Here is a 494,898-nt window from a genome sequence, read left to right as displayed (position 1 = left end):
ACCTTTAAACCCCCTTCTCCCTGTACCCTCCCGCGACCTCCTCGCAACAGAGACCCGCCGCTAATGCTGATGCTAACGCTAATGCTAAGACCACGGCACGAGAGGAAATGTTCCATCTAAAATAAAAGAGGAAGAGGAAGTGAAGGCATTCATTGCGCCTCTGCTGGCCAATTGTGAAAATACACAATATCTACAATGCACTTTTTTTCATGGCGTCTTGTGGAGAATACAAACCATGAGTTTCAAACAAATCAGACAATGTTGAGTTTTTCACACAATGGGTAGGGGGGCGCTATAGAATAATTTGTTACATATGCGCTCCATAGATCAATTCCATTAGGCGTGACTTGTTCTTGAAAAAAACAGGATATTAAAGGGGGTGTTATGTGGAGACCATAAGAAATATATATATATATGATATATATATATATATAAGTATATATATATATATATATATATATATATATATATATATATTATATATATATATATATATATATATATATATATATAGATAGATAGATAGATGGATATAGATATAGATATAGATATAGATATAGATATAGATATATCTGTTCTGCACACGCTGTTGAATAAACACCAGATGTATTTAGTCTCAAAGTAATGTTGATCTGAAGTTCTATCGTTTCTCACTCATTCGCGCGGAGCGGCGCAGCGCGGAGCAGACAGCTGTGGGGACCACACTACGTCACGGGTTGGGCGGGGCACACACGCGCTCTGAGACTACGTCACGGGTGGGCGGGGCACACACGCGCTCTGAGACTACGTCACGGGTTGGGCGGGGGAGCCAGATCGCTCTTCGCAAGGGTGGGGGCGAATATCAAACCAAGCCGTTTGCATTTCCGGGTTGGTGAGGGGGTCCAAGGTCTGGGTGATATTTCTTAACTATTATGTTAAGGGTGTTGCACAACCCTTATTATTATCAATTATACACTTAGGATAGACTACGAAACGTGAAAAAAGCATGTTATGGCACCTTTTAAAGAATAAAGTCTAAAGAATAAAGTCTAAGAGAATGCAGTATCGGGGCAATCGTGATCAAAACGCGGTCGCGCTGGAAGGCGGTCGGCGGTCGTGCGAGAAGGCGGTTGTGCGAGAAGGCGGTCGTGCGGGAAGGCGGTCGCACGGGAAGGCAGTCGCGCGGGTGGCGAGAGCCATCATCGCCACCACCGCGGCTTTAATTTTGCATTATTTTTCTTTGTAAACTATCAAAAACAGCTTAATAATAGAAATGGATCCATTAACTATAAAACTATATAAATGTACTGTAGGATAAAAATAAAAAGAGGCTTACTTTGTACACAAAATGTACAGTTAAATTTACAGACATAGTGGAGAAAGTGAACAGTGCAGTGAGGGATTGATTAAATTATGCTATTTTATTATTATTAAAGGGACAGTGTTTAAAAAGTGTTGAGTCCAACGGCAGAGGAAAAAAAACTGTGTATGCATCACACGACAAAAAATCTAAGGGATAATAAACAGATACAGCGGTGTAGGCGGGTATAGGAGGTAGGTGAAAAATGGAATCTTCTGAACTCTCGCGCCTCAGTTGCAGGACAATACAGGATTACTCAAACAAGAATGAATCTATCAATCTACAAATTCGAGTAAACTAATGATGAGTAAATATCGTTGTAACTGGAGTAAAAACTAATTTAAGTTTTTGCATCATCGCGTCTCCTTTAAGAGTAAGCTACATTGCTGGCACCGCACACATCTTGTTTCAACGTGCAAATGCCGTACAATTTCCAAACCTGGGCACAGTTAAACATTTAATCTCCTTTTGTTCATATTAAATGAGTAATTTGACATCCATTAATCCTACATACGGTTTCTAATCAGCGACAAGTTCTTTTTTTCTATTTTTTTTGTGCAAAATTCCATTAGCACAGCAGGTAGTTGTGTTTATGCATCGCCATTTGTTCAAATGCGTTCCTCTTCTTCCCAGCATGGCAAAATAGCTGCAATTTTATATTCATTATATTCTGTTGATTGTTACAACTTTGCATATCAATGGCCTGCGTTTGCACAGCCTATAGTGCTGGTATTTACATGTGTCAGCCTCAACCGGTGTGTCCCTTTACTGCCGATAAAAACAGCTCTCCATTGATTGCACCTTTGACGGAGCATTGGAAAACTTGACAAGTCGGCGGTGACACGTGTTGGAGGGTAATGACCGGGTTTAGTCCAACATGCTGCTCTGACATTGGTAAATAGACTTGGTAATTATGCGTGTGCGCGGCTATGTGGTGGGATGCACGCCATGATGGAGGACAGCTGTGGGGGAGATAAGAGGCACGTTGTTGACAGCCCTGCCCATCCAGATATCCTTTATCCCGTCCAATTACGACTCCATTGTGTTAGCAGTAGCAATTGCAATGTAATCAGCTACACCATCGCAGGAATTGAGAGCCATTTTGCTACCTTTTTCAATGCACTCTGATTCTGTCATTTTGTTTTCATACACTACTCCTGAATTCATTATGCAACCTTGATTATATTGTGGTTATTGACATACAGTATTTTCCCACATCTGAATTAGGCACATGAAGAGCAGCCCAAATGTGTCCCACACGCCGATCCCGCCCATGGACTTCCTCTCCAGTACGCTGGGATCAGAGGTGGGAGCGGCGCTACTGTCGGAGGAAGAAGAGGAAGAGGAGGAGCGATATGCCGTGGTGTCCAAGAACCTTTTTGACTACACACCTGGGCATAGCATAGAGAACCTGGAGGATTCAGGTAATTAAGTACTGATGATGAGAAATAGTAAAAAGTTATTTCGGAGTACTAGACCTTTTTGTGGCAGTCCCAAGTCTGGAAAAATGTGCCAGGAAGAGCATTTATTAAGTCATTTAGTCAGAAGATCTTGAGTTTATCCCAGAAGCTTAGAGCAGACAGGACATTTAGATTACAGGGAAATGGTATAAGAAAATGACACGAAGAGTAGTTCAATAGATACAATAAAATATCCTATCATTAATTATGGACCTCTCTCAATCTTTTTTGCTGTTGTTGCTCGAGATGTTTCCTGGTCATTTACATATGAGTGTTTGGCCATTTCCAGGGGCAGAGACTAAACAACTGTTTCCACGACTGTTAGTTATGTAATATAATTTCCCAATGTCCACCATAATTACAAATTAATGACACACCAACGTAAACACATTATATTCAAAAGTATTTATTCTCTCTGCATTATTGTGTGATTGCATTTTATATTTAGACACATAGAAGACCAAATATATGTTTTATATGCTTATATTTTCATGTGGTTGGACTCCAATTAGATGAGGAACATATGTAACCCATGTGAACTTGTTTAGTGTTAACTATTTATTGTTCACACTTGGCACTGCACTTGTAACACTTGAAAGGAATGGTTTTGTTTGGTTTTGTTGGCGGAAAATAAATTGCATCATATATGTTGTTGTTTTTTAAATAAGAAAAGAAAGGACATGTCCAGGTTATGCCTAGCTGGTAAGAGAAGATGGGTCCTCTCCTGAAAAATGATTTACAAAATAGCTGTAATTTTCTGAATTGTTATTGTTATTCATATTTTTTAACCTAACTGCTCTCGTTACTCTTTTTTAACTTATGACAGAACATTAATAGTCTAATCTGATATCCAATAATCCAGCATAGGACATTCAATCTTCTCAGGTGCGTTCCATGTCAGAAAAACATATCCAGGCCCGTGGAAAACAAAACTCTACATATACTGGTAAATGGGCTTGATATGTGAGGAGATAAGTTTAAATGTGAGTTCTGCAGATGAGTGTTGCTTTGTGAGTAGACCCTGAGGGATATTTTACTCCAGGAGGTCTATTGTTAATGACTGCTTCTGTCTAATGGTGAAACTAGCCTCAGGAAAGGAGAGCTTTGGGTCCATATCCACATCTTTAAAAAGAAATATATTAACAATTCATATGAAATGTTCAGTGTTGTCTAACAGGGCTTTTCCTTTAACATTGAGCATGTTAATCCTCCAGAACCACTGCACGAGACATCTCCAGCCACGCACTAAAGCCATGCAATAGCCAACTGAACCAGCCACAGTCCTTTCACTTGTACACGGATATATTCATTTCTGGGATGTCATCTTAGTTATAATTATCATACATCTTGATAGAAAAGTTGTGCATATTTTCAGTCTAGCTCTCAAAGCCCTTTTTTCCTCCAGAGACATGGAGACAGCTCGTTAAGCCCCTTGAAGACATCTTGTATATGCATCAAAATGATAACGTCTCTTTTAGATTCCAGCAGCCTTCTACATAAAAGTAGCACATCTGAAATTTAAAATTTGATGTATTTATAAATAGGGTCCTGTCTGAGAGACTTTCTTTAGAGTTAGTTTGAAGGCGTCTCACAGGAACAAAACAGCACTGTTTTTAGACTACATAATGTGATAGGTTAAGAGAGACGTGTGTATTCCAAATATGTGTTTTAAAGCTGTGGGTGGGCCAGGCAGCAGGTCAGTCAAACTAAAAATATTTACCAACATTAGCAATGCAAACATTTCCTAGCTGTCAAATATGATAATTTACCGTCTCATGAGTATGCAGAAGTAAAATTTAGACACGTGCCAAGCAACTACAATAGTGAAAGTATTACTGAAAGCTGTGACCCAATTTAAAATGCTATTCATTTGAATGAAATACGCAATCCTTAAAGTAGTCTTTTGTCTTTCGTTTTCAAAGAAGCTCAGTTGGCAGGCTTTGAGTGTGAGGTAATTATTTAGTTTTTAATACAATTGTGGATAATCCAAACTGATGTCAACGCAGAATACAGAATCTGCTTCGTTTCTGTGCACATATTGAACTATTTCCTCTCATGACTGTGGTGGTCAACTTATCCTGGCTGGTTTGGAGCTGAGGCAGAAAATAATCCCGTACATGCATAAATAATATACTATCCAATTATGATTTTGGATTTTCATGGCAAGTATTTCTGCAACATCATCTGCTATCCAGAGTGCAGGGGCTCTTATGTATATATTTATATCTATTGATCTACAGCATATACCCTTACTGTGAACCTGCATTCATTCATTAGTGCAATTTAGATACCTTGGCTCTATATAAAAATCTGTTCCATATTTTTGTAAAAACAGGAAACCCAAATAACATGCATTTCAAACTTAATTGGAAAAGTGAGTTTTCAAACATCTAACATAATATTTGTAGGGTCTGGGGAGAATCTTAGTGAGGGATTTTGTGCAATGTGTTCACCAACTTTATTGCTCAGTTGGAGAGGACTCAAGAGCTTTAGTTTTGGAAAAGAAATCCACAAAATATATTAAACTGTGCCAAAAATGCCTGGAGATAAATATTTAGCGAAATCCAGAAGACAAACAACAACTACTTTTGGATTCTTCTCTGTCTGCATTTGGCGTGTTCTTTCATGTGCATTACTCTAACCTCAGTTTATATTTGTACAGCAAATTTGGCTTGGAATTGGCTGTTTGCAGAAGTCTTTCAGATTTGACATGTGGGAGCACAATTGTATTGCAACTAGTAAATATAGGCGCGCTGGAGTCATAGTTATACCAACTAACTGTTATTGCTTTCTGAATATCTAAAACAAGAACAACACTTATAACTTCAGTAATCTCCAATATATATTGTGTGTTTAAAAGTTTTTTTTAACTCTTAATGCCGGATTAAAAGGTTACTTTAATAGAACAGAATAAGAACCTATGCCAAAAATAGACCAACAATCAAGGCATACAATCAAATACAAATGCATGTTAATTTATAAAAGAACAGAAACATGTATTGGCCCCTGAGGGATTGTTTTCTTGAAATTAGAGCAATATTTGCATCATAGCATTAACAACAGAACAAACAGCAAGGATACAGTATAAATTCATTATTAAGAAACGAAAAGCATTATGTTTGAAATATGAAAAAAGCGAGTTATGCTTGTTGCTAACCAAAAAATATACTGTATTAAAATACAAAGCTACTTTTTGATTACTTTGGATTACATTTTACTACAAAAATGTTGATAAACTCATTTGTCACTGAATGTCTTTGTTTTGCAGGTAAACCCTCCTCTCATCTAAGCCGTGTGGACAGCTCTGGCCTCTCAGACCACAGTGCACAGAACACACACAGTCTCAACCACCAGAGGGGGCCCGTCTCCAGTCACAAACCTACAGAGAAAGTTGGGACTTTGCCAAGACGCCGGGACGCCAACACAGATGGTCAGTTACATGTAGTATCCCTCAGTATGTTGTGAATGAAACAACATCGCACCATCTTAGTGTACTTGTGCTCTCTACTCCACAGCCGCTGCCAAGGCCCTGCACTCTGTGGGGTCTCGTCTGAACAGCTCGTGGAATAGTGCCTCCCCGGACCCCTCTGAGGAGTGCATGGTGACAGTGTCCACGCTGGAGAGGCAGCATATGGGGTCCTGGGGCGGGACGGGTGCATCGGGCAGAGCCACACTGGGCAGGGGGTCCCACAAGAGGCCCTCGGAGCAGCCAATGAACGGACTCCCACCAAACAGCACAGAGAGACGGGAGCACTGTAGGTGGCACACTGCACAATCTTGTCTCTCAAAACATTTGTGTATTTGACAATCCAAATGTATTTGTTTGTCTTAAATTTAAAAAAAACTATTTAGATTCTAAAGTGCTGCACATGATTGTAATAAAAAATAATATTTAGCTCTAAAAGTCAGCAGAGATACATTTCTAACACATGGAAATAACCATATAAAATTGCACAATTAAAAAGTAATAAAAGCAATACAAATCAATGAACCCCGATGAATCAACATGGTGTTAGACTATTACGCTTAAAGTGGCAAAGACTCTTGTAAACAAACAAGACGAGAGCAGTACAAGACACAAGTGAGGACTTTGCCTCTGGCTAACTTGTCTCTTAGTTACGAGTGTCTCCCGTAACATCAAACATTTAAATATTTGCTTTTGGTGTCATTCTGCTCTTATCTAAAGCCAAGGCTGTTGTTTTAAATGTGTTATAGTTTTTTTTTTTTTTTGTATAGACTGCAATTGTAATGTAAAAGAGATCATATGTTTTGTTGTTGCCATTTGGATTAAAGGACACATTATGCAACATTTTTGAGCTTTTAACCAGCTTTGCTTGTTGATGACAAAACATTTCTGAAGTTGTATTTAGCTTCATTCACGCGAGTTTGATGACTCCTGGTTAGAAAGTCCTTAAAAAAAAATGAGATGCTAAAGTAAAGCAACTCAAGAGCATCTTTAAAGGCCATATCAATACAAGTAATGCTCAATATTACTCCTTTAAGGCAGGCTAAATATTTGGAGCTCACAATTCCTGCCTGTTATTGATACAGTTACAGTTGTATCAAGTTATAAGATGTACCCAACCTTTAGGCTCCCAGTTGCTATCGAAAAGCAATAGTGCAAAGCAAAAGTACTTTGTGATTGTCTTGTTTATACTGCTATTCCCGTTGGAGAGCGTAATCAAGCTAAGAGCATATTCAACATATAATCCTTCTGTCTTAGAATATATAGGAGACACCGATAAAGTACCGACTGATTACTTGGTGTTTTTAGTATGGGATAAAAGGCAGCGAACACACCTCATATATCCATGTTTATGACCCAAATGAGCTCACTCGCACACGCACTGAACAGTTTGTTTGTCCTGTCTCCTGCAGAGTCCTGATGGAGTCTTTTGGCCTGGTCGTCGCCGCCTGCCCCGGGACACACAGCTTGTTTATAGGCGCGGTGAGCTCCTGTCCCGTCGCCTCAGCCTGACTGATGGAGACAGGAGCGCGCAGAGACACAGAGAGACAGAGCTGTAAATGCCATGTACAGACACACACCAGTCACACCTCCACCCCCCCCTCCTGCAACAGAGTATGTTATCATGTCTTCTACTTCCTGTCACATGGTGTGTCACTACGTGGAGTTGACCAAGAAAATCACGACAAAATTAAGTGGACTTGCATAATGTGTACATACATTTTGTAAATGGTTACTCTTATTTAGCTTTGCTATGCAAGCCAAACCCGATGTTGTCTTCTTTTGTGATTTATTACTGTGAAACTTTTTTGTTTTTTGTTTTTTGATTGATTGATGCGCAAACTGTTAGCTTACTTTGATAAAGCTACTGTATTGTTGTATTTTGCACAGAGCATTTTAGGTGAAAATAAGCACAAGCTCATTGAGGAAAAGAATCATAATGGCAAATCTATGAATGAAATCTATGGACACTATGGACAATATACTGTTTACTGTATGGCATTGGGTCATTGTTTTCAAGCATTTTTTAAAGACGTGGAGAAAATGAATCAATTTTTGGGTGATGATATGCCAAATTAAACTGCTCGATGGGAATCTTATATGCATTGTACCAGTGGTTCTCAACAATGGAAGCAACGCAAGTGTAATGATCCAAAGTATTGCCATAAAAGGTATAGACTTCTCTGCCATTTCCAAGAGTAATAATATATATAATATTTTAATTTTAAATATTCTTTACAATTGCAATGAAGCTGATATTTGTGCAATATACAGTACTGTAATAATAGCAGAAATGTAAAGAGCTGGCAGAGAGATTGCTCAAAATGTTATACGAGGTGTGACCCAAAAAACAAGTCATTCTTGCCTGTTTGTTAACTATAGGATGTAGTCTTCTACCATACGTTAATGTACAAAGCCAATTGGTTTTATTTAAAATAAAGCAAAATGAAAATTGGGTAATACATTTGTGAACATAGTCTGTATTTTCCAAATATGTTTTTATCTCACCTTATTTTGTAAAGATTTTTTTTTACTAACTTTGATTTCAGCCAAATTATGTTCCAATATATTTAGGTTTGTTATTTTTATTAGAACAGAATGTGACCAGTACCTTCTGGAAACGCTATGTGTTCACTTTGATTTGTTTTTATTATTTGGGTTAGTCCATCCTCTTCTGAAGACTGCCAGGACTGAAACTTTCACTGTATTTGAAAATTATGCCAATTTGAACGTTTCTGCCAATGAGATTCACCATGCGATGTCTTTACACTTGTTTGAATGGTCTTGTTCTGGGAATGGCCCTTCCTTTGAAAAAGTTGCCAGATTGGTTTTGCCCTCAGGAATACACAGCCACATACAGTAGGGCCCTTTTTTCAATCCTTTGAAGCAAAATAAAAATGTGTATGTGAAACTTGACCCATTTTCCTCTCCTTTTGGGTTTTTAAAGGGATCCCGTATTAGCCTACAAATGTCTGTGTTGGCAGGGAAGGGATTTTAAGACCTACTTTTCTATTGAGTTCTCTATAATCTCTATTTCACTTTTAATGTGATTAGCTTGATGATATATTGAAGCTAAAATCCACTGCAAATAATAATTTATATTTTCAGTGTGCAGTTAAGCTGGGTGAACACACTGTCAGTTGCGCTTGGACAGTTCCGTTATTGAAATTGATTTTGAAATGAAAAAGCTGTCACGACCACTGCAAGAGTAATTATTTGTGCTCAATCAATTTGTTGTGGGTGTTCAATTTAAATAACCTGTAGAGATGAGCAGCAATCATGAAAAATAGTCCACTAGTCGACTTGCCTGTGTGTGAATGTTGTGGTCAGAGAAGCCATTTGCACATGGGTGGCACAGTGGCTGAGTGGATGGCTCTTTCACTTCATGCAAGACGTTTCCTGGTTCGACTCCCAGAGCTTTCTGTGCAGAGTTTCCTAACCCTTTCCCGCATCAACCCAAAAAATGCAGAAAAGCTAAAATCCTCCAGCTACAGCAATCAGACCAAGACCAAGCCTCGTTCAAGATCTGGGGATGGGTCCCCACTGCTTCTGAGAAGTTGCTCCAGCAGCACTGAAGGACGGGTCAAATGCAGAGGACAAATCTTCCCATGCAGAAAGTGTACCTTAACTTTAAAGTGCTTATTGTTCTCATAATTATGACTTTGTTTGAATGGATCTTTTACTTCTTTACGTACTTTGTGTTGCAACATTAGAATTTCCCCATTGTGCAGACAAATAAAGGCTTATCTCATCTTATCTTATCTTATCTTATAATACCTGTGGTACATTTTTACCAGTCAAGTGGAAATTTGCAAAGAAAAACTTAAATAATATAATAGCTCAAAGTTACAGGTTGTAGAGCTGAGTTCTAAAACAGAATCCCTCTGTCTATGTCATCAATGAGCGACTTTCCAGCGTCAAATCATTTACACCCAACCGAGTAAAAAATCTGACTGTTCAAACAATCATTTAACAAATTAAGGTATCATTATTTGTCAAATAATTTTGGCCCATATTTGCAGTATTGTTGCTGGATAACAGTTGCGGAATTACTTCTACCTTTGTCAGATCTGCTGCTCATGTCCAAACATGAGCAGCAGATCTGCACATTAATATTGGCTGCCATGTTTCAGTCATTCAGCCCCATATTAGCTACAGAAATAACTTACAACTGTTATGGAGTGAATTAATGTTGCAAAATAAATTGCTCTGCGTATCTTCAAATCCTAAATCAAAGACACTATTAAAAGACTATATTATTGTGATAGTTTCCAGATAGACAGCTTACCATTGGAAGATATTTAAGTGCAGTCTTTCTCCCTTTAAAATGTTTACTCTGCCTGACATACATTTAGATAACTAATGTTACTTAATTGCAATGAACAGTCTATTTGAAAAGCAACATTATACTTGCTCACACACGAGAAAAGTAATTTAAGACTGCTCACCAAAAGGCTCATTTGTTTGCAGCATTAAGGGAGCGAGTGCATTCCAGATATTGCTTTTACTGCTCTGCTCTAATTTGTGGACCCTCCTAGGAACCGACCACCCTCAACCACAAACTCCTAACCATCGCTGCGACCAACCGGCACATCTCCTCCAGCGTTACCCAGCATGCATCGCTCTACTGGACTTAATAGGAGTGCACAAGCAAGCCCGCAGAGCCCAATTACAAGGTTCCACCTGCAATCACAGAGCGCAAGTTGTGTCTTCTGAAGGCATGGAGTAAAAAGTCCTTCTGTGGCGCCTGGTCTCTTAATAGGCTGTTTTTTGGATTTGGTCGAAGGAAAAATCTGTTTACTGGACCATTATTTATTGCTGAGGTACTGTTTTCTGCCCTCTGAGGAACAATTTCGCCTAAAACGGCTTCTTTGGTGAGTGTTGCACGCAGCATTTTAAACACGTTTAAAGGGGGTCATTAATAACAGCTCTAGCAGAAGGCAGTTTCATAACGAGGCAGGGTTGTTTGGTGTCTCAAATGTATGCTTTTTAAAAATAAAAGCACATGGATACTATAAACCAGACCCACACATAACTTTAAATTAGGTTTTAAGATTGAATATTTATTCAAAACCTTTCTTGTTGTCAGCAGCAGTATAAAACATAGGAGAGCTGTCGTTCTCAAATCTCCTGCAGAGGCCTCCAGCTTCATAAAGCTTTATTTGAGCACAGTGCAAAGAGGGCACTGCACCAAACCTGGATTCTAAACAATTGGTATTGGTACCGGCCATGAAATGAGACATATCGGTCGACCTTTGGAATCAAGTCTTGAAGCCGCAATTGTTGTGGATCTTCTATAAAAATCATAACAAGATAAAAGACTTTACTGAGCTTGTCCATTTGGAAAGGTGGATCTTTGTGCACAGAAGAAACCAGACAAATTCGTCTTTCCCTACACTCCTGAACAATAGAAGTGGGTTGCCACGCAGCCACTAAAACAGACTAAACCAGCCATGAAGAAGTAGAACTACCCAAAGGCCGGAGGGATTAGAATAAGCATAAAGATTAACAGATATAGAAGCAACCTAAACATTCCTCTTAAGATACTGTATGTGCGATTAGGCCGGATGACACTGGTCATCCTTCATCTGGGACACGCTTTAGCTGTGACAAGAACATTAACTGTTTGAGTTGTGAAACCTATAGTCTTTTTATAGAATCACTGCATAATCAGTCATCATAATTGGAGTTACTTTAACAACACATAATATTGACAGATCAAATACACTTTTCACCCCTTGTTCTATTACTTTTGAGTCAAGTTGTCTTGCGAAACAGATCTCCCGGTAAGTATTGGAACAAAGCGTTCTAATGCAATAAGAGTGTTTTATCTCTGATTAAAAAATGTTTAAAAAAATATCTAATCACTCTTAAAACAAGAATGTGAATTACCAAATGATAAAATGTCTGTACTCAACATTCTGATAAACAGCATTACCTAATTTATTTTAAAAAAGATTTATAATCCTTCCATATTTGATCTTTGTTGGCTCGGCACATGTAAAATAACGCAGACAGTAGTATTGAACTATATAATGGACAGTGGGTGTTAGCTTGTGCTAATACGGCTATGACTCGTCTACTCTAATTGAAGCATTGACCCAGTGCATTGTTTCACACAGGCCTGTCACTACGCTGCCACTCCCCCAGGGGTCAGAGGTTGCCAGTTGTGTGCATCCATCTCTCTTCGTGAACAATTTAGGCCTGACCCTCCCTCCTTTATGCATGACTGTTCCGTTGTCTCTTTTCCACTGTGTTGCTGCCAATCAGTCTGCAATACAGTTCTACATCCAAATACCAATTCATTTTCCCATTCAAAACACGACAATCTTAATAATAAAATACAAAATAAATGCAAACAAATGTGTCACAATGCAGTCAGTAGAGTGTGTGTGAGATCATGGCTATGTTTAAGATTTTCACAAAGATGGTTTTCCAGAGATAGTTTTGATACACAACACATGAAACATTATTTTACATTTTGTGAATTGTAAACCACAATACTGATCTAAAACGGCAATTGTCTTCCTGTTCAAAACTGCAGAACTGGAAGGCCCTCTTCACAGCAATTTATTCTCTTGTTTTGATTGTTGAATATATTATTTTTAACCCACATAAGTCTGGTTGTTTTTTTTAATAATCGTAATGGAACTAAAGAGCAGTGGGCAGAGATAGGGGGTGGGTGAAAATGTTCTGCACGCTCGATCAAGTCTCAAATGTAGGACAGTACAGGATTGCGCTAACATGCATGAATCCATCAAAATACAACTCTGACTAAACTAACTATGGAAATAAGCTAACAAAAGCGTTTTTTACAAAATACATCTTCTTCAAATTACCAAACGCACAACTACAATCCAACTACCACACCATCACAGCTCAGACATTACACCAGTGCATTCATATGATCATTGATTCAGTTCAACATGGAGCTCTGTCTCTCTTCCATAATGTTTGGAGTGCACCCCGGTGACAGCTTGTGTTCATCCAGTCGCCTCCTCTCTGACGTTCGCAAAGGAGCTTAAGACAACTTAGCATTCCCTTCTGGTGTGCCTGAGTGAGTCCTCGGCTGGCAGAGTGGGACACATCCTTCTCCCACTCAACTTTACTCTGGCAGACACTGATCTGTCTCTATAAACAAATGAGAGTTTACCAGCAGCGCTGCAGCAGGCTCCAGCTCACCTCCGCATTCATTATCTCTGACACCACTAATGCCTCACCAACTGCCACGTCGCACCAAAACAGGGGGAAACTGGGGGGAAAAACGCACGACTATGGACTCGAATCATTTATGTGCTACTTTGGTGGTACTTAATATGTACATAAAACACTTCATGTTTTTATTTATTGTGTGACAAAAACTCAATCAAGTCAAATTAAATTGAAATATTTTTTGCTTGAAGGGTTAAACAGCATAATCTGCAAAATCAACTTTAATGCGTTTAACCTGGTTGCAAACGCTTTTCCTCTTCATTAGTTTACTCAAAATGTATTTTTGTGTTTGAGTGATATTGTACCCCGACCACATCCCTTTTTTAGAAACTAAAACACCAATTGATACATGTGGGGTTCAAAAATAAAAATATCTAAATGACAGTTTGCTGCTTGTTACGGCGAAGTGTTAAAGGGCCTGTTTCTATTACTCAGCATAATATGTCTCCTTTAATAAACCTGCTCTTGCCCTTTAAGAACAGCAGTATTTATTTAAACAGAGAATATGGTGTGATATAATTTCTGACTGATGAATAGCTCAGAGACAATAGGACAATAGGACCAAAATTGAGTGTATTTGGCATCACGGGATGGCTTGTTATCAACTTGAAGGGACAGTACGGACCTTGTTCTTGTTGTTTGTTTGTTCTTATAGCTTTTCCATTCCATTCTGTGGATGGATTTATTGCAGTAAAAACCATTACTGTGAGCAGAATTACATCTCCACAAAGTTTACTTTTGTATGGCCTATTTCCATGGAACTATGCAGGTGATTTACCACCTCCAGAAAGTTACATACTGTGCCTTTAACACTGCACATAACATAAGAGATATTTGGTATTCAGTATTTTAGTGACATTTATAAATTGTGCAATGTGTATATGATATTATTAGTACTTTAGGCCTTTAGTCAATGAATCAATCAATGGAGCCTATTTTCAATCCATGTGTATTTTTTGACAAATTATTTTATTGGGATTATAAGCATTTATGGATCCCAGCATAAAGTTCACTAGTATTTTCCTGTGTAAGTATTTGTAATTGTGTAAACTCAAAACTGATCTTTTGCTCGTTTTAGTGCAGTTTGAGAGTTTTGGCCAGTACCACCTTTTAGTCGATTAATTTAGTCTTTGATCGACCAATGATTTACAGCCCTAGATGTTATAAGGTAATAGTTGCATTAGTTCTATTGATTGTCAGTCTTTCAGCCCGTTGCTATGCCTTTTCCTTACTTTTCTTCATTTACTTGGACTATGTCAGCGATGTAAGAACAGTTTGCATTATCACTGTATCTGTTGTCAGCCCAGTGAGCGTGGGTCTTCACTCTCTGACCACTCAGAGCGTTTAGCACAATATAAATGACACATCACAGAAAAAATATATAGTGTTAAACTGCTGGAGCTGTCTGATTTACAGCGGGCAATTGGCAGTCCAAGACCATCCTGAGCAACCACTCACATTATTTGTCTTTGGAACTCAAGATGCAAACTCATCACAATTTTTTCATCCCTCTATGAATAATGTTTCTGTCCCATTATCAGCGAGGAATGGGAAAGAGAACAGTTTTTGGATCATAAATTGGCTTTACCACCAAAATGCAATGATATAAAAGCATAATAATGTGTCTTATATGGTCCTAATGCTTCAGCCAATCATGTTCGCAAATAAAAAAGAAATACAAGGGGACCAATGCAGAGAAATAACATTTGGTCTGCACTAATGAGAGCAAATGGAACACCTAGACGGTATATGGCGCCGTTCCACTGTACGGCCACAGGAGACGGACTGATCTGCAGAACATTGACTCGGTCCCTTTTGAAGAGTTGTTGAGTGTGACAGGCTTCAGAGTAACTTCTTCTGTCAGCCTCTCTTGCTCTTGTGCCTCGCGTGCCCTCGCTGTCACGGCCGGCTCTTTGTCAACAGATTGCCGAGAATCTGCCGGATAAACATAGCAAAATTGAAAACGAGACTTGGCAGTGTTGACGATTGCAGTAGAGACCCAGGCAGACACTTACTCGAAAAGCACATTTACACCAGAGCTTTCATTGTTTGCATGGAACAATGTATAATAAAAGCTGCACTGTAACTTTTCTTGTGGAACCGCCACCTGCTTTGGAGATGTTTCTGATTTACCTAGAATGCTGCACAGTATGACATGTCGATATCCATGGAGACAAGCGCGTGGCAACATCAGTCCAAGTTACAGATCTGTGGACAAGCAACCACAACACCACAAGTGTTTTGAGCAATAAAAAACACTTGTAATTCAAATATATTTAACATGCTACGGGACATTCCACCATCAAAGCAAATACAGTATGTTACAGTTATTATGAGAAAAAACTACAACACGATTTAACGATTATTCACTTTTGCTGAGACCATGACCAAACAACAGTAAAATCCTTATTTCTAACATGTTACTATTCCTCTCTTTATTTACCAGCTTTACTAAATTGAACTTTCTGAATGACAAAATAAAGTGCATGCATCTTGGTGTATTTTTTTGGAACATAGATGTGTAAAAACAACTTTGTATTGTGTAATTGGTGCTACAAAAGCTAAATATTGCATAATGACTGCATAAAAAGCACATCAGTTTGTGAAAAGGAAATTTGTGAGTTTACTGCAGAATGATTGAGAGGGTCTATTGATTGGACTTGACTTTAGCAGTAAAAATGATTCAGACATCATTCTGTGGACGGCTCTCGTCACTCAGGGCTGAAGTGATAATTGGGCGCAGAAGACAGGCTTTGTGTGTTGACAGCAGCACGCCTCAAATCCAGGTCAGCCTTTGTTCACGAGTGCAGTCCACCTCTCTGATGCGGCTCACCTCCGGGCCACGAACAAAGCTCTGAAATGACTCAATCTCTCTTAAAATGCTGCAAAATGGCTGCACTTGTGTACGAACACATTTGGCCCCTGCAAGAAATACAAAAAATAACAAACAAAGCGATGTTGTTGTATGTCCAATGCAAAGAGACGTGGGCTGCAGGGTCAGAAATGGGGTCGTATGGTTTGGACATACCACACACTTTCACGCACTCTTTGTAGAAGACAGTGCTGAAGGTTACCACAGATAACACTACAATTGTTGTCAAGCATGTACAGTGTCTACAATGTTCGTTTCAGATGAACAACTACTGATAATGACACGTTAGTCACATTTAGCGCTTTTCCAGATGCTCAAAGTCACAATTCCTGCATTATTCATTCACTCCATAGTTTGTAGGGTAGACTGACAATCTGCCCCGTCATCAGCGCCTTCAATCGCCGAAAATGACACACACCACAGCCATAATTATAGTCATGTGGTTAAAGTGTCTTGCTCAAGGACACAGCGGCAACATACAGTGGAGCTTTGCGTTGGAAGCTCTTAAAAAATTGCAGAGCCACTGTGTACGAATCCAACGATCAGCAACGCTACAGGTTTAAGTGTTTCTTGGATAAATCTGTAAATAGCACATTTAAGATTTAATCACAGAAAAGGTTCTTATCATTTTAATTAAGGTCACAGTGCATCTCCCCAGACGTTCGCTTGACAAAAACTCTGCAGGTTTAACAATTCATTTCTATATGGTTAAAAAAACGCACTCAAAACAAATAGTGTCTGACCTTTTTGTCTTTTAATGCTGTGCTGCGGTTTTTTCCTGTGTGAACCTGGGGATAGTCACCTGGTACATCCCCGAACACGTCCACAGACAGAGAAGACATCTGTGGACGCCTTGAGAGCATTCTTTCCCCTTTCGCGCTGCACAGCTGCTCTGCCGATGAAGGTTCATAAGTGAGGTTAATTAAACAGCGTGTCTCACAGTTTTCTTTTCTCCCGTTTTCCTCGTATACACACTCATCCTCGGAGTGGCTGATTGGAGGTTTTCATATGGGACCAACATTCAGCAAACATATAGCTTGGTTGCGCTTCACTGCTTGTACAAAAGGGAAATCACAATATTTCTGTGTCTGAAGCTTAACGGGAAACCTTCAAAACTCGTTGTAAAATAGTCCTCATTGTAATAGTGTTATCTGAATCGTATTAAATAAAAGCGGACAGTACATCAGATGTTATAGACCAGTGTGTCTCAAACTGTGGTGGTACGCAGGGCCCTCTGCAGGCAAATCCATTTATGTCTTTGCCTCGTTTTAGACTTTACTTTAGCCCTAATGTATTCCTTTCATACTAAGGCTTTAGATTATGTTTTGATGTAGTTCACTGCAGGAATGTACGGCATGTGTATCATTTAATTAACCTGGAATATCTTTGTTCTATAATTCTATCAATCCTGACTTTATTAGTGCTGTATTTTATGAAAAAGATGGAAGACATATTCGCATGAATTTAAGAACAGCAGTATTTATTTAAACAGAGAAGATAAGGTGACATAGTATCTGCTTAATAAATAGCTCAAAGAATAGGGGTGGACAATAGGACCAGAAGGAAATAAATATATAGGTTTAGGTCCATTTTGAACTCCTTTGAGACTGCTTCACTCAGAACAATGTCAGATTAATAACATGTATTATATTGTAGTCTAGAAGCATTGTGGGCTGCACGATATTAAAATTCATAGCTGGTAACTGGAAGGCTTTGGTTTATTGTCCAGCCCTAGTCTAGAAGTTACAGCCAAGGTCAAGAAAACATTGGGCTTGATGAAATGAACTCATCAGAGGAAAAAAATAAATGGAACCAGTCCATGCCCGGACTATTCATCTTCCCAAATGGAGGACAAAGCAGTCCACATCCAGTAAACCTCCACAGGTGAATCCGCATGCAATTCTCTCATTACACACAATAGATATTTCCAATCTGAATGAAAGCAGCTCAAATGTACTTAACCAAACATACAATATTTTATCAGTCTCAAGTGAAGAGATAAAATGATTCAACTCCAAAGACGGATTTTCTCCAGACTGAAGTTTATACAATAACAACATAGAATAAAATTAAGTGATTGTGCTTTTATAACCCTAGTAGGACAAATAATTAGAAGACAAGATGTACATCACTTTATAAAACATTAACACTTATATAAAATTTGATTTTTGAAGCACTTCTGTGGCAGTAAACAATTTACAAGATGGCTGGTAATGACGGAATATCACTTACAGTAAAAGAACGAGACAACCGACAAGCAAAGAGCACACACATCTGCATCCGGGCGGTTGTCATGACGACGCGAGTGGGACTACGACCACAGTGCATTCAGCTCACTTCTGCAGTCATGTGCAACCAAAAGAGATAACAACTCCAAGTTCACAGATCAGTGTTCTTTTTTCCAACACCATGACACTAAAAAAGAGAGCAGGGTTTTGTGCAGTTTCTTTATAGTCCTTTTTTTTTCTGTGCCATAAATGTCCTGCATCTGAAGCAAATGACAAAATTCTGTTCCACTTCTTTCCCTCTTATTTTTTCAGGATCTGGAAGAGAACAACAAGCTGGAGTCATTTCATTTACACACAGAGGAAAAACATGTGCATTGGACTTGTATTGGTCAAAATGCAGACTATAAAATGAAAAGAATGACCATTTTCAAATCGGTTTACCTTCCAGCCTGTGTTGTGGCTGACACATCCCCATGTTTGGTCCGCGATTCTCCATTTACAAAACAAGCTGATTTCTTGGCGTCGGATTCAGACCTGTGTGCCTGACCTGACGGGAACGTGGGGCGACTGTACAGAGGCATGTCCCCAAATTCTGCAAATGACCAACGACAAAAGGAGTTGCGACTGTTGCCCTGGGAAAGTGTTAAAGGAATCAAATGTAACGTAATGTCACCTGAGTGCTGTCGGTGTTTGCTGCTTCCTTTAGCTCCTGTTGCAGTTTTGTGCTTTTCCTGTCCCTCGCTCTGCTCAAAAATACCCTCCTTTACCCTCTGCGTGCCTGCACTTCCTCGTCGGCCCCGAGTCTCTCCAGAGCCCATGCGAGGCAGCGTGGCCCCCCTCACCCTGTAGTCACCCTGGGACGCCGGGCTGGTGAAGGAGAGAGGCATGCACGTGTCTGGGGAGCGCACAGGCCAGAGGATTAGTGGAAAGAACAAAACAAGTGCAGTGGAGTGACATGCCGGAAGTACCATCGCTGAAGACGTCTTTGGGATGGCAGCCGTGAGCAGACTGGGAGGGTTTATGTCGGCGAGGCCTCTTATGTGTAACGGCGGGACTCATGTTGCTGTCGGTGGACAAGGGACTGCTGGGCCGTGGCTGCTTCCGACCTGCGTTCACAAGAAGCAGCCTTCACAACGGTGTCCACGAGTATAACACACTGAATAATGCATAAAGCCTAATGCATCAAGTATCATAGACACACATAGTAATTATAGGAATCTAAATGTAAAACGCCACTCCAGTCTAATGCCCTTTTTATCTTTTCCCAACTGATGTGATTAATAGCACATAGAGAATCAAGAAGAGAGTCTAGTCTAGCCTTACTTGGATCGTGTGAAACCTTTCATTTCAAATTTCCTACATGATTTGGGGAGTTATTTAAGTTTGCATTGCTCTGTACAACATTTAACTCCATCTCACTGGTTTCCCACCTGTGTCCTCTGTATATCTGCACATCCGTAGTCCCACTAAATCCCTGTTCGAAGGCAGCGCTTGGTTGAAATCCCCGTCTGTGAAGAATGATCCCTCGGACGTGCTGATGATGCTGGAGCGGCCAGAGGAGATGTTGTCCTCTGAGGCCGAGCCCCAGCTGTTCACCATCGATCCTGTCACCGAGCGGTCCAGGTCTCCGGTGCTAGAGGCGGGGGTCTGCTCCAGCCCAGGGTGCAGCGGTTTGAACGGAGAGGAGTGGGTTCTCTTCGCCTTAGGGTGCTGTTGACTGTGGCGTGGGCTGCAAACTGCCTCAGCGGGATCTATTTCCTGTTCCTCCTCCTCCTCCAAGTCATCCTCATCCTCCTCTTGACCGTCAGAGTCGAGGCTGAAGGGCAGAGGAAAGAGGTTAAACTTGACCTTGAATGTTCTGTTTGTGTCTTTGTTTTAGACTTTGAGATTCTTGTTCAGTCAAGGTTAAATCCTTGTTCATTTAGTAGTACATTTAGAGTCAGTCCTGGGTATGGTTTAGTCCTTATTCATACATGTTTAGTAACATATATTCCATGTTTAGTACTTCATTCATCCTGATGAAGGCCAGGCCAGGATCCGTTTTAGTTACACCTGGTTCAATCTTGGTTTGAGTTTAGTCTTTAGTTGTGTGGCCCCTGGTGTAGTATTTGCTGATCTCATTCAATGCTCATTTTTCTCCATGATGGTAAATATAAACTCATTCATCAAGATGTTGCTTCATAATGCTGACACGTAGAGAATAGAATTACCTCTGTTCATTTTCGTTGTGCAAAGAGGTGATTGGTAGTGATCCTTCAGAATGAGACGAGGCCGGGCCCCTGACCGGAGGAGTGGGGCAGCTCTCTGCTCTGTCCTCAGGGTTATAACTAAAAGGAAAAGGTCAAACTTTCAGGAATCAATGTAGCCAGCAGCAGCACATCAGTCAAACCCACAGAAAATATATGGAATTTAGAGCCGTGTCGCAAAACATACAGAATTTCAATCAAAAGAAAATGTCAAGCAAACAAATTGTTGCCCCTTCTGTCCGGGTTATTGATGCATACTGGGAGTGTTGGCTTCATGTTCAGACTAAATGTATTAATGAAACATGCTTTTAGCACATTTTGACGTGATAGTTGGTAGTGTGAGATCCAAAAATCTTTCCTAACATGACAAGCTTTTTAGTTATAGTGTTTATCACTTTGAAATTGACATACAACGTTAGCCTTCACATTACATTCAGCTTCAGAAAACTATAACATGCTTATAAAGCTTGACTGGGCAATAAGAAATGCACCCAATTACAGCCTTTGTAGAAGTAGTTAAATGTCATTTCACATGTCATACAATTAAATTGCCCCTAAAGCCACACGGCTGCTCCCCCAGTGTGAACTTTGGGCTCCACTTTTACATAATGACTTACATTGACAAAAGGAAATCACAGCAGTAAAGTCAAATCAAAATTCACTATATATATTTTTTTTTAGAAGTAACACCGCACAGAAGTGTTTAGACTTGTCAGCAGCGGTGATGCTTTGTTTGGGTTGCAGGTGTTTACACATGCTGTGTGTCTGATAATGTTGACAAGTGGCTATTTTATTTGTCACTTAGCAAAATACTCATTAATTTGTCAAAACAATTACAAATATTAGCCATCGATGGTGTAGATTCTGGTCAGAATCTGGTCAAACAAAAACAGATCACTTCTTCCAGTCACTGAGTTCAGTGTTAAATTAAATATTTTTTACTTAAACTATATCTTAGAATAATTGGAAGATGCCCCAAGGCTTCCAACCCCAGTTAGAATATTCTCCAGTCCATCTGCCCCTTGTAGGTCCGTCATGAATTACTACATTGATTTATCGTTCAATAAATGAAAGACAGAACAATATTTTTCACTTAGACATTTTCAACTTTATACTCGAGAGGACATTTTTGTTATTTGTTTTTAGCACAGAATTTTTTTTATGATACTGTACATTTAGAAAAAAGTAATCATTTAGGGTTATTGTGTCAGTGACATATAGTAGTTTCAATTACTTACATTTATCGTGATATTTTATAGAAATATGTGTTGTGAGTGCGACTTGCCTGTTTTCCAAGGGCAGACTGTAGTCGTCACAGTCCCATGCGTTGGGAGGGGACGCTGCTTCCCCCCAGCTCAATGCATTATGTTTTGGCATCTTCTGAACGCGCGCTGCCTTCTTTTGGTTTTGACTGCCTGGAGAGGGAAACAACAGGGAAAGGAAAAGTAAGGCAGGTTTAAATGAGCTTGTTCTGGCTCTGTGTATTACCTGAGGTGCCACTGCTGCCTCTGTCGGAGCTGTGGTGGGACCCTGCAGTGCTGTCCAAGCTTTGGTTGTATGGGATGGTTTTGGGGTGAATAAGTTCAACTCCTGGATGATGTTCTGCAATAGGAAAGTTATGTGTTATGGAGCTCAACCGGGACAACCGTGACAAGTACATTTTCCATTCATTATTCTCATTTTTTTAATTTATTTTTTAAGTGATGATTAAAAAGCATAAAACCTATATAATTACTTAAAATGAGTTTCTGAAATGTTATAAACCATTACGTTGTTATTGGTTATTACACCATTTTGACATTACTAGTTACCACAAATCTGGTCAGCCTCTGTCGTGCCTTTAAACGCTTCATATTTTCAGATTTTTTTATTTTAATTGTTGTTAGTTATGTTAGCGAGAGGAGAAAATATCACTAAAACACTCTAAACAATATTATAGCCACAGGGAGTGTGATTTCAGACAGTGATGCTGTACTTTCAGTAGCACGGTGGCACTAGTGATCTATGTGTAACAATAGTCCTTGATGTGGTAAGAGTTGAGCGGAAGCAAAAACAACATCATTTGCTGCCAAACTCTTCCTACTGTACGTTTTCATCCGAGAACACACTGTTTGCACATCTTCCACCACGGATTACCTTTATTGAACATGTTCTGTGCCATGATGTTGTACTGCATCTGTGCTGCAATCTCTTTGGGAATCGGAGGAGGGTTCGGAGGTTTCCAGCACGGCATATCCACTGCTTCTCCTAGAGCGCCCCCCATGGCTGGTTTACTCTTGATGTTGGACTGGATGAGCTGTGTTGTTGCATAGGGGATCGGCTCATAGGTGGCCGATCCCGTTGGGCTTGCAAAGCACAAACTTGAGTTGCTAAATGCTTTAATGTCATTCAGCTTGTTGGCTAGATTGACATCACTGTAAATGGGCATATCTGGACCGAGCTGCTTGGCGTCTGGATGGTTGCCGTAGTTTGCAATGCAGTCGGCTGTCAGACAAAGGGAATGGTGTTAATTCACCAGAGGCATTCAGTATTCATTCATTGAAGAGGATGTTTTCCATTGTGTGTGCAGACCTGGCCGGCTGTAGGTTGTCATGTTGCTGTCACTGGTGCCGTTGCCGTTGTTGCAGCAGTTGATGCTACAGTCTTTGTGATTGGCACAGGCGTTTGGCCAGTTTTCAGGCAGCCACAGATGGTTGAGGGGCTCTCCCATGCCGAGGAGGCCAGGCCTGGTGCAAGAAGCAGGACAAAGCTGTCAGTCAAATGCCATTTTCAAAACATGAAAAAAGATTGCATTCACAATTGCTTGAGTAATATTTTAGGGAAAAGGGAGAATAATGCTAGAAGATGGAAAAGTCACTATGGTTGTAATTGTCTGTAAATTGTATTAAAAAACACACATCAAACTCAAATAAATACCCTCAATAATTAAATCCTAAATAGTAGCTGTAGTGATAGATGTCCATATAGAAAAGCCCCTCTCTTTCTCCACCTTCATCAATGGCAGGTCCATGTAAGTATTTTCAAATTCACAGTGGTGAGACATCTCCCCCTAGTGGATGAACTGCGTAAGTGCAGAACATGTATATAAGAAAACAAAGAGACAAAAATATCTCTTACCTGCCAGCGCTGCAGACAGACTCTCCCCTTTGATAAGCAACTGCAAAGTGAAGCAGAAAAAGCATGCAAACTTGATGAGCTGTCAAAATGAGGGAACAGCCCGGGGCAACAGGCGAACATGCAGAGGAAAAACTAAAGTCTGGCTGTACCGCATCTTCCTATCCAAACTGAATAAGCTTTAATGTAAAATATGACAACACAAATGATTGTCAGTGCGTTTACCAAAAGCTGCACAGTATAATTAGAAAGATGAAAAATATGTTGTTTTACCACTAGGCACACAAACAACAGACTTCAGAAGGAGTTCAGCATGTTCTATATTTATCCACATAAAAACATAATCAGTATAACCTAGTTGACTTTTGTCCTCCGGGCGCCTCTGTCAGTCAAAGACAATAACTGCAGCTATTTTAGATTATTGTCCAATTAAATGCAGTTTCTCTTATGTTAAGCTTAAAAATGTGGGCTCTTGTAAATAAATTGGAGGTAGATCCTTCCACCCACATTATTACTTTGCCAAGAATGTTCCACAGTTAAAAGATTGTATCTCAGTTGAGACAAGCAGGTTCACCAGGTCAAGTTATAGGTCAGATCTGTGAAGAGGTGACCACTCTCACAGTGAAAAAATGCATGTTTTTTTGCAAATTTAGTTTGTTTTTAGCAGTTAAATAAACTTACCTAATTTGTTTAGTGCCATTCCGTGGAACAGGCTTGGCATAGCAACAACATATCCATGGAGATATACAAAAGCAAATAACTTTAGTTTAATTTAGTATATTTTTTTGTGTAATGGTGAGATACACAATACGTTCTCCTTTGAGTATAGTCCACTATCCCAAAGCCCACTATTGGATAAGATAGTTTCAAAGATACTCGTGTGACAGACTTCAACAGTTATGGAATAAATAGGATCGTACTGAAATGTATATCACCTCATTTATACAACTTACCTGTAGGAGTGAATGTGAAGGATGGCACTGTGAGAAAAACAACGACAAAGATTAATGAACAACAGACAAACAGAGGTGCAAAGTATAGGCCTACTTATCCTACTTCCAAAAAATAAGTGAATATAGTGGCCTTTGTTTGTGCAGCACGAGTTTGCAACACATAATGCAGGCATTAGTTGTTGTAAAGCGTTCATATGCATTTTACATAAAATATTATTATGAACTTGACATATAAAAACAGAAATTAGAAAATATTACTGTAATATTGTACAATATGTACAGTATGTATCTATGTATCTATGTACGTATGTGTGTATATACACACATACATACCTACATGCATACATGCATGCATGCATACATACATACATACATACATACATACATACATACATACATACATATATATATATATATATATATATATATATATATATATATTTAATACATTCATACATTTGTAAATTGGTGGGTGCTTGAAGGTAAGATATAAACAAAATATTTCTAACTGCCATACGTTTGAGAGTGTGACACTGACACTGCAGGTGAAGGTTAATTTGCATGACAGACACCCACGGGACATGCAGAAAATACCAGTGATAGTGTCCTAGATAGGCTAACGGCAGCTTGACAAGACCTTGCTACTGTGACATGTTTAGCTTGTGAGGAAATGAGAAGGTAAAGGTCAGCCTTTGAATGTGGGATTATTTCAAAATGCAAAGTGTCTCATTTGCGTGTGAAGTCTGTGTTTCAAAGGAAGATTAAAGCCTGGTAGTGTTCTCTCTTTTTGATGTGCCCTGACTATCATCTATCATGGGCTATTCATTAAGATCACTCAGAAGTCATCTGCTGTTTCTGCAGGTGAAATACAGCAGCGCTTCAACACACGTGACCTTTAGAGCAATCTAACCATACTGGAATTAATTTACTATGAATGATTGGTTGCTTTGTTTTGAATGTGGGCATCAATCTTTCTTCATAACATACCAGGGAAAATGCATACCTTTCCTGATGCCAGTGTAAGTGCTGCTGAGACCACTTCTCTTCTTCCTGTGCCTGTAAAGCCACACGCTGAAAATCATCAGGATGAGCCAGCAGGTGGCGCCAATGCCAGCGATAAAGGCCGGCTGCCTCACCACATCAGAGATCTGAGACAACGTATCCCTGGCTTCAGTGATGTCCATCATCTGACCAGCAGAATCTAAAGAGGAGGCAACGGCAATAATGTGAGGCTATTTAAATACAAGCCAGTGTTTTGTGGCCTACAGGCAAAGTAAATATATCAAATACATTTTCAAAACACAAAACGTGTATTTACAGTTTTAAAAACTAATCTTAGAAGTCGCAAAATGTATCAGTATTGTGAACATTCTTAGAAGGAGAAGCATCACTTCTTTCATCATTCACCAACAGCAATAAAGTGAAGAAATGAAAAGCAGGATATTGTGTAATTGTGAAAAGTTTTTCTTTTTTCATACCAAGTTGGAAGAAAGTAACATCACTTTTGGCTCCAGGGCCTGCTCCATTGCTTGCTGCTACTTCAACACTGTAACGGATTCCAGGGGCCAAACTTGAAATAAGCACAGAGTGAGCTGATCCATCCACTGACTGATTCACATGATAGCGGCTCTCATTACCCAAGCACCAAATCTGTCAGAGAAGAGAGAAGATGACAGCGATAGCCCGGGGGAAACATGCAATAACAGTAGACACAACAGAAACACAAAAGCATAGCTGTAAAACACAGGAGTCTGTTTGTACCTTGTATTCTTGAATGAGTCCGGCTTCTTCCTGTTGTGGGGGTGGTTTCCAGGCAACAAGGATGGCAGTCCCATTGGCATCAGTCTTTGTTACAGTAACACCCTGGGGTGCTCGACTCGGGGCTGAAACAATGAGGATACACTTTAACCATGGAGGCTTCTGCCTTATGACAAAGCTACTATTGTTTTGCCTGTACATGTGAAAATGTTGTACAATAAAGGTGAACAAAAGAGACACATGAGTCAGGACTACTTTGTCAGTCTGTGTAGGAATTATCAGGTTAAACCTTTTTGCTTTTGTTATGAGAACAGAAACATTTTAAGCTCCCACATAATCAAAGTTGTTTAATTAATGCTAAGCTCTTCCCTGTGCTGACAAAATGAGCACAGCTGGATGTGAGGTCTGCTTTCTTGTCTTCATTGCTATTGAATAAATAATATATTCTGTTCATAATCTTCAAACAATATTTCTGATGTAATAATTCATATTATGCCAATTTAAGTTGTGTATTATACTGATAGTTTCTTCATTACTTTGTCTGTATCGCTACAAAGAATGACTCTAGCACTAGTATCGACGTACTACCCAGATCCGAATGAAAGAATAAATGAAACTGGATTGAAATACTAAACACTATGCAATTAGAAATCAAAAAGATTAATAAAACCATTATGTACATTTCAAAACCTCCTTTATTTGGCGGAAGTGGGCCAGAAATCATCAGAAACAACAATTTTCACATTCACCGTCAGCACAAACATTTGAAACAACTACCTACCTTCTTGTAACGTCTTGACCACTTTCACGTCACTGTCGGCTCCCTGGAACTCGTCAAAGAAAGGCCGCACTTTGAACTCATAGATGGAGGCTTTTTTCAGCTGAGAAATGGTCACTCCATCCTCCTGCAGGGCCCTGACCTCCAGGACGCTCCACTGACTGTCGGGCTGCCCATGGTCCGCTGAGGGTCGGTACAGCACCTTATATCCCTGGATGTAAAGTGACGGCTGCTCCACCTAATGAACAACAAAAAACATTTTAAAAAGGGATTCTGTGTATTTTTGAATATCTTTTTGTTTACACTACACACACTGTGGTGTTTTTGCACGCATTTCAGACGTTCTGCATCGACCACAATATGAGGTCATTAATAGTTTCCGACTTGCAGTATTCTGTTTAACATTACGTGTCGAGTGCATCTAAACCACATGCTCACAAATGTTTCCAGAGATGCGTTCAAAGGCTGCGGCGGGAGCATCCAGATGGAAAATATAACGCACTGGGTCACTTTGAAAGCTCACTGGGTTTGTGTCAAAGCTGCAAGAGGCTAGTGTCCTTGTTTTGTCCTGACTCCCACTGTTTACTGCAATAGAGGGCGCTCGGATAAGAGAGGAATATAGAGACAAGGTAATATGTAAGGCCAAAAGTGAATATTGAAGTAGGAAAATAGTACATGTAAAGTTAATGTGGTTATTAGCATTATATTGTGTTTATTTAGAAATGAGAAATGAAAGAAATGAAAGAAAATGTGTGAATATTCTGTGATGTTTGTGATGTGATGTTTACGCATGAAAAACAACAACATGGGGGAAAAATATACCTGAACGTATAATTTAGGAGATGTTTGCAAAGGTTTAGACAGTAATTGGTGGTTTGCATCAATCTAAAGGTAAAAATGTTCTTGTGTACGTTTGCAATTTTAGTTTGGTTTGATATTTGATGATGATAAATGCATGTCTTCAGAAAAACCTCGCTGGTCATTTAACTAAAACACATCACCCAAACATTATCCAAATGCAGATAATCATTATTTCCTACCATCCACTGCAGTCTGACAGAAGAGGATGACAGCACAGTTGGCGTGTGCAGGTGGATCACCACGTCTCCCAGCTCCCTCTGGATATGACGGTGATCCACTCCCAGAATGGTAGAGCTGCCGTCTGTCCAGAAATACAACAAAAGACGTTATTTAATCATCAAATCCGCTGGTCTTTATTTATAGTGTTTTTATTTGATTTTCCATACAAACCTTGTGTTCTTATTGAGTCAGATATGGGACTGGGATCACTCAGGCCATGAGCATTCAGTGCTCGGACCATGAAGAGGTAGATGGCCCCAGGCTTTAGGTTCTTCAAGATATAGGTCTGTGTCTTCACGTGCTCTGCCACCGTCACCCATCTGTTGCCTAAGGTGTTGCTGCAGGGAAAAACAGAAAAGTGAAAATGTCTGTTTTCTGTTTTCTGTTTGAAACGTACAACTGATGTATTCGGTAACTTAATGGGACAGACCTAAATGCCTCAATAATATAGGATGTTGGGGACGAGCCGGGCGATTTCCATGTAAGGGACACCGAGTTGCGGCTGATGTCGATCACTTCAGGTTTAGCCGGGGCATTGGGGAGAAGGCTGGGGTCTGAGGGAGGGCTGCTGTGAACTGGGACCCCAAATTCTGTCAAATCAGAATCGAGATAATGATACAATAAGACAAGAGACAAATTATATTGTGAGACAAATAATCTGACTGGAGTTAAATCAAATTGAAGTCAAAGTAAAACTAAACATCTCTAAATTTGTATTGTTTTATACAAAGACATTCATTACAGAATTCCTCCGTCCTGTTTTTTTCTATTATGTATTGATGATAAACATCCTGCTGCTGTCAGACTGTATAACAAACACTGCTAGCCCTGAACACGTGCAATACTTGACATACTTGACCGTCAAATTCATGTGCAATACTGACTTAACCATGTGCAATACCGTCATATTCATGTGCAACTACTGTCATACTCACAAGCAATTAAGGCCATATTCATGTGCATACAACTGATGTAAATATGAGTAATAAGTTTTGTTTACTTACTTACCATTAGTATTAGTATTATTTAGTCTTATGCTAGGTATTTTTAATCACTTTATTTTATTATTATTTTATTTTATTATTTTAATCTTTATCTTTACCTTTTTATTTTATTTATTTATCTTTTTTCCTCCATTCCCTATTAAGATATGAGAGGAGTTTTGTTGTTAATAAGAGTTTTTTTGTTTTGTTTATAAGAGTTCTTCTATTAAGAGAAGATCATGTTTTATTGTTGAGACACAGGTCAAAGGGTAACTGTGTTTTATGTAAAAAACAGAGGAAGATCTTAATTTAAATCAGTCCGACTCTTATACCTTCGACTTGTAAATGTGCAGTCCAGGTCGCCTCTCCACTGGGACTGGTCGCCACGCAAGTGTAGAGGCCTGTGTCTCCGAGCTACAGAGGAAACACAGACTTATCAGTGATCTCTTGACAAACGTTTCATTTATATCCTTTGCAGTGTACCTTGGCATAGCGGATCTCCAGAGAGCCTGACTCTGTGAAGGACATCCGTGAATCCACTGGAGACACCAGGGCCCCGTCCTTCTTCCACTGGACCGAAGGAGTTCCACTGGTTTGACAGCGCAGCATTACTGTGCTGTCCACAGCCACGGTCTGATTAAGAGGACCCTGCCTTATTACAGGAGGAGGATGGTCTGAGCCGGCTGTGACACACACGAGACAAGAGGGCAGTTTGTCACTATGTCCACAGTAAGACACCTTTGGAAATACTCTTGGTGGAGTAATAAGTATGAATAGTAAAACTGAATATGCAATAAAAAAAATAGTGCAAGAACGTTGAAAATTCTATATATTATTTATTTATTTGAAGCAAGGGAGTAGCTCTTGGATATACTCTGGCTCTTGACATCAAGCTATAATCTACAGACAACCTAAGGAAACCTCAGTAGATCAAAAGTCATACTGGGTTTAGTGAGAATATACTCTTAATGTTGCATTATTTATTAAACTATAGTCAAGATTAATACAGAATTAAGTCACAAAGTACATTTTCAATAACTTTCACGGGCTACATAAGGAATAGTGGAGGTGATAATGGTAAAACTTGATTTTATTGTGAGCCAACGCTTGCAAATTTACCAGGATTATGAATCAATAGTATAAATGCAATTGGTAAGAAAAAGGTGCCAACACTATTTGGCTCATAGTTCATTACAATTATTTCATTGACAAGTATACAATTATTCTTTATTGATGTATATTGCAGTTCAGTTCTATTTAAGTAGACATACAAACTATTTACCTTTAAAATGTAAAGTCTATAGTTGAAAGTTTAAACCAGTGAAAATGGAAAGCTGCCAAAAGATGAAAGCCTGATAAGATTTTAAAGATTCTGAGAGGAAAAAACTGGTGAAGAGAGAACAATAGGTTTGGAAAGGGCGCACAGAGGCAGCGGTGGAAAAAGAAATCAACTTTTCCTCTCCAGCGGAGAGCAACTAATCGTTCATTCGGCAGTAGGCACCGCTAGAACCATCTCCAATCATGACTGCGCTGCTCAGGCTAATAACAAAACCACTTAGATAACACCGCTCTTTTTCTCACTTTAGAAAATCCTGGTGGATGAGGAAAAATAAATAAAAACAGCAAAATAAAAAGGGATGATAGAAACACAAGATGGAGAAATGCCTCGGGTAATGTAGACCAGTTATTTCCATACAAATGCAGCACTCCAAACGGGCAGAGTGCTGCTGAAAATTTGGGGGAAGGGAACAGAGAAAGTGAAGTGGCATAGCCCAGTGAAAATATTACATCCAACGGGGGCCGGGCTCTTTTTATTTCCATTACCTGTATCAGATGAAGACGATGTCACTCATTCCCCACCGGGCGAGCGGCACCAAATTGAGCAGCGGATTATCCATTATTGCTAATAGACCTGCACCGAGCAACCCACGGTGTCTAGTAACTATCTGCATAAGCCTAAAGCAATTATCACCATTAATTCAGTGTACGCACAGTGGTAAGTTACCCCAACACGTGTCCGGGAGATTACACAGGTCATTAAATTGGTGAGCCGCCAGACTTTACCGGTGATGTTTAATTACAAATCTGAGCCTCCGAGCCTATTTAAATGACTTTTTGTGACAAGCTGTTGATGCAATTATTTCATCAAGAAGGATCTGGAGGACAGTTGTTTAAGTACCTGGGATGGATGTTGTATAAAAGTTATGTTTTACTTATATGCCCGCTGGAATCAATTTTATTATTTTATTTATATTGTATTTCATCAGAAGCTGTGACCATAGGCAAGACAGAGCTTAATGTACCCAGTGATAATTTAGTTTTCAATATTGTAGGTTCATTTAACCCATCACATGAATCATTAAATGTGTTATAAAGTGTTTGCTGGTCAGTAAATAAATACATTCAGTAAAATAAGACTTTAAGTAATTTGAAAATCGCAAAAACAATGGAAATGTTATCAAAAGGCCACCTACAGACAACATGACTTAAATTTATAACAACATATTTAGAAATATTACATTGAAACTGGTAACTGTCTCCTCTAGGTATAGTCTTTTGGGTTATGGCAGTACAATCCAATAGTGCCCTTAATGATGACAGATTGTATAGTTTTTTTTTATAGTTAGCGGCTGCCATGAGATCATTTACTCCTGCTCGGCTGAGCTTCTGAACCAGCACATTGGTGTCCTTGCTGAATGACTGGACAACTGTGTAAGCCTGTGGTGAGGATACTTGTACAAGATGGGAAAAGGACACAGGGTCTGAAGGACGGAGCTAAAATATATCCACATTTAGACCACGCTACAATGACAAATCCCTAATGTTAAGTGTTCAAAGTCGTGGCATCGATTTTTATGAGCTTCCAGGTTGTCCAGAATGTACTTGTACTTGTAGTTGATTTCTGTGTCTACCTGCACTGCATGAAAACACATAAAACATAGAAACCATTTAGATTGTGGATCATAAACGCCAATATATCAAAATGGAGATAATATTGTGAATGCTGTTATGAAGATATGAGAAGATATGCTATATTTGAGAAAAAATGCTACAAAAAGATACAAAAATATACAAAATTATACAAAAAGATACAAAATTATATTAAAAAGATAATTCTGCAATGTTGTGAATAGTTTTAGTCTGATACTAATACGTGATTTAACACATTTCTGCTGGATTGACATAATATTGCCTGACTATTAAGATATATAAGATGTACATTTTTGTCAATATGGTCCACTGCTATTACTATCTATTGAAAAGGTTACATTTGCTAATATTTACTGAAAATATGTTTGTTTGATTGTGTTTGAGATCATGAGATATTTGGTAGACATTGCTAGTCATTGCATTTGTAAATAATGTATTGTGGTAGCCATGGCGTCATTCCTTTGAAAACATATTTATTTTTTAGAAGCAGTAGATGTGTCTATACTTTAAACCGATAATGTAAAAAGCCTATTTCTCCTTAATAAACCCATCACTATTAGGGATTTTTTAATTGGATGATTGAATTAGTAGAGGGACAATGGTGAAATCCAATGCCTTTCAGAATGACGCTCTTTTCATATCATTGCCATGGAAACAGAGTGGTTCGAGTCCTCCCAGTAAACAAAATGCTCCCCTTCAGCTGAGGCCCCACCCACTAGGTCACAACCCAAAAGAATGAAAGCCCACATCAGTTTTTGCACCCGCACAATCCATTTGCCAAAGCACATCCAAAAAAAATACAAATAAATAAAAATACTGCCATGTTTACCCAAAAGATAAACCACTTAAGACAGACTAGGGGTAAATACATGTCCCCCTGCAGCAGTCAATGTTGTTTACTCACATTCAGTGACCTCCAGCAGCGCTTTGGTGATCACACTCCCAGCGATGTTCAGAGCCTGGCAGCTGTAGTAGCCACTGTCTGAGCGCTGGACGTCGGTAATGGTCAAACTGCCCATCTGGGACACGGAGAGACGGCTGAAGGGCTGCGGTGGCTGATACGAGAATAATAGACTCTGAAACAGACGGCAGATCACACGAGTTAAAAAAGCCCATTCATTAGCTTTAATCTGGGAGCTAACTAGTTGTAATGACAGAGCAGCGGTCAGTGTCACCTCGCTGCCCTCCCTCTGCCAGAAGATTGCAGGCTGGGGGTTTCCAGTGGCCTCGCACTGGAAGGTGACTGTCCTGCCCACCGCCACCACCTGGTTCCTGGGACGGATCGCAAAAGCAGGGGGCACTGCAGAAGAGGGGGCAAAAAGCACAATTATGCCGGACCACACCTTTGTTATTACTCGCTTAAGATCTCAATGGGTTGTACAAACTAAAGGGTTGTTCAGGGTTATAAGAGGGGCAGTTCTTCACTCGTAAAAAGAAGTAGACAGGAGCAGTCTACTCTACCACTGCTGGTCATTTTACCACCAAACTGAAATGTGTATTATATTTTATCTTAATAATGTTTCTTTTTAAACAATTGATTTATTTTATAAATCTGAAAATCCACTGGGAAATTACGATGGCCCATCAAAATTTCATAACTGTTGTAATTGTCTCGGATATATAATTTTTTGAATATTCATTAGTCTTAAATGTAGGTTTGTTCATGTAGTTTAGCTTCCAGTTTTATGCAACATTTTGAGGACCTTTTCCCATTCAAAATATATAACTTTTTTTTTACATTGTTAATTGCAATGGTAACAGTCCAAATTTCTCATCGTTCTGAAATATACAAATTGGATATGCTACTTACATTAAAGTACTTGACTATAGTCTCCAATATACCCTATCCAGGTCGTAACAATTACACAAATGAAGCAGCAGTTGAAAATATGTGGTCTTCTATTTCTGTTTTCAAACACTTGAAGGATCTCTAGTGGTGCAGCAAAAATTGCTTTTTCATTAATATCCTTTCCTCATTCAGATTTCCTCTTCATATTACCAGTTTAATTTGAGACAATGATCAAATGAGTCTTGTTGAACAATAAAGATGCTGGGCTCAGCTGCAATCCATCACTGTTAAGATTTACTGTCTCCCCCTTGTGTTTCCATCTGATCTTTAATCTTGACAAATTACCAGTTAATTTTACGGTTCAGTGAATCAATGAACCACTGTAAACTACTATCTTGGGTTGTTCGGATATCAATACTAGAACTAGCCTGTTTAGCCCAGTGCCTATTGCAATTCTATATTGATTGTTGTTAAGTTACTTTTGATTGGTTATTTAAGTCTTTACATACTATTTAAAGGGAACATTTTATGAACATTTGATTATGTAATGCATGGTTAATCCCTGAACATTAGTTTAATCAGAGTTTGTTTGAGTAAGCCCTATAACCGCCCACTGCTCTCTATTTATTAGTGAATATTAAAAAAGGATTAAAAAAAAAAGTCAAATAGCAATTTTTTAAACTTGTGAATAAACATTTGCGGCTTCCTATGTTGAAAGAGACTTATTTCTATTACTAAGCCGTTTTAGATCAATATTGTGGTTTACAATAGACTAAATATATATTCATGATCTATGCATGTCATAGTTTAATTCTAAATACTCACAAAATAAATATGAAATGTCAATAGTATAATTATATTGGATTCAATTGAATGAAAATGATAATGTTTAAGGTTAAAAAAAAAAACAGAGTATGTCATAGGAAGACAAGGAAATGCCAGTTTCAAATATTCTGATTTTAAAACTGGAACATTGAAATGATTTAAAACTGAATTACTGATCTAAGTAATGACTTTGCTTTGTTATGGGACATCAGACTCCCTTTCCAAAACTGGGGCGGACAGGTGACCGGAGTTTATTAAAGCTTTTACTGAGCAAAGGGACATTATGTATTCAGTATTTACCTGATTCCTGGCAGACCTGTTGGTGTCATGCATTACAAGATTCACTGTATTGGTTGATGGACTTAAAAGTGCAGATGGGACAGGGACAGTTGTTCATGAGTTCCTGCTGCTGTCAGGTGGTGGATGAGGGATGGATGACAACTTACCTGTGTTTACTATAAAAGAGAAGACACACAGAAAAGCAGCCGTATGAATAATGACGCATCGGGCTGTACAGAGGCCGATTCTGCTGAGACATATTTTCATAAAAGGGAAACTCAGTGTACAGTGCGAGTGCTGACATCTGTAAATTTGATTTATGAGGAAATGAACAGCTATCCAACCAGCTTGCTTTGGAGCGAGAGAGATCACAGTGGCATTTTTGTGTTTGAAGAATGCCTTTCCAACAGTATCAGAAGATCGCATGCTGCTTATGGCTCAGTGGAAGTGCAACATCGAGCACTCATTACACTCCGCTCCATGAGCCAGGGCTAACCGTCTGAACGGTTTGGCTTGTTACAACTGTTTCAAATGGCAAAGGTCTAATACCAACCAAATGTTCTGTGTCGGTAAAAATGACTGCGGTCGTGACTAACTACTTGAAATTGATACAAAGCAAAATGTCAAGTCTACTTTACTCTACAACAGGGCTGGAATGTAACTCGATACTATCCCACAAGTAATTACGTATGTTAAGTCTCGTTTTGGAGCAAACTCACTTTCTGAGAGTCACCAAGGTAGAAGTGGTATTTTTAGTAGTAATGTTAGAAGTACTAGGTGTTATTAGACGAACTCTGCAGTCTAATTACAAAACAATGTATGCATCTTCACCTCAGGAAAAGTTTACCTTAATAGTATTATAAATGAAAGCAGTTTAACTTATTTTAAATAGTGCTGCCACCAAAAGTAGTTTTGATGACAATATCATGCAAATAGCTTTTCCCTCACTGTGACAATTTCGATTCCTCTGCTAGTTATTCCTTTTTCCCTTTTATTGTCCAAATTAGCCATGGTCCCCTGCTTCCACTGTTGTTTTTGTGAATGCAGGAGAAGACAGTGTAATTGGAACCATGTCATTTCCCAGCATGCACCAGACTTGCGTTATCTTTAATTAAGTCCTACTGTCCCCAGCCGGTGTCGCCCACTGCGTCCCTCTATGTGTGTTTACATAGTGGGAGGATGAGAAGTGTCTCACCGCTCATTTCCTGCAAATGATATAAGAACTTGAGGGTGAAACTGTGGCAGGACACTTTAACCAAATGAATCCATTTCATGCGCTGGAGAAAACATTTATCTTGCATGCTTTGCTCGGCTTATCCACCAATACTATAAAAAGTCACAGTAAAAACACAGCTACAAGGGATTGTTTATTAGAATTGCCAATAGTTGCATTTTCTGCTTGAGAACAACAGAGATGATAGAACTAATCCATGTGTATCCAAGTAAAAATAGTCATTTTTATGAAGATGCGTTAAATGGCATAAATGTCAAATTACAGATGTATGTACCAAATCACCACAACATCTACAATAATTGCATACTTGTATATTTTTACTTTTACTACTACTACTTCTACTATCACCACTTCTACAACTTTGTGTTTTGCATTATAGTATCGAATTACTTTCCATCCCTGTGAAAAAATGAAACAAACTCTAGTAAAGACTGACATAACTTGTCATGCCCGTGCAAAGCTGTGTGAAATGCACAGAGTAAACACAGGACATCTGAAGAGCAGATGATGAGTACTGACCATGTACAGTGAGCGTGGCCGATGCTTCGGACTTGCCCACCATGTTCTCCACCACGCATGTATAGGAGCCCTCATCCGAGGAGGTCACCTGGCGAACAATCAAGGTATGGTCCTCTAGGATTTCAAATCTGTGGAGGCAGCGCAGACAAGGTGTATCGAGAGATGAAAGCACAAGTTGAAACGCATGCTTGCATGCTAAATGAGTCTGTGCAGCGGAGGCCTTTGTGCATTACCTGCCCTTTGGCAAGTCAGAATCATCTTTCCTCCAGCGGACGGTGGGAACAGGGTCTCCTTGAACCACACACTGAAACTCCACGTTATCTTCCGCCAGCACCACCACGTTGTTGGGGCGCTTCATAAAAGTCGGTCTCTCTGAGTGTGACAGGACAAACCAGGAAAAGCATTAACATCATTAATATGACTCCTTAAGAAAAACCTGGCAATTAAAGCAATTTCATGACCGGGGTCTGACATGGTTCAAACTGTGATCCATTCCCACTAGAGCCATGCATTATGCACAGCATGTAGACAGCATGTATCTGCATCCACAAATAATCTCTTAGCCTTGAATGGCTTTATGGGCTATTATACTGCAAACCCCATCTCTATGCAAGGTCAGCTGATGACATGATATTAATAATAGCGCTGTCTAATCTGCTGGGAAAAGGAGCAGAGCAGGTTATAAAGCATAGCCGTGGACTCACTAGTTCACTACAGAAACTGAGTTTGGCTTTGGGCAAGTGTGGATATTTAAATTATTTTCATAGGATTCATAATTCCATTTATTAAAAGAAACAGGATGTTTGTGAATGGCTAAATAATGGCTAAATAAAGTATTGCAAAGTGGGTAACATTTTAAATTGATTTAGGATGAGATTAGCAAATAAATCTTGGTCAATTGGATTGGACAATGAAACGTAATCCTTCAAGGAATGATATTCATGATATAAACCAGCTAGTGCTATTTGGTCCATGAAATTTAAAATTAATCACATACTATACTGTTATACGTGTACTTTATATACTGCTGGTTTATATTTCTTCACAGTAACAATTCCATTTCAAAAGAATATGTCAAACATGGAAACTGTACCAGCTTGAACCCCTTAAAATGAAGTGCTTATTACTCATTTCACAGTGACAAAAACTACTACAAATGTATTGCTTCTACTCAAAATAAATCCAGTAACAGACACTTCCAGAAACTCATAATAAGATGGATTACTTTGCTTTGGCCCTACAGTTACATACAGCACTTCTCAACAGTTCTATTATGAATTATTCTTCACTCTGAATGGTCTCTAGACTCTACACTGTGGTGAGCAAATCGTCCGTGAACTTTTGAGAGAAAAGAAACCACACAAAATACTATTCAAATCCACATATTATACATATTTTACCTAAAACAGTCAGTTCAGCAATCTCGCTCTCCCGCTCCCCCACCATGTTGGTCCCGACGCACACATATTTCCCAGCATCATTCTTCCTGGTGTTGGTGATCATGAGCTTCCCACTGCGAATCTAGAACAAAAAACACACATGAATTTGTTTGGATACACTTATCTGTCCATATATCGATTTAGCCATTCATTACAAATAAGAGTGAAAAGTCATGTGTAATTGCTCAAAAATAAAATAATAATTTGTTGATTTATGTTATGGTCATTGTTGTCTATATTATGTGTCTAGATGTTCCACTGTATGCCATTAAACTTGATTTATCTATTCTGTATTTAAAAGGACTTCTTATTAATACAGAAATATTAAAATTGTATGTACTCCCTCTGCTCCATGTTCTTTTTGTCCAACCATATTTTTTCAAAACTGAAAGAAAAAAAAAAACTAAAAAAGGGTTAGGCTTCTCTCCAGAGATCTGACCTGTAACTTCCCCTGGTGGTGTCAACAAATTGTCTCCATGGAGATAAGAGATGGTCCAATACGGATATTTTGAGCCAATACCAATATCCACGGACACAGCTTGTTGCTGTGGCCAATAATCCATATTATATATTATTATCCATTAAAATAATAACAGAATCCGTTTATCTGGGATTTAAAATAATTGGTATAGCCATATTGTTAACCTAAGTGTCTCTTCTATTTCCATTTTTCCACATTTGTCTGTTCAAAAAGACAAATCTGATGCACTGAGACACACACAGACTGGGGCAGTGCAGAACGATGTCCTTGCCTAATATGTTTCAATATCGATATGAACACTGGTCTGTAACAGTCGATACAATGGAGCCGATATGTGCGTCTCATCCGAGGAGCAGAGAGTGAACGCTGCAGCAGTTACACATTGCACTTTTAAGGTTACAGAATCTGAAGTCTGAACACATTTGTTTTGACAGCGATGACCTGGATGACTTTTCAAAGCCATATACTCCTACCTTTGCGCCTTTGTTTACTTGAACTTCATGCTCCAAATAGTATCTCTTAACTGTAAAATGTAATCATCCTTGGTGTCATGACAGCAGAGAGGCTTACGCATACCTTTATTCAAGTATATAAAATCGCCCTGCCTTTCACACAGCAGCACAGAAGGTCATCTGTTATGAAATTACATAATTCATATCTGGTGCTACATTAGAGCGGGGAACAAAGACACAGAGGCTCTTTGTAGAGACCCTCCTCAGATGTTCTGTCAGTGTTGCCTCTCCTAAAACTTTTGCCTCACACTGTATATGCGCACTCATCGTCAAACACACACGCGCTCTCACACAACAAAGTACGGCCTGAAATGTGCACTCCATGCTGTTTTCATTCCTTTCATATCCTTCTCCCACACCCCCCACGGACCACATGAACTCTCTCTATAGCACTTTGAATGTAGGGTTAGGGCACTGATGGCAGCTTCCCAAACTGATGGCTCAACTATGGAGAGATGATGCAACTCTAGATTAGATTAGATTCAACTTTATTGTCATCACACTTGGACAATTGCCGTGCAACGAAATGCAGTAAATGAGCAGCACATCTGAAGACACCTAAGGCCAAAGTCTAATCTAATCAATACAGATGCAAGACAGCAGCGGTTCACTTCCACACACAAATATAATATTAAACTATGACAAAATAAAAAGACAAACATGTAGATGAAGAGGTGAACTGTTCAGTGTGTGTTGTAAATTAACACACACACACACACACATACATGCATACATACATACATAAATATATATCTGTGTGTGTATGTATGTATGTATGTATGTATAGATGTATGTATGTATGTATGTATGTATGTATGTATGTATGTATAGATGTATGTATGTATGTATGTATGTATGTATGTATAGATGTATGTATGTATGTATGTATGTATGTATGTATGTATAGATGTATGTATGTATGTATGTATGTATGTATGTATAGATGTATTGGTGTATAGATATATAGGTGTATAGATGTATACATATATCTATTTATCAACTATGTAACTTTTCAGGTGGAGCGTCTGCCACATCCTTGTCTCCAACGAGATGTTTTGTCTGAAATATTTTACAATAAAATGAACTGTAATTGAGTGAAAGCAACTTAAACATCACACTGTGAAACTTTACAGCCAAATCAGTTATATCTCCATGGAAACGAGCAGATCGCATGCCCCTTATCATAAAAAATACATAGTGTACCTTTAAGAGCTTGAGAAGTAGATTCAGATGAAAGTTTGAGTAAATCAGGAATGCAGAGCACAGCAGCACGCATCAAGCAACACAAACAAATCATTTAATGACTTTGTAGTAATATGACAGGTCTATAGCTCCACTGCCTTGCTGATGGCACATCTCTAGTACTGACTCAATTTGTAATCCAAATTGTTTAATTTAGTGTATATTAACTTCTTGGCCTCTTATAAATGAATGGCAATTACTAGAGAATTGGTTTATTCAGTGAGATAGAAGTTCAATTTACGTGAGCTGATTGTTTAAGAATCTATATCAAAGTGTTTCTTTTAGTCTATAGCAAGTGTCATACTTTTTATCAATTATAAACATCTTCAACGATATTTCATTGTGAAAGTGAAACATTTAAAATATTGTTCATGCTAACTTTTGTGACCACGTGCTTTTCTCTACAGGTCTGTGGAGAGGCAAGAGTAAGAATGTGTTACAACCTTTGTAATTGAATAGATGCAAGATGGACAAGTTTATAGCTATAATGTGGAACTTTCCAGACTCCATGGAGACGAGCAAACGGTGGACCCCCTACCAGGAAGGTTTTATAGTGCACCTTTACAATAAAGCAAGACTAGAGTGAAAAAAACATGTTTCTGATCATCTTTGAAAGACAAACTGTGCAGAGGCCAGTCTATTCTATTATTTTTCCACACAGGTCATGAGGTCACCGCTGTATATATCCAGAGCAGCAGCGGGGGATTGAGAATCACGCTGGACAGCACCTGCCTCGCTCTGCCCTGTCCGCACACCACAACAAACAAAATCTATCATTAAATATCTGCTGCAGGGATAAAACCGACAACCTTTCATTTATTAGACAGAACGCTGCAGGCCAGATCCAAGCCACAAACAAAACACAAGAACAACTGCCCAACAAGTGAAATGACCTCGGTTTATATTCAAAACACATTAGGAGGATTGGTGAGTACCTACAGTACTTACAGGAGGTACAAAAAATCCCCGTCACAGGAGCAGTATCTGTTTGAATTTGTATAACAAAGTGAATGTATTTGAATTGGATAAAACCAGGCAAAGTAGGAATATTTTATACAGAAATATGCACTGCTCATCAGAATTTAAAATGGCGTTTCCAGGCTACAAATGATCAGGTAAGTAATAAACACAGATTTTCACCTTCAGGGATCCTTGTTGTAATAGGGTTGACTGTATAATATTAGAAAATGAGATTACAATAACATAAATTTTTTTATTTGAAAATATGATTATCTGTAGAAGAAAAACAAAATCATACTTTTATATTGAGTATTACCATGACATCTGGCAAGCAACTGTACAATAATACTAGAGCCTTTTGGTCAACTAGGTTTAGTCGTATAAGCCTATCCCGTAAAGAACCCAACAATTTGAACTATCATTGGATTAAAAGGATATTATCATTATGCAATAGTGGAATTTTGGACAAATCAGCTCTGTGGCATTCTTGGACTCTCTACAGCTGCTGGACCCACCATGTAATTAGTGCCTCTTGAAGAACTGATGTGAAACATTGTGGTGGTGTAATGACTCCAGTGAGAATCCCAGTGGATTATATCTTACTCTGACCAGTGCCATTGACTTCCACCCTTTGCTGTAAATACCTCGGTGCTGCTGCTGATTAAAGAGTGAAATGATTGACCGCTCCTCATTTTTAGCAGTGATTCAACCACTTGGATATTCAACTGTGGTTTAACTGTCCAACATCTTGGACACGCAAAGCTTGAATTTCTCGTCTGTTTTGCCGTCTTTTTTACAGATAAATGGACTAGAGGAAGGATTATTTGCAGTAATCATATGATAGTTGCTGCCTAGTGGATATTAAGACTGGACACTGTGATATTAAGCAAAAGTACATGCAAATAAAAAAAATATCATTGAGTAGAAGAACATAATATTAACGATACATATGATAAAGAATAGTCCCTTCTAATCGTCAATGATCAATTTAGGTAACTTTAGAGCAGAGTTGAGACTTTTTCTGTTTAATGGCAATAAGTAAACATTTGTATTATTTAGGTTCCGGAAAATCAATAAAGAAAGCCCTTTTTTTTAAATAGAAACTAAATTTGAATAGAAAATCTTAAACGATCAATATGAGGATAAAACATGATGAATCACCAAGCACTAACAAAAATACACATCACATCATGACAGTGGGCATTGCACTTCCCCATAAGATGAGACATGACACTTACTAAAATCTCCATAAAATGATGTACTGAATTACTGAATAAAGTATTATGTGACATTTTGCACACTGCCAAGGGTGAAATAACAATAAATTGACCAATTAGAGACGTTCACTGAAAGCAGGTTTAAGTTTAAATATCAGTTAGTTTTTAATACTTTGAAACGTAGTGAGGGTGCACTAGAGAGTCTATAATCTAAAATCTAAATTGTATCTATCTAAAATGTGTATCCCTTCTGGGGCCTCTAGATGCAATAAAAACGACTTTCCCATTTTTGCATCATAAGAGCATTTCACTTTTTAATTAAAATCAATACATCACACTTTGCCAATGTGTAGGGAGTGTCTCATAATTAAAAGCGAGCTGTAAGCAAACATATGATTATTAATAAATAATGGTCTAAGACACAGGGGAAATACTGTGGGCGTAGTTGCAGCATATAGTATCCATACATTAGTTTGTGGCGGACTCCTCCCTTCTCACGAAGTCTTTGAGCAGCAAACTCTAATAGTTAAAAAGACATATTCATATTTCCATATAAAAGGAGCTGATTGGACAGAGCGACATGGAAATATAGAAAGTACAAAGCCCAAAGAGCCTTTGTGCGTTATCTCTGAGGAGCCCCCTCCTCTGCCTGTGATCTGCGCTGCTCCTTAAATCACAGATAGATGCTCTGTCCATCACAGCCCCCAGAGACACTCTACCTGTCACTCCGCACTAAGATGGGCTTTGAAACTGCTCCGCTGCTTCTCCTGCACGCACACCGGCATTCAGATAAACAAATCAACACACTCACATATACACACATTCAATTATGGGGGCGGCTGGGGCATAGGAAGTACAGGCATAGGAAGTGGAGTGATAGCTAAACTGTTTTGTGCTTTTACTGCTCAAATACATCTGATGCCTCGAGGGCCCAGAATCAGTGCAATGTACACAAAACTGCAAGGGAAAATCAATAGAGGGCCTCGCTTTGTGACAGCCTTATATATAAGCTTCTGAGCTGGTGTAATACTGTTTCTGTTATGTATTTTATCATCAGTTGTACGGACAAGAAAAAGAGCAATTTACTGCCCTTTGGAGTCATGTTTTCTATCTATAATTGCAAATCTAAATGAGGTTTTGATAATAAAGATGATAATTCTGTTTACTTAGACACTGATTGCTACATAAGATTAAGACACTACCGGTGAGGAATTAGTAATAACCTTTTTGGAAATGCAAATCCTTTTTTTCCCTTCAGGTAAAAGACCAGGCTAGATCTTCACTGATACGGTACTTTTTTTTTTTTTTTTTAATGATTTATCTATTTCAAGCTCACTTTACCTGTCAGAAAGTTGTAGAACAATTGATACTCATTGGCAGAACTTTTTTTTTCATTCGAACTATCCATCCAAGCTCTGATTTTGAGATGATTTTGATGGTCTTTTGTTTTGCTACAAGCAGTTGCCAGCTTGACTAATTTCTGAATATTACCGTGCCAAAAACTGTCTGTGTTTTTTCATCACACATTTTACACTGGTTATTCTGGCAGCTCAAAGCCTCAAAGAATATTTAATTAAATAAATAGATTTGCATTGGCATTCAACATTTAAAGGATAACAATACTAAAAACTGCAAAACTAAATACTGGTACAAGCAATTTCAACATTTGATCCAATAGAAATGTGCTTGATGCTTTATATAAGGTTCCTTAGTAAACTATGCGATTAATAAGATTTAGTTGTTATCTTACCAATGTTAATAAGCCATTCACCAAAAATATCCGTGTTCTCTCCAGGTACATATAAATAAACACTGTGAAAGATGTTTTTAATGTGAAACATACTGTGCAGCACCAAATAAAAGATCAAATCAACAGTATACCGTGATGCGTTCATCCCTGTCGTCCAAACTGGAGCCATCTTTCCTCCAGGAGATGGTGGGTTCAGGGTGTCCGCGCGGGGGCTGGCACTCCAGCACTGCAGGCTCACCCACGGCGACCATCACATCCACTGGGTTCTGTCTGAAGTCATCTCTGAGAACTGGAAACACAGAAAAGACCACAGTCACAATGGGTACCAGTGGTTACGAGGGCACATTAACAAATGAGGCTAATTTCAAGGTTGTTGTATTTTCTCTCTAAAACACAAATTCTGAGCACAAGGTTTTTCAAAAAGAGCATTTTTATAGTCAATCATCTTGAATAGTGTTCTTGAGGCCACTACTTTACCCACTCTAACAGCAGGATATTGTGTACGTGTCAATGAAAATACAACCCTCTGACATCCATTTGACGACAACATAATAAAGGGTTGTATAAAGTCAAGGCATGATATTTTTCTTAACAGAAATTTGCTATTTTTTTCCTTCTGGTTGTGCTGAAAAACCTTTCTGAAACACAATGAGATTTTTGTGATGAAAGGGAATAATGCCTTCATGTCTGACAGTAAAAAAGACAAGCCAACACAACTCTGAAGTGCACCAGTGAAAGATTTAAACAACAAAGTTATACCATGGCAATCTATCATTTTTCCACAAGGGGAAACATTTCAAGCTGAACTGGAGGCCACGCATACTTGCATCCAATCCACCAAGTCAAAAAGATGAGTGTGATTTTGGTGGCCACAAGCTAGCTCCTTCCTGTCTCCTCTGAAAAGCCTCAAGATGCAAACTGCTCCAGAGAATTCCACTAAAGTGGAATGGCTTTTTAAAAGTAAAACTGGCTTCAGATGATCCCTAACTATTATTTGCATGATTACAACCACGAAGAAATGCAAATATACCACAAGAAGAAATATTGCAAATAGGACAAGATGGTGAAAATGGATGCATGATGAATCAAAACATCTTTCCAAACATTCCTGTTGCTGATGAGGTGAACAACATGTGCTAATGTGGACGCCCCGTGCATGAGTGACTGCCGCTAAGCGTTCCCAGTTTTAAATTACACAGACGGGAACAGGGAAGGGATTGGGGGGGGTACTTCGAACCTGAACAAGAGAAGCCAATGGAACCTGCGCCAACAAAGAGCTAAAGCTAGAACTCGGTGGAGCTGGACTGGGGTGAAAAGACAGGAAACAATGGAGGAAAAGGCGTAATGACTCCCAGATGGCAGCAACCCATTCACCTCTTGGCATAAGGATTTGTATGTAACATGGAACTAAAGCAGGGCTCTGGATTCCCGAAGAGCGCCGCGGATATGGGAGAACAAATTGGGATGACCTTCTAATTGGACGCATTCGGGCCCCCGCGCATCTCTCTCCAGCCCCCTCCCCACAGCAGCTTCTGATCCGCGGAGCAGAGCCACCACCAGCCTCACTCCGGTCGACTGAAAGCTGATGGGAAACAGCTGTCCCAAGAAGACCACCCCCAACCCCCCTTCACTCTACATCCTACAGCACTGGCCCGCTATGTCACACGATAAAAAGGCATTCCCCGTGGGACGCAAAAACATGGCTGAAGTTCCAGACAGGAAGAGTCTAAAGTACGTCAGACATGTACCGAGGTGCATTGATTGAGCTGCAGATTCTGATGTGAAAATTCCAATAGTAATCCTACTACACATCTGGTAAATGATTTGGGTGAGGTCTCAGTCAAAACGTTTAATCAAGCAAATAGCATGCTTTGATCAAGGAACTGTTTCTCAAACAATCCCCAAATTTTCTACATTTCATTAACGTGTTCATATTTAGAATAGGAAAGAATCCAAAACACATTATGAAAGACAGACTTCTTTTTCCAACATGATCTACTATTGAGCGAGGGTTAAATACACTAATTTATAGAGATTGACCAAATTTCCATTCATCTTAAAAGTAGATTCCATTTTGCCATCTAAAAGTGCAGGAGATTTCAAAAGAACTGTAACCAATTATTTCCCCCAAATTTGATTTGATTTCAGACATTGTGGATTAGGCTGGATTAAGTGTCAACACTGAGTAAATGCCAGTTGTAAATGCTACAAAGATTATGTCGCTTTTTCTTGAATTTGTCATTTCCCCATGCAAGGTGTAATGTAAAGCTCTGCTATATGAGTCAGCCAATCAAAGCAAGCCCAGACCTACTCTGACAGGATTTCAACACATATAATTGGCTGTGAAAGAAAGCACTTCAACACCGATGTCACTTTGCGAACTGAAATTATAGCGTTAGCCGTGCATTTTTCTGCAACCTCACCTCACCCAAAATATTGCTTATGCCAACTCTGAATAATCTCATGAAATACTGTGTGGCTCATTTGAGTTATGCAAAGTAAGCACTTGGAATAATTTGGACCATGTGTACACAAAGTTTATTTTCTCAAAAAGAGAAGTCTAACTAGGTATTACGCTGCAACAAGAATTTATGCATGCCTGACTTAAAAACCATACAAGCATGCAATATGTAAATACTCATTGCCAAAACCAACCACCATGATACGAATTTGCTTTGCTGCTCTTTCCCTTTTCACACAAGTCTTTCTCTAATACACACAATTAATTACAAAACAAACTTTATCCAGTACACTCCACAACATTTAATTCCCTGCTTATGTCTTGCATCAATAGATAAACCTCCTAATGTTTATTTCACATGCTTAGAGTACCAATTTGCCTTCCAGCTAAGCGCCAGAATAATTTAAAACTAGTTTGAGCTGTGCAGGAATAAAAAGAGATTAATTAATGAATTTAGTGGGCTTCATTTTTTAGGTTGCCTGATTAACTCAACGTGAACAGCATGCCAATCGCCCTGATATTGAAGGCTTGTGAAGAAAGGACAACCACCAGCAATTACCTTTTCACTGCTTGCGGTTAAAAGTCAGCTTTGATTAGGAAGTATTCTTAAGTTTGTGTTCAAGTGAACTTTAAAACCCTAAGCATCTATGCCTAACATCTGGCTGCTATTGCTTCACTCACTAATTCATGTCCTTGTGATATTCCCAAATTACTCATGTTTACAATAAAAACGTTCTTTCTCACACAGAACTAAGTCCGCTCGCAGCATGTAGGCCAAGCTCTGGACTGCGTAACCCAGCTCTAGGTCCACACAGGCCTGTTCAGCTAGAGCTTTGCACCTCTTGCTATCTTCTTTTGTGCCTTCATCTGAGTCCTGCAGATGAGAATCTCGCAGCCCACTTCAAAGCAGCAGCCCGTGGCCCTTGCTATCCTGGATCTGACAGTGTCTGACTTGTTGTTAGTCCTCCGGAGTCAGAGCCAAGGCATGAAAGAGCTACTACCACAACCCTGCGCCAATAAGCGTATGTGTAGACATGAGCAGCATGAAGAAGAAACACAATGTTGAGCCCAAAACACAATGAGAGCAAAATGGAGAGCGATGTTCACGTATAACTATGCATCGCTGTGAGATGTGACATGTTGTGAGAACCGGCTGTGAGTCAAACAGTCAAAGCACAAGGAACAAATAAGACTTACAGCAAAGTGAGACTGGTCAATTGGCTGAAATCCAAGATTTAACACACTCTAGACATATATATTTGTGGGGAAAATGCCAGCATGTATCTGATAATATATGTATTCAAGTGGTTAATTTGGACCCTATTACATTTATCACACTGTATATAAGAACCTGAAAACTAAACCCGTGTTGCTCCTTTGTTAGTGCTGCTGTTGCTTTTGAAAACCACACATCTGGTCTGCCATTACTTTAGCACTGCTATAATTTAAATGTCCCGAAATCAGCATTAACAATAATGCAATGTACTGATGCTTAAATATCAATTATAGCCCCGACTGGCCAAATGTAGGACACCAGCTGTGCAGAACTGCACTTCTAACTCCAACAAGAATGCTGCTGTATAATTATGCAGTGCCAATCTGCTGAGTAAAACGGCACTTTGGATTCAACTTTTTTTTTAAGTTATCAAAAATCTAATTGGATGATTGAAACAAAGAACACTGTCCAGAGGAGGCCGTTTCACAATCTGTTATGATCACTAAAGTCAAAGCTGTAATAGCAAAAAGATTTGAACTTAAGAGAATTAAGTGTCACCATGACCTTCATTCTGGACATAAACTTTTTCTTTTTTTTTGGCTTTGCCTTTCACAATTATCTGGGTACAAAACAGATTTGGCACTTGTGTTGGCATTGGCAACTAATGTTGGCATTGGCAATAGGAGCAAAATAACAGACTGCTGTTTTAAATATGTTGGAATACAGGAAAGGTTTGTGTGATTACACATGCAACCTTTAATGTGATGGTCAGACACAATTCATTAGTTAAAAACACAAGCTTAGATCATTTTAGACTTAATTACATATGAAAGCTTTAAATCTTTTATATAGGCTTACAATTCAAAAAGCCCGATTGGGACAATGGAATTCTGTAACCTCTCTCAGACTTCTCAGACATTACTAAAATACACAAGCTGCATTTACATAAAACTAAGCAGCCAACTATCAAACTGTCTGATGCTTAAATATTGACTAGCCCCAGTCTTAAAAACACACCAGCTTTAGACGAAATATCCCCGGGCACTAACTTGCAAATATATAAATATAATAAATACCCTCTGCTCACCTTAAAAATACAGAAGTAAGCCAAGCCCAGCAGATATGAAATCCTTGACTTTTCCCACAATCCATCTGGTGACCTCTCACTACCCCTCTACCTCTGCGCTTCTACCCATGGCTCTTCCTCCCTGCCCTCCTTCGCTCAGCCCTCACAAAATCAGTAGCCTGCAGAGCTGTAGGCTCCTCAGTGAAAAACAGCATGTTCAGCTCATATAGGCGGTCGGATTGACACTCCGTCTGAAGAGCCCTATATACCAAACACAATAGCATTATATGAACTACCAACCGAGCAAATCCAATAAAACTACATTTCCTGCATCTACAAATCAAGTCATGCACATACATTAACTCAGACTACATCACACAAGAGTTGTTCAATTTATTCAAACTGGAGTCCTAAAGACATTATTTTTATCGGAAACAAAAATTCACACCTTCCCTCCCAAAGCTCCTGTATTAAAATTACATCGTTCTGTGTCGAGATCATTATAACTAAAGACCCAGGGCAAAGTGATTATTCTACACGCCAGGCTATAAATTTATCTGCGCTAGTCACGCCAATTAACTCTACACAAAAGCGCTCTCACTGAGGCTCAGCTCCAGGTTATTTTGGTTTATTTTGCTGATCAAAATGGTACAACTTTTTATTCCTACTTTCAGATCTCTCTTTGTTCGGCTGCATGGTGAGCATTTACGTACATTGACGTTTTGAAGAGTAGTATGACACAGTATGACATTTGTTGAGACCCGGTGAAACAAAAACGCATACGACCATAATGACCAGCCTGGATCAACTTCAGCATGGTTTAAGTGCTTTTAAATAATACATTCATTCATGTCCTTCTACAATTCATCCTTGCCAGAACACTAAAGCACAACTCAAGGATACGGCGGACAGACAACAAAGTGAGCTAACATTCATTAGTTGGGGCAATTTACCAACTAATTCACTTACATGTCTTTGAATAGGAGAAAAGGAGAAATGCCCTCAGAGAACTTACAAAAGAACATGCTCCACAAAAAAGGTCATAGCTTCTGGTTTTGTGGCCTGAAGCTCATTATTAGTACGGTAATTGGTCTATCAGTTGAAAAAAACTATCAGTAGATATGAATGGACTGCTGTTTGAAAGTATATTTGTTCATTTGTTACTCTAATATGTCACTACTATTATTAGTTAGAGTATTATATCAAACTCCTGATCTTTTCTTCATTTATTCTTCCCTTTTGTCAACAATCTCATGAAAGGAAACTATCAATCTCTTGGAAAAATATAATGTGGAAAAGGGAAAGTTTTAACCCACTTATAATGATAAAAAGGGGCAGCTTTTCATTTCATTTAAATCCATGTAGATGTTATTGGTTTTCCACAGTATGGCATAATCCATAAGTACTTGAGTGATTTCTGGTGTTTTAATTGCACCAAAATACCTTGAAACACGCATGCTCACGAAAAATATAAGTTAAATGTCATAGTGTGGAACATTACAGGCAAAGCAATAACATCTCCATGCAGACAAGCAGATCCTCCACCAGAAAGTTACACAGTGCATCTTTAACCATAAGCCAATGTGCTGACAAAGATTCAAAATGTGTTTAATAAAGATTAGGGTGTATACTTACAAAAAGTACATAAAAATAGCATTCTTTCCACATGGGGTGAGAAAAAAGCAACAGTGCAATAAGAGTGGAGCGCCTGACAGAAATAGGATAGTAAACGTCCGCAGCCGTAACAGTAGTTTATACACATCACACCTGTGTCTGTCCCGGCGCTGAACTACACTGTGGGAAACTTGATCGCTCTTCATCAGCTCATGGACATTGTTCTGACACTGTAATCCTGTTGATGCGCATGCAGAACACATCAGCCTTGAGCAGCAGACGCTAAAACCAGTTAAAAGGATTGTGTAACCTTCTTTTAATCTCCACCACTCATCCTATCCCCCTGTAAGGAGAAAGACAGGAGGAAGATGAGGAGCAACAAGCTCAAAGAAGAAGAAGGAAAGGACAGATATGGAAAGACATGGACTTGAAGCAGATTAGGGGAATTGGCGAAATGTCCCAAATCTGGGTGAATCTGAGGTTAGGAAGCTCTTGTTGCTATTGGAAGAGCAGGCTCAACACTATAACATACGGACAGCTACTATTTGAACTTCATCCTTCCCTCATTGTTTTGTTTCCGGGTCAAAAGGCAAGGTCACTGAGTCGTTCTAGCTGTCTTATTCACCAGAACATGATATATCAGAAATGCCTGGAGGATATTATTTACATCAGGCACCAGTGCACAAGTCATGTATTGATTTGCTCCTTACTATGCAGAAGACAAGGGTGAACAAATCCCTGCTACCCTGCACAATAATGTTCTATTTTCTAATCAAAATAACCTACACTGAATAGATTGTATTAGTCACCTAAAATGTGTACGGTAAATTCATTACAGTGAAGAAACAAAATGAAGGAAAAAAGGTGAAAATTGCTATATATAACAAATATAGTTGCTAGATGTGAGGAGTAATTGTGGGTCTACTTACACTGCTGTTTTGTTAAACTGCTCAACAGTGTCTAAATCCCACCAAGTTAATTATTGTAAGTTGGGAATTCATGCAAAAAACACATTTCTACAGCACAGTACTAGGAAATTCAAAAAGGCAGATTAAACTCATGATTCACTCCTAAATCTTCAGCTTAGTCACTCCATGTATTTTTCACTTTGGATTGTCTCACCAGGATCTAAATGAATCAATCAGTCGACTATGACACATTTTGGTGAACTAAGACACCATTGACTAATATATAAGAGGTCAATTCAGAAGAAAATGCCTGTACATCCTGCAATCAGTGGCAAAGTCTATCAAATTTGTTCACTCCAGAAGAGATAAATAATATTTCCGATAATATTCCTGACCATTGACCACCACCACACTCAACACAATTATCCCCACCCAATGACACATAATTTAGCCCAAAACATTGCCATTGCATACAACAAGAATCAAAAGATGTGCCAATTAACCACTAGCGGTTACTCCGAACTAGTGTCCCCCGTTTGTCCTTGTTACTAATGGGAGCCAAATAAGCCGACGGGTGAGGTGGGAGCTTGGCTGACACTAACAAGAGACAGGACACAATCCGCATCTGGACACAAGCGCCGTGTGACAGGGCGCTGACAGTATCGGCTCTAATAAAAAGGCTAACCCAACAATACCTCGAGTCTCCAGCTGCGGTGACCTACATGTAGAGATCAGTACCTTGCACCTTCCCATTGGGACATGACCTTCAACAAACCAGTTCTCTTCTAATTGTGTTACAATATCCGGATTGCGCGGAGATGTTTCGGACAATGGAGATTCAACGCCGCCAAATAGCTTGTTGATTATGATAATGATTTTGATACCAGCGACACCTGAATCCTAGAAATAACAGGAAGCGCATGTCAATGAGGGATGAGGACAGGGAAACGCAACAAAACCAAATCAAGTCCTCTTCTTGTGAATAATGGGGTGTGCTGAAGGCTGCGGTGATGTGGCCTATTCTCTGAGGGGCCAAGAGTCTCCTGGTTTGAATGAGCACAGACTAGCCACACACGCAGCACCCTTTAACCCTCTCATTAGTGTAATCCTGCATGAGAAGAGTAAATTGTCATGAATAAATCCACTTAGAAGGCAGCGAATGAAAGACGTTCCGCACTTTTGAGATGTGGCATTACCATTTCAATAAGCATTGCCGTGCTGTAAGAGCTTTGGCAGCGTATGACAGGGTAATTGGGAGACATTAATGAGTAGATAAAATACAGTTAGTGGAGAGAGCCAGCAAAAGAATGACAATTATTTTTTTAACGATAGAAAAAAAAAGTCTAGATTTTTGGCGGAATTTGTGAATACAGCTGAGTGAAAATGTGCCAGCTTTGTGTGTGCAACAAAAGAAAAGGTGCGCAGACTACAGACCTTGAGACATATTTTTCAGCCGCCATAGCTTGAGGAGAATGACCTTAGAATGAATGTGTGGAAAAATACTCTCAAAGGGATTCACTGACTTCTAAATAAGCAGCTATCATGAACTGTACACAAAGAAAAAACAGAAAAATGGGCTAAACTTCAGGGTGTGAGCAATTACCGTCCGAAGCAAGCATTAATCCAGCGCTCCAAGGCCTATGCACTGTCTGGAGTAGTCTGACTAAATGGGCGTAATTAAAGCAGCTACCTGACCTTTGTTTGGGAGAGGAGGCACATGGAAGTAATACACAGAACAACCCTGGAGGGCTGCTCTGAAGGAGAGGTCAGAACCAGAGGAAGAGGAGAGATGTGAGGAAGAGCTGTATGTACCAAAGACGAGGAGAAAAGTGAGCAAGACAAAAGCAAGAGAGGAACAAGCACAGACACAAAGAAACAAAGAGGGTGCAGTGGAGCAAAGAGAAAGAAGCCAGTCAAATCAAAACGCAGGTTTAAATCTGTAAATTCTGCTCGATTTAGATACTAAAATGTCAAACTCAATTTCGATTGATACTTATTACAAATTTTAACACCGCGATGATGATAAAAAAATTAAAAAAAAACTTTTTAGACAACAGAATGACATTTTCAACAACAAATAATAGTAGTTTATTGAAGTATCTATTATGTTTCATGTTAAGGAACAATTTGACATCTAAGAAGAGTATATAGGAGGAGGATATGCTGAAAATGGTCGAAGCCTGGATTTGAACACAAGACGGCGCGGCCAGCTGCACAAGGAGCCTGGCATATGTGCGGCCGCCTTAACCACTTGGCCACCGGGCAGCACATATAGAGTATTGTTCGTATCTATAATTGTGGCGACATTGGTTTATAACGGGGGTCAAATTGGAGCTTTGTTTCAACACAGAACAAAACGAGTAACTGATTTGAAAAAGTAACAAGAACTACACGTTAACTGTAGCTCTGGCCATATCCAAACCTTCCTCAATCTCTTTATCATTTCTGGGATTGACTTCAGATGCCCTGAAACCCTGAAACCACACACAAAAAAGTATACATTTGCAGAAGCTTTCAAACTATGTGAGGATTTGAATAGAACTGTTACTGCTATTATACCGAAGCATTTAGATGGGGACATGTAGAACATTTGGATAGTAAATCCTATAGTCGAAAGGCACCAATATATGAGAAGTCTTAACCTTCCAATTCTCCTATAGACACTTACAATTGCGGCTTTGTCTTTCCTTCATAACACACCCCATGGTACTTGCATTCTCTTTTCCTGTCATCAATCTACAAGACAATCCAAGGCCCTGGAGAGACAGTGCCGAAACAAGCACGTATGTAAACCCCAGTATAGCAGAGCCTATGAGGAAAAGAAGACGTATAAATTACACTTTCGACAGGATCATAGTCTAATTCCACTGATATATTTGAGAGTGGGGCATTATATTCTGGGTTATATTGTGTGGAATGACAGGCGCTCATCCTGCAAGGGGATACACAACATAGCACAACAATGCTTTTATTAAACTGGGGGAAAATTACATTATCATGACAGCGAGGGATGCTGACAGTGCACGTACTCAGATAGGGGAGTCACATGACCGGCAGGCGAGTAGTCGACACTGTCCCACACATGGCTGCCTGACAGATGAAGACCAGGGGAAAAAGCCTTGAATGTGCGCTTCATTTCAGACCAGTCACTTTTCACCTGACTGATAATGATAACAGCCTCAGAAAGACTGTTGACAGCAGCGGTCTCTACAGGCACGATTCAATACAAAACTGGTCAATTCGGCCAAAAAGGAATTTATGAATAGTTTGAAGCATTAGTATTTTGATTGAATGAAAACTCTTCTCGTTTTTCTTCGTCTTCTTTGGAGGCTTGGTGGCGTTTTCTTCAATAAGGGCTTGTTTAAAGGTAACCACACCTACCTCATTACTGAATTCCATTGGAGTAATGATTAATAGTTGGTTTAGTTTTGCCCACAGTGTGAATGGACGGAAAGAAATGTGGCAGCCATTATACATCTTTCCTAGCAACAGCGTCAATATACCAACTCACTATATTGCGTACAACTCCTCTTTTTGAAAATCTTTTAAGTATTTTTAAACGTGCTAATATTTTACATAAACATTCCCTTTACAATTTCTGCCTTCTTCTGTGTGTATAATCCTACCACACAGATCAGGCATTATTTACTGATAATGTGTGTTTATTTGAAAAAAATTGCCACATTCTTCTCTGATACTTTGAGAAGCAAACGTTACACTCCCATAAACCAGTTCTAATACGAGCCATCAAAGACAAATAAATCCTCACATTCAAAACCCCTTTCATTGCTTTCGGTTTATTTTACACCTCACTATTCCGCTTTCTAAGACACGCTTGTCTCCTTCAGCAGTTGTCTTTGGACGCTCCGATACTACCAGAACTAAAAAAGACTGGTGATTTAGAGCAGGGATGGGGGAAGAATATAACGACAAGCTTGTTTAGTTTGGAAGCGAGCTTGCGTTGGGGAGGAATGAATAGGAGAGGAAAATGAATGAGGGGTGAAAGATGAAACTTTAATGATCCCTCTGGGGAGCGGGCTCTCGGAGCAGGAGCCTGGAGAAGGACGACGATAAGAGGCCGACAAATGCAGGGAGTTGTAGATAGAACAAGTAATTAACACGAGGGTAAACACATTAGGGTTTTTTTATCAAACAGAGATGTGCAGAGTTGAAGCGTATGAGAAAAGTGTTATGTGGTAACGTCAATATGTTATTTCCATTTACAACAGGTTTAAACACAAGTCAAGACTAAACCAGGTCCAAACCAGGACGAGACTGGGACTGGTTCAAACTAGTAAAGTAGAAATATGGTGATGCCAAGTAGAAACTCATTTAAACTAAACAAAATCTACAAAATCTAAACTAAATATCTCACAACACATTTTAAGACCAACTGTATACAATAAGATCCACACAAATGATTGAAGGCTTTATATGGACCATGACAGCAATAATAAATATAGTGATTTACTTCCCGACTTTGTACGGTCTTTATTTGTGAGATATTGGGCAACTCTGGCCATATGTGTATGGGATTTGCCAGGTTTTAAAGGTTTTACCATATGTCTGGGTTAAAGGAAACGATCCATATGCGCAGATGGAGGAACCGGCTAAGGAAAAGGAGCAACAGAAGACAGATTGAGGAGAGGAAGGAGGAAACCAAGAGGGGATTGTACTGGAGTGGTCCCCAGCTCTTTAATTGGTAGCAAACAAGAGGTATCTGAATAAACACCCGACACGAGAGAGCCAGGATCGTTTTTCCTCCTCCTCGCGCTATTCCTTCTATTTCTGCTGCTCCAAATAGCCATGCAAGGGCCAATTACCGTTCAGAAGGTATACCAGCATCTGAAAGTATGAAAACTACAACATTTGCGTCACACCATTCCAGAGGCATTAGGCTGACGAAGCAATACCAAGAAGTGACAGTCAAACAAAAAAACTGTAGAATTCTTCAACGGATTGCATGGAAATGAATCAAACTGTAGCTGAAAAATGATAAATGGCATCCACGTTGGTAATTTACAATAACCGCAGGATCCAGGGAAAAACTGGAAATGTGTGAAGCAAGGCGCAGCATGGACACGCAACGAGGGAAAAACACAAAAATAACATTTGACTACCGTGGAATAAACCACAAAAAGAAATGGTGTATTGATTTTGGAGAACTTTGAGAAAAATAAATCGGAATTTCTGATGTTCGCGATGGCTCAGTGGCACCAGTGCAATCAGAGAAAACGGATCTGTAAATGTCTCACTTGATTTCTGATAGCAGGTATCGCAGAACTGCTCCTTCACAAGTAGCCAAGAAGCACAGAGAGAGAGAGAGAAAGAAATGGAAAAAATAAATAGCAAATAAATCAAATTACATTTAAATAGAGGTAGGAGATATTATATATAAAAAAGATTAAAATATCAAGAGTATCGTCTATGATTAAAAGTATTAGAAGAAAGCTCAAAAAGAGATATAAATGTTAGGGTACAAAGTGATATTTCTGCTTTTACAGGCACATTTCTGATGCAATGTTAAAATATCGTCATTAATTGCCCAACCCTTTGTGTAGATTATAATTATTTGGATGCAAAATATATTGAAGATTGAATTGTATGACTAAGGATGTCCCATGAATGTTAGATAAATCTGCTAATCTCTTTAAGAATTCATGAACCAATTTTAGCAATTTAGATCTTATCAAAAACTACAATGTCTTTCTTGATATATTGCAATTTTGTTTTTGATTTTTTTTGTCGTTTTGTCGTTTGCATCCAAACCCCACCCATCAAAGTAAAACTAATCAAATTAAACCTGGACATTCCTTTGATTCAAATCTTCATAGATGCATAATATTTCCATCACAATTGCTGTACCATATGTATTACATTCTGGCCTACTCCGAGGTCATTATTAGGCTGGCCAAATCCCAGCGTGTTCAAGCCTCTTCTTCCCCCCTGCTTCCCTTTCACTCATCACCCATCCCAGTTGTCTGTCCTCCACTTCCCTTCTCTCGTGTGTGTCTGTCGCCAGGACAACCCAACTAAACATTTCACAAATTCCAAACATAACAACATGGGAGTAACTACGATCCCCCCCGTCTCTATACTTATGAATCCCAAGGCATTTCAACTTTCTTTTTCATTTCTGTTGCTTTTTGGTCCTACTTATCTGTCTGTGGACGGCGGTAGCCTGCACCACCATCCCCCTTTTACACCTCTTGCCTACTCCAGCCCGCCATACGGAGAGACCCTGATGAATAATTTCACGTTCCTCTAGCCTCCTCTTTCTCCCGTCTTCAAATTGATTATTGTACAGAAAGCACAGCTAAAAGAGCAGCCCACAGGGTAATTTGTCTTTCTGACGAACTGAATCTGAGGATAGGTGCGGGGGGCGGGGAGAAGGGGGAGGCCTCCAAATGATATGCGCAGAAGAAGTAGCAGAAAGTGAAGTATTAAAAAAACATGATTGGTATTGGTTGCTCTGCCTGTCTGCGCCTGTGATAGCTCATTCCGTTTGATGTGGTGGTCAGAAGGCACAAACGGGCCGAGTGGACATTTGCATTTTAAAATGTGAGCAAAGTGGGTAAGAAGAAGAAGCGCGGTACCTGAGGAGCATCATAATTGCACTTTGTGGCTAATACTGGGAACTCTGTCATCAGTGCTTTATTTGGTAAATCCCTATGACAAACAGAGGAGCAGCCCTTAGGCAATAAACATTCATCTGCCAGTGTTTGAATTCAAACAAATATGGCCGACTGATGTGCTGTCAGCGGGCCTCCAGGTGTTTGCAATCTCCCCTCACAATGGCGCTCCCGCTGGTTGGCATGCCAGGCAGCAGTGATGACAGGGGAGCCAAGCTATCATTTGGCCACCACAGGAAAGATCACTAAGTGTGCCTACAGTCGCCCCGACATATCATTACATTCCTATGAGGCAGCGCTGTGTTGAAATACACGCACAGTCAAATCCGCAGCAACATTAGGTGACTCATCTGAATGGATGAGAGCAAATAAACAGGCCAAGCTCGGGTCAACGAGATGCGTCACGGCGAGGCAATTATAGCAGAGGCAAGAGCACACCTGGACGACGGAGGTGTGATGTGGGGAATGTTGGATGCATTTTGGACGTATTGCTTCTGAATTGAAAGCGATAAGCTCTTAAAGATATGTAAATGTTTGTAGAGGATGCATTTTTAAAGTCACAGATAAGGTGGGAGTTGCTATAATTTATTTATTTGGTAGGGGAATATTATTATTACCGTATATATTAATGATGTGCACCAGATTATAGCAGATCCTCTTGTTGTGCATGGGCAGGAGGTAACACAGAATTATAAAACATTTATAGATTACAAAAAACAGACAAGACTATTTAGCATAAAACAAGCCTTCAGCTATATTCGACTTTTGACTTTACTATTAATTAAGCAAACAAGCAAAAGCACTCTTTTTGGTCCTAACACATAGCAATCGTGAACACAGTATTATGATTAATGTGCGCCTTTCATTGTGTGGCTTTACAAGCGTTTAATAAGCACACAAACATTCAAAGTGTGAAGAGCTTTCCTGTTTGTTAAAGCTCTTTGTGGTTGCACAAGAAAGACCCCAAAGAGTGCTACTAAGTCGAGAAATGCAAAGTTCTATTGACAGGCTGTAAACTGCTTATGTGGCATGTTACTGCAGGTCCAAGAGCAATTAGCAGCTTCTGTGACTAAACATGATTCAGAAAAACTCATAAAGTCCAACTCAGCAGTGGTGGGTCCTTGTGGCATACCGGAGAGTATGAGTAACTGTGGTTGAGCTAATTATCATCATTATTTAATTTTGTTAATCACTCATCACCCAATAAGTTGATTTACAAGGAAAGGGAGAAGAAGACCTCCTACAAGAACAAGAAGGTAATGGTTTACAGCTCAACTAAAATCCAGCAGTATACAGCTTTTGAATCCATCCCCAAGTATCTAGCCCAGAGGTTCCTAAAGTTCTCAGGCAGTAGTTCTTTCCCTTTTGCATGTGCATGTCAATCAACTGCCTCTTTGTCTAGAGAAATGTCTTCTAGCAAGACGTACAAAGATGTGTTTAGTTTGTTTTGTGGCTAATTTAACTGGATTTGCACTATGTAGGGAATCAACGAAAATAAATAATGCAAAAATGTTAAAACTAAGGAATCATTATTATAACTACACAAACTACAGTATTGGTGAGATTAAAAATGACAAAACAACGTGAAACTAGTGTTTGTGTGGGACTACACTAAAACCAATGAAACCTCTCACAGTCTGACAACCAGCTCTTGTAGAAAGTAATTTTATTCCAAAACCAATCTGTGCCACACGTTTTTTCTCAAAGTCTTGCGAACTTTTCCGCATCATCTTTGATTGTCGGCTAAGTTGAGTTAGCTGAATCAGCCCCCAACCAACTACCTTTCATCTGTTTCCTCTCTCCTGCATGTGCCCCTTCATCACTCCTCCCATGTGCTTTTCCTGTCTCCAACTTCTCTGTCTACTTACTCTCATCGCCTTTGTTTCCTCAGCGCCATGGCACCATCTTTCATTTGGTCTGTGCTCCTCCCCACTTCCCCTTTTCTTCGCACTGTAATGTCTTTCCTCGATGCTTGCTGCTTTTTAGGGCCCACGCTTCCCCCGTATTTTTTTTTATTTTTTTTTTGTCTTCTGCTCTACCCAATGCTGTTGTGCGCCGCTTTCAACCCCCCACTCCCTGAAAAAGCCCTCCTAATGGATCCCATGTCAGCAGAATACCACAGTAAACCACACAACTGTACTGTGGCTTCATGGCTGTCTCGGCTTCAGCGTCTACAGCTCGACTTAAAAATAGAGAGAAAAGTGAACAGTAGCAAGGCAAAGTGAATTTTTGATAGTGATATTCTGCTGGAATTGCTTCTCTAGACACAAGAGCAGACAACATATAAATATAAGTTTTTGTTTTCAAATATTTCATAAAAATGGTGGTCTGAAAAATGTTACACTGTATTTGACAGAGGATACCGGTAGTTTTTAGTTTCAGATTTTTAAATTTAACAATTTGGCAAAATATGCCTCAACTTGCTGGAAACCTTTTTATCAAATTTATTTTGAATATCAGCCCAATTGATTATGTCAGTGGTTCTCAAACTACTGTCTTGAGCGTAGGCACTTACTCAGGTTTAAACAAATAAATGGGTTTACTATAGTGGTATTTATTGTAATTATTACTTGATTACTTACATTTTCTTTTTTTTAAGATTCAGATTTTACATTCTTTCGAAATGTGAAACCTTTCCAAGTACCCCTTGGTGAGTGCTTGCGTACCCCTGGGACTGCATAGCCCTGGCTGGGAAACACTGACGTATGTATGAAATGCACCATGGTGGAGTCTGAATAGTGTAAATTGTGGCCATATGGTGAGAGGCTTGTTGATTCAAATGATGTGAACCAAAATGGGAAGTTTAATAAACTTTTGTCCCTTTTCTGTGCTACAGGGTGCGGAAGTCAATTCTCACTGCAGCCAGTAAAACCATCAGTGGATATATGCAGAAACAGCAGGAAGTGGAGCAGAGTTGAAGTCCTCTGGCAGTACAATGAGGCAGAGGCAGACAGGGCCGCAGGGGTCCAGAGCCCGCTCAGAGGGATGCTGTGATAGACGAGCCAATAAGACACTGACGGGGACAAACTGTCACACGTGAGGCCTGCCCTCTGCGCCACAGGTACAACAGCAGCGCAGGCAAACGCACTGGCAGTGACAAATGGAGCCAATTTCCATTTATTTATCTATGTGTTGTGTGGAGCCCTGAATACATGTTGGAGTGCACCCCATAAATCTTTATCCTGTTAAGGCAACTCCAATAAACAGACACATTAGCCCTCCCAAAGAGCTAGGGCTAATCAAGCATACAGTCACACAACCCGGAAAGAACACATTTCTAGGAAAATGCACTTTCAAGTTCGCATCAAGGAAACAATTATAAAACCACTGCAGACAGGGGACCTCATGCAAGTTGATGAGAACACACACATTATGTTCAGCAGAAGGGCTTACTAAACAGTCCTCGAAAGAAAAATGAAAGGACAAAGTCTAGTCACAGGAGAAAATCTGCTGCTAAGCCTCTTCACTTATAAGCCAATAATATGTTTTTGCTGTGGAGATGGAAAGGTTTAGAGAAAGTGATGGGGTCAGGGCACACCTGTCAAGCGTCAGGGTTTGGCCTGGATTAGCCCAGATTTCAAGGATGTCTTCTGCCATTTTTTTCATTTGGTTTCTTCCCTTAGATTCAGCAATTTGCATGAGCTTCAAATACAGTTTATTGCATTTTTTTTTACATCTCTTTAAATGTTTATTTATAGCATTATCATGTGACTTTGCTCGATGGCAAAATTAATTTAATTTCAAAGAAACTAGAGCTGCAGCATCATAAAACACATTTCATCATAAAAACTTCAACATTAATAATATATCAAAATGTCAAAAAGAATAATCAGGTTTTCATCAATAAGCCACTTTATTCATTGATATTCTCTGTTTAGAATCCTTCAGTTTCAATAGATAATGGTAATAACATTTTGACTACTAAAATAATTGTTGTGTGTGACAGCCCTAAAACACACAATTGAAAAAAATTTCCTATTACACATATTACATTTCCCCCACTGTGGGCAAAAAAGTTACCGCAACAAGACAAAAATAGGAGGCAACGATGCTCCTCCAATGTTGAACACATGTTACCAGACCCAAAAATTTCACCAGCAGTCTGAAAATCCTTGCCTCCCGGGACACTGCAGGCTGACAGGTATGGGTGAGGGGCGGCTTCACAGCGTTTACATTTGATACGGGCTGGAAATTGTCTGGTAGCGCGGCACCCACTTGAGGAGACACAAGCAGCCTGCCTGTCTGTCTGCTACCTACAGTACAGCGCCGCAGTATCATATGACATGACATATCACAGTAAGCCCCTCCTCATTAACCCTGCTGTCTGAGGCCTTCCCCCTACACAAACAGACACATCATCGGCATCAACACCCAATCACCGGACCACTCTCTGGACCTGCAATTACTCAACCGTTTACAGCAGCACGCAGGCATTTTACACAACGTGGCTTCAACTCTCCCCGCTGCTTTTGTCATTCTCATTCTTTCACTGTGTGCCAAGCATCCACTGGTGTGAATGGTTGGATTTAATTAGCGCTGCGCCCGTATGGATTAGCGTACAGACAGACACGTGTGCCAGTATGTCACCATCCCAGCGCGCAACACTGCCCTTGGTGGCGTGCGTACAAGACTTGCACACATGAGTAGACACAGCAGAGGGATATGCAAAAGTGGGGGCTCGGCAGCTCTGTAATCAGGTGATTCCTGCACAGTAAATTTAATTGGTTTTAGCAGCAGTGCAAAGAAAACGTTAGGGTTGGCTTGCCACGCCATGTGTAGAGAGAAGGAGGGACAGCTGCGAGGACTGGCCACATGTAGGAAGGGAGCTCACTGAACATATTGCTAAATGGATTATTTTTAAAAAGCAGCGAACTTGAGAAACAACATACTGTCGCGCTGGCAGGGTGGTGATGCAGATGGATGAAGGAGCAAATATTTGGAATAGGCCTGATGAATATGGATCACCGTTTTATTTTCACCTCAATACCTTGCAAACAGAAAAAAATATAGAGAAAAAAATTGCTTCATTCCGTAGGTCACAATTGAGTGGATTGTCAGTACCCTCAAGCACATGCCTAAAGCGTAAAAATAACACTGAAATACTATAGTATAGTGTCAATAATGACATTTCCCATCTGAAGGTGAGCTAACTACCAGCCAGTTAAATATATGATGAACATCTATCCCCAGGCACAACATATTGTGCACCCAGGCTTGGGCACACACCAAAGAAAACACTGCTCTCTGTGGCTTAATAAGAAATGTTATCTTCATATTGACCTTAGAACTAGGCAGGCTGAAAGATATATTTAGAAAAAATACCAATATAATTATTTGGTCATACAATTGTTTAAACACTTGCCAAAGACTACATGCTTTTACTCTACTTTACAAAAACATCATCTATAACCTGTGCCCACGATTTCTCCCATCAGAGAAACATATGGTCTATTTGTGTCAAGTAAAAAAGAAAGAAAAGAATAACACAACTGGGAATCAGTGTAGATTTCGGCGTAATCAACAAGCAAAGCACTAAAATCTGTAAAGCTGATAAGCTATAAGCTAAAGATTTTGTTCTGAATGTTAAGGAGATATTCAAGCAGAGATATAAAAGAGAGGCTGGGAACATCGTTATTTGATGCACTCTTTGGTCTGGGTCTTGTAGCAAATAGAAAGTAGGGTCTGACTCTGACAAAAACACAGATCCATACACCTTATAACCTTTACCCTCTAGCACTAACAAAATAAAGAATGACTTTAGTCCACCGGACTTGCTCTGTCCTAATGACCTATGACATCTTTGAAGAGGCTTCACTCAAGTGTCTATTTTGGTCTCCAAAAGAGAGAGAGAGAGAGCGTAAGTGGAGCAGAACATCTCTCCTCTTAATAAAACCAATATAGAACGTGATTTCCTTTAGGTTGGTCTAGATGTGAAATGATCCACTCTACGACTCAATAAGGCTGACTATTGATCTGCAATCTAAACAAACTATACCGTTATGCCACAATGGGCTCGTCACACTAGTCAAATTAACCAATCAATGCTGCTCTGGATCTATTCAGATCAATAGATGCAGTTTGTCTTAAAATCCAATTCAGTTTGTTTATTGAGCAAGTTCAAAAATATATTTCTTTATTTTCCATTGAATTAAACAATCTAATATCTGCATCACTGTATGACAAACTATACTACCGGTATTATTTGCAATCCAAATAAACACTGGTTTTAAAGTTCTTGCAAATAAGATCTATATGAATACAACTATAATCTATCAGTTATAGCCACTAGATAGATAACAATAATCCCACAGCTGACGACTTTACAAGATCCAGCGCAATCTGGACCCAACTATGAAGAAATGGGAAGAGAATAAGCAGAAGACGTGACGTTACCTTTGTGGCCTATACTCATTCTCCATAGAAAAACATGGCCTTATGTGTTTATGTGTAGGGGAGCGAAGAAGGGTCAGGACATGCTACTGCTAATTAGCATGATAGCAGTTCCTAAACAGAAAAACCTTGAAAAAGACGTCAACACATTTTTTTATTACTACGTTGACATCCATTTGCACAATTCATCTCTTTAAGGCAGCGTGTATCCAAATTAATTGGTTTGTTGTCGCTCGCACCATTTGTCTTACGCTCCGCCTGACATTCACATGCAACCGCTCGGAGGCTCGGAAGAAAAAAGCACAGGTCACCATTTCCAGTTGTTTGTCTGTAATTTACATAGCGGGGGACAGTAAAATAGCCCGAGACTGGAACCTGAGATTAAGATCAGTAGGTGTCGCTTATCCAGCTAGTCTAATAGTGTCCACTGGAGTGTGCAAGCAAACATGCAAGAGCCGCTACAGTCATCATGTTTGCAAACGTGTTGTTTTGTTGAAAAGGTGAATAGAAGTGACAGGGAAGACTATTAAACATGGCAGCGTAAGAGTATATAGCCACCAACGTAAGAATGTTTCCCCCGCTGTGTGTTCACGGGACTGTAAAGCTCCGTGAGTCGCTCCCAACCAGAAGCAATTTGGTTCTGGAGTCATCTTGCTGTGCCGTTGCCCCCCGCTACACTCCAACCACAGCAGAGGGAAAAGCATTAATACCTATTAGACTTGTGTGTCTATTCCCTATATGTTACATCGGAGTCGGATTAAACTCTAGTGGTGCGTGAGTGAAATGAATGTTGTGCGAACAGCATGGTTTATATGGGCACTTAAGCTCAGCAAAAGGAAATGTAAAAGGGTCCTATTGTAGAACAGTCAACTTTCCATTTACTCGCAATGGTGCGCCTATAGAATGAAGGCCGCGCAGTGGTTGAGTGGTTTGCGTCTCTGCCTCACAGAATGAACGTCCCGGATTCAATTCCTGGGAGAATGTTTGCATGTTTGCCCCGATTTCCTCCTGGGGCTCCAGTTCACCCCAACAACCTTAAACATGCGCATGTAGCAACCTAAAACATGTGCAGGAGGCTAATCCTCCAGCTAAATACCTCTGGACATGAATCTAGCTCTGGATCTGGCTCCTAACCCCAGCAACACTGAAGGATGGGTCAAATGCTGAGGTCAAATTTCCTAGGGCAATAAAGTGTACCTTGACCTAGGAGTCCTGACCTTGATTTAAACTCCCTGCTACAATAAAAAGTCAATAATTTGATATGGGTGTTTTTTATACACTATAATAGAACTTCATAGAACTATAAAAGAAAAGATGAAAGCAATTTAATACAAACATTTGTCCATAAATAACATTTGATAAGGTTCCAATGAATCAAAATCAGTCTTTGACCTTTTAGCAATTTACTAAATGCCATCACTTCACCATTTCTCATATTCTGGAATATATTTGCATTAAAATGTCATAAATAGCCTATTAAATATTGATGGTTTAAATCCCTTTGTAAGGTCACACAATAACCTTTGGTTATAACCTTTGACATCCTCGCCTCACCTCCACCACCAATGGGCAAAACAATCTGGGAGAAATTAAAGTTGTGTATTTCATGCTGTGTTTGCGACTGCTAAACCTCATTAACCTAATTAAACCCTGAGGTTTCTACTTTTTCCTACAGAGTTTTTGTAGTTTTTCCTGGCAGAGAAGGAGGGTCTGGGACAGGATGCTGGGACAGTTAGCAGTTTGCTAAATCCCTGTGAACATTGTTTAATCTGCTTCTCTATTTCATTTTCCCATCAAGGCTACTGCTGTTGTGATTTTGGGCGTTACAAAATAAATTGAATTGAATTAATAATAGTTACACTTTTTTTTATACATAACTCGATTAACTATATCCTGAAAGTTTAAACTGTCATCTACAGATTCGCCAAATATTAAGAAAACTAACAAAGAAACAAATTATTCAAAATGACTGGGTTCAATAGTGTCACGGGTCAAAGCACATGTTTAATCCCCACATTCCCATAATATCACTCCAAGGCATTTAATTCAATTAGGTAGAGCGAGAAGAGCTGTGTGCACAATGGAGTCAAAGGGCTAATCAAACAGATAGGATTTCTCTCAAATATAAGCTCCGCATACCCTCATCCTCTTGGCCTCTGTTTCTTCAGATATTTGCCGCCCAGTGCAGCGCTGCCTCAGTCCATCCCCCATGGCAATGTGAGGCGGGCAACTGTATCTGCTCTATTACAGAGTCTCTGGAGATATCAGCCTTTTCAGCATGCAGCCCAACACACACATATAAGTGCACACACAAGCAGTGGATCGCTCAGGTCGAAGATAATCAATGCCAACAGAGCAGCAGTGGAGGAAAGATACTGTGGAGTGAGGAAGGAGGCGAACCCAAGGCCAAGTTCTACTCAAACAAGCAAAGACCAGACTGAAAATAAAGGGAGAATATATAGGCTGAGGAGCGCCCCCACCAACAATATTTGCAATGCTTTGGTCTCAGAGGAACATTCCATATGAAGTCTCAGAGGAATTCAAGGGTGCGTGGTATACTGTATCTCAAGGTCAGTCACTGCCGTGTTTGGGTCGGACATTTTAGCTTCAAAGTAATTTGGTTATGCTCATTTTCTACGACCGAGAAACACATTTTTAGGAAAGGCCATTGATAGAAAAAATAAAAAAATGGTTCTTCATGGCGTGGATCCAGATTGCTTTTTTAATTATTTTTAAAATGCTATGAAGATGAAAGTTATTGCACGAAAGCATAAAAACTAAAATGCTATGCTTCATTATTTACTTACTTGGCCAATGTTGCATTTCCTTCTAACGGCAATTGACTTGAATTTAAGTTGCTTAGATAGGGAACATACATTTTATAGCACGTCAATTACGGCTGGTTTGAGCACAAAAACTAGTCAGTCGGGCCCCAAAAAAATGGCATGAAAATATGCGTATCTAAATATGCATCTCTTGATTGGCAGATGCTATGCTTTTTTTTTACTATTTGCATTCTAACAAGTACAAGCCCATGAAAACGCCCGGCGCCAAACTATTTATAAAAGACGATTCATGTATGCCAGGAAAGAGAACAAGTGACAGAAAGTATATAGGGCTGAGGAGTGACAGCGCTCCTACATCGCATCCCTGTTTCCGCCGCGTGCTGTCAACAAACCTCAAGCAACAACTGAGGAGACGCGCAGGTGTCCGATGGCTATTAGGGTAGAAAAAGAATCTCACTTATCTGTCAGCGCTGAGAAGCAGTTAGGGGAACGGCCTGTCAATTAAACAAGAGCTCATCTCTAGGAGCCTTAAGATGAGGGGTCAGGAGAGACACCAGATATGTGTCAGTCCACACGGGGAGCGAGGGGATGATTCAACAGCTTATTTCTCCTGGCATTTCAGCGCAATGATAGAGTCAATATCAGACTTATATATCAAAATATCTGCAAAAAATATAGGTGAAGATAAGCAAAATATATATAGAATGCCAGTCTGATGGAGATTGGGAAGGAAATGGTGTCTTGTTAGGAACTATATATTTACAATTTGACTGGGCTTTCAGATATAGGTGCCATTTTTAGGCCTTCATCATTTGAAAGATAGAAATTAACAAATCAATTCAAAATATGTAACAGTTGCTAGATGAAATTTGATATAAACGGCGTATCCTCAACTTTTTTTAGGAAGGTTGCGTCATTGCCCTGCCGCTACTTAACCACGCAGTTTTCTTTGTGTTACTTTTCAACAGCGCCACCAAGGAACCCGGCATATGTATTACAATATTCTCAGGCGTCTTGTGTCCACAAAATTTAAAGACACGGTTCCATGTTTACAGAAAACTTTTACTGTTTTGTCTCTGTGTGGATGTGGCTTTTTTCTACAGCATTTGAGATGCCATCGATCTAAAAAATCCAGTTTTCCCTTACCCCTGATACACACCCACAGCTCTGTACGGATTACACTCTTTTTGAGCATTACGTAGCTATTTTGGCACAAAAATAATCCCCTGATCAGCTCGTTGATGTGATGTTTCTTTTGTTAGTTTTAAATGAATATTGCAAGAGTCATAGATTATAACTATAACACATAAAAGCACATAGTCTTCTTTAACTAAGATGTTTCTTCTAGGCCTGGTTAAATATCCTTACCATTGCAATCAGCACTGCTTGTATGTGTCAAACCAGAGACCTTACTCCTTGCAGCATAGCAGTAGTACATATTTGGCAGTGAAAACATCTGCAGGCTAAAACATAGGTGAATGTCAAGAATTCAGTGATGCAATATGGGAAAACTACAGCATATAATCCATACATCCCTCTCTATCATGCTTGTTAACTTGTTTATGTGGTAAATTATAGCGCACCACCAAATCAGAAGAGAAAAATCTATCCCTCATCGATCTAATTAAGCGCCCAGTGATAAATCCTCTCATACTTCACTCACTCCAACTGAAGATTTTAATTAGGCAGCTCAATTTGAAGGCCATGCAGTTAACACACTATTGCCTCAAGTGTCCATGGTGTGTGTTTGAGAGGCATACTTAATGTTGCTGCAAATCCTACTTTGACATTCCATGAGAAATTTAGCATAGCGAGGTTGCAGCTCTGAAAGATAATCCATGAAATTGTGAAGAAACACTATCAATTATTAAAGGGTGGCGTTCTGGGAAAGACCTAGTATTTTTGTTCCAAGATCAAAATCTCACAAAAAGTACACGATCCTTTCCCCCAGTGTGAGAGGCTTGTTTGAATGCAGGGATTGTATACGGCGCTAGTAGCATGTTTTGAACCATCAACAGCTCTCAGACAACTTGACTCTATAGACTTCATTTATGCTTCACAGGCAAAAGAAGGAACTTGAAAAAAGGTTTATGTTTCTGATTGAAAATTATTTGCCGGTGTTTTCTTTGACGCTCTTCCAGAAACACTTCAAAAGAGCACAAGGCTGTAGGGGTGGGCAATATTGACAAAAAGTAATATCTTGATATACTTTTGGAGAATCCAGATGAGATTTAGATGAAATTATGTAAATTCTACAGAAATAATGTGAAACGTGTCTTTAAAAATGTTAGTTGAGGTTTTATTATCAGAAAACTGAAGAAATATCACCTCTTATAACATTATTTGAAATACCTTTTTTCATTTTTAATCAGCACTTTTTGGAAATGTTTTTACTATGAACAGTACAACCAATATTCAAATGTTGCCTTTTTTCAAAACAACATTAAAGATATTATCTAAATGTTAATATATTATCCACCACAACAAGGCAGCAATCAACAATTTTCTTTCACTCACCAACATGTCCCTATTAATAAATGTCTTAATTAAGATAAGAAGTACACATGCCCATTCACACCTACACTTGTTCTCAGATCTGGTTTCACAAGATCTGCCAACACCATGTAACAAGGATAGACTACATTTTATTGGCAGGTGTGAAGGACACAGGGATGGGCAATGTGATTCAATAAGCTTGAAATAATTGTCATTCTTAAATGCCTGAGAAAATTTCTTGACAAAGCCTTAAATTATTAGTATTATTAAAAAAGAAAAAAATCATTTAAAAAGCGCATACACAGTGCAATGTAATGTGATCCTCATGCCAGCCCTAAGCCTGGACAAGTTCTGACAGAGGCCAATGTAAACACACTCAAGGAAAAGCGTTACGTTCCACACAACATGTTCAACACACACGTTTTTGGATACAAACGCATGTCCTACAAAATATTAAAAAAAAAATACATGGAAAAATCTAAAAAATACTGGTGAAAACAGCAGCCATTTGCAGCAGGCAATTTTTGCATTAGACAAAGAACACCTGTCATTCATCTGCAGCTAACGCGAGCCTGGAAATGGTGCTGCCATCAAACACAGAGGCAAAAATGTGTCGTTTGCACAGATGTTCTTGTTTTTCTCTGTCATTTTATTACCAGATCTGTCTCTTTGACTAATATGTCTTTGAGGCTGGATGTAATTGTTATGAGTCTCTTTGTGCTCCTATCAAAGCTCACAGCATGCAAAGCCCCTGCTCTTTCCAGAAGACAGATTCAAGGTTTTGCTGCAAACATGGAGATTTTCAAAACATCAAGTGCAAAACATCTATTATATATAGTAAGTAATGATGTTTTCTTTTTTCTGTTTCTTTTTTTATATATAAAAAAAAAATGTAATGATGTTTTAATTAATTGGTTTATACATAAGCAGTTTATTTCCGATGAACCCTATACAAAATGGTTTACAGAGATAACATATTGTAAATAAGATAAATAAACTAAAGAAAGAAGTAAGACCTTGCAGCCAGACCATCCATGTTCTCAGTAAAATTAGTGGAATCCTTCCACCACAATAATTTATGAAAAGGCAGGGCTATACAACAACATTTTCCAGAGGGCCATAGCCTCTGGGCCAGATAGATGCCACTACTTTTGACACAGTTTGGGTTGAACTAAGTATTCCCCTAGACTCAATAATCATAACAGTTATTTTTAATAAAAATAAAAATAAAATGGCCTTACCAAACATTGCACTGCAAAATTGCCAACCCAGTACTGAACCATTATTAAACCAGGATTAAACTAACACCAAACCAGGATCAAACTAAACCAGAATTAAACCAGAATATTATGGTTATATAATTTTATATATTATATAAAATATTTACACAAAATGTTTTTATCTGTACCAGCAGAAAACAAGATAAATTGAGACAAGCCTTTCCTCAGAACTGTTCCCAGGCTGCTACTGTACACAAGAAAAAGAAAACATTTCAGTCCATTTCAGTAAGTCGAATATGCCTTTTTCTATTATTCATTTAACCTTTAGGCTACAGTTGTCATCACTTCCCCACTGAAACAATTGAAAACAACAATTTAAACTAGAATTTAAAGCATGTTTGACAAAAATGTGATTTGATTTGTGATTTGATTTTCAAGTTCTAATATGAAATAAAGTCAATACAAGATAATGCATGTCGAACCAAATCAAAACGCTTTTACTTTGTTGAATGACATGAGCTTTGTAAGAGTGAATCATATCAAAGGTCGGTCTCCAGAGATGACTCCAGACTCCATGTTGTGACCAGCTAACACGTGGCTCAGACAGGAATTTCCCCAGCATAGTAACAGGTGGCATGTGTCTCACTTCTCCCTCCTGACTGACAGTCCGGTATTATTTTGGTGGTGTCCCAGTTGCTGACAGCTTGTCAAACAGTGGATTCAGCTGCTCCTCCTCCCCCTGACCTCACAGGCCTGACACAAGAGAACATCATCACAGCCTCAGAGACAAACAGATTGTGGGGTGCAGCGTGAAAGCTAACACAGGGTTAAACAACCCAACGTTTTTCCTACGATAGAGGAAAAGTGTTCGGTCACATAATATAGCGTATTGGAAATAACCTCTTTTATTTAGAGAGAATATTCCATTTTAATTAACAGGGTTTTTTTCTTCAATCACATGTAAGCTGTTGTTTTTAATAGATTGGTTTGCACTGCAGAAAAGAGACAAACCAAATGTCAGCTATAATGGGTCAGCATGTAATAACTTATATTTTACAGATTTGTTTTATATTCATTTTCATATATTTGTGATACAACGGTCACAGATTCATGAACCAGAAGAATGAAAGGTGAGGAAATAAGGAAATGAGTCGCTGTACCATTAGTTGAGTGACTCTTCATGAAAAGTGCAAGAAAATGAGGAATAATTTCAATCAAATGTTTTTCCATGGGTGCTTGCATGGCTGCAAAGATACACAAACCCAAACAGGCGTCTCCATTAAATTACAAAGTCTGCCAAAGTTTCATTCAAACCGTGCACAGTTTTCAATTTGAGACTCCTGTGTTTGCTATTGTATTGTTGTCTGAAGTACTCCAGATGTACTATCACACCCAAAAATTAATTTGAACTGCATAATAGCATATTTTTCACGGTAGATTGTAATAAATTGCTGGTAGATTGCAGTTAGGAAAAATGACTTGAATCCTGATGCGTTCTGGGTAAAGAAAAAAACAACGGATGAATACGGAATGAAAAATATAAAGACAACAGCTTTCGGAGAGTGATTTGTTTGGAGATGCGTTCGATGCCTGTGAGCAGCTTTTATAAGAACGTAAATAAACGATAGAGCTTCTATTGCTGTGACTCTTAATTATTCCAGCCGTCTCTTCTTAGTTTTGTCGTCACGTCTGGGTTTTATTCTCCCCCTCCGCTCCGGGTCTGCTCATCTTGGTGCCTGTATTTGACTTCCTTTGTTAAATCTGCTGCAATAGCCTTGGGAGGTCTGGGGGAAACTGCTCCATAGAGAACAACAGTAAATGAAGCAGGCCAGGCAAAGTCGCACTTTTTAAATAATCAAACATTCATTTTAGACAGTGATATTGTGTTGGTATATTTTCAAATGTCGTGGATAGACTACGGGCTCATTTCTAATAAAATTGAGGCCATTTTGATTGCTGCTAGGGTCTGCCGGTTGGGAAAAGAAACCATGCAAACACAACAGACAGCAACTTAATTTAGACATAGGAAAGGAGCTTAGATATAAGGAATTAAAAAAGATTCAACTCTTAATTTAGACATAACAATTGAAGAAAGATTCAGCTCGTAATCTAGATATAGGAATTGAAGAAAGATTGAATGGAGAATCTAAATGTATTACATGTTTTGCGAAGAGCTTTTGAGTTTCAGGATAATCAACAAAACATTTCACCTGATAAATCCCTCACTCCCTCCACAAAGCTTGTATAGTCTCAGTAGCTGTATGATCTTATTGTCATCTGCAATGACCAGAAAGAAGCAAAACTTACAATAGCAATATTTATATAGCATATTTACGATCTAAATTATTCTTGTTATTATTATTATTGAGGTTATTTTTCTGTCTAAAAGCAAACAAACCTTTAAAACTGGTATTTTCATTTTTTGGAAATAAAAACCTTAATTGAGAGAAGAAAGATTTTTGAAGTGATATCAAATGAAGGTTTGGAAAGGGTTTATGAGTTGTTTTTGTGGAAAATAAAACTATATTTGGGATAAAATGTAGATTTGTACATGCAACTAAACGCAAGGCACTGAATATATATTTTATTTGCATTTAATCACTGTCTATTTGTTGAGCCCTGTTTAAATTCAAGTACATTTTCCCTAACATCTAAAGAATAACAAAGCACGGTTAGTCAAGATTGGCCTTTTGAACATCGATTACTTGAGCACCTTCAAACAACAGATAAGCCATTTTAAACACAGAGATTTTTCTTCAACTTCAATCAGAGCACCTTTTGTAATGAATAATAAATCATCTACTTGGGCTTTTGAAGTGAAAAAAACCTGCAGAGACACACCCTTGTTTAGTTTACAGCCTGTGTGCGCTCACCACTCCCCAGCATCTTTGCTTGTGACACGTCTATGCCAGTGAAACACACCAGTGGTCATCAAAGCGTTCAATGAGCAGCTTTGGCAAATCAGCCTCAACAGCAGCTCCATCACAAACATGTCTGCACATTCCTGACTACTCCCAGAGGACACAGATGAAGAGATGCTCTGTGAGGAAGAGCAAGAGGAGGAGGAGGAGGAGGGGAAAGGCAGAAAATAGGAGAGGCAGAGCTGACAGTGATGGTAGTAGGGCCGTGGAATTGTTCATCTCATTATTCCATTGAGGAAGCAGCTTCTCACTCCCTTCTCTCTTTCTTTGTCCCCCCACATTCCCGATGCATGTTATAAATCAGCACTTCTGCAGCCTATTAGACAAGACGGCGGCACATTTTTTAGTTTTGGAAGAGTGATTTTGCATCAACACCAGATTCTAAGCTGCTTGCACCAGCAAACGCAACCAAGAGACTCTTTGTCATAGAGCACTGTCTTTTTAATTTCTGCTATGTATACAAAGTTGTACATAGATTTATTCTTCCCATACAGATTTGCATTATTGTTCTCCTTTTGTCTAACCTTAGAATAACCATCTGTTTCCATTGTACAATTTTTAATATTGTACATGCCATATAGACTTAACAACAGCAAGTCTCACTAACAACTGACTTTAACACTTTTGCCCTTAATAACATGCAGTAGGTTAATTGCAACTAAAAATAGTGCAATGTGCAATATAGTGTACAAAGACAGACTATTCTCATCTGCCCCTGTTAGGTTTAATTTTATTTATTTACTATTGCTAGAATATAATAAGGATAATGACCCCTTGATTTTAAACTCAATCAGAACATATCAATTTATTCTAAAGCAAATTTGGCTATAACTACAATAACAAAGGCACATGAATGATCAAGCCAGAATATAATCTTAGTGACTATTAAAGATGAATCTTCCATTTAATTCTGGTGGAGGTTTAGTGAGGACTTTTCTCTATGGGATGTTATTGTTTTCCCTTGATTATTCCACAAAATGGCACAAAACTCATTTAAGTATGACTTTTAATTTTGGTGTTCTTCCGCCTGTATTCCCAAGTGTTGCTTACACTGTCGTTGGTGGGAACTTCCTTTCCAGATACATGATTAACTGAAATCACAGTTTGTAAAGTTTGTTATGATGAACTGCGGAGATGGAATGATTAAAATACAATTACAGTGCATACATCTGGGAGGATGATCATATTTGTTTCCACTTCCACTATTCCCACTCTCAGTGTCATATTTAATTCAATAAATTACTGCCAAGGAAGTGACATAATATCTGACAGAATGGAACGCCAACTGTAACCAAACTATAGCTCTGAAGAGGGACGACAAACAGACTCTACAGAATCGAATACAATCGCTAACAGAGGTCTTCTTTCATTTATGTATTGTTAGTTACACAAACTTCTACTTTTGCTTTACTTTACCACTTCACCAGGCTCATTTTACCTCGTCACCGAGCAGTTATCTAGTTCAGCAGATTGGAGTGAACTCAGTCGTCAGTGTTTTTGTTGATGCAGTGTGTTTTGGGCGTAACCAAACCCACAATCCATTTAACCATTAATTCAGCCATGTCAAAATAAGTTATTGCTTCCAGTGCTTTAAAAATGAATTTGTGTTTGGTATCTGGAGCTCAACAATGGCAGCTCAAACGTTTGTCCTGTCCCTTATGACCTTTAACCTCTACAGACGTGGATGCCGTTGACCATTGCAATGAAGAATGGCAAAATTTATCACGTTTAGGGCTATTAAATCACCAAATTCACCACTATGACTCTTTTCTGACAGCCAGATTACTCAACCGTACACTAAGCCGTTAATAAATCCACACTGACAAAATGACAAGTGAAGTATTGTGACATATGCGTATCATTGCAAGTTTTTGTCACCACAGAGCAATGACTTAATGTTGTGCGATAGATATAATTCAATTTAGCTTGTTCAGACACATCCGTAGCCAAGCTTATTATGATTCCCTCCAGAACGTCTCTTCTTGTCACAGTAAGCAAACGCTAAGTGAATAAAATGCATATGACGTCAATAAATTCTGTACAAAGTTTGTGGTTGTTATTGAGTAAGGATCAAATCTGAACGCTCTGTGGCTGTAAGGAATCCTTCAGGTCTCAAGTTGAGCAGGAAAACAGGGATATGATTCACTGTCAGGGGAAACGGGCCAAGCCAAACACGGTCTCTATGGCAACTATCGAGGGGGAATTCATGAGCGTTCAAAATGATAGCAAACATCACTTGATGAGAGGTGAAACGAAGACCTACACAAAACATATGCTAACTGACAGTGAAGTATAAATAAAGCCAGCTAAATTATCTTCGACTGACAGGCATGTTTTTGCCGGCGCAGATTATTCCTCTCCCATTTGGACAAAATATCTGTCAGCAACTTGATCCCCAAAGAAAAACGAAAAGAAAATATTGGCCACAGAGAATAGGGGACAAAAGCCACAGGGAAAATTGTGGTTTTAATGACTTATCATAATAGCGGTGAAAATAATACTTAAGTCTTTCCTGTATATGACATAATGCTGCTGCCTTTAATATCTGTATGCATGAAAATCATATTCATTTGTTTTCTTTCTATTAAAATAATGACAGTATAATTGACTGTAAAATCCAACATTCACGCTGTGCAGAAATTGGAAAAAATTCAACCTTATAATAAGCAAAAACTAGCCTTGCCAAAGAAAAGCTGTGTTGATTAATTGGGGGTATTTTTGAGCATAATATGATGGCTTCAGTTATGGTTGAAAAGCTACCGGAGAAGGAACATATTGGACAGGGTCAGAGGTTATTATTCAAAGCAATTATTCCCGATGAATGTTTTGGAAAATGTCATTTATTCCTTTAGTTAATAATAGAAATCAACAGCATGTAGCGCAGTTTCTAATGACCAAAATGTTTGATTGGACTGCTGTACAAATTTATTGCACATAAATAATCCTAGGGGAGACGAAATACACGGAATACGCAAAATACGTTAACGTACCTTTTAATAAACGCCAGTGAATGGAACGCAGTGGTTTAAGGAGCTGTCACAATTGTTTAGGTCAATGCATTCATGTTCAGTGTGTGTTTGACATACTCGCATACTCACACAGAACCACACAACAGGCAAAGCGCTTTACATTTTGACAACATTGCAGCGCAGCCAGGAGTCATATGGTCTTTGTCACCAACCCCCCCTCCCTCTTCCTTCACCGTTACAAGCCAAACAAACCTTTTTTTCTTCCCCGCTCGTCTTGACACTCGGGTGCAAAACTGGCACTTGGAAATGTTGAGCCTTGGGGAATATAGCGAGTGAAATTGTTTAGACAATACTCGGCCAAAAGTCTCCAGACTGTAAACACGGCGCAGCTGTCCTCAGAGTGTGATACTTAGTCACTGACTGATTTGAACCGTGGAGGCCGAGCGGGAGAAAGACGAGCAAGGAAACAGTGAAAGACAAAAGGGAAAAGAAAAGTGTTCAAACGTTTACATGCTGTGTTTTCACAATCAGACAGTAATGGAAGTTTTGAATTAGCATGTTAACGTTTTAGTCATAATGGAGGAGGAAGAATGTCTTAAAAATCACATCTAGATACAACAGCTGGATTTAGTCAAACTACTGAAAGCAGTCGGATAAGTTCAAAGGTCAAAGAGGCATTTAGCAAACTATAACAAACAAGCAAAACTAAGTGCATTGCTCGACAATGTATTTTGATATCAGCATCATTTTGTTTTACCATAACCATATAATAAGAAATAGGTAGGTGTGCAGGTATGTGAAAAGGGCTGTACTCTCTTAAATGCTTAGTTGTTTAATTGGACAATGCTGTTTTATACTTGGATTAAACACTGTTTCAAAAAGTTGCCACTGAAAAAAAAGGCACACACTCATTGGCATAGTTTAAATAAGTGTCTGCATTATTAATTGATTTATTTCCATCCAGTGTTGCATTCTTTTTCAGCAGTTGATCTTGTATTGATGATGAGAGAGTGACCACTGCACAAAGCCTTCTCCAGCTCAAACGCTCTCACTGGGGTTCAGATCTGTAGTACATTAGTTTCTGCTTCTCCTTTGTTTGATGCTAATGATTTGATCCTTCTCAAACACTGACATCTTTTCAATGACCACAGGATTTGTATTTCCACATTGCTGTTTCAGAAATGAGCTGCCACTCATTGCATCAGTTGGGTTTAAACCCCGTGTTGCATATGAAAGATCATCACATGCAGCAGTTATCCAGTAGGACGCTCGGACTTACTGTATTTGCTTAATTGAATCCAAGGAGCAGCTTTTTTTTGGACAGGCAGTATACTTCCTGTCCAGGTATACAAGAGGGCGTGTCGGCAAAATATTAGATATAAAATACAGCCTTATCCAGTTCTGCAATATTTAGTGGCCATTCCAAGACATAAGGAATCTTTATAAAGTACTGAGTGTCTTGTGTTATATTCTGCTTATCCAAGGGGTTCAGAGTGATGAAAAATAAGCCATGTTTTTTCTCGATCTTTTGAAAGGTCTAATGTCCTTGTTGAAATGCTGCCTATAAACAAGAGGCTCAAACCCATGAATATAGGACCCTAAAAGCTTGGGCCACCAACGCTGCTTTCATCCACGTAAACCAATTACTGTATACACTTTATGTAAACTACAGACAGATCAAACATGGAAGCCAAATGCGGGAGTAGGAACCAGGGGGAAAAAAATCCGAGCAAACGTTCAAACTGTCACCTACAATTGAAAACGAACACGGTATCTCACATTGTGGCTGGAGATGAGCAGCACTTACTATGTTTGTCTATCAAATCAAAATCAGCCCCACTCTCCACAAAGGGGAGATGACAAATTTCCCAAGACGTAGTGAATCTCTGCTTCACTTAGACGTCCCCCCATTGCGTTCTTCCATAGTGGCTGCAGACGCGGTGCTGTCAGTGCACGATGACAGCCAATTGATGTGAGCAGCCATTAGTTAATATAAGGGTTCAGGCAGAGAGAGGAAATCTGACCCAGGAGAAAGAGAGAGAGCGAAGTGGCCCCTGCGCTCGCTATGCCCACTGCGCTGGCTCGTCATCCAGCGTGAGATTACAATCAAAGAGGAGCGGACATGGGGAGAGAGCAGGGGTCCCACCTCCACCTGTCAATCAGCCGACTGGAGCGAGCCGTGCGCATCCCACGATCCACTTCAGAGGGAGAACTTATCTATCATGGTAATGCATTCATACCATCAGCATGAGCCCGAACAATGAGGAGCAGATCTGATATCTCTGAAATAATAACAAGAAGACAAAACAAAGAGGTGAGCTGGATATTACTGAAGATGGTGGGATATTGTTTGTGGTTCTTCTTTTTAATGTAGGCAAATGCATTCCATTGATTCAACAAAATAAAATAATATAACACTGATAACACTATTTGATCAACTGAATCGTAAGCGTAAAATGTTAGAAGTAGCTGTTTAAAATCATGTTTTATCAAATAATCAAATAATCAAATGCATGTGTAGGTGCTGTGGTCTGCAGCAAACACTTTACTGTGACAAAAGTCTATTCTATCCAAGCTTCAGTGTTAGATTTTCAACAAGTGACTGCCATTCTGAATTCACATGAAAATTGGCAGATGACAAGCTGAATGCTCCAGATTGGTCTCCTGAACAGAACAAAAGTTCAAGTTATTGCCAGAATGTAAAATCACTACTATTTATCTAAAACTGTAGTTTGTCTTTTTCTCAAAATTATGGCCAACTTAAATGATTATTATTTTGAGACATTCATCCACTTCTCCATTTGCCACTCGTTAAATAACGACAAAACGTTGTCAATACTTGTAAAATATGAATATTCAAGTGAAGACACAACATTAGCACACCTAATGTTGTGTTTCAGCGAGGGATTTCTCATGTCTGCAGGACATAATTAGCCTGCTCAGATTTTAGTTAATGTGAATTTTGCCAGAGGGATACATGTTGAGTAGTGTTTACTAAGTCTGCTTGTCCAGGGTCAGGGCGGTGTTCCCAGCAGATGAATCAAACTTACTTGGACACATGCTAAGTAATTGACTTAACGTGATGGATGCCTCCAAATCTGTTTTCCATTCCCATAAAGCTTGTGGAACTTGTTACATGTCTTCACTGTACAGCTGTCATTCCCGCCGGCTTATTAATTCATCACCACGGCTTTATGGCTTAACCTCCAGAAGCCACCAGCCACGCTCCTCCTCCAGCAAATGGCAATGTACAATTAGTTTAAGAATATATTCCATGCAGCTTCTCTTTACAGGACCTAAAAACATGTCCGCTGTCCAATAACCTTTGGAGTACATGGGCTGTGACTTTCCCTTCACCTCAATAAAGCTCTTCGTGATTGAATCAAGTGGCTGGGGTCAATAGGACATATGTTCATTTCCCAGGGTCCTCTAGGGTCCCTGCAGGCAGGAAAAATATGCTGAGTGTCTTCAGTGACATTTATTGGAAAGGAACTAAGTTATACATCCTTTCTCGTCGCCGTGGCCGTTTCGTCTCCTTCAATGCCAGTCCACCACACGGCCGTGCGCTTGTGGACTTATGTGGAGTGTTGAGGATCGAAACCCCGTGGACACGCTTCAGGCATCAGAACACGCTATATCCGTCAGTGTCTGGAGCATGTCACCTCTATTTTCTCCAAACATGTTTCAGTGCCTTGAAGGATAGACAGTTCCTCAGCTCTGTACTTTTTTTTCCTTCTATGTCTGTCATTTCCCCCCCAGCGGCCATGAGCTCATATCAGTCACTGCTGCACCGTAGCAATTCTCAGCCGTCACTTCTCCAATACTTACATCGAATTATTCATACCTGCATTAAAAGGTGGCACATTTTTTTTTAATTATGTGAATGGAATGAAGGCTTAAGACATAATTAATTTCCAAATGAGGCTTTGTCTGGTGCGGCTGATAAGGGATCAAATACATTGTGCTTGTTCCAGAGTGTCTTTTATGCTTTCTTTTAATGAAGTCCTCAATTCATGTAAAGTGACAAGATTCATTGACAAGTCATTATTTTATTACTCATTTGTCATTTCTGCATTTCAGTGTGTAGAGTACAAAAGTCAATTGAGACATGAAAACTGAGGCAAATTACTTGATTAGAAATGCATCACTTGTAGTACAATGTTTAATACAATGCTCATACAGCATTAAGGATGTAGCCCCACAATTATGCCATGCCCTTGTCACGCTGCAGACATTTGGTGATTAAGTGCTTAAGAGTAATTAATTAGTGGTGGCAAAACTTTATGTCTGCAGATCTAAATTAGTAATCATAAGTTGCACAGTGTAGGCTGCATTGCCATGGTTTCATGGTTTCAGTCCAGTAAGTCCATTAAACTCTAAGGCTCTGCAGACAGAATGGTGTTAATTTTACAATGATAGAATTCAATCAAACATTGCAGAAACTATACGGTCTTTTGATTGCATTCAAATTGCGTTAAAATGGAAATATGACCAATACGTTTAGATTTTTTCTGACCAAAACCAAACAACCCAAAATGCTGATAGAAGGGGCATTGACACAGGCATATAAAGTTTCATATGGGGCTGGACGGCCGTGTAAACAAGATTTGCAAACTACATTACAGCTATAGTAAAACTGTTTTCAACAGCCTGTTGCTCTTTACAAGTGTCATCTTTCACCGGTGAGAGATTTTGACCACATCTGAACCAAAGCCAATGATGCATCACCTTTTCTTGCTGTGACTAGATCAAAACACATCTATTTGTTTTAGAGAGTCTATCACAGCTTATTTAGGATGAGTACAAGATATAGAGTTGTCTACTTGGAAAATAATTTGCTAACAGCTGGACGCCAATTCATTCAATAAACCATAAAGTGGATCTTGCATAAACAGTATATTTTAGATGTTCTAGGAGAAGGATTTTACAAACATGAAGAGAATGTTTATCACTTGGAATCCTAGTAAAGTTAGGTTCAAAAGTTCAATACTGCAAAACTATCAACTACAACAGCATACCAAAGACCAAAACATGAACAAATCAAACATCAACAAGACCTGACAAATGATCTGTCTCATCTGCGTATTGACAGGGGAGGGTCAAGCCTCCTTTTAACACTCCCTAGCTTCCCCAGCACGCCCCTGACCTAACTGCAGAGGGGAGGGGCTAGGTTACTCTCCAGCCGCGGGATGACCCATGAGCCCTCTGACCTCGAAAGGATAAAGCTGGCTGGACATAACTCATCCGGACAAGTCCAACAAGTCTGTGCTCTGTTTTCCAGCTCGACCTTAAACCAGGCAGTACATTTTATGAACTCTGAACATTATATCACCCCTCCTCCTCGGGGGGTATGACTTCTCCCAACTATGAGCTCTGCTGATCCGGCATTATCCCTATATCCCGTTTGACCATGTCTTTCATTAGGATTCAAAAGGTGAAAATAGATACTACAGGGGGAATTATTATTCTAAAACCCTTGCAAAATATCTGCCCATGGGATACAGAGGGCCATATGCGCTGACTAAGCTGAGCAGATCGGCAGTAATAGATGGGGAGCTGTGCGGAGTATTAGGAAATGACTATGGTTGTTAACCTTTGTCACACACACTTCCTTACTGCAGCGCATTCTTCACTCCTCTCTAGTTTCCCAACGATTTGGACTAGTACGACTCGAATGAATTACCACGCCGTCGGTACAGACTCTATTTGACGGACAAGGGTCATGACCTTTGGCTTCTGCCCCACGTCTGCTTCTTTCAAGGTGCTATTCCATCAGTCTTATCCAACACTAGGATTGTTGTTGGCACACTTCGACCTGCACTGGGAAAGAACCCACTATGTTCACGTGCACAATATATGTGTTGTCGCCAAGAACAGAGTAAAATAGGACAGTTCAACAGTTTTTTTGCACTGTTTAGCACTAAAAACCTCTAAAGCATAGATTTTACACCTACTTCAATATACACATTGAAAATAAGAGTTAGAACACATATTTTTTGACTGTAAAATTAAGCACAAAAGTGTAGAAATATCACATTTTACTGCAAATCTAATCCGGAGTTTTTGGAGCTTTTTTAAAATAGGTTCTTAGGATCATAATTATCATAATTTAGCATATTTCCAAAACGACAATTGCGATATTTATTTTCCGATATACATAGAATTATACAGAATGAACAGCAATGTGTGCAAACAGATGCACAAATGAACCTCATCATATATTAAACTTTGGAAACCTGGGTGTGAATATAATTCTTAATATTACGCTCGCAAGTTGGGTTGTCAGACAGTTGTTAGTGCCAGACACTAATCTGTACTAAAACTAGCTGGACCTATAGAGTATAGTTTTAGAATGGTCTTGAGCTATATCAGAACTAGTAATAAGAACACACTAAAAGTATAATTATTTAGTGTTGAAAAGGAAAAAAATAATAACTTTTGTTTCAATAATAACTTTTGGTATCAAACCAGTATCATGGAAGTCATGACAGGCCAACAACTTACAACCTACATTTTCTGATTAGGGTTAGTAAATGGTATGTGTTAATTAGATTTGACATTAACTCCATCTTAAATAAGATAACAGACCAGAAACCCCACATACTTGACACTTACAACGTCCCTGATTCAGCGAGTCGGCTCTGTCACCTGTTCAGAACGCACTCCTCATGTTAAAGCCTGGGATTATAGGGACACACAGCTGCTGCCTTTTGACAGGTGGACTCGCTCACTCAATCCCCACCTGTCTCTTCACCATAAAAATGACCTTTCAACTGTAATTGGAAAGAAAGTAGCAAAATAAAGCTGGCATCCATATTTACATATTAGGTTTCATATCAGTGGAGCGGGCGGGTTCGAAGACGATTGAACTCACTCATGCATGAGCGGACGATAACAAAGACCAAGATAGCTTTCATTAAAAAAGAAAATAAATCCACCAGGGCGCCAGGATTTGATGCTTGCTTTGAGACATTACACAGTGAAAAGATATTTTGAGCAAATATGTATTTTAATAAGACAGTTCTATTTAAGAAAGCAGCTTACTTTCTTTGAAGGAAGATGTAAAAATCCTGCTATTATCACCTTGCCAAAAGTAGTCGAAGAGATTTAGGAATCAGCTCAAAGTGATTATCTCAATTCTGTCCAGTGTAGAATGACAAAATGAGTACATAAAGTAAGATGCAAGTTTACAACTTCATTCAGCACAAGATCATGTTAAAGAAAGCATGGACTGCACACTCAAATCTTTACTTCATAGTAGCTCGACTTTGAATGATGCTTCTTCATAACACTACAATTTCAGTTTTTTTTTCTGTGTTCAAATAAGGATTGTGGCGTAATAATAGATTTGTTTGAAACATGACAAGCAAAAGTGAACGCCTCAATGGTATGAATCAAGAAGTGGACAAACGTAAGCATAGAGGAAGAGAACTCATTTATTTGGTGACGGATGCAAACACAGAACCACTTACTTGCTACTTCCAGGGAGGCGTTGTGGCTGATGGCCTGGCCCAGGTAGTTGCGTGCCACACAGACGTAGACCCCATCGTCAGGTTTGCTGCGTCGGCCGTGGACGATGCGGAGGAAGAAGAGCGAGCCACTGGGCAGCAGCATTCGATGTGAGCGCGGATTCTCCCGGTCGGTCTCCACGCGCTCCCCGTCTTTGTACCATTCCACCGTGGGCGTGGGGCGTCCCTCTGCCTTACAGTTTAGGGTGGCTGGTTCCCCTTTGGACACAATCAGGTCAGAGGGGTGCTCCACGATGCGAGGGGGGGAGTCTTCCTGTCGCAGACGAGAACCTGCCACAAACAAAACAGAGAGAGCCTTTATGGTTATTGCAACGCCAACATGACATAAGAAAACATCTACTGCTGACACAATTGTTGCTATTCAAAGAAGGGAATTACAACAGAGTAATTAGGGATGAAATTGGGTCCCATGATCTGTCTAACAATGTAGCTAGAATAATGTCATCCCCACCTAAGAGGGCTTTGGACATGGTGTGCTATTGTGGTAAAACATTTCCTCAGAAATAGTTGTTTTTGTGACCATGATGATTTGAGAGAGAAACTCCTAATCCAGTCAAGTCAAAAGCTGTTGCCAATTTTCTGAACAATTACATATTGTTGGTTCTGTTTTACTATAATAAAAATGTTAACAAGCCAACAATAACAATCACAACAACTCATTATGATCTGTATTTGTTCTTTAAACAATAGAACTTGAAGATGTCATAATCACAGATGGGCCTTTATAATTCACTGTCTTATAAAGAAAAATCCATACTGATGTCGACGATTAGAATACATACATTCTTAGGAATTTGCTCCATACATTTGCCATATTAATCTTATAGTTTAAAGTCTTTCCAACGGATTTTTTGTCACATCTTAGAGGTTGAAAAATGGCACTACATTCTTATCTACTCTATAGTGACAGAGAATGAAATAATGGCCAGTTCTTATGATCCTTAGAATGTTTCAAGCAGCAAAATCTTTACACAAAGTGTTGTGAGAAGCTCTACAGTAGTATTGATCTGACCTGAGAGTCCTCTAAATGAGCTATAACCAAAATATTTTCCCTTTTTCACTTCTGTAGTTAGCCATTTATAGACACCCACAGTATATGAGATCATTACCGGAGCTATAGTGATAAAAATCAATATTTCCAGCCCGACATTCACTAACAATCCCACCATCACCTTTAATCTCTGATCCACTGATGAGATGTCAATCTTTCTAGTGCCCTTGCAGAAACAGTGGGAGTCCCCAAAGCACAGCAGAAGCCATGGACAAAGCAAGCCACTAATGAGATCCATACGTCTAATGTCCCCACTGTATAGGCTCCTTACATCATGTTTCAAACCCCAAACCTGCACAAACACACATCTAGACAAGTTAAAGCTGAAAGACGTGTTTTCTCTTTGGTCCCTCCAGTATAAGATAAAGCTGGTATACTTTAGGCTATGGATTTAATACAGCAGCAAAGAGGTTTTTTCCTCGATACAATGACATATTGATCTACATCTGCGGACCGCACAAATACACTACATGATGAAAAATGATTACTTACAAGCAATTACTTCAGCCAAATAAACAACAATTGTGATGTGTATGTTCCCATAATTCATTATCAACAATCCATTAATTCAAATGTAAATTTAAATATAAAAAATATGACTTTGATGATCAGACTCTGGAGTTTGGAACCACTATAAAGATACCATGACTGTACAATAACCTTGGCAGCAAGATGAATTCTGGTGATTTTTGTGAGTTCACAATCTCTTGAGAATCCATCTGGTTTGACTCCGGCTGATTCATTTGCAGTCTGCACATTGGTTTAATGGGCCAATCACATGTCATTTAGGGCCCACATGGGGGACTGGAACCAATCACAGACCAGCATTGTGGTTTGGGTGGAAGTCAAAACAACCTGAACCGAAACAAACATGGCGGAGCCGACGGTCGTACTTTGGCCTATTTTAGGAGAAATACAGACTATTCTGTTTTTTAAAAAACTTACACACAATAGTACTTCTACATTTGTGGATGAGCACGGGATTTAACACTGTTTATATTTTCTGTTTCTTGTGAGGCTTCGACCAGTATTTTTTTAAAGTCCCGACGGCTTTCGGCGAGAGCCTTCCTAGATTGAAAATAACTAAATTCAGACTGAGGCACAGGTCAATCTGACATGAGCAAGGTTATGTGTACAGTGCTTTTAAAGCAGACATTTCTGTGTCAAGTTTTGATATTGCAAGATAGGGTCAATGCACTGAATGATGCGGTCACACAGGCATCAATAGCACAGGGATTTTTGTATTTCTGAAAAGATTTCTTAAAATACACCATGTTGATGAAGTTCATAGCCTGTGATTGACAGATGTAAAACGCAATGTCGTACTATTTCAGTTTTTTACTGATTAACTTACAGTTAAAGTTAAAGTTTCACACCCACTTCAAACTCATGTTAACACAGACTTTGTAAATAACCCTAATTAAATAATAATTAGGAAAATAATATTACCATTTCAATTTTACCATTTCACACCCGCGCCCACTCTCCTCCTGCAGTGTTAACATTAGCCTAAACCTGCCATAAAACTTCAAGCCCAGCAGTCTCTGGGAGTCTATCAAAGGAACACGGCATTAACATTAGGTATGCAGCCTCCTTTTACCTCCATTTTATTGCAGTGGGAGCGGGAGAATGTCACTTTTGTGTACTTTTAGGTCGCTGCAAACACTATCTTGCCTCGCCTTGAGTCGAACCCTGCTTTAACGTGCCAATGGCCCCCGTAAAGCAAATAATCACCCATGTGTGAGTGAATGATGAGCTCCTCCGCTCCCCTCTGCAACCAATAAATCCCGCTCAGACACATGTTTACACAGGTTGATAACACCTCAGAGCACCCAATGAAGAGCAGCAAATTTAATCCACTGCTAGTGTTATGGTTAGCCTTTTTAACTGCTTTATATTCTTCATCAGATTAAGAAACATTTACAATAATGGGTGCATTTACAGGCCCACCCCCATGCTATTCCTCCAGAAGACAAGAACAATACACATTGCTGAATGTGAGCTTTATCAATATGAAAAGTATGCTGACATTAGCATTTTCTATCCGACAGCTCTATATTAACGGGTTGTGGGCAGCTGAGATAAGCCCGCCCATCGCACCACTGTTAACATTATATTTATTCTAATGTGCCGGCTTTGTTTCCTCTGCAGAGACCAGTCCACATTGCTGCCAGGCTTTTGAGTGCAGAATTAGAATGACTAAGGGTTGACTTCTAGGGTTTCAATTAAAAGTTAAAAGGTATATGGTTTAAAAATTAGAAATAAGAACTAAGAACTAAGCACAAACATGTAAGTATAATAGCTTTTTTAGTCATTAGGACAGAAAATATTATCCAATTTTATTTTATTTTTTATCACAATATGAAATACATTTTGCAATGACATTATAATGTACAATATGTGATTTGGTACATTGCCCAGTCTATTATTAATTATTTGTTATCTAGGGCCCGTCTTTAGACCCAGACCTCTTTCTGCACATTGCATCATTTCCCCAGTGTTTTCTGTCTTAAGTCTGTTGAATAATAGTAAACAAGTCTAAAACAAGCTATATAAGTAATATCAGTAAATAAAATATTCTGTATATTATAACTGTTAAAAGCTGCATGTGCTATCTCTCGTTTTAGTAGTATAATGAATAGTAATATTGTGTATATATTTGAATATTGTTTTATTGTAAAGTCTACTATAATTAGGGGGAATATAGCCTTTCTACAGCTGATATAACTAATTGCTGAACAGAACTAACAGCCCATGTTTGTATTTGCTGTATTGTAAGAAATTAGCCCTGAAAACAAGCAAAAATACAATTTAATATTAATCAAGGACACACCTGTCTGAATGAAGCAAGAGTTTAAAATAAACAAGACAAACACATGGAAGAGGGCTCGGGGCTGCCCTGTAGCCAAAATCATAAATATTCCATTTCACACTGAATTTACACATTGTCTAGACATTCAAACATACCACAAAACAAACAGAGTAGCCACATTCCTTATTGGGCCTTGGTTTCTTCCACACATGCTTCCTTTCCTTGTTCTTAATTGTGTTGGGCTGGTGCCTAAGGGTGCACGCAGCTCCCTAAGCTCCCTGGCATTACGGCAAGGCAATATCGAACCGCCACAAGTGGGCCCCCACAAGACCGCTGGTTTATCTGCAAAGGCCCAGCAGCCAGTGTACAATAAGTATGCAGAAACATGCTCGTGGATCCACAATGGACTACACCCGGGCACACCACAGGTCATTGGTAACACCTGTGCCCCCACAAATGTGCTTTTTTTGTCCCGTCAGTCATCCCAAAGACTGTGCTGCTGCTGCCTTATGAAGATCTAGGAGAAGAAGAGGAGGGAACTCAGAGAAAAGCTTACGTTTTTTGTATTTTTGTCATGTTGATTAAAGCAGGCAGATTTGAAAATTATAACTGTGGTTCCCGGGAGAAATGAGCAGAAAGAAAGAAAAGCAACAAGAAAGTCTGGCAATGAAACTGAAATAATTTACACCCACATATTATGCTATGAGCAACCAATAGAAAATCCAATCCTTGTATAGTATAATGGCTAAAGTCTACAGTGTATGTGTTTTTAAACTGTGCTGGAGATACCATGAAACTGCTTAAAACAAATAGTCCCCCTATGTAGATGCCTGCCTAACTAACAGTTTTCACAATTAGATTTTCAATATTAATACTTTCCATACATGAGCCTAAATTGCCCATTACTTTAATAAGACAACCAAAATAGCATTCAGTGCTTGATAATTACTATCAAAACACATTTAAACTTAAAAAGTAGAAATAATGGGTTTTGGCTTATTGCCAACAGCCTCAAGTCCTACATCTGAATTCACCCAGCCACACCATACAATCACAAATTTGTCTGCGTACTAAAACATCTGCACATGTTTAAAATTCTGTTGCTTCACTCTTGCCCCCCAAACACCAGCAAATTATAAGCCTATAAGTCTTGTTTTACACATCTAAGCCTTGCCTGAAAGAATGAGCATATCTTGTGAGTACCAGAGTACTGTGATGTCCATCGTCAGTCGATTTGCTAGTCCACCAGCCATTGCTTTTGCATTGGAAACATAATCTGCCCCTGTGGAACCACAGGATTACCTGTACTCAAGAGCCATTGCCCGTTTGCAGCAGAATCGTACAGCCCACACAATAAAGGCATGTCGATTTTGGAGCCGGGCTTAACTGAGTGCAATAAACAGAATCGCAATGTCTTGTTAAAAATCCCTTTGTTTGTGCCTGTAAAAGACATTTAGTTGTCTTTTTTTAGTGACCCGTGGGCTAGACTGCGGATCAAAGTCCACACTTTTAATGGTGAGACAGGGATTTCCACAGGCTTCGCAGTTCAAAGCGTTGCCCTAGTGAGTGAAATGACACCACATGTTTGAACAGACAACCTTCCATGGGCAAATCAACGGCAAATGGGTTGGCAAACAGAGTGAAAATAAGGGTCCAAAACTCATCAAAACTAAAAAAAAAATCATAAAAAATCACTCAGATCATACATTAATAGACACGGGGGGTGACGTATCTTGCCTTAGGACACAAAAACATATACACTGGTTAGAGCATAAATCCATACTCCATACTTCGGATTGGTGGACGAGCTAACCAGTGGTCTCCCATGTCAGAAAAGGCCTGGGGATTTTCATGGTAACCCAGTAAAACACAATCTTCTATTTATTTTCTCTCTTTAAGTTACCAACGTCATCCAAATTTATAGTCATATTTTAAACCTGAGCAGATTTAGCAATGATTGCTTCACATTTAGGACAAAACCAAACTTAACAGCAAATGGCTGTTGTGACTCTTGTGTCAGAGTTTAAATTTAGTAGACAACTGTCAGCATTTCCATCCTAGATCTACTTTACAGATTCAAGGCTGTCATGAACTCGCGTGCCAATTATCCCAGAGTCCGCATTCTGTACTTTGCATGACTTCTAGTATTTTAAGCACATTGAATTATCTAAATTTAGCACAAACAGACATGAGTTTAATGAAATATAACTTAAAAGTGACTTCAAGTGGTCTGTTTTCAAGTAAGTTTGAATAAGGTTAACTAACATAATGCTTGAAATGTACGGCTAAAATGAGAGACATAAGATCTAGACTTTTAATAAACGTGTTGTCACGCACAGGTCTGCAACTGAAGAGTTCAAAGACATCGGAATATCTTAACATCTTTGTGTTTGTGGTTGCTGTTGTCATGACAACAACAAATAACAGATGTAGTCAAATATAGTAAAAGCTATCATGAAATTACTGAAAGGGTGAATTGCTGGTGCTATTGCTAAACAGCTAGCAAAGTTCAATGTATAATAATAATAATATTTTAGTTATGTTTATATTATATCAAGCTTAATTTTCAAGAGAAGTCAACAATGATGGTAATTGAATAGGCAATTCAAATCAAAAGTACAGTACCTACTATCACCAGCACCTGCCAAACTTGAATTTTAGTACTAATACCAGTATAGTATCATTTTAAACTGGTGCAAATCCATTATAGCTATTTATTAAACAGAATTTCAAGAACTCATCTCTTGGAGACGTCTCCCAAACACAGACAAAGAATTCACCCAACCACTCATTCATTTGTAAAGTAAAACAAGGAGCCAATAAATGCCAGGCATTCTTCCCCAGCCAGTATAAACCACAATTAAGTGGAACACTGAACACTGTCATTCACCAAAGTATGTGGAGACGGAAGGAATGCCAGCGCGTTGCTTTGCCTGTGTGTGGCCTTCCGAAAGGTGTCTCAACAAACCTAATACTTTCTAATATTGCAGAGTTAGAGCGTGATTATTTTATCTGATGAAAATGAATGTCAATCTGCGGTTACAATCCCGTGAATCAGCCTATTCAATCTCCCATACCACCCATGTGCGGACACTGTGCACAATGCTGCTGCGGTATCTGGAGAGGAAAGTCAAGGTCGTGGACGTGATAACACCCCAAGCTCCCAGATGTTCACAGGAAGATTGGCGCTGGGTGAAAGTAAGGTTTGCACCGTGAGAATACAAAACAAATCCAAAGCCAGTGTTTCAAAGTGTTAATTTTTTTTAATTCTTGACAAGAAAATACGCTGCACTGCTTGAGGGAGAAGTGTGCGCTAGCTACTATTTATTTTAGCTTTCCTGCAATAAACGGTAAAAGGGATTCTTAAAAAATATCATGTCTGCCTTTCTTCTCAAACATCCCACTGGGAGCTGGATGCTTTCAGAATGATTATTTTTAAAAATTCACTCTCTGACTTGCCATCTGTTAAATGCTCAGTGAGAAGGTAACAAGGAAAAAGCGCTTTGGGGTAAACTTGAACCAGAACATTGCTGGTACATGATAAACATCTGAGCCAACTAGGTCACCGGGACACATAAGTGTAGAATAAATCCATCAGGCTGCCAGTGATACAGTGCATATAGTGCCACAATTTGATTATAATGAATGTATCAAATTGAAAATAGGGATTTTCAAGCAGCGTCAGCTTGTTTCATTTGCAGGAATACAGTACAGCACAAATGCTCACATGTAAAAATCTGCCATATAATTCTGCCATATTCTTTGTGGAACAGTGCCTTGTCAATGTAACCAAAGGCACAAACGAGAAATATCTGCAAATATCACACATGGATTTATAGGCCTTCGTATATTTAAATCTTGGACTCTCTAAAATGCAATGACTAGATTACGGAATGACCACATTAACATTATTACAAATACATATAAGCTTTTTAGGAGATCAAAAGCAAATATTTATTCCAATCCCCTCAATATTAAAAATCGGCATGTGCCCACATTAGCCCGGCTCTATAGTTTGAACCCCAAAGAAAAGGCAGTTGGGAAAGGCCGAATTAAATAGATACAATTTCAGAATGAGCCACAATCATGAACATACATAATATGTATCGTACAGCCCATGTTCCCACTTAATCCCCAAATGTAATGTTGACAGATCTGCTACATGGACATATATTTGGCCACAGGTACAGTATGTTTCCTATAGAGCAGTGCAGGTAAGAAGCTGCCTGGGACGACAGCAAAGAGCTTATCTGGTGTATTTGTGATGAGAAACACCTCCGGAGCACAACGGTGTGGAAAGACCTGCAGTCCATCTCAGAGGCTTATCCGCACTCCATTAAATGCTCACTGGAAAGTAAAGAGGCTGTATAGGCCATTGATTATCGCTCAGCCACAGCTTGAAAGATAAACTTAGTGCAAATAAAGCAGCGCTAAAGTGGTACAGAGGTGATTTGTTGGTACAAGGAGCGCAAATACCTTTTTTCCAAGGTTAGTGTAACAGCTGCTCTGTGATGAAATATGTTTAGTTTCTGTGTAAAGAATTCCACACCTTTTCATCAGTTAGAAGTCTTTGTAAACATCCTTCATAGTTTATGACTTTGGCTTCATGTCGTTTTGGATGTTCTCAACAAGAAGCCATTCACACTATGTCCATACCATTACCATTAATACAAAAAGCCTTGATTGTGTATACAGTAGAGTCCTGCCATGACTGTCTACTGGGAGGATTTAGCCTTAGGGGCCTGGGAGCCAAAAGCCTTTCTTGCTGACAGAGTTTAGAGTGAGAATGTATAAAGAGTGCCAGAATCTGCATGCAGCGGAGATTGTGTGGCTGAGCGCCTCTGCATACGGCTGTGTGCCACCCGTGAGACTGGGCTCTGAACATTTACATTTAACATTTACATCAGCATTAATGGGATATGGGGTTTATCCTTGATATGGGGTTCTTGAGGATAGAAAGACTTTAACTTTTGTTAATATGAATTATGTTCATGAGAGAACTAGGGTCCATTGTACATTTTAGAAACTATAGGGAAAAAAATAGCATCAACTGAATGATGGAACTAGACAAATAGAACCCACTGGTCTGCACTGCTACATTGGGAATTGAATGCATTATTATCCTTCAGTATGGCATAACTTGGGGAAATATTTGTGCCTCAGCCCCAAAACGACCAAAGCACAAGGAGCACACACAAAGGTGCTAACAAGCAGTTTGGTTTATGGCCCCCGTGTGTCTAAAACAGGAAGCCTGAAGCACCATTTGGTCAAGCCAAAGTAGTCAGCCAGACACATAAACTATTCACACAAAGTCAAGTGGACCAGGAACCACATTCAAGTTTTTACTACATAAAAATAACAAGAGCCAGTGCCACTTGTGCGAATCTAAAGGACAGACTTTTTGCTTTGTTTCTTTTCATTCTTTATGGTATCATCCCTTAGGGACAAGCTACATTTGAAAATAGCAATGTGATGCTTTTATATGAACAAACTGTCTTCAGGATAGAGCCAAAAAATGACTTGAGGAAAAGATGTAGACTATGTCCAGTTTCAATCTTAAAATGAATGAGAACGCTTCTTTTGATGTGGAGGCAAGTACTGTTTTGTACATATTTCTGCCTAACCAGCCAGAAATACAACTTCTTGCTTAGCAAATCAATACTTTAATATTATATTGGCGTCATGCTGTGTCATTGCCCACTAACGGTTCACGTCTACATGACCTACATTTGTTTTTGGTCTTTAATTGTGCTCCTGGTGCAGGCCGCCCAGATGTGTTCTGACTGTCAAACTGTGAAGGGAGCTCAAGTTGGCCCAGGGCACTAAACTCATCTACAAAGCCTTTTTACACTTCACAGCTCCCTCTGCTTCCTCTAAGAGCGTGCATCTGCTTACAACACCACATCCCTAAAAATCATAAAACAGGCTTGCATGAAGCCCTCCACCGCTGGTCCCACTCCTAATAACAAGCTTTGTGTGGAAGAAGCAGAATGAGAGGCCGCAGCTCTGGAAAGAAATCTGTCCTGAATTAAGTCTAATAGTACCACAAAGACATTAATAGTAGGATACATCTAGTCATAGACGATTATAGGGCAGAGCTGCATAAATTAAAGCAGACTCTGTTGGGATTGTTCATTACCTGTGCTGGAGCTGCTGAGGATGAGGTTGCACTTAACCTTGCCGAACGCATCGCTGGGCCAGATGAGAGCACTACATGCATTAGGGATTAGTACCATTCAGTGTCCCAATGCCATACTTACTGTAATGCAATATGCTGAAGTGCCCTTGGACTTATAAATACATGCAAATGGAGATATCCCCCCCTAAAGATGGTCTATTCTATGATTTAAATGTCCTTTTTAACATTGAAAAACCAACATGTCAACATAAATTCTAAACAAAATCATGGAAAAGCGTCTCAGAGTGGATAGTGGGGTATTAAACAGCAAAATGACTGAATTGTTATAACTTCAGAAATAAACTTCCCACCTCTCTACACAGAATTGTCCATGATTCACCAAACCCTATGTCTCTTGTGAGTGCCAATATCTTGTATCTGTGTTGTTCCTCTGGCAGTGTTTTAACTGTTTATCTATATGCACAGCTTTTGATTGGACTCCTGTCAACCTGCTATTGTAGATAACCCCTTTTGGCAAGAAACTCGGGGGATATTGTTGTTGACATAATTGTCCTGATTAAAGCCCAGATTGAACAAAACAGTTTGGCTCTGGACTGAATGTGACGCGTGACAGTCATCAAACAGAATGTCGGTTTGTTTTTTTGTTGTATTGTTTCCTTGTTCCAAAAGGATTGCTGGTTGAGCAGTCACATTTAGGATACACAAAAACAGCAATATGGTTCTTTGTTTCCAACTGCACAGTTGATATGACACAGCTAAATAGTTCCGTGGATATGAATCAATTTGCAATTTTTTACCACTTGATTTAACACTTTCTTCAGAAATATTCTCTATCCATCCATGTTTTTAAAAAAATATATTTTTATCCAATTTAAATGCATCTTAAACATCTTCAGAAACAAATAAAAATAATTGATTGACTAGTTAACTGATCAAAAAAAGTAGAAAAATAAACCCCAGCCTAATTTTCACGTCATAATCATAACCATTACATATTAACCGACAGGAATAAGCATTTGTCACCAACTATTGCAAATAATTAACAATGAGAACAATTTTGGTAACAGTGTCTATTATGAAACCTCATAACTAAAGTACAAACTAATCACCAGCTTGTCAAGTAGAAAAAACCTGCAGCTATGCCATACCACTTGGACAATAATCAAATTGTTCTGACATGGCTTAGATTGTATCCTACATATTAATAACAATCATCTGCAGGTAATTAAGCTGTCGCAAAGCCAATCATTTATTTTGTATTTGTTTCCATCCCATCCAAAAATGCTTGGCTGAAGATTCCAATTTGGCTTGAAAATATTTGATACCAATCTCGTGAAAGGGAACAAAACAAGACAGCCGGCATCACATCAGTTATTCACAGAGAAAAATATGAGATCTGGTTGTCTGAATCTCCCTTTTATCTCTCTGCATCTCCTCATACCATTTCTGAAACCTGCAATGTTTCACTAAAGATTGAAGATGTCAAAGACCAAACTGCATATTGATTTGCCCACCAACTCCTGACTCTTTCTTTGAGCTGCACCTTTTTCCTTTTTTTACAGCGCGATTAACCGGGGGCATCTTTCTCCGGCACTTCACAAAGTACTGCATTGGCACACGCTGACCTCAACTCATTTGAAAAAGAAGCACCGCAGCACACCACAGCAGGGGTAGACAGAGTGCACGGCAGTTCTTGGATTTATTCTTTTCATGTAGACTGTAATTTTCAAACTTTTGGCCTTATCGATTCCCAAAAGAAACATAAGGAGAAAAAGTTTCTACCATCAATATGAAAGTGCGAATTGAAACGCACCATTAGTGGTCATACTTGGTGATGCTAATGCAAGCAAAGTACAGTGGTTTCTAAAATAAATCCATGTATATACTTTGTGTGGGTGAATTGAACTCTAGTGATTGTTGCCATTAATGGGCTGGTATTCTAATGAATAACTTGTGTTTACTTTGGCCAGCAGCTTCCAATAGGAAAAAATGAATCTCCGATTTCAACGTCTCCGTGCAATATCTAAGGTTTATTTCTTGTGGAAAGGGTTTAATAGTTCAGAAATGCACACCAGTCAAATGTCCGATAATAACCACCTTATGTTTTGCATGTTAAAAAGTATAGATATAGAGGTGCCATAAATTCAAAGGATGCTAGAGTGCGAATAGTGTTTTAAAGATATGCTAACGTTGACTATCGAGTGTATAGTTTATAGAAAAACAATGCTACAAAAAGAGCGGATGATATTTTGCACATTTGAGACACTTTTACAGCCATTTCACGTGTCTGAAGTTTTCACACCACAGTCATTTCGCAACAATTCTGTCTCACTCTCACATGAAGCACAGCCACAACACACACAGGCCGATTTCGGGAGAGATTTGCTTCAAGCGGAGGAGAGCTTAAGCGTCTCACACACTGAGGTTTAGGCCTGTTACAGTTACAGAAAAAAACTCAAAGTGTCATCACAAGGCGACGGAGCCTACAACTGTCTGGCTGCATTGACTGGCTGCAGTAAAGTTGTTGGAAACTCACCATTTGAGGTTTACAAGGTGCGACTCAACAAATAGTCGTAAGAGAATCACACTGACGTGAGTTGTGCCACGACAAACAATCGCTGCTCGGGTCACAACCTCTAAACATTTATGGCGAGGCAAATCGGGCTTAAAATCTGACAAAAAAATCCTCTAATGTATAGAAGACTATAAGACAGACATGTTTTATATATGTATTTATAATAACCATATGTGCACAAATGATACATTGATTGCATCTTGTTCTCTTTTGTTGGTGATTAGATGTAAAGTAGATCATTATACAGCCTTTTAAAAATACAAAGACAAAAAATTGTGGCTAAAATGATGTCTTGGGAATGATCTCTTATTGCTAAAGCCCATTGAGTCTTATCCTCGGTCTAATACATGCACAGCTCTATTTCTACACAATACATACAGCTTCAAATCAACATGTATTACTATTTCAAGCATTGTTCTGAACCGTTACACCCTAGCTATTATTGGACCTGTAATTTAATCAACGTATGCATGTTTGGGGCTTTTGGATGAAAACGTTCAGATGGGAAATCAGTTTTTGATGGTGTGCTTCCTGAACTGAATATCTATGTATCTCTAATATAGCAGACAAATGAAGAAGAAAGATGAGACTGAGGCAAATGGCAAAGGGGATGATGCACAATATGGTGCATTTTAAAGACTTATTTTAACTAGTTGGAAACCTGCAAACCACCTCTATATAAGCGCATTTGTGTGTGAATGAGTCAATTCCAGTGTGCATCTAAGTGTGAAAGTGGAAAAAGGCAAATGCGACCCACAAGCGTATAGATATTGATGTTGATGCTATTGATTCTTATGTGTGCAGCGGAGATGGCTCTAACATGCTGAGGTTACATCCAGGAGGATCTGCGAGGTCAGACCATTACCATGACCTTTAAAGCGGCTCTTTCAAAATATTAATTCTCCCAATTGCTCTCAAAGCTCAGGATCCTTGAGGGATATCCTACAACATCAGTCACTACGTCTCCATTTAGAGATGGTTGCTTTTTTTAGCTAAATTTAAATTTAATAAACTGGATTTTGTTTGTTTCTTTGACTTAATTGTTTCTAAAGGCCCTTGGCAATTATTTCACCCCGTGTCTACCAATAACTCGTATTTGTAGTGGCACAGATTTTACACAGAAAATATGACTGTGAGCTGAGGGAACATTTGGAACAATGGTCAAAGCGTAACGACCACAAGCTCATTATAATAAATATTATATTCAGAAATGCATCTGTTTACACTCTGGGTGGGAAGAAGCTGTAGTAATTGGAGAGGATCCAAGCAATTCATCCCAAGGCTCACTGGCCTCTCCAAACGAGTTGTAAAACAGCTGCAGTACATCCAGAACGCTGCTGCTCGGGTCCTGACTAGAACCAGGAAGTATGATCACATTAGTCCTGTTCTCAGGTCTCTGCACTGGCTCCTGTGGCTCAGAGAATAGACTTTAAAGCAGCTCTGCTTGTGTACAAGTCTCTCCATGGCCTAGCACCAAAGTACATCTCAGACATGTTAGTGCCATATGAACCATCTCAGACTCTGAGGACCTCAGGGACCGGCCTCCTGCGGGTGCCCAGAGTCAGGACTAAACATGGAGAATCTGCGTTTCAGTTTTATGCAGCTAAAATCTAACCTGAAAATGTGAAACAGGCCTCTAGTCTGTTTAATGTTCAAATCTAAACAGATCTGTTGTTCATGACTGAAAGGATTTTATCTGCACTTTTCTCTTTTAAATCAAATTAGTTTAAGCTTATTTATGTGATCGGATTGTGATATGAATGCATCTTTATGTAAAGTACTTTAAAATTACTAAAATTGTGCTCAACAAATAAACTTGCCTTGCCATGCCAAGAGACCTAAATCATAATTCTCTGGACAGTAAATCTAAACAACATATTAAGTCTGGAAAGCATTCTTTATCTGAACTTACAGTCTGCAACTTTAATTTTGAAAAATGTATGCAAGTATTTTTTCTTCTCACCTCCATGACAATATTGTCCATAGCACTGTTGGACTGTCACACACGGCTAGTTTAATGTGTTATGAGCCATGAGACAAAAACACAGTAAAACTCTTAAGGTGTCAGCCCAACTGCAAAACCACAGGCTTGACAGACATTTATTTGCAGAAGCAATTATCCCAAGTGCCTCGCTACACACACATAACTGGACAATGACCTCAGGACAGGAAACCGAATCAAAGGACAACAAACAGACGGAGGAGACCACAAACCCCAAGGAGTACTTTTTCTAAGAAGAGAGTGGAATGAGATACTTTTAGCTGGCACTTTGTCCTCCATGTTATAGGATCCCTCGACGGTATTTTTCAAAACACACACCATTAGATCGGCATTTTGAACAAGGAGTAAATGAAAAGCTTGCAATATTTATGAAAGGATGAACTTGATCCCTGCAAAGCCATTTATAGTCCATACACATCCTTGCGCTTATCTCAAACACAGTAAAAGCTTAGTTTTGTTTATACTGCAAACTCAATAGTTACCGCTAAATATTATGAGAACGGCTCTAATTATGAAGCAGAATGATTTGGCGGGGTTATATGGCTATTTGATGAATTTCAACAACATAAAGAAATTGTCTTGAAAAATTGACACTTGTTCTTACTATTTTGCTTTGATCTTGAAGGTATTATTAATTATACAGCCACAGCACCACTCCCAGTTGAAGCTCTATTGATTCGTGGCGTTTAGCTATTGTTTTCAGCCCTCAGTCACATTATATGATGCTCATGTTAAAGTGAAGGACTTTGAGGGAATAATCAGCCCAGACCAGAAGAAATGGAAACATTACACTCCAGTTTACTGCTATTTCTAGCCTCTATTTCAGTTCAATATGTGATGCTGCATTGCCGGGAAGCTGTAAATTTTTCGGATTTTATAAAGTGCTCGTAAATTGTTACTAGAAACTGATTTAGTTTTGATGAATTGACGAAGTTTGCTGCTTGATAACACTTTTTAAATGCAATGTTTTTATTGTGTATAGTAGTGTTCCTTCTATGAATGCTTTCACTGGCTGTAAAACCAAAGTAATGCTTGTATAATGAATGATACTATCTTTATGTTAAAAGAAGTTACGATGAACTCAACCATGTAGGGATGTTAAAAGTATCAAAAATCAGAAGAGTTTAAGAATGATTTTGAGCTTTATGTTGCCATGTGCTCTTATACTTTATATTTATATATGTTTTAATCATTATTATGGCATCAAGCATTTTCTTTAGTGTCGAAATCGAGTTTTGAATTTTAGTATTGGGACAAAACTAGTCATATGTAAAGTCCTCATGCTTTATCCATTGTATTACCAAAAGGACCTGACCAATCATTTGAAATAAATAGGAATTGTGGAACAGAATTAAACGTAAAGTTACAAATCTACGACAGACTCAAGCTTTTCCCCTTTCATCATGTGTTTTGACATCTAAGACACTACTATCCATTATGCATTGATATAATCGGAGATGATTATGAATACCTTTCCATGCCAAGTACGTTTCTTTGGCACGTTTAGCTGCAAGTTGTTTATGGAGTCGACCTGCGAACCCAGAGCCCACGGGCCCTTGTTAAACACCGCTCAGAACCATCTAAGGATCGGCACCCATCCACAGTTTCACAGCCTCACAGGAAATGAATGAGTAAACATGGGAAGCAATCAGGGAATCGCACACACACATAAGCTAACATCATTACACATGTATTTATGCACCAAACTCTGAGCAAACAATACCAACATCTGCATGGATTTGGGACAACAGGGCAGAGATACAGTCGGAGCAGAACTGGAAAGAGCTGGGGAGCGCATGGGTGTTCATCAGGTTATTAAAAACACATGTCAAAGCGATGTGATTTCCCACTGGGTCAAATCTGTGCATGTTTTGTATGACAATAAAAGTAATTTACAGCGTAAGTGGTTGGTGAGTCACTTTGTGTGGTGAAATCCCTGGTTCAATATTGATCCACAGATTGATGATGGAATCGATGTGAATATATTGAGATTTCTAGCTAAATGTTAATCCCTATTGATTTTTCCTTCAGACAAGCCAGTTGTCAATTTGCTGTTATTGTAAAGCTTATGAGAAGATGCACTGTGGTCAACAACATTCAAAATTTACAAGAATGTCATAGTTTAAATGACCTTTATACTATGCACAAATAACAGTTGTAGTATTCGCAGCTGAAAAAAAGAACAACAATGAAAACCTGTAGCAAAAAGAGCTGATTAAAATAAAATTAGCAGTTACTTGCTGATTTAGCTTCCAAAAAAAAGGATATTGCAAGTGTTATTTCTGCACTTTTGTGTTTGATTTTACATACCATTCACTTATCATTTATTACCAGAATAGAGAAATTTACACCATTTCACACATTGTCTAAATCACGACAATCCAAAATTATGAATATATTTGTTGTTCCTAATTTCTGTATCTTTATTTAAGTAATAAGTGTCAAAAGAATGAATTATTCCCTAACATTTTCAGTTCTGCAATCCTGTGAATGTGGAAAATGTCTACTGACACATACTGTATGCTTCACATTATAATACCGCGATCTATAACGACAGCTTCTAAGAGCACTCATATGGAGTCTTATAGAGACAAGAATTCTTATCGTTCATAAATTGATGTAAACAACATTAACTGGAGATGTTTTTCACAACGCATACAGTCTTGAGTGAAGCCTATTAGTCACAACATTTCAATAGACTGTGACAACGCTATGTGCTAAACAAAGAAAGACTCGCTGGTGTTCAAAGTGGTCTGAGCAGCCGCATCACCCATAGCGGGAAACACCTCATTAGTAGCAGGACTGAACTCGTCACTGTCACCATCAGAAAGACCACAGGGAGTCTAGTTAGTTCAGCCAATAGCACAGCTTCTCCCAATCAAGCCATTATTGAAAGTCCAGTCTCCTTTTACAAGTGTCAGGAACAGTTCTGGGTCACAACTGTCAACCTCTGGCACCCGCAAGTGTCCGTGCCTTGCAGTGGTGGGAAGTAACGAAGTGTAAAAGTAAAACTACTGTACTTAAATATAATGTTTAGGTGTCTGTGCTTTACTTAAGTACATTTTACCGTGAATATGGTATGTTTAACCTTTATTTCACTACATTTGAGAGCAGGTATCTGTACTTCCTACTTCACTACATTTATGAAAAGGAACATTTGGAGGGTTTGAGAGGTTGTTTTTAGCATGTACGGTGACATCCAGTCTAAAGGTTTTGAGTCCTGGCCTGGACGAAACAACAATACAACAAGAAAATAGAGACAAGAAACATTGAGAAATTCACAATTGACTAAAACATCCAAACAATTCTTTATCATGGTCAGCACATTTCACTGTTTTATTGTTAATTTACAGTGAAATACTCAAATTAAACACATACTTTTACTGAAGTAGATATTTGTATGTATGTTTTTGCTCCTTTTTTCCTCCTTACTTTTACTTAAGTAAGAAAATTCAGTATTTCTTCCACCACTGGTCCCGTGAAGGGCATGAGTAAGAACATGTGAACTTTGACCTGTGCAGGACTAGCACCCGCAACGCAGCCAGATTTATACTGACTGATGAAATTAGCTTCAGCGTTCTGGTCTCTAGGGTAGTTTGTCATAAGCCACAACCTCTTAAATACAGTCTTCAAACCACAGTCTCCAGTGCCTACGCAAGGGAATATTCAAAGAAACTAGTAGGACTGGGAGATATGGCAATAAAAATTGAATCATGAGATGATTATATAGTCAGATTGTGATTCAGTGAATTTTGTGTTTAACGCTCAAAAACAACCCCTTTTCCCACCCAATCCTCTTAGTCAGCTTCTGTGAGTGACAGTTGGATTTAACTGATCAAAGTGAAGCGTGAACTCTCAGAAGTCAGAATGGGCAATATATTAGTTCCAATATATTAGTTCCAATATATTAGTTCCAATATATTAGTTCCAATATATTAGTTCCAGTATCGGTATTGGCCGATATCAACCGATATTTACCAATACCGGCATTGGTCAATAGAGAAAGAATTGTGCTGATATTTTAGGGGAGGTGGCCCAGTCTCAACTGACAGTTTCTGTTTGCTGCAAATGTGAATCATACTGAATTTTTTAAAAATTCAAAATTCAACATTCAAAATGCACTATTCAACATTAAGCCCTATAAGGATGACAAGGACAAAACAAAGGAACTCAATTATTTCCATAAGCGGTGCTTACAGAGCACTATAACGGCTTATAAAGGCAGTACAATAGCAAGGCAAGCCCCAACATAACTCTGGGGATGCATAATTAAGATCTGTGGCATGACAGGGACAAAGCCATCTTGACACCACCATATGCTTTTAATAGCCTTCATTTAAATGAGTGTGAATCATCCTATTACCCTCACTGAAATAATTATGCCAAGATTAAACCCTCAACTTGGCTTCACAGAAACGTGTGCTGGCTCAAAGCTGTGGTTGTCTCAAATCTGGTTGTTTTAACAACGCTTTTAAGCTGGAGTGTGGACTGACAAAATGGGTGAGGATAATATATGTTTATGAATGTTGAAAAAGCCTGAAGGAGGTTCAAGGACGGACAAATGCCTGGCAGCTTTCCTGTGATAACATCTAGCTCCTTAAAAATCTTTGTTCTGTGATGGGATCAGGATACAGTAAATACACTCAGACAGTCACAGGTTTAAGACAAGTATTGTTGGACGAGCAGTCTATCGTTCTGATCCTGTTGTTCTATGTATATTATAATTATTATCAAATAACTCTTATTCTAGAGATTGGATTTTGCCTGCACTTTTGATACATCTTATCATAGTTTAGCTTTTTTTACTATTATAAGTATTATAATACATTGTTTTATGCCACACCTTGACACCGAAGCAAGTTCCAAGTTTGTGAATTGTTCAGATACAATGGCAATAAAACTTCTGACTCAGAGGTTCTGTAATGCACACTACAGATTCACCTCACACTGTATTATTCATTTTATTGATACAATTCTGACACCGTTGCAGAACTTGGTTGAGTGTCGGGATGAGCGATGTTAACACAAATTCATATCCCAATAGGCTACTTTTTTGAGAGTCCCAATAATGTTATTCAGACAATATTATGTCAATTCAACATAAATGTCTTTAACATACTGTATATTTAAATGTCTTAGTTGAGGTTTAAGTATCAGACAAATGTGAATAGACTGTACAATTAAGTGAAGTGAAGAAATGTCACTTCATACTCTACTTTGAAATATCAGTGCTTTTATTGTCAAATGTTGCTGCATCATTTACCATAAAAGATATGTACAATTTTCCAACTTTGCCAATCTTTAAAACAACATTCACCATTGACCAATGTGTTGTCCACCTCTACTTCTAGTTTATTAAGTACTAATTTCCTTTTTCTTTTATCTCGACTGGAAACTAGAACAAAGAATACTCGCTCGTTCTCTCGTGTGACTGGATAATGAAGTTACATTTACAACTACAAAGAGTCCAGACAACATTCTTGTCGGGTTTTCTCGTAAAGAGTTTGAAATGTGTGAGAAGAAAATGTGTGTCCAGTACAGTGTTACAACCCAGACCAGCCATATTGGTTCTCTGTCAGCCTCTTGTTAAACAGTGTTTGATAATTTACTGTGTCCATATGTTAACACTGCTCGACCTCAGCCAACATCCAGGATACTGTGAAACACGCTGCTGCTAAAGCCATCAGTGATTATAGATTTCTGTTTTAGTGCTTTAACAGGTTGTAAGTAGTAAAATACAGAGGAACGTTGATCAAATGAGCCAAAAAAATCGAATTAAAATATTTATAGAACATGTATACATTAATTAATAAGATAATGTACTGTAGGTGAATCAGAAATTATAGTAAGTGTCTCTGTAATTGTACAATTATGTCAATATAATATCAAAGCAAAAAAAAAAATCATACATAGATTAGAAAAAAATGCTATAAAATGCTATGACTTATCATTAGGGATGTTAAATTATTCAGTTAATCGATAATTGTGATTATTTAGGTCATAATACAATCGTAAGAACTAAAAAAAATGATCATATTTTAGAAGCAAAATTAATGGGTTCTAATTAGAATCTATAGTTGGAAAAATACATCAAAATATAAAATGTTTTGCTCTCTGACTGTTTTGTCACATTTACTTTAATTTGACATTCAGAAAGTTCAATTTCATAAAGCTGGGGACAAACTTGAGAAATGGTAACGTGTTAAACAAGATTTCACACAGTCGGTAATAATCGTCGAAATAATCGTTAAATTGTGATGCTTTTTCTCACAATAATCGTCACACTTAAATTAGACATGGTGACATCCTTATCTTATCATTTTACCTTCATTGCCTTGATACAAAGCAATACAAATCATAAGCCCAGGAACATTTAGGCTCTGTAAGCATATGAAATGGACACTTATTATGTGGCACATGTTTGGTGAACACTGAAAGCCCCTTTTGCATGTGTATGTCTGTTTTATGCATGTGTATTCTGCTGACTGACCCCAACAGAGGGGCTAATATTAGCTGTGTGAAAGCAATAAAAGCCAGGTGAGAGCCGCCTACATTGTCAGCACTCTTAACAAGACCTGCCCTGTCTGGTAATCCCTCCAATTCTGACACCTCCATTATTATGTGTGCTTTACAAAATAAGGCCATGGGTTCGGATTTGTCCAGACAGAGTTAAATTACTAAAGTCAAAGGCAAAAGGAGAATACATCTACAGAGAGAATGGGCTGAGCAGGCGAAAAAAAAAACACCAAGCCATTTATTTTTCCAGCGAAATGAAAAAGCACATCCCCTTACAAGTATGGTGCAAAAAGTCTCTATGCTCCTCATTAACCTGGCGCTTGAGACAGGCCTACTTGTAGTACTAATAATAGTACTAATAATAGTGGTAGTATAGTAGCAATGGTAGTAATTGTTGTATTTAGAGGTGGGCGAAATATTGAAATTAAGATATGGTGAATGTTATTTTGAAATTACGCTAAATCTAAATATTGAAAGTATAGTTTATAGTAAAAAAAATGCCACAAAAACAGCTGATTAGGAATAATACTGAAAAAATAATGTTGTGAACTTTCAAATGAGGGGAGAAGGTGAAATTTCTGCCATTTTGTGTTTCATTTTACAGACATTTCACATGTGTCTGATAATTAAACATCAATGAATACATTCAAAGACATGTTTTTACACATTTCTGTTGAATTGACATAATCTGAATATCGAGATATTAAAAAAAAAGGAAAAAAATTGTCAGTATCGCCCACCCAAGTTATAATGTAATGTATTACTGGCCATAGTATTGATCCACACTAATTAATGTAACTGGAGAGTTGAACAATTACCCAGTAAATTACAATTCTGATTTAAATGACTTCAATGAACGTGCCCAAACGTGCTGCCCAAAGCTGGTTTGGGTATAGTTCCACAATCAGTCGTCTAAAAATGAGGTGGGTGAAAAGAAAAACGGTTTACTTGCATACTTGTGCCTGCCTCAATGAATTAAAACCATGTTGATTTGCATCTATGAAAGAACAGCAGCACATTTGACTAATAAAGTATCTATTGAGTGTTCCCCACGTGCCCATCCCTAGTATAAAGGAATAAAAGCAGTTGGAACAGCATGCTTCCTCTGCGCATCTGCCCTCCTATATATAATATTGTGACTGCTTCATTGCCACTGGGACATAGATAGTTGGGTCACTCTGCAGGACGCAGCGCGGGGTCAGGGGCCACGCAGTGATACCGCTGGGAACAGAGCGCAAAGGTGACCGAAATACCCGCAGTGTCCCCCGGAACACCAAAGTTATCATCTGTCCTCCTCTTATTGCTTATTCAAACTGAATGCAAAGGGACAAAAAGACGCGTTTTACCTGAGGAAAAGTGCAGAAATGCCACTAGACAGTAAATCCAAGTGAAGCGGACAGGCATCATTTGGGAAGCGACGCTGTTAAATCCACTTGGAAGCGTTTTTTTCTCTTGCGCTCGCGTTTAATTCTGTCAACTCAGGCGAAGGGGACAGTTCAGGAAACTTCACGTGGACAGAGAAATCACGCACAGGCAGAGGAATGTCCAGGGCAGTTATTCAAAGAGACAACTCCCGTTTCACCGCAAAGTTTAGATCACTTAGACGCATCTTCACGAGTCGAAATAGTCCCCGTCCTCCTCGCGTCCCGCAAAGACCTCGTCACTTTGAAAAGCGGACAACTCGGCGGAATTCATCTGATCCGAGCGCACGCTTTTTCTCCGCCAGAAAAGGGAGGACGCGTGGAAATGTGTAGTTTCAAAGTGCAGAAAAGACGTCCGGGCGCAGTCACTTTGATTTGGTTGGTTTGAACGCAGCTCTCACGCTGGTTGGATGAAGCTGCGCCGTCCGTGCGTCTCTCCGCGCGCGCGCCGCCGCCGCTTCTGCCGCGCACCGCGCAAAAGTCGCTCAGTTCAGCGGGAGCCAGGCGTGAGCGGGGAAGATTCCTGCGAGTCAGGCAGCAGAAAGCACAGAGGAGAAGCCTTTCCTCTGAGCACACACTACCTACAAATATATATATATAAATACTGCCAGCAGCACTAACCCATTTGTTCAGAGCCACATTTTGAAATGACGGTTTTACGCACAGTTTCCAAATGATCTCCCAGTGATGTATGGCGCGTTTGCTCTACCACACGGTCAAAAATGTATATTCATTTATTTTATTATGGGCAAAGACAAAGGTAAAACGACAGATTGTAAAAAGAAAAAAAGAAGAAGCCTAATATTTGTAATGATCCATTGGCCAGCCCCTTTACCCTTGCCCATCAGCAGCCCCGCTTCTACTTTATCTTTCCCGGACATAAATCGATCACCTCCTGACCCCTCAGCATCCCGCTGGGAAATTACCTGACATTTAAGTGAATACCAAAATGTAATTTCGACAATATTAGGTCCTGGAGTACAATAAGCTAAAGTAATAATGGCTGGTGGAGACGCAATGATACCTAAATTAAATGCACTTTGGGGAGAAAAGTAAGATGACACTTCTTTTGATAACGTGGAGGAGAGAGTGGTTGTACTATGTGGTGAGCGCGTGATGTATGTGTAAGAAAGAGCTCCCTCTACAGGCCACATTGGAGCAACACGTTTGGAGAACATAAAATGCTTTTCTTTGTGTTGAATGAAAAGGTGTGGATTAGGATTGTTAGCAAAATACAATATGGTCCCAAGAGATTATAGATCAAGTTTGATTACATATAGCAGATACATGTAAACTGAGGAGATGGTGGTAAACTAAAGCAACGGTGCCATGATTTTCTGTCAAAAATTGAAAAAAATGTGTCTCTAGACAATGGACAATGTTGTTTTGCTGTGACAGGTGGTGGACGTAGATGGGTGAGTGCAATCCGTGTGAACATGCCTGCTTCTGCAAAGGGGGAAAAAAGTATATAGTCACCAAATATATGTCACGTTGATGAATTCAAGTCAAGTACAAGGGTGAATAATGTAAGTCTAAATATCAAAGCTTTTTTGTCACAACAAAATGGCAAAATTTAGACAGAAATTGTTCCATCTCCACAACAAAGAAACACACTTTCTGCTGGAGTGCCTTTGAATGTCCTAATTAGACTGGAAAAATAACGTAATCAGTTTTCCACTTAATCAGTTTTCCTCTTCCATAGGACCTCAAATCCTGTTGTTGAATAGAAAACAATGTCTTCAGGCTTGGAAAAGACAAAGTACATAATGACAGTGGAAAGAATAGCTACAACATAAATGTGCAATGTAGTTGTGGGTCTTAAATACAGGCGTATCCAAAGTTCACATACATTTTTTTCCTCAATTTCAGGCCCTGCAAAATGTGTTTGTTTGTTCCCCCTCAATACACAAAAATATTAGCCCGTCCATTGTTGCTAATGTATTATTTTGTTCTTCCTCCGCAGCTTCCCTCACAGCAAAACTGAAACAGGAGTGTGGACAGGAGAGTGGCTCGCCACTGGACTGTTCCACTCGATGCATGTTTTGGCCAGCACAGAACAGCAGGTGGACACGACCAAATGCGAGCTTGGTGATTTGAACTACTCCTGTGCTAAATGCTCACAAGCCCAAAGCATCTGCAACAGCGTCTCAGCCACTAACAGATGGTTTAGGGAAAAGTGCACATCTTCAAGCAGCAACACACATAAAAGGGGATGCATCCAGAGGAAACACATGTTGTGCTTGAGTCATTGCCAAAAGTGAATGGTAGTTTGTTTGTTTTTTAAAGTCTGTCATTATCTTGCCTGCACACATTTAAAATAGCCATTTTGGATGAAAAGCTTGTAAAAGTAGTATTATATGGTTCAGGTCAGGGGTAATGTGTTAATATTGTGGCCTCTCTGGGTCCACACAGTGTTCTGGATTCAGTGACACACTAAAAGTTGTCTACATGGTGTGTGCTTGTTCATCAGCTGTTCAGGTTCATGTGACAGACTAGAATGAAGTACAGGCATGTCATTCTTCCTCACACTGCTGATGGCTTCCCCCTGAGCTCAAACTGAACATACTACTTTGTAAACAAACACTAAAAGTATTATTTCAAGATATCTGGAGTATTGGGTAGGGCAGAAGAGAGTCATAGTAAGCGCTTTACTTTCCAGGAAACTCTAAACTCTCTCTAATCCAGTGCAGCTCAGAAAAAAGCAGGAGCAGTAGACAGAGAGAGGCCAGCTTTAAACGTTTGGATTCGTTCAATCCAATTTGTGTGCGTCGCTCCTTCGCCAGAGCACTTTCCCTTCAGAATGCCAAAGTGAATAGAGGAGGAGTTGGAGAGTTTGGGTTGGCTTTAGACATGGCACTTGAGGTCTACAGCTGCTGAACCTGCATTAAGTGGTATTACGCTCACTGTCAGCAAAAGGAAGCGCCGTCTCCTTCTGGGGAATTGGGTTCACTACTGTGTCTTTTTTAGGATGAGAAAAAGAATCAGCACAAATAAAGGGCTGCGACATGGGCTCGTCTATTGTTGGAAAAAGTCAGCTTATATGCCAGTGCATGATCTAAATTGCTCAACTATAATTTAAAAATGACAGTATATATCTTGTTCTTTCAAAGTTGATTCTGCAGACTTTACAGAAGATCATTTAGTTATTATTGTCTTTCTATCATAACACATTCTATTGAATGTAATTACAGCTTCGTTAGAACCATGTTATAATCATTTAAATTAGAGCATATCTCGAATCAAATGTTGTAACACTATCAGCAGAATACATGTTAGGCAGGATTGTCTTCAACTTGTCTCAGGACTGAATGACTTGAAATGCTGTTATTTCATTGGCTCAAATTGATTCCAGTCAAAAGTTGGGCCCACCTTCCTAAAACTATCTAATAATAGCATTCAGCCTAAGAGCAGTTGTACCAAAGTGTCCAAAGTGTAGTATAAGTTTGAATATTGAGTCCTACCTTTGTATGCAATGCTGTTGTCCAGATCTGCGGCAGATGCAGGCGTTGGCGTGATCACCTCTCGGGCCACTCTCGGATGATCTGTGTGTCCTTTGAGAAACAATAGGATCAGATAAACAATGTCATTATCAAACTGCTGAGTCGTGTTTTACAGTGGCTTTTACAGTGGGTTTGGATAGAGTTTAGTATCCAGGAGCAAAACTGCTGATGTAGAATAAAAGAGGTCATTAAAGTCCAAAAATGCTGTGGTGTGGGAATATGTCAACACCACAGATTGTGAAGTTGTTTGACTTTTAGAGATTTTTTCCTTTGTTCACTTGAAAATGTGAATCATTCATTTGGACCTAAATACTAATTCATGAAAAAAGTAATGATTTGTAATGTAATTTTCTTTTTGTTTTATTGCTGTTGCTTTGATGAGTTAAACAAACAAAGTCTAAAGAAGAAAAAAAACTCAGACAACAATATTAAAACAACATTCAACCTTTATTTATTTTTAAATTCTACCGTGGCATACATATGCATTTTTCAATATTTTTGTGTTATTTAATTTAAACAATATGCAATTTTTCAAAACTATTTTGCCCTCTTTTGTGTCGTTTGCTAATGTCTCTCAAAATGCGCCACTAGAGGGAGACATGCTGTCATGAATACCTCACGTTACCACATACAAACTTGCCTTTGATGGATGGTTAAATGGGATAGCATAAAGCACATGTTTGTTCCCATTAAGCCTAAATATATTTTGTTATTGGAAAGTATCACTGGCACTCTAGAAGAAACTATTAACATGGTGACTGTATGCTTGTATAAATGCTGCATTTAAGGCCAAACTGCATATCTAAGCCAACCCCCTTCTTTCTGTGGCTCAAGAGTGCTCACATGCTATCAATAATTCATGGTTTAGCCACATAATGTCAGCAAAGCCAACAGTGATTCATAATCCTATAATGTTTCCTATTTCTCCTACTCAATTGAGTCGTTTCAATCAGAGGAATCTTTTCTCTCTCATTCATCAACTTAATAGTGACCAATCATTTCAAGTGCACAAACAATAAATATTTAGTTATGCAGTGTACATTTGACTCTGTAGTGTATTCTGTTGTATGCTATTTAAGACCATTTAAAATGGGGAGTGTCTACAGAGCCGCGGCGCGCGGCCGAAACTGCATGGGTTTTTTGTGCCGCGGCTCCTGAAACTGCAGGGCTATTTGACCGCGCTGGGTTAGGGTTAAGGTTAGGGTTAAGGTTAAGGTTAGGGTTAGGGTTAAGGTTAGGGTTAGGGTTAAGGTTAGGGTTAGGGTTAAGGTTAGGGTTAGGGTTAGGGTTAGGGTTAGGGTTAAGGTTAGGGTTAGGGTTAAGGTTAGGGTTAAGGTTAGGGTTAAGGTTTCATTTTGACCGCTTGTATCCGCGATCTTGTCCTTTCGGTCACTACCCAAAGCTCATGACCATAGGTGAGGGTAGGAACGTAGATTGACTGGTAAATCGAGAGCTTTGCCTTTCGACTCAGCTCCTTCTTCACCACAACGGTCCGATGCAGCGACTGCATCACTGCACCGTCTGTCAATCTCACGCTCCATCCTTCCCTCACTTGTGAACAAGACCCTCAGATACTTGAACTCCTCCACTAGGGACAAGGACTCCCCACCCACCTGAAGAGGGCAAGACACCTTTTTCCAGTTTAGAACCATGGCCTCGGATTTGGAGGTGCTGATTTTCATCCCAGCCGCTTCACACTCGGCTGAAAACCGTCCCAGTGCATGTTGCAGGTCCGGGTTTAATGGAGCCATCAGGACAACATTGTCTACACGTCCATATAAACAATGAACAGAACCAGTGACAAAGCGCAGCCCTGGGGGAGTGCATCACGCACTGGGAACAGGTCTGACTTACTGCCGGCAATGAACACAGCTGTACAATAATGGCTATGACTATGGTACTGTAAAGTACAGGATATGGCAATAGCTATGTTGTCTTTAAAAAGTAATGTCTTGTGCAAAGAACAGTATTAGCTTCAATGAAAAAGGTTAAAGCCAGAAAAGAGGAAGGTCATTGTTTATCAAATAACATCAGATTATTTTACTTAATCACTTCCCTATTAAATGTACACATCTATATTCATATTTATGTAGTAGAACATGCTTGTTCTGTTGCATTTGTATGTCTGAGGGACAATATCTTCTGAGACTATTGTCTTTCTGACCTGATTTAATGTCCAGTCCATCTCCAAACCGTCGCAGCTCCAAACAAAGCAGTGTGAAATGGAGAAAAGTGGCGGTTGGATGTATCGCCAGCATCGTTCCCCTTAGCCCAGCCTCTTTTACAAGGCTCCAATAAACCTAAAAGACAGAAGAAGACACATTTATTGATGACTTGATGTGGATTTATTAAATCTATAATCTTATCTGGATTCCTGTTTTGCAGAGTTGTAAGAAAAATGACTAGACTTTATTGTGCTAGTAAAGCCCCATTATTGTAAACTGCTAGACCCCTTAAGCTGGTGTGAAATAAAAAAGACAGCCAGATGGAGTTTTGTTTGAAAGCCATCCAGCCTTCAGTGTGCACGCACCACACACCAATCCACGCATAACAACGCGCACACTGTTGTTTTTTTAAACGTTTTCTTGTGCAAAAACTGTCGGTGTGGGGCTGCCCTTTGAGCTCAAGAACTGCTTTAAATTTTGACATACTCCTGCCTCGCAAAAACTCAGAACAAACAGACTACCTGCAAAAGCTCAAAACATACAAAAATGGCCCCGGCTCTCGAGAGGGAAACAGTGATGAGAGGCATTGACAGTGCCAGAGAAGTGGAATGGGAAGTGAATTCTACTGATCAGCCATCTGTGGTACAAACAGCTTTGAAACTCATCCTGGTCGTGTGATGGACGGCCAGATTCCCGGGGAACGTCTTGGCACGCTACGGACACCGACTCCACTTTAATTGTTCTAAAAATATATATAAATAATTGCACACCAACCGGGCCAACATTGTACACAAGCCAGAATTCTTGGGAAAAAGCAGTGTGAAGGGGTAGAATACAAAGCACGTACTGATTTGGTGTTGCACGAATAATGCTATGCTAATGCTTGATTTGAAAGTATGTAGTCAGTGTCTGTGCGTGGAGTCTGATCACATTTTGTAGGAGGAACAACCAAAACAATTGCATTACGTCGCCATGGCGGAATAACACACTTGATAATATTCGGAGGCTGCGGCAAAGATGCTGATGTGTCACAAGTATTGTAAGCCAGCAACAATAACATTCACCAAGTAATTTAATAGGGCAATATGAATAACATTCATATCGAAATCTGCTGTTGGAAACGACACATAATGAGTGAGAAGGATTGGGTTTTGGAGAATACTGAATAATAAACTAGGAGACGCAATGAGATTCCATTGTTTTGTTTTATCCGATACATCTTACAAAAGGAAACTGCAAAAATCTAATAAACTTGAGGGTTCATTTGAAAATATGTCAGTAGGTGAGAGGTGAAGGGCTCTGTGTCTAGCATAGAGATGTGAGATAGAGTGTTTGATTTGATTGTATGCCAGGAATATGCCGTGGAGAGATTTAATAAAGCTCATGGGTGAACAAAAGGAGACAAAAATATGTGGTGTTGAAAAATAATATATTTAGCAGATTTAAAGATCATGGAACATACTGTAGTAACGGCAATGCATTGTCACTGAATTACACCAGACACTTCTACACTGTGACAAGACTATTGGTACTCTTAACAGTAAAAATAGTAGCGTGTTATTATTCAAAATAGAAAAGAGCTGTATTGTATATTTAGAAAAGCAAAATATTTTCTAAATATACAATACAGCTCTAGCTCGGGTTGTCAAAAGTATTGATGCCAAATACAAATCGATACTAAAACTAGGATTGAAACTGCTGGTCCCCTAATCCCCCTGAAAAACCACACAAACAATGAGAATTCATCGTTTTCAGATAGTTTCTTTAATATTGTCATGTGATCTTAAACTAGTTCTGATAAAGACCAAGACCATCCTAAGCGTATGGTTTAAAAAAGTGTATGACCACATGACAATATCAAAGAAGCTATTTGAAAACTGAAAATTGTGGCAGGGTTTTTATTATCATTGTTGTATTGACATTAGTATTGAGCATCGGGCCTTTACCTTCGTATTTAAATTTAGTTTAAAATTGTTCTAGCTCTAACTTAAACACACCAGACTTTCTCACTTAACTTAAACTTAACTTAAACTGACTTAAAATGCCAAATGTATCACATAGTCTGTGTCTCTATTCATTTAAACCCAGCACATAAAAGACAGTTTGCTGTACGTTCTTGTTGTACGTTCTTGGTGTATGTTTTTGCTTTCCTCCTTGTCTCTACATGGGGTTCATCACATAGTCAGTCTCCTTGTATGTGACACCTGGACAGAATCCAGACACTGTCCTCCTTCAGAAGACTGTTTCCGGATTAAAACTGTGCGACTCGTCACACTGTCTGCGCCAATGGAGAGCACTCACGGATCAAAGAGGACTTTCTCCTCTGTCTAGCGTTTACCATCTAACATATTGTCAATAGGACAGGGCCAGAGAGAAGCCAGGGGAGACGGCCCAGACAGTATATGAAGGCCAGTGGAGCGTGAAAAGTATCAGCCGAGACCATCTCTCCATCTACTGACCAATGCCCTTCTTCTCATGTCATACAGGCCCTGGGATAAGGGTCAGAAATGCAACAAAATATTGTATTGTGTGTTGAAGTTGTAACATTAGTATACAAATATAAATGCAAATTATAATGCACTATTCCACGTTATGACCGGTTGTTACTTTAAGTAGAATATATGTCCTCTCAGCTCATTATTAACCCTAAATCTCCATTATGAGATAAAGGACGTATGGTGAAACTGACTGTGAATTTACTATGAACTCACACATTTTCTCCTCCATCATGTTATATGAAACACTCACTATGTATGTAGAACACAGAGTGTAAGAGAAACAAAATTATACTGATCATTCCATTTCAGAAAGTTTGATTTCTTAAAGCTGGCCACATATTAGACAATGGCACTGAAAGAAAATCTCACTTTTATTTGGTCAATAGATGAGCAACAGTTAAATTGTAATGTTTTCTTCTTGCAATAATTATATCCCTGATTTTTTTCCAAATTATGGGCTTTACAGCAGCCTATAAACACACTCATGTGCCTTATGTGCCACAGAGCTTGATTTTGCAGCATCGACATCTGGAGGCAGGAGGTTGCACTGACTTCGGATCACAGCTTTTTGGGTTCAGACAGCTCCCCAAATACCTGTCACTCCCTGGAAGCCATACATCACCTTCTTACATGTTCCAGTATGGGACTGAATAGTTGTTATCAGCGCCTAACAGGTATGGCTGACATATTGCAGTTGTCTTTTGGGGGGAATGGATGGGATGTGTGTTGGGGGACTTTCATCACTGCCACTGTAACGCATTAGAGGAGCTATCAGAGCAAGACAAAGGATATTAAAGGTGTGAGAGAACTCCGTGTCTGAGGCTCTTGTCAAAGCTTGTAATAACAGGCAGATAGAAGAAGGCTGAGTGGACACGGAGAGGCGGTAACAGAGAGTTATATTGAACACCAAGAGGATATGCTGATCTTTGACCCCAGGAGATAGATCCCCCCTAAATGCCAGCATATGAAACGAAACCAACTAAAGTCTTGTAGGGAAGGGAATCAATGGAAATCATTTGTGACCGTCACAATTTAGCTAAATTTGAGCATAAAAGTTATAAAAGATACAACTTAATTGCACTCAAACTATATTGGGTGTAATAAAAGACTGAGAAGACAGTGAGATGTGGCTGGAATTTAAATTTGGAAAATGTTCATTGTACATGATGGCTTAATTCCTTTAGGGTTTTCCAAAGCACAAAAGGCTTTTCAGAGCCAAGAGCGAGAGAAATGACAGAAGCATTGTGGGATTTAGAATGGAAATGTATCAGCACACTAAAGTAAAACTTACAATTCAGAGGCAATTTGTAGATGCACAGAGAAGAAATACAATGTGGCTAATATACTTCAAAGCAAAACAGAATATCTGACATGGGGAGCCGCAATGGAAATCAATAACATGATCTGTGAGGAAAGTGGGAATTGGTGTGAATACCAATAGCCTTTTCTACTACTAGAACTTGTAGCAGCAGAGCACGTGTGTTGCAAGCCGGTCTACAGTACATTACACTGCTTACAATTTCATAGCGAAGCAAAAGCATGAAAAGCACCCAAACCTTACAACTATGAACTTTAAAACTTACCCCTGCAGCAGGTTATTCCACTGGGATTATCCACTCATTTTCTCCTGTTAATGCCAGAAGCTGTGACACAGTAGCTCTTCTTGCATCCAAACAATGGTAGCAGAAGAAAAAGAAGATTCAACGTGGAGCTGTGAAAAGAGGAGAGTGAGCGCAGAAAACAGAAAAAGACTGGAGCTTGTGCCGAAGGAAAAGCCTAAATAATCCATCTGTGATCCAGGAGGCACTATCAGATGGGGTGCATACAAATTACACCGCTACCTCTGCCGCAACCTGGGTCCAATATCCGCAGGGTCCTAAGGCTGCACTCCACACAGTTTAGTCACAGAAATTACACTTGACAGGAGCAGAAGGGAAGTGTATGCTGTCAAAATACTGTTTCCTTCTGACAAAAAGTCCTGCATTTTTAATAGCGTGAATCGATTGCTTTATCCATCTTCCAATTTTTTCCACATTTCACCATTGTTTTGTCATTATGAAAATTATAGCAGATGTATCAAAAAAACTTGCAGGTTATTTTCAATTTACTGTAAGTATATAATAGTAATAGTAGATCATCATGAAGTAGTATTTATATCTAGCTGCATGATTAAGTTTAGACAGTACTAAGACATAGTAAAAATAATGAAGAGAATTTTCCAGTTTATTTTGCACTTTTTTCATTGTATTATCTTAATATAAATATAACATTATTTTAAATCTGCACTGTGTTAAACAGGACACATTATGCTAAATGGACATTTCTGATTACTCAAAATAGAATTTTGATTGATTCATGTGTGTTTGCGTAATTTTGTGTTGTTCTGCATTTGAGCCTTGATTGCTCAGAAAATTTCAGTTTTCACCAATCCCCTAGCTCCGCCCAAATACCTGTTACTTAGATAATTTAAAAAGACTCTGAGTAATACACATAGGTAGCCTTTCTTCCAAAATAAAAATATGTAAAAGAAAATCTGCGACAAGTTGGCCACTGTCCAGGGTGTACCCCGCCTAAGGCCCGAAGTCACTGGGATAGGCTCCAGTCACCCGTGACCCCGAAAGATAACAAGCGGTAGAAATGGATGGAAAATCTGCTGCTTACTACAGTGAAATGGATGTAAAATGGTGAGCTACTTGTAGTTTAGCATAATATGTCTTCTTTAATGAGCATTTAGCACAAGCACAATTGTAATAAAATCACCTTTCTTAATTCTACTCGAAAGGAGTAAACAGCTTTATATTAAAGTCAGCTGCATATGGTAAATGTGTATCTTTCTTGTGTGCTAGTTGTACATTACCTATTCTAAGATGAGATTATTTGACCAAATGCACAAGGATTTCAGTCTGACTGTTTGGCAGGGAATACTTTCCACTGTTGCATAGTGTGGAGTTCTCTGTGTTTTACTAAGTCCTTCCCACAAGGTTTGTTTGTTCATTTCTACCTGCAGCCCCAGCGCCCGCTCAAGCTCCTGGTGCATGTGAAATATCTGCAGTAGAGTAAAAGGTTAGTAATCATACCGCATTTCAGTTGCCAAAATCACTAGCTTTAGCAGGCATGGACACTGCATTTATCTGAGGGATTTATGCAGTGTGTGTGAAACTGGGATATTGCTTTTACCACCTGGTCACTGCAAATCCAGGACACTATAGGGAGGAGAAGCTTTAGTGTATATAGGTGAAGACAAAGACAACGGACAATTTATCACAAAAATAGCAACAGCAAACACAACTATGAAGTTCTTATCCAAATAGCATGTGTATCTGCAGAAAGAAAGAACAATAGGTTGACATTTTTATTGTGTCCTATTCACTGACTTCCCAGTTTGACCCACACATTTGTATTTACAGATGAGGCAGTCAAGGTGCTCTACACAAACACTTGGCTTGGACAATGGTTTAGAAAGCAGTGCATTTAAGGCCTAATCGTACAGCCTTTGGACAGTTTGAAGATAGAAAAGGTAAACTACATGATTGTCTCCATGGAGAGATTATTGTTTTGCCTGGAATGCAGTGATGGGCGATACAGTACTTTGGGGAGGGGGGATTTTGATACCAATACAAATACTTTACACTTGTCTATTCTATATCGATACTCCAATCCCTGCAGGAATGTTCCATGCGATACCATTTTTAAACAACGAGGACTAAACAACGAGGAGCAGTGAGTTACACTGTTTTAATGCACCAATGCGGAGTCAGGAACACCCATGGGAACACCCATGTGGAGTGTATTAGAACTGTGTATTGCACTGCTCCGAGTTGTTTAATCCACTCATACCATGGTCTCTTAAACTACACAAACTACACTACCCAATTGGTGTATATAACAACATCTTTGCTATCTGTTTGTTGTTCGATTCGTTATCTCTCTTTAGTTTAAACTAGTCTATCCTAGCTCATCCTGTAGCTCATTTGTTTATCCGTTGCTATGATGATGTCCACGTAGTGATATAGAATGTATTATGTCTGTTGCCTAACCCAACCTGTGTGGTTATTCAAAAATAACACACTCCCGTTAGCATTTGTATTTTCACTGACCATGGTATAAACTTAACTATAGCCAAGCAGCACACACGAAGAATGCATAATTTTCAATGTATTTGAATAAACTGAATACAACTTCAATGTATTATAAGCAATAAAATGCCTGCAATGAAAGATAAATTTACCATACTGTGAAAAAGCAATAACTCTATGGCGACAAGCAGGCGGCGGTCTCTACCACACCACCTGTAAAGTTACATGGTGCACCTGAGTTAGCATGTAGCCTCAACATGCTGGATTCAACCCATTTACCCATTTATAGCTCAATTCATAAATAGCTTTTGTTTTTGTATTCCATTGTTTGTTTGTTGCCAAAGGTGGGCATTTGGCCATGTGACCCGAAACAATTTACTTTTCAAGCTACACTCTATCAGACCTCTTCTTATCAAGATCCTTCATCTAACTGTGCAGTAGGCTTTTGAATTAACCTCCAGTCAATATCTTGGTCATCTATCATGCTGACAGGTGCAGACTTGTGAGTGTGACATTGAACTGATAGCATCTTGAGAGGAAACGTGCTCCACACTAGTAAAAAATGCTGCCTTACTGCTCAGAATGACCAACTAAGTCACAGGTTTAGATCATCCATAAAGAGAATGTGGCAATTATGAAAACATTTAATTAGTTGAGTTTCACATGTACATCCAGGGAAGAGTATCCAAACAATATATGCTGATAATAAGTTCTCTTTTAGGCTATAGGACACAATATCTACTGTCTGCTGATTACTAAATGTAAAACAATTGGAAGTGGACACCAGGCAGGCATGCAAAATTGACATAAAGTTACCCCTAAACCCCCGTAAACCCAATTTTTTTTAGGTTTAGCTCTCTCTTTTACCCCCCTTTTTTTTTACGGTTTAGCGTAAAACACATACTTTGATGAACTTGGCTGCCAACCGCCATTAAAAGTACCACAACAACAACAACAAGCTAATCGATTAATCACAACTAATTAATAATTGTCAACTCATTTAGTAATTGAATAATTGTTAACAGGTCTATACATAGATTTAGAAACACACCTGCAATAAGAAGTTTTATTACTCAAATTGAGCTTCAATTGCATGAAAATTAAGTGTAAATTTAGTGTACTGGTAGTCGCTGAAAACCATAAATGTGCTCCACCAAGATCATCAAAAAGCTTTACTTAAGCTTCATCTGGGTTTGTAAAAAATATTTTCATCACGTGATTTTGTATTCTAAACAACAAAATAATTAATCGATTAGCAAAATGATTGTTAATTGCAGCCCTAAACCTTGGGGCAGAACAACAGCTCATCCACCACCTGAATGGAACATGCAGATCTACCTACTGAGCTACTGCCATAGACATGACTAGCTTCATCAGAAATAGCCAGTGATTTTATTAGCATACATTTATATGGAAATGTCTGCCCCGCGTTTCCTTCGTCTATTCTTTTCTAAGGTAAGGCTGACTGACACTTGAGCATCTACACAAGGAGCCAAACAAAGCTATTTTATTGATGGGCCATTACAACAGTGCTGCATGGGGATTCTGTCAGAGAACGCAATCGTGTCACTCGCCCTTAGTAATCTTTGTCATCTTCAGCAATCCATTCTCACAGCAGACTCACCTGAAAATGACTTTCTGACAGCATTTACATGGAAATCACCTTCGTCTGCAACAGAGACCTATGTGGAGGCAGGACTCCTCAGAGGGATCCACTATAATTAGATTCAAGCAGTGGTCTAAAAAAGTAAACATAAACATACACAAATGGATTCATATTTTTCAATCAATTGGATAGAGGTAGAAAGGGAAGTGTTTTTTGATTAAATAAAGGAAATCCATGCAATGCACAAAACTAGACCTACATGAGAGAGACAAAAGGATCCACATTTTATTCCTCTTAAAAGTGCTTTATGTAACTTGTCTGGTGGCCCTCAATTTAAACACTATTCAAACAATTTAAATACTATAATTCAACTAGAAACTTTGCAATAGCTGAAGCCATTGCTAGAGTGTCTGCGTCTCTCTCTCTCCCTCTCTTCCCCCTCCCTCTCGCTCCCTCCCTCTCTCTCTCCCTCCCTCTCTCTCTCCCTCCCTCCCTCCCTCTCTCCCTCCCTCCCTCCCTCTCCCTCCCTCCCTCCCTCCCTCCCTCCCTCTCTCTCCCTCCCTCCCTCCCTCCCTCCCGCCCTCCCCCTCTCTTCCTCTCCCCCTCTCTCCCTCTCCCCCCCTCCCTCTCTCTCTCCCTCTCTCCCTCTTTCTCTCCCTCCCTCTCTCTCCCTCCCTCCCTCTCTCTCCCTCTCCCCCCCTCCCTCTCTCTCTCCCTCTCTCCCTCTTTCTCTCCCTCCCTCCCCCTCTCTCTCTCTTCCTCTCCCCCTCTCTCCCTCCCCCCTCTCTCTCTCTCTCTCTCTCTCTCTCTCTCGCTCAACTGGCTCCGTCACAAAATTCTAAAGAATATAGCCTAAAGAATAAAGCCTAAAGAATTCCTCAGACACTCATAATGCCCAAATTTTAAAAATGGGGAGAAAGTACTAATACTTTTGAAAATTCTGCAAAAAGTTAAAGTTGTTCAAATGTCAAAAGTAATAGCACACGTACTACTGCGAAAGCGATCATAATGAGGTATAACATGTTGAAATCGACTGGCTCCGTCACAAAATTCTAAAGAATAAAGTCTAAAGAATTCTGCAGACACTCAATGCCCAAATTAATTTAAATGGGGAAAACTAATGCTTTTGAAAATTCGACAATTCTGCAAAAAGTACAAGTTTTTCAAATGTCAAAAGTAATAGCACATGTACTACTGTGAAAGCGATCACAATGAGGTATAACATGTTGAAATCGGTTGAAGCGTTAAGGAGTTGAAACTGGCTAAATGGAAAATCATGGAAAATATAATAATAAAAAATACGTGAAAGAACATATAGTGACATCACGCAGACGCTCAATAAACAGCCCATGTGGAGGAAGGGTTTATTGACTCAGTGACTGTTGAACATTCCAGGTAAAATAACATCTCCTGTGAGACAAGCAAGCTTCAGAAAAGCACCTTTAGGAGTTGTTCACAATTTTTGTCTCATTGAAAATAAATAAAATGCTGTTGCACAAAAATATTGGACTGAAACTAACAAGGCTTTGCAGATTTGCAGACTCAATTTCAGAACTATTTATTCGGGCCTCAAAACCCCCTGCCATGGACACAATAAATGGATATCTTTGAAATGTATTTCTGGCAGCTGGGAAAAAGGAAAAACAAAAACAACTTCAACTATTAATTAATGAAGTGCACACTATGATAGCCGATAGCTCAATGAACCTGAGAGGCTGACAAGAAGTCAAAGTGAGCGTGTATAAATGTAAAAAAAACAAATAAAGCTGTATTAAGTTGTTATTTTCCTCCAACTTAACCTGTCACGGCCTCAATTGCAATCATGCGCAAATTGTGATTTAGTCATTGTTTCGTCCATGAGCTGCAGCTTAAGCACCCTCATGAATGCATCTTTCAGTTTTATTTTCCAAATGTTATTTTGGAATTTGAGAAACCTGTTCATTTTGTAACCCTACTATAAAAAGGTATCATGTTCATTGTGTTTATTACGTAAGTAAATATAACTAATACATCATGTTTAGATTTTATTCGGCATGCCTGTTAAAAACCACTAAAAATCTCAAAAACAGCTCCATTCCTGGATGACGCGTGTCAAGGGCAGCTCTCGTACAAAGAAGCCCAGTGAGAGAAGCCAGAGAGAATCCACTTGAACGTCCAAAAGCACTTCGATCTTGGCCTCTCTCTCCCTCTGTGCAGAATTTGCATGTTTCTTTTCGTGAATGGGTGGATTTCCACCACGCACTCCGGTTTCCCCCATTAACCCAAAACATCCACAGTAAGTAAAATCCTCACGCTACCATAGTCCTGACCAAGCCTACAAACTGGAGATGGGTCCCCAAGCGCAGCACTGCAGAGATCACTGCTTCTGAGGATATGGCCCAGCATTACTGAGGGATGGGTCGGCTGCAGAGGACAAGGTTTGCACGGGGACAACAAAAGTGTACCTTGACCAAGAAGAGCAAAGTTACTTTTTTCTTAAAGGCAATAAGTGAAACAGTGCCCGTTGTGTTTGTATTTGGCTGGAATAAACTGAAAGTAAAAAAATTATGATTTTTCTATAGGTTGCCAGCAGGAAGCACAAGACGTTGCAAGGATCCATAAGCAATAGTCAGTGGCCCTATGATATTTCAAATAATATTACAGTCCTACTGTAGGCTACATGTTCTAGTGGTAGGGTAACTGGATTATGGGGAGAACATGCAAACCTAGCCATTTCTAGCTGTCAGTGAGGCCGAAGCCTGACCCACCTGGTTAATGAGAGAATAGGCCCTTTTCCCAAAACCAACCGGCTAGTTCCAGTTTCCATAAAAAAGCGGCAGCGCTCCACTTTCTACTCCATTCATTCCTAATCATGTTCCTTATGGGGAAGTAGCCCAGTATTGCTAAAATAAATAATAGAATTAATACAAAGCGTAGACCGAGTTACAAATGGATGATCACATGCAGCATGTTAAGGCCTTTATGTACCATGTATGGACATCTAAACGTTTATAAATTTAGCCAAGTGGTTTTGTCTCTAAGATAATGGAAACAACATACAACATGCATTATTGTATGATACAATAGTGTTAAAAAAACAACAACACACCAAACAAACCTATTTTCAAAACAACTGACCTGGCATTCTATGTATTTCTGTTAAGTTTGTCTCTTTTATACAGACTATATAACAGGTTTCCCTGTTGACATAGTTTTACTTCATTTAAGTTTTGAAGTAGTAGTAGTAGTGCTGAGTTCTAAAGCGATGCGCCATTGAAAACACAGAGACAATTTACACTTAACTGAAACACTTTTCTAATTGTTTAAATGATAATTCAAATAAATACATACGTTATATGGTATTATAGTTGATAAATTATAACCCCATTGTGTAATGTATATGGATTGTCAGTTTGGTTGCTTGGTAGCTGTTGTGGAATTAGCTCTCCCTATGTCATATTTGCTGCCCATGTCAAACCAGGAAGTACAATTAGAGGCCTAAAGCGTTGTAGATTACTAGTGTAAGTTAGCTTTACACTAGTAAAGCTAACTTTATTAGTGTAAAGCCAACTTGTGTTAGCTTTATGTATGCATAAAGCTAACACAAAACACAAGGTGAAACAGGAAAGCATCAGTAGCATGATGAGAACACATTTACACTGAATTTGTGAGATTTTGCCTTCAGTAAGTATCATACATAGTGGAAAAGGAAAGTGACGCTCTCGGTGGACAGTGGATCTGGACTGTGAAAAGCTGGTCTTTGCTGGCGAGTCCACTCCTCATGCTGTTCTTCCCTCTGTTGTTAGTCCACTCAATCAGGCAGAATATAAATTTACCTTCACTTTTGGAGCCTCTACATTTGCACTGAGCTATATCTGGTGCCATGTTGTAAACTGTTTTTGGATTTGTTAATCTATTGGCTTACTCACTTTTCTTTTAGGTCATGGTTTGTATGGGCTAGAATGACAGCTTTGTTGGATTCAAACAATGATTTGAGCAAACTAGTAAAACATGGAGAGAATCTGGCAATGCATTTTCTACAATTGAGTGGCAGTTTTTACTTTTGCACACTGCACTTAGGTTATAGTATATGTATATAGTATATGTATGTGTATATATATATATATATATATATATATATATATATATATATATATATATATATATATATATATATATATATATATATATATGAATGAATACAATGTATTTAGGTTTGTGGACGTGATGTGACAAAATGTGGAAAAGCTCCAGGGGTACAAATACTTTTGCAAGCCACTGTATATAGACCACAGCAGAAAAGGCAATAATTGAGTTAGCTGTAGTAATTCTATTCTGATTTACTTTTTTAACTGATAAACACTACCCTGTATGTCTTTAGAAACTGGATACTGTGCAAATGATGAAGGTTACTGCTTAAGATGAGTTTAATATATATCAGTAGTTCTCAAACAGTGGTACGCGGATCCATCTGCAGTTCAAATAGTTGGTCAAGATATAGTCAATTTACTTCATAATTGTATTCCTCTTTGGGTTTGTCCTTGTTTAGAACTAGTGAAGCAATTGTGTAGTTCCATAGCCATAGTTTAGACTTAATTTTGATTTGGTATTATTGAGAGGGCCAAATATTTCCTTGGGTGGTACTTGGTTTGGAAAAGTGTGAGAACCATTGATATATAAGAATAATACTGCCTCCTTTTGGTTTAGTTGGTGTATTGCATTATAAATTCAGTTCAAAATAAGTGTATTTATACAAGCATGCTTGGCTATACATACTATATACTATATATATATATATATATATATATATATATATATATATATATATATATATATATATATATATATATATATATATTATATTTGTGTTTAATATACTAAGTTATATCATGACACCATCAACGCTATAGAGATGGTGCTGTCAATATAATGACGCTTCTTTTTTTCAGTCCTGTTTTTTTTTAAATGTAAAAAAAAAAGAAAAGGAAACAAATCCATTTTCCTGCTGAAACTCCCTCTTTGGGCCGCAGTGTGCGTGACGTGCGTCGTCCAGATCCAATGCTACGTCATGACGTACGGGGCACGTTTTGAGGAGATAAACAAAAAGGAAGGAAGCTTTGGGTCACACAATCGCGGCAAAATCGGTTCAAATGTTTTGCTTTTAGGCTGCATGTTGTGGTTATATGGCCGCGTGTGTTGTGTAGTTTAGCCGTTTTCGCCGTTTGCAATCATGGACGAGGCAATCATATTTCGTATGAGCGCATTTTCGGAACAAGGAGGGCGAAAATACATGGAGGATGTTGTCGATATAAGGCTTGAGTACGAACCAACAACATCACCGGCTGAGGACGATTTAAAAGCAGCATGTCCCGAAGGAGAGGACACACTAATGCCCGGCCGCGCCGCACACAAACAGCACAAACAGCCTGAAGACAGCAGTGGACACGGGGAGCTTAAGGGCGAGAGCGGCCAGGCTTCTGCTGCTGTGTGGGAAGAGAGTCTCCTCCACGAGGACAGCAGCGCGGGGCGGGAGCAGCGGGAGCAGAGCGCCTCACACCGGGCCGCTTCACACCGGGCCGTGGACACGAAGAAATCTGTCGCTTTCTTTGCCGTGTTTGATGGCCACGGCGGTCGAGAAGCGGCTCAGTTTGCTAGAGAAAACCTATGGAGTCTATTAAAACGACAGCGAGGATTTTGGTCCCACGACCATAATGAGGTCTGTGCGGCGCTACGCAAAGGCTTCGTCGCGTGTCACCACGCCATGTGGAAACAACTGCGTAAGTCACGCGGGGTTTGCCGGTTGCAAAAACCAAAAGGACTTAGATTTTCAATGAAACATTGACATGTTATGTCACGTGATACGCGTTAAAGGGCTTACCCTGTAGAATCATAAACATACTGAGGTGTCATGTGACTTCAAGACTGATTCAGATCCATGTAGGCAATATGCTGATTTATTATGCTTCACATGTGTATGACAAGTGCTATGCAGTATGCACATGCATGGTTATGTTTACCAGATATTTTTGACCTATATATGAGCTTAAACTAAAGGAAGCACAACTTCACAATAGTCTTGTGTCTTGATGCTTTAAAACTGTGATGGTGTTTTAATGTTGTTGTTCTGCTCTTCTCTGTCTCTATTTTCCTTCAGCTGAGTGGCCTAAAACTCTCACAGGTTTGCCCAGCACGTCAGGAACCACAGCCAGTGTTGTGGTGATCCGTGGAGTTCACATGTACATAGCCCACGTTGGAGATTCAGCAGTTGTAGTTGGCGTGAAGGAAAGTGACTCGGACATTGCCTTGGAGGCCCTTGAACTGACACAAGATCACAAGCCAGAACTTCCAAAGGAAAAGGAAAGGATTGAGCGACTTGGCGGCAGGTAGGCTGCTGGCCTTTGAGAAGCCAAAGCACTCACATAAGAAACATATGGGCATTTTAATCACTTGAGTTGTTGATATTTGTATGTATTTATTGACAAGTTAACTTGCTTTATTTTAGTTGAACAGGAGATCATTTTAGATTGGTAAAATACTATGATTTATGTAAATGTGTAGTGTCATGAAGAAGTCAGGAGTGAACAGAGTTGTGTGGAAAAGACCCAGACTGACTCATAACGGTCCAGTGAGAAGAAGTACAGTAATTGACCAGATTCCCTTCCTGGCTGTAGCTCGCTCATTAGGTAACTTTCAGTCATATGGTCATAAATGTACCATAGAGAACATGCTGTCAAATGATGTATGTTTCCTTTTGGTTTGTTTGGTTAGGTGACCTTTGGAGTTACGATTTCTACAGTGGAGAATTTGTGGTTTCACCAGAGCCTGATACAACTGTGATGACACTGGACCCCAAAAAGCATTGCTATATCATCATTGGCAGCGATGGACTGTGGAACATGATGCCGCCCAAGAACGCAGTGAATATGTGCTACAGCCACGACAAAATGGTGGTCAGTCTTTTTCGATTCAAGTTTTGGATAAATGTGTATTGATGCAACATAATACACGATAATATGTGTATTTCGTCTGATTTTAGGGTCCCAAGGCCATGTCTTGTGCCAGGCGCTTGGGTTGCACGGCCCTTCTGTTTTGGAAAGAGCGTATGCTTCGAGCCGACAACACCACAGTGATCGTCTTGGCCCTTCATGAGCGAGGCGGCCCTCCAATCCCCATGCACCGTGATGAGATCGTTGTGGACATGACCACGGGGATTGACCACGTCCCATACCCCGGAACGACTTACAACACGTGTGAGGTCCCTAAGGTCAGTGCTTCCTTTTTTTTCATTCGGATTAACCACCACGACTTCAGATATTTTCCAAGTGCAGAGTGGTCACTGTCTTTCTGACATTGGAACAATACTGAATATATGTCTGTCTGCTGTAAACACTGTACTTGTCTATATGTAACCCAACTCAGTCTATTATTTAGTTTGTTTCTTTATAACCTTTCTCTTTCCAAAATACAAAAGCCTATTGAATCCCATTAGTCATTGCCTTTAGTGACAGTTGTGATCAGTAGTGCTTCTCTGTTTTCGGGGCTAACAGGCGGAGCATGAGGATGGCATGTTTTTTGAAGAAGATGAGATTTATGAAGAAGAACATGAGGGATGGACATGCCTGGAGTGGTAGTGAGGTGAATGCTAAATTCTACCAAAAATGTATCAATAATGATTTTGATTCTTTTAGAAGAAATGCAATGTGATATTTGTAGTTGTATTTCACCTAAATTTATGGCAATAATGAATTGGCTTTCTCCTAGTTATGAGTTGTGGTGTTGTCTAGTTGCCACTAGAGGGAGACAATGAACCCGAGTCTGGCAAATGCGTGTACGAAGTGTGTAGCAGGGTGGAGTGAGCTCTGTGTTGTTTGTCTGCACAGTACGCTTATACCATCAGTACTCATTCTCATGGTTTTGGTCTGTTTTTAGTAATCATACAGTAGAAAATAATGTCCCATTTTATTTCAGAGCAGTGACTTGACCGTCTCCGTTTCTCTGGAGCAGACACTGGGTTTGTATGAAGCTGCTTTCTGTGCCACTACAAAAGCTTTCCCTGACTGTGGAGGAACTATGACACTCTCCCCAGAAGACTTTAATAACGAAAAGCAAGCATTACCAACCCAAATAGAATCTACATCCACTTCTCTTCCTCTGAAACGGTCTCGTCGTTCTCTGCATAGCACCAGTGCTGTCAAAATCCCTTGTTGCACTGGTCGGCCCTCTAAAAGTTTACACCAAAAGACTCGTGACAAAGTACAGGTTGAACAGTCCCATGGAAAAGTAGAGACAAGCTCGTCTGAAGAATGCACTATTCTGCCCCAGCACCACGAGCTGCCTTGTGTGTGTGCTGAATGTTAGCCAGCACCATAATCGGCATTCGTAGACATGATGTCACATGCTGCAGCCTAATATATATTTGATATGATCTTTCTGTAAAAAGGTGTAGAACTTTTCGTGGCTGTGTTGCTGTGTTCTCCCCTGCTGTGTTTTCTCTTTTATTTTTTTTAAATCAGTTTACAAATATAATGAAATTTTAACATTTTAATTTTAACACTATTTTCATACTAAAAGTGCTAATTTACTCAAAAGAGTTACCTTGATGATGTATTAAAATTAAAACATTTTTTTCTTGACTGAGGGAGGAAACTGCAGTGATAATCAACAAGTACATTTTTCTCTTCTTTTTTTGTTCATTTTAAACATGGACAAACACATTTGATAGAAGTGATCCAGTTCAAAAGTTCCTCACAAGGTAATCACTCAGGATAAATCAAAGTTGTACTGTAAACAAATGGTGTCTTTCCAAAGTCTATTCCCGTAATGTCTGTTTGTTTGTTTGTTTTACACCATCCATTATCTCGCATAATACTATGACCACCTACTTTATTGGTGTACATTAATACTTCTTTATTTCACAGTCCCTTTTGTGATGCACCTTTCTGGACCACACTGGATGTACTGTTGGTAATAGATGCTGACGAGGCATGTGTCAACTCCAGTTGTTGAGCTCTAATATATCTCTTATAGAGGATAAACAATACACAGTGATGCTCATTTTTCATGTAAATGGCCACCATTATTCTGGTGGTAATAGTGTTATGCCTCATAGTTATAATTCTGTATGTTTCTTTAGTTAAGAATAAGCTATGGGTTATTCAAAGTTGGGTTTGCTCTCAGAAAATGTCTTCCTCTTTTTTCTTCAGCCCTATGTGTATTTAAGCTTTACATTTCAAATGTTATGGCAACTATAAATTTAAGTGCCCAATTCTAAATAGATGATGAATTATAACAAAATTATATATTCAAAGTTATGGCAGCTGAGTAACTGTTTTATCTCTGTCTTGTTTGTTGCCTTAGGACAAAGGAAGTCAGTGGTTTTGTGTATCCGGCTAATACAGCTTAACGTGTGAACAGCTGTGGCCTGGTGTTAATCACAAATCATGCAGTTTGAAATGTACCACTGACAATGCTGCACACTAACCCCGACACTTCCTGTCCAATGTTTCAAAAAGTTTGGTTTTGTACAGTGCTTCATTATGCAAAAGAAATTTGTACAGCACATCATTATGCAACTCTGGAGTTCAGCATGCTCAGATACTGTATTTAACTGTCCAGAGCCAATAGAAGTCTATGGATTTTTTCCCCTGATATATTTGATTCCATATTGTGTCCACTGTTACATACTATATACAATGACTGGTTTAGTGTTTGTTGTAATAAAGTTTTATGTTTTTTTTTTACAAAGTGTTGCATTTGTGTCCCTGTGCTGGTGCCATCATTTCTCCACCTTTTATTTACAAGTTTACCATTTTAATCCATTGGTATTAAGTAATTGCCTAATCTTATTCTGTAATTGGGTGTTATTGGGTGTAGAACAAGCTCATCCTACAACAGCAATATTAATGTAGGTATTATTTAATATTCAGTATTTTACATAACTCCTCTTCAGATATATTGGTGGCATAAATAAGTAGTCTTAGTAAAAGTAGTTCACCGTCTCCGAGCAAAAGCAAAACATGTCTTATTTGACATGATTGTCTTTAATGGCAAGGCAATTATGGCAAGAACTAATTAATCCAACCCTCTGTTCTCCCGTTATGAGACTTTATCATCTCCAGCCACATTAATATTGCATTACCTGTCATTTCAACATGTGCTGGCCTGGATTCACTGCTCTGTAGGGCTGATACTCTGTCATGGTAAATCAATCAAAATATACCACAACATAGACTTCCACAAATGCGTCTTTACCACTATGGCTGCACGATTTACTTAACAATTTACAGAAGACTCACTTTTAAAGATGCTTACAGAGTTAAGTATAAAGCAAAGCCCTTCCTCATCACACCTTGAGTCCGTCTCTTTCAAATATTCAGTCCGGTTGGCCCAGGGTTGGAAAATTAGACCTGTGTATGTGGTTTCCAGGACGTGGTAGAAATCTGCCAATCCAATTCAGACCAGCTGTCGAGAAGTTCAAATGAGCAAAACAGTTAACCCCATTAACACTAGACTGGGATAAACTCAGAGATAGTACACGGTCAGGTTAGGAAAATATTAATAAAATATTCTTTAATTTTCAATTATTATGTTTTTTGCATTTGAAGACAAAAGGGTTCTTGCCGTGTGCCAATCATTAATGTCTATCAAACCAGTGTCACATTGCGGATTTAATCTCTGTCTAATTCTGGCTGTGGATTATTGGGCATGTTCAGGTTAAGATCCTTACTAATAGCCTTACAGGACTTTGAGGACACATCGAAATAAACTCATCTCATTATTGTGTGTGTTTCTAAGGCTACACCTGCCATAATCAAAGATGGATATATGCCAAGCTCAAAGTGCAGCCGGCTGCAGTGTTGCGAGTTCAAATTCCGACTCTGACAGTTTGCCGCATGTCCTCCCTTTTCTCATTCCCATTTCACACTGTCCTTCCTGCTGAGAAAGCTATAAAAAATGCTTTAATGAATGAATCACTTTAAGATTAATTCATGGGGTTCAGAATGATAAAAAGTGGACTGTTGCCATAGAAACAATTTTAACTGAATTTACCTTTTGAATGGTAAAAAATCCTCAAAAGATGAAATCCATGAATACTTTAATATCATAAAGGATAGGACGCACTAACCGTGTATGATTTAAAATGGTAGATTTCAACATAACAATGGCATGTTAATACCATTAATATGTTGCTTTATTAAGAGATAAAAATGTAGAGATTATTTGTATTAAGAGATAACATGTTTAAGCAGTAGAACGATATTTTGGGGGGATGCTTTAAGGCAAGTTTATATGTAGAGCGCAATTTGTACAGTGCTTTACGGAACAAAAAATATGTATTAAAATTACAATACAAACAAATGAAAATAATTAATATAATTTCCAAAAAAACATTTAATTTCTATTCTTAGAGAGTAAGGATTAAAAACTCATATGTACAATTCAGCAGAACCAGTTTGAGCCTTGAACACTGAGAGTAGAGAGTTAGTTAGTTAATTAGTTTGTTGGTTAGCTATTGTTAAAAAACGTTCTCGATGACTTTGCCCCTGAAACTGCCTGATTAGAAATGGGCTGGTAATTGTTATTGTGGCATCAAGACTACTCTTCTTTAGGAGAGGATTACCGGTGATGATCACAGTTTTCCGCACCCTTGGGAAAGCTCTTGATTGAAGCAAAATGTTGACAGCACATCTGATGGGTAACACATGTGGAGGAACTCAGACTGGTGATGATCTTCTGGACAATATATTGCCGCTTATATGTGCAAAATGAGTCAGCTCTAAGTGCTCTATCACAAAAAATTATGTCATTAAAAAACACTGCAAATGCATTACACTTAGATGTGAAAATTAGGGCTAGTGGCAATTGAGCTGGAGTTGTTGTTAATCTGTTTACTGTTGCAAACGAGGCATGCAAGTTGTTTCTGAACATTCCCAAACATTTGCTCTAAATAAAATTTGGTAAAAGCATCCAAAGCAATCTCATAATCTCTTTTCTGTGCACTGAACACGTCATCATTTTTCTATGGCGCCTTCTGTTTATTTTGAACTATTCTAATCTTTTCTTTGATAGGCCAGAAACTGTCTTATACTCACTGACAGACATCACCTCATTGCAATAAGGCTCTTAGTCTGATCAAACCGCTTAAGACACGGATTTTGACGCCATAGAGGGACATCAGACCGAAGTGGAGGTGAGAATCTTCCAGAGACAATCTTGTGTGTGCTTTATCATAAGAGCCATCCTTAATCCTGTTGACCGTTTGAACTAAAGACTCTAATCTTGATAATTAAAGAGTCCATTACAGCCAGGAGCATGCTGAGAGAAGCTGCCTGAGAAGTTTCACAGGTTGTATACAAGTCTTTGAATAACTATAGAACAAAAGACAAAGTCAACAACTAAATATGACTTGAATCAAAGTGTCTCCAACTGAACAGATACAGTGTTCTAGATCATAGTTTTTCAGTTTTTCAGCAGATGCTTCCTGTAGTGTGTTATTATTGTTATTACAATAACTACTTTGTAGTTCTAGAACATCTAGTGATGATGCAATGATCATGGCATCTGTACAGGATATGGCCATGCACGCAATCATTCACAACGGCTTCTTACCATTGCACGGCTTCTACTTTTCAATTGTCTCCAAAATACATTTCAGGACATGCAAAGACTTTGTCCATTCAAGACTCATCCACCTAATTAAAATGAGTTATGTGTGTATAATATGCAGAAGCTTCAGGGTTATGGAAATGTATAGTGTAATAAAAGAATAGGCCTATTTGTAGAACTAAACCTTTTGTATTGTGATCAACACCATAATGTACAAGAAAAAAGGAAAATAAATCATGCAGAAAAGAGCAGAGTTGTGTTATAGTTGTCATTTGACACCTTTGGGCAGGGAAAGTGCCCTGAAGTGCCACACACAGCCTAAATGTTTAATGCACAACTGCGAACTGTTCTGGGACTAGAGTAACACTGCAATTTTGAATATATAATTTGTACTTTGTATACATATATACATATACATATGTGTATATATATATATATATATATATATATATATATATATATATACACACACACACCGGTATATATAAAACCCTTCTTCTTTTTTTAACCTTTTTTCCACATTATAACAACTATGCAATCAGCTTTAGTTAGTGTTTCTCTTCAGTAAAATGAACTTAAAACTGGGACAGACATCTAGGGTATTTGTGAGCAAATGGGAAGAGACAAGAGAAGCCATTTGGATCCTCATAGGAGTCGAGTTTGGATGTAGCGCATCTGTGAAGAACATCCCAGACTGTTGTGCTAGAACAGTATATTGAGGACAACACGCGCGTGTGGCCTGGAGAGTGAGCCAGTCCGCACGAAGGACGCATCGAGTCAGGTTGATCTTCTGACCTTCACCTCTCTGTCCTCACCTCACCCAGTAAATCCGCCTGTCCGGCTAAGACCGAGTAACTGTAAAGATTTCCAGATTCACGCAGAACAGGACAAACGATGCCAACTCCTCTTCAATCCGGATCCGGAGTTGAACGCGGAAGCGTAGACCTTATTTGGACGTCGAAATGACGAGGGCTAAAAGTAATTCCGTTTTCTTTTTTCAGCGGTGAACTTCTCTGAACGCACACATGAGAGATATTCAAACTGCAACTGTCGCTATGGCTTTCAATCCGCAAAGTGCATCCACACCTGGTGCGTTTCCCGTGCCAAGCTTCAACCGGCCGGTCATCCCGGAGCGGCCGGTCATCCCGGAGCGGCCGGTCATCCCGGAGCGGCCGGTCCGCCACAGCATCACGGAAGCGTCACAGCATCACAGGCTCAATGCTCCGCCAGAAGAGCCCTGGGACCACCCGAAGGTCACACTTGAGGGGAATCATTTGTGGAAAGTATTTCATAAAATAGAAACTGAGATGGTCATTACAAAATCTGGAAGGTATGAATCCTGCAAAACTGTTTGTGTAGTTGTGAGGTGAATGACAGCTTGGTGTGGATGTTTTTTCTAAATATTATGACTGGTTTGGTGGGATAGTCCTTGTGGCAACTATTAGCCTATCAGGCTCCAGATTTACATCGGTTAAGAGGTGGTATACTGCAAGAAACACAATATTCTGACAGTTTAAAATGTAATTTAACAAAATAAAGGTGTTTGTAGTCTAATCTAATCTATTCTATAAAGGTAACAGTTATAGAATTGTCACATCCACTTTTGTTTTAGGCCAGGCCTTATTAAGGTAACAATGTTTTAGTGAAATGGTTAGTAATCTGTTATATGAAAGGGCTATGAAATAAATCAGTTCTAAAAGAGATTTTAAATGTTTCTGTGTTACAGGAGAATGTTTCCTCCCTTTAAAGTGCACCTTAGTGGCCTGGATAAATCAGCAAAGTATATCATGTTGATGGACATAGTTTCTGTGGATGACTGCCGTTACAAGTTTAACCACTCCCGTTGGACAGCGACAGGGAAAGCCGACCCTGAGATGCCCAAACGCATGTATATTCATCCGGACAGCCCTTCCAAAGGACAGCACTGGATGTCCAAACCTGTGGCCTTTCACAAACTCAAACTCACGAACAATACCTCAGACAAACACGGATTTGTAAGTTAAAGTTTGAATAATAACACTCCCTCCTGTGATTATAAGGTATTGTTGTTTTATGTTACTCTTGTTTTGTAGACGATTCTTAATTCAATGCATAAATACCAGCCCCGGTTCCACATCGTGAGAGCCAATAGCATCATGAAACTTCCCTACAGCACTTTCCGGACATATGTCTTCCCAGAGACAGAGTTTATTGCTGTCACAGCTTATCAAAATGAAATGGTAAGACAGATCTTACCTCCAGGGTCAAAATGCATTTAAATATATTTTGTGCAGTTTGTGTCACAGACTTGTTTTCATCTTCAGATCACACAACTCAAAATAGACAACAACCCATTTGCCAAAGGATTTAGAAACACAGGAAATGGAAGAAGAGAAAAAAGGTACAGTTGGCTTTCTGGCAATTATAAACAACGCTAAAATGGTTATATTTAACAAGCAATATTAATTAGCTCTCAATTCATTCCACAGGAATACATCTTTTTTGTCATTAGAAGATGAAACTGAGCCGGATCACAGTGATTCTGATGACTCATCTGGATTATTGTCTTCAAGTGACCCACTTTACTCTCCTCTGGGAGTTGTTGGCAGCCCTCTGATGTCACTGCACACTCAAAAAGGTAGATATTACCTGTAATCAGCTGTACTAATATATTTAAGTAATGGTTTATAACACAACATGTAATATACTGTTTCCCCAGGAGAAAATAATACTGTCTCTTATTCAGAAGACATCATACATAGCTTGATGTCAGATGATGCACACTCAACGGCAATAAAGGACACAAATTCTTCTTTTCAACATCAGACTATTGGCTTATCGCAAAATTCACCATGGCATCTTCAAAGGAGGTCGCCAACTCTATTTCATCCTGGACAACTGACTGCAACGCCACTGGATTTCTCTGCACCAGTTACAGGACATATGGTTTCATCTTTGACACTGGGAAATGAAATGATAACTCACAGAGTTCATCCATCTCTATATATGTGTCCCCTGCCACAACATCTTTTCTTATCCCAGGTATGTTTTCAGGGTTCAGATCTGACCAATATGTTAAGTAAAGGGTGTGGGTCATGATTTTTGTTACAATCAATATATTAATTTGAAATCTCATGGCTGAATAAAAATGCTTGAGATAATTGGTTATAAAAGTATGTGTATCGTAGCAAGCTGATATTAATTTTGAATACCAAATTTGTATTTTCTCTGCAGCCATGCAAAAAAATATATTAAATTGAATTGAAATACATATTCAAAGTTGGCAAAATCAAACCAACCATAGAGATGCATTTGACAAAACCATATAAATAAGTATGTGGGGGGAAAAGAGCTTTAGAACAACCAACTGCTGGGTCAGTTATCACAGTATAGTGCAATAAAAACACATCCCATTATGGTGTCAAAATAGTTCTGGGTGAATGCATCTTACAAGTTCACTTTGTTCACAATTTGTTGAGGGCTGACTACATAATCCCAAGCTCTATGACAGGTCACAGTGGGAGTAAAATATCTACCAAATTACTATGCTCTCTCTACAAGTCTGCCTAAGCATTATTTTACATCTTTGCATGCTGTAATGCTGTTTTTATGACTATAAAGTTATGTTATAACTATAAAGTTATGTTATAACTTATACAATCCTTACACATCAATCAAAAAATACTGTTTGATATTTTAAATAATTAAAAAGCCCAATAAATCATAAATAATTGTGAAAACATTCAATATTTTGTATTATTTTCTCAAATGTTGACATTTTAGTACTCTGTCTATCTAAACTTATGTTTCTACCTATTATACCTTTTAAGATACAGAAGTTGTAAAGATATTAATATAAATGAAAAATAGAATTTAAGTTCATTATTGTTATTATTATTTTCAATAAACCATTTATGATTTGGTGAACAGTTAAAGACACATTTTTAGAGGTCCCAAATCCACAATGGCATTGTTCAACTATTCATGGGTTTCAGGAATTTTTAAGTATTGATTATAAGGATTGGGTTTGGCAATTGTCCTCTGTTCTTATAACAACAATGCCATTCAAATCAAAACATTTTATATAATGCTTCAAATTGTTAAGGAATCCTTTGTCTTAAACCCATGAATTGTTTTGCTGTTGGGCATTTCTGCATTTTGTGCAAAACGTAGGTGACAGGAAACAGAGGTCATGTGACAATCTTGTCCTCTATTATCTACTAAATTAGTGTTGTATTTTTATTTATGTCCTGTAATTAGCTAAACTCAGATAAGCAATGGAGAGTTTAGGTCATAAAGGGAATATTGACCGATCATTTACTGTAGCAACACTAGAAAGGAAAAGAGCAAAGAGTTTATGTTGTAAAAGAATGTGGTTGTTGTTGTTGTTATTGTTGTTGTTGTTGTAGCTGGTGTTGTTGTTGTTTTTGTTGTTGTGGCTGTTGTTGTTGGTTGTTTTTAAAGAAACAACTTTCTTTTTCCTAGGGCCTGTCACCAGCACCTTATGGCGACCTCCACACTTACCCACCGTGCTTCTTGTCTTCACCTCCTGTGCCTCCAGCTCTTCCCACTGCCTCTGTGACCTCCACTCGACCCCCGCACTTCTCCCTCCACAGCCACCGCCCCTGGATGAGGCAGAGTCCTTATGATATCTCTGCATCCGTCAGCTCCAGCACAAACCAACAGAGAGGACAACACCATAATTCCTACCAAAAATCAAGAGGCAGTCAGAAAATGAATCAGACCAGTAGATCTGTGCAAATAATCACATCAAATTATTTCAAATAGCCAATAATTGGAACTTTTGGTCTACAGTCTTCTTTCAGAAAAGGACTTTATGTTATGTTGTTTAAGTTCACAAAATTAATATTCAAAGTCAATTTGTGTGCTTTTAAGAAAGAAAGAAAAAACTGTGGTTAATCAATTTGAGGGGGGAAATTGTGATAAATACCACATACTGTGCACTGAGCATATGTTGTAATATTACAATTGTGGCTTTGAATTTTGTTCATGTAAAATGTTTGCCATAGCCACACTGCCTTTTGAGTGCAGACATGCATCACATGTGCTATGCTTTGTCATGTTTCACATGTTGTGAAAATGTTATTGAATTATAACTGTTCACGTATACACATATCATATTATTTAAAGATGCTGATTACACTTCCTAGAAATTTTAGACATGTTATTATTTTTGTTTGTAACTATGTATGTCATGTCAGCATTAATACTGAATAAATCCTGAATTAAAAAGGAATTTGGTGCCCAAAAAAACTGCAACACTTTACCTGGAGCTAAATGGCGTCATCTACTGGATCATCTGTATAAAGGTTACATTTTAACAGCTAAACTAAACTAAATTAATCCAACAAATAAGCAAAATACGGCTACATGTGAAAATGAAGCTGCCTGATGTTAATTTCTTTATTTTACACATTTCACCTTGATAACATAGTTACCATCTAAACTCAAACTTCGCACGATAATACATCCATGCTTCGCACGCGCAAGTCCCTCCTTTTCCGCATCGCGCCTCTGTCTAAACCAATCCTGGCGCGACCCATTGGCGATACTCAAGCGTGATTGGCTGTCTGCGGATGAGTCGCTTCAAAGTACCACTTCTTCGTGAACAATTTTGAATACGATCATATTTTTTTTGCTGTGGCATTTATTTCACGAGTTCGTTGTCTTGCTTTTTTATTGTTATATTCAAAGGAAATAATATGTGTTTACGTTCAGTGCCATGTTCTGCCTGCTCCAGCGGAAGTGTGGTTCACAGGCCGATGACCAGCAGTAACCCCGCTCGCATCATCACATCACACCACTCTGCTGTTTGAGCTGTCTGTTCATTTAAATGTGAGCTCACCGTGAGGGGCTTTCTCCTCCTCGCTGGTTCTGGGGATGCCATATAGACACCGTTCACCTTTCTGATACGTGAAACAACTACTTTTCAGGATTACTTGTCGGCTCATCTCCACCGGTGAGTCATGGTTTACATGTTGTCCCCCTCGAGATGACTGTGTTTGTGGCGTAGGGGCTGCAGGCTCCGGCACGAGCTCTGTTTCTGTCATTACTGTAGCATTATTATATATTAGCTAGTGTCTGTAGCTGTTACATGGCTAACACCTAGCGTACTCTAATCTGAAGCTTATGTGTCGTCACTGAACTCAAACTAGCTTGTGTCTTGTCTGTCAGGACATGCTATACAGTCAAGGGGAAACGCGTCTTTGATAGAGCAGTCTCGGTACATTTTATTAATAGATGTGTGCATTTGTTGTGCGTCTCGCTGCAGTGCTGTGCTTCTTGTTTTTCTGGTCCCACAAGCAGACATGGTTTGAAGGTGTGCCTCCTGTGTCACCCCGGGCTGCAAATGCATAACGTGCCCAAAGAAAGTGCACAAATGCCACAGTTTGCATTAGAGCTTTGCAGGGGTCATTTCCTTGGCCCATCTGTATTTTACTGCTTATAAGATAACATAAGATATTCCTTTATTGTCCCACATGGGGAAATTCCATTGGTGCAACGCAGGTAGATACAGAGGTAGATACAGAAGAACAGATCACTTATAGGAAGTCTGAAAATAAAGTGTATACTCTTGTCTGTGTTGTCTTTGCGTCCTTAGATATGTGCATGCTTTAGTTTGTTAAAGTGGTTATCTTGTATTCAATTTGGGATGTGAGCAAGATAAATTACTAGTACTATGTGTTTGGATGGGTCATTGTCAAGAGTAGGTTTCACACTATTCATCTTTTTATAGACAAAATAGGTTAAAGTCTTGCTGTAATGTGATGTAACGTACCACATGTAAAGTGCTGTACAGTGTCTTCAGGTTTGATGGCCTTTTAATATGATGCAATATTTTATGTTCTATCAGTATACTTATGCAACTGACTGTTGCAATATTAAGATCAAACAGCATCTCTGTCCAAATCTAATGTCCCCATTACCCTGGCATTTGGACTCTTTTATCACCTCATCTGTATCACTACCAGTCATAATGTTCTTTTCCTTACCAGTTATTGCGGCCTGCTCGTGTCGTCCGGCCATGGCACAGCCGAACAGAGCGGCCAAGAAGAACCCTGCAGTGGCCACTCTGAACTCCCAGTTCATTGTGGGGTCAGTGTCGGAGGAAAACTCTGAGGATGAGGGAAAGGTTGATATGCTGCTGGATGACAAGGATGCTCCCCCCAGTTCGCCATCATCTGGGAGCTCGGACAGCACTAATGAGTTGGGCTTTGAACAAGTGGACCTGCAGAATTTAAGGTCAGAAGCACTGTATTTTTCAAACATACAAATTGCATAGATAATACATAAAGATTATCCTTTGCCGTAAATGTCTGTGTATGTCATTGTTCTCACAGTGTTTTGTTACATGAAACAATGTACCTAAAAAGTCTTCGTTATAGGTGATAATGATAGTGTATTGTTGTACATTTGTCCTTTATCGTTATCTGTCAACATACCAAGGGGTACTCCTGCTTGTCCAGTTTTTAAGAAGCTATGCAGTCAGACTTGCTGTAAGTGAAGTGTATACGACTTTAAAAACTGGATATTCCAGACAGATTTGTCTACAAACTACTCCACTTCTGTAATATTCTTACTTCATAGGGGCCTTACTTGAAGCCTAGGATCTAGTTAGGTCAAGTGATGCCAAAGTGATGTCAGTGTCAGACCATCCTGCCCAGCCAGCCATGAAACCCCTTTGCCTGACACACCTTCCAACCTTCCTACAAGAGCACGGAACATCCACCCCCTTTGTGGTTCCCATAGAGGAGGAGCATGATTCAAGTGCTAACACATGCCTAAGCATGAAAGTACAGTACTAAAACATTGTAGGTCTGTTCAATTTAATTGATTTCACACTACTCAAAATACTAGGAATACAATTGGAAAGTGAAGACTATTTTTGGAATTCGACAAGGATCTATTTATGTTTTTATTTTTAAAAGTATGTTTTTGTTTTAATCACTTCTCAGTTAAATAGCCATCATTTTAATATAATAATGCTATAACTAAATTAAGTGTTAGCATTCTTTGTATTGCGGAAAACAGGCCGAGCATGTCAGGCTTACATCTGGTGAAACAAGGCAGAGATCGCAGACGCATTGATCTACAAAGGGATTTCACTGTGGCTTCTCCGGCTGAATTTGTCACTCGCTTTGGTGGCAACAAAGTTATAGAAAAGGTGTGTTTTTTTAATAATACAACTTTAACTACGGTAAGTTTCATAGATCTGTTAAATATTTTGAATCAAAATAATTTATGTAAAAATGCCTCATCAGGTTCTTATTGCCAATAATGGGATTGCAGCCGTCAAGTGCATGAGGTCAATTCGTCGCTGGGCCTATGAAATGTTCCGTAATGAAAGAGCAATTCGTTTTGTGGTGATGGTGACCCCAGAGGACCTCAAAGCTAATGCAGGTGAAAAGTCTTAACCAAGCTACTCAAATGTCCATTGCTTTAAAACTATTAGAATAATCATTTATCTAATATTTTTGTCATATACAGAGTATATCAAAATGGCAGATCATTATGTACCAGTGCCCGGAGGAACCAACAACAATAACTATGCCAATGTTGAACTCATTCTAGACATTGCGAAGCGGATACCTGTTCAGGTACTGTATTGTTTGTCTGTAAGCATTATGCAGTGGATACCGAGGTTATTATTTAAAGTGTGGTACTATCTTTCCAATACAGGCTGTATGGGCTGGATGGGGTCATGCCTCAGAAAATCCCAAACTTCCAGATTTGCTTTCTAAGAATGGAATTGTTTTTCTAGGTAATTTAAAATGTGCACATTATTTTTGTCCCTAGCAGAAAGGTTATACGCATTTATCTTTTTCAGGCCCTCCAAGTCAGGCAATGTGGGCTCTAGGAGACAAAATAGCTTCTTCCATAGTAGCTCAGACTGCTGGTATCCCAACACTTCCCTGGAGCGGGGCAGGTAAGCAATTGTTTGTCAAACAATACAGTATTGTTTTTGCAAGTCCAGACTAATGCTGTTACCTTTTATTAGGTCTCACTGTGGAGTGGTCTGAGAACTGTCAAAAGAAAAAGCTCATCAATGTCCCACATGATCTGTATGAACTTGGCTGCATTCAGGATGTAGAGGATGGACTAAAGGTGGGGTTTGCATTAGAAATTGCAACACTAATAAAATCGGCTACTCACTAGAGGATTTTAAAATCTTCTGCGATCTGTCAAAAAAAGTGCAGGACACAGAAGTGTGTTTCCATGGCAAGGGCCCAGCAGTTGATTGTCACCCAAATATTCACATATTTTTTATGACATAAAATATTTATCATACCTGAGGACATTTTGCTACGAATATTTGTCTTGCGCTCGATGATCAAACCTGTGTATTGAAAACAAATACCCAAGGATACGAGTGTCCGTCTCCTTTTCATATGTGCTCTTATTTAGAGAGAAAATAAAACAAAATTATGCACCAGATGTGGATTAAATGCTTTTAAAGGCCACAGGAGGGCACTATATTCATTGGAGGCTAAGGGCCTTTACACTAACGTATTGTTGCCTGCATGAACCCAGTGTTGGTTTGGTCCAATATTTTCTACATTTTAAGAACCGTCACTCTGCAGTGGAGCCTGGCGCTGTATGGCTGCTCTGATTGGCTTTTGTAGTTTTTCAGGTAACATGTTAGAATGGACAGGACAAATAATCTCTGAGAATCCCTGCTTGGGCCTCGCCTTGCCTCCCCGAAGTTGTGATGAGGCAAAGCTGGTTTAAAATTCCTCTAGTGTGCAGAAGGCTTATTTCTGCTACTTAACAGATCAGTGGTATTGATCTTATCAAGTTGAATTGTTAATCATCAATATTTTTCAATGTCAGGCTGCAGATAAAATTGGCTACCCTGTGATGATCAAAGCCTCAGAAGGAGGTGGAGGAAAAGGCATTCGTAAAGTCAACACAGCAGATGATTTCCCAAATCTCTTCAGACAGGTTGGTAATGTCACATCATATTTTAGGCTATGTTTAGTCTAGAGAATTAACCACAACATTGATTATTTTTCCAGGTACAAGCCGAAGTTCCTGGGTCCCCTATATTTATCATGCAGCTCGCTAAACACGCCCGGCATTTGGAAGTCCAGATCCTCGCAGATCAATACGGAAATGCAATTTCTCTGTTTGGTAGAGACTGTTCAGTTCAGCGCCGGCACCAAAAAATTATAGAAGAAGCTCCAGCTACTATCGCAACGTCAGATATCTTTGAAGATATGGAAAAGGTAGGAGACTCTCGTATTCTGTGGGTGCTTAAAGCTTTTTGAGTATGCTGAACACATTTGTACTTTCTAGTGTGCAGTAACGCTGGCTAAAATGGTGGGATATGTGAGTGCGGGTACAGTTGAGTATCTCTATAGTCAGGACGGCAGCTTTTACTTCCTGGAGCTCAACCCTCGTCTTCAGGTGGAACATCCCTGTACCGAGATGGTGGCTGATGTCAATCTGCCTGCCGCCCAACTTCAGGTCAGTGTTTTGTATGGAGCTAATGTCGCTATCCGGTAGCATAGCACAGTTAGCGCGCTTCAGTGCCCCTACTCCAAAGCGGCTTGTCCCCTTGTCTCCATGGTAACCAACAATAGAAGGAGTAGATGCACTGCTATAGATTCTGAGTTTTTCCAGCAGCTGGTCATGTGATCTGTTCTGCAATGTTTGGGATTGTGTGTATGTAGGTCAGTGACAGGAACGTTGAAGGGCACTGTGCCCGGGAACAACGAGAAAATCCTTTTGCTGGATATACTAAATGTGCTCACATTAGCAGATTTCAGATGTCTAAACAAACATTTTTATTTTTTTTATTTCTGCTGCTCATTATCACTGATCACTTATCACATGCTTTATTACTGCAAAAGCTGATAGAATTAAAATACAAATTAGAACAAACAAACTGAATTTGTGTTCTTCTTATTCTTATTACCGCATTCTTCTTCTTCTTCTAATTCTTATTTTCATTCTTATTCATTCATAAAACATAAAACAAGACTGGAGAGCACAAAATAAGTGAAAATAAATATAAAAGGAGAAGAGACATCCAAAGAATAGAAAATTAGTAAATGTTTTAATCTAACAGTAGAAGAAAAGAGAAGCATAGCACTCAGATTTCATGTTGCCATATTTCTAAACTTTCCCTCTTTCAGATTGCCATGGGCATTCCTCTTCACCGAATGAAAGACATTCGAATGCTCTATGGGGTCCATCCATGGGGAGACTGTCTTATTGACTTTGAGGGTCTTTCCACTGCTCCCTCACCTCGGGGCCATGTCATTGCTGCACGCATCACCAGTGAAAACCCAGATGAGGTAATCCTTGCCTCATGACATTAGATACATTTTCTTGTGCAGTTTTCGGCATATATTTAAAGACTATTCTCCAATAACTATCTGCTTTTTTTTTATTAAAGGGATTCAAGCCTAGCTCTGGGACAGTACAGGAGCTCAATTTTCGCAGTAACAAAAACGTATGGGGCTACTTTAGTGTGGCAGCTGCTGGTGGGCTGCATGAGTTTGCCGATTCCCAGTTCGGACACTGTTTCTCATGGGGAGAGAATCGTGAAGAGGCCATCTCGTTAGTACTTTTACATTTAAATATCCTTTGACAGATTGTCTCTGCTTTTTGTAATTATTTTGTGTGAAGTGTCACAGTCTACCATCTTTTATTTATTTATTTTCCCAGTAACATGGTGGTGGCGCTAAAGGAGTTGTCCATTAGAGGAGACTTCAGGACAACAGTAGAATATCTCATCAAGTTACTAGAGACGGAAAGTTTTCAACAGAACAGTATTGACACCGGCTGGCTCGACCGTCTCATTTCAGAGAAGATGCAGGTATTCAGAGCTGCACAATTATCTAGTACAAACGGCATCTAGTACAGAATGTGTTAAAGTATTATGATTTGTTTTTGATTTATGAAAAATAATCACTCTTGAAGTAGATGCCAGAAACATGTCTGAAACAGCACAACATGGAAAACTCCACACAATTGATATAATTTACATTTATTTAATACCATTACAACCCTTCATTAAAACATTTGCATCATTATCAACATTGTAGTAAAAAGACTTTCATCTGAAACTTAATGGGCAGTAAATGAACATTATGTTATGGTGCAGGCAGAACGACCAGACACCATGCTTGGAATTGTGAGTGGGGCTCTCCATGTGGCAGATGTAAACCTGAGAAATAGTGTGTCCAACTTTTTGCATTCACTTGAAAGGTAAAAACATTTTACTTTTATCTCAAACAGAAATGTGAAACTTAGACTATTACCTCTCATTTTTCACTAGGGGTCAAGTGTTGCCTGCCCACACGCTGCTCAACACTGTGGACGTAGAATTGATCTATGAGGGCATTAAATACGTCCTGACAGTGACGCGGCAGTCTCCAAACTCCTATGTGGTGATCATGAACAACTCTTGCGTTGAGGTGGATGTTCATAGGCTCAGTGATGGAGGGCTGCTGTTGTCCTATGATGGCAGTAGCTATACCACCTACCTGAAAGAAGAAGTGGATAGGTAAATCAGAATTTAAAACACAGTTGTTCACAGCATTCATGTTTTCATTTTTCATTTTATTTTTTCCAGGTATCGAATTACAATCGGAAACAAAACTTGTGTTTTTGAGAAAGAGAATGATCCTTCACTGCTGCGATCTCCTTCAGCTGGAAAACTCATACAATACACTGTAGAAGATGGTGGCCATGTTTTCTCTGGGCAGTGCTATGCAGAAATAGAGGTAGGAATCCCTGCAATGTTATTTCTATGGTAAGAAAAATGTGTGCGGTCAGGACATCAAATGGGAAATACATTTACACAATGTAAACAAAATAAAGACCACTATAAAAATGCATGATAAAATCTGATATGATGAAACGTATAATATTAATAATGTAATAATGCATTGGATATATATAACACCTTTCAAAACACCCAAAACGCTTTACATTATATAATCACATCGTTCTCAGCGGTGTCAAGTTTCTACTGTAGCCAAAGCTGCCTGAGTATGGGCCCCTCCGACCACCACCATCACTCTGCATTCATGAAATGTCTGCCCTAAGGAGACAATAACAATTTGCACTAGATCCACAACCGCTCCAGTGCATAGCCTCTGAGAACATACTCGAGTATTTTCAATGTGGTAAAGCCACCCTGAACAATTAAAACAAGTATATTTTGGAATTTTAGGTTATGAAGATGGTGATGACCCTTACTGCTTCTGAGTCTGGTTGTATACACTATGTAAAAAGGGCTGGAGCAGCACTGGAGCCTGGCTGTGTCATTGCCAAACTCCAGCTGGATGACCCCAGCAGAGTTCAACAGGTGATGCTACTCATTTACTTCTGCATTATTCCAAGCACGGATGGACTACAATCATTTACACCGTTTTTACTTTTTGATAATATGTAAACCGGTTACTCTATGATATGTAGTGTTATTACTAATGTTAATACAGAATAGTATCAAATTATAAAACATAGAACCAAAAGTATATATCTTAAACGGCTTAAATTTGTGGAACATTTGCACTTGGTTTTTAGTATTCGATAGAGCAATGTTGCACCTGCTTTACATTGTATTTATGTCATAGGCCGAGCTGTACACCGGGGTGTTACCTTTGATCCAGGCTGTAGCTTTAAGAGGAGAAAAGCTCCACAGAGTCTTCCACAACACGCTGGATCACCTGGTTCACATAATGAGTGGCTTTTGTCTTCCTGAGCCTTTCTTTGGTGCCAAGGTAAACTTTTAACACTCTTGTACAATGTAATTACTGTAAGTGCTTCAAAATTGACTCCTTTTGTCATGTACTGTCTAGTTGAAAGAGTGGGTTGAACGGCTGATGAAAACAATGCGTGATCCATCGTTGCCATTGTTGGAGCTCCAGGACATCATGACCAGTGTGTCAGGGCGCATCCCTCCTGCTGTGGAGAAGGCCATCAAAAAGGAAATGGCGCAGTATGCCAGCAACATTACCTCTGTGCTCTGTCAGTTCCCCAGTCAACAGGTGCGACGGCATTTGTTTGCCAAAAACACCAATCATTCATCGTAAAATATTTATTTATTTATTTTTCTTTTATCTCTGCCCATTTCAGATCGCAAATATCCTTGACAGCCATGCTGCCACCCTCAGCAAAAAATCTGAGAGGGAAGTCTTCTTCATGAACACCCAGAGCATTGTCCAGTTGGTTCAAAAGTTAGTATCTTAAGGTTTTTTTTTAGATGCATTTAAATGAAGTCTTTGTGAATTTACAGACAAAGATGAACAAAAACAATCTTTTCTGTATTCTGTGGCAAACAGGTATCGCAGTGGAATCCGAGGTCATATGAAGGCCGTGGTGATGGATTTGCTCAGACAATATTTAAAAGTAGAAATCCAGTTTCAAAACGGTATATTTTTTTACTTGACAGAATTAATTCTATTGCACAGTAACTTTGTAACCACTTGAGGGAGCTGTTTCTCAATATATTGCTATTACAGAAACCGCCAATATTAAATGTGTTTTTTTGACATTCTAACAGGGCACTATGACAAGTGTGTGTTTGCTCTGCGGGAGGAAAACAAAGGTGACATGGCGAATGTGCTGAACTACATCTTCTCTCACGCACAAGTCACCAAAAAGAACCTGCTGGTCACTATGCTCATAGTAAGTGCTTTATTTGTTATGCTCATAACATGGCCAATAATCTTTTTTTAGTTGTTACTGTTTATTCAGTTTCTTTTTAAGCTAGAGTTAAAATAAAATGTCTTTCTGCTCTATTTATAGGACCAGTTGTGTGGCCGTGATCCCACATTGACAGATGAGCTGTGGACTATATTGACTGAACTTACACAACTTAGCAAAACCACCAATGCCAAAGTGGCACTACGGGCTCGCCAGGTTCGACTAGCCATCCATTATTGAATTATTTATTTGAGATTAAAATGGCAAATCGTAATTGCTTTAGTATAGCGTTTCCACATTTAGCCACCAGGTGTCAGTAAAACATTCAAATTAAACTAGTAGTAATCTTTGTTACGTTACAGGTACTCATAGCTTCACATCTACCCTCATATGAGCTCCGACACAACCAAGTGGAGTCCATTTTCCTGTCTGCCATCGACATGTATGGGCACCAGTTCTGCATCGAGAACCTTCAGGTACAAAAGTTGAATTGTTTATTCTATTTGAAAGTGTTCACGATTTAACAAGTCTTTATCTTTTCAGAAATTGATCTTGTCAGAGACCTCCATCTTTGACGTTCTGCCTAACTTTTTCTACCACAGTAATCAGGTGGTAAGGATGGCTGCTCTAGAGGTGAGACAAAAGTACATCGTTTAGTCACTTCTTGTGGTTTTGTTCATTCATCTAAATGAATACAACACATTTTTCACATGCCAGGTTTACGTGCGAAGAGCCTATATTGCCTACGAGCTCAACAGTGTCCAGCACAGACAGCTGAAAGATAACACATGTATAGTAGAGTTCCAGTTCATGCTCCCCACCTCTCACCCAAACAGGTATCACAAATCACTCTTCAGCACCAACACACTAATTTTATCAATTGTCAACATGGATAAGTACACAAATATAAACTGCAATTGTTCTTTATTTTAGTGTAGGTATACATTTTTAAAATAAATGCTAATAATCAAACATCTACCCTTTGTATTACCAGTATTTAAAATAAATTAATGCTACAAGTTCCATAGTTTAATAAATAGTTATACTTTGTTGCAAATTGTCTTTTAGGTATGCAATGCTTTTGCTTATTGTTTTTGGTTGTTTTTTGTGAATTGCCTGAAATGAAATCTCCTTTTTACAGAGACCTAAATAGTTAAATTAAAGACGAAGGAGTGTCCAGTTGAATATGGATTTTACATGTATGATTGAATAATTCTTACACTTTTGCGTAACCTAATGAGTGATTGAGATGTGTTTGTTTAGAATTTTGCTGCGCTCTAGCTGTGCCTTTTTGCTTTGTCCTCGTGATAGTTTTTTTCTTTTCATGATGTTATTTGCAGTATTAGTGGTTTAAAATACGCACCTGTAACTCGTGTGAATGCATGTTCATTTTGGTGTTAACGTGAATTAACACTTGCATTTCTCTTCTGTGAACTAATAACAGCATGAGGTTGTGTCATGCTCTTATGCATGTTTGAAGGGAACAACCCAAAAGAAAAATGTGTGTTTACAGTACATTCATTCACTTATAACATCTGCAAACACACTTACCGTAGTAATGTAGCACATACACCAGGGCTATTCAATTGGCACCTCTAAACAAAATGGTCCGGCCCATCGTGGTAAAATGGGTCATGGGACATACCACATTACTTGGTAAGCTGCGTCTGTCCATAATGCAGTATGTTAGCGCAGTTGTTCAGTACCACTACACAATGCTTTAAACGTCAACTGAATCAGATGTTGTAATGCTATTTATATTTAAGACCTTAACGTCCTGGTTCAGATACTGTGGTCTTGTCCTGTTCAATATGTTGCTTAAGCCTGATGTGACCTATAATAATGTTTAGTCTTGGTTCAGGACTAGGTCTAGTTCTAAATCTGCTGCTATGATCTACTCTAGTTCAAGTCTGATTTTTGATTGACACTGGGTTGGTCTTTGCTCAGTTCTACATTAGTCCTGTTTTTATGTGACGGAGCAATGTTGTTTTATTTTTTATTGCAGTGCAGTTTTGTTGTCCGGCCCCCAGACAATGGCCCTCCAATAAATCTGCTCGCACACAAAATATAATTGAATAGCCCTGTCATACACAAATAACACACATTTGTTCAAACTGTCTCCTTTTCGTTGCCTGCTACTAACCACGTAGTAACTGATGTTGTTTGATTGCAGAGGGAACATCCCCACTCTAAACAGGTATTGTACTATTCTTTTTACTTGTAAATTGAGGCTAGTTAGCGAGAATGCATGGCCAAAACATTGATTTTGAACATGCCAAACTGTGATATTACCAATTTTTCTACATCATTCTTAACGAGTCTTAACGAGTCAATGATTGCAGCATGTGTGTGCGCGTGTGTGTACGTGTGTGTGTACGTGTGTGTGTACGTGTGTGTGTGTGCACGTGTGTGTGTGCGTGTGCGTGTGTGTGCACCGTTGAGAATGCGATAAAGTGGATGAATACTCAGGAATCTGACTAGAATGGTGTCAATGCCCTACCAGGAAACCTTCCGTTCCGGTCCGGGATTTTGTAAGAGCCTTGGAGTTGAGGATGGAGGAATCTAGAACACAGGACTTAAATGAACAGAATAATAAGACTAAGGATGGGAATTCTGAGACGAGTGATGGCTCAGTTTCCGATTCTATGCAAAGGTTTGATGACCAAAGGTTTGATGACCAAAGGTTTTAACAAATTGCTCTGGGACATCTCCATGATTGGGGCTATAAACACAAGAAATGAACTATTGTCTGGGTATATTTTCTGAAGAGCCGGTGTATTGTCTCTTTATGGTGTGTATCACTAACAAACTACATTGTTTCATACTACTTATTCACTCACTATTAACGGCGGACATCCGAAGCTCACTCAGTTCAAGAATCCCTATTGTTCAGTGCAGAAAATAAATAGCTCATATGCAAACCTGTGGATTCAAAACTGCTCTGAGGTTCTTGAAAAATCTTTTGCAGTCTTTTTCAGCTAGTCATGTTTACTGTAGTAGTTCAACTGCCTTTTTCAATCATTTCATAGGATGTCGTTCTCGTCCAATCTAAACCACTACGGTATGGTACACGTGGCCAGTGTCAGTGATGTTCTGCTGGACTCATCCTTTACTCCTCCATGTCAACGAATGGGAGCCATGGTGTCTTTCCGCAGTTTCCAGGAGTTCACCAAGTAAAAAGAATATCTGTACAGCTTAATATGTTGCTTTTTATGCATAGTCCAAAAAACTAAAGTAAAATTAAATCTCTATCAGGAACATTACAGATGTGTTGAGCTGCTTTTCTGACTCTCCGCCACCAAGTCCAACATTTCCAGAGGGAGGTAATCCAGTGCTGTATGGTGAAGAGGACATCAAGGTAAAGAGATCATTTAAAAGAAGATTAATCAAAAGGTCCTCTTATTTAAATAAAATATGAAATCCCTCAGTCACATCATGTATGACCCAAGATGTTGATTGGTACAATATATTTGTGTCCCAAATGTTTAGGTTTGTAATACACTTTTACAAATTTCCTTCTATGGGACAAATTTTAACTTACTTTTAATTTCCTTTATCATTTCAAGTGTATTTAAAATGTATTTATTTTCAGAGCATTCAAGATGAGCCAGTCCACATTCTGAATGTTGCCATAAAGACGGACAGTGACATTGACGATGATGGTCTGGCAGCTATGTTCCGGGAGTTCACTCATTCTAAGGTACTATATTTCACAAATATTGAATAGTATTTAACTGTAAACATTTCAACAATATTTGTCTTTGATTTAGAAATCCTTGCTGTTTGAACATGGCATCCGCAGACTGACGTTCCTTGTTGCACAGAAAGTAAGCCTTCTTATGTTTTAATTCCTTTTTTTCCCTTCACTATTGTCTTGCATGTCATCATGGCAGCCGCATGTCAAAATGTCTATCCAGAAATCTTGTTGAATTTACTAATTCATAACACATCTCAATGCTGTGAAAACAGTACTTGTATCGTGTGATTTTAAATTTTGCTTAATTGCTCGTTGTCTCTGTATCTCTTTCTGCATGCCTCGCTTTTGGCACACTTTTGTGGACAGGATTTCAGGAAGCAAATCTACTGTGAGGTGGACCAAAGATTTCATGTAAGTAGGGAATAAAATTAGAATTATGAGTTTATTATTATAGCCACAACATGTTTCCTCATTACAGTAAAATAAAAAGTCAAAATGCTTTAGATCATATTAATTGTGAATGGCTGAAATGGAACCCACAATCTTTGCATTTCTTTTGAGCACACAGGACCTCATTTTATCTTCCCAAGTTCTTATCCACAAAACACCCACTTACATTGAAATGAAAATGATAATGGCAGGTAATTTAGACCAGGATCAGACTTTGATAACTGCCCTTGTCCTGTTGCCACCATCTTGACAAAAGCCTTTGATTTCCCTCTTTGGTGGGACCAGAGTTCTCAGTAAGAGCTAATCATGTTAACCCGATGTCAATCCCACTATATTGTCTGACTTTTAGTTCTATTTCTGCTCTCCCCAACTGTTTTTTCCATCCATACATTGCAATGATCAAGTTGTTGAATCACAGCTTTAGTTTGAAGCAGTCTTGTGCACTAGATCTTCCTTTGGTGTCAGAGAGATTTGAGTGGATGAGGATGGTTGGCAATCACTCCTCACAGACTCGCAATCAAATAGCTCTTAAAAGACATGTTTAATTCAGTAGTGCAACATGTGACGCTGTTGCTATCATTATAAATGTCTGAATGAATACACCTTGATTTTAGTGAACACGTAAATTGCAAAAGACTGCTCCATACCTCGAAAGACATTTTTTATCATTTTTCCTTGTAGAATAGTGTCAAATCCCACATTTCTAATACTTGACGTTCTTGATCTGCTTGTAAAAATGTACGGTATAAATTGTGTAGTAAATAAAACCTGTATTTGAAATGTTCTTTTTCATTCATTCAGAGAGAATTCCCAAAGTTCTTCACATTCCGTTCCAGAGACAAGGTAATCTTACCATGCAAAATATTTTAGCATAACCATGGTTCAATGTTGTTTCCTCATCATACCAGTTGTTGTTTTTGGTTTTGTTGCTTATCTTTGTCGAGCATATTTTGTCTGTTTCTCCTGAAATCTCAAAACATCTGGTGGAAATTCAGAGATACTCCTGAAATTTAAATTCACCAGAGTTAGTTTGATCATTTCAGCACTCAAAAGTTCTTAAATGTTCAGTGATCATTTTAAGCGTTATTGATAGTTTATTAGTTATTTTGCCCTTTTCCACGTTTATTTGTTGTTTTAAGTTATAAACCATGATAGATGATAATGCTAAGATGTCAAATTGTTCTTTTTATAAAACCTGAATAATGAATAATATAGGAACTGCGGGCTAATCAGAATTTAGCTTTCAATTCCAAACTTTTTTACGCCCCCCGGCTGTTGAATTTCATTGTTATCAGTGCCACTAACTGTTCTTCCCCTCCGTTACCCCTGATAGTTTCCTGCACTGACACCATAGAAACTCATTAAAATAATGAACTCTGTAATTATGTCTCCCATTTAAGAGAAATGACACCCATTAGCAGCTTTCCCAGATAAAGATTTGCCATGATTTCATTTACTTAATACAAGCTCAGGGGCATATTTCGAGTCCTCGACCAGATTATTTCATAATCTTAAAGCAGCAGAAACAAGATTTTGATATTATGTTTTCTAAAATTTTCCCTTTTTTTCAGTTTGAAGAGGACAGAATCTATCGTCATTTGGAGCCAGCTCTTGCCTTCCAGTTGGAGCTAAATCGCATGCGTAATTTTGCACTGACCGCTATCCCGTGTGCCAACCATAAGATGCATTTGTACCTTGGCGCAGCCCGTGTAGAAGTGGGCATAGAGGTGACCGATTACCGCTTCTTTGTGCGAGCCATTATCCGGCATTCCGATTTGGTCACAAAGGTTAGTCAAACCGAAGGGGTCAGGTGAAATATAAACGCTTGAACTGTTTTTCACCCTCTTGTTTCTCATTAGGAGGCCTCTTTTGAGTATCTCCACAATGAAGCGGAGCGGCTGCTACTTGAAGCCATGGATGAACTTGAAGTAGCTTTTAACAACACAACCGTACGAACAGACTGCAACCATATCTTCCTCAATTTTGTGCCCACTGTCATCATGGACCCCTCAAAGGTTAGTGTGTTTCATGCCATGATCAGTTATAACATAATGTCCTATTGCTATTTCATCACCAATGCATCACTTTTTACACATATTATCCACTGAAGGAGGAGCAGCACCGGTAGTTGTGTACATTTTTTTACTGTTTTAACCCATCACAATTCTTCCTTTGTGCTCAAATCCTAAAGCTGGCCCATTTTTCTTTCTCTTATCATCAAATTGTAGACACTGGTGCCACAAGTAAGGGATGAATCATTTGCGTTAATAGCGCTGTCTGTTGTCCTAACATTACCTGATCGGTGCATGTTGATTTTCATACACTTTTCTACACGTCTCTGTATCCAGATCGAAGAGTCGGTCCGCTCCATGGTGATGCGATATGGCAGTCGACTGTGGAAGCTGCGTGTCCTTCAAGCCGAGCTGAAAATCAACATCCGTTTGACGCCAACTGGAAAACAGATCCCCATTCGCCTGTTTCTGACCAATGAATCGGGCTATTACCTGGACATCAGCCTGTATAAGGAGGTCACTGACTCTAGGACGGGAGGACAGGTGGGGCCTAAAGACGGTCAGGTGGGGCACATTACATTGTTAATTTTTGTATATTCGCGGGTAGAAAATGTACGTATGTATGAAGTTTAGTTAACAAAGTAATTGTTTATAACCAGCTGAGATAAGCCCATCCATCATCAGGACCATCAAATCATTTTTGTTACTTCTCAATTCTTAGGGTACAAATAGCATAACACAGTAATAAAAATTTGGATTTACACCTTGGCATTTGGCTTTTTTAAGTTATTTTAATTTTCTGTTCTGTTGTTGTATATCATTTTGTAATCTGTCGTGTGTAACGATTCTCCTTAACATAATTTTCAACATCTGGGGAATTCCAAGACTCTAATTGTTTAAAGTAATGCTTACATTTCTTGTTCATCTAGATTATGTTCCAAGCCTATGGAGATAAACAAGGTCCTCTGCATGGGATGCTCATCAACACGCCGTACGTGACCAAAGATCTGCTGCAGTCCAAGAGGTTCCAGGCACAGTCTCTGGGCACCACCTACGTCTATGATTTCCCTGAAATGTTCAGACAGGTAGGTATTTATTGTATTATCTGAAGAACTATAATGTTATGACAATATGTATTTTCTCTGTCTTTTTTTCCCCCAGTCTTTGAAAAAGTTGTGGCACCTAACTCAAACTTTTGCCCATTTACCCAAACCCCCGCTACCATCCGAGATGTTGACATTCACGGAGCTAGTGCTGGATCCACAAGATCAACTGGTGCAGATGAACAGACTACCAGGAGGCAACGAGGTTAGTCATTCAGCCTCGACATCATTAGGTCAATTATTTCAACTTTGTCAGGTACAGCCCCATTGTCACTCGTTATCTTTTTATTAAGTGCAGTTTTCCTTTTCCTCTGTAGATGGCTCTCTTTCTGTTGCATCCGAAAGGCTTTAGTTCCACTGTTGTTGCTCAGCTCATAGAGTGAAATGTATATTTAATTTTAGTTAGAGAGTCCTCATAAATCGCACAAATAAATAGAAATAAATCATCATATTAATGAATTATCTTTTTAATTTGTGTGGAGACTTCTATCTGTAAATGTGATCAGTATTTTAATTAAGCATGGAACGTTTTAAGTATGGTATTTGTTGTCATAATGTCTCCATTATATATATTTGTCCTATTTCTTCAGATTGGAATGGTGGCCTGGAGGATGACCCTGCGTACTCCGGAGTACCCTGCGGGCCGTGAGATTATTGTTATAAGTAACGATATCACACACAAGATCGGCTCTTTCGGACCCCAGGAGGACATGTTGTTTCTGAGAGCGTCAGAAATGGCACGGGAGAGTAATATCCCTCGCATCTACATCGCTGCCAACAGTGGAGCTCGGATTGGCCTGGCAGAGGAGATACGGCACATGTTCCATGTGGCCTGGCAAGACCCCGATGACCCATATAAGGTTAGCTGCACTCATATTTGGCCACTTGTGGTTTTACATGTGTCTCTTAATACTTCATACACAGACTTAACATTATGACCAAATTATGTTATTCCATTCAAACTTTACACATCGAAGCGATCTTATTTGAAATTCTTCTGCAGGGTTTCAAGTATCTATACCTAACACCACAAGATTACAAAAAGGTCTCCGCCCTAAACTCGGTGCACTGTGAACACGTGGAAGACAAGGGAGAATCCAGGTATGCCGTGTTCAGTGCTACGGTTATAACGGTGTATTAGAATGCGCTGTCCACAGATGAATATTCATGTGTATGACTGAAAATGCATTGTTATGCAGGTACAAGATCACCGACATAATTGGGAAGGATGAGGGTCTGGGTGTGGAGAATCTCAAAGGCTCGGGGATGATTGCTGGAGAGTCGTCTCTGGCTTATGAAGAGGTCATTACTTTGAACCTGGTAAGACTGCAGTCACCCAAGCAGTGCACCCCTCTACAGGCTTAATCTGATTCCAGTGTAGCCACTTTCTTTATTATGATTATTGTTTTCTTGTTTTATAGGTCACATGTCGGGCCATAGGGATTGGGGCCTATCTGGTGAGGCTCGGACAGAGAACTATTCAAGTGGACAATTCGCATATTATCCTAACCGGAGCCGGTGCACTCAATAAGGTAAAAGAATATATAAGACATGCGTGTAAATTCACATAAGTAGCCCTGTTCCCAAAACTCAAATAAAGGATAGCTTCCCCTTGAGAGTAAATCTGCTTTAAATGCTACAAGTTCTTACTTTATCTCCTAGTTCTCTTCTATTCTCTTCCTCGCTTCTAATTCTATCCTCATCATCAACAAACAGTACAGCTTCAGCCGTAGTACCACCATACTACATTACTGGTAACCGTATTACTGCTATCCATTGTTTTTTACGCATCTGCCCTCTGAAATAAATTAACAATTGCTAGATTACTATGCAAGAAGGGAAGATGTGCGTTTTTGTATACTGGTAGAATTCTTACATGAATGAATGGATGTACTATAATCCAAAGTATGCCTTGTTGTGGTCTACTGCACTCCCCCCACACCCCACTGCCACTTATAGAGAAATAATTGAAAGCAGAGCATGAAGTTGTATTTACATAGAAATGGAATGACATGCCAGGGGCTACAGTGCAGGACATCCATATCATTTGTTTTTAATCAAAATGAGAAGTTTTGCTTAGGCAGATTGTTTTGTGTCTGCCTGTTTCTGTACTGTATTCCTCCGCCACGCTCCACTACGCTCTCCATTCCCACTCCTTGTCAGCGTCAACAAATTTATTCCAAATTAGATGACATATTGCGAGATGGAAAAAATCATGCAGATAGCTCAATGATGACATGCCTATTTGACGGAACCCCATTGTTTTTGTGTTGCACCAATGGTTGACTGGTTAGCTACACTAACGGATACTGACAAGTGTCCACAAATGATGTTTACGGGGAACGGGATTAAAACTAGGGAACAATTAATCCTATTTGCAGTTAAATGACTACGGTACTATTATGAAGTATCCTGCTCCGAGTGGAAAAGCAAAAAATATGCAATAGAAACAATTATTGTTACCGATAAAGAATAAAAGGGTATTGTTACATGATAATAAATGTAATATGTGATATATATATATATATATATATATATATATATATATATATATATACTGTAAATAACTGTAACAATTTGTGAATTTCAAATAAAATTATTTGATTTTATTATTATATAAAATATAGTAAAATTTATAAATTGATAGAAATTATTTATCTTACATGAGCATATTTGCCTAAATCTATCTATTTGTTGAATTAATGAAAATAGTAACATAACAAATTGCAGTATTATCAGTTTATCCAAATTCAGCTCTAATTTAAGCTGAAATAAATATTTATTCAAAGGTCATTTTCAGAGTCCAATGCTATTAACTTACACTTAATGAACAACTGAGCGGCTGCCACCCGGAGCTCCTCATTACATTAGCTGGTAAAAAAAATCTCCTATTTTCATGTCGACTGGGTAGTAACTATGAGTACAAATACCCCAGTGAGTTACCTACAGTTAGTGCCCCCTTTCAGCCCCCTAGCCATGTCCGATTTTTTTTTTTACCCAGCTCTCTGCTGTGGAATCCTAATGAAGGCTGCCAATGGCCAGAGGCACGAAGGATTTTGTGTATGTCAAGGTGACTGCAATGTTTCTTGGGGCCGCTGGCTTTCTTGACAGCTTTAGGAGAGCGCCCTAGATTTGCAGCCAGATACATAACCATTAATGGTAATAAAGAAAGTAAATGATGGCTGGAAAGGTGAGAGCAGAAGCTGGGGATTGAGCTCCTGTCTGATTTTTATGGCGAGCGTGTCGGGGTATTGCCACCTGTTCTTATGAAAATAGGGTGGGAAAGTTTTATGGACAGAGGTTGGCACAGGAGCAGCTATTCGGGCACAACAATTCTATACGTTTTATGTCAAAAAAATCTAAATCGGCACCGTGAGATATTTCTGTACCATAGTTAAAAGTTAAATCGTATTATTTAGAGTAAGTTGAGCCGGTTGAATTGAAACGTGTATAAATCCATTGTTGACGGCCAGAGATGCTTGTGGTTATCGAGGATGGAGCGGGTTCAAACCACTGATTGTCTGTATTGACGCAGTGAGAAGAAACATGGCGTGCCTTAGATTACTGCTTTTCTGACCAGAGGCCTAGCAACACTGAACCATCTATACAAAGCCACGATTGAACTCCCAATGAACCCTGGTGGAAACAAACCAAACAAAAATGCACTCGTAAAAGCGGTCGATATCCTATACGTTTGTTTCTGTGATTTTAACGTTTGTTTGTCTGCAGGTGCTCGGCAGGGAAGTGTACACGTCCAACAACCAGCTCGGTGGGATTCAGATCATGCATAATAATGGTGTGACTCACAGTACAGTATGTGACGACTTTGAGGGAGTTTTCACACTTCTGCAGTGGTTGTCCTATATGCCCATGGTACGATTTTTTTTAATTAATTTAAATGCATTTGAAGTGTTATTGCCAAACTAATATTGTGCTTTTATTGCAGTGTAAAACGAGCCCAGTACCAGTCATCGCTGCCAAAGACCCTGTAGATCGGCCAGTGGATTTTGTGCCTACCAAAGCTCCTTATGACCCTCGTTGGATGTTGGCAGGGCGTCCTAGCCAGAGTAGGTATCTCGGCGGCGGTCCACATTCTTGGGGTGGAAGAGGGGAGAAAAAAAAGAACAATTTACCGAATGAAAACACTAGCACTCCAACATTCCAGCTTAAGTTCAGCTATATCTTAATCTGCGTAATTACAGATAAGAGTGAGCTTTAGGACCACATGGGAAGCTAGTCAACATTTCCAGTAGAGATGAGTAAAATGGCTTAATTGAATGGTAACCTCAAAGGCGGGCCGTGTTTGTCGGAGTGTGCAAGCAGAAAAAGAGCTGAGCCAAGCCCCTTCACAGTCATCCATCATGGTGGCTGCCGGGTTACACATTGGAAAGGGAAAGTGTACAGTTTTAAAGTAATGCAATACAAACCAATATTTCATTGTATTTATTTATTTATTAATTTATATTTACTTTCCTTTGTTTTGTAAAGCACCAAAGGGCTCCTGGCAAAGCGGCTTTTTTGATCATGGCTCTTTTATGGAAATCATGCAACCATGGGCTCAGAGTGTTGTGGTGGGCCGAGCAAGGTACATTCAAATTATTACAATATTTTTAAGATATGAAGATATGAAACATAAGATTTCTTTCTCTACAGACTAGGGGGGATACCAACTGGAGTGGTAGCAGTTGAAACTAGATCTGTGGAGTTGTCCATTCCTGCTGATCCAGCCAACTTGGACTCCGAGGCCAAGGTAAGCAGTAGTATAGGACCTAAACTCTGTGAATAATGTTTGTAGACATTTATGCGCTGATTTAAACGGATGCTGATTTTTTTTCTTGTGTTTAGATCATTCAGCAGGCTGGACAAGTGTGGTTCCCGGATTCTGCATTTAAAACAGCCCAGGCCATCAAGGACTTTAACAGGGAAGGCCTACCGCTGATAGTATTTGCTAACTGGAGGGGCTTTTCTGGAGGAATGAAAGGTACATTTATCCGGATTTTGCCATTTTTGTCTTTTTTACCAAATGGTTTTAATGGAATTTTTGATTTTATGGTTATCTTGTTTATTACAATGATGATTCTGTATACCAAAGATAAAACTAAAACCCTAAATATCACTCGACACATTTTCTTTAGACATGTACGACCAAGTGCTGAAATTCGGCGCTTACATTGTGGATGGACTCCGAGAGTACGTGCAGCCGGTGCTGGTGTATATCCCTCCACAGGCAGAGCTGAGGGGGGGCTCATGGGTAGTCATTGACCCAACCATCAACCCTCGGCACATGGAGATGTATGCTGACAAGGACAGTCGGTGAGTGTGCTTCAATTACTTTCTGAAAAGTAATTGAAAATTATCACTAAAAAGTGATTTAGAACATAATTCCATCTATGGAAAGTAACATTTTTAATATCTTGCAGATTTGAATGACTTGTCAAGTGTGCAGGTATTAATTCACATAATTAAATTATGTTTGTTTTATTGTTCCCAGTGGAGGAGTGTTGGAGCCTGAGGGAACTGTGGAGATCAAGTTTAGGAGAAAAGATCTTGTGAAGACCATGAGACGAGTAGACCCCATTTATATGAGCCTGGCTGAACGACTAGGTGAGCCCTCCACTCAATTTGTAATTATAGCTCTTTACAAGTATCTCTGCGGTGTCTCATCTCCAGTGTTGTCTCCTGCCCTTTTTGCCTTAAGACGCTGCCATATATCAAGTGGGCGCATGTGTGCTACTGTTGTGTATGGCTGATTGTATCATCGTGACTGTGTTCCCTCGGGACAAGTGTCAATCACAGGGTGCTCGGATCAATCACATCTCTTCTGTACAGCGTATTGATTTTCCTTCGGGCTCCATGGAACTCTGCACCAGCACCGTTTCAGGAGTTTGGAGGGTTTACTGACTGGAATTGATAGAAATCAGTCTATAGTGACAGCTGCCGAGGGGGTCTCTGCAACAAACAAAATAGAGCTAACAGGAGCTAATTCAGGGCTGCACAGCTAAATATAATGGTTTTTTGTAGTGATGTAGTAGAGATCACAGTAATCAAGAATGAGACTAAGATAAGAACTGCACGTTTAGGGGTGAAAACAACTGAGGGAAGGAAAAGACTAGTTTTAAAGCAACATCAAAATCAAGCAAGTAAGAATATACAGTAGTACAGTACAACATAAATGTAATCTTTTTTTTCATTTTTTTTTAGGAACTCCAGAACTGAGCCCTCCCGATCGTAAAGAACTTGAGACCAAGTTGAAAGAGCGTGAGGAGTTCCTATTGCCCATCTATCACCAAGTGGCAGTGCAGTTTGCAGACCTTCATGATACTCCTGGCCGCATGCAAGAAAAAGGTGTTATTACGGTGAGAATATATCATTTATTTCAATATGAAACTTGTTTGCACTACCTCGGTTAGGTTTTACTGTGACATGTACATCTTTTCTACGTTGGGATTTAAAGTCTCTTGACCGCATACAATGGTAGAATAGTGGTGCGACATGTGAGTGTCCTAAAAAGCCACGGGGCAGCATTAGTCTAGCAGCGACTGCACCTGCGCGGTGAATAATGTTTTGTCTCAGCGGGCTGTGACATTCGTCCTCATAATTATCTTCTGATGACCCTGGTCAGTCACCTTAGCAACCACAGAGGCGCCTCAGGCAAGCCCATGTCCCACCACCATCTTTCACACACAAACACACTCACACCACCAGATGGATGGCAGTCAGGATGAACTGTAAAGAGTGTTTTAAATGCATGCTCGCTAATGGCTTTACATTTGAATTAGACATAGTAACATGAAAGATTTAGAGAACACACTAAAATTGTGATGTGTGGCTAAAGATGTGAGAAGATTTCCACACAGTTTGTCCTGAGTGCACTGCAGAGATATGCATATGTATTGTCTATATTCAAATGCTTCTATTTTTGCGTGTGTGTGGGTGTGCGTACGCTTAAGAGATGTGTACCCCACATCGTCAGAAAATGAACAAATAAGCATATGCTTGTCATCTTCAGGATATACTTGAATGGAAGACCTCACGTCAGTTCTTCTATTGGCGTCTGCGCCGGCTTTTGCTGGAGGACACAGTGAAGAGAAAGATCCAAGCGGCCAACACAGAGCTGACGGACGGTCAAATCCAGGCCATGCTGCGCCGCTGGTTTGTGGAGGCTGAGGGGGCTGTGAAGGTATGTACTATTTCTCGTGTATGATACTTGTGTTGATCTTTACAATGTCCACATGTAACACAAAGACTGGCAAAACTTGTAAACGGAAAACCGGTTTAAAATCCCAAGCAAAATACTTAAAGGACATTTTTGTAATACCAGCAAAACATTCCTTGAGTTTCTTGAACTGATTTATCTTCAAAGCCTCAGCTCAGGCGCACATCCCTATGAAAGCATCTGGATTAAGTCCAGATGATGTGATAAGTGTAGGTAAATGAAACAAACATCCCTCAGAGAAATTCCCAGTTCCTTCAGGCTCCATCTGAGGCTCAGTGGAGCAGCCACAGGGTTGACACACGGCGGCCGCCATTTCCACGTCTCCTCAGAACTGGCCTTCTTGTTAACTCATACATTACCCCAATCAGGAGCCGCTGTCTTAAGCCACAATTAATCACAGCCCTGGCACGTGCTGATAGGAGAGCAACACGCTGTTTCTTAATTAAATGCAAACAGATTAAAAATGATTAATAAGGGCATTAAATGTTCTCGTGGACCTCAAGCAGGACTGTTCATAAAAAAGCCAAGAGCCCATTAAACCCTCCGCCCCCAAATCTTTGCTAAGCCCTCAAGCCGCGCTTTGTTTGGGATCAGAGATGCCAGTACTCATGAATACTAATTCTACCGTAAGGCCCTGTCCACAAGGCCACTGAACTGCATAGGTCCATCTCCATGGTGTGGATGATGTTAACTTGAAAAACAAACAGAATGATATCAGACGTTGGTGTTGTGTCATCATGTGGTTTTGAAGTTTTAACAAGTTTTATGAAGGGAAATTGATGTCATGCTAAATAATATGATAATAATGATTTAAAGGTGTTTGATATTTTGTGGAATTGAAATATACAATTGTTTCAGAGTGTTCTATGTCAAAATCTGTAATAACAATATCTTCTGTATATGATATTTATTTTCCTCTGGTACATTCATAGGCGTATCTATGGGACAACAACGAGGAGGTGGTGATCTGGCTGGAGAAACAGCTGGCTGAAGAAGAGGGCGCCCGCTCTGTCATCGATGAGAACATCAAATACATCCGCCGAGATCACATTCTCAAACAGATCCGCAGGTGATTTAGCAGATTTTTACCACTGTGTAGGTTGAAAAGTGTAGGTTGAAAAATACTGTATATAATTGTATATTGCAAATTTATATTCTCCAACTTTACTTCAGGACAACGCTATGACTTAGTAAAGGCTTCTGTAATTTCAGAAATTCTTTTTGTACTACTTCTACTAACACTACTTCTACTAACACTACTACTACTAATACTGCCACAACTTGAACTACTACTACTACTACAGCAAATGTAGCCATCCTGGAACTCTAATTGCAAGGCAAGTGTCTCCCAATTTAAAGAGTACTAGTTTAGACAATGTGTGTATATAAAAGTAGTAGTAACTAGTAGTAGTATTTCGATTTGATTAGATTTACTCCACAATGTACATTTTTGAGAGGACAAACCACTTCCCAAATATTGTAGGTGTTACTTACGGTCTCAGTTCTTGTGTGAAATCTTCATATGAAATGAATACCTTTCCTTCCCTCTCAGCCTTGTCCAAGCCAATCCTGAAGTCGCCATGGATTCAATCGTTCACATGACTCAGCACATCTCCCCGACCCAAAGAGCCGAAGTGGTGCGGATCCTGTCCACCATGGAATCTGGCTCGTCCTAACGGGAACGTGTACTCTCTCTCTCTTCGTCATTCCTCTCTGACCGAGCTCAGGTTTATGCTGTGGAGCGTCCCATTTGTGCACCCGCAAAAACATGGAGGAGCCAACATGAAGGCCTGGACATGTCTCTGGTTACTGATGAACTGTTGGCTGTGATCCCAAAATAGCTTAAAATAACTTGTCATATTTTTAAATGTATGTTAAAGATGATTTGCAAAGCATCACTGAAACTGCAGTGTTCGACTGCTCGATACGATAGATGCACAGTGTGTCAGATATGTTGGTTATGAATCTGAATATTGAACTCGATGACTACTACAAATCTTTGTCTGATTAGTGCATTTTGATAACTGACAATATCAAGGGATATTTTTTGGGGCTTTGATAATCATCCGCCTCCTTTTTTTTGGTTAAATATACACTTCAGATAATGGCTGTTGCACACTACTTTTGGTTTTTGACATACGCTTGCTCCAGACTGGCAAGTGTTTTGATGACCGACAAATTGACAAAAGACAACACATTTTCCTGGAGGCGTTTGTGAGGAGAAAAAAAGGGAATTTTAACAATCAAGCAGGGAGCACTTAGTTACTGAACAAAGACGAGGAACACTATAATGGAGTTGGACAGGACAGCCCAGCAGGGAGCAGGGAAACGTCTCCTTTTGAACGCGGCCTGTTTGGAGGTTTCCCTGCAGTGAGCCATGGGCAGCGCGCCACACAACAAAACGGCAGCTGCCCCTTCTGTTCACACTCAAACAGTTCACATATGCTGCACTTTACCGCTATGTTTCCCGCACACTGCTCCTCACTCGCGCATCTGATGAATAGATATTACACGCACAAAGTAATAGTTGAAACGAGGAAGACGCAAAGCCAGGGAGTGAACTGGGCAAACACCGGAGCTGTTCCTGAAATTGGAGGATATTTTTTAACTTAATGTATATGTGTGAAATACTAGCAAGAAATCAGCGATTTCCTGTCTGTGAAATTTACCACATTTTAAAAAGATTTCTTTACCTCTTTGTGTCTTTTGGATGTTGGGTATTAATATTTTTTTTTCTTTTTGGTTCCACTGTAAATTTTTGCGTGAAACTTGACCTTTTATTCAATGTCATAAAATGAAACTAATTTAAAAAATGTCACATGAATTGTTCTATTAAAAGAAAAGTTACTTATTTTTATTATAACTTTTCTAATTGCATAATTCCTTTGCTTGAATGATTAACGAAGGTGGGAGTTGTAATTGTCATGCTTTTTAGGATACAAAATAGTGCGAATACACAATGTGTTGTGCCTTTAATTTTTTGTTCAGTTGCTTTGTAATTAACTGAGACTTGTGTAGAATGAGGTTATCAACACTAACCTCGACAGTGATCCCTAAATGTGATGCAGAAAATAAAATGTATAACTAGATATGTTTCATTATTGTTTTAAAATGTACGTCGTATGTAATTTGCTATTATAAAAAGTGGTGTTTTTTCCTTTTCCTTGAAGGTACAAAGTTTGAGGTGATTCATTCCTGCAATAAATGAAAAACAATCTTTGAAATGAACGGCCCCTGTACACAATCCGAAGCATCACTCGTCTCTTCTTCTTGAAAATATATTCTTGAAGACTTTGGAATTATTCAGCCCATAATTTCCACTTATTGATGATCTCGGGGACAGATTCCCGCATAACTGTCGGCTTCCTTCATCTCAGAACAAAGTCTTTTTTTACTCAAGGGATGCGTACCCTGATTATTCGAAAGTGATAGTCTCCGCATTGCTCAAGCACAGATGATTAAAGCTCTATTATTTCCTGGCTAAACTTAAACCGTCTTAATGCGTCTGAGGCAGATCAAACAAATATTGAGGAATCTGGCTCATATTATTACTTTTTTTTTTTTTGTTCTAATTCTTTGATTTAATTCCCATGGCTTTGTCAACTCTATTACCGGCCTACCAACAAATATGTAAGACAAATTGAGTTGCATGCACCCAATACCCACCACAATTATTTGCAGCCCAGAATGAGAATGAGTCATTTGGCGGTATAATTGGAAGTGTGCCGCCTGCTCTGGTTGCTGTCCCAAAGGGTTTTGATCATTTGAGGTGGCACACTAGGTCGGCTAATTCTTCTTTTAATCACTGACAAACTGCACAATAATGTTCTTCCTCTTTGCGTGGAAGTCTTATGATTTAGGCACCTGTATATTGGAGCAAAATTGGAAAACTACGTGGTTGTGGAACATACTGACAATTTTCAAGGTTCAAGATCTTCAACTAGTCTCGTTATTTTATAGTTATTTAAACATAACGCATGATTAAGATATGTATGTTGGAAATATAAGCTCATGAAAACTATGCAGTACTTTCAACTTTGCTTCCAGCAACTTGTGATTTTTTTCATTTAATCACAGTGTGAATAATTGGCTACAACATCAAAGCTAATCTTTCACTTTCTTAATACTGTACAAAGCCGCAGAGCTCCAAAAACATAAGAAAACTGATTTCACACTTTCTTAAGTTCCAGCCTACAAAAAGTTTTGTAGATACAAACCAAACCAGCAGACCGAACCAAAAAATGCTGTGCTTTCTGGTACAGTGGATAAAGGCGATGCACATGTGCCACTGTAGTGTCGTGGCTTTGATTCTAGACCTCGACCATTTCCCAAATGTTTATACACTCTCTCTCCCCATTTCACACTGCAGCTGTCCCGCTGAATAAAGCCTACAGGCCATAAAACACTTTTTTAAATGAAAACACAAAATACCATTTGAATAGAACTAGTAAAGCAAAATCAATGTAATGCAAACTACTCTTGAAAACCAAGTATCTGTTATTCCTTACTCGTCCAGAAGTGATCCTTCATTGTAGACATTTCAAATGTAGTCATCTGGACAATGTTTTAGACATCCAAAGGTCAGGCTAAAACTCCTTCCTGAGGGCAGGGCCAATTCACCTTAAAGTCGAGCCTCTCAGATCAGCACCTTCAGATTGAAAAATACTTTTAGACGGAAATAGAAACATCTTGATTTAAAGGCAGTGTCCATATTGATTATCTTTGAAACTTTTTCTACTTTTGAGTATCATCTGAAGAAGGCTGCACCACCAGGGATCCACTCTGAACCAGTGCATAAGGATGTGCAGACAAACAGATAAACTGGGTCAAACCTCATGGAACATCAGTTGTCCTTAAGGGCTTTGTGACCCTCACCTTTTGGACAAGTTTGGGGTCATGAACAGAACTTGCTGATCGTGAACTAACTTGCAATTTTAGTGTCAGTCAGACTCGCCAAACTTTCCTCCCAATAATATCAATCCTCAGTCTACTTTGGTCCCATGCTTCAATGTGCCTAGAATTATACTGGGGAATAAGGATCATCTGAGATGGAGGAATTAAGAGGAAGCAGAGCACAGACCCAATCATGCATCTGAGGCGGCCCATAATTCCACATTCACACACTCGGTGACTTGACAGTACTTGAGAGACAAAGACCTGACCCAGTTGGCGGATCGTGTGTGTGTGTGTGTGTGTGTGTGTGTGTGTGTGTGTGTGTGTAAGTGTGTGTGTGTGTGCATGTGTGTGTGCATGTGCGTGCTTGTGTGTGTGTGTGTGTGCAAATGAGAGCAGATCCTCTCGAAGCCCCTGTGCTGTCTGATTATCGCCTGAAAACAAGACCCTTTTGCAAGTGACAAAGAGGAGAGCCAGGAGACACTGTACCAGGCCGCAGCTGTTCCTCGGAGCTCTGCATTCAAGACTCTGAAGAGATCATCTCATCGCGCCCGGCTCTTTGCATTTCCGACATATTGAGAAGTCTATTTCGCAGTGAAGATGGCCTACTTCTCACGTGGGTCAGCTGGAGGAGGTCATTACTTCTGTGGCAGATGAGGACTCAGAAAGTCTTTTGTCCTCACAGTATGAATGGGCGAAAGAATATCCAACAGACATCTCATATTGACTGCCTGAAACACTTAACAAAGAACACACCTTAAACTAGGCATTGGGTCTACATCGCAATGGTAAAGATATACTGCCCAGGCCTGAAGTAAAAAGAAACCAAGCATAATAACATTGATCTTAACGCTTCATCAGTTAGGCCTACATTAACTTGAGTAACTATTTCATCTAATTGTACTTCTCTGAGCCATTTTCTGACCCCAAACATTTACTTTTATTCCAATTTGAGTTATATAACAGTTGATTAAAAGTTTTGGTTACTCTTCCCACTGTGAGTGAGTCTGCGGATGCCAAAAACGTTATGTTGTTTTATGTTTGGCCAGGAAAATATGACTTTATTTTCTCATTTTTGTGGTATGACCTTTGAATGCCAGATTTATTTACTGTGTTGTCCTTAAAATTATATTAACTTCAAATTACACCCAAACAGTTATATTTACATGACACCTACTACTCCTACTACTCCTACTAGAGTACCTATAGTAGTGTCCTCAAATACTTTTTTACTCTTACTTGAGTAAGTTCCTGGACCACTATTTATGTATATAATATATTCTTAAGTAACTTTATTCTTACTTGAGTAAGAATTGACTCTATTCCCACCTCTGCATATCGCATATGAATTCATCATTCATAATAATCTTTGATTCATTATTGTATCTCTTGTTGAAGTGCTCGTCTTGCCATGTATTTTTGGATGTTCATACAGTAGTGTCCTTAATGCTGCATTCAGTTATTTCTGTTAATTTCAGGATGAATATGTTTTATCAGATTGAACATGAGGCAGAATCATAACTTAAATGTACACTATGTCGTACACTGTGTAACCATCTGATGGAGATGTTGTTGCTTTGGCCAATGTTCCACATTAGGACATTTATATATCTCAGTCGAAATAAGCAGGATACACCACCAGATCAAGTAACAAGTCAGATCTGTGGAGAGGCTCACAGTATAAGAATGCATGTTCTTTTAAAAAAATGTAATTGCTAAAACCTTATTGAACAGGTGAATGCTTGATCTGTTTAATGCCAATCCGTGGAACATTCAAGGCAAAGTGATATGCCATTTTAACATACATTTAAGTTATTTTTGTACAAATTGATTGTGGGCTAATAATCTGCCTTTACCTAGATGTACCACAACGACCTACTGAAAACATCCATTGTCATCGCTTTGTTGATATCGCGATAAAATGAATGCAAAGAACAGTACACAGTTGTAGTGAAGTGAAGAGTATCTCCCGGAAAGGTCTGCAGCTCGTAAGCGGCTGCGGTGGAGACTTAATCTGCCATTTCCACAAAGGTCACAGGTTAAACAACACTGCATTGTACAAACATGCAATCTGCTTTTATCATAGTATTAAACCTGTTTCATGATTACGCCAAAGAGGGAAGAATCTATCTTTAGAAGCCAGGGAGTGTTTTGACTTTCTGTCTCAAAGCATGTGTGCGATTGTGAAGTTGAAAAGTTATTTTTTTCTCTTATAGGAAATCAATACAACACTCTTGTTGTTTAAGCAATAAATACTCTTAATAATGTTGCTTCTTGTGGCCAGATCTTTCGCTTGTATTGACAGCAGAAACCATTAGCTCGGCCTGTACAATAACATGCAAAAACAGCGTCCATAATGTATATTCCAGGTGAATTCCCCCTCCCTTTCCCACCACCACATTAACATTCATAGAGGCAGTGGAGTGTGGCGCGTACAGCCAAAGACAAGGAGTGCAGCGGGGATGGAGCGCTGCATGGGCGAGAGGGGGAAGAGGAAGACAATCAGAGGTGCTGAAGGTTGGCCCACTGTGGGATTGTGGGAAAGGTCAGATTGTGTGGCCATACATCAGGGTTATTACGGTAGGTCAGTGCCTGGTATATGGAGATGAGCGGCGCTGACAAGTTCACGGGAGAGAGAGTGGGCAAGGCGAAGAGTCACTGCACACAGCTTGTTATGGTGTCCACTTTTAGGGCAAAATGAAAGGTATTGCTCAAAGCTGGCGCCGCTTCATAGAGATGTGCAATGTGTGGGGGAAATGCAGTGTTCTATGTAACATTGAATTAAGTCCATGTGATGTTTTATGTTATCGTAATAAATAAATGCCTGGTATCAAAATCAAAACTTGACGAAGACAAACCAAGACCAAAATAAGGCTACAGTTTAGACTAATTTGAACTACCTTAAATACGTAACTTAATAATGCATTTAAGAAATACTTCAAAGTTATCATAATAAGTAGGTATGAAAAAGAAAATGTGGTTGTTGTGGTTAAAGGGGAATATAGCTGTTTGTGATGTATTATTCTTATTCAAATGCCAATGTTTTTTTTTTTTTTTTTTAAACTCTCAATATTAAGTATGTTGAAAAATGAGCAGTAAAATATATAATACAATTGCTTTTCTTTCTGCTCCTTTTCATTCATGTTTTGTAGCTTAACTGTAAATCACATTTGTATTTTATGGATGAAATAAGTACATTAAATAAACAAAACATTGCTTTAGCTGCAATAGCAAAACATTTGTCATGTATATTGTGCAGTCGTACATTTGACATGGAGTTTGTGTATGTTTAATGTTTAATGAACCAATGTCCATGTGTTAGTAAACATCACAACCATTTTTTATAATTGTTTAATTCTTGCAATTTACTTTTTGTCAAATCTATCTTGGAGCAATACAAATATCATTCCATCCCTTCCAGAGCAAATCCCCTCAGCTATAATCTTATAAATGATGTAGAAGATGGTATCAAAAAGCAAACTTTGTGGCTCAAAACGGAGGTGAATATTTCTGCAAATGAACTCTTCAAATACATTCCTTGCTGACCAGTGATAGTAGGTTTGCCAGACGAAGAGGTTCTACTCACTGAACATTCATGTTAGTCAACTTTTTCCCTCTTGATTTACTCCCTATTGATTTCTTTTACAGTCAACATTTTTATTTTATTTTCTATCTTGTTTCTAACTCCTGGGTTTAGATTAAGCGTCATGATTTCATTCCCAAATGGCTTATGTTGTTATCTTACTTTGTACCTTCGCTCACAAAATGCATATTCACTGTATCCTTATTAACATTGATGGCACATTGAGTCGCTGACAAAGAAGGTTTTTGCTAAGTAAACACAACAGTCCAGCAGCCGAGGCCCCACATTAAAATGCATAGATTACAGGCATATCAGTGGAGCGTGGAGAGCCTAGAAGTCCCTATGGAAATGTTGGTTTACTGCTTCTCCCAGGGCCGAGCGAGCGTCAGATTTGTGACCGCCGTCGTCCTCTCCACCACTGCTGAAGGACAAATGCGATCAAGCGGAGAAATCGTGCTTCACATCCCCGAACAATATCATCATGCAATCTGGACCTTCGTCATCTATATAACGCTGATAAAGATGTCTAGGAGTTGTCAGGGAAAAAAGCAACCGCGCCACCCCAAGTTAAGTAGATAAGGCCTGGCAGATGTGAGAGAAAGACAAATGTATGCACACGCTGTAGAGACGACGTGGATGTGGAGATGATTTTAATGGCTGATAAGTGATGGCTGCTCGGCTTAACAAGACGTTAATACATTGTTTAAACTGTATAATGTAAATATAATAAGACAAGGATGTGTCATAAATTAGCATCAGGTATGTGCAACAATAACAAACTAACCTCATAACGCACAAAAACAGTTGCATGATTATGTTTTGTCTGTCAAATATCACATTTTGATGTACAATGTATACTGAAAATGTCATGATAAATAACAATACAGAATGCTTCTGTAACCATAACCGTAATGCAGTACAATGCCTTAAAACCCTTCTAAATGTACAATGTCATAAAAAAACACATAAGCTGCAATAAATATGCAATACAATGAAACACTTAAATATTCTGTGAGTCATGTTACTTGTTCAACTCTCAGCTCAAGGAAAATGTACACACGATACATAATTAATGATAAGTTGATATTGTAATATAATTAATTATTTTAAGCCTAATCATGACTTTTATTAAAAGTCTCGATGTCTCAATGCTTCACAGAGGTGGGGACATCTATTCAAATGTGGTGAATGAGAAATGTTGATGTTTTTCTTGAGAGAGTTGTTTTTATATTGCAATATTTTGTGGGGTTTTTTACTGTGATGATTGTGTTGTTACTTCTGAATCTCAATGGGACCTCCTGGTTAAATATGATTTTTTTAATAATCTGAATTTAACTACTTTTATACTATAAACTATGCTTATAAATAAATGTAAATGATCTTGAAAACAACACAGTGCCTCTTTATGCCCACATTGGCCGATTTTCCCCATGCTTGAGACCAGCACAAAGAGCACATCACCCTTTTAGATTTGTTCACAATTTTAAAAGATCGCTTCTTTGGTTGAGTAAGGGGGAAAAAAACATTCATAAAGCTAATCAAGCTAATCAAGCTATTTTTTGCCATTTGAAAATGAGTTGTTCAACAAATACGGCCAATAACAATATTGTACAATATTGTACAATATTGTACTTGTACGAGCTGAATGTAGTTCCATCTGTCATAAAAATGTGAAGCCCGAGAGGTGTGGGGGTGCAGTGGGTGACCACCCTCCCTCCCCTCCTTCCCCACATGTACCCCATTACACACACACACACACACACACACACATTGTGCAGACTGGAGCTTTCCCTTGCTCTGCAACATTACATGCATGATTGCCAATGGGAGAACCATCAACCTTTAAAGTGTCATGTCTTTGTCTTGTGTCTGTTCAACGCAATACAACACTGAAACTGAACAGAAGGAAGCAAATGTGCAAGAACAATACAGTACAGTGTGCAGCCATTTTCGGAATCTAATTTTGAGTTAAACCACCAAAGAAAATATTGGGTGTTTGGATGATGAGCAAATCGCAGTGTTATTATAAGAATGATAATTATTGTATTAAATAATGTGAAATGTTATTCTTGGGCCCATAATGAACTGTTCTCTTTGGTGAGTATCAGCTCTTGGGAAACAATCATTAACCATCTTTGGGGGACACAACTATTTCCTAAACAACACTTTTTGCTCACAGGTTCACGGTGATGCAGTGGCAGGTGGGAAACTCCTGCGCTTCTGTCCTCTTCAACTTTAATCAAAAGTACACTGATGCCTGCCCGCTCGCTCGCCCGCCCCCTCTCTTTCTCTCTCTCTCATAATAATGGCCCGCTGAAAATTCAGGAGGCAGGCTCCACATCAATCACTCGGCAGATTTGAGTCCAATGCAATAAATATGTAAATGAGGAGAAGCCAATGTCTCGTAGCTTTGAGATCAGTGTGAGGAGGGGGAAAAGAGAGAGAGAGAAAAAAGGGGGGGGGCTTTATTAATTGCCCATGGCCAGAGGAATCCTATTACTGTGGCCATTGATTATAAAATTGTATGTGTGAATGATTTTCATGCAGAACGTGGACCGGCGGAGGATGAAGAGGCAAATGAGTGACTTGGGTGAGATATTCAACATGACAATATGCAACAGTGATGAAAGGACAGAATTCAAGTTCAAATGCAATTCAGATTAGACAATGAGTACAATATTATTTTCAAAGCACAATAGTGTAACATTAACCCACGAAGGAGCGAGTTTGCATTTCTTTAAGACATTCTAACAGAGCTGATCTTGCAGTCTGACTTAAAGATTTTTGGTACATTACAGAACACACTAATATTTATACCACGCAAAATATATCCATCATTTCAAATATTGACTTAAACGTGATATTTTTGTCTTATTGAAGGCCAAACATATTTTATTGCCAATATTGTATCTATTGAGTTGCTGTGCAACTTTTATTTATTTTTGTATGAATTGAGATGAACTTTTTGTTTGAGTGGGACAAAGAAGTTTAGAGCGTGGCTGTCTATTGTCGTCCCCATCAGCTTTCAGATTGGAATAGATTTACTGGCCGAGTGTTTGACATGCAAATCTCCCCTAATCGGGGCATTTTGTCCTGATAAACACGGATTAGTTTGATTACCAGCACGCTGCTATAGCTGAACTGAAAATATTTAAAGATCGAGGGCTTAGGCATCCATTTTAATATTATGACAAAGGACTACAGGAGAGAACACAAACACGTGTATAATATGGTGTTTGCGTGCAGCTCTGATGCTGGTTAGAGAAAGTAATATGTATCAGCCTTTACAATAAGGATTAAGTTGAAGCAATATAGTAAACTTAGCATTACATTTTCCCATTTTAAAAATACATTGTGTTCTTAATGTAACGTTAATTGAGCCTTTTGTACACTATTGTATGCTGTTGTTGTTGCTATTATACTATTAACTGAAAAGCGAGCATTTGACCTTTATCATTCCTTTGCATTGCTCATTCTAACATTGTTCTTATTTTCATGTACAGAAATCTAAACCATTTATTAAAAATCAAATCAATTTACATTTATGTTTGCATAAATTAGTTATTTATGTGCTAATCTTGAACTAATCTTGAAATCTTGAAATTCCTTTTTATTTTCACATAATCACCAAAGAAATTCGTTTGAAAATGAAATTCCTTAGACTTAATATTCTGAAATACCCCAAAACAATAATTGTTTCTATATATTTTTTTTTAAATTGGCAATGTAAAACACCACAATGTCGACCAAGTGCCATTTACAATGTTTTATTAGATTCTCTTTTATTCAGGACATTATATAAACTAGTACACTGAGAGGACATTGAGACAGCTACAAAATTTTGGTTCATTTGCATCTGTCCTTCTGTACCAAGAGGTTTACTGAGATCCAAACCCCTGAATACTGAGTACGTAAACACGCGACTGTCTGTACAATTACTTCATTAAAGGTAGGTCACAGGAATTGTCCGTTTTGTCCAGGGCTTTCATTAAATAAATAACTTCGTCAAATAAGATCAAACAGAACACACTGTCAGTCTGGTATGAGTCCTGAGAGGATTTTTGGCAAATTACATGACAATCATGAAGTGTGTATATAGTTCATCCTTAGGAGTCAAGAGGATAAAAAGCACTTAACATTGACAATTTTAGTGATAATAATAAATCAATCAAATTTGTAGCCGGTGTAAATGAAAGCATTATCTTAAGCAGACATAATGTATTTCTTTATTGCTCTATATATTGTCATTCACTTGTCACATTTCTATGGATTGCTTTAAACAACCTATTGACTGGCATGTAAATAATCAATGAGAACAAGAGATGCTAAATGAAATGAATTAAGAATATAAACAACTAAATCACCATTAGGGCTGCAAAGAAAATCTGTTTTACAGTTTTATATGGGCAATAGAAACATGATCAATATTAGTGTTTAGGGAAGGTTATGCAGTGTCTTGTCTTCCAGTTTACGGAACCAAATACCTTAAAATAAATATTTCTTTAGCGTAAATTCTGATTATATTTTTGTCCTGCTTCACAGCCTAAAGGTCAGTTTTTTATTTAATTGCATTCTGATAAGTGCAATGAATTAAAATCTTACCAAGAAATAATCAGACCAGATTATAATACTTCCTCACATATTGTGCTGTCCACAAATAAATAAATACATAAATAAATAAATACATACATACATAAGATAAATACATAAACGCATACATAAATATATAAACAAATCTGTAAATTATTAATTAAAATAAATATATAAATATGTGAAGAAAAGGTGTGTGTGTGTTTAACAGCCTTACAAATTATTTGTGGTTTTCTGTTACCACACAGTCCCTTCGCTCATGTCGGACGAGGGCTGGGAGAGCTGGTTTGTGTAGCCGTTGTCGAGGGATACAGAGGTGTAGGGAGTGCTTGGCCCACACATGTCGCTGGACATGCTGTGCATGGAGCCTGGTCCGTTTGGCTCAGGACTTGGTGAGTCTGTGGGGTGGCGGTCCGAGTAACATTGAATGTCTGGGGGGCAGTGGTGTGCAGGGTGATGGGGGTGGTCTATTGCACCTAAAGGCGTTCCTGCCGGCACAGAGGACGGAACAAAACCCAAATCTGATGGAGTCTGAGCCTGTGTGGGTGGAGGTCCTTGGAAGTATTCATAATTTCCTCCAGTGCCATAGTATTCACCTGGATAATCTGGATTATAAAAAAACACATTTCATTACACAAATCACAATATCTGTGTAAACTTTCTCAATATTATAATATTTTTAATACATTCACTAGGGCTGTACACATCTATTGTATCCACACAGTTTAAGAGTAGTCACCTCCATAATAGGAGAAGTGTCCAAGCTCCCCTGGCTCCAGCCTCTCGCCCAGAGCTCTCATCCTGCGTGTCCCTCTGAAGAAGACATGTCTGCGGGCGCTGAGGGCGCTCAGCTGCTTCATACGCCTCTCCTTAGACCTACGGTTCTGGAACCACACCTGCACGCACACCAAAGGCTTTTATATTCACATTTTGTTTCCAGTTAAAGTAACAAATATATCAGCATTAATGTATCCATTTTAATGTTGTTACAACAACAAAAAGAGTTCACACCACTTATAAATATTAGTTTTGACTCTAGTTTATTTTTTAATGCCTAAAGACAAAGGGTATGTCTGCAGTGGCCTGCTTTGGTCAAGTAATATATATATATATATATATATATATATATATATATATATATATATATATATATATATATATATATATCTATATATCTATATCCACAATTAAAATACTACAAAACAAATTCATTGATAAAAGTAAAGTAGGCTCAATACATATTTATTTTTGTTTAGTTACTACTTCTACATCTGAACTGTTGAACTGTTCTTAGTGTGGTCGGCTAAAAAGCCGCAGTGTTTGATAAATTACGCACAAAGACAAATCAAGTTTAGAAGGTGCGCGGACCAAACTCGGCCTAATTGTTTTCCAGAAGCCCCAGAAAAAGCAACTCGCGCGAAGTGACGAATTATGAGAGGTTCATTCGATTTCGCCTTCAAAATAATCAATACATTTCGCCCTCGGACCACAATAAGCTAAAAGTAGAATAAACCAGGGGCCTCCCGGCTGTACCTGTATGACCCTCATGTTGAGGCCCGTCTCTCTCGAGAGCTGCTCTCGGATGTGTCTTGTGGGCTTCGGCGTGGCGGCGAAAGCCGCCTTCAGCGTCTCCAGCTGCTTCGCTTTGATGGTCGTCCGAGGGCCCCGTCTCTTCCCGGAGGCGCTCTGCTCGTCGTTCTCGTTGTTGCACGCCTCCTTATCTGATAAATGTCCCGTCTCCGAGTCCTTTCCGTCGTCCTGCGGGTCCTGCGAGTCTGGAGATAAACTCGGGTCGCTGCACGTCGTCACTATCGCGGGAAGAGACAAAAAGTGGCGCACGTTGAAATAAATTAGCCTGAAAACTGCATTAAACCACGTGGCGTTAAATGTGTGGCCCCTCCGCGTTTAAACTGTGCATATTATAAAATAACCAATACATGTCAAATATACCACCAAAAATAAACCACTTAAGTAGGACATCGAGGCCTCATTTTGTGCAAAACAGTATATAAAACAATAATAGAAATCATGATAGGTTGCCATAACAAATATAAGGAGAAACTGAAAAGGGCCATTGATACATGATACAGGCCAATACACACGTGTGGAAATTAGAAATTAAATAAAAAGGCTACTCGGCAAACATTGGTCTGAATTAAATACCTGAGAGAAGTATAGTGTCTTTGCCATTGCTGTTCACGTAATCATCTTTACAGACAAACTTGAACTCGTCCAGGACGTACAGCTCCTCTCCAGTGGACAGTTGTCTGTTGCACATGACACAGGTGAAGCAGTTCAGGTGGAACACTTTGCTCTTGGCTTTGCGCACCAGGTCGCTGGGCAAGATGCCCTGCGCGCAGCCTCCGCATTTGGTCCCAAATCTCCTGTAGTAAGAGGAGACAAAACAAACTTTAGTCTTTGTGAATAAGGCATACAATAAACATGTCATATGAGCCATGATTTTGTTACTTAATTACAGAACATGGACATATATATATATATATATATATATATATATATATATATATATATATATATATATATATAGATATAGATATAGATATGTGAGCGCGCGTAGAAAATGCGTAAAGTTGACCCAAATTAACCATTTAAAGACCATTTGAAATTAAGCCTCATTGTTATGCTTATGTTTTTGCTACTGAAAAAACAATTCTATTTTTGATGTTGTTGTTTCCTTTTCTTAAGGTGACGACTAAACAATGAAATTCACAATAACACGGAGGCTGTAAAAAATAAATAAAACAATATTAGAAGTACGGTCTCAGCTCTCTTTAGTCCTTACCTGAAGAAATCATTTTTACAGTACAGTCTTCCTTCTCGTGAGAAACATTTCTCAGACAGACTGCATTTACATTCACAGCACTGGACGCACTTGACGTGCCACGGTCTGTCCAAAACTTTGAGAAGAAATTTGTCCACAATGGGCTTCTCGCAGCTGGCACATTGCAGCATGATGCTCACCCAGTGTTTACAATATGGGCCTGTGATTTTCTGTCGGTTTGGCCCAGATAGATGGTGCTCCAGACTCCAAGTGTTCCACTGTATCCAACTGGACTCACGCTGGTTAATCTCAGCTGGAAACCAAACATGTACCGCTGCGCTCCACGGCGACAATCCGCGTCCGAGCAGCAGCCTAAGCGCTGGTAGAAATATGCAGGCAGCCTTTCGGTGGGAGATTAAAACGGCACACACACCGCAGCTCCATCACCCAGATCCGCATGGAGGCGCGCAGAGAAAGCACCAGGGCCGTGAGACTGCACACACAAACTCGCGTGGAAAATCCTGAGTGGTTCCAAAACGTCTTTTCTGCAGAAAATGAAGCCAGTGCGCTCAGGTTTGTATTTCGTCTTCCATTCCTCTCCACTGGCTTGTGAGAGTGAAAAGAGCACGCACCCTAATGAGCTTCACCTCTGAAAGCGCAGCCCATTGGTTATTAACATGGCTGTGACGTCACAGAGCAGAGAGACCTATGGGCACGAGCTCCTTTTACCGGAGCGCACTGCAAGTATAGCCCCTAAACGTAATTCAAATGATAACTTATTTATTATATTTGACATACTATCTGGCGAACGAGTGAAAATAAAAACATTTTTTGAAGCATTTTTATTTTGTAAAATAAACGTCTTTTGGATTTACGCATGAAATTGCATCAAATGATTGCTGAATCAGATACTAAGTCTTCCTGAAAAAGAAATCGTTTTTATCATCGTATGATATTTATCATGATTATGATATTATTTTTCCTCAAGGAAAATTGTAAAATTTTAAAGAATAAAATATTAAAATAGTAAGTAAGTAAAACATTGCATGCATGAAATTGAGAAGGATAAATTTACAATCTTCAACATATAGTCTTTCCTATAAGAAATTCAAAATCTTATCGTGATTATTGACTTGAATATGTCACAGTCTGTGTTTCACTCTTTCTAATAAAGCCTAAGCCACATTCAGACATGGAGCAGTTGTGAACGGAAGGAGCAGAGTGGGAGGTAACAGTCTGTGCGTTCTGTCGGATTTGTGTGGAAAAGCGTCTCTTCGTGGGTTTGTCTTTCTACATGAGAGGTGTTGATTAGAACAGTAGCCCGGTGCGCGGCCCCCAGCAGACCCCTGACACACAAGAGCTCTCTGCAGTGCAGTGCATGAGTCTGGCACGCACCACACTGTTTGTTTTGGATTGGAAAAAAAGCAAGTGATTAGTGTTTGTTAATTGCAGCTAATTGGCCCTAACAAGATGAACAAGCTACCCACTGGGACTATTCATACATACAATTTGTGCAAAACAAAATTAATTACTAGATGCTAATTATAGTCAATTAAAGCTGATTAAAGAGGAGGATGAGAAAGTTTTAAGCTTAAAATACCTGGCATCTCACAGCAGGAGCTGGCATGTCTTCACTGCAGACACTAATCTGTTTATGTTGTTCACGTGGAGGATCCGAGGGGGCCAAGTCTTTTGCCCTGCTGGCCCAACCCTGCAGCCCTAAGCATAATAGGTCTTATAGGGGTCCTCACCACTTCACTTGGACTATTAATGATTCACATCTCACAACATGGCGCAGTTACATGTTGAAATCACATCCACATTGTGTTTGTACAACATCAAACAGAAATATCAAGGTAGATTTTTTGTTCTAAAGATGAGAACACAAGTAGCTGCATGAAAAGTAAGAGCATGGACAGCAGGGTGTTTTAATGTTAATTTTTGCATCATTTGCAATAAAATTGTTGGTGCGCGTGCTCTGATTTTAAGATTGTATCACTGCTGTTCAAAATCTAGATTATCAATTACAATGCTTAAAAGGACTGATAAGCTAGTCAGGCATCTTTTACTAAATTCCATTTAAGATATTTTCTTGCATCGTTTAATAACTCATCAAACTTCCCAGGTACCATCAGCTTTCCACACTATGCCATGTTTGAGTGAAATTTAACTGTTGAAGAAAATATACAAGTTTGATTCTCATTTATTCTGCAATTATTTATTTTTTTCTCTTTTAAAAAGTAACTTTTTGTTGTTTTATGGTTGTTGTATAGGACCTAATCCATATTGACTACTTTACCAACGGTCAATCCTTATCTTTTGAAGCTGCCTTTCCAGGTATATAGACTAAAGCCATACAGTGAATGCACTCAGCATGAAGTGATCAAACTCTCATAGAAAGTCTCCTGTGGTGCTGCCCGGTAGTCGAGTGCTTAAGGTGCAGCACACATGCCACGCTCCATGTGCAGCCGGCTGCAGTGTGGTGAGTTGGATTCCCGACTCTGACCATTTACTGCATGTCCTCCCTTCTCTCTCACCTGTCCTGTCCCATAAAGCCTATGGGCCAAAGATACAGAGAAAAAAAAAAGAATCTCTCCTGTGAGTTATGAAACAGAAATCAATCGCAGTGATTAAAAGGCTTTTCTTTGAATAGGAATACTATTAAAAATTGCTTTAGGTACAAGAGCCCCCTATTGGTACAAAGATAATAAAATGATAGTAAAATGTAGTATGGATGAAGCTCTGTCACACTATTTATATGGAAAAGGTTAGAAAGAGTGCATAAAGGGGAGAAGACAGTGAGAGTGATGTAGCTGGGGGGCCGTTAAGTAAGAGGGCCCCCGGGACGGCAGCAGAGGTGATGATGGTGATTGATGCAGGCAGAATTCAGACAGAGCAGACGCCACAGCAAATTAAAAGGCCATTTTGTTGTGGAGTTGTAAAGGAGCAGAACGGCACATGGGGGGCACTGGGCAGGGAAGACCCCCTCCTCTGCACGCACTGTTCTGTTTGTTTACAGTTTTTGTTGGTGTCAGTGATCCCAAATAAAAGTGGTACAATGCCTTTATTCATATAAATGAGCACATATTGTCTGTGGCAGCAAGAACTTATAATGTTTATAGGGGTCAAAAATATAGTCTTCTATTTTGTATTTCAAACTATTTCATACTAAAAGTGATATATAACATAAATGTTTTTGATGTGTATTTTGTGTGATACAATATATTTATTAGATTGCATGAAAGCTTACACTAAAATAGATGACATTTGGATATTGTGTATAAGTATCTGCACCATTCTCAGATTAAACCCTTGATTTTGTCGTAGGTCCACATCAAACATTTTATAACGAGAGTTATATTTTGCCTACAAAAAGTAACAGTAATTAAAGCTTTACCTTTGTTTTAAAATTGCTAATAGTACTACAAAACGGGAAAAATAAAATCCAGTTTCTCATTTATCTGGGAAACAGCGCTGTCTCCTTCTTTTGTATATGCACTTGTTTTTGGGCCTGTACATGATTTACAAATCATTTATCCTCAATTTGAATATAATTGACCCGGCTGACCCGGGGATGCTCCCTCCCAGCGTGTGTGCCTGGGAGCGGTGTGTGTGGTGAGTGTGATACGGCTACAGTGCCGCGGTCTGCAGGAGGAGGGCAAGGCCTGCAGGGAGCACAAGGCACATGCCAGAGGTCAGCCCTGTGTCAAGTGGGGAGTGAGGCCAGCTGAGCGGTCCCATCCCAGGCATTGTGCTCATCAATGCAGCTGCTGTCACTCACCCCGGCTCGGTGCATGTGTGGAAGGGGCGGGGGCGGGGGGGTGGAGTGGGGGTCTAGGGGGCTTTTGTTGTCGGGGTGGAGTGTGCCTGTGTTCTCTCGTCGACTACGGGAGAGACTGTGGAGATCTGGACATATGGCACAGGCCCTTCACTCAACACATGCAAAGTCTCTCACCAGCGGCTCACCTGCCTCACTGTGCACACCAGCTCCCTCAGCATGCTAAATCACTCATATCAAAGATTAGATCTAATCACATGTGAATCCTTGGCATTCATTTGCACAATTAATTATTACGACTTACAAGAAGATAAACTATTCCAATGTTTGTTTGTTTTTTTGTCAAATCAAACCCTGCCAAGAAATTAGTCTAACAATTATTTAAACAATGACACTGTTTGATATACATTTTAATCAAATTAAATATTCAAATATGGTGACTGAACGTTCTAAAGTTCTAATAGAATATTATGAATCAAGTAAAACATGGACCCGTTTTTCTTCTGTCTTTTGGCGAGGCCTCCCACATTGGGACCACCATTCCCGTTGAACTGCCCTGACTGGCTTATAGCAGCTTATCACCTGCTCCCACACGGGCCGTCCTGCACACTATGAATCGATCTGCACTGGCACATCCGTCCTGCAGAGGGTCACAAGGCTGTGTACACTGGCCAGTCAATAGGAAAATATTAGCCAAAGAGCTTAACAGACAAACTCAAACGGCTTCTCTCTTTGTAGCATCTGTCAGTGTCTGATCTCCCGGTCGTATGCGACCATGAGTCCTACATCACTATAAAAGATGAACCCACACGGACGCCCTCTCAGCTGGGCCTTCTCTGGGACATGGGGACCGTCTCACATGTACCAAACAGATGGGAGTCACAAAAGGCCCCCCGCTCCACGGCAAGCCGGTGTCCTGCATGGCCCAGTGCTCCCAAATACCCAAGCTGAGATTGATACAGTGACTGGTGAGCGCCACAAGGATACAGGGCACGCACACAATGAAAGCCAGCTCTACTTGAAGACAATGCTTCAATACCTCAATATTGGGTACATGTCCAAATAGAAAAAAGGACACTGATGTCAAATTGTAACGAACACCAACTATTCTTTTAACAATTAATCTCTACAGGACTATAAAAAGAAAGTCACAAATTGAAAATGCAGTTTCTGTTGGACTCATGAACACTTCATAACATATGTCACTTCAAACAAACTCCATCCATTTGCACTGCTAGTTTTGCACTATTCTGTCCATACTGTATATGTTATAATATTTTAGCGTAGTTTATATTTACCTTGTATTATTCATTGCTTTGTATTGCACCATATTGCAGAAGCAAGTTTTTGTTCCCTGACAATGACCATAAAATAATTCAGATTTTTGCATTTTAAACCAGTCTGATTCTGGTAAAGTTAACTTAATTTCTTGCACTTTGCAAAGAGCAAAAGTAAAGTCTGCAGTTAAGTTTATGACCATCCTGTTTCAACCCTCATCCAGTCTTTGGACCAAAACATACTGTGGCAGCAGGACTGGCTCCAAGATGGGGAGGCAATTTCTTTACCATAAATATTACAAATATTGTACTCTTTTTTTGCAAATAAAATACAGTTTGGAGCCTTGCGAAGTAGAAAGAATCACAACGGAACCAAATTCTGAATGTGCGCTCCATTTTCTGCTTTTATAAAGAGATAAAACAGATAAGAAAATAATCATTCTCCCACAATTTAAAATTTGTTCACCAACAATTTTAAGCAGTTTATGTGAATTATAATTTAAACTAGATCCTACTAAAGTACATCTACAGCACTGCAGTTAAATTGTGCACTATTATTCCTGTTAGCCCTTATCTTGTCCTTCTATTCATTTATTGTGCATATGTTTGCTCTTTGTCCATTCAGATGAGTGTGTGGATGTGTAAATAAGATAGTAAGGGGTAGAGACAGACAGAGATGCGGGTTTGGACATGCCTGCAGCCAGACTATCCACATTTTCCATCAAAAACACACACCGCGAATCTTCTTATCAGCAGCTGTGTCCTTTGCTTCCTCTCAGACTGGCCTGCCGTCTCTGTCTGGCCTCCCAGATATGCTAATGGCTCCGAAAGAATATCCTGTCAGATCATTAGCATACATTAGCCCGCGCTCATCTGCGGATTAATCCTTCATGTGCGTAATCACATTTTGGCTCTTCTTACCTTGCTCTGTGTTAAAGGTGAACCATGAGTAAATAGCAAGTCTGCCGATGAGACACGCGCTAGCAACTGGGTTCAGGATACAGTGTGGGAGAAATAAAAAGGAAAAAAGTACATTAGATTGCTTATAAACTAGAGTGAAAATACACACACATGATATAAATGTATTATATTTAATGTTTTAAAGACATACATTGGTACAATGAAATCATAGGCACTGTAGTAAAGCTGGGGTACGTGATTCAAACCGTAAAGGGAGGATGTAGGTATTTACGTAAATCTCTCTCCTCCCGGACCCTAGCTCACGCAAACCCTTTGTATTCACATGCATAAGGGAAGCTGCGGTGGACCACCCAAGCACAGCCAATCACAGCACAGTTCTTTCAGCTCTTACTTTCTAGTTGACAAAAAATTAAATACTTTATTATAAGCCGAAGACAGCGCCCAGTGCTCTCATTATGTCATAAAGACATACAATATACTTTTGGGGGAAACACACTCATTTACACCCCAGTTTTAAATTGCTTTGCTTGATTGGGAATTTTTCATTAGTTCAGGAGTAAATGCTCATAATGGTAATCAATTGACACAGGCAAAACAAAAGCAAAAACAATAAATATAAATGTAAAAGTGTGTATTTCAATTAATTTGATTTAAGATATGAGCCCGTAATGATAGTTTATAGAAAGAACAAACCGTAAACGAGAGTTTCTATGAATCCCAGATGACCATGTAGGGATGAAATAGCATCAATAACAGAGGTATATGTTATATACAAGTAAAATGTATATTATCATGTTTTTGAGTGTTTCCTATCCTTTGCTGTAGAACAGAAGCATAACAGTCAGATTCAATTTGAATACTTTTTCCTGTGAAAAAAATAAAATGAATGAATGAAATGAATATCCCTGCACACTATTGCTTCCTATACTGCTCACAACAACAACAACAACAACAACAACAACAACATCCAAAACATCCAATCTACAAAGATAATTATGTATTTACTAAAATTGATGTTGATTGATGCTAAACTGTATTTACATATCGTTTCAACAGTTAACTGTGTGTTGTGTCATGGAGTGTGACACCCTGACAATCCCATATTGATGTTCCCTCTTCTAAATTTACGTCTATTTTAAAAGCATTGAGTGGGCAAGCCATTGATCTGCATCAAAAAGCCGTTAGGAGGCGTGTCCCCTCCCCTGGCCCCCTCACACATGCATCAACACTCGTTTGAGCATTATGTTGCTGCATGACACATTAGCTTGAACTTTTCTTGACATGCCTCTAAATTCTTTTAAACACTTTTCAGCTTTTGATTCTTCCTTTATATTTTCTCCCATGGATAAAATGTGAGCATTATCTCTGCCTAAAGTGAACATTGTATATGAGCATACATGACAGTGCCTGAGACTTTTCACCCCAATAGTCTGTGGCATTCACACACATGACCCTGTGTGAACGAACCATAAAAGCACTATTACAAGAGTAATGACCAAATTTAACAGTTTGCCTCCACACACCTGGGTTCTACACAAGGATCTCATATATATTTCCTGTGACAATCTGACGTGTTCATGCTGTGCAGTCAGGCAAGACAGAACTGGCAGCAAGCGTCTCTGGAGACAGTGCTCAGGGTGTCAACAGGGAGAAGGCTCGAGCTGGAAAAGGAGTTTTACAAAATACAATGTTCATTAAATAAATGAAGAAAACACTGGATAAACTGTTAATGAGAATTTATTTCAACCAACAATGTTTTAAATAAATGTTTGCTATGTTTGATTGTAGGTAATGCAACAAACCCTGGCCTAAAGAGGATTTCAAACGTGAAATGTTTTGATATTTGTTTGGCTTTGTACACAATATTAATATTAATCTGCTGTAGGGCTGTGCAATTTTAATCAATAATTAATCAATAATTCTAAAAATAAATTATCTTAGAGTTAAAGCATGTGGTTTGGAGCAGAGTTCAGAGTATGAGGGGGGGAATCAATCTCTATCTTGATTTTGTGTATGTGTGTGTGTCATATCGTCCAACCCTAATTTGGTGGAACAAAATTCTTCTCTGTGAACGATGCCGATCCTTTTGAGAAGATGTGTCGGATAAGTTTGATTCTAGTCACATTACGTCCGCCTTTGTGCAATGCAAACACTGGGTGGTGACAGTTGGAAGAATGTTAAAGGGAAAGTGCTAATGGCCTGACACAGTGAACAGCTGATCTCCAAGAGAGTGCCGGGGCCCCGTTCTCAATGCCTCTTGACTTAGACATATGCTCAAAACAAAACACTTGTGCAGCACCCACTCCGCTATCCTTCAAACCTCCTGCAGACTCCGGCCGCCCCTCCAGCAGTTCATACACTGACAGAAGGCTGGAGACACCCGTACAACTCTTATACCCCTAAAGGAAACAGATAGGGCAGTGAAAACAGTGATGTTAACAACAGAGCTCTCCAGTTCAACAATTTTGGTGAAGTTTATAATGTTTTGTTATAATGAGCAGCAGTTTGACTAAAGTTATCTCACAGCCATATTGTAAACAAGGGCCAAAATCCATGTTTTACAAATATTGACCCTTGCGACCGGTTATAAAAAATGTCTTTATTTACTGTTATTGCCCTTTTACTGCGCAGAACCCTCAAACTCCCTGACCTCTGGTAGAGGACCCGAGCTTAGAAAAAGGGACGAGACCACCTGCGGAGGGTGAGTAGGACGTTTTTATATAAATAATATATAAAATGTATTATAATATATATAATTAATTATTTATTTTATTTTGCTTGAATCTGTTAATCCCCTTCGGTTTGGACCAAAAATAAAGAATCCCAAATTGTCTCAGAGGTGGTGGAAAATAACACACAAAATGTCCCATTTTCCATATAAGATGTGGATATAGACTGAATCTGTTCTGTTACGGCCTTTTTACCCCCATTGACTTCCATTATAACAGTATTTTTGATTGCTCCACAGTGACATAATAAAATATTATTTTCTGATCATTTGTAGTTTTTCCTTTTCAGAAAAGGTAAAATGTGTGATTTTTATAGTTCATATTAAAAATGACTCCATTTACCATTTAAACAGGCCCCTGTATTATTTCCCCTTGCTTTTTGTATGAGGTACTGTTTTTTTGGTGTGTATTATTCTTTTATTTGTGAGGGTCCTGGGGGCATTTACTCACTTGGGGTGGGTAAATGTATAATATGTATATTTGGGTGTATGATGGAGGTGTGTCTTTATTTAGAAAAAGCAAGGCTGTATTTGACCTCCCCTCCATTACAAACCAAAGCAAATACACAAAATTTGACACACATTTCCCCCGACACACCAACAACCCGCCCCAGGTGAGTAAATGCCCCCAGGAGTCTCCTAAATAGAAATACAAACGCTCCAGAAAGCCTGGTGGAAAACCATGGGAAAACTACAGCTCTTTTTACAGAAAGGAAAATGGAGTAATTTCAGTATGAACTATAAAAAAATCACACATTTCACTCATAGGCAATTAACATGACTTTATCTATTGCCCATTGGGGAAGACTGGGGGACGTGAGGCGGCCAATCATCAGTTGCTATTCCCAGTGGTGTCCTGACCTGGTACTAACCAGGCCCAACCCGGCTTAAGCCACCGAGATCAGAGGAGGCATTGTCAAGAGGTCTGGCCACAGCGAGACCGTCCACAATAATCACACCTGAAGCACCTTAATACAACTATCACTACTTGTTGTTCTAGCGGCCAATCCCTTTATTTGTCCAGAGCCGCCCCAACAATGCAGATGTAACGTGTGTCATGTCAATAAAGCTATTTGCAGCACATTGATCAGCACTAACCCCCTGACTTCTGCCGGGTCCTTTGAGGATTGGAAAAAGTCAGGAGTGCAGGAGTCAGAATTCACTGATTTCTCCTCATACTGTTTTTTTTTTTATCGACTTTTACCTTTAAATTATAAAATACATGAGAGAGGGCGCTGGAGTATACCATGTTGACTAGACACTCTTGGTATGGTAAGCAGTTTAGAAACACTTCCACAAAGCAAATGTGTTGTGCGTAGCAGAAAGGCATGCAGCAGCTAAACAAAGGCTTGGAGTGTTTTCAAAGTGAGAGAAAATCAATGCGTGCCTTATACACTGGAGATGAGGGAACAATAAATGAATATGGTCATTCCAGGGTCATGGCAGACTTTCGGAGCGGACTGCTGTGCTGAATCTGAAGTGTTTTGTTCCCTATTGATTTCTCTCATTCGGAGCTATTTTCTTTTGAATCTTCATTGCCAGAACAAAACAAGTTGAATCATTGCTTTCATGGCTGCTCTCTTTGCTGTCAGGGGATGTGTGCAAGCGACTTGTAACTACATTGGGCCTTTGTCTTATTGATGCATCCTATTCTACTTTGCCCAACCGAACGAAGCTCCAAAATAACAGTTTGTGTCTATTCATTTCGATGGGACAAGCATCACAGACTTATCTACAGTTTACACATGTGCCAAAAGCGTGCATTCAGAACAATCAGCTAAAATGTTCTGAGAATTATTCATGAGAACAAAGGAACCCAAAATGATTAGGCTACCGTATATTTTCTGACTGAGACTGGCTTTTAAATTTGTTTTCCTTTTCTTTTAATGCAATAAAACAAGCAAAAACTACAGATTGGCAAGATTGACATTCCACTTTTTGACTAACCAACAAACAATTGTGATTATATCCACCTAGAGGTGATTTTTTTAAATGTGAGCAAGAACCTAAAAAGTTAAAAATGGTTTAACTTTAATTGATTAAGTGTTCACACCATGGCAAGATAGTAGGTTTCATTTGAAAAGATACTATTTTAAGACAGTTATATTTGAGACACTGTTCAACTTGAGTCTCTGTGGATTATCAGGCAAAGCATTTGTCAAGAAATCATAAAAAAGTAGGTAGGTCTTTGCACTTAACATTGTGAGATAGGGCCAACGCAGGAGGCAAGTGCTTTCTGAGTGCTTCAACATCTGCACCGCATTCAGAACTCATATATATTTGTGAATGATACGATCTTCAATACTTGCAGCTTATGATTCATTTGTGAGTTTAAATGTGGCCACAAACACACAAACGCATGCTATAAAACAAACGATGTATTGCGGTCTCATGGATGTTCAAAGACGTCCCCGCTCTCCTGTGTTCTTGGATGACATTTCTTGGTTCAGTACATTGGTGTTGAAATGGCTCCATCAGACTTGGCCAGCATCTGTCCATCACACAAAGGCAGGCCTGACGTTCCAGTGACAAGGACGAGCTGAGGGAGAATAGAGAACAAATTCAGCAGTGCAGAAGGAGAGTGGAGCGCGAGCGTTCCCCAGGGCAGAGGTATCAGTCGATCTGGGGCTAATTCATGTCACACTGTGTATGCTATCTGCTCCAGAGGCCAGCGCCAGCACGATGAGACTGAAGAGGAGCTGCAGTTGGCTCACAGAATGCACACGACACCCAAGAATGAGAACAAAACCAAGGATTAATTTGTAATTTAGCAATATATATATATATATATATATATATATATATACGGTACATATATACATATACATTTTAACAGCTGAGGTGCAACATGAAGGAAGACCGTTTGAAACTGTAATGTGTAAATGCTGAACCAATTTTATGGGGCACATTTTTGTCCGTCCTCTTGTGATTTAGAGCCACAGACAAAATGTCCATGGAAATACACCTCAAGCTTGTGATAGACAAAAGTCTTATTGATCCTTAATTGTTTGAAACAGACCTTGGAAAAATAGTTTCCAAACAAGATGAATATATACAGTATTGTTGCTTTTGAATAGATGTTTTTATACTAAACCTCATGTTCCAGGCTAAATGGTGCTAGCACATGCCCTGGTGTCTCAGTGGCAGGTGACCTGTGTGCAGATGGCAGATTCATAGCCTTGTGTTGAGCTCATAATATGTCCTCTGGCTGCCAAGGCAATGTTTAAATGAATATGATTTGTCTACCTTTGATATGTAAGAGGATTATGTGTTGTGTTCAAACATGGCCTGTGAATGGACTGACACTGAGCAGAATAGAATTAGCTGCTCCTGGAGGACGTTTTCATTCATTGTTAACTTGTGGACTAATCCGCATTAGGACGTCCAGGTCTGAGAGAGGGGGACAGGGGGCTCATGGCTAATCATGCTGTCATTGAGGGAGGAGGGGAGCCAAGACCAGGGGAAGGACGGATCGAGGAGGTGCACAAAGGCCCCCTGCTCTTCATGGGTGTTACAGGCTCCTGAGGAGCTCTGATCCTGCTCTGTTGCATTAGGCTCAACACAAAGTCCTGGACTGAGACACATCTGGCCCACATCCGCTCACCTGCATAAATCTGGTAACAAGACAGTTTCAAAACAATATTTTATACATCATATCACTTGTACTAACATTGAAATGTCAAAAGTGCATTTGAGTTAATTGTCATGGTCAAGATTAAAACATTTTAACAATTGAATTCCAAAGATGGCTGATAACAATTATTTTAAGTCTGCTAAGCATTTATTCTATGGACCAAAAAACAGCACTATCTTTGCTAGTTTGTCAGTGAAATGGAATGAATGTCTGTAAAATAAATGTACTGTGGCTTTAGAATTAAATCACCAGTCAAATAAAATGGTTAATTGTTTAAATTTCATCAACCATAATTGATCTTTTCTTTTCACAGGTTCCAGAAACACAAATGAGCCAATGCACAGAATTTGTACATAGCACAGGTCATTATCCATAAATCATTAAAAACGTATATTTCACATTAATGGAAGTTTGGCTTTGCTCAGTTAATTTCTTTTGGGCAGTGGAGAGAAATACTCACTGCACAATTATCTAGTCCTGTAATTGTCATTTTAAGTTAAAAGCTTGCAATATATGCAACATAAAATAGCTACATATTGTAAAGATCTGAAAGTAACTAGAGAGCAGATTTGAATTGTTTTTAGCAGATTTTGTTGTTTTTTTGCAGATTTTAGTAGTTTTTAGTTTTGACTTCTATAGGTTGTTTTATCATTGTTTTATGTATGCACCGAATCACCAAAGCAAGTTCCTATGTTTGTGAATTCTGATCATTGACAATGGCAATAAACCTTTTCTGATTCTGATTCCATTTCCACCAGGTATTTCACTTCATTTAAGTGTAGTACAATAAGGTAGGGCTTTATTTCTTACAATTAATGCAATTAGGTTTACAATCAATTTTACAATCAGGGAAGCATCAATTTTTGAAATATGAGCTGGTAAACTAATACAAGTCTTACATTAATTCCAGAACATGTCTGTAGAGGTCTAAAGAACAGGGTTACCATAGATACTTAAGGTGGTATTTTGCTGTTAGCAGAGAACATTGTGTTAAACATTAATTGCAGCGGTTTGTGATTGGCTAAAGGGTATTTTTAAATCATAACACTATGAACATGTATAACTTCAGTTGAACAATGTATAATTGATCCTACTTAACAATAATTATTTTTTACCCATAACACCTAGTAGATTTTTTATTTTTTTCAAGCAAAGATATTAACAAATAAACCAGACAAGCATTCTCACTAAAACCTATGTCCACTCACCAGCACCAGTCGACTCTTTTTGTGTGTGTTGACATGATTTCAGTCACATAAGCTGTTGCACATTGCACATATACAGCTCTAACACCTTTATAATGAGAGTTAGAAGAGTTCCCTTTTAATAAACTCTACAAATAAGTGGTGTGATTGTGTCACTTAGAGCAAATGATGTCACTTGTGGATAAACGGCCATTAGCGGTGAAGAGGCTTTGTGCGCGGCGACTAAAAGTGCACAAAGAGCGGCCTCAGACACAACAATTCTGCCATAATAACACCGAACCATTACGCCCATCTCCCATTCTTCGGTGAAGCTGACATTTTCATTTAAAAGGTCCACTTATTTTCCTACACGTTTTCCGTTTTGGAAACTGTGTTACCAAACACTTTCTTGTGTTGCACTTGCGTTGTTAAGCTGTCACAGTCCATTCAAGTGAATAATGTGCATTTACTGATGTTTTAACGTTAAAGCTTTGACTTAAGTTCTTAACTCTCACTTTTGTGTTCAGTTGACAGATTTTCAACATGATACAGGGTGTGTCAATGTGTTCATCTTAATCAGGGGGCTCATGTCAGACCGTTATTAAGAGGAGCACACTTCATTTCTGTCAGACTCGTCCAATTACAACAATTAGACACAGGGAGAGAGGTGCTCACCGTTTGCAGAGTAAAAGTGAAGAGAGGCCCCTGCATGACGGCCGACTCCACCGCGCTGCTCTAATGGAAGTGAAGTTGCAGTCTGTAAAGGTCATGACCCCGGACAAGCTGTCTGGAGCCCTGCTCGTCTGAAGTGACAACATACTCCCGGATCCTGGACAACACATTTAAGTTACATTAAATCAAGCCTCGTATTTCATTATCATATTCATTCATATTTCATAGTCAAGTAAGATGGTGAAAATTGTTTGTTTGTTTAAACATTTTTTTAAATAGCCAGCAAACAGAACAATGTATGTACAACATTCTAGGAATAGCAACAAGAACAGCCCATTTTATATTACTTAAAACACATACCTAGATCAGTGTTAAAAGTAAGCTGTTAAATGTGAAGAAACAAGTAATACTACAGAGACTTTTTGTGCATATTACTTTGTGTTGAGGTTGAGTAGGGAGTATTGACATAGTTAAACATGTTGAATTGTGTTAGAAATGTTGTTACACAACAAAAAAGTACTGGGGACACAATAAAAAGATATGTGCCTTTACTGTTCGTCCTGACCATGGCTGTAAAAGAAGTCCAGTCTTTCAATAATGTCCCTTCAGCCTGATCCATTCATCACCATCCACAACTGAAACATAAGATGAATAATTATATTATAATTTGAAAATACATTTGCTGCTAAGTGATTAATCAAGACACTTACAATGTAAGGTCCTGTGGCTTCTGGTTAACTTATTACAGAAACCATCAATTTTTAATGTTTAATTATAACAAATGCAATATTCATGACATTTAATGATTCAGGTAGGAGTTAATTTTGGGGGCATGTTTTCTTCCATGACTCCCTTTAAAAACAAGTATTACACTTAAGACTATTGTAACGCTTTAAAATGTGTGGGCCAACAAAGTGTTATAGTTTTACCACTGTATCCAAAGTAAAATGTCTATAATAATTTGCATTACAAAAACAATTTATCTCAATGTCAACATACATTTATAAAGGTTAAATTGTACAGTGGGCTCTGAACAAATGCAGCTGAATTGCCCTGATTAGCCTAATATTACCCTAACCCTGCATTATACAGACTGATACTGTGCAAAAGAAACATTTAAAAATTAAATTAAATAATGCTATTAACTAAGTGTGGACTATATTGAGTATCTTAATAACATCAGTCAGACAATACTATGTCAATTCAACAATGATATTAGTATTAAAACATGTCTTTAAATGTATCAGTTGAGAAATAGCCCCTTATACCATTATTTGAAAATGTACAATATAATTTTTTTATCAGCTCTTTTTGAAGCATTTTTCCACTATAAACGATATACTCAATATTAATTTGCATATCTTCCAAACAACATATTATAATGTACATTTTATACAATATTGTCTACATGTCTGTACACCGGTAATGCCCACATCTATACTAATTAGTAAAGCATCAGGATGTTTCCTACCTTCCTTTGATGATGAACGCAGTCATGATGAACATCTATCTGACCTTGTCTGACACTGACAAACATCCTGCAGTACATCTGGCAGAAATAAAGGGGAAAGAAGGACAGAAAAGAAAAAACCTTGATGTTATTTCACAGTATGGAGTAAAATAAATGCAATATATATTTAAGCAAAGGCGGGGACCAGTCCATAATGTCTGCTTATGTTTCTCCTTGTGGTAGTGCTGGGGTCCATTATGAAGAAAATTATGATTTATGTCAATGTTAGGCTCGATGTCAGCTTGACCAAGGGACGCGAGAAGAACCAATAATGATAAATATCCCCTTCAGTTCAGCCACCCAGCCCCCAGTATGCACTGCTCCTTCACTCTACGTATTTATTGCTATTTTGTCCGGTTCTTTATATCAACATATTCCTTTCTATTACCATATGGGTTGTAATGACGTCTTGTGCACTGGTTGTCACGATGGACCACAATGATGCAACACTTTAGGGAACAAGGAGCGAGGTAGTCACCTTTAAGCAGCGTTGAGGCAATCTGTCACTGTCAAACGTCTCAGTAACATGCAACAAGGGACGGACAGTGGACGAGTGTCTGGAAAGGAACAAAGAGAGCATAGTAAAGACGGCATTTTGGTGTATAATTACTGATTAAAGGATAGTATAAGACGTTTGTTGAAACCAGGACTAAATTCAACTCATTTACAGATATTTTCAGAGCTTTGTAAGGACATGAATTTAACAGGTAAAGAGTGAATCATGTCAGTCACACAAATACCGTGTTTTTCTTGGCCACAGACACAGGTAGAACGTAAGTCTTTATTTTTAATGTTAATGTATCTCAAAATGCTTATGATTCAGGTTTTGTTCTTGTTTTTGCCTTGCGTGTTAGTAAAGGGCCCAATGCCACCACTGTGTAATTGACATAGAGAGATAGCAGTCAGAAGTGATTAGTTCCATCTTAGTAAGCAGTAAGCATCTGCAACATGGCTGACACTTTCAAATAAAGATGCAAAGGCAGCAAAGGGCCGAATATGTGGCTCTGGGATGTCGCCTTTGAGTGTTGCATATCTACTGTGTCACGAAACTGTTATTTTTGTGAATAATCTAGTAGTATAACCACTCCCCGTTGTGTTTATGGACTCATGTGGCCCTAATCTGGCTGTATCTACCAATGTCTCTCTGTGGATGTGGATGTGTTTCGGAATTTCCGTCACAATCTTTTTTCAAGATTTTAATCAAAACCCTGCTAATCGCTAATGTTTAAGTTTGACTAACAGTTGCAATAAAACAGAGGGCATTAGACTAAGATAAATAAAATCTACATTGGCCACCATCAGTCCCGTGTTTGTTGCATTGCAAATAGATGTGTTTGCTCTCTGTTTGACCAGCGCTAATTGCATTCAGTGCTAATAGCAGACTGAATTGACAACTGCAAATTGGCATAGGCCTACCTGATTGACCGGGATTGTGTCAACGAAATAGTCCCCTGCAAGAAAAAAATGCACTAATTAATCATGTATAGTAAAAACAGGAGCGAGAAATAATAAAACCGACATTTATCAGCATTGCATGGACAGAAATAATAAAACCGACATTTATCAGCTTTGCATGGACAGATGTGTGACACGGGCGGCTCACGACATGCCTCCATTGAGCGTGAACATGATCCAAATACTAATGAAACATCACTTACAGCTGGCTTTATTTGAAGTACCCCAGAGACTGTCCCAAGTTGCTTCTTCTCCATGGTAACCAGGGATTCATTTCAGAGGTGTCATGCTGCATTATCATCGGCGCGGCTCATCCACTCCCCTCTGGCCCCCCGGCTCTGCGCTTTGTCCCCCCGACATGAGAACTGACTGGGACCACAAGAAGCACCACTTGAAATACTGTGCAAATGGTTTTCATTTTGGGATAATTGTACATATTGTCATGTTGCACGTACAGTAGAGATAGGTTACTTTAACTCAGTGCTTTGGCCTGCCTGTTAGAACTGTAAAACAATGTAATGCCATTTTTTACAGTAACCAAGCAGGAAATAAGAGCACATACCTTTAGAGAGGAGATTTCTTCAAGCATTGGCCTGCTACTACTACTCATACTAAAATGTATTTTTTTAATTAAGATTTTTTAATTTTCAAAGAACAAAAATATATAAACAAACATGAAAAATCAGACAAAACACAACCAGAGAAAGAAAAACAGATCAAAAGTCATCCCACAAATTAATAAAACACAGCCGAACCCAAACAAATGTCCCACTTCATCCACCGTCAAATTTGTCCAATTTCAAATTCAGTCCGAATTTGATTTTTTCCCCATTTGTCAAACATCAGTATATTTTAATAATAGGTTTCTGTTCAAAGTTCACATTTTAGACTTGACAAAAATAATGAAATAGGCCATTAACTGACAAACTAACTAACATGTGTGTGTGTTTTCACAGACTTAAACAGCAGGGTTAGCCGTTTTACGCAGAATCATTTGTTGTTCGTGGAGGAAATGATGGTACTTCAAAAATTACATTTGCTATTTGCGTCTAAAATGTTATTGCGATTAATCTTGCTGCCTTCAAAGACTGTGTGTTTTTCAAAATGCTGAGATCTCTCTTGCTGGTTTGTTAAACTAATCCTAGACCTTTCACACATGACATGTACGGCAACACCAGTGGCACACGGCCGCACTTACACCTTTGTTTAGTGTTAAATGCCTTTGTGAAGCTGCAGTTTTCAGTTTATAACATTTGACACAGACAGAAAGTAAGCTCTGAGTGATTACAACAGCCGCCATCAAACTGTTAAATGAGAGAGTAAAAGATTAAGAAAAGATTTGTACATCACTGTGGACAGCACATCAAATAAAGCTAATTACACTTTTATCCCCCAACTAAATCTCATCTATAGGATTAGCTGCCGAATAAATCATATTTGAAATATAATGGTAGTCCACGTGTTCGATCATGATTTTTTTTTTCTACTGCAATATAATTTACAGGCATAATAAATGATCCATAACTGATCCTGGATTTTAAATGTGTTTAAGAGTGGGCTATATTTGTTTAAATTATCCCCATAATCATAATCAGATGATATTATGTCAATCCAATAGAAATGTTCTAAAACATGTCTTTAGAAATATAGTTGAGGTTGAATTATCAGACAAATGTGAAATTGATGATGATGATCGGTGGGGACAATAGCGCAGATTGGCAGCCTTGCTTCACTCTGCCCCAGGGCAGCTGTGATACATAAATTGTTTACCAGCACAGTGTGTGGAGTGAATTAATAATGACCTGCGAAGCGCATTACATGTGTAAGGTTTTATTAGCAAGGTTTTATTATCATTATTAAAATCACAGCAGAATGTGTCACTAAAGTGCAGAAATATAATTTACTACACAAGACAGATTTGTAATTTCATGAATCAACTTTTTTGTAACATGTTTTACTATAAATGATATACTCGGTATTCAAATGTTGCACATTTTCAAAACAACATGCACAATTATCTAAATTTCAATTGCCCACCTTTTGCAACTTTGACACAACATACCTTTAATGGTCAGACCAGTTATTTTAGAATCGATAAAAGCGTATCTGGTTGGTAGCATATGATCTGTTATCAAATGACTAACAACAGAGTTATATTATCACTGAAAGGCCTTTGTAGAGGTCTGAATGTGTGCTGTAGATTTACAAGCTGAGGGCTGCACCGCAAAATGTGAACGTGAATTTATGTTCTACAGACACACTGTGAAAAAGCTCCATTTCATTCCAGATTCGTGTGTGCAAAGGTCAAGCCTGCTGGGGTCACTGCTTCCGAGTGACCGGCCATGACCCAACGCGCACTAACCTTGTGCTTGTGCCTCTCCACCTCTTGCACCTGGCTCCACTGGCTGCAAACCACACGCCTTTTCGCTCTCGTCTCCAGAGCTGCGGTGTTTTCCCCCTTTCTCCATTCCCTCTGAACAACATATTCATCAGATTAATAGGACTGTGCTTTGGGGAGGAAGAGCGCTTCTGTCAATCTCGACTAAAAACACTGTAATAGAAAATGAAAGGAGCCTCGGGGTGAACTAAAGCCTTGATAAATCCCATTTCAATTTCAAAAAGAGAACTGGGGTATTTGCATTTTTCCTCAACAGTCAGACAATAACACCTATAGTGAGCCACTGATGGGAAAAAAATATTTGTGCTCACCATTAACTTACAATGATTTTTCGCCACTAACCACCAAGTGCACATACAAACACAGAGTGGATGGGTCATTACATTAACTGTGCGCTAATATGTCTCCCACAGCTCAGTGGTAAGCGCCTGGCTGGGGGCTACTGGTGCAAAGTGGGACTTGTAATGGTCCGCTGTATTACTGCTTAATTGCCATGTCGTCTCCCCACTGGATTTAGAGCAGTGTTTTACTTTCACAGTGAACCTTTAGGATGGCTTTAGCAGGGGCAGGACTGTAGCTCTACTCTAGAGGAATTACTGGAGATCATAAAGGGCTTTACAATGTGTGATATTATTATTAAACAAGAGCGCACTGCCACCTGCTGGTAGAAGGACAACATGGGCATTGATTTATTTTACACCTAAACGAAATAAAATAATGTTGGGATGCACAAAGACACAATTCCCACAAGAGAACAAGACAATGTGATAGTTTATATATTAAAGATAGTGTACATAATCTTCTAGCAAAATAATAAACTGAAACAAAAGCAGGTTTGTTTGTTTTTATTATTTTATTGCGCAAAATAATTATAAAACCCTGTGTCCTTACTGTGAGCAGGTTTGCACCTCCTCCTGCTTGTTTCCATGGAAATGTTAACTATGATGTTCCACAGTATGGCATTGAGAATGGGGACGGTTTAAACTGACTATTTCCATGGAATTATGCAAGTGACTTTCCACCTTCAGAAAGTTACACACTGTGTTTTTGAATAAATGTTGCCCTCAATTTTCATTAATTTCACATTTTTTTGTTGTCATTGTATTTTTGAGAAGCTGTAGATAAAAAAACAACAACAAGTATTTCACTTAAACCTCTTTTTTGTCCATTCCAAATGTAAACACAGATATAGTTTTCCACATTATGTGCACAATCGTGAAGCAATTTATTCTTGCAAGATCTCGTAGCATGTAGGGATGTTTAGATTATTAGGTTAAGCAATAATCGTGATTATTCAGGGCACAATATAATCATCAGAACCAAATAATATAAACCGTGGCAATTTGAAAGATTTCACTGTTGTTTGGCCACAGTCTCAATATTCACGAATAATCATTAAATTGTAATTATTTTCTCACAATAATTGTAACACTTGTAAAATTGTAAAATTGTGTATTGTGACATCCCTGGTGGCACGAGAAGAACGATTTGGTTCTTTAAAAATCAAGTTTGAATACATAAATGCTTATAATATAAAAATAGGCAAGCAAATCAAAAGGCCAGAGTGGATCTACTGACATCTAGCGGTTAAAAACAGGATTACAATGCTGTTGCAGCAAACCCCGGAATTCCAGTTGAGTGCATTTTGATAAATATATATATATGTTTTTAAAAAAGTACACGTTGATTGTTAATTTGTTGGCAAGAAAGGCTTTGGTGTCGCTTTGTGATTTGTCCATCGTTTGATTTAGGCCCATTTTAACAACGCTCACCCACAAATTCAATGGAAAAAGATACATTACCTCCACTTTTTTATGTGTAAAGAACTGTTTGGGAAAAGCTGAGAGGTGTATCTTACCTTTCAAATGGTTGTTTACCAATGGCCCAGCACTGTGTGCTATATAAGATTGGATTCAGCAGCAAGGTCACGGCATGGTTTGTCACGTGGTCCACCGACGCAATCATCTTCTTCGGTTTTCTCATGGATTTTTCCATTTGTATATTTGAAACATACTTTTGCCATAGATTGTTGTCATTCATTATAAGATTAAATACTGACTGGTACACTCTATATTTTTCTCAACATAGGTTTGCAGGTCTTTAGTAATATCTTTGATGTTGTGCAATTTTAAAACCGTTCAGTAGTTCTACAGTTAAAAGCAGCATCATTATGTTATTGCTTTAGGTGGCATCAGACAGAATACACACAGAAGACAATAAAATGTCTTTAAGGTCACACAATACACTAAAGTTGGGGCAACACAAAATGTCTGTAGGAAATATCATTTATTAATTCAAGACAAATTGATAGATGAGACAAAGCAAGTGTGGAGAAGATAATGACACCTACTAAAAAAACAACAACATTCAATTACAATTAAGTGGTTTCTTGGGTTATAATAAAGCATGAGGCACTCTTATTTGACAGGCAGTTTATTTACAAAGAGCAGACCCTTACATAAAACATAAAAATACTATTGGGGCAGGCTTATCGTTCAAGTCTCAAATCAAAAGTGTAGTCCATCTCTAATTGCTCCAAGCTCGGGGCGGTAAAAAGTACTGAAAAAAACATCCAATCACCAAAGGTCCTCATTAATTTACATTATAAAAATATCACCATGGTGATCCACATATCTGACAGTGAAGACATTATTTACAGTAAATTTCACAAATAAAGAAAATGTAAAGAAACATTTTGGAACAAAAAGGATCAGATGAAAGATAAAAAGTGCAGTGAGGGTCCCAAAGGCAAAGCTGGAGCTGTTCCTCATTCGAAGGCTCATAGCTTATGCCTCTAATTTATTCAACCCTGCAAAACACAAAAGATTGAGAAAAGATAAAGAATAAAATAATTTTCTAGATATTGTATTTGGTGGGAGCTTGAAGGGCATACTTTCCCTCATATTATTTTGAAATATAGTGGGGCAGCTATAGCAAGCCTGCACAGTCCAGACTCATTCTGAGATCAGGTGAAAAACAGATATTGTCTATCTAAAGGAACTGGAGTGTTCTGAAATAACATACATCTGACACATGCAGAGGACACGACCCTTGGAGACAGTGATTGAATGGCGCTGTCAGCATCACATGAAGGTCTTACCTTATAGGCCCTCTAAAGTCATCTGATTTAGTATCTAGATCTGGTCTGCCAGCGCTAGAAGGACAAGAGGAGACGGAAGAGGTTGTTCAATTTACAACTGCAAACACCATTTTAATGTTGCATGTTAAATAAAATCAGTGCATTGGTTCAAACATATATAAATAACACTATAAAACTTCAGATTAAAAAAAGACTTTCCTTATTGGTTCATGACATGCAGATGAGATGAAATGTATGGCGCCCTCTGCTGGTGAAATGATATCACGTCGACAGGCAGATGGGATGGGATCAGGACAAGACGCTGGTGTTGTGAGAGTCCACGTCCTGCAAGTTCATTATGTCTGTACTTACTCCACTGTCATATATGGGGTTTTCAAACGCAGACTCCTCTGTCATGTTGTCATATGGCGGCGATGATGATGATGATGGCATTCGAATGGTCTTTCCTTGGAGTCTGGGAAAAAGAAGTACATAATTTAAGCCTCATTTCACACCTAATGAAATGTAAAGACATTTTTACTTACTTTACAAAGTAGACATAAATCGCGAGTACAGCCACAAGGATGACTGCGGTGGGAATGAAAACAACCAGGGCTATGTTGGTCCCTTCTAGCTCATAGTCCACTGTAGAAACTGTAATAAAAAAAAACAACAAAGATATGCAGTTCATGTTATCTTGATCGAACTGCGACGTATGAGCATTGTAAATTGTAACAGTGAAATAAACTTACCGTCTAATCTTCGTTCGTCACTGTACTGCCGAGTTAAAGCTTCAAAAAATGAAAGTCATATGTCAAGTCAAGAGATGCATTTGAAGGATTCTAAATGTAATAGTCAACCTTTGCAGGCAGGGGGCGTGCTGTTCCACTGTGAGGGATGCCCGGGGATGCAGTGGATGGTGGCCTGGCCCTGCATCTCATAGCCTGAGTGGCAGGAGAAGGTGAGTGTCTCTCCAGCCTGATAGAAGGCCTTCTCCAAGCTCTGGACACTGGTGGATGGAGCCCCAGGGTTCCTGCACGGCTCGTACTTCTCCGCTATAAGTACAGTCGCTATGTAAATATTATTTTTTTTAACCTTACGGCAATAAAAAGCTAGAAATGCTGGATAAGCATACTATACATACTACTGCAAGTCGTATGTACTGTTACTTTTTATGATTTCATTACGATTTATTAATATATTAAAATATATATTAAACAAAACTACTGGTTGATTGCAGTTCAAACTGGAAATGACAACGCTATTTAATTCTTAAAAGGTTGAACGTTACACGTAAAAAAAGAAAAAAGGCATTTAGTGCACTGTATATCTCCTGTATATGCCACATAACATATTAATAGGCTCTCAATTACAATGGCACTTATTCACATGAGCTCGTCAGTGAGAGAGTGGCATCTTCACACAATTAGTGATCGTTAATGAAGTGTTTTACAATTGAGTCATTAGAGGGAAAGAGAGAAAACTTCATGATGATAACAGAAAGTAATATGTCTGCACCGTCATGTAGTTGCACGGCCAAGCACCAAAGTACATCTCTGACATGTTAATGCTGTATGAACTGTCTGAGGATCACAGGGGCCGGCCTCCTTCTGGGGCCTCCTGCTGGTGCCAGAGTCAGGACTAAACATGGAGCTCAGGGGCCAGCCTCCTGCTGGTGCCAGAGTCAGGACTAAACATGGAGCTCAGGGGCCAGCCTCCTGCTGGTGCCAGAATCAGGACTAAACATGGAGCTCAGGGGCCAGCCTCCTGCTGGTGCCAGAGTCAGGACTAAACATGGAGCTCAGGGGCCAGCCTCCTGCTGGTGCCAGAGTCAGGACTAAACATGGAGCTCAGGGGCCAGCCTCCAGCTGGTGCCAGAGTCAGGACTAAACAGAGGTGGTGCTGGTGAAGACTGAAGGACTTTTATCTGCATTATTCTTTTTTAAAATGTATTTCAAAATTATGATTTCTGTTTTTTATCTGTTTGTATTGTGATTTGAATGCATTTTTCTCGTGCAAAGCACTTTGAATTACTTTTGACATGATCTATGGTCTATAAATAAATGTGCCTTTCTTTGCAGTAGAGAGTGAGACCAGTCTTTGTAAACATTTGATTAAATATAATCCTGACAGTTGTTCTCATAAGTTTGTTCTTAGATCCAGTGGCAGTGGTATTTCCTTTGCTCGTAAATAAAGTGAACTTGACTTACGGACACATTTGGGAAGCCTTTCGCTCCACTTGGGCTTTGCTGAGTCTCTGTTGAAGCAGGTGAGGAGGCTGTTTCCAGAGGTGATGTAGCCTTTATTACAGAAGAACTGCACAGTTGATCCCACTGCAAACCGGCTTCCTGTGACCACCTTACGACTGTGCTCTACATTCCCAGGGTCTTGGCACGTCATCACTGAAGACAAAGAAGCAAATCCATACGACATTATTTTCTTCACAACAAGAGGGGCATAGTGTGTTTATCAAAGTTCAAATAAATAGAAATGTCTTTGCTCTTTAAAAACCGAACCACGTCTAAACCAGGACCAAACTAGAGTTAATCAAGGACTATTTGAGGCTTACGAATAATCAAGGCAATGTATATTTTATGGGTAATTATAAGTGATCCTTCAAAGATTAGCTGAGGTATTGGCAGAAACAAAAGCACCTGGAAACCCACAGAAAAGCTGTCTGGGACCCTCTTGGTGTGAGGCAAGAGTGTTAGCATTTTGATGAGAGTCCTTATCAAGACCTTAACCCAGGGGTGTCCAAACTTTTTTCACCAAGGGCCGCATTTTGAATCTTAAACGGGGCAGAGGGCCACAAACCAACTTGACAATGTCGAATTTGTTGAATGACAAAGTGAATAATTCGAAATTTTGCATTTGATGTAATTGCGATGAGCCTCCACACATTTAATTATATCTAGAACATTAATATTAGGTTGGTATAACATCAATTATGGCTAAATTTTCCCAATTTCACAGTAAAAAGTACTAGTTTTTGTTGTTTGGGCCGACATAGCAGGAAGCTGGAGGGCCAACAAAAATTGGTCTGAGGGCCGCATTTGGCCCCCGGGACCTAGTTTGGACATGCCTGCCTTAACCAGTGGAAAGCAATAAAGTGCAAAACTAATGCTATACTTCAGTGCAAATTGAATATATATATTATACTTAAGTACATTTTACAGTGGTTACATTTTGCTTTTACTATATTTGAGAGCAGGTATCGAGACTTTCTACTCCATTATATTTTTGAAAAGGAATAAAAAGTGTTTTACAAAGCAATGTCTGTATGGTTTGAGGGCTTATAGTTTAGCATATTTATAAGGACTTCCTTGTTTAAACAAGTCAAGTCTTGGCTTGGAGTAAACAAAAATATATATATAAAAATCTAAAAACATTGAGAAATTGATTGACTAAAAAATAAAGATAAACACATGTAACTTTTTTTTTTATAGTTATTATAATATGTATGAAATATTGTTTCCACTTCCTGCAGTTTGAGAGGCACTGTCATATACACCTGACATTGCACTGACTCCTCTCACCTTCTTCACACTTTGGTACATCGCCGCTCCACGTGAGGTCCCACTGGCACATGAGTATCTCGGAGCCCACCAACTCGTATCCGGGGTAACACTGGTAGGTGACGACGGTCCCGTGGATGAGGTCAGGGTGTGATGTGCTCTTCCAGCCATTGCTAATTTCCGGAAGCTCAGGGCAAGTGTCGTTCCTGGCCACTTCTGCAAGACAGTAAGTGCACACAATTTGCATTATTACAAACCATTTACTTGACTTCGACGGGTGCAAGGCTTGTGGAGAGTGTAAATATGGGTCTATTTTTTTGCCGGGGAAGAAAAGCAGCATGTGGCTTGGCACCAGTCAATCTGTGCTTCAGTAACTACTGCAGACTTTGCCAACAGCACAAAACGTTAGACAAAAACCAGCTGATGTTGAAGTGTGCCCTATTATTGTGAGGCTTTGTTTGTCTAATCCGGTGCACCTGGTGTTGGCCCAAACCCAGAGAAGAAGACACAGGCGGTGGTGCAGCCAGAGAAGAGAGAATCGACAGGATGCCACTAAATAGAGCCATTTTTATTTCATTGTGGCGTCCATTATTTTAATAACAAGTCTCAAAGGCCATATCTGAAACCAAATATGTTGAGTTAACGGTGTAGAGAATGTACAATATGTTCGACCCAATTTTAAAATCAAGGCCATCAAAATAGTGCACTTGATTAAATCTCTAGAATTCTCAAATGAAATTAACAGGGTTATTTTTGTAGAAAAAGCTTCAGTTGTAGTCATCTGGACATCGAGAACTCCGATATTTATACTATTCTGTGGTAAGTCCACCACTTACCACAGAATAGTATAAATATCGGAGTTATCGACCTAAATTCTTTTATTGACAATGACTCTTGGATGAGAGTCGAAACGTCTATTTTTTCTAACTGAGTCCAGATGACTACAACTGAAGCTTTTTCTACAATGGAACACTCCTGGACGAATGAGGGATTACACCGACATATTTCCAAGAATTTTGGGTTATTTTTGTCACTCTCCAATGTCAATGTTGTGTCTCCTGTTAAACATCTGTACTAAACATGACCCAGTGTCTGTCGCCTGTGTTGTCCAACTGTTGCCCACATGGTCTTTGTGAAAAGTATGTGGATTTGTTTTATTATTTGTAACATCGAACTCCCAGAGGTCTGCAAATGAGAATGAGCTCATTGGTTCATTGCACTGTTCCTCTCTTCTTAAATCTTAAGTACTGTGGCGCATTTTCCCTATAGATATAAAATTAAAGGAATGCTTTGTGTGTCAACCTTTTTTTTAATGACATTTAAATGACATTTAGATATACATTAAAGCTGCGGTACCTGACTTTTTCTTTTGTAAACAAGCTGATTTAGTGTTTTCTCCCTAAATAGTACCAGTATATCGTAAAAGAAGCATGATGACAAAATTAGACCCAAGTGTGTCATCTGCATCTTTAAGTATTTTTTCTTGTTAACCATAAAAGCCAAAAATAGCGTTCTGATTGGCTACGCTTGGATGGTCCGCCCTAGCTATACATTGCCCTCTGAAAAAGTATGCACTTGCCTGAAAATGTATGCCTGTGAATACAAACTGTTACACTGTTTGTAGACAGAGTGAGCAGATAGATTTAAATACCTACTTCTCAGTTTGAAAAGCAGGAACCCCACTCATTTTTATTGTTGTTTAAGATTACATTAAAACTGTCCAAGTTATTCCTACGCACAATTCACTTTCGGAAAGACTACTAAATACATACCAAAGAAGTGGACCACAAATCCGTTGTTATATCCGTAGATGTTGGTAGCTGGGTCAGACTGAAACTGAATGGTCACATCTCCCATGGACGTGTAGAGCTTGAAGTGCGGCCGCGTCCCACTGTACTGTCCCAGGATGTTGGCCGTCAGGTCATCGCCATCGTAGAAGGTCAAAAGGTCATTCTTACCCAGATGGAGACTAAAAGGCAAACAAGAACAAGGGAATTAACATAATCTGATATCCGATTATGATGAAAAGAAATGACCTGAGTGTAGGTTGAATGCATTACATGTAAAATGAGGACAGTGTGTTATTCAGCTGACGGCAGCAGAATACAGATACAGCCTCGCCAACACTTCTGGCTCCATTTGTATGCAGTTTATATTGGATGGTTCTGATGTGAAAAATAAACACTAAATAATTCAAGATGTATGTTTTTTTTTCACCAACACATTGATTTCATAAATATGTAAGAAAAAAAACATGAATTCCAATAGAATACCACTTTTTAAATTTACCCTAAAGGTTACAAACAAATGCAAACTCGGCTGACAGAGGTAAACTGCCACATTGTGAAATTGAATACATTACAGTGGAGATACAGTTAGACAGGATGTCCACAGTGGATGATTAACTTAAAGAATGCATTAACCTTTTGCATTTAGAAATTCATACGTTCTAGCCCTCTTTATTCAGTGTTAGAATAGCTTGACATTTATTTGTGCACTAGCCAAGGAAAATGGTGAAAGACAAGTGGGATTGCTCTGCTGTGGGAGAAAGTACCCCCTTAAATGTCAAGATGGCCATTAAAATGAGATATGTTCATATTTAGGGGCATCATTTCAGGTGGGCCCTCTTAATTTACATGGGTGCCATTTGAAGATGCTCCTGAGGTCACATTTGCGCTAAATCTTCACGAGGCAGAGTTTTTTTTTTTTTTTTTTCAAAAGACACAATATGAAATCTGTGTTTAAGTATATTGAGGATAACATCACCATAAATTGATTCATAATGAAATATGTAGTGTTTGTTTATGTGGCTCATGAGTCAGAGAATTCACATCGGAACAAGAAGATTCACAGGTTAAAACCTTTCCAAATCACTGTATTTTTAAATGTAACTTTTTCTGGTGAAAGATTTGCTATCTGCTTATCTCCATGGAGTTATTGCTTTGGCTGGAATGTTCCACAGTATTCATCTCCATGGAGACAACAGGCAAGTGACATGTCAAACTTGTGGAGAGGAGATTCAAATTAAGAATGCATGTTTTTGAAGGTTTTTTTGCCAATAAAAACACCTGTAATGAAACAAATGGAAGATACATAACTCCATGGAGAGAAGCAAGTAGCAGACCCTCCACCACAAAAGTGACATAGTACCTTTAACAACGTGTGATACAGCCTCACGCCTTTAGTTTTAGCCATAGGTTTCAGCTTCCTGTTTTATACACCACTTTTCCCATTCTAAAGACATACTAGTTTTAAATCGTTATGGCAACAGTCCAAATTTGCCATCATTCTGAAACCCACGGATAGTGCTGCTAGTTTTGTTTTCCCCTGTAGAGACAGCATGACATTAATAGTACTCGATTGACAACACAAAAAACCCGCTGCCATTCCTGTTTTGATTAATGGCTCCAATTATTTGAATCTTCCTTTCAGCGGCGAGGCGTGTTTGAAGGCAAGACCCACGACCCGCTTTGTTTCCATATTCAGTGTTTTACTTTGAAGTATGTTCTGTACGACCAAAAGTGCTTGTGACAAAATAAATCACGGCGGCGTTCCAGCAGACAAAGCACCGGGAGTGAGAGTCGTCTTAAAAGTGACACGACTTGATGATGATAGAGTGAAACAAAATGACCTATGCTCAATTTGTTATTCATAACTTCTTACACAGCCTCTCACCTCCATCTCTCTGAGGGCTCTGAGTAAATACAAGCAGCAGTTAAGATGATTGGGCACCCAAATTCTCCCCCACAGGTAAATTAAACAGCAATCTATTGTGTTCTGTCTCACGGCTTCAACACAACATTAAACAACAACTCGTGTTTTTATTTCATGTGCACAAAGGTGTGAGAGAGGCTTTCAACAAAGAGAAGCCGTTTTAAATCTACTATAATATTCATTGGGTTGCACTGTCCTCTCTAAATATCCCATAATGATACAGAGTGGCTCAAATACATTTAAATCATTGTACATAGACGCAGATGTGAATTGCTATTTGAATTTATTAGACAATATTATTTAGCAATTTGTGTAAGTACAGTACTTTAGGACAGCGACAAATGATTATTTTAGTAGTGGTCAAACCATTATTTATATTTATTGAGACTAGAAATGAAATAAGGAGAATAAAGTGTATAATTTATAAAAATCAGAAATGGTTTATTCTTTTTTGATATTTTAATTGAATAATGCCGCTGTGTTGTTATATATTAAGAAAAAGGGAAAAAAAGTATTTCCGTATGTATTTTAGAGTCTGTATTATCAGATAAAGATTATGACATAATCAAAACCACAATGATTACTTTTCGTAGTCGACTGGTCACGTATTGTAGTAGGGCTAAATCATTTGACTGTACATCCCAAGTTACATTGTTAAAGCCTGATTTGACTGAGAAATTGAGGGGATTTAGTTGTTGGCTGGTGTAATGGTGGAGGAAATCGTTCCAAAGCTAAATTTCTGCCTCTTGAAGAATACAAATGATGGCAGAATGAATGGCAGTGAAATGAGGTAGTGAGCAGGGAGCGAACGCCTCTTGTTAGTTGGACGGCTATAGGGACAATTTAGACCTCCATTTCTGCCCACAATCAGCAGCTGCGGGCACAATGGTAATGATGGTGTGGACCAAATCACAAGAATTGAATACTGCAGTGGAATAGGATCTTTGTGAGGTGCCGACAAGAGAAATGTTGAAGCAGAAGTTTTGAAAAGCCTCATGAAATTCACCTTCAGCGCTGTATGTACTATGCAGCTTTTTATGCATCAAGTGTTTAACCATGTTTGACCTTGCTGACGTCTATATGGATTTGCAACTATTCAAAGCCTTCTTGATGAAAGATTGATTCAATTGCGACTGAAAGTTCATAGATGATTCACAATGGGTGGGTTATAGCCTTAATATTTAGTTAAATAACAACCCAAATGTTGAAATATTGTGGCCGTAAAGGTAGTGCCAGTTGTTCCAGTTTTGGTTAGCTAGGTTATTTGCCATTTGGCAGTTTGAAAACCACATTGGAAAGCTCAAAGTAAAGCAACCACATGGATATATATTATAAAACATTAAAAACACTAAACAATAATACAGTGCCCAATACATAAATACATTGCAGAATCTTTTAAAACGTTTTATTCCTTCAAAAATATGCCTTTTATAATAGGTTATAAGCCTATAATAGGTATCTCTTGTTGTTATGTATATACTGTATATAAAACTAGTGTGAGCTATTCAAATGTAATTTTCTGTTTTAAAAGAGTTCATGACTGAATTTCAAACACAATATTGGAACCAGTGTTGGTCTTGCATTTCCACACTGGTCTGAGTCCAAATCCAAAAGCTAGTGACAGCACAGACACATGCCAACATGCAGATCCTCAGTGTGGACTTGCTCCTGCTACAGTGCGACTCCACAGGCCACTCAGCTGCTCTCTCTGCACCAATATGGACCCAACTTCAACCAACTGTCATCCCACCTGCCGGACCAATCGCTTCAGGCAGAGCAGTCCAATCTGTTAAGAGTTAAACTACAAATGCAACATTGTTGTTCCAAATCTATGATTATTATTATGTACAAAATTACACAGGATAAGGCTATAGGTGCTAGAGTGCTCATGGTCACTAGACATAATACAGCATCTAATCTTCAACCATCTGCGACAAGTTGGCCACTGTCCAGGGTGTACCCCGCCTAAGGCCCAAAGTCACTGGGATAGGCTCCAGTCACCCGCGACCCCGAAAGGGAACAAGCGGTAGAAAATGGATGGATGGATCTTCAACCATAGCATTTGTCAACTTTCTAGTTATTTCAAGGTCTGTTTGAACTACTGTATGCTTTCCCCACGCATGTCTTCAGCATACCAATGGTGCTCGCTGCCTCCTGCAGATGTGGTGGCTGACAGCTGCGTTATGTACAAGCCTCAAGCCATTTTGTCACCTTAACTGACCTGTCAAGTCAAATCTGAAGAAAAACAGTAAAATTCCATTAACTCTTACACAATAAAAGTTCCTTTGCCTGTCAGCCACGCATAAGCCATTTTTTCAAACTCATATTTGACATTTGTATTGTTACACTGATGGAAAAATTGTTTTCAGCGAGAAAGCGTTCCATCTTCCATTGACACCTGAGTAAAAGCACATGCAGTACTCAAAGTGTCCAAGTGAGGGCTCTATACAACCAGTCTGTCTATTTTCAAAGTTCACAACTGACTAACGTTCTTACCTGGAGGTCCTTGCTGTGTTGAATAGTTAAAAAGCACTTAGTGAACAACTAAAAGCTGTGAATTTTTATTTAATTTTTATCCTTTGTCTATTGCACAAACCAAACAAGAAGCTCAAAGTATGCAATGTGCCAAGTGATTAGTGCTCCAGCCTCACAGCAATTAGGCCCTTTCTGCGGCAACAAACATTATTCTGCATTACAAATTGCCAAGGAACAGCCTAAGAACTGCACTTAGAGGGAAATATGGAGTACAGATATCTTCCAAATTGGATGAACGTGAGTGCAAATTTCTCGGACCCACTGAAATTGTTTCATGTTGTTGTTCCTTTTCAAATAGAATCAAATTTAACTAACAGGCCATTGTCCAGGATGTACACCACATTTGACTCAAAGCTGCCTGGATTACACATCTACTCAGGGACAGCGGTGGAGGAATACTCACTTTTGTTACGTCAGTAAAAGTACAGATGCATGCGCAAAATAATGACCAGTTTATAAATATGCTTGCAGTAAAAAAGTACAAGGATTTCACACAGATTTTGAAGTTAAAGTTTTGAGTCAAATGTAGCAACTGCATTTATTTATGAAGTAATTTGTGTAAAGACCTTTCTTTAGAAAAAAAATAAGTATTTCATGTTGCCTATGGTCCTTTTTTAAAATAGCTTTCAGATTATTATTTTTACTTCATTGTTTTTATTGATAAACTGATTTACTTATTTTTCTATTTTATTATTGATTTAATATTTTTCTGTGTTTACTATATGTCTTATTTTGCTGATTTGCTTGTATTGTAAAGCACTTTGTAACGCTGATCTCAAAAGTGCTTTATAAATAAAGATATTGTAAATCTTTTGCTACAATAATTGTTAATATTATTATTAGTAGTAGTAGTATTTATATGTATATGTTTGTCTGCTTAAAGCCAGGATTTGAAATCAGACCCTTTAGGCACGATTTCATCATGAATGTGCTATGAATGACCCTCAAACCATACAGAAAGTACTTTTTACTTCTCTGCCCAGTTCAAAATATTGTGGAGTAGAAAGTACAGATATCTGCACCTGAATGTAATTTAAATAAAATAAAATTTGTAATCCACAAGTTGTGCTGTTAGTGAACGGCTGTACATCTCAACTCCCCTGGTGTAGTGTCTAGGTGAGACTATCTGCCGTAACCTCTTGTCTCTTGCTCCTGCTCCATGCTAATTAGCTGAGAGCCGGCCCTCCTGTTTGGCCTAAATTAATTAATCAACCCTCATTATGCACACTGCTCTAGTGTAATTGCCAGCGCAGGCACAGTGATGAATGATAATGCCCCAAACATTCTCATTACTGTATGGAAGTGTGTGCCCACCCTAATAATGAGACGGCTCTCACACGTAAGCTTTTGTCACTTCAACACGGCCAACGCACGCACACAGATAAACACAAATGATATGTTGACCCAGCCTCCTGGAATGCTATTCTAATGATGAGGACGGCAGACAGAAGGGTAATAGAGGGATCTGTGGGGATCAAACAAGCCGCGGTATACGCTGCCATGAAGGCCATGCATGACCAACCTTGAGATAAACCAGAACTGCCCACAACGCCATTAATTCACAGACAGAGGCCAACCCTGCGATGCAGTGGCTTGGATTAAAGCAAACTCATAGAAGCATGTATTAGGAAAAGGGTCAAGGCTGCAAAACCCCAAGAAATCTACAGCAATAATTGGTTGGTTATATTATTATTATTCAAGCAGAAATACATAATTCTTGTTTTAATCAATTCAACAAATTTTAAAGGTTGCTATAGAACTAAAAAATGTTTGAATTACAGATTCTTAACTAAGTGAGAAGACAGAATTTTAGAAGGTAAAAGCCCCAAAGAGTCCAACAATGTGAGAAAGAGATTGTTTTTCTCTACATTTGCCCAAAACTAATCACATCTGTGCAATAAAAAAGTTACAAATAATAACTGTATAAAGGTTTACAGTTGAAGGAATTAAAAGGACTTCTTTGAGTCGCAATATTTCTTCTGACAATCGAACAAATTATAATTTAATTTAATTATTTGCATTGTATATAATGCTGATATAGTTTATATTGTGACCAGAGGTGGGTAGAGTCTTTCCAAACTGAATATAATGAATCTCCATTTTTAGGGCTGGTTCAGTGACATATGTCCAACACTTTATCTCACGAGGTCACAAGAATCCTGTAATACATGTTTCCGCCTCTGCCATCTTTCCCTTTGATATGCCTCATATTTGACTGATTGCTCGTGTGTCCATGTCTATAATCCTGGAGATAAGAGCCAGGGCATTGTGTGCACTGTAGTAATGGAGTGGGCTGAGCCAAAACCAAGCGCTCTCCAGCCTCTTTGTTCCAACACAGAGCCATTAAGCAATCTGTGTACATTATAATTCAAAAAGATATTTTAAAAACCTGTTTTGTATTCACACTGCAACTGGGGCTGATAAATCTACCACGCCTGTCTGTTTGCTCTATGGATCAACTTAACTTAATTTTTCAACCCGAATAATGACTTTAAACCCTGCTCTCATTAAGGCTAATTTAGGTTATTGCAATTTTTAATCAGCAGCCTCAATCTAACACTAAGGTGTCCCCTTAAACCTAAGTACTCTTAATCTTTTTATGCTCTTACTCATGCTGTCCTGTTGTGACAATAAATATTAGCAGTTAATTCATTTGGGTTTAAATGGCACTAATTTATAAAGTGGTCCATTGAAGTACAGCATAAGGTTCTTATCAAGACTGGAATAGTTTGTAAAACGTTATTTGATATGGATTGAGTCACAGAAATGACAAACTGAAATGTGTCAAGATCATCTGGCAGAAGTGCAACTGACATTCAAATTGCACATTGTTTTTATTGACACTGAATTTGGATGTGTTTTGTAGTGTATGTTTTCTTCTGAAGAAAATATGATGTGGAGATTTACCAACATTTGCATCATGTATGCTTTTACACTTTTCTAGTAATTACAATTTAAAAAAAAAAGTTGTATTTAAAAAATAAATAAAAAATACAGCACTTTGGCAAATCAAACCACATTTATTAATTCAAAATGTAATTTTGAAAATCCACCATGTGAGTGACCACTGGATTCAACAGCTTACAATTGTCTGATTTCAGTATGCTGTGTCTATTCTTTCTGTGACCCTTGGCTGTATTCCCGCTGGTTTAATTTTAACCTTTTGCAGCCCATGCACTACTGAATGCTTGAGGCTCTAAAACAAATTACTTATGCTGTATTCTGCTTGCTGCATAGGCTGTATGTTCATAGAAATAATAGTGTGAGGCAATTATATACAGCAAAAACAGGATTTGAATGTGCATAACTAGATACTGTTATTTTAGTCCAGAAAAGCATGGTCTGAATTTGTTTCCTCAGATAGTGCTCCACAGTGGCCCCAGCTGCTTGGCTAACAGCTGTGACTGTGTATGTGCCCGTGTGATGATGGATGGGGCATTCAGAGAAGATTGATGGCTGAAGAGCAGACTGGGCGCATATACATGCTCTATGACATCTGCATGTGTGCGTCGTCCCTGCGTGTTGAATTATAGTTTGCGATGGCAGAACAAGTGGCTGAGAGTACTTCTCTGCCAGAGCGTGTTCATTTCAAAGCCAACTCCAAGATGCGCACCAGGGAAGTGGGTGCGGGGAGGCTCACTGACTAATCTGGTCAGAGAGCGAGCTGGAAACAACACAGAATTTATCATGTGGTGGAAATTTAAAAATCTAATTTACAACACAGACGTGGTTTGGTTGTCCTGTGGACATACAGAGGAATGAGGTGTTTAACGTCTCAAGGTCGCTTTGTTGAGCTCCTGCTCCTACACCTGGGTGCACCCTTACACTTGGATGTCGAGCATGATCCTCTTGTCCTCTTCCACGTGGATGCCCCAGATGCAATCCTGTCCCTTGTCATAGGCCTCGGGCCAATTAGGAGACAGCACAACACCAGCCGAGTCTGTGATCTCCCCACTGCACACAGCTGCAACACAAATAACACAGCGTGAGCGTTTCAAAGCCATTATCTGGACAGCAGTTCTCTTTAGAACCAAAAATAACATCCTTAAAGCATTTCTCTTCTTTCTTCCACAAACTAAAGATGTGCTGCACTGCAGAAGGCTACAGATTAAAGCTTTAAACTGCCTTTTCCCCGTCACTTTTTATACCTAATATTTTCTTCTTCAAATGACTGTGTATACTACCACATAAACGCACAAACTAAAGACACTTTTATTCAGGAACTGAAGTTCAATCATCATTATAAATGATATTAAATTGTTTTGTTAGGAAAAGCATTGCATTCACTTGAAAAAAGTGTTTCAGTTTTAACAAGAAAACTTTCGATATTTATGTCATGACTATATCATAATTCCAGTGCATATTTAATATTAATATTCTTTGACCGTTACACTCTCACTGGATGTAATGTATTTTAGGTATCTCTATTTTATAAATAAAATATTTATATTTATTTATATTAGTAACAGTAAAGTAGAGGACATGCACTGCATTTAAACTTATAATATATGTGCAAGCTCCTTGATAAGAACCTTGTAAAACTGCATACTGGCACTAAACCCCTGAGTGACCATGACCCAGAGGGCACAGAAATTTAATTTTCTCATTTCTATTTTTACAAGAAAGCTTTTCAATTTTCGCTATGTGTCAGGATGACCATGCAGCCAACAAAGCCTGGTGGTGAGGTCAGGGTGTTGTGTTTGGGAGATGTGAAGTGAAGAAGGAAAGGCCACTAAGGGTAGACAGCTATTTAGTGCAGTGCTTAGTGTGCGCAACACTCCGAGTTCGTCTGCAGGCAACCTTTGTACACTTTAATCTTGGCCACTTCTGAAATCTGCCCTGCCAGCACACTCTCTATTGTTAATAATAAGACTAAATGTATCAAGGATCAGAGGAAGGCTGGAAGTTTAGCTTTAATATTTGAGTCGAAAGGATTCGCTAATTTCTGAAATACACTGGAAGGAAGCGAAGGTTCTTTAGCATCTGCAAAACTACGTCTCCAGAAAGAACCTAAAGAGGATGAAAATATGCATAAGATGGTGACTGACCTCGACACGCAGGCTCGGTCTCGTTCCACTGGGGGTTTTCTGGATCAACACACTCAATCACAACAGAGCCTTGCTCAAGGGTGTAGCCCGGGTCACAGGAGAATTCCACTACAGCCCCCATTCCATACGAGGAGTCAGAGCTGCTGAAGTTTCCGTTCTTTACAAAAGGCTCGTAGCACATGCCTTTCGCAAAAGCTGCAGAAATAAAAATATGAATGGTTGATTATCACAGGGATACAGTATATTACACTACTCACAATATTTGAAATACTTTAACCATTATATTGCCCATCAATGTAAATTCCATCTCAAATTTACTTTTACACAGCTATTTACATGTCAGCAAATGTAGATATTACATTATTTTGTTCTTTCAATCCTTTTCTACAACTGCAGGTGACTAGTTTGTTTGTAACATTTCTCTTTTAACTTCTGTAACAGAAACTGTCAAATGGTTATAATTTACTCTTGTCAGTGTTTTCAAAAGCCAAACCCATTTTAGTGGAAAACAAATTCTTCAATTTCTTCTTGAACCAATCCCTTCAGCTATACTGTTATTAAAGTAGAAGATTGAATTAAAAAAAAGAAAAACCCTTGGGTGACACGCTTTCAGAACTGAGATATCCATTTTTACAAATTAACTATTCAATGTATTCTATGCTTTTGATTTATTTGAAAATGAATAAAATAAAGTGAGCGGTGCATACATTCATATCTGATCGCTGCCCCGGTGGAAGTCAAGCTTCCATCCGTGGTGAACTCCACAAACAGGTAGCGTCCCGTACTGAGGAGGCCTTCATTGGGCAAGTACTCCACCTCGTAGGAGTCATAGATGGGCGGAGAGTCGATGTTATTGCCATTTTTAATCAGCAGCCTACAACACACATTTACACAGACGGGGGATTAAAGGGGGAAGTCAGTGAGGTGTAAGACAAAAAGTAAAGACATTACAAGGTTTCATATGAGCTGCTCACTGTTCCATTTGCAAATCTAATAACTTTATGGATCAGTAGCTGCAGAACTCAAAATGTAATGTTATTGCTGTCCTCTGTAGCAATTTAACTTCTTCGGTGTAACCCAGCTCTGTTCAAGTCATGTAATGATAAAAAGCTTTTTTCATCAAACTCATCAGACAGTCCCTACAGGTTATGGATATTTATAGCTTTATTCCCCAGACACACTGTTAGTCACAAAGATGACTTAAATCTGGCTAAACATTAGATGAAGACACACTGCAGCGTGCTGTTTGAGCAGAGCTGTGGGAATACGCTTACATGATTTTAGAGAAACACTATTGATACTACCAGTATGTCAGTATGTTTATGAAGACAATAATTGCAATAGGGTTTTCTATAAAGGATGTGGGGTATGTCTATGGCTAAACAAGCACGATCTTGGTAAAACAGTGCTATGTTTACTGCAGTTTCTGAGAGTACCATGCAGTCCTACACATTACCTGTCATCATCCTCTGCCAGAGCCACCTTCTCAAAGTGGACGTGCAGACGGTGCCCCTCAGGTGCCTCCAGAACCCAGTGGCACGTCAGGTTGTTGCTGTAGTTGCCAGGGAAACCAGGCGAGACTATGCGACCATAGGTGGCGTTTTTTATCATGCCTCCGCAGGACGCTGTGTGAGAAGAGAGAGAGGGAACTGAAGACAAACCAGTCAGAGAGTATGGGACTCAAAATGAGAAGAGTAATGGTGCGGAGTGGAGCTGAGGTTTTAGAGCCTCCCCAGTCTGAGCTCAGATTACATCTGTATCCAGTGGACTGTGGCCTGGGCTACACTACGAGCCCCTCACCTGGCTCTAAGAGTGTGTGACTGCATGTGATGGACTTGTAAAGAGGAGAAGCCAACACCAGCGAGTTCACTATCACCAGTGAGCAGCTACACAAGCTCAATGGAACTGGCATAGGAGCCTTTAGCAGCAGGAGAAGCAGAGTTTCTGTTTGTAGACCAGTTCTAATTAAAGCGGTCATGTGACTCAGGTCCAATTGTCCTTTTGTGTCCTGACTCCTAAAGAATACAGATGTACTGCTAATCACATGCAAACATGCTCATTTGGCCTCAGAGCGCAAGTAATCAACACAGCAGGAGAAAACAACATAAAAATACTCCTCTGCATAAATACATTTTTATTATATTGTATTAACTACTTGGGCGAGGGACTTTTGACCAAATTCAATTATGAATTCATTGTTATTGTTATAGCATATGGTTTGACGTTTGCAGTGTGCCTTTTGGCCCCATAACTGACTTGGTAAATGTAAAGAATATAAATAGTTAACAAAACTTTCAATTAACCCTCAGGTAACAGGAAGGAAAACAATTAAATGTTTAATTAAATTCTGATCTGTTTTATTCTTTTATTCTGGGCCTGTAGGTGATTTTTCTTTTTTCTCCTGGTACAGACAGCACTATGAATAGAATAATTATCTGTATACACAATAGAATGCACAATAGGTTACTGTACGTACCTATGCATCGAGCCTCCTTCCCGCTCCAGTATGGTGTGGTGGCGTTGCGACATGAAAGCATTTTAGGCCCTTGTAACTTGTAGCCAGTCAAACAGCTGAAAAATGCTTCTCCACCAGGATGAAGGTGAGTCACAGAAACCTCTCCACCAGTGGGCTCCTTAGGGAACGCACAGCTCAACACAAATGCTGTAGAAAGAGAAAGACAAATATTATGTCAGCACACTGTTAAATAAACTAGTGTTGGAGTCGAGCGTACAAACCAGGAACAGACTATAGTTTAGCTTTTGATAAATGGAAGGAGATATCAGTTCAAATATTGCCCCTATCTTCCTTACGAAGATTGGACTTTTCCCAAGTGTAGAAGAGGCCAGATGGGTTATCAGAAAATACAATAAAAAGCGTATGGTTTAATATTAAATTGCAGGTTTTATACACATAAACACCAGGCCTGGGCTCCAAATCTGAGACAGTTTATGGCAAATGATACTGATCATGGCAATACTGTGTATGAGGATACATTACTATTCTAAAGAAACTAATTTAACCAATGTGTCTTTGTTAACTACACTTGAGCAAGAAATGTATGAACTATACTTTATTTAGATAATCAAAACCGTGAATATTAATACATTTCATAAACAATTATATTTATCCAAATAAGCAACAGGATTGTAGTGATGCCACAACTTAGTTTTGTATGGAAATACATCAATACTGCAGCCTGCATTATCAATATTGTTTTACTAAATTAAGTAATATATCAGTGGATCAGTTTTTTATAACACCCCTAATGATCACAATAATGATAAAAAAACGAAACTTTTCTGTGGGAATTTTCTGTGGCTCAAACTTAAAAACATGATGCTTTTGTCTGATATATAATTAAAACCTATGACACACGTGGATATTTATTTTTTCTTTAGGACATTTGAAATGTTGATCTACAATAACTTGATAATGGCACGGTGGTGCAGCGGTAAGTGCCCTCGCCTCAAAGCAAGAGGGTCCTGGGTTTGACTCTTTCTGTGTGGAGTTTGCATGTTCTGCCTTTGTCTGTGTGGGATTCCTCTGGGTGCTCCACTGACACTAAAAACATCACAATAAAAACAGGACAATAAAAACATGTACAATAGAAATAGATGCTAAATCTCAGTGGGACTTTGCTGGTTAAATAAAGATCAATAATAACAGAAACAAGCGCGCTGGCTTCCAGTGGATTTCTGCCTGTCCTTTTACATCATCACAACAAAGCGCTGGACACATGCTGATGAGCCCACCTGTGGTTAGCTGCAGATGACGGTAGCGAGATGTGGATTTTAAAGATGTGATGCTGCTGAATCCTACATAAATCCCCAGCAACACGTTACAGGGATTGAACGAGACAACATTTTGATGAGACTAGACACAGGATGGGGTCCACGAGAATGAGACACGAGATTTTGACATAATTTATTAGATTGTACGATGTTCACAAATTTGGTCTCACCATTTCTGAATTATTTTGTGAAAATGTTTCGCTGTCACTGAAGCACTGCTTTTTTTTAACTTTGTAACTCACCAGCGTCAACCCTTTTATTGTCCCAAACTATATATACAAAATCATTTTTCACATGTGTGCACAATATTGTGGCTATTTTATTTCATAAGCTGTTGCACAAAATCTTGTTCTATCCTTTAAATGCAAGGCAGATAACTGGCGACAACTCTCGTAAACACTGAAAATATGACCTTTTAAAAGGTTTTTCTTATTATATACTATAATGTTAATTACCTAATGACTATGAGTCCAGAGCATAGACAACATAAAACGCATTTATTGAATTATCTCCCCTAACCCTTTGATTTGAACTCTCCTAACATTGTTTCAAACGATCCATCCCTTAATTGATTACTGGGTAGTGGTACATACAGTATGCAAATGTATAATGACATGTTTGCGATGCTGAGGTAATTAACAGGAATAAAAAGCTTCTCTGTGTCTGGTTTGTGCCGCCATGACAAATGAAACCACCGCCGATCACTGGAGCATCGTAATGAGTGTGTAATGTGATAACTGGAAGAGGAACTAGCAGTGAGGCGCTTGTCAAACTGTGCTCATTGCAATGGGGGAAAGATCAATGCTAGTGGGCTCATTTCTTTGTGTGTTTTTTAAACAAATAGTGTCGGGTGATGCAGATTTCTCACGAATAATGAATTAGGCTAACCAAGTCTGTAATGGAAGCTATTAAACAACCGTCCTTCCCGTCTAATAACTGCACTCTTCTACCTCATTAGTGTGAACGCTTTAATTATCAAACTTTTAAACTTGTGAGAATGAGAGAACAGAACAGAAGTGCTATAATTGGGCTGTTGTTTGAAAATGTGGTAAAAGAACAGAACCTTTTACAAAAGCTGCAACTTTATTGTGACTTAGCATCCTCTACACTATGTGTAAGCATAATGGATGTCAGGCACAGTCCAAATGAGAGCAGATGTAATTAGAAAACAACAGAGAAAGGCCACACTGGAAGCCTGCCTTCACAGAATGTATGTTTGTAGCCTTAAAAGCAATTATGATAATAATCAGCCACAGGCCATATACTGTAAACACCTTAATCTACTTATGCTAATATGGTGAAGGTTATTTGGGGTTTGTTTGTGTGGGCAGAGATCTTTAAAGCTGTATCTTTTATTACTATAAAATACAAATTATAGTTGAAAGTGGGCTAATTTATATTTTATAACATTTATAGTTACTTTTTTAATGTTTATGCTGATAAATAAAGCTATATGACTCGCTGTCTAATTCCTAATAGTAATACGTTTAACCCTCTCCCTATGTGTACCACTTTTGAGTGAGTGAGAAAGAGCTTCATATATCGATTAAAATCCAAATGGCATATTCCAAAATGTTTATTGCTCAACATGAATCACCCTCACTGTAGCTTTTGTCATTGCAATGCCACACTTCCATAATCACAAAATGTTTGCATATATAGACAATTATTCCTGTCTCATAAAACCATGATACTAATTGCTGATTCTATATTATTAAATTGCCACATTACTTCAGAGTATTGTCACAGTACCGGTAATCATAAAACCCCAGGCATAAAAATAATATTACCAACAATATAATCTCTATGAATGATTAAAGTGTCCCTGCACTCAGCAGCTGGCTATAATAGAAGAATTGCCATGTGCTATAGATCAATTTTAGAAGGCAGCCGTTTATGTGTCTTTGCAAACAGCATAAAGGCAAAATTGGATATTAAAAGGGCCATTCGATTAGTCTTTGCACTTGAACCCACAGAATATACTTGTAGACACACACTTTTCCCAGAGAGGCTTGTAAATTGCCCTCACGCTGCATGTTTTAATCTTCAAAATAGAGCTTTTCTGTTACACGGCCACTGCCTCCTTACATAATGAAACAGTCCCTTCTTTGGTAGTAAATCAGAGCGCCAGGGGAAACAGGTACACTGCCCCCGGGTCGTCCATTCAATTCTTGGTTTATCACTAGCTCCAGTGAACCTAGTTATTGCCATTATCATAGCAACATTTACATCCCTATTGAGCATGCGACGGGGAAAGCCAGGGGCAAAAATGTGCAGCCAATTCCTGAAGTATTAAATTAGGTGGCGCCTCCATTCCGTTAGATGCAGTGCTGGGCCATAAAGTCTGATTGTTTTGCTATTACAAATAATAGAGCCACGGAGGAGGCAGAGGAGATTAGTGGATAGCATGGTGAGGCCAGGGCAAACAGACATGGAGCTTATGTTTTGTAGTTATGGTTCTCTTGTCGGGGAGGTGAAACACTGGTGAGGCAGAGCAAAGGAAAACGAGACATTAGCAGAGGAAGGCATCTAGCTTTGTCCTCCAGAAGAAGAGATATACTGCTGGGGACGGCCACATATTTGATTAATCGATCATTATGAACATTTTAGAAGCAAAAATAAGTAATTTCAATTTAATTTCCAAAAAAGTAAACCTAAATGTCAAATTATCTGGCTGTTTATGTCCTTGACTTTACTTAATGCGTTGTCATAAATTAGATGTGAATTGTGGTGAATTGAGCGTTTCACTGTTGTTTGGTCATGTTGGAAATAATCGTGAATAATTAAAGTGAAATTATGATGTTTCTTCGTAAAATTAAAAGTTGATATCATGAAATTCCTAATTGCCAGACACAATCTTTCATTTGGTTTAATTTGTCTTATTCACTTAAAAATATGACGTCCCTTACTGCTTCTATTTGATCATGTAAAGGACTCTTTTCTTTTTTATTATGCTACATCAAATTTGTATTTTTTGTAGCTTGTTTACATCCAGTAACAGGTTGTTGAATTTGCTCGTACTTGTTGTCCAAAGATAAACTTGTGGGCATCATTTAAGGAAAGCAAACATGCCCTCTTTGTACTGCAGATATTAGGCTGCCATGGTGCTGTGTACACACTTTCTCAGCCTGTGAAATTAGGAAGAACTGCTCTTCATTAGCTGATAATGTCTTTTCAGAAGGGCACATTAGATTAAGTGTGGAAGTCAACGTTATTAACCTACAACAACCCGGTGACCTGTTTTAGACAAAAGTTTACAGAGATGAAGCTGATGATTTTGGTGTCCCATTGATCGTGTCTAAATACACTTAGTTCTGGCGCTGGCTCAGCATACTAGCACTCCTTCTCCAAAGTGATCAATAGAGTTGTATCAGGGAAATGATTCACTTGTAGAGGCCCAACACAGCACTGCCACCATGCTTTATTGGTATTTATGTGGCTGGGTTAGACACTCGATTTTGATGGTCATTTACTCAATGAAGCCTATTAGGAAAAAATAACTTTGGACCGGAGCTTCCCGTCAATAGAGCAGAGGATCAGGGTCGGCCGGTGGATTAGTGTCAGGTGGAAAGGTCTCTGGCCTCTTCACTTGTCAATGCTCTGATTAGCTCCAGCAGATCGATATGAGCCCACAGATTTATGATTTTTACTCTAAACATGATAGGGCTGCTGCTAGCCATTTACTGCTAGCCATTTGGGTGCCCTAAGCAGGAACGCTCAGTGGTGACCCCATACATACATTTTGTTTAAATATATTTCATTTATTCAATAAGGCTATTTAATATTGCTTTAATCACAATCCTAAGGAGTCTTGGGATCATATAATTTCCTGTATTCTGGTGAATTTATTGTTCCCTAAATTTCTGCCCCTGCTCTAGCGTCACCCAAAGCCCATCTCAGTCTCTTCTGCACATCAGATCGAGGCTCTATAAACACTACAGGCTGCAAACTATTGATGCTTTCAGTTGCATTTATGAAAACATGATTTAGACGTTTGTAAGAAGTTGGCAAGCTTGATGCATCCCATGTCTTGTTTCATTCATTCTTTTTCATGTTTTCTAGTTGAATATTAGGATTGATTTTCCTCATCTAAAGACCGAAATGTTCCTTGTGATTCAGAAAATACATATCTAAACCGCTCCCAGCTTTGACCCTGATTTGTCTGTGTTTGTTTAATATGTTACTCGTAGGTTACAGTGGAGCTGCCCTTGCGCATCCTCAACTCGCTTTGGAGAGAGATGCAACAACTAAAGAAAAAGTAGGCCTACTATATATGCACCAAGTTTAATTGCAAAAGGAACAGTGCAGCTGCAGCACAAATAGCCTATTCTGCCATTCAGTCCAAACTGCCTGGTCAAGCTGGGGATGCCCCTTGTCCTCCGCACTGCGATATGGCTCATTTAAGTCCCACTTTATCAAGATGTTATAAGGTCTGATACAATTGATATTACCTGACTAACTAAGATTTGCAAAAATGACGAAATGCTATACATTGTAGAAATTTGTATGCTGTGTTTATGAAACTTCGACAGCTGACAATTTACATGATTAGCCTTTTTCTATGAATCTGTTTTTATGTTTGTAGATAATTGTTTACTCTAATGAACTCCATTTTATTCCAACCTTTTTCAAACTCACAAAAATCTACAATCATGAACGTGTTTTTTTTTTGTTGTTGTCAGTTTTGAGTCATTACAGGCAAAACTCTTTTTTGGGGGTAAATTTTCTCTCTCAACATATAAACTGTCACCTGAAAACAACAACATTGTCTAAAGATGCAACTAAAGGTGTTTTATTATTTAATTTATTCCACTGATTTATATAATTGATTTCCCCCATAGGGACATAAAGATCACCCCTTAAAGAAACACACCAAACCACCAAACTTTACAATTTCTTTCTTAATAAGATTTTTACTAATCCAATGAACAGATTTGTTGATACCTAATTCAAAGCCTGATTATTTAAACTTTTTTTTTTAGAATTTTCATACCAATTATAACATAGTTTTTGTGTATCTAATATGTCAACAAAAAGAAGCACAACATTTTAGCCTAGCTATAATATAGAGCACTTATTTCATTATGATTTTGTATGATGTTTTATGCTCGTGTTTCAGGCCCGTAACACGCATAAACACAACCAGAAAAGGTTACATAGTGCATCTTTTAATCTGGACTGGAATGCTCGACTTCTCTTCCGAAGGTCGGCGGTTTGCATCATGCTCTCAACATTAACATCCTGGTAGAGTGGTCATATCCACTGACACACAGATTGTTGATACTGCAGTTGTGTCCTTGGGCAAGACACTTAACCCGCCCCCAGAGTCTGCGAACAACTGGTGTGTGAATGTGTGTATGAATGGGTGACTGGTTCTTTGATGTAAAGCGCTTTAAGTGCCTTGAAGGTAGGACAGCGCTATAAAAATGTGACAATTTATTTCTTTTATTTCAACAGGACAAACTCAGTATTCAGCAGATACAGGAGGTGTCCATCAGTCAGTGCAGGAGCAGATATTAATTACGCTGAACCTCCCACTGCTCCGTCTCCTTCTCCACGCTTGTCCAATCACATTTCTCACAGGCCATTATGTGGGACAAGGTGATCCAGTGCTTACCAAGGAGATGAATTGACAAATTAAAACATCTCGAGGTTTGTAAGACGCCTTTGGAAACTCTGCTGAACATGCACTTTCCCCTCTCCACATTAAATATAGACGTATGAGAGCGCTTATTCAATTCTACACACATATTTGTTCACAACACACCTTGACAGTTTAATTCAGGCAACTCGTCAAGTTTTTATTCCAGTCTATTTTTTATTGTTATTTTGAAAATATTTTTTTGTTTGTCATATTGGTATTTTACATATACATATCCAAAATACAAAGCTACAAATGAACATTTCTATAGTAACTATGGTAATGCTACTCACCAACTAAAATATGTACAGAAGTCAGTTTAGCTCAAATGCCAAACAGCAATTAAAAAATGTTGAGCAATTGACCCTTTACAGTCCTACATTATCAATGTTCAAAAGGCCAGAATGGAGGCTATATTTCAATAACATTTCTAATGCAAATTCAAAATGGTGTCTTATTTTGTGTTATAAAGACATAAAACCACTAGTATTTTCACAAACATTAGTTAATTTACTTTATCAAGAATGTTAGAAATACTATTTTCATCCCCAACATTTTATTTGAGCTTCACAAAATTATAATTTGTGGTTAATGGCCCGTTCAGACCGCAGTGTCAAAGCGCACAATTTACACTCAAAGTCTATGTGGACGCCGTCCTCGGCTTCCAGAATTTCTGTGGTGTGTTTTGAGCCTTTGTGCAGCGAAAATCCAGCGTCAGACGCTGAGCGTCAGGCGTGTTTGAGCCGCCCTGCTCAGAGCGTCCAACGCAGAAAAGTTGGACAAAGCTGAACTGTTTGATGATGAGATTACGCTCCAGTGACGTACTTACACACTACACGGAAAAAGGACCAAAACAAACCCTGCACCGATAAAAGATCATCCAGAAGCAGCTCTTGGAGCAAATGATGATATTCACTAAACTCTGCTCACCTGAAGTATCTGCGGAACCCAGACAAGCCCCGGAGCCGATCGCCTCAGTTTTTAGACTTTGTAAAGTAAATACACCAAAGCCACTTTCTCCCCCTGGTCTGCCATCGCACCAAGGGGACAGCAACACTGGGAAACACAAGAACTCCTCCACTGCACATCTGCAGTGAGTGTGTCCTTCGAATGTACAGCCATCCAACTCGGGCGTCCGGCGCAAATTTGATGCAGCGGTGTGAACGCACTTAATGTATGTTGTATCCGAGAGGTTTTTATTTTACCAAACCACCTTGATTTTTTCCTATTTTGTGACATCCTGAAGTTAATCCTAATTTCTCCAACAAAATCACATTTTGTTCCACTTCACTTTTGCCTCCATTCCAGAATTTAGAATATTTGTGTTAAAAAACGTTTAAAGGGTCTATACAATGCCATCTGAAACCCAGCAATAATTAAAATCTATCCATCCATCTTCTTCCGCTCTGGACCATACGATCTCTTCTTTAGATCCTTCTACATCACGACGAGCCTCGACGAGAAATTAAATAACAGTACAATATATCGGGGCTATTTGTCTCCATCTGTCTGTGTGCGAACATGAGCGGGGTCCGTGCTGTGTTGACCCCTCGCCGCCATCACTCAGCTCGACGACCACGCACTGATTTATCTCACGTCAGCGCCGTCGCTCACATGCCCGCTGTCATTTGAGCTTTGATGAAGAGTGCCACGCTGCGGTGTGGGAATGAATGTTTTGTCCACCAGCAGCTTCCAGCATCAGCTCAAATCAATGGAGCATGTAATTGGTGGCCACTTTGTGTGATTGCTAAGCTAAACGAACATTGTTGTGGACATGGAGAGATCAATGTCACACATGCCAAATGCATGGGAGAGGACAGGAGGAGGAATTTATGGGCCGTGTGTCATATTTACCGACAACATGTGGTAACTAACCCCGCTGCTGTTTTGTGGCTATAGTTGTTACGTGGGCACAGGAATGAAAAACGTCAGCGCAGATTTACTCCACAGAGACTCACACTAATAATACCAAAAAAAAAATCTATGTTTAAAGCTCGCTTATGTCAGTACGTTTGATAGTAAATCAAATAAATTATATTACACTTAATAGTGAGACATTTGTTACAGGGATCAACAAGCTCAGTCTTTATAGTTTGTGCTGCATCTTTCTATCCAAGTGTATCAAATGCAGATTGCTATATTGTGATATTAAAAGTAATGTATATCTCGATTTTATTTTTTGTATCATCTCGATGCAAAAAACGAACAAAATTCAGACAATATATTCACACTGCATCAGGAATCTTAAATGTGCCTGTAAATCAATGAGATTTAACTATCGCACTAAACTTGAATGGACCATAAAATGAACCACAAAAGTGAAGAAATATGTTTGGAAGATGTTTAAGTTTCTTTTTGTGGTGGTAATTTTGAATAGTGTTAGTAGTTAGAGACGATACATTTTTTAACATAATCCCTATCTTTAATTCCTATACAAACTGTCTTACCAAAACAAAAACAAAATAAAATACTATCAAAGTATTCAAAAGTGATATTTTTTGTTTAGCTTCTATTTCTAGTTTCATGCATTTACTTGACTGACACTTTCTTAATTAATTACACCCACACCACATACATAATAATACAGGTACGTGAACAAAAAACACACTAAAACAATTACAATTCTGGATGAGCCCTGCCAAGTAGCTTAGAGCAGGCATTAATAGCATCCATCAAATTGTAAAATGTGTTTAAAAAAATATGCCTGTTTTAAGTGCTGACAGCTTTCTGATGGGCTCACCTTGGTAACTCAGCAAAAGGAATCCAGGGTTTGTCTTATGGTCACTCCGAAAGCGGATGGAAATTTGGTTGCTCCAGCTGCGCAGTACAAGGCCCCGCATCAGCACCGATTCATTGGCCAGGATGGAGGGCTCTCTGCCACCTGTGTCCTCTACAGTCACCTGGTCCCCGTCCAAAACACTCACATTGACAACCTGGAAATACACAGGGGCAGTTTCAGCCAAACAGACACATAGCAATGATCGTACTCGAAAACGCAACACTCATGTTGACCATTAACATTAGATTATATGTTATGTGTATTACCACATGAAATATTAATTCAATCATGTATGCAAACAAACCACAATCAAAATATGTTGACATGTACAGTGAGTCCTAACAGTGCACAAAAAGTAGAAACGGGGATGTGCGTTTTACTGTGTGTCGATTGTCCTAAAGAACAATAGATGGCATGTATTGTATAATTCATGTTTGTACTGACTGTAAAATGTTCCCTTCCAATAGGCCTATTCATTTTACTAGATGGATGTTTTGAGTAGCTCTTGCTGTCATTACAGGTACAAACATATAAATTATAATGCCTTTGTGCTCTCCTTGTGCCAGGGAGCCGCTCTGACAGCAGCATTTTATGTCTTCAACAGGTTTGAGCAGCATCTGCACTGAAATCTGGTGTGAGAATCTCAGGAGAGCGCTGCGCAGTTAAACTGTCTGGATAATGGAGTACTGACACATTTCAACACAACATCTGATTCATTCCCCACAGACCCATAAGCGCACCATGTTCATCTAGAGCTAATGGTTATGAGCAAAAAACAGGAAAGGTTTTCATTACTTATTATTTTATGACTTTGATAATGTTTCTTTAGGTTATGATTTCTTTCTGTCTAAATCCTGAAATGCAATCAACTCGAAAGCTAGAAAGTTTCACAGGTCTTTTTGAAGCCTGTAGTGTGATGCGCACCGGCTGTGCAAGCTAATGCAGTCTTAGGCAGTGGGCCGAGGTCGGCCAATGCCATGAGGCAGAAAAAGGCGAGCCCCCCACAGGCCCTGGTCCCAGAGGTAATAAGTGAGCAGGAGTTTTAGTGCAGCAGCCTGGAAAAGCTGAGACTGTGGTGAGATGAGCACAATGTGCAATTGCAACAGCAGCAGAATACATTTGGTGGCTTTGACAGGCTGTCATTCAGCTGAAGGGAGCAGGCGCTGAGTGCACAGGGGCTAATGGACAGAGCTCAGCTTAGAGGTGACTCTGTCCTGCTTATGTGAGGGGCAGCTCGGGATTGACTGATTGGATTGTAACCACAAGTCGAAACAGACTTGACATGACTCAGTTTTCCATAAACAACAAACAATGACTGTTTAGTGAAAATGCATGGTTCATTATTTAGATCCCTGTCTCTAATTGTGTGTGTAAAATGATGTATAGTGACATTAAATAATAATAACAAACACTTGGAGACACAATTATATTTTTCCGGTTTAGTGTGCATAGTGTACATTATGAAATCTGCATCATCTGTGTTGCTCCACTTTTCAACTATACACTTTCTACTTCGTGTTTAAATGGTGTGATACTTTCTAATAACAGCGGCACCATTGCACAGATGTTAATGAAACCATATCTTGGGGAGTACAGTAACAAATGACTTGATTATTGGATAGGATTACATAGAGCAGGTGAGCCGACACAGTGGACAGGGAACATTTGGACTGATATACAGTGCTGCCCCAGAGGCCCCTATCATCTGTCACCGCCCAGGGACCTGTCAGTGCAGCAGCAACAGCTGTCCTGCCTCAATTATGAATCATTGGCCATGTCAGGAGACATCAGACTGCCTTATCTTCAGCAGCACTGCAGCCAAAAGCCCAGAGGGACCTGGTTCACACTTCTTCTCCTCACACACTACACTTGTACAGTATGTGGCTCCCATTAGTTTAAGGGACATTACATTGATCTTGTGCAGGACTATTCATTTGGCGGCCCAACAGGTCCAGCCCATCATAGTAAAATGGGCTATAGGACCATCCAATGAAGCTTCGGAACCGTGCTGCCTCTGGCCAGCCATGAACAGTGAAGGAGTAAAAGCAAATTAGTGCCAAGCGAGTTGGTCCCGCCCATCAAGGTAAAATGTACCACTGGTTCAGATGTTGCGGTCTAGTCCTAAAATGTGGTTTACGCCAGCCCAGTTGTAATCCAAATGAAGACCTACAGTAGGTTTAGTCTTGGTTTGAACATGTCCAGTCCTAAATCCTTACGATCTGTTCTAGTTCAAGTCTGGTTGTGTTGGTTTGTGTTTGCTCAATCCTGTTTTTATGTGACAGAGCAATATTGTTGTATGATTGTACAATAATACCATTGTGAGTTGTTAGTGGATATTGGCTATAAAACATAAAATTGTGGTGCAGTTTTTCAGTCTGGCCCCGAGACAACCTAAAAAAAACTTCCCCTGGAAAATATAATTGAATAGCTGTGCTCTATTGTAATGGCAATGCAGTACAACCTAAACCTTGAAACAACGCTTACCTTCAACTGTAATAATTTGGGTAGTAGAGAATGTCCCTTTGGGTAAGTCATGTCCTACAGAGAGAACGTGGACACGCACTTATAACATATTAAAGCGCTAGGACGCCCTCACACACACATTTTGATAAGAGCAGGACTGTTATAACCAGCAGCCAAAACCTCTGCCTCAGCAGCCACATCTGTGAGTGGATTTGGCTGACCAAGCACACGCCCGCAACATGCACAACATTATCACAAGATACCATCTGCAATCTGTTATTTACAGTTTGGCAATATATACAAAATAGTAAGGGAAAAAACTGTCATTTGGAGCACTAGTCCACCAACCTGAAGGTCGGAGGTTCGATTCCCGCGCAGACTAAGTTCTGTTGTCACGACTGGTAAATATGTTTTTATTAAATTAATTACGCCTCTGAAAAGCCACATTGAGACTGCTCTACTGCAGTCAAGCCATTATAATGAACAGACTATCCTGCAAGGCCAAAGTACAATTGATATTTCACAGCTCACACTGAGTACAAAAAGTTCTCTACAATGATTTGATATTTACTGCTCTGAAGCTTTAATCTCTACATTTTCAGTGTGACCTTTGTGGCGCGGTGGCCACCTCTGTGCTGCAGCGAGGTGCTGTGCCAGTGAGCAGCACGTAGTGGAGGAGACGCTCTTATCACATCTAAGCAGAAAGCAGCCTGGCATGCCATTTCATCTGGGACTTCAGTCACCTCTGCTATCTGACAGCAAGTCTCACATAACAGATAATCAGAGCCACGATAAGGACACTGTTTTTTAATGAGAACAAATGATTGTTCATTGATGTAAGAGAACTGTGTTATTGTCATTGCCAAAAAGATTTATTTTGTTGCCATTACTATCCTTACCTTCAAATAAGATTTTAATGGAAATTCTGGTCATTTTTACATGACAATAGATATTCAGTAAGGGTCAGGCATTGTTATACTATCCTGGGCATATAACTCCAAGCTATTTAACTTTAGCACTATAAACAGAATTGTTATATAACGTTATATTATTGGGCATGAATGGATAAAATCCCCATACAAAATAAGATCTCCATTTACTTTTATTAACACATTCACTGCTTACTGCATACACAGCACTGGTTGGCAGTCTTGTACTGATAATTTATGGCTACAAACATCTGGCGGTGCTTTGCTATTCACTTTTGCAGCTCACCGATGCACAAATGAGCAGTATATAATCAAAATGATCCAGCTATACATGGAAATTAAATGACCCTTCCGCTGGGGCCTATAAATCAGCCTCTATTGGACTGGAAGCTGCAGTGTCATCAATATACGATAAAACCTCCATCCGATACAATGGACCTCCTGCAAAAGACTGCTGCCTCTCCAATAAGCTCCTCGTCCAGTTGGTGTTTTGTGCGCCTCCAGATAAATCCATACAACATATAGGTTGTCAAGAGCTCATTATACTAAAAAGCTATCTTAATTGAACATTCACCTTCGTTATAGAACAGCCAACACTGCCAAACAATATAAAACAATGGGAATTGTTGAATTGTTCCACAGCAATCAGCTGAAGCAGTGAGCTAATGAGAATGGGCTTAAAACAACAGTTAAATGAAAACCTAACTTCCTCATTCTGATTATTGCTACATTTAACAGGGGCCATTACCAATATGTAGAAATGTTTCTGCTTTACCTCAAGAATGTTTTGAGCAGTAAAAAATACATGTGTAATGCCATTTTGTGGGAAAGTATGGTTATTAACAGTAATACTTTTAGGACACAGAATTATGGGAAATTAAGAATGTGTTTGATTTGCAGGGGAAAAAATACAAAATCAGAAAAAGAAAAGGAAAAAAAACATAATTTTAACATGTTTCAAAGCACACTGATAAATATAACATTGACTGTGCCTCGATTTACTACACAAACTAAAGGGAAGCTAAAAGTGATATATTTCTTAATTCACAGTGGAGTTAAATACGGAATATAGCTACCTGAGGTGAAACAGGAGTCTTGAATATTTAACAGGTAAAAAGTTAAGTCATTTGGGAGTTACTGTATTGCTCTCAAAGTCTAATAGTATGAGGTTTTGATGCCAGATACACTCTCTGTGAGCTAATGACTTTTCCTGTTTAAAATATTTTTATTACTAACTTCCGGATAAATCAACTTTAAATTTTGAAATGGCGGCGGGGCCTTGACACCCCATTTATTTGTTGCTCTGTGCAGTTTTGCATAGATTTAAATTCATGCATTGCTGATTACGGCTCATATTTCCGAGCGTGCATATTTACTGTTCTGTCCCTGCAGTGACACTGAAAGAGAGTCGTGCTCCAGACAGACTCCTCTGTGACAGCTCGCGGGGCAGAGGAGGAGCAATTAGTGTCACCTGAAAGCATTCCTCATGGGATGGCTGGGTCCCACCAAAACTCATTTCAGCAAAGCCCTGACACCCTAAAAAGCTCATCAAGATCAAACTGGCCTTCTTTATGTCCCGCCTCACTCCCCCAGGGCACGACGTGATGAAGGCTTCCCTCTGCCTCATCTCCAGTTGATTAAAGGCACCGAGCTGCCGTGGCCTCCATTATTCAGCCACAGCCTCAGTCCCTCAGAAACATTGTGCTCTGCTGTTTCACGCTGCATAGGCCTGGATGGACCAAAACACATGCATTACACAACACGTTCATTGATCTCATTTATCTCACTTTTGCTCCTGCGACGTCGATGTCAGCTACTATGGGCCGGAAGCACATTACTGGCAATAGAATCAAATTAGAGGGAACATTTCAGGCTTTTTGAGGTACTTTTTAAACTAAATGATGAATTATTATGTCCTGAATCACCTTGTGAGCTTATCATGCTAGGCCATACCAATGTATATGGCATTTAACATGTAATCTAATAGTAAACATTAAAGGGGCTATGATTTTCATGTAATAAAATAAAAATAGTTTTGACCCATAACAGATGTATTGAAAAACAGCTTTTGGGGTCAAGATAAGAATGCTGGGTGCTGTCTGCATCAGATTATGAAAGCATTTTTATAGGCCACGAACCAGGAAGTAACACTGATGCTCTATTAGCATACAAAAATTGCTTAGGCCTATAAGGTAATTACGGCAAATAGTTGGAATGATAGGAATGCGTTAACAAAGTGAGAACCGCAGATTAAAACAAACTTGTTCTCATATTTTACATGGTTATCATATTTTTAAGACAATAAAAATCATATACGGCTCCTTTAAAAAACAAGTTTAAAGGTGCCATAACATGCTTTTTTTCACGTTTCGTAGTCTATCCTAAGTGTATAATTGATAATAATAAGGGTTGTGCAACACCCTTAACATAATAGTTAAGAAATATCACCCAGACCTTGGACCCCCTCACCAACCCGGAAATGCAAACGGCTTGGTTTGATATTCGCCCCCCACCCTTGCGAAGAGCGATCTGGCTCCCCCGCCCAACCCGTGACGTAGTCTCAGAGCGCGTGTGTGCCCCGCCCACCCGTGACGTAGCCCCACAGCTGTCTGCTCCGCGCTGCGCCGCTCCTGCCGCGCGACTGAATAAGAAACGTTTATTTTCCCGGTTGCTGCATCAATTGCCACATCAACCTTCACCATTGTGATAATAGTAAAGAGTGCGATATCATTAATGAAGTTTTGGGCCTCTTTGAGCCGTGTTTCCTCGTAAATCGAAGCAGAAAAACTCCGGGGCTTGTATTGGGAGACACGAATAGCGCGGAGCCGGGGGGAAGGGGGCGGGAGGCGGCAGGCGGGAGGGGGTTGGAGAGGGGGGAGGGGGAGGGGGGATGATGACCCGTGCCTGTGATTATGACGCGGTCCTGTTAACCCCCCTGTCAGTTTGGAGATTCGAGGAAAGGAGATCTGTAATATAGCTAAACACTGCGGGAATCAATCAAAAAAACACTCTGGGTACATATATGAAGCACAAATAGCAATGTAAGAAGGTTAAAAGCTCTGAAAAGTCGATTTTGCATGATATGGGACCTTTAAGTGCTGTGAAAATAATAGGGCATTGGTCTAAAATGGTGCTTTCTTGCATTATTCATTCACCCTCCCGCACTTGGTGGTGGTAAGCTATTTCTTTAGCGCACTCATAATTCTTTTTATAGTGTTTTGAAGCCAGAAGAAATATTCAGGAAGAAATCATAAATGTATTGCAAATAATTAGCGTCCGGAAATTAAATTTACAACCTACTTGATGGCTCAGTGGTAAATTTATTCCGAAATTGCAAATAAAACCTTTTACAAGGAGCTAAAGCTGAGTTTGGGGTCCGATTTTTGTTATCGGTCACTGAACACCAACAAAACACACCTAATCCCCTCTCCTATCACTCAGGACGGGTCAATGCCATGTGCGTTTGGCTTCTTTTGTGAGAAACGGTGGAATTAAAATGAGAGCATCTGGATCAATAGAGTAATTGAGGCAGCGCTGAGAGGAGACTACGTGTCAAGTATTGGCCCTGCTTATTAACATGCTTATTGACTGGAGACAGAGGAGCTCGGTCACACAGGCAACATCAGAAGACCAATCCTGAACCCGGGAGTCAAGGTAAGCTAAACAGTTGGTATCCTTTTAGAACACCACTCATCCAACGAAGCATTTCACTGATCTGTTCTACGAGAGCCCAATCTCCTCTTGTACAACTCATTATAGTGTCAACTTGGGGCTCGTTATCACCAATAGTCTTTTAGGGAGTGCAAAGACTTGGCAGGAGAGGTGAACTGCATCAGTACAAAATCATGCACTATTGGGAGTACACAACATTGTATAAAACATACTGAGACAAAATTTGGGAATGTCCAAGGAATGTCTTGTCCGCCTGTCCGTCCGAGGGAGTCGGCTCTCCTTCCCTGTGGAACTCATCAAGGTTAATACTTTTTCCCAACTAGGTTTGGTAATTTTTCCTGGCCGAGAAGGAGGGTCAGGGACAGGGGAGCTTGGGACATTTGTCTAAGGACACATTGCCAAGTCCCTATGAACATTGTTTAATCTGTTTTTTCACTGTCGCCCCTCGAGTCAACTGCTGTTGTGATTTTGGGTGTTACAAAATAAATAATACTTTAAGTATGTCAGTCATCAAAGCATTGCCCATAATTAGGGATGTCAAAATTATAAGGTAATTGATAATTGTGATTTTTCAAGTCAGACAGAGTAAGCGTGACTTTTTTAAAACAATATTACGTTTTTATAATTCAACCTATGATTAAAAAACAACAACATCTAAATGAAAAGTACTTTTTGATCTGCCTGTTTTTGTTAAATTTACTTTATTTTCATTCAGAAACTTGGTCAAAAACCTGAGGAATAATAGTGTGTTAGACAATGGTAATCAATGTCATGGTCTCAGTAATTGTGACACGAGGGACACTTTTTTAACGAACCAACGCGAGTCTAAGGCCGAGGCTCCACTGCATGCTATTTCATCCAACGCACACGTAAAATCGCCCTGTTTTAGAAATGTTTTTATTAGCCAGCATTAAAAGCTAATGAGGCTTGCCCCACTGTCCGCACAAGACACGCGTAGGGAGAAGCACATCATGTGCTCATAGATTTCAGAAAATAGAATCCAACCTTATTTTTTTACGCCTCACTGAGCGTACACATATCCTTGTCAATATACATATAAAGCATATGTTTGTTATAGTATTCATGCACTTACCATCAGCATCACACATTCCTGAGGCAATTATAGAAGCCCAGATTCAAAAAATAAAAGTGTGCTTTCAAATGTACTTGTGTTTGTCATGCTCCGCCTTTACAGATGCTAAATACAAGCCTATTTACCTTCATGGTGGACTTGTTACAAGTGTCCAAGCGCGCACAGAGTTTGATGGCTTTCCCATTAAAAAACTCAGAGCCAGCACAGTTCACACTGCGGTGTCAAGGTGTGAAGCCTTTATCACATTTTTTTTTACCCTAGGCATTCTGAGCTTCCAGGGCATTCAACCACCTAGGTCGCAGCTCACACTGATCTTCACATGTGGGGCAAGTTGTGGGGAAAATTGTGGGGAAAAATAGCTCATTTGTTTACCCGTTGCTATGGTGATGGCAACATCATAGTGAACAGAACAGAACTACCTGTGTGGTTATTCAAAATGAAGGCGCTCCAGTTAGCGTTCTCACTGGTCATGCCATAATAATTCTGAAATTGTGACACAAAAATGTTATGACTGCCCTACCTGTAATTTATGTTTTTCACATTCCAAGATTGGGACATACATCTTGATCGGTATTCTAGTACTTTAGAGAATATAAAACCTACATATATTCAACTTCAATATTAACCAACCGCCTTGCCTGGATGATCGATGAGAGTTGACGGCTGCAACGGAGGCAGAACAACAACTTCAAATAGCATTTTCTTCAAACTTGATGATATAGTTAATTGGCAACTTAATGAAGATAATCATGAGCATCAAATGTCAGGTATTTCAGACACAGAAAAAGGAAGGCGGTAAAACAAAATATAAAAAAACAGGGGCTAAGGGGAAAAAGGATCAAACCATTGCCTGGTAAATAAATAAATAAATAAGCGTTTAATTATGATTTTAATAACACAAAGGAGTTGCGGAGGCTGGTTGTTCCCATTTGGATTTCAAAAACTTTCAATTCGTGGCATCAGAGCAAGTCGGGGTAAAGTTGAGCGTAAACCCCGGGTGCACCGCGCTCGGATCAATGAAGCTGCACTGGTCTTGCTTATCCCGAATGTACCTATTACCTGACCAAGAAGGGAATCTGACGTGGGAAAAAAGGTCCTCAAAGTGCTGCCCTCTGAATCTCCTCCCCACAATGCTTTGCAGAATAGTCATTGAAAACTATCAGAGAAGTCAACGGCAGAAGGAGTTGGAATAAGCCACATCTGGCCACTTTCCCCCTTGAAATGAATCTATGGCGGAATACATTATTTTTGAGGAAATACGTTCTAGAAATATAGAGAAGGAGAGGATGCTAAAGTGAGGAGGTCCTGAAGTCACCGGGGCAGATCAGGAAGCTGAGGAGGCAGACAAATCAAAGAAGGACAGATGGCCTGGGAAGAGCTGATAGCTAGCTAACCCATCGGATTTATTTGATCAAATAAATAAAAAAAAACTCCGAAACAGATTTTAAGCACTTTAATGCCACAGCCCAGTTCTTGAAAACCTCCATCTGTCCTCTACTAAAACCTTATTTCAAAACGACAGTGGAGGGAGGGAAAAAGGATTTAGGAGAAGAAATTAGACACTCGCACTGTGTCAGTCAAAAGTCTGGTTTTCAAGATTGCTTCAAAAATCTGTGGAAAGCGACAAGATACACAGCTTTCAAGTAATTTGCTCAGAGGTGGGGGCATTTGAAAATATTTTAGAATAAGAAGTACATTTATGACTAAATATGTGTGTTTTTTATTATGTTCAGTATGCTGGATAATTAGCCAAATGCGCATGCTTGAGTACATTTATAAACCTTTCTAATTTGAAGGAGACATATTTAGCTTTTTTGTGTAGTATTGAATTACAACGTAAGTAGATCATCAATTTACATTTTGTTATTTGTAAAAAACTTTAGCTTTAGCAACAGCTTATTGAGTGTCTGCGTGATGATGTCACGCAGACACTATATGTTCTTGTATTGTCAGAATACGGTTTATTCTTATTATATTTTCCATGATTTTCCATTTAGCCAGTTTTAACTCCCTAACGCTTTAACCGATTTCAACATGTTATACCTCATTACGATCGCTTTCACAGTAGTACGTGTGCTATTACTTTTGACATTTGAAAAACTTGTACTTTTTGCAGAATTTTCAAAAGTATTAGTACTTTTTTCCCATCCCATTTAAATGAATTTGGGCATTATGAGTGTCTGCGGAATTCTTTAGACTTTATTCTTTAAGAATTTTGTGACGGAGCCAGTCGAGCAAGAAAGAGAGAGAGAGAGAGAGAGAGAGAGAGAGGGAGAGAGAGAGGGGGGGAGAGGGGGAGAGGAATGCCTTTACAAAAACATTGTAAAGGCATGTAAGAGTACTAAATGTACAAATGGTCTACTCTTCCAGACATGCAGTACTTTTGACATTTGACCAGGAGGGAGAGAGGGAGAGGGGGAGAGAGAGAGGGAGGGAAATGGAGGGAGAGGGAGATGGGGGGAGAGGGAGAGACGCAGACACTCCAGCAATGGCTTCAGCCATTGAAGATTTTCTAGTTAATAGAAGGTCCATTTGTCCGGTGGAAGAGCAGTTGGGGTAAGGAGATCATGGGTTCCAGCTACCCATGATCTCTCTGGATGGAATCTGCATGTCCTTCCTGTGATAATGTGGGTGTTGGGTAAATTGACAACTGAAAATGTCCCCTTGTGAATGAATGTGAGAGTGAATGGTTGGTTGTCTGTGTTTTGTTTTTATCTGTGTTAACTCTGCTTAAAGTTGGCCCCTGTCCAGGGTGTACCCCGCCTAAGGCCCAAAGTCACTGGGATAGGCTCCAGTCACTGCGCGAACTCTAACGGGAACAAGCGGTTTTCAAAACTGCAAGTGATGTTTCACCGTAGCAAACAGCCAATATGTATAATTTGGAGTCTTTATTTATCAAATAATCACAATAAGTACAGGGAAGTGGGCGGGGATAGGGCATGGGTATAAACAGTAATTTTCTGAGCACTCGAGCCTCATTTAACAAACAATACAGGATCACAAAATGCAGCGTTGAGTAAGATAATGATGAGCAAACACTAGTAACATGTTTATAAGCTCATTAAAGTTGATTTTGTATAATATGTCCCCTCAAAGACAGCAATTTAAAGTTTAAAATGATGTATTTAGTCATTTTATTTATATTGTAAATGCTTTAAATAGCTTGAGCTATTTCACCGATGAGTGTAAACGCATCCAGAATCAGCAGATGGGGCGCCGCATTACACGTTGGTCGTGGCAGTAAATTCTCGCAATACATATTTCACTTTACTGCCTCAAGCTGCCGCCGAGCATGGAAAGGCGTACTGACAAAAATCCCCAAAAGGTCCAGCTCATTTATCACTTGGCGCCGGTTGATATATTTTTAAATGTTAATGACTCACCCGTGGAAATGACAGAAAATATCTAGCATTATGTTTTATATCACATAACTTGGTGCGTATTATTAGTCAACGTATCTGCCCTTGAGAGCTTATCCTTTTTCCTCCTCCCCTTCACTCTCAAACTCATGGCCTGTCTGCTGTAATGGTGACTCCGTTCTATTATAAAGGCTGGCTGCCAAAACAAGTACATGTTCTTCAAGCGTCACGTCCCTCCCACAGCTCCACAGCTCCTCGAGTGTGGAGAACAAGCCTTTTCTCCGGGTTAAGACTTGGCACTTTAAGAATATCACAGAGAATGTCAAGAAGAATCAATCTTTCGGGTCTGTACAATTTCACTTCAATATAAAAAAATACATTAATTTAATAAACTGATAGAGGTCCTCCTATAGCTTTCCATAGGGGCGTTACATTATGTTCTAATGCAGAAACTACACTCCAGCCTATAACTTATACATACATAACTATAACTTATACATACAACCATAACTTATACATACATAACTATAACTTATACATACAACTATAACTTATACATACATAACTATAACTTATACATACATAACTATAACTTATACATACATAACTATAACATATACATACAACTATAACTTATACATACATAACTATAACTTATACATACAACTATAACTTATACATACATAACTATAACTTATACATACAACTATAACTTATACATACATAACTATAACTTATACATACAACTATAACTTATACATACATAACTATAACTTATACATACATAACTATAACTTATACATACATAACTATAACTTATACATACAACCATAACTTATACATACATAACTATAACTTATACATACAACTATAACTTATACATACATAACTATAACTTATACATACAACTATAACTTATACATACATAACTATAACGTATACATACAACTATACCTTATACATACATAACTATAACTTATACATACAACCATAACTTATACATACATAACTATAACTTATACATACAACTATAACTTATACATACATAACTATAACGTATACATACAACTATACCTTATACATACATAACTATAACTTATACATACATAACTATAACTTATACATAAGTATAACTTATACATACATAACTATAACGTATACATACATAACTAACTATAACTTATACATACATAGCTATACATTATACATACATAACTATACCTTATACATACATAACTTTACCTTATACATACATAACTATAACTTATACATACATAACTATACCTTATACATACATAACTATACCTTATACATTCATAACTATGACTTATACATACATAACTATAACTTATACATACATAACTATAACTTATACATACATAACTATACCTTATACATACAACTATAACTTATACATACATAACTATAACGTATACATACAACTATAACTTATACATACATAACTATAACGTATACATACAACTATACCTTATACATACATAACTATAACTTATACATACATAACTATAACTTATACATAAGTATAACTTATACATACATAACTATAACGTATACATACATAACTAACTATAACTTATACATACATAGCTATACATTATACATACATAACTATACCTTATACATACATAACTTTACCTTATACATACATAACTATAACTTATACATACATAACTATACCTTATACATACATAACTATACCTTATACATTCATAACTATGACTTATACATACATAACTATAACTTATACATACATAACTATAACTTATACATACATAACTTTACCTTATACATACATAACTATAACTTATATATACATAACTTTACCTTATACATACATAACTATAACTTGTACATACATAACTATACCTGATACATACATGACTTTACCTTATACATACATAACTACACCTTATATATACATAACTATAACTTATACATACATAACTTTACCATATACATACATAACTATAACTTATACATACATAACTATAACTTATACATACATAACTAACTCACCACACAATGCGTATTAGGGGCATATATAAGCGTTTATATTTGAGCTAATATGGTTTATTATTATTTGTATTTACTTGGGAAACATGGACACATGGTGGATATTCAAATGGTGTAATTGTTTGTATGTGTGTGCAGATGATACACGTTTCTTTTGTCTTTACAGTATAGTGTAGTTCAGCTTCTCCTTCTCACAAAAAATCAGTTTCTACTGTAAAACAAATGCGAAAGTAACATTTTCTGTACACCACCTCCTTCTCTCGATGAAGATGTTGGAATGTTTCTCAGCGTGGCATAAAGCTACCGCCACAGAAACAAGCAGGTGACAAATTACAGGTCAGATTGGTGGAGAAGCGACCTTGCTCACGAACAGAATGCGTGTTTTTCCAAGGTCTTTTAGGTTTCGTTTTTTTCCCCCGCCCGATCATAGCACCTGTACTTAAATAAATAAAGACAAAAATATTTAATGCCATACAGTGCCAAACCCATGGAGACGCAGGTGGGGACACCCCACCAGATTTTTACAAACAACAGGATATCCAATCTTATTATGGTTAATGTTTATTTATGTTCTTGCTGATCATGAAATTCACACTTCAGTTTAGCAGTTCACATTTAAGTTTTCTCACAAATAATATTGTACATGAATATGTTTAAAATGTAAACCTTGAGAAGAAGCAAAAATAAGTTGCAATTCCATATTCTTTCAAAGTAGTTCAGTGTGTGCCGCTCATAATGATATAATACACTACCAATAGAACGATTAGCTATCACTTTGTTGAATGCTGTGTTGGGGCCACAGATTACCGAACAATTTCAGAACTATTATGGGATGAGGTCAGTCAGACAAAGGTTCTGCTTGAGAGGGAGAGACATTTGAAACTGCGCAACAACTAGGGAGATCAAAAGAGAAAAATTGCCCCTGTTGCATAATAACTTGAGCTTTATATCTCTGGTTGAGATCTTCCGTCTTTCAACTATTCCTCGACCTGAAAACTGGTGAGACACTGCTTCAAACGCTGCTGATGAGAAGCTTTGATTGACTACAGTCACTGACAGTTGACTGACAGTTTAAGTGTTGGACAGATACAGACTCCTCTGTCGTTTGTATCACTCAGATTGGTCTCTCCACATGGCTTTGAATACATTAGGCTTATTGACGAAAACGAAAAATGTAACAAACATCTGTGAAAAGTGAGTGAATCTAGGAGCGTTTGTGGTTAGAAATGGTTTGAAACATCCCAAAGTTTCTCAAAGAGAGCACCCAGAGAAAAATACAATCTCAAATATATACTCTGTCAAGACTTATCTTAGTCCTCCAGAGGCAGCAAGACAAAGCTCACACATTTTGAAAGTCTCCAATGGTAAATGAAGCGTTTGAGGAATTGCAAAGGCCGGGGAACACACATATCCGCACCCACAAAACCTGACAGTTACGTTTTATAACCTTTTTGTGAAAGGACTTGATGGGTAAGCAGTCAGCCTGAAAATGTCCCCTGTCCACCCACATCAACTGAGATGTATGCACGTGAAAATTAAACTATGTATCTAATATGATCTTTTTCATATTATGACCTTTATGAGGTTTTAGAATGGCCGAACACTTTAGTTATCAGCTATCACCATCTTTCAATCATCTATAGTTTGTTTTTGTATGTGTCTGGAGCCTCTTTGAGCAAGTTTGAGCCAGGGGCAGGACACAGTAGAGACATATTTAATGCTTGCATTTATAGAGAGTTCTTAATTTGGGGATTTTCTCATTTTGGTCCATAGTGGACTTAAGACTTTTGGTCTCACCTGAATCTCGATGCCGTATCCCAAGTAGACAGTCACAAAGTAGTTGCACTCCACTCCAGGGTCAAGCGTTTGCCGGATTTCGATATTACCCTCGGGGTCAGTGAAATTCATACTGCAGGCTTCTGTAGGAGACAGTAAAGATATGAGTTATTCCCTTTTTCCCGGACCAGTGATCTCTCTGACAGCCCACCTGTGTCTCTGCGGACGTCTAAACCTCTAACTATCTCTGCACACTCCCTGTCTGACGCAGCTCGTCTGGGGCCTACAGCCCTCCATGGCCCAGTGGAGAGAGCGGCCAAGATGCATCGGGGGAAATGTGATTGTTTTTGACACGTATCCCGAGTGGAGAGATGAATAGTTGGTGTGGGGCAGCTGAAATGAACACAAGTCTAACAGTGACCTGCTTTTTCATGCTAGAGACTCCCAGGGGTGGGAGCGTGGAAGTTTTTGACTGGCTCAGTTTTGGTGAAAAATAACAGGTGCTGAAATAAAACCGAAAAGTCTGGAACAACACAAATATAGTTACAATTTCTGACATATTCATAGGCATAGCATCAGGCGGGGCAGCTGCACATGGAACTCTAAACTTTTAGGAGACACCTGTGTGTAAATTCTGATATCTTTGCTCAACCAATGTATGATATTGAATTATACTGAGCTTTGTCTACATGATGTGACCTGAAAATGAGTTCAGCCCCACATTAAATCAAACATATTTATGCACATTTTTGATATATTTTTCTACTGTTATTATTTATTGTTGTATGTTGCACTTTAATGCCATAGCTGGCTATAGACCCCTTTCTGATTCTGAGTCTGAAATATGTATATATGTATAACTAACCCACAAACAACGACATTTAAAACATACTTACGCATGAAACATAATGCTTTTATTCAAATAATACACACTCAATCCAACTCCCTGTTCAAAAGCCTCAATGAAATAAAATTGGACTGCTGTATCTTTGAAAATGAGATGAAAGGCCTTGTGCTTACCAGATGTTTGCATGCTGGTGATAGTGGTAGCTGTGGACTTCACAAGGCCACTTCCAAAGCTGGCCGCTGAAGTGAAATCATCAGTGCTGCTTTTATTTTTATTCTCTCTCCCTTCTGCTTTTTCTATCCGTGTTGAGGATGACGTGGTGCTAGCTTCTGGACTATTTCTTTGTGAATGTTTTTTATTGTTATCGCTTTGAGGTGTCACTTGTGTTGTTAGAGCACCTGTGGTTGGGGCTAGATTTCTTGCCCTGTCCACTGTAGGTTTATTTTCTTGCAGAGATAACGGCGGCCTGGGCGTGGAAGGGGTAAAAGTTGTTAGGGGCGAGGTCGCGGCTGGGGTGGCTTTCGTGGCAATGTCCGAAAACGGTGGGGCGTCTTCATGGGGTACAATCTGGGTGGCAGAGTCGCGTAAATCTGATTCATGTAAGACACTGGGCATTGTGGGGTACGCCGCCACGGAGCCGTCCCTCCTAAAGTAATGCTGGTCTCCCTGGAAATCTCTGGTGAGAAGCTGTTCGTGGAGGAGCATGCCCCTCAGGACAGGCTGGTGGTTGGGGATGCGTTCTGGGGGTGCCGTGGTGACCGGGTGCACCTCACTCTCTCTGTCCTCAGTGGGCGTGTGGGTGAAGAAGTCCCTGTGAGCCTCTGGTGTTCGCCTCTCAACGCCTATAAGTGCAAAGAAAATACAGTTGAGTTAGGAGTTATGTAAATGTAGGGAGCCATTACCAAAAATAACAAAACATTTATGACACATTTGAGTTCATTTTACATGATTGCAAAAGTCACAATCACAGAGAATTTTGGCAGAAATGGGAGGATAACAATTTTTACAGATTTCTGTCTGCCAAGTCTGTAAGGTTCATCAACAGTTTCATCCCCTCCACCATCGCACCTTTTTGTAGTTTTTTGAGTAAAAGTTGTGTTTTACTCCAGAGATTATCTTGTAAAAAAATAATAATAATAAAAATTGTGACAAAAATGGAACCGCTGCACGCTGTCTGCAGCTATAAATAAGATATTTTATATCTCGTCAGACCGGGACCCGGAGAGCTGAAAGCAGCTCTCTGGTGCCTGGGTGGTTGATATCAAACAGTGCAAGAATCTGAAAATAAATGCATCTTAATATTATTGAATTGCCAGTGGGTTTGCAACAGCTAGTGAGTTACACTGATTTAAAAACCCACTTCCAATTTTGTGGTGTAAAAATCAAGTAAGCACATTTGCTCTGGACTAAATAATATTGTTGTGCTCTTGTTTGCTTTGTTAGTGATGACAGCTCTATTTCAATGCTCTATCGACAACAAATTCCATTAATTGTTTTTGTGGCCAATAATAAAAATTCTGATTTAGAAACTTCTCCAGTTAGTTTACAGTGTTCTTTAAATTGTTTCGTTGGAGTACATTCACTAGCACATATTTGTGTTACTCTATTGTATATCTATTGCTGCCTGCCATCACTCAACATGGCAAGTTCATCCCAAGGTCACACTATAATGTTTGGTGCGGTGTGCAGCACGAACTCCAATTGGTTTAAAAACTGCATTTTGACAACAACTAATATTTGGACGACATGAGCATCAGTTATTTTTTAGAAGCCATTTACAGTCTGTTATGATAGTCAGAAACTGAAAATCACATCTGTTGTACAAATGAGCCTGTCAAAGAAACTCATTTTCAAACAAGCGATAATGAGCTGTACTTTTTCATCAACATCAGTTCTACTTTTGAAAATAACACAATACAAATACAATCTTAGCAGTCCAAATCTCACTGTCCTCCACCTGTCAATTTTCTAAAACAATTCAGTAAAGTCAGAGATATTTGGAATTGGCTTGCTTCCAACAATTCTCTGAAGTCGCACATCAAAAACATGTTGCTATAATTGAACCATCATCCACTGGCGTACAGAAGATACAAGATTGGTTATAGTGGAGTGATTCACTTTTGCGTATTTCTTTAGATCAGACAGAATTGGTTCAAAAAGATCCTCATAACTTTGGCATGCAACATTTGAGATGATTAAAAAACTGAAATCCGTCCCCGCCCTTCAGCAGAAACTTACCAGCACCTAAGTTTCAAAGACAAAAGCACAACGCTCAAGTGCAGTGTGTCTTTTTGACAGTATCATTATAGAATCATCAAGTATGACCACAGATAATCTACAGGAACGATGGTAATGAGATGAGAAGCTGGGCTCCTGTGTAATTGTCCCTCGCATCTAGTGTTGCTATTTTAATAGGCTCACTTGTTAGCAATGTTAGCATCTTTGGGGAAGGTAGCACAGATGGTATAAGGCAGGCATGTCCAGACTAAGGCCCGGGGGCTAAATGCGGCCCTCAGACCAATTTTTGTCGACCCTCCGGCTTTCTGCTAAGTTGGTCCAAACAACAAAAAGTAGTAGTTTTTACTGTAAAATTGGAGAGATTGAAGCATTTCGATGTTATACCAACATAATATTAATGTTCCAAGTCTTATTAAAGGTGTGGAGCTATAAAAACTATGTCAAATGCAAAAAATCGACATTTTCGGGTTGTTTGTGGCTCCGTATAAGTTTCAAAATGCTCTGAGAAAAAAGTTTGGACACCCCTGGTATAAGGAGAGGCGCAAGAAACAAACCATGGGCTGTTATTTTCAGGTAAGCAAAGGAAATATATAGAATATTTTATAGGAACTTATATTTCGACATAAATATATTCTGATCTTGAATGTGGTTATCCAAGGTAGTTCAGTACAATGCATTGTAAGAGTGCAGTCCAAGGCCCATTAGAACAGACAGGAGCAGCGGATGTGCCTGTGGAGATCCTGGCAGAGGCTTGCAGAACACCAATTTTATTATCAAAGGCTATTTCACAATCACCTGCTGCAGGCAGTGTAACCTTCGAGTGCAACAACACTGTAGGATGAAGCGGTGTAAAGGGGCTTTTCATGTTTGTACCTCCATGGAAGATGTGTGTGGTGTGCCTAACATGTACAGTGACAATCAATCCAACACTCAAGGAGATTGTTGTCACAGTTTAGCGTGTGACAATATATTATATTAATAATATACAACTTACTTGATATTCTCATGTTACAAACTCTCAAAACAACTAGAACATCCATATCCATCTGCTTTTATTCAAGCTAAAATGAAAAACAAATCACTAGTTCCTGTAGAGAGGATGCATATATCGGACAACTGTGCTACATTCAGTGTTTTTGTGGCTGTTCCTATTCAAATAAGCTCAATAAATATAATTGAAAATGCATACCTTCAGTCATTATGTTAATTGTCTCAGCATCCAATTATATTATGGACACAATTCAACAACTTTGCTGCTGCTGCTTAAAAACTGCAGTGAAAAATAATAGTGTTTTCTTTTGTGGTTTGATCCATAATAGGATTCAAAAAGATCTCCATCCTTTGCTCCTAAAATCCTCTGTATTATGTTCTTATCCTTGGAAAACAATTTTGCAGCCTAATGACAGCTCTCAGGTCAGACTTTTCATATTTACCTTATTATGCACTACATTTTCTTTATACCAGCCGCTTAATAAAACCTCAAAGATTTGCTGTCCCATCGCTGCAAATCCTTAAATAATTGGGTGCAAACATGAGCAAACGCGAGCTCCTTTTGTGTGTGCCGGCCTTTGATGGGGCAGTTGTCTTTGAATGTGATCAAATATTAGAAGTCTGGCTGCGACTTCCTTACAATAAGATATCTACTAAGATTTGTTTCTTGTTTTTAAAGTTTTAGTGGGAACATAGTGTCTTTTTGAATTTGCCCAGCTTTTCTCCTTCATGAAAACTCACACAACATACAATTCAAATCTAGAACAAAGCTTCAATATGGTCCTTGAAACAGTACGGTTTACAAATGTGATAAATATTGACAAAATCGACCGGTTGAGAATAATCCTCGTCTGGCCGCGTTGGCGTACACATGTTGACATGAAACAATGGCATCTGTTTTGACACGTTAATTAGCTTGCATTCTGGGTGACAGGTTGTCTTAATGAGGCGGAAAAGCTGAGACTTGAGATGAAAGGATGTGGTTGACACAGGGAAAGAATGACGGGGAGATTCTCCGGCGACGGCTTCTATTAGCTCCAGTTATTCAGCGGGATAAAGGAGGAGGAAAAGCCCCGAGGTGCAAGTCAAAAGATTTATTTGAGATGTTCGGTAGAGAAGGGCTTAATGTGAATGGGGAAAAAAAATGTCTCTCTCTTACGAACCCGCTTCAATTCATAACATTTAACAACCCATCGCAAGAAATACTGGACAGCATTAATTTAGAGTGCACCCTGTATCAATTTGTAGAATTCTTATAGCTTTTAATCCATGCAGCTACTGTAGCCATCAGCGTTGTTCAAATGTACAAGTTTAACTTAAACATAGACAAAGAATCAAGGGAGTTGCAGTGCATTGCCTATATTAAATCCATCTATAATCTATGACTTTGGTGCTTAGACCTGTAAGGTTGAAAAAAGAGATGAGGTCAAATAGCAGTTTGAGTCTGGTCTGAATGCTTCAAGTAAGAACTATTTGTGTGTGGAAGTTAATGTTACTGTGTGTTTTTTTAATTAATTAACCATACAAATACAAATAAACATAACAAAACAATCCATTATGAATGACTTTCTTTAAATTGGTTCGTTGGGAGGAAGCTCCTTTAATTGGACAGTGCTGTTAAAGCCAGTGTTTGTTAAATTTCTTCACGATTTACTGAATTAAATAACACTTACTTATTCTGCAGCCACCAGCTGATTTGGGCGTATTGATTTAATGCACTCTTTCTTGCATATGAAAGAGCTTGTTAAGTCGGTTCGCCTGAGGGCAAACGCTCGCTCTGGAAAACTGACTTTGTCTTATTGATTCTGTAAGGATTTCTGCAGCAGGAAGCATACATTTAAATTTTAATAACAAATATTGTGTGAGTGTAAAAACAAAAACCCACAACCAGAAACGCCATAAAACATCACAAAACATCATAAAACATTTGAAATAGAGGGCGAATAATGCTGATACAGGACAATTGTATAGCGTTATACCCACTGCTAAAAGTTTAATCAGGAAAAAATAAAATGAGTAAACAATTTTGCAACAAAGCTTGTGGTGGGCTGGCAGCATTGACATGTGCTTCAACACTTTACTGGCAGAAGCAACAACACCATATTTATCTTCCTGGGCGACATGAGCAATTCAAAGACCTTTTGATGTTCTGAGATGGAACAGAAACGCTTCCTTGTAGCCTTATTCTGTCACAACAAGAAGAGCCAAAGCTGTGTTTTAAAGGCACGCTAAGCATAGTTGACACATCTCACCACCAGAGAAAATGAGGAATGTAACGGGACGGCTTCACTGCAGGTAGCAAACGCCTCTTTACAACAGGAGAACACTCACATGACAAGAAAACTTGGATTATATGCACAAAATGTTCAAGCGCTCACAGTAAACTCTGAAGAAAACAGAATTCCCAGACTTCATAAGGGGATATTTTTGTTAGATTTTTGTTTAGTTTGCTTCATCCAAACATAATATGTTGCTTCTGAAGATAACCTCTCCTGGTTAAGTAATGTACATTGTGCACTGCCCATCTCATCTGAAAAGAAAGTGATGGTTATAGCTGCTGCCTCTCTCATCTCAGTAAATTGTCTACAATATTTTCTCTCTGAAATGCTGTTTGTATAGCCATACATACAGACCTGTGGACCCAGATATCCCTCTCCTGGTGAAGTGGTCCCTGCCCTGTGTGGACGGTCCCTCATCTGCCTAAAGAGTGGGTCCAGTTCGCCTCAGTCGGTCCCTCATCTGCCTGAAGAGTGGGTCCAGCTCGACTCAGACGGTCCCTCATCTGCCTGAAGAGTGGCTCCAGTTCGCCTCCGACGGTGCCTCATCTGCCTGAAGAGTGGGTCCAGCTCGACTCCGACGGTCCCTCATCTGCCTGAAGAGTGGGTCCAGCTCGACTCAGACGGTCCCTCATCTGCCTGAAGAGTGGGTCCAGCTCGACTCAGACGGTCCCTCATCTGCCTGAAGAGTGGCTCCAGTTCGCCTCAGTCGGTCCCTCATCTGCCTGAAGAGTGGGTCCAGCTCGACTCAGTCGGTCCCTCATCTGCCTGAAGAGTGGGTCCAGCTCCAGTCTCCCTCGTGTCCGTCTGTCCGTCTGTGAGAGTCGGATCTCTCCTTCACTGGAACTCCTCCAGGTTTCTACGCTTTTTTCCCAAAGAGGTTTTTTTTGTAGTTTTTCCTGGCCGAGAAGGAGAGTCTAAGGACAGAGGACCCTGGGACATCGTCCCTCGCCACCACAGACATTGTCTGACTTCATCGCCACCACAGACATTGTCTGACTTCATCGCCACCACAGACATTGTCTGACTTGATCGCCACCACAGACATTGTTGATTCATTTCTCCCTGTGGCCCTCAGAGGCAACTGTTGTTGTGATTTTGGGCCTTACAAAAATAAATTGATTTGATTTGATTTGACATACAGTATCTCCAAATAAAAGTACCACACATATTTCTTTGTGTCTCAATTTGTTGGTCTGCTCCAGAGCAGCTGGGCTTGAGTCTGAATAGAGTGGAAGTGTGGAGTGAGCGCGGAGAACTAGGTTAGTTTCTCATCGAGCGGTCGATGCAGGATCAATGCGTACAGGTTGGAGACCTCACTGCAGTGATTACAGAGAAGCAGCTAGTGCTACCACACCACTATCATTTCACCAGCCTAATTGGTTGTTTACAGTTGAAGCTGCACCGACTGGAGCCCAAACACCGAATCCAATGTTGTGTTCAATGTTTTTATTTTAATTTTGTGCTCATATTTATTTTGATGGATGTGGATTGATGAATAAAAGGCAAGGACATACAGAAGTGCCATTGACTATTACATAAAGAGGGCTACAAGCTGAACTCAAAGCTCTCTCACATTTATAATTAGAAAAAGTACAAATGCATGTCCAATCATTTATTTAACAAGCTTTCTTCAGAGTACAATTACCACTTGCTGATTGGACGACTTTTCATCTCTACTCTGCACAGTGGCAGCAATTATGTTTAAAGACAATGGACCCCTCATAGTAGTGCGTATGACTTGTAGGCTATAATAGGGAGAAAGCGATGGGTAAAAGCTCTCTCGTGTGGTTGTGATAAACATGTTTTTTTGGTAGCTTTTTTTAATCAATTTTAAAATGTTATATACAACAACAACAACAAATTAAAGCCGCAAGCGGCATCTAACGGCCCTCGCGGGCCGCCGGCCTTCCGACTCTGCACTCTCCATTTTACAGAGATGGCGCTAACGCGCCGTCATTGTCTAAGAACTAAGACAGCGACACATTGTACATGTACAATGCTGTGCTTAACCAGTGCAAATGAACACAAATATCGGTCGAGACCGTGACACTTGGAATAAAAATATGGATAACTTTTGATGCCCCGCTTGTGTAGATGATTTTCCCCAAATATGAGTTTGATCGGGCAATCGCCCTAGGAGGAGTCTGTTAAAGTGTGAAGCATAAAAATGGTAATTTTAGAGATTTTGCGGTTTTCCCATTTGTGACATATATTTGTGGCTCCGCCGCACAGAGACAGTAGCACTTAGAATCAAAAGATGGATAACCTTTGATGCCCCACTTGTGTAGATAATTTCCCCCAAATATGAACTTGATCGGGCTATCGGCCTAGGAGGAGTTCGTAAAAGTGTGAAGCGTAAAAATGTGGTCATTTTAGAGATTTCGCTGTTTTCCCATTTGTGACATATATTTGCGGGTCCGCCACACAGAGACCGTAGCACTTAGAATCAAAATATGGATAACTTTTGATGCCCCGCTTGTATAGATGATTTGATGATCCACCCCTGAAGATGAGTCTCACCAAATTTCAGGTTAATAGGGCTGACGCCCTAAGAGGAGTTTGTGAAAGTCTAAAGTGTAAACATGTTCTGGCGATTTCCCCATTGGAATAACATGGAAGGTTTCGGTAATCGTTACGGCAAAGCCATAACAATTATGACATGGGTCTCATTGACTTTTTTGATGGGGATGCCAAAATTGAGTTGTGTGTCAAATTTCATATAATTTCGCAAAACTAAATATTTAACCTCCATATAAAATCTGTAGGGGGCGCTGTGGCTCCAAATTAATTTATTTCACTTCAAGTAGGTTTAGGGCAAAGAGTTTAACAACTGATTCTAATTTGACGCAATTCGGACTTTATCTGCGCAAACGGCAGAAATGTTAAATTTGGGAGATTTCTGAAATTCTTGCTATTGCTATTCTTGCCATCATTACGAGCGCTTACGCGCTCGTCATTCCCTTTCCCGTCGGGGTGCCCCACCCACTCCCCATAGACTTCCATTGATTTGAGCAGATACAAGTATGGCCCATGCCTGCGGCATGGATTATCTGAGGGCTCCCGCAATGCTGCGGGCCTATTGCTCCCGCAATGCTGCCGAAGGCAATAGGCCCTCAGGGGCTCGGGCCTAAAAAGACACAAAGACAAACATTATATCCACCCATTTTTACACAATGCTCTTCTTCCCTGCTGCAGAAGAATGTTCCAAAGGTGTCCATTTATTGTGTCCATGGCAGGGGTTTTGAAGCCCAAATACATAGTTCTGAAGTCAAGTGGGATGGCAATGCTGAAAACAATTTCAAGTGCTTTGCTACTCTCAATATTTCTGAACAATCTCAAAACACAGGGTAATGGTGGGCCACTTGCCAACCACAGTTTCTCCAGCTACAAGAATTTCCCTGTGAATAGTGGGCACTTTGCCATTGCATTATAAAAAACATGAGTCATTTTTCCAATAGAATTCTTTCCCAACATTACATTTTGTGATCCTCCATTTAGATGTATACAACAAACATGCTTTTCAATCCAGAAAGTTGAAAATTAATTAAATATGAATATATTTCCTCCGCCAAGAAAAACACAAAATTATAGCGCACCATTGAACAAAAACATTGTCTTAAAATGTAATGAATGAACTCCAACTAGGAAATGACAACATAACAAATGCTGGCAAACACATCCACCTCTAGTCTGCGGTAATTACTGTGATGTTTTAGATTTTCTGAGTCATAGTGCTGTGTATGCTGAGAGAGACTCCTGGAACAACAAGATTACTCAACCTCCATTAGCACCTGCTTGTGTTGCGAAAAGCTCATTTTGAACCAGTTTATTTATTAGGGTCATTCTTTGTTACTAAACTAGAAATATGACCATGTTGACAAAGATGTTGCCCACAGCATGTAATGGCATATTTCTATTTAGAGTTGGGAAATTATACCTCGCAGCCAGCCAATTTAGATTTATTGTGGCAAAGGGATGCATTTGAGGTAAATAATGCACCGTGGGCTGTCAGAACAATGTGATGTTGATTTGTTGCTGGCTAGATGCCACGCAGATGTACAATTTGACTGAAACTGAAGAAACTTTTGAGCAAACCAGAGGTGTTTTAACATGCAATGGTGCTTTATTACAGGACTAATGCATAAATTACAAGTGGTAATTGCAATGGCACCTACTTTACTGTTATCGTTTGAGTGGCGACATGAAGACAATAAAATAGCATTTATTATCCACTGGAAAATTAGCTTGTATGCACATTAGAACATTTTCAGGGTGTGTTAGTGACGCAAATGAAAAACCTCAGGCATTTCATTCATAAATAGTTTATGTTCTATTTAGATTATATTAAAACACTCTCATAACTAATTAAATGTGTCTAATAAATTAAGCTCTGTAATGATTTGAACATAACCTTTGCATTAACAGTACAAGCTTCTATTTAGCCATTTAGAAATACCAATACCACATAAATTAATCATTTTGATTCCAGTCAGCTCTGTGTTTCATTGCTCACTCAATTCTTTCTTTAAACCACTTGTGTTGTAGATGAATGATTGTTGTCAGAAATAGGGTAACCGCCTTATTTAGCACAAGACCTCATTCTGAACAGTGTCTGCTCAGTGTCCTAATTCCAAAGAAACTCAAAGCTTCCTGTTAATTTGTGAAAATTGTAGGTTGCACAGTGTCCATGTTATTTTGAAATAGTTTATTTAACTGTTTTGAGGCACTCAGTTCTATTTCCACTTGTAATGGTAAAGGTTAGCACCATATAGGGTTAGGAATCATGTGTAAATGTTGTCTTCTGACTTTGAACGCAGACAAAAAAACAAATCCTGACAAATCTACCAGAAAATACTTTAAGTAAGAGGAAAGAGCCACAGTAAGCGTCTGCATGGAGCTCTTGGGGGCATCTATTCATGATCTCTGCCCTGTATTCAGCTCTGACAATGCGAGCCATCCCCATACGGACTGTCAGTTGTAGCCTCAGTTTGACATTCATTTAAGTTAAATAGAGATAGTCACCAAACACATTAAATATAACACTAATAAAATGAATCAATCTAACAGCGATGTGCCCATCCCGGAGACACCTGTCACGCTGGCAATGTCAAACAAATGTGTGTCTGGAGTGTCGGCCCGTGTGGTCCAATAGATTTGGTTCTCCATCTGGCGGATCGCTAAGCACGGACAAAATGTGTGATTCATGCCAGCAAAACTGTTAAATTGAATGAATAGATTTCGGTCATGTCTTTGTGATTTTAATTCATCTTTTTTCCTGTTGTGTGAAGCACTTTGTCACATTAAACATGTTTAAATAGTAAACGATATTGATAGCATATTAAATAGTTTGTACACCTATGTGTTGACACAGACTCAAATTGATGAATCACAACAAGGGCCATGTCACAAGTCAAGACACCAAACATTGCAACATTTTGAGTCTATGCATACATTTTTTCCATCACTTTCATTCTTGGTAACTGGGCAAGCGCTCGATCACTGCTCTTTCTGACCCCTTTATATTGAAGCTCAGTCTCCAATCCCTTTTTTTTCATTACGTGTGACATTTCCTCCGGAGCTATGAGCTTAGTCTTTGCCCTGATGTTCCCCGGATTCATGACAATCCCACAGTCTACGGTCCAACCAAACGAACGAGCAATCATCGGGGAATCCTCCTCAAGATGACTACATAGACAGGCCCTGCTCCCCTTCTCCTCGTGCATAAATCAGCCCCATCGTCCAACACAGAGGGAGGAAGCACTAATAAGACAAGACAAGGCACACTTGAGGACAGCTGCTGATTGGCGTCAATCTTCTAATATCCAGGGGCTTTATTTCCGTATTATTACAGAGAGCCGCTAGACAAGCCAATCAATAGCCTGCTTCCTATGGGCCCAAAGCTTGCACATCACACGACACGATCTATCTGCAGTCTGGGAGCACGGCAGAGTTCAAGAATCCATTTGAAAAGTGAGATACACCAACCATTGCGGCTGCGTATGGTGCTCATGTTACGATTATTTGAACGCAGATTGCAGAGAATAATGGGGTGAGACTGATAAATGATTCTATTAGCGGGCTTAATGAAATGATAATTTAATTTAACTTGTGGGTGTGACAGGTGCAGGAGTGTGTGGATATATATTACTGGGGGAAATGACGAGGAGAAGTTAGGCAAGCGTGAGGCTGGGTGACAAGATGACTTTTCTTAAACCAAACAAAAGGTCGCCGCTAGAATTCTGTCGCATGAATTTAAATCCGTGGCGGTGATCCCAATTTCACGTTTTGCAGTCGGTAAAGTGATGAGACACACCCAGATGCTCCCAGTGCCCTTTGACTTCATTGAGCGGAACCATAACTTTTCCCTTTTGTTCGCGCGTGGCCTGTCTGCCGCGGTTCATCGGCTGTTGTCTTTTTAGAAAAACTGTAATGGTGAATAAAACGCACTCATACAATCTGACCTTTAGTTGAAGCAGAACAAACCCGGACCATTTGCATGAGCGAGACAGTTAAATGTAAAATATTAGCTGCAGAAGATGGTAGAGACAAGTCTGAGGACATTTGAGCTCCATGGCTAATAAGCTGTTAATTATTTTCTACAAATTGAAATAGCAATAGGGCAAAAGTATTACAATTCTGATAAGATTTGCTCATCATTTTTCAGAATTCAGTTCACACATTCATGAACACCAATAGCTGAGAAAATACTGAAATATCACTGCTAAACTAATCAAGAATCCCATGCAAATGTTTGTGAAAGATTAAACTGTTATTTAACATTACAGGATCTGTTTTTGTTTGTAGCAGAAATTCTTTTACCCAATAAAATGGTAAACTTTTGTAAATTTTGTAATTGCGCCAATTTAAATTGCAATTTTGACTTGATTGTGATATGTTGTGCAGCCCTCAAATGGACAATAAATATACATAAAAAAGACATCTATTAGTCTAGCCATTTCATACAAAACAAATAGCTGTTTACTGTTTACTGGCAGAAACAAGACAGCACTTTTTTATTTAATAAGCTGATTATGACTGCTGTAATTCATCCAACTGAAATGTGAAATATTTGTAATGTAATTTGAACATTCTCCCGCCGTCTGTTTAGTGCTTTGTAGTACATTCTGCTTGAGATGAGAATGGAGCTCAACAGTCTAGTTAAGGGATAGAACATTTCCCCATAGACTTTTCAAAATATTAAATACCGTATTTACAGTTTTAAGGAAGAACAGAGGCTAATCTCCTTGTGCTGTTCACTCCAAAAAACGCATTGAAATCTTAAAGTTTGGTTATATTAATTCATAACTTAGCAGGTTCTAACATTGTAGAAACATATTTTAAGAAAATGATAGGTCTTATGGCGTTCAGCCCAGCCCCAAGCTTTCAAATCTTTAATATTTTTTCAGAAAGCGTATGATACAAAAATGAATAGGAAACTGACTTCCTGAACCAAAAGGTTTGCAATCACTGTTGAGGTCCATAACGTGAAAGATCCTTGTTTTATTTCAATTTGCCAAAGCGCCACATCCCCCAAAATACTGAGCTGCATGTCTCTTTTCACACCTCATTGCCTTCCATTAGAGTAATCTGTCTTTTCATTTCTTCTCATTTACTCCATGGTGAAGTCAATTAAGAATGTAGCTGTGTTTCAAACAAGACCTACTGCAACTTTTAAGAATCGCTAATGGATCTGACGCTGTGGATTAAGTGTTGAACATTTTGGAGTTATTATCTTTTTATTTGCCGAAGGTTTCTGTGGAAGTGTCTGTCAGTATCCACATTGGGATAACACTGCACATTTGCTGAGCTCAAAGGCAGCGTGATTGATGTTTCCCTTTACACCCTCCTTCATATCCTCGTCCCACAACTATTCTATCAGAAAAGCTTGGAAAAGCAGAGGTAGTTTGCAGCTTCATTTCTCTACAGCACTTACACTGTGTAGCTGCGTGGGTTACTATATCTCACAAGGCTGCGAATACAATTAGAAATCAGTCACAGTCAAAGACAGAGGGACAAAAGCGAAAGAATAAAGAGTCAGTCACTCTTTCACATTTTCACTCTTTTCAACAGAGAAAAGTACAAATGCTGACCTTGTGCTGAACAAAAAAGGAAATTACATGGTACAGTCTACTACGGTGACCAGCCAGAATAAATCACTTTCCCGCCTCTCTGTTATTGTCCTGACCTCTACCAAACTCTAAACCATCTTTCCTCATCATTAACTATGGTAATCAAACTCCATCATTGTAATTTTTGAGGCAAACCGTCGTCTGATAATAAAATAGAGCGCTCATATAAACTAAGAAGTCAAGGTAATCAGTTACTATGCAATTTCAGGGGTTTATAGTGAAAATAAGTTCTGGAACTTTTCTTTTTATATGACATCACATTAAACTAAACTAAATATGGACCTGCAACTTCAGAGAAACAATGTGACAAAACTGAATCATTCAAATAAACAGTGTGTGAACCCATCGCACCAAGTACAGTGTCTTTCACAAATGTTAGCACAGATGTTATTTATGAGCACTACAGTGATGGACAGTGAACAGCCTCCTCAATGCAGCAGAATCCTGCCTCTCAGTGGGACTTCCCCCCCTGGAGAATCAGCCTCTTTTAAAATAAGCCTTTTGGCAGTGAGGCAGCCTCTGCCTCTGCTACTCTAGACCTCATTTAAGACCCCACACAGGTCAACTGTGCTCCTTAGGTTGTGAATGCCCAGCTGTTTGCTTTGTGTGATTATAGAGCAAACACAATGTTGCAGGCCTTCCTATTAAACACCCCAGCAGTGCATTCCAATAGAAAGCAAGAATGCCATAAAACTCCTAAATTGCTTTCAATGTATAATGTAAGAAAATACATGTTAATCTACAAAAATAAAATAATATCAGATAAATAATCTGTTAAAACAAATGTGTTTCTTACATGTGTGTTTGTTTCCTTGACAAGCTGTGGGGGAAAAACTAAACTTTGAACAAACAATGCAGCAAAAGCCAAGTTTAAGGTCATGTTAAGGGCAAATGTGATCTGTGAGCGTTCACCGCGTACATCCAACTTTCACACGCCATCCTCATTCCTATTTTGTAAAATGGCAACCTAAATTGCACCATGTATTTGATGTGCACTTTGCTGCAATAAAGAAAGATTGGTCGAAGTGCCACAACAAAAAGCAACACGTCTGAAATCACTTTGTTTGATTCTTGATAGTTTGGATCTTTTAAGGGCCGCAATGCTGTGGCAATAGAGAAGGCAGCTATTAGGTTATCTGAAAGAGATTTGATTTTCTTCTCTCTAAACATGGCAGACAGATACTATCTTCACTTCTTTCATCACAAGAGCCTCATTTTCCCTCCATTTGATTTCAGCTTCTTTTCATTCCTATTCCTATGTTAATATAAATGAACACTCTTGCTCTTTTTAATGAAAGCCTTCAAATTATGGTTCAAGTTATATAAAAGCCACTATATGATTAATTGACTATGACCATCACATAGCAGTGGGGTTTTCCTTTCATACCAGCCGTGGTCAATAGAACCTCAAGATAATGATTCTTTAATGCTGGTTATAAAAAAATAAAAAACAGGAGTATAACATCATAGAAAAAGTCAAATTTGCTGTTCAAATCAGGCTGATAACATTTGCTGTTGGCTAGCTGCATAGTAACACTTCTAATCTACGACGAGCTTGGGTCGTTGTGTTATATTGTGGACATTTTAAATCACAACATTGATCTAAAACAACTTTAAATACATGTCAGCTTTCTTCCACATCGAAAACTACTGCGCTGCCCCTTTCACGGGACGTCGCCCTTTGGAGAGCTGCAGTTCATGAAAGCAGCAGATTAATATTTATTTTTTTCATTTGTGCTAAAATGGCCTTGCAACGCAGCTGAATCCTACATACTTCACAGTTTGAGGAAATAAAATTGCAGTAGATAAGAGCAGTGGGCGTGTATTGGTGGGGTAACTGGGCAGCAGTGGACACATGAGAATTTAATACTCAAATATGCATGAATCAATAACAACTTTGAGTGGTTTCATGAGAAGGGAAAACACTTAAAAGCTCCTAAAAGTGCATCTTTGCTTTCTCCTTTAACATCCAAGATTTCTCAATGGGGAATGTGGTCAATGAGGAAACAACATTATAACATAGACATATGATTAAAAGTAAGTTTGACATCATATTGGACCCTTCATGTACTCTGTGATACATATCATGTGTTGGCTATGTAAAGCAATGACAGGAATATAGAAAATGCACACACAGGATGAAAATGAGTGCAGCCAGAGCATTAGAGTGGGCTATTTTAATATGCCTGCTGCACGTAATGTAGGAATGAGTTTTATTTGTTGTGGCAGAGGGATGCCAGAGAGCACAGCCAGGTGAGGGCCTGTGAGCGCACACGTCTCCAAACATAAACGTGCTAAACCAAAACACAAGCGGCCCATTGGGAGGTGAGGGGAAACAATATTAACACTGACAGTGATGGATGATGCTGCTTCCTGTACAGGTCTGTGAGATACGAGGCCGTTCAGAGCCGTGAAGCTCAGCGCACAGACCAAACCTGCGCTAACGCTTACTCCAGAGGCTCATTCACAAACAGGGTCAGTCAGTAATACCTCTGCACTACACATTTAATAGAATACATTTGTATTTGTTAAGCAACATCTTGTAGCAGTGCGTAGGTCCATGGTTGTAGTAATTGTTGTATTTACTGCTAATTCAAAGGTTTATTTCAATGCTACTGCTCTTAGCAGTAGCATTGAAATGCTTCTTTATTGAAATATTTCTTCATTGGAAGATTTCCTTTACTTATTTTTGTGCAATAGGCCTAGGTTCATTGGTTTTGAGAAAAAAAAAAAAAAAAAGCTTGGCTCCAGGCATCCAGTTTGTGAGCATTTGGCTCATTTGTTTTGTGGGGGAAAATATAGTCAACCTAACATTTTCCTGACTCAAAAAGTTGCTGCACATATTTTTTGCTGAGGTAAGCTATTACCGGTAATTTGGGAATATCAACAACCAAAGTACCATCATGAGTATCATTCAGGGACGATTGAGGTTTTATTTATTGTGAAAATATTTCATCATGTTATGTATGCTGTCCGCCATGAATAGAATACACATACTGGAAAAGAATCTAAGAACCTGGATTCACACGAAAAAGAAAAAACTTTTGCTGCCCTATTGACATGTATTTTTGCTCCTATGATGCAACTGCCCTTTAATCAATTTGGGTTCATGTAATCACACACATTCTCATTTAGATAGCCCTCCCTAAATGTAACAGAAAAATAAAATGTTTCATTAATATCGGACTCATTTACTTTGTAATGTGGAGAAAATATAGCCTACCTAAACCTATCCTGACTCAAAATGTTACTGCTCATATTTTAAATACAAACACCTCAAAATATCGGAAATGAAACTTCTAAATGTTGAAATATTGAACGTAAGCCGGAGAGTTAAGGAGTAGTTTGGAGATATTCTCTGCTCTGAATATACTGCATAATCTTTCCTACTCCATTGCAGCGCAGTGATTTCACTGCAGAGTTCACTCAGGCATCTTCCCAAAGAGCAATAAAATAGTTTCTATAAGAATTCAAATATTTATACAACAGTCAAGATCATTTAAATTATTTTACAGGCCCAAACTATTACAAAGTCAACCCTTTATAACAGTATAATGATAAAGAACCTGGATTCACACCAGAAAAGAAAACGTTTGCTTCCCTATTGATCCTGTGTTTTGTACGTATGAAAGTATTTTTTGCTTGTACGATGCAGCTGTTCATTCATAATTTTGGATTCATGCAATCACAAAAATTATCATTTAAGTAGCCTTCCCTAAATGTGACAGAAAAGATGCTAATTTTCATAACAACTGGCTTACTAAACCAGAGCTGATCTGCTTAGAATATGAATGAGATACAAATACGATTAAAATATGTAGCAATTCATACCTCCAATCTCCAGATACACAGCTCGGAGTGCGGCCTCATGTTTCAATCAGGTTACGTGATGTACATTACTACAAGATTACGAGAGTTGCACTGGAACTATCGCCTCTAAAGTTGCCGCAGAGGCAGATGGTGAAAACAAAACCCACAAGATGAGGTCTCTCGACAGGCAGCTGCTGCAAACTTTTACTGATTCTATACTTTTCCAAAAGTTATGAAAAAAAAGTGATCACAGTTTCTGATCTTATTTTATATATTTATTTTTGTGCTTTATAGCTTCACCAAAAATTGGATTTCAAGCCCGGCTAACCTAAGAGGATCCTCCAAACATGAGTGGAGCAGGGGCAGATCTGTGTGAGTGAAAGATACAAGAGTGAAGACGAGAGTGGTTTAGGCTGAGTGGATACAAGGGGCTGTAAAAGACCTTTTAGTGGCCAGTCATTCATCCTTCTCATCTGTTAATATGCATTTTTAATGTTTCAGCGCCTGTTCCTCTGGAGCCACTTTACTCGTATTGGAATGGACGACTCTAATGTTACATCATTAGTCCTTCTCCATTATTTAATTTTCACACAATCAGCCAAGACACAACAGTCTGGAAATTTCATTTACATATAATATGGGAAACAGATGCTGCAGAGTTGCTAAAACGAAATGTAGAATGTGAATTTAAGGACTTCCGGTTATGGCGGCGCGTTGACCTGACGCACCAACACCGCTGCTGCAAATCTTGGCTTTAAAATCATCGTTTGACCCCCCAACAAAGAACAATGGATGCATAAACAAGGACGACACAAGTCTGGTAACACTACGGAACCAAAACAAACGAAGTTGACAGTCCACGGCCCCATTGGAAAACAGCCCGCATCACAAGGTAACGAGGCTAACAAGGCTAATATGGCTAGCAAACCTGATGCAGACGGCCGCAGTCCCTCCCTGCCGGTGAAGCAGGGTCCCGCCGGTCCAGATAAAAATTCTCACAAGTTCTTTACAAGGGAAAGGGGAGAGAATATGACGAATCATCAGTTATTACTCATGATGTCCAAAATAAGACGCAAAACGCAGCGTGATATGGTGTCTCTTAGAAACGATAGCTGCCATATTCCCGGCCGTATTTGCTGCAGTCGCCGCGAGCTGAAAGCAGGATGAGTAACCGAAGCACGCATGGACGAAGTCGAACAGCGTATTTCAGACATTACGGATGATCTGCATAAGGGAGACCAGGGTGACGGAGTTGGAGAACAATATTATGAAAAATAAGATCCTGGGTTTGGAGAACAGATCACGTAGAGCCAATATAAGATTTATGGGGGTCTCAGAGGGAGAAGAAGGAGAGGACACTGTAGGTTTTCTGGAGAAGATAATATCTGAGATCATCTTGGGCTCTGGAGTTGAGGTCTGGTCATAAGGTTTCTTAACGATTGTGTGAAGGAACGTGTCTTGAAGACTGCAAGGGTTAAAGGAGACCTTCAGTACAAAGGCAAACATGTCTTTTTTGCTCCAGATATCCCATATGAGGTCCATCAACAAATGTTCTACCACATCTGTGAGGAGCTCAGGAAGAGAAAACTGAGGCATGGGTTCTCTTTCCCAGCGACTCTTCTGGTGACTTTTGAAGGTGAAAAAAAAAGCACTCCGGGAGAAGCAGAGGTGCTCCTACCGAAGATTCAAGCCACAGAGAACTTAAGAGTACGAGAGATGGAGCCACCATGGTGATACATTTCTGTTAGTTTGAAGAGACTGATGATAGTGACATGATTTATTTGTTTTCAACATCAGACATTACGCTCCATGTTGGCTGGCTGCTTTAGTACATCAACTCTGTGACTAAATACGTCTACTAAATGTGGGAGCTTGGATTTGTGGGGAATTGGAAAATACACACAGAGTGCAGCAGGGGAATGTGTCAAATATCCGGTTCCTTCTCGAGGACTGGTCAGGAGGAGTAATGACGCTTTATTTAAGGGAAAAATGTCCAACATCATTAAGACTTATCTGAATGAAAATTGCACTGGGGATATTTCTCAGTCTTCCAAAGCAGTCTTGAGAGGACAGATTATAGCCAAAGCCTCAGAAAAAAAGAAACAGAGGGGGGAAAAGCTAAATGATCTGCAAGAAAAAAAAAAGATTGTTGGAGGAAAACCATGCCAAGAAGAAATGTCCTTAAATTCTACAAGAAATTAAAAAGATAAGAGGAGAAATTAATGATCTGACTCCAAGGAAATAGGAAATTCTAAATTACTATCTTGGAAACTTAAAAAAACAAATACAGGACAGGCAAAATTATGTCATCTTAACCAAACAACACCAAATTCAATCAGCGTTTGAATCCTTCTATAAAAAATGTTTTTCAAAAATGCCAGATGATAAAGAGGACAGTATAAATTCCTTGGTAGACACCTTCATTTTGTCTGTTATGTCGGAGGAACAAAATAAGAAATTAGGAACTGAAATAACAGTCTTGAAAATACAAGTCGCAATTAAAGAGATTAAAGAACAATAAATCCCCGGCAATGGATTTGCCTCAGAGTGGTATAAAGCTTTAAAAGACACATTGATTCCTTTCTTTTTGGCAACTTTTAACTGGGCACTTAAGAAAACTCAGACCCCTCCAAGTTGGAAAGAGCCATGATGTCCTTGATACCAAAAAACACATAATGAATCATACACAAAAACAACAAAACAAAGCCATAATAATTAGTCTGGACGGTGAGAAGGCTTTGATTCTGTAAAATGGCCATATTTATTTAAAGTGCTAAACAAATTTCAAATCGATTAGCTCATTATAAAAAATGTTGGGGCTCTTTACGGTGGTCCGACATAAAAGGATTAAAATCCATGGTCACCTGACAAATTCGCTGACTCTTGAATGGTGGGGGAGGCAGGGCTGTGCCTGGTCTCCCCTCCTATTTGCTTTGTATTTGGAACCAATTTTAAAAAGATTTACCCATTTACATGACAAGCATAATCTCTTATATTAAGGTGTGGTACTTCATAGTGACCTATCAACAATCCTGGTGAAAAATTATAGCCCTCTTTTTACTACTATAAAACAGATCTTGAAAAATGGAACCTTATCCCTCACTTAAGTCTAAGTCAAAGGATTTAAACTATAAAAATGCATGTTTTGCCCAGATTTCTCTAACTGTTTCAGACTCTTTTGATTTCCATCCCCAACCGGCTGTTTGATGAGTGGAATAAAACAATCTCTAGATTTGTATGGTGAGGAAAAAAACCTTGTATCCGATTCAAAACTTTACAATTATGAAAAGAAAAATGAGGTTGGAGTTTACCTTCTCTGAAAAATGACTTTGTTTCAGCTCAAATCAGAGTGTTGCTGTACTGGTACGATACAGAATATGAAGCTCAAAGGAAAAAATATTGAGATTAATGTTGTGCCGGGGGTTCCTAGGCAGGTCAAACGGTGGGATCTCAGAGAAGAACCACAGGTTCACATGTTTGGAGGGAATTCTGTTGAAAGAATCTGTCACCTTCTTTCAGTCTTGTATTATCCATCACTGCAGTGTTATTGCAATAATAAGTACCAAAGTAAATGCACTGTACCTCAGTAACAATATCTGTAATGTTATTACATTTCACACAGTGGATACTTTTACTTCACTATATTGTATTTTCTACCCCACTACATTTCTAACTGGATTTAAAATTTAAAAAGTGCTTGCCATATGGTTTAAGGTGTTATTTTTAGAATGTTCATGGTGACATCACGCCAAAGGTCAAACAGTTCTTTATAAAATAACTACCGGTACATATAACGCTTTAACAGCTTTAAAAATCTGTGTGAAACACACAACATTTTACTCTAAAAGTAAATATTTTAAACTAGTACTTCAAAAGATTTACTTCTGTAGTGGTTTATGTTATTTTGATTAATTCATTTATTTTTTGCTCCTGTATCTGTACTTTACTTAAAGGTTGAATGGACGATTTTTTTGGCCCAAATCTGAGTCTTATTTCCTGGTGGCGTGGACTGCCTATTAGTCCTGCCACGTATCAATCATAAAACTCACCTACCGCTCACCTGCGGCCGCGTGCGGCTCATTCCCATGAGCAGCACGTTTCCGCGTGCCTAAGCGCATTGATCTATCATAATATAGTTCCCTCAGTGTACGGACAAAATTAAGACAGAGAAAGACAGTTCGAGTTGACTCATAAGAGACTGAAATCTACGGGAGACGAGCGATGCGATGCGCTCCGTTGCGCTAATAAACAAACGCATGTGTGTGTTGTATCAGTCCGCACGGGGGAGTGCGCATGTGCACTTCCACCTGAGTTCTCAAATCGCCAAAAAATCGTCCATTGTGCCTTTAAGCAACAAGATTGAGTATTGAATTTATGTATGATACAAATACATAATCAGTTAAAAAATATATAGGCTATTTGATAATGTTAATGCATACTTAAAGGTGGTATGGACGATTTTTTCATTTTCTTTCAGCAATTTTTTTATCATATTTCCTCGTGGCGTGGATAAATCATTTGTCCTGCCACGTATCAATCATAAAACGCACCTACCGCTCACCTGCAGCCGCGTCAGGCTCGTCCCCACGTTTCCGCGTGCCTAAGCGCATGGATCTATCATAATATAGTTCTCTCAGTGTACGGGGCAAAATGAAGACGGAGAAAGACAGTTCGAGCTGACGCAGAAGTGGACAGAAATCTACGGGAGACGAGAGATGCGATGCGCTCCGTTGTGCTAATAAACAAACGCACGTGTTTTGTATCAGTCCACACGGGGGAGTCCATACCGCCTTTAATGTAAACAATACCGAAAAGCTATTGATTTTAGGGCTGAAAAAAATCTAATTTTGACAATCGATTAATTGAGCGATTATTCTTTCAATTAATCAATTCATTGTTTGTATGGCAAAAGACATTTAAAAAATATTTTTTTTACTCGATTTGACCCAGACAAAGCTGAAGTGAAGCCACCTTGAGGACATCCTGGTGGAGTGTATTTACCAATTAACCAAATTGCATTTTATCATAAACTCTTATTTACACATTTCCCATCTCATTTTGTTGTAATTACAGCTCTATCTGAGTCATAAAACCTCTTTTCTCAGCCCATGGCATGTTTTAACAATTATTCAATTACATAATTAGTGGACAATCATGTCAATAATCGATTAGATACTATTAATTGATTAATTGTCATGTGGACCAAAATATTTCACTGTGAAAAAAAGATATGGTTCAAGGGTGAGTTTTCTGGTTAACAAGATGTCCCCGTTGGTCTAGATACAAATGTGGCAATGGCAGAAATGTGATGTTCTTCTTCATCTTTCCTGTCTGTTTTGTATGCGCCTCTTTCAGGCCTATTGAGAGTCTAGAGAGGCTCCTCAAGGTCATCCCAGCAGGTGGTCAGTCCTCCCACGCCAGCGCTAAACCTTGCACCGTGGAACATGCAAGAGACACTTCAAAAGCCATGCGCAGTGCTGTTTGTGGATTCTGCACGAACACGCCGCCACAGCACATGAATAGTGCCTTTTTTCACAGGGACCGCAGCAGTTTTTTTTTTCCTCTGTAAAGAACGCCTCTTAACACTGTGATCTTCCGTGGTGAGACACTACAATGTTAGTAAATCAGCTTCAGTGCCGTTACAAGAGGTTCTAATTTAAATACAAACACACTGTTTGTTTGTTTATGTGCTGTTTCAGCAGCAGGAGATTTATGAATGTAATTACTAAAGTTACATTATGCTTTAGATGCAATTAGTTAAGAATGGTGAACGAGAATGAAGCTAACAGTAAATAAGTGTAATAATTAAATTTAAACACACTGTAATAAATCAAAATATAAGTAAGGCATGCTAAAAAAAATAAAATGGAAGCTGCAAAAGATCTGATTCAAAATAAATTAACTTACAGTATAACAAATGTGTAAAGTGATAGCTTTGATAGATTGCAAAAATATCCTCTAATTATCATTATTGGTTGAATACATTATTGTTAATTGTTTCTTGAATACTTTGGAAACATTGCACTAGAATACTATAGCAACAATGCTATAAAGAGTAATGAAATTAAGTTTTACCTGAGGATAAGTTAAAGTACTTTCCTTCGAGTAAAGTGTTTCCTCTGAGCAGCCTGATTCCAAAGCCTGTATGACTATTAATATCAATTAACGGCAGACCTCTAGCTTCAATAACACAAAACATAATCCAATCCTGTGAAGTGAATGATACACAACACACAGCAGCACTAATAAACATGAGGCAGTGAGAATAGTTTTGTGTTTTTTAAGGACCAAGGACAAAATGGTCAAACAAAGAAGTCGTCCTATTTCTCTACTTCTGAAAGCACTTTTGCCTCATATCTTTGAGTTGTTATTTTACAGTGTATTTATATTCACATGGGAAGTGAATCTGAGACAAGGATTTCTTGTTCAAACGCAGAGGTGAAAAGACATTTAACAGTGACTAACGTTGTCTGCTGATGCCTCCAGCTACTTAGTGATTCACTTTCGCCTGTGTCATTTTGAACTTTGACCTCAAGTGTCCTACCACGGCTGATGTGCAGTGGTTCGGATGGGGCGGGAACGGGAGGGTGTGCAGCGCGACCGAGCCGGGAGGGGTGCCTGGCTGCCGTTTGACAGTTTCTGGTCACTGCGTTTATCACAAATGTCGTAATTCATCACTGAGGAGCGTCTCCACATGTAGCATGAGCTGTAGACGCTGCGCGGCATGGGATACGTATGCATTTGTGACGGAAAAATGGCAATAAACATAAGAATTGCAAAAACTCACCTTTCAGTAGGGATTGGATTTGTCACGAGTATCAAAAATCAGATGCTATCAATTTGAAAACAAAAAACAAATTATGAATAGGACAACATTTGACCATTCAATAGCCAGAATATTCCTTAGTAAAAAAAAAAGTGATATAATAATAAATAATAACATTAAAGGAGGATTTTATTAATAATTTTTTATTAAGTCCAAAATTATTCTTGATGTTGCGTAGTTTTTGTTTTTTTTAACAGTTTGACTAGTAAATCAGAGCATGCAATTTTTTGTTTTGCTATAGCTGAAATTATTGTTTTAAAAGGGTATATTAAAATATATATATTGATATTGCAGCACTTCAAATTGTGACTAGAAAGTATTAGTCACAATTTAAGTGACATTTTCAACACAAATGACTAGTAAGTCTTTTGTGTTGAAAATGTCTAAAACGTTACCCTAAAAAAAGTAAATCAGTATCAACAATCGAATACACAAGTATCAAAATCAAGTTTTAAATGTTAGTATCGTGACACCACTAGTTGGGATCTAATAGAAGTGGCAGCATGATGGAAAAGGATTTTTATTAGAATTTTAAAGAATGGTTCAAAATTAAAAAGACACAGAAGAGCAGAATGTTAATACAATGAAAACCAGCTCAAAGTAATTCATTATAATGGCAAATTGTGATGGTAAACTCTAAATGATTAATTTATTAATGAACCTTCATATATATTCATTTATTAGATTAGATGTTTCAATGTTAAATGTTTCACTCAAGATTTTATATTTGAGAAATCCATGGCAATTCAAAAACAGGCAACTGATTAAAATACTGCTGTAATCCATGTTTGCGGTGCAGTGACTGTAAGAATGCGCTGCCATATGTTCTAGCTCTGACCCGAAGACTTAAAGGAGCAGAGAAATCATTTCCTCATGCGTGGCCTACATGTGTGTAATCTGTTTATTCAAAACGTAAATAGATTAAGTCAGTTTAATTTCACATATAAAATCCACACAGTTCTCTGTAGATTGAGTTGTGCAAAGCCTTTCTCCACCTCTCCATCTTCAACACTCTGTCCTTCACTATCACAAGGGCAGCTGAGCATGGCGAGCAACAATACATCCCATTACCATCAAAGAAGCAAGAACGGAAATCAAAGGTTGAATTGACAATAGAGAAGCAGATGAAAAGTCCTGAACTGAATAAGTGAAATGGAGCATTCAGAACATTGATTGGTGTCTTATTGGAGACCATAAAACCACTCCACAATCATTGCCAAATTAATTCTAGGTAGCAGATACCCTTCTAACAGTACACAAAAATATAGGAAAAACATCATTGCTCCATGACAACTACAGCATCTCACGATGGGGTAAAGCCTGTTTTTTGCCACGCTGTGTAAAATAAATGCGGAAAATGTGTCTGTTTGCAGGTTAATCTCAGAGGGGTCGTCACAGTTGTGCAAGGTTAAGCGCGATGTAGCTACACGGAAAATACAACCCCGTATAATCCCCTAAATGTTGGCAGATCTACAGTATAGGGGAAAACGGTGCAGGCTGCGATACTTTAAACAGACAATGTGGATCAGTGGTCAATTCAGCTTGGCTTCGTGTCAAAAGAACAGTCCAATTTGGCCAATGTTGAAGATGTGTTTCTGAATTATTAGTATGGACTTTTGTGAGATGGCAGGTTAGTCTTTTTGAATGGTTAAAACAGAAAAACAAAGCAAGATTTGAACTACAGAACTACAGGGAATCCATAAAGAGCAATATTTTAAACTGGTTTACTGAATACTGATACTATTTGGAGCTAAATGTCAAATAAATGCTAAATTGTATTAATCTTTCTTTAGCTTGTTCCTGTTAGGTGTGGAAAGTGAATTTTAAAGGGGAATTATTACGCCAAATCTATTTAAATGAGATTTTAACCATGTTACAACAATGTTTCCTCATCCGTATCTTACTCGAAGTTCTTGAGCGATTTATTTATGCATGCTTTAGTAAACCTGTATTGTCCTGCAACTGAGGCTCCAGTGCTTACCTCCTTTTCCCACCCACATCTCTGTACTTCCAATTATAAGACTAAATTAAGAGACACAAGGTTCTAAACTGTCCCGTACCCACAAATATACCATTTGCCCCAGGTCACCCTTGAAAGAGAGATCTCAATATCGATGGGTTCTTTTGTGGTTACATGAAGGTTCCTAAATAAATGACAATCCGTTACTTGCAATGGTAAAACGACACTATGAAAAGGCGGGTCTTAACAGCTCTGCAGTTTTGAAATGTCAATGGACCTGTTTCTAAGCCGTTTTAGGTCAATATTGTGGTTAAAATGAACAAACTGTAAAATGATTAACTACTTATGTTATAGGGACATGGAAAGGTTGTAATATGTCTCCTTTAAGGCTGCTATAGATTGAACACGAGGGTCTAAGGACAGAGGATGCTGGGACATCGCCAATCTATTTTTAACTGTCGCCCTCAACCGCTGTTGTGATTTTGGAATTGAATTGAACAGTTTCAAGTAAATGACAGCCATAGATAGACAACATTTAAGCAAATAAAGTCTGCATTCAATAATATTAACAATTGTTACTTGCTGCATTGAAAAACTAGTCCTAGCCAGAGGGTTTTTTGGATCACAGGGAGATCATATTTTTTCACACTAACAGTGGGCAGAGGTGGTGTCTGGGGTGTGATACTAACAAACAGGCTAACATCCTCGCAGGCTACCTGTCTGCTCGGGCCCGTCCCACAGGGAGATGAGTAAGCGAGTGGCTCAAACCTCCACCGTGTCAGGGCTGCGAGCGGTGCCAAGCACAAGGTTAAAGCTGTAGCCGTGACCTTTTTCACCGCGGTTCACTCAGAGTCATGCTAATCCTAAGTGGGTCTGGAGTTGTTTTTTTCCCTTTGTAGAAAACCTCTCACACCGCGCCATTGTGTCACCTCTGCTTTAGTATTCAAGACCCCAAACACTCGCAGACACACACTCCTGCGGCCCTCAGGCGCTGTTTCAGGTAGACAGAAAATAAAGAACTGAAATTGGCAACACTGATGAAAAGAATCACCAAGTAAAAGCAGGCATGAAGTAGGAATTTTTAAAAAGTGTTAGTTTGTTCTAGTTTTTCATATTAATTTGGCAACATCTATGGCAAGCAGATCTGATCAAATTACTTACCACAGTGGAATAAATTAATCTCCTGTTGAGCATCGAATATCGAATAACTTTGTGCAGTATTAAAGTGCATATGACAGATTAAACTACACATTACACATTTTAGCCTAGTTTTCCCCCATTTTGACAGTTTTGGTGAAGTTTATATTGTCATGTTACTTCCTGGTTGGACACCAGCATTAGATGTGACAAAGGTAATTCCAGAAGTTACCCAGAATCCATTTTGTAAATGAGGGCAAAATCTAAATTACACAATAGTTAGGTAGTCTGCATTTTGGATGAAATATCGCTGATATCAGTGTGGTTGTGGGTAGTGTTTGACTAGTTATATAATGAACACAGTGTGCGTGCAAATATTTTTGGATAATGGCATTCGTATTTTGAATATTATTGGGTTTATAAGTTCTATCTAATAAGTCTGGAAGAACTTCAGTTCACACATTTAAACCTTTTTGCACCATATGAAAGCCTTCTGAACATACAGAACATTAAGATAGTACTTGACTGATTAACAGCCATTGAAGCCTGATCATGACGTATTCCCCTTAGAGAGCATCCTACTAAACACAGCACAATTAACCATTAGCCTTCACAGAGGCTGAAACAATAAATTATACATTTACATTGTATTTATACGTGCGGTTGTCCACAGTTTAGCACAAGGTAGCGTCTCCTGCCAAATCCGTAATGCTTTCTCCTTATCGTCCGGGGAATTTATGTCAGCATGTGTAGCGCAATAGCTACATTTCCTGATAAAGCCATCTATCTCTGTTAGTCTGATAGCTGGAGATGGAGAGTTGAGCACGACGTTGCTGTTATAGTACAGATAACTGATGAAGCGCTGACCCTGTGACGTTTGCGAGATTGGCACCGGCTGAGCTTTATGGCTCAGAAAAGGTCACCTGGGCCGTAAACCAAATCAGCTGCTGAGCGCGCAGGCACATTTGTTGATTAAAACTACCTGGGTTTTGCTCATAACTCTTGGGCCAAACTTATAAATGAGACACAAACTTATGGGATGGTTTGAGTGTCGGTGTAACTCAGAGACAAAGAGGGCTTCGATGAAACGATAAAGCAGATTAACAGCTCACATTAGAGGCAACAAGTGCAGAGCAAAAAGGAGGCTGGCAGGATCGTGTGGCGCTATTGGAAAGCCTTTCTCTTACATTACCTCTCAGGCTAATCAATACAATAACATACTGTCAGGAGCACATAAAAGAGCAGAGGATCACATATCATCCCCTATTCACATTTAAAGAGTGTTCTTTCTTTATTTTTTTCAACTTTTTTCCGTACATTATAGAAAGAAGTCTTGAGTGGAAATATTGTAACTTAATATTTAAAGGTTAACTGTGAAACATTCCAGGCAAAGCATTACAATCTCTATGGAGACAAGCATGTGGCAAACCCTTCACCAGAAATGTTACATAGTGCATCAATAAACAACAACATAACTGAAGGAGTCATTGGTGTGAAAACAACTAAATTGCCTCCAACTGAATCTACAACTCTTGATTTCATCCAATGCTAAGATATGAGGCCACTGTTGTAAATGTAATTTGATATTTTATTGTGTTGTGATAAAGTGTAGTCATAAAGCATGTTTACTGAGCGAAACACAGACACAAATTTGATTTTTGTTGATTTTTGTTGTCAGTTTCAGACACTGAAGTCTGGCTGATGGCCACAAAAGTAACTCAGACAAAAGAGAAAATTGATTTGAATGCGAGTTTTTTAAATCCAAAATTGTCCCTTGTTTGGAATATATATATATATATATATATATATATATATATATATATATATATATATATATATATATATATATATATATATATTATATTATATTATATTATATAATCCAAACAAGGGACAATTTTGGACTATAATTTACAGCTATATTCTAAACACAACACGTCACGTGTTTGGCAATTATATCTCATTCAGGATTGTATTGAATAGGCCACAAGAGACGGTAATAGATAGGATCCATAAAAATTAACAATATAAAGAAATATTATAATAGAAACTTCATCTTGAGCTGATTTGTCCAAACATTGGATCCCAAGTCAACCAAATGTACACAATGCCTGGGTTCACAATCTGCCAAATTCACACACATTATGTAAAGAATTTGCGTAGAGCTGATTCATGTATACTTAAAGTAGAAGGTCTTGCAAGGCACTTATTTTTTGCTTATGTATTGAGAGATGTTGAGATAAGCCTAGATAAGAAGACGGAACAACAAACAATCTGTGCTTCTGGATGTTGAAAGGAGCCTTTGTTGAGCCTTTTTAAACTGATACTGTTATCTGTCTGCAAATGCATCGTAATTGATTAAAACTATTGAGGAGGGACAAAAGGACGGTGTGAGAGCGAGCGAGTGTGCGACAGGAGACAGACAGGGAGCGATGTGTTTGGGAGCGCTGATGGCAGAAGAGAAACCCCGGCCATCCAGCAGAATTTTAATTACAGCAGGCAGCGGCACTTCACGCAGACTAATCTCCTCCACAGTAGGATTTATAGGCATTACTGATGCTGACAAAGTGATCGCTCAGGGAGAGATAAAACACTATAAAATAAAGCATGAAATTGGATATGAATAATGCTTTCCTCCTGAAGGCATGGCTGCTTTGGAATGTTTGTTCCACTAAAATCGGTAATCTCCATAGATTATTGGGCACATCGGCCCGCTTCCCGTAATGAACGACTTCTAAAACCCCAACTTTTTGGCTGGCAGTAAAGGTGAATGCCATTTCCTGAGTGCACTTGTAATGACAAAATTCCACAGTGCCGCAGCTGTGATTGCGACGGCTTGCAGCTATAGCAGGACATCGCACCCTCCCCCACCTCGGCCAGTCCCCTCTTTCCCCTTTTCTGACATTTCTATTATTGAAAAACAGCAACTCTAGCATGGCACTGCTTCCGGCCAGCTGCACTATATTCCAAGTTAATCCCCCTGGCATTTCAATAGCTCTCTCTCTAACTCTCTTTCCTTCCCGTGGACATGTCAAACTCTTTAATATTTAATCCACTTACGATAGGATTAATATACCAAGAGTTGGGTCGGATTTTTTTTATTTATTTATATATTTTTTGAGGGTTGGGTTGTTTATTCTTCGTGTCGATGTGCAATTTATAGATTTTAAATTATGAGCTAATTGTAACAACTCCTCTAATTAATCTTAAAGTTCTTAAAGTTCTTAACCATGTTCATTCTGCTCCTCAAAACCAGGAGAAAATCCTTGTTTTATCTACAGTGGCTGTTAAAACATGACTCACCAAAGATTGAATGAAAAAGTATCCTCCAAGGGAGCTTAAATATTGATCCTATAAATACTATAGTAAGTCAACATTTTTCCATTTAAGATGAGACATTACAGGCTTTCACTTAGAAAAAACATAATTTTACACGCTGTACCTAAAGCCGTTTTATTATTGTCATTATCATTAATATTTAATCAACATTCATCCATAGGATGTTGTAACTTAAAATATTGTTTTTTCAAAATCTATTTTCTCCCATAGAGACATAAAGATCACACCAAACTTGATGAATTGTACAGATGGATTTGTACAATTAGAATTCAAAGCCTAAACCTGATGATCCATTGGGTGACATAATACCGTTTATTTAAAGAGGTCAACGGCTCATTTTGAGCCTATATCCTATCCTATGCTACAGATTAACTTTTGACTTAAATAATCACAAATTCAATCATTTTTTGTCCTCCTCTGATTGAGCAGCCATAAACTGGGATGTTGCTTGGTGCAAGTCGAGTTTGTGCACGGGAGGAATGAATGGGAGATCGGAAGACAAGGGGTTGGATACTAGGATACTAATAAACCAATAAATCAAACAAATATATTTTTCAGAAAAGAAGGCGATCAAGGGCATTAATTGAATTCTGGCATAGACGCAGAGCGCATAACAACCGGAGCTATCACGTTGCTTGATATTGCCTTTAATTTCACAGCCCCAAGTCAATTTCACACCCGGCAATCTCCATATGTTTATCTACACAAATTTAATTCCTCTTATTAGTGGCAGCGCTCTGGCCACATGCTCAAGCACTTGTGAACAACAGACACACTGGTTTCTGCACGTAAACATCTCCCGAATAAGCGCCTAGTCGTAGCGTGAGCATATTATAAAGTGGCTGCATATGCAAATGAACTTGATGAATGAGAAAATTGTGTTCTGGCAAGAAAACACTGACGGTAAATGCATTGGCAATGACAAATGTGACACATCTTTTTGTAAGGGGTAATTACGTAGATTCACTCTTAATTCCAAGCAGAAGTTAAAGAAGAAGTTACAATTAAGATAAATATTTCTTCTTTTGTCGAGTGCACTTTTTGAAAACATGAATATGAAAGGAGCACTCTTTCCTTCATAAGTCGTCTCACTGTCAGTCTCAAGCATAGAGATCATTATGGGGAAAATCAGGATATTCACGTGTGATCAAAATAAAAGCCAGTGTGGCTCTGGAGACATGTCTGCCTAAGAATAGTAACAAAAACATTCACTCGCTGATTGTTTGAAGTAAACTTGTGTGATATAATGGAGACCACATCAAAGCCATCCCATATACCCACCCAACTGTATCTATTACTCCACGGTACCTTCTAGTAATGGTTATATGCATGGTAATGGCATAAGAAAGTTTACATTATATTTTCATAGAATACAAAAGCCTCCAAGAGAAAAGGTTTTATCAATTAGATGGCATTACGGAAACTCAGAAACATGTTCAAATTCAGTTTTCAATAAATGTGTTTATGTTTTGTATATTAAAAGATGGAAGACATTACATTAAAGAGACATATAATGAAAAATCATAATGTGACCTGTTGCAATTGTTTTCTCTTCATATTTCCCTACTCAAAGTCGTATTTAGAGTGCATCTTACATTAAGGACTCCATTGCTTATCGTCCTCACACCCACAGCTCTGTTTTGTACTTCTTTTTCTTAAATAAGTGATACACGTAAGATGCAGCAGTGTCACACAAATTAAAGGTGGTACGGACGATTTTTTTCAGCAAATTTTTTATCATATTTCCTCGTGGCGTGGATAACTCATTTGTCCTGCCACGTATCAATCATAAAACGCACCTATCGCTCACCTGCAGTCGCGTGCGGTTCGTGCCCACGTTTCCGTGTGTCTAAGCGCATGGATCTATCATAATATAGTTCCCTCAGTGTACGGGGCAAAATGAAGACGGCGAAAGACAGTTCGAGCTGACGCAGAAGTGGACAGAAATCTACGGGAGACGAGAGATGCGATGCGCTCCATCGCGCCAATAAACAAACGCACGTGTGTGTTGTATCAGTCCACACGGGGGAGTGCGCATGCGCACTTCCGCCTGCGTTCTCAAATCGCCGAAAAATCGTCCATACCGCCTTTAACTATCCATAGTTGGAGCTGTGAGCATTGTCCAGCAACACAATGCTTTGTTATAATAATGTTTATTGTGACGTACAGTAAAGAGGGAGATGGAAATCAGTGCCGCAGTTTGATCCATGTGTGTGTCATAGATTTCTACGGAAGACAAAAGCATAATATGCCTTTGTGTTTCACTTGTGCTCTACATCCCTGCATCATTTCATTTTTGCATCACATTCTGTTACTAAATGCATCTTGTCAACTGTATAATATGTGAAGGCTGATAAGTGAAATTAAACTGTGATTAGGTTTGACACATAGACGACATCAGCCATATAGAACGTGAAATCTCCTCTTTATATTGTTTACCGCTGATGTGGTCCGGGAGTCATGGTGGGATTGGGAATCTTTCCGGGAAGGGATTTAGATGGAACAGAGCAGCCGGTGTGATTATTGGGAAACAGCGAGAGGGCTCAGTGCAGCAGCATGAAGAACATGATTTGTAATGTAGGAGATGCAGACGCCATACAATGACATGGGAACACAGGGGAAATGCCCGATGCACATAAGCTGAGGAGCCAAGACACAGTCTAATGTGGTCTTATCTGGACAGGCCAGTGGGCTGTGACTTTTTGCCCCTCAACAGCAAGTGGATCATTTTTCTGTCTATAAAGACCCTCCGTGCAAACAGGTCACAGCTGATGCTAACTACCATAAAATTCTCTATAGGACAGTCTTAAAATTGGCTTTACATTTAGAAGCAGATTGGTAAATATTTACTGTCCAGTTGTTTTGTTTTATGCTATTATGGCCCAGACTAAATATTGGCCTAAATATACACTAAAAAGGGGAAATATCTGCCTGATATCTTGGTTTACCTCTAACAAAAATGTCAGATAAAAAGGCCCCACCCTGAAGTTGAATTCTGGACTTATGATTATTATGATTATTATTATGATGATTAATAATAATCATCATAATAATAATGCTATTATTAAAGTCTATTTATATAGAGCTTTTCCACCTTCAAGGCAATCGTTTTTGTTTGTTTTTTTCCTGTGAAGCCAGACAGCCATGGCCAACTGAGGAAAAAGGACTATTCATCAGTGAGCTTAAAGATAGTTCCCACAAGAAGTAAATATCTGCTCATGCAAAGCCATGTAAACATAAACTACAATAAAATAAAATAAAAATCTGAAAAATATCTATCTAACCTCTCTCAAAGATTTCATGTTTGCACACAACTTCAAAGGCAGGTCGGGCTGTTTTGCTGCGCACTTACTTCTTTGTTAGCAGTGGGGCAGCGTTAATCTAAGGTTGTCGAGGCTGGAGAGTGTGACTGGGGGCCTTGAAGTGTAGGCTGTGTAGGAAGTACTTACTGAGTAGATGCAGTGGAGGCAGCCTCTGAGCACAGGTTTATGAATTTTAATCTTCCCTTGCCGCCAACCATTGCCCTAAAATTGTAAATGAATGTGTCCTATGGAGTAAGTCAGAGCACCTGCGAGAGTCTCTGTAGGACACGGAGCTGAGCGCACTCATACTGTACAGGAAGGCCAGACTGTAGGGATCCCTGCAGAGAATCAGGTCAGGATTTTCAGGATTTTACAATATCCAATGCCTATAGACTTCTTTGAAATGGAAAGGAATACATTGTTTTTCATTGTACAGTATTGTCTAAGGAAAGGAAAGAAAAGTTCCTCAAACAAGTCTATGTCTCATATGAATGCCTGTGCTGTGATTCTGTGAGAGATGGTTTGTTTTGCTTAATTTAGACTCCCCTTGTCCATGGAGAGCGGACCACATATGGTGCCTCACAGAAGTATGGGCGTGGGACCAGCCTCTGGGATTGACTCATTGATTCCCTTTGGTCCTCGAGGCTCGTATTGAGAGCCACTGCGCAGGCTTCAAGGGTTCTCATTACAGGCAGGTACATGTTGAGCCGCTCTCTACCGCCTGAAGCTGTCTGAAGAAGAGCCCTTAATTGAGCACTGCATCCGAGATGATGGATGGCCTTGTCCTGGACACAGATGGTTCCTGCAGGGGGTCTGGATCTCCTTTGGGGCGACTCAGCTGTGCTCAGGACCACATGTTGACAGCCACAACCTATTTGTGGCGTAACATAAAGCAGCAAAGGGTCATCAATAACAGTTTGGTGCAGCGTGTACATTACGTTTCTGAGATGTTGCACTTGTTACATGCAATCGATAAAGAAGCCAAGTGTAAAACTAACTGCTTCAGCAAATGTATCCATTCATGACTGGGCAAAGATGTTGTTAATGATTGCTTTGTCTGACAATTTACTATATATCATGCCTTGCAACTGGCGGACTTTTCTAAATTTCTGTTTGTTTATAGTATATTATTAGGCCCGAGCGCCACAAGCTGGCGAGAGGCCTATTAATTTCGTAAGGCCGTGCGAAGCACGGCTGCGAAAGTGCGCACGTAGTGCGCACGAAATCGAGCGCGAAGCGCTCGCCCACTTCCAAACACTCACTAACGCACTCCTTCACTCATGCACGCCCCGTGCATACTAATTAGTAGTAGAAAAATGGAACATTACCGTTGTAAACGGGCAAAGCCCGTGCAAAAGTGCGCACTAAACGAGCACTTTACATGGGGGTCGTCATCCCCATATAAAGCACTCATTTGCGCTAAGTACCTCACGAATACGTTCCCCATCTCTTGCATGTTCCGTGCATATAAGCATGTAATGCAAAAATTGAACATTATTACTGTATAGAGGGCCAAAAACACAAAGTGGGCGGAGCCCACTCAAAATTAACGAAAGTACCCGTCAGTGACCAGGGACCCACACCATGAGGTAGGAAAGCGCGAGCGCTTTCCGAAAATGTATAGTTTATGATATTTGAAAAATGGGAAACATTGTTTTCGCATCGGAATATTATTCTTTCTTCTTCTTCTTCTTCTTCTTCTTCTTCTTCTTCTTCTTCTTCTCGGGACCAACCCCCCTATTTTTCACCCAGTGAACATTGACGAAAAGTCACAAAAATGTTCACATCTCTAAAAATCGTGCCTCTCTACATTCTGGCTATTTCCCTTTTCTAAAATAAAAAAAATTGGCGCGTCAGCGCCCCCAAATGTACCAAAAATGCATTGAGAGATGGGAAATGACCCAAAAAAAATCTGATCGTAGAATCATGAAATTTGGCGCAGAGGTAGATGGTGACAAGAGAAGTAAAAAATATTATTACGGCAACGCCGTCCGCCCAACCAAATGTCGGCCATATTGCTTCAAAAATGGCTAAACATGACTTCGGAGTTTTTCCAAACGTCGTACTTTTACGAACTCCTCCCAGGGCGTTGGCCCTAAAAAGCTGAAATTTGGTGAAAATGCTACTGAGGAGTGGGACATCAAAAGTTATCCAAATTACATTGATACCTGTCACGGTCTCGGTGCGGCGAAGCCGCAAACTGTAGCTAGAATTTCAGAAATCTCCCATATTTAAAATTTCTGCCGTTTGCGCAGATAAAGTCCGAATTGCGTCAAATTAGAATCAGTTGTTAAACTCTTTGCCCTAAACCTACTTGAAGTGAAATAAATTCATTTGGCGCCACAGCGCCCCCTACAGATTTTATATGGAGGTTAAATGTTTAGTTTTGCGAAATTATATGAAATTTGACACACAACTCAATTTTAGCATCCCCATCAAAAAAGTCAATGAGACCCATGTCATAATTGTTATGGCGTTGCCGTAACGATGACCGAAACCTTTCATGTTATTCCAATGGGGAAATCGCCAGAACATGTTTACACTTTAGACTTTCACAAACTCCTCCCAGGGCGTCAGCCCTATTAACCTGAAATTTGGTGAGACTCATCTTCAGGACCATCAAAAGTTATCCACATTTTCATTCAAAGAGTCATGGTGTCTGTGCGGCAAAGCTGCACATTTTGCCAAGAATTCAAAATAAAATAGCTTTTTGATGGTAAAACAAAGGGGAGAAGATGTGACAGCGTCACAGATTCAGCAGTAGGCGTAATAAAGGACAATTGGGGCGCGTTAGCGCCCCCTCCTCTTGCGGCGTGGCGGCGGCGTGGCGAGGGCCGATCATTGCCGCTTGCGGCTATATTTATGTGTTATTCTCTAAAAAACAGGAACATTAAATGTAACACTTTACATATCAAAGAATGTAAGACATGTTATTTTTAATTCAGTTGATTTTTGTACTACAATTGATAGTATTGTATTATCAAAGAATTCAAATGCTCCAATCTTTCCTTACAGATGTTTACTCGTCCATTCAATTTGTGTATCAGCCTCTTGTGTGAGCTGGTGCCCCCTTCTGTAGTCCATCTGTGACTGTGTATCTGTCCTGATATAATGAAGACGTGACTTGTGATGCCACTGTAGCCATATTTGTAGAGGGGAAGGGCCAGGAGACGAGGGTGAGGTGAAGTGCGCTCTACGGTCACATATCTTCACACCTGGCCTTTGAACAGGTTTGGCCTCCTGCACCTGCTGGCCATGGCTCTCCTGTTACTACACGCACGTTTAATCAGGGAGCGTGGCACCAGGTCTGCTACATCAAACCTGAATAAAACATAGAACAAAGGATGTGCTGCTTTTCTGGGACCGCCGGTACCCGTACTCCAGCCATCCCCCACACGTGTCCTCACACTAATGACAAGCCTAAAAGGAGGCAGAGGGCAACTTCTTTTCATAATCAAAGTGTTTTTATTCATGACATGTCTATTAATTAGTTTGGAATAGTCAGCGGCATGTGCTCAGGAGAATTTAAATGGGCTGAAGAGGATTTGCCCTTTGCGTAGAGCCAATGATTTCTTTATACGGGAGGAGGGACAGAGACGGTGAAGACAAGGAGGTAGCTAGGGTTAGTGTGTGTGTGTGTGCAGCTGTGTCTGTCTTCTGTCAATGTGAGCGAGTCACACAGCCTATAAATCACACAGTGGAGTCAAATTGAAACTGTCAGTGGCATTTGAACCATCACCGAGAGTCTAAACTGTGAGGTGTATTGTTGATTCTGTTTGTTAGAAAGAACACACAGATCACAGCAGCACAGCTTAAGAGACTGAGGGTGGAATTGGTCGAACTAAAGCGATTGATTATATAGTACACAGAAACACATGTGCTCATGATAGACTTAAGCTCCATACTGACCAGACAAAACTAACAGGCTACCACTGTATGGTAATGAAAGATATGTGAAAGATGCTCAAATCTGTCTGATTAACCATAATAGGGACAACAATAAGACAAGTTGAAGTTACAGTTAAGGTATTTAAGTCTCAAAGTTGAAACACTGATTGCTCAAAATGGAAAGGCACCAAGTGTGTCTTTGTTTTTTCTTGTTGACTTTTAGCCTGAGTAGCATTTGTCGTCTGCTCCTTTTAAACTGTGAACAAACAGCACACTGCAAACCAAAGTTAAACAATAGAAGTCAGCCCACAGTCGGTGTCTCTGCGTCAAACAAACATGTTGTATTGACACTTGTCGGAACATGATCAGCTGTGATACTTTAGTCATGCTGAAATATGGAACAGGAGGCAAATTGTTTGTTAATTCTCATTTCACACTCCCAATGTGAAGCCAGCCAGGCACAGAGCAGCGCTCCCGCTACATGCACAATGGTCTGGCTCACTGCGTAACATCAAATTATCTTTCCCCTGGCTTAATTATTCATTAAGCAAACATAATTAATTCAAGAAACGTCTCTCATAGGAAGTGTTTCAAATAAAGGCCACGACAGTTTTCCACCGAACAATTAACAGAGCAAATTCCAAAGCCTATTACAATGTAATATCTGTATAACAACACTTTACAAAGCAATGCCCCCATTGCATCTTAAACTCTAAACGAATTCCCTTGTCGTGGTTTATTTATTTATGTACTTCAAGTCATGGGCATGTAATCAGTGTTTGAAGGTGAATGCTCAACCACTAAGCCACTGCTGCCCTCCCATTACTCATTTCATTAAAATGCATCCTTCTTGCCAACTGACAAAACCAAAGTACATGAAATGATCCCCAGTCATGATTTATATGTGACAAAATGAATTAAACAAAATGTTTTACTTTAGTATACTATACTTATCTTACAGTGATAATAAAAATTGATCCAGTGCAAAGTTTCTACCCGCCTGATACAACTCTGAGCAGAATAGGAGAGCAGCTGCTCCGTTCGCAGCGCTCACTTGCACAGATCATTTAACTGCTCCTATTTAGTCTCAGTGTGCCTGATGGAGCTTGTGCGACCGAAACAATCCCAGACCCAGACAGCAGGATTTTCTTCACAAGCCACTCTTTGCCAATCCAGCTCCTCCCGCGCCGCACACTTAGCACAAAACTGTCCTAATTAGACGTAGTGCACTCTTCTCTTTCCTTTCCATGTGTATCTTGGAGGGAAAAGGCCAGACTTTGATGTGTATCCTTCATGATTCACGGCGTTCTGATCATGAGGTGGTTTGTCTGTGAGAGAGCCCACCCAATCCACAGCCAGCACAGACTCAAACACACAACACTCAAGTGTCATCCACATCCATTTGTGTAATGGCACAGCAGCTATTTGAAGTCAGAGCTTTGACCTCCTCCAGTTTATGCTTATTGTTATTACAACCATACTATCATTATTAAAGTAGACCATCCCTTCAAATCCCACAAAGAGTTGAGATGTTTTTAGTTGATTCACACCAAAACCTTTTGGACTTTGAATTTAAAGTAATGCAACTTAGAATAATGCTACAAGATTGGCATTTTCATTTTCAAGATCTTTTTTTTATTGTAAAAAAATAAGTCATATTACCATGGAAACTAGAAGATTTATTCCCAGGGGATCTATTACAACACGTCTACCCTCAGGAGATTTTCACGAGTCTGAATAGGCTGCATATAACACCTCTCAGCAAGGTGTCTCCAGATCAATTATTTTGGTTTTATTCTTAATCTTGAGCAACACAAGGCTGTAATTTACTTTCTTTTAACCTATTTACGATCTATACAACTATTATTTTTTTTTACAGTCTCAATTGACTGCCCTAATCTGGTTAGACAGCCTGGACTCGGCTGTGAAATGAAACATGAACTCACAAATCCAGTGCAATCCACTGGCTTGAAAAACTACAAAATGATACATGCTTTTTGCTTTTGTTTATAATTTAGTGTTAGGGTAATGCTAAATAAAGCAAGTGAACTTCAACAGATGGTAATTCAGTTCTTGGCACTCTGAACTGTGGAAAAATCTGTCTCCTATAAACCATGGGGAACACTGTATGGGACCATCAACAAAAGGGTTTATGTGTAATTAATCAACAAGGGTTTAGATACAAGCTCAAGACCACTCCAAGTGATAATAAAGTTATGGCATCTGAAGTTTGATACATTTATACAAGAATGCATTTGAGTCTATTTCGAATGACCTCTTGTGTCTTAAAACAAGTCAACTGTACAGTTTTACAGAGATAATCTTTGATAATGGTCAAATTGCTTTACCAATCTAGTAGGACTCACATATGTTTTTGCTGGCACAGTCTCTGCACCTGTAGCCACTAACACTTCTACAAAGACAGCTTCGCTTCCAAAGTGGGGCAGTGCCTCTTGATGGTGAGCAAGGCTCCTGGATCACAGCCAGGGTGCGTCCCCACAGCCTCTCAGCACAAACAGCTTTGTCAAACTCAGTTAACTGTCTCTAAGGAGGGAAGCACCTCTCTCTAGCATTATACTCCAACTATTCACATCATGCTCTGCCCCAGTCGCCTCACCCGTCCACAGCGCAGCAGAGGTAAACAGCGACGTGCGTCATGTGCAGGCCACGGGTGCACTGTTGACACTCTGTATGTGCACACAGGCTCAGCACTCACACGACACACACACTTCATTTACAGAAGGTAATTGCACTGGAGCCAAGTGTGCCGCTCCTCTGATGGGATTCTTTCCAGTTAGCTAAAACTCTGTCTACATTTGTTTACTCACCAGTTAGACAGCTCCAAAACAGAGTCCAGCGCCACACAATTAACAAGTTCTGGTTGTTGACATGACAGTTGGAATTTGTTTGTACCCAGGCCTTCAAACAAAATACAGACGGCAGGTTAAACTTTCTCAAAGAAAAAAATATACAGACTGCTTTAGTATGTCTTTTGAAAATGATTAGTTCATATGTTCCTGCCAGATGCTCTAGTCAAAGCAAAGTCAGAGCATGAACATAATAATAAACATGTGAAAGCCCTCAACCACAGTTCCCACAAGAGAAAGAGTGCTTAGTGCAGCAGCCATGAGGACACTGACTGTGAAAAATGCTTCCCAATGATCCTTCTTGGAATAGTCCTCTCCTTGTTCCCAAGCCACCGCTGATAAACATCTGTTTTTTTGTTCCAGGAGAGCACACTCGGCTAAAAGGAACCAGAGATGTGTTTGGGATGCTGCTCGCGTTGGTAGTGAAAAACACTAACAGACCATTTGCTAAAGAAATAACTGTTTCCTCCCTTTTAGTCTGTGTAAATCACCTCTTGAAGCATAAAATGATGAGTGGAACGTACAGGGAACTAAAGCCTTAGCATCACAAAAAATAGATAAATTAACCAAAAACATAACCAAAATGTGATGCTGTTTGGTTGAACGATATATTTGAATCAGGCTATTTATTTTTATTTTTTCCTTGAAAAGTACAACAGTCAATTTGCATAAATTAGTGTAGTTGGAGATGTAATCGCTAACTTAGATTCGGGAGCAGGACCACGCCTCAACCTCTTACCTCCCCAGCAACCACACCTCCACTCTTTAACCACGCCTCTTATTACCCAGAAGGCCTATATATGCAAAGGCCAATCCCAGCATCTCTTGTTGTCTCTGCTCTCTCGATATCTCTCTCTCGATCTCTCTCTCGCTCTCTCTCTCTCTCTCGCTCTCGATATCTCTCTCTCTCGCTCTCTCGATATCTCTCTCTCTCGCTCTCTCGATATCTCTCTCTCTCGCTCTCTCGATATCTCTCTCTCTCGCTCTCTCGATATCTCTCTCTCTCGCTCTCTCGATATCTCTCTCTCTCGCTCTCTCGATATCTCTCTCTCATCTCATCGAGCTCTCTCTCATCTCATCGAGCTCTCTCATCTCATCGAGCTCTCTCTCTCTCATCTCATCGAGCTCTCATCGATCTCTCATCGACCCATCATGACTTATCAATAAACATTCTTTCGTATTCCATTGTTGTGGCGTGGTCCTTGCTAGTGAATGCAGTTTAAATCACTGAGCCACAGGACATGTAGTTTATGCTATTTCTATGTTTGTTTGTTTTTTCCTTCTTCTTCTTAGTAGAAACCAAGTGCTCGATCATGTTATATTTTGTGCTGTTCATTAGCCTGAGTTTGTGTGTTCTTGCCCCAGTCCAACGCATGGATCATCGTCACAGTCCGGCCTCCATAGCTGTTTGCCTTGATGATTCAGAAATAATCCCACAAAGCCAAGTACAGACAGAGGGTCTGACTCTACACAGAGGAAACAGTGCCCCTCCCCCAACAACCAAACATTTAAAACTGATCCCTACACACACATAACCTCAGGCATTTTTAAAAGACCAAATCAAGTGATTTAATAAAAGACAGTGCAAACGGAGATCCCTCTTTGTCTGTGCAGAGTGATGCCTGAGTAACAATCTATTTAGATCATTGTAATAATTCGCACTGAATGCATGAATGAATGCGTGGGCAGAGACTATTTAACAAAAACAACTAGGAGCCAAAGGAGAGCAGTCTAACAGCACACAGCATATGCTTACTCTCTCTCAGGCCAGATACTGGCACCAGGTCTGACTTACAATAAAGATATTGCCAATATGAAATACAAATTAATGTCCTGTTATTTAGAAAGGTTTTCGTTACACAAAAGGATGGATTATTGAAGATCTTATTTGAAATCAATCATGAATTTCTTGTTGATGATATTTGAAGTTAGAAATACCAATGCCAAGGTGCAAACAAGAGCGTGAATAACGCATAACATTTTGTTCATTACAGTTAATAGGGGAAGCAGTTGTATCAGACTAATCTTCCGAGGAAATCTGCGTTTCAGTTTTATGCAGCTAAAATATGGAACAGTCTTCCTGAAGATGTGAGACAGGCTTCTACTCTAGCAATGTTTAAATCTAAGATAAAACTGTTTTGTTTAGCTGTGCATGAGTGAGATTATTATTTTGTGATTTCTGTCTTGTCTTTGTGATTTTAATGCATTTTTTTACTATTGTGGAGCACTTTTAATTACCTTGTGTACGAAATGTACTCTACAAATAAACTTGCCTTGCCTTGCCTAACACACGGCTCTGTTTTATAGACGTTTTTCTACTTGGTGTATCTTGTTGGATCTAAGGGCACCAAGGGGAACATGTGATTTCAGAGCCAGCATCTCTGTCAAAGGTACGTTCCCTTCTCCAGTAAAAGCTACTTAGCGTTTTTCCACCATCTACCGCATGTGGTGTCTGACAGAAATCTTTGGAATGTACAGTATGAGGCGGCTCTTAGAGCCAAAAGCTATAGTCCAGCAATCAATGACTTGCCGTAGCAGTCTCCAGCTGTACCCTGCTAACTAATCCATTCTGGGCCCGAGCATTCTCTCTTTTCTAAAGGTGCTGGCTGCTCTGACAGATGAAAATGGCCACAATGAGCCCACTCTCCATCACAAGGAGCAGAGCCGAGGCAGTGGCCCGGCCAATAACTGACAGACAATTGCCTGACCACCCAGCAGTCACTTCTGACTGACAATGTTCGATGTTTGGAAGATGGTAGTCAATTTTAGAAGCTCGAAATTATACACATTGTACAGAGCAAGGCTCGAAGTGATGTCACGCTAGCATTTGCGATGTCAGATCCAACAAACTTGGGATTACATGGATATAAGATAAGATAAGATATTCCTTTATTGTCCCACATGGGGAAATTTCATTGGTGCAACGCAGGTAGATACAGAGGTAGATACAGAAGAAAAGAACAGATCACTTATAGGAAGTCTGAAAAACACTTTCAGTAGAAGATCTCCTATAAATAAATAAAAACTCCCATAGACAAATAAATACATAAATACCATTGCATGTGATCCCGACGGTAAAATCTATAACAAAGCTTTTATTTTAGCCCAGTCAGTTTGATAGTACGTTAGGGCTTTAAGTTCAAGACTTCAGAATGCGGGAAGATTTTCACAGCAGCTTTGTAAAAGACCAGCTTGAAAATATACATGGAGTGAAAATGTTAAGCGATTGAGCAGCAGGAAAAACCATTTTTAAATGCAGAAGTTTCATCTACACTTTCACCGCCTGTGTTTGTTTTTTAATATTTTCAATTAGCGGGAGTTGTGAGGCTACTATCCGCTTCCTTGATCTATCCACAACATTGTTATCTTTCCTTGCTACTTATAACATGCTTACCCATCCTGATGAATTAAATTACATCTTTTCAGGGGAAATTGCTGAGGGGGTGACTGAGGCCGCCAGAGGTCAGAGCTAACTGAGAATACTAAACTTGCTGCCCCCTCCCCAAATGCATTACACAGCCTATTACCTAGTACTTTTCACACAGCACTCGGCGAGCCACAGATGAAATGCTTTCTAGATGGGATGTGGCGGCGAGAAGAGGGAAGAGAGCCGGCGCTGTCCCAGCACCTAATCGTTTGGGAGAGGTGTTCCCAAAGCAGCCGTACTCACGCCAGCCCTGATTAGGCCACGCCGCCTGCAGGTGTGGAAAAGAATGCTACTGTGCTTTTCTAGTGGAGCGCTGCTGGGATCGATGAGGCGCAAGGCCAAAAGCCAAAGCCATGACCAGTCGCTGCCGCCAGAAAATGCAGGCTTCATTTCGAGTTGACTCAAGGGGCTCTCTTCACCTGGAATATATTAGATGGAGATGTTATGAACAAGAGTGTCTGAGTGATTTCAATCCCAGATCAAATTTCCGCCTTGTTGACAATCCCATTGTGAACGTGTTACTTAAACTCTCAGAAGTGCTGCCGAAACCTCTCACATAATTATCTAAACACAAGAAGCCATTTCTGCTTCATCCAAAACTGTCAGAGTGATTAAAAAAACAGGCCAGAATGGGCAGGATGCAGCCCGATAAAGAGAAAAGCTCGTTACCTTCCTTCGAGCTTGGGAGGAAAAAATGTATACAATATATTGTATTCAACAGAAATCGTTTGTGCTGAAATCAATTATGTTAACTTCTTTCAAATGATTGATTCAATTTATTCTTTTATTCTGTGCCTGTGTGTTCACTTCACTGAATCACACTAAAAAAGTAACAACAGATATGAACTAGAAAGAGCTCCTGTGAGCCAGCTCGCCCTGGCTCACACATTTGATTTTATATATATATATATATATATATATATATATATATATATATATATATATATATATATATATTTACTTTATATGATATATCTGTATATTCAAACTAAATAACGAGTATTTTTTTAGAGTGAATTTTTTGTATTTTTTTTAACAATATCATCAAATCGGCTATATTTATAATATATAAATAAATCTATAAATATAAATAAATTCCTTTGTGTTACTTTTCTACACAACATGTTAAATTTACATACACTATCAAACAAGTGAAATATGAAATATGTAACGGTGAAATACTTTTTTAAAGTATATATATATATATAAATATATATATTTAATCATTCAGCCTTTTGCGAGAAGGCCGGCATGAATGGAGTTACCAGAGTGAAAGGAAACACTCTCTCACCAATCGGATGCAACATTCTTCACCCATGTACATCTAGATTAAGCCTTCACACCGAGTTGATTATCGTTATATAAAACCCGCAGCTGGTAAACCAGTCTGTGCAGAATTTGAAAAAAAAAGACCCAAAAGATCTTTTCAGAGACCAACCTTCTTTTGGAAAAGAAGTCAGAGGAAATATGTGAGGCAATGACTCAAATTAGGATGCATAGAATCTTGTCGTGGAGCGAGAGCCATTTGCACATGAAGAGTGGCAAATGAGTTGCAATGAGCCAAGCTGCGAGCGCTACCTAGGAGGCAGTGAAAGGGAGCGATGCAGCCGCAGAGACGACCCAGGCAGAGAAGCCAAAGCCTTCAAGAGGGGCATTCTGCCATAATGACTCTCATTTACCATTGACAGGCCTTGGGAAAGTTAAACTAATTATGACGGCGTACAGATGCTGAATAGCCCTTGATGAAGTTAATCACTGGCAATCCAACAAACAGGTGTCGAATGATTTCTATTACGTCCTCTGGAATTATAGCGGCTTTTTTTCCCTCCTCCCGCTCAAAGCATCAATCCACCCTGAGGCGAAATGATGCTGTCTTACTTCCAAGATCTGGGACATTTAATGAATATTTGTCATGGCCAGATGAGGGAAAACTACAGTAGCTGCCTTTAATGTTACACAGACAATTTACTGTTAATTTGAGGGAAAGTAAATGAGTGTTTAAGCAAAGGGTGTTGTAACACTAACACGTGTCAATACAAAAGTGATCGCCTTAAAGTGTTATAATCCATAATGTTGTAAGGCTATAGTGTATACATATAATCGGCCATAGCGATGCGTAAATATTTAACACTGAAGCCAAAATAGATCTCTCCATTTTGAATAGTCCAGTTATTAAAATGTTCAGAGTTTTTGGGCCGTAAAATAGCACTATCAGAATCCAGTAATTATGGTTTGCTTTGTTACGACTGGATTAGCCACATCGTGACCGTTGTTGTGCGGCTTCACTGGCTCAGTAATTATCAAAGAACTTGAATGGAGAGTCAAATAACTGTAAACAAGACGTATCATTTATGAAGATTTTACTGTATGCAGTAGCAGTTTTGTCTTTGTGCTTTTATATTGGTATCATACAGATGAGACCTAGTAATAAAAAGTACAAATAGCTTATAAAAATGTGGCTCGGCCTGAGTAGATTTTGTAAACATTATGGCGTCCTTTCAACAAATTAGGACAAAATATAATGTTAATTTTAATTGATTTCAAATTACATTAGATTTTAGTCAGTTTAATAATTAGTTCATTGCACCCCTTACTAAATCCAAATATATAACTGATTGTCAGTACACACAGTAATGGATAGCTAATATGTAAGTATTAAGTAGGCTACATTGCAACCTATTTGTCTATAAAGTCTCTGCATATATTCAGAGAAATACAATTTGTGTTCCCTTTTCTGTGCTTTACTGGTGTATTTGCTGTGACATAACACAATGGAGTCCCCCAAAAAGAATGAATATACATCTTAATAGAGATCCACATAAACAGTACAGTGAAGTTTTCTTGTACCTGTGACAGCAAAATCGATTTACTACTCAGGGAAAAGGAACCGAGCCAATACAGGTCCACAACAACACGCACTGAAGCGTCTCCCCTCAACCAAATCCTTATTCCTGCAGCAGATTGTCTTCCCGAGCCACTTCGACTCTTGACAATGTAAAACAACAATAGGATTAACAATTGAAACCTCTTCAAAGGATCTGGCCAATCGCTGGCTAAACAATGACGCAGCTGTTAAATTTTATTTCCTTTAAAATACAAGACTGTACATTTTTCCACTCCCCAGAGTACAGGGCAGAAAGCAATAACGGGGGCATTTTCTGAAAATAAGAGCAGTTGTGACTGAAATCACTAAAAAATTTACACAACTTGAGCCTCTGAGCACAATGCTGAGTATGTTTTTCACATAAAATAAATCATTAAATATTTAAACAAAATACAATGCCTTCTGCCGGCAAGAACTAATAGCATTTTGTTTTGTTCTTGTTTTTTATGCAAAAATGGGAAGTGCAATATCTTTGCAGTGACTGTATATAGCTCATCATCTAAAATTGTGTGCGAGGCGTTGCTCCAGAATGGCCCTTCATTTTCAGAGAGCTCGGAAGAAAGAGTCTGCGCAATATGAAGTCATTTGCACACTTATGACATTGTTTAGTAATCACTTGTTCCTCATTAAAGCGCTCATTTTCAACACAAAAAAGTCAATTTTCATAAAACGCCCCATTACACTGGAGATATAAAATAGATTGGATTTCCATTTACTGTACCTGAAGGATTTTTTACAAGAAAGAAATATAAATTAGATATTTTAAATTTTAGGTTAATGCTTACTATTCTATGATCCATGACACTTTGTTTACAGAGGAGGTGCTGAAGGAGGCACTGGAAATGTGTGGTATTTCTGCTTATAAAAAGAAATGTCAGACGCACAATAGAGAAATAATTAGGCTATGGCCAGGGTGGATGAATCTGCCGCTGCTTCCCACAGGCACTCGACTGGCAAACAGCTTGGTCAATAATCTTCAGCAATTCCTAAGGATTAGAGTCTTATTACGGAGCACCGTCTGTCACGCAGGCCTCAGTGGCCAAAACACATCTTTCCATCTGACTTACCAAAAAAAAAAAAAAAAAAAAACACTGAAAATTATAGGGTCAGACATTTCTTCTGTGAGCAAGTTGTTATAAGTCTTTACTGTAGTTACATGCATAGTAGCGCGTCAAATACTTTATTATTAAACAAATGAAGAAATTGTATTGTGAAATTATCTAAAATGAATTAATCCGACTATTTAGTACGCTCTTACACAGTTTATCTTTATCACGCTTTACTTGACTATCTCCTCACATTCAGCTGCATTCCTGAAGCAGGCGACGTTAGAGCAATTACACGCTGCGTGTTACATGTATTGGTTTATGGTTCACGTAGAACGATGTGACACAAACCAATAACATGTTAAAAACGCTCACTTCTAATTAGCCACGTGTTGGCGGGGTGGACGTCAATTAGTTTGTAAGACCATGACAAACTAAAACAACAGCGAGTCTATTAGAATAATCACCTCATGGTGGCACAAGCAAAACAGATGATGTGCGTTAACTTTTATGCAGCTTTTGTGTCAAAGTTGGAATAGAAAATAAAGCGAATGGGATTAAATTGTGTGTTTATTATTAGTTACAGTGTTTAATTGCACACACTTGTGGCACCGTGACTCCGGTGACTTTGCCTTTGTTGCCTGTAGCGAAACTGAAACAACTCCCGGAAACAAAGCCGCGCTAAGTGTCCAAGTTCTTACCGTGTCCGTGCATCTCTCCAATGGACGCAGCTACGACCAGAACCGCGATGATGGTCCGTACATGACCGTCTCGTCTCATGTCTGCCAAAGTCGGTGTCGCTCTTCTCCGCGCTGCACAAACACGTCCTTGTGTTTTCAAAAAAGATACTTCCCGGACAGAGGGATGAAAACACACACACGCGGTGGTTTTACGCGCTTGTAACCGCAGCTAAGGAGGCACAGTGGCTGCTGCTCAGCGCGTAATAAGTCAAGAGTATGGAGAGAGTCGTGAATAATCAAGTGAAACGCGGCGGTCTTGCAGTCATTTGCACGCTCCGTAGGCGGATTCGCGGCTGTGTGAGCTGAGGCACATGGAGAGAGCGGAGGAGGCGGAGAGGGAGGATTCAGTACCACGGACAGCTCCTAGCGTCAGCTCCGGGAACAGCCCCACAAACTTACGCGCACTTCACATCACTCGCCTCTCATCCAACGTGCTCGGAGCTTTTGAGGCGTTTGCAGCAGCCCACGCGTATTGGGCTTGGTTAACTCACTCGGCATTCTGGAGCTAAAAATGAAGAGTAACAGCTGATTGATTTCTCTGAACTTGCTTCTCTGATGTTTCTTCTTCTAATCGTTCTTAAAACTGCTATTAAATTGATAGGCGACTTTGTGTTTCAAAAAAGTTGGATTAATTTACATCAATATAAATCAAATGTGTGTAAAATGCATGGTTACCTATGCTGCCCTTTATTGACATATTGAACAAATAAGTTATTGTGCTCTGGCGAGATATATGTATCTACAGTGTATTGTTCCCTTCCTTTGACATTGAGTTGACATTGTAGTCTATCTCTTGTATTGTACGTATCTCTTGTAAGTACGGCAGTGTGCAAGTATGTGCTGTGTTGGCACTGCTACTCTCGCTATATGCCAATGACATACTGATATTATTTTTTTATTTTTAGATCATAGAACACTTCCCTCTCTGGAGTCATGTTGCACTGGACGTTTTATGTTTCCATTTTCAATAACGGAACGGAACACAGTATCTATCCTTATAAGGTGACATTTCTACCAAGTGCTTTCATGGAGAGTCTCTGCTATGAGTCATTTTGAGGTTTATTTGATTTGTTGAATGTGAGCAAGCTAGCAGAACGATTCAGAAGAATAAATAACTGCTAAGTAATATAGGGCACATATGGAAAGCTGAATTTAGCAAACAACTCAACCAACTTCATACAAACCCCTGAAGCCTTGTGTAGATGTTGTTTGCAGAGTCTGACCTTTGACCTCCCTTTGCAGCTGGAGAAGTCGAGAAAAAAAAGGGTTCATCCTGGAAAAATCAATACAGTATTACATTGCTGTTCAAGCAGCATTTAATCACAGCAAGTGCAGGATGTCTTCATGTGAGTAGAGAGTGGCAAAAGAGTTGCCACATAAATTACTTTCCTATGTTATTCATTATCCCTTTATTGCTCTAAAATAGGTATGCGAGCGCTCTGGCCGGTGTCGGATAATCCCATACAGGAAGTGCTGATTGAAATATCCAGTGCGTTAAATATATTAATGGCTAGTGAACAAGGAAATTGTTACACCATCATGAAATATGCATCCAGGTTTCTATAATAATAAAAAGGTTTACAACATTTGTTTTCTGTGCCAATTTACTCTATATTCCTTAGAGAAGGAGAAGAATCAGGTGCAGGAGACGGATGAAATTTATCATTCTGCAGGCACATCATATTTTAATCTTTAGAAATACTATTATTGGTCACTATAAGCCTAAACTGAACTGCAAAAGATGATTTGGGGCATCCACAGCCTTCGAGAATGAGAAAGGGAGAGACCGTACTAACAAGATCATTGAATCAAGCTGAAATGTTATTTTAGCTTTAATGTCTTTATCCTTCACAGTAGTTTTCTTAAACAAACAAAAGGCCTTAGCAGACAGAAATTGCAATGAGAGATGTTTGAAGGAACTAGAACAAAAGCAGTGAACAAATGCTTTTTTTAATAAACGCCCATTCTAATAATAAGCAGCTCCCTTACAGTACCTTACTAAATACTACTGTGTGTTTGACGGCTCCTTTCCCCACTTGGAACTAACAAAACAAGTGGATTTCAGTTTCATTGAACCCTGCAGAGATATTGTCAAAATTTTGACCTTTTGTCTGTTTACCTTTGCTCTCTGTTTCATGTTGACTTTTCCTTCTGCATCTGTTTTACTTTGCTTCACTTTTTTCTTATTGCAGCAACTCATGTTTTTGTCTAAATCTCTTTCTCTGTTGCCTTCTCAACGCAGCATATATAAGAAACTCAACCTCTGGAAGAAAATCTGGAATTGGATAAGATCAGTATTAGTCAAACCTGAGCTTTATTATTATTTTTATTTGGTAATTTGGTGAATTAATATAAATTAAATACATGATGTAAATACTCAAGACTAGCCATGGGCTCATTTTCATCCCTCTTTCATACCCTGTGTTGGTCTCTTTGTACATGAAACCATTGGCCCAATATTTTAGACAACCAATTTATGATGTCTCAATTGAGGGGACAGAACATCAAATTTCAGAAGATTTCCTACAAAATTTGACCAAACCAGACATTCCCATTAAAAACGGAATCTCTTAAATATTTAGGTGTGGTCCTCCATACATACAAGAACTATCAAGAAGAAATAAACTTGACTTTTCTCCACTATAAAGAAAGATCTTGAAAAATGTACTCTGATCCCATACTTATGTCTAAGTCAACTATAATATTTTGCCCAGATTTTCATATATTTTCCAGACTCTCCCATTTGATGAGTGGAATAAATCTCAAGATTTGGAGGTTGGGGTTTACCTTGTCTGAGAAAATACTTTATATCAAGTCAAATCAGAGTGTTGCTTTACTGGTGTCATCCAGAATATGAAGCTCAATGGAAAAACTGTTGAGTCATTTGGAATTTAAGAATCCCTGGGTTTAGAACATGGAAGGAGCTAATCAAAACATACAAATTAAACAAAGATGTTAAAATTTTAAACTGGTTGGCTCAAGATCAAGGCTTTGTACCAAGAAGATATGAACAGTGTTGGGAAAGTTCACTTTCTACATGAACTAGTTCAGTTCATAGTTCTTAATTCAACATTCTCAACTAAGTTCACAGCTCCAAAAAATGAACTACTTCTTTTCAATATTATGCAATATTTTTTCTAAATTATTTCCACAGCCCAAATACAACCACAGGCAGCAATTATTTTATTAGTTTAATGCTGAAAATATGTGTCAGATTTCATCTTCATATCCAATTTTGAATCCTTACCCAACTAGGATTTACATTCACATTGAAGGGACAGACTTGTCCCCCATGTGTTGCTGTCCATTCAGTCCACACTAGCAGCAGTTGCAGCTTTCAGCCCCACAGTATTTTCTCAAAAACATGAGGGAAAACTTGTTGGGCAAAGTTTGCACAGAAATGTTAGATTGTTCCCATCCTCACCGACCTTATCATAAAACTCACGTAACTGGTCGTAGCAGGCGAATCGTTGCTGCTCTTTTGACGTTGTGGTCGCGTCCATGCTGTTTTTTGTTTTGATGCGCATGCGCAGTGCGGTGCGACACGCGAAATCTCTGTCTCCGTATCTATCGCCTCTACAACTCTGGAGCTCTCACACTTGCCAGGCATAGGCTCTTTTTGGGCAACTTAACGGTTTGTTTTTCGCCTGGAAGTCTCTAGAAATCTGACACCTTATTGAACGAAAATAAAAAGAACGAACGTGCCGTTCACAGACACCAGAATGAACGCGTTCACATTATCGTTCGTCAGCAGTAATACCATTCGTTCAGTTCATGTTCACCAAAATTATGAACGCGTTCATGAACTTTCCACAACACTGGATATGAGAAGATCTTAGACTCAAGGTCTGGATTAGAAAAGATAACCAAATAAAAAGCCTTGATATGTTGAAATAATCCTTTGACTTTGAGAAACAGAAGTTTTATTGGTATTTACAAATAAGTAGCAATTATAACCAACTTTTAATCAAAGCTTATAAATCAGATCTTTCAAGGGGAAAATGATATCAATGCATTGCTAATCTGGACAGCTACTCTACCAAATATAACAGCCCCCATGCTATAATTGGGTCTGGATGACCCACAGGCGTCTGTAGTAGGACGCCTCCCCCCTCCCTCCACAACATGAAAAAGTGTTGCATGTTTTTGTTGTTTTATATTTAAAAAAATAATTGTACAAAACGTGTTTTCAACCAGTGCACTATCTTTGAGGGTAGCACTTAAAAACAAATGGGAAAGAGAAGGTAATCTTGCTTTGACAGACGAAGTGTGGGAAAGTGTGGAGAACACAAAATCACATGTTTGAAGGGAATTTTGCTAGAAAAATGTATCAGATTTTTTCATAACACCATGTCAAAGTGCCCATTATTCACAAAGAAATTATAACTATTGGAGAAACTGTGGCAGCCAGGAAGCAAACCACTTTCACATTTTTGGGACTGTCCTGTTGCTCAAAAATATTGGACTGAAATTAACAAGGTACTCAGTTTTAGAGCTATGTACTTGGGCCTTAAAACTCCTTTCATGTATTTCATCGCACACTACATTACATGAAGGACAGGATTAGTCAAAATAATCCAAAAGAGAAATTCACAAACCGATTTTTCCCCAACATCAAACTGTCAGTCCACAATACACTTTCTAATGTCTACTCATCCTAACTTTCCATCATTCTTTTTTACTTAGATAAATCCTGAAACCGTGCCCAGCACAGCTATAAACAAACCCGGAGGCCTCATTGGCAGCCAGATGGTTGCGGCCAAGCTTTCATTCTGCTAATGGGCAGGGGGCAGAGCAGTTAATGAAAATCAGACCCTTGAAATGAAATGACCAATGTCCCAAGGTAATGAGGCACACATCCGCGCCGGGCCTTTACAAGCAATAAGGTAATCTTAGATGGCAGGATTATGTAAAACATCTTCTGATAGCTGTTCATTAGCCGGCAAAGGACCAAGTGATTATTGCACAGTTAACAAACACACTCCTCCTGACTCACACATGATTTTTGGATTGACAAGGCCTCAGCTAAAGTGGTCCATCTATGCAAAGCCACATGTTATCACATATCACAGACACAAATGCATTCAAAGCTAATCATGCTTTATTACAGTACATTCCGCAGCAAGTAACCATGACTTTTTTCAACCACATTCATTGACTGATTCGAGAGAATGTCCAGGAATCTGTTCATTTTATGAAATGCTATTTTCAGTGCATTATGCAACACAAATATTAATTCTCATGGTCAAACAGTCAACAAATCTCATTAGTGTTTGGACTAAGACTGTAGCAAAAAACAGCTGTCAGCAATGGAAACAAAGATAACATGTTGAAAAGGAAGAGGTATTCCACTACTGCTAAGTGTGTCTTTCTGTAGCAGCAATATTGTCTCCTGGGTCACCAAGAGGAATCAAGGCCCCACCACAAAGCTAGACCCAGCCCTTGAGACATGACAGGCAGGTTTCAACAACCTGCCTGTCATGTCTCAATTACCTAAAGCAGTAAAATAATTTAATCCCTGGCAATTTTTTTGAGAACAGTTATAGTCACTTGATAGCAAGACATTAATACAGTGTACATTAAGGCCATCCTCAGTCTCAGTTGAAAAAGAGTCAATTTCATCATCATTATTTATCGTCAGTTGTTGTCCTCACTTGTTGTTCATCGTTGTTCATCGTCACTTGTCGTCACTCGTGACATTCAACTAAAAATCCATTCATGATCATTACAACTGGCACCATTCAAAAAAGAATATTGAAAACAAAACGCCTGTTAATTTCATATTGACTTTGTCTTGAAGATCCTTTGTTTGGTACTTATAATCAGACTGTGAGCACAAAAGCCAATACAAAACTGTATTATCTAAAACTATCAAAGATTATACAACGGAACAACAATGAAATTACTTTCAGTCAACACACTGCCATTATCTTCATCTAATCTTCAACAACTGTGTAATACTGAGCAAAAGTTCAAACTGAACTTTTTTGCTGTGAATGCTGTTTGTAGCTACATTTCACCTCTTGTGAGGAAAGTAAATTAATTTATATACTTAACATATAACTAACTAACTTATCTCATGGTTGTTTTTCCCCAAAACAACAAAAAACACACAAAAGAGAGCTGGACAGAATGCATTCTAAAGAATGCATTTTATATGAGCATGTTGAATAGTCTAGTCACCTGACAGTGTATTTTTGTTATTCTTGTTTCTACATCATATTTTGTCCTTGAAAAATCCCTCCCCTAAATATCAAGCATCTGAGAAGAATAAGGCTTGTGTTTAGCATTGTATGCTATTCCAGCCCTTCTTCTTTGTTGTCTGCTTCCTTCTGGAAGGGCCCAGTTAATTGCAGAAACCTCATTAGCATGTATTGGAAAAGAGCTCTCCCTCCGAGCATGTCAGCAAGACACTTTTTCAAAGCTCCTCGTCAATTTTAAGCAACACAAAAGAAGACAAGCTCTACACCAATGTCTGAACTTTGACCCCTTGATTCTTGTGAATTGATGGAATGTTGGGTATAAGATATTTAGACCATATTACTTTGCCAACCATTTTCCCCACTGTCTTTTCCTACTCGGTTCAGTTCCTACAGTGGGAACAGACTGGATGTGACCCTAAAGACTCAGTTGCATCTGCTAACTCCCTGATCATAGCCTGATGCCTGAAGAGGCCCTGTGGTGTCATGTGCCCAGTCAGGCAGGGACCCTGCCAATAGATTCAGCACAATATGCTAATTAGCCCTGAGAGGACTCTGCAGTTGTCACTCTGACATCGATAAAATTAATAATGTGCAAGAAATTCTCAACACCTGCTTTAATAACATTGGAGATAGAGCAACTATGTCTGGGCTGATACAAGAATGTGAACGTTAGACCTTCTGTCAAAAATAATTACTGTAATATTAAAGCTCTGATGTTCTGTATGGGCAATTAAGAAGTGGCTAAAGTACTTGTACAGCAAGATTTAATACAAAGGTTCAATGTATAATCACAGTTGTTTAACAACACTGATGTGTGATTTAAAGGAGAGTAGAAAAAGGTTTGATATGTGGAAATTGTTCAAGGAAAATAGTGATTTAAGAAATATTTTAAAAGTTTGTTTTATGATAATATCACATAACTGACAAAACTGTGTGTTATGTAGCATTACTGCTACCAAATAGCCCCTAAGTTTGTTTGTCACGTGTTGAGTGGCCATAGGGCGTATGGCATGATGACCCAGAGCTGTAAAAAAGATACCCATGCACAAAAATAGCAATAATATTCTCATCACCAGAACCAGAAATGTAGATGAAACAACACACCACCCCAGACCGCGTAAAGGAGCATTTTCTTCACAGCTGTACACCTTTTTGGATTCAGTGTCGTCCTGTACTTTTACATCCACATCTTTGTACTCCTTTTATTGTGGGAGCCCCCTCCTTCCCCTTGACCTTCTCTTTTCATTAGTCAGAGTGTGTCTTATGCCTCAGAGCATGCTGATAGTGCAACGCTCCAAGGCTGCGTTTATCAAGATGATAAAGCACTCGCAGACAACAGCCAAGTATCTCAAGGCTAGTGGCCACCATACCTGACAAGTGACAAGAGTTGCAATAACAGATCTGCCCCTGTGCTGTACTTCTTCCTCCCGACAGCCGACATATAGAGGCCTGATTGGTCACAGATTGCTGCCTTATGAGACATGTGGACCTAAAGACAAGTTAAGTGTGTGGGAGGTTGGTCCACAGCTGTGTGGTTTCTCACTTGTATTCTTTGGGTTTAAAGAAGATATTCAGAGTTCACTCAGGTTTCAGTGGAACAAAAACATCAATATATTCTTTACTTCCCCTACAAAGGTTTCATTTGTCAACACATTATTTCAAAGTTGTGTTTGATTCTATTTGGCAGTTTGTAATCATTGATACTGATATTTGGCCCTTTCTGTGGCGGTCTCAGTCTACAGCAAGACAAGAGGATTTAAGTAATAAACACTTTGTGAACTGAGTATCTTCTTGTTTACCTTGGGTTTTGATACACAGTAGATAATTCTTCTATGCTAACCAGTCATCAGTGTTGCTGCTAGATAGATTCCCATTTGCCGCTGACTGTGTGACAAAAGTTATCATGAACTGATGGGTCGCAGATCGGTTGCTGCCCTATGACTTGTGCTCAAATGAGAAAGTGAAAGTGAAGCATTCACACAGATGTTCACAGCAATTTTCATCATACCGTTAAACCTCACAAATCTTAAGAAACAAAATGTATCTCATTTCTTATATTCTAAACTTTAGAAATAAGAAATGAGATACATTTTGATAAATAATGAGTTGAGCTGTGGATACTCAGGCTTTAGAATTATTTATACATACATACAGTAATGTACATATATATTTATTCAAATATAGCACTTTGACGCAGACAACAGTCATTCCATTTGCCCTCCTTTTAAATGTCTTTATTACATTAAAACCTGCGAACAATTCCAATTAGAAAGGACATTATTTAAGTGATCCATTATTCATTCATTAAAAAGGCTGTTTCATTTTAGTTTGATTTCTTTGTTCCTTCTGGCAATGGATGTTCCGATGATTTAGCCTGCCGGTGCCACATTCTGCCTCGTACCTTCACACCCCCACACATGAAACTTGATGAGTGACAGCGTGACTAAACCGTGCCACTGTCACTTCACACTTGTATCACTGTGGATTTCTGTCCTTTTCAGCATGGATATTTATTTATATAATCATCTTTTGACGTTCCAACTTCAACAACACACTCTGTTCAGTCAACTACAAATAAATGTTAGAAATCATGCATTATTTCATACTTTCATACAGCTCACTCCATACAATTATTGAATTGAACAAACACATTCCTCCATTTGGCATGTTGCTCTGTTAAGGAGTACAATATATCCACATGCCAGAAAACAAGGACTAAATGCTCTATTATTTGTTCACACTCAAATTCATGAATGTTTTTTTCTGGTAAATACTGATCACATACCCCCAATCGTATTTTAGATTGATTAAAGATTGACTTGGAAGGAGAAAACATGACATGAAATACATCGAACACAATATCAAACAAAAGCTAAAACATTCACAAAATCTTTCTAAATAAACAAAAACTACCCTTAAAATATAAGGTGACACTAGGAACAACTCCATGGCAGAATTTTGAACCAACTGTATGCAGGACAGGGTGTGGTGTGTTGGCTGAAAAAAGTTGCCAGACCAGCCATTCCCAACACGTTTTGACAGACTACTTTACAAAACCTGAGGGTCTGGGATCCAACCCAGTCGCTCCAATTTCCAAAGGGAGTGATTGACAGGCGGATTAACCAATCAGACAAACGCATTGTCCGTTCGTGTCCAAACAAACATGGTGGATTACGAGGAAAGGATAAAAATAACAGTTATGAGAAACGTTGCCGACTTCTGCTGAGTCAACAAGCGACGCACTAAACTCTAAATCTCAGGTCAATAAAGTTATATATTTTGTTCCGAAAATATTTGAGAGACGTCTTCCGCATTTGAGAGACCCGTGACACAATCTTCAGGCAATGAAAAAAGTGCATTATAGTCATATTAAGATGAATGTCTATGGCATCAAAAGTATGTTCTAAATATTTCCAGATGCAGTTTATATGTTATGATAAGAAAGCTGCTTTGACATTTGTGTTGGTTGAATAATTCAGACAGGCCTGTTTATCTCAGAGGAGAATTAGACATTACAGTACACAGTAATTACTTGTAATTGGTTTGAACAAGAGAATGCATGAGTCATATTCACATGAGAGTGATGTAACGCTTGTGGCTTTGGGGCTGTGTAAATCTTCAGTGAGGGTCTAACCTTTTCCAAACAGTGCCAGGGGAGAGAGCAGCTCTTCTGCAGAGAGGGGTGTCTGAGTGAGTGATAGTGGTCGGCTCAGGCCCTGACCTACTGCAGCTCCACACTGACCTGGGAGCAGCCACAGCAGAGCCTATATCGTATGTAAAATAAATTCAGTTCTTCATTGAAGCCAGGTTAATTTCTAATCACATTTTCAGTTTGCATCCCAATGATCCATTCAGGTCTGTGAGGTAAAAAATGTTGACTTAGATCTACGTCATAAGGCGCTGGTACAGCTGGCAGCCCGGTGTAAACGCTCTCTCTTCTTTCTCACACTTATTGTGCTTTATCTCCTATATTTTGTAAATATAGTTAGTATATTTTTTCTATTTTACTGTACGATAGGGACACGCGCTGGAATAGTTTTTTAATTCAACTGTTTTTGACTTTTTTCGGCTGGATTTGAGCGTTTTTCGTTGCGTTCGTTGTGTTGTTGTGACGTGAGCTAGCTCCGAGCGAGCCCACCAGCCCCTCCCCGCGCCCTCCGGCCGCGCTAAAGTACGGCGTGTCGTCGGTACACGTTTATATACACGTTTATATGAAAGAGGAACTTCACGAACGATCGGGACACGCACTGGAATCGCTTTAAATTAACTTGTTTTGACTTTATTCGGCTGGATTGAGTGTTTTCGTCGTGTCGTTGCGATGTGTCTTGGCTCTGAGTCCCCCGGCTTCGGCCCCGCCCCCCGGCTCCAGCCCCGCCCCCCGGCTCCGGCCCCGCCCCCCGGCTCCGGCCCCGCCCCCCGGCCGGCGCCGTACCGCGTTTACACAAAGGAGGAACTCATGAAACTGCAGAGAACAGTCGTCTTACCCGGAGATCGTCACGTTATCCCGTCGCAATACTGACCTAACCTAATACTGATGTGCAATTCTGTCATATGTGCAATTCATGTGAAATTCATGTGCAATTACTGTGAAATTCATGTGCAATTCATGTGCAATTACTGTGAAATTCATGTGCAATATATGTGCTGTCGTGACACATATTCATGTGCAATTACTGTCGGGATCACATGCAATGGTATTTATTTATTTATTTGTCTATGGGAGTTTTTATTTATTTATAGGAGATCTTCTACTGAAAGTGTTTTTCAGACTTCCTATAAGTGATCTGTTCTTCTGTATCTACCTCTGGATCTACCTGCGTTGCACCAATGAAATTTCCCCATGTGGGACAATAAAGGAATATCTTATCTTATCTTATCTTACTTCCAGACCCGAAGGTAGCACAAGGGCTGTGTAAAGTGCAGACACCTAAATATTTTACATGAGTACACAGAGTACAGTGTGCTTTTGTACTTTCCACCACTGTTCAAGGCATAACTAACACATCTGCATAAATCTTCTCAACTATTTGACTCCAGCACTTAATCATTAGTCTAAATGGATTTTAACTTTTGTGATAAAACATTGGAGTGGATTATTTGGATCTCTATTTTAGAAAAGAGCTGTCAATGTATGAAATGTAGTGTAGACCTTGGTCCAGGACCTGAGCTGCAGTGACTCAGCCCTGGTGGCCGTGTTAAAAGGTAGAACGGGAGTGACCTGCAGCAGAGGAGCAGAGCAGGATGATAATAAGACTCCATGTGGCTGACTCCGAGTGATGGGCTTAGCTCCCATGAATATTTCAGCCTGCACTGAGGTGTGTTATTACAGCACAGCAGGAGCACTCTCAACACGGCTGCAGACACGTGTGCCATCACATCAGGTGACCCCCACACAAACAAGGTTATTTTGCCAGGCCCTGTGCACCAGCCCATTTCCAAATGTGCATTGACAGTGTTTTTGATAAACAGATTGACATACTCGGATTCATTTGTGAATAAGAACCGGAAAATAAATTCTGTGTTTGAGATTCCCAGTCCCAGGTAGTTGACGAAAAGGATTAAATAAATATTTTGTTTACTAGAACTAACTGCCCAGGGGTCCACACCACAAACTTAGTGCAGGAAAGCAGCTTCACTCAGCGAGCTAACAATCCACAGCCTCTGGCCATCCTCAACACTCCTCCATTATTTCAGCAGCACTGTCTCCAGAGTCTTGCCTCTTTTTACAAAACCGTGTCTTGAGATGAGAGCGCCACAGCACACCAGAGCCCAGACTATCATTAAAACTGAAGAAATTCACTTTATATGCAGTAAATACCAGGAAGTGGGGCTGCATATATGGGCACAGACTTCACTTACCGTCTGTGTCACTAAACCATGAAGTTCAGAAGTGTATGAAGCACATTATTATCAACTGAGATGGTACTTCTTCTTAACAATGCCTTTACTGTCTCTCAACCTGAACACAGGAGAAAACAGCACAGCCCTGAACAGGGAACTCCCAGTCCTATGCATAATACATGATTCTGTAGTTAGACATTTGAAAGGGCACATATTAACCTGTGTCTAACCCATGGAGCACTATTAATATTCAGTAGTTCATAATAAGTTGACTGATAAACATGATTATAACAGAATAAGAGCTGTCACGTTATTAAGTTCCATAAATATCATCAAGTTGGATGTAAAGTTGGCCAGTACATTGTGTCCCTCGCTGGACGCCAAAATTAATTAATGTGCCCGTAAAAAAACTGTGCGTCTGACCTTTATGGAGACAGAAGAGTCAGAAGTTATGTGTGTGTTGCACAGACGTCACAGAGATATTAATGACTTTTTGGTGCGCCTTGACCAGCCAGCCAATTCAATTATTCACTGCATTTTGGGCAGATCATTATGTTGTGCTATCAGTGCCAGCTGAAGCCCCGGTGCTCTGAGTGGATATTGCTCACCTGTATTGCAGGAACACAATGGTGAGGATTAGCATGATGAGTTGTTAGGTGTGCTGGCAGTCAATACTTTGAGACTGGGAGGAGAGCACAGCCTCGGGGGGAGTCTTGGTTTTAGAGGAGCATGGTAGCACCTGTGAAATAGCCAAGCAGATGTACAATCAGCCTGTGTGGAGTATTCCTCGCAGAGCAAATTTTTACACCTGCCAGAATGTAATTTTGGTGAAGCAACAGGAAGCCTTCCACTTTATGCACGAATCACACAGCGGCAGATTAGAGTGGGAAGGCGCTCTTGTGACGCCATTGTTTACGCCTGTGTGTGTCTGCATCAGGAACAAAAACAAGCAAACATGACATTTTGGAGGAGATTTCTGGAGGAGATTTGCGAGTGGTATGGTGACGAAAGCAAGTAAGTTTCTAAAATAGATGGTATTTTAAATGGATATGCAAAATAATGTTGGTTTAATCTGCTTTTAATTTAAACTTTTGTTGTGTACAATAAACAGCTCTTGTCTGGTTAATAGTAGACAGAATCTGAGCAAATCTTGATCTGCCTGTATTTATAACACAATAGCCTATTTATATAATATATATTTTTTCAAAGTTACTTGAATTCTTGTTTTGAAATGACTGTTAGTAATATGAGACAACAAAACCTGAAACCTGTGCTGTAGATATAGGCTAATTCAGAAAATGTAAAGAATATGTTTACATACAACATGTTTTTTACACAATATATGTACACTTTCCTGATTTTGATCCTCACCATATAACACCATTAGACATAAAATAAACTCACAACTCATACATCAAATAGATGGAAAAGCTTTTATTTATGTGGCAGCAATTGCAAAACCCTCAGTTAGTTAGTAGAATATAATTTTTCTTTAATTTGTCCATTGTTTTCTATAATCAGTGGGGAATCTACTATGTATGTATCAGGAGGAGGCTAGTTTTCAGTCTATTTGGAGCATTTTAAGGTGAAGAGTTCATTTTGAGTGAAAAATCACTGGAGTCACCAGTTGCAGATCCCTGGGGGGAGTGAATGACCTGCCAAATCTAATTTCTCACTTTGTGTATTTACCAGAACAGCTATAGTCAGGCAGAATGTATTGTGTCAGCGCCTGGCACAGCTCTGTTGTTGAGCTTCGCTGACCCAATATAAAACACTGCACGTGGAAGAATCATGAATCAAGAAATTAGATGCAGATCATTAGTGTGGAAGATAAATTACTTTCGCACAGTGGAGGAAACAGCAAATATAAACATAAAAATAAAAATAAAAAAAATGCAGTGTCCAAAGGAAATAGTATTCTCCTCCTTATGGTCTGTCTGGGCTGTCTTTGTCTTGTAATTTTGTTTGGTGGTCAGATATTAGAAACACATCTTCCAGGGCAGACATTGTCCAACCAAAAGCGCAAAATACACCAGTTAATAGTATCATAACAACTAGTGAGGAAAAATTAAGAAACTGTATCTTGAACTTTGAGAATGTGATTTCCGCTGGGCCTCATCGCTCAGTGTCCCGCCCGTTGGACCATAGATCATATTAGCCGACAGCGGTTCTGGACCCACGGGACACGCTGGTGCACAGGAAGTGGCGCTCACTTGACCAAACACAAGCCATACAGGACTGGGGGAATAAAAGCTGCCATACATCACTCTAAAGGTTATCCATCAGGCTGACTGCTCCGTCTGAGCCAGTGGTGGTTTGGTCCAGGCCCACACCCTCAAGGACTCCACAGCGGGATGGTCACTGTTTAGATGCGGATACCATGTAATAAGGATTTAAGTCAAATATGGGGTACAAGGCTGGGCAGCAATAATATTTGTATAATGTCTGGTGAGATTTTGATAATTATATTGTATTGCATGGGCTATTGAGTGAAATGCCAACGATTAAGTATTGTAATTGGATCAAGCCACCTGAACTACTCTTTTTGTTTGACTCTAGTGCTACCATTATTAACGCATTTGATAAGTTATCACTTTATGTCTGGTTGAACAACTACAAAATTAAATTATACAAATTACAATGCAGATGTGTTCACTGTCATATTCTTCCTTAATTATCATATAAAACCACATTGCAGCTTCACAATCACCTTCAGCCTTAAGTTCCATCTTCTTTAACTAATGAAGACATATAATTTCTTTGAGAGGGTCCTTAGAAATAAACTATTATACTATCCGCCTTAGTAATTCTTGAAGGTCCATCCAGGCAGCTACTACTGTATGAATTGAATTGAATAACAGATTTATTGTTGAAAAAAAAATTTAATCCTACATACATGACCAGGGGACTGATTTTTTTTTTAAACTACAGCGCAGTGGGGGGATATAAGGGGTAGGTGAAAACAGCACATTTATTCAAACATGCAAGAATCAATCAATCAAAATAAAACTTAGATTAAGCTTATGGTGGTTAAAAGTTCATTTAAAAAGTAAATGTTATATGTCTCCTTTAAACAGTGACACACCAAGATAACTTTCTTCTTCATATCTTTTTTGTAAAGGATGACTTGGCCCATTGGCTTTATTAGTTGGAATAGTATATTGTGAAATAGGGTTGAAAGAGGGAAGGACGTTGCAGCAAATTGTCGAGAACCGAATTCAAACTCACACGGACCGGCACTTCCATAACTTGAATTCAATTTTCTATCACTAAAGTGTTGGTTATTCTCCTCAAAAACGCTCTGTGCACTTTGCCTTTGATTGCATGTTACAAAAATAGCTTTAAGTGAGCCATTAAGCAACACTTATAGTCTATGACACGTTAGTCTATACATTTCTTTTACATGACAAGAGAGACAAGACTTAAACCAAACAGACCTCCACCAAAAACAGAGCAAAAAATACAAATTAAAAAATATATATATATTTTTTTAGAGAAATCATGACACACGGAACCCAAAGATAACGTCCCAATTAGCCCAAAGTCTGTCGAATTTGTCTATTTTCAAATAAGTTTTTCTTAACTTTTCCATTTTACGAATGTCCAAAGTAATTTCTCTCCAGTCCCTGATTGTTGGTGTAATTTGTGTCATCCATTTTGGCCGCTGCCATGGCAGGAGTCCTCAGGCCCAAGTACATAGTTCCAAAGTGGAATGGAACTACACTTTTCAGAAAAAACAAAGGGAATTCAATATAGAAACATGTGAACCTGTCACATAGACTTTAAGGCTGCATTTACACTTCAAGATTGGAACTAAATTGTGACTAAACCCAAAGCTACATCTAGCCCAGGCCATAACAATGACAATAGAGGACTAGATATAGTGTGATTGTACACTAATTCTGGCTGTGGGACTTAAAAATAAAAGGTTTACAGAACTGCCATAGGTACAAGTATAATAGAAAAATGTTTGGCCACAGTGCCATACATCTTTGTATATTAGTCCCTGTAGTAAAATAAATGCCTGTGCCCTTGGGCGTCGCAGGTGGACAGTCTGGTCAGATTAAATTGTGTTGGTGTGAAAGCCATGCTGCCTTCTGGAAGAGAACGCAATGGGACTAAGCGCCCTCCTCTAATCTATGTGCAAGGTGAAGTTGGCCAAGTAATACACTGTATGAAATCAAAACTTTGAGTGATGCAGACTATTTCTAATGGTCATAAAAGGTCCCCAGGACGAAAATAGGTTATGATATTAACTGCACCTCCCCAGCTCCTCTGGCCGCTGTTTACCTCCACACAAATCTCCTAGTATAATGTCAATTAACAAAATGCTCGTCAATTTACATTACTTTAAAATCTTGTTAACCTAAGCAACTGTAATAACTGTATTAAATGTCCTTGGACAGAGAACCCAACACTTCACTACAATGGCACTTGTGTACTTGCATTGTTTCCATGCTAAGGTACTTAGCTTCACAAACGCATAATGACTATACTTTAAGTAAACACCGACGATAAATGTTGCACAGAAATGCAGTTTTTTTTCTTCTTCTAAATGATCTGTCTTCAACTGTTCAGATCATAGCAGAGTAGTAGTAGTAGTCGTGGCCCTTTGACACACTCTAAGAACCAATTTCAGTCTGAGCAAACCGGTCTCAGAGTTTTAAAAATATCTCTTGATGGCCACTCGTAAATCGAGTACTTTCAGATCAAATGTTAGAATCACTCTCTAACTATCTTGCTAGTTACTGCATTTGTTATGGTAACAAGTTGAATATAAAAAGGGTTAGCTGCCTTTGCCTTGTGTGCATACGTTATGGTGGATAAAAATACATTTTAATTATGGAAAACGTTTACATTGTACATAAATAGAGAGTTGCTGATTATTATTAGTATTATCATTATAATTGAATTATTTTTAGCCAGCTTTGTCTGTAAAAATTTAAATTTGAGCTCAAATTACTGAAATTGGTGCTTTTTTTTAAAGTAATTTAAGTTTTTTTTTTTTTTACTTATTAACTATACATTATCCGTCATCAAAACAATTCAATAAAGTAAATTCAATGTTTGTTTTACAGGACCAAATGTGCCATACAAACATACGATGTTCCCTACTGCATGACTTGGAACACTAAACTGTCAGTTGATAAATACACTTAAATCAATAGCAGCATGCAAACTGAACTCTGAGCAATTTGCTAAAAGCGACATAGAAAATCCGTCACTTCAACATCGTAAAAGCTACAGGAACAACTATTCTCTGAGACGATAACGGGGGTCAAAAGTGACGAAGTACATCTTTTTAAGAATATCAGACTTGTCCCGGCAACATCGCAAAACACTTCTAAGGAAGGCAGCAGCCGAAACAAGGTACGACAAAAAAAACAGGTCTGACTAATCTTGAAATAATTAAAACTGTGAAGAACTAAAAAATCGGATAAGAAATACTGGCGCTGTTTGAAAAATGAATTGAAAAATGAATTGAAAAATGCAGTCGTCACTGAGAAACAACTGCGGAAGAAAAAAAAGATATAGGGCATATCACCAATAGAGTGCAAGTCCATTAATGTATTTCATTCTAGGGATCATTAAATGTTACGCTTAACAGTTTTGTATTGCAGTTGCTTGTGAAAGATTGTTGCATGAATGTGGATGATCAAAGCTATGATCAAACCTGCCAACACATTGCCCTATATATTTTGAAGATGCAACTAGTGTCAATATTTCATGGCTTCTTACTCTTCACATGACTTCAACTTGGCATAACAAACTCTTTCTCATCTTCAGTTCAACTCCGCTGTCACCAACACACTCAAAACAAACACTCAAACCTCATGCGCACTTGCTCCTACAATTAATTGCAAAGTTTAAGGTGTAATACATAAAAATGAATGAGCAGGGCAGTCCGGTGCATTCAATTTTTTAACAGGGGGATGCTTGGCCACTCTTTGGGGCTGAGAGATTGCAAATGTCAGTGCCTTGTCACTCAGGCCAGTCCCAGATGAGCAGCGAGATGGAGCCTGTTAAAAGGGAATGCGAAATGACAGGACACACATTAATATCCCCGCTGACTCACTCACTGTCTAACTGTCAACGGGGGAATATGTTGGAGAGGAATTACTTTTAAAAGTTTGTTCGACATTGGAGGAATGCTATAATTATGTCTGTTCAATACACTGAGTTTTTGTAAAATTATTATTTGGATCAAAGATGTGTGACGTGCAATCACTAATATTATGCAGACGTATTCAATTCAATTCGACTTTATTCTGGACTCAAGGTCAATTTCCAAAACGGACACATATAGGCACAAAAAACAAAAGGAAAATAAATAGTTTTGTTTTAAAGACAGCTATACCAGTGTTTCTACATCTTGGACTGGTATCATTTCGCACTGCGTCTTATATTTGTGAGTGAAAACAGGATTTCATTTTCATGTCTGATTCAACCTCTGTCTTTGGACCACACCTCTATTACCCAGAAGGCTTCTTATACCGGCCTAATACCTTGTAATATGCCTTCTTTAAGCATTCAGTCTTCTAAGAGGGGGGTTCCAAGCCGGCTGGGCTGATTGCCGAGACAGAGCCCCCTCCCTGAGTCTCTCCTCCCAGCCATCGCTCTGCAGTTGCCATGGATCACCAGCGTCCATCTCACACCAATAAATAATTATTATTTGCATAACAACTAAAAAAGACATTATTTACTAGTCTTAAAATGCTTGTTCATTCTTTGAAGTCTTATGATAATGTAAGAAGTGCTCCTTTATATTCAAAAAGTTCCCAAAAGTGCCCAAATTATCTTCACTGAGTAACTAAACAGTTTAAAAATGTGTCTAGTGTCTTTAGTTTGGATTGTTTAGTAATAGGATAATCATTCTATGGGAGTTTACTATCCAATGTATCCACTCTATTGCTACATATTGTAAATGACATGAGTCCAAGGATAAAGCTAACCCTATCTGCAGTTGTTTGGACTCAGCCGCTGCCAAATTTCAATGACACCATCCGAGCACTGAGCCAAATTGCCTCCAGGCTTTTGTATTAGTTGAAATAGATGACACTTTGCAGAGGGATATGTTCTCTGGACATTGATGCAGTGCCGTGTCCTGGGGTTTGGATTAAGTAACTCCAAACACACCAATGACTTCCATCTGTTCACAAGTCAATCTAATATATTCCACAATTAGATGCATGCTTAATATCTGCTATTTGTCAGTTTGTCACTGGGTTTGTGGGGAAGACGAACCAAGCTGTCAGGAACTGGCACAGACGGGGTACATTTCCTTCAAAAAGATATGTGCCGAGATAGAAAACTGTATTGTCATCCAAGTGTGTTTTTGCATGCTTGTGGTAACATTTGTGGCAACTCAAGCAAAACTAAATAAACTGAAGAATTTTGTACTCAATTAATCAAAGTTTGTTAGGTGAAAGCATATTCATTATTGCCCATATCCTGATACAACAATACAACTATTGACATATGTATAAAATGAAGGTAAATAGTGCAGAGATACAATTGAGTTTAAGAATTGCAAGAGCTGGGAATAGTAGTGTTATTTTAAAGGTTTAAAATAAGTAAGACAGATATTAATGTTATTAATTCATTAAAATACCGATGCTACTAATGATTTAAAAAGTACACTGCAGCAAATAATTGAAAGTCCTTTTAACTATTGCTATAGGAGGTACTTGAACCCATACACCTCTGCGAAAAGCTGATGAAATGCTAGTTTTGGACTTTTGGACTACCAATTAAAAATAAATACCATTCCCTCCACTAATACTGTTATTTGTTAGTATTTATGATTCTGATGCCAGAGAAGTGGATCTGGGCAGCTTCCAGGGAACAACACGGCACATGGTTGTGAGTAGTGTCTGGAGATTCAAGCATCATTAGAAGTGCACTCCTAACAGGTGCACATGGACACTGGGAGCAGGGCGGATTGATGAAGGTGTCAAAATGGCTCAAAGTGAAACCCAATAACAGTTAACTACCATTCCTCTACTGAATATCGGACTAGTGCAAGTAACATGAACGAACTTATTGCAATGCCCTACTCAAGTCTGTCACTACGACCCTCCCACACACAAACTGTCCCATCTGTTTGAGCTACACAAGCCATTAGTCCACGTGAATGTACAGTGCAGTTTCAGAATATATTTACATTTTATTAAAGCTAGATGAGAACTTGTTGCAGATATATCAAATATACATACAGCCTGTCCTTGAGAATGTTTCATAATGTTACATACAATGCAACAATAAAGTAGGGAAGTCACACAAAATATTCATAGCAAATTGTAAAACACACATTCTTGAGGAGTCTAATAGGATTCCTGCCTATTTACTAATACACAGCATGGCAAGGTCATTTTCAGGAAAGAAAATAAAAAAATCTGTATTTTTGCAGCTCTGCAAGGGCAATATTTTCAAATCATTCAAGCTGTGGACCAGTCAAAGTAATTTCCTGGGACTTCATTTACCACCCTCCACAGTCTCCACAACCGCACACTCGAGGAAGGGAGAGCGACAGGGACAACCACTCTCCTTTGGCAGGGACACTGAGCGCCCCACAGCTCCCAGCGCAGCGGGAGACACCTACAAACTGCTGAGCAAAGATACAAGCCCAAATCCCACATTCAGAATGCTCATGGACACGGCCCTTCTGTAAGCTTTTCAATTAGTTTCGATTAAGCTTTTAAGTTCTGTGCCAAGGAATTTAACATGCACAACCTAGTAGTTATGGAATTATAAAAACAATAAATGACATTTTTTGTTTTAAATTGTTACATTATGAGATAAACAGTTATTAAAATTAATAATACATTTTAAAAAATCATGTCTAATAAGATCAATCTTTAGTGACGGCGGCAGCACACATGCCAGACTTCTCTCTCATCCCAATTTCACGCTAAACTGTCTTGTCTAATAAAGCCTACAGGCCAAAAAATCCTTAGCAGCCAGCCAGTAGAAGTATTATTAATATTACTCAAGAAGGTGTGTGCTTATTATTCATTCACTTTTATTTACTAGGTAATTATTTAACCAGGATCGAAATTTCTTTTTCAAGGGTGACCTGGACCAAAGTGAAACACACAATAAAACTTGAAAACAAATAAGATTACCACTATAAGCAGAATTAAATCAAATACTTTAGCTGAAAAAGATTTCCTCATTTATTCCTAAAAGGAGGATAATGCTTTTTATTGTTCCCAAAGCCCAGCAAAGACCTATGCAAAATGTAAACAATGTTTGCGGCTACCTTGGAGCCTCGTTACAAGGGCCCACTACTGTGCAGTGTTCATTAGAGTGGAAATGATATGCGCAAACAAAGAGAGGCGTCCAAGCAGCACACTCGCCTGTGTCTTTTCATCTCTGAATTGCATATGAGCGCAGCAGCCTCCTCACCTGGTCCCTGCAGGCTCAGTCCCTGGGTCTCCAATCAGGCGCTTTATTGACGACAGACGTTCAGTTGCAGACGGGGACACTAATAGAGGAGGATGAAGACTGATCAACACGTTCACACTGATTCATTGTTGGAAAATTCAGAGCAGGGCAAAATGGGAGGATTGTTTGAGAAGTTATTGCTGTTGATAGTAGATTGGTTTACAAGCCACAACTTCAATAGTCCTGCACAGCAGTGCAGGGTGTGTTTGTTTCATTGTTAGGTTAATTCACACATCCTTAAATATGTGAATCAACTATGAAACTATGAATGAATGAAATATTTGCAAGTGGCACGTCACATATATTTTTTGTAAGTATGATTCATTTGAAAGTATTATTCAAGACTAGCTATTATTTAACAAATGTTTCCCCCGAAATGTTCACAGGTTGTAATAGGAGGGCTAGAATTTCACATTTTGCGTTCTTATTATGTTTTGTATCCCACATTGGAATGACTGTGTGCCAAGAATGCACCGTAGGATAATTGTAATCACTAGAACGAGGTGAATCAATGTATGACCTTGCTTCTTATAACCATTAACACTTACATGAATTTCACATAACTCATTTTAAAAGTATTTTGACCCATATATGGTATTTCTGAGTAGCAGCACTACTTATAGCAACAGTGACAGTCTTTTTGGCCTTAACCATTCTGTGGAAATAAGTGCGAGGGTGGCACCGTAAACACAGACTTGCTTGGCTTTGTTGAGCTAATGACTTCCTGCTCCAGTGGTTTGTGAAAAAGCGTGAGAGCCAAAATAAATAAAATCGGCCCCCGAATTTAATCTGTCACTCAAAAAGAAAGCCTTTAAGCAGAAACATGCAGCCGCCCCAGAGGATGAAGTGAAATTACAGCCAAATCTCCCCGGCATAGATCTAGCCTGTAGTGCAGGTTTGTGTATTGGAATTTCAGATTGGTAGATAAGGAGGGGATTCATAAAATAAAATCCAGAGCATTCACAATGTCATCCAAGGTGGCAATGTAAAACTATCAGTATTTTTGGATCTGTAAGCCTCGCTATTGTAGAAGAAAAGTGTTATTTTATCTCTGAGACTTTGCCGCGAGCTGGTTTTGAACTGCGCAGCTCATATTAACAAGCCGAGGCAGAGTGAGAAATGTTGCAGTCTGCAAATTAATCACTGTATATGAATTGTTTGCTTCCGCTGTGGACTCCCGGGAAAGCTAGATGGGCGTGATGAGATGCTACAGGGAGAGAGGAGCTAAAATTAATCGGGAAAATCAGAGAAGTTTATGCCAAATCTCTGTGTGGTGTTGTTTTATCATGCAGAATAATAACAATCATACATTTCAAGTGTTGAAAATGTGAGTCTTTTAAGTAGATCTACAAATAACATAATACACGGTAGAATGTAATATAATAATTTGTCTGAAAACAACAATCCCTTTAATGGCAGTTTTAAATATGACTATCTTTCTTTATCGAAATAAGACAAAGTATTATTACATACAAACCCATTTAACATTGCCAAATACATTTTAAAAAGCCAGTTTCTCAGGATAGTTGTCTTCACTGTGGGCCTGACCAATCACAGTCAGCATGGTAGTCAACATGGCAATGCCGACAGATGGCCCATTTTAGCATTTTTATGGGCAAATTTTGTTTTGTTTTTTACGTAGAAGCACTTTGTATATTTGAGTACGGGGTAGAAGTCTGTGCTTTTCTCTGACTGGATTTAACAACAGTTGGATTTCTCGGCTTGTTCTTGTTGTTGTGATGCTCTGACCAATCAGATTAAAATATTCATCATGACATCACCTCTTTTCCCTACAGCTTTAAGCGAGAATATGTCCAGATTAATACACAGCTCAATTCAGGGTGATACACATATCAATCTGGCTGAGTCGGGTCGATGTCTGCAAATCGTGTAAGGACCATCACTGGGATTTACGAAAAGTTTAATAATGTAAAGATTTTACTTAGTTCTCCTTTTAATAAACATAAACATTTCACCGAGGCTATTTGAAAATTGTTTCTCTTTGGCTGTCTTAAATTTTACAGTCCTAGTTACATGAGTTATATTCAAATTACTGATAATACACAAACAAAACGCTCACTTGTAAACCAAAGTCTGTATTTATTCACTCTCAAGGTTATGAAAATAGATGACTTTAATGAAAAACAAACTTAAGATTAGCAGCAAGATGTCACTTTGTATGAAACATGAAATCAGTACATCTATTTAGTAATATTTTTACCTATTTATCACTTCTCTATAATGAATCTCTCCCATCAAAGTTTTCAGGGTTTTCCCATGAATATTCTGAGGCTAAAATGAAATAAGAAAGAAGACATGAAATGCAGATTAGTCTACTGGGAAAATATGCAAATAGCAAGTCTTTAGTGGATTTATGCACAAATATAGGGTGCGGCCTCTATTAACATCTACCTTTGTGTATTTAAATAGAGTTTGTAATTTCCATGGTCACATTCTAGATTGTCATTATTATTCCATAAGGCCAAATGCTGCATGCTTCGTGGCACGCATTTGTGTTTGCAGCTCTGAAATCAGATACAGGGTGTGAATTGGAGGAGAAAATTACATTTGTACAAAAGACATAGTGACCCACTCAATTGCTTTTATTTATTGATACATTGTTCTTATTTTCAACATCATTAAAATCTTAAAACTTTATAAATGCATGCGTAGTAAGTTTATTGTTAGTTTGTTACACTTAGTTTGAAAATTCAGTTTGGCACCACAATTTGGAAGGACCAGGTTTTATTGCTCGAATCAATTTGGCCTTATTTCAAGGTTCACAGCAAGCCTCCAAAAATATAGATTTTTCTGCCAATTTAACTAAAGGTTAAAACTTTGTGTTTTTATTAAGTCAAAAACTTAATAAAAACACAAAGTTACTGGAAAGTCACACCCTAAACTTTCTGCATGAATGATATCAAACAATACTGCAATCGCATATTATATACAGTGGATACGGAAAGAATTTAGACTTGTTTAAATTGTTCACTCTTTGTCCCCTGTAGCATGATGCTGCCACCACCACCATGTTTCACTGTTGGGATTGTATTGGGCAGGTGGTAGTGACTTGTTTTCTCCACACAGACCGCTTAGAATTACCACCAATTAGTTCAATCTTGGTCTCATCAGACCAAAGAAGCTTATTTCTCATAGTCTGGGAGTCCTTCATGTGTTTTTTTGGCAAACTCTATGCAGGCTTTCATGTGGGTGACACTGAGGAGAGGCTTCTGTCGGGCCACTCTGCCATAAAGCCCCGCCTGGTGGAGGGCTGCAGTGATAGTTGACTTTGTGGAACTCCCATCTCCCTGCTTTAGCTCTGGAGCTAAGCCACAGTGATCTTTGGGTTCTTCTTTATCTGTCTCACCAAGGCTCTTCTCCCACGATTGCTCTTACCTCTTCCATTTAAGGCTTATGGAGTTCCACTGTCCTATTAGGCTGCAGAAATTCTTTTGTAACCTTGGCCAGCTCTGTGCCTTGCCACAGTTCTGTCTCTGAGCTCCTTGGGCAGTTCTTTGGACCTCAGGATTCTCATTTGCTCCGAACCTGCACTGTGAGGTCTATATACGGCATGTGAGTTACATATGAGTCACAGCAAAGGGTCTGAAAACTTATGACCAGGTGATGTTTCAGTTTTTTCTTTTTTAATATATTTGCAAAAAATTCTGCATTTCTGTTTTTTCTGTAAACTTTTTTATTTTAGTAATGAAACAAAGGGTGCAAATTTTAAAGGGGTCTGAATGCTTTCTGTAACCACTGTACTGCCTCAGTGGTTCTCAACTGGTCTGATTGTAGAATACATGTTTAATTCCCTATTTTATTTTGGGCCTTCAGGACTGCAGGATAGGGAAAAATAATGTATCCAACCAAAATAATTTTTACATGGCAACAAATAATATTAAAACCAGCTTGTGAACCACTATAAATGTTTACTATAGATACTTTTTTTCATATTTTACTTGAAACTATCCTTGTTTTAAATGCATATTCAACAACTTACTTACAACATACACATTTTTTAAAAATACATTAATAATAGCCATTAACAGCCAGTGCCAATTGCTTTCAATGATAAATATCGCACGTCATACATACGGCCTCTATCTTGACCCGTTAACAATCAGTACATGTAACCGCTGCCCATTAGAGGGTGGTCATTAATAGCAAATGGGTTAATTCCTCCACATTAAGCACAGGGAGATAAGAGCGCTTCTAATAGTTGGTTGGCCCTTCTTGGAGACGTTCAGGCTTATCTAAATCCTCTTGGCAGAGCTATCTCAACACTGACAGTACAGTTCAGACGGGAGCTTAAAAGTTGTCTTTAAATCAGCTTTTTTAGTATAAAGTAGTGACAGGAAGTTGGTCTGATGACGCTCAAGTTGCTGTGTATGTTTGACAATAGAAAATGATGGTCTAAAAATGGCCTTGTCTCTGGAGGTGGTGGAAAGTTTGTAGAATACAATTATGTGTTTTGTGTCTGGAAGCATTATGTGACCTCAGTTTGGTCTGTGGTGTTGCTGTGCCTCGGGGACTGCCTGCTGGAGTCTTTGTCCAACTCGCCTTCCTGATCAGATCTGCCCAAAACTGGGTTGCCCTGACACACAGGAGAGCTGCAGGGAACAAAAAACACAACACCATTAGATCATTATCGGGAAGAAAACTGAATAGGGAAAGGAAGAAAAACTTGCTATTAAAATATGGTACAGCAAAACCACAAGCAATTTAGTCCTATAGTAAACAACAGGTCTCCATGGAGCAGGGATCTCTACTGAGCATTTGAATGGTTCACACAGGCTGAGACAAAGACACTCCAAGACAAATATTGACTTGTGCAAAAAGGAAAAGCAGAAAAATGAGTCACCTCTATTTTTTATCAGCTAAGTTTGAAGGTGTAAAAGGCTGTAATGTTTGTTTGTTTGTTTGCATGTATGTATGTATGTATGTACGTGCGTGCGTCCGTCCGTGTGTGTGTGTGTTTTTTGTATTTTAACAAAACATTTAAGGTGCACTATGTAATTCTTCTGGTGGAGGTTTGTATTCATGGAGATGTTAATGGTTTACCTGATAGGTTACACAGCATTCAACATTAAACTTAGCTATCTCCATGGAGACAAGAAGGGGACATTATCAGGCCAAGTTATGGGTCAGATCTCTGGAGAAACAACCCCACTCACAGTAAGAATGCATGTTTTTGAGCACACACACACACACACACACACACACACACTTACTGCTTGGTGACAGAAGTGTCACTGTAGTTACAAAGCATAACTTATGTATTCTGAGGTGTCACATATGGGGAAGTATCTAGTGTAAAACTTCACACATTCAATGCCAAAATATTGTTTTGGTGTGAAACGCTGTGAAGTTAGAGGGAACAGTTAATTGTGTTTAATATAATAGATTATCTTTTTATGGTTTGGTCTATGGCATTTTTTTAACTGTAGTAGAAAGCAATTCAGCACGGTCTCTCATGACGAAAGCTCCAGTAGTTTTATAAAACTGCATTACAGAATAACCTTAGCCTAAATGATCTTGTATAATAATCCCATCCAACACTTCTCTGTTATTTATGCAGAAGCTAATACTCCACTGGAAAGAGAGTGTTCAAGGGCAGCTGTCCTCCCAAAATAATGACTCACTCTGGCATGCATGTTTTAGACTAACAGAGGACAGGCAGATGCTGTGACTGTCAATAAATTTTCCTTTAAACAGATAGGCCTTTGAAACCCCAAAGCTAAACTCAGTTTTTTATTTCTTAATTATGATGTACATTATCCACTAAAATAACAGTCATGTTGAACATCTTTAAACTCTTTTCACTGAACAAGACGTCTCATTTTCAACATCTGTTAGATGACTGTTTTATTCCAAGACTCTGTACTTAGGAGGCTATGAAAATATCATTAGGACTAGCACTGGCACTCCAAGAGACACAATTCATCTTTACAAAATAGAAAGTAGTTTGCTCCCCCTTCTAAAAATATACTTGAGTGGGTTATGGCAGCAGAACATGGCATAAGTTATATTGTGTATGTCAGTGAATGTGGTTATTATATGATACCAAATATCTAGATGAGATGTGTTGAGATAATATATAGTTATGCAAATTATTGAAACAGTATTGGCTTAGAAGATTAACCAATTAGTTAAAGATATCTGTATCAAGGTCAAAGGGTAAAATATTGCGGCTGAACATCATGTCACAAGCATGCTTATCATTGTTAATGTCTCAATCAAGAACAAAGCAAATACAGTGACATGCAGTTAACCAAACTTGGTGGACATCAGGCAGACTTTATATTCACACCAGGCGTCACCTGCTTGTGTGGGCTCAGTCACTGTCTGGCTTGTACATGTACTTCATCACCAAACTGTCCATTTTCTTCTTTTTCTTCTTGCTGTCCTTTTTGCTTGGCCCTACCGACTCCTTCTCATCATCTGATCCTTTGGTTGGGGCCCTTTTCACACTGTTGGAACTACGATACGAGATGATTGACCCGGAAGAGGACTCTGATGAGGACTCAGATGATGAAGATTCTGATTCACTCACTTTTTTCTTTCCTCTTTTCTTAGATTTTTTGCCTTTCTTCCCCCTGGAGCTCTTTCTACTCTGTCTCTCATCTGACGAATCATCAGACAAAGAAACTTTGAATTTCTTGTCTCTGCGACTTCTAGAGCTGCTGGTGCTGAGGGTGCTTGACGGCCGAGTTCTGTAGTCCAAAGTCGAGCTCGAAGTTCCTAATCCCTCATCATCCTTCTTTCGACTATCTTCTCTTTTCTTATCCTTGTCTTCCTCTTCACTTGATTCTTCGAGTTTGCTGCGTTTGAACTTAATAGGCTTGAAACTTAGCACTTCATTGATTGCAGCCTCTAGATCAGGGTCTAAATAGTTACGGTGAGAGACGGTTTTGACGTCAGACAATTCTGGTAGAGCACTGTCAGTTGTAGAAGATTGACCTGGGTTGGAGAAACTTCGACTGAGAGAGCGTGGGCTATAAGCAGATGTGCCTCCCTCTGCGAATGCAACACTGCGACTATCATCATCGTCGTCATCATGGAGGCCAAACTCGCTAAGGCCGCAGCTGCGTGCAAGAGACAGACGGGAGCTGCTGCGTCTCTCGTCTTTCCAGGAGGAGCTGCGGTGAATGGAGTGAGGACTTATGCGGCTAACACTGCTGATGGTGGACTTGTTGTCATCAGCGTCCATGTCAAGCATTCCCCTCCGGGTGGAAAGCCGGACAGAGGAGACCACAGACTCCTTATCATATTCAGGGCTACTTTTGGAAGCCCAGCGGGAATCAAAACTCTTCCTGGCTCGACTGGTGGCTTCAGAATAAGCCATTGAGATGACTGAACCTTTGTCATCTAGGTCATCTGAAGCCTGGCTCTTCTTCCAGTCGTCCTGGAGGTCTCCGGATTTGGACTTGGCTTTGCGCATAGAGGCGTGGTCTGGCGTGTCCATCTGTTCTTTCAGAGTGCTGAAGAGTGAACTCTCATCACCGGCACCCCCTATGGAGTCCTTGAGGTTGGAGCGTTTCCTGTAGCTCAGTGAACTCATGACAGACACTGATCGGGCAGATTCAACCTCTTTTCCATCTTTGATTCCGTCAGTGGTTTTGTCTTTGCCTTCTTTTACATCAACAACATCTGCATTTGCTGCATATCTAGAGAAAAATAACACTAGCAATCAACCACAAGAAGAAGAAGAAGGACAAGGCATACAGAGATGCAGAGATTTTTGGCACTCAACTTCAATGTTAGACTGTCAATTTGTCATTTTCATTTTGCCCTTGGAACCAGGGTAGAGTCAGCCCTGCTGATTGCTGTTATGTACAATACACAGTAAGAGAGGTAATCAGCGAGGGATGAAGGCAATATTACTGAGGCTAGACACCATTTAGCAGGCGTGCCAACTCGCCATAGGCCACTTCAATAAATTTGACAGCAGCCGCTTCCCTTTCTGCCTCCCGTCATTAGATAGATTCACTGGAAGAGAGCAATGACACCTAATCATAGGAAATACCCGTCTGTCTGGAGCAAAGGGCCCCAGGTAATCCTGGGAATGCTGTAGGTTTTATCGCCGTGTTAGTGACAGGGTGTACTGTGGTGATGTGTCATGATGCATAAGGACTGACCTATTGCTCTTCAGATTCCCTTCTTCAGACTGGGTTTTTGCTGTGCCTTTGTTCTTTGAAAGCCGAGACTTAACTCCATCCACACGATCCTCAACCTCAGAATCTGTTTCTGTATCATCTCCACTGCGGAAAAAAAAGGATTCATTGTTATGAGAGGTAAATATGGTGATGTCTCCAACTTGCAGCTGTCAAGGTTTGTTAATATACAAAATTAATTAAATGTTCCTATTAATCTCAAGATGCAAAGGTTAGAATTGCAACAGATTAAATGCAATTAGTTTGATAGCCAGTAGTGTAAAAATAGCACAGAATGATAAACAGATGTTGAAGAGTCAGGCAAAGTCGTGATCTGGACAGAATATAGATGATGCACTAGGAGGCATAATTAACTTGTTTTGCTACATTTGGGCTGGGAGCATCTGTGTGGCATGTCTCTTAGTGATCGTTATTGGAGTGGAGCCATGAGACAGCCCCATGGCCTTAGTCCTGACATAACAATCAATACATGCAGACCCCTGGATCCAAGTGAAAAAGCACAAGAGATCCCACTTGGATAAGGTCAATCCTCTTTCATTTGTCTCCAATCAGCGGTGAATGTTTTTGAATTATGCATCCCATTGTGAAGGAAGGTTAATGTGACAGGAAACGGCATGGATGACTGAAACAAAATCACCTTTACATCAGTGTTGCTTTAATGGCTGTAATGTGTGGAATACATTGATGTCAAATTCAACATCTTCCCACAAGCTTCTTCAAACATGGCATTGGCACCCGCATATACCGGTACTTGATGTGTGAAAATCAATTCCACATTACAGTTTAAAAGCAGCTCAAGGATGTTGTGAAGGCCACATTTGACTTTCATTTTATTGATGATTTGAGTTTGTTAAAAAATATAAATATTTATGTACAATTTAAAGACACACAGATGGTGGCTATTTTTCCTACATGAAGATCACATTTGGTGATAAATGACAGTCCTGTAAGTATGTTTGACCTGTCATGTTAGAATTACAGTTATTTATGCTCCTACCCAATGCAGCTTTCAAACTGTCATGTTTCATCAATCTAAAATGTGCACCTTGTTTACTCTTGTTGAATTAAAGATTTAGCTCCGCCAAGTGCATTGTGACAGGTGACTGTCATTAAAAATGTGGTGAGGCACATTGTTTATGTGAAACAAGGGTGTATAACTGCATCAGTGCAAAATGTTAAGACCAAACATAGCAAATTTACAAGTGGATTTGGAGTGTTGAATCCTGTCATTTGCCCACATAGTGCAGACATGTGTCTATGCTCCCATTGAACTGCACACTATTTGCTTTGTCACTGTGCATTGTGGTTCACATTCAATCTGGTTTTCTAAAGAACAAAGTGTTCTCTCTGTGGCTGCTCCTTTCTGGTGGGTTGCTTAAAAGCATTTTCATGAAAATGGCACTGCTGGTACTCTCTTAGTTTCTATTGTTACTTTGACCACTTTATCATAGGACGGTAGACAATGTTACAGAGACAAGCCCATCTTCTACCTGGTAGTTTGCATAAATATGAAAATTGTATTAAAAAAAAGGAAATAGAAACAGACCTCTACCAAGGCATTATCTTCCAATAGCAAATATATTGTGCCCATACTAGTTCCAGCCTAAATGCACTGCCCTATAAACCCCATCTGACAATGATCAAATAAAATGCAGTGTATGTAATTTTGCACGGCCACACAAAATATTCCTCCCTGGAAACAAATAGCTTCATTATCACTGTTAAGTTGATTACACTGCCTACATTTGTCAGCACTGTTATCCCTGCTTTTTAGCATGATTTATAGCACAAACAATTAGTTAAACCCTGCAGTTAAACAAAATCCCTTCATCCCCCCATTCACCAGAACACACATACACAAAATAAAAGGTGGCTTGCAATTGAGTGCTTTGCAAATGGTGTCACAAGCGATTTGTCCTTGGTCTCACACTAGTAGCTAACCAGTCCTGAGGCTCGTAGATACAACCGAAGCCCCAAGAATTTAGAAGTGAACATTAATCGCTTCTGACAATTGGGCTGCAGCGGTTGTAAATCTCTGTCACAAATGCTTACAGTCAGTATCAAACTCGGTATATGGCTTAGTTCTATAAGTTTAGCACTTCTCTAAGTTTAGAATAGGTGCCAGGTTTGGATACTTTTCATGGTGGAAAAAAGGAATGGTCATTTTAGACATGAGTCTCATCTCCACTTACATAGACAGAGTCACCTTTTTTGTTCGGTCATGCTGCTTTATGCTGCATGCAATAAGAACATTGAACAACAAGATTTTTTGCCCCCTAAAACTAAATGCAGTGACATTCTTGCTTTGTTTGAACACAAAAGGGTGGTCAAATAAATGTAACGCAAATAGAGGTATAGGCTACAGATTGTGATGGCTGTGTCAGCATCAAACTAACTACACTTTGATATACTGGGATAAAGGTATGAATTTTAGAAGCTACAGATTGTTTTTTGCAAAATACCTGGATATTGAATTTTACCAAACACGGAGCTTTTGATTACACCATTAGAATTCAGACTGATGACTAAGCATTACTAAGTTACCCAAGGTGATCATTTGTAACAATATGAATATAAAGTGCTTCTAAAGGAGATTAGTCAGAGAAAGACATGCGTGGAATTACATTTGTAGTCTCATGTACAAGCTACAATGATTCTTTCTTATACAATGTACTCTCTACTAACAATGACAGAAATAACCAGTGTGCAAATGTATATAAAGATAACCAGTGTGCAAATGTATATTAAGATAACCAGTGTGCAAATGTATATTAAGATACGAATATTACTCAAGAATCCAAAACCTCTGCCTATTTTCAGGGGAGATTCTGAATGAGCAATCGGAAAGTAAGCAACAAAAAAGTAATTTGTAATATGTATAAATCAATAATGCAGTATGCAAAATGGGTGAGCATGCAAAATCAATGCATAACACTAAAAGTAAGGTGTCAGATCCAGCGTTTGGGAATGAAACCAGTTTATTTCCCCCAAATGAATTGGCATCTACTTGTTCTTGACTTGTTGGAAAGATAGAAAGGAGAAAATGACTGAGAGAGTAAATTAATTCCACGACAGCTATGATTTCAAACAAATGCAGCGGATGAAGGTTTCTGAAGAGGGCTCAAATCTAGCGAAAGGATGATGGCTGTTGATGATCGTAGAGACAATGATGCAGTATTACAGCAGCTCAATGAGCATATTTTCCATCCCCCTGGTTAAAGAAAGAATGTGTGAGGTTGAGGCATTTTGTTCACTTTTTTCAAATCTAAATTATTGCTATATTTTCTGATATTTCATAAGATCCAACCAGGCAGACTGTGAACAGACACCTGAAAGCATGAAATAAAAGCAAAATGAAACAGCAGGGGCATCCCTCTTATCAGAGATACAGTTCTTGCATGGGTTACCATTCTTTATAACAATGCCTTATCCACACTACAAATATAAAGTAATACTGCATTATTCCTTCATGCTGTTAAAAAAGGGGCAAAGCATGCATTTTTCATTCTCACGTTTTGTTCTTTCGTTTCTGGTATTTTGTCACCATATCTTGCAAACTGCCAGAAGAAAAAAAAAAGAAAAGTGAGACGCATAAACAACTCCAAGTGGTACCCAATAAGATAACAGGAATTATGCAGCACCTGACATAGTAAATCAGTTGAGTCTTTTTCAAACAGTGCTACTATGTATATTTCATCTCTTGAAGAGGCCTGTACAACTGTTTACCTGAGTTGACTTCACAGCAAGCACGACTCTCAACCTCTGTGCAAACATGGGAAACCAGTGGAGACGAAATATAGGAATCAAATTAAACGCATTGGTGGGAGTACAAAAGAAGTTAGAGAGGATTTGATGTGGCAACGTGGGAGATATGAAAAAGGACTAAGTCGTGACTGACAGCCTTTTGAAAGTGAAAACTTGCGGTTCTACACTAAGCAGGTTATTGCACTTCATTTCTGCATAGCTGTAACTTTTATGTATAAAACTCTGCTAGACTGAGACAAGAAAAAATATTTTACCTGTTTATAAGATCATCATCATCATCACTTTCCATCTCATCCTCGATGGCCGCCTGAAGGTCACCTATCCTTTTGAAGGCTAGTTTCAGATCCATTTGTAGGCTCTGGTTTGCTGCTTCTAAACTCTCTATGTCCATTTCCTGGTGAAAGGATTACAATTTAGTGAGTGCTATCTACTTACAGTTATCGATGGCCCACACACGGCTGTACCAGTTCATGCTTTTTGCGGCTGGCCTCTCCCTCCTTCTTGGACAGCTCAGTCATCTCCTCCTTCATGTCCCTTATCTGCCTCAGGACTCTCTTATTCTGCTCTTTTTCACGGTTCTCTGCAGCGATGCGCTGGTTTCTCTCCTCAGTCATCTTCTCCAGATTTTCTTTTAGACGGTTCACTAGACTCTAAAGAGACATTATAAAGTTTGCATTGAGTTTAACAGAAGAAAAAAAATATATAGTATAGCGTATAATCTGTACAAAATAATAAATATATATACAGTGAGGAAAAAAAGTATTTGAACACCCAGTGATTTTGCAAGTTCTCCCACTTGTCATCGTAGGTGCATTTCCACTGTGAGAGAAATAATTTGAAGACAAAAATCACATTGTATGATTTTTAAAATAAGTATTTGGACACCTGCAAATCAGCAAGCCTTAAATTATTCATCTACATTAGTAACACCTGTTTGAGTTTGTAAGCTGCATAAAGACACGTGTCCACCCCACATCAGTCAGACTCCAACTACATGGGTAAGACCAAAGAGCTGCCAAAACACACCAGAGACCCTAGAGACTCTACACTAGCCAGAAAGAAGGAGGTGGTGGACTAGTGAGTGTGAGAGCCACTATCCAGGATGAAAAATCCAAGATCCACAAGTACATCAAGGACAAGGCCCCTACAGATGACAGGCTCAGTGAATGTATCAATGGGGGACAGAGGAAGAGGTGCTGGATGAGGGACTATCATGGGAGGACAAGCCCCTACATGGGATACATGGGACCAGAACATAACTGACTAAACTTAACTAAACATGGGGAATCTGCGTTTCAGTTTTATGCAGCTAAAATCTGGAACAGTGGAACATCTTGAAGATGTGAGACAGGCCTCTACTCTGACAATGTTCTAATCTAAGCTAAACTGTTTTGTTTAGCTGGGCATATGACTGAAATGATTTTTTTCGCACTCTTCTCTTTCATGTAAGAAAAGATAAGATATTCCTTTATTGTCCCACATTCGGAAATTTCATTGGTGCAACGCAGGTAGATACAGAGGTAGATACAGAAGAACAGATCACTTATAGGAAGTCTGAAAAACACTTTCAGTAGAAGATCTCCTATAAATAAATAAAAAACTCCCATAGACAAATAAATAAATAAATAAATATATAAATACCATTGCATGTGATCACGACAGTAATTGCACATGAATATGTGTCACGACAGCACATAGATTGCACATGAATTTCACAGTAATTGCACATGAATTGCACATGAATTCCAACAGCAATTGCACATATGACAGAATTGCACATCAGTATTAGGTTAGGTCAGTATTGCGAGTGTTCAGTACTAACAGTTTTTGTTATAAAGTCTGACAGCAGCAGGAAGGAAAGACCTACGGAACCTTTCCTTCACACAGTGAGGGTGGATCAGTCTCTCACTGAAGCTGCTCTCCAGAGTGGACAGAGTGTCCTGCGGGGGTGACACTCATGGTCCAGCATAGATGTGAATCTAGCCAGGACCCTCCTGTCCCCCACCTCCTGCACCGAGTCCAGAGCACAGCCCAGGACGGAGCTGGACTTCTTGATGACTCTGTCCAGCCTCTTCCTCTCCCTCTCTGTGATGCTGCTGCTCCAGCAGGCCACATCGTACAGGAGGGCTGATGCCACCACAGAGTCGTAGAAGGTCTTCAGGAGCGGCCCTGTCAATCCAAAAGACCTGAGTCCCCTCAGGAGGTAGAGCCGACTCTGGCTCTTCCTGTACAGTGCGTCTGTGTTATGAGTCCAGTCCAGTTTGTGGTTCAGATGAACACCCAGGTACTTGTATGAGTCCACTCTCTCAATGTCCCGTCCCTGGATGTTCACTGGCGAGGGGGCAGTGGGGTGGTGTCTGCGGAAATCCACCACCATCTCCTTGGTCTTCCCCGCGTTGATGAGGAGGTGGTTCCGCTGACACCAGTCCACAAAGTCCTGCGCCAGTCCCCTGTACTCCTCGTCATCGTCGTCCGTGATGAGTCCGATGATGGCAGAGTCGTCAGAGAACTTCTGCAGGACACAGCTGTCCGTGTCATGTCTGAAGTCTGCAGTGTAAAGGGTGAAGAGAAAGGGCGCGAGGACAGTGCCCTGGGGCGCCCCCACACTGCAGGTCCGAGTGTCAGACACACAGTTCCGGGCTCTCACAAACTGGGGTCGGTCTGTGAGGTCTTTAACTGTCTTAAAATGTTTTGCGATTTCTGTAATTTCTTTGTGATTTGAATCCATGTTTTTCCTGTTGTGTGAAGCACTTTGAATTGCCTTGTGTATGAAATGTGCTCTACAAATAAACTTGTCTTGCCTTGCCTTGCCTTGCCTTGAAGTGGCTGATATCAAGAAATTCTACCAAAGGCTAGAGCGGGCCGGTCTGAAGGACAGCACAGAGGCACTCATCATGGCAGCACAGGAACAGGCACTGAGCACCAGATCAATAGAGGCCCAGATCTACCATTCCAGACAAGACCCAAGGTGTAGGCTGTGCAAAGGGGGCCCTGAGACCATCCCGCACATAACTGCAGGGTGCAAGATCCCTGTCCCCGGCAGGGACAGCATGCATGGAGCGCCATAACCAGGTGGCTGGAATAGTGTACAAAAACATCTGTGCAGAGTAGGGACTGGAAATCCCAAGGTGGGAAACACCCCCAAAGGTGGTAGAGAATGTTAATGGCAAACCAACCAGACATTGTGCTAGTGGATAAAGAGCAGAGGAAAGCCGTTATGGTTGACATGGCAATTCCAAGTGTTGACAACATCAGGAAAAAGGAACATGAGAAACTGGATGAATACTGAGGGCTCAGAGAGGAGCTGGAGAATGCCTGGAGCGTGAAGGTATAGGTGGTGCCCGTAGTGATCGGCAGTGACCCCCAAACTGGAGGAATGGCTTGAGCAGATCCCAGGAAAACATCAGATATCTCAGTCCAGAAATGTACAGTGCTAGGAACAGCAAATATACTGCGCAGAACCCTCAAGCTCCAAGAGATGTGTGGAGATGGAGATAGTATACAGTATACAGTATACACAGGATGTAGTGAGTAATCTTACCTCCAATCGTTTCATCTGGGTCCTCTCATACTCCACTTTGGTCTCCAGCTCTCGGATCTTGGCCTCCTGCCGACTGACCAGAGACTTCTCCACCATTGACTGTTCCTGAAATTCGAGCTGACTCTGCAGGGAATGGAGCTGTCGATGACACACCATCAGTATTTAAGTACTTTGAAGACTTTTTTGGGTCAATTATGATGCTTTTGAATAGTAACTTCCAAATCGGCTCAAAAAGAGCAGCATTTGGGATATAACATGGGCTTTGAAAACATTATAAAACATTTCTCCTGACTGGGAAAGGGCAAATTGATACCACACTGGCCCGGAAGACAGTGTACTAACTAATGAATAACTTCAAAGAAGGGGGGGATTTGGACTTAGTCTTTGATACAAGGAAGGATACAAGAACTCATGCCTCCTAGGATGAGATAACCCCTTGAAGGTCAGTTGCTTTAGATGGCAATCACTGATGTCTGGGACAGCTCTTAACAATGTGTAGTGCAGCTCTACTTTGTGACTTGTGATGGGAAACAGTAATTGTGGCAGGTGGCGCAACCAGAAGGGCAACCAATGCTTAGTAGCTTAGTACTACTCACATGATAGCAAAATATTATTGCTAATGTGCTAATGAGTGAAATTGCGGATGCCACAGTTTGCCCATTTCATTCTTTGGTTAGGAGTCACTATATCTGAATTTGTGAATTTTGTAATCAGCCAGTGGATTAACATTTTTAGCTGGCAAAGGAAATAAATATATATTTTAAATAAGTGTGGGTGACTAATGCTATTAAGTGCTGCTAATGTGAATTTCCAGCTCAGCTAATAATGATTGTCCAGGCAAAATGCATAACCGAAATGAAAAACATGATTTTATCCACACATGAAAAGTTGGAGGTCATCTTCAGAGAAAAACAACATAAAAGCCTGCTCATGAGTGTAACGTTGAATCAGGTGCATTAACCTTTTAACAGCACCAATCTGCATTGATGCCCAGTCTAACCCTTAATTAATGAGCCATGGTTTACAAACAAAACAGAACAGAACTCTGAAAGTACCTTTTATGTTTGCTGGGAGAGCTGAAGCATTTGATGGATTTTGATAAATATACAGTGTTGTCTTTTAAGTAGGACATTCCTTGTGACATTTTTGGAAATATAAAAATGTTAAAGAATACAATTAAAGGTGGAATGGACGATTTTTTTCAGCAATTTTTTTATCATATTTCCTCGTGGCGTGGATAAATCATTTGTCCTGCCACGTATCAATCATAAAACGCACCTCCCGCTCACCTGCAGCCGCGTGCGGTTCGTCCCCACGTTTCCGCGTGCCTAAGCGCATGGATCTATCATAATATAGTTCCCTCAGTGTACGGGGCAAAAGAGGAGAGACAAGAGATGCAATGCGCTCCGTTGCGCTAATAAACAAACGCACGTGTGTGTTGTATCAGTCCGCACGGTCCTTTAAGTTTGCTGGATCAATTCTGAAGACCCTGTTTGCAAAATATGCCGAAAAACACCTTTTTTTTTTTTTTACCACTTTAGAGAGGCAAAAGCAATATGTATTTTTGTCACAATCAGAAGACTAGAAAGCAGTGGGTTAATCAGAAAGCTGTGCTGAGGCAGCGGCCTGTTCCTGGCAGCTGCCTGCAGAGCTTTTCAATGCCTCCTTGTACCTTTTCTTGGATCTCTTGCTTCTCCTTTGTGGCCTCTTCCAGCTGGGACTGCAGGTCGCTGATCTGGTTCAAGTCCCTGGCAGACTACAACAGTCAATAGTCATATTTCAATATATGAAATTGACAATACAGAACTAATGCATGTTCTGTAATTATACAATACAGTAACTGCAATGTAAAGTTTTTGTAATGCATTAATTTTAGTTATAGTAGTAAGAAAAATAATTTTCTGAATAGAGTACAATTTAAGAATTTTCCATATGTTGAATATAATTTCTTTCTCTATATTTAAGCATGTCCAGCCTACTATTATTCTTGTTTCTATTTTACATTGTTACCTGTGCGACTGCAGCCTTGTGCTTCTTCATCAATTCATTCAAGTCCTCCTGGTCCTCCTCCATTCTGGACTGAAGATCGTTCTTTTCTCTCTGCAGACGACTGACCTGTTCCTCCAACTGCGTAAAGTGAAAGGGAAACAGAATTTAGTCGAGAATGACAAGATTTATTCATGAGCTCTTGAATATGATAAATGGTTATTAGCTGGCCAAGCCGGGCAGTCCTGGAATCTCATCTAATGGCAATAGAACATAATGTGGACGGCGGTCTGGCTGGAGTAATCAATTGGCTCATTTAAGCAGGGAAAAGTGTGGCCAGCGCAGCATACTGGTGATGTCCTATTCACAGTTCATCCTCTGTGTTCAGGGGCGAGACTCAGGCCTTCAGAATGCATCCTATAATATAAATCATTTACCAGACATTCCCAGGCTATAAATGCTCAAATTAACAAGCACAGCACCGGCACACAGCCCTGTGAGTTTCCTCCCTAGAGACACAAACAACCTCAGTCTGTGAGAGTGAAGTGTAGGCAGAGCTCTCACGAGGCAGCCAGTAACGAACAGATGAAGAAAAGCAATAGACTTATTTATCTATCAGACAGAAGCCAAAGGGCACTGATTATATTAAAATCCACTGCGCCTTGATGTTGCATATTCATATAAGACAGTGGAAGTACACACAAACTCTTCTGTTACATGCAGTTTGTTCTTTACTTGTCTGAATTTTATCATTGAATAAATGTTGGATAGAGATTGTGGAAAATGTGTGAATATAAATTCAAGAACTGACAGATATCTTTGTTTTTGCGATGTCCTCAATTTGAATGTGCAGGTCTTCTATTTCCAGCTCCATACATTTTCGGGCCTTCACAGCTGCTGCGCAGGTAAACTCTGACTCCTCCAGCTTAAAGGATACAAAAGAGAAATATATTTATAATAGAAATGTACAAAATAATCTATAACCATATATCTATATTAGTATAAAATAAAAACATACCAAAAATAGCTGCATAAATATACAGTTGTCAAGCAGGTCCAGAATGATATCTTTCTGTATTTTTTTTTATACAGAGGGATATCAGTCTGGTCACTACTCCCTCCACCTCGAGCCAAATTCAGATATAAACCTGCCATTACATTTTTTTATTTCAGATTAATAGTATTTCAATAGTATTTTATTCTTTATTCCAGGTAAAAAGCCATAATGTTTTTGATACAAACGGACAATGTGTGTCCCTGATTGGCTAATCCACTTGTCCATCACGTTCATCTGAACCTATAGATGAAACCAGTGTCAGGAATTACATCTTTGTAAAGTATAGGCGGTGGCAGAGTGCTAGACTCTCGCCTCCCAGCATTAGGTGGAATTTAAACGTTTGCATGTTTCTCCCCTGGGTTGGTTTCCTCCGGGCACTCCGGTTTCCCCCATCAACCCAAAACATCCACCATAGGTAAAATCCCCCAGCTGCGGTAGTGTAGTCCTGTCCAAGTTGAGCTCAAGATCTGGAGATGGTATTCCAGCGCTGTACGGCAGCTCACTGCTCCTAACAGCGGCATTGAAGCATTTTTTTCTAACAAACTGCAGCCTTTCATCTCTAAGAATAATTGTTAAGACAAAATGAGTCTAACCATAAATGTCAAAGCAAGCTGTCTCTAAAACTAAACTGCCAATGGATTTATACCAGTAACCTGTGACATACTTGATTTTTGAGCTGTGCAATCTCCCTCTTGCTGGGAGCATTACTTTTCAGGTGGTCCAGCATGATCTGTGCGTCGGCCAGCAGGACTTTGGTTCTCTTCAGGTCCTTCCTCAGTCTCTTCTCCGTCTCCACGTCCCTCTGACTCACCTAGATGACAAACCGCTCACCTCTAGACACAATACTCTATATTTCCATCATACTTAGAAATACTCAGCGCTGCTTGAAACTCAATAGCTGTTTTTTCCGATCAAAAACAAGTGGCGCACTCAATCACATGCACTTAACTTCAGCAACATAGACCAGAAGAGAAGAGACAGAAGAATACTGTGAATACCTGGTCCTGGGCATTCAACAATTTGGACTCCAGATCTCGTCTTTCACGTAGGACTTTCTGCTTGTCCTCGTACTCCTCCTCCAACTGCACCTCCATCTGCTTCAGCTTCAGGGCACATCAAAAACACATGACAAATGACACAAGTAAAACCCTATTGTTAGAGAACCAACTAAACCATCATTCAATCATTGTGTCTGCACTACAAACAAAAATAAAACAGTATTGCTTCATCATTAGCATACTCAAATGTGTAAATCAGTTGATAAATGTTGGAGTAACTCTGTATTGTCCTGCATTCAATCAATCACATTTTTATTTGTATGGCATTATTCATAAAAAGTGTTTTACAAAACCATAAAAATACATTAAAATCACAATGCAATAAAAACTCAAAAAACAAAGAAATAAAGGCATAAATGAGTATTTTCAAATTAATTTTAAACAAGTAAAACGCAGATAACTTGCATTCTCAGAAAAATTCTATTTTCACCTCCCCCTGTCTCCACTACCAAATTCTGTTGGTTTTAACAGGAAGTCAATAAACCCCTTACTTACTTACTTACTTACTTACTTACTTACTTACTCACTTAAATACCAGAAAAAGCATCATATTTCTACATTAAATACGCAATAAAACAGAGAAGAGCAAAATTACCTTCTTAGTACAGGAACGTCTGATTTCGTCCACTTCTTCATCTTTGCTGTCAATATCTTTGGAGTGGGTCTGCCGCTGCCTTTCCATCTCCATCTCCAGGCGCAGCTTAGCCTGGGAATACATGAACAAAATCACCTTTCGTGGCTATTATGTAGACGCTGTGATCAGGCTCGGTACGTATTTGCAATAATTCAAATGTTAACAGAGAGAATTAAAACAACAGAAAAAATGTTGGCCCAATTTGTTGTCGCACCTGCTCTAGCATCTGTATCGTCCCAGCCTGTTCGTCCAGCTCCTCCTCCTGGTCTTTCACCTTGGCCTCCAGGTCGCGAAGCTGCTTCTTGACTTTGCCCAGCGAGGCTTCATCCTTGGACTCCTGGGAGGATATTTCTTGTAGCTCGGCCTCCAGCTGCTGCACTTTCACATTTGTTGCACACAGCTCTGCGTCCTTGTCCTGCAGATGGAAGATGTACAATAAAGCAGCCCAGTTATGTCAGAAGGAGTAGACAGTGAGCCCCAGGAGAGGTAGCGAGGGTACATCTGGTTATGGTGGAGTAGCTTACCTGCAGCTGCTGACGGAGGTTAAACATCTCAGCAGTCAGGATGTCTTTCTCGCGGGCCAGCTTCTCCCTCTGGCTGCGCTCTCTCTGTGCCTCGGCCTGAGTTTGGTTCTGCTCCAGGTCAAATCTGGAAAAAACACATACAACAGGTGTAAATGGAGAGATAAGGCATCTACAGGAAGTGAGTAAAGTGGGATTTTAGAAACTGTTTCTGATAAAAAACAATAAACTGAACTATGGCAATGGGGATGGGTCGCAGGGCATATGCTAGGCTTTGTGCTGGGCTAAACGTAGTGAGTTAAATTCCCAGCTTGTTGAATGTCTTTTCCCCACTCTTACCCCCCTTCCATTTTGCACAACACTATTCTGTCAATTAAGTGGGCAGGTAAAAATATTCTTACAGAATAAAAAACAAACATCAAATTTGACTTTGAAGTATGGTGACAAATTGGCGTAAATACATTTCAGTTTTAGACATTATATAATTAATATAATTGAATGCATTTAGTCGGTTGTGCATTTTATTCATGCTCCCCTGCTAACACATCCAAAATATCACTGGCATAGAATATAATTTAGAGAGAAGTAACGTCATTAGCAGATGTTTACACAGGAGGATAAAGTACAATTCCATAAAAGGGGGTTGTTAGATAGTTGACTCTGGATATAACAGACTCTACAGCTTGATTGCTTGCCTCAGGGCTTATCCCCTTTCATTAGCCATCAATTTACAACTGGGCTGTAACAATGTGCAAAATGTTGTCTTCAATTGTCTGGGGCAGAAACACTTATGGTTGGTGAACTTAACGGCTAAGTGTTTCATGCCGTCAGCTCATTGTGACTCCCTGTTTTTCTCTCTGGAGTGCAGCTGAAAATAATTTCACCCACAGAGCATCTTCAATTAGCCACAGGGGAGAGATCACATTCTGCCACGGCGATAGCTTCTCAAGTGCTTAAAGTCTGAGTCATTTTCGCAGCTAATGCAATTCTACAGATTACAGAACATCTCAGTCACTATTCAAATTAAAGAAAACTTTAGTGTTCTGCTGGGTGGCCCTGAGTGTCTGCACTTAGCCATCCAAGGAGAATAGAGACATCCTTTCTGTTTAATGTGTTTGCGAGACAGGGACAAGGGCCGGAAGCAGACTGATGGACAGGCACCACCAGACAGGTACAAAAATAGACATCTATTTTCAAACTGACTTGCGCTGTTTCTTCTCCAGATCGTGGTTGCGGCTCTGCAGGCCCTCCAGGTGGAGCTTGGTGTCCTGCAGCTCAGCCGTCAGTTTCTGGCATTTCTTTTTCAGCTGCTGCACAGAGCGCTGCACATCCTCATGGTCTGTCTGCAGCTCAGCCAGCTGCAACAGACAGAGAAAACGTTTAAACAATGTTTTCAGTTTTAGAATATGCTCTTTATAGAATTTGTGACATGAGCTATTAAGTAGGAATATGTTAGATTCAAGTACATATTTTGTGTATGTAATATTTTTGTATGTAATTTTATTGTTACAGTCTTGCCTTTCTGTCCAGTTGCCTTTTGCTCTGCTGCTCTGTCTCCAGCTTGTCCTCAAACTCTTGTTGAAGTTTCTTTTTGATGAACTCCATTTCACGAATGGCTCGGTTGTATTTGATACGCCACTCTCCTCCTGTTGAGACGACATGGATTTAAGAAAACGGCTGTGTGTGACATTTGGAAGTCTCCTGCTTTTTAATGCGGGGAAGGCTGGAAGCTCAGAGAGAGAGAGACTGAAAGCACAGAAATGATGGTTTATGTGGCACACTATGCTTGTGATAGAAACGAAGATAAGAATCATACAATCTTTCAGGAAAAAAAACTTCTTTCATCATAAGGTGACCTCAGAAGGTCAAACAAATTCAACAGGGAAGTACAAAGCGGTGTCTAGTGTCTAAACTCTAATCTTGGATAAACCTGCGTGCTGGATTCAAAGCACACCACAATAGTAGTTAGAGAAGACATGTCTAAGTGGCACTTTCACAGTTCTTAGTCGACCCTAATTCTGCAGCTGTCAGAGGCTATCAGAAGTGTAGCAGCACATTCGGCTTCAGGTTCATTCCCAAAGCCTTATCATTTTAGAGGCTGTCCATTTCTCCTTCACATACTAACACCAGCTCCCCCATCAGAGGCGCTCATTAGCATATATATAGCATAATGACAAGTTGCAGGGCCACCGGCTCTGATCCCAACGATTATTTTCTCATTCATCTAAGAATTCTGATACGCTCTGTAATGGCTTGTCTGCTGAGGTGGGGTGAAGGAGGTGGAAGAAAAGCCACAGCAGGAGTTTACTTTCGCAGCAGGTAGAGACCATTTGGCAACAGGCGCACCTCGTATGCCTGGGAGTGAATTTTTAATCCCCTTCTCTCCATAAAGCTCAAAATAAAAATGCACTAAATAGCATTATGCACAACATGACCGGGCCTAACTGCCACACCCCCCTGCTGAACCAGTCAAACAAAGGCACTTGTTCCTGCAGCTGCAATTAGAATAACATTAGTAAGAGATTTTTCAAACTGTGCGCATAATAATCACATGAAGAGGCCAGAAAATGTTGCCACTGACCTGAGCTGACATGCCCAAGAGGCAAACAGTCAAAATCCATCCGGAGTCATGGAGCACATTTAATTAGGGATTTAAAATAGTACTTTCAAAACGATTACAGCTAATATCGCAGCAAAAATAGATAAATATTACTTTGAAATATGCCTGCGAGGTCCTACTAACCAGAATCATCATCATCAAGCTCTCCATTCAAGTCTGAGGTTTTCATCAGCCGAGCCTCCATCACCTCCATCTCCTGGGCTTCTATTTGCTTCTTCATCAATTCAAACTTGGCCTGAATCAAGAATGTTGTATTTTTTACTTATATAATAAACTTTCTACATTAATACTTTTTTTTTTTTACGTTACTTGCCTGTAGATCCTTGAGGTCCTTCTCTAGTCGAAGTCTCTCTGAAGTCTCGGCCTCCAGCATCTGAGAAGCAGACTCGCTCGTGCTCCTCTCATCAGCCAGTTCTGCTACCAGGTCAGAGATCTGAACAAACACATTTGATAATACCACAAATGTCTCTCTTTATTTTTAAATCAGAACTGAACATTATTTGTAATTGCATATCGGTCAAAGATAAAGGCCCAATTTAATTTGCTTATTATGATCTTTAATAGTTGGAATACGATTTTGTTAATGGGGGAGCAATTGTGACAATATTGAATATATCAATTGTGTGGTATTTTCATTGTATAATATAAAATTGTATGTCTGAATGTCAACAAAGTACAGTGCAATATATCCCTTGCATTAAAAGATTCTCAAACTAGATGATCTTGTGGGCATTTAAAACTGCACAGATAATGTTTAAAAAGAGAATAGTAAATTGTAACCCCGACAAGACAGTCCGTGTTCACAGAAAGGGAGGATAGAGGAGGAGATGAAGAAAATACACACAGTGAGTTTATGTTTTCTGTGGTGGTAGAATTGTGGAATGGCTTGAGTATTGAGTTTAAACTAAGTAAAAACATAATAGATTTGAATAGAATATAAGAAATAAATCTTGAAACGGGGAAATAAAACTGTGGAGATCTATACATTCTGCTGTTGGGTAATTACAGTTTTTTAATAATTGTTTTTACAATTCTATGATTAATGATCCATACAGAAAATGATTGTTTTGTGCATAGGCTGTTGATTGATCATTATTAAGAAAATACTGTCCTACTCCATTCAGTATCATGGAATTGATTGTGTATTATAAACTTTTTATCTGTTTTTTATGATTTTTCTACAATCAATATATGATCGCTTTCTTGTATGTTTTTTCAAAAAATAAATGAATACAGGCTAGTTCACTGCACTGTGTAGTGCCCTTGTTATAAGTCCACCAACACTCTGTTGTCCCAGCATGCACAGCTGCCACATCCAAAGGGACTTACCCTGCTCTCCAATCGATCTGTGTTCAGTCTCAACTCGTTCCTCTCTTTTTCTACTCTCTCCAGCTTTGCTTTCATCTGTTGAATTTCCTCCTACAACAACAAAACAAAGTCACATATGGACTAACTAACTAACTAACTATGTAGATACTGCAGTATGATTAATGTAACTAGCAATAATATGATAATTCTAAGCTCCTCACATCTTTGCCTTTCATCTGCTCCTCAGTCAGCTGGATCTTAATCAGAGGCTGCACTGTGGTAAAGACCTTCCACCAGGGCCAGTCTTTCACCCCATGGTTCTTCTTGATGTTCTTCTGGATGCAGCGGATTGCCAAGTCTTGTAGCTATAAAAACACACGTACAGCCAACGCTGTTAACACACAGTTATGTACGGTACATCTTTACAATGCCACTGACTTTACAGGGATCATGGCCATTAATCTAACACATTTAAAATGATTTACTGGTGTCAGTGCTTCAATAGACTGAGCTGCACATCTAATTGTTGCTGTGTTACTTTTAATGGCGGGTGGCAGCCAACTGGAAAGGTGCATTTGCTGCCACCTACTGTAGTTGTACATCTTCAAAGTATGTGTTGTACGTTGTACTGTAAAAAAAAAAGGAGAAGAGAGAGAGAGAGAGAGAGAGAGAGAGAGAGAGAGAGAGAGCGAGAGAGAGAGAGAGCGAGAGAGAGAGAGAGAGAGAGAGAGAGGGGGGGGGGGAGAGAGGAGAGAGTAGAGAGGAGAGAGGAGAGAGAGGAGAGAGAAGAGAGGAGAGAGGAGAGAGGAGAGAGGAGAGAGGAGAGAGGAGAGAGATCATACAAGGCTTTAGCTTGTTGTGTATCATGGAATATCACACTGTCAGTTTGTCACAGAGCCAGCAGAGAACCAAGGACATGCCAGGATCCTCTATAGAGTTTTTACACTGCGCTCCAAAGCTGGAAGCTAATTTTTGATTAATTAAATCAAAAATGTTGGCAGCTAATTCTGAGTATTACACAATTTCCATGCCGCTTATGCATGAGACTCTCTAGAACCAGCAGATTATGGACAAACCCAATTAGAACAACACAACTCCCGGCATCAGGTACAATTTACCCCGAAGCAATACTCTATTACCAATTAGGATTTGTCACACAGTGAAAGACTTAACATGGAGCAAAACACGGCAAATCTCTGACAGCTGAATTAAACAGGTCGTAGTTGTCATATTTAGTCTAAAATGAATAGAGAATAAACAATAGGCTGTACAATATGAATACAGTGGGACAACCAGAGCCAGAATTGTAAAAAGAAAAAAAATATACATGTACATACTGTAATTATAAAGACATACAGTATAACTGTAGAGAAGGCCATGGTACATACAAATGGAACTAGTGTTCAGAAAAGTAGTTATTCTTTAACATTCCTGTACGTAGGTATGTTAAAGGATGCCTTTCAACTGAAGGCGTAAATGTATGTGATTGAAATAAAATACCAGCCACACATCATCTTATAACGTTAGATCTTAACATTCAAGCAATGTCAAACACAGTGGAAATGTTCAAATGAATAGGTACTACTACACTATAACCTGCTGCTTTATGCCAATTTCAATGCAAATAGCTAAGAGCAAAAAACACAAAGTTGTAGGGTACCTGAAGGACAATACTCACAATGCAGTAAGTGCCTGCTGAGGCAAAATAACAGACCTTAAAAATGTCAGTGTCCCCTTGAGGAGATGCTCGAAAGGGAAAGAGGGGGAGGGGTAAGAAAAACTGTGGCTTTGTCATTTAATGTCAGATGAGCTTGGCACTGCTACGCAAGGTTAACATGCCGGCGAATATCAATCAAACAAACTTGTGATTTTTTGTCACATCCGTATACATCAAGCTGTGAGAAACTTCATTTCTATACCAGAGGTAAAATAGCATCTACCATCCACCTACTCAGACTGAACATTTCAAACAGCAGAGCAAGCGTTGGAACAAATCAATTCACATAGAAATGAAAGGATAACAGCAATGGCACAAGAGCATTGCATTATTAGGATTGTTTCAGGACTGAGGAACTCTGTAAAACCCTTACAGACAGAGCAGAAAAGATGCAAGCCACTCAATACTCAACCAGACTGTGTTTCATTACTTTGGTGTCGACTAATTGAATCAGAAATAATAAATCCCAAATGTGTTTCATTGGGGAAAGCTCCTTCAGAGCCTAGTTACAGATCCGCTCTATATGTACTGGTGTAAGAGCTCTTTAATTAGGCCCAACTATAGTTGAAGGAAGAGGCAAAAATGAAGTTTGCTTAACATAAATAATTGATAAATACCAGACACTGTGTAAGCTATAGTTATTCAGCAGAAAGTAAAAACTACATTTCTTATGGTAATAACAAGTTTACCAATTTAAAGATGCTCGTAAATGTCTTATGAGCAGCTGCAGACATTATTAAGGGTCTAACTTTGTGTACCTTAAAATAGAGTACCAGTAACATATATATATATCCTAATTTAAATTTGTTCATTAGGCGGGAGACGGGAGGGGAGGGGGGGAGGGGGGTGGAGAGGGGGGATGGTGACGCGTGCTTGCCCTTATGACGCGGTCTTGCCCCACCCCCCGTCAGTTTGGAGATTGGAGGAAAGGAGATAGTCTGTAATATAGCTAAAAACTGCGGGAATCAATCAAAAAAACACTCATACATATATGGGGGTACATATATGAAGCACAAATAGCAATGTAAGAAGATTAAAAGCTCTGATAAGTCGATTTTGCATGTTATGGGACCTTTAAGGTTAGGGTTAGGGTTAAGGTTAAGGATAAGGTTAAGGTTAGGGTTAGAGTTAGGGTTAGGGTTAGCCATGAGGCTATATGGCCGTGCCGCTACTCCTGAAACTGCTGGGCTATTTGACCGCGCCACAGCTCTGTAGCCACGGCCTAATTTTCCACCTTGTCAATGACTGGTCTCATCAGATCTCAGAAGCTAAGCAGGCTGGCTCTTGGATGGGAGACCGGTGAGAAAGCCAGGGGCCACAGTTAAGGTTAAGGTACACTTTATTGTCCCCATTGGGAACTTTGTCCTCTGCATTTAACCGATCCTTCAATGCCGATGGGACATCTCTCCAGATCTTTGTGCGGACTTGATTAGGACTACCATAGCTGGAGGATTTTACCACCTATTGTCCATGTTTCAGGTTGATGGAGGGAACCAGAGCACCTGGAGGAAACCCACCCAGACACGAGTGGTGGCTGACGGCGCAGATTGGATTATTATTATATCCAATTTGCCTTTTATACTATTTAATAAGAATCAGACATTACATGGATATTGTGGGTAATAATGCATTTGTTAATATACTATTTTTGTAAAACAGTGAAAATGTTAGCTCAATGTTTTTTCTCAGGTTTTAATATCAATATATTATGTTACTATTATAAAACATCTATGTCTGGCCTGGGATAAAGACATTAAAATATGTTCCTTTAGATGCTTTTTACATTAGCATTGTTTTCACTTGAAAACCTGGCTCACAATAAACCTTAAATAATATCCAATCACAAATTATGTCCAACCAGGAGAGGATTTGGGTGTCCATTGCAGGTGTATACAAAGGGATGTCTTATACAGGCATTATTTTCAAGAGACATGTAGTCGGTGTTCGTTGTTCCACGGTGGCTGTGGGTTTCTGTTTGTGCTGCTTCATCACTATCCGCACTGAAGCTGTGTGTTCACTTAAATAGTAATCACAGAGAGGAGCGGGACTGCAGGGCTCCATACATCACAGGGGGACATGTATGAGGTCCACACAGATGGAGTTATCACACGCTGAGAGAAAAATGTAACATCCGGATTTGTGCGAGTCAGCAGCACTTGATAAGGATACATTTAAGGGACTTGGATTGATGTGTCACCATCAAATCCTTCTTTGTAGGAAGTGATTTGATAGGACCATCTGTAATTGATGTGGCTGAAAGTTTTAAAGAGCATTTGTAAAAAGAGACGTATCGCAGAGGTTATAGAGCTACCTTTCAACACAGCAAATAAGGACTAAAATTAGCCTAGAACAAAGTCTCAAGACAATGGACTGCTAAGCAACAAGGGACATTGGAGCTTATATTTTATAAAGGGGTCTTAAAATTGCATCTATTCTTATCCTTCACTTCAAAAGACGATGTAGGATACATAATAATTCTGCCTATACATACTAATCTCCGTGATAGTGTTGGAATAAAATAGCATACATTTCAAAACTTTACACATGTGTAAGGTGCTATAACTACCTTTGAATGATGGTTCCACACACATGTTGATGTCACTTGAAAATGACGGTCTTTACTGTGATGCCTGTTAATACATTATCCTCCCTTTGCTCTCATCACTATTTCATGCTCAGCTGTCTTATAAAGTATATAGGCCAAAAAAAAATGTATGAGGGCTTTTCATCAATAAATTCAAGAGGTTATGAGGTTATGTTATTTGACAGGGAAGTTTGTTTATTGGGATAGATATTTATAATTTAAAATCCCAACTACATTGACTGAGAAAAGATCAAATAAAATAGTATGTAGCCTTTGCCAATAATATTATTAGGTAGATATGTCGGTGTAATCCCTCATTCGTCCAGGCGTGTTCCATAGTACTGAAGCTTTTTCTATTATTAGGTAGAATTCACTGTGTTTGTATCATTGGACTTTAGGGTTGACATTGTGACACATCCAGTACCTTTCTCTTCTTGAAGGCTTGCCGTGCAAGGTATCCTCTGGAGGCTGCTTGGAAGAGGATTATATTACGCTTTGTTTGCTCATCTCGCTGCTCCTCCAGTTTAGCGAGGGTGCCAGCTCTGAAGAACAACTGCAAACCAATAAAGAAAAGGCTCATTTTAACATACTAGCAAGTTAGAAAACATTAGTGTAATGATTATTGAAGCTGAGAGGAAATTGGATTCGAGGGCCATTGGTTTGTACGCGAACAGACATCAAAGTAAGAACCTAAAAAGTAAATAAGTGCACTGAAGCAGTAAATCAATAAGAAACAGTGTAATCCCTGGATAGTGCGGCCTTATCAGAAGGAGAAAGTTGTGATTAAGTTATTATCTTAGACAATCAGTCTTGTCTGCTCCTAATCTGGGCAAAGGTAAAACAGGGGCGAGGCGCTAATAAAAAACAGATCACATCTAGGCCTGTCTATATCCAAGAGTGATTACATTCTGAGATGCCGTGTTGATACGGCTTCAATGAGCTTTTAAATAGACAGAAGGTGACTGAAGAGCAGTACTGAAGGTCCTTTAAAAAAAATCTGTACTTTAAAATTATATTTAAATATTTAAAAGCTTCAAGAACATGAATATAAAGGAGTCGGTCAGTAATTTTTTTTTTTTTAATGTATGATCTGCTACACAGATTTTCTGTAAGTAATAAAACTTTATTTTCTGCTAAAAAATAATTCTGTATATAATTATAAAGTGGATGTTTAAGAGCTATAGAAGCAAAGAAAGAGAGTATTTACTCTATCTATACACCTGCTCCGTGTACTAATTATATAAGGAACAATACAATTTTACATAAGCAAATCACTTTTTAAACTATATTTACCCTTTCTACTTTTATCAACTCACACATAACATTACATATCTGTTATCTCTAAACACATATCCTTATATAACTTAAGATTATTATATGACCTAACCTAATACTGATGTGCAATTTTGTCATATGTGCAATTACTGTGAAATTCATGTGCAATCTATGTGCTGTCGTGACACATATTCATGTGCAATTACTGTCGGGATCACATGCAATGGTATTTATGTATTTATTTGTCTATGGGAGTTTTTATTTATTTATAGGAGATCTTCTACTGAAAGTGTTTTTCAGACTTCCTATAAGTGATCTGTTCTTCTGTATCTACCTCTGTATCTACCTGCGTTGCACCAATGAAATTTCCCCATGTGGGACAATAAAGGAATATCTTATCTTATCTTATCTTATATCATGTAAAGTAGGTTGCCATGGCGTCCCTGTAATGCTTTGTGAATCTCTCTGTTTTATGCCCTCAAGAGCAGCACCATGCAAAACTTTTTTTTAAAACATAATCGCCATGAAAAGCCAGGGCACTGCAATGTGCTCCTTTGCTTTCCTTTTTCAAGCCACTCTCTAACCTAGACAGGATTTGAACTCACATTATAACAAAAACAAAGAGGATTGTCACTCGGATGACCTGAAAACAAAGAATAAGGAGCTGCATGGGGAGCATTGAGTGAAGACTATAGTTGCACAATAGATTTGGCAGCCTTCCAAACATGATAGCAAAACAAAACCTTAAAGAAAGACAGGTGTTATAAAAGGCTAACACCATGTCCTTACAAATGTGTCAAAATTCAAGAGATTGCAAAAAAGAAATGTATTTTTTGAAGCTGTGAGAAATGTATTACTCACCCTACTCAAACCCATGTGGTAGCTGCTCTTCTCCAAATCCAAGGACTCCAGTAGCTCCTCTACGGCCTAGTAATCACACACAAACAAGTGCACTATAACCTCTAGTAGGGACTTCACTAGAGGAGTACATATTAACCCCAAAACAGTAAGCTGAACAGTAAAAACAGCCATCTCTTTTTCATCTTTGACCGACCCTTTCTCAAGTATTTTTGCTAAAAAGGGGGGATAGCAGTAAAAGTTAGCCAAGACTCGGTCCTTGCTCATCTGACAGCTTGCGAGTGCAGCAGGTGTGCCCCCCTTCTCCCCCAAAGAGCCTCGTCCAAAGAGACCCCATCTAGATTACACCAGGAGTGCTCTGCCACAAACACTGAGGGGCTTTTGTTTGTTCATGTTTCCACAGAAACTCAGCCCAATACATGCACACAGGGAAAGAGCTATTCTCTCTTCTAACCCAATTCTCTCAGCCTGCCTCCTTTATTTTGCTTTAAAACAAATTTATTTTGTTCAGCCTCACACACAAATTACTGGATTTTCTTGCAGTATACAGTTGCAGACGCAGATGTATGAGATGTGTGCACGACCTGGACAACACCAAATTGCAGGTCTGAAAGAAAATGTCTATTATTTTGCTTGATGGAATTTATAAACAGTTTTACAGTAATGCTACTTGATTAGAACTTGGTTTATCTTTATTCTAGTGAAGAAAACACAAACTAAGGTACTTAGCTGACTTAATAAATAAAAGTGACACTGATTTATGGCTTTCTGTTTTGGACCCTTTCTAACCGACAGTACCAACCTGGGCCGTTAAAAGATAAACGTAAAAGATAACATTGCAGCTAAGGTTAAGTTGATTAGATCATTACAATAGGTGATGAATGGAGGCTTATTTCTCTGTCAGTGGACTGCTGCTGACAAATCAGGGCCAGATGCAATGAAGCAGCCTCTTCACAACATTAATCTTCATTGCGTTTGGCTGCAGCCCGAGGTTTACATCTCTCTCTCCCCCTGCCTCCATTGATTGACTTACTCTCTTTTCGTCCTTCACAATGTAATTCCTCCCAAGCTTCTTGGTAAGGTGTGGAGCCAGCACATCAAAACGTCGTCGAAACTCAGAAAACACCATGTGATCTGGGTAACCTGTAACGAGCAATATGGAAAGGAAACATTAGTAAGCATAGCATGGTCAAATATCTAGAGGAATTTAACTAAATATTACATATTATTTACATCTACACCCCAGATATGTGCCTCTGTGGAGTTGCCCTACCTTGCCTGTAGATCCGGAGAGCATCCAGGAGCTTGGAGCCACGCAGCTGAGCGCGAAGCAATGCAACATCTAGCTGCATTAATCCTAGATCACCATATTCCCCCTGAGTCTCACATTCCCCCCCTTTGAACAGGGATCCACTGAGAGCCTTTAGGGCATCAGCCTTAGGCAATATGCAATGAACAAAGTGAATTTTGGACCTCCGCACCATGTCAAGGAGCGCATCCTGCCAAAGAATAATCCAGGTTTGAAAGGGTGAAATCAAGCAGCAGGCAGTTTGTCTGGAACAGATTTACATGTCATCTTGACTTTTTGTATCTTAAATGTTTAAATGTTGAACTGAAACCACACCGTACAGAAAAATGTATTGATATTTGAAGAATGTTAAAAACTCAAAAAAAAATATGTGTTTATTTCGGACCGTGTCAAATACAACATAGGAAATCCAAAGCAAAATACAATCATAACATGCTAATAACTGTTATTGTAAAAACAAACTGGTAACTTTCTTTGTTGTATCTGAAAGGGAGTTAGAGGAACTAAAAAATGTATTTAACCCCACCACTTTTCCATAACATAACATTCTTTCTCATTAAACTCTCAAACAGTCACACAATAATGTAACTTGAAAAAGGCTTTGCTTGTCTCACCACTTGCAGTTTAATCTGTATGCAGAGTGACTTCTTCTTTAAGGCAGCCACTCCGGTAGTGAAGGTCTTCCTCATGCTGGCTGCTCTCCTTAGAGACAGCTGGGAAACTGCCTCAAGGCCTGCTACAGACCCAGACAGGACCGTGGCCCCTCCGGCTCGGCTCAGGATCAATGAACTGATGATCTTTCTAAAGGAGGGAGATCAGTTAGCCTTAATTAGTATTTTATAATGATTTTTATAATGATTGGCTATAGGTTTAAATATGCAGTTCTTACTTCTGGGAGTCTTGCAAGAGGCAAGCAACATTAGAAGTGGCAGGATTGTGCTTGGCGTATTTGAGCCATCCATGGACGTCATACTCCACCCAGTCCGTACCATGACTGTGGCCCAGCAGGAAGTGACAGTCCTTCTCACTCTTCAGGAGGAATGTGTGACCTGATGGAAAAATGCACCACAGGAATGAAAGGCTACTCATATAACTGCAGGAATCAAAAGGCATATTATTTTCAAAAAGGCTGTCAAAAATTAAGTATCAAATGTATTATTTTTATGTATAAAATTCAAACTCACCTTTGCTCTCCCCCTCCGCAGGCCCATAGTAGCTAAACAAGCGTCCCAGAAGAGTTTGCTCTGATCCTCCTGGTTGCAGTGCTTCCTCTTCCATCAACCACAGCAAGCCCCTGGCCTCATCTGTGCGACCGCCGCGCACCTGCTCAAACAAGCACAAGTCCTCATTTTATATTCATTATATTTTGTTCAAAGCATGTGAGAGATGACAAATTAAAACAATCTCTTCTTCAGTGTTTCCTTGAGAACAAAATGAAATGACAACAAAAGTTGTTTGGGGGATTTTAACAAGAGTACACCCAAAGTTACAGGTTAGTTCTGAGGAGACACACTGTTCAAATACATGTTTTTCAAAGTATTTTTGATCACTATAATTGAATGAATGCAAGATGCAAGATGGGCTGGCACACTGATCAGATGGCCACAACAAAGTATGGAGTCTATATATACCAGCCAGCTGTAGAGACTAAGCATTAGTACAAAGCAGGACCGGAACCACCCCCTGAACGCTCTGTTTCAGAATCTGCCATGGGGGGGGCAAAGACTGGTTGTGCCAAAATGCAGGACCAAAAGATATAGAGACAGTTTCATCCCAGCAGCTATTGCCCTCTTAAACAAGCTCACTCGGCGCAATTTTTGAAATTATTAATCCATTATATCTGTGTGTTTTATATACTGTGTGCATGTATGTTTGATGTCTCTTAATCATTGCAAACAGATTAACCCAAGGGTACGAATAAAGACACCTAACCTAATCTCAGATACAGTAGATACATTTAACACCATACTGTGGAACATTCCAGGCAATTTAATCTCCATGGAAACAAGCAAGTGGTGAATCCTCGAACAAAAAGAAAAGTGATGCGGTGCACGTTGGAATTTTGTTAAAATGTGTCACTGACCTTTCATACATTTTAAAATTCCTCTACTTTTATGACGTAATAATAAAGTGTTTGCTAGAAATAGAAATACATGAAGTTGTAGTGCTAGTAGTAGAAATACATGAAGTTGCAGTGCTAGTAGTAGAAATACATTAAGTTGCAGTGCTAGTAGTAGAAATACATGAAGTTGCAGTGCTAGTCGTAGAAATACATGAAGTTGCAGTGCTAGTCGTAGAAATACATGAAGTTGCAGTGCTAGTAGTAGAAATACATTAAGTTGCAGTGCTAGTCGTAGAAATACATGAAGTTGCAGTGCTAGCAGTAAAATACAAGAAGTTGCAGTGACCTTAACTTTTACTTTTCCAGTTCCATTCCCTCCATTACCTCTGGGTGTTTTTGTGATTTTTTAAATATTATTTTTTTCCTGGATGATCAAATTCAACTGAAAATCCGCTGAAGAGAAGGGCAGGATTTTGAATGACAGATTCTGGCAGAGATCTGGGGTGTTTGGCATTGGGATTATTGTTTTGTTAAGGACTTCAGCGCACTCCGAGGGACAGCTCCTGTGTTTCCATCCACCTGGGGAGTTGAGCCAGACTCACAGAACCACACAATGTTCTGGTATCTTTCAGCCCATGACACCGGAGACATCCTTATCGGCAGCACACACTACACTGACTGCAGCATATCAGTTTAGAGGAGACATATGACAACTCGGAGGCCTGCAATGAATTGAATATTAAGGCTATGTGTGATAACAAACATCTAAGCTACAACAGGAAGAAAATGTATCTCAAAGTGAAAAAGCTTCTCTTCAAGGTATTAGACAGGCCTGCATACTATTCATTGAAATACTAAAATTTTCTTAATCTTTTTAAAATTATTGTGAAAGTTAAAACATCCTTTATTCTTTTCCTCTATTTTTTTTCATAAACTAGTACCAAAAAAACAATGTACATTTCCAGAAGTATTTTCACAACCCCAGCTGTATTAAACCAATTCAAATATGTATATATATTTTTTTGCTTTTACAATATTGTGTTTTTTTATGGTTACTTTATCCTGTGACACACAAAATGAAGTCACTTTGATATGAAGTGTTTTCTAAACCACTGGAAATATAGCAATTCTATGACTCCTTACACCCAACCATTTCTGTTTCCATGGTGCAGATCAGAGGCTGCAAAGGCCAAACATTGATTTTCCTTCTTCGAGTCAATTCTCCGACCTTTCTTCTCCAGTCACCACACATTGGCATTCCCATCTTTACCAAACAACACCTTTCAATAATTAAAATCCTAAGTAGTAATTTGTTTAAAAATAAGAAGATGGAAAGAAAGGAATATAACTATTGCCAAGAGATTCATTGGTAAATAAAGAATTACAAATGTTTCCAGTTCTTTTTTTGTTTAGATGATCTATAAATACATTTTATTTATTAAAGTTTATTTGCAGAGCACAATTTGTACACAAGGTAATTCAAAGTGTACCAAATAATATAATAATAATAATAATAATATAATAATACCACATTAATACAAATAACAGTTGCTGTGTAGATGTAGAGACAGAGAAAAAATGAAAAACTTTAAAAATATTCACCAGTGCTTGGCTTGAGGCTTGATCAACTACCGCTACAGACAAGGATGTGTTGGATTCCGTGTCATCTAACGCAAGCTCGATGTTCTCCTAGGGGAAGAAAGACACAGAAGATTGACAAGTTGTAAAGACTCAAGGAGGACCACGAATTGAGGCAAGGTAGTGTGTAGGAAAATAGTCCAGACAGTGAAGGCAGACTTTATTTTACTTGTCATTTCAACTTGTTACTTAACTCCTAATGAGCACTCTTTTAGATATCAGGGGGTCAACTATTCTAGTTCACCCTGGAGAGACTCAGACGAACACAGAAAGGACCGTTTTACAAGCTTTATTACGTGGGTTATTTGGCGCTCAGACCCCGGCGGAAGACATGGTGATTATGGGCACTTCATAATCTAATTGTATTAGATGTCTTCCCCCAGGGCCTGGAGACTGGTGGTGGTAGATATGGTTAGAGGGTAGAGAGGATGATTAGGATGAGAGGGATGCAGAGGAGGAGGAGGGGAGGTAGTGGGTCGCAGTATGGTCTGAAGCGGCCGAGCCAACTGCACGAGGGTTTGAATTGGACCGGCTGTGCGCTGATTAGGAGCAGAGGAAATGCGCCGTGCCACGGGGAGGAGGGAGCAAGTGCGAGGGGCGATGTGCCGGGAGTCCCCTGTCCTTAGACCCTCCTTTTCAGCCAGGAAAAACTACAAAAACCTCCTTGGGAAAAAGTAGAAACCTGGAGGAGTTCCGCGTGAAGGAGGGATCTGACTCTCACAGACGGACCGGCAGGCTTGGGTGCGTTGATAGAGGCTGGGGAGAGGTCTTCCGGGTGAACTTACACAGGCTTCTTATGTACAGTATACCGGGAGAGGCTTCAACAGCTTCAACATTTAAGATTTCTGAATAGTCATTTCATTACAAAGATGGGGATCATAGTTAATGTATATATGGTTCACTACTGAATCAATGGTGAAAATATTGCATTTTACAGTGTGTATTCATTCATTAAAATGTACATATTTATGTACAAAAATGTATTGTAGTCATTTAAAATAGCACATGTCTGCAAAACAAGTGGTTTCTGCTTCTGCTCATTCAAATAAAACATGCATTCACTACTGCAGATGTAAAATGAAGCAACCCATAGGCCAAAGCAATCCTTTTATAATAAGAAAAATATATGTCATTTGTTAAGGTGGCCCTCTCTATAGAAAAAGGGACATTTCATTACTGTAGCAGACAATAACATTTCAGGGGTGAAGTGGAATTGAATGTACTAAATTACTTTCAGCCGATCAAAATGTCCGAGCGGCAGATTACAGTGACAATAGTGGAAAATGAAATGGAAATGTGGGCAAACGTCGGTGGTGCTAATAGCGCAGCCATGACAGATGCCAGTGTTCAAGTAGACTGTGCATGTGAAGCAGCTTAAATTATTTCTCAAGGCGTCTATGGGGCATGAAAGCCAAAGAAAAAATACTGTTATTCTTTCCATCTAGCTGAACCATTGAAAATTCAAAAATATATGCCTGTTTTGTGCATCACAGTTTAACCTGCCTGTCACTTCCATTGTTGATATTGTGCACAGTTACAAATTAGTTTGACCCAGTTTCCAATGACAGTTTCATAGTTCCTTGTATTTTCGAGATATTTTAACTGACAAGAGAAAATTACCTTCTGCCACATTTATGCAATACTTTATTTCGCTTCGATTCCTTACCTCTGTTGTTCAAAAAGCCTGTGGGAGGAAAACGTGAGTGGGAAATCCCTAGTGCTTGTATTCAGAGCACTAAAAGTAATCAAGACTTCTGATTAACTTTTAGTGTTACTGTATGTTTTAAAAAGCAAAGAATATTCAGGGATTATAAATATGCCATAAAGGGGTTAAAATAAGCATTGATAAGAGGATCAAGTTCATCTCTCAAGGACAACTACACAATGTTTGGTGCATCTGGAAGGATTTTATGGTACGACAGAGAGGAATAGTTCATCAGGGAACAACACCAGAGCTGTGCAGCTGGGCGTGTCTCCCAAAGGCCCTGGGAGCGATTTCACTTTGATCTCGGCAGAAGAGGTGAAGGCTGGCATGACTAATGAGGAGGACCAACACATAAAGCACTTTGCCTTGTCACAGCGTGTGACAGGTGGGAGGGCCTGTGTATCTGATGTCAGATCACATCCACTATTGGAGCTGATATGTTTGAGAGCAAGCACGCAACAAAGGCAGTGAGGATATACTGTATAAGACTGAAGAGATGTACAGTTTAAAAACTTTATAACAGCATGATATCTTCCGAGATATAAATTATAATTTTTAATTTAGCTACAAAGAAAAGATACTTTTGTTGTTGTTGATCACCTTTACTTACTATTATGTAGTTAATTTATTTTCCATATTCAATTAACATTATCTGCAATCCTCAAAAGTATGCTCCTATTTGAAAAGGTGTTGCTTTGTAGTTCAAAATGTATAGAATAGTTAATGAAAAGAAATACTTTCATGTCTGATGTGCCACTTGCCTCCTTATACCGCTCCAGCTCCTGCACAAAGGCTCGCTGGTAGAACAGTGTTTGGAGTCGTTCTTGGGTGTAGTTGTGGCACAGGTCCTCAAATGTTGCTCCGCACTCCCGTTTGGCTAGACGGGGGTTCTGCAGGCCCGGTGTGTCCACAATGAGTAGGGAACAGAGTGAGTGTTGGCTGGACTTTAAGGCCCTGAAGCACAATGGACAAAGTAGTAGTCAGATGAAGAAGCTATCTAATGACAAGGCTTGACAGGCATGACAGGCAACATTTTTGAGCATTTTTAAGAAATATCATGTACAAAATATACAGCTACAACTAAAAATGCAGAACTGTGCTTACTAACCGGTTTATTAGTGACATGAGGATGGTAAAGAGTTCAGAGTAGAGCCCTGATGCCAAAGCCTCCAAACACTCCAAAGCAGTAGCATTTGATCCTGATGAGAGACATAGCCAGACAAAGAATAAATCCCATGAGTTCATTATGAAAATGCCCGACATTAAAACTGCATTACAGCTGGCCACATTACAAGATGTTTTCAGCTGTAAAAGCAAGGCCGCAATTATGGCCATCAGGCTGTGAGTGGTATTGTATTTGAACACATTTCAGAAAGCATCAAATGTATTATGCGAAGGGGTGTCATTTTGTAGTGTTGTATCAAATGTTTTTGTGTCATCTGATTCCACCTGCATTTCTTTGTTTATAATGTGGGTTATAGTCCACATACAGCTAATACATACAGTGCAATAGTCTAAATGTGTATTAGGCAGTGGTAAAAAGTCAAAGATTGACACCAGTCATCGCTATCTCTTCAGACTGAAAGTTTGGATTGTTTTATTTACGCCATTCAAAGTGTCCAGTGCAGAAAAACTACCTGTGACAAATCAATGCGAGAAGATTATGGTTACAAGGACAATAAACAAAGAGCGCATACAAAATGAATTGTCCTTACATAGCGTGTTTTTATCGGTCAAAAAACATTCAAAGACCGTGCTATTCATGACTAAGATAAGCCTTACTTTATACTGGACAAGCATTTTGAGCAGAGTGACAGACAGTGGGTGAGTGCCTGGGACAGTGTGTTTGTGGTTTACCTGCATCCCCACCTCCGTTCTCGTCAGGGGCCTGGCGGGAGGCTCTGGCTCTGGGCAGGGTGCCCTTGGCCTGGTGCTTGAAGATGGAAGAGGAGAGTTCCTCCAGGGTGCAGCCCAGCAGGTAGGCCGCCTTCTGGGCCCACTCATGACGTGCAAATTGTTTCCTGCCAGCTGAGACACGTGCATGAAAACCTCCATTAGCCCTTCTGCCAAGCACCCCAGGCACACGGCTAGCCTGGTAGCTTTCTGACAATCCACTGTCTGACAGGCTAGGATTATGTCTGTGGTCAAGCTGACTCTCACGCAGCTGGAAGGAACAGGCACTAAAAGCATTCTCCAGCAATGTTGGCTGAAATCTTTGTGTAATACACAAAATACATAAGACTATAGATGCAGAAGTGCCAGAACTAAAATGTAAGAGTATAAAAAAGTTGATGCTTCAGTAAAATACAATTAGTTTGATTAAAATACAATTAGTTGGATTATAAACAGTACATGTATAGTACCTTTAGTTATTTGTATTATACAGTATTTGAAAAAACACATAATTTTATTAACTATGTTTTAACTTTATAAAGCAGGATAGACCATTATATTATATTATATTATATTATATTAAGTGAGAGAACTGCAATGACAAATACAAATACATTAATTTTTATAGATATGCACACATGCTAAGAGTGAGCAGAGGAAAATTAATTACAAATACAATACACTTACATCAACAGTGTACTGGCTGGAAACCAGCATGAATGTTTTGGACTAGGTGAACCTCTGAGGTCAAGCATTCAGCACTGTCAAGAACAAAAAGCCATGCAGTGTTTCGGTGTGAGAGAGATGGCTGTTGCCCTCTAGTGTTTAACCATAAAGCTGCATCTCACTGCCAAACAATCTTTTCTCAGACTAGCAGATAAAAGTCTAATCTAAAAGTAGTGTGCCTTTTCTGGGAGTAGCTTTACTCCAATGACACAGTGTTTACTTTCTACAAGTGTCATGGGGAAAATAGAAGGACAAACAGCCTGAAGAATAAAGAACAAAGTGTGCTGTTTCTTTCTTCCCAGAAGTAGAAGCAACATGGATTTAAATTGTTTTCTTTCCAAACGCTCCCTAGATGATTGACCACAGCCATACAAAAGTGCAGTGAAGGTGCAGAGGATAGTTTATTAAATGCCGTGCAACCTTGTATACCAGGAAAAGGTTGTGGTGGAAATTTAGAGGGATGACTGCAAAGGGCTATATAACTCCTTGTGGTTTTAATAGTAAAATAAGATTGAACAGTGTTTTACATATACCAGATTTATTTTTTTATGAAATATGAAGCATTTAGTTACAATGTTTTAAGCTACAAGCAAACCTATTACAATTGCATACAATTGCATAATGATAACATTCTGACAATAAAACTAATAATTATTATTTTCACCGTCCAAATGTCATTGATAATTTATTAGATTTTTATTTTTGGCTATTTTTTGAAAGGCATTAATGTGCTCATAGAAAAAAAAAACAAAGCTGAATGTACACTTATTAACTACAGCATACATGTAGCTCCAGTGTAGTAAAGTATACAAGGGTGCTGTTGCAAAGTCTGACGACACAGTCAAAATGTGCAGTTGAATTATTCAGTTCATGTGGATTACAGCTGCCTTGCATCACACACCTCATACCTACAGTAATGAATGAAGCGTGAAAAACACTTTTAGCACCTTAGCAACTATTTTAGCACCTGCCATGGAATGACTAGTTAAAAGCTTTTTCAACATTTTGATTGTTTATAATAGACCGTATTTAACACTTTTTTTCTTTTTTTAACCTCAAAATCATGAGTGATTTTTTTTTTTTTTTAAAGCAGATGGTATTAATATTTTCTCTATGAACATTGTGCTAAACCATTTTATTCACAATGCTCACCTTTGGTTGCTCCAGCGGATCCAAGATGGTAGATGGCACCAAGAACAAGCCAGAAGGCCCTCTGCTCGTCTGGAGTTATGCCCAAAACCTTCATGGCTGCTTGAAGCTTGGAGAACTGCTGAGCTGCACGCTGCTTGTCCTCAGTCTGCCAGAGAACACATATTAATGAAAGTCGCATTTAAGTAAAACAAAGCAACATTTAAGTATTTACCACAAAGCTTACCTTTGCTTGAGGCATTATTCCAAAAACATTGTTTTCAGAAAAATGATTCAGATGCAGCTCAGTTCTAGTGGGAAAAGAATCCAAGTAAACATTAAAAAGCATTATGTTTAGTTACTTCAATCAAGACCAAAATTAACAATTAAAACAGTTTTAAAAATGTTGCAACATTGAATTATGACCTTAGAGAACTCTCCACTCCAGCCATTAGATAATAAAAGACATTGAAAGTCGACTCTCCATCTGGTCTTCTCGTCACTCTTGCTTTCTCAAGTAACATGGTCTGAAAAACCACTCCGTATTAGTCACATTCGAAGAGCTGCAATACAGTTTGTATCAGTTAAAAGTGGTACCTGGATAGACGCAGATGTCACCTGTCCAGACTGGTCAAAGTCCAATGAAGCAATATGTGAAAAACGACTTGCATTTCCATTCAAAGATGTGGACGCATTTCCAAAGGCTTCCAAAACTGTGTACACTGCCTGCCATTTTTCTGCTATGGGAAGGAAAATAAATACCCATTAGAGGGATTGACGGGGGGAAAGAATGGAACACTATTTCTTGGAACCTACTGGAGAAGCTTTTATTGGTGCAACCAGCAATTGTAATCAGGTATTGGATAATGTGCTGGCAGTTGGTGGTCTTGCCGCTGCCACTCTTTCCCAGCAAGACAATGGACTGATCTTGGCGCGTGGTGAGGAGGTTTCTGTATGCAGTCTGGGCCATGCCATAGATATGAGGGGCAGTGTCCTCTCTCCTGCAGCCCTTGAACATTTGCATCACCTATAATCAAAATAAAGAACAATGTACAGTATAAACGTACATGATCAGATATAAGATTATGAACTATGACAGAGGAATTGAATAACACAGATAATCTCGTCAGTTTAGATACCGTATTTTCCGGATTATAAATCGCACCAGCCAAAAAATGCATAATAGAGAAGAAAAAAACATATATAAATTGCACTGGAGTATGAAATGCGGTTGCAAGTGTGAAAATAACAAATAATATCACATATCAGTCACTCCGGAGTAAAAAAAGAGTCTCGTTGCTTGACAAATGTGTCATAGCGTCTCCAAAACAGCAGTTATTTTTATGTGTAGTGCTAGCAGGTAGTGAACTGGGGTTTGGAATTATTGCAAATGTGCAAAGTGTTATTTTTGGAACCCTTTCATATTGCATATTTTCTGACAAGCGTTGTGATTAAAATGTTATTTGTGATTGATTTGTGTTTTGAAATTAGGATTCTGTTTAGAGAAGGGGTGTCCAAAAATGTATACCCAGGTGCTAATCAATACTAAAAATAGTATTGAAACAAAAAACACATAAGAAGGACAGAATTTCACCTTTCCTGAATCCTATTAGAATGATCGAGATCAGAGATTCTCAAACTTATTCTGGCGAGCCCCCCTTGGGAGATAAACAAAAGTATCCACGCCCCCTAGCCTCTGGGACAGCGCAGAATCGGCGCTTTACTGCTGTAAATACGAGTTTCAAGGAGACGCTCTTGCTTTACTTCTCGTCACAGTTGATCACTTTTACCACCGTGTCACATGAGCGGTCAGTAGTAGAGCATGTTCAAGAGTTAGATTCTAAAAGGGGAGTGTAGTGTCCAGTCCAATTGAGAAGGCTAGACCTGATGGATAAATGAGATTTTTATTGTTTCCATTTTGTGTCATTCAACCAGTGTCAGAGCTTGGCACGAACAAGTAAAGAATAATTCCAATTTTGTCCGTATAATCACTATTACTAGGTCATTACATTAGCATAACAATTTTTTTTAGGAGGGACAAAGGAGGAGGGACAGAGGAGGGACGGAGAAGGAACAGAGAAGGAGGGACAGAGGAGCGACAGAGGAGCGACAGAGGAGTGACAGAGGAGGAGGGACAGAGGAGGAGGGACAGAGAAGGAGGGACAGAGGAGAGACAGAGGAGGAGGGACAGATGAGGGACAGAGGAGGGACAGAGGAGAGAGAGAGGAGGGACAGATGAGGGACAGAGAAGAGAGAGAGGAGGGACAGATGAGGGACAGAGGAGTGACAGAGAAGGAGGGACAGAGAAGGAGGGACAGAGGAGCGACAGAGGAGTGACAGAGGAGGGACAGAGAAGGAGGGACAGAGGAGCGACAGAGGAGTGACAGAGGAGGAGGGACAGAGAAGGAGGGACAGAGGAGCGACAGAGGAGTGACAGAGGAGGGACAGAGAAGGAGGGACAGAGGAGCGACAGGAGTGACAGAGGAGGGACAGAGAAGGAGGGACAGAGGAGCGACAGAGGAGCGACAGAGGAGCGACAGAGGAGTGACAGAGGAGGAGCGACAGAGGAGTGACAGAGGAGGGACAGAGAAGGAGGGACAGAGGAGCGACAGAGGAGTGACAGAGGAGGGACAGAGAAGGAGGGACAGAGGAGCGACAGAGGAGCGACAGAGGAGCGACAGAGGAGTGACAGAGGAGGAGGGACAGAGGAGAGACAGAGGAGGGACAGAGGAGGGACAGAGGAGGGACAGAGGAGGGACAGAGGAGGGACAGAGGAGGGAAGCTTTGGTCTAGAATCTAGATCTATACTAAACTAGCATTAAGAAATTACTATTACCGAATTAAACAATATTTTAATGTCTACAAATATTCATATCAAAATTGACTTTGGGGAGCGAGTATTTATCACATTGCGGGGTCTCAAACCTGCATTCACACTCACATCATGGAGAACTGCCTCCGTTATGCCAACGTAAATCCTTTTTCAGTGGATCAGAAACATGATTTAAAGCTAAGATGTAGGTTAAAATAGGTTAGGTTAGGGTTTAGATTAAGTTTAGGCAAGGATCAGGAAATGATTATATGTCAATGTAATGTTTGAGTGCTAATGTAGATTTTGTTTGGTCCCGCTTAAGTTCTGGTTTAGTCCTTGTCTAGTCCCAAATGTGATTGGTGGTGATTGTGCAAATGTGAACACGCCTTTAGTATCGTTGTGACAACACTTGCTTGAAAGTGCACGTTTTACACTCATCCAGGAGCATCGCGTTTGAGAGTTTGTGTCATACCAGGAAACATACAGGTTCAGAGGACAGCTGAGGATTGCCTATGCATCATGACCACCAGTATTAAGCAAGTGATAATGTTATACCTGATTACAGTGAATGTCACCCTTTCATTTCTATTAGATGTGAAGTACACACTTAAGTCATGTCATTGCATAGAAAACGTACTATTATCGACACTGAGCGCAGCCTACCTTCTCGGAGTACATGGACGGGGCACTAATGGGGTTAATAACCACCATGCTGGGCCCGGCGTGGGTGTGCACCAGGTTGGCCCCGTGGCGCTGGCGAAGGGAATGCATCACGCTGGACTCATTGAGATACTGCAAAGAGGCCAGGTCCTCTACACGGTCGAACAGCGGAGGGTTTGCCTGCGGTTCAAAGTCACGGGGGTCACACACTTGCGCGGCCGTCATCTGTAATTGATGAGGTTCGCAGGTTGATTTGATGATTAAATACCTTCTCTACATCATCTTCGTCCACATCCAATAAAGATCCATCACTCTCCAGGCGGATTTTCACCTTCCCCTCTGGCAGACTGCCGGCTTCTGTCTTCAGGAGAGTCGCTGTGTATTACCACAAAAGGCCGGAGATAATTTATCATGACGTGATCTTGAGCCAAGCGCCGAAGCTTCATCACATCTTACAAATCAGCTAATGTCTAGTGGTTGTATCTCTTTTATAACTGCTTGGGCTTCATTAAATCAGAACAAGCTTTCTGAGATTAAAAGCATGCACGGTTTGATTGCAGCGTGTTAATTAGTGCGAGTACACCTACAGTATGTATAGCCTTACTTTTAGGTACAAAAGCAATTTAGATATTTTGCTTACCCATTGAAAACCCATCCTTGTGGACCAGCCATACTTTTTCAGTGTTGTACCAGGCCTTCTCAGCTGTGATCTGCTCCTCTGTCTTGCTCTGTTCGACAGGGCACAAAAGAAAGGGATGCACTTCCATCAGTAAACTATTTATCATTGTAAATCAAATGAGATAATGAATGATGACAGACGAAACATTAAGATAGTCAACCAGATACACGTGAATGATCTAAAACTGGCAGGAAGGGCTAACGTTTACTGTATGAAAGCCCCAAAAGACGTACCGGCACACAACATTGTTAAGAGCCAATTCAACTTTTTATATAATTGCACTTTTAACATCAAAATGTTAATCTTAACGGCTATTAATATTGTGTTTAGAGATGGCACCACAGCTATAATCCACATGCAGCATCAAGGACCAAACCTTTGCTGCCAAGTGAGCTGCCTGAAGGACGGCCACAGGGTCTTCAGCTGGTTTGGACTGGGGAAAAAACAAATTATTACTTATCAGGGAAATTTTGTGGATTGCAAGAGAAAAGAAAAATGTGTTTGGGTACCACTGGTTAGGTGCTGAAGAAAAGGGGATGCTGCGATTTGTGTATGTGCATTCAACAACATGCAGGTTAAAGTAATAAGAGAAAGATATATCAGTTAAACAGAATTCAACAGAGCTCAGGTTATTCTTCTATATAGTAATAATGCTTCACCACATGCTATTTGTGTACACAAAAACTCTTACACCAAACAATTATTAGGGCAATATAATTAGGGCTGGGCCATATGATGAAAAATAAATCACTTTTTCCCCTCATATTGATAGATTTGATCCTATTTTATTGTATTATTTGTTTTGGTTGTTTTGAGAGAGGATTGGCTGTAGGCCTCACAATAAAAAAGACACAAGCTGATGATTGACTCTTAAATTATCTCAATTAAAATACCCTTAATTGCACAGCCCTAACTATAACATTGTAAACATATTTGAAAAAGGCTGCTGAACCCATTTACTTCTTAAATCAACATTAATAACTATTGTATCTGATTTTACTGAAATTAGGATCTTGAAGATCAGCAAATTCAAAATGTTTGCATCTCACATTCATTTAAAGTTTATTTTACACAAAAATTAGCTTTATGAGTTTTTAACCTTGTTATGACAGTATTTCCTCATCATTAGTTTACTCAAAGTTGTATTTTGATACAGAATAATCTATATTTGAGTAATCCTGTACTGTCCTGCAACTGAGAACTTTTCAAACATAAGAATATTTAAATGTTGTCAGTGCCGCAGTTTTGAACAGGAAGTCAATGGAACCGTTTCTTTTACTAAGCTGTTTTTTTCAATATTGTGGTTTATAATGAACAAAATGTAAAACAATGATCTACTTGTATGATAGATCAACACAAGAAGAAAGCAGAATATGTCTCCTTTAAAATGTAGTTTAGATACTTTGCTCCAGTATTAAATTCAATTGCAATTCAAATAGTGGATCAGGGAATTAGAAAATGAATGGGCTCAGACAACAAGAGCCGTGCTGAGGTCAGTCAAGGGAACAACAGGCTTTAAAGTTCAGGACTTGAAATCAAGGGAGTCAAATCCACAGGCGGCCCACGTTATACCTGAGAGGATTTGCGGCCTCTGGCACGCTAGCCATGCAAACAACAAAGAGGCCAGCGGCAAGTCAGGATTCAGTGAACCACGGAGAGGCCAAAAGAGAGACATGGGGACAGAGTTTGGGGCAGGAAAATCAGAGCACAGAGAACAAATAATAAGACAACAAATAGAAACTGTGCCTAAAGGCAAAGAAAAACATGACAGCCACTCGCTTGGACACAATACCTAAGAATAATTCAAGTAATGCCATCAAAAAAAGGCCAACAAGCCACAGAGACATTTTTAAGACACATTTAAGATTAAAATAGCACATGCTTTTCAGAAACCAGGGACGGTCCAGTTTAAAGAGAATGCAAACTTGTGTAAGAAATAAACATTTTGGGGATCCCTTGTAATTGGAGCCAGTTGCATAAATTTTAAAGTCTAGTGGTAATTTTGAGAGCAGGCTGACACTGGTAATGCATGACAGGTACAGACCAAGCACATTATGTAAGACAGATATTACATTGTTGTTATCGACAGCAAAGATCCTCATTACACGCTTGTGGTCTTCCTCTGTGGGAATCAGCTCCGGGGCCTATGAGTGGGTAGCCACAAATTAACATGACATCAAATTGCATTTTAAATTAAAGAGAAAAGCAGAGCATGCTTAATGTATGAAAATTATGAAAGTTAAATGTACCTTTGGAGTTGACTGTTCATTTAGAGTCTGGGATATTGGATCATTGGATGCAGCTTCCTTTACCTTTGTGTTTATTACACATATGTAACAAACAAACAAAAATGAATGCAAAATGAATGAACATGGGTAATGAATTATGGTTTTATAAAATCTAAAAAGTTGGGTTTTGGTTCGAAACAAAACATCCACAAGTGAATCTGTTTTAATGGTTAGTTGCTTGGTTTGGTTGCAAATTATTTTATTCTAAATATTACAGCACATCAATCCAAATGTCTTTTTTCATCATTATGATCACTAATTGATTGATAAGAGACACTGACACTGATTTTACGAACCCTTAATCTTAAAATCTAAACAGTGTCCCATATTGCTCCCTGGTAATTCAATCAAAATGATTAACATCAAAATCAAATGTAGAAAAACAGTTCAAACCTGAACCGTGGACAACTTTTCAGGTGGAGGGTCTTATTGCTTTGCCTGGAATGTTCCACTGTATGGAATTAGACTATCATTGAGACATTTTGCAACGTCTTCTGTTATTGAATACATGCAAAATAAATTAGTTTAATGCCAAATTTAAGCAATAAAATCTCCATGGAGAAGAGCAGGTGTGTCTGCCCTTATATTCACAATTTAATATGCCAAAAAAGTCAAAATAATCCAAATAAATAAGGTATGTAGATTTGTTGAACAGTCTGAAATTCAAAAGCAGCAAGCACCCCCTGGTGGTTAAGTCACAGACATGCAGTCAAACTCAATACCTCTGGTCTCTTCACCAGAGTGGCTTGAGACTTGGGCCGGGGTATGAACCCTGCAGGAGGGCTCAGTGGGTCGACCTTAGGAGGAGGGAGAAATCCTGAGATTCGGGGTAGTTGGTTCTGTTTATGCACTGGTTTAGGAGCAGGGATGAAGCCTGTAGGAGGAGCCAGAGGGTCCAGTTTGGGAGCGGGGATGAAACCAGCAGGAGGAGCTAAAGGGTCCGGTTTGGAAGGCGGAATGAAGCCTGCAGGTGGAGCGAGAGGGTCAGCTTTGGGCTTAGGAGCAGGTATAAACCCAAGTGGAGGAGCTAACGGGTCAGTTTTAGGAGCTGGAATTAATCCAGTTGGAGGAGTGAGTGGGTTGGGGGTTGTTTGCACAGTGTTGGCTGGTGTTGCAATTGATGTGGAAGTGGCCTCTTCTTCCTTTTGTTCATCCTGCTTCATTTCCTCTTTGCGGTCCAGGGTGCGAGTCCGAATCCTGTGCTCCTTGGTCTTTCCTCTGCCCATCAGACTGGTCAAACCCATGGAGATGTCATCTTTGTCAGCAGTGGCAGCAGATCTGGCACCATCTGAAACTTCAGCTTGTTTTGCCTCTTCTGGCGCAGCAGGAACCACGCGCCTGACTACTCTCCTCACCACCCTGATCACCTTCTTGCCCTGCTCCTCCCCCGGAGTATCTGAACCGCCCATGGCAGGGTCGGCGTTGCTCTGTTCAGGAGGTGGTGCAGTTGACTCTGGAGATTTTTCTGCCTCTAGCACCGGTTTGGAGACTGCCTCAGGCTGACTATTATCCACATCAGACTGAATACAAGAGCAAGAGGTTAGCACTAATAATTTAGCCTGGAAGCAAATGGTTTAGAAACATTATCATAGCAACATGTTTCTGTTTCTGTCTTATATAACTATCTACTTTTGTGTATAATTTCTAAGCTGTATATTTGGACTAAATCCTTTAAAAGCCCCCTATGGACAGGTGTTGCACTTGTTTTATAAAACTTTTTAAAAATGCATTGGGTTTAAACCAATGTAACTGTTATGTCCATATCAAAGAAATAAACAAACAAAAATAACTTACATCTGACTTGTTTTCAACTTTGACCTATACAAAAGAAGCAACATAACAATCAAACTGACATGTTTTACTAAAAGTGTTGCCACACAAACAGCATGCCCAAATGAAGACCAAAATTACAGAAAACACAAAACTTCCCTTCTGCTCCCAGAATGAAAAGCGTGATTTGTACGCCATGACGACAGGCCAAGAGTCAGAACAAGCTGTGTGGGGCGGAGCAAACAGAGGCAGTCGAGAACAGTGAGAAGAGACAAGAGGAAAAGGCACTTTAGAACGGAGCCATGATGAATATGACGGGTTCTCTTCAGGTTACAGGTTACACACACGTGCAGGACCCGCAACAAATGCACATGCATGTGTAAAGTATCCAGAATGATTTATAGTAATGGAACTAATAGTCGTGATAGCAGTAGACTACATTTTTATTTTCACCTTTCCACACTTCTAATTGAGTAATATCAGCTTGAAATTTTTGAAATTCTTGAAAAACTTTACTTTAACTTGACTACATTTTGGATTATTATACTAATACATAACTTACAACTTTCTGATATCCCATCTACTTCTCTACTACTTAAGGCTGAGTTCATCACAACATTCTAAACTGTTGATTTTGTGCTCTAAAAATATATTGAATTGAACTTGATTAAAGGCGCAATGGACAATTTTTCGGCGATTTGAGAACGCAGGCAGAAGTGCGCATGCGCACTCCCCCGTGCGGACCGATACGCGGAAACGTGGGGACGAGCCGCACGCGGCTGCAGGTGAGCGGTAGGTGCGTTTTATGATTGATACGTGGCACGAGTAATCGAAATAAGACTTAGATTTGTGCCAAAAAAATCTTCCATTCAACCTTTAAATAAAAGCTCATTTAAACTGAAAGTTATGAGTAAATACCGGTACATTTTCAAAAAACAGTAGATTTGTGTCAGGTGGAAGACCTCGGTGTTATTATGATAAATTTAGTTTGTTGTGATATTGATTATTGCGTCAGCCAATATTGTGATATCCAATACTTTTGCAAAATATTGTGCAGCCAGTCCTAGTTAATAAATGGTAATCATTATTGGACATATCCACATGGAACAAAAACTGGTACAAATTCCAAGCTCTTCTCTGTCAGCAGAAATAAAGTCAAATTTATTTTTCACAAGAGATTCTATTATTCACCCAAAAGACAGTTATTGACAGCTGAAAGGACTTAAAGCCTTACAAATAATATGGCAAGTTTATGGAGCCAATCCCAAACTAATAATGATAGGGTGCAACATTTGTGGATCTTAAGTTTGGGGTGTTCATTTAAAAAACAGTGCATCTCCCATACAGATATTCAGGCCCTTCATCTGAAATTATGGCCTATTCACAATACAGTATGTGACGTACGGAGTATTTCAAAGAGCCAATGTAAAATATGTCCGGAATGTCAAAATGTCAGTAAAAATCATACAAATCCTTCCATGCGTCATGTCATTTTTTTGTGTGCAAAATGAAAGATGCAAAAACTGAAGTCTCAGTAGACCAAATCATTAAGTAACATCTCTCCTGCTGATATTTCAATTCCAATAATAAAAAGGCAAACCAACAACAACCACCACAATAAACGCATCAACAAGTTTCACTCTGTCTGGCCTCGCTTTCATCAGTCAAACCCTATAAATAGTTTCAGCTGCAAAGGCGGCCATTCAGAGTGGCTCCATTGCCCAAATGGAACAACCTGGCAGAGCATGCAGACCCAGAGCTGATCCCGCACAACACTCACGCACACGCGGGGCAGTCCACCAGAGAGCTGCACCTATTACCTCCTCTCTGCCTGGTTAACCTCCCAGTCTCCACACGGGCCCTTGACACAAGTCCACAAAATGTACAGCGAAACAAGTTGCAAGTGTGTAGGGTCAACCTCTGGGCGGGGTCCTGGAGCGCATGTCAAAACTGTGGACCGGCAATGGAGGGGCGTAATGTGATAGAAGAGGGACAGCAGCTGAAATACACAAGAGCTATAAATAGAGTTTGCACAAGTATGTCAAATATGACTGGGACTCTCCCCCTGCTAGTGTTCTCCTCTGATGACAGACCACTCACCCTGTAAAAACAACCCAAACACCTTCAACTCCTGGTGTTGTGAAAAGTTGTGAACGTATGAATGTCACAATATGCTAGATAAATAAATACAAATGCAGAAGTATATTAGAGTTGCAAAAGTATGAATGTCATGCCACCTTCAAATTATTAAAAGAGTGAATGAATGAATGGATAAATAAATAAATAATTATACTGAAAATGTATGTACCGGTATATATCATACATACTGTAGTTGCACCTTGTTTTGGATAAGGGTGCACATACACCTTGAGCCCACAAAGGGGCGCTAAATGTGCTTGAATCGGGCTTCAACACAATATTGGCCATGATGTGTAATAAGATACTCTTATTTACTATCTATGTTTGATTAATCTTCAAAAAAAAATAGGAAAGATATGGCAAGTATTTTGGGCATTGTGCTGAAAATATGATGTTTAAACATAAAATACATGATTGAATTGAGTACTGCAGTTCTGCATTAGCACAGCATGACAGCAGCCAAACACCATGTAGCTGCCTGGTGCTTGCTAATCCCCTGAGTCAGTTACTAGGCCACAGCATTGTGCAGCTACAGAGCAAAGATTAAGAGCTCTATATGACATAAACACCAATGCCACCACTACTATGTGACTCTAACCAAATACAATGTAATTCAGGGCACCACACCAATTTGAACAATATTAGGACCAAACCAAACTGAATATTTTCATCAAAAATAATTATGGCCCTGTTTTTGAATCTTTGAATAACGTCTGTTGTGTTTCATTTGAAATTAAAACATTCTAGCTGATGTTCATGGGGGTAGGTTCATGTTATATAGAAGAACATTTACATTAATAATGTAATATGTGGAAGTAAGACCTGAAATAAAACTAAATCACTACTACACTACAAGTATACTGATGCACATTTACTCAAAAGTGAACTGCCCAATCCATATCTCTTCCAGACCTAACAATGGGCAGAACATTAGACTTGTTGAGTTGCTAATGTTAACAGTGTCTGCATGGTATTTAAGAATTGGCTGTACAAGAGTGATTTATATTATGGCCATGTTATTAGGCATGTGGGAATTATGTGCATGAGCAAGTTCATAGGGTCAGACAAGTTCACTGATTAATAGGACTGCTACACTTAAAAAAAACTACAAAACTGCAGTGGAATTTTGAGTTCACTGAACGGTGGAAAGTGCCCTGATTTTAACCAATTGATTCACCAACAGGAAAATAATCCTGGACCTTCACCCCTCGTATTGAGCATCGAACAGGCTCTATATACAATACTAGTAAGAGGTAATTCATTTTAATCTTTTCATATTCCATGATAATTACAGCATATTAGAATCTGTTTTCCTACCACACTGGCTTAGAATTAAAAGAAACCAATAAAGACTAGAAATCAGATCCTCATAGACCCACTGTACTTTCTGTCGCAAAGTTCTCATCTACAATCCACCTCTTTTTATAACCAACTATAAATAGTGCTGTTGCTTCTAGGTCAGTCTCACAAGCACACTTTCTTGATGTTTTTTTTAATCACTTGTCAAATGATGAATATTTTGATTGGTGCAAAGTAGGACAGAAGCAGAGATATGCCTCTAGTTGGGTCATTTTAGCTTTCCCTAATGTTGCAATTGTAATTCAAATCGACCTTGAAGATATACCTTTTATTATCAGTATCCTACTTTTTGCTATACATTTTCTTTTTCAAACAGCTTGATGTGTACCAAAGCAGCTAGTAAGGAACTTGCCCTGTTGCTACTCCCCACTACTTGTACTTGATAATCCAACTGAAAAGAAGTCTCCTGGCACCATATGGCCATGTTGAGGGTGTGTTTGGGCCGTTGTCTCCTTCAACGTCCCATTGTTTAGTGTCAAAGGAGCCGAGGGAGGGGAGGGGCATATACACACACCACAACACATTCTCTTCTAAACTGTTTGAAACCACATACATTGCCCAAAACACAAAGCTGATTACCAGTGTCAAGAGTGCTGGCCTGTCATTCAGAATCATGTAGTAGAGAAAAAAACTGAATGAACTAATAGAAAGAAAGTTACCCGGAGAAGACATTTTAGGCTGGGATCTACAAGCAAACATGTAGAATCATTATTGTAACATGGCTGAGAAAATGTTAATATTAATGAAGCTAGTATTTGGCTGGAAGTAAGCTTGTAAAGTAGTTTATTGTATTTTTTTGGCGTTCCTTTTTCGGGAATGGTAAACATTGTTCTGCCTCTTATGCAGTACAGCTGTAATACACATGTTATTTTTCACAAAAGTGAAATTGGCAATCTCTAAACCTTCATTTATTAATTTGTTTGTTTGCTTATTTGCTTTTGTTTTTTTTATCTATTTGTGCACTTACTGAATTATTTTCAGAATCAGGATTTTTGTCACTGTCAGTTACAAGGCGATCTCCACATTTCAGAGCTCAAATTTGTGTCTCTAAAGTTCCAGTGTCAACTTTTGAATTATACTTACATCAAAGCCTTTGTGCAGGCCTTCAGCGCTCCTCATCCAGATGCGGTGTAGTTCACTCAGCTCAATGATTGGCTGGACCTTGAGGTGGACAACGTCTCCAGACTGACGAATCATTTCCACAATCTCATCCCTACTCCTGTTCTCGACATTCATGCCATTGATCTCCAACAACCTGTCCCCTGGAACCAAACCAAGAGCTCGATCTTTGGTTCCAGCCCCGGGCTCTGCAAAGTGCACAACGTGTCGACACACCTTCCCATCAGGTTGTCTGTCTAACATGGTGGATCGGCGTAAAGAAAAACCGAAATCACCAGTGGTTCGCCGTTGTAGTTCCAGATCCCGTGGGTCTGGTGCAGGAGGAGGTATGAGATTGGGAAGTTGAAGGTCTATTCCGGGGAAGATCTTTTCTACTAGCTCTGGAATGACAGCCTTTGTGCGCTTCAGAGACACATGCTTGGGCCCAGAGCTCGCAAGTTCTCCAAATTTAGCAGCCCTCTCTTTGACAGAGTTCTGTAGATGTTCTTGATCCCTGATTTTCACATATTCAGAAAAACCTATGTGCTCTGTGTTTTGTCCCTGGTGGCAGTCAGTTCCAAGGTCTGTAAGGTTAAGTTCAGTACTGCTCACAACTTTAATTGGAATAGGTCCGGAAATTTCCAACCTGGGTCTAGATTCCTTCTTTGAACTTCCACGGTTTAGGTTGAAGAATCCTCTGCGTATACTCATCTCCTCCAGGCTCTTCAGCTCAGCCTGGGACATTCGCTCTTTCTTGTCCTTTCTGTCTTTCTTTTCTTTCTTCTCCAACTCCTTCTCTCTGTCTTTTTTCATTAAATTAAACATGGTTATATTATTTGCAGTGCTGAATCAGTGAGTGAAAAACATGCCTGCCTCACAACTAGACCTATGATACCTTTACTTGAGATGTTGCAACAAACTGCATGATTATCTGCAAGAAAAAGAATTGTTGAAATAAGTTTATTAAAAAGCCAATGTATGTATTAAATCTCTGACCGTGTCAAAGTATATTTCAATTCACTGAAGGATTTACATCCAAATGTAAATGATCATAAGCACTAGCTATAAACTTTGTATGCATTGCATTGGCTACAAGCTTGTTTTGTAACTATGTATAATCCCTGCCAAATAAATAAATCATGAATACTGTTTAATATTTGACAAATAGTTATTAAGGTTAAACAATAAGATTAAACTGGCCTATTTACAATTTCTGGAGCACCTTTCCCTCTTCTAATAATAGCATCTGTCAAAGTCATGCTGATTACCTCAACATTAAATCACACTTTCTTAAAAACTGGTTTATTCAACAACACATTTGGGTTATTACATTCACATTCACGATGCACACTATATCAAATGTGTCAAATAAAGTTTGGTTTCTGATAAATTAACAACAACAACAACTAAACTGGACACTCGCTTAATTTAGCATTTGAATGACTGAAAAGAGACGCGTGGTTGTTGTTACAGACCACAGCTTGTGTGTAATGCTCTCTTTTAATCTGCTTTGCCCTCATTCCCTCCCCTCAGGGACTGATTCTGTCCAGAACACACTACAGCAATGTTAAATTAACTCTGTAAATATTACAAGTTGACAGTGGGATAGTATCCTACCTGCAGCTGGAGGCAAAAGTCGACATCTTTGAAGTTTTCATCATATTTGTCCATGGGACAGGCAGAAGGTGTGTGATGTGTGCTCTAACTTGTGCTGCGTTCATGATTTTACCGTAAATGTCTGACTTAGAGAGTATACGCTAACTCAGTTAGATGATGAAAAACTTGCTTTCCTTGGGAACTGTATTTTATTCAACTAAAGATACAATCCAATTAACTCTGGCTCAATATAATTATCAATATGACATATCTAATATTTTCCTGTGAAACAGAAAATAATAAAGAGCAACTTCCTCCTGCATTTTAACACAGCATTGGAGTACGCTGTACATCAGTGACCTCTACTGTTTGTTCTCTGAACAACAGTCAGGTGCAAAATATTATAGGGTCACAAAATAAACAATAGTTCTTCTGTTTTTTTAACACCGAAAACGTGGTTATTGTATGGCTAATTATACTCTCGGACAGCTGAACAATAAGATCACATAAAATAGAAATACCAACACAAGTCAGGGATACAGTTGGATCGTTGAAATAGGATAATAAGCCTAGATACCCTGAGGCAATTGCTTACACACAGTCAATCAGTAGTCTTAGGTTAAATCTGACTGTAGATATATAAACCTAATTTCTTCGATCATTACTTAGAATAAGTCATAAAGTTGAAAACGATTTGGTGATGGAGGACTGAGGCACATAGTGTTTTTTTATTAGGACAGAGCAGAGGGCGGCGGGCTTTCATCCGTGTTCAAAATGACGACTGTCGAAATCAAAAACCTGCAAATGAAATAACAGTAACGATCAATGAAACGGCAAGCGCTGCCGAAGCACATGAGACGAATCTATTACGGATTCAGCAAAGAAAACGTTCATAGGGGTGTTTACAAACATTCTTATGAATTCAACAAAAAACTTACCAAAAAACTTGATTGTTTTTTAGATATCACATCAACTTCATATATCGGTAGAATTGACCCATATTCCACCCAAAACGGAACAATAAATTATAAACATGTTTTGGAGCGTGTTACTTTTCAACTTGTCCCCCACTATTTGCGCGCAGTGGTTCAGTCCGTGAGGTTACCGGAAGTCGGTTGAGCTGCCATGTTTGGTTGCTTTGTTGTAGGCTTCAGGCTTCCCTACAGATTTAGTAAGTGTGGAAATGGAGCCGAGCTGGAGTACGTTTCTTTTTCAAGTAAGTTGATCCCTCGCGCAGTCTACTACTACTAAGTTAATGTGCAAACCCGCTGCAAAAATGCCAGAAGCGTTCTAATCGCGGCCAGTTTAGTTTGTAACATTACGCGCTAAGAACATGTAACCTGGCAAAACAATGGTATATAGAGCCAGGCTTCCAGCTGTGACGCTTTGGGTCTGACGCTAGAACAAAAAGAGGAATGGTCTTCAAAGCTCCCTCTCAAAACATGTACTTGATTCCTGCGTTACTGCGGTTGTTAATGGCATTCGCCTGATAACCCACGCGTGTTTCTTCTTCGTGAACTTTTGTTTGCGAAGTGTAAGCCAACAAAACATGCGGGACCATCTGAAGTGTGGGGCTGGAGTCGCCGCTGCACCGTTACAATCGAGACGGACCCGCGTTCCCCTGTGACTCGGGTCTGTTTTTGTGTGTTATTGGTGTGTAACGTTTGTCGATAGTAACGCAGTAATGCGGACATCAATGCTGCGTTAATACTTTCACGTACAGATGATTTATCCGACTATTGTTGAATCTCAGCGTCTGAAATCCCAACAAAACCAAGACAACTTTCCGCTTGTAGCCTAAGAGCTAACGAGGTTTACGCTTCGCATTAGTTGATTTGATTAAATTTGGGCGAGGCACTTTTTCTGGAAATGTTTAGATATTGCCTACTTTTTTGCAAACCATATCATTTATTTAAAACAAATCTGTTGGGTGATTGCAAGGAATCAATCTAAGGAGCTTTAGCTAATGAGCCGTGGACGAGCACGTTTGACAATATTGGCGTGATACTATTCCGTGCGTAAAAGTGGAAGTCAGATCAGTTTAAGCTACACACACACACGCACAATGTTAATCTAATTGCACTACATATTTACTTTTAAGGTCTGACTTAATATTAGTGTCCCTATTAAGTACTGATAACGTTTTACCGCCTTTCTGTAAGATGGATGGCATTTTTGTGGAGGGATCAATACCTCCAGCCTATGTTCATTCACAAAAATGTAGCCCTTTAACAGATTCTAGTTTAGTGTATGTGCCAGAAACAACCAGGGTCTTTACTAATTAACTGCGCCACCTAGTGCTACTGTACTTAGCAGGGATAAGAGTGACATCATTACCGTCAAAAGTAAGAGTTGTAAAGCAAAGTAAGTGGCACAATGTTATGATTATGGACAGCAATATGATTTTGGTCTATTCATCTCATAACAGTTTCCTGCAACTACTTTCTTTTCAGCTGCATGTTTTTATTGAAAAGGGCAGATGGACAGTGGTTTGTTACACGCAGCCAGACGCCCAGCATGTTTTGAGTAAGACATTAGAGTAACAATATTAGACTAAAGCCTTCTATTCTTATCAACGTGTAGTTTTCACTACCGTACCTTTTTAGCTATTGGTTTACTTTTGATGTTATGAATTGCGCTTGTAGACAAATAGCTACAGTTCCTACAGTACTTTAAACTGTAATTCTGCAGTAACAAAGACTATGTGGAGGCAAAGAAACTTTAGAGCTGTCCTATTTGTGGAATAAATTAAACACAACAATATACAACTGAATAACATTTGGATTTGCATAACAAAAGATGGTATGCATTGTTTGAATGGATTAGCACCTCTTTTCTGAAGTCATGGTTATTCCCAGCTCAGAGGTAAGAATGTCTGTCTGTAGTAATAGGCTTATCAAAACTGGTTGTTTTTAATATACGAGAGGTTGTAGGATCTCTGTATGATTTGAAAAGGAGCGACGCAACTGTAATTTGGTTACAGTTGACAGAAATGGAGCTGTAGTGAAAGTTCACACTGGACTACTCGCAAGCTTCACCTTCAGACGCGACACGGCCTGCTCAGTCTGTCCTAGCTTCATGCTCATGCCAAGCACCAGCCTATCAGCGCTCGTGCCACCTGCTCATGCGTCCATCCTGCATGCCCATCTCTGCTCAGCGATGGCCTATCAGCGCTCGTGCCGCCATGTTTGAAACTTAGTTCACACCGCTCTCTGGTGTGGAGGAGTCGCAGGTTTTCCCTTTTTCACCACCACCAGTGTCTAGGCCCCGGGGGAAAAGTCCTATCACTCTGGCTCTCTCAATTAGGGATGTTACAATTACTGTGAGTAAAAAAACAACACGATTTCAAGATTATTCACAACTATTGAGAATGTGATCAAACAACAATGAAGCTTTAATTTTCTTTCATTCCCATTGTCAACATTGTCAACACACTACTGCCCCCTCTCAGTTTGTGACCAGCTGGTCGAGTAAATTGTAAAGTTAGAACGTGACTGAAACATGGCATTCCCCAGTCTCATCCCCATTTCACGCTGCACTGTCAAATAAAGTCCGTTAAAATTAAAATTGGGTGTCCCAGCTTTTCAAACTTAATTGCCAATAGTGCTGCAAAGTTAAAATATAGACCGTGATCATTTTACCTTCCTCTCAAGATAAAATATACTTTTTAAAGATTCCCCCTTTGTTTACAATGGCAACTGAGAGACTTGTGGTCTTAAAAGCTAGTGATGTATTATTATTAATTGTAGAAAATCTTTTTTCTACAATGACACTCCTTGACGAATGAGTGATTACACCAAATTATTATTCATTGTTATTTTATTATGTCAACTATTGTCTTGCCTTGTTCTCATGGGTCTTGGATCCTATCTCGAATAGTGTGTCATCTTGTGATTATTCTTTAGTCCAACCCCTCAATCTGACTTTTCTTACTTGTATAATATTTTTTCCTTTGCTAACAAGTTGTAATATTTGACGCTAATGTTTGTTCTGTGCTGGCAGTGTTCAAGTCTTGGTTTAATGATTTAATGCGTGTGCGTTGTGCACTCAATTCATACAAAATATATTTTGGAATACATTTTGCATGAATTGTGCTCTACAAATACATTTTGATCTATTGATGATTGATTAAAGGGCATACTACCTGATTGGATGTCTTGGAAGCTAAGCGGGGTTAGTCAACTGGGCCTGGTTATTATTTTGTTGGGAGGTGCCATAGACCTACCGTGTCTCCATGATTTAGAGAGTTTGTGAGAGTGAATACAGGACAATGGATTGAAATTAGCCCATGGGTACAATTTGTCATATTTACCGGTACTGTCCTGAGTCCTGACCAATTGAATAATAATGCGGTATTCCTTTTCATTTATGAATCCTTGGGCTGTGCAATTTATCAAATGTGATTTCAGGTATTGCATTATTCATTTATAAAAAATATAATCAAAAATACAATGAATTCACTTGGTCAAAAGAATGTGCACTCACTTTGCCCTTCAAAACTGAAGAAACATGACATGACTAATAAAATATGTTAGGTCATACTTTTTCAATTGGTAAACTTTGTGATTTCAATCATGAGCCAAATAATTTACCATAATTTAACTACCCTAATGAATCTAAGTTGAGTTTTTTTAAAGATAAAAATGTGAAGGTGATGTTTGTAACGTGCATCAATTTTCCAGCGCATCTGTCTAAACACTCCCTTCATTTTGATGTTATTAATGTGAGAGCAACCCCACTTGTCAGAGCACATTTGTGTCAAAATGCTCTAAACTGCATGAAAGCACACCAGCTCCTAAGTCTGCGCACCTCTGTGTAAGTCCTAGGTCGCCTGCTCACTCTGCTGCCCACAAGCACATCACAATACCGGCCTCCAAACACAAAGCACCTCTGGATGTGTCACGACAATGGATGGTCTTGCACAGGCATCATCATGACTAATCAGGAAAGGTGACTTTGTTAGCAGCTATGACAAATGAGACAAATGGATGCCCTGATCTGTAGTTTGTCTAGTTCCTGTGCCTGTGAGGGAATGGCAACTAGTTTAGTTGCGTGGTAGACTGATAAACAATGTCCCAGTCTAATGAATAGATGAGCTAAATCAATGAAGATCAGCATACAAAGATCCCCCACTGAGTCCCGAGTGCATCACTGCTCAGATTTGTGTCCACAATAGACTGGGTGACATAAGGAGGACATTGTGCAGGTCATTTTTCTATTCTGGCCTTTACCTCTTTTTACTCTTGTCCTCTTGACCGGCCATCTTAAATGGAGAATTGAATCTGAGGTCAAGCATGTATGCGTACCAACAACATTGGAACTTACTGTCTATCAATTCAAAGAATATGAGTTTACATGATTGGTTCTTTTTTACAATGATGATTTTTTTTTTCTTTTGTACCTTTGCACACCAGAGGCAATATGTAAAGGAGCTACGGTCATGTGATTGCAAGTCCGACAGTGTCAAAATACTAAATGGAGATGTCACCTTTATACAAAAGGTTGACTAGTTTTAAACCTTTTTTATTGTGACAATGAACCAATGCTTTTTGATGTCATTGATGGTTTTGATAATATCATCCAATGTTTTCATGTTAACAGGGCTCCTCTAGTGTGGCTCCCCCTGTGCGTCTTATTCGTTAGGCTTACTTGACAGTCACGTGGTGAATATGGCTCGTCATGATGGGATCAGTTATCATCTAGCATCTGTGAATTCTTGTCTTGTACTTTGGTATATGAAAAAGCTACTTTCCTATGTGGAACTAATGGTTGTTTTTAGGAGCTGTCAGACTGTGTGATGGCACAGCTGTCATTAGCTGTCGTGTACTTGTTGTACTCCTCTTCTTTCACTAGCATTTATTGAATGATCTATTTTCAGAGCTACATTTAACCCAGTACTTGTATAGAGTTACTTATGAAATGTGTGTTTATGTTCTTTCAGCAGGCCAATGATGCCCTCCACCATCAGCACCAGGTGGCCCAGAACAGCCTGCTGCCACTTCTCAATGCAGCAACTGAACCAATTGACCAGAAGCCTATCCTTCCAATCCAAATAGAGCAGAAGCCGCCATCCAATGCAGCCGACAATGTGGCAGGAGGAGTGCGGCCCCCAGTGCCTGTCATAAAGAAAGAACACAAAGGAAAGACACCGTTTGTGTGCAGCTTCTGCCACAAGGCCTTTCGAGACAGCTACCACCTGCGGCGTCATGAGTCCAGCCACACCGGCATCAAGATGGTGTCACGGCCAAAGAAAGTGCTGCAGACAGCCCCCACAATGGTACCCATGATCTCCAGCATGCCTCGAGAGAACAACGGCAACCCCTCGTACATCTCCACTGTAGCGGGCATCATGTCCACAGCGACCACTTCGGTCTCCTCAGGTACTAGCATTATGACACCTTCCTCCATGGGCAACATGCAGCAGCAGCACCAGAACATGGTGAAGAAACCGGCCAAACCTGTGAAGAAGAACCATGGCTGTGAGATGTGCGGCAAAGCTTTCCGCGATGTCTACCACCTAAACCGCCACAAGTTGTCCCATTCGGACGAGAAGCCATTCGAGTGCCCCATCTGCCAGCAGCGCTTCAAGAGAAAGGACCGCATGACCTACCACGTGCGCTCTCATGACGGAGGGGTGCACAAGCCCTATGTGTGCTCAGTGTGTGGGAAGGGCTTCTCCAGGTGAGCTAAACACTATATTCCATTAACCATGAACCATAACATTACAATAATATCAGATTTCACAGAAATGTGATGCAAATATGGGCAAAAATGCAAATACAATGTTACTGAAATCAATGAAAATAATAATGTGTTTTAATTATATATGGTGTTTTTCAAGATTCTCCATGAGGCTTTATAAAACGATAACAAACATCTTAAATGCTGAAAGAGCTTGAACAAAGTTGAACATTTTTATTTGGCCACAGTAAAAGTTAAAATAACACTAACCGTCGTTAGATACAGAATTTGCATTGATACCAATGCTGCATAGTTTGTATAACTCATTTAGTATAGAGAGAGTATTGACAGGAAATATAGGAATACAGTTGTATTTGATATTAAGTTATAGACATGATGGGAAAACGATTTAATTCTTTGGCAGTTTCAGTCACGCTTATTTTTTTTATTTTAAGCAGTGCTAGATTCAATTATGCCATTGTGCCAAAAATCATCATTGGCAAATATCCAAGCCAATAATGATGACTATTATTGTACTTTTGACATAAAATACAGCCCAGCACCTTTTGGCTGATGAGAGCGCCCAAGAGATTGACCAGAGGAGGGGGGAGGCGTCTCTTGTCACTTTGAGCTTCCCGCCACCGCGTCACAGCCGTCTGTTTCCCCAGGGAATTCACTTAACTATGCACTAATGGCCCAGTCACGTCCACTGGGTATGGGACAGATATTTAGCATTGAAGCGTCTTATTAGAAACTATCTGTGTTCATTCGAATAGAGGAGATTTGTCCTGCTGCATAACTAAATCTGAGTAGCCATGACGAGCTGTAACACTAGCACTGGGCTGTGTGTGCAGTTTTAGGCTTGGGTCCAACACAGTGACGTGGACCAAGTGTTTGTCAGCATACACGCAGCAAAGTGAGAATCCAGACTGAATAACAAACTAAAGAGTCATTGCCAGTCCAGAAGATCTGTCGCCATGAGCAAAAAAGAGAATCAAATCCCAGTTCACAACTGAACTGTATGAATTCCACTCGACCTCACTTATTTATTTAAAAAACAGTTTTGAACAGGGTGAAACATTCCAGTTTTGAGAGTAGCTGGCATGTTCTTCCTTACCCGTTAATAGAGATTGAGCTAACAAGCTGACTAAGAGTGGATCAGTGCCAACATGGAGTCTGTGAATGCTGGTGTTTAACTGTAAATGTCAGGAGGCAAGTGGGTGATTTGTCAGGGCCACTGCAAAATATACAGCAAATGCATATGGAATATGGAGTTAAAAATCCAAAGTTGTATTATTTGAGCACAGAAAACAATTGTAATTTTACTAATTTGCTGATAAGTTGTTTGTTAACATGTAGGTTGACTTCTGTTGTGTTACTTAAACTGAATCAAAAAAATAAACCAAAGTTATAAGTGGGAGCCCTCTGTCTCTAGTGCACTCTTTTGAAATGAGGTCAAACTGATTCACGCCACATTAGTCAAGGAGAATCAGCCACCATTGACTGATCATGAAGATGTCCCTAAATTCTCAGTTGCTCATTACAAAAGCAAATAGAGCACATCAACAGACCCTCCACCTGCCCTCATTTTGAATGTGTGTAGTAAATTAGCTGTCATCTTCATATATAAGTATAGATTTCCACTGTTGTGTATCCACACTGTTCTCTATTGTGAGATATGTAAGAATTATTGTGTTTTTCCAGACCGGATCACTTGAGCTGCCATGTGAAGCATGTGCATTCCTCAGAAAGGCCATTTAAATGTCAAGTAACTGTAAGTCATTCCTTTTAGTTTTTCTGCAATGTGCTTCATAATGTGATGGTGAAAAGTTTAACCAACCACGTCGTCTTTTCTGCAGGCCTGTACCTCTGCTTTTGCCACCAAAGACCGACTCCGCTCTCACATGATCAGACATGAGGGCAAAGTCACCTGCAGCATCTGTGGAAAGATGCTGAGCGCTGCCTACATCACCAGCCATTTGAAGACCCACGGCCAGGCCAACTTTAACTCCTGTAATAAAGGTACAGGCGTCTCTGATGATCTGCATCCATCACTGCTTTATAGTACTGTGTATAGTCACTTGTTTCTTGCTCATACACCCAAAATGAAGGTTGAAACTGGTTTATCAAGCATAATAAAAATTACACTGTGCACTCTCAAAAACGCAATAAAACACATTTTTTTCTTGTCAGAAGGTAATGAAGTCTGCAACTCAGCCACACCGGTGACCATGACTGCCCCCATCACCACGGCGATGAACAGGAGCAACCCCATGAACCACCCTGTCACCATCGCGGCCCAAATGAATATTAGTACCAATACGGTTAACATCACTTCTCCTATGGGCCTCCAGCACCCCGTCACCATCACCGGGCCCGTCAACATCGCCTCCATCAACATCCCCACCTCCTCCCCCATGAACATTGCACACCCTGTCGCCATAACAACCCACGCCATGCCAATGAATATCACCGGTCCGCTTAATATCGTCAACATGAGGCCGGTGGAGAGCATGTCTTTTCTCTCTCAAGTCTTGCCTTCCTCGCCGCACTGGTAAAGAGACTCGTTACAAGGAGAGGGGAAATGAAGTGAGACAACAGACTCCATTGTTTGCACCTCGCAGAACATTTTTACTTCATCAAAGTGAATTATCCACAACTGTGCAGCCAGGACGTGCTTCCAGCCTGAGAGGTATAGAACACTTAAGTCGAGGTCGAGTAGGATTTGTCTCGAAATCAGGAGAAGTGACTTTAGAGTAGCGAAGTAGAGGAACATTTCTGCACCCACATGCTTTTGAACATGAAGTCAGAGAAAAGGACTGTCACAATAACAGAAGAGGCAGGTTTTTTTTATGTCTCGCTGTCAAAGCATTTGGGGGACCATATATATATATATATATATATATAATATATATATATATATATATAATTAGTCTGCTAATCGCTATTTAATGTAGAACAGAAGAGTCTAGGAAAAGGGAGAAACTTTGTATGGAAGCATATTTTTATTACAGTGCTTTAGAGTCTTTTTTTTTTTCTCAGAAGGTAGGTATACTCTCAAGGTACAGTAACTTAACTTGTACAGTCGTCGTCATGTATTTTCAAGTCGTTTTAGTCCCTCAAGTGGACACCATCACTGTTCTGCCGACTCGATGGTTTCAGCTGGTCGTGCTGAGGTGCTGATTATGAAGTCGTAATGGAGTCTTGCACTGAAAACATGCGTATCAAAGGAGAGCAGCAGTATTATCAAGATTAGTCCTAGTGTTTTGGTGAGAAAACCAACAATTGAGGGCCCTCTTGTGGCGGGAATCTAAACAATCTATCTGCGTAGTGAAGCTTTTCCAGTCTGTTACTTATGGAACAGTCCTCTAAATGTGTCTTTTTGTACACTGGTTTAGAATTATTAATCTGTGAAAAGCCCAGGACAATTCTAAGGATCCTTCATTCAGGAAACTCTTGGAGAACCCTGTAATTATGAACTTCAGAAAACACTATATGCCTAGACTTTGTACTTAAATTTAGTTTGGACTAGGGCTTGAGGCTATGGTATTCTGACATTTACCAAATTTGCTACTCTGAGCTTAAAAAGTCAAAGGGTACAGGGACAACCGTCCAAATCTATATTATGATCTACTGTGTTATGGCAAACCTGCTGTACATTTTATATATGATTGTCTCTGGTCATGGTTAGGACTGAGGTCGGAAGGAATTGTGGCTAAAATGCTAGTTTGTATCCATTAAAGTAATGGGATGAGATTGAGGTTGCATGACCCTGAACATTGTAGCTGTTGAACAAACATGTTTTTAATGAATGCCATGTTAATTTGACAAATTTGTAGCTCTCGAGTTGAGATTTTATACTGAAGAATGCAATGTGCATGCGTAATTTTTTTTCTCAACTTTTTTAAACAAAAAAAAATGTTAGCATAGCTTTTGTGTTACATTTAGATAAACACTATTATATCATGTTTGCCAAATTATATAATGTGATAAAACTCTTCATAAGGAATCTCAAAAATCTCTTTATTTTTAAGAAAAACCCTTGTGGAAGCAGTTGAATGTATATCTTTGTAAAAAAAAAAAAAAAAAAAAAAAAACTATTTTAGTTCCAAGGATATCATAGTTACAATAGAAATAACCTCCTTTTTATAATATTTTGTATTAGAACATTAACAATAGTAATTTTGTATATATACAAGAGGCTAGGCTTTCTGAATAGTAGAAAGATCGAACATTCCTACATTAAAAAAATGTATGTCTGTAAAATGATTACTTTGACTTGAGCAATGTTATGTGCCTTTTATTTGGGTTGTCTAAATAAATGAAAACTGATCACACATGCTTGGTAATATGAAAATGGACTGTCTTTGTACTGTATTAGTGAATATAACCATTATTCTAGAGATGTGGAAACTATTAGGCTACACAAGAATCACCTCAATATCTCAACATTTGGCAAATCCCAGCTTGTCCAGTAGATGGCACTATACATCTATATAGATATAGAGATGGATAATTATAGATATTATATATGTATATGTGTATATATATATATGTATATATATATATATATATATATATATATCCTTATTTGTTGATCACAAGTTTCCATTCAATTGTATTTATTTAATTAAAAACATACAAATTGTATTTCCTTGAACATAAAGGAGACAAATGTTTACTCGAGGCTAACCCTAGGTCAAGTGTGAAGTGTTATTTGCTGTTTAGGATCCTAAGAGTGTGTTGATGTCACCTGAAATAATGCTAATAATCTACATGCATGTCTGGCCTACATAGAAAAAAAGACAAAGCCCGTTAGCCTACTTTCTTGGTAAGGTGGAGAGTTCAACTTCCATCCATTTTCTACCGCTTGTTCCCTTTCGGGGTCGCGGGTGACTGGAGCCTATCCCAGTGACTTTGGGCCTTAGGCGGGGTACACCCTGGACAGTGGCCAACTTGTCGCAGGGCTGACACAGAGACTACAGACAGTTCACTCATCATTCATTCACTAGGGCCAATTTAGACTTACCAATCTTTACCTAACACAGGCATGTCTTTGGACAGTGGGAGGAAGCCAGAGAACCCACGAGAACATGCAGACTCCACCCAGAGAGATCATGTGATGTTGGTCTGGTCCGGGAATCGAACCCATGATCTCCTTCTTGGGAGGCAAGAGCGCTAACCGCCTTTGCCACCGTGCACCCCAGAGTTCAACTTGTGATAGATATTTTATTTTACTGTTTGTGATGAAGTATTATTCAGCACTGAGGCCAACCTTTGTGCATAGTAATTGCATAGCAACGTTGGGGTGCAACTTTTACAGGCTGGAGAAAATCCTTGTCACCAAAGAAGACACAATCAGATTGTCCACAGACTAATTTAATCTGTAAACTCCATGCGACGTGCTGTCTTGGCGCTCCAATAGTACAACCGTTTTAAAGGCTTAAGAGAGCTGGCCTGGGAAAGGATCATGGTATCCTCAGCTCAGCCAGTCGTGTGTGTAAGCTGACAAGTGCCTGTCTGAGCATTGCTGTTTTACCATCTAGCTTCTCTATTTTTTACTGTATGGACCATTGCATAATTGAACAGAATGTTTTTCCTTGACTATTGAACACTGGCTACAACAAGAATCACGACGCAAGGGATAAAACCAAAGGACTTCACAAGAGGTAAAATGGTAATTTATGTTTTTACTTAAACATATTCTGCACAGTTATACCGTACAAATTGTATGACATAAAACATATAAACATTAAATTAGGCTACTTGTATAGATGGATATTTGTGTACAGCCTACTGTTGTACTGCAACTTCTTAGCTGATAAAGCCAAGTTTCTTCTGGCATATCACCCTCAAATCTGTGCTGTTAATAAAGCAGGGCCAATTTTACAAGTGCTGTGCAAGAACAAAAGTTTGGTAAAAAGTTCCGTGTTATATAAATGAACAACATGAGAATATGTAATATGCACAGATTTTAAAAGGCTTCAATGCATATGTAGGATCAATTCCGAATGATATAGAATAAAAGTAAGCTCATTTAATTAACAAGACACCATCACATTGTAGTAGACTTAAGCATGTGGTTCATTTAAGTCACAAACACTTGTCCTTAACATGTCACATACTATTTCCACTGCCTATTATGTATTAACTGGTAATAGATACATTATGTGTGTCCAAGAGATGAGAAGACTGATAACAGATGGAGCTAAGGAACAGCTAGGCTTCATGAAATGTGACTCAGTGTATTGTATAATCAGGGTATATTAAAGGAGAGAACATCACACCCTCATTGCACCAGTGACCATGTGGATTGATAGTGAAACCTGTTCAGACACACACACACACACACACACACACAGAACCTGCATTATACTTTTTTGACTTGAAATGTTGCACAACAAGATAAGGCATCTGGCTCATGAGATTCTCAAGACAAATTGAATGATGACTCTCATCACTCTGTGATAGTTTAATGCAGGCATGTCCAAACTATGGCCCGGGGGCCAAATGTGACCCTCAGATAAATTTTTGGTTGGCCCTCCAGCTTCCTGCTAAGTTGGTCCAAACAACAAAAAGTAGTAGTTTTTACGGTAAAATTTGATAAATTCAAGCATTTTGATGTTATACCAACCTAACATTAATGTTCCAAGTCTTATTGAAGGTGTGGAGACTCATCGAAATAATGACAAATGCCTAATAATACCAAATTTCGAAATTTTGAACATTGTCAGATTGTTTGTGACCCTCTGCTCCGTACAAACAAAATGTGAAAAAAGTGAAAAAAGTTTGGACACCCCTGGTTTAATGGAATGGAATGTAACTATACGAGACTTCCGGGAGGTGCAGACTGACCAGTCGCACTGCAACTACCTTCTGCTAATATTTGCCTTTAAAATCTCCTTTTCACCCACAGTGACCCAAACAAAATATATAAACTCTCTCTCAATGTTTCAATTGGATTAATTTGTGTTGTTTCATTCTAAGATGTCCATTCTGTGTCAGGGAACCATTTTCTGACCAATATGGACACATTATTAGATTTTTTTCTATTCAATCCCAGCAACAATCTTAATGACATCACATTTGCCATGAACTAGAATCTTCAAACTAAACCATATATGTAAGGAATGCCTCTAGAAGTGCGACAATACGTTTGCAGACTTGTACAGCAAGTGATGAATAGATGATTTTGGACAAATGGGGGGTATTAATAACTTTTTACTAAATCTTGTTTGTTTACATGCTCACATAAAAATACAGAATTCTTAAAAAGGTAATTAACTTACATTTGTAAGTAAGTTTGTTTTATAGTGGATTTATCAGCTTCAGGAAGTGTTAAATTGGTGCACATGCATGTGAGAGTAAATGGTTGAAGGCTGAAAAGGAAATGAAGAAAAATTGCATAAATTTACTTTTTATTTATCTGTATATTTTTAATCCACTTTATTATGAGACCAGTTGATTTAAGTTTGTGTTGTGTGAAGTGATCGATTTGGCTCGGTCTCTAGTAGCTTATGCAACTGTGTATTTTTGTTGATTTTAGATTAAACTAATGCTTATTTTTGCTCACTCCGGCAGTCGCACTAAACAAGGCTAATCCAGCTCTATACCTAAATATAATTCCATAATGCTATTGACATTTGTAATGATTTAGCCTACTTGTATTTTATGTATCTACTATTATTCTTTCTAGACGGCAACTTGAGTGTTTGCAGTAGTAAGTCCGAGCACGTGCGTGGGGGAGGTTGAGAGGATGTGGACACGCCGCTCGAGCGCAGCTTGTGCATGACTTCATTTCCCACAGTGCACCGCGCCCCATGATGTTCCCAACAGCTGACAGACGGTGAAAGCCTCTGCCAGAGCTGGTAAAAGAGAGAGGAGCCTCTCTCGGTGGTGGCCCGCGGACTGGTAGAGCACGCGAACAACAAATACAAATACAAAAAAAATACATGTTCCCGCTGTTTCACGCGCCAGATCCCCGACGAGCATCTTTTTTTTTTGGACAAAAGACACTGACCCTGCACCGTCACTTTCCTATTCGGAGCGCTGAGGACAAATTGCTGTCAGCTAACTTCCACAGTAGGTCTCTGCGACGCTAGGCTGCCGCCGCCGCCGCTGCTGCTGCAACTGCATATGTTTTATTCGAGCTCCAGTGTTTGACTCAAGCCCTTCAAAGCCGTGCCCAAATGCTGAGGAATGGATAGTGCGCGTGCGAAAGGAGGGAAGATGGTCGAGAGTGATGAGCACCCGCCGGAGAGGGATAGAGGAGGAGGAGGAGGTGGTGGTGGTGGTGGTGGCGCAGCGATGGCCGCACTACATCAATGCGAACTCATCCAGAATATGATTGATATCTCCATCTCCAGTTTACAGGGGCTTCGGACCAAATGCGCAGCGTCCAACGATCTCACGCAGCAGGAAATACGCACTTTAGAGGTAAGAAAAAGAAGAAGCTGTGAGATGCATGACGAGACCTACTAGTGCTGTCATAGAAAGTCAAATTGCGGAGTCATGAAGCTATGTCCGCCGCACACGGGCTCAGTAGTGGCGAGCACAGCACTCTTTGGCAATGCACTGTAGTATAATGTGATATAAACGCGCACCGCACGGGCGACACTCAAATATTTGCATTGTTTTTGGATTTCCTGGAGCCTGTGAGACACATCAGACGTGAGCAGTGTGTTTGGGCTCGTTGTGCAGGTGTAATACGCGCGAGGCTAAATGTGATTGGGATTTTGAGCGTAAAATATATATCTTTAACTGTGTGGTATATTTTTCAGATTGTTTTCACGCGTCAATATAGCTGAGTTGCAGAAGAACTGAAGGCATGGCAGACAATTATGCAATTATAGCCTGAATATGTGGTATTTATTGATCTGTATATATATGTTGTCCATCTATATGACACTGTGTGGAAGTCTGAGAAGTGGATTAGCCCTAAAATGCATCATGGCTGTGATGCTTTGATCCTGCTGTTTGTTTGACCTCTTTCTTTTGGTGGTCATATTTTTCAGAAGCTTGTGCATGAAGTGCTGTTCAGCTGAGTCCAGCCTGCCCCAGTAGAAACAAGATTCAGTCACATTCATCATCTCTTTTCCTCTGGACATTATTTAGTTTGCTAGAGACACAAGTAGGCTAGTGCCAAGATAGAGGAGCTGTGTGCCATGTGATCAGCTCAGCAGAGAGTGTGAAGCATTGTGGTTCTATGATGCAGTGTGGCTCTGAGTGAACACTGCTGTGTGCAAGCTCTTGTGGCTTGGTAGTGCAGCTATGAAAGTAGCTTTGGTGGTCTTGTTATAATGGCAGTACTACTTTTATTCTCTACTATGTTATCGGCAGTGATGACATGAGCGTTGGGTTTATTGCAAATTTGCTAACAATAAAGTGCCGTAGTAATCACAACTAATCAATTATTGAAATAATCGTCTTCAAATTTAATAATTCTTATCTAGACTATACACAGACTTTATAATTACCTTGTGGTATTATACTAGACCTGATAATATAGATCAAGATGGATCAATACATAATGTATATAAACAATTTAAAAATACTCAGTACAAGGACAAATATTGTCCAAATATTTTTTTTTCAGTATTTGTTATCAATTTATATATTTTTTCCTGGCCCTAACACTACTACTACATTTCCATACTTTGTCTAATATATATTAATAAACTCCAGCGCTACAGAGCTACTAGTTCTGTAAAACCTATTGATCTTTTCAGAAATTGTATGGAAAAAAACTGTCCTTGTCAAAGTACCTTTACCCCGCCAGTTCTGATGGATGCTAACTGATTGACTCATGCTTTATTCAGATGTCGGCGCTCACATAAAAGAATATTCACCCTTGATTGGCCCAGGGCATCAATTATCTATGTGTGCATTATTTCGGTCAAACTCAACACCCCAGGTACAATTGTTCACTTGGCCCTGAAAATGGCTCCAGAACACTGTGGAGATCTGATTCCTGTAACCAGGACATTCAAAGGGATAAAGTGGTGCAACTGACCTTAAACCTGGTGAAAGCAAGCCTAGTCTAGTCAATACGAAGCCTAAGCTATAAGACAAAAATTATTTCATATACGTCAATATAATTATGCTGATTTAGTCAAGGCTGTAAACTGGACTTGCCTTTTTATATATATATATATATATATATATATATATATATATAAGGAATATCTTATCTTGTATATATATATATATATTAGAATATAAAATAGGGGCAAGTCCAGTTTGTACATGAGTAATTCAGAACAAGAAAGTTGCATTCAAATGGTGTAAAATCTAGTTTGTTGTTTGTCAGAGTGGTGTCTCGTTTAGCAAAGTTGACAATATATATTTTTTAATCTATAATCCAAGTTTAAGAATACCCCAACCGTTGTCTTGCATCACAGGAAGTGATCTGGCAGAGTACTTCCTGCTGTACACTGTCTTCCACATGCGTTCAGCTTTGGCATTGTTCTAACTGACAATGGGTTGGCAGGATCACACTTTGCTGGAGAACCCTGGATAAAAATGCTATGAGGCCCTTTCCTGTTCAAGCATTTGGTTCATTTCTGTTCAGGGACTTGGCTCCAGTTATATTGTAGTAAGACTTTTGCTTCATGGTTAATGTAACTGTTGGTTCTGTCAAATGATATTTACAATAATGCCTCTGATTGAACTTTTCAAAAAAATCACTGTAGTCATTATACAGTACTTCACCCTGTACTTTCTGAATTGTCAATATTGTCTTTTAAGTGTTTTTATCCATGTTTTAATGTTTTTTCTTATCATTCAAACACACACCGTTGTACAAGTGATTCATTTAATTTAATTTAACACTTGCTCTCTACTTTCTATGGTAGTTGTGGCCATCAGCATGGTCCAGCAGCGCAGTCCTTTGTGATTAGGTTCATGGTCAAATCTGCACAGCAGTTTTCAAATAGTCAGCGCACATATTTCATTTATTAAGTTGTTTTAGATATATTTTGCAGTTTAAAAATGTTATCATATAAAATAATGACCCATGTGTGTCTTACAACTATATAGCATATACAAGCATAATTTGTCTTCTTCATAGAACCAAAATAATAAAATAAAATCTGTTATTCCCCTGTACAAATACAAATGTATTCTAAAAGCATCTATTCAGGTGAAAATGAGTCCATTTAGCACTCTGCATTATTGAGCCTTTTATTCTCCTCGGAGCAGGAAGTGCGCTGTTAGCATGCTATTTTTTGTTAGCTTTACCTTGCCGACAAAAGTTCTTAAAAACCCATTGCGGTGAATAATTATAATGAAAGAAATGCATTAGTAATGCATTAGGTAAGAGAGCAATACATTTGGACCTGGTAAAAGTACATCTGTTTTTCACATTTTTAAGACAAAAATGGGATACAGCTGCCCTCAGGTAGACTGACGGGAGCCAGGCTGCCAATCTGCCCTACATTGGCCCCTCTGACCACCACCAATCCCTCACGTCCTACATTCATACACAAGCATGGTGGGTGAGGTGTCTTGCCCACGGACACAACCACAGTGTGCAGTGGTCTTTCAGCCTAGTTGCCGAGCCCTTGGACCACTGCCCCCCCACAGTATATCACTACATCACAATATCACATATAGTTCATAATATTACAATGTTAGAAACTATAACATGATAAATTATAGATAAAATTAGAAATTATTTGGCCAATTACAGGCTGTTACACTGATTATTGTGGAATTATTTTTTTTAAATTGTTATTAAAAAAAACTGATAGGGATTTTTTTTATTACTATTAACAGTACAGCTTGAGAGTACACTCAAAAGGCTCCATACTACGGGAGTACCTCTATTAGTCACATTTGGCCTTTCCCTATATAAGAGTGAATGTATGCATTGTATTGTGGACTTTATTATGTAGTCATTCTATATGTGCTGGTAAACAGTACACCGTTGTCATCGCCTCCAACCGCTCTAGACAAGACGTGTAATTATCCTCTGCACCTCCCAAACCAAAAACCCAATGTGTTTGAGAAACTCTTGCAATGTGTGTCCAAAACTCCTTTTGACACACACTGTCTTTACCAGCACTCTTCACTTCAATGTCACTTACTGACACAATATGAAGAAATCCCCCTTGTTTCCCCTCTTTCTTAACATTTCTCTGGAGATACTGTAAAGTCAGCATATTTGGGGGTTAATTACTCATGTAGAACCGTTTTGTTGGCAGCAACTCCTCCACACAACACTACCGGTACTTCTCATTTAAGCTCGGAGTCAATATTGAACAAAAGTTTCGGCATGGTGTAAAATGTCAAATTAAAACTTTTACGATTTTCACAATTTATAGGTTTTCCTTTGCCTGTACTAACCCTGCTTCAAGTCTTACTCCCCTGTTAGCACTACTTCTTTATTGCTGTCATCAACACACATTTACATGGCAAAAATCTGATAACTGGAGTTATCAGCTAACCCAATATTAGATATGATTTTTTGCGTGTGCTTAGTACATGTACAAAAGACATCTGATATCCAAAACACCAGATAAAACATGTTGGTTAAAGAGTGGAGTAACACTGGTTCTCATCCACACCAAAATCTGATTTATTATCTGATTTCTGGACCGTTTAAGATGATTTAAATGGCATACAAATCTGATTTGAGTACCGTATTCAAAGGGATTGTGATCAGAAAGAAATCAGACAATTCTGCTGTTGACATATCATGTTAATAATCTTTTAACTAAAAATGTATTAACTGTGCATAGAACGGCAGCACCCAGCCTATATTATTTCAAAATCAAATGTTTTGGTCTGTAATCTTTGTCTTCATTACATTAGTTTGCCTTTTTTCTGTGGTTCCTTATTAACCAGGCACAGCTGTTAAGGGTCTCAAAGAAATCAGCTCAGATCAAATATTGACATTTCCCAGCCATTTTGTGAGTGCATATAAATAGCCCCTGTTTTTTTATTATTATAGACTCATTGTTTTCTAAAATTGCACAAACTTGTTATGTGTTTGTACAATTACACACCATGCTCCAACTTTTTCAGAGTTACGTGTGTGATGTATCGGTGCTGAATTTCTGCAAATGTGGCGAGTCGTTGTCACACTCATGGTGCAAAGGGGAATCGCGCTTGAGTGCAATCAAGAGCGGCTCCAGCACACTTTATACACTGGTGAAGAGAGCTTTATTATTCCACTTGAACCACGTGTGTTGTCTCTGCCTCTGCCAGCGAGAGGATAATGATACTGGCCTCTCCGATTGAGTGCTAACTAGTACTTCACTTAGCACATGTTAATCCCACTTAGCCTCGCCTCTGTCTCTGGACCACTTTTCATGTCTCGGACTCATAACTGCACACTTTGGATAAAATGGGTCGGACACAGAACATTATAACTGTGCTAATGATATTGCCAACTAACAATAGCATTGTCAGTATTGGTGATGATTGATACCAGTGATTTTTGTTTCAATCCAATACCAAGTAATACTATGGAAAGTTTTGATGTTGCCAATGAGTTTTGTATTAAAATACATTGACACTCTACTACCAAGGCGTGGAAAGGCTATCAATATTATTATATATCACCCCCAGCTTGAACTGACGTAAAAAGGAAATATATCTCCAGATAAAGCTAAAATAAAACCATGCATTTAAAAACAAGGCCCGCGACCCGTGACCGGAACAAGCAGTAGAGAATTCATTCATTCATTTAAAAAAGAATACTAAAAAAACTCATTCAGTATCAATATACAGTGATTTTTTTGGGTAACCATCACTGCAATGTTGTTTTGAAGATGTGCAACATTTGAATATTGTGTGAATGCTGCAAAAAGAGCTGATAAATCAATCAAACATATTGTAATCTATCATACTATATAAACTGTTCTTTATCCCATGTTTCCAGATACTTTTACAGTCCTTACACCTTTGTCTGATATTTTAACAGCTTTTTCATTTGAAGGCATGTTTTAGCACATTTCTGTTAGATTGCCAAAAAATCTTCTTGTTATTACTGAAGTAGGAATAATAGTAGTGACCTTTTTAATCATCAAAAATAAGCATTTGTTTAGTAGAAAGAGCATTTACCCCTGATTGAGAGGTGTTGACTGTAAGATAAGATAAGATAAGATATTCCTTTATTGTCCCACATGGGGAAATTCCATGTACCTTTCTATCTTGTAAGTTAAATGTAGTGTCTTGGCTTGGTTAATTGTGTCTCTTGAAAACCTGTGTCCCAAAAGCACATCTGGCTGTATTTATGTTCACAGCTCCAGATTAGTAAAAGATCAGCGCGTCACTCGGTTTTGTCTTCTCGCGGTGTTGGAGGGGAGAGTTTGCTGTTGCGCGCTAGCGAGCTGTTGTGGCTGAGTCTATATTTAGACATCTTTCTTCCTACGCATTTTCAGGGTTGGTTGTTAAATAAGAAAATCAAATGACGTGCAAAGAGCCTGTGTGAGAGGGGAGAGCAGGGAGGAAAGGGGAGGGAGAGTGGAAGCCAATCAGAGGGGCTGCTTCTCATGACATGATAACTGCTGTGCGTGTGCGTGTGCGTGTGTGTTATTGGCCCTGTGAAGACAATAGGCAGTGAGGAAATGCGTCTCAACTGATTGTAGCATCTGCGTTTCCTTCTCTAAAATGTCAACTAACAACGACTAGGTTAATGTTGTTGCTATGGGGGTTTTTTAAGGTGTGTTTTCAAGTGCCGTGGTTTGAAACGGGCCTAAGTAGTTGGAACAGTGGAGCATTCGGGGCTGTGGTGATGGCATTAGCAGGAGGAATAGTACTCAGTTTAGCACTTTGTTGGCTTCATGAAGAGCTACGGCTGCGGCAGTTTGTCATTTCAGGCAAATTAGCTGCACTGTTTATCCTGATGTGATGCCAACAGATAGATGCTTCCTGCTGTCTCTATGAACACTGGTGTATGGATGTGTGTTTTTAAGTGAATGTGAGACAACGTATAAAAACTAGCCCGTGAATTACACTTTTCAACTATGTTCAATAACATTACCTGCCCCCCTCAAATACACTGGCAAATGAGTGCATTGCCTAAAATTACAAGCATATAACAGTCCATTATCACAACCTTTAACAACAATTTGCCTCCAGCCCTCAGCCCAGTGTGAGGTCAAGACTGACGTTATTAAGACGGTGTAACCATTGTCTTCATTTATCAGCCAAGAACATTCTATGTAGACTCGTTGGCTGTGAGACTTCATCACCCCAACCCGGTCTGTCGAATATTTCTAAATGTAGCATATTACACAGGATTCCTCCTCAGATTTGTTTCTTGACTCAAAACAGCTGATGTGACCTTCCTGTTGCAAATATCATTTTCCCAGTTCTTGTTCTCAGATGGACAAACTTATATCCTCGACAGGTGCAGACAAGTGGCTGTGTCAGCACCGGTCAGAGAGAAACAATTGGAGCAGTGGGATTCATGTACGCTCTGCCTGACTCTGCTGTGTCAGTCAAGTCTGCGCTCTCTCCCTCGCTCTCACACACACACACATACATACACACACACTTGTCAGTCACCCCGAGTCGCAGCATTAGGCCGTTGCCATGGTGTTGTTTAGCTGGGCTGACAGGTGGGCTCTGACGCCATCCTTTCCCCTCCTCCCACCACCAGGCCACACGTCAAAGGCTGCTCTTTCCACTCTCTGCAACAAAAATAATTTGCATGAACCATGTCATTATCTTTTCAGTATTGATGTTCCCGCCCTGGCATTAAAAACAAACTCATTAGTAACATATTAGGGACTTTTGGGGTTCTCGTCAAATCAATTAATTAGTTTGAATGTAAATATCCACGTCCTGTTTGCTACACGTCTCCTATCTTGCAGAGAAAGGGTGGATTTTGAATGTCAAGCAGGATTGTGTCAAAGCTGTGTTGTTTCACATGTATGGGGAAAATCCCACTGACATGTTGCTGTCGACTCAGAAGAAGGGTTGCTAGGTAACCTGACGTCACAGGGCCAGTGCACTGGTGTATGGAGCTAAATCAGGAGCTACCTGTACTCCCTCAGGAGTACTGTATTGTATTTGATGCTATATGCATATGCTTATTTAGGACTTTTGCAAGGGGACAGAATACCAAACAATCAGCTGGTGCTCCAATCAAATATTTAGTTGGAATTATTCTCAAAGATGTAACAACACATTTTTGCCCCTGATGATAACAAATAAAACAACACCTCTGAAACATTTATTTATTCAAATATTGATTGGCATAATATTTTTCGATTTATAATAATAGATTCTTGTTATTAATAAAATTGCAGAAGTTTAGTTTAAAATATATCTATTATTTTATAGGAAAAAACATATTCAGCAATGTGGCCTATGTATTTTTCGTAACATAGAAAAGGAATCTATTTTATAAATGTTTGTATTTATGTTAAAAATGTTTGGTATGATATTGAATATTTGTTTAAATCTTTGTGTGATGTAGAAATCAAACTTAGAAAAAGGAATGTTTTGTTTTATTATCACAGTTTTATATTTTCTTATTGTTGTTTTTAAATACATTTAATTGTATTTGATTTCTTGTATCTTTCTACGTGTATATGAACTGTTATATTGCATTGATTATTCTGTATGATCTATATCTTGATAGGATTGCAATTTGAAAAATAAATATTAAAAAAAGAGCTAAATCAGGAGGTTAGCTGCAGTTTGCACAATCAATCATTTTATCAACATCTTCACCACTTTAAGGTATTAAAGTATTTAACCTGGTGAAAAGGTGGAGCTAACTGACTTCTAATACACTAAGAAGAAGTATTCAACATTTCATTAACTTGTACTTTAGATTGATTATTTTGCTTTCAAGAAATGTTTTTCTTTCAATACTTTCACTTGCATTTTCTACTTAACCACATTGCAACATTGCCAAACTGCTTTTTTATATGCCATTTTTTATCAGGAAACATACTTGTGTTTGCATATTATTTTATGGAAACGTACGTGCAACTGTGTCAGAAGCTAAATAGAAAATATAGGAAAGATTGAGTTTCTGAACTGTATTCTTTGTGTATACATGAACCAACTGGTAGAGGAGGGAAAAAACAAAAAGCAAGTAAGCTTATAAGCTAATATTAGAGACATTTACGGGCATTAAACCTCTCTGTGTATCATTGTTCTGTTGATAATTAGTACTAGAGATCGACACAATGTGTTTTCTATTGTCATGGCCAATTCCGATACTGATTGTTGAGCAACGGGGGTCCAATAAGTTCTGCCGTTATGTACAGGGCAATTTTTATTATTTTCCCCATGTTATATGATTTGAAATGGCTACAAGCTTATTTACAACCCTATTCTACAGCAAGAGAGGGCTGTGGTGGTCACCTTTTATGCAGGTCCCTTTCCTCACTTAACTTCAAATAACGTGAAATAGATTTTCTTTAATCGGCATGTACATCAACCCAATATACTTCCAAAGTAAGACGAACAAGCCGTCTAAAATTAGCACCTGTTTTAGATTTAACAATGAACCCAGTCATTAAATATACTAGTCTTCATTGCATCCACTTGCTGAGCTCCTCACAGCATCTGTATTTACACTCCATCCTCTTTCTCTCATGTCTTTTCTGCCTTCAGTGGAGTGTCTTTTGTCAAGAGCGGTCTTTTCACATCCCAAGGCCGCACTTTTTACAACTCAACTGAGAGATTTTATTCAGCCAACTCTGCAGAAAAAGCATCAAAAGGCGCTCCCACTTCTTTGTGGAGAGGTGTGCGTCGGGTCGAGAGCTTGCCAGTGTCGCGTGGCTGGTTTGAGGGTGCCGTAAACCTGCCTAGCGCTCCTCCATGTCTGTAATGGATTCTTAAAGATGGTTCAAGAGATAAGAAGACACACTAGACGACAGCACAGGGATCCACAATGCGGTCTGCTGCAAACCAATACCATGGTGTTCATTGTGATAGTTACTCACAGGACCACTACACTTGACATTGGCTCAGAAAGCATCAGGATAGAGTCTCCGGGCTTCAGATATCACCTGTCAGGGCTGCTTTTGACTTTAGGGATGAGCTGACAAGCACACAGTGGGCAGCTGCCGCTCTGAGAGATCTGGCCAAAGATAGACAAACTGTCTGTGTCTGAAATATTTGCACCTACTTAATAGTGGTGGGCAATATATCGGAAAATGTATAATATTGTGAAGGTTGTTTTGATGATAGTCTAAATTTGAGTACTGTGCCTATATTTTATAGTAAGAATGTAGCAATTTTTAGAGTATAAAGTGATATTTCCTATTTTTTGTGGGTACTTTTACATCTCGTCACATGTTTCAGATACTTAAACCTAACATTGATTACACATTTCTGTGTCTCTGTCTAAAACCGGACCAAACCTGGGACTAAACCAGCCCCAATATCATTACACATAATACTTGTATCATTTAGTATATGTAATTTGCACTATTACTTGAGTGCAAAATTATGACTACAGCTATACAAATAGCCCTCACAAAGTAAAATAATGATGATTATAATGTACTAACCATATACAGAACCTTTCAGGCACTCAAAGTTACTTGACTCTTTCTGCATTGTTTTTAATGCACTGCATATACTTAATAGTGGAAAGCCACTGGAATTTCCTCATTGTGGGACAAATACAGCTCATCTTATCTTACTATTTTCAAACAGCTGCATCGGGATAGAATATGTGCCATCAGCAAACAACATCACACACTTGCTCACACCACATTCATACGCAGACAAAGTGGGTGAAGTGTCTTGCCCGAGTGGTGTTGTATGGTGGTGTTGTCTCCTGGGGTGCCAGTGCTAGTGCCACCCAGCACCCAGGAGACCCCCTGAAACTGGATTGCCCTCCCCCAGTGGCCTGGCCATGTCTGATTCTGCTTTTAATGCATTTTACCCAGCGCTCTCACACTTGGGCCAGCTGGTGGCCAAAACAATCAAATACAATTTCTAATGAAGGTTTAAAATTGTGAAGAGGAGTTTACTTACACTGGACAAGTAAGAAACCAAAAGGTGCAAACAGAGCAGTTTTTTTTTTGCCTACAATGAGCTGGATGACACCTCTGCACTCTGTGAAGAGTGCCATTTATTCTCATCTCATCTCTCCTCCCTGTGCTCTCTGATGCTCCCTGCAGGTGAAGCTGATGAAATACATCTGTAAACAGCTGCAGTGTAAGCAGAAAGTCCCAGAGGCAGAGAGACCAGAGGCGTTGGACCGTTACCCACACTTGCGAGACTGGCTTCGTACAATCAACCTGCGACCAGAACTCACTGAGGTAAGACATTCTGTTTTCAATGGTCTTTTTCATTACAATGTCTTTTTTAAAGATACATTTTTTACAAATATTTTAAAAACATAATTCTTATTGAGTCTGAGAGAACATACCATTCTCTTAACTTCACAGGATACAGCAAATGCTGTGGTTTAAAATGTAAAACTCTTTATGTGCTTGTGTTTGGTGCTGTTTGTGTTGCTGCGCCGTCCCTGAGCTGGACCTTTGACTCATAAGTGACATGATGACCTGACGGAAAACCAGTTCAAAACAGGGAGTTGTTTTCCTTGATAAAAAAAAATGTTTCCATATATAATGTCTATCAATATTGGGCAGGGATTTTAAAATGGTACTATGCCATTTGAAGGCTGTTGTATTATTTATTTATCCTAAATTATAATCCAATGTTTAGTGCATATGTTTTTATTGTGCTGTAGCCTAATGCTGCGATCTAGTTGTCCTTGGAAGTCAGAACTCCAACCTCAGATAGATGTTTGAGTTTCTGGGTTCCAGTTGTCAAGTTGGAAAAACTATGAGCAATACATTAGAGTGTATGTAATGTAATTACCAATAAAAAAATTCAAACAGGAACCTCTTCCAATCAACCTGAAATCAAATGTTGATTCAATTATGTAAACTAATCATCCCGGACAGTGAATTCCATTACATTTGTATGTTATAGATCAACTTGAGCTTTTGTTGTTGTAGACGTTAGCAACATTAGCTCAACAAAGCATTAAAGTGCATTTATAACTGCAGAGGCTCATGTGCACGAGCAGATCCACAGACAGTTGGTTGACACTAGCGGGAAACTCAAGGGAAAATAACACTACTATCAGTAACACTACTACGAGTACTATCAATATTTTAACTATCGTATGTTAAACTAGATCCAAACGCAGGGCGCAGCCATGTTGTATTGTCTAACTCTGATAAACTCTGGGTTTTGATATGTTGCCAGAGTTTCCAATAGAAATTCCAAGATGTAAAGCTGTGTGAATTTACAAGTGAAAAGGATAAGTGCAGAAGAATGGGTTATAATATTCAGAGTAACTTTATATTGTGTGGACTTGATGACCCTTTCGACATCACCTCGTTCCCTCCTGTTTGTGCATGTTTTGTTCTTTCTGCTCACGCTGTACATGAGAGGCGGGCCCAGTTTGGTCATCCATGTTTACACTGTCAGAACAAGGTTTTGACCTGACTGATAAGAGTCTGGATACTTGCCATGATAAAACAAAACAAACATCCGAAACATTTCCTGCCCTTCAACTGTCTCCTTTTTTCCAAATACTGTTATGGAATTCATCACTTATCGGTAGTGTTATATGTTTTTATTTGCTGTAATTTTGCTTGAATTCTCTCTAATATTATTCCCATTGTGTTTGTAAAATGACATGGCAATTATCATAACAGCAAGTACATTCCTACAGTCACGGCCCAGCTTGAGCTATTGAGCATTTTACGCACACTGTGTACCCTCATGACCTCAACTTTCATTACATCGGATCTGACTTATTGCAAAACCTGCCAATCACCATTGACTTGGTCAACAAAGCATTTTAAACACTTTACATCAAACAATGTCATGTAAATGAGTATTAGCAGGGGTGGTATTTGTAGTTGGTGAAGGAAAACACATTTAATCCATCCATTCATTGTTTACATTGTACTTATTTAAGTACAATGTGCTGTAATTATTTAAGTACAATGTGTTGCACAGAATCAAGGGCTTTGGGTAAAGTAAGTGCTTTTTACCCCCCAGTCCCTGAATACAACACTTGTATAGTTTATTGGTATTAATATTAACCACATCATTATTCAAAAAGCAACACTACAAATATAAAATATTTCACATAACCTGTTCATTCGACTGCAGCAATTTCAGTTTAGTTTGTGAGTTCTTGCCTTTTTCCTCTTTGCAGTCTATAGAAGCAGATTTGTCTCTGGATGCCTTGCTGCAGATGACTGGTGCACAGGTGAGGGACAGGATGCGAAGACTAGACTCCAGCTCAGATGAATGTGCCAGACTCATTGCTGCCCTCTCCTGTCTAAAGAGCGCCACTGAATCAGGTTTGCTTGTCTTTTGTTTGCCATAATCCTTACCTATTATTATGTTCGGTTTTTCATTGCTTGTTTTCACATTATGAGGAGCAATAAGCATCCTTTCTGTAAAATATCCAAAAGGAATTCACTTATTTTGAACCTTTTTGACAACCACCACGATCTTAAAATAGTAATTCAATTCTACTTGCCCTACTCGCCCTTTCATCTCAATTGAAATCCAACTATCACTATCATTACTAAGGTTGCAATGTTTAGTCAATTATACAGACTCTTAAGCACATATAAAAACGTTTTATAACAAAGATAGTAGCATTATTAAATTAATAGTGGATCCCTTTTGACCGCAGACCAGTTGTCCAACATGGGGACGCCTCTCAGACCTCACAGCCCCTCCCCTCTGGCGCGTCCCTCCACCATTCAGTCTGTGCCCTCCACGCCGTGCGCCACCTTCTCTCACCCGCGCTCCAGCTCCGTGTCAGCCGCCCCCACGCCCGACGCCTACACACCCCTGCTACACGGAGACAGCCCGCTCACGGACCCCTTCCCCATGTCTCTCGCGCACGCTGCGAGACTCCAAGGGTGCACCTCCACACCTCCGATTACCCCTCCATCGAAAAGGCGCCACAGGCTAAAGCCGCCCTGCACGCCCCCTCCTCCGTCCCGAAAAGTGATGCATCTACTCCCCAACATCACTCTGACGCGCAGCAAGAGTCACGAGTCGCAACTGGGCAACCGCATTGAGGAGCCACCAGCTAACAAGTAAGTTCAGTCATGTACCGGTAGTCATGGCCACTTTACCATAAGCTTTTACAATGAAGTGGATTTTTAGAATTTTTAAAATCCTTTGTGCTCCTGCTTTTTATTAATTTAAACATCACAGCACAATGTGTAACCACACAGTTCTTATCTGCAATTATCCCCTTGTTATTTTTTGTTTCAATATCAAATCCAATGGCGTAGCGTCAGGCAGTTGAGTCAGTGCGACCGGATTCGGGCCCACAATGCAGAAGGACCTACTTGAGCAATCAAAGCAGAACGGACGTCTTGGGCCCTACACCTCCCCCTACAGAGAGAGAGATTGCTCTTCTCTCTTCCCTATTCTCTCTCCTCTCTCTTTGTCTTGTCTGTGGAGGGCCTTTTTTAAGCATATCTTCTGTCATTGTTTTACCTTCAGTCCAATAAAAACTGCGTGTGACTAAAGCCTAGTAAACAGCACAGCGTAATTTATGAAAAACATGCAAGTTGCCTTTAACTTCAGACGGGGTTAACATGAAAGAAGGAAATGAAGACCATTTACTTTCTTTTTTGGGGAAGTAAATTTGCAGTTTAGCTGCAGCTCTGGGGTAAAACACATGTGTCTAGACTGAACAAAGTACACAAAAGAGTTCAGAAGTTTAGATGAGAATGTGAATGAAGATGTGAATGAAAGCACAGGACACGACTCAAGCATCAGAGGACAACATTGCGGTGAGTAAAATGCTCATACTGGTGATTAGCAGATGGCACGTGCAGCTATTGCAGGGTCAGTGGTATTTCCCCATCTGGGGTTTTAGAGGTACACTGACTTTATCACTATAGTGTTCTTGAAGCTCTAATGCTTATCTGTGCATGCTGTGAACAGGGCCCAGTACCAAAGCTTGCTCTGGGGCCCATGGCAACCACCTTAATCCACTGATCAAATCATACAGATTGCTTAGCTTTTAAAAGTTAAGTGGCAAATGAGCAATTTTGTATTTAAAACTTATCTAGTCCTGACTCCTGATGCATTATAGATTCCTTCATTCATACATTACTACAGAGACAAGCAGTTTAAATAGTTCTGCTACTACAAACCTGTGGTTACATTTGTCTATTCATAGTAATGGTGTTGATCCCAGATCTTTTAGAAATCATTTCCGTAATTAGTTTTTTAATGAGTAATTAGACATTACAAAATAACAGTTGTCTATTTTTGCATCTATCTTCCTCTGTGAGTCATCAATAAATAAAACATATTTTTAAATAGTCTCAAGTTATGTACCCAACCAGTTTTAGCAGCAACCTTTATTTCTATAATAGCGTCTTATTGTACCTATAACTCAAAGTAGCTTCTGGCTATAAATAGCGCAACTTTTTTCCCCCAACACACCAACTTAATATAACTATAGCTGTAGAGAACAATGTAGCCTGCCGGTGTTGCATTACTTAATGCTGAATCATGTTTCCTTTCAGTGCCCATTATTCCTTATTGTAAGTCATTATTGGGTCCAATGGCAAATCCTTCAGCACAAGAGTAGACCCACAGTCCTGCTGTCCTGCCTCTGTCTCTGCCCAATTTCACATGCTCCCGCTTCCTGTCGGTTACTTGTTTGCTCTGAATGGATGATTGTAGCTAATCCGCACACAGATTCCCAGAGATTATGAGTCATGTCAAAACAGGAAGTATTTCCTATAACTAATTCTCACGGGTGGGAAGGAGCATGCAATGTCTCCCTATTTCTATTTGTGTCTATTGTGATTGCATACTCAAACACACACACTTGTTTATCCACAGTTTCCTGTCTGCATATGAAAAGCTTTACGGGGAGAAGACTGTCTGACACGGATCTGATATTTGCTGACTACATACAATATTATAATACAAATATGTTACAACAGCTGGTAGGAAGAGTAGCTTCAAAGAAATGCACATACATAGGTGCATGTAATATTAACCACACATCCCGACACTTTGGAGAGGCAAGACTTTCATCCCTGCTGTTTTATGCCAGTGTTCCTTAAGCTCTATTGAGTGGTTCACACTGGACCATATACAGGATGGGATATGTGCCTTTATTTTGTTGTTCTCACTCCTCAGATGTGTTAAGAAGAATAAGTTAATTCTGAATATGCAAGTGAACGGGAACGGCTGTGAGGACTCGCCCTCTCGATACCCAGCAGTGACAGCTCGGACCCCCGGAGCCACCCCAGTGAACCCAGCACCGTACACACCCTCAGGCACGCCCACACTGCTAGAAGAGCACATCAAGAGTATGTATTCAGCCGCATATTATTCATAGTAGTGTAAAGTAGTCCACTCTTATTCGTGTGAGGGTTTGCTTTTATTTTTGGTGTGTGAAAATTATCGGAATGTTTCTTTTTCCAGATAATGTAACCATGCATCGCAGCTCCCCACAAGCAGTGAGGAGAGACATCGGCCTTGCAGTCACTCACAGGTATAGACTTTTTCTTAATATATATATATTTTTTATGATAATAATAATAATAAAAATAATAATAATAGAAGTACAATTTTACATTCAATTGCATGTATTTCTAGATTTTCTACAAAGTCTTGGTTGTCACAGACATGCCAAGTATGTCAGAAGAATATGATGTTTGGTGTCAAATGTAAACATTGTCGGTAAGAAATTCATAAAATGTTGTCACCTCACTCCAGTCTATATTGACTAATCTTGCGTTAATGATCAATGTCTATATCAATGGCCTTGAGGCACATTTATTTGTTTATTATCCAACACATTTGATGACGAGTACTTGTTTACAGATTCAAGTGCCACAACAAATGCACAAAGGAAGCGCCCTCTTGTAGAATCTCCTTTCTACCAAGTAAGCTTAATTGATGGCTAATTCCCTTTATAGAAGAAAACTATTCTATTGTTTTACATTTATAGCATTCATAACACTAGCCATTTCCTTTATAGTCGCCAAAATTAGAAGGACTGGGTCAGTTCCTTCAGATATAAATAATCCAGTAGACCGACCATCCGAAGCGCCACAGTTTGGGACACTACCAAAGGCCATCACCAAAAAGGTATACATAAAACTAATAATATTAATGACTATTTGGGGGAAGAACTCTTATTATAATAAACTGTTCTTTTAGGACCACCCTCCAGTGATGAACCAACTTGATTCCAGCAGTAACCCGTCCTCCACTACATCGTCTACTCCATCATCACCCGCACCATTTCAGCAGAGCAACCCACCCAGTGCCACCCCACCGCCCAACCCCTCTCCTAAAGGCCACCGGGACAACCGCTTCCACTTCCCAGGTATTTATTCACAAACACTCCCAAGTTATTGTTAATCTCTGAATGATTTTCAGTTTCCTAACAGACCGAATTTTTTCATTATAACTTCTACCTTTCTAACTAACGGTCTCTGCCTGACGCACATTTTGTTCTTCCTATCTTTTCAAAAAGCTGCCTGTTACTTTCAGCATAGACAACAGTTTATCTTCCCTGGTGAGTTATAGTGAATTATAGTACAACTGTATTACTTGTAATCCCGTCGTCCCACTGTCTAAATGCTGAAATGTGAGATGCTGTACATTTTGTCAAACCATAGGCTAGTTTTTGTCAGTGGAAAATGTCTCCATCTGTTGGTGGTATTGGGAATTGCATGTGCATTGACGTCTGATGGTGTTGTGGCCAGAGGGAATCCGTTATATTGTATTATATTTGTATCCTTTTCTTTTTAATCTGCAGATGTTTCAAGTCCTTCTGCTTTGCACACTGACATTCTCCAAGATACACTGTAAGTTGTAGATTTTTTCCCCCTCTAGCACAATTTTTATACATTGGCCATTAACATTATATTCTAACAGAAATGAGCAGTTGGTGGAGGACATACATTCTGATTTGGTGGAGGATGAAGATGAAGAGGTATGCATTTGAAATAATCTCTGTTATTTTAGTAATTTGGTGATTTAAAAAAAAATCAAAAGAAAAACAGCCACACTGAACAGATTATTTTTTTCATACATAATTCTGGCCTAATGTGCCTGTCTGGGCTTGTTTAGTCTCTTCTGTGTAATATATAAAGAGCCAACGTGAGGCAAGAGCTCACCTATGTCACAGTAACACTCAAATATTCCATGTACAACGACTGATGTTTACATTCAACAAGACCCAGATGGCAGGAATCATGTCAATTTATCTTTTCAAATCTTACATTTGTTCTATAAAACCAGTTGTTGATAGCGAATGTTTAATTCATCCATCTTATGCAGTTACCAAAATACCACTACTTCACATAATTTGACAGTCAGTGGATGGGAATCAGACACGAGCTGTTAGATCAGATCTTCAATTTATAATCCATTCTTTTTTCAGATCCTTTAATGATTGAATTTTGTTATATTTTACAGGAAGCAGAGGAGGAGATTGAACTAGAAGATGAAGACCCAGATGAAGAAGAGGAGAATGGGGAAGAGGAGGACCAGTATGACGAAGGAGAGGACGAGGAGGACGCAGAGGAGATGAGGATGAGCGTGGACTCAGACGGAGAGTGTGATGGAGATGAGCTGGAGGATTTACCCAGCTCTCAGGGAAGCCAGTGGAAAGGGCCTATCTCCAGAAAGCCCAGTCAGACCAGTGTGTACCTGCAGGAGTGGAACATCCCGTTTGAGCAGCTTGACCTGGGGGAGCTCATCGGGAAGGTACAAGGCTAAATGTGTTCTGTGTTTTTAGTAGAGTACGGATCAGAAAACTGCTGATAGATACGGGACCACGTATAAATGGCTCATTAAAAGTAAATTAAAATGCTTATTATGTGCTTAATGATGTCATTGTTAGTACCGGTATTTATAAAGTGCTTGTGAATTTTGCCATAAACTATTGACTTCCAATTAGATGCTTTTGTTTACACTAGTCTTAATTAATTCTAATTAAAGTGTTACCATAGACTCTTATATGTAATTTATTTAATTACATGAAATGGAGGAACTTTCTTAATGCAATAGAAAAATAAACATTTCTTGAAGTCTTTAAATGAAAAGCAGTGGCAGTGATGGCAAAGTAATGTAGTTATTGGTTATTCGTACTAACAGTAATAGTTTTGCTTTTTATTTTATACTTTTTTATTGTCCATGTTGCCAATTAAATAAATTCAAACATGTACAATGCTTTATCCTGACACTGACTACAATCCCTACTGTGGAAACATAAACCAGATCAATGTTTGCTGATGGTTCTGTTCCATGTTTGGAGAATGAAATAATTGCTTGATTTTCTCTCCAGGGCCGCTGGGGGCGAGTGCACAAAGGTCGGTGGCACGGAGAAGTGGCAATCCGACTTCTGGAGATTGACGGGAACAACCAGGATCATCTGAAGCTGTTTAAGAAGGAGGTGATGAACTACAGACAGACCAGGCACGAAAACGTTGTGCTGTTCATGGGCGCATGCATGGCCCCACCACATCTAGCTATTATCACAAGGTATAATCCTAGGAAATGTACACATCTTTATTTATATATTTAGATTCATTTACAACATTGTGTTTCTGTTTGCTCTGTTCTTATAGTTTCTGCAAAGGGAGAACGCTGTATTCAGTCGTGAGAGACACAAAAAACGCACTTGATATCAATAAGACCAGACAAATTGCCCAGGAAATCGTAAAGGTAACATTTCACATTTTGTTCATCGTCCAAAAAAAAAAAAATCATCCATATTCATCTAAAACGGCTTAATGATGAAATTGACTTCCTGTTCAGAGGCCTTGCTCTTTTCACCATCATTTCCCTGTTGCAAGCAGCAGATTTGTATTGCTGTGTCTTTTGTATTGTTGGAAATGGCTGGGTGACATGCTTTACATGTATGATCCGGAATCAAAATCAAGTACAAAGATGTAGGCGAGGATAGGGGGTAGGTGAAAATAGGAATTTTCTGAGCAATCAAGCCTCAAATTAAGAATATTAGGATTATTCAAACATGCATAAGTCAATCAAAATACAACTTTGAGTAAGATAATGGTTAAGTAACAATTATAATAAAAGTATATTTACATAATATGTCATTTTACTATTTATCATGTTTACAACATGAACTAGTTTTTGTGGCACTTGCAAAAGTCCTTCTTATGCATTTACAGTTTACTGTTTTCTATTGTGATGCCCTTAAATTAATTGTAAAAGGACATATTTATCACAAATACTAGTTTGAGAGCTAACTGTCAGAAATATTTATTGAGTTTCAAAACATTTTGCTGTCAATTACTGAAGAGTTGCTTTTTTTTTTCTTTCTTTTTTTTTTTTTTAAATAAGCAGTACTTGACCTTGCATGTTGCTGGGTAAAATTATTGAATCTTCTTTCCAGGGAATGGGCTACCTTCATGCAAAAGGGATCGTTCACAAAGACTTAAAATCAAAGAATGTGTTTCATGACACCAACAAAGTAGTGATCACAGACTTTGGGCTCTTTGGTATCTCTGGAGTCGTTCAGGAGGGAAGGTAAGAAACATGGGACATTAGAGCCACCTGCTTTAGAAATGTGTTTTACATTGCTGTACTGATGTGAAAATGCTAACATTAAAATGCCTAAACATAAACATCACTGAATGTCTCCAGCCAAAACACTCCATGGGACCTAAGTTTGTGTTTTCTTTTAAGTTGGCATGTCTCAATAATAATTGTTTTCTCCAGGCGTGAGAACAAACTTAAACTTCCTCATGGATGGATTTGTTATTTGGCTCCTGAGATTGTGCAGAGGATGAGCCCAGGTAACAACGAGGACCGCCTTCCCTTCTCATGTGCAGCAGACGTTTACGCCTTCGGGTATGAAATGCACCTATTCAAATGATTGAGTCACATTTGCATGTTTGCATTGAATATTTAAACATTTCTGTCCCTTCCTAAAGCACTATATGGTATGAGCTCCAAGCACGAGACTGGCCAATCACCAACCAGCCTGTAGAAGCCACTATCTGGCAGGTCGGCAGCGGTGAGGGCATAAGGAAGGTCTTGGCAGAGATTAGCCTTGGCAAAGAAGTGTCTGTAAGTTTGATCAAACTTTACAAGGAGAAATATATACAGTATATGCACACAGAACTTTCCATGCACACAGGAGATCCTCTCAGCCTGCTGGTCTTATGACTTGAGGGACAGGCCGACCTTCACGCAGCTGGCGGACCTGCTGGAGAAGCTGCCCAAACTGAACCGCAGACTGTCCCACCCCGGACACTTCTGGAAGTCTGCAGAGTAGGTATCCTGTAACTGGACATGAAGGGCTCTTTTTAAACTCAATGAAACTCAATGTGCCACTTTGGTACTTTCCATTTGAGTGTTGTATTTAGTGTTTGTTTGTCAAAACTGTGAAGTATTCATTTAGAGTTTTATGAATTCAGTCAGTATATTTTAATGTGAAATTTATGTCAATGTGAATTAATAGTTATTACATATGTTTTAACCTTTTATTTTTATTTCATTGTATTTATGGCCCAGTTAAAAACAGTTTTACAGCAGGTTCCAGTTTTATTATTAGTAATGCTTAAAATGTAACACTCGTCTTGGTCAGTCATAACATCATTTTAGAGGTTTACGTTTAAAACAATAGCTTTGTCTTTTATGTTTTCTCACAACTTGCTTGTTTGTCGAAGTAAAAACCTTTCAAGCTTTTGTCTTTGAAAATGTCTTCTCAGCTGGTGAGTCAGGGCCCAACAGTGGGTTTAGGGATTGGAGATGTGGGTTTTATTTTTGGATGTAGATGATGAGTTATATAGAAAGGTTATAAACTGGCTTGTTATAGTAGGTTTTTTAAAAGATAGACCTGGCATAAGGGAAATCATCCCTATTTGAGAACTGTGATCTAAATCATATTTTACTAACTTGCAGAGTGTATGTATTTGTTCGCACTGAATGCAGTCTGTCTGTTGCTTAACTAACCACTTACACTTTTGCTCTCTTCTATTTGTCCTCATGCAGGTTGTAGCAGTGCCCTGTGTGAAAACACAAATACTTAAGCAATGCAAAACAAAGCCTGGGTCTGCCTTGCATGCTCCTGAATCCTTAACACTTTCTGGGATCGATCAAAGCATTGCCTCAGCCTGACACAGACACTGCTTCCACTAACCCCCGGCCTGATCTTCCACGTCTAACTGTAACTGAGTAGTTTGTCATCAGCGGATTTCTCTTCTGCCTTTCTGTGTTGATTTTATGTGAAGTTAAAGGGAATGACTGACGCGTGCACTGTGTTCTGTGCCTGCTAATTCTCTCTATCTCTTTATATATCTCTCTCTATTTATCTCTCTATCTGTCTATCCTATCTCTCTCCTTCGCTCTGCTGCTTACTAGGAACTCTCGCCCCAAAGCCACAACAGTAAACGCACATTTGGGAGTACAACACCACTGGACCACCATTACTGTGTTCTGTATGTGTTCTGTATGTGCACTTTGTCCACAGAATTAATTCATATTGTTTTGGTAGTTGGAGTGGTTATGTTTGCAGTGGTTTTGCTAAACAGTGTTGTAACACCTGGTAAACTCACAGTGGGTTGAATGTACTGTGTATGTGCTCTCATGTTGTGTGTCCAGAAAATAATGAGTGAATAAGTTTTGAACATTGTCAAATCAAACGTTTGTGAACGGCATCTAATACACAGCTGCAAACTTTGGAATAATCGAGGAGCATTGTGTACTTTCACTGAGACAATGTTAAATAATGAAAAGTTAATCCACAATAAACAAAATAATAATCCGGACACGTTTTCCTTTATGCAAACGACCAAGCGACTCTCTTAACTCCGTAAACATGCGTGTGGTTACAGATTAAATGATTTAGTCTTTGTAAAGTGCACCTTATAAAACAGCACTTTGTCATAATCAGTGCAGTAGAACGTAAGTCCAGAGGGAGCATTAGATGGTCCCATGTCTTCTACAGACATCTTGTGCACGTATCATTTGTGATTGCGGGTTTTCTGGGGCATGTGTGTTGTGAGTGGCTGTCACTGTTACACTCTGTCAGGGTGCATCTGCATTTGACTGCAGTACATGTTGTAAATACTTTGTTTCTGAACATCCAATAAGGATTGGGAGTCCTGTAAAATTTGTACAAAAAATTTATATGTAAGATGACTTAATTACATTTTTGAATAGGTACTGCTCTGGCTATTAAAGATGTATATATATTTATATTTTTCCATGTACAAAACACTGTAAAAAGACTGTACATTTTTTTAGAATGAGCCAATACATGTTTTTTATGTTCTATGTAAAAAAATAATAATAATAATAATATTTTTGTACTGCATGTGAGTACCATTATGTATGGTTTCTGTTTTCATCCACTGGGGACAATAAAATGAGGCGTGACATGTGCAAAAAACTTTTCTGAGTTTATTTTTTTATTAACCTAAACAAAACGTTTTACTTCAGTGTTTTCAACGTTTATGTTCGTTCCTTTAATTCGCCGCTAGGTGGCACAAACACCTAATATACTGTGGCCCCAACCAAAATCTGGACCACACTTTCATTTGGCTACAGGGCCCCTCCTTGCGTTCATGATTTGTTGAAATGTATTTGTAAAGACTGCTTTATGCCATTGATGTAGTTTTGTTTGGGGTTTTTAATAGTCTAGGACTGACTATTATCAGTGTTTAGTGCAAGGTAGAGTTGACTGTGTGGTTTCCATCAGAGCCATCATTTGACTGACATTTGACTTCCTTCCCCTTTTCACAAACTGTGAGTGAAAGCTGTGTTCCCCTGAAATCTCAAAATCCCCAAGGTGAATTTATTTTTGACCTAACAGTAAAATGCCTTTATTTAGTCTTGACTTTCTGGTAGGACAGGAAAAATAAAGGACTGTGAATCTGATCTAGATTAAGACTTAAACCACAACCTTAACATATTGTCTCATGGAATCACAATTATAAGTCCAGCATAAATTACAATAGCATTCACTCATGCAGACATGCTGTTTATATTAGTTGATTATTATTATATATGCCCATCTTTTTAAGACTAAATGGTTAACTATTGCGTTTTAAAGATGGGCTTTATCGAGAACAAATAAAAGGCCTGACCAAACCATTAAGTTAAGTTAGCTCTTTTACAGTAAAGGAGGTGATTATTGAGAAGTGGCTGATCTATTTACAGTCCTGCTGCCAGATGTGTGCTTGAGCAGACAAAGACACACTTCCTTCTGCTATTTTTGCTCATATAAGTGCACTGACACATGAGACCATCATTTGTGTGTTACAGTCTTCTTCACACTACTCATCTTGTCTGGCAGAAAAGTAAGTGGTCTTTACTTTTAATTGCTTTTATAAGTATTTGTTTTATTGTTTGGTTGTGAAAATCAAGTACCGGTATATTAAAATTAGTATAGCATTAAATTAATCAATTATCTTCAGGATTTATTAATTAAAATTTGTGTATTGTAAATTTGAATTTTAGCTTGATAACTATTATGGGAAGAAACATCACAATATAAAAATATTCACAATTATTGACACACAACAAACAACCTGTGTCTGGGTGCTGGGTGCTCCGGTTTCCCCCATCAACCCAAAACACATGTAATAGGTAAAATCCTCCTGCTGACCAAGTTTAACACAAGAAAATGGGCCCCTGGGCCCTGCACTGTGGCACCCACTGCTCCTGAGGAGATGCCCCGCTGGCATTGACGGATGGGTCAATTGCAGAGGACAAATTTCCCTGCGGGGACAATAAAGTGTACCTTAACCTTGAAAACATTTAGCTCCTTTTTGGAGTCTACAAATTGAATTGAAATTACTAAATTTTGCTTTCAAAATTGTCAATTATTATTTTTTAGTTCTTACAGTGATATCATGACCTGAATAATTACAATTAATTGACTAAATAATCTTGAGGGTTGATGATTTTTTTTAAGGAATGTGAAAAAAATGTAAATGTTCTCAGATGAAAAAATATATTTTTTGGTATCAACTTGCAAAATTATTGATGCTTTGGTTATAAATATTCCATAACACTACATAACACTTAACTCGTATGCTTACAGAATGAAAACTGCAATCATATTCCTCTGCTTCTTGGGTGTTGGTGTGTGTTGGTGTGACGCCATAGTAACTACTGGGACTCCAAACCAGACTGACAACGTTACTTCATCCAATCTGACCACTGATTCAACAGCCACCTCTGACCTTCAAACCAGCCGCCCAACAGTCACACCACACACCACACCTGCATACGACAAACCCTCACTGTCCACCACCTCTGAGTTCAACAGACTGTTTTTGATCGCTGGGGGACTCATTCTAGCCTGTGCCATCTTGCTCATTTCCACTATTCTGCTGGCCTGGAAAGTATGCCAACTAAGCAGACGCCTCAAGATGCTGAGCGGGCGTTCAGACCTGATGATTCCTGCTAAATTCTGCATGGGCAACAACAAGTCTGACGCAGATGCCAAAGAGACCACGGTGTTAATGAGCAACTTGAATGAAACACGTGACGAGGATGGAGAGGGTGGCAATGAACCAGAGACGAAAAGCAAGAAGGAGGAAAAAGACAAGTGTGAGAATGGAGTGGAGCAGAAAGAAAAGGATGCCAAGGACGAGGAAATGAAGGAGACACCTGGAGCTGCTGTGGAGGAGTCGTCAGGTCCAAAAGAGGAGGGCAAAGAGTCCCAAGTGGATAAAAGCAAGAGCCGTCCCACATCAGGGGAAGCAAAGAGTGAAGGAAAATAAGTTTGAAGCAAAATATATTCAAATTGAATAAGAGGTCATGGTGGAGGAGGTTTTTAAGTTACATTTTGGCTTTTAGTGCTGCCTGGTGGTCCATGTGCAATTGCTGCAGCGTCGCTGGTTCGATTCCCGGCTCCGCCAATTTGCTGCGTGTCCTTTCTTCTCTCATCTCCATTTCGCGCTTAAACTGTCCTGTCTAATAAAGTCTACAGGTCTTTAAATCCATAAAAAAAATGTTTGGGCTTTTAAGTTATGGCTTTTTACTGTTTTTAACGATTTTACGTTATATATTGTGTTGTTTTATTTCATTTCACTTTCATTCATAGAACTGTGTTTGCATACGTAATCAATTGTTTTTGTGATGTTTTATTTATTTTTTCAAACGTTGACAAAAATGCAAGGTCTATGTACACAATTTTATGAAATGATTGTAAGAAAAATGTGTACTCTTAATATTGTAATAATTAATGAAAAATAATTAAAAAATATAGCCGCAAGCGGCAATGATCGGCCCTCGCCACGCCGCTGCCACGCCGCAAGAGGAGGACAATTGGGGCGCTAACGCGCCCCAATTGTCCTTTTATTACATCTACTGCTGAATCTGTGACGCTGTCACATCTTCTCCCCTTTGTTTTACCATCAAAAAGCAATTTTATTTTGAATTCTTGGCAAAATGTGCGGCTTTGCCGCACAGACACCGTGACTCTTTGAATAAAAATGTGGATAACTTTTGATGGTCCACCCCTGAAGATGAGTCTCACCAAATTTCAGGTTAATAGGGCTGACGCCCTAAGAGGAGTTTGTGAAAGTCTAAAATGTAAACATGTTCTGGCGATTTCCCCATTGGAATAACATGGAAGGTTTCGGTCATCGTTACGGCAAAGCCATAACAATTATGACATGAGTCTCATTGACTTTTTTGATGGGGCCAAAATTGAGTTGTGTGTCAAATTTCATATAATTTCGCAAAACTAAATATTTAACCTCCATATAAAATCTGTAGGGGGCGCTGTGGCTCCAAATTAATTTTTTTCACTTCAAGTAGGTTTAGGGCAAAGAGTTTAACAACTGATTCTAATTTGACGCAATTCGGACTTTATCTGCGCAAACGGCAGAAATGTTAAATTTGGGAGATTTCTGAAATTCTTGCTACAGTTTGCGGCTTCGCCGCACAGAGACCGTGACAGGTATCAATGTAATTTGGATAACTTTTGATGTCCCACTCCTCAGTAGCATTTTAACCAAATTTCAGCTTTTTAGGGCCAACGCCCTGGGAGGAGTTCGTAAAAGTACGACGTTTGGAAAAACTCCGAAGTCATGTTTAGCCATTTTTGAAGCAATATGGCCGACATTTGGTTGGGCGGACGGCGTTGCCGTAATAATATTAGAAGAAGAAGAAGAAGAAGAAGAAGAAGAAGAAGAAGAAGAAGAAGAAGAAGAAGAAGAAGAAAGAATAATATTCCGATGCGAAAACAATGTTTCCCATTTTTCAAATATCATGAACTATACATTTTCGGAAAGCGCTCGCGCTTTCCTACCTCATGGTGTGGGTCCCTGGTCACTGACGGGTACTTTCGTTAGTTTTGAGTGGGCTCCGCCCACTTTGTGTTTTTGGCCCTCTATACAGTAATAATGTTCAATTTTTGCATTACATGCTTATATGCACGGAACATGCAAGAGATGGGGAACGTATTCGTGAGCTACTTAGCGCAAATGAGTGCTTTATATGGGGATGACGACCGCTCGTTTAGTGCGTACTTTTGCACGGGCTTCGCCCGTTTACAACGGTAAAGTTCCATTTTCCTACTACTAATTAGTATGCACGGGGCGTGCATGAGTGAAGGAGTGCGTTAGTGAGTGTTTGGAAGTGGGCGAGCGCTTCGCGCTCGATTTCGTGCGCACCACGTGCGCACTTTCGCAGCCGTGCTTCGCACGGCCTTATGAGATTAATAGGCCTCTCGCCAGCTTGTGGCGCTCGGGCCTAATAATGCTGGATGTATTTTAAAGGTTATACAGTGTGTGGCATTCCCCCAAAACTTCATAATAACTTACTATAGTCTAGTCATCATAAACACCATTTTATGTTTTTTAATGTATTATTGTTTTTCCGAGTGAGTGTGTGAATGGCTGTAACAACATATTTCGATTTTTGACTAAACCATTTTTCTCCATTTATAATAAAAAACATGAATATTCTTGCTCATTATTTCTTTCTACTGCAATCAAGCCTCCAAATCATAGACTGTACATTTCACTTTTAAGATGTAATCATCAGCCCCGCTCTTCTGGCCCTTTGTGACTGTTAGTGTCTCATTGTGTCATGTGAAGAGAGAGTGAAATGCAGCTGATTAGTAAACCAGGAAGTGCGGCTCTTCTGGGCACAGCCACTCCAGTGTGAAAGAGCAGCTCCCGTTCAGTAGTCAAAAGGCTAACGCACACAAAACCCTTTTCACTATAGATGCGCCTAGAGTTGTTTCCGCCTCCTTGTGCCCATATCTGAAGAGCAGTGCGCCCATGTGGCCTAATGATGGATATATATATTCAGTCATAAGACCACAATGCAGAATGAACAGTGGAGGACTATGAAGACGTTATGTGGATTATTGGTTGATTACTCTGAGGTTAGTTGTAGTGAGCTTTGGTAGTTTATTCTAACCGTGGACAGGCAGGACAGGTTCAGGACAGGTCACAGGGGTGAGCCCAGTATAGTCCAGATGTAGACTTGGTTTGGTCCTGTTCAAGTCCTGGTTTAGTCCTGGTTATAAAACTGGTCTAGACCAGCAGCAGTTCCTCACAGATTAATTCTGTGTGGATGCACCCGCCCTGCCAACTTTTTCCTCTTTTTGTATTTTTGTTCTAATCACACTTCCGGTCGAGCGGGAAATCCATTCTTGTGGAGAACGAGGAAAAGTCGAAAGTAGATTGATTTGTACAAAATGCGTTCATGTGAGCAACAACTCAACAATACAACGATTCCGAAAACAACGTTTTAGTCTGTGTAAACCGCGGCTATTCATCAAAAGGCCCAGGGGCCAAATCAGGCCCATCAAGGAGTTTAATTTGGCCCACGACCCACCCACATTTTTTGGTTTAATTCTGGGTTAGCACTAGATTAGACCTAGTTTTGTTTTAGGTTAGTCCTGAGTCAGACCTGTTTGGTTATAGTCTAGTCCTAGTTTAATTCTAGTTCAGAACCATATGGGCAATTTTGCTAAGCAATGCTGGTGAAGCATTTTGTTATTTCTCACAAAAACTCAAGTCTATTTGTAGTTACTTGAATAATATTGTATTGTATTGTGCTCAGAAAAGGTCAGTTTTCACCTATCTCCCCTCCCCCCTCTCCTCTGTACTTGATTATTAGAAAAATTCAGGCTCCAGGTCAACAATGGGGCCTCTCAGTTTTGCCGTTTTGAACAGGACGTCAATTACTCTGTTTCTATTACCAAGCCATATGAGATCAATACTGTGCTTTATAATCAACTAAATGTAAAATCATGTCTTTTATAGTAAACCTGAAAAAGCAAAACTTCTTTCAGCGTCACCATACCAATTTACTGTTACGCGTCTTTGCACAGAGGTGTTTCAAATGTTAACTTTCTATTATATTTGGCTTGGAGTCCAGGGTTAGGGTTTGAGTAAGGCAGTTTAGCAGTGACATTTTGATTATTTAAAACTGTGATTCTATAATATAAAATTTCTACTAATTTGTTTCAAACCGGGACTAAACAGATCAAAATTAGACAAAAAAACTTCCTCCAGAAGATTTCCGTGTACCTGTACCACAATTTGAGAACCACTGGTTTAAACTAATTGCTTATGCAACGACATCAATATCCCACTTTTTAATGCTGTTCAATATTCTTTCACCCCTAAGTTTCTTTCAGTGTGGGCAATCACAACCAACACATTTATTCAAGCTGAGTGGATGAAATGTCTTGTCCAATAACTCAAGTAGGTATTGAACTGTACACCTTAAGGTTAGTGGGCAAACATCTCAAAGGTTGTCTCTCCTCATATGTATCTACTGACTGACTGAAGTGAATGTTTCAGTTTGACAGTCATGAGACAGTGAGGGCATAAGTTTCAGTCGTAGTGTGAGACCCGCCAGGACAAGTTCCTATGTTTGGGAATTTTTGTTCATCGACAAATGGCAATAAACCCTTTTCTGATTCTGATTCTGATTCTGATTCTGATTCTGAGACAAGACAAGAGAGAAGGGCAAACTGGGAAATCACAAACTTTGTAAAAATAGCTGTTGTGATTATTTCCATGAAAAATACCTCAGACACTACCTTTCTGGGGGATACACATTTCAGCTTTGTGGCCTTCTATATTTTATCAATGAGAGCCATCTGTTATTGCAGTGGGCTGCCCTGTATAGCTGGAGTTAATCATGTGAGGGAGAAGTACAGCAATGCAGTGTGGAGCTGAGCAGAGCAGAGCTGGTATTAATGATGACAGGCAGGAAGCTGCAGTGGAGGAGAACCCTGAGTAATAAATCCTGGAGCTTCAGGGAGAGACACTGAATTTGCAAAGAGATATAGCATAACAACAGATGCAGTATTTGAAAAATGATTACAATTATAATCATTTTCAATATAATATCATATTGATATAATATATCATATTATTGGCCTAAGTATTGTGTATAGTGTCAAGTACAATATCTGCAATGTAAACAAAATACATTGCAAAATGTAAAGGGCAGAACAAAACTGTATATACAGATCTTTCCTCTTTACTTCCTTTACTCTTCTAAGAGCTGAAAAGCACACAATTACAAAATAGCATGTCATTAAGTAAAAAGGGGTCAAAAAACATCTTACTTTGATTTTTGTACCTGAATGTGGATACATGGAGAGCGTTTATTTTGAACGTATTTAGTATAGTAATTACATTTTAGTACAGTGGTGGAGTGGATAGCACATATGCCTACCATGTGGAGCAGGCTGCAGCGCTGTGAATATGAATCTGGCTTTTGACAATTTGCTGCATGTTATTCCCCAGTCTCGTTACCCTTTTCTTGCTGCACTGCACTGTCGAGTAAATCCTACAGGCAAAAAATAATAACACACTTTAGTACAATTTGGAAGTTATTTTTTAGGATAACCATACATTTATACACAAACCCTATTAGAGTGCAAAATAATGGACAAACGTGTACATTTGTACATGTGAGAATGGTAATCCTGATTATGCTTAGTTACAAAAGGGGAAAGGTTTAACTTTAACATCAACTTAATGAAGTCCAGTATTACTATTGTGTTAGACCCGACTTTGGCCTTGTTTGACACAGTTATCATTGTGTGTGTCTCTTATATAGTGCAGCCCTATTAGAAACCACTTTAGTCCTAATTGTTCTCTCTTAATCACAATACAACCAGCCCGGCCAGTCAATGCTAATCAAAGTCCTCCATTATTTAAAATGCAGAGGTCTACCCTTTTGCAGCTCTGTAGCCAAGGGAACCCTCTATTCCAACCCCCCTTCCTCTCACTCTCCTCCACCCGTCCCATCCCTGCCTGCACTTGCACTGCACAGTCGAGTAAATTCACATCCTGCAGTGCCTCTCATCGCACCAACCCCAAAAACCTCTACATACTACACAGACACTATCATCACTCTGCCACTCGTTCAAAACTGAGCCAAGGAAAGCTGCGACTCCAAAAAGGCTTTCCTGGAACTGGGGTCAAAATCTATATAGAAGAAAATCCACCTTCAGCAGCTGGTTTGGCGAGAGAACGGGCCGGCAAGCAAAAAGAGGAGGAGAAAAAAGTGACTGGAATGATAAGATGAGAAGGTGAGTTTGAATTTAAAATGCTTTCTTTATATAGAAAGGAGAGAAAAAACACTTATCCTTGTACCACACCCGCACTCCATTTACGGTAAAAGTACTGCAGTCTCAGCAGTGTAGAGCTCCCGGCTGTGTGTGTCTTTGCTCTCTCTGCCTTTAAAGCAGCTGATGCATTAGTTCTCTGTGGAGTCATTAATAAAACCCATCTATTGAGCTACTTCATGTTCCTCTGAGGGCACGGGACTAAGTGCACTGACAACCACTGACGATTGAACACGCAAACTGATGTCGGGCAAAATGACTAGCGGGATTTCTCATTCTGTGAGATGAATGATTTTAGTGTAACAAGGTATTTTTTTTGCAAAGCTTATAGTATACAACATTTTTCCTAATTGTTTGAAAAGTAAATTGTGCCAAAGATGTTATTTTATTTTGGAACCAAATTATTTTGTCTTTGCAAACAAGAAAGTTATTTAAAAATCCACTGGTTTCTGTCAGCAATACAGAGGCAGAGCCTGATAGTGAAAGCAAATATTGTCAGCCAGAGTGACTTCTGCTTCCTTAGTGCCATTGAAGCAGATCTCTATCTGTGTATGACAAACTTCAATATCTCTCTGTATTTCCTTCTTTCTTACAGGAATGTGCTGCTGAAACTCTCCCCTAATAAGGCCCTCCTGGAATTTCTGCTGCTGCTGTTGTTGCTGGGCTGGCGCGTCCTCGCTGTGTGTCCCTCTATGTGCACCTGCAGTCGTAGTCACCGGGAAGTAGACTGCTCCTGGAGAGGGCTCAGACTACTGCCTGACGGTTTACAGTACAACCTCCGCACTCTCAACTTGTCCCATAATCGTTTTCACAACTTGGATATCCATCTAACACCATACACACATCTAAGAGTCCTTGATTTGTCTTACAATAGGTTGACTCACCTTCCTGCAGGACTTCCAAGGTCACTCTGGCAGCTTTACGCATCCTATAACCGTGTTCAACTCTTGGAAAAGAATGACACTGCTTACCAATGGAATCTGCAAGTTCTTGATCTGTCGTACAACAAGCTAGAACGTGCAGTCTTCATAAATAACACCTTAATAAATCTTCGTACACTTAACTTGAGTCACAACCACTTCTGGACAATGCCTACCAACATGCCAGCTCAACTTGACACAATAGACCTATCAAACAACCTGCTTGTAAAGGTTCTACCAGGGTCCTTGGACAGGCTACCAAGGTTAAGTCATTTTTACCTTCAAGCTAACCACTTCACCACAATGTCTTTTGGGGTGCTGGACAATCTGACGTCACTTCGAATCATACATTTGGGGAGTAACCCATGGGCCTGCCATGTACCAAATGAAATCGCCTACATCGTGACTTGGGCCCAACAAACTTCAGCACGTGTCCTTGGTTGCCCCTGCTATACCCAATCTATTTGTGGAGGAGTGCGTTCTGGAAGAACCGGAGGCTGGCACTTTGCGTCCTATGATCTACCACCCCTCGCAGCCAGTGCACAAGGCCACAACTCTATGACCCCAGGGGCTAGTGAGACTGGAAGGTGGTATCAGCCATACACTACTAAGGAGGAACTGACCACTCAATACTACCCTACCTTCTCTACTAATAACAAACTTGCACTTCAAACTGTGGAAGACTTTTTGGACATTGATTCATATTTTCACATGACAGAAACGTCCTCAATTTCTGATACAAGCGATATCACAGATATGCCTGATGTGACACTTGCCGCAAACACGTACTTTACAACTGAAAGCTCATCCACCCACACAAAGAAAACCACCACGCTACGCACCAGAAGTGTCAGGAGGCAGAATCCTGGTGGTGTTAGCAACTCTAGCTTGGCATCAGCCATGTGCTCCACTCTCCTGCAAAGTCTGGGTCTTCTGTCAATCATTATCCTACAACAGGGACAATGAGGAAGCAATTGATGCCTTAACAGATAAGAGCACATGCATTTTTATTTTTTTATTTTTTTTTAAATGTTTGATTTATTCTTCGCCCATCAGGCATTTTTTCTGAAACGCTGACAGCTCCAACATTGTAATGCTATTTAGAGGCCTTCTGCCAAATCTCAAGCTAATATCATCCAGTCTAAAGCAAAATAAGCGAATAGAAAATCTTACTATGTGACAAATCATGCAGCTAAATGTCATTTGATCACCACTAGCTGTTTAATGAGGCATGTAGCGCTGTAATGCTAGCTAGATTTAGAAGCATGAGGGTTTTATAAACAGAATATCTTTGCAGATTTTGCACTTTGGATTTACCAAGTTTGTCATAATTGTGAGCTTAAGCTTTCTTATAAACGACTAATACTTGTACATAGAAGCTGCAGATAAAAATGTGGATGCTGAGGTGCTAACGCTTGCAATCTACTTTTGTTACGGTGTAAATAGACTCAAATACAGAAATGTCCCCTACCTTTACCTTGAGAGGCCAAAAGAGGTAGCCATACTATGACAAAGTTGCCTCACTTTCTTTAACAAACTCCAGGAGTCCTTAGCTTTGCTTATGCATTTAGCTCACATCTCAGACTAAAGTGTCCTTCATGATTCAGTGACGCCGGAGAAAATGATCCGCATGGTGATTGAACGTTCCAGGAATGCTAACCCACCGTCATACCGGTACATGGCATTAAAGCACACTCTACCAGCCTATTTATATGAAAGGTTAAAATATTCACAAGTTGATGTCATTGAGTTTAGCCCACACACTTTCCTACAGAAGTGGTCTCCTGAGTGTGATGAGACGAGAGGACCGTGTATAACAACATCAAGACACAATTTATACGCTATACATATCTAGAATTTCTTCACATTTATTTCTAATAATTGAATAAAGTTTCAAATTAAATTGCTGTGTTTTATTTTTTTGCATTTTGAGATAAGACCGTATATTAAAATAGCTTATTACTTGAAGGTACATTATGTAACATTTCTAATGGGGGTTTCCACCACCTGCTTGTCTCCTTGGAGATGTTATTGCTTTGAATGTTCCAAATTAAATTTGTGGAGCAGGAGTTGATGGTCGGTCCACTGTGATTGTGGTTTCGAGGAAGTCCACGATCATCTCCACTGTTTGCTGGGCGTTGAGCTCCAGGTTGTTGCCACTACACCAGGACCACCTCCCTCCTGTCCGAGATGAGCCCAATGAGGGGGTGTCATCGTATTCAGTTTTATAGAGTCGTGGCTGGAGGTGCAGCGGTTGGTGTACAGGGAGAAGAGCAGAGGAGAAAATACACAGCCCTGTGGGCTCCGGGTGATGAGAGTAGGAATGTCCAACAAAAAATCTCCAGTCCACCAGTGGACCAGTGGTGTACCTAACGATATAAGATAAGTTTAATGCCGTATTTGAAACATTTCACAATATCTCCATGGACAAAAGCCTGTAACCAGAAAAGTTACATAAATGAATGCAAAAATGAATGCTTCTATTATCTTATCTTCGATTATCACAATTTAATTAGTTTTTTTTTTTTTTATAACATAATACAATTGGTTCATATGGGCTTTGCAGGGCAATTCAGAAAGCATTTACTTCCAAACAAGAATATGATCTAAATGTGTGGATTAATTTACTACTCTGTGTGTAATATTTATGTTTGATTGGGTAGAAGTGTGGCACCCATTCTCGGCTCTGGATACAAACCGTCTCTGCCTGCACTGTGCCCTGGATGAATGAGTATCCTTCACCAGCCCAGTCCAACGACCCTGCGATGGAGCATGTTTCAGCCAAGTAAATGTTAATGACTTGATAGTAACTAACTTTTCAAATGTGCTATGTTCTGTACAAAGTAGCTTTCGAACAGTCTAAAAAATATTTAGTGAAGCCTTTTATGGCAAAACATCATTGAACATCAAATGTGTCACATCAGTGACAATAAAAACAGCACATTTGAGTGGGGCATGATGAAGTGAGAACTCATCCAAAAGGTGACCAAGTGACCCAGTGTCGATGTGTGATATGAAGCCACTGTCACCTGTCAAAGTGAAGAACCATTGTCTACTGTAAAACTAGGACAGAATAAAACACAAATAGAAACTCGTTATTTTAAAAGATTAAGGTTAGTGACTTGCAAAGGTAGCAATCACTAAAGGATTATGCTAATTGCTAATTTTAGATGAATGTATTTCATGGCCAAACAAAATGTGATGTTGTTATCCACAATTGTCCTTGTTTGCTTGCAGCACAAAAGCAGAGGACAAAATGACAAAATTACACTCTGACATCAGCGTTTGTATAATGGAAAGTATGATCAGAACAAAAAGGAACTCGGTGGTAAGTGTTCCAGTTATTTTTAATCACACGTTACAGGTGCATTTATACAACATGTTTCTGACTGCCCCGAATACATATTTATTCATGAGCCTTTTGCTGACATATGTTCTGACACATCACCAATGCTATTGTTGCACGATATTGGTTTGTCTCAGATGTATTTTTAACGCTGACATCAGTGTGTGAATCATTCATTGCTAGTTTTGAGTTTGTGTTCAGTTAAAGTGGGCCTTGTTTCACACAAGGTATTCTATACTTTAAAGTAAAACGTGTCAGCACATAACTTACCTCAAGACTATACAAATGTTTTAGTAAGAACATAATGTCTCATTTTGAATTTAAAGGCAGTAGTATCAAAATGGTTGGAAGACTTTATCTAATAATATTACCCTAGTTTCTGGGAAAAGCTGTTTATTTACAGGCTATTTGAAGGCTATATAGTATAAAATTCACATTTGGTATCCGTCTCTGTGAAATCACTTGTATAACATAAATGATTGGTAATTTTTTAGTGTCTCCTCTTTTCCAAAATGAACTCTCTACATTTTAGTTGTTGGCTATAAATTTCCTTTTCTTCCTTTTAGTTTTAGAACTTTGAAACATCTACTGTACTCTGAGTGCTATATAGGTGCCAACGGACGAACCGCAAGCCAATTATTTCCTTTGTGGGAGAAACACAAAGTAATGTCAGATATCTGTTCTGGCTTTCCTAATAACTGACAAGGTGTAGAAGGCGAGCATCATTTGCTGCTGTCACGCTTCCACTCTTCAGCCTTGTTTAGAGTCAGCCAGGGTTTTTTTACACTCACGCTAGTGCTGTTCTTTGTACCTTGTGACCCCACTGTCCTCTCAGGGCTATTTTTTCATGCTGTCATTTTCAGAGGCAGGTGTATACCACTGACACTCCACTGACATTAGAGCCAAAACGTTTTTCAAATCAAGCGTTTCCGAGTGGCTCAGTTTTAATGCATCGTTGAGTGTATGTATTTGTAAAATATATTTTTAAAAACTGTCAATTTTCTCAGCCTGTTTTTGAAGTAAGCTGTTTTCAAGGCTGGCTCTGGACCAACCCATAATAGCTTCTTGGAGGTGCTTTGAAACTGAGCCTCTTTTCCTCAAGACTGTATGTGGAGATAACAGCCTGGCATATTACCTGATGCCCTCACAGAAACCTTTTTCTCAGTAACATTGCAGCAGAAGGTCATTGAAGTGGATGTATGCTTCAAGAAATATACCTGCCTTGTTTCTTAAAAATCAACAATGATTTAGATAGATGACACATGCATGCATGCATGCATGCAAGCACTGTCTTATATGAATACACGTGCTTTAAGTGCCCTCTTGTGGCCATGGGGCAGAAGTGACTCAAAAGTACATCCAGTATAAAAACAAGAAAAGCAATAGCATTCTGTTGAGTTGTTTTTTGGATCATATTTTATAATACAATGCTGGCACAATGCCATCTATCTTAATTACACACTGACGAACAGTACACAGCAAGTAAATTTCACAGCTGTAACACAATATATCCGCTATAATGCTCCATTCTGATCCATAAGTGCGTATGAGAGAGTTTGAGAACAATCTCCATTTTTTGGAAATAAAGCAGTTGGCTGTACTGGAGTGCCAGAGGGCTTTTGAAATCAATACAAAAGTTTTACAGGAGTTAAAATGAGGCTTAGTGTAATTTTATCAAGCAAAGGTAATTAAAGGGAAGAGAAAGCCTGGAACGAAATGAAAAAGGTCATGACTTTGTCTTTGCATATGCCTAAAAAGCTATGCAATGCATTTAAATCCAGTGTCAGAAGTGATCTACTGCAAGTCGCAATATATACAAGAACAATTTAGGGGTCGGCTCTCTTCTTGTGGCTTCTCTTTGTACCTTGGCCTCCTCCTGCCAATCAAAGATGCATATAAGTAATACATCCTATGGTGTTAAAATGAATATATAAAGAGAGAAGAGGAGAAACTTGCTTTATCATTTTTTCACAAGGAATATAAACTCTGCACAGCGTACAGCCCTTATAATCCACTAAAACTCCTGTGTCATCAAAACCCGAGCTCCTGCTGTGTGGAAGACGAGCACCTTGACAACATAAATTGAACCACCCCACTTACGTCCTGCTACTTTATAATGCATGTGTGAAACCTGCTACAGCAGCACCTTCAATAAATGGCGGGACAAAATGGCTCACATTATCAATGGTGACTCAGATTTTGAACCAGTATCCAACCGACAAATGGATGGGCGCTCCAATGTTGTAGATAAAGTTGATCTGATAAAGCTAATCTGCATTGACAGCCTGGGTCTTTGCGCTAAGGCTTGATGTCTGTTTGTGCCAAGAGCAATGTTGCCAGTGATCAGCCCAAAAGTGAACGTGTTAAAAAAATAAACAAGGAATATATGGCGTAGCGGCTTGAAGACTGATGAGACTAGCAAAATTCATCCCTGCAGCGGTGGACCGAGAGGTGGGGGGAGTATACCCGGGGATATCTCTCGTCTCAATGGCACAAGACAAGGCAAGGTCAATGTTAAGGTCATAGGAAGCGCTTGGCAAGTGAGAGAATGCATTGTGGCAGCCAGTTAGGGAAAAATGGAGTAAGGAAAGAGGAGACGATTGAAAAAAAAAAAGAAGAAAAACAAAGAATGTGCTGGAAGACTAGATGCATCACTTAGCTGGCGTGTCCGGAGAGGCCTGCTTACCATTTGTAGCCTCTGGAAGATGCAATCAAAACAACAACATTGTGAGATGCAAGCAAGCCTTTGTTAGCCTGTTGATGTTTTTCATAATGGTAATTCTTTTAATGGATTTTCGCATATAGGTACTTTTTTGGGCTTTTCTTTTCAGTTTGTGTTTAAGAGGAGCTTGCATAACTCTAGCTATGGCACTCTTAGTTCTTTGTGAATGAAAGTGAATGGTTTTCTGTCAGAGTGTCCTAGTGTCAGCCTTTTGTATAATTGGCAAGTGTAAAGTGTCAACCCAGCCTGTAGCCCATAGAAGGTGATATGTAGCTTTAGTTACCCACAGTAAATTATCAGTAAATGACCATTATGCTGGTACAGGTTCTGCAGATGTCTTTCTTCAATTCACCACAGACACATTTGTCTGGAACAAGGATTAGCCTTATCTTAAACTTGCTCAAGCCATTATTTAAGAAGTTCAGCTGAAGTGTAAATTAACAACTTAAAAGCACACGTATGAAAGGCAATAATATGCATTAATTATAGGACATAATACCATACAATACATGATGAGCTTTGATAGTTTGCGCAGTGAAGTAAATGGACATACACATGCATCATGCTCTTGCAATCGTGTGGCTGATTATGAGACTGACACCGGCTCTATAGGCCTGTCTGTCCAGAGTGCGACAGAAACAGCAGCAGAACATTCCAGGGAGCAGCAGGGGCACGGGCCCATCTCCCAGCCCACTGGAGCAGGTAAATGATGTCATCATATACTTTTGTCAGACCACTTTTGGATCCAGCAGGATCTGCATTCAAATGGTCTTTAACAAGGAGATCAAGAGACAATTAAGGAGTTGTCACAGAGTGTGGTGAGGGGCGTATATTTGTGTACATGCTAGTATTATATCATGGAGCTAAAATCTGCTACTGTCTTCCTAATGACAATGTTCAAATCTAGACTAAAAACAGTTCTGTTTGGCTGTGCATATGACTGGAAGGGTTTTATATACACTCTTCTCTTTTAAATATGCATTTTGTAATGGTTGTTTATGTATCTGTTTTGTGATTTAATGCATATTTTCCTGTTATGTACAGCACTTTGAATAGTGTACAAATTGTGCTCTACAAATACATTTTCATCACCTATCAATTGCGTATATCTTTTGAAACAATATATAGACATGTCTATTTTTTACTGAAAAATGAGACTTTAAGCTTCCCAACAAGCCCACCACAACTCTAGCTCAAACATGGCCTTTATTACAAGGCCTCAAAGTTTCTGAGTTTATGTTGATAGAGTTAAGTCATGCCATGTCACCCACAACGGGAGACAGACCTTTTATATAAAAGCTCATATCTCCAGCCATTGCTGTCAAAGATATAATCCAATGGTTTGACATAAAAGTAAACAAGTCCAAGAAATTAGTCCACTAGAATAATTAATCATGCTTTGTGTGTTTACAAGCCTGGAAAAGAGCACAAAGAGCATGTTTGAGCTATGTATTGTTTGTTGTCAGAGAGAGAATAGGGCATAATAAGCATTATATGTAATATATTGACTATTTTTATTGGATACATTTATTTGATTGCATAAAAAGGCATTCATGAGATGGAAATTACATCAAAGCTACAGAGGGATACAGATATAGATATAAAATCAAAAGTAGTCTTGTAATAGTAATACTTGGAGTTTCTACAATTGTGTAATAGCTGGAACAATATAAACTTGAAATTTATACCCCTGGGACACCCAGAAACATTGTGTAATGTCCAGAAACCTGTTGATGTATGTTATTATTATTATTTTTTTTAAAGTTCTACATATTCTCCAATTCAATAATTGTATTACTCCAACTACCTTCACTACAGCCTCATGAGGAGGAAAATTAAAGATCTACAACACTTGAATCTCAGGAGGTGCAAGCATGAAAACAAACTAAATCAGGCAGAAATAATGCCCCAAACTTTCTTTAAAGCCCTAAGGGTAAATTGCTCAAAGTCTGTTGGAGTTGGTCAATATTTTCTTGAACAGTTATTGTACTCAAATAACAAACAGCTATCCCTTAACTTAAAGATAAAAAGATATATGTAAGCAAATTGGTCTGTAAATTTAACTCAGTATATCCAGGTGAACCACCTGTCAAATACCATTATTTTAAATGAAAGAATTTGAACTTCTGCCAGAAAGCAAGTCTTTAAAACTGTAATAGTTTGAATGTTTGAGCGTGAATGGCCTTTCCACCTGTTAATGTTGGTGCTTCGCCTCTGGCTCAGCTTAATTAACTCATCTGTGTTGTTACAGCACCATAATGGAATAGAAACCACTCATCACCAGAACATCTTTATACCCTGACTTCAAACACACATTCTCCCCTCTCTTGCTTATTACCATCAGTCAACAAGCTTTTAACACAGCCACTCTGGGGAAATACACGGGAGAACAAGTATTCTATTTATTAAAATAATCCTCATCACCTTTCTTATAATGTTATATTGATGTACAGGAAAACTGCAAAGGGAAATATATGATAGGAGCAGCAGGTGCAGGTTTGGGCCCTGACTAATTCCTGAAATAGGACGGTCAATTATGCATGTTTTGGCCCGGTTCTATCCAGGCAGTGGTCGGCGCTATCACCAGCACTGACAGAGCACAAGAGAATGAGGACACTAGAGGGAGACAATTTGTACATATCTAGAGGCCCCTCTAAGGAATTATAATCTTCACAGTAATATGGACAAAAGGGAAAAGTGCCAATTTATGGTCTATTCAAGAGAGGATACTTCAGATCTCAGGATATAGGACAAGTCAAGTTACTTGGGAAAAAATATCCCACAAAGTTGAAGGATGTACTGTACACCAAATCTACAAAAAGTAAAGCATTCTTTGTTTGGACCATTACCATTACTGAAAAGACCCAATAATATACATAATACACTACCACATGAATAAATCATTCAACAGCACCAACTCAATACTCTCCCAACTCAATATAGCACCAGCAACAACAAGGGACTCCAAAGAGATGCTGTTGCTTTATTTACTTAATAACAGGGTTTTTTTTTGCTGCAAAAACACCTACTGTGAGTGGAATGGCCTCACCACAGAGCTGACCAGTAACTTGACCTGGTGGCGTCCCCTGTCTGTCTCCATGGAGCTGGTTACGATAAATGCCAAACAGTGGAACATTCCGGGCATGTAGACAAGCCCAAAAAGTTACTGCTTCTTTGATAGTAACTTTCCACAGCTGGCATTTTAAGAGTTAAAGCCCTGAACGACAGCCTCTACCTACAGACTATTGCGGCTCTTGCGGAGATAATATGAAGGAAATTGTGTGTTGAGAAAAAGGGGTTACGTGTGATCCAAGAACAATTTCTCCAAGGTCAAGTGAAGATTGGGAGGCTGTAAAATGATTACTGCAACAGGAAACAGGATGCTTCTTTTGCTTCTCAAAACACCAGCATCTCATAACACACTTCTCTCACTTTCTCTTTCCCCCTTCAGCTCTTTCACACGCTATCAATTTTATTTCTCTTGCTGCTCAATCCCTCCACAAATCCTCCAGTTTTTCATGCAAAGGCCCTGGTTAGTTACAAAATCCTTTCTGCATGCACAAGTTTACTTTCTATTGACGCGCTGCTCATCTTTTTGATTCTGACAGCAAATACGTTGCAAAGTTGCATTGATACTACTTAAATGATCTTTTAGAAATCTCTTGGCTTCTTTTCATTGTCGTTGGAAGCTTGCACATGCACGCAAACAGTATTTGGTAATGTTATTCCTCTCCTTTCTGCAAAAGAAAACACATCTGTTGGTGAACCTTTCAAAGGGATAAAGCATTTTCGACACTTTTATCTAGGAGTGGTGGCTGCACAGATTAGGCAGGAACAGCACTCAATTTAAAAATCCATACATGTTGCTGTCTTAGTTCGTCTAAAGATAGAAAAAACACAGAATATATAAGGTTTGCTGTGGGTGCTATTCTAGTTTGGAACCCTTGATCACATATTGTAAAATGTCACACTTGACTTTTCTCTCTCCCTGATATAACACAACGGAATGGAGAGGTTTGTGATAGCAATGTTCAAAAGAGACAAAAACAAAACAAAAAAAAACAGAATAATTTGAATTTACGGCATGGAACGCAGGGTGTTTTTATTTGTGCGTAAACCCGGCTCACTCGTCATGTGTTAAATCCACTGTGATTTCTTCTAGCACACCTTGTGATTGCCTTTAAAGTGTGCCGTTCCTTTGGGCTTTTTCATCAGTTTATAAGCCCCCTGATCTCTATCTCTTGCTTACTTTGGGCAACAGGCGAGATGGATGCGTTTTTCACAGTGTAATTTCATACGCACATGCATGACCAGTGCTCGCTCAAAGAGGGGATTTCTCTATTCAAATGTGTGCCTTCCTTTAGGGGAATGTAGCTGCTACAGCCTCTGCAATGTGGAGTGTCCCCTAACTAATGACATTGTCTCCATCGTTACTGTTGGAGCTGTCAAAAGTGTTGTTTTTCGGGCTTTATCTAAGGCATTGTTTCAGAAACATGCTGCCAAAGTAGATAAGAAATTCCCTGTAGTAGTGCCCAGAACACTCAGAACTGAATCTCACTTCTACTTGCAAGCAAATCACACAAATATTGCTGTGTTAGATCAAAAACTCCATTTATGCACAAAATGGCAAGCTATTTCAGGTGCATTATGGCGAGATGTGAGATTTATTCATGCAGGGTTTTGACAGTATAATCTGCCCTTACTATAAAGTTGATTTTTTTTTCTCTCTCTCTCTCTCTCTCTCTTCATTAAAAAAATAAATAAAAAAATTTGTAACACAGCACACGTATGCCAGGCTCCAAGTGCAGCCGGCCACAGTATCGTGAGTTCAATTCCCGACTCTGACAATTTGCTGCATGTCCTCCCCGCTCTCTCATCCCTGATCTCAAACTGTCCTCTTCTGTCTAATAAAGCCTACGGGTCAGAAATCGAACTCACATCATATTCATGCTGTTCCGCAGGGTCACAAGAGGCTACAGACAGCTTGCTATAATTATAGCTGCATGTATGAGGTCTTACTGTATTGATTATTAAAGGAAAATTCACCGTGAACCTTTGAAATGAATATTACGTTTTCAGGTCAGAGATGAACCTGTTTTATCCACTGAGAGACAGTGAAGGTATATTCTGTGTAATATCATATTTTGTGTGTATTGATTGGTAATAAAACATGCTTTTATTGGGTAAGTTATTTATTCTCTGGAGGGTTTTCATAACATGTATTGTCATAAATTAGACTATATTTTTGTAACTAAACTATAACCAGCTCAAAAAGTACTCCAACTTGTGTTTCTAGATGAATAATTTTGATGGATATGTTGCTAAATATTTTAACATTCTGCTCAAAGCATCTGTAATTGTTTATTCCCTAAATAACAACACCTGTGAGCAATAGTAATTGAGTTAATTTACGTAATTAGGCATCTCAAAGTGCCCTTCTTCTTGCTGCTGTCTAGGGGAACTATATTTTACTGCGGAGGAAAGTTAATTGCAAGGAACATATAAGGCAGTGCCTATTATAAGGTGTAATATAGCAGGAAGTACTATGCAATAGTAGACTATAGTCATGGTAGAATGCCATTTTTTTAACGTGTTACTTTTCCTAACATTTAAAAGCGACACAACGCGAGCCCTGTTCAACTGTAGCGTCTTAATGCTTAATTAAATGACAAATCGGAGGATCGCGTTTGCAGATTGTCTGAATTGACGTCAATTGGATTGGTTAGGTGACAGCGGCAGGCTCCGCCCCCTCCGGCCCAAGGTAGCGCGTGCAGCGCGCGGGAGGAGGGAGCAGGGGCTGAGCTGATCCCACGTGTGACGCTTTCATTCCCGGCTCAGTAATATTCTCATAGCGGGGCTTTGCATATCTCCTGCCGTATCTGTGTGTGTCTGTCACTGTTACTGTAGTCCCAGCCTATAGTTTGGAATAGATATGGAAGGAGACGGGAGTCAAGCCACATCCGGAAGCCTAAACGATTCACAACATGACCCGGGGTAAGGAATCTTTCTAAATGTGCACTTAAGGTAGGATTTATTCACGTTACAACATCTTGGAGAGGACTTCGCCTGCCGCGTCCCCACAGTACGCACTTGTACCGTGCACGGGTCTGTTTCGGCTGCAGTTTGGAGAGAGCTCTGCTTCGTGGCGAGAGTAGCCTCCCCCTTTTATGTAGACGGAGCAGAATTACTTAGCGCGAATGTGTTTTCATAGTCTTCCTTTATCCTTTAAGGTCGCTTTTAGAAGTAGTTAGTCGTCAAAATGGCCGAACTGACATCTGGACTCACTTCTGTTGTGTTTTCTGCTTACAGTAAAATGTTTATCGGTGGCCTCAGCTGGCAAACCTCACCAGGTAAGACTGTTATTCTCTTTCCCCCCGCGTACACAGGCGGTCCGCCGCTGTGACTGGGTGCTCGCCGTGGGTGCTGTGGGTGCCGTGGTGGTCCGTGTGCGAATGTGCACGAGTGTACTGTATGGGATGTCTCACTGGTGTGTGCGCGCGCCTTGTTATTTCTGATCTCCGTCCATCTGAAGTCCTCTATTCGACCCCTATGCGCATCGCGGGCTGTTCTTTCAAATACTGTGACAACACCGCGCTCAAATGTTTCCCTGTCAAATAACCCGACATCTTTTCTCTCTCCACAGACAGCCTTAGAGACTATTTTAGTAAATTCGGAGAAATAAGAGAATGTATGGTGATGAGAGACCCCACGACAAAACGCTCAAGGTAAAGCCACTACTTTTCCTTGACAGTGCATGCGGCCATATCGCTTACTTTGTCTTGTATTAATCCTGGCGCGTGCGCGGCTGTGTCCGCGTGTGCCCGCGTGCGTGCCCGTGCGCGCGTGTGCCAGTGTGTCCCTGCGTGTGCCCGCGCGCGCGCCTGCGTGTGTTTTCTCTGCGAGCCAGATAAGCCTAAACGCTCTCTCTGCTGTAAAGCCGCGGCCCAATGCAATTTGACATTGACTTTGTGACTGCACCACGGCGCGGGTCTGGTGTCGTCTCACGTCCTGGCGCGGGGGAAGAATGCTCAGATGTGTCGCGCCGCTTGTACTTCCCAAAATGTGCCCCAGGACTACGTAATCTGGATTAGACAGAATGTATCAAGAAACAGTAGAAGAGTAATAAGGTCATGCAGTGTTTTACTTGCTGCTGCGCCGTTCAAAAGCGGCAAGTAACATTTCACTGTTTGACTGAACTTCGCGACCTTTATCAAACTCTGCTGTCACATAAAATTGCTCAACTCGGTACTTCTATCGCTGACATTATTCAAAAGTGCACCTCACGTTGTAATGGAGACGTTTTATTTCATTTGAATGTTGTTGACGTTTTACTCTCACAAAGTTGCGTTGTTAATTCAGATTCCATAATTATTTATCTATGAATTATTGTTCCCTTTTTTTGTGTAACATTTTATTTTCTGTTCTACGCTCTAACATTGTTTTTGTTTTTGTGTCTTGCAGAGGATTTGGGTTTGTTACGTTTACAGACGCTGCCAGCGTAGATAAAGTCCTAGCGCAACAACACCATGAATTAGACTCGAAGACGGTGAGTCCATTCTACTTTTTATGATTATGGCTAATATGTTATGGCTATAGTTTGCCCTCTGTCATAACAGCGTTGCTCGTTTGTTGCTGAGGGCAATGTAGGGAAACACCTCTTGGGTTAAAAGAGGATGTTTGCATCAAGGTCAGGCGTCACAGCGATGATGGAGCTTTCAACACTAAGCTTAGCAATAAAACACAACTGCAGGGTAAATATTGCACGCGTTCACTTTCACTTGTCGAGATGAATGAGGACGGCACGCCCCCTTTTTCTGCTGCGGCCACATGTTCTGGGTGTGCATATCTCATGTAACAGCGAAGGGCGTGCTGTCTCAGGACTATCCCGCCGAGCCGCCGTCAGAGTTGCACTGTAGGCAGTATACCGTGCACTGGCGCTGGTTTACACTATTATTTTCACATTTCTAAAAAGGCATTCCTCCAGCCAAGCCAGTTTTTATCACAGCTTTAATACAGCTCCCAATCTTATCAGGGTAGTTATAATACTGTGACGTAGTATATCGCTCACGTATTAGCCGAACGTGCGGAAGTTTTAGTTTCAATTCATTCCCGCACTGACTATTCTCATTTATTAAAAAAGAACAAAAAACTCCAGTAAATCCATTGCCTCTTGAAATTTGTCAGTTGATACATAATTAAACAGGCTGCTCTGTAGTGATGGATTTGATCGGTTTCAGCTAGTATTACATTTGTCAGGGATTTTTAGAAACACCCAGTTATTTGAATCTGGAGTAGTTATAGTGAGTGAAAACAACTGGTGAATGTTTTGAGCTGATACAACAGCCGATATTTCCCGATATCAATATTGAAGCCCAGTAATTAATGTAGGTTATAGTAAAGTCGTTATGTCGTAGTTAAGTTCACCATTTCACTGCTCACATTTGTAAACATAACAACATCTCTCCGGGATGTAAAACAGTTTGTTGCATGACTCTATTGACAAAGAGATGATGCCTCTCAAGAGCCAGTCTAAAAGAAAATAAATAGATTACCGTGTAAACATACTCTTCTATTTCCAATTTTACTCGTCAATTGTCTGTTCAAAAAGACAAATCTGATGCACTGACGACAAACTGGGAAAAACATCCGTGCCAAATATGAAATGAGCATTACCGATACCTGATACTGATGTCAATATTGGAACTGCTAAATTTGCCATCCCATCACAGGCAGCACTTCTCTGTCAATATACGTAACAGTTAAGTGATGTTTTGTCGGGTTTTTGTCGGTTGTGATTGGCACACAGCTCTGGAACACTTGTGGCCGCGCGCACACCTTTCTATTCCATCCAGCTCTTTAAACCTCGCGTGTGCAGAGTTGTGAGTAATGCGGCTGCTTGAAACGCTCTTGTTTTTGGGCCTCCGAGTTTTTTTGGACGGGTCAGTGAAGTGACTAGAGCCGTGCATTTTGTATTCACGACATAACACATTTCCACATAGTCTTATAAACTAGTCTAATGGTACAATTAACCTTAAAATGGCACGTCATAATTCTCTACAAAAGCTGTTGTTGTCCATATTATGGCGGTGTTAAAATGGACAGTCACGTTAAGAGCCCACGTTAATCATTTGAGGCAATTCCATGCCTTAAAAGTTTGTTCATTTGTTCCTATTTCGTCTTTAGCAGATCCTTTCTTATCCATCACGCCTGGCTCTGCTGTTTTTAGACTAGAACGTGAATGCTGACAAAAAAAAAGAGATTGACGGCGTTGCAAAACCCATACAAATCTTTGGAGGGCAGTATCTAGAAGGGGGTTAAGGAAAATGTTTGAAGACGTGGCAATACAAATACTCGACGCCGAAATCTGGAGGAGTTTGAAAGCGCGCGGCTGACGTTCTGAATGACTATCCCTGACAGCCCTGACAGCGCTGCCTATATATATATATTTACAGCAAAGGTCGTGGGGGAGACGCGCGAGGCAGAGGGGCCGCATAAAGCGCAACAGGCCTAAGCCGTCCACGTCTCCGTCTGATGCCTGATAAGTGGACGAGCTGTTGGGTTTACTGTCTTGCCTAAGGGCGCGTCGGTAACAGTGCGAAGAGTTAAACTGATATATTTTCTTATTACTCTATTAAGTCCTTCTGAAGATTTAACCCAGCGACCTTCTCCTTATACATCTCCAGAGCAACTTTCCCGTCTTTGTTGTTGCTGGTCAATGAATTAAAACTTGTTTTCAGGGCTGAATAGTTACATATTGAGGATTTATGTTGACTTGTTTTTTTTTGTTTTTTGCCTCGGTGCACACTCACAAAATATTTAACTAAAAATGTTTGGGACTTACTGTTATGCCACTAGAGACAAGCAATGCAATTATTTTGCTCTTTTCTTCTGAGTTTTTCTTGATGCTTTTTCTATTAAAAGCGTTTTCACAGTTACTTTTGGACATCTTTGCTGACAATATGTTTACATGGAGAGAATAAAGTCAGTTACTTTCAGTTAGTACTGCAACAGTGAGAACGGAAGAGAAATGATTTAGATAAATGTGTGGTTTAAAGTACATTATCAGTATTTCACTTTGAAATTTTATCACTATCAGTATTTTATCATTTTGATAATCACAAAAACAGCTATACAAATGCATCACAAACTAAACTACTAATCTACCTTATAATAAGAATAGGTGTGTATAGTGTATGTATCAAGTCGAGTAATAAAAAATGTGAATATCGTGCAGTTTAACCCTCAAAAAATGGTAAACCGCAATAATGTCAATGCCTCTTTGCGCAACATCTTAGCTCACATGACTTTGATAGTAGATTATATTCTATGTGCACTAATTAGATGAGTCATATAGATTCACAGATACATCCCAGCTGCTTATGTGTCGCTGTTTATCCAGTGAGCAGAAAAAAAAACTGTATGCAGCTGTCTCCGGTGTCATTTTGACCATTAGTCACTGGGCCCTGTCTGTGGTGCCGCCGCTGTATATCTCTGCGTTCCCACCATCAAGATTGAGTTAGGATCTCTCATATCTATAACAAAGTTGCTTGGCAGTCATGGCAAGAATAAGAACGTCATAGAAATATGGATGTATTAGCAGATGTTGGGGTGATAAAGCTTGGTACTAGCGCTGTATGTCTGAATCGAGTCCTTGCTGCTGTCCTCACTGACCTTTTGTCAATGCAAATGAATGGAAGGAAGTGTAAAATGACACCTAGCCACTTTGTCATTTGACAAGCGACAAACAAATATAGCTTAAAAGAGCACTGTGTAACTTTTCTAGTGGGGGGGGTCTGTCTACTTGTCGTCATGGAGATGTCATTGCTTTGCTAGGAACAACTTGTCCATTGTTTATTAAGAGGTTTTTTAGTTTCCATAAGAAATACCTTGAAAAACATGTGTTATACTGCGAGGGGGCGCCTATCCACAGATCTGGCCTGTAAGTTGGTCTGATGGTGTCGCCTGCTTGTCTCCACGGCTATAGACAAGTTTAATACGATATTGTGGATAGGAATGTCATGATATCACTCTTTCTCTCCTTTAAAAAAATTAAAAAACAAAAACGTAAAACGCAGACTTTCAAGATGTACAACTACAGTAGTTGGCGGTAAATACACCTTTTCAGTTAGCTGCCAACCACCATTAAAAACAACAACAACAACAACAACAACAACAACAACAACAACATATGTCATTATATCAAATTTGTGCGTACAATTATTGTAAGAAAAAACATAGCAATTTATATCAATTATAACTGAGCGCACGACCAAACAATTAAATCTTTAATTTTCTTTCATTCCAAAAACACCTTACTATTCCTCAAGTTTGTGACCAGCTTTATGAAATTAATCTTTCTGTTTTTTACACAATAGATGGAATTAAAAAGGACTGAATTTGTTCTTCTAAAATTGTCCCTTGTAATTTTCTTTTTTTTGTTTTAACTTCTTATGATTATATGGTAACCTGAATTTATGGAATAACCGAACAGTCTTCACATCCCTAATTGTGGAACATTCCGGGCAAATCAATAACATCTCGACCAGAAAGGTTACATAGTGTACTTTGAAACAAAACAGTTTGGGATAATCCTTTCACATATTTTGCCACAGACAAAGGGCTGTATGTGTCAGATATATTTCTCTTTTGCCTGCGTCTGTGTCCAGTTATGAAAACAGTGATGGGGGATGACTGTGAATGAGACATATGGAGAAGCACAGCCCGGGGCTTCCAAACGCACATGCTGCTAATTCACAACATATTTACCACTTTCACCATGCTTTGTTCAGTTTTGATGAAATATGCGACTCCGAGCATCTGTTCCCTGAGATGCTTCAAAGTAGAGGTATGATAGGGAGATTAGAAGACATGATCGGATTGCATTTACGAAAACACAACAAGGTGCATCGTCAAGTAAATGACTCATTCACTTTTTCTCAAAGTTACAGGGGAAAAAACTATGAAGTTAAGGTAAATTGAACTTTACAATTTGAGAATTTGCACATTTCTTTCTTTGTTGATTTTGGCATTATTTAAGCTTTTAGCGTTTTAACATGAAGGTATCTATTACAGTCTGATATTATTTTAACTTTAGAATGTCTACAGCAAGGTAAAAACAGCACATAATTTTAAGACCAGGTCCTTGTTATAATCAACCTACCTGGATGAATAAAGCTTTTTAAAACAATTAAAGCGACGTAACATGCTTACTAGTTGAGCTACTTTAGAAGGAGCATAATTACCTTGATAAACAAATGACTTTATCAAGGTTTCTTACCGTGACTATTCTAAGCCTGTCAAAATAATAAATGTTGAAGCCGCTGAAGAACTTATAGACGGTAAACAACGATTTAGAAATGAATTTGATCCACCGACATAGTCTCTCGTTTATCTTATCCCCACAAATGATGTTCTAAATACCATACCAACTTTATTCATACAGCACTTACAGTTGATCAACATGCTGTAAACAAAACAGAATAAACAAAGAGCAATCACAATGCAAATATATAAACAACACACAACAATAACACAAGTTATTCAAGTATTACATGCAATAAATTACAATGAAACAAATCTCCTGGGTCAGAGATAAAAGCCAGTTTTATCTCTGACCCAGGGATGAGGAAAGAGACCTTCATAATGTGTGTTTTATGTCTAAATGTACCAAAAAACCAAGTTGCGATAAATACACAGCAGAATGAAACACCTTGTAATTCTTTATCTATAGTGAGTCATACAACTTTTTTATGAAACCGTCTACAGCTTAGATCTTATTGTAGTAGAGAGGAAAAATAAGATATATCCACAATGAATAATGTCCCCCAAAATATATTGTTTCACTGATTATTCATTGAACGATAAGTCGATACAGTAATTATCTTGGCCTGCCTGGTCCAGTCCAGTATAGTCAATATTATTATGATGTTAAATTGTAAACTTAATCTATAATAACCCAGGCAGACATGTTTTGACGATTCAGAGGAGACAGGAAACAGCCTCAGGTAAAGAAATGGCGGGCAGCTGTAGGTGACGAACGTGAACTTGTAGTATCAGATTTACTTTGGCTTGCCCTTTTTTAAATATAGCACGTACTTCATCTTCCTCAGTTAATTATGGCTGACGGCATTATTAGTTTCTGCCGTCTCCGCTCAGAACACGGTGCACATCTGATAGTATGGCAGCTATGTAGCATCCTTCACACGAGAAAGAATCTGGATTATTCTGTAAATGGCATTTTGGACATCAACCATGAGCAGAAAAATGTGAGGCGTGACATTGTTAAAAATTTCATTATGGGTGTTTAGATATTCTATTCCAGGGCAAACACTGGTCACGATTGACAGCACCGATATCAAACATTTATGTTCTAATTTCGTTGCAGTTGTATCACCGCCACACACCTGCGGACCCAAATTACAGCGCGCTTTGATAACGCCTTTCCCCCCCTTAAACTTTTAACACCAAACATTCAAACAAGACATATCTTTAGAGAAACCTTTCCCTGGAGTCAAATTAATATATAATATCTTTTTTTTGCAAGATCTGAACTTGAGATATCGTCTATTTTTCTTGCCCTGCTCCCCCACAGTGGCATCCAGGAGCGGCCCTCCGAGACCCCGTAGTCAAAAGGCTGTGAAAGATAAAAGATGGCGGGTGTGTGCAGGGGATTCCTCCTCGGTCTGTTCTCATTTATTACCCTGACATAGCCGGCTCCTATGATGTCTTAAGGATATCTTCTTCTATTGTGCGTCGGATCGGGTTGCGTCATACCACAAAGGTGCATTGAAAGTGATAGTGTGATAACCACTGCCGCTGATTGGAGCAATCTGGTTATATGGGGTGATGCAAAGAGGCTATAAGGTGAGCAAATAACGAGGGGGATGAGGAAAGAGACCTTCATATCTCTGACCTCACTGATTTGTATGACAGATTAGCTTTAATGGAAACTGGATAGTGTAAACACAAACACATAGAAGAGGGAATGATTGAATTACCTAAAAGAACGTTGAAATATACACCATCTCAATACATTTTGTCCTTATGTTAGCGATATCAGAGGATATTTGTGCAATCAGAAATATGCTAAAATGTCCTCGTATAATGGGGAAATAAATCGAATGAGCTTTTAGATACATTTGCACAGTGGTTCCTCATCATTAGGTATTATATATTATGTTGTAATTTGATTGATTCATGCGTTTGTGAGTAATCCTGTATTGCCCGGCTTTCTCATTCGTTTTCACTCACTTACTCGCAATTATCCACCAAAACATTCAGACTCCGGGTCATATTTGTAGGGTTCAAAAATGCCACGTGGCCTTTTTTCCTTTCGCTTTTCAACGGTTATTTGGCCCGTCGGCTTTATTAGACAGGACAGCTGAGCGTGAAATGGGGACGAGAGAGAAGGGAAGACTTGCAGTAAATTATTAGAGCCGGGATTTGAACTCACAACACTGTGGCTGGCTGCATGTGGCGCCTGGCATAAGTGCTGCCGCTTTAACCGCTCCACCACCGGGCAGCACACATGGTCTTTTTTCAACAATAAAAACACGTAAATGAAAATCCACCTTCAATGGTCCTGTTTCTTTTTTTTCTGACATCATTATTGCAGTTTACAATGAACAAAATGTAAAATAATGATTTATATATAGAGTTGGACAATGTATTGATATATAGATAATATTTTGAGTGTTGTATTGAAGATATGCAACATTTGAATATTGAGTATATCGTTTATAGTTAAAAAAATGCTACAAAAATAAATAGGGTTATGTTGTAAACTTTCATATAAGGTTATAAGGTGATATTTCTGCACGTTTGCAATTCATTTTACACATTTAACACCCCCCCATCTCCATAATGTTATAGGTTAATTCACACATAGCTGAAAAATGCCCTCTTTGAGTGTGATGAACTGTAAAACTCAAGTTCAGTTCAATATTTGTTCTCCCAAGTTTATTTTTATTATGTCTTATCTCTACCAGACTTTACCTACCACCTTTCACCTCTACTCTAAACTTATTGTAGCTATCATGTCTACAAATGAGTGCCTTTTGCTTTTCTGCTAATAATTAGGAGCTGAAGGGTACATTTGCTGTTGCCAAGAGAGAAGTGTTTTTGACTGTCAAATTTGGCTGTGGAATTGAGGAAGATTTTCATGGAGATAGCCACAATATAACAGGTAATTGTTTTAAGTCGTAGCTTCAGAGCCCTTTGCAAATAACAGCGCATTAGAAGCTGCCAGTCAGATGTACATAAAAGCGGCTGGCACAATAACGCGCACAGAAATGAAATTGATGGTGAAAAGGACCTTGTGCATTCTACAGACAGTTGTAGATAACAGATGGCGGTAAAATCATCCAACAAAAGACTGGAGTCCCATTGTGAGTCTTTTTTAAAACATGTGTTAAATCTTTCTCAAACAAAGACTTTAACAAAAGACATTATCACTTAAAAAGAACTTTCTATTTTTTTTTGTTTCATTCCCCAGTGGCAGGGACTTCATACATCAATGAGATGAGTGGAGATGGAAATTCCACTGTTTGTTTGTGTATTAGTAGTGCTTTCCCCGTCAATTAATCTGGTGCCACACAAAACACAAGGTTCAAACGGCCATTCATTCAAACACATGCAGTTTGTTTATTCACATGAAGGTTTAGACTTTAGTGTGCACAGCTTGTGATGTTTTTATGATAAAGGGACTCCCAAAGAGGATTTAAAAAGTGCGTAGTGCAACAGCTGGATGAGACAACAGTTAGCCTTTTTAGTACAAAAACAGATTTAGTTCTTATTTCAAACACACGCATAGCATAAGCTTCTACATTTCTTGTTAATGTGGAAATAGATTTAATAAATTAGCATTTTTAGTGCTGCCTAGTGGTCGAGTGGTTTACTGCATTTGACCGCATCTCCTCCCTTTTCTCTCCCGATTTCACGCTCAGCTGTCCTGTCCAATAAAGCCTGCGGACCACGGACAAAAAAATCCTTAAAAAATAAATAGATCAAAGAGTTTGTATTTTTACATGCGATCGTCACCATGAGGAAAGTCAAGATTAACCAGTTCTTCAACAATCGCAAGTATTTATAGCTACAGTAGGTTATTCAGAAATGTCTCGAGGCGACTGTGGATAAATGCGCTGAACGACCGGTCCGTTACACACGAAGGTCCACACTATCGCGAGTGGACCTACAGTCAGTACAGTTGTTTAATGCCGCTGCTCCATGAGTTTACATGGGGCAGAGCGAGGGGCAGCACTGCTGGTTGGGGCTCAAAGATGGAGGAGAGAGAGAAAGGAGACAGGAAGTGCCAGAGTGTTTTCTTACCTGTTTTTACACGTCACAAAGCTGTTTGTTGTTGACGTGAGCCAAAGGAAAGTGCCCTCCCCTGAGCGTTACCATGGAGCTCATCTCACTAATCTCACTTACTACTACAGTAAGGTGCCAAAAAGCTTAAATGTATATTATTTAATCAATTTGTGGCCATTATATTTTATTGTCAAAATGATTTACTGTATTTAATGGTAGGCAAGTTAATTGTAACACATTTTCCTCTTACAGGAGTATTTGCAAGAAAATATAAAATATCAACGTTTCCTTTCTTTTTGCCGTTAATCGCAAAATCAATGTGATTATTACTGTGACATTCCTAGTCACCATTGCAGATTGTCAATATTTTTCAACAGTGTTCCTGTAAAGTAAATGTAATGTAGTACTTGTAGTTAAACACTTTAGCAAACACTCTGTAGAGACCAAAGCCCTCAACAGTTTTAGACAGGGATAAAGCAGGACTAGCATTTGCAATTGGCTACATGTCAACTCACAGCGAGAACTCTGCCACCGCAAGGGTCGCTTGACTGATCCCGGACCTGATGGTATGTGCGTTACATAACAAAATGTTTCAGGAAGGAAGTATCAGGTGAAGCGGAGAGGACATAATCTGGTGTTCCCAGGTACATTCATCAAGTGGAAAAGCTCCTTCAGCTGTTTGCCTGGAGAGCCGCTCTGAGCACAGCACAATCACATGAGCATGAATATGTAAACAGAGAGAACAATCGCACCTCTCCCCTCCCGCCTCATTTCAAAATTTCTCAAAGGAGTCATTCATCATAAGTTGTGACCTAAAAAGGTGCTGCTACAGCATTTCTCACAAGGATTGGTTACTAAGTCCTCATTGCCTAATTTGGAGGCTTTGCTCCGAGTGTGATTTATGCAATCTGCTCTATCATGGCCCCAATTTAACACCATTCTCTACATAAATTAATGTGTTTTGAAAATATACACCTTGCATGATTCCTGCTTATGGTGAATTGGATTTTTGTCCATTTTTCGTGGGCTAAACAGTGAGATATGTTACCAAGCTCAGGGCGTTGGTATTCAAAACCTATTGTGTTGTCTTTGCTCAAATAGGGCGCACAAAATAATTGAGTTTGAATTGGTTATGCCTGGGGCTAAGTGCTAAAACAAATCTTTAAATGAAATTCATTACAAGCGGAGTTGCCATAGCCAGGTGTTATTGAATTCATTTCTCATTTTGATCTGATTCCCGAGGATAACAGTAATAAGTGAGACTGCCACCAAAGATGACAATGACATTGCACGTGATTTGGTTTCCCTTCAAACACATTAAAACTGAGTCGTTCTCATCGGCTTAATTGATCTGTGCAGATGGTGGATTTGCTCATTTCCCTTCTATTGTGTTCATCAGGTGTGAACTATATGGCATTTTTCACCTCCAAATGAGTGACATTTCCAAAATAATAGGATTGATAGAACATTTAGCTCTTCTCGTGTATTGACTATTATCTTATGCCTTGATAATAGATAAACAATGAAACCTGGCTGTGTGAGTGCCTTGCATTGACTCCAGGGCTTCTACGATATTGCATGACAGATTATGATGAATATTATTCGCAATCTCACTGTAACCAATGCATCCAGTATTCAATGAAATATAGACATGCACATAAAAGTGAACAAAGCCATTATTTGCATTGAACACGGTCTTTAGATTTAATCAATTGAAAATCCCCTTTATGTCTCAAAGGATGGAGACTATTGAGTGGCGATGGCTTTTGAAACGGTCATTGTTACGTTAGTGCAAGGTTGATGCTCCCCGCCGCCTCATACCTTCATGTCAGCTGAATTAAGCAGGGGAAGTGGCCATAATGAGATAACAAGCCTAAGATGGAGGAACAGGCTGATGTGACCCATCCTCCTGGTTATTTGGCAATATCTGGAGACGTCAGCCGCCTCAGACTCTCATTTTCTCCCTGTCATATCCAATCAGCCGGCCCGCTCCAAAATAACAGTGACTCCACCCGCCGCCACATGCTCTGTCTGCTCCACAACTTTGTACTCCAAAGTGCTGCCCTCTTTGCAAATATACGGGTCACAGCAGCAGACAATTTGGTGACACTAATATTAGGCCTGAAGTCTAATCACCACGCAGTAATTACAGCTAATTAATATCCTGTTCATTGAAGGACACTGTCCACTGCTTTGAGTGTTATGTCTGTGAACTCCATCAGTTGAAGATAATTTTCTGCTGTAAATAATTTAGTGTAGTTATGTGAGACAGTGACAATATAATAACAAGAGTATTTAGCAGTGTTTAGCTAAAATATGAGACCAATTAATACAAGCTGGATAGCTGGTTTGATAACACAAAATTTAAAGATGTAGCGTCTTGATTTACAGGCTTAAATTTGCATAAATGGATGATGGAATTCATTGGATTTTCATTAGTAGATAATGACCAGAAAATAGCAATCATTGAGTGTTCATTACCTTAAAATAAGCCTTTAATATCTGCACAATGGAATTAAGATGGCCACGATTTATATATAATGATAATATATCTATGTCTATGTGAGGAACGAGCGTTTACACTGTCCACCTCCATTCACAAACACATACATGAATATATTTAAAGTCTGATGAAAGCAATGTGTTTTTTTGCCTTTTCTTTTTAAAAGAGAAACTGTACTTCACATAATTTCTGTAAATAATTATCCATTTATGTAGCGATTACCTAATTGCTTGATTTGAGCTATTGAGAACAGAATGATAAGGCTAGTTTGCAATAGTTCAATCGTTTCATATCTCAAGTACTCACAAACTGATGCATATGTCAGGTTTTATAACATGATTCCAGTGGTTTTAAATGGCTGAGCCATGAATGAGACTTTAGTTCAGTCCTAAGATGTATGTGAGATTTCACACCCGTCTAATGCAGCAGCTCCAGTTCACATCTGAAATGCTCCTGAAGTTTGCCCTGAACTTGCAATCACAATAATTCTTTTAGCACTTCAATGCAAATGTGTTTTTAGATAACACAGAAAATCCAGCAACCTTCTATCACTGTGTCTGTCACTGTCGCTGCCCAAAGAAAACCGTAGTGTTTATTGCTGCTAATATGAATCACCAAGCGGCATTGTTTCTGGGCTTTGGCTTTAAATATTTTACTGCTTTTTTACTAACCACAGCATTCTTATTCTCTTTTAATTTCCAGATTGATCCTAAGGTTGCCTTCCCTCGTCGCGCCCAGCCTAAGGTAAGAATAAATTGGTCACTTACCCTGTCCAGAGGACATGATCATGTCTAATGTCACTACGTCGCTTAATTTTGTGTGTTCACGCTGCTGATAAAAAGGACTTGTCTGTCTGGACGGTCTGCTCAGTCTAACAAAGACAACATTAAGAATGGTTGTGGTTTTGTTTAATGTTATACTGGTATCAGACAGAAAGATGAGCTGGATTCAGATCAGATCTTAAACAGCTGTTTTGGTTCATTCTAAGTTTAATGTTTGGATTTGGGAAATTATTAGAATTTTAGGTTTATGTTTTACTACATGTGTTGTAATGTTGGTAGAGTAGTTTAGACCATGTTTATCTGTTGTGATAATTATGTTTTTTTATATTGTGGCACCCCTAATCAGTTTAAAAAATAAATAAATAATATAAGCTTTATTCTGACAACACAGACAATGTACAATACAATGACTAGTCAACTAGTAAAATAATTGTTATATTCAGCCCTGTTGTGGTGAGTTTGCTTAGCTATAACATTGATGAAACGGAGACGCTAAATTGGTTGCTGTCAATGAGAATGGATGGCAACAGAAAATAAAATAAAATGACCAAAAAAATCATGTAAGAATACGTCATCACGACACTTTTACAACATGACCTCTCGTAGAAGGTTGTTCACTAAATCCACTAACGCGCAATCACAAGGGACACTGTGTTGTTAGCTAAAACGTGGATCATTAGCCTGCCATAGACTTGATTTCTGCACAACTCAAATCCACCGACTCTATTGAGCTGTTTGCTTGTGCAGTAAGTAATTTTGAACGTCTTTAATTGTAGTGCATCCTCGTGAAAAAAAAATAATAAAAAAAGGTCACAATCAGCATCAAAACAATGGATAATTATGATAAGAAAGAAAAATCAAATCGCGTGGCACTGTCCCTCTTATCTTCCCCATGCATTCTTTCGGCCTTGATTACTGGGCTTCAGCTCGTCTATTGACAAGTAAATATTCGGAGTGCGCACATATCAGGCCGCTGTAGTCAAGGGCTTTGTTGACATGCCCTCTCTCACCATCCCCCAGCGTTTAATGTGCAGGCTGGAGCGCGGCTACAGTGCCCCGCTATTCAGGCCGCTATCAGGGCTTTTTCTACCTTTAAACCAGGTGGAAATCGATAATAGATTTTCTCCTTCCCACTGGATCAGGGGGAAAGGCATTGTTAAAGAGTTGTTCGGGTTTCAAATGAGGAATTGGCAGTGCAGAGCCTCAAAGCCAGAGCACACGGCGACTTAAGGATATCGGCACAACGCTGGGGAAAAAGTCGCCGTTTTCCCTCCACGTTTCCTTCCACAGCAAATACATCAGTTCACCGTGCGCTTGTTCTCTACCAAGGTGAAATAAAACATGAAATGATGTTGCCGATTTTGAATTTTTTTTCCATGAGAACAGAAAGCCTGCTTAGCGATGCCATTCCTTATGCTGCCTGAACAGGTGTTGTACTGCCAGCTACCTGAAAGGAAACACAATATTTTGAACTGCTCCCGTACTGTTTGACATCCTACCTTTGCTATGATTTATTATTCTATGTTATAATGACACCAGAGCAGAATCTGTGGCACGGCGGCAGTCTTCCAATGATTTATAAAATGGCTATAGGGAAAGCTTGTTAGAGAGGAATAAATGGCTGCATTGAATCTGGATTATAAAGGATTTTAAAGCGATGGGATTAAGCCAGTTAGATTAACATTGCTTGGGTTTGTACTTTATGTGCAATTGATTTAAGACCTTTAGAAGAATTCCCATTTTGAGTCCCCCATTTAGAAAGTCCCTTCTGTTTTGCATCCTTTTGTTCGCTCACTGTCTGCTGCCTGCCCGCTCCTGCAGCTGTTGAATAGGCTCCATTCTTGTTAGAAGCGGCGCGTCTTGGCAGGTGCGCCGAGGGCCGGGCTTTGGGAGAGCACAGCCACGCGGACAATCAGAAGTTGATTTTAATTTTCACACGATTTACAGTACCGTAACCTCTAGAGTGACCCCCCCCCCCCTCGGTAACAGTGCATGGCTAAATATACATTGTTGTGCAGTGAAATATTTAATTTAATCTATTTTTCCCCTTAATTTTTGTTGCTTTTTTCCCCAAATCAAAAGCAAAACATAAACAAAGCCATTAGGTATGCACATTCTGATCATTGTCTTTAATTGTCTAATTGGCTGCTTTAGCAAACAAGCATCACCTGCATTGTATAAACAAGCGTTTTTTCCCCCTTGATTATTGTGATTATTTACATAAATGCAACCAAAGACAAATGATGAATTATGTTACAAATGATCATGAATACATTTCATTTGCTCTTAATTTTGTAAGTTCTCTGATCGTACGTTGTATTTTCTTTTCCAAATGATACTTCAGAATATTAATGGTGGGCGATATTGACAAAAATGTACATCTCAAAATGTTTTTTGTATTATCTTGATAATGATATTCAGACAATATTTGAACAATGTAGCAAGAATGTTCTAAAATGTATATCAGTAAATCTTGGTTGCGGTTCAAGTCCAGCAAAAGACAAGTGCAGAGATATAACTTTATACTCCTGTCTGGAACATTACGTTAGATGTTTCTGATCATTTTATTTTTAAAAAGCAATTTTTTTGGTGTAATTTTTTATAATATATTACAGACTATACCCTCGATATTCAAATTTTTCATATCTCCAAAACAACAATTGCAATATTAAATAAATATATGTTTTACTTCTATGTTAGTATAGTTTTCATTCAGTAATTTAAGAAATTCCTAATTATTAACTCCAGAAAAACATGTTTCAAAAAAAGAATTCAGATAAAAAAAAAAAAAAACATAATGTGTGACGGCCGGTCACGGTGTTGTTATTTTCATACGTTCATTTTCTCGTATTATGGATCTTGCGTTCGCTTGTACCACAGTAATTCCTCTATATTGCTCAGCCCTAGTATAGAGTATGTGCAGCACGTAGAGCAGTGCTTGAAACAGACAGGAAGTGAAGGTGAACACAGAGGACATTTGACTGTAAACAAGTGAAGGTGCAACGACAGGATCACAGCAAAAACAACTTGTATCCACCGCCATAACTGACACTGCCCCCAAACACACGGCACTGTACTGGGACAGGCGCTCGGCAACATATATTCATTAGCTACCACTGGAGCAGATAACCTTGTGGATGTTTCCCTTAAATGTGACTATTAGACAGTTGTTAAAGGGATTTGCATATTGTAGGTATTTAAAACCAGGGCAGGCTTAGCTCCTCTGCCCCGAGTGCCCAAATTAAAATGCACAGGAGAGTCAAAGAGAACATTGATGTATAGGGGTAAACAACAGAGGCTTGTTTTAATTTGGAGTTGCACTTGAGAGCCTTTATCACTAACTTTATATACGTCTTAAATAAATCTCCATTTTGCAGAAAACCTTTAAGTGGATACGCGTTGTTTTGACATATTTCCATTTATCAAAACAAATGGGTCAGGGTTGTTTGTTAGATACTTGCAGCCTTGTATTCATACACAGTGCTGATATTTTTGTACCCACAAGCTCCTTCGCATCTTTGGCATACCCTCAAGGTTTTTCATTTTTCTGGTATTTTAGCCACATTTTGGATCCTTTAAATCTTTATTCAGCCAATATAGGTTGTCCAAAAGCTTTATATCTTATCTTTCCAAGTGTAAAATAAAAGCAACTGCGCCGCAAAGTAGTGCGGTAAATGTTTGTCTGCTACAGCTTTGCCATCCTGATATTTTGATTTAAACCAAAAGTGTTCATGGCCCTAAAATAAAGCCCAAACATCAAAGATTGAACATTGCGGTAGGGAACAGTTTAGCATCTTGTAAAAAAACGATTACCATGTGCCGCTCACATCGGCTTTGGTGTCGTCTTTAGAGGCGCGTGTGCCCGTTTGATTTGACTAATCTACCTTTTTTGTGACCATCTGCACTGGAATAATGGCAAAGGGCACAGAGGGGAGATAACCAGACGTGTCAACGATCAAAGGAAACACACGAAGGAAATGCGCCACGGCACACACATTACAAAGAGTAATGGCACACACCGCCAGGCTCACCTTAAAAGAGCATTTAGCATTGGGAACACAGCTGTGGCTTTGGACCCGTCAAAACACATGTATAAACATATAGAGACATTAGGATGCACATTTTGACGTCTGTCTCACAGACGTGAGCTGACACGTTGTTTCATCTACATCCTGTTTTTAATCTTTTTTATTTTCATTGACAGTATTTCATGTTCTGCCAAGTGCAACGGAGATCAAAAGATTTCTAGCAATAAAAAGTTTTGTTATTTCAACAGTTTAATTCAACATGGTAAGTTGCACGTCAGATGTTTGTCTGGGCTTGAGACATAAATAGTTTCCGGATTTGTGCCTCCATTTAGCAGAACTAGGAAATATGAAAGTGAATACCGGTAGTATGTTTTTCATCATATTAGATACATCCTTGTTGAAAATTGAGTACATTTGATCAGATTCTTTCTCATTCTCATGTCAGTAAAAGGAGCGTTGAAGGTTGCAGGTAAAACGGTTGTCTCTTGCCGCGTCCTTGTTTGATATATTCCAGCGCTGCTCTGGGTGAGCAGTGTAAACGGGGCCCCCTCGCTTGTTTCCTGAAGAAATCAAAGCGACCGTTTCCTTCGACATTGCTCGAGATTTACCACTCGACGTCATTACTGCCACCGCCGCTGCTTTTGTTCCCCACAGTGAAGTCGCACACAGGCATGGCATGTCCCAGCATGATTTTAATTGCCAGTGGGACTGTGGCCACTTCACTGGGAGATGAGTTCTGATGGCTTGTTATGGAAATGAAAAGGAAGGAGCAGCTACCATTCACAGAGCAATGGGTGTAACCTCTTCCATGCACCTCATAAAGGAGTTTGCAGATGCCACCCAGCGCAACTAATGACAGTCTCTCACTCCGGATACACGCCGAAATAGACGGCGCCGCTGCTGCTGTTTGTTTTGTTTGCTGATGACAGTTCCCTTCCCTGTAACAGTTGTCTAAAAGTGCATAGATTAGTGTCAGTAACGGGAGGAAGGAAGGAAAGCTAAGTGTGCCACTACTACCTCTGTTAAGGTAATTCTGGGCCATCAGTCAGAAATACCATCAAAGCACTGTCCCAAATTTGACTCGTGCTTGTGACAGCTGAGTGCGGCTCCCCTGCTCGTGGCCTACTCTCAGCGCTGGTCTATCTGTGGCAGCTGTGCCCGCCTCCAGCTCTCACTTTCACTTTGCTCCTTGCGTTGTCTCATTTTCTCTTTTGTATGTCACTCCGTTCGTCGGCTGTGGTTTCCCCCTGTCACACTCTTTGCAGCAGTGGGAGATTAACCTGTTTCCCCAGAATCCCCACACATCCTACATACGCACGGCCGATACCTGCAGACTCCGGTCTAACTGTGACTGCACAACGCACAATGAACGGACCGGCGGCTGCCTGAGAATGCCACGGGAAAGGGAAGGTCGTTACAGCTCCTCTGGCTCTCACAGACAATTACAAATGTGTCAATGCAAACTGATTCTGAATTTGTTAGTACGGAAACACAACTCTCACATATTACCAGGCAAAAGGAAGCTTACACACTTTGCTTTGAATAGGCATCTGTGTAATCCCTCAGCTGTCCAGGTAAAATCCATAACAAAAGAAGGTTTAATTCTGTAAACTGGACAAAGGGCTTTTTTATTATACATTGTGACACTCATTCAAGTAGCATCTTCAGTTCTGAAGCTTGTGAGCTATTTTTATTGCATCATTAATTGTACAAGCATCTCTTATCTTATGTTACCTTCTGTTACATTTGATTGAAAATGGCATTGGAAGTTTTCAACCATTCTCTCACGTTACGCTAATATTGACCTGGTAAGGCTTCTATTTACAGAAAGTTGGCCTTTATTTGTTTTACCATTGGTCTATTTATCTGGTGTTTTATTGTTTATGTCTAATGCTGCCCAGTGATAATACAGGAGTGCAAACAGCTCCTCTTGACCTGTCCTTTTCACAGGTAAACAGCCTTTCTGACAGCGCAGCAGCGAGCCTCACTCACTCCTTGTTTCAGGATTACACCGTCATGTAAATGCATTCTTACACCTCTGCTCAGTTATTTGATGTAGATTTAGCATTATGATATTCCCCTCCTCAAAATGATCCTTATTTCACACAGCTCACTGCAGAGAAAATGAAACCTCCGCCAGTGCCAGCCACTTTGAATGTCCCCGCGAGTTTATTAAAAGCACCAGCTTCTCCCCCTGCTTCCAATTCGGAGCCACACAGCTGCACAAGTCAGGAAGAATATTCAAGGACAAAAATCTTCACTGTTGAACACAATGTCATATCAGTATCTTTGTTCAGCCTCGCACATTATGACAAGGAGACCTCCCAAATATTTAGAATGGCATTTTATCATGCAGCTGCTACCGGCAAAGTTATTAAACGGGATGAAAACCCAGCCTTCAGCTTCTTTTCAGCTGCAAAGAGATCCGCACTACAAAGTCCAATTGAGCGCTCATATAGCTCTGTTTTTCAAAAAGGTTTTCACAGCGTACACTAAACGCCATGAAGTTTCTGTGAAAACGCACAAGAACGTATGATTGTGAGCAAAGAAAACTTTGACCAAGACGACAGTAAAGTGACAAGCGAGTTGATGGGAATTCTTCACTGTCACTCTCCTCTCAGACACGACAAAAAATAAAAACAGCAGCAGATGTGTGGGCTACACAAGCAAGGCATTCTTCAGATGGAGAATGACACAGGGCTGCTGTTCTGTGCGCTCATGTGGTAATGGCACTGTGAGCTGGACTTTGAGCCTGTCCAGAACTGCAAAATAATGTAGAGTTATCAGTGTTGAGACATAACTAAATGCAACTCAAGGATCTGACAGAAATTTACACTCCAAACCAATGTTTCAAGTCTTGTTGGTTTCATTCTATAGACATAAAACCTCTAAAAGGTTAAGGTAGCTGAGTGGCTATTTGCCTGGAAAGTCCAGAATGATCTCTCTGTATTTTTGTACAGATCAATATCAGTCTGGTCACAGTTTTCATCTCTGCGAGTTCAGATGGGTGTGATTGACAGGTGGATAAACCAATCAGGGACACGGATGGTTCGTCCATATCAAAACAAATATGACACTGGAAAAGAGAAAGGAATCACAGAAGACTAGAACATTGTAGAATCTGCATATTCAATGAGCAAAACACAAAGCACTGTTAATCTGATTTGAGAGAAGTTTGATTTTGTTCTAAATAATGAATGCCTTTTTTTCACATGGGGTCGCAGAGATACTGTAAACTAACCTGATTGCAGGGTTTCTTTGAGTTAAACTCGAGGTGCGATGGAGAGCACGATGACCAGACTCAAACATAATTTAAAGTGTGTATTCTGGATTCTATGCAAAATGGCTAGCACTCTGTCAAAACAAGACTGTTCCTGGTTCAAATCTCTGGGCACTAGTTTCCTCCATCCTCCTTAAAACATCTGAAACTGTGGCTGAAATAAGGGCAGAGTGAAAGTCTATATTATATTATCTACTTTTGCTAATTTGAAATGTTTTGTGTATTGAATTGTTCTAAAAGCCTCCTATGGACACTTGGAAACAAAGCATCTGGTTCATCCAATGTCATTGCTTTGTTTATATTTAAAAATAAAAAAATAAATGAATTGAATACATTGAATACATTGAATAAATAATCAACCCCAAACATACACAATAGGTAAAAAAGGTCCTTACCAAGGATTGAGTAAAAGGTAATAAGTAATACAGTATTTGATTTGAATTTGGTTACTACGTTTTGTAAATAGCTCAATTTATGAAACTTGTATATCTTGATGATTTAAAGTAGAAACATTTTAATGATTAGTTCTATTATCAACATTTTAATCATAAATCTGACCCTTTGACTTCCGTGCTTCCACTGTTGCCTCTGTGGATTTGCTCCAGATGAAAACGGGGCCAGCACTGCGACATCTGAATGACTGTTTGTTTGTTGGTCAGACACAATCACCAGCTGAGTGACCCACTTAACGGCTAGTCAAAGCATTTTGTCCCAAATCTTTCCACTATTTCTTTGCTTTTGTCCAATATTTATGCTTCAAAGACGACATAAATGATGTGCGAATGTTAGTGTAATTATTTTTCATTGGAGTTATAATATGAACGTGCGTTGTTCCTTTTGTTTGAATAATTGCGGCAGTGCTCGGGAACATGTGTGCGACTCTCTCGTCCGACTCCAAGTCTCTTTGCTTGCCGATGGGAGAGTAATTATGTTTTCCCGTAGATGGAGGGGCTTCCTACAAGGCGGACCAAAGGCAGCAGTCAAGGCAGGCTAGTTCTGGCAGGCCGGAGAGGACAGAGGGGTGTGTGGAGAGAGCTTGGCACTGCTACAGTAAACCTGATGCTGACTGACAGTAATGAGGACAGCAGCTCTATAGCCAGGATGGAGAGGAGAGAGGAAGAGGAGCAGGGAAGGAGAAGGAGAAGAACGCTCTTTCCATTCTCTATACTTCTCAAGACCTCTTATCAAAGGCTCCATGCATATGCTCACACAGCCAGTACAAGTCCAAGCACAACTGGCAACCGCTGCCTGTCCTCTTTTGTCGTAGAGTACTGGGGCAATGGCAAGACAGGAATTTAAGAGCAGAGAAAGGTATAGAAATACTAGGACAAGACCAAGAACCTCTGCCAAGGCACTTGTCCCTGCAGTTATAAGCTATGTGAAACGAGACAAAGATTTGGATTTTGGAACTATTGTATCTTTTGGAATCTCAAAATCTTGAAGAATTTCAGAATATAAGTACCAATTGAGATTAGAGATGTCACAATATCTAAATTTTAAGATTATTGTGATAATTATTTTTTGCGATTTAACGATTATTCAGGATTATTGAGACTGTGGCCAAACAACACTGACATCTTTAATTTTCTTTCATTCCCGTGGTCTAACATGTTACTGTTCCTCAAGTTTGTGACCGACTTTATGAAATTGAACTTTCTGAAAGACAGTTAAATATGACAATAACAGCCAGAGTACCAAAGTATTTATAGATAAATTGAACAAAAATAGATTGAACAAAAAATATGTAATTTTGCTTCTAGAATTGTCAAAATTATTATTATTTGGATTATATTTTGCCCCGAATAATCACGATTATCGATTAACCCAATCATCTTGACATTCCTTATGCAGATTTCCACTCTAAGGAATCATTTGTGGTGGGATTATAGATCATCCTTCCCTGAAATTTACACAAAGACATTTAAAAACAAAGACATTTATTCTGGCAATAATAACAACAGTTGAGAAGACAGCTGTATACAGTAGTAGAAAGGCTATACCAACTAAAAATCAATTGTGAGCCGTGCAGTGTGTAGCAGCAGCATCGGGACTCAGAGCGAAGTCACTGGGGAAATGAGCATGCTCTTTAGGAAGTCAGGAGGAACCTAAGACAATACGCTCCGCCTGTCATTCATAATAAAAGGCCGTATTTATGTTTGTCCGCAAATTTATTTACTTTCTATTAAAATCAGTTTGCATTGCCTTTGCAGTAAATAGCTGTCAGCCACAGAGATGCCTTTGACAAGTCTCGGATTGTCAAGAGTTCTTTGTGGTATAAATACATATCTGTAAAAAGTTGAAAACTTTGAAAGTCACACTCGACGTCTGGGTGTCGGCATCGTGAGAGACAGATGCTCAGCGCAATTCTCATTGTTTTACTGTGACCTTTTTTGGACTGGCCTTTGGCTGCAATAGTTGCAACAATTAAAAAGGCCCAGTCAGCTAAATCACGATGATGACTTCTATTGTGTTGTCAGCCACATCACCTTGTCATTTGTCCACCAGGACTTTTCCCCGTGCCAACGTCCTCCAGCTTTCCAACCAGGATTCATGCAGTCAAAAGAAAATGTATAGCGGCCAATTCAGGAAGTAATAGAAATGAAAGATGGAAGCTATATGGCCATGAGCTATAATGTAATGTATGTCTATTGTTCAGCAGCAGTTAGCACAGCCCGCAGCCTGAAGTGACAGGACTGACACATGCTATTGTTAGAGGCAGCCATATTATGCCAGCTTCACCTTACATTACGGCCATGTTAATGATTTGTGCTTCCAGCTCTCATGCTCTTAAACAGTATTCGAGGCACCATTAAAGCATGAATGAAAATAACATGCATTTCAAATAGATAGTATGGTACAAAAGTGGTATGGATCAAGATTTGCGCTCGTACAGTGTTTACCCTTCACTAAACCATTTTTTCCCATGTTAAGATTGTAAATCTATAATGCTTGGTTATTTTTTAAACCAACATTAACCTCATTAAAGAAGACTGTTTTTGGATTGTATAAGGAATGTTTTAAGATAGAGCAGACATGATTCTGTGGTTAGTTTTTAATATGTATCAGTGCCATTGCATGATCACATTGTGATTTGCATTGTGAAGGCTTTTCTTGTGTTGGGCAAATTTAAATGTAGTATAGTTTGACATGAAATCCAGGAACCCAGTTCATATGAATTTAACATTATCCAGGTAAAAATAAATACATTGTCACTTGTTTATAATTCTTTAGGAATAATTGCATGATTACATGACTTTTAAGGTTATGGTACTTTTCAATGTGTGGACAAAGCCTACGCTTGTATTTTTAGCTTTAATGTAATTACAAATATTATAATAATTAAACAATACATATTAAATTAATGTCTTCTTGGTTTACTGTTGGATTGCATGATTTGTCAAGTGATTCAATGAGTTGATAGGTTCATTGCCAAACATCTGTCAGTAAAAGCTTGTAGAATTCAGTCTTTTTGTTTAGAAATTAATATTGAAAGTCATTGTTAATAAGACTAAATAAAATAGTATTAAAATTGGTACAAAAATCAATGTATAAAGGAATAAAAGGAAAAAAAGTGATGTATTTTTTTGTTATATAGCATGTCCTAATTCAGAATCAGAAAAGGTTTATTGTCAATGAACAGAATTCACAAACACAGGAATTTGCTTTGGTGATTCGGTGCAACATAAAACAATGAACAATGATAAAACAACCTATATAAAATAAAAAATAAAAACACTTTAAATCTGCTTTGAGATAAAAATAAATAAAAATACCGTAGGCTTTCTATGTACACAAAATGTACAGTTGAATTTACAGATAATTGTGATATTGTATATGCTTTTTGACTGAGAATGAGCATATCCCCCAACAAAACACAACTCTAACATAAAACCAAAGTTATTTAGCCACGTCCTCTCATAACAAGTTGTTCTACAGCTGCGTATATGTGCATGAACATAATCCATAAACATTGTGTGTCACACATTTGTCTTGCGTCCGTTTCTATCTCCTCCATCACACAGTTTAGCCATAATAGCACTGCCCTCTGCTTTTAATCCCATTGCATCATGTCATTTGGTGCAGTAAAGCTGATGTTGGTCTGATCAGTTTGATTTGGACTTGTCGCCCTGATTGGAGGATTGGGCGGCGCGGCTCACTGGAGTGTTCTGTTGTGATTGGATCCAGTTGTCATTGTGAAGTAAGATATTGGTATCTCACAGGCCAGATTGCTCTTTTTCACTTTGACGGCATGTGACAGGTCGTGCTCTGTCGTTTGTATGTGCTGGCCTATTTTTCTTTTCTTTTTTTCCTTTTTTCCCTTTTTGGTCCAGGACACCAGTCTTCTTTCAGATTAAGAATGATCTTCTCTTTGTGCCTGTCAGGTTATTAGTTGAGCCATTGTAGAGCTGTGATTAATTGAGATGGCCAGAAGCTTTTGTTGTCCTTTTCTGCTTCTACTGCCTTTCTCAAACAAGATATTGTTGCTGCGGGTTTGAAGATGTTTATTCAAATGTTAACAAGCATGTTTTCCCAAGTGTTAATCATATGGCCATTTTGTTGAATTGAAGCCACAATTTCTAACTATAATGCTAATGTATGCTTTCGGTAGTGTTGTCCTTGTTTTGATGTTTTCAGTGTCAATAGAGCAGATTGTTAAACAGGCGACAGAAAAGATGCAACTTAACACAAATATATTGGGCGCCATAATTATATATTTCCAAACTGACTCTGTTATTTTACTTGTCAGTTTTAACAACTGCGTGTTGTTTCCTTTCTCAAACTAAATTGTGACTGTAGTGTATGCTGTCACTTTGATGCATAAACATCAAGTAATTATCTAAAACCGTTAGCTCTTTAATTAAAATATGAGCTGAACTATAACCATGAGCTGTGTGCTTTTTCAACATGATCAAAGATAAAAGGTAGGAGAAAGAGATGAAAGAATGCAAGAGGTCATGATTCGCAGTGATAAGCATCACATTGATTAAAAAAGGCCCCTGTCTCCTCTGTGTTTTTCTGTAAAGTCCCCCTCACTCGGGAGCCTGTGACGGAGCTGTTTTGCTTTTGCAGTGCCTACGCGCCGCTTTAATAGCTCCCAAATGACCCTGGTGACGGAAGCGTGCAGCACACTGTGGGTTAAGGAAAGGACCGGAGTGACTGAGCGTTCACACGAGCTCAAACCTGCATCTGATTTGGTTGGTTCACATTTGTTTATTGCGTAACAGCCCTCACTTCTGGGAAGTACATGCAAGTGTATTTGTGATAAAAAGATACAAAAATGCTGCATTGGAAAGATAAAAAACAAAGTCATAGAACTGAAAAATGTAAATATAGCTATGTGACTAATATTCTGTTAAGCCCAACCAATATAGGCACTAGAGCATTATCAGATCTGGACATGTTTATTTCTTGTTTAAAAGCTTAGCCTCTATATTACTTTGACAGAGTGAGTTTTAACATGATAGCTTAAGACTGCCTTAAATTCCATAGCAGTCGTGCTATAATTGTGAGTAAATCTTACAAAGCTTTTCAGTGAAATAGCAAATGTAAAGTACAATTCAGAAGAGCTCTGCATTTACACAAGACCTTCACTCAGCAGCCATATGCACAACACCTCACCATTTATTTTCATTATGCTTTTCGAGATCGATACCAGGAGGCAGATGGAATTTGCAGTTTTATTTTTATGGGGATGACCGATTGCATTTGTTAAAGTCCTTTACAGCGTTGTATAAAAAATACATATGTGTAGGACAGTGAGTGGACCATGGTGTATTAGTGGATCTAAGTCACAGCGCTAAAGAGCTTAGCTGTCCTCTACATAATGCCTCGGTCCTCAGCTGTGACCTTTCTCTTCCACACATCATTCACCATTATAGCGTCGACATGTTGGCTCATGACAATCATTTTTCATTGGAGCCAGTGTCAGCCACATCATATTTATCATCTGGATAAATTTGTGTTGTGTTTTCATGTGGGCTTTCCATAATTTGTATTTGTGTGTTTATGTGTGGCCAAGAGATTAGATTCAAATAGAATTCAGATGCAAACACAATCTGGCAGCACTAAAGAAGGATACATAGGGTCGCTAAATGGTTTATGGATGTGCTTGAATAAATAAGATGTATGTGACAGGATATGTGACGAGCGCACACATCCACATGTCATAATTAAACATCATTTGTGCAAAAATTAGCTCTGGAGCTGGCTTCTTACAGTAATGTGCAGACCGGTACAAAGTAGAAAAAGCATAATACTGTGATTTGTAATTTAATTAAAGTTTGCATATGTTTAGCCTCTCAAATACTGTACAAATCACCCAGACTGTCTGTGCACTTTCCCCATATATAAAAAAATGGACCTTGGAAAAAAGCAGTGCTAATGTAGTGAATGTGCTGCCTTAGAGCACACATAATTGATGTTTCAAATGAACATATTAACACGCCTTTGTACATTTTATCCTCAACAATGGATGAAACGAAGCTTGTGCAAATCCCAAATAACAACATAACTCCTGACCTTCACACTCAGTGAATTGCTGACACAACCTTGTGTCATTCCCACTGGGTGCCCTTGCCACACACGCTCCGGTCTCAGTGTGCCACCCACTTCACTGATCATAAACAGCCACAGCCATTGTGTGACAGTGGGAAATGTTAAGTACTGTTTTAGGTAGCACTCTTAGACGCACTGTTTAATTGGAGCCAGCACAAGTAATTACTCCACATTATCCATTCCGAGAAAATAATCCCGCGTAATATCAACCTTGCCTGTTCATACATTTGATTTATTGTGCCAATTGGGGGATTTCAATATTTTCGGGCAAATTAATTCAAGTGTAAATTGGGTATTACTTGTCTGGCAGACTATTTCCAATGCCTTATAGTTATCATTTAGCACTGGTTTTAGAGGGCAGCCAGCATGAGCTTTCATTCATGTAAAAACTGCCTTTGCCACATGGCGGGAAGCTCATGGCTTTTAAAGGGAATGAGAACACCTAATTTAATTGACCGTGATTGACACCAGACCCCGACCACATCCACAGGTAATTTATTCTGTCTAATCCCAGTGCTTTTTTTGCAAATGGCTCTGCAGGTGTGCCACTGCTGTGCCAGCATCTTTGGTCACAAAATTATCAAAAATGTGTTCTTGCAGCGATGTGCTCCACATGTGGTAGCGAGGCGAATTTGCACCGCTGCCTCGCTTTCACCTTGATTCATTAAAATAAGACCTCTTATGACACATGCTCAGAAAATGCAAAAACAAACCCCTAAAGAGAAAAAGGGAAAGAGTCCTCCCTTTTCCACTTGCTGCAAAACAGTGCAATAATCAAACAGACATAAGCAAAAGCAGGTCAAGTCCGGTGTGTAACAGTTATTTTGTGACTTCATTTTCCACCGTGTTATCGCACAATAATGAAAAGTGTTGACAGATTCATTTCCGCGCTCCTACGACAGCGCACCGTTTTGAGATTTGTAATTGATAGCTACACACAGCAATTTTACAACAGGAGACAATTTTATAGCACTTTTAATTAGTCCAACTTTGACCTTCTGTTCGCTTTGCATTTATATTGCTTCAAATTATTTTCACCTCCTTTCCTCATTAACTTTTGTCAAATGAAGGCCGGCGATTACCACATATGAATCTATACATGTGCTATCTGAAATATAGGGCAGCTCTCATGAATGAATAGCTCTGTTGTGTTAATTATTTGATTTATTATACCTCACAATTAAGCAATCTTTTGATTTAATGTAAAAGGCCATTTGTGACCCTTTGAAACCAGAGCTGTCTCTTATATGGAAGTCAGTCTGTCAGCAAAATAGTAAAGAAACCACATGAATACAAATGTGTCTATGGAAGAGGTTGTAACACACACTTAGTTATCTAATTGACTAAGAGGAAAGGCCTTTTTCATACATCATTAGGGAATACAGGTGCGTGATGACTCTCTACTCGGATAAATCCTTCTTATGGAACTAGTTAATCTCCCATGTAATATCAAGCAGATGTGTATATTGGTAAATGAATAAGCAGCAACCTCCGATGAATTCCAATAGAATAAATGCTTGGTATTCATTTGGACTTCATCCACTAAATCATTCAGATAAACATACAGGAAATACGTGCCCTCATCTTCTCACAAACTTCTTTGAACATTTGACTGTGACTGTCGGCCTGCGCTTTCCCATAATTTGCATCCCATGTAAATCCATACAAACAGGTCCAATTTAACAGCTGTTTGGGTTTGGCCGATACAGCGCAGAGAAGGAGGAATATCTGACATGAGAGGCAAGGCAGAAGTGCTGCATTTATTCATACTGGTAAAAGTGAGCTGCATCTAGAGTCCATTCATTGCAAATGAAGACGGCAGTAAGGACTCAGCAGAGCAGAGCAAAAAAGCTGTATATTTTATTTTGAAAGGTGGAAAGCGCTTCTTGTAGCTCAGAAAGTTGGGTTATTTATTTATTCTAGGTATGAAACCTAGCAAGACAGGGCCGGGCTAATTTCCATAAAGTCGACAGGACCTCGAGCCGGTGATTAAAAACACCCAACACTCGCAACTATGAATGCATTAAGAGGCGTGGAATTCATTACCATTAGCACTTATTATTTGAGCACCACTTAATGAGATCCCCATTTAGTGGACAGTGGACACTTAGAAAATGAAGAGCAGCTTTACACATGACCCCTGACGACCTTCAGCCTGTTCTTGGCCCTGTTGTCGTCGGAATCAGTCGATGGGTTTGCATTATCATACTTCCCTCCTTCCCTCACTCTCATCACCGCTCTGGACTCTACTTTTATCTACTTGGGGGACTTTATAACAGTAACAGTGGTTTAATTTCCTTACCCGGGTAATTGAAATGCACATCTCTCTCCCTTTACGTGTGCGTGGCTAAAAGTGTGCGGAGGGCGGATATTAGCAGAGATGTATTTTCATTCTAAAAGTGGCAGGTGATGGACATGATCTCACAGACAATGGGGCGGCGCCTCCCCTCCCAGGCCAGTCTCCATCCTTTGTCTGGCACACCTGTCTTTTAGATACCTTTCAACCTCCCCGTCTCCTTTCTTTTGCTCTCTCTATTCCCAAGTCTATTTCTTTTTTTTCTCCCTTGGATTGCCTGGGTTTGATAAATCTGATGCTAAATTTAGAGACGTATTCCTCAAAGTCACCGGGGCCCGAGAAGAGAAAGAGGACCAGAGACAGAATGGTCCCTGGTCGTAACCCGTCTTTATTACCTTTTATTTATATCAGTCTGAGAAACGTGAGGTCATCGCTGAGAATCCCTTTAATGTCCCTCAGAGGAAGCGATAATTTCTTTTCAGTCGTCCAATTAAATATCAGTGGCAACATCTTTCTGAGAGCTACATTTAACAGACAGCAATATTACTCATTAGACACTTTATCATTCCGCTCAGTGGGGCCGTGCTTTATAAAATTAGGGGTTTGTTGCGGTTCCAATATGAAACCTTTGCCATTTTAAATTACAGCTGCGAGTGCGCTGTTGAGTGGAGCCTGCGTGCTACACCTCTCATTCCCAAATTCCCTGTTATTCCTCACCTCGTCTGATTGCTGCTTGGCACTCAGTGTTATGGGTCAAGCTCATAATATTCCAGGTGCATCTCACAATCCCAACTCATCTCACACATTTGCAGAGATGTGCTTAACTTCAGACGGGGAAATCGCCATGTTTAAGGAAATGAGTGCGTGTCAGGGTTGTTTTCTGTCCCACTTACCACTGAGGGAATTTCCTCTCCGATAAATAATTAAATCATAATTATGGAACAGGTGAATCTTCTATTACATTTTATTTTCTCCAGAGAGCAAGTCGCCACATTGACATCTATCATTCTAAATATTATGTTCATAGTGGCAGGCGCTCGAGTTGTTTTACTAAGGTTTATAAAACATTCTGATCAATCCACATTGTAATATACAAGATAAGCATAATGTCAAATACTAGTCTGAATAAGTGTTTTTAGCTGAGATTGGAAAGTAGATTCCATAGTTCTGGGATAAGAGTAACATGTACATAACTATCATAAATGCTGCTCACTTCTTGATTAATTCTGTAAGTAGTGAAATACATACGTTTTACGCAATATCTTCGACCACTTTGACCACAAGCTTAAAGCCGTTACCTACATGAAATGATGCCGGTGGTGTAGTGGTTAAGGCGTTGCACGTGTGGTTGTTATCACCTCAGCGTCGTGGGTTCCCTTTGAGGCCTCGACCATTTGCCCCTCGTCATGCTACAGTTTTCCCGTCAAATAAAGCCTCCGGGCCAGAAAATCATAACAATAAATAAATAAATAACCAAAATCAGCAAACATGAAAGGACGAGGTTGTTTATATTTTGAACGTTCCTGTTTTTCTTATGAAGTTGTACAGCTAAGACAGACAGGAAATTGGTGCACAATGAAAAGAATTTGTAATAAACACAGCTAAGGAAATTTGCCATATGCTGCGAGTTTGAGGCCTCATGCTTTATTTATACACGCTAATACTGCACTTTGCACAAGCTGAGCGCTGTAAGTCTGCAGGCACTGATGATGCACATTTATCAGCCACACAACGCGCCACGCTCAGATGTATTAGACTACTTAGTAACGTGCATGTATGCACAGAAATAGTGGGTAATTAGAGTTTCTCTGCTCTTTTCCATACGCTAATTGATGGATTGATTTTGTGAACAGTACACACATTGCTCCTCAGTGTAGTGTGTTACGCAGCTGCGAAATGGCATAGACACAAGAGCTACTTCTTTGTCTCCTCCACGCTCCCTTTTTCCTGGTCCCTTTATGACTTTCTTATCTGTTCATAGCCAATAATACCACTGCTTTATCCTCACCCCTGAACACTGCAAAAATGTGTTTGAGTTGACTTTAAAAAGCTACTTTAAATTAACAGCTTCTTTGAAAAAAATCCCACATCCTTATAAGACACATTCAAATTTGGAAATCATTTAATTTACTCCAAGAAGTTAATTATGGGATAAATGACCCTTGGTTTAAAATCTAAATTATTCCTCAAAGTTAACTTTTTCATTGCAGGATTTTATAATGAATTACTCAAAAATGTAATTTGAATTGAATGTTGCTTTGTTGTAACTTGTTGTCTTTAATTGCCTAGCAATTAAGCTTAAGTTCAGCACAGGTATTTACTTTGTATTTTACCGACGAGGCATTTCCACCTTTAGCAGCTAAAGTTGTGCCCATCACATTTAGTTTGACAGAGAGAAAAATGAGTTTGCCATTTGGATTCATGGTGCAATTATCTGTTAGATTTCAGTTCCTCTTTTTCCAGTGCCTTTAGGTAAACTTGCGCCGATACTAAACTAAAGGAGTACATACTCCACCAGGTGACTTTGAAAAGTATCCCTACTGATTACAATAAAACCCATTTCTGTGCAGTCTTGTCAGGATCACAATCCCTACCCTGCAGCCGCTCTTGACGACAAAAATAGCCCAAGTCACTCTGAAGGGTTCATAATCAGTATAAATGTTTATGAAATAGTCTGTAACCAACACGCCTGGGGTCTGATTGTGGCCTGCTTTGATTTTTAACCTGTGTTTTAATCAGTGCATTCTTTATTCAGAATAGTAAGCTTTAGTCGACATGAGGGCCCCATAAAAACCTCCCGCCTTGTACTTGGCGTCGTGACATTTTCTCGTCTTTGATCGATGAGCTCGCCACCAGCTCCTTCAGTCTGGGCCAGTCCTTCTCTGTCACCGCGGACTCCCAGAGACAGTGAGGTAAGCACCAGGGCTGCACACTAAACTATGTTGAAAAGGAGATAAAACGCAGATGATCACAAATATTAGTAAATTTTATTCGTCATTAAAAAAAAAAATGATGCTGATAGTTTGCTGCCTTATGTCTTTGCTTTATCCAACACAACATATTGAATATAATATTATAAATATGATCTGTTTAATAATATGATTTATATCACTGTATTTTCTGCGGCCCGATTATGACTGCAATGCGTATCCCTTTAATTTACTGTCAGAATTTATTTCTTAAACAGGCAAAATCACTTTATTTTAGTTTGTTATGTGTTTATTATAGTCTAAACTACATAAAAAAGCACATGAAAATCAGGTTTCACTGTAAACCTGTCTGTCTGATATGGCAGAAACAATCTGCATTTGGAAAACCATTAGTCATTACTGTGAAGAATTAGTTAAATATGTTCAGAACCTTCTAATAGTGTGCAAGGTGTGTGAAATATGCTCTATTTAAAGATGCAGCCAATATGTTAATCTTGCACGCTATTTAGTCATAATTACCAATATAGATAAGCTATTCTAAATGTAAGTATACAAGTCATCAAGCTAATATTTCATTTTGGGTTAATGTTCTTTTACACCTCAGAGTTAAATTGGGATTTGTTATGTGGAAAGGGAGGGCTAATTGCCAGGCACCATTGTGTCGCAGTAGAATTAGTGGCAAATGCAGCATCCTAAAGCAATATAAAGATCTAATGAGCTTTGCACACTCATAATAATTCACCAACACAGTCCATTTATTTTATTATGCGGAAAATAACCTTAGTGATAGAGCTACACGCTGAGCTCAATGGAGGCCCTCTTCTTTTTGACCTGGTTAGTTACAAATGCTCTGAGAATCAATATAATCAAACACCCCTTTTCACAAAGATAAGATAACTTGTAAAGTGGTGTTTGGATTCTCTACTGTAATTGCAGACACAGACAAAAGAAACTAGCACCTTATAGGTTAAAAAGTGAAGCAATTAGCAAAGGTGCATTCTGTATCTTTTTGTAATACAATAGCTTTTGGCTCAATGAACCAAGCTTGTATCTTTAAACCTGAAGATTCACTGTGTGTTAAGATAAGTACAGTTGAGGAAACTATAATTACAAGATAGGGACATTGCCTTGAAGGAGGTCTTCAATCTTGAACATTTGAAGAAGCTATGGAAGAAGTGTTTTGTCAATAATAATAATAATTAAAGTCGCGGTAGCGGCGATGATATCTCTCACCTCCCGCGCAACCTCCTTCCCGCGCGACCGCCTTCCCGCGCCTCCATGTTTTCTGCTGCGTTTTGCGGCATACCAAACGACGCTCAGTAATTCACCGTTGATGATTGCATAGTTTGCGATTCAAATAGTTGTTTGTCCTGACAAAATGCAAGATCGTGTTCAACACAGACCTGAGCAGGGAGAAAGAGAGAGAGCCTCTGTGACCCGGGACTTTTCATCGATGTTCAGTGGGTCAAAAATACCCGAGTTGTGGCTGAAATAATATAGTCTAAAGAATAAAGCCTAAAGAATAAGGCCGTGGCTGCAGAGCGCGGTCAAATAGCCCAGCAGTTTTAGGAGCCGCAGCACGGCCATATGGCCTCATGGCTAACCCTAACCCTAACCCTAACCCTGACCCTAACCTTAACCCTAACCCGGCGCGGTCAAATAGCCCTGCAGTTTCAGGAGCCGCGGCACAAAAAAACCCATGCAGTTTTGGCCTGGCGCTGCGGCTCTGTAGACACTCCAAAATAATATATCCTAAAGAATAAAGTCTAAAGAATAAAGTCTAACAAATAAGGAATATAATTTAAAGACTTTATTCCCCTCCTCCCTGTGCCTCCGTTACCTAGCAACAGAGACACGCCGCTAATGCTGATGCTAACGCTAATGCTAAGACCACGGCACGAGAGGAAATGCGCCATCAAAATAAAAGAGGAAGAGGAAGTGAAGGCATTCATTGCGCCTCTGCTGGCCAATTGTGAAAATACACAATATCTGCAATGCACTTTTTTTCATGGCGTCTTGTAGAGAATATAAACCATGAGTTTCAAACAAATCAGACAATGTTGAGTTTTTCACACAATGGGTAGGGGGCGCTATAGAATAAATTTATTAGATGGGTATTGAATGTTTCTAATCAGACCATAAAAACACATTAGTGAGTGAAATATGAGCTCCGTAGATCAATTCCATTAGGCGTGACTTGTCCATGAAAAAACAGGAAATTAAGCCATAAGGAATATAATTTTTGAATATTTATTAAATTTCAATGTCTGTAGATGCAAAAAGTGTTGTTTTGAGTACAATTTTGAGTACGATTTTAAGTACGATTTTGAAAAAAAAAGTCAAACATGGCGGCGCCACTTTGATTCAACATGGCTGACTTCCTGTTTATCATACAGCGATGCTGCCAGGTGTGTTTTACTCGTCAAAGGCTCTATCACTGTCCCAAGTCTCATGTGCCTAGGCCAAAGATTAAGCGTTTCATGTTTTTCTTTTTTGAACTAGTCGGCTCTGTTGCGACGGGCGTTCTCGCAACCTCCATTTTATTGGAGTTCGGGCCGAGCCGATCGCGTCTATGTCCCCATGTGTGACATTCATCAATGTTCAGGGGGTCAAAAATGCCCAAGTTGAGGCAAAATGACCATGAATAATAATAAGAAGAAACCAGGCAATAACAAAGACTCGTCGCATTCCATTCCATGGAATGGCTCGAGCCAGTAATACAATCTGAAGTATATTAGAGTGATAATAGCAAAACAAATTATTGTTGAGCAAATTGCTCAGCCTTAAAATATGTTTAAAAGCTATTTTCTAGGTGGGCAGCTATTGATAATCTATTGTATATCTTGTTGGCACAGATTTATTCAAAATTGTGCTTTTGAAAAGGAGAAATAATCAAGTTTAAAAAAGTGGAGCATAATATTTTTTTGTAGTTCTAACTTGAGCTGTTTTTGGATATGACCCATTTTCAGGCTCGCAGCACAACTCGGCCACATACTGTGTAGCAACACGCAGCTGGTCTACCGCTCGCTTTGACACAGTGAATTGTCCTCTAAGAAAAAATACGTATATAAAAGGTTATCAGTGAAGGTCAAGTGGAAATTGTATAAATTGTATTGACCTTTTTTTTTTTCAGAGACACTGTGGTCTATACTATGTCATACTACGTAGTTTGCACTTGAGTTACATTCTACACAAATTTAGTATGTAGTATTTATTTACCTTAGGTTGAAACATTGGAAATTGTTGATTGGCAATACTGAAAGACCACAAACATAGTATATTTTAGGTATAGAGCCATTTGATAGAGTTTAGCGTGGTTTACTTTACAGTAGAAGGCTGAGCATGAATCTTACATATGCAACAGTAAATTCTGTCTCCATCAAAGGGCCAGCCTTGTATATAAAAGCTGGACACCCGCAGTTCATTGCACAAAACATCTCCTTTAGCTTGTGCGAACAAAGCACAGGAAGTCCTTTTTTTCTTTTTTGTAGGATATTTTTTTAGGGAAGAGTCAGGCAGCTGAGAAAGCAATGACAGTGGATTTGCTCTGGCCTCCCGGGTGGGGTTAAGGGGTCCTCAAAGACAGACCAAGATTTTCTTTTTTTCCGTGGAAGGAAGTAAATGCCAGCACCCTGCCGCGCAACAGGCATGAAGGCCTTTTGACTTGCTTGCCATCCCTTAAGGCTGACACATGCCAAGACAACCAAGAAGGTATAGTGGCCAGAGCTGCCACGGCCCCTCTCCATCTGCAGTCTGAAGTGATAACAAGACAGAGGCGATCGAAACCACGTACAAGCCTTCCCCAGAGTGCCTTCCTCCCTGCTTTAAAGCACTTAGCGTTTGGGGGATAGAATCAATCTGTGTCATTTGGATGTAATAACTTGATTTGGTAATGTAGAAAAGATGGACGGCTAGTCATAAAATGTGAAATGCACTTTTGTTGTCTGGACTTTGACTTTTTTAATAACGTTTTTTTTGGCACATCTGGAACTTGTACAAGTGTGCAGAAACATGGACGAGGCTCAGGCGAGAGCGAGGGGCCAGTCAATGACTCCTGACAGATTTATGTGAAAGAGGTGGCAGCTTGTAAGGCAGCAAATTAGTGGTAGTGGGATATGTTTGCTTGTACTGTTGGCAGGCTTGTGGTTCCCATAAGTGATAAACTGTTGTCCATAATAGTGGCCGAAGACGTAAAGTGATTGATACTTTGAGGTTATGAAACAAGTCAAACGAGTTTTTAAGATAACTTTTATATTGTACCAAGGCTTTGCTACCTCTGTAACCCTCACAATGTGCTGTTTAATATATCGACCTGCCTAGTCACTAAATGTCACACAGCTCGGGGACAGTTGCAAAATAGTTGAAGCTATAAATACTTTATTTACTCCAGGCCCACAGTCCAGGAGCAAATATTGTAAGTGAATATGAATGTGATAGGAGCAAAGGGGTTGTTTACCATGAGATGACTCAGGTTCTAAAAGAGGGGACCAGACTCTATAAATAACCCATGCTTTTTTTTTTTTTAGCTGGTGAAGGGGAAGTACACGACTGTTGCTCTGAAATGGTGAGGAATAGTGTTGCCTTTCGCTGTGAATTTGTCCATTTGTGAAGGCGAGTGACAAAATATTTAGGGGAATTTTCACCTGAAAAGAAAGGCAGACCCCCAAGGGTACACATCTGACTTCAATTCCACTCCTGTCAGGCAGACCCATGGCTGAGGGGAATGGGCCGAACCAAAAATTACTACATTGAACGCAAGCAGAGAAAGGAAATACCAAGTAAAGTATACAAGTTATTTTTCAAAGGTGGTTGAATTTTACAGTACATAGAGCTTATGAAGAATTCACAACAGACTGTAGTTTTAAAGGTCACTTACAATCCTTTGAGAGGCTAAAATTGTTTTTCAGGCAACTAATATTGGATTTTATTTCGTTATATGGGGCATTTGTTGTTTTTCAAAATATCCATCGAAGACTTCACTCCTACCAAGAATGCTGCGATCTGATTGGTCAGTGAGCTTTCCCTGCGTAGCCTCTGGTGTGCAGACAGTTATGTAAAACTTAGACCTTAGTGTGGCATTGTGAAAAGGCATACAAAGTGACCTTTAATGTGTCCACACTAGAGAGCCAGTTCAGTTTAAAGGTTGAGAAATCACTATTATACGGTAATATGAGTTCAGTCAGTATAATCCAGGCACAGGGATCGAGCCAGTGTGTGGGAGGACATCCAAGAGGACATCCAGGAAGTCTCTCCCAAATTATGGAAATCAGAAAATATCCAACACAACTCAAGTCATGTTATGCTTAATACAAAGTAATGTGCTGGGATCTTGTGTGGCGGTTCATGGTATTTTTGAAATGCTTAGTTAAAAAAAAAAAAGATTGATATTTTTGTATTCCATTACTTACAATCTCACCAGTGTAATATACATTTTACAAAAGGGGTGTGCTAAAATATCAAAATATTGTGTTACTAAATTTAGTCATATTGTGCGCTGCCGGATTGATATACAGCCAATAGTTTTGAGTATCTTTTTGGTATATTTGACAAAATTGTTTTCTGAAAATATGATTTATTTGTTTTGTTTAAAGAAAGGAAATTTGTTTATGCAAAATATTGGACATATTCATTTTCTTGATGAATAATATATCTGTATTTCAGGCTTGCGCTGGTATTGGTTCAACACAGAAATACAATGAATCAAAAGTATTTGTCTCAAGAAATTGTGAAATAGGGCTCTAACGATGACTAAAAATAAAATTCATAGTCGTTTTTTGATAACCATTATCCGGACTATACAAACACTAAAACACACACAGAAAGACCCCAAAGACACTGGCATTATTAAATCAGAATGTCAAACAAGAATATATTTTCAGATTTTCATCGACAATTTACGTTATTCATAAATATTCTCTATCTAGAAGTTTTCAGTCACCATATTCCTTAATTTGGTAAAAAATGTATTTAAAAAATCTCAGCCCTATTGTGATATATTATAAAATATCATGTGCAATATCTTATGATATCATTGTATTGTCAGCCATGTATAAAGTATTGTCTCGTAGAATACCTTATTTTATACACTATTTGAACCTGAAAATAAATATATATATATATATATGTATGTATATATTATATATGTGTGTGTGTGTGTGTGTTCTAGTCATCGATGCATTCTTTTTCTACAAAAAACAAACAAAAAAAAACTTAAAAAACATTTAGAAAAAAATATCCTTCATCCTGTGTCAGTCTGAAGAAAGCCTTGTTATATATCTCTTAGAAGCCCATACGACATTGTGTTTCTGTCCTCAACCTTCGACCTGCTCTTTGGTGCGCACAGTTGGTCCACAGGGGACAAAAGAAGGGAGGAGGTAAAGCGACCCATTGCTCATGTGTGTGATCCCTGGTGGCTTTATGTTTTTCTACACTTGGTTAGGATTTTTGCTTATGTGGTTCACAGTTAAAGGAGAAAGCCCGTGCACAGCAGAGGTTACGGTGTCGTTCCTTTCAGGTCCATTGGGGAGAATAACGTCAAGTGCTGATAGCAGGGCTTTGATCCGTAACCTATTGTGGAGTGTAAAATCACAAGTGCGAGGCTTTCTCTTTAGATAATGCTGCGGTAAATAAATTCTCTGTTGCTTATCATATTGAATGTATGTGGAGATCGCAGAGGTGCTGCCTAAGACTTTACTGCGGGTCAGAGGAAATATCTGTAGGTTAGGATTTCAACACCAGATTATACCATTCAGATTTGAGCCTATACTTTATTTCTAGATAAAAGACAGCCGGGTTTGCCTTTCTTTTCTTGGTGTTATTATTGGGGTCCAGGGTGCATGTGCCCTTAATGTTTTGCCTGATCTGATCTTCAGGAATAAGTCGAGGTGCACTGGGAGTATTTAGTGCTCTGCTGTGCTTGTAGAAATTATTACCACTGCTCACCACACTGTATTTCCCTTGTTAGAGTGCACATGAGCGGGTGGAGAGACAGGAGGAGCGAGAGAAGGGAAAGGTTAGGAGGTTGCGAGGAGTCCTGTGTTGTTGGCAACCAGCGTCTATATCTGGGCGGTCTACAGAGACAGGCATGCTGCTCCTGCTTTGTCTCCAGCGTCATTTGTAGCTTAAACAAACAGGTGTGATGCAAGCGGCCCTCGAACAAACACGCTGCTCTCTTCAAAGTGGAGACAGGAAGCTCCAGCTAGTGCTGGAATAATGGAGGAGGCATGGCCAGTCAAGGGGAGAGAAGGATGTGAGAACCAGTTATGTGCAGAAAGAGCCTGAGTTACATCTGGAGACTTTCCTCCAGCTACTCCCTTCATATTTGGAGCTGTTAGTGGTGTATTTTCTTCATTTAAGCTTTCACCGTTTAGAGAATAAATTGGTCCTTGTGTTTTTTTTTCTTCACCTTCAGTAAAGATGTCTGTTTTCTCTCTTTTTCAGCCTAGTGCTGACATCCTCTTACCTCTTGCACTTGTTCATCACATTTCTGTGTCTCTGTCTGTGTCTCTCTGTGGCATTGTCACTTGAATCAGAAGTTGAGTGCTGGCTAAGTGAAGGGCTACACAGCGTGTCTGCTCCAGACAGGCCTGAGTGCCGCTGCACTGCGCATGCTGCCTTTTCCACAGAGCCTTGATTCGGCTCCTGCTGATAGGGACCCGGGCGTCGCTCAGCCTCTCGCTCCCCCGCCCGCTCTGATGAGACTTAGTCTAATCCCTCGCCATACCAACCCCTCCCACCTCTGCATAACCACCACTCTTAACTTGTTTTAAGACATTCTACTTTTCTCCTTCATCACAAGCTTTGTTTAATGCTAATGCAAAGTAGGTCAGTTTAGATGGATATATATAACTTTATTGTCCCAGCAGGTGACATGGTGACAGAAAGGCCCCACACATTTTGCACATACATTCAGTCACCTCTTTATATATGTTCAGATTTGGACTGATGTAGTATTGGGGGGTGGATGCTGTTAATAATTATATTTGTCATATAAGTATCTTGGTCATCACTTGTATGACATAACTGTTTAAACACTGCAGTCTTTATTTGCTGTAAAATGCAAGATAAAATACCAAAAGGGGGGTGGTTGTAAAGGTGTCTGCTTGTAAATCTGAACGTGTTGGTAGCAGTAGTAGTAGTGGGCTGGTGCTGCTCTGAGCCACATAAGTTAAGCCGCTGAAACAATGGTGGAGGCTGCTGTAGAAGCCAGTGTCAGTGCAGCCCTTCAATTATCCTCATTATTACAGTATGTCCTGGTTTCACACACACACACTCTCACCTGCAGTTATACTGTATATCACAGACACAAGATTAGACACACTTTGAAGAGATAGTAGCATATTCAAGTCCAAACATTACTCACGGTACACCCAAGAAGGGGACAAAATGCGAGGCAGTAAAACAACAGGCGTAGATCACAGGCCTAATTGGGGCTCTAATGCAAAGCGCGATGCACGCAGCAGATGGAGAGAGGCTGGAGTTCCCTTTTTACACATGCGCTGCTCTTAGGCTCAGTGGAGGTTATTTTAGTGGAGCTATATGAGATATAATGATACGTCAGTGAGATCTACTGGGACAAGAGGAGCAGGTAGTGCGGTAGAGCACAGGGCTGATTTATAGCCAGGATAAATGATGCGCTGGGTGTCTGCGGCTGTAATAGCACTGAGCTGTGCACACTGCACTTTCACTCAGCTGGAGTTTATAGTATGATGTGTGATGGGGATAAATGTCAGGCGGGCTTTTCTAAGAAGATCTGATATGACTTTAAACTGGTGCTTCTCAAACACCTGTACATGTGTGCAAGAAACACCAGTAACGGCACAAGCAACTAATGAACGAGGGTGAAAGGGGCTCTGCATTGTGTATTTGATTATTAATGTCATAGAATTGGACCAAAAATAATTCTTCATTACCTGCCAAGAGACAAAAGTTTATAGTATGTGTTCCCCGAATGGTTGCACTCTTTAGGTTGTAGGTTTTAGGGTAAAGATCAGTGTTGCCCTTTCGGAAGTTTTAACTCTCTTACTTTGACTAACAAAAACAGTGATGGCAGCTTCAATCTCGATGTGCTGAAATAGAATGAAAACCCTCAATATTTGTCCACCTGATAATGCGCTGAGCTAAAACAATCCAACCCTGTGATGCGTTTGTATGTCTCTGAGAAAGTTAAATTGAAAAGTGCTGTTTTGAATCTGACTTTAGTATCTACAGTTGGTCTGTGGCTTTTCAGAGCGGAAATGGGGACACAGGTGCTGCACTGAAGACATTTTCTATTAAGACCTCTTTTATTTTAGTGCATACATTATATAAAACAGACTCTACAGTATATGTTTTCTTTGTGGTTAGCTTGTGTGGTGTGACCCATTGTTAGCCTTAAGTGTGCATTCTGTTGTCTTATTCTCTCCGCTCTGGTTGTTTGCAGGCTATATTGAAATTAAAATCAGTTGGTGCCAAACTCTGCAGATGACCTGGTTGCTTTGCTTTCCTTGCAGTTTTTCACTGGCTAATTTCAGAGCTGGGGCCTCCCTCACACATTGTGATAATGAGAAAATGTGCTGTTGTCTTTATTTACTGAGCCGCTCTGTCTGGCTGCAGTGCTCCACATTGTTTGATAAACAGGAGCTAAATTATTAGCTCACTTGGAGGGTTTGGTTACAATACCAGGGCATACAGCGCGACCTGGACCTTACTGGGATTATTAGAGTTTGGACAATCAGGCAGAGACAATGGACAATCGCTGCTTACATCCTGTTGGAGAATTTTGAGTAATTGCCTTTTAATTACATTTTGAAACTACATTTTAGTCTTAAGCAGGGCTGCGACGATTATTGGAATAATTACGACTTGTCGACTAAAACAATTGGCATATATCCATTTGGCTTATTTTAGCCTTTGTTGGAGAAAGTAATAATACAAAGAAAATCTCCAAACCCCATTAGAAAGAATCATTTGGTCCCACTCGTGGCCGAGTGGATAGCACACATGCCGGCCGTGTGGAGCAGGCTGCAGCATTGTGAGTTTGAATCCGTCTCCCTTCCCCAGTCTTATCCTCATTTCATGCTGCACTGTTCTGTCAAATAAAACCTACGGGCCAAAAAAATCCTTTAAAAAGTCATAGGCCTTCGAGGCAACTGATTTCGGGCATTACAAAAATCAATTGAAATTAATTATAATTATAACATACTACAACAAATGACAGAAAACAGGATGTTAAGTGGATATTATCTTTACATTTTTTGACTACTAATTTGCTTTTTTTTACACTTAATAATAAGAAAAAAAGATTGCTGTTTAATATGTTTTCTATTGCTAATTCTTTATTGTTGGGAGTTTTTTCTTTTGACCAAGGCAGTACTGAAGAAAATAAGCCTGTACTGGTACATTTGTTTATTTTTATGTTTAAATAAATGCACTTTAGAATGAGAGTAGAACAGTTTGTACTTAGTCACTGTTGCATAGTCAGAGTAGGTTTGCAGACTGATGTAATCCCGGTGAATCATACAGTAGCATGTGGTGCCATCTTTCCACTGTTTATAGTCAATACTACCAGACGTTTGTGTGGTTTCGGAAGGACAGCGTACCAATAATGTGCCAATGACTTAGTATTATTAGCTTTCTGTCATTATTGATCTCATAAACCACAAATTAATTTTGAGCCGTCTCATAGTAGATTGGCTATTTTGTCAGCTCTGGAGGAAATGACTGAGTTAGGTTTGAGAATTGTGAATAACTTTGCAACTTGTTTTTGTAAAGCGACGCTCCTCTTTGAATGCGCTTGACTTATTGGAGAGGAAATTTGCCTGTCAAGATTATATCACTTTGCTTTTAATATATACCCACTGCTGTTTCTCCAGGAAATTGCTATTTTATTTATTTATAATTTATTTTGTGGTTTATTAGATTTAATAGACCATGGAAATGAAAAGCCTCCCGTAACCATGGGACGGAATTCAGATGGATTTTTTGGGTGCGTGTGTTCTTTTGTGTGCAAACTCCAAGATGAGCCGTGGATAATGGACACATTTTCCAGACTTGGAGACCTAGACTTGTTTGCAGCTTAATTTGAAAGGCAAAGACTTTGAGATAAGCAGCATCTTCTGGCACCGACCATGTCTGCCAAGCCAGCGGATCTTAAGTCCGATCTCCAAACTTTAATCAGTTTGGCATAACTAAACCAGAATAATCCACTCAAGTAAATGTTGATTCTCAGATGTGAAACAACAATTGTGAAATTAATTAATAGGTAAATAATATTAAATCAAATGTTCTGACTGTCACCACTCAGTGACAATAGTGATTATTCAGGTCATTAAAAATAATAATCTTTACAATTTTACAAGAAAACATAAGTCATTTCAATTCAATCAACAAAAGATACACCTAAATATATATATATAATATATATATATATATATATATATATATATATATATATATATATATATATATATATTTCTTCGTCTGTCAGTTGTCACATTAACTCACTTTACAGTTAGATTTTAGATAAATGATCACATACTGGAGGAATGCTATCTATTAAACAATGTGATTGAAAGTGAATTATGGATTTCTTTTGGTGTTTGGTGTCAAAAATTGTGAATAATTGTTGAATTATGATGTTACTTTCTTCTCACATTAAAGCTGCATTACCTGATTTTCTCAGGAAGTAGGTGTTTATATATCTCATTCGTCCCTACCTCTCACCAACCCTTTGGGACGCTAACATCAAAATGCATTCATTTTTTGGTGCATGGCTTTAGAACAGCTTTTTTAAATTCATGCGGACCACCCAAGGTCAGCCAATCAGAGTGCGGCTTTAGGCTCTTACTTCCAGGTTGATGTGAATACTAATACTAATATTATTAGCTGCAGACACCGTACAAAGGTGTCATTTTGTCACGCAGTGCTGCTTTTACTATATACTCTACTGTGTACAAAATGTAGTCATTTACAAAACAAGTTGGGTACCCTAGCTTTAATTGCAACATGATAGTGTGATATTGTAAAGCTTATTAATCTGAACTTTCAAGGGGATTCATATCTAAATTGTATAACTGTATATCTGGGCAGTCACTCTACTGATTACATTAAGGTTAAATGGGAAAGAGAGGGTCACTCTGTTCTGGTTGATGAAGAATGGGAAAGTATATGTACATCTGTAAAATGAACCACATGATCACATGTTTGAAGGGAATTCTGTTGGAAAAGTGTGTCTTGCTTCTTTATAACTCCATGTGAGTGTCCATTACTCACAGGGAAATGCAGACTGTTGAAGAGGCTGTGGCAGCCAGGAGGCAAATCACTATCACGTGTTTTGGGATTGTCCTGTTGTTCACAAATATTGGACTGAGATCAACAAAGCCTTAGAGACAATTTATGATATCACCATCCCAATGGTTATCAGAGCTATGTATTTGGGCCTCAGGACTCCTGCCATGGACACAATCAGCAGCTGTTTTTAGAGCCTCCTCCTGGCAGCAGAGAACAAAGCAATCACAAAAAAATGGATGACACAAAAAGTATCGACAACCAAGGACTGGACTGACATTATACATAATTCGCAAATTAGAAAAAAATACATTTGGACTTAATTCTAAAGGGGACACATTTGTTCGACTGTGGGCTAAATGGGACTCTTGGTTTGAAATATAAATGCCTTCATTTCCTTTTTCTTTGTGTTGGATAGCTACTGTTTATGATATTTATTCTTTTTCCTCCTCTCTCTCTGGTCAGATTCTGTTCTGTTTTGATATTTTAAATTGTAAAAAAGTGCCATATAGTTCTCAAGTGCTAAGCTTTAAGCATGTAAGAAGTCATCTTACTTTAATAGACATATTGATATTTGACAGAGGCGTACTGTAACGTCGGACATTTTTAAGCTCTGTACTATAGCACCTTATTGATTTCCATGTCGCCATTGCTGTTTAATGCCCTCATTTGGAAGTAGAAAAGATGAAGTAGCCATATTTAAGAGGCCATTTCACTGGGTTTCAAATCCTTCAAACTTCTGCTGACATTCAATAGCAGTATGTATGTAGCCCATTCACTCTTTAAATATATTTCACAGGCTTTGTGTGGAAAGCATAATATTGGCTTCACTTGGTGTCACAGTCTGCTCTGGGCCTGCAATGATAAGTGTCCGGGTGACATTTAAGTGCAATGGAGTGCCTGCGTAAATTTCTTTTTTTATTGTATTAACGGTCCTGTTTTTATCACACATGCTCCACAGGATTTCCCTAAGGGGGCAATAAAACGGGTTGGAAGTTCCTCCGTTCCCTTCTCTATTAGCATGGATAAATGTTGTAAAGACTTACGGTTCGCCTAATTCCCGCCAAGATAAGCTTGTAATACCACCTCGCTTGTCATCTCAATCTTGTTTGATTTCACTACTTTTACCGACAGCTTTTCATTTCAATATTATTAATGAGCTATTATATTGATTCAGCCACTTCCTCCCTCAGGTAACATCAATGATGACTAAAGAGTTTACCTCAAAACACAGGCCTGTCTGTTTGTGTAAATCCATCTCATGTCAGTTGGGTGTTAGAAGGAGCACTGACTGTACGCTTTGCCTGTTTGCATCATTGTTCTGTGCTCTTATTTTATTGACACACATCATTGGTGATAATAACATAATCATATAATATTGAATGTCTCTGTGTAACTGAGACATTCAGAAGTCAATAGTAAAAACCTGTCTAAAAGTGTTGTCTCAATCTGCTTCATTGCATTTGTTTATACACTTCACACTTGGACTGTGCTCATGGTCAACAGGTGAAATGATGATATGAAGAGAGAATATTATATAATATCTGTTTATTATAATATATATAATTATTATAATGATATAATTAATATAATATCTGTTTATTTATTAGTAATGCAAAATGGTAATATGGAACTTGACTTGGACTTTTGGTGCGATCACACACTCTTTGTTTTACTGTTCTAGTCCTGTTTTAGTCTTAGGTCGCATTCACAATACAAATTGAAGTGGACTCGTTTTGATTGAAGACCAAAGTTGCTACTGTGTCTCTTTGTCTGAGCTGGTCCATTTCGCCCTCGCAATCAAACCCTGATTCGAATCAAAAGTGTACTGTGAATGCACCCTTAATCTAGTCCAGGTTTAGTTTCGGGCTTAGTCCTGTGTGTCAGACTCACACAGCGCACCCGTGTTACCTGCTCATGTGTGGCATTTTCCTACTATGCAAAGCATTAATGATAAAACATTTACATGATTATCACCACAATAAGCCAGTATATGTGCGTAAAACTGTGGTTGCATCATACACATCACACGGTGAGCCCCACGACGTGAACAGCGCCTATTTCAACCACCAGGAAGTACTGGCTCGGTGTGGTCAGACGCGCAGCATCAGAGAAGTGAGGCTGCAAGAGAAAGCAGGTAACGGCTGGCGAGTATGATTAATAGAAGTATTCTAACACGATCAAGTGTGCACCCATGGCAAATTAGTATCAGAGAAAAGGGGGGAAATGGTGTCAATGGTGCATATGAATGAAATAGCAGGGAAAGCAGAGAGTGAACGAGTGAGTGTTGGATGAATTGTCCTGTGCGCGTGGGCACAAACAGGCCTGTGGTTGTTCAGGAGATAAATGTAGACTATACAAACAAAGATGGACTGACTACATTAATTTTTGGATTGAAATATAAAATATTGTCTGATTTTTTGTCAATATTGCTCATTCTAATGTATAGTTGTCAAGACAATGTGACATGGTTGACAAATGTAATGAACGCACAAATTCACCACTGACATAGTGACCCCAAGTGTACATTTTATAATGTATTTGCTAATGTTAATGTTATGGCAAAGTTGATAATCAGGCATTCTACATAATGCCTGAAGCAACCAGGCAAAGTAGGAAATACTTAATATTCTCTACTTAACCTAAATACCTTAAGGCATTCTATAGTATGCCTAGGTAAATGAGAGAATATGACTTCATTTCCTACTTAAGATGATATACAGTGGCCCTGAAGGGCAAAACACACACTAATTTGAAAAGTTGCACACAAATTCCAAAAGATGCCCAGAACATAAACAAATTGCAAAACGCATGCACAGATTCAACAACTACTACTGCTGCTACTATTATTACTACTTCTACTACTACTACTTTTTTGAATTTATTTTTTATAATCCTAGCCCTAGAGTAACTAACTAAAAAAAAAGCTGTGCCTCACAGCAGGTTATTATTTGGCAAGAGTAGGGGAGCGATCTGGTCGTGGGTCTAAAAAACTTTGACCAAGGAAGAATTAATCACATCTTGAAGCACTGTAGGCATATCCCGATACTACTACTACTACTACTACTACTACTACTACTTCTACTACTTCTACTACTTCTACTCCTACTACAAGTACAACTACTACTACAACTAGGGCTGTGAAATTAATAGAGAATGCTTATTATGCCCGATGATTACAAAAAACATAATCGAGAGGTGACAATTATTAATAACAGAGCCTGCTTCCTCTCTCTCACTGCCGCCTCTCCCTCCTCCTCTAGACGGGACGTGGCTGCAGGACAGACTGATGCTGCTGTTGTGTGTCCGGGCTGTTCTCTGGAACAGAGCTGTCCACATTTGTGACCCGCGGAAAGCTATCTATCCTGAACTTATACACGCAAGACGTGAATATACAGTCAATGGATGCAAATTCTTTCAAAACTTCCCGGAGCTCTCTGCAGATTGCTTTATGTTACTAATTTGAAAGACAGATTTTTTGCAAAATCCTCTAAATCTCTCCCTAAACCAACTCCTTGCTGTGTCCATGCAGAGGCTTGTGGGCTTTTGTCCTCATTAAGTTTTTCCTGGAGCTAATAACATGAAGCGATGCTAACATACAGCTGATGTGCTGCTGTTACTGTTTCACCTGCTTTAAATCAGTCACTGTGCACACTAATAAAAACCCTCAACTTCACCATAGCTGAAGTGACAGACAAATCAAACGTCTTCAACCAGTGGTCTGTAGATCAATTTAGTTCAGTAAATAAGACCACATTTTATTCAAATGATTCATAACTTAGTTTAGTATGACCAATGGAAATGGCAAACAAAAAATGTGCAAAACTAATAATGCGTCAAATACTCATTTAGATGTGTAGATGAGCAATATAAATACTTAATTAAATGTTTTAATAAACAGACTGACATTTTATCTTATATCCGCGTTGAAGGCAGACGCCCTGGACAGCCGAAAAATAAACTCACCAGCAGACGCGTGTCTGAGGCGTCCGGCCCAGATGTGCAGTGGAGGAGTTCTTGTGTTTCCCAGTGTTGCTGTCCTGAAAGTGGCTTTGGTGTATTTACTTTACAAAGTCTAAAAACTGGGCGATTGGCTCCGGGGCTTGTCTGGGTCCCGCAGATACTTCAGGTGAGCAGAGTTTAGTGAATATCATCATTTGCTCCAAGAGCTGCTTCTGGATGATCTTTTATCGGCATTGGGCTTGTTTTGGTCCTTCCGGGTAGTGCTTAGGTACGTCACTGGAGCGGAAATTCAGCTTCGTCCAATTTTTCCGCGTTGAATTCTTTCGTCCTGATGACGCACAGGAGATCACGTAGATAGGCTCAGTTGGGCGTTTTGGTCTAGGTGTTGATCGAAAATTGAGGGCAGCCCGATGCACCTGTCTCATAGGTATTAAAACTGATTAATTCATGTCTTGAAAATGAGCCATAAATACCATGCATTATTTGTATTGTTAATGCCTTTTAAAACTGCTCATACTGTAGAATGCCCGGATGACCAACTTTGTCTGTAACATACTCTGTATTTTCCCCTATGATCCACAAGGCTGTTTCTGTCTATGGATCTAAAATAACAAATATGTCGGATGATCGTACGACTGCTTGCATCGTTGCACTGTGCTCTCCTTTTATTGACATTTAACACGGGCAATAATAACATTGTGAGTGAACACTTGAAAATTGTCTGTCTCTCCGGAGCTGCACCATTCACGGGGCACTTCAGAACTCAATATCCAAGTGCACAAGAACCTGTCTCAAAGTGCTGTCTCAATCTGCTTTCCTTTCATTAGTTTATCCATTCCCACGATATATGTCCTGGTCTGTAGCTGCCTGCTGGAGCTCAGGGGGGCCGTGCAGCCGAACCTCACCCGCAGTCTGCCGCTGTCATTTGAAGCCGTGGTCTAGAGTTCCCCTTATGCCCTTCTCATGAACGCCCTCACCAATGACCCAGCACAGAAAGCACTGCGCTAACACTCACTTAAAGCATTTCTACCTTCTACAGCAAATGAACACGTTTTTAATTACGCCGCAGATGTCTTTTGTCTCTGTTTGTGCTTTTTACATAAATCATGAGCTCCGACTTGTGAGCGGAAATTTCCCAATCTTTTCGGGATAATAAACATAATCCAAGCAGCCAGCTTAACTTTTACAGCTGATTGAGGTGCCAAAAAAAAACAAATGCTGCAATCAGTTTTAATCATGTGTAGTTAGGCTTCTCTTTCTTGGTGGTAAGTGGAATATAAATGGGACACCAAAAAGACAAAAACACATTTTGTGTTTTCGAACATGTAATCTTATCTGTATGATGACTGAAAAAGATTGAAATACTGTACAGCAGATGTATAGCGCAGCTTGGTTGCCACTAAAACCCTCATTATAGCGAACATTGTTATCACTTTGATTGTCACTTATGCACTGTGCAGAAAACTAAACAGAATGAGAAACAAACAAAACAATAGTCATGTATGATCAGTTTTGAGTCCACAGTATTCTACAACAGACTGAATTCAAAGTATTTATTTAATATGCATGTATGTATACCGTAAGTGTATTTCATGCCTCATGGAGACATTTGTTATCACCTAGTTGATCAAAGTTTTGCTCATAAAAAGTAGATCCTGTTGAGCGTGTTGATTTGCCACTTCATGCTGCATTCATAGTGTAAGTGGACAAGTGACAGTGTAAAACAAACAGTTTGTCCCTCGAAAGTCCAACAGCGTCCTTGAGATGCTTCATTGTCCATTAACCGCGGCACATAAGTAAGCAAAGAAAGCAGCACCATTAATTTCCAGAAATTATTTTATAGCCTCTAATTTAGCCTTCAGGCAATAAAAGGGGAAGCCCAACTAATTGACCTCAAGTAGGAAGTTTGGTGTTAAACTCTCCCATTTTATTTGAATAAGAAATACAAATTAAACTATTATGTGCTTGAGATGAACCTAAATGTGTTTCAGTGCATTGTCCTTCCAGTCCAGTCCACAAAGCTGAAAGATAATACCATTTGACTGCAATTTCACTATCGCCACAGAACTTACACAGTCAACATGTTAATAAACCATATTTGTGCTTTTTAGAAAATAATCTCATTCACCTGGATTCAAACGCCTTTGTGTGTTTGTAAAATGGCCAAAGTCTGACTCTCTTTTATGGTTTGAGACCACATAAAACACAAGCCAAAGCACATATTGACTAGAGGTTATGTAAAATGTTTTCTGCAAATTTCCCTAATGATTACAGTCCAGAGTAGAGCAGCTCATAGATTTATCTAGTCAATGTACGTTGTGCATTAGTATAGTCTTGAGCCAAGCGGACTATAGCCCCAGAACATGGCTGATCTCAGCATTTTTAGATAGTATCTGTTGAGCTATAATTTTGTTGCTGTTATTGTTGCCGTAATGAAGGTCAAGATTGATAGTACAAAGCACTGTTGTACATGCAAGCCAACCAGATTTTCTCATTTAAAAGAGAAATGTAATCACTTCATTCACTGGGGGCTTTAAGCGGTTGTGCAACTGTCAACATTTTTCAAGGTCCTCTCTGGATACTAACAGCTAATGCAGAGCAGTTAGTAAAACATTATGCTTTCCTTCTTGGTTTATTAATGAAGTATAACCTTGTGTGTTCAGATTCATCCTTTAAACACTATGGTAACCTTTTAGATCAATATGTCCTCTTGTCCTCTCGAGCGTCAGTAGTGTGTTCTGTATTGTTTAGTTGTACGAGGGGTGGGCGGTACTGACAAATACATTTATTTTATATTTTATATTATGTTATTATACTATTGTTGCTGAGGTTCAAGTATCCATGGATTTCAGAGTGATGAAAAATGAAAAAAATGACAACCAAACCAAACAGGAAGCCGAAACCCATATAATTGGTTATGTTAACAGTAGAATTAACCCCAGAAGTGCAGAGAAATCCCTTTATACTTGGATTGTCAAAGAGAATTGCTACCCAGATACTATTCAATAATAAATACTAAAATGGCTATAGTTTTATTTTGTTTTTGATCTGTAGCAGGACTATTATGAAATCAAATAGTAATGTTAAAGAAAGTACAAAACGTTGTATTAAAAATTACATTCTATTGTTTAAAAAGAGAGTGATATTTGTAATTGGTAGTATTATTTTTTCGATATACTTTACACTCGATACTCTGATCTCGCACATCTCCAAAACATCAATTGCGATATTATCCTTGCTCGATATGTCATAGCTGTACATGGTTTTATCATGATGTATGTTTTTAGAATGGCTCAACACTTCCTTGCTCCTATAACCCACACTCTCCCACACTTCCAGTTGTCCCTGTTGTGATTATGTAACATGAACACATTTCAGCATGTTTGGTTGTTAATAAACGTCTAATGGATGGAAGGAGCGGCTTGGGACCAGGACAAAGTTACCCAGTGACAGAGCGTTCCCGTGCCCGCTGAGGTGAGCTGTGTTCATGTAATGTGCCTCTGGGGGGTTGATGAAGCTTTGCCCTACATGTGTTTTCCAGCACAGCGCATAGCGGAGCCGGCACGCACAGCACAGGGCCCAGGGTGCGCATTGATTCCAGCCACTCCACTTTGCTCCATCAGCGACCTCTTTGTAATCTGGCGCCTTCAAAGCAACTTATTGTCCTTCACGCACATAAACTCAAAGTCACTTATTTCTGCAACTCATCCCGCCCCTCCTGATAGAATAGTTATCTTTTCGCTTCTTCCTAGGCTTTTTTGGCTGTTTATTTACACACAAGTGGGGCTGCAGCTTTCTGATGTGTTCCCACTGATAATGACTGCTGCAAGATAAGGGTTATTTTTAGGATATTGTGTTTGTGTTTTAGTTTTTCTTTACAGGATAGCCGGGCAAATTGTTCTAGTGTTAAAATGTCGCTACATCGTTCCTATTTACTTGTGCTGTTTAATGACAAATAACAGCTAACATTTTATCTGTCAGTGGAAAATGTTTGGATGCATTTCTGGTGAATATTGCATCTCTTTGGTAAACAAACTTGCATCAATGGAACTTGAAACTTCCCAGCATCTTCCTTTCTTCGTCAGAGCTGACAATATGTACCTTACATCAGTTACACATGTACTATAATTACATATAATTTAGGGAACAAAATGCATCTCAAATATTATTTGAGATGCATTTTTTCCTTTCTGAATGTGGACCATTGTACCAGAAACTTCGTCGGCAGCTTTGCAAATCAACTGAACTATTCTCGGACACAATAGAAAGGAAAGTGCAAAAGTGGGTTGTGGTAATTGAGTGTGTGGGCTGGGTGATTTTTTTTAATGGCTCTGTTAATTGTTCTTTAAGGAACAGGTCTCCGACTGGTGCAGTTGGTGCATTTCTGTCCAGGGTGTATCTAGCAGCGCTTATTAAAAGGCCTCTGAGTGCAGCTCTAAAGTGTCACAAGAGGGGCTATATTTGTGAATGCTTCCAGAGTAATCCACTAGTTTTGACAGCAGCCACTGAGTGTTTTCTAGCGGAGTAATATGTCAATACTGGTTAAGTGAATCAGGTCAACTTTTTCTGGTTTAATGAATCAAGCCAAGAATCAATCAAAATGACCTACGTAATGTGTAGCAGTTTTGATTAGAAACTCATCTTTTGTGATTAAAAAACTGGCTGTCTGTGATACTAGACATGTGTAATTTAATATCAAAGTTATGAAATGAAACAAGAAAAGACTATCTTCATTCTAAAAGACATGTTAAGTCTTTTAATAGTGTGCCTTATAGGAAATATTTTCAAGGCCTCTAAAAGGAAATTGTGGTATATTAATGCAAAAGTGTAACTTTAAAAGTCCGGTCACATCTTGTCCACATTTAAAAGCACATTAAGGCACAGTTTTTCTATGGGGCTGGCCATTATTGTGGTGAAAGGAGGGTGTAAACCAGGCTGTTTTCTCTGGTCCAGCTGGTCTGAACAATGTTAGAGCAGAACAGCTCCTCAGGCAAGCGCCCTTATGAACTCTGCTCCACAAATGGCCCAGCCATGGAAAAAGAGTTATATATAGAAAGTGTGGGTGATGAGGGTAGCTCTTGTGCCAGCAAGAGTTGCATTTGTGTCTTAAAGCCACCCGCTACCAATGAATGATTAACTCCCGCAGCACCTACAGAAAGTCAGGAGTATTTGGAGAGCTTCTTGTAGATATCACAGCTTTACTGCTCCATTTCTCTGAGAGTAACTGCCGCGCACATCAAGCTCGATTTCTATATGCTTTAAGGGGCTTTAACACTCTAGTGAGGTCCTTTGTGTCAGAAGGCCTAATTACACCTAGTAGGACTCATCATCTTAGATTAATGAATGTTTCTGGACATATAGCCCACCCGGCCTCTCTGTGTTGCCAGGGAGTTCAGCGTTTCCTCTGACCCTCTTTCTGTACTTACAGCCTAATGGAGCTACAAACTCTCATGGCTAAAGTACAGTGGGCGCCCCATCGTCCATCACAGACCAACAGACAGAATCTTTAACAACCTGAAAATCTATTGGACCCGGAGGGATGTGCCACGCTTTGAAACACTATTGTTGAGGACTTGACACAAATTTATTGTCTGCTTTGCAACAGTAAAGAGCTGTTGAACCCAGGATACTAGTGCATTATGGTTTGTTATTTGAAGTTGTACTCCCATGCCGAGTTAAAATGTCTTTGCCGTTCAGTTGAACAACCTGTGTGGCTATAAATATATTGGGTAAAGACTGAGGGCTTTACCAGTGTCTTTGCAGTGAAAGAAATAGGCCTATATAAGACTGCAGAGAAATAACTCTGTGTTAGGGCGCTTGGTACACGTGAAGGTGATGCTGAGCTTATATCTGTCATTATGTTGGCTCTTGTGTGGTGTGCTCTGATGTGCTCCACTCCCATACAAAACAAAGACATGTACAGTCTATTCTATAGAGGCATATTAACCTTAAGCATTGTTAAAATAAAGTATGTGTTCTTGTTGCTCACTGCTTAATAACCAAGCTACTGTGTTTTGTGGTGACAGAGAAATAGAGCGGGACACTGGGGTGGTCAGATAAAAGGAGATAGGCTCTCCGGGTGCACTGTGCGATGGTCAGATAAAACATGACACTGCTCTTTGAGGTGCACTGTGAAAAAGAAGGAAGTAAAAAGGCAGGGTGCACCAATGTCAGGCCAAAGCTTTGGTAAAAACAATGATAACACTCTAAATGTGTTATTGTGCCTGCCGAGTGTTTCATCATCAAACAGACAAAGAGCAAGACAACCGGTGACAAAGCGGTGCCAGAGACTATGTACTTGTATTCAATCGCAAAAAGACTTCAATGTTCCTGGGTTAATAATCGAAACAATAATATGATTGGAAATTAGAGTTGGAAATTAAATAATACAAATGTAAATGACTATAATACAGGATTATCTTGTTCAGCAACTTGATCAGTACACATCAAGATGGCAATAAAATGAAATACTTAATTATCTGATTTGAGGTAGATAACATCTTTCCAGCTTCTTGGAATCAGGGGCCATTGCGTCACTAGAGACAGTCTGATGCCCAGGTAAATAGAAATTATTACATGTCAGAGGGAAGCAATTAAGTGTGAAAAGAATTATAATATAACAAAGAAATTAGATCCCAAGTGCCTATCGTCTGCAGCAAACGAGTTTGTCAGATGAAAGGAAAACTTAATCTAAAATTAATTACATTTTTTCTGAAAAAAGAAAAACAAACATTTTAAACACACAGACAATTACATTTGAAATAGAAGCAGCTGTGGTGCATATTTCACACTGTAACGATTATTGCTTCTTTAAACTTTGATGGATAGTCAAAACACCTTGTGCCAAAAAAGTACATTTAAAATATTTTAGAGTTCTGCAAGAGTTTAAGCAATGAAACATTTAATTGTATAAGGTTAAGATACTTGAATATATTTTCAAACCATTCAAAGGAGGAGTGCATTTAAAATCTTACACAACAATGACCCTGATATCGAGTAATTTGCGTCACTCTAACACTTTCTCTCAAAGCTTCAAAAGACTAAATTTCAAAAGACTCAAGACCTTGGAATATTGTGACAAAGCTACTGTGTTTCTAATGCAGATTTTTTTTCCCTTCTAAATATTAAACACAAAGTTCAACCTGATTTGTATTTTATCCCTCTGCTGTGCTTGGGATTAATGCCAAATGCTCTCCATTAAGGTTTAAAATAGTAGACACTAGGCTAAAACTCTCCCTCGTCATAATTAAAGACCATAATTGTGTCATTAAATACAATAACCTCAGTTTAGGTTAATTGGAAAGTGGAATACATTTTATGGACTAAATGATGTGTAAATCGCCACTCCTGCGTTCCCATTTTACACAGTGACTGAAGCCATCCTGCTGTAATGTTGACACTGTTTTCATCATCACAACCATTTAGTGATTGCCTTGTAGATGAGGCTGTCATTACCTTTAATGGAACACTCCAATCTGGCCGCTAATACCTCACCATATTGTAAAGGTAATCAGGTAAAATGAGTTTAGATCCAGGCCACGAGTACACTAAACAATTCCTGGAAAGTGCATCTTGAGTCATAGTCACCACAACAGCAGCGTCTGATAGCCTAGTGCAAAGCGAGGGGAAAATGCAAAACAACTACTAATGAAAGTGGCAGAAAAAAGGTATGAAGTGTCAGCTGAAAGCCCTCTGACATGATGATGCTATTTATTAACAGTTATTTATGCCGGACTTAAGGGGTTGATGGAGGATAGGGGAATGGCTAAGGCTTTGTTAATCAAATTTTTGGCTAGTTTTGAATAGTTTATAGTTTTTAAGTGCATGTCCAAACCTTAACCTGCACCTGTGTCCTGAAAACCTTTATTTTTTTTTATTATTTTTTTTAAGTACGGCAATTTTTTTAGTTATAGAATCATTGTTTGGCACAGTTGTCTCTTGTGCAAATTGTATTCTTACTTATGGAAGTGTTTCTGATCTATATGCAATGGTAGATAGTACTAAAACTACTGCATTTACCTAACAATTCCATTCAAGTTTTGTTTACATTTAGTCAAGTCTAAATCAATGTTAAAGTTTTTATATGTACATTAGCTTTGTATAAATAGTAATATAGTAATATTCAATCTAATCAAACATGTGCACTTTATTTTGTGTTTGTTTGAATATCTCCATGAAGGACTTTCACGGGCTCTTGAGTGGCTCTCCAGGGAAGGCCTCAAATCTTTGACCTGAATACATATTTTCACATATTAGCGATGAGTGAGGGAGCCCCAGTGAATCGTGACAAGGCCTGTTTTGTTGCTTGTTTACAGGTAATAAATACGCTCCTCCATGAAGTTGGAATCCAGACTGGCGAGATGATATAACGCGGCCCGTGTGGATACACTGGGATATTCATTGACATTCAGCTCAGTTAGTTGTACTGCTAATGCTGGTGTACTATGTGCGTTTACTGCCACTGCTGCAGTTATTCACCCTTTTATAAGAGCCTTATCGAGTTACTGTTATGTTTGATTCTGCTTTTTTTTTTTTTTCTTTCAAAATTATTGTTACGCAAATAGTTTTTGGACTGAAGATATACATACTGAGCATGAGCAAGTTTTTTGTTACTTTTAGAGAAGAGATAATTTACTAAGTTTGCCCATAGTCCATTCATGCAGTTCATAGATTGATATGCTGTGTATACTTTTCAAATAGTAGTCAGAAGTTATTATGTCAATCCAATAGAAATGTGTTTAACATTTCTTCAAATGTATTAATTCACCTTTAATTTGAAAGTTTAAAACTTATCTTTTTATTTTTTAATCAGCTCTTTTTTCAGCATTCTTACTCTAAACTATATACACTATATTCAAATGTTTCATATCTTCAACAATCACAATAGTATATATTTTATATATTATCTACCTCTAATCCACATAGAAGTAGAAATTGAAAATATTGTTTTTCAGTATTTTAGGGGGATTCTTGTGTAGCAAACCTAAATAAAAAAAATTAGGCCCTTTACAGAAAATCACTGATTTGTGGGGCAAGGCAGAAATTGTTATAGATTTTTGTAAAATGTCACTGAGTAGAACTTTGGATCAGACAGAGAATTTGGTTTGGCTGGATACCTTGATGAAAAAAAGAACAATTGTCAATTTTGAAGTACAGCTGTGCTTCTCAATCTCCAGTCCAGACATCCATCTTTTTTGTGTGGGTGGTGAAAAGAGTGTTGCGTCTTTTTCCACCCGGTGGTGCTGCAGGTGTGTTCTGTTGTGATCGTCAGGAATTGGATATGAAGGGGACTGCCAACTCCAAGTATGACCTCATTAATTACATCTGTCAGTGATTCCCCGCAGATCTGTCTCCTGCTCTTCACATGCTGCCACTCAGCCAGCCAACCAGTCAACCAGTCAGTCAGGCAATTCTCTGCTCGGGGTTAGACAACCTGCCGGGCTTCTGCTCACAACACTGGCAGGTGGGACTACGAAGAGAGAAAAAAAGGGAGGCAAAAACTGAGACATTAAGGTTGAAAGATGAACAGATTTCTACTTCGATCTGATTGCGTGGAAAAATTCCAACTCCTAGACACCTCTTCATGGTGCAGCCGGAAGAATCAGATCTTTATTTAAATCCTTAAATTATGGCTGATTAAAAATTCATGGAGAGCCATTTATATGAAAGCTGGGCGCTGTGCAGGCTGCGCTGTGATGTCTAATTGGTCTGAAGGTTGCCAACTCTTTGAACAAGTCAGGACGGAGACTTGTGGCTGCGTGTGTGCCCCGAATAAAGATGTGAGTGTTTACCACCCACCCAGCCACCCGTCATGTCCTGCTCCTGGAACATCCGATCTGCCTGTGAACAAGTAGCTTTAAACATATCAAGAAGATTGTTTTTTTCCCCAGACTTTTCCTCCTTGTTTTAGATGCTTTTCTAGCTGCGGGAGTGACAGTGGATTTCTATTCGAAGCTCCTTTTGCTCCCCCAAAGCCTTTCTGAATGTGGAAAATGATCCGGTTGTCTTATGGCGCAGTCTCCCCAGGAATTGACTGCAGTTCGGGGTGTGCGCCGCAGCCAGAGGTTCACTACTGTCGTTCCTGGGGACATTCATTCCCCTCCCGTTTTTGCCTATCTGTCCCTTAGCACATGCAAAGACGTAGACACATATGCACATTGCTGGATGGCAAGCCCCCCTCTACTGCCCCGAACCATGGAATACCACATTTGTTTGTTTACGCCTCGTTTTCTTTCCCTGAACTCTATTAACATTTATATTGCAGCTGAAGGTGTTGGAAGTCCCTCCTGCAGAGGGGAGAACTCTAGCCAAGATGAGAATGAGTCTTCCTGGCCACAGACTTGTGTGTTTATACCTACATTATCCCGCTATTCCCCAACTGCCTCTTTCCTGTCTCACCATTTTTTTTTTTTCACTTCATATCACCATTTGCTCCAGCTCGCCTCTTATGTGACTCTTTAAGCTTTTATCTCTCTCCAAGGTAAATTGATTGCTTGAAAAATTTGTGGTCGGGAAAGCGCTTCCGTATTGGACAGCCTGATTGAGCATTAGCATATGAATAGACAAGAAGACGGCTCAACATGTCAGCGCAGGAGGGAGGAGGAGGAAGTGTTATGGGAAACATCCGCTAGACATCTGCGTTTCAGATGTTTCTCGCAAATTTTTAACACGTTTTTGCATGGCTGATCTGCCGGGGATATTCCAAGGCTTGCAGACATTTTCAAATTCACACTGTCGGGAGCTTTAGCTGTTCAAGCAGGAATTTTTCCACCACAATTCATACTGTCACTTTGCTGTCACTGGCTCCTCCTTCCTCACCAAAAATCTTTTATTCACTGTTAAACAAAGCTGTATAAATGAGCGCTGCGGGTGCTGACATCACGTCCTGTGTTAAAGCTCAGAGGCAAAAAGTCCCGGACAAGCTGATAAATCTGGTCACATGTGGCTGATGGCTGTCATGTTGATCGCACCTGCTAGATCTGCATCAACTAGACTCAGATAGCACACGCTCAAGATGTATATCTTTCTATATCTGTCCACTGGGCCCAGAGGAAAGGCCTGCAGCAAGGAACATCAATCTGTGTGCTAGCTTTACACACCGCCACGATGTGCTTTATTTGTCATAAAGCAAATAACATTCTCAAAAGCAAAAGTTCTGTTCTTCCTCCTAGAGTTAAAAAAGAACGATACCTGGATACTATTCTATACTAAAACTAGAATCAAATTTAGAAAGTCATTGAGCAGATATAAACACTGAAAAAAGCATATAAAAAAGGACAAATTGATACATTTCCTGAATACTTTTAGAATGGTCTTAAACTTTATAAGAACCAAGAGCATAATATTCATGCAACAACTCTATTCCACATTATATTTTATATTATTGTATACATACATACATACATACATACATACATACATACATACATACATACATACATACAGTATATATGTACAGTGGAATAGAGTTGTTGCATGAATATTATGATCTTGGTTCTTGGTATCAAAATACTATCGGGACAACACTTGTTTTGACCTTCATTTATATCATGTTTTGGTATGGTTTTTATTTTCCATCATCTGTCTTTCCTTATAAAGAATTCACAATTCATTACAAGATAATACTGGTATATGCTTATGAAGAACATTCCTTGTAAAACCAAAAATGTTTATAAGATGAAGATGAGAACTTTAAATATTGACATCATTTTAATTATTGTCCTGCACTATTATTGCACAGTTGCGTCCCAATTGAGTCGTTAAGGCGGCAGCACATATGCCATGAGCAGCCTCCCTTCTCTCTCATCCCCATTTCATCCTAAAACTGTCCTGTCTAATAAAGCCTACAGGCCAAAAAGTCCTTAAAAAAAACACAAAAAACAACACAGTTACTGTATATTTACTTGAGTACCTTAAATAAGAAAAAGTTGCACTATTTGTCAGAGGTGACACTATTAATGTGTACCTATAGAAACGGCTCCTATAGTGGGAGAATAATTTCCCATAGTGCGTTGTGTCTTCTGAGACGGAGGCTGAATCTCATCTTAATGTCACTGGTCTTGTGCGTTTCATAATACCATTAACAACACAGCGCCCCGAGGAATGTGGCAGCAGAATTGCATCTATTAATACAGAATGTAGCACACATGTATTACTGGCCCGGGCGCACTCTTTGTATGCATATACTCTGGGATATTGTGCCCGAAGCTCACCATTCTGCAATATGTATTATATGTAAACGCATATGGACACATTGCATTTCAAACAGGTGCTACATATGTCAATTTTAAAATTTAGATTACATTATGGCATTTCATTGGGAATCTACCGCTCAAAATGCAGTTCTTTTGAAATTATGACTAACATGTGAGCCTTCTTTCCTCCATTTTTGTGTCTGCCACTTTTCTTTTCTCCTCCGCCAGCTTTATCCCCTCATCCTCAAAGTTCACATTGGTCCTCCTCGCGCTGTCAGGCATCTTCTCGTTTGTTCGGCTCTTTACTTCCCTAGGCTGAAGCAGTGCCCACATGAACCATTTACCCATGCATGACTAGTCCTGCTATATTTGCCAGCATACGTACTGTCAACGCCAAACTTAAATTGTCTCTGTAACTTTTTAAGGACAAAGTGAAAACCTCCTTCTCGATATAGAACAATGTATATGCAGTGATATAAAAAGATGTTTTCACAAAGGCATAGACCATGCCCTTTTGTGCCTTTCTTGCCACTGTGCCGCCGCTGCAACATTTTACTGATGACTTCCTACAGCCAACAGCCAAGTGTCACTTTGCTTCGATTCACTAATTTGCATTGGTTCCCGTTCCCAATGTGATTGTGAGTATCAATGGCCACGAGCTGAATGCCACTCTCTCGCCTCTGCATACAAATGTGGTCCGGATACAGTTTGTCATGTGTACTCTTGGACATCTGCAGCCTTTGATGATATTTGACCAATGGATTCTTTTTGCAGCATTCTAATATAAACTATTCATGAGACGATTTAACTTTTTTTCAAAGAGGGATCATAAAAAAGGCAGGATCATAAAAAGATGCCTGCAGGCTCATAATCTCCTGACATGCTTCCAACAATTATGGTTGGAAATGTTTTGTTGTGATAACTTAATTAGACCAATGTTACAAATGAATGATAAGAACTTAAGTTATTAACAATACTGTATTTGTGATGCTGGTGTCTAGGGACTTTATGATTGTTCACTTCAGGAATTAATAGGAATGGTACGAGACACAAATCTGACGAGACATCTTACAACGATGAGATAAAATTAGATTTTCACATCATGTGTGCGCAATTTCTTTAGCATATTTATCTCATTAGACAAATTTGGCGAGCTCTTTCGTTGAGCTAAAAAAAAATATTTGTCATGATGATTCAACTATACTCTTGAAAACGTTGATCATTTTATCCATAACTCTAAATTATGTTTTTTTTTTTTTTTAAAATAACAAATTCAAGCTTTTTCATAGACCAAGATGATACCATTTAATCTAACTCTTAATCTAACTTTGACATCAAGGCTATACTTTAGACATGCTCACATTTAATATTATGCCCATTACCAATGCCATTAGTTTGGTTGCATTTGAAATAAAACACTGATTAAATGCTTAATGAGATGTCTCCAAAACGCTCTCTTCTGGTGGATTTGAAGGTAGTGCTCCAGAGCCGTATAGGTGATCTGCCGTGGCCTCATCTAATCTGATTTGCATGCCAGAGAGAATTATGTAATTGGCATTTATGCAGAACAAAGACGGATCAGCTCACGGAAAAGAAGGGTTTTCATGTCGAACTGTGTGTCTAAGCCTGTTTTCTGCACATCGGCACTGCCTACAGTCGGCTATGTAGCTCCCAGACAAGAAAATGAGTGTCGAGTGGTTCTGTTTTGTATGTCACACATAGGCATGATGTGTTGTATTAGTGCATGATGAGCTGGCACGAACCCTGCGTCGAGGGGATTTGTTGGATGCTTCCCAGATCTTTCACATATGCTCCCTCAAATTTGTGCAGCTTTTAACTGTAATTATTATGTTCTGATTTCAAGAATCGCAAGAACCCACATACACTGCAAAGGCTTGGTTGAAATAGATTTGTACAATATGTTATGGCGGGTGGGTGCATGCGGCTGACATGATAGATCCAGTGCTTTACATCGCACTCAGGATCTCATTTTCACACTATAACGCTGGTGTCAGCCCAGGGCAAAACTCCCTCTCGCCAGAAGCATGATTTAACCTCGCAGGATATTGGACACAGAGCTCGGCTAACTCCAGTTTAGTGTGAAGTGATTGGCAGTTATTGATAGCTCTGGGCCTAAAGCTGTAGATTTATAACACTATATGTTCCTTCAAACACAAGTGGAGCCAATAATAGGACATTGAGTTATTTGCTTTAAAATTGTTTATGCTTTACATTTTATATTATGTCAAAATGATATAATATCCGCATGCGTTTTTCTTTCATCAGCCTCATCAAGTAGTCAAGTGTAGTCAATTTTACCTATTTGGTTGGTGTTTATTTAATTACAATACAAGACAAATCTTAACTTTGCACGGTAACTATTTGCATGTTTCACAGGGAATCTCACAGTCCTACAGTCAAATATTATTGTATAATATTATCATCCAAAAGAACAAAAGTCCAACAAATTTCACCAAGCCATACATCTCCTACCACGGACACCTGACAGCAGTGTAATAATGGATAGTAATGGATTTCACATTTAATTATCACATTTCCTATGCACAAGGAAATTAAATTCATTAAAAAGACCCCTTTGGAAATGATACGCTGTGCATGAGCCGGAATGACGATGTGGAAGTCACATGGGGCTTAGAATAGCATAGAAGAAAATCATTACTTTACATTAAATACTACTTGAAAAAATGGGTCTTATGGACATATACTGTACTAGAGGCAATAATGTCAAGTCTAAATCAATGTTAAATCTCACACAAGCAAACCATACTTAGTGTAATTGCTCTTATTTCTGCTTGTTTGAAAATACATGGACTTATATTAATAGTAACGGAGCTGTACACCTGCTGAGGAGCCAAAAATGATCTTGTCCATCTGTTGAAACGTTCCATATGCATTAATTATATGTTTGCATGTATTTAAGTCGCCACAGGGAAGCCAGGCTAGAATCCCAGTCCTTTTATAAGGTTAGTAGGATATCCGCGCTGAGCAACACCTGGAACTTCCCCAAATCTGGCTCATGGCTCGGGGCCAAATCTCCCGCGGCGACCATGAGACTCCAGCTACACGCTAATCTGACACACGCTTCACACTTCCACTCTCTCATGCATCCTGATTGTTGACTGCTGCGCTGGTGTGCGTATGTGCGTTTGTTTGTGTGGCGGTGGGCGGGACTACTGTAAGCTCCTGCAGGACAGGCCCAAGTGAGTCATGTGTGTTTGTAAATGCTGCTCAGCTGACGGGATACTCACTACAACAGAGCATCAGCATTTTGGTGAATTTGAGCACTTTCCTAGTTTAAATGACTTAAATGGTTAAATCATTACTGTACATATAGTGTAATTTTGTACTGCTGCATTTTTTTGGCTGGGCAACTGGAACACTTACAGAAAATGCCTCTCTTAGTTTTGACCTCCGACGACCGATATACCTTTTTAGGGCTGAATGATTAATTGCCTTTGTGATTATATAGTGATATTACCATTATCGTCAACACCATTATGTCATCGCAGAGACACGTGATTATTGCCTCTCAGAAGCCACACGTGCGTCTTATATTCATCCATGTAAACGGAGCGATACGTGCTCCGCC

The 494,898-nt window shown here is 39.3% G+C and overlaps 12 protein-coding genes across 45 annotated transcripts in view; 8 read left to right on the top strand and 4 right to left on the bottom strand.

Moving 5' to 3' along the window:
- Window positions 1–17,812: 17,812 nt before the first annotated feature.
- LOC140360973 (roundabout homolog 1-like) lies at window positions 17,813–107,665 on the bottom strand. The gene is made up of 29 exons (XM_072446510.1): window positions 107,317–107,665; window positions 84,819–85,145; window positions 44,799–44,956; window positions 38,467–38,587; window positions 37,300–37,438; window positions 37,067–37,194; window positions 33,596–33,720; window positions 33,325–33,496; window positions 29,973–30,172; window positions 29,822–29,903; window positions 28,937–29,096; window positions 28,678–28,844; window positions 28,467–28,588; window positions 27,430–27,664; window positions 26,652–26,773; window positions 26,369–26,540; window positions 25,894–26,091; window positions 24,891–24,917; window positions 23,941–23,980; window positions 23,395–23,549; window positions 22,960–23,307; window positions 22,312–22,425; window positions 22,109–22,238; window positions 20,788–20,904; window positions 20,008–20,393; window positions 19,546–19,683; window positions 19,251–19,472; window positions 19,019–19,169; window positions 17,813–18,892 (listed from the first exon to the last, which is right to left on the bottom strand). Exons 1-29 carry the CDS (start codon window positions 107,375–107,377, stop codon window positions 18,886–18,888), a joined length of 4,524 nt encoding a protein of 1,507 aa, XP_072302611.1. The 5' UTR covers window positions 107,378–107,665; the 3' UTR covers window positions 17,813–18,885.
- LOC140360974 (seizure protein 6 homolog) lies at window positions 97,900–293,841 on the bottom strand. 3 transcript variants are annotated; one of them, XM_072446514.1, is made up of 18 exons: window positions 293,465–293,840; window positions 244,815–245,483; window positions 243,816–243,937; window positions 228,430–228,622; window positions 218,733–218,918; window positions 217,713–217,881; window positions 216,964–217,130; window positions 216,257–216,451; window positions 215,034–215,172; window positions 206,732–206,928; window positions 204,981–205,175; window positions 203,655–203,846; window positions 202,305–202,499; window positions 202,197–202,235; window positions 201,990–202,098; window positions 201,817–201,919; window positions 201,465–201,519; window positions 97,900–97,916 (listed from the first exon to the last, which is right to left on the bottom strand). In XM_072446514.1, the coding sequence occupies exons 1-17, from the start codon at window positions 293,541–293,543 to the stop codon at window positions 201,493–201,495; spliced, it is 2,976 nt and encodes a 991-aa protein (XP_072302615.1). In that variant the 5' UTR covers window positions 293,544–293,840; the 3' UTR covers window positions 97,900–97,916; window positions 201,465–201,492. The 3 variants fall into 3 exon arrangements, 2 of the variants coding, with proteins under 2 accessions (XP_072302615.1, XP_072302612.1); XM_072446511.1 differs by lacking the exon at window positions 97,900–97,916 and adding an exon at window positions 200,635–201,174 and having other exon boundaries at window positions 201,466–201,519; XR_011926945.1 differs by lacking the exon at window positions 97,900–97,916 and adding an exon at window positions 200,635–201,174 and having other exon boundaries at window positions 201,466–201,919; window positions 293,465–293,841.
- On the top strand, window positions 126,282–129,666 carry LOC140360972 (protein phosphatase 1D-like). 2 transcript variants are annotated; one of them, XM_072446509.1, is made up of 7 exons: window positions 126,282–126,992; window positions 127,370–127,598; window positions 127,774–127,898; window positions 127,984–128,165; window positions 128,252–128,479; window positions 128,763–128,850; window positions 129,184–129,488. In XM_072446509.1, the coding sequence occupies exons 1-6, from the start codon at window positions 126,446–126,448 to the stop codon at window positions 128,844–128,846; spliced, it is 1,395 nt and encodes a 464-aa protein (XP_072302610.1). In that variant the 5' UTR covers window positions 126,282–126,445; the 3' UTR covers window positions 128,847–128,850; window positions 129,184–129,488. The 2 variants fall into 2 exon arrangements, with proteins under 2 accessions (XP_072302610.1, XP_072302609.1); XM_072446508.1 differs by lacking the exon at window positions 128,763–128,850 and having other exon boundaries at window positions 129,184–129,666.
- On the top strand, window positions 135,044–138,623 carry LOC140360970 (T-box transcription factor TBX2-A-like). Its single transcript, XM_072446498.1, has 7 exons — window positions 135,044–135,151; window positions 135,548–135,815; window positions 135,894–136,040; window positions 136,125–136,201; window positions 136,290–136,438; window positions 136,520–136,842; window positions 138,286–138,623. Exons 1-7 carry the CDS (start codon window positions 135,129–135,131, stop codon window positions 138,586–138,588), a joined length of 1,290 nt encoding a protein of 429 aa, XP_072302599.1. The 5' UTR covers window positions 135,044–135,128; the 3' UTR covers window positions 138,589–138,623.
- On the top strand, window positions 139,637–165,487 carry acaca (acetyl-CoA carboxylase alpha). Of its 8 annotated transcripts, none has more exons than XM_072446500.1 (55): window positions 139,637–139,780; window positions 140,817–141,063; window positions 141,853–141,985; window positions 142,083–142,221; window positions 142,309–142,418; window positions 142,501–142,582; window positions 142,649–142,747; window positions 142,820–142,926; window positions 143,653–143,763; window positions 143,838–144,047; window positions 144,118–144,288; window positions 144,960–145,121; window positions 145,223–145,386; window positions 145,495–145,645; window positions 145,934–146,037; window positions 146,108–146,335; window positions 146,405–146,555; window positions 147,008–147,142; window positions 147,411–147,557; window positions 147,636–147,824; window positions 147,913–148,013; window positions 148,119–148,207; window positions 148,340–148,464; window positions 148,585–148,698; window positions 148,845–148,958; window positions 149,026–149,115; window positions 149,200–149,318; window positions 150,656–150,679; window positions 150,986–151,135; window positions 151,512–151,655; window positions 151,738–151,840; window positions 152,075–152,182; window positions 152,253–152,309; window positions 152,546–152,590; window positions 153,431–153,472; window positions 154,201–154,416; window positions 154,489–154,644; window positions 154,978–155,184; window positions 155,571–155,726; window positions 155,803–155,949; window positions 156,335–156,604; window positions 156,748–156,845; window positions 156,944–157,064; window positions 157,166–157,276; window positions 159,474–159,617; window positions 159,691–159,811; window positions 160,233–160,329; window positions 160,398–160,494; window positions 160,590–160,725; window positions 160,880–161,057; window positions 161,236–161,348; window positions 161,946–162,100; window positions 162,754–162,924; window positions 163,893–164,029; window positions 164,513–165,487. In XM_072446500.1, the coding sequence occupies exons 2-55, from the start codon at window positions 140,846–140,848 to the stop codon at window positions 164,634–164,636; spliced, it is 7,191 nt and encodes a 2,396-aa protein (XP_072302601.1). In that variant the 5' UTR covers window positions 139,637–139,780; window positions 140,817–140,845; the 3' UTR covers window positions 164,637–165,487. The 8 variants fall into 8 exon arrangements, with proteins under 8 accessions (XP_072302601.1, XP_072302600.1, XP_072302606.1 ...); XM_072446499.1 differs by having other exon boundaries at window positions 154,978–155,205; XM_072446505.1 differs by lacking the exon at window positions 150,986–151,135.
- On the bottom strand, window positions 176,169–179,494 carry lhx1b (LIM homeobox 1b). Its single transcript, XM_072446497.1, has 5 exons — window positions 178,830–179,494; window positions 178,190–178,410; window positions 177,560–177,834; window positions 176,766–176,922; window positions 176,169–176,631 (listed from the first exon to the last, which is right to left on the bottom strand). The coding sequence occupies exons 1-5, from the start codon at window positions 178,997–178,999 to the stop codon at window positions 176,264–176,266; spliced, it is 1,191 nt and encodes a 396-aa protein (XP_072302598.1). The 5' UTR covers window positions 179,000–179,494; the 3' UTR covers window positions 176,169–176,263.
- A 23,229-nt stretch (window positions 293,842–317,070) lies between the features above and the next one.
- Window positions 317,071–366,708, bottom strand: LOC140360968 (unconventional myosin-XVIIIa-like). 4 transcript variants are annotated; one of them, XM_072446492.1, is made up of 47 exons: window positions 366,583–366,708; window positions 364,787–364,810; window positions 363,715–364,512; window positions 362,954–363,016; window positions 362,777–362,848; window positions 362,277–362,303; window positions 361,081–361,137; window positions 360,666–360,753; window positions 360,294–360,400; window positions 360,029–360,205; window positions 357,370–357,580; window positions 357,151–357,293; window positions 356,980–357,080; window positions 356,801–356,864; window positions 356,578–356,722; window positions 354,664–354,834; window positions 353,915–354,005; window positions 353,568–353,760; window positions 351,066–351,152; window positions 348,586–348,724; window positions 348,291–348,450; window positions 348,016–348,202; window positions 347,366–347,591; window positions 347,126–347,235; window positions 346,096–346,161; window positions 344,384–344,512; window positions 339,880–340,023; window positions 339,680–339,769; window positions 338,664–338,783; window positions 338,474–338,585; window positions 337,249–337,376; window positions 336,934–337,088; window positions 335,734–335,857; window positions 335,424–335,624; window positions 335,171–335,281; window positions 334,516–334,620; window positions 334,182–334,328; window positions 333,272–333,385; window positions 332,485–332,601; window positions 332,147–332,230; window positions 330,475–330,612; window positions 327,398–327,583; window positions 327,188–327,327; window positions 326,681–326,725; window positions 323,133–323,255; window positions 321,315–322,661; window positions 317,071–319,604 (listed from the first exon to the last, which is right to left on the bottom strand). In XM_072446492.1, exons 3-46 carry the CDS (start codon window positions 364,399–364,401, stop codon window positions 321,329–321,331), a joined length of 7,218 nt encoding a protein of 2,405 aa, XP_072302593.1. In that variant the 5' UTR covers window positions 364,402–364,512; window positions 364,787–364,810; window positions 366,583–366,708; the 3' UTR covers window positions 317,071–319,604; window positions 321,315–321,328. The 4 variants fall into 4 exon arrangements, with proteins under 4 accessions (XP_072302593.1, XP_072302597.1, XP_072302594.1 ...); XM_072446496.1 differs by lacking the exon at window positions 321,315–322,661; XM_072446493.1 differs by lacking the exon at window positions 362,277–362,303.
- A 5,355-nt stretch (window positions 366,709–372,063) lies between these two features.
- LOC140360967 (vascular endothelial zinc finger 1-like) lies at window positions 372,064–381,972 on the top strand. Of its 2 annotated transcripts, XM_072446491.1 has the most exons (5): window positions 372,064–372,170; window positions 376,896–377,635; window positions 379,340–379,409; window positions 379,495–379,657; window positions 379,829–381,972. In XM_072446491.1, the coding sequence occupies exons 1-5, from the start codon at window positions 372,138–372,140 to the stop codon at window positions 380,191–380,193; spliced, it is 1,371 nt and encodes a 456-aa protein (XP_072302592.1). In that variant the 5' UTR covers window positions 372,064–372,137; the 3' UTR covers window positions 380,194–381,972. The 2 variants fall into 2 exon arrangements, with proteins under 2 accessions (XP_072302592.1, XP_072302591.1); XM_072446490.1 differs by having other exon boundaries at window positions 379,495–381,972.
- A 3,627-nt stretch (window positions 381,973–385,599) lies between these two features.
- On the top strand, window positions 385,600–398,975 carry LOC140360471 (kinase suppressor of Ras 1-like). Its single transcript, XM_072445672.1, has 3 exons — window positions 385,600–386,071; window positions 396,739–396,879; window positions 398,802–398,975. The coding sequence occupies exons 1-3, from the start codon at window positions 385,835–385,837 to the stop codon at window positions 398,973–398,975; spliced, it is 552 nt and encodes a 183-aa protein (XP_072301773.1). The 5' UTR covers window positions 385,600–385,834.
- Window positions 398,976–399,272: 297 nt separating this feature from the next.
- On the top strand, window positions 399,273–408,923 carry ksr1a (kinase suppressor of ras 1a). Of its 3 annotated transcripts, none has more exons than XM_072446488.1 (18): window positions 399,273–399,702; window positions 401,780–401,952; window positions 402,068–402,137; window positions 402,242–402,325; window positions 402,470–402,531; window positions 402,627–402,736; window positions 402,809–402,977; window positions 403,128–403,169; window positions 403,413–403,461; window positions 403,532–403,589; window positions 404,075–404,365; window positions 404,946–405,142; window positions 405,229–405,325; window positions 406,020–406,153; window positions 406,346–406,477; window positions 406,561–406,696; window positions 406,767–406,900; window positions 407,624–408,923. In XM_072446488.1, exons 1-18 carry the CDS (start codon window positions 399,305–399,307, stop codon window positions 407,628–407,630), a joined length of 2,343 nt encoding a protein of 780 aa, XP_072302589.1. In that variant the 5' UTR covers window positions 399,273–399,304; the 3' UTR covers window positions 407,631–408,923. The 3 variants fall into 3 exon arrangements, with proteins under 3 accessions (XP_072302589.1, XP_072302588.1, XP_072302590.1); XM_072446487.1 differs by having other exon boundaries at window positions 402,612–402,736; XM_072446489.1 differs by lacking the exon at window positions 403,128–403,169 and having other exon boundaries at window positions 402,612–402,736.
- A 7,952-nt stretch (window positions 408,924–416,875) lies between these two features.
- LOC140360964 (oligodendrocyte-myelin glycoprotein-like) lies at window positions 416,876–419,125 on the top strand. The gene is made up of 2 exons (XM_072446486.1): window positions 416,876–417,158; window positions 417,790–419,125. The coding sequence occupies exons 1-2, from the start codon at window positions 417,151–417,153 to the stop codon at window positions 419,078–419,080; spliced, it is 1,299 nt and encodes a 432-aa protein (XP_072302587.1). The 5' UTR covers window positions 416,876–417,150; the 3' UTR covers window positions 419,081–419,125.
- Window positions 419,126–429,971: 10,846 nt separating this feature from the next.
- The window catches only part of msi2b (musashi RNA-binding protein 2b), a 293,043-nt gene continuing 228,116 nt past the window's right edge, over window positions 429,972–494,898 (top strand). For all 18 annotated transcript variants that reach the window (XM_072446482.1, XM_072446479.1, XM_072446469.1 and 15 more), the window contains exons 1-5: window positions 429,972–430,176; window positions 430,492–430,532; window positions 430,826–430,907; window positions 431,644–431,728; window positions 443,696–443,737. In XM_072446482.1, coding sequence (XP_072302583.1) covers window positions 430,115–430,176; window positions 430,492–430,532; window positions 430,826–430,907; window positions 431,644–431,728; window positions 443,696–443,737 — 312 coding nt within the window. In that variant the 5' untranslated portion in view covers window positions 429,972–430,114. The remainder of the gene's footprint in view (window positions 430,177–430,491; window positions 430,533–430,825; window positions 430,908–431,643; window positions 431,729–443,695; window positions 443,738–494,898) is intronic.

Source organism: Eucyclogobius newberryi, unplaced genomic scaffold, assembly GCF_026437365.1.
Source record: "Eucyclogobius newberryi isolate DKJ021-1_F unplaced genomic scaffold, fEucNew1.0.hap1 SCAF_15, whole genome shotgun sequence".
In the NCBI taxonomy this organism is placed as follows: domain Eukaryota; kingdom Metazoa; phylum Chordata; class Actinopteri; order Gobiiformes; family Gobiidae; genus Eucyclogobius; species Eucyclogobius newberryi.
Note: the sequence above shows the minus strand (reverse complement) of the source record. Positions and strands in the feature narration are given on the sequence as shown.

Coding starts and splice junctions, on each gene's coding strand:
- LOC140360973 (XM_072446510.1), bottom strand. CDS start 107,377: ATGATGCCTGTCCGCTTCACTTGGATTTACTGTCTAGTGGCATTTCTG. Junction 22,426..22,959: donor ACAGAACATGTTCAATAAAG/GTAATCCGTGGT, acceptor TTCCTATTGCAG/AACATCATCCAGGAGTTGAA. Junction 22,239..22,311: donor AGGCAGCAGTGGCACCTCAG/GTAATACACAGA, acceptor TTCCCTCTCCAG/GCAGTCAAAACCAAAAGAAG.
- LOC140360972 (XM_072446508.1), top strand. CDS start 126,446: ATGGACGAGGCAATCATATTTCGTATGAGCGCATTTTCGGAACAAGGA. Junction 127,599..127,773: donor ATTGAGCGACTTGGCGGCAG/GTAGGCTGCTGG, acceptor GTAAATGTGTAG/TGTCATGAAGAAGTCAGGAG. Junction 128,480..129,183: donor ACACGTGTGAGGTCCCTAAG/GTCAGTGCTTCC, acceptor ATTTTATTTCAG/AGCAGTGACTTGACCGTCTC.
- LOC140360970 (XM_072446498.1), top strand. CDS start 135,129: ATGGTCATTACAAAATCTGGAAG. Junction 136,202..136,289: donor AATGGAAGAAGAGAAAAAAG/GTACAGTTGGCT, acceptor TTCATTCCACAG/GAATACATCTTTTTTGTCAT. Junction 136,843..138,285: donor AACATCTTTTCTTATCCCAG/GTATGTTTTCAG, acceptor TCTTTTTCCTAG/GGCCTGTCACCAGCACCTTA.
- acaca (XM_072446499.1), top strand. CDS start 140,846: ATGGCACAGCCGAACAGAGCGGCCAAGAAGAACCCTGCAGTGGCCACT. Junction 150,680..150,985: donor AACATCCCCACTCTAAACAG/GTATTGTACTAT, acceptor ATGCCCTACCAG/GAAACCTTCCGTTCCGGTCC. Junction 151,136..151,511: donor GTTTCCGATTCTATGCAAAG/GTTTGATGACCA, acceptor ATCATTTCATAG/GATGTCGTTCTCGTCCAATC.
- lhx1b (XM_072446497.1), bottom strand. CDS start 178,999: ATGCTGCAATGTGCCAGCTGCGAGAAGCCCATTGTGGACAAATTTCTT. Junction 176,923..177,559: donor TCAACATGAGGGTCATACAG/GTACAGCCGGGA, acceptor GTGTGCGTGCAG/GTGTGGTTCCAGAACCGTAG. Junction 176,632..176,765: donor ACACTTCTCCTATTATGGAG/GTGACTACTCTT, acceptor TTTATAATCCAG/ATTATCCAGGTGAATACTAT.
- LOC140360974 (XM_072446514.1), bottom strand. CDS start 293,543: ATGAGACGAGACGGTCATGTACGGACCATCATCGCGGTTCTGGTCGTA. Junction 205,176..206,731: donor ATTTGTGGTCCACTTCTTTG/GTATGTATTTAG, acceptor ACTGTCTTGCAG/AAGTGGCCAGGAACGACACT. Junction 202,500..203,654: donor AAGGCTTCCCAAATGTGTCC/GTAAGTCAAGTT, acceptor CTGTACTTATAG/CGGAGAAGTACGAGCCGTGC.
- LOC140360968 (XM_072446492.1), bottom strand. CDS start 364,401: ATGGGCGGTTCAGATACTCCGGGGGAGGAGCAGGGCAAGAAGGTGATC. Junction 357,294..357,369: donor CACCAATAAAAGCTTCTCCA/GTAGGTTCCAAG, acceptor TCCTTCCCATAG/CAGAAAAATGGCAGGCAGTG. Junction 340,024..344,383: donor AAGCCTTCAAGAAGAGAAAG/GTACTGGATGTG, acceptor GTGTTTTTATAG/CTACAAGACTTGGCAATCCG.
- LOC140360967 (XM_072446490.1), top strand. CDS start 372,138: ATGGAGCCGAGCTGGAGTACGTTTCTTTTTCAA. Junction 377,636..379,339: donor TGTGGGAAGGGCTTCTCCAG/GTGAGCTAAACA, acceptor GTGTTTTTCCAG/ACCGGATCACTTGAGCTGCC. Junction 379,410..379,494: donor CATTTAAATGTCAAGTAACT/GTAAGTCATTCC, acceptor TCTTTTCTGCAG/GCCTGTACCTCTGCTTTTGC.
- LOC140360471 (XM_072445672.1), top strand. CDS start 385,835: ATGGATAGTGCGCGTGCGAAAGGAGGGAAGATGGTCGAGAGTGATGAG. Junction 386,072..396,738: donor AGGAAATACGCACTTTAGAG/GTAAGAAAAAGA, acceptor TGCTCCCTGCAG/GTGAAGCTGATGAAATACAT. Junction 396,880..398,801: donor TGCGACCAGAACTCACTGAG/GTAAGACATTCT, acceptor TCCTCTTTGCAG/TCTATAGAAGCAGATTTGTC.
- ksr1a (XM_072446487.1), top strand. CDS start 399,305: ATGGGGACGCCTCTCAGACCTCACAGCCCCTCCCCTCTGGCGCGTCCC. Junction 405,326..406,019: donor TTGCCCAGGAAATCGTAAAG/GTAACATTTCAC, acceptor TCTTCTTTCCAG/GGAATGGGCTACCTTCATGC. Junction 406,478..406,560: donor GCAGACGTTTACGCCTTCGG/GTATGAAATGCA, acceptor CCCTTCCTAAAG/CACTATATGGTATGAGCTCC.